This window comes from Folsomia candida, unplaced genomic scaffold (assembly GCF_002217175.1).
Source record: "Folsomia candida strain VU population unplaced genomic scaffold, ASM221717v1 Fcan01_Sc002, whole genome shotgun sequence".
In the NCBI taxonomy this organism is placed as follows: Eukaryota; Metazoa; Arthropoda; class Collembola; order Entomobryomorpha; family Isotomidae; genus Folsomia; species Folsomia candida.
The window spans coordinates 14,549,625-15,083,883 of record NW_019091194.1 but is presented as its reverse complement, the minus strand read 5'-3'; the positions used below and the strand labels follow the sequence as shown (position 1 = coordinate 15,083,883).

The 534,259-nt window shown below is 38.2% G+C and overlaps 22 protein-coding genes, 6 long non-coding RNA genes and 1 other non-coding gene across 45 annotated transcripts; 11 read left to right on the top strand and 18 right to left on the bottom strand.

Moving 5' to 3' along the window:
* Nucleotides 1–3,712: 3,712 nt before the first annotated feature.
* On the bottom strand, nucleotides 3,713–7,108 carry LOC118434400 (ataxin-3 homolog). Of its 2 annotated transcripts, XM_035847853.1 has the most exons (4): nucleotides 6,687–7,108; nucleotides 5,743–6,613; nucleotides 5,413–5,674; nucleotides 3,713–5,350 (listed from the first exon to the last, which is right to left on the bottom strand). In XM_035847853.1, the coding sequence occupies exons 2-4, from the start codon at nucleotides 5,854–5,856 to the stop codon at nucleotides 5,310–5,312; spliced, it is 417 nt and encodes a 138-aa protein (XP_035703746.1). In that variant the 5' UTR covers nucleotides 5,857–6,613; nucleotides 6,687–7,108; the 3' UTR covers nucleotides 3,713–5,309. The 2 variants fall into 2 exon arrangements, with proteins under 2 accessions (XP_035703746.1, XP_035703745.1); XM_035847852.1 differs by having other exon boundaries at nucleotides 3,713–5,674; nucleotides 5,743–7,108.
* A 46,614-nt stretch (nucleotides 7,109–53,722) lies between these two features.
* LOC110842896 lies at nucleotides 53,723–72,242 on the bottom strand. Its single transcript, XM_022088758.2, has 4 exons — nucleotides 71,714–72,242; nucleotides 68,383–69,176; nucleotides 59,768–60,075; nucleotides 53,723–59,475 (listed from the first exon to the last, which is right to left on the bottom strand). Exons 2-4 carry the CDS (start codon nucleotides 68,500–68,502, stop codon nucleotides 58,065–58,067), a joined length of 1,839 nt encoding a protein of 612 aa, XP_021944450.1. The 5' UTR covers nucleotides 68,503–69,176; nucleotides 71,714–72,242; the 3' UTR covers nucleotides 53,723–58,064.
* A 44,507-nt stretch (nucleotides 72,243–116,749) lies between these two features.
* On the top strand, nucleotides 116,750–120,756 carry LOC110842756 (ATP-binding cassette sub-family B member 10, mitochondrial). Its single transcript, XM_022088557.2, has 18 exons — nucleotides 116,750–116,908; nucleotides 117,008–117,084; nucleotides 117,198–117,641; nucleotides 117,715–117,918; nucleotides 118,000–118,202; nucleotides 118,291–118,425; nucleotides 118,504–118,537; nucleotides 118,634–118,746; nucleotides 118,850–118,982; nucleotides 119,067–119,165; nucleotides 119,236–119,356; nucleotides 119,465–119,492; nucleotides 119,574–119,592; nucleotides 119,666–120,006; nucleotides 120,092–120,126; nucleotides 120,200–120,266; nucleotides 120,350–120,392; nucleotides 120,479–120,756. The coding sequence occupies exons 3-18, from the start codon at nucleotides 117,230–117,232 to the stop codon at nucleotides 120,595–120,597; spliced, it is 2,106 nt and encodes a 701-aa protein (XP_021944249.1). The 5' UTR covers nucleotides 116,750–116,908; nucleotides 117,008–117,084; nucleotides 117,198–117,229; the 3' UTR covers nucleotides 120,598–120,756.
* An 11,135-nt stretch (nucleotides 120,757–131,891) lies between these two features.
* On the bottom strand, nucleotides 131,892–133,511 carry LOC118434403. Its single transcript, XR_004833983.1, has 3 exons — nucleotides 133,399–133,511; nucleotides 132,755–132,808; nucleotides 131,892–132,667 (listed from the first exon to the last, which is right to left on the bottom strand). It is a non-coding gene; the product is annotated as an uncharacterized LOC118434403 (long non-coding RNA).
* On the top strand, nucleotides 133,133–209,226 carry LOC110843487 (potassium voltage-gated channel protein eag). Its single transcript, XM_035847841.1, has 29 exons — nucleotides 133,133–135,443; nucleotides 155,791–155,900; nucleotides 156,062–156,108; nucleotides 156,566–156,651; nucleotides 174,067–174,213; nucleotides 175,415–175,500; nucleotides 175,594–175,629; nucleotides 176,442–176,460; nucleotides 176,523–176,585; nucleotides 177,157–177,182; nucleotides 178,515–178,550; nucleotides 179,148–179,201; nucleotides 179,273–179,348; nucleotides 179,449–179,523; nucleotides 179,642–179,688; nucleotides 184,916–184,967; nucleotides 185,062–185,161; nucleotides 185,927–186,001; nucleotides 186,079–186,224; nucleotides 186,397–186,447; nucleotides 187,538–187,737; nucleotides 191,659–191,852; nucleotides 192,036–192,057; nucleotides 192,131–192,167; nucleotides 200,266–200,372; nucleotides 203,180–203,213; nucleotides 203,301–203,356; nucleotides 204,948–205,769; nucleotides 205,908–209,226. Exons 1-29 carry the CDS (start codon nucleotides 135,365–135,367, stop codon nucleotides 206,493–206,495), a joined length of 3,471 nt encoding a protein of 1,156 aa, XP_035703734.1. The 5' UTR covers nucleotides 133,133–135,364; the 3' UTR covers nucleotides 206,496–209,226.
* LOC118434397 lies at nucleotides 182,703–184,388 on the bottom strand. Its single transcript, XM_035847848.1, has 4 exons — nucleotides 183,936–184,388; nucleotides 183,513–183,833; nucleotides 183,198–183,454; nucleotides 182,703–183,111 (listed from the first exon to the last, which is right to left on the bottom strand). The coding sequence occupies exons 1-4, from the start codon at nucleotides 184,099–184,101 to the stop codon at nucleotides 182,788–182,790; spliced, it is 1,068 nt and encodes a 355-aa protein (XP_035703741.1). The 5' UTR covers nucleotides 184,102–184,388; the 3' UTR covers nucleotides 182,703–182,787.
* LOC118434404 lies at nucleotides 185,895–187,143 on the bottom strand. The gene is made up of 3 exons (XR_004833984.1): nucleotides 186,995–187,143; nucleotides 186,095–186,230; nucleotides 185,895–186,028 (listed from the first exon to the last, which is right to left on the bottom strand). It is a non-coding gene; the product is annotated as an uncharacterized LOC118434404 (long non-coding RNA).
* On the bottom strand, nucleotides 193,003–194,006 carry LOC118434401. The gene is made up of 3 exons (XR_004833981.1): nucleotides 193,376–194,006; nucleotides 193,206–193,317; nucleotides 193,003–193,138 (listed from the first exon to the last, which is right to left on the bottom strand). It is a non-coding gene; the product is annotated as an uncharacterized LOC118434401 (long non-coding RNA).
* LOC118434399 lies at nucleotides 200,594–202,185 on the bottom strand. The gene is made up of 3 exons (XM_035847851.1): nucleotides 201,274–202,185; nucleotides 201,111–201,182; nucleotides 200,594–201,036 (listed from the first exon to the last, which is right to left on the bottom strand). The coding sequence occupies exons 1-3, from the start codon at nucleotides 201,673–201,675 to the stop codon at nucleotides 200,884–200,886; spliced, it is 627 nt and encodes a 208-aa protein (XP_035703744.1). The 5' UTR covers nucleotides 201,676–202,185; the 3' UTR covers nucleotides 200,594–200,883.
* Nucleotides 209,227–210,005: 779 nt separating the features above from the next.
* Nucleotides 210,006–308,492, bottom strand: LOC110843486 (uncharacterized protein CG43867). 4 transcript variants are annotated; one of them, XM_022089452.2, is made up of 38 exons: nucleotides 307,724–308,492; nucleotides 298,040–299,225; nucleotides 297,813–297,941; nucleotides 296,936–297,666; nucleotides 251,532–251,552; nucleotides 251,352–251,393; nucleotides 230,755–230,916; nucleotides 226,617–226,700; nucleotides 226,435–226,488; nucleotides 226,278–226,364; nucleotides 225,831–226,071; nucleotides 225,005–225,682; nucleotides 220,455–220,517; nucleotides 220,072–220,333; nucleotides 219,809–220,001; nucleotides 219,484–219,691; nucleotides 218,501–218,835; nucleotides 217,913–218,080; nucleotides 217,647–217,808; nucleotides 217,008–217,184; nucleotides 216,773–216,791; nucleotides 216,130–216,216; nucleotides 215,949–216,037; nucleotides 215,726–215,800; nucleotides 214,139–214,184; nucleotides 213,918–214,066; nucleotides 213,203–213,762; nucleotides 213,049–213,129; nucleotides 212,921–212,972; nucleotides 212,396–212,440; nucleotides 212,182–212,277; nucleotides 211,981–212,040; nucleotides 211,661–211,900; nucleotides 211,366–211,491; nucleotides 211,159–211,287; nucleotides 210,864–211,085; nucleotides 210,607–210,784; nucleotides 210,006–210,535 (listed from the first exon to the last, which is right to left on the bottom strand). In XM_022089452.2, exons 2-38 carry the CDS (start codon nucleotides 298,806–298,808, stop codon nucleotides 210,450–210,452), a joined length of 6,906 nt encoding a protein of 2,301 aa, XP_021945144.1. In that variant the 5' UTR covers nucleotides 298,809–299,225; nucleotides 307,724–308,492; the 3' UTR covers nucleotides 210,006–210,449. The 4 variants fall into 4 exon arrangements, with proteins under 4 accessions (XP_021945144.1, XP_035703732.1, XP_035703731.1 ...); XM_035847839.1 differs by lacking the exon at nucleotides 307,724–308,492 and adding an exon at nucleotides 304,073–304,273; XM_035847838.1 differs by lacking the exon at nucleotides 307,724–308,492 and adding an exon at nucleotides 300,836–301,130.
* LOC110842714 (trypsin-1) lies at nucleotides 251,660–253,021 on the bottom strand. The gene is made up of 5 exons (XM_022088503.2): nucleotides 252,814–253,021; nucleotides 252,588–252,746; nucleotides 252,047–252,487; nucleotides 251,916–251,969; nucleotides 251,660–251,835 (listed from the first exon to the last, which is right to left on the bottom strand). The coding sequence occupies exons 1-5, from the start codon at nucleotides 252,923–252,925 to the stop codon at nucleotides 251,750–251,752; spliced, it is 852 nt and encodes a 283-aa protein (XP_021944195.1). The 5' UTR covers nucleotides 252,926–253,021; the 3' UTR covers nucleotides 251,660–251,749.
* Nucleotides 308,493–311,079: 2,587 nt separating the features above from the next.
* LOC110844559 lies at nucleotides 311,080–312,900 on the top strand. Its single transcript, XM_022090787.2, has 6 exons — nucleotides 311,080–311,422; nucleotides 311,529–311,766; nucleotides 311,827–311,891; nucleotides 311,977–312,199; nucleotides 312,328–312,658; nucleotides 312,758–312,900. The coding sequence occupies exons 1-5, from the start codon at nucleotides 311,385–311,387 to the stop codon at nucleotides 312,649–312,651; spliced, it is 888 nt and encodes a 295-aa protein (XP_021946479.1). The 5' UTR covers nucleotides 311,080–311,384; the 3' UTR covers nucleotides 312,652–312,658; nucleotides 312,758–312,900.
* Nucleotides 312,901–314,612: 1,712 nt separating this feature from the next.
* LOC110843791 (vasodilator-stimulated phosphoprotein) lies at nucleotides 314,613–334,290 on the bottom strand. The gene is made up of 13 exons (XM_035847847.1): nucleotides 333,836–334,290; nucleotides 332,934–333,019; nucleotides 318,112–318,247; nucleotides 317,969–318,033; nucleotides 317,784–317,885; nucleotides 317,533–317,709; nucleotides 317,403–317,455; nucleotides 317,083–317,313; nucleotides 316,880–316,987; nucleotides 316,649–316,812; nucleotides 316,408–316,578; nucleotides 316,117–316,168; nucleotides 314,613–316,030 (listed from the first exon to the last, which is right to left on the bottom strand). Exons 2-13 carry the CDS (start codon nucleotides 332,936–332,938, stop codon nucleotides 316,002–316,004), a joined length of 1,293 nt encoding a protein of 430 aa, XP_035703740.1. The 5' UTR covers nucleotides 332,939–333,019; nucleotides 333,836–334,290; the 3' UTR covers nucleotides 314,613–316,001.
* A 486-nt stretch (nucleotides 334,291–334,776) lies between these two features.
* Nucleotides 334,777–335,533, top strand: LOC110844408 (signal recognition particle 9 kDa protein). Its single transcript, XM_022090599.2, has 3 exons — nucleotides 334,777–334,960; nucleotides 335,055–335,123; nucleotides 335,194–335,533. Exons 1-3 carry the CDS (start codon nucleotides 334,892–334,894, stop codon nucleotides 335,293–335,295), a joined length of 240 nt encoding a protein of 79 aa, XP_021946291.1. The 5' UTR covers nucleotides 334,777–334,891; the 3' UTR covers nucleotides 335,296–335,533.
* Nucleotides 335,534–337,525: 1,992 nt separating this feature from the next.
* Nucleotides 337,526–339,450, bottom strand: LOC118434398 (synaptosomal-associated protein 25-A-like). The gene is made up of 8 exons (XM_035847850.1): nucleotides 338,972–339,450; nucleotides 338,780–338,890; nucleotides 338,655–338,696; nucleotides 338,520–338,568; nucleotides 338,326–338,461; nucleotides 338,011–338,229; nucleotides 337,786–337,930; nucleotides 337,526–337,722 (listed from the first exon to the last, which is right to left on the bottom strand). The coding sequence occupies exons 2-8, from the start codon at nucleotides 338,876–338,878 to the stop codon at nucleotides 337,603–337,605; spliced, it is 810 nt and encodes a 269-aa protein (XP_035703743.1). The 5' UTR covers nucleotides 338,879–338,890; nucleotides 338,972–339,450; the 3' UTR covers nucleotides 337,526–337,602.
* A 174-nt stretch (nucleotides 339,451–339,624) lies between these two features.
* LOC110843644 (transmembrane protein 165) lies at nucleotides 339,625–341,347 on the top strand. Of its 3 annotated transcripts, none has more exons than XM_022089636.2 (6): nucleotides 339,625–340,192; nucleotides 340,275–340,450; nucleotides 340,515–340,706; nucleotides 340,775–340,880; nucleotides 340,962–341,060; nucleotides 341,237–341,347. In XM_022089636.2, the coding sequence occupies exons 1-5, from the start codon at nucleotides 339,853–339,855 to the stop codon at nucleotides 341,030–341,032; spliced, it is 885 nt and encodes a 294-aa protein (XP_021945328.1). In that variant the 5' UTR covers nucleotides 339,625–339,852; the 3' UTR covers nucleotides 341,033–341,060; nucleotides 341,237–341,347. The 3 variants fall into 3 exon arrangements, with proteins under 3 accessions (XP_021945328.1, XP_021945327.1, XP_035703742.1); XM_022089635.2 differs by having other exon boundaries at nucleotides 341,122–341,347; XM_035847849.1 differs by having other exon boundaries at nucleotides 340,962–341,347.
* Nucleotides 341,348–346,533: 5,186 nt separating this feature from the next.
* Nucleotides 346,534–348,063, bottom strand: LOC110843484 (trypsin-1). Its single transcript, XM_022089451.2, has 5 exons — nucleotides 348,012–348,063; nucleotides 347,768–347,943; nucleotides 347,577–347,701; nucleotides 347,180–347,499; nucleotides 346,534–347,069 (listed from the first exon to the last, which is right to left on the bottom strand). Exons 1-5 carry the CDS (start codon nucleotides 348,061–348,063, stop codon nucleotides 346,915–346,917), a joined length of 828 nt encoding a protein of 275 aa, XP_021945143.2. The 3' UTR covers nucleotides 346,534–346,914.
* Nucleotides 348,064–360,249: 12,186 nt separating this feature from the next.
* Nucleotides 360,250–361,331, top strand: LOC118434405. The gene is made up of 2 exons (XR_004833985.1): nucleotides 360,250–360,360; nucleotides 360,488–361,331. It is a non-coding gene; the product is annotated as an uncharacterized LOC118434405 (long non-coding RNA).
* A 2,345-nt stretch (nucleotides 361,332–363,676) lies between these two features.
* LOC118434402 lies at nucleotides 363,677–364,502 on the top strand. The gene is made up of 3 exons (XR_004833982.1): nucleotides 363,677–364,118; nucleotides 364,179–364,268; nucleotides 364,328–364,502. It is a non-coding gene; the product is annotated as an uncharacterized LOC118434402 (long non-coding RNA).
* Nucleotides 364,503–386,283: 21,781 nt separating this feature from the next.
* On the top strand, nucleotides 386,284–488,882 carry LOC110843483 (protein trachealess). Of its 6 annotated transcripts, none has more exons than XM_035847843.1 (23): nucleotides 386,284–388,317; nucleotides 405,392–405,424; nucleotides 421,945–421,992; nucleotides 444,896–444,946; nucleotides 471,491–471,542; nucleotides 471,620–471,682; nucleotides 471,778–471,880; nucleotides 477,226–477,302; nucleotides 478,661–478,750; nucleotides 479,179–479,244; nucleotides 479,321–479,420; nucleotides 481,596–481,714; nucleotides 483,037–483,184; nucleotides 483,287–483,338; nucleotides 484,902–485,008; nucleotides 485,103–485,176; nucleotides 485,338–485,411; nucleotides 485,500–485,627; nucleotides 485,736–485,932; nucleotides 486,413–486,718; nucleotides 486,803–487,027; nucleotides 487,120–487,380; nucleotides 487,451–488,882. In XM_035847843.1, the coding sequence occupies exons 1-23, from the start codon at nucleotides 388,214–388,216 to the stop codon at nucleotides 487,997–487,999; spliced, it is 3,027 nt and encodes a 1,008-aa protein (XP_035703736.1). In that variant the 5' UTR covers nucleotides 386,284–388,213; the 3' UTR covers nucleotides 488,000–488,882. The 6 variants fall into 6 exon arrangements, with proteins under 6 accessions (XP_035703736.1, XP_021945142.1, XP_035703735.1 ...); XM_022089450.2 differs by having other exon boundaries at nucleotides 471,476–471,542; nucleotides 483,043–483,184; XM_035847842.1 differs by having other exon boundaries at nucleotides 471,476–471,542.
* Nucleotides 488,883–491,270: 2,388 nt separating this feature from the next.
* LOC110843883 (solute carrier family 46 member 3) lies at nucleotides 491,271–495,664 on the bottom strand. Of its 2 annotated transcripts, XM_022089939.2 has the most exons (12): nucleotides 495,185–495,664; nucleotides 494,972–495,096; nucleotides 493,323–493,343; nucleotides 492,931–493,185; nucleotides 492,602–492,855; nucleotides 492,497–492,545; nucleotides 492,334–492,398; nucleotides 492,069–492,243; nucleotides 491,830–491,981; nucleotides 491,718–491,751; nucleotides 491,596–491,650; nucleotides 491,271–491,527 (listed from the first exon to the last, which is right to left on the bottom strand). In XM_022089939.2, exons 1-12 carry the CDS (start codon nucleotides 495,493–495,495, stop codon nucleotides 491,428–491,430), a joined length of 1,596 nt encoding a protein of 531 aa, XP_021945631.1. In that variant the 5' UTR covers nucleotides 495,496–495,664; the 3' UTR covers nucleotides 491,271–491,427. The 2 variants fall into 2 exon arrangements, with proteins under 2 accessions (XP_021945631.1, XP_021945632.1); XM_022089940.2 differs by lacking the exon at nucleotides 493,323–493,343.
* Nucleotides 495,665–496,341: 677 nt separating this feature from the next.
* Nucleotides 496,342–496,413, bottom strand: Trnaa-cgc. Its single transcript has one exon. It is a non-coding gene; the product is annotated as a tRNA-Ala (tRNA).
* Nucleotides 496,414–496,677: 264 nt separating this feature from the next.
* On the bottom strand, nucleotides 496,678–498,411 carry LOC110843775 (transmembrane protein 50A). 2 transcript variants are annotated; one of them, XM_022089810.2, is made up of 5 exons: nucleotides 498,029–498,411; nucleotides 497,747–497,925; nucleotides 497,534–497,646; nucleotides 497,317–497,462; nucleotides 496,678–497,248 (listed from the first exon to the last, which is right to left on the bottom strand). In XM_022089810.2, exons 2-5 carry the CDS (start codon nucleotides 497,834–497,836, stop codon nucleotides 497,142–497,144), a joined length of 456 nt encoding a protein of 151 aa, XP_021945502.1. In that variant the 5' UTR covers nucleotides 497,837–497,925; nucleotides 498,029–498,411; the 3' UTR covers nucleotides 496,678–497,141. The 2 variants fall into 2 exon arrangements, with proteins under 2 accessions (XP_021945502.1, XP_021945501.1); XM_022089809.2 differs by having other exon boundaries at nucleotides 497,747–497,902; nucleotides 498,029–498,408.
* A 317-nt stretch (nucleotides 498,412–498,728) lies between these two features.
* Nucleotides 498,729–509,337, top strand: LOC110844167 (dual specificity tyrosine-phosphorylation-regulated kinase 1A). 2 transcript variants are annotated; one of them, XM_035848101.1, is made up of 11 exons: nucleotides 498,729–499,622; nucleotides 502,072–502,365; nucleotides 502,870–503,281; nucleotides 503,933–504,388; nucleotides 504,506–504,761; nucleotides 504,852–504,954; nucleotides 505,195–505,238; nucleotides 505,907–505,944; nucleotides 506,015–506,188; nucleotides 506,276–506,562; nucleotides 506,652–509,337. In XM_035848101.1, the coding sequence occupies exons 3-11, from the start codon at nucleotides 502,938–502,940 to the stop codon at nucleotides 507,722–507,724; spliced, it is 2,775 nt and encodes a 924-aa protein (XP_035703994.1). In that variant the 5' UTR covers nucleotides 498,729–499,622; nucleotides 502,072–502,365; nucleotides 502,870–502,937; the 3' UTR covers nucleotides 507,725–509,337. The 2 variants fall into 2 exon arrangements, with proteins under 2 accessions (XP_035703994.1, XP_021945993.1); XM_022090301.2 differs by lacking the exon at nucleotides 502,072–502,365.
* On the bottom strand, nucleotides 503,513–504,047 carry LOC118434471. 2 transcript variants are annotated; one of them, XR_004834053.1, is made up of 2 exons: nucleotides 503,923–504,047; nucleotides 503,513–503,802 (listed from the first exon to the last, which is right to left on the bottom strand). It is a non-coding gene; the product is annotated as an uncharacterized LOC118434471 (long non-coding RNA). The 2 variants fall into 2 exon arrangements; XR_004834052.1 differs by having other exon boundaries at nucleotides 503,868–503,993.
* A 257-nt stretch (nucleotides 509,338–509,594) lies between the features above and the next one.
* LOC110844166 (hypoxia up-regulated protein 1) lies at nucleotides 509,595–514,989 on the top strand. The gene is made up of 17 exons (XM_022090300.2): nucleotides 509,595–509,871; nucleotides 510,006–510,129; nucleotides 510,211–510,476; nucleotides 510,570–510,697; nucleotides 510,795–510,872; nucleotides 510,963–511,140; nucleotides 511,229–511,415; nucleotides 511,495–511,618; nucleotides 511,773–511,798; nucleotides 511,874–511,976; nucleotides 512,052–512,331; nucleotides 512,455–512,693; nucleotides 512,801–513,122; nucleotides 513,204–513,250; nucleotides 513,381–513,499; nucleotides 513,627–513,998; nucleotides 514,109–514,989. Exons 2-17 carry the CDS (start codon nucleotides 510,007–510,009, stop codon nucleotides 514,397–514,399), a joined length of 2,883 nt encoding a protein of 960 aa, XP_021945992.1. The 5' UTR covers nucleotides 509,595–509,871; nucleotide 510,006; the 3' UTR covers nucleotides 514,400–514,989.
* LOC110844168 (ATP-dependent RNA helicase abstrakt) lies at nucleotides 514,906–518,298 on the bottom strand. The gene is made up of 14 exons (XM_022090303.2): nucleotides 518,139–518,298; nucleotides 517,708–517,984; nucleotides 517,486–517,621; nucleotides 517,201–517,410; nucleotides 517,098–517,135; nucleotides 516,930–517,025; nucleotides 516,756–516,851; nucleotides 516,574–516,650; nucleotides 516,303–516,449; nucleotides 516,061–516,192; nucleotides 515,813–515,981; nucleotides 515,541–515,690; nucleotides 515,270–515,452; nucleotides 514,906–515,186 (listed from the first exon to the last, which is right to left on the bottom strand). Exons 1-14 carry the CDS (start codon nucleotides 518,166–518,168, stop codon nucleotides 515,050–515,052), a joined length of 1,878 nt encoding a protein of 625 aa, XP_021945995.1. The 5' UTR covers nucleotides 518,169–518,298; the 3' UTR covers nucleotides 514,906–515,049.
* Nucleotides 518,299–518,391: 93 nt separating this feature from the next.
* LOC110842891 (methylglutaconyl-CoA hydratase, mitochondrial) lies at nucleotides 518,392–520,635 on the top strand. Of its 2 annotated transcripts, none has more exons than XM_022088753.2 (6): nucleotides 518,392–518,543; nucleotides 519,003–519,356; nucleotides 519,561–519,806; nucleotides 519,874–520,055; nucleotides 520,226–520,321; nucleotides 520,401–520,635. In XM_022088753.2, the coding sequence occupies exons 2-6, from the start codon at nucleotides 519,023–519,025 to the stop codon at nucleotides 520,491–520,493; spliced, it is 951 nt and encodes a 316-aa protein (XP_021944445.1). In that variant the 5' UTR covers nucleotides 518,392–518,543; nucleotides 519,003–519,022; the 3' UTR covers nucleotides 520,494–520,635. The 2 variants fall into 2 exon arrangements, with proteins under 2 accessions (XP_021944445.1, XP_021944443.1); XM_022088751.2 differs by having other exon boundaries at nucleotides 519,000–519,356.
* A 54-nt stretch (nucleotides 520,636–520,689) lies between these two features.
* Nucleotides 520,690–533,871, bottom strand: LOC110842890 (angiotensin-converting enzyme). The gene is made up of 15 exons (XM_022088750.2): nucleotides 533,545–533,871; nucleotides 532,942–533,041; nucleotides 532,082–532,223; nucleotides 531,559–531,747; nucleotides 529,788–529,952; nucleotides 527,811–528,015; nucleotides 527,646–527,681; nucleotides 527,357–527,565; nucleotides 527,179–527,225; nucleotides 526,688–526,746; nucleotides 526,579–526,627; nucleotides 526,384–526,499; nucleotides 523,410–523,782; nucleotides 521,091–521,137; nucleotides 520,690–521,005 (listed from the first exon to the last, which is right to left on the bottom strand). Exons 2-15 carry the CDS (start codon nucleotides 533,010–533,012, stop codon nucleotides 520,860–520,862), a joined length of 1,854 nt encoding a protein of 617 aa, XP_021944442.1. The 5' UTR covers nucleotides 533,013–533,041; nucleotides 533,545–533,871; the 3' UTR covers nucleotides 520,690–520,859.
* Nucleotides 533,872–534,259: the final 388 nt, after the last annotated feature.

The window sequence follows — 534,259 nt, the reverse complement described above, 5'->3', positions numbered from 1 at the left end:
CACTAAAAAACAATACAAATAAGACGGATTACATGGATTTCGCATATGAATAGTTCTTATTCCAATGCATATTTAAGAGGATAAAAAATAAGCTTGACTTTGACTCAATTACACGGAAGCGTCTGAATGCTTAAAGACTTGAGCAGATTCTCGCTCCTCTTGGGCTGAAATATTTACATGTTGAGATGAATGGTTGTTGGATCCGTTGGATTGCAATTGGATTTAAATCGACCAACTTTGCACGTCGTCGTTTGTATTTAATTTAAGTAGTCACGGTCGTAGTTGGCTGGAAGTTCGAAGGGGAAGAGGCACGATATCTTTTACTTCTTTTTATTTCAGAATGAGTTTGGCTTTAGACCTTCCACGTTTTCATCTCGTATTTAGTTTCATTTGTATTTCGTATTATAGACAAACACAGACAAAGTTGGACACAATAGCACAAAGAGACTCGGTCGGTCGGATTCGGTGGGATTGGGATGCGAAGGGAGAAGAAGGAGAAGGGTGCGATCATGTTGAATTTTTGAGCCATTTCTTTTTTACATATACAATCTCACGTAATGTAAGTTACGACTATAAGCGAGAGAGAGGAGTAGTAAATAGCATGAAGCAGCAGTCGATCTCTGATGATCAGCCTCCTTTCTTTCCTCCTTTCTTTCCCTACGTACTCCGTCCGAACAAAGTTCATCCTTCAGCATCATCCAGCTCCCTACAATCAACTTTTGATGGGGTAGGACCCTCCTGTCAAAACATATTTTTTATCTTAAATGCACTTTTGAAACCAAACCACATCAAACTCAACTCGGTGGAATCGTACATAATCATCAATTCCTTCCCACTTTTTGCCCAAACGTGGCACTTGTAAATAGATATGAGAAAGGATTACTTATACCCGTTTCACCAGGCTGATGATAACCATTATTATTATAATGCGTTGTAACTGTTGTAAGGGTTTCATAAGAGAATGCTGAACATATATTTCAAATAGGCAGCCTAGATCTTTATTAACATGAGCAGAGCATGTAAAATGTTCATCCATTTTTGACCGCAGTAAGTTTCAATTTATTTTGAACACATTTTCTCATCACATTTTATTATTTGGCAGTCAATCCCTTGGAACCACTTGCATATAGCTCACCTGACTGTGGTGCGGTTCTTGTCAAATAAGGCAATAGGCTGACAAATGCACATTACGACATAATAGTAATACGTGACAAATTCTTAACCTCTAAAACGCCATAAAATCCTGACCCCGAGTGACTGTGGGGGATTTGATGGAAGATGCCACCTTTCTTTAATGCTTTAGTACACTTCACTCACTCAAGTGATTCAAGCAGCCAAGCAAGCAAACCTTTCCTGCTTTTTTCCCTCCTCCTCTTCTCCACACTTTATTTTCCCTAATCGCATTCTTACGATATATATACAGTCCTCCCTCCTGCCTGGATATGCACTTACCTATTTCTTGGTGACGGTGATAGTGCGTGGAATCAACAGCAGCGCTACCAAGAAGCATTTTGTTGTAGCAGAAAACTGCGCTATGTGTGTGCGAAGGAGGAGGAGGAGGAGGAGGTGGTGGTGTTGGTGGGGTTCCTTTGTGGATGGAAAACAGGGCTGTGTGGCCCTGACTGGTTCACTTACTTAGAACCCAACTCACAACCAGTAAACCCTTTATACCAATAAGTAGTAAGTGCCTGCCTAACATTGCCTCGTTTCCTCTTTAACCTCGTCTCTCTCATAAAATATTCACAAAATCTACTAGATTCGCCCGGTTCGTGTGCTCTCTTAAAGTTTTTCCCACTTACCGAAAAACTTGAGCATGGCGAGAGAGAGAGAAAGTTGGAGACAAGCAGCATTGAGTAAAGCAAAGCAAACTATCTCGCTCTCTCTCTCAACCCGTCGTCGTCCTCCAACTTTCTCCCACTTCCTCCTCACTCAATCCTCTCCACCAACAACCAACAAGAATTTCTCTCTCTCTCCGTAACAAAAGTAACCGCTTGCATGGCTTTCTCAATTTGAACTTTTTGCCGGACTGCGGTCTTTGTAGGTTGAGACTTTCTTTCTTCCCTGCGTTCGTTTCGTGGTGGCGGTGCATGGTGGCAGACTGGTCTGCGAGACAGGAAGTGTCCACTATGTACTCGTGACATGACAAGGAAGCGCGATTGGTTTTCGCGTTCCTTCTCCCTTTGTCAATTTCGACTGCATTATAGATGAAAGTGTAAGTGAGGACGCGGCAATTGAGAATTTATCATATGCAGCAAATGTGCCCTTGTAAATAAGTGCTTATGCATTCCGTGCATGCACATAATGACATCAGTTCCATCATTCCGTGTAATATGTACCTGCCCGAGGCACGGAATTTGAGATGTGATGATGCGCACTCAACTTTGTGAGAGGTTTAATTTCACAGTGAAAGAAAAAGATGGGAAAACTTTATTTAAAGATTAACCAATTTAATTCTAGGTCGATCAGTCATTTATTTGCTCGCTAACTTCGTTGTGATAAGAACCCGCCATTGGTTGGACATTAAATGAGAAAAACCAAACTTTTCAACAAAATCAAATCTCATGCCACCCACTGACTTCTTGCACTATACGCAGAATTCTTGATACTTTTTCGGCCTTTCGTCCTTTCTTCGCACACACACATTGTCCATATGCGCATACATAGAGAGCCGACTCGATGAGGAGAGAGAACTTGAATGATCTCTCCCCATCCAACTGCTCTATAAGTACAAAGTTATTCCCAAACTTCGTAGTGTTTCAAGATCGACGCATGTGTTGGATGTGAGAAAAGTCGAGCTGCTGTCAGCGACTTTGGTTGGTGTTGATATTAACGTCTCTTCTCAGCAACAAAACGCTCAATTTTAGTCTAGAGACGAATTTAACTCTGTGGGAGCGCTACAAAAAAAATCTGGCTCACTTTATACTTTCCTGAATTTAACAGCGAAAACCAAAACCAAATGTCTTAAAAGTCAAATGCATATGTAGATATGTAGCAAAATGGAGTTAACGTCTTAATGAGCATGGTTTTTAAATCTGTTGCATCAAGAAGAGACTATTTGTGAAACTAGTGCCAGCTTAAAAAAACCATTGTCAAATATCTGTAAATAGTTTCACCCTTCTTGTTCTAATAGGTCTGGAAACATCCGCGTAAAATAATTTCGTGGATGATGCTACTTATATCCACACTTGCATTTAAAAAAATCTACAAAGTTTCGTAGCCGATGTGAGAAGGAATTTACCGAATCAGATTTACAGATCGAGTAAACCCTTGCACCATGAATGTATATATGCAACACCAACACGAGATGAGGATAAAGTGAAGGCATCGTTAGAGAAGAGTCAAATCCATCCACTTTTTATTACAATTTTTTGTCGGATGGGGTCTTCTTGTGCTCACACACACTCTCCTTTCACATTTCATTTGTTGAACATCGACTACTCATCACACATACCACCACCACAATCTCTCATCCTCCGCATCTCATCATCCCATAATTTTTCAACTTCTCTGGCTCAAACCTTAATCTAATACTTTAACTTAAACATGACCAAGAGAGAGCTACATACATGCACAAATGCATGACATGACCAATAGGTTTTTAATTTGGCTCCTTTATTTTCAGTCGTTGTATAAGTGCGATAATTAGTAACACGGTTTTGTGTAGTGGAGAGTTTAAAACGCGTTGTAGCTGCATTTTGGGATAGAATACATATCGATATTTATTGTTATTTATTCAAATTTTCAAATTGACAGAAGAAATAGCTTAAGCGTGCTTACATGCTTATTTAGATACAAATTTACATGTATATATACTAAATTATAATTATTTTGAGAAATATAAGATTTTGTTCTTTTGTTTATATTTACATAACATTCCTATATTGTCCCTTATTCTGAATCTTGCCACAAATTTCACATAATATATATGTACACTTATGTAGTTTACATATGTATGTATATGGCTACATGGTACGCAATAAATTTCAATTTAACCAGTGCGCACGTAGAGCCGCACATTCCAGCAACAACTACTGAAAATTTTTACCGAATGTAGAAAGTGATTATAGTTGAAAGTGTGGAGGACTGATTAAAGGAAGCATTAGTTACGTAATAGGACCAAAGTGTGTACATAAGTATGCAGCAGGTAGGCTGCACACTTGGATGAAGACCAGCATAAGAAGGGACCAATAACACCCGTTTGTTTGTGGGTAGGAAAAAATACATATAAAAAGTTAGTTGCGTTGCATCACTTCCTTGTCCTCGACTTATTGTAAAGTGTGTGTCTTTTTTATTGTCGTACAATAGTGCACTTGTACATCTTTAGGTTGTTTGGTTCGACTCGTATCTGTTTGTTCCTTGTTGGTTGATATCAGCAGAATTTGGCCTTTTTCCGTGTCTCTGGTTCCTCCGTCGTCCATTCTACTCCGTTTTTCCCTTTTGCCTGGCCGAGGCAGGCAGGGAGGAGGATGAGGAATCTAATATTTATCACAAAAGAAAAGAAAAATAATATGGGATGGGAATAAGCGGAATAAACTTTTGTGTCGGAAACGGAGTCTGCTTTTTCAAGGTGTAAGTAGCAACGTGAATTGAACAGTGAGCAGAAAGCAAAGTGGAAATGGAGATACATGAATTGAATGACATTCATGCATTCTTGCTGCTGCTGCTTCTGGAGAAATGTGGACGGACGATGTGTGGCGTGGGGCACAAAGCACTCGTGGTGTGATACCTTATGCTCCTGGTTGGTGAAATGGCATAGCAGAGACTTTGATACTACTTCACTCGGAGGAGGAAACCCGGAGCTGTTCTAATGTTCACAATTTACTTTTACTTGCACCGAAAGTAACAGACAGAGTGTGGAAACACGTCTCAAGTTGGGTGACACGAGGGGCCATTCACCGCATAATTTTAGCATTTTGTTTGTTTTGCTCCAACCTCGTGTACCTTTTAAGTGTAACATCAATTAGAAGCTTCTTAGGTTCCAGTGAGTTTTTATCAAGGGTTGGTGATTGTGGATGGTGTTTCCATTTAAACTGTGGAAATGATGGTTAGTTGGTAGATGGGCTTCGTGTTCGTGCCTTGTTCTCTCGAGTTTTGCTTGTGACTCCCAAAATGACGAAATCATGGAACGCATAACAGTTGCGAATTTCAATTTTATCAGATATTAAATTTGCGAAATTTGTTTATTTCAAACTAAAGACAATTTATCACATGAATATTTATCAGATATTAAATAAAATTCAAGTTGTAACAGGGAACAATATGACTACTGTTTACTGTAATTATTAAGAGTCATATCATATTGCTACTGATCAGGCTGTCGATTCTCCCGTAACAATTATCATGGAGTTTCCTATAATTAATCAGAAATTGATTTATTATTATTATACAAAAACCAATATCTTAAATGCATACCGTAGTCATTGAGCAGATCTATGACTTCCGACTGAGTGATTACGACCGGTCCCGTCGCCATGCTGTCAAATTCCACCCACTGGTTTTGAACTCGTCTCACAGCTATCCAATGATTTCCTGGATTGTAGATAAATCCGAAGGATGAATCGACGTTGAAGTCTAAAAATCTTCTTGACGTTTGATACTGGGCGAAAACTAGAGCCTGTTCCAGCACATCCACACTGTAGTCGCCTCTCTCGCTACCATATGCGCCCTCATCCAGCTAAAAATTAAAAATTAAATATTTAGTAGCTAAATCAAATTCTGATACAGCTTAAAATACTTTTCTACCTCTCCCGTGTCGATCACATTCCTTTCCTCCGCTTCCAAATTGGCCACAATGTCTTGGAAAAATTCCCTTGTGTATAGCGGCCCCTCTTGACGAAAGTTGTTAACGGCGTTCATGCCACAACTGTTATGTCCACGAGATTGCTGAAATTTTATAAATGCTATCAGTTACTGATGTCATTTAGTTAGATAATCTCACCTGTTGAAATCGAAGAGCAGCTGTGAAGGAGTTTAAGGTGGTTGGTTGTTGGGCAGATGAATCCGAAACGGATATATCTTCAAATACATCATCATCGTTATCAGAGAGACCATCCAAATCAAGGTCGGATTCTTCCTCATTCGCAGATTTTTCTTCTTCAATTTTGTCCAAGATCACCTCAGTGATCATATCCCTATCCGGATGAAGCATTGCCGAATAGGGCTGGCCAGGGTAAGAATGGTCGGTAAGGCATGGGACATATGGGTCGTCGAGGAAATGGAATGGACGACGAGACGTGGTGGAAGCCATGGCAGTGATGTGTGCCTGAATTCGTGGATGAGAATCCATAAACGCGTCCATTTCGCCATGGCGGTTAGCACGACAATATTTTAATTTCCCTACTTGTGAGTTGTTGGGAGTGTGGGGAGATATGAAGGATAGGTATGCCTGGTTAAATATATCAATTATTAAGGATACATCCTAATATGGATAATTCCGAATTGACTCACGATGGCAGCCGCCTCTAAAGTAATAATCCCTGCCCGTGCTGCTCGTCTCGTGGGGTAATTCACCTCCTCCACGTGGATGAGAAATGCTCGTCCACCTGCTTTGACCTCCCTACGAATCGACGACCTCATCTCCGTGTTAAATGTATAGGCTGATGGTTCGGGAGCCCTTTTGGGATTAGAAAGAGGATTAATTAATCTTTAATATAAATCATTACGATGATACATTATTTGTTACTTACCTAGAATTTCTTCCAACGTAGAGTGGAAGAGAGATGGATGCCGTATCTTCATGGTCACGCAACCACTCGTAAATCTCAGGACAATATCCATTCTCATCCGATTGGATATGAGTGACCAATTCGTCTGGGATGATGACCACAAAGTAGAGGTAACGTCGACGCGGGCCAGTTCGTCCATCCTTCGCCTTATCCAATATATTGAAATGCTCATTCCTTTCAGCAACGTTCTCGGTATCGGCAATTGCATCCGCGGAGTTGAGATAAATCCGCCTTGGATTTATCCGGAATGGAGTGACCCGTCTCATAACCTGTCTTGGTCTGAAATTTCAAATCCAAAATTAGATCTACGCTAATGCAAATAAATGCTAAATTTATTGATAGTTACATCGGTCGCTCCTGGTTTGTCATCCATTCTCGAACCATCGTCGTCCTTTCTGTACTCAAGCGTTGCCTGTAAGGTTAGATAAATTTAATGATACATCTCAATATCTCAATATACACATTAATAAGATATACCATTGGAGTAACTGTTTTCTCCAAGCTGGGATCGCTAGACATTTTCGACCATTCTTGTATCGATATAAGCCCATCCCAGATCTTTCACTTGCTTTCCTATCATATCGCAGCTCAAAACTCACACCGTTTACTGTGATGTTGATGATGTCATCTGGGTCTAGGTTGGTTATTCTTGGACGACTCCTGACCTCTTCATTGGATTTTAAGCTGCGTTAGAAAGTCAAGATTAACAATTGTGCCAGATGTATAAATCAATAATGGATCTTACTAGTTTTGTATATAATTGATAGCTGCATCTCTTGACCGAGGTTGCTGCTGAGGACAACTTTCAGTAACATACATCCTCCGGAATTTTCCACGCGTTCGTTGCTTAGACATCCCTACCTTCACCAACTTGAAACTCGTTCCGGCGACTTCAACATCTTCATCCGTTTCAGATTCAGGTGATAGTACAGGTGGGGTAGGTGATCGTGCAAATTGAGGAGGGGCGTGTCGATATCTGTTAAAAAACACAATTATATCCATTATCGGATTTAAGTATTGATCGTCTACACTTACCTCCGTTCCATTCCCCTAACTATTGCCTCCCCAGACCTTGGTTCCAAGTTCGGATGTCCTACAAATCTGTACATCACTTTTCCAGCTTTCGTCGTGTGCGAAAGCACAGCTTGCGTCGTATGGGGCTTGTATCTAAAGGTTACACTTCCAGCAGGTGGAGATTCATCCGTGATTGGATTTGTCTTACTCTTCTTTGCTGAAGACGTTGACCTGCATTTCATACATTATTTATTAGCACAATACATCCTAGCTGGGAAAATTGGTAAACTCAATGCTCACTTTCTGCTGGCAGAAGTCTTGAAGCCTAAGTCTGCACTCTCAGACACGTCATTCGTCGCCGCAACGGATCTCGTTATTCGACGGGGCGGTTGTTGTTGGTTGGACTCACTTCGACCAGAGTCAGAATCCGATTCTGATGTGAACAGCAAATTCTTCTTTTTCACGGTCTTCTTTGCCTTCCGCTTTCGAAACCTACAAATTTTTTAAACAAAACATTGCACATTTGTGTACATAGTAAATAAAACAGTTTACCTCTTTTTTGGAACTTTCTTAAAATCTGCTTCATCAGATGAATCCGAAAGGATAACTCTGCCTCTTCTATTCCTTCGTCCTGCTTTAGGCAGATCAGACGTGTTGTTCTCACCCGTTGCCACGATGTCGAAAACCTTCTTCAACTCCTCGTCCGATGAGGAGGGTGGAGGAGGTAGTAGTGACATGTCGAACAAAATATCGCTTGAAAGGTTTATTTTATTTTATTTTGTGTAATAATAGAGTGGACTGCTATCTTAAAACTCCGTGTTTTGATGCTGAGCACACGAAGAGATTTTACGAGCATCAAGTCCGGATTCACCAACTCGCGCGCATTCAATGGCTTCTCATGAAACCCCAATTCCAAAACGTGTGGCAAAACCTCTCTATTATCTTTTCCTCTCTCCTTCTTTTGTGTAATATCACATCCACACACATCACATCGCTCAGCATCCCACCAACCATTAGATTTTATACCAAGCCCTGCAAACCAACCAACCAACCAACACTCACTCTCTATAACACCACAACTAGTGAACTCGGTTTGACTGAAGCAAGCAAACCGTGGTTTATTTTATTTGGTACTATATTTCTTTATGCAATGCAACACCACCTCCTTCTCCAAGCGGAGTTTTATTATTTTCTCCTAAGGTTACTTCCCACCGACAGCACAGCAGCAGCAAAAGAATAGTAAACTCAACAGTCGTAATAGTCAATCGTAATAAGAATCTGTTTATAGAATGTGAAGAAAAATGAAGCAGCTAACGGCAAACCTTCCACAACACAGATCTCTATCTGCTCACTTTTATCTGTATTTGCCACATTAGCTCCGCATTTTCAGAAATTATTCTTGCTGGATTGAGTCCCTTTCCTTTTCTCACTCGATCTCGGTCTGTATTCTCCTGGCCTACATATTCGACATGATTATTATCAGGGATCGAGATCTGGTCCGCCTCATTTCACCCTCGGATTTATTAGTAGGGCAAAATAAGTAATTCACACTAAAACAATGGATAAACTATTATTTTTACACCATAGAATTGCATATAAATATATGGGTTAGATATGTATGGGTTTCTTGTGCATGACTTTTTAGGGTGAAACTGTTTGCAGCAGAATAACGTCATCTGCTTACCTTATAAAGCATAATTTGAATCTCAGCTTTAATGATGAACAATTTTAACTGGGAGCATTTGCGTTACTCGTTTTCAATTTATTTTCAAGTCAAGTCAGCATTGGCGAGTGTAGTTCGATCGAGGTATGTGGTATATATGCAATCGTGCGGGTTTGTTCCTTCCTCCTGCGGGCTATATGTTTCAAACAACGTGAGTGAGACTTTCCTTCGGAACTTTCCATCGGAATCCAACCAGCGTCAGCATTATTTTGTGTAATGGGACGGAATCCATCATCAACATTTTGATCCTTTTGTGCTCTTCGTTGTGTTTGTGATTTTGGATTGCATCGCATCGCAAACCAAAACGAACATTATTACAAGAGCGAGGAAAATGGTTTTGTTGTGAGTTGGAGCATTGAATTGACTGCACAAAGCAGTTTAAACAAGAGCAATGAGTGAGTAGATTAGAATGACATTTTAATTAGAGATTTATTCTCGGGGATGTTGTTCTTGTTGATTGATCTGATAATATTTCATTCCTTGACATGTTCACACTTCCAATCCAACTCCCTTTTAATTAATGCTCCACACATACTCTGCAATTAATATGAGAAAATAATGGTGATGCCTGTTGTATCCACATCATTAAAATTACTATTCCACGTCGGCACACCCCATCACGTTTCCGAAGCCATAACAAATATTTATGTACGCCATAGCATCCAGGCTTATGTGTCCCATGCTCAAATCAAAAATTGACTTACTTAAATATCCGTCTGCTAAATAAATTATCGGGAGTATTATTTTTAAATCATGTTAACTAAAATATGACAAAAGTGGCAAAGTTGAATAGCTATGTGTGTACTAAATAATAGAAAATACAGACAATTCAGTCACAATGTTTGGAAGAAGGTAACATAATATAGCGCTACATGGAAGAAAATCCGAGACAAGTTTTTTGCTTTGGTTCAACTTTTCTCTTCCATGCGTGGGTTGAAAGTTTATATCACAGACCAGAATCTGAATCTGAAGGGAATAACAGAACCACATTAAATCCCGCAAAGCAGATGACCTTATGTATGTATGTATGCACAAACAAATTAAATAATAAGTCAATTATGTAACCTTTAAATTTTTCAAATTAAATTATTAATAGGTTCATATTTTTAGCATTTTTTTGTATCATTTACCATTGTACATAGATAATTATAACATTGTTTGTATATATATTATGCAGGATTTAGCAGCATGCATGTAGCAGTTGTATGAATAAAATAAGTTTAACAAAATGTGCTAATGGCAATAATAATAAATTCACCACCTTTTACATAAATGATAAACTTGCACAAAGAAAAAAACAAGTTAAGCCAAATACGGAAAATAATCTGTCTGCTCTTTCTTTAGGAAATGTTATGACACATAACAGTCAACAACCGGGAGTTTTTGTTGTTATATTCCAGCACAAAATATCTCATGTCTTGTTCATCTATTAAAGGAGCGACAAGGGCACAGCCATTGATTATCTTAAACATTTCACTTTATCCACCAACGAGGAGGTGATATCCGTTATGCGAGCAGCAGAGTCAAGGCAGGAGTGAGAAGGAGGAAAGCGCTGAATCACTACACTAAGCTCTAAATCCTTTATAAACCCTAAATAAAATAAAATATAATACAAACACGAACAATGGAGATTCATCATCGATCGCTGAATCTGAATACGCTCATGCTGGACCGAGCCGGGGTTGGGAGGAGATGAAATCAGACAGGATGAAGAGGAATCACCGAAGATGAGATGTTTCCACCGCTAATCAGCACTTGGCTGAGAATTGAAGTCTCTTCAACTTCAATTCAACTCAACCACCGAGTCCACGGCGTCCACGCCACAGTATGTGCGGAGTGCATTTAAAATCATCATCATTAGCTTGGGCGAGTTTACGTGGACTTTTTATCCTCTTGTTTTACTGCACAGCCCCGGATTCTAATAATCATTTTGTGGTTCCGGTTTTTCGAGGGATTATGTTTACGAAGGACTTTAAACATGACTAGTTTCTTAGTATATGACAATCTGATGACATTAAACTTAAACACGAAGGAGGAAAGTTACATGCATCTAAACAAAAAGTTTTTGCATTTCGACAACAATAATTGATTAAATATCTTTGAATTATTTACATCTTGCATAAAAATTTAGATGAAATGCCCACAATTTCAGACTGAAGCTCTACTGGTGCATGAGTTATTTCAAGTGATGAGGATTAAAATGTTTTAGACCCAAAGGAAATTGTCCAAGAAAAAAGGATGCGTGTTTGAATCGTGTCTACATATTTATGGTATCTTAAACAATTTGAACAGTTGACTCTCTATATTCCACTGCTCATTGTGTTATCACAACATCGTTTTCAGCTTAGGAGGAAGACAGAAGATGAGATGATTTCTTCTCGAGATACCTTTAATGGCATACGAAACACTCGAGTCTTGTGCTTTTGGTTTACCTCCTCCAACTTGAACTGGGTTTGTGTGTGGTCCATTTTTCAACTGGGCAGGTGAATGGGTCCACAATGAAATGACGAGAGCATCAGTCGTCTTACTTAATCTGTGAAACATTGCACAAGATCTGGACTCCGGTGGCTCTTTTAGAATTCATAATACTTACTTGGAAGCAGGCGAGCTGCTCCTTGTTCATTTTCCTCGTCATCATCTGTGCTTCTACCGACAATTCGATCAGCCAGCCACAGATTTTCTGTGTGCACAATGTCTTCACATTTGGTATAATTACAGGTTTCTGTTTCCACAAATTATCCTGGATCCTAACAAAAACGCTGCGGCGAAAACTGAGCTGCTACACAATGTATTTATTTACTGCCTCATACTGAGAAGTACTGACGGAGGAGAGATGAAGATTGAGAGGATGCAAAAGAAAATGTTTATCTCTCTGCTAAGTCGGAGGACGAAGACAGAGTAGGTGAATCGAATTAGGGGGATGGATGGATGAGAACGAGGCAGGCGTCGAGTCACCCAAGTTCATGAGATACAAGATAGTAAAGAATTTTAAGATGGTGATAAAACTACGGTGAATCTGAATGGATGCATGGACAGTGAGGGTGACTAGCTACAATTGATGGCCCATTAAGTCTTAAATGGCAAATGGATCTAAAATGGAAAGCAATATTGGGGAGAGCGGTGGGGCAGGCGGCATTAAAAAACTCCCGACCGATCTGATCACTTGCTCGCAATCAGTTACGTATGTACGTATATGCGACTTACTTACATAGTTCTCGTCTCCTTGTGACTTTCACTCGTGGCTGTGCATGCCCATACGAGTTCGGAGGAGGAGAGGATAACCACCACGTCGTCCTCGTCGTCGTCTTTATTGATATTCACGTCTCATTGCATCACAAAGGTTTTAATCAATTCATTTTCAACGCCGTACAAACCAAATAACGTCATTATTAGGCGTTAAAAATATTCAAAGTAACCAGTGAAGAGGATTCCGTAAAGAGGAGAAAAATATGGCATACAACGTGTAAAATCATTTATAACGAACATGAATAATACTTTCGAGCTTTTATTACCGCAGTGAATCGGTCTTCTTGTGCAACAAAACCTCGGAAAAACGAAGCCGTCAATTCACACAAACAGGAAACGAGGGATATTAGAATGCAAATGTGAAACGCTGGATAAAAACCATCCCATTTTGTGTGGAGTATACAAGAACCATTACCATCTAATACTCTTCTCTAAATCATCTCCCCTTCCAACCCTCATGCCAGATAAATACTACCAAAAATGGACCTAAACTTGTTCACCGTTCTCCATTCCACTTACTTGCACATATAACTTGTATGATACAAGTACCTGGCATTTGCTTTGTTTTCATAGTTTTATTCTCATGGTGTAGTCAAGAAACTGCTAATCTGCTTTGAGCTAACAGATAACAACAATTAAGAGATCTTATGACCAATGATTGATAAAATAATCTTGGACAATCGATATCTTTCGATAGAATTGAGATCTAATTAATTTTGAATCCGAGCAAACTCAACAGTTACAGGCAATAAAAGGCAAAAGAAGGAATCAATAAAGATAAACACACGTGTGAAAAGTCAGACAAAAAGTGGCAACAGTTTGGTCTGCAGTGGTCGCCAGCAATTTTCTAAATTTCACCCACAACTCGGTCTACCCGTGCCAGTGCATTGGCTTCATTCAGAAAGTAATGATCCATCTGTCACAGTTTGTTTCATAAGTTTTGAAATTGTAGGGTACGTAACATGTCCAATAATGTACATATGTACGTACATATGCATGCATATTATTTATATGTACGAGGAAGCCTGGGCTATAGGGTCCCTGCTCACTCTCTCCATTTCATGCCTCACACCCGCAACATATCATACCGTCGTTTTTTTAGGACACGCTTGGTTAAATAAAAGTTCAAAGTTTTCTCACTAGCCTGCAAATGGGTCTGAGAGACTGCTGGCAAAATTCATGGCGAGAATTGACAACTTGCAGTGTTGTTGGAGCTTTTGATGATACTGATATTTAGGGTTTTACATTGTTAACTTGTCATGACATTTTGACATGTCATAAATGTCATAAATGTCATAAATGTCAGACATTTATTTTCATTGACAATTATGACATTTATGAAAATTTGTCAAATTCGAAATTGTCAAGTTTTCTGTCAACTTGTCATTGACAATTGTGACATTTTCATTGTTTATCGCATTTTCCCCAAACAAAAAATCATCATAGGCGGTATATTTTATTTCTCCGCTACACATCTTTCCTCTCATACTTTGTCAATACGAACGCCACTTAAAATAATATGTGTATTGACGACTTCCGTTCGTAAATTATAACTTATTCCGTTTGTCTCTGATCATCAGTTTTATTTGGAGCATTTATTTGGAAGAGTTGGCCGATTCCTTGCATGTTGCTTCCAATGATATTGACCTGAAGTCTGTCTTTTCTTATAACATACAATATATGTTTTTCGTTAAACATGAGAGCAATATGAAGCTTGGACCACTGGTTGTCTACAGAGTTTAGTAAGGTCATATATTAATTCACTCGATACATAATTCATCCAGCAGGATTTACAGGAAGTTGCACCCAGCTCGGTGAATATTTTCTAAAAGTTTCCACTTACGACCAACTACGTAGAGTTAACTGCAACTAATTGAGATGACTGCTTTAAAATGTTACAACGTTTAAATATTTACAATTGTAGACCGGGAGACTGATCTTCCTTGGCAATCAAACTAAGAGAACTATAAATAAAATTGAAGCAGGCGGAATAGAGGAAATTCCTAAATTTCGTCAATGAAATTGTGAACGGTCATATCGTAATTAAATTTGACGTTATACTGATCCTTAGATATATAGAAATACGAGTGGATGGCGATTTAACAAGAACATTTGTTGACTCGTTGAATTGCAATGAGGGAAAGAAGAGTTTTAATAGCTGCTACCAAGATTACCTGGTCACGGGGCATATTGAGATTGACAATTACGACAAATATCATAAATGTCCGTCATATTTGTCATAAATGTCATACATTTTGAAGCTGTGACATTTATGACAAAAAATTGACAAATTGACATGTCATGACATTTATGCCATGACATGACATTTATTCCGTTGACACTGACAATGTAAAACCCTACTGATATTAGGAACATGTTCATGGTATCACGGCGGAGGCAGAGTGCAACGTAATGGGATCAGTCCTGCACGCTGCTTCAGCCAGAATTGCATTGTATACAAATATTATACACAAGTTCCAGCCAGATTGGAAAGAGGAAGTTCCCCTCTTGAGCTGAAATTGTTACCGAGCTTCTTCCTTCCTTCCCAAGTGTTGGATATTATGCTGTCGTCCTTTCATCTAATGCACGTTTCGCATTCCCCTTCTCCCGTTTTAATGATCTCTCAAAATATCACACAATGCTGGAAGAATAGATTTATCGATTCTTGAAATGGTCTCGGGAGAATTTTTTCACTTTCGGCGACTAATTGTCCATTACAGTAAACAATTTTAGACAAACAATTGAACATTTACATGCAAATGCGCATTTATTTATTTAAACCAAGTATCTATATTGGTTAAAACCTACAGTGCATACTTCATTTAGCCCGAGTCAAGGACAGACGCCGCTCCTAAATTTTTGTCCGAATTGACTGTACTAGCCACCTGCTGTGGTGGGGACGGTCAAATGTTTGTTAAACAGTTTCCATTATTTTGCACCAAATTTCTGGAGCATTTATAAATCCTTAAAAGCAATTCTCCCAATTTCTCCAATTTAACCTCAGTAACTTTTGAAATTTTGGTGCATAATGATTGATTGATTGATTGATTGAAGCTTTATTCGAGTGTCTAACAAGTTCACCGTTACAAACAATCTTCCACAAGTGACACATACAATAAACAATTTATACTATTAACTAATACTAACATTACTAATTTCGTCATAAACAATTAAAAATAATATGTACCCCACCCACCTACATAAGCCCCACCGGTCAACCACTTGACTGATCTTCGAACCCATCCAAGCCCTTGTTGAGATAAACATTTTAACACCCAGTTAGTCAAAATCGGTTCAGAATTTCGTCCACTAGCGTGTCTAATCCTAAGACACATGCACAGACATATTGGTTCCATAAGCCTGTCTCGGGCTAAAAAAATGTCAACATGTTTAGTTTAATAATATCTACATCGTATGCATCGTGTAGCTGCAACACCTTCTGTTTATGCGTAAAAGAGAGACACGAGCAAACCCGGAGACTGCATTATTCAGGCTGAAATGAATGAACAAGTTTCGATTCGACAGTCGCAGCCAGCAGCTCTTACTTACTTAATAACTGGTGTGTTTCCCATGCACCAACTGTGTCATTAACCTTCCCTTTAGCCAAATGAGAATGAGTGAGAGTTGCATGGTTGGTGGAGCTTATTTGCGACTTGGTTATGTGTGTATGGGTTTGGCGTTGTGTTTGCCTTCTGGTCATCAGACATATTAGACGTCGACATCATTTCTCTCTCCTGTTCCAGGCCCGAGTCTGTGGCTGCAACGTATTTGGATTGCTCTAACCCTCGTTTGCTTTGCCCACCCTTCTCGCCTTTAGATTTGGGGAGATCTCGGTTACAATGAATGAGCAGTTGAAGTCTTGAACTGCTGGTCGTAAGTAGAATCAAGTTGAAGGAAATTCCATTATATCAGCAGGTTTGCCCACAGAACCATTATGCGTACCATTTGGTTTCATAGCTGATGGTTCAACTGATATTTGCGTACATGCAAACAAAGGTATTTCAGCCCATATAAATATTTTAACCGATATCGATATGCTTTATTTATTACAATGTGACCGATTTCCGCAGATGAACAATTACGAATATGTATCTTTGTCGTTTTGAGCAATATCTATAAGTAGCATTTTTCCAGTGTACTCCATACTTTGTTGTGGGAAAGTTTCTATATTACTGGGTTAAGGGCAAATTCTTGCAGTGGATTATGCCATTGTTTTTGCGCAGAAACTGCTTACACAGAGAGAAAGGTTGTACGTATGTAAAGCTCCAATGCAGAAGGACTTCCTAGTTTCACCACCGTCACTGCCACCGAGCGAATATGTATGTGAGTGGAATGCGAGCTCATAATAAATTAAGGATGACTAAGTAATATGGCGCATATGCATACCTTTTACGTACGTGTGTCTCAAAAGATGCCTACAAACCAACGAGTGGTACGTATGTATATTGTCCTAAATAATCGAAACCACTGTAGAACGATGCACGGTTATGTTATTTGTTTCCTTCTTAGCCTTTGCTTGCCTCCATGTTCTCAGACATGTTTATTCATTTCCCCAGAGAGTACTAAACTACCTTGTAACTCAATCGCAAATTCGCAAACAATCTCGATCCAGCAGCGTATAATAATGGCCAACAATGGTGGAAAACAACTTGGCTTGGTTTGGGTATATGTACATGCAAGCAGGGCTAAAAGAAGATATCCGCCATTAGCAACAAACCTAGCAAAAGGTTTCTGTTTCAGACATATTGACCCAATTTTTTCCCATCATCCTGGTGGTCCTGTGCAGTGGAAGGATTTACTTTCCATAAATCAGCATGCATGTTGAGCATACATGGAATCGCCATCCTTCACTCACGGAAAGTAGAACTTGTCTTTGCCAAAGAAAGAACAGTCCTTAGCAGAGCAGTTTTATCAGCATTTTTCCATCTCATGTCCAAATCCCAAACTGAATTACGGACTTTTTTTTAGTGTTGCATTATTGTTGAATGCAAGCCTTGTCAGTAATTTAATAAAATTGTACTACCGCAGCGAGAATCATGATTCCAACTTCATTGTGTTGGCACACATGGTTATTTCCAATTGGTTTATGATTTCCGTCCTCGAGTCTTATACTCTCTTCTCCAGTGGAGTAGTAGTAGAGGTTACATACACCAAGAGCATATTGAATAAACCGTCACAACGAATGTAACCAAGGGGTGAAAGAAGTGTGTTATCCGTATTTCAATTCAAATTGATGCATGTATGCAATTTGACCTTTAAATGACATTTCATGACCTTTTGACCTTGATGGGTGTGACCTACAGTGCCCATCTTCGAACTCGTCCTCTCTATTGACGTTAGGAGTTTACGTTCAAAATTTCAAGTGTCTATGTCTTTTCGTTCAAAAGTTATCGGAGCTACGGACAGACAGACGGACGGACGGACGGACGGACGGACGGACGGACGGACGGACGGACAGACAGACGGACATAACGATCTTATAAAGGGCTTTCACCCCTTAATAACAGAGATAACACTTGGCTTTGTCAACATGCTGTTACATGGTCACACCCAGGGAGAGGAAAGCATATAGGAACGTTCATCCATGGCACATCTGCATAAAAACACCCAAGTTCAGGACCAGAAGTATGTACAAGTTGGTAGAGTAGTAGGAAGGACGTAGAGCACAGCCAAAAAATAAACAAGTGGTGAAGAGAGAAGCATATTTTGCTCATTCGCATTCACTGGTTTTTATTAGTGGTTAATAAAATGGTGATTGTGAGGGAGAAAACGAAGCAGTGTTGTGTTCTGAAGCAGGCTGAATTCCTTTTCATTATTTCTGCTCTTTCTTCTTTTCTTCAATTCAATCTCAATCTCGCTCGACTTTGCTCAGAGTCCGGGAGTGAATGACGTCTCTGTTGAGCACAAAAAGGAAATGCCACGAATTTAAGGAAGGACCCGAGTCAGTTTAGCCGAACCGGAGCGTGGAGAGGACGAGGGGAGGCAAAGAAGACGAAGAGGATTTCTTGCAGAAAAAATGACAATAGACTACAATACCCGTGTGGGTCTTGCATAACACATTGTACAATGTGATATAATGCCCTTCTGAGCCCACTGCAACTAACTATATCGTTTCAACTTATTGTTTTACTCAACTTTTTATTGCCATCTTTTTATACTCTAAATTGCTGTTAGCATATGGGGCCACGCAAATCTTGGCTAATGTCAGATTTGTGCTACACTTTACACTCGCTAATTTGCCTCTCTTGGTCCACACGTTTTCCTCACAACTGAGGATAAGGGGTCGAATGCTAATGTCCTTAAAATTGTCGCAAGTATGTAGTAACTGGTTTAAAGTGAAAGAAATTGTCAAACACTATGTGCACAAATAAATAAAATTTGGAATAGCATTGCATAAATTAACAATATGCTAATGTAAAACTATATATACTTAATTTGCAAATATGTAGAGTTCTAATAGATGTATATCATTTTTTGAGGATTTATTCCATTCGCCACGACCACTACATACGACTCTGAATGTGAATAGTAGGTCATGTGTTGCTGTGTAATGATGGTGGCAAGTAAGTAACCCGACTTATGGTGTTTTAGCGTGCATCGGTCTCCTTTGGTGACAGATAACTCACGAACGGCTGAAAGAGAAGAAGAAATTGGTTGCTCGGATCTCCTCTTCTCCGGTCTATTGCATTGCTGCTGGTTTTCGACTACCGTTTGGCATGACATGGCACGCCATTGGCTCCGTTCTTCTCATGTTGTCCTCCTGCAAATGTAGTCAACTTGTGTGTTGGTTAGTTTGGTTGACTGTGTGTCAGTGAATTTTTTGTCTCGGCACCAATTCAGGCCTTCCGCAGAACCGACAGCTCCAATCTCTCGGTGTTGGTCGATGTCACTTTGTCAAGTTGTAGTAAAGGAGGCTATTTCCCAAATCCTGCCTCACCAGTGGCCACGACCAAGTCCGGAGGAACCAACTACAATGCAATAATGGAATGATCCACGTGTTAACGTTTATGTGTAATCTCGACGCAATGATTTATCTCCGCATTTGTCAACCAGATAAAAATCTTGAGCTTGCAGATACTTTTCGGTTCGAGATTCACAATGCATTCGTAATTCACCAGTATACATATGCGGATAATCTACGGATTATTGGCTATTTCTTGTCATTAGTAAATGAAACTAATAACTGTATAAGAAAATTACATTGAAATATTTTAATTTTAAAATTACTACGAGTCGCGAGGAATGTTTATTGTTCACACCTCTGTACATATCATCGTAGAATTTATATTTATTTAGAACCTCTGAATAAATAAGTGCATAAAATAAATAATACGAACTATGCAAACATTGTTTTAAAACAATCCTTTAATTGCGTGACTGCACTCAAAACATCCAAGTCGCGACCAGCTTTGACTGTTGATTTGAATGGGATTGTGTTTAATTGAGTTGGAGATGGATTTACGAACGGGAGAAGAGAGTTGAAAACCTCAAGTGCCAAGTTAACCTCGACCAACCCGTCATTTTTAGCAGCTCAACCAAACTTATTGCCGTGTTGCATGTCACGTTTCGTACACTTCAACTCTTGTACTTTAAACATCCGACGGCTGTGAATGACTACTGACTGACTGTTGGGTTTGTTGGAGGAGTGAGGTGACGAAGACTCAAATCTCCAGCTCTGTAAATTCAATTCAGCCTTTTTGTAGAAATTGCATAAATATAAAATGGATTGCGCATATAGAGCTCCGTTAGAAGCGAGAACGAAGAAATAGGATGAACACATATACATATGTACACACTTTTATCGATTAACTTAAAAATAGAACGAGTGCATGTATTTTTATATCATCTATATGACGCAGGGGCAACCGATTTAGAACTTTTTGCTAAAATTAGACTTACTCCAGAATGTTTATATGTCGGGCTCTTCTCTCCAATCTAAATGGAGACACATTCATTTGTCGAGTCGTTAATATTGCACAAAACATAGAGTTTGGTGGTGCTTGTGGTTTATTTGACTAATTAAATTAAAGCATTTGCTCAGTAAAGCGATGGCATTAGGAGATTGTTGCGTCTGGCTTAATAAGGAAGGCAATGATTACACGACTGCAGGAAAATGCAGTATCATTACATTTGTTCACCTTACTTAGAGGGCTGGCTATAAAGTGATTCTCAACAAAAAATGTACGTGTATACGTTGAAGATCCGACCGCAGGTGTGGCAGCACAACTCCGCATAAAAAACACACTTCCATCCAAGTTTCCAACTGCCGTGTTGCATTGTGTTGGATGATGTTGTTCTTGGCAGATTTATTTAGTTGGGCAGACGTATACATACGTACATATGTAGGCACTGTATACCACCCTTCTTGTCGTCCTTATGTTTTCTTCCTACAGGCTCAAGTAGTAGTCGAAAGCAATGTTTCATATCGCGTGACTTCCACAACACCGGCACTAAATTATTATTACCTGACTGATAACTACATAAAATTGCAAACTATGTTTAAATTGTCGACTCACTCATCTTGCAGAGTAACTTCATGCATGAGGCCAATATTAAATTAATCAATACTATAAAGCAATAAATGCCCCCAGTTTACCCTGAATAACAATGATAACATTTTTAACTAGTGTATATTACGTTTCGTTGTCACAAATATCAGGACGTTGGCAGGACTTTGCAACCTTCAACAGTCGTTCTGTTCTCAGATGTCGGAGGGGAAGAGCGGATGGGGGGGAGCGAAATCAATATATAGTTCAGTATGACAAATAAGTCATATAATAAGCTGCCTCCCTCATAAAACCCGTCAGTGCCCATTTCTGATGATGAAGCAGGACGCAACAAGCAGGGTCGTCTCCTGATCTTCTGACCACCGCTTCCAGTCATGCCCCCTCCCTGGGTTATATGCTGGTCTGTACACGGCAAGGTTTATGGGAACGATATAAAATTGATGTTGGTGATGATAATGGTATTGTGCATAGACCAGCAGCAGCAGCAGCAGCAGCAGGCCCAGCAAACCAACCACAGAACTTTACTCACGTTTACATTTTTAAAACCCAAACTAAATTTGGGATGTGGTACTATGCCGTGTCTAAACAGATCTAATTGCCCAAACAGTCTGAACAGTCTTAACACCAGCTCAACATCCTTAAACACTGATTGCATGTTACGCATCTTGTAAAGAACTTGAAACGATCTCTTAAATGATCATCTATTGGGTATGTACTTGTATATAACAAAAGACAAATACGTACGTACATAGTCACCATTGCTCTTATAATTATAGTGGAAAGGTTTTCAACTTGTTTCTGACCCGTTGTCCCCTCATCTTGGTTTGGATTTTTTTATTAAGCAAGTCATGAAACGGTTACATACATGAAGAGGAGAATAAACTATACAAACTAGCAAACTTTTACAATAAACTCTTTTTATGTCTCCAATCAAATTACATCAGAATCAACTGTGAGACTGGGTTATTGTATTATTTGCTCATTACTTCCACATATGAACGAGATGTCATAGATAATTGTACTTTGAAATGGAGAATGATGCTTTGGCCAATTAATCAAACAAGTGTAAGTTATTGTGTGATTACATGTTTTTGTCAATACAAATTTTCACACCTATTACATCCATTAATTTGCTCAATTGATTGGATAAATAATTTAATGAACTGACACACGAGATTTATTATGGTATGATTAAGTCTGATATGAAATATTAGGAGTTTATTTAACATGGCCAAACTGCATTTGTAAACACATTTTCCAACTGAGAACATGTTATCTCGCATTAGCAGAACATATTTGAGGAGGAGGAAGAGGAGGATGAATCGCCTTCTGCCCTAATGTTGTGTGTTGACGCTCCAAGTCTTCACGAGGAGCATATCGAGAGGAGGGAGCGTCAGTACTGTGCTAATGCACATTTATTATTCAGATGTGTCTCATTTGTTACGACAAAATGGAAGGGTTAACTCGGTCTTTATATCCAGGAAGATTGCTTACATTATTACACCACCACCACCACCAGGCCTATCGCATAACATTATGATGCGTATTACAAGACCATGCATCTCATTCAATGCATCTCACCTCACTCCGTCAACTAATGCATCCTATGATTGAGCCGAGCATTGCATAATAGCACATCACGAATAAATTCACTTCCTCCGTCTCTCCTTAACCCACTTGGGTTATCTCCGATCTCTGTCTTACACTCCTTTATTATACGCATTATAGTTGCTACAAGTTCAATTTATCAGCTTGTTCAATGCAGATCATGCATGGAGGGGGAAGACGAAGCATTCTTTAAAATTGTGTATTCAAGGATTCTTTAGGTCCAATGTGTATTTGCTACTTGAACCTGGTGAGCATAATAAAGAAGAATTTAATTGGATTTGAGATAGCATACGAAACTATTTACTTATTTACTTTGCTCTATTAGGTCAAAACTTCATGGTTAATTCAGGAAAATTAAATTAAAGGAAACACAATTAATTTTGATAACCTTTATCTACAATTTCATATTTACCGAAGTCGCCATGTAACTCATCGGAGGTAGCGTCTGGAATTGCAGGATATTGACAAATTCACAATCCAACCCACAATCGTTACGAAGTTGACAAATACGTTATGAAGAAATTGACAAACGCGAACGTCAATATTTTTTTCAGCTCTGACTAATTCCAGATACGTACATATATATTTTATATGTACGACCTTTCTCTCTGACCTTGAGTATTTCGGGATTCACAATTCCATTAAAACTCAAATCGATATTTTTTGTAAAAACAAAAAAAGTCAATTTTCTTGTCTTAATGGAATGATAACTCCATTTCTATATAAATATGTACGACATGTATGTATATAGGATTCTCTAGATTAGAACAATACGGGGGGTTGTGAGAAAATCAGAATCTTTGTTTTACAATAAAACAATGTTATCTATTCTCACAAAAGTTGAAAAATCATTGGATTTGTCAATGGTCCCCTAACAAAAGATGGAACGTTGTACTTCACATATGTATAGATTTTTCTCATACATGCACATATAGTCCAGAGGTTTATTGTGCTGCTAGAAAATGGTTTGCTGTATACGAATATCCTACTGGTTGGGTTGGGTCTGAGCTGGAGATCAGTGGATTCCAACCTGACGACTGAACTCTTAAATTTGTCTTGCTTGCCTTCCGCTGCTGCTACTAGAGGTGAGTCGGGCTTGGGCTTTAATCGGGCTAGCCCGAGCCCGCCCAGGCCCATCGGGCTTTGGGCGGGCCGGGCTTTTGAGTTTGGCCTTTGAGTCGGGCCGGGCCTGGGCGGGCTTTTCTTGAGTCGGGCTCGGGCTTTACTCAAAAGCCCGACTAATATTTTTCTTGGAGTTAGGAGTAATATGAGAGTCAAAAGTTTGGCCAAAAGCGCACCATTTGTATTTTATACTTGTAATTCACAATTCATTATTGTATTCTCATAGGATTTTCATTAAAAAGTAATTCCAATATCAAAAATTTTCAGAATGGAAATGATTGTTGATATTGGTGTGAAAAAATTACTAGCAGGGTTGCACATCTAAAGTGTTAAAGGACGGAGAATACAAAATAAGCTTACTGTGCAAGAGGATACATATTCAAAGAAGGTGAGGCTATTGGATCAAGCGAGGTCAGCATATCCTGAAATTTTGGTGTGGCGCCACACCTTCCATTGATGCAGAAAATTACTCCAAGGATATTATCAATCCCCGCATCACAAGCTAGTGATGAGAGAGTGTTTTAAAGCACCGGTTTAACGTTGACCGCCAGTCGCACTGAACTTAGGATTAGTGGCAGTAGTTTGTCCAACCTGACATTCGTTCATAAAAACTACGTTTTTTGTTTACTAAACCTCATTGACACCAACAGTTTTGGGTTTATTTATTTTTGTACCCTGTGAGAATAATTTATTGAATACTAAACCTTTAAAATGTGTTTGTTAAATAATTTGAACTTCTTCATTTATCAATTCGTGTTTCATCAATGCGTAATTTAGAACGCTCTACAAATTGTATTTTTAATTGTATAAATAATTTGTCACGCCATAACAAAAAAGCCCAATTAAGCCCTATGGGCCCGGGCTCAAAGCCCGATGGGCTCGGGCCTGGGCGGGCTTTCTCAACGCCAAGCCCTATAGGGCTTGGGCGGGCTCGGGCTTTTAGAAATCTGAACTTGGGCGGGCCCGGGCTTTTGAGTTGGGCTTTGAATAGGGCTTGGGCGGGTCGGGCTTTTGAATAGGGTTTTTGAGTCGGGCTTGGGCGGGCCGGGCTTTGAAAATCTTAGGCCCGACTCACCTCTAGCTGCTACTGCTATGCATCCAACATGCTCCGTTGTGCTTTAATATTTAAGAGCAATCTTCTTCCTTTTCTCTAGAATACAACACAATTCTAGCAACGTTTCCTCCTTGTGATAAATTACACGCATATTTGAAAAGAAATTGTATTCCTCTTCTGTCTCAAATGTAGAAAGAAAGATATGAATAACTGTCGGGCGAAATGCGTGCAAAAAAACAAAGGCACCGAGCTATTAGTCTATTAGTGAAGCAGAGGGTTTCGCAGCCTTGTACTTGTGCTAAATCATATCTCATTTATGAGGAATGTGCACATATAAATTAGAATGGCTCCCCATCTCCCATGATGCCCTGGTTGACACCATTAATTATAATAAAATACACGGGAACAAGGCACTATGTTGAGCTTATTCACCGTGCAGGGCTATGCAGGTAAGCAGGTAGGTGCGTGGGGAGGAAGGAAGGAGGTGGTCGAGTGGCTATCGTCGTTACAACAATTGAAGTGGTGGAACCAGGTGAAGAAACATAAAATTATCCAAGGCGTACTTTTCCATTTATTGACTCGCTGCTTTTCCTGCACCTCTTTTACCTTCGAACTGGTCGTAGCCTCTCATCCTCCTCAAGCTACTGGCAGGTTGGGAAGAGTATCAGATAGTTCACTACCCAAATGGTTCTGTTCTTTGATTAAATTTCCAGAGACAAAGAACAAGTATAATAAGGACGGATCCTCGAGAGTCGAAGTGAGTCGCAGCACCCACAAGAACTACTTGAGCTGTCTCCGCTCAAGTGTTATGTTATGAGCGGAATTAAGAGAAAGGAAATAAGGAGAGACTGGTTGGACACACAGTTTTACTTGTGTTATGTTTTTACTTCCACTTGGACTGAGATTCTGCTTCAATGACTGTAGCAGCAAGGCTGACTACACGGCAGTAAAGGTACACAGCACACCAGAGACCTTTTTAACAAGTTGGTCATGCAAATTAGTGGATTCATTATCGTGTCTCTTCAACAAAATTCGGAGAGGTGAACAAAGCAAGCGCGTCTTAAAAAAACTAGTCAGACTACAGCAGCGCCAGAACCAGCTGCCTTCTTCTTATATCATCATCATCATACCCAGAAGACCACTTGCACTTTTAACTCGGATAAGTTCAGAGCTTCAAACAGAGGTTATTATTCGCAGAAACAGAATGACTGATTCAGCCCAAATTCAGGAAGCCACCTTATTCTCATTTTCTCATTACAATGAATACGCCATTTGCTAAGTTTGTTTCATTTTATTGTTATTTCTAATCTCCTGCAAACATAATTTGTAATAAATACTTTGAGGAATTTATTCGTTTAATAGCGTAAACCGGAGATACATTGGATCGTATATGCATGCACATTACACATGCACATCCTATATACATATGTGCACATATGTACATTGTAGAACGAAAAGAGTGGCTTAATTGGTTCTCAAGACTGCATTGGAGCATAATCCTTAAATAAATAATGCTTTTGGACAATAATACGAAATACAATTTTCTTTCCAAAGCGAAAGCAAGAGAGTAGCAGCGTGGAAGCACGTTTGAAATGGAGATGAAATAAATTTTGATGTCAGTGTCAGATTAATACGAAGCTAAATCTGTGGCATGAAATAAATCCTTCACTACAACAGCGCAATCACTATTTGGCTGCGCAGGTTGGGTAGCTTTGGCACTTATTTGTGTGTCATGAACTAATGGAGTAAATGATTTGAATGTGGGTGCATACATATGACATACGCAATTTTCAATCCCCGTGTATGTACATACGTGTACACAGTGAAACAGAGAGGACGAAATACATGTATAAATGGTACATATTTTTACACTGCGTGCGTGCGAATTCGAATCCATGCATTTAATTTAAATGGGCAACAACTTAGCAAAACAGTTTAAAATTCACAAATAATATTTCATTTGGTTAGAGAATGATAAAGACGGATAAATTGTTGACTTTTGCTCTGAATATAAAATACTTGATGTTTACAAAGATCAGATGCAAGACAAATGACGACTCTTTTACGAATGTATGTGTGCGTCCTTTTACCAGCGGAACATTATTCGTTTTCCCATACGAGATTTATTTGGATGAAGGAGAGAAGAGAGGATTTAGGCTGATTTGTTCGTTCACTCGTTCATTCCCTGGAACAAGGATTGAATTGGGAGGCTGAGAGCCAAAAGCAAATCTATCTCGAGCCGAAATCTGTTGATGATAAACTCTGACATATCAGACAAATCCATCTCCGACGAGAATATTTGATGTATTTTGTTCACCGTCAACAGTGAGATCAAAGACAGCCCAATTCACTTTTCTTCCACCAAGTCTCTCTCTCTCGCAGTGATTGGAATGGTGGATGGATGGATGCAATAAGGAACAGTATCACGAATCATCATCTTCGTCACATCACAGCACAACCATCGTGAAGTGAAATCATGGTTCTTTCTCCGCCGCTCTTTAATGCAAACGCGAGTCAAGTTGTCGGTTCTTGGCTCTCTTTTTATATTCACAGGCTGCCTCGACTCACTTATCGTTTCACTTTGTTACACATTCATCATTACAGTCCAGCCCTGGCCCTGGTTGACCAGTCGACATTAATACATTTATCATACTTCATTTGACAGCGAGAGCATACATATTCCAAATCCTCTTATCAAAACACATACGTGCAAAGATGTCCGAGTGTGTATTTACATATTGCGATACTAATAAATCGAGTCCCGTTCAGGCTTGTTTCCCGAAATTACAAAATGATTTGATATCACATTTGGGATGAAATTGAGGCGAAATTGTTTTTGAGTTGATCATGCATTGTCCGTTCACAGTTGAGCAGAATAGTGTCAGAGAGTTGTAAGCTAGTTATGTATTTCGGAAATCATTTGAGATGGAGGAGGGTAGGCATTTGAAGCAGTGATGTGATTACAACAAAGATGAGCAGAGCAAGTCATGACACCCGAGAATTTCGGAAGTATTGATCTGGGCACAAAGAAGAGGGGAGGGAAATGCTTAACTTGCTTGCTTGGTCTTGGTGGAGTTGTTGGAAGGAAAATGGATGTGAAATGGGAATAAAAGGTGGGTTTAGTTTAGGTTGGTTTCCATCCGAGCCACGAACGGACGAACGGTCGACGGTCTGCCGTTCTACACATTATTCTGTCTGCTGCTGCTGCTTATACATGGATATTTCATACATATGCGTGCTATGGCGAAACATTCCAAAATCGTGATCCGGAATAAATTATTCACGCAATAACCGGCCAAACTAAGGATCCGTTCTTTAGTGATAGAGTAGCAGCTCGTACAATGTAATGCTCTTCTGTCGCGTTCCTTTGTATTTTCCTGCTGCTTCTATTCTTACTTTACATACCTGCTAATTTCTCTTCCATACTTTCAAACTAAGCAGCGCAAATAGAGACGCTGTCAACTAATTAATTTGCAAGGTGATCACGAATGAATCGTTCAGCTGTAACAACATGCAATGCCTTCCTATCAATTATACTTATTTAAGGATTAATCGCATCAAGATTTTTAATTCATTTGTCGAAAGTTCATTTATTTAATGCTAGATTATTTACATTCCTTGGTGAGTTGCAGACTAATCAAGTAGTTTCTAAGTGGAGTATACGAAGCAGAAATTCTAGGCAATACGTATGCACTTATATAAGGGATGTCCCATTAATAAAGTTAGTAAATTATAATTTAAATTGCGGCTTTCAGAATCAATAAAAAAACTACTTTAGAATATATTTATGTCACAATAAGCAAACAATTAGATTAAGAAATTTAGCAGCCTTGGGTAAAACTCTTATAAAATGAAGCGCATTAAAACTGAGAATTTTGCAAAAGGGTTACCAAATACCTCAAAAACGTTGTGTCTTTGAAAAACAGATTACCATTTTAAAACTTTCCTCCGAACCGTCGATTTGCTGAAAAACTTATCATGGTATGAATACAACGAATGGGCTCAACAAAAATCAAAATTTATTAAAAAATTCCTCGTATGGCAATGCACAGTTGAGAATAGTCATATCTCTGATGGCCTAATTTCCGAGTGGATTATGATGGCTGAGGTCTACATAAACCAGTGTCTCGTGAGGCGATTTTTCTCTTTATTCACAGTATCATAACTTTGAGGAATGAAATTTCTGGTTGGATCTTGATACCTTAGATCAATTAAAAATCAATCTAATTTTCTAAAGTCAGAACATTAATTATGTCAGTTAGAAAGACAACCTAGCAAAAGAATCACTAGGTCGTAGTATCTATCTGGGCGTTTGGAAAACAAAAATAGTTAAGGACAAACCAAAACTTTAAAGTGTTTAATTGAATTTAAGCCAGTATCACTAAAGAAGTATGTAACACCAAAGTCTGGCCAATCCGTAATCAGAGTGCTCGTGGACGCCTGCTTATCAGGGAATAGGGGCACCGAAGCCGAAAATTGAACTGTTAGTATTATTTATAATCGGTCTCGTTGTGTTTTTGGTAAATTTTATGCCATTTGTCTTTAAGATTCCGGACTAAATTAAATTTAGGTTTACGGACTAAACTAACGGGACGCCCCTTGTATGTACATATGGGGCTTCGTCTGCTATTATGAATGTTGTTACACAACATACAACACCCTCCTCCTGTCGAGCATTATAGACCCTGTGCCTTAGTTAACACAATCTCTGATTCACTCACTAATTCACTTAATCCCAAGCTTACCTACGAATCCTTGGTGAAGGGTGTATTTATAAGAGAAGGTCAGACTGCGAACAAGAATTCTTTCACAGTGTCGTGATTTCCTTTAAGCTTCAGATCTGAGATCACTACACTGCTCCTTTCAGTTTTCGCAAAACGTCATCAAATGCTCTTACTTGTAACGTGCAGAGTGGTTGTCGAAAAATAATAGCATCAACATTCGGACAATCTCTGGTCATCCGTTTTAATTCCATAAATAAATGCACACATCATTCCTTTCTTCAGTATGTACATACCTACATAGAATAGGCACGTATGCACATAATAGAAAGATTAATCCATGAAAACTCAAGTAAGCAATAATGCATAAAACATATTTAACCACTATTTATTCTTAATACTGTTAAGATACGTGTGCATATGTAGTCATTACAACGGCAAAGCCATGTCCATGCAGAATGGGGAGATCTGAGTACTTATTTATATTCAGATTTTCTAGTGTTAATAACGCAGTCTTGTACATGTTCTTGATAAAATGATTAAATGCAAGGTTTGGGAATGTGCTACCAAAGTTTAAATATTTTGGGATTTGATATTAAGCTTGTATAAATATAACTGCGTCTCTCTGCAGCTTTTATTTGTTTTGTGACTGCTTAAGTGTGTAAATAAACCGAGTGTGGGATGAGCAGAGTGCCGCAAGTCGGTATCGCGTAGTCGCTCTGGTGTGAAGAAACTTAATTGAGCATTCGATCCAAACATTTGATACGCATCCATCCACCGCTGTAGACTTGTCGAACAAGCCCAAATCCTCTCCCGTACATGCATTCTTTCTCTATGAGAAATTTCCTGGCATGGATGGCTACTTAAAGGTCAGACGACTGATTTACAAAGATACAGCTAATGCACCAGTAAGCTACCTACAAAAGAAATGAGTAATAAGTAAGTGGAAAAAATACACGACGCTCTGGAGGGACGGAAAATTTGAGTCGTTCATAAGGTTTAATTAACGATGGCTTTATTTAATTTGGGGAATACCATCGTTTTAATTAGAAAAGTTTGACAACCTTTCCGTATAGTTTCTAAAGTTTGTACAACATTATGTCAGGTCTGCAATTACACCCGAAAAATATTATGCTTGCTGCGTAAACTCTTGAAAGTTATTGGGCAAGACATTTTCGTGGCTTAAAATATTGGGATAGAAAGGCTGCTAAAATAATAAAAATGAAGTAAGAAACCTTGTCGTTTCAGAGTAATAAAATGTGTAGAAAAAACTGGAACTGCCCTCAATGGCTTCATGACATTGGCCGAACTTGAGTTTACTCTCGTCTTTAAGCAGCCAGCAGGACGATCAGCAGAGCCACGGCAGCATCAGAAGAAGGGAGAGAGAGATGCGCAGAGAGAAATGAGAAGGATTCAAGTTTTGGTGGTTTAGGGATGGAGAAAATAAGTGGAAGTGGTGCCATAAGCCCTAAACTTTAGTTTGAACTTGAGCTTTTTGCCGTCTCCGAGTTTGTCAAAGCGAGGTTTATAAATTCATTCTTTGCTTCGTATCCTCTTTATTTACTATTTCCATGCATGTCACGCGGCTCAAATTAAAATCCAATATTGTTTCCGGCAAAACGAGAAATTCTCCCACTTTTTAATTTTACTCGTTCTGCTTCCTTTTCGGAAGACATACACCTAACCAACCACAGATATATACGTACGTGTGGCCAGAGAAAATGTCTGCATGGCCCAAATTAAAGGAATGTGAACCTGTGAAGACTAATTGCCATTGAAAATTAAGTTCTATTAAAATGCATAACCCTCCAACTTTCACATGGTCCGTACAAGTGTGCGGACCTTGTGAGCTGATTTTATTACATGCAAAATACAAAGTCATTCATTTCAGGATGAATATATGTGTACGAAACTATGTTTTATGTGATTCTTGATATTGAATCTCCTATTAGATTAGATGGTAGAGCTCTACACTACATAGTCTCACATGTATTGAAATTGGTTGGAGTAAAAGCTCGCAGCACTTTGATTTTATGGATGCACACATTTTAGGAACTTATTCAACCAAATAATGCGGTCATTTCGCAATACATTCCACTTGCCATTAACTATGAACTCTTTGCAGCACCACTCGACTTGCCATAATATGAGAATGCCAATTGCCAAGAAGGACATTCTCTCGTCTCACCGGATGATAAATATATACGACTCGATCCGAGCTTGCCCTGTGTTGTGCTGAATTTCTGTGAGCAGAGAGAGAGAGCTTCTTCGACTTCCGGAACCCGTTCATGAAAATTAAGTCAAGCGTCGTTTCCTTCCAACTGAGGTCAACATTGTAGTTTATTTAGTGCAGAGAACAAGAGTGTTCGACATGTGATATCAATTTCTAAGTAAATTCTGCATCACATGGACAGGAGGAAGGAAAAGAGAACACTATCCGTGTTGAATTGAATCAGGATCTAGATTGAAATTCCCCTTCTTGGTGCCAAGAGATGCATATGTGTCCACGAAACATAAAGATGCACCATTACGTTTTCTGTAGTCGTTTTTAAATGTTTATTTACATATTTATTTGTACGTTTATTTTGTACATATGTCTTCAATTATTCAATAGCTGATTACATATTTGGCTTCCATAATGTCGGCATTAGCAATATTTCGTTACATTGCGTTGGTATTTATTGAGTTTATTGAAGTAAGTTTGTGTGGCTCATTGAAATCACAAAATAAATCCTTTGAACTTACTTTAACTTTATTAACTTTAGTCGGAGTTAATAGTCTAATACGTTTCCTACATCGTGACATGATCCAAGCAAACTGCTGATGATGGATTCGTGCAATAACTTCTTTCATCACCCATAATCCAGTCTGTAATCAAAGTGTTCCAATTTAACTTGATGCAATTTGCATGACAAGCTCATTCGTCAGCAAATATGCTGGTAGGATTTAAAGATTATCTTCTTTCTGATAAAACTGCGTGCATATAAATATTGTTTCAATGGTGATGAGTTGAACACCGCCGCAAGACGTTATGCATGCTATTTGCTTGTTGTTCCTTGTGTTTTCTAGCATTTTCTGTCGAATATGTATTTGCATACATGTAAGCACTCTTTGCTAGTGGGTACATAAAACATAACAAATGGACTTGAGTAATCGTGCCGAATTTATGATGATTATGTTGACTTAGCATAATTATTTAGGCATAATTAAACCATTGGAAACTAAACTTATCTAGTCATTAAATGCGGATGGTACAAAAAACTTGGTCAAAAATGAATAAATTGCGTAAAGCTGCGTGAGGAGCTAGGGAACAAACTATTCTTCATCTTCTCGTGTGCATTGCTGTCTGTCTGTCAGGGTTGTCAGTCAGTTAGGTTGGTTTATTACCTCAAAAATTGTCAGTCGTAACTCTCTCTTTTCAGTGTTTGGTCCATCATCTCTTTAATTTAGTAAATCATCCATTCCGTTCCTTCTCCCATCCATAATGCCTCCGTTCCTAACTTTGCATTGTAGTTAGACGCATGTATGTAGACACCAATTGAATCAGAGTCCTTTTAAATCACTTGTGTTAGTGAAGCAGTAAATAAAAACAATAAAATAAAGGTATAATCTGTTCCCTCGTTCCCTCCTGCTCATAACTTAATACCCTCACCATTTCCTAGGGCGACTTCCTAGGTTCAGAGTAAAGTTTACAAATCCATTGGTTGTGACAGAACTGCGGGGATGAGTACTTCACAAACGCATTGGACGCATTGTAAATCGAATATGTAGGAGCGAAGGGTATTAAGAAGGGAAAATTATTACGGCTGCATTCCGTCTTGAATTTGAATTCATTCCAGCCCTAAAAGGTTGAATTACCTGGGCTTTAATACTGAGGCACAAAAGACAAATTGTGGTGCCTTTGGGTTAAATCTGAGACGATATAGTAGCGGTTGTATGTGGTGATGGTGTGGTAACGTTGGTGGTGCTAATAGCAAAGCCCATTATAAAAAGTACGGACACAAACAGGCACAAGCACTTAAAGTAATTGACCACTTGGAGTCAACCAAAGTGAGTACGTGGCAGTATCTAACTCATGGATGTATCTGTATTCACTTGCAGTTTGCGATTGTCAAGTCCATATTTCCGGAAAAAACGTATGCCAAGTTAAACGGTCCTAAGCCTGAATACTCCCCTTAGATTTGTAAGTAGTATTTTCTAAATTTAAGAAATTATCTACGGGCTTAACAACCTATTTATGGGACTGCAACCTTGATATATATTCGTATTAAGCATACTTCTAATTGTAAAGAAAGACAAGCTTGTCATATGAAACGTTAGCATGTAAAGCGGCTATGTCTCTGATGTAACGCATCCAACTAATTTTTTGGTTGACAGAAAATTTAATATTTGGCACTTCCAAAATCAAAAAATTACTTAGCTGCACGTTGTATTACGTAAGAAGTTATTTATGTTATGACTTGGTTTCAATGATTATATATGTGTAGCATAAATAATAGCATTTTTATGAGTCTGTTCTCCAAGTGGTCACGGTTCCTTCCTAACTGCTGCTGCAGTAACTCATTTATTGTACGTTTTCATTGGTAGTGTCGTGTCGTGTGGAGAGAATTAGTTTATTGTTACTTATTCACTCAACAAAGTTGTTCATTGTCTTTGGCCACCACTGTTTTAGACTCGAAGTAGTGACTTCCTATTCTAATTTATATTTCTTTCTCTCCCGTTGAGAAACGATCACTCCTTTCGACTGCACCACCAAAGCGATGCGACGACGACCAAACTCTGTTGATTTTGTGGCCTTAATTTCCTTTTCCGCATTTTTAGATGGGTATACAGATGAAGATTAGATATTTTAGATTTTACGCCTGCATGTCCAAATTTTTTCAAAGCTAAAGCGATAAATTTTATAAGATCATTTAAGCTATGAGTAGCACAATATGCACGCTACACGCATATTTATAAATAAATTTACAACGAAATAATAAAAATCAACACAGAAAAATGAGAATATCATATCACAAATGCCAATTTTAGAATTATTAAAGAAAAAACAGGACACACTTTCTCGCTACTACTCTACAAATATTTTGCTTCCAGATCTACCTCAAAAATCCTTTAAAATTTAATTATAAGAGTGTGTAATTGAGTTTTTAAGTCTTTTTTCTATAAAATATGATTTACAATAATAGAGAAGAGTTTCATTTCATAGACTTTTGCATAATTCGGTCTAAATATTAGTTTTCCGTATTCACACCCAGCTCTAATTGTCCGCCACATTAGTTATATACCTAGCTTCGTCCGCATTTCTTTGTCTTGTTCATTCAAGGGTACATATTTACGATGCCATCAACACATATTACTTTATTTTGTCATAACGAGAAAGATTATGAGTGGATGCGGTGTTGCCTGCTGTGGTAAATAATCCAGCATTAAATTGTTACGTAATTCTGGAAAGTTCGTCACTAAACCACGCGAAAGCCAAATAAATATGCATATATCCGTAGCAATTGAAATGTTTTCATCTGGAGATGAGCTTGACTCTGACTGACTGAGGACGATTTAATGACTTTTAAACACTGAACTGAATTAATTAAACTACTTTATTATTTAACTCGAATCAAGAAAAACAACATTCTGCGAGTGGATGCGAAATTTCCAATTCAATGAGTTGATTCAGCCATCAGTATTTATTGACGCCGCAGTGTTGGGAGTAGTTTTTTGTAGTAATTAACCAGGTCAGCACTATTTGAGTGCATTTATGTATGTATATAAAACGGATTTCGCAGTTTGAGGTACATACCTATTCGTAAAGTTGTTGATCGTATTTAAATCACTGAAGTACCCTATTCCTAAATTAGATTAGTTTAAACTGTCGGTCAATTAAATTGAATTGCAATTGTTCTTGTCCATTTGAGAAAACTAAAATTGCACTCATCAACTTTAGTAATGATAGATTTAAAATTTCTGTAATCATGATCTCTAGGAAGGCAATCAAAGGAGAACTTTGCTCATTAATTCGTCGATTATTTGCTTTTCTACTATTATAATAACGAGTTCAATGGTATTCTTCCATATTGCACAATGTGATGTGCAAAAGAGTTTGGTGATTATGAGCTTGACAACTTTAAAAGAGGAAAGTGTCGTGTCATCGCTGTTGTACGTTGGGATCTCATAATTATTAATCGACTTTGTCATTATGTTGCATCACATGCACTCACGGAGTAAGAAAAGTGTCCATTTTGCTAAATATTCACATATATTTTAAATTACAAGAAAAACTAAACCATCCAATTCTGAAACTCTCGGTACAACAATAAGTATGCCTCTTAACTTTGAATATTAAATATTTTAATATTTAAAAAAAACTCAGTCTGAGATAAAAAATGCTTCCAATTAATTCTCCCTCATTATGCACTCACAATGGAAGGTCATAAATAAGCCGAGCAGCCAGAGTAAACCTACAAAAATTGGAATTTAAACATTATATGGAAAGTGTGTCATTGCCGTTTTGTATAGTTTAACATTTTCTGTGAGTTCATCTTGCATACAACAACTTGAGCTCGAGTTGATACGTACGCGCATGATGAAATCATTACGTTGGTTTTTGTCTTGCATTATTACCACGAACTGAATAGATGACAATGCAAATCGTCTGATAGTAGCGGCTAATAAGTGCTGTGCTAAAGTAAATTACCACCCCGAAGTGTTTGTACACGCCATTTCATCCAATCAAGTATTCAATTTGTAATTAAACATCATTTTCCACATGAGCAAACCAAACAATTCTAAATTAAGGATCGAAGTTTAAATATTTTCAAATTCCTTTATAAACGTTCATTTACTTGGCTACATATGTACATAAAAGAACTGCAGTAGATGTGCCGGAGATGAAATGTACATCTTGTTTTTTTACCTACAGCACAAGACACAATTAATGCACTGAACAATGGCAATTACGATCGATGATAGGGATAAATTTTATTTAGAAAATTCATGGTATGTAGGACAACGACGGTCATATTTAGTGCACAATGATGACGTTTCATTTGCAGTCTCTGCTTGTGATAATATTTCTATAATTACTTGTCTCCATTTAGAGAACAATCAGACTCAACAAACCATATTGAGTTGTCGTGCATTACATTATGTTTCGACGTGGAGAAAAATAAAATGAATTATTTATTTATATAGAGAGGAGATTGTGACGACGAGGGCAGCAGCAGCAGATACGACGAGCAGTCAGTCAGTCATGCCGTGCTGCGTGGTGTGACTATTTATTGAAATTTACGTTGATAACTGTAAATAAATAGTTACTTCACGGACCCCAACAACCACCATTCATTTTCATAAAATGAAGTGGTCTGGCTTGGTGTTGTCCAATCCAATGGCACAACAAAGGACGCCAGAGCAGTAAGTGACAACGATGTTGTATGGAATCACCATGATGGCACATCTTGTATCTATTCGCATGCAGCTATCTCTATCTCTGATGTATTTAGATATTGATGCATATGGGACGGTGCTGCTGCGAGGAAAGAGAATCCTTGATTTAGACATACATATCCTTACCAAATGAATGCATAAAGCTAATCAGTGGATGAAAAAGCACGATTGCTCAATTACGTATTCCAACATCCATCCACCACTTTTCTGTACAAGCATCTGAGGTTTTTGTTCAGAATTTCTTGTATGTATTGAATAAAAATGAAGAGATGCACCCATTTTATTGCTTGGATTTACCAAAACTTATTGATATCTGGAATGCCATTATCGATTGAAATGCACAAAACTGTTTAATTTTAATTGGAATCAGTAAATGGTTTTTCTATGTTTTTACCATGCACGAATCATTAATCAATATGCAATACCAAAGGGTGTGCCATTAAGTCAGTTTTGGGTTCACTGCAAACGCTGCAAACTTGTTATTGCCTGAGCGTACACATAGTATTAAATAACTTATGTATTGCATATGCATTCATTTACTATAGTAGCACACATGTGATATATATGTATGTAAATAGGTATAAGCACCCAACTTAAAATGAATACCTCCATCAAATCGTTGGTCTTTAACTTGGGTTGTTAACATGAGTAGTCTCACTTCAATACATAAATACCAAGACATTGTAACACATATGTACATGCAAATTAATCAAAATCAATTCATCAAACAGTTTATAATGTTAAATTATGTGTAGGTTTAACAATTTATGTGACCTTGATCGATCCATTTATTTAATTTTGCATAGTCTATTTAGCATTCAATATCGATTAATAACTTTAGATTGTTCAATATATACAAAACAAATTAGTACAATACATACACATTAACAGCGGCCGTTCGAAACATGCAAAAGGTTAATTAGTTAATTACTAGATTATGTTGTATTCTCTTTAAATTATGTGACAATAAATTGAGCACCTCCATTTAAACATTCACCTGACACAGAACTTTTGGATATCATGAGCATCTCGACCCTATTTACTCAACATGCGTAAACTACGTATATGCTTTACGTTTGAGCATTGTGTCGTCAACAAGAGCCAACAAATATTTGAACATTATATCGAAAATCATGACTAAAGTCCAAGAATGAGTTAAACAAACAAAGCCTCTAAATCTAAAAAAAAATGTAAAACATTCTCGCCTTTCGACACTTATGGTATGAATATTATCAACATTACAGAGCGATCTAGATCTGGAAAGGAGACTTTATTTAATTATTTATTCATATAACAAATAAAAGTGCGAACGTTTGTGATAATCTTTCAGATTTCAATCACACATCAATCACACGAGTTAAATATTATGATACATGTTCGAACTGTTGGATGCAACAAGAAGAACGACAACGAAAATTGAGAACGCTAACGAAGTGTGTAAAATGCAATAAGTTTTTTTATTACCTGCCAACCTGCTGACTAAACTCATGCGAGTCAACTGTATTCACCCACCAAACTCATTAAATGGCAATTCCATATATTGTAGGTGGTTCCGACACTCGAAGCAACTATAAATTGTCGAGTGTGATTTGTGGCAGTGTTGCAACACCCACAACATTCACACGACTCATTTGCACATGGTAAATGCTAGATTCGCGTTTTTTCAGAGTTCGGTTTGATATTTAGAAACGTCCTTCTGTACAAAAAATATGTATACTTCTGTGTGCACGTGAAAGTCGACGGTGACGGTGCTGAAATAATTAAAATGCGTATTTATTTATGAAGATAAATATATAGAAGAGATTTATGTAGATGTATATTTATTAGAAATCTGTTTTTGGACGACACTGTAATTTGCTCACAATGCACAATGCCAAGATTATTTTGCTATTCGCTATTCTTTCATTGATTGTGCAAAGATCATTAAAACCACTCAAAATAGATTAGTGCATCTCAATATGGCCTTATTATTCATTTTCTCCCAAATAAACATGCCCAACCTCTTGTAATTTTCAGAGATAGCAAAAAATGAGATTTTCTACTCAATTTGCGAGTAAACGGCACATTTAATTGACGAAGGAGATCTCATCATTATCAACAAGTTTGCAGTGCCATTTTACATTTCAGCAATTCCACGCACGATAAAAATCGTTTCTCTTAATTCCCAACTCCTTAACCTGTCCACATCATTTGCATGACTTTAGAATTCAAACTTTATCAATATATGTACTAGCCAACCAACGAAGCAACCAACGAAGCAAACCAACGAACCACCTACATCTCCACATACACAGCAAATCCACTTTCTCTTTCTTTTTTGTATTTATACATTTCGTAATTTGATGCTACTTTATTTATTATGTGCCAATTTCGAGTTGTAATCCTGTGTCGTACTGCAAATTAGGCTGTGTACGCTGGGGTATTGTAGGCAGATACACTTCTTCATTTGTGGCTACTGGTTGGCACAAAAGAAACATGACTGACTGCATGAAATAGAGAGGATTGACACGGCAGAAATTGCAAGTTGAGCATAAAATACGACTTGAATTAATAATCTAAACGGCGACGGGAGCTAAATAACTGGTTAGTTATTAGAATCTGGGCAAGTGGTGGTGTTTTTGTAGGCAAAGAATTGGAGATCGGAGATGAGATGAGATGAAAGGCTGATGGGGATGACGGCATCCATCCACAATCCGAATACTCAACAGCAACTCCCATTATCATATAATTCCATTGTGTACGATTTTACACGTAATTCGTTAGATGAGGAGAGATATCAAGAACTCAAAACTCTTCTTCACCAAGAGAGCAGGCTGCCCAAACTGAAACTTTTCGTGCATTCAATTCACAAACTCATCTCTCTCTCTCTCTCCCCTCACTCACTCTCCCATTGCACATACGAGGCCTAACCTACTTTGGCGTCGTCCGTCGTCCTCAGTTTCCTTCCTCTCTTCGCCATCACCTCCGAGTCGATTCCCAACTTAACTTTTCTTCGGCATTTATAAAACTACCCCCACCCAAATCCACCCCCACCCCCACCCCCATCAAATCCACCCCCACCCTCAACCACCCCCACCCCCACCCCCATCCACCCCCACAATTTTTTTGGGGCAACGTGAGATACCATGGGGCAAAGTGAGATTCTAATTCATATTGGGGTATCGTTCGTAATTAGCGAGCGAAGCGAGCAGGTTAGGTTAGATCAACTAGGTACGCGGAAAGCCTGGAAGGCTGAGCTAGCAAACCTAGCTAGCTAGGCTAGATAGAACCTAGGTAGCTAGGCTAGATAGAACCTAGGTAGCTAGGCTAGATAGAACCTAGGTAGCTAGGCTAGATAGAACCTAGGTAGCTAGGCTAGATAGAACCTAGGTAGCTAGGCTAGATAGAACCTAGGTAGCACTTCTAGCTAGCTAACCTGGTTGGGTTAGGTTAGGTGGATTTGATGGGGGTGGGGGTGGATTTGGGTGGGGGTGGGGGTGGATTTGGGTGGGGGTGGGGGTGGTTTTATAAATGCCGACTTTTCTTCTTATTACTTATTTGGTCCCCTTTTCCTCCCTTCTTCGCTCTAATCCAAACTCACTCGATATACTTATCACCAGACAAACTTTAATTTTACAAAGGAGTTCAAATCCCCATTTCGCACTCTGCTGAGATTCAACCTTTTCATCTTTCAGAGAGATACAATCGACCGAGTAATAGGAATGTGATGCACATTTTTGTTTGTTTCATAAATATGACACGGAACCCTCTTTCAGATCAATTACCACGTATTATTGGGCTGATTACAACTCCATCGACTAAAAAAATCTATCGATGTATGCATGAATTGATTCATTTTTAACGTGATGGTGTACGATGGCTGCTATGTACACGTTCTGGGCTGAAAACAAATAGGGTACATGGTCGTAGTATGTTTAGACATAAACAAACAAACAGTTCAAGTTTATAAATAGGTCGAAACTTGGGAAAATATTGGGACAAAGAGATAATTAGTGTGAGTCAACTATTTGCTTATCTGAAGGATGAAGCGTTTCAGCCCGTCGTGTCGAGACACTTTAGTCATGTCGAGTTTGTTGGTCGAGGAGGGAAAAGAGGGCTGCGTAAACGAGCGAGGCAGTCAGTCGACCAAACTTAACACTAATTAGTCTTGTTGGGAAGATGCTTAATCAGTGGTAACTTGTAGTTAACAACTCGTCAATTTTTTTCATTTTTTTGAAAACTTAAAATTTGACAAAATATACGTAATTATGTCGACCAACTTGGGTATTGTTTGATTTTACGTACATACATGCATAAGCAAAAATGAGTTCCGACGTCAGGAAGTTGAATAAGTAAAGTTTCAATTACTGTTGAGAACGTCATTGTGTTATTATTAGATGTCCAATGAAGTAGTTACATACATGTCCTCGCAAGATTTGTTAAAAACCATAAAAAAACTTGAGATTTGGGCTTTTCTTTGTACGCCATTTCACAAAGTAGAATATCATCCATTTGTATAGAGGTTAAAGTAGAACACATTACGAATTTATTACGGTTTTATGCTCATGTTATGGACTTGCTGTTTTCTATCTTTCCTCGCCCAGAAGAAAAAGAGTATACCGACGGACCGATCCTCCTATTTTAATTTGGATGTGATGGAAAACAAGCCATGCAGCATCCCAAAAGTGGTATACTCTCCCCTCCTACCTTTTTTTGGTACAGGCGATGCTACGTACATATTTAGGTAGGAAGTTGAATGCCGTTTTTACCCTTTGGAATATTGGCCACTTGAGCAGACGGTTATTATTCTAGCCGTGCAGTTACAACTTGATGTAAACTGCCTCAGACGCAAACTGCTAATATATAGTTTTGATATTTGTCCGCACTTGAAGTTGCTGTAATACCGCATTCATATTCTGCATTACACAAACTGCAGCATTATCTGATTCGATTAAAAATTTCAAAAAAACATTAAAGCCACGGTTTCGGGCGGAAATTGTGATTTGCGAAAATGAGAAAACTTGTTAAAATTTGAACGAAATGGGCAGAGAGGGGAATAAAAGTTGAAAGTAAGCGAAATGCGGAGGATATAGTTTCGGTCGGTAGTGGTGCCTGCCAGGTTGGTTGGATGGTATCAACTTTCAAGAGTTTCCCAGCAGCAGAGAGTTAGTTTGGTGAGTTGTGCTGGTAATAAAATAACAGAATGGTCTGAACTTGATAATCCATTAGGAACCTGCCTCCTTGGTAATAATGTAATAATGCCTTCTTCGCCCAAACCACCTTTTCTCTCCTCCTGCACCAGCTCCTTGATGATATGCAGCAATGTCTCAAAAGCCACACTCTCTTCGCATCTCTTCTCGTAAACGGTGCCATGAACCGTCACTCTCCCACGGACCACAAATATCTGCTCCTCCACAACGGCCCAGGGCCTAAGGCGATCAATAAAGCAGGAAAATACATGTGTTTTACAGAATTGTGAAGACTTTTTTTCTGTTAACGCCATCCAAGTTGGCGTTGGGGCAAATAAATATTGAAGAATTTGATGGATGACTTTACTATAAAGATAGATTTCATATGGTGTTGCGATGCATTACAGTCGTACACAAATTATTAACTGGTTGACATAAGCACGTATATCTTATTCAATACTCATCTCCGTTAAGGTTGCAAGCTATTTGAAAACAAAATCGCGAATGTTTGGTAACAACAACACAAAACAAGAGATTAGGAGTCAAGAAGCAGTAATGTAAACATACCCACTTGGCGAGGTTCACAACAAGCCACGACGACAGAGAGGGTATGTGTCTAGCATCATGTGAAGAAAAAAAAGTTGGGATATTTTATTCCAATATTTTCTTTGGCATGGAATGTGTGTGGGATGCATTGCATACAAATACATACTCACTACACACGTCAACATCAGTGCCGTAAATACATATGTAGAGATACACGTATTCTATGAAAGCTTATGTCTCTATCATTGTTAATTCCTCAACTACTTTACGTATCTCTAAACTTTGTACTGCGCTGTAGTATCACAATTGGGCGATAAATTGAGAATCCTTTGCAGCAATTTCCTTAAAACTCAAATAAGTCTGAAAAGGATCGCATCATTATCACAGTCGATCCACAAACATGCACATACAACAAAATAAATCCAGCCTTGACATGATTTCTTTTTGCAGTGCAATGGAATGCAATCTGGTGGGTTTGTCTGATTTTTGCACAACAAATGTGGGTTAAAACTTACAAATTAAAATTAGCCCCAAGCTATTGGACATATAGCTTGTGTTTGATTAGAGTTAAAATAATGATACGAGTGCACGAATATAACATCGTCCACACCACCACACTGCATGCATCAACATTGTTATCAACATATCAACCAACCACCTACCCGAATGTATATCGAGTGAAAAAAAACTATGGCCATCATCACATCACCATCAACACATATCATCAATCTAATAGCCTAGCGTATGTATGTAGTTACTTGGCTGCGAATTTGCCACTAACCACGCAAACCGAACTATTAAACCATTTAAGACTCGTAATGTCAGGCAACGACCATAATCAAACTGCGCACTATGTGTGCTCCACAAATTGATGAATTTATCATTTTTTCATGCTAAAAATTGACCACAATGATTGACCGCGTGACATATTGGTGTGCTTGCTTATACACAGTGTCAAGAACTGGTTAAAAAATAGTTCAGCTTTTAGAGAAGAAAAAATTGAATGTTCACGTAAAGTTTTCAAATTAAAGTGAAATGAGTGTGTTACGTATTGTACTGGCGCAATGAATAGTAAAGAATTGACTTTAGCTCAATCTTTACACGTACACACTCAAAAGTAAGTAAGCGACTGCAATATAAGTTTGAAGCCTTTCTATTGTCCCACAAACAAAGGCAAAGCATAAAAGCCTTCTCTCTCTGCTCGGCTTTGACAACCATAAAAAGGTATACACACAGGTTGTGCATGCTAGAAAATTATATTACAGTTGCAGTTCATTTGCTTGTGCTTAGTGCTACACATACTTGGCGAGAGACGGAGAGAGCATATGTACATGTGCATATTATGCTTCTGTGGTGATGGTTGATAGGACTGGCTGAGATTTCATTTGACATGAATACGAATTACGATACGGTACAAACACAATAATATATGACAGCTGGTTGTAGACTGACTGAGTGAGTGAGTGAGCAGCCAATGCCTGTAATTTTGAATGAGGAGAGCATAATGTAATGGAAAAGAAGTGATTGGACGGATGGAATGGCAATAAGTTGTATACATACTTTTCGCAACGAATGATGCATTAAGTTTCGCATAGTTTTATAACAACACGACGGCGACGTGATACTTTTGCACTTTGTTTCCTTCAACACCATCATAAATAGAAGGATCGCATTAATTCCTCTGCTAAATCCATGTCAGACGAAGGAAGAAGAGCACAGAAAAGGATAGCGACGAACCTATCTAACTCGAATTGATTTTAGGAGATTTGTGAAATCAAAGGAGAAGTTAACACTAGATTTTTTTGTAGTAGCCGATCCTCGCTCTTCGTACGTATTAGTGCATACGTGCTCATGCCTCGAGGTAGCCCTGCCAGACGACGTACTATTTAGGTGCATGATGATGTATCGTGTTCTAAAATAATGGTTACATTATATGCACCGAGGAAACTACTGGAAACGTATCAGGATGGCATAGCAAGTATGGCATTGGAATCAAAATGAGTTTTTTCCTCACTTCTTGTCCGCCAAGCAAGTCAGGCCAAAGGAAAGATTGTGCTTTTGCAACACAGTGACTACTTACTTTGCCTGTTTGACTTGGCCTACTTATCTATCGATCGATCCACATTTCGGATATTTATAACGCCTAACACACACATAACACAAGATAAATCCAGGTTTTCACTTTTACAGATTTTACTCGACTCAACACCCACATCAACTAATTTCCTCTCCTATTTACCAAACCCCTGCTCGCTTTTGATTATGCTTTATGAAAACATTTCCCAACTCTGCTGGCAGTTTGGCAGAGAAGAAGAAGAACAAAGGTTGCTCACACACATTGCGAGTTTACCCTTTATTTATTTATTCCCTTTGATGTCACAAACAAAAAGTAAGCTCAGGCTGAACCCTGAATTGAATCAGATTGCATTGCACAACAAAGTCCAAATAAATAAACATATTAATACGAATTAGCAAATTAAGTAATAATAAGTGGGGAGTAAAATGAGTCGACCTTCTGATTTGTAAATGTGAGTGTAACGTCAAGTCACAAATATTTTTAATGGGGAAGCAAACTTTGAGACTGTAGAATGGGAACTGAAAGCACGAGCCCCCTGCTGCGAGCATAGGGCAGGGCTAAGACTGAAATGAATTCTTAATGTGATTTAATTTCCATGAATTTATTACCCTCGTGGGATCCTCTCTGCACTTTGCGTTGGCCAATGATACGACGAGGAACAATGTACGAGCCAACCTTTCCTGTTTTATTGCCACGCTATCTATTACTCGGTCCACGCAAATTTACAAATAATTGGTAATATTGCCGATGGTGGGTTGGATGGAGGAGCAATTGCAGATGCTGGTGGAATCATCATCATTATCTCATTTGGTGCTAATAAAGATCAAACTTATCGTCTTGCACTGACTGAGTGCATTTATGAGGTTGATTTGGATCGGGAAGAGTATTGATGGCCTTTCCCAGTACGTGAGTCGTAGTTAACCCCAACGTCTCGGTAATATCGTTTGAATGAGCTTATAATAATGGTAAGCTCATTTGGCTGGGATATACGAGATGAGATCCGATTCCCATTGTCGGGACTGCTGAGAATCGCTCGCTCTGTAAATAATATCCTGACACAAGAAGAGATTGAGTGTGTATGTATGCAATGCAACTATGTGCTGCATGGAGGAATACGTTGTCTTTGTGTGTGTGCAAGTTGCTCGTCTCGTTCCCAACAACTATCTCTCCTTTCAGCCCTCCTCCTCCTCCGTCATGTTTCGTCCTACGTGTGAACTAATCCGTTTATTTAGGCATGACTCTACTTCCAGTCGAGTCACATCAATTTAAATCTAATCCAAGTCCTGGCGACTAAATGCAACGCAAGTTGGTTGGTTGGTTGGCTGGTTGATTACATACATGGATGGAATGGAACCCTCTTAAAACGGTAATTATGTGGTGTCTAACTGTTACATGCGTGTAATCAACTTTGGCTCAATCTTTGATTAATTGTCATTTCATGTGGCTGAAATTGGTGCTTAATAAGAGGACACCTGATGACTTTGGGATGGATAGCAACCCTTCAAAATCATACGAAAATCATGTCTGCGTTATTAAAATACTTTGTTTAGCATGTTTAACGAAACCGTGGATTATATTTGACATTTAACTCTTTTTTTCAAGGCTCAATCATTTTGGAGGAAACATCAAGTAAAGAAATTGAAGAGCAATGCGTAGGACTCCATATTATGCATTTTTATGTGGTAGTAAGCAGTGTAATATTTCGGTATGTAGTTTTTCATAACACATTCAAAGTGAATCGGAAGAAATGCTTCCTGGGGGTCCACAAAAAAACTAAAAAAGACCGTCGGCTGTCGGTGGTTAGAGTTCACTTGGTTAGCGGATTGTGGATTGTGTGCCTCAAGAGAGCTTTCCATTTTTCTTCAACTCTCAGCTTTCAGCTTCCTCACAGAGAGCAATCCAATTTCATATTTTCTACCAGATCAACTCCCCTCAATGTATGTGAACAGTCCTAATTCCTGAATGGATGTGAAACATGTAGTACATAATACTGCACATGAATGAGTCCTCTCGTCTCAAATGCTCAATATTTTTTCCTTCCCGGTGTCATATTGTTAACCACTTCACTTCATACATGTATAGTTAACATCATATTTGACAAGCACATAGTTTGACTATGTGCATATGGCTTATAATACACCGTCAGTATGGTTGCAGGATGGAGATGGGCAAAATATACGAACGACGGAACATCACACACACGGTCTAGTTGACAATTTAAGAAAATATTCAAAGGTACAAGTGGACTCAACAGAGCGGTCTGATGGGAACACTCTGAAAATCGTTGCTTATTATATATTTCATTTGGTTTTATTGATATTTGGTCCGTTGTGCTGGTGTACTTTTAGCAGTATTAATCAAACGTGAGCCCATTTCACTCATCGAATTAAAGAGCAAACGGCATTCCCATTATTATTTCTTTCTGCTCGTGTCTTACCACACAAACGTGAACAGTTTGTCAGGGCCACGCTACTATGCACACCATCATGCACCGTACATATTTACGTATGCATGTACGTACGCCTTGGCACTTTATTAGTAGTTCTTGCTCCCGTTTAACTGGCATGGCGTCCTTTCAGTCGGGCAGCATATTCCGTGACACTCAAATATTCATAAGATTTTGACCACATCAAATTGCTTTTATTCTCTTCTCCAATTATATTAGACTTTTAGTTTTTGTTTAAATCGCCCAATCCTTTCGACCGTCGCCGTATTACCACTAAAAGTTGGTTTAGTAAGGAAATGTATATGCACACATATTCGACAATCGATCTTTGGCTGAGGGTCGTCATCACATTTTCTCTACTGTTGAATGCACCCATTTACGAGGACTTATTTCTTGTGTGATATAGCACACAAGTGAGAATAGCATGTGTTTGGTGGAATTGATTTATTACTTATTATGTGTTGTACGTCGACTCACCACATGTTTTCACAAAGGTCTTCTACTACCACCACGTAGGGGATAAAGTGAACTCAAACCACCAAGGGTTACTTTACTGCCCTGTTACTCCTGCCTGATGGGCAAGCTCCGTATAACAAGCTTGATATATTTTTAAGACGGGTATAAGTATCTTTAAAGGTTCAAGTGTTTGTCGGACGCTCTTATTCGAATTTGGAAAGGGCAGTGTCAAAAAAAATATTTTCCGACCAAGGTCCTCGTTTGGTGGGCCAGCAGGAGGAAAATATGCATGAAAACTAGATTGAATCCAGCTTTTGTGCATTTTGACTGAGCAATTTGCGCAATGAACAGGAAACATATTTAATGAGCCCTTCCTCTCTGACTTGTGATACGATTACAATTCCTCAGCGCTCATTCATTCCACTCAAACAATATCACTCATTCATTTCATCACAATGATTTTGCCAACTCCGTGTTTCCACTTGGCACATTGCTCTATACAAACAAATAGGCGACACAACAAAGATGAGAATAAAATGATGTTTTAGCACAGCATACTCGTTCCCGTGCTAAATGCCTCTTTTGCTCCTATGCGTTGTTGTTATTATTATTAATTACGGCTTTCATCATTTATGACTGCAACGCTTATTCATTACATTCCACTTCACCATGGTTGGAGGATTCATTCGAGTGTCAAAATTATCATAGTCGTCAAATCATCATATCCTCACCACCACAATTATCAAATCAGAATCAACTTTCACTAAAATGCAGCCAGCAGTTTCCAGCAGCCCGTCATATTTACATATTTAGAAGTATGTATACAAAATGTGACTATAGAGTTGCAATGCAGTATTATAAAAGTATACATGTATAGATGGATAAATAGTGGCAGCAAAATTGCATTTGAAATGACTATGTATAAGAAGGGCACGATAAAATTTTGAAGTATTAAATGGGTGTACACTGTACATGCTTGATCAAAGTGTAGTTAAGCTGAAGTGAGGTTCATGTTATTAGATATGCCTATATGAAGCTGACTAGAAAATTGCAGGAAAACATGATATTATTGCATTTTGTCCTTGCTTTGATAGTAGGAGGACGACTATTCTTTCTGGTTTGATAATGGCATCATCAGGTAAAGTAATTCCAACGTAGTATTAAAAACTCGACCTCGATGCAGTGTTTATCTAAATGCTTGACGTTGCTAAACATATTTGTAAAACTGTCAACTCTAGTATTTTTTAAAACATATTTGATATTGACATATTATTAAATAATTTTCGGATCGTACATGCTACATTTTAGTTGAGATGCATGGGGTGCATGTAGAACGTACACAATTTTCCAGTTGATGCCGTCTTTAAATACGTGGCGTGGTGCTTGTGGGGTTTGGGCCAAGGAATCTGTCATTTCCAGTAGTCGTCGGTTTCATTTCAGAGGTTCTATGATGAGGACAGATTCGGATAAAGTTGGGCAAGTAGTGGGTCTTGTGGGACCCAGCAGCCAACTTTGTCAGCTGTCACTGAGTCACAAGACAGACCCACGACCACCGTCATTATCATAATGTAATTTGATTCAGTTCCTTCCTAGAGTGAGCAATGTCGCCCTTATACTTGCCTCCTCGCCTTTTAGTGGGGCCAAACCTTCCCCGGAATATTCACTCCATTTCTTAAAGGAATCATAGCAAGTGGAACTCCACTTCTGGCCTGACGAAATGTGTACGCAAAGGCTCGAGCCCTGCAGCATGGCGATGACAATCAAGTCTCAAAACTTATTTTAAGATTATTATGTTGCTCTGACACGTAATTGAAAAATGGTTTTACATTTATGCTCAACACTTAAACAATTTTGTATTAGATGTCAATGCGCACTTGGTTAGTTTGCCAAGAAATGCTCCTATCACTGCTAAACATTGATGCGTGCAACCGTCCTTGTAAAAGTCACGCAAATTACGATTGGATTAGAGAAATGGAATGTAATTTAAGTACATGAAAACATATTCCTCTTATTATTATCATGTGCTAATACGTCAAGTTGGCTGCTAGGAATAATGATTTTTAATATGAATATATTAAACTGTGACGCTTAAAATCTGGTTGTGTAATAAGGACAAGTTATTATTAATGGTGGACTATTAATAATAATAAAACTCCTTGCAACGTTTTCTGGTGATAAACTTTGTGAGTGTTGGGTAAGTAAAGAATCCATGCAATAATTCAGTAGCCGCAATAAAAATACTTCTAGTCTTGTCTGGGTTATGTATGTACAGTGTCGGACAGATGTCTACGTCCACATAGTCGCGTCAATTTCATTTTCAAATTGTCACTGAACTACTGAACCAATTTTCATCATTGATATATCAAATTCTCACAAATTTAACGTAATTTCATAGCACATTATTAGTTTTCCGCTAAAAAATTTATTTTAGGCCAGAGATGTATTTTAATTCAAAATGAAAACAATTGGATGGACAAAAATCAACGTCCAGTCATAGAAAACATACAAAAAAAACTGTAATTTATAAGGAATGTTATAACAATTAATTTTTAATATTTGGTTGGGCCTCCGTTCGCTTTAAGGACGGCTTCAAGGCGTCGAGTCATAGAGTTTACCAAATTCTTGGTCACATCTTCAGAAATGGTTTCCCAAACTTCACGAATTCTGGATTTTAGGCCCGGAATTCCTGAAAAAGATTTTTTTCTTATTTCTCTTTCAATGTGGTCCCACAGATGCTCAATGGGATTCAAGTCTGGAGATTGGGGAGGCCATTCTAGCTTCGGAATTTTTTTTTCTTGAAGTATTCCATGGTGGACGTGGCAGAGTGTTTCGGATCGTTGTCTTGTTGGAAGGCAAATCGTCGTCCAAGTCCAAGTTTTCGAACAGATTCCTGGATATTACGGTCAAGTATTCCCTGGTACTTGTATTGGTCCATAATTCCGTCAACAAATTCCATTTTTCCTGCCCCACTTGAAGCCATGCATCCCCACACCATTACCGACCCGCCGCCGTGCTTAACTGTGGGGTTGAGATTTTTTGGATTCAATGCTTCTTTTGGATATCTCCACACTCTACGACGCCCATCTGACCCAAAGACATTGAACTTTGACTCGTCAGTCCATAAAATCTGTCCCAGAATGTTTGTGGCTTGGAAATGTGGTCTCTGGCAAACTTCACTCGTTTGGTTGCATTCCTCGGTACAATAAGAGGCTTCCGGACTGCTCTGTGGGATTTCAAATTTCCCTTATTCAGTGTTCTTTGGATGGTCATAGGACTAACCTGTTTGCCGAACATCTCCTTGATCTCGGTAGATAGCTTTGGAGCACTAAGTGAGGGTGTAACGTTGACTTTGTTGAGCACGTGGCGTACTTCTCGGTGAGCCAAAATCGGTTTTCGACCACTTCTGACCTTGTTTTGGACTGAACCATTAGCTCTAAAGTTCTTAATGATTGTCTGGATGGTTGTCCTTGCTAATTTATACTTGGTCCCTATTTGTCTCTGCGACAGCCCCCCTTTTTGTCCACCCTTCCAGTCCTGAATGACAAGATCTCGAATAGCGATAGGAATTTCCTTGCGTGTCGACGCCATCATATTTTTCTGGAAGAAAATTATTTAAAAATTAATGCGGCATATGTTATTGATAGATTTATTAAGTTACCTGATTTTATAAATTGGAGAGATTTTTGTTGTTAACAATTAAAGTGAAGTGGACGTAGACTTTTGTCCGATCAAATTTCATCCTCTCTCGCTCTGCACTATGATTCTCAGTTTTCCCAGAATTTTCAGAAATAACTCATATGTTTTATGAAATTATGTTAAATTTGTGAGAATTTGATATATCAATGATGAAAATTGGTTCAGTAGTTCAGTGACAATTTGAAAATGAAATTGACGCGACTATGTGGACGTAGACATCTGTCCGACACTGTATGTTCTACACAATATTGTGAAATGGTCTAAACTGATATTCAAGAATGTATGTATTTACTTAGCTCAAAAGTTGAAGGTTAAACTGTTCATATGAATATCTAGCATAGCATTCAGGTTGTCAGATAATAAGTGACTATAAAATATGCATTAGCGGAACTGAGTTATTATTATTACAGGGCTCAGTTTCGTAAGTTTTAAGTTTAAACCTTGAACTGGGTTGAAATGTATATTTTTAATAATGCAGCATACTCAGGCTGAAAATTGCTATATTTTGTTGAATAATCACTGAAATATGAAATTAGCTTTGGCAATAAAGTTTATAAAAATCAGACTTTAGAAATTTTTGCAACATAGTGCCAAATACCACTTCTCAAAATATTCAAGTAGTACGCAAGTAATAATCCTTTTAAAAGTTGGCTGTCATTGAATACTTTGTGTATGCACACAACCACTTTACAATTTTGTGGTTTGTATGCATACACAAGTCTCATTATAAAATTATAAATGCAACCCATACTATTCTAGGTGCACATTTGATTCAAATGCGGAAACTGACATTTCATTCTTGCAAGTGGCACCAAAGACATGGAAATAACTGCTAATTAAATGCGGCAGCGCGTGTGACTAGTTGCTTTCTAATATTGGGTAACAACTCCTTGGTTGTCTCGCGTTTAATCGAGTCACCTAAATTGTAGTACGACACAGAAGAATAACATGAATACAGACGCAGAGAGACGGATACGACGTGCCAGCTAACTAGCTCCTGCATGCCGTGTTGGAGATGGTGGTGATGATCAGGAGGTGATAAAATCTCATTCTTTGTTCTTGCACCGTAATAATGTTATTCTAGCTTTGCTGCTCTACAACACGATATTCCACAGTCGGCAGTAAATGCTCTATGCAAATGTTACAGCTCTTCATTTTACCTGATCAATGTTCTAACCTAAACCCAAATGACGCCAAATCATACGACTATCTGCATACATTTGTGTACACATGTAGAGTACATTTGCAGAGTAGATTCGGTGCTACCCTTCATCTCTCAACTGTATAGTTATCGAGGTGGCAATGGCATTATATTTGAGTGAAGTAAACGCAGTTAAATTTCAATACAACTCAGGAGTGTAATTCAATATGTGGATGCAAGAGGAATTATTTGTTTAAAGAAGAAGACAGTGGAGGTATTGAATTGATTGTCTGCAATCCGTTGGCACAAAACAGAATCTAATCAAGGTACCATTTAAATTTCAAACACGATGAAAATGATAACACGACGATGAGATTCTGATCGGTATACACAAAGCGGGCAATAATTGCCCCGTTCGTTCCTATAAAGAGACGATGAAGCGAGTGGCATGGGCAGAGAGAGTGGAGTTTTATAATGGAGGATAATCTTATTTATTATAATCCAGTCCTGCTATGCTTAATCCTCATGCTTGCTGAATAATAAGATGATAATCTCTACCTAAAGTGCATTCTTTTATTTCACTGCTCCATCCTCAAACGTCTTTTCTTCTCCTTCTATGCAAATCACGTTAGCCAAGTGCAAGTGCAGGCGAGATGTACGTATCTACATAATATGTATGTATGCATGTGTAGGTTGACTGTGGTGATGCTTCATGAATTCAAGTTTCTCTCAAATTTCCGTCAGCAAAGAAAATCAGTTTTTTTCGCATGCTGATGTCGTTAATTGCGTAACCATTTTAAAAGTCTTCAGTTTTAATGCTGTCGTTATGTCGTGCGATTCTTATAGGTAAATGTAAGTACACGTAAATGTATATGAAAAAATTTCATTGGAAAATCTTTGACCAAACTTGTATTCGCTAAATCGTCGTTGTTTGTTTTATTCTCACTGCAAGGCTGGCTATTCTTTTATGAAGATGATTAAAATGCAAGTGATGATCCACCTTAAACGAGAGTAAAAATTGGACAAGACCGATTTTGATATTTTTCATTTTATTCGTATTTGTAACGTATCATATAATAACCATCATCGAGTTATGTATAACATTACATACTTCATATTGAACTAACAGTATATTGATTAATTTTCTGTTTGGTTTTGATGTTTTATCTCCTTTGATTAAATGTTAGTATCGTACAACTTTCCATGCGACCTGTATGTGTACATTCATCGTGCTACTCGGAGTGACATTTTTGTTCATGCTTCCACGAATGCCGTCATTTCATTTTACAAAGTTTTCTTAACTTAATTGCAGTTGTACAGCGTATAAGTAATCTCTAAAGTTCTAAGCAGTTTATTTGCTACAATAAATATAACATATGTATGTATGCACATAAAATATATCCGAACCAATATAGGCATCGTTTGCGACCACTGTGCCAATTAACTAACGACGTGCACAGGATTCTGAAAGAAATTCGGGGTTAAGTTATAATCAAGTTTCTACCGTAAAGTAGTACCAATCTAGATTACATAGATTTGAAAAATAAAACAAAAAGTACACAAATGCACATTTCCATTTGAGTTTGAAAACTTGATCACATATACAACAAATATTTATGTTGAAAGGACTTTATAGAAAACAAACAGACTTTTATGGTCACGATTAATATTTTTTTTGCAAAACAAAAGAGAATAATAATATTCATCTTCTTATTATAATTTTATATTATGTCTTAAATTATGATGATCCTTAAATATTATTAAGTGTGAAACTGTATGGATATGATGATAACAAAAAATTAAACTAATCGTAAGTCAAGTATTGATTCGATATCGGTATTTATATATTTAATTAATTAATTAATTAATTAATATAGTAGTTGGGTGACAGCATATATTTATTATTTAGTTGCGGCAAAGTTAGGTAACCGATGAGGAAGTTGGTAATTAGTGGCCAACAAAAACATGCACCCACCACGCGTTATATTCACTCGTTATATGTAGCTGAATGGTTATTATCAAGTCACTAGAATACATTATACGTTGAAATTAATGGATGACTGTAATGTTTTTTAGCTTTTCGGACTGTAAATCTCGTGTATATTATGAACTTTAAACTATTTGCATTTTCCATGTAGTACATATATTTCTAATAAGGTATGAATTGAGGAGTACGTAACATCATTCAAGCCAAGTACATACACAATCTGTTGGTCAATTTCAACTGTAAATTATCATGAATGGTCCTTTCTATGTAATAAATAAATGTACCCTTGTCCAGCATTGTAGTCTTGATGAGTCTGAAACTCATCTTGTGTATGTATGTACGCATGTATATGTTTGTGTCTACCGATATCCAATATGTATGTAAGTTGATGATGGCTGTCTTAAGAACGCTGCTCATTGGACAGTTACAGTGATAGCAATTAAAGGGAAACATAAACCGGAAAGCCTGTTAGCTATATATTTATATGACTCGTACATATGCATGCTTCCCATCACGAATAACAAATTTATCTCCTATACGACATTGACTTTTGAACTTGTTCCAAAAAAGTGAAGCTATTTCATCAGGAAAGGTAAGGTAAGGCATGGTTTATATCTGAGTGTGGCAACACTTGCGACTAATAACAAGCGTTTTCTAATAGGCAAGAGTGAATATATGAGTTCTACTTGTTCCTGTTTTTTCTTTCGCAGCAGCATTTGCTACATAGTCAGACAGTACTGCATACATACATGTATTTATTTAGTGGATAAGCAGGGGAAAGAAAATCTCGTACGCGTTAATATAAAATATTATTAATTAATGTTGTGGTGAGACAGAGAATGAATTCCAACACAGGAATAAATAGCTCGATTAATTTCAGTTCTGTTGGGATCAACAACTCAAAGCCCTATATCAATCATCACCAAATCAGTTCATATAACGAGGACAATAACATTATTATATGGTAACGGAAAGGAAAAGTCTATAGAAAATGAATGAATTAGTGTTTGCTGGGGATAGATAAAGGTTTGAAAGGACTTGTCTACTTGAATCGTATTTGTACCATGTTTAACACTGTCCTTTACACATTGTATGTGTGTGTATATATGTGTGTCATTTATTGAAGCATTTAAAGATAAACGTGGATAATCTAGTGTGCGTGATAATATTAATTACGGTGTGTACGTTTTGTTTAGTCCATAGTTTTATCCGACATTTTATATTCCCCAGTTCCGTCAAGTTTGAAAAAAAGTCTAGTCTCATTTCACACAAGAACCACCCGAGAGATGAAGTCTTTGAAATCAATCATCCATGTGCTGTGATGAATTATTAGTAAATTGTCTACAATAACGATGAACATATATCTGTCTGTAATAGCCGTACGTTAATGAGGAATCATCAGATATCTCTGATTCGACCTTTGGAACTATAAATAATAATTTAGGCATCGTTATCTCATTATCACTAAAGGTATCACCATAAAACTAACCTGCATATGTATGTACGTACCCACAGATTTATCCTTAACTTACTGCTTAGTATGGGTTAAGGTGGATAGAAGAGGCGACATCACTAGTGATCTGAGTCGTCGATAGTTGCATCTCATTTCCTGCAATGCATCTAACTCTTGATTCATTACCACCTACTAATTACATTGGCATCATTGGCGTTGCCTCTTGAGTTGTATATTTATACTTTGCTCGTATGTAGAACTATCATTATTACCACTGCCTAGACTCAGTTGGTGATACTTTTTATTATTAATTATGAGTACAGAACGATGGTTACAAGACTTATGCAAATTTCTACATTCTTATCGTAATAGCATCACTCTCAACTATATGTACTTATGTATGTAGAGGGTCACTTTATGTATGCGTCATTTTATCCGGCACTGCTATCCACATAGCATAATAATAATAATAATAATTTTATAATGTAGTGAGCTATCTTATGACCTTAGTAAATTATTTTAAGCAGTTTCCTCATGTGGTACAATTCTACACCTACCTATTTAGCCGTATGTATATGTATTTAGTACTTGTGATCCAAACTTACTTATGTTATTTGCAGGAGACAAAGCACACACTGCTACACAAGTAAGGTTTGCACAACAGTCTCACCTAATACATTCAATATATCAATACTATTAACAGTGGGAAATGCACATCTGGCGTTATTCGATCGGTCGCAATCAAGTCAAGAGCTACCTCTCACGCGAATTTATACATTATCCAAATATTCATAAAACTGTTCAAGGACTAACAGCTGCAGGTATGTAATAATATGTATATTACTCGTCTTTCACTAAAAATCTTGCTACCAAATTGGTTTCCTTTCGCGTTGTACTAAATAACATACACACTAATTTACAAGAGATGATGATGATAAGATGATGATAATGAGTGCGAACGGCTGATTGAATGACCACCGGCCAATTTGGTATGGTACTTTTGGCAGTTAAGAGTTTTATAGAGGTGAAAATTTAATGGGCCAAAAATTAACAAACTATTGTGGTCCATGAACTTTATGGTTTTGTTGAATAATGAGAAATCCTGGTATTATCAATTTGATGACGAATTCGATTCTTGTGGTTTTTTAAATATATGTATTAATAGTCTTATTATGAGAATAACTGAACTTGAGAGGAACGAAATAAGGATACGCATAAATCAAGATCTGTGTTGTGTGTGTATATGGGCATTTAAACTCTGAAAACCGATATCGACTTGACCTACGATTAAGTGTATACGATTAGCATAACTAACGACATATCTTTAAGGTTACTCTATTAAATTAAACTATCACAAACTTCGACAACCACAATATGAACAAGTAGATTACTAGTAATATGTATGACGACGACGATAACGAACGAGATATAAGTATGTATTTATAACGAGGAGCGAACAGACGAAGTTCGATAATTGAATAGCTAGCACACATATGTTACAAATACAATAACAGGTTGTTCTTACTTATTAAGTGGGACTTACTATTTCCCATTCTTTCCGGTTTTTTTTCAGACTATGGTCTAATAATAATTGTAGCAGGCAGGAAGGTGACAGACTTGTGGTAGCAAGAAAATGACCGCAAAAGTTTCAAATATCAACCATTTAATACACGGTAGACTTTCTACGCAACAATTTGTTGGTTAGTTGTGCTGATTCTAAGTCGGTCAAATCGTTACACCACTTGTCCAAGTTAAGTTAGACTGGAGTCTAGAGGAGTTGCGACCATACATATAGACATCATATTTACATATCTATATTGATAAATAGCAAAACCTATGATACTTGAATGCAACCTATTTTTTTCTTTCGTTACCGATCGACATTTTGTACAGTTTCAATGTTCAAAAAACGTGGTTTGCTCATAACCTACTTGCTACGTTTCCAGTGATGCAATAAGACTATGAAACACAACAGACTGTAATTCTCCAAATATTGAAGAGTGTCCACATGATGAGTACTGTTGGTTCTTTTCCATCTCGGAAGAAGAGTTGACGTTGCCCGTTGATGATGATGATGAGTTAATATTACTATTATTATTAATGACAGCGTTGTTACCATTGATGGATGACGCGTTTACGTTGATACCATTAACATAACCACCACCATTGCTGGCCGATATGTCACCACCACTGTTGGACGACCTGGAGTTGTGGTCAACGAGAGGAGAATGAAGTCCGGACAATGGGAGTGAGAGATGGAGCGAACAGTTCTCCTTGGTTTCCGATGATGAAAGTAGCATGTCTTCATCGTCCCCAGAGTTTGACTCTTCCGAGGAGCTGGAGCAGTGGTGTTGCGGTGGGCTGGTGATTGACATGGTGGTGGGTGAAAGCAGGGGCAATGAGAGTCCTGTGGGGGCGCAAGGAAGGACGAGTGGGCTCATTAGTCCATTGCACATGGCAGAGGGTGACATGATGGTGGGAGACAAGGAGGAGGAAGTTGACACGGTCAGCGATGGCGAGGGACAACTGTCGGAGGAGTCTCTTGTTGCTGGAGGAATGTCGACCATGAGAGGAAAGTCGGAGCAGGCATTATCACTCAGCAGGTGAGTTACACGACCCAAGCCTGTTGCATAAGGGGACGTGTTTAAAATACTGCTCCGATCACAGTTGAGGGATGAAATTGAGGAGGAACACAGTGAATCAGAGTGGAGTGAAGCCGTGGAGGAGAAAGAGAGGAGTGACGACATTGACAAGGGTGACGTCACGGATGGAGAAAGCATCATCATGCTGGAACTGGGAATTATGCCATCCGAGCAGGAGAGTAAAAGTGACGTAGGTGGTGGTATAATCGGGGCAGGAGGAGTGGGCCAGTCACTTAACTCGCTATCGCCCACAACGTCGACATCCACGTCAACGTCATCATCCAAGGAACAATCTTGACTCACGGCACCGAGAAAAGAAGTGGCATCCACCTCTTCATCCTCATCCTCGCCGTCTTCTTCGTCCTCATCATCTCCATCCAGCCTACACTTTTTCCGAGGAGGTTCACAGGAAGTGAGCCCTTCCAATGGGTCAACTACACCGATGCAATTGTTGATACTACTGCTGCTGCTACTGCTGCTGCTGCAAATACTTCGAGCTGCTTGTGCGGAGGTGGATGGGGTAGGATTATTTACTCCGGAAAGCATGGCTTCGTCCTCATCAATGCTAGAAATGATACAAGGCGTGGGGGGAACGTAGATCTGACTGAGCACATCTTGTACATCACAGTCTTCTTCAGAGTCATCTTGGTTCAAGGATCGTTTTCTGGAGTTCAGCAAGGAGGGGGTGTTGTGGTGGTCCTTACTGAAATTTACAAAAAGTATACTCTAAACGGTTGTTATACTTGGTACATATTTGAATATGCCAAGTTTAATGAAAATGTCGCGAAAAAAAAACCAGACTATCCTACATAATAATCTTAAGAAATAAGCTATGAACTTCATATTTAGTTGTATTGACTGTAATTGCTAAAACTTGTTAATCTAATGTCAATATGTTTGTATGCACATATAGCCTATTGATTTCTTATGCAATATCACAGGAATAAAAGCTCTCAGTAAAGGATGCTAATGAGATCTATGAAACAATGTGTTACCTGATGACAAGATTGTCCAGTGGGGATGAGCGGGAGGCGTCATCGTCAGTGTCCATAAGTAGACTTGAGTGCTCTTCCGTGTCTGGTTCATCCACGACGGAGAGATGCATTTCGTTGAGTCGGGAGCAAGCGAAACTTTTCCTGTACGAGGAGGACTTGGACGCGTAGCTGCCCCCATGACGCATCATCTTCTCATCACGAACTTCTTTCTGGAGAATCTTTATCGTGTTATTGATCAAGACCGATCTTCTCAGAAAACTTTCGGGGTCCTCGATCCGTTTCACTTTGCCCATCGACATCTTCAGCACCTGAAAAATAGACATTTAAGAATTAGCAATTTTATAAAATTTCTCCTTAAATTTGTCAATAATTAAATAAAGGTCAAAGCCTGAATAATTGAGAGGGCGAACAGTTCACTCAGAAAACCATCGTCCTCTCTCAGAATTTAAGGAAAATCCAAAGTGGATAGCTCTTGACAAATATATTTGTCCGCATTAATTGTGAGTGAGGGCGGTGAACCTCTCTTCCCAGATAATTTAGTTATTTTGTGAAGTTAATCAGATAAATACTATCGTTTATAATAAATAAGTATTCAACCTTAAGAAGTTTCTTTTCAAATTTACACATTTTTTATCTGCACCTTCTTTTAATACCGTTAATACGTATCCTAAACAAGTCACTTTTGAGCTGATTAAATAACCCACGAGTTTAGTCACATTTTCAAAGAAAGTGTCGCAGACTTTTCCACTTAACCATTTTTGCTTTTAGTCGTTGCAAAAAAGTTTGAAAGAACCCGAAGAACCGAGTTTTTCAACCATGTACTATATAGTTTCTTACCCCACACCGACCCGACTCTTTGCCACTTCTGCTCATTCTCAACTCTTTTTTATATGCTTTCTTATGAACTGTCTGCATCCATTTAGGAGCACACGATCCGAACAACCGGATGCCTTTTACAGCATTCTTTAATATATCCAATCAATGGTTCGCGCAGTTTAGTACTCCAAAAAAAGTCATGCTGGTGTGGAAATCAGGAGAATGAACATAAGGTCAAATAGTCCTCACTTGTGTTTGTTCGTACGTGTAATGCGGCAAAGAATAAGACAAAGTTCTCAATAGCCATCGGCCATGAAATGCACAATCCTCTCAAATTTTCACACTTGGATGTTACACAAAATTATATTTACTCGTTCTCCTCTTGTGTACAGATTGTATAACAACCAACTTTTTAACTTTTCCAATTTTCAGCTCATTTCCGCTTGTTCAGCAGATGTCGAAAATACGAATTACTAAAAATTGCGTCAATGTGGCTTTTAAATCCTAGTTTTATCTCGACACATAAGAAAACTTTGAGTACTTTGTCATTATTTTTTTTGTACTGGAGTGCAAAAATTGACCCTTGCACAATAAGGGAAGAGGATAGGAAGCATAATAATCTGAACCACGTCCCCCTTTGATTTCATCCTGATGATTTTGTGCCATGATGCCCAATTCGTTATTAATTTCACCTTGAGCTTATATTTTACTACGACGTGCATGTGATTAACGAAATATTATGGAATGGATGGGTGCTTGTGGTTGGTGGCGGTGTGCTTCACTGGACTCCAAACAACATCAAGTCTATAAAAAATCAGTTTTAGGAAATAGAATGATCTCTTCGTCATCTCGTAATCAGGCCACAAAATTCCTCCTAAATTCCCTCTTCAATCAGGAGGTGAACTGATAATGCAACTGATTTTGGCGAATGCTTATCTATTTGTCATAATAATACTACAGATAAGTAGGATGACTGTTGATGCAGTGCCAAAAGTGGTGTGTATGCACATCCATACATATGTAGTGGTGGTGAGATGCGTTGCGCCGAGGTGGGTAATTGCTGTGTGTGCGGTAAAGTTACCACCACTTGAACTGACAACTACTACCGGCATAATGCATAATGGGAGCTATCTACCATCACGACCGTAATAGTAGCCGTTGTCATAATAATAATAATAGTCATGTACCAATGGAGGAAGAAGCGGGGAGAGGAGAGATAGGTAAACCTGCACCACACACAAGGTTACTTCAAGATCATTCCGTATGACCTTCTTGTGATGCAAGAAAGCAGCGATACATTACTCGTCGCAGCACTAGACATCACCTCACGTATATTTTCCTACGTAGATATGTGAGGTAGTGGTGGTGTGGTGGTGGAATGTTTTGTAAATAATATCCTATTCCTGATGCTCCGTCTGAGCAGAAATAAATGATATTTGGTGATGGACGCCCATTAAGAAAAGGCCAATTTAATACGCAATGGATGCAATGCAATGTCAATCTCTACCTATGTAGCCAAGTACATAAGTAGGTGGTCAAAAGTGAATTCAGGCAGACACGAAGGTATTATATCATTACCGAAGAGCAAAGCTGCACGTATGTTCATACCAAGTCCAGTGAGTCGTCTAATAAAGTAAGAATTCTGGTTCAGTGAATTCACAAGACTGTGCATATTCACAATGCCATATGCTCTGCTCATGTTGTTTGGTGATTCTCATTGTTGATTGCATTGTTTAATTGTATTCCACTTTTTATAGCGCATACAAAGTCGGCCTTGTTGTCAGATTTTCATCGCGAGAGGAGCAAATCAGACAGAGCCTACTTATAACTCTCTCTCTCGTGATCTGTACATAACAGATATTGCCCAAATTATTCAATACGAGCTAAACTTCGCAGTTTATATACTCGAGTTGTACAGCCTACGCAACAAAAAAATGGGTTTTCTAACTTTTTAGCTGTATTCCATCCCACGGATTTCCATCCAACGCACGGATGCAGTATTTTATGAATCTGTAGAATTCCTTGCGTTGAGCAGAGTTTTTATCTCTCTCTAAACAAAAGCGTATGCAAGTGCTCTCGAGTGGATTTGAGTAGGGCACCACCATCACCATCACCACTTTTAACATTAATTTCGGCATTTTTATGAGTGAATTTTTATGATCAATTAAAGCGACATTTGGTCACAGTATTAATTAGAATAATATGCGAATCTATGCATGAACATTGCTGAAACAAGTTGAAGCATGTTTCAATAGGAAAAAGTGACAACGTTTGTTGCCAACTAAAACAACTCTGTGTGGATGAAATGTTTGACTTGATGGTGAGCTGCTAGTAAATGTTATATCGCATCGTGGTTGACGTCAGCCCCCCATTAAATCAGCTTTTATAGATTCCCATCAATTCCACTTTGATCTCTCAGCAAATAGACCAGACAGAACAACTCAACTGCTGTTATTTGCATTATTATATTTGACTACAAACACATATTATTATTATTATTATTATGGAGCAAGGAAACTGCAAGTTTTAAATGAAAATGGAAAATAGACTTTAACTGTCTTCCTAACTGCAGTTTCTAATAGTGTGTGTGGGTATTGAATTGCTACATAACTTTACTAGCATTGACTAGAATTAACATATTCATGTAATGTATGTACATAATATGTAAATATATCTCCCCATAAAAATTACTTTGTTAATAATGCTGATTAAGAATTTACAGTAGTACCAGTAACTGACGATGATAGTTTATTAACGAAGCAGCGAAGGTCATCTGCACACACATAAATACGTGCATGCATCACACCACACAGCCCACCAACCCTTCACCCTGCACAATCAGGAATACGACGCTACAAATAACTTGTTTGGATTATGAAAGACCAACACCAAAGAGCGCAGGGGAAAAAATCGCATCGAAATAAGCAAGTTGCTCCATTATCTTGAATTTATTGGACGATCACCGTTTCCCAATTCAATATCAAGAAGTGGACTGAAAAGAAAGTTGTAGAGCGGGCGGAATCGGTTAGGTTTTAGCTCAAAGGCAATGTAAAGTAATGGAAATGCAATGAATATTTCATGAAGGAGACTCTCGACTACTCTCGAGTCAGTCATGAAGCCAAAATCCAAATCCAGCAAAACCAATAACCAACAGTACATGCAGCTCTCCCAAGAAGATAAAAGTTAATTGTGCAATCGATTTGTGGTCATGAAACACTCTCTCCAGTTGACCAGCCACTGAGCCATGAATCCCATTTCGTTTACATGAACTCTTCTATGTATCCAGACCTTTTATATTTAATTTCCTATACAACAGACCTTTTACTCACCATCACCATCCGCCCTATAATAATACATAGTCTCACTTTAATGCGAGTGTAGGATTCATACATATTTACTCTCATGGAATCCACCTCGTCTTCTAATCTCATTATGCTCCTTCTTCTCAGTATTAGTTTTTAGTGTTAATTCGAATAACAATTCATCCACTAACTTGGGAGTTGCTGCATCGTGTACACCACTTTTGCCCGTCTCCACTCGACCAAATTCTTTTAAAAGGTTCTGCTGAGTACATAAATTAATTCCAACTCTTTTATTATGTGACTGGAAACAAGTTCGACGACGACGAAAGGACACAGGGAATACGAAATCAATAGCGAAATACACTCCGCGGTGCGCCGTGTACCAGCCAAGAACACCAGCCACGAACAAAGACTACCTGCTGAATCGAAAACTTGGGAGAGAGAGATAAAGCGATGATGTTAACCAAACCAAATCAGACAAAGTTGACTTTGGTTGACACCATTCCGCTTTGCTGACCATGGACAGACAGCAGCAGCAGCGTCACAGTCGACTGGTGGATGACACAATATAAAGACGCACAGACTACTTTATGTATAAGGAAAGGAAATTCAGAAAATTATTTTTTTTACTCGCTGGTCAGAGCAGCGTAAGCTTTGTCACTACTACAGCGTGAAAATCTAGATTAGTTTTCCACTGTGAAATTTATTCCCATAACACATACAGAAGTTGGAACTTCACATTTTATTACAGCGAGGACAACCCAGGGCGTCATTTGTTATAAAATACTCCTGTACATACACATGTCCTTAGAGCGAGAATACTAAATGTCTTTGCTGAAAACAAGCTACACCGCGTTTTGGCTTAATGAAATGAAAGTTAAAATAAAAATTTGACTACTGTAAATGCACTCTCCACTCCACAACAGCCATTGGGGATCTGCTCCATTTTGGTCAGGGGTTGGGATGAAGGTAAATAATTACTGTTGACCCGACCGGAGGGGAACTCTTAACTCGATGAAATTAATTACACACATTTGAGAGGACGAGAGCAATTCCAGCCACACTTTGTGTGCTCCTCTTTTGTGGTTAACATTGGTTATGTGCTTATACTCGCTTTCCTCTACCACCATCCTAACAAAGTATCCCTTAATTGTCTCTTATATGTCGGCTCAACCCCAAAATAATCCTAATCCAATCTGATGCTAACCCAACTTCAAAGGTAATAATGTGATGCATCAAAATAAATAAGTACGCACCGCACCTCTCCACATTTTATCTTAATAAAATCGTGTCTGTAACGTAAGCTGAGGAAATGGTAAGTGTAGTAATTTCACAATTGATAAAAAAAAGTGAATTCGTTTTTATAAAACTACAATTTCTGCCCTCAGGATGTGTGTAACACAATTTACAGAATAATAATCCGTAGCATGCATCAATAGTGGACATTTAGATGAATATTGCAGAACCGCGGTTATAACCGTGTGTAAAAAATGCATTTATTATTCTACTTGCACAATTCGGTCTCACAAGTGAAGTTACCTCAGTATTTGTGCTGCTTTTACTAGCCGAGAAAATAATGCAGGTCCACACTCGTTATGTAAATGTTTGCATGTTGGATGCTCTCTAATAATCAAGCCAGAGAGACGACGGAGACGACAACGACGACGAGAAGGTTAGCAGTGGCTGGCCTGGCACTCAAGTTAGAAGTAGCAAAACGCAAATATTTCAACAAAGTCGAGTCAAACCAGCCCAAACTTTAATTATCCGGTGAAGGTATATTATCGAACTACTTAGTTATAAGAACCATCAAGGCGACCAAAAGTACTCGGCTCGATTTCCAGACCTTCCTTTTTGTTCTTATCCACAGGTGTATGTGTCAGTTAGTTGCCTGAAAATCATATAATGCAGAATACTCAACCAGGTCCCTGTCTTAAGTTTGATGACTCGACCCAACTACTTAGGATTATGCCACATCTAGTGCTGAATACATAACAGTGGTTTGGCCTAAAATATAAAATTTGTAGTTTCATACTTGGAATCGATCGCTGCTTTTTACTCGCCACATATTTTTAGACATATCCGCTCATCCACGCACGAACGTGCTAAAGAAGCATGAAAATAATAATCAATGGTTTAAAACATCACACTTTTATGTCCTGTCGCACCAAACATACCGGCTCGGAGCTTATCTAATGAAGTTACTGGTGCAAATCGCCATATCTCAAGAGGGGAAATTAAGAAATGCAATCACCCGTGAATCCATGTGTAAATATGTGTGGAGACGCATTTCGTGAGCCTTTTGCTACACAGTGTACTCTATTCGGAAGGTATGAAATATGAAGAAGGCCTTGGCCGGATCTACAAGTAATATAAATGGACAAAAAACTTTTGCTTGAAGACGGCAATGACGTCAGCAAATTACGCGTCGTTTCTTATCTTGACTACAAAGACGGGTAATTTGTATCCTTCTGTGCCATTTATTTATTTACCAAGCACATTCTAATGCGCACAGCAAATGTCGTACAACTAATAGCAGTAATGACAAGAAAACTCTATAATCGATGGAATCCAGTAGATAAATTTAACTAAAATGTGTGAACAACTTGTTTACTGATAAACTGAATTTAATTTCAGTTGGCATACAAATCTGACCGTGTGTGTAGTGTCTGTAAATTGGGTATGCATTTGTTGGGTTGGGTTTGTTTCATTACTGCCGTGTATAAAGACGTCGTGAGCTAAAAGATAAAAATGTAACCAAGATTTTACGCGATGGTCGGTCGCAGTCTCAAGTAATTTGCACTCTGTCAATTCAAAGTGGATGGCTCGCTGCAGTTGCATTTACCGACGACTAATGTATTTACTGTTGTACAACATTTGAGTCAAACTACCCCAATCAACATGAATTCTTGCCTTTTGTCTAGTCGTAAATTGCATTAGGCTCGTAACATTGGCAAATGATGGAACAGTACAACAGTGGCCGAGGAGAACAATATGAAGCAACTTTTGAAGCCAAGACTCAAGACAAGTTGGAATAAAAAATGACTTCCTTGATTTATTGTTCATTCAGCTCTCTACACAAGTCTGTCTGCTTCTTTTTCCTCTTCTTTTCTGCGGCTAGCTCTTTTAGTATGATTTACTATTACAAAATCGCAATTTATATATTTAAGACAATTATCTCAATATTTGCTAAAACCTGAAACTCGTCACGAGTAAAATTCTAAACGATATTACCCTCAATCCCTAATTACAAATTATATCTCAAAAGTACAAGGTGTGATAAATTCGTAAATATATAACATTAATTGACCTTACACTGTTTCAAGATTTCCAATGTTAGACAATGTTGCAGGGCACGATGTTATTATTCAACACGTAACGAATTATATTCAATAGCACAGGCTACAAATATTCTACAGTTTGAGGCAGCAGGCGCTCAAACTTTTACATTCTAAATATGTATACCTCGCTACTTTGCATGCATTGTATTTATGTACATAGCTAAATAGTAGACTTGCTTCGTGTTGTGCAACTTCTCATCGCTTAACGAGATAACAATAGCCGCGTCAAGTTATTAGGGATACCATCAGACAAAGTCGCAACACAAATTAAACAACGCAAACGTAACGTTGCATGAACTCATTTTCAATGAACCTTGCTCGTAGATCAGGTACACATGCATGCACAAGTGTTTACTTGCATTTCAATTTGTATGCACATATGAAAACTATCGCTCGTTTATAAAAAAATACATGTGGTTTAAACTGAATTATGTAAACTTAAAAATTCTTCCAACACGTTTCAGTATAATCGATCAGATTAAATTAGTTTGCTTAATGATGAGAGAACAGTGTAGCATTATTGGTGTTATGTGGTACTTGAAATTGTGAAGATGCCAGGGTGGCAACAGTCTTTCTTATTCCGAGAGAAAAATGAACATGTGACCAAACACGTTGAACAACCTTGGACAACGGTAAACACGCTTTTTTGTGGTAAGTAAGTGGAAGGATTCATTATTTCATCGCTGAACCGAACTATCCATTCAGCGTCAACAGGCAGGAAGATATGTACGAGTACAGAAAACCAATGCTGGTAAAATTCACCACACAACTGAGTTGTTTTATGGAATGTCGTTAAGCCGTGTTGAACAATCTTGCCGTGGATTTTTACCCAATGCAGGACGACACTGCACCGACTGTAAAAATGGGTGACATCTTCTCAAAGGCGTCTCACTCAACAAAATCCATAATACACTTTTTTTAAGTTCAAGCCTAGCTGTATATGTAGCATAGCATGCCATTAATTTGCAACAACTAGTGCTTTCTCTGAACAATATGTGCATATATTATTTAAAGGCGTCGCTATCTCTTTATCTCGTCATAAAAATGTTTTTCGTCGTTAAAATAAAAGTTTGCGTTCAGAGTTAAAAAACAATGACCTTTTGGCTAGTTTAGGCTGAGAACAAATGGGCAAAATATATATGAAAGAGTTGGTTTGTACCTTTTTTCGTTCCTCCCTCATGCGATACTTGGCTGTGAACATTGAGGGTCTTCGACTATTGCCGGAACACAGTCCCCCGAAAATGGAGGAAGAGGACACTCCACTAGACACACTAGACATGTTGATCTGATTACAATTAGTGGCACTATTCCCAGAGTGCTGTTGATCCTGGTCCAATCCAACACCAGGAAAGCTCTGAGAGGAAAATCTCCGGGGAAAGTTTCCCAAACTGCCTCCGCTGCTGCTGGACTTATTAGTCGACGCGAGAAGAAGAAGCAATTGTGCCTACAGCAAGATGCTCCTGGTTGCGGTGGATGGTTGTTGATGTGGAATGGATACACACGGACCGACACTGCTCCTTCTGGCTGAGATACAGATGTAACACTCCAGTCTCCTCTCGCCCTTTGTCCAATAATAGTTGTATGCAGGCACTTGTATTATTATTGTTATTACTGTCGAGCTTCTGGTTCTGCTCGTGTGGTGTTGGCGGCGGCGGCGGTGGCGATTGAGATGGCGATTGAATTATTGGATGTCCTTTAGAAGAATGGCTAGATAGATACAGAGTAGATTTTTCCGTATGTTCATATAACCTACAACTTTTGTATGAAGAACACGACCACCAGATTTCACAATATGATGTGTTTTTCTCCTTCCACTGTTTATCCCAGCTTCAGGGACTTATGAGCTTATTATGGCTGAATAGCACTTCAACTCGGGGCAAAGTGGTGGTGAGTTTGTTTGTTCGTTTGTTGACTCTTTGATTAATTGATCTTGAGGCGAAGATGATGAAGGATCTGTAAGTGGTTAAAAATGAAAGTTCATCATCATTTATGAACAGCAAAAGATTAACGCCGTGTTTCAGAGTGCGCATTACGACGACGACACTCATAAACAATAAAATCTCATTTCGTGTCAAAGGCTGTGCTCATGAAACACCATAATTCTCCGAAGCCTTGGTTGACTCACTCACTCGTACCATGCAGCATGCTCAGAATAATGGTGGGCAGCAAGGCACAACTTTTCTGTGTATGAAACCCATTACCAAGTTAAATCAAGCTGAAATAATAGCTTACAATACGAGTTTTGTCGGGGGTGGTGGCAGGCAACTACCCTTTCCAGCAAAATAAATAATTTCCTGATCACTGATAAGACAACGATAATTCGAGAGTAGAACGGAATGTTCATTATTCAAATTTGCATGGTGGGGTTATGATCATTAATTTTTCAAGTGACAGTATTCCAGCAGTGTAGATTTTATTCAGGATATTGACTCACTAAGCAAATAGGTTCAGTCTTTTATACACATACAAAGTAGTCGTCGTAATAAATGCATGCAGTGCAGTAAAGTTTGAACAGGAATTAGGAAAAATACGAAATAAGGAGCACTTGTTCAACACCGTATGCACAATAATGCAACAAAGTATATACATTTATGTACTAGATGAATACATAGGATACAATTTTCGTGCAACACAACAAGTACTTACTTAAGCCCAACCTCACCACCACCACGACGTTTGCCTGTAAAGGGAAGGTTCCCATTTAACACTTGGTGGACTAATTACGTATTATCTCACATCAGATAACACCCAGCACCACCCTCTCCTTTATAACAACACGTTTCAACGTTGTACTTTGTCCTTCTGGTCCACCACTAAAATATTTTTGTGATTTTACATGACAGTATGCTAATTCTTACGAGTGCCTAAGCGTCCCTAAAAATATGGATAATACAGTATCGCCAACGGCAGTTTATACAACGTACGTCAACGGAATACAAAATGTTGATTATAATCAATCGCCCTCATCAACACGGTGGCAATTCATTGCATAAGTTTGCCACTGACTGAGAAAAGCACCAACTCGACTTATTATATAACACACCGCTGCTGAGCGACATGGTTCAGTGGTAGGAAATTATGTAAGGCTTTTTATCAAATCAAGAATTGGAAGAGTCTGCACTGAATGAAACAAAACCATGAATGACAAGCGTCAAGTCAACACTTAACAATATCACTTTTGACAAGTCGTCAGGTTTGGTTTTCAAACTTTGAAATTCTCATAGATTTAAAAGAAATGCTTTCTAGTGGTACGTGCATGCATAGTCTGAGCCGCAACAATTTCCATTTTCATTCCATCTCCACCGAGAGAGAAGAAGAAGCCGTTTGCACAAAAAGCACAGGAAGGAAGTGAAGACGAAGAAGAAGAAGACGGGAATCCGAGACAGACAAATGTCAAAACCAAGAGTCAAGTAGGCTGATGATGATTCTCTCCTCAACTCAACAACCCCGCATGCACTCTCTCTCCTCGCTCTACTCCCTCCTTCCCGTTATATCTATTTGTTTCAATTTAACTAAATTGAATTGAGTGCATAGCTCGAGACGAGAGAGAGACAGACAACAGGGTATGAATATCATCATCGCATCACAATAATCACATCACGACTCCTAATCTCATGTGATGGACATGAAAACAAAACAAAATGCATACCAAATTTACACAAAAAATTACAGTGTGTTGCACAACGAGGAGATTTCAAGGGAGGAGGAGGTGCTCAATCAACATGCATAATATGTACTACTTACGTATGTACTTATGTATGCTCAGTCAAATATGAAAGGAGAAGATGAAAAGGTGGCAATTAGGCGGAGAGAGGAGGATATAGCAGTAAATACAATTTCATGCCCACATCGCATCGCATCAATTGTGACTCAAACTGAGAAGTGCAGTTCAAACTGAAGGAAGTGATAAAATAAAATAAACAACAAAGAACAACAGTTGATCCACAGATCCAAAGATTTTTAGATCAAGTCAGTCAACACAACACAATTCTTTCAAACAATGGCAAAAATAATGGCCACAAAACTCTTCCGGAACAAAAGAACTATTTACTACGACGACGACGACGACAACGACACATACACAACGCACGCAGCTCCTACGAACGAAGGAAAATAATCCATTGTGTGACGAAGTATGTCTTCTGTACAACTGCGACGACGGCAAAGATATTTCACAAATAAAATATTATCCTCTGTGCATCACAAATTGATACCCCACGCGACGTGCGTAATAATCCAAGTTTATAAAGCTTTGAATAAATATGTATCAATTTAAAAGTATGCATACGTAAAATGTAAAATTTTCAAAGCTGAACAAGAAATGTGATGGTTGGTACTTGAGTATGTAAATATTTGCTTGTTGCATGAAATTAAAGTGAGCAAAAAATTTGGTACGTATGTGTTGACAATGGTGTGAAACCACATTAATTAGATTGTAACCTCAATACGAAACGCCTCAAATTAACAAATTGTCAAAATTCAGTACAAACCTTGTATATTAGATCCGATTAAGATGAGATCCTTGTCAAGTTTTTTTTTACTTTCACCACAACACCGATTAAATATTTAACGTCAACAAATTAATTTTTTTCAAATCAATTTCACTCCTTTTTGCAAGAACCGTTTTTCAAACGATATGTTCACGAAAAAACAAGTTGATAGATAAGTCAACTTTTTTTAAAATTTTCACCAAAATGTTGCACGCTTTAATAAATTGCTTACTGATATTATGTAACAATGTAAAGTAATAAAACCAAGGCGAGTCAGTGTCACAAAATAGTTTTGACCCTGCACTTATGAGCAGTTGTTGTGAAAATCAGTCAGCCCCAGAACTGCTCCACTGTGACATTGGTTGATGAGATTGGTGTTATGAAATGGGAGTCGTTGCGACAAAGTAGTGGTGGTTGATACAGAGTGCGTGCTCTTACCACCACCGCAACACGATATCTTCCTTCCAAAGTCTTTTTATGGCGACAACAGAAATGCGAGCGACACGACCTTCCCCTCCGAGACCTGTTTTTCGACTGAGGGTAAACTACTTTCTACTGCGAGGAAAACCCTGCTGCTGGTATACTCGCCACTTCTGTGGCCAACGGTATACCCTGCCCCATGCAATCCGTCATGCAATTCTTCACGCAACTTTGTTAAAGAACCAACAACACACCAACTCATGGTTAGTCCATATACCCATCCGACTTATGCAGCCACACATACGTACGTCCATCCAACAACACATTGAAATCTGTTAAGTGAGGAGTTTTGCTGCTGCTGCTGGTTGAATTAGTATTTAGTTTTGTGTGTGATGGTGAGAGCGACCGTTTCCATTCACCCTTTAAGTTTTTAGAGTTTTTAGAGATCTTTGCCTTACCAGTTACTCGACCAAAAAAGAAGCCCTACTACCATCACCTTCACTCTGCTTGGTGGTATAACATTGGTGTTGTTTTATGCTGTGTTTTAGTTAGTGTTCGTGAGTATCGAGATCTCTTGCTTTAGTTACTTGGACTTGTTTTTGTTTGTGGGATTTGCTTGGATTGGGCTTTAGCTTCTGTGTTACTTTTTACCCTTCTCTCTCTCTCTGTCGCTCTATGACTCTAATTTTTTAATGAGCTCTGTTGATGGCTATTCATTAGTTCATTTATTGTAGGCTTATTATAAGATCATAATTCCGCTGCACCACTCACAATGTACAGGATAAGGCGAGGAGGAGTGCGACATGTTTCAGTCTAAACTGGCAAGCTGCATGAATATTAATCAAATATTGGCATATGCCACACACAAAACGTTTGGATTATGTATGACGCTCATGTATATCGAATGTTGAAATCATAGAATAGGAATAACGTTGAAATGCACACTTGAAACTTTTTTGTTTTATGTACATATTCTCTTTTCAGAGAATTAAATACTGGATGGATAGCAAGGCCAGTGTCATTAAATAAATTTCCAATCATGTGTCTCTCCTGGAATCTGCTGTGTATAATTCAATGGATAGAATAGAATGTAGAAAAGAATTGCATATCTCAACTTTTACGCCGAGGTCGCAAATCTTGAACAATGCGTAGTAGTTTAGTGATGCTAATTTAATTCTGAAATGAATATTTATAAAGCATAAACAGACATTTCAGCAAATGTGGTTGGGTATAACCTCCCATAATTATTGGTGCAATTATTTGGTCATATTTTATATTATAATTTGGTACGTATACTTATTGTTATTAGTTAGTTCGTTAGTTAGTTAGTAGTTGTTAAAAAAGTGCCAAGCAAAAGTGATGAGAATTGGTCCGTCGGACAGATAAAGTAGTGAAAATGGAGGAGACTTTAATTGAAACGTGGAGGCATTGGGAGGAATATTTGCATGGCCCACATCCCATCATTCATGTGGAATATGGAAGATTGAAGAAAAGAGTTTAGAGAGGATATTCACTGAGCCGTGGAGACGGCGGAGAGAGAGCGAGCAGGTCCATGATGATAAAATGAATAAGAGCCCGAGACTCGGAATTCAGATTTAGGAGGAAAGAACACAAGAAGACACAGGAGGTGAACTTCGGCTTTGGATCCGTACAAGATGTTCAACTCTCATCTCTGAAAGCCTTCTTGCCAACCAGCCAGCAATATAATATCAGATCACACTCATCTCCTCCTCGCAGACTTCCCTGCCTGCTTCCTTAGTCTTTCGTACTGCATATTCTACATAAGACCAGAGAGAGAGAGACACCGAGCAACGAGTCTTTTATTGGTCTTATCCTCATCTCAATGCATTTGCTCCCTTTTCTTCCTAAAAACCGAGCTCACTTTACGTCCCTGCTACACATATTTCCTCCTCCGAGTTTCCCATTTCTCTCCCAGTCAGCTAACCTCGACTGCGGAAACTGAGCAAATATGTATAGGACGAGAGGACTTCTTACCACGTGAACCACCAGAATTTCCAAGTTGATACTTTTCTTTCCTCCTCAGTCTTAACTCTGTATTGCTAAGTTTTGGTATTCCAGGCGCATACTTCAATACTTTCCTAAGCAGTCACCCCAACCAACCCTCCAACAAAACCAACTGCCTAGGCTGCCTCCCACCACCAGCACCACCAGCTATAATAATAATGCTCTGTTTCCATTTTCCATCAGCAGGCAAAAGGGCAGGATCAAACATCATCAATCTGAGATGTTTGAGACAGTGGATGAGTGACAACATAAGACACGGCGAGGAAATCTCTACACCTATGTCAAGAGGTAGGAGCTAAATAAATTATTGCAGTGGTTTGTCATGAGATGAGAGAGACTCTCTTCAAGCAGAGACACGTAGGTAGACGGGGCTTTCATGAACAGTGATTGCGCAGTTTCATCAAAGGCCTTGTTTTTTATAGCTTTAAAGAAAGTTTTTACAGTTCGCTGCAATCTTGTCATATTTTGTTATCCAATTCACGTGCATATTTAAATTTTCAAATTGTACATGAAACTCTACATAAATCGCTCGAAATAAGTTTATGTAATGTGGTGCGCAATATTATTACCCTAAATTATGTCAAGTAGTTACTTGGCATGAGAAATACGGCTGTCAGTGGGCAATAAATATTTTGTTGGGTTGTATTGATTTTTTATTTTACTTATTAGACCATCTGAATTCCATTTTCATAGACCCACTTCTCATGGTTTCCTGTAAATGTCTCGTCTTTTATATTTTGTGGTATTAAAAAAAATACCAAATATTTAATACTGGATATGTGCGTACATATTATAAGCTATTTCAGTCGTATAAAATAAACATACGGCATAAAGTCACATGGTATCAAGACGACTGACAAAAAGGGCGAAATCAGCGAATTTCAAGAAAAATACAGCAGTCAGTTTAACAAGCACTACGCTCTCTCATTTCGATTTTTGCTTTGCATCCACAGAGTGTGAATTTTTTGGAGAGCGTGGTCACTTTTACGCTTTTTATTTGTCATTTCGTCTTTATGCGCTTTTGTAACCTAGCCATGATTTGTATGACGGGATAGCAGCAGAGAGTCCGCACCACAGTGCTGGCGATGCAGTATGTATGCACATAAAGTATTTAAGTAAAGGTAAAAATAAAAGGTAGGGACTACACATTTAGCTGTTGGCATTGTGCAGTCCCCGACGACGACGACGACGATTGTGGAATGAATTGACGTTCACAACCCCAACTTCAAACAATGCCTTAACGGGGAGCTTGCAAAGAAGAAAAATTGGCAATTGGAATTTATCATGTTTTGACATTAATCTTCAACTTAAGTCGCGAGTCCGTCCGTGTCAAAGTCGATGAGAACCTAATGTAATTCATTCCGGATGTGAGGCTATGTGTATTTACGTGTACACCAACCACCGTCAGTTTAGTATCTTCCTTTTATCCAAACGCCAAGCCAGCTTGTAAGTAATCAAGAAAATAAATAAGTTGTGTTGTAGTAAATTGTAAAACGAAACCACAAAAGGCCAACAAACTCGAATCTTGCAAACCAGACATTGAAATTTTATTCAGTCTTAAAAATTGAAAGCTGCTCTGACTCGCTTTAAACATCCACAAGAAAAAAATTTACACTGCACAATTCACTAAATTTTCGCTTGGCTTGCATTTCGTGAACATGAACACTCTCCGCACTGATACGACGTGATGTGCTGCTATTATTGTTTATTATGTGTATTGTGCTCTTCTTTTTTATTCATAATTCACAATATCTTTGGCCATATCTACTTTTTACATGTGCTGTATGTAGGTGAATATTTGTAGATTGCAGTATCACTAAAAATACAGTTTTTTTCAAAGATTTTCTCATTTTTCATATCTCTACATCAAATAAGTATATTTATTACATTGGTCAGTTTTTGTGATGTTAAGCACACTTGCGAGTACACACCAGCTCATATACATGTCTGTGTATAATTACCCATAATGTTGATGATTGGTCAAAGAGCACCAAGAAAAAAGTTTAATTGTCTAACCGTCGACTTAATTTTGACAGACAACTCAAATAAATAAAACTTTGATATAAAGAAAGGCCGCACATCAAAGTTCTGTAATGGCGAGCCAGGGAGATAAATGGTTAAATCTATTAAATCATACTCTCTGCATGTTTGGGGATCCACGTTTAATCAAACAAGTTCCCAAAGAACTTTTAAACTTTTTACGAGTCTTTACTCAGAAGAACGCATTACTGGCTCCTACAGAACTATAGGGGCAAGCTTACTTGCGTACATACCTATGTACACACAAATATACTCAACGATAAACCCTTATACACAAGTTTTTACAGGGTACAAGTTATCTTTGCTGCAACGCTTTTTAGTTTATGCATACATACATATTTGCATAGGTATAAATATGAAATATGCACATATATGTATGTATGTACATAACCATGCACTAACCGCTTAACTTTTTATGGAATTGTCTTCATAAGTAAGTTCGCATGTAATTGTGATGCTTGTTTCGTACCTGCGTGTGCAAAAATACAATTTTATCCTTATATATACACATTTTATCATTATATCCTTATTTACATCACTTAAAAATAAAGAATTTTTGATACTTTAAAGTATTTGTTAACTCTGATCTCAAAGTCATTCGAGGTCTGGTCTGCAATCTGGAATTCCAATTTTGCAGAAAAAGGATTCGGGAATAATGTTTCGGGCACAGGTACATATTTGTGATGGCAAATAGAATTTTATCAGAGACCGACTTGCCTCCTCTGTGAGGCGCATCGTACGTAATCTTGATAACATTTCCAACCAACAAACCCGAGCCATGGAGCATGATTGCATTCCGAGTTGAGTCGCTCATCCAATTTCGCCAACTGCCTCCACCTCTGTAAAAAAGTGATTTGCATGTATAACTCGGCTGCGTGCAAATCGACTACCTTTTTCGTTCCGTTTTCTTTATGTTGTCCTGTATACCTTCAACTCTTCGATATATGCCCCACTCAAATGCCATTCGGCACAGGATTTCTTTGTCCGTCCTCTGAAATTAAATGTACGGATTTGCTGAGCTGTGAAAGAGTCATAAAATTGAGCATCTTACAAATGGTTAGGTACCATTCACAGAGTGAGTAGACATGGTTTTACACCTTCCCTACGAATAACATGGCAATTGTGCTCTGATGAAAAATCCGTATGTACATATGTTCCTGCTACCCAAGGAGAAAGATTATCCACCAGCAGCCGCTCAATTGCACCAATTCTAAGAAGTGTAATAATAAAGCTATGACACGAAAAGGCTACGAAAATAAGGTGGAAAAATGTAAACCTAACTTTACATATCCAAAATAATCAAAGTCATCACACTATATATAGCCTCGGAAAAAAATATTAAGCAAAACAACATATTAATAATAAAATAGACACTTTTAGTCTTTTGTTTGGGTAGTAAAGCATCCAAAAATATTCAAGCATGTCAAATAATTTATGCAAAAGTAACTTTAATTTGAACTAGATCCAAAGTATTTTGCGATGGATGGCTGAATTTCGCGCAATGGTAAACTTCGCTACATACGAAACCACATTGTATTATGGAGGCATTCTTGTTGCTATTACGCTAAACGGTTTGCCTGTCAAGTAGGATTATCTGCGAGCAGGCAGAAAAGCAGAGTGACATTGGAGTACAAATTGGAGTGCAAATTAATATTATTTCAGAGCGCCGTGTTGGTTGGTGGTTTGCTCGCGTTGAAATCAAGTCCATCGAAAAAGGTTTACACAGCGAGCGGAATCCACACCGAGCGAGAGGGGCTCTTCTAAATACTAATAAGAATTGAGAGTACTGAGATAAAGGCCAACCTTGAACTTTCTATCACTCAACCCAATAATGACATTCGTTCCCATCATCACACACAGCATTTTGCTCTGTTGGGCTTGAAGTCAAATGAGTATCATCCATCCATCCATCCATCCCAGCAGAATAGCAGCAGCGGCAGCAGTGCGGTCGGTGCATGCAGATAATTTATTCCACTTCCAACCAGCAACTGCTTCTTCTTGCTATATTGTTGCTACAGGAGTGAAAAACGATAAAACTGCACATCATTCGTAGCTTCATAAGAGAATATGCCATGAGAGGATCGTGTGCAATATGACACTTTCCTCGCAGTACAAGATGAACCTGCTGAACAAATGTAATTTGTCTTTAACTATGTAAATGTTTGTGTAACTACAAAAGTTATTCATGCAAGGTTTCAGTTAATAAAGTATATCGCCATCCACTGTACCCACACACAGCAGTCGTTAATATATTCCGCACCACTCGTTTATATTTATCTCTCAAGTTATGCACATCGCACACAGCGCAAAATAATTACGTACGTACGGACCGACTTAGTAATGGCGTGATCGATTAGATTGTGCTCGTAAAAATCTAAACTGTTTCAAGCTAAACTGTCGAGAAAAGAAATCATGAATCTGAAATGCAATATTACGCGGAAAAATTACAATTCCACTTGAAGAATATTTTAAAAGTTGTGTTAATGTTGTTAATTTTGTTATATATGCAGTTTATGTTTAATATCCATCGTCAACCAAGCAAGTCGAGTCACATTTGAGTGGCATGCTACTTGGCTGTGGCGTTTTGCTTGTGGTACATAAAATGAATATTAGGTCAAGTCAACGAGCTAGCGTTGTTGCTGGTGGTGGCTGTCTTGGTTGGAAACTGGCATAATTCGCATAATAATTTTCAATTCATGCACGTTTAGTGGTTTGGTTTGCCTGTGCTACGAGCAGATGCAAGGAGGTTTTATTTGATGGTTTATGGTTGATATTTTTGAAGCAACTCGAAAGAAAAAATGTCAGAGACGCATAACATTTTGTAAATAGTTCAACACGTCCAATACTCGTGGTGCTTGAAATATTAAACATTTCATTTCCACTGGCAATTTGTAATATGTATTGGCATAAAAGTATTTGGAATTCTTTGTGCACCACTTTAAATAGGCAGAATGAGAGACGTAGAAGACATTTTCTAAAATGTGGCAACAAAGTATACGAATCCGTAACTCAACATTCAACACCTTATTCTCCAATCACTGCTATTTCTACACATTTTACAGAGCGACGTGTATATTACTCCCCATAAGCCTAGCGCACCTCCACCATATCCACCAGTGCACCACCACCAACTCGGCTCAATCAGTCTTCTGACCTCATTACATTCGCCATTTGCATTCATAATCTCACTAATAAAATTGCTAACTGCAGTAATCTTGCTCCTCTCTCTATCTCTCTCTCGCTCACTGTGTATACACAAGTATGTATCATTTACTTACTCACTCTTTGTATGTACATGCACTACCACAACTGTGTTTGTAGAGGCACCACATGGTCAACGATTCACACAATTATTTCATCTTGTACACAAACTCTTGACTCTGTAGAATGCCAGCCATTGCGTTATCTATTTTTGTAATGCATTTTTAATTGTAATCATCATTATCTCAGAGAGTCACTCCATTTTTCTCCCGACCCAGGATAAATGGATTTCAAGTGTCGAATGCCACAATTTTGCTTGATGATTGTATTGGTTATTTGCTTGCTTTTGTTGTACACGTAAATGTCACTCGAATTACAAAAGGTTGGTTCCACGTACACTTTTAAATGTACCCTTTTGTAAAACCATTTTGATCCAAAGTTGACAGTTTATACCAGTAGTTTACTTACATGCAAAAGTGGGAACATTACATTACCCAGGAGTACATAGAGTGCATGGTAAAATGGAGAGGAAGCGGATATTGTGGTAGCCTTCTTCTTGTGTCACCCACCACATGCATATTATCCAAACTCATACGACGACTCTGAATAAGAGTGGTCGGGAAAAGAAATCTATTCATGGCATGAAAATGTAGAACCGAAGTTTGGGAGTTGAAAAGCATCAAGTCATGACGTTTAGGTTGGAGTTTGAAAGTCAAAGGTGAATTGAAATAAACAGAGTTTCCCACAAAGGAAAACAAAAGAAAAGGCATGAGCCGAGTAGCGAGTAAGGTAAACTCAAGTGGGGAGAGCTAAAAGTTTCTCCAAGACTCACGACAATAATAATCCTTTTAGAATCAAAATACTGCACCAGTGACTACACGCTATTTTAGAAAAGCAATTCAATATTATTTGAGACGGGAATCATTGAATTTTTTATGACATCCATACCTGCTCCACGAATGGAAGCATACTTTTTTTAGACGGTGTATTTATAAAATGTTATATTATAGGACCTAATTTAATCATACATCAGTAAATATGTGTATCTCGGATCATTATTGTCTATTTCCCAAGTAATATCTATTACATGTCAATCAGATTTTGAACCTCCTTTAACTTTAACATGCTTCCTGGCATTGTGACACTTTAGACGACCGAATGCAGTCTAAAAGACTTCTCACTCTACTAAACCCACGTGATATACTTGGAATTGATTCCTTGAACTTTTTCGTTATTCATTACCATTAATTAAACCCTAATGGATAAGATAATTCAGTGCACAGCATGCATACCGGAGCAACCAGCACATTCCACGCACATAGCAGCCGACTACTACTCACTCTGCCAATTTGTTAGAAATTATCATCATCTGCTCTTTTCTTACGGGTATCCACCATCCAAGAAGTAAATTAGTCGATAAATTCTTAACGATCAGACCTTGAGTCGTGTTTGAAATGCTGGGTTGTGCTGAGAAGCAGAGTGAAGAATAAGAAGTATATAATGCAAGTAACGTAATTCTTCTGTAGCCGTACTTACATCCCAGATCCAAACGCTCGACGAGTGAGATACGCCCAATCGCCATCATCTTTCTCATCCTTTTACTTCTATACGTCCCCTGCTCTCTCGCCTCACTTGTGTAAATTGCGCTGTCAAAAAGAAGGACCTCTGTCTCCCTCATTTATGCTTACACTCCAAACTCTATGAGCAAACTCTGCAAGCACATTCAATCCTGAAAATTCACAGAGTTTTTATTCAATTTATTAACCTGAATTAACAATCTTGCGTATAACAATCAAGATACGTACATATTGCATACGGGGTAAACTATGTCATAATAATGCTCGTCAAATCATTCGTATTATGGAAAATTTATTTAGGAGGATGGGTTTAAGAAGTAAAGGTGCACGCACGGTGTCTGCGTTTGTTTGAACATTACACGGGCCATCTGCAGTCATCCATGTTTTAGTTTCATATTGGGAAAGGAACAAAAGAGGAGAAGAGTAAGTGCCGTCTTCTTGAGATCACCATTTAAATTTGTTGATGGTGTGTAGGGCGTAGAATCTATTATCCACGAATCTTGTGGGGGAATGTCAAGCTGTAGTTACTTTGTAGCTGCAGCAGCACACAATCCATTCCCGTCTACCGTATAATATATACGACGACGATAGCAGTGCTGGGGAGGAATGAAAGTAAACTGGTAGATGGATCATTATACCACAACCATTGCATTATTACAGCCAAAAGTATACCACTCGTGTACAGAAGAAGAGCGATAAGTTGGCTAAACAGAAAGTTTAGAATTCACGGCATATTAAGCCCAAGTATCACCTCGGCTCGTTCGCCTCTTGCTGTGGCATGAACGAAAATACCATATTATCCTTCAAACCAGTTTACAAATTTTAAAGAGCCACCAGCGGCTTCTTCATCTACCCAAAAAACATCACACAATGAATCCTTCAGTTCCTCCTGCAACAACTGCTCTGCACCAAAAACTCCTCCATAATGATATGCCACATACATACGCATCCATCCAACTATTTTGCATATCTCTCTCAGTAATGTCAGTCCGACATCATATCTCATTACATGTTCTTATTAGGCATGAACTCTGCCCTCCCTGCCAATTCAGAGACGTTCGCAGTTGCGTGATTACAGGAAGGATCTAAACATATTTGTAAGGACCTCTTCTCAACAGATGAACCGGAAATCAAAATGCTGCATATACAATTAATTAATTCTAAAGATGAGTTAAGTTCCTTAAATGTAAACACTAATTCATTTTGCAGGTTGTAAAGGTGTGATGGCAATGTGTTTGACTCTGATGGTATGAAATATTTCATGCGTGTCGTCATTAAATCTGCACACAAATAAGAGTCGCTCTTTCACCCACCCACCATCATCATCGTCACTTGGTTTTCAATCAAGCGAAGAAACAGCAGTCCAGATCAAACAGGCAGACACAATTCATCGATTTTGAGGAAAGACACGAAAAATAAGGAGATAAGCGAGGGGTACGCGGTATATGTATGTATTCGAGTATATATCGCGTATGTATATGGTTGTTGGGGAGAAAATGGAAATATAGTGTGTGTTTTGAAGTGAAGGAGCTTCTTCTTCTGGAGTCGTGCCAGTCGTATTAAGGAAAATGGAAAGCCGAAGAACGACATTATGATCTATTGGCTTTAACAACCAAATCCGAATCACACCACACTTGCCTCGCACTCACCGACCGACATCCAAAAACTGTTCGAGTTGAAAGCTAAGTAGTTCTGCAAGACCGAGGCAGCAGCAGAGACCAAAGTGTGCGTCTCAAGTAAAATAACCTCCACAGTTTCAGCTGATGTGATGTCTTCCCCTTTTTCTGCTTTTACTTTGTATCCCCCAAAATTTTTCAACCCAATCTATTTCCTCCTTATTGAATGAAGAAAACCAACTCTATTTCCTGTCTCTTCTCATGCACACGCCTCCTCCTTCTCCTTTGTGGACGGTCAAACATTTTTCATCCGTCAGCAATGCTCAGGGCGTCTCACACACATCATTAAATTGATCCCTAAACTGTAACAAATCTCGAATGAACACCAATTTGTGTGTAAAGTACTTATTAACTTGTACCCTTTTTATGCACGGTTTATGTTTCATGCGTTATTAGAAACCTTTCGGGAGCTGACAAAATTTGTGACCCATCTACGACATAAAACTTTAATCTTTACACACGTTTTTGGCTATCGAATTTTTCGTGAAATGCAATGATAATTGCATAAAGACTTTTGTCCCCCATTGCATACAAACGTATTTTTCGGGTGAAATATTTGCTGGAAAAGTTCCTAAATTCTCTCTGACTGGGTAAAAAAACGAGATGTGCAACAACACCTCGGCGGCGGAGACGAGCTGAAATGAGAATTGGTGGTGTACAAGCAAAGGCATGGGAGCCAAGAGTTAGGAAGGAAGGAAAGGGTCAGTGTTCTCACTCAACGACGACGCAACCTCAATCTGACTTGGTTCGGTTGGTCGGTAAAAAAGCAAGTGAGCCAAAGCTGGCTATTGGGTTGCTGAAGACGAAGAGTGAGTTTCTCTCCAGGTGATGTTCAACCAGGCAGTGAGGCAAGGCAACGGTACGTAATAAAATAAAACAGTACTTTTGTATACCCACGGAGGGATAAGAGGCAGGCGAGGACGACCACCACCGCAAAACTCACTCTCAATTCCTCTCATTCCAACAACATTTGCATTCTATGTACATCCTTCCTTCCACAAGCGTAATAATAACCCATTAAGTCGTTGCCTTCCTCCCTCCGTGGATTATTGGGAGCTGCATCGAGCACAATCAAATGAAGATGATCAGAGCGGATGAATGATGAATACAACGAGCACATCAAGTATCAGGTTACGCTAAATATGGTTCTAAATGTTTCTCTCTCCTCGAGGTCTGTGCATGCATAGCAGAAAACATTTGGTTGGTGGGGTTATTATTTTCTCAGAATAATGCTTGGACTGTTTTTACATAGATATCATACGTCTTGAAAAAAAAGATTCCCAAAAAATACAGAAAGAAAGAGCTGATGAAAAAAATAACTCAACGTCAAACACTTCTTTAGTGCAATAATCTACGCGGTTAGTGATGAAGTGGAATATGTTGCCTGGTGGGAAGGCATGTTTTATTATGGGTTTTATTAACATGGTACTATTTAATCAAATTATTCCTAATTCTCATATTTGGATTGAAATTTTTATAGTATAACACAAAACAGAAATGTATTTTATACTCGTAAAAAATCAATTTTCTTGTAAATAACTTTTCTTCAATAAGTGAGTAGACACGGTCCAATACTAATTGTAAATTAGAATCAAGAAGGATACAAAATGACGTTAAATTCATGTTATATTCCAACTGTAACTAGCTGCACTTTTGATTACTTCATTATTAAATTAAAAACTACTGGGTTACATACAATATGGGTTCGAACCATTAAACAGGCAATAACCTTAAAATTTGAGCTGCACATAGGCCATTATGCACATATAAGTTCGTACATACGTTGTAGCATGTGTAGAGCAGGTACATGTAAGATTCATTTTGTTGCGAGTAATTATTATGGTGCGTAGAAAGTGAACTCATGTTTCAAATTTCAAAGATGACTTGTTGGAAGACCTCATTGTTTCATATCCTGTTTGTCCCCCAACGTTATTCGCCACTCAATTACTATTTAGTCAACTAAACTTATGCGCTTGCCAAGCCAAGCAAATTATTTTACCTCGTGGTATGCGCCACTAGTAATAACATCATCAACGATTGAATTAAATGGACATTGTAATGGGATTTATTAACAGAATGGCTTGATGTATGAGCCGCATGCTAATTTATTTGGAAAATTGGTTTCCTTTCATTTAATAAATTTCCCATACAAACAAGCAGTGTTTAACCCGAGTGGCAAACTCAATTGTTCCTGCCTCATTAACAAGTGCCTTCGCCTCGCGTTTACTTGTCGCACGACATGCAGACATTTAAGCAGCCAAAATTACATCTGTCTCGGGTCTCTCTCAGGAGAGGGTTGTGTGGGTCGAGTCCTGGGAGCACTGAAGAATGAGTGCTTTATTTTAATACACACTGGTTTTTATTACTATACGTTCCATGCGCTGGCTAACAAGAAAACTGATCTTATGTAAATATGAGCAAAAGGAAATTCACTCGAGTTTTGGTGGTTCCTCTGGTGCAGGTTACAACAATCCTGCAGAAGAGTGTGTGGTGGAATCATATTAGCCCAAAATTTGAAGATCTTGTTAAGAATGCAGCAGCAGCAAAGCTGTGGCTCTCGTCCTTTGTGTGCGAGCGAGTATACCAGCCAAGTAACCAACTCACTCACTTTTCCCTAGGCGGACGGACAGGCGCAGGTCTGCCTACTTTCTCAGTCAGTCGTCGTCTTCTTCACGAGATGAACTTACATAACCATTTTTCAAATCGGCTTGACAGACATGCTTCACTTTTAGCTCACTGTTTCACTCATATAACAACATCACGCCCCACCTCCTCTCCTACACCAGAAGGCACATCTACTTCCATTCCCATTACAGATGCCCTTCATCTACTTGCTTATCAATTTCAGTGATTGGGTTTGGCAACAAAGCTCGGTTTTTAGTACATGCACATAAACAAAGTGTTACTTTTTTACTGTGACAGATTTTTTTCCTTGTGAGGCTTGTTAGGGTAATTTCCTAAGTATCCGAAAAAGTAGGGCCGACGCCACAGCCCGCCATTATATGATTATCTGTTGTCCTTAATAAAACGTACACTCAAACAAAGTGCATAAAGTATGGTAGGATGGAGAAGGAAGAAGCAGAGGAGAGGAGCAGAGAAGAACACACACAAATCAGTATTCAGCCTTCGACATCACTTTTTCACATTTCAAATTTCAGCCCTTCTTCACTTTTGACATTATATGGGGGCAAGGATGAAAGTTATGAAACAGTAAATCTCCTCAAGTCCCAGACCAATTCTCATCGCCATGCTCAAGTCAGTTTCTTTTCCCTTTAGTTCCTGACTGCCTCTTCGTGCTCGTGGTTTCGTTTGGTCACCAGTCACACGAGAAGAACCAATATGAATGTCGACTTCTATTTTCCTCTTTGTATAGATTACGGATAGAACAACTTATGATGACGTAACCCCGAAACTTTAGTGTTCAACTTCAACCCCGCTTTCCAATTCCTTTGCAAGCAAGAGAGCAAGACGTTGCGTCTCAAACTTTGTACGTGGCGGAATTGAATTGATATCTGAATTGATTTTAAAGGTTGGCCTCCTCTACAAATTCTCTAGTACGTCGTGTTGCAGCGTAGGCATGGATGGGTTGCCCAGTGTTGAGGCACAATGCTACGACAATGGAGTTTGCAATTCAGCAAGTGACCTTTTTTACTGGCAGAGAGGAGGCAGCGACGTAAGCAGGGAGGGAAGAATGCGAGATTGACAACCTGCTCAATTATGGTGTGACAACCAATGCCAATATGCTTAATATGTATGCATAGTTCCCTCCATTCACAAAATGGATAACGAGTGGAAATGTTATTATGCAAGTGAGACAGAGTTGACAGAAATTCAAGTAGAAGAGCGTTTGAAAAAGTATTATCTACCATTCGTTACTTTATTGTTATTTTGTTGCCACTACATTGTCAACTATTCTGCATGGTATTTATATATATATTCATTTATCGATTATTGCATTGATTTATACATGCAATTTTGCATTCTGCATAATTAGCAAAAAAAAAATTATTGTATAAGAAAATTAGAAACTTCAAACTTCAAAATTTCAGTACAGTGACAAACCTTTCACTTATTTTCTTAGTACATGTCTGAAACTGTCAACCATGTCCAATTAATGGCTCATACAGAAATTGACACTTGGTTAATTTGGTATCTGATCAGTCCAACTTCTTACTGCTGTAATTGGACTTACTTGCCTACTAATTGACTACGCCTCATTAACATCATACTAAATAGGTACTTAAACTGTGCAAAAAATAATGATCTGATACTGGTTCACATTGTCAATACGCTTGCAGCTCATTAGTCAATCAGAGTATTTAAGTCTCGGTCGAATCAAAATCAGCATGAAGGATGGCGAATGAATTTCCATATGGCTGATGGATGACCAGTACAATAGCACATGCTATACATAGTACATACGGTGTTATGTAGTAGTAAATGGCAATGGGATTAATGGAATTATCCTTGTGTAAATCTAAGCCAACCAATAAAATATGACACCAAGACCACCTTCACTTCCATTGTTACGGCTTATTTACTAGATTTTATCCCAATGTGCAAGTGATTAAAACTATTCGCTTCCTCTTTCAACACTCGATCTTTTGGATGATATCCCATTAGTACTTTAGTAGGTAATTAAATTATGCTTAAAAATTAAAATGCTGTCATTTAAATGCAAATATTTATATAGTTATGTACATACATTTTTTCAAAATAATTTGTTCGAATGTGATGAATTTTCTTGCTACGTTTTCACCCACAATTTCCGAAATTCCTCGGTGCATTGCAACTTATTTTTTCCTGTACAAAGTACCTCGTGTTGTGAGCTCAGAGATTTTATTGTGGTGAGAGAAAAAAAGCGGAGAAGACAGAAAATGCCGAATGCCACTTGTGCAGGATGGACGAGAATTAAGTGAGTGAGGAAGGATTTCCTTATACGGTCTGCCACGAGGGAGATGAGATTAAAGTCGAGTTGGAGTTCAGCCTCAAGTCAATTTGGGAAGAAAGAATGAAGAGTTTCAGCATCCCAGCATGCCATGCGATGCCAAACCATCCGACAATCATCTCATTTAATTTAATACCAAGATTTACCACAAAGGCATAGTTTTTCCGTTGTGCTGATCTCAAGTATTAACGCATTCTCCAATGAGTATCGATGCATTATAATTTTCCTCCTCTCTAAACATCTAGAAAAAGTAATTTGTATACGGAATCATTCGAAACTGAATAAATAATATAAGTTCTGGAAATAAATAAATATATTTTTAAAGTAGTTGTGAAAAACTTTAATTCTGCTCAAATTTATAATTTATTTGCTTCGATTTATTCGTATAACTATCAGAAAGAAAAGTTTAATGGAACCTAAATTCACTGAGACGACCTTAAATAAATCGTTCCTCTATTTAAGCTGAACACAGAAAGTACAGTGGTTCATTTTTTTGTTATCTGTCGCTATCTTCAACAACTGCATAGCTGTGCTACCCATCCAATGCATACACCAGAATGCATACATACAGCTCACATAGCACAATAATGTCAGTACACTGACTAGTTTTGACTGTACTCAGCCACTCACTCATCACCATCCTCGCCGTGTCTATAGTGCAACCATTACAATACAACAATGCATTTGGAGATTTGGAAGTGAAGATGAGAATGGAAGAGTTAAATGAAAGGAATGCGACGTACGACCTGCATTACTCTCCTCTGATATGAGAGGAAGTTGCTTCTAAATTTTTAAATTTCCACTGCAATGAAACCAACCACGGATTGTTTAATTGCATCGATCCTCGCAGTGTAGTCTTCACGCTAATAAATATTTTATTCGAATTGCGCTTTGTGAACGGGAGACCGTGGATGAACACGGGAAATACAATGCTTACGTAATTGGTGTCGTCATTAATTTGTAGAACGTAAGTTAGAAGGTATTTCTGGTGCAATTTTGTTCTCTGGAGAGCCACCGTCATCCTCGAATGTATGACGTCATGTGTATAAACCTAATTTTGTTTGTTATCAGGACACTCTACAAGAGCACTATTCCCACACCCACCATCACACACAGCTTGTACCAACGTACAGTAGACCGAAATCACTTTAAAAGGTTCAAAGGTTTGTAAAATCACGCAACAAGACCATGATTGCTGCGCTGGCTGTGATAAGAAAGAAATACTATCACCCAAAAGTACTCTACTTTTTCAATAAACCCAAGTCCATGGAAGATTGCGACATTATTTGCGAAAAAACCAGTCATGCTTTTTATTGAAAATTCTACATAAGCCTAAAGGGAAGATTTTTGATCTCTTCCTAGTACTTCCTACAGAGAGAGAGAAAGAATGCAGCGAGATTTTTCATTTTTAGATTTGTGCAGAAACATCCTTTTCTCATTTTCCTATTAAATCTTTATGAAGGTCGTAAAATCCTTGATATTGATATGTAGGCAGTGAGATGAGTCCAGCAGGCAAATGATCCAAACTTTAGAGGTTTTTGTTCACTGTCCAAAACTCGATATTATACTTCTCGTCAGATCCTATGCACTCTTTTACGCTGAATATAAAGAAGTTATCCAAAGTAGAATGATATATTATTTTGCAGCTAGGTATGTATATTAATATGACTGGCCATGCCACCACACACTGCAATATTTTGACTCTCAACCACCAGGCCAATCAATATTTGCATCGGATCACAAATATTCATAGGTAATGATAATCTATGTGATTTCCTGAAATAAGGAAATCAGGATTCCTTGTGTACACATTTAGTACAGAATCATCTTGTTAACGCTGCTGGTTGAAAGCGAGGAGATTATATTTGACCAGGACATTTATTGCTTTCATTATTGGTCTTTAGAGCCGTGCATTTTTTGTTCGTTTTGTTTAAGCGTAAGCAGCGTTTTATCGTCGCTTTTCTGTTTGTGTGTGTTTGTGCATGTGTCAACGGTAACATAAAAAGACGCCTTGTTGTTCAACACTGCTGCCTGCTCCTCTCTCCCCTTTATATTTGTCACACTTTATGTAGTCACATGAAACCCAAGTTTGCAAAATGGAAGAGTCGGGAGAGTAAAATAAAATGGAGTTAACAGCAGTCATCATGTTAGCTACTTAAATATTATTTCCTGGGTGGGCGTTATATTGAGACATTTAATGTTACTGTGATAATAACAATATTTAGTGGATGCACGAATGTGAAAACAATTTTACTGCCATGTTTATAAACTTGGTGGTTGGATGTATCTGTGAATTTTACAGGAAACGACGGCACGGGAGATAACTCGGTGCGGACGAGCTAGCAATTCGAAAAGGACAAAGAATAACAGCACAAGCACAAAGGCATTGACCCACCTCAGCCCGAGAGTTAGACGACAGAATGTGTAGCTAATTGAGCTAAATTGATCATAAAAATTCAACTTTCCTTGATTTTGACAAATATAAGAAGCAGAAAAGATTGAGTAACGGTACAGGCGTTTGCACTTTGACGATGTGCAACGCACAAAGGCAAGCAACGCAATTATTTTTGGTCTCGACGAAAATTTTACCACGGACATAAATTTCGTACCTTACGAAATATTTGTACTTTTTTATTGTTTGTATAAAAAGATGGTTACAGTAAACATTGGTATTTTAATCTTATCATTTTATTTTTATAGCGGAGTTATTAATAACTTGATCAACATATTTATTTATCTCCTGCTTACTTGCATTGAAGATATCCGCGCTCTTAATAATGTTGAACACGATTTGCTGTGACAAAACTGATTAAGCAAAATTACTCAAGTAGTAGTGTTATCTTAAATTTAACAAAAAATTATTTAAGTGTGTAAAGTACAAGATATTTTTAGGTTAGGTTAATTACATTATTTGAAAGGAATAACCACGTTATTAAGACTTTAATTTAAAACATGTCCATTTTGTATCATTGTGGGGATCGTAAATAATATAAAGTCTACTTAAACTGATTGAAATTGATATTTGAACATATTGCTGACTTTGCTCCATAAATTCGTGGTGACCTATTTTAATGATCGTTAAACGAAATGAAAATGACTGATGGAGATGTAGGTAGTACCACAATTATTATTTTTCGACAACTGACAGTTACACTGCAGCAGTGTATTTATGTAGCTTGTACATCGTATATAAGCACCGCACAAGAACGTAAAATACCATTACACGACGCTACGCAACAAAGTTTTTTGCTTTGCTTTGCAGAAGCTATTGTTGATTGCTGTGGTTGATAGTATTCAACTAAGGATAAGAAAAGTGCAGTGCATATCTGGCGTACACCATGATTAACGTGGTAATTACAAAGTAAACAATAACCTTGAGCAAGGAATGCAGTTTCCTTGCACAATATCAATCCTCAAAATGCACATGTTTCGATGATGCTGCATTTAGTCAGGAATATATTTATTTGTACGTTCGACGTGAATATGTTAAATATGGCAAGACTATTTTCTTTGGATGTATCTCACTATCTATGTTCATATTTATTTCCAACGTGGACAGGTGGATGAAGTCAAGAATTAACAGTTACATATTTGAAACAAAGGTCTTCACTGATTATCATGGAAGCATGTTTTTTTTCGTTGTTACCGCTGTTATCATAATTATAAGCTACACTTCACAATTCCACGCAACATTATATATATACAAGTTTCTGCGAGAAAAGATGATACATCAACCACTTTAAGAAAGAAACATATTTTATCCTTCGTTTGTGAAACCGTTGCCAAAAATTAATTTGATCTCTTACTTATTAGAGAAGACAGCAAGCATAAATGAGGAATGGGAAAAAACACACAGCATCCACACACAGTGCTCATTGTGGGGACGACGACGATGATAAAACAGAATATACACACTCCAAATCAAATGAAAAGAAGTCCTTCTTGTGTTTGTGCCTGCAGATTGGTCTCTCTCGCTACCTTTCCTTCTCTGACTTTGTGTTGCCTAAAGGCATGTAAATTCCTTTTTCTTGGTCACGCAAACTTATTTCAGTGCAGCAGAGTTGGAGGAAATATGTCTCTTTACGGGCGCTTTGTGAATGAGAATCTCGAGTTGTGAATCACTCAAAATCTGCAAACCATGTTCAAAGCCTTTTAGGAATTCTAAGCACTCAAGACTCGTCAACATCAAACCAAACTCTAAAAATCTCCAGATCATCACTGGAGAATTGCGAGTTAACAAGTAGAGAATAGAAAAAAGCGAATGCTTACTTATTTGACACAACCCTTCTTGCTGGCTGGTTGGCTACTGCGTCCCATCATCCCATGACTTTTGCTATATTCGCCATCATACATTTATACACATATGCACATACATATCTATATGCAGCATGGTTCGGAATGCACCGTCGAGGAAAGCCTTTGAAAAGCATCTACAGTGAAATCTCGTGATAAAACGCGATGAAAGGACAAAGACTCGGTCTAGAATATATATTCTTTTCAACCTTTTCATCATTGTGTTCCATATAATTGCACAATATTTAAATAAGATAAGAGTGCAATTTAACGTTATTATTACACGCGCCGTATAAACAAAAATATTGGTTAATACGCCAAAAACTTTTTATGCATCTGTTAAATTTATTATTTTTACACGTCCATGTACGTATCAGCAATATAGGCGTGTATTCTATTTAAAATGCTTCAAGCGTTAAACTATGTAGCGATCTGCCCATAAAAGTATTAATAATTTATTCAATGACGGGCAGAGTAGATACTTGGACCATCCGTTTGTGCAGTCAGTGAAGCATTAGCCGTGGTGGTGGTGAATATTGTGACGGCAGTGCGGTGGTGACCTAATAAGAACAAACAAGACTAGTCTGTTATTGTCACATCATTCATGCAGAAAGCTTACACGGAATGCTAAACAAGCTTTTTCAGGTGGTAATTAAAATGAAAGTAGCAACTCACTTGAATGAAGAGGGAATGAAAGGTGCAAATTAGCACGACAAACAAACAGATTGATTAATTGCGTTAACTCGTGTTTGCAAAAATGAGATTACTTACAGCATTAACAAATACACACAACAACTTCAAGTGTGGGAGATGGAGTATGTGCGACAGACTCTCTCACTTGCACACACACACACCGAGAGCTCTAAATAACACCACACGCTGTTGGCAAGAAGAACAAGTTGCTCAGGATATATGTATGTACATAGAAGTAGATAAATATGTAGCAGTAGTTGAGTCAGTAGTCGAGTCAATCGTACGGTATCTAAGTATATGGTGGCATTAATACGAGTAAAGTGTCGTATGTGGGAAATGCCGAGTTTTTAGTTGCTTACTCAAACTTTACTTATCTTTATGTCGTCATAAGTTTACAACAAACCACACTTGACTTAATGTTCACTCCACTTTAGAGGAACAGTGGGTGCACGATGCTGGGTTTATCTTGGCATATGACACGAGAGATAGATATGTGTTGACAATGATAACGACTTTTAAAGGAGCATTCATTAGAAGCATTTGATCAATTGCATTGTAGAATATTTTTTTAAATAAATCTCGACTCTGTGTAAACTCTGGTCAAATGAAGTGATGCCGATTTTTATGTGCACTTGATAAAGTTGGAATTAGTCGATTCGCTTTCCGTCGTACATCCTTTAATTTCTGTGCATTCATTAGACCTGAAAAGTTAAGTAGTCAGCTAGCTGGCTAACAAGGAGAGAAAAGCCATTTTCCACCAGTGCTTAAGATGTGATTGCTACTCTGATAAAGTGAAGGGTTGGATTTGAGATTCATTAAAAGCATGGCCGGCTAAAGAGAGAGGCAGGAGCGGAGAGGAGAAGAGGGATGCATGGGATCTGTAGGAATAAGCCAAGCATTGTGTTGCTTTGTATTGAAGGTAATTTGGGAAAGGACCCAGATGGAAATAAATGGAAGGGCTGACGACAGCTTCAACCACCAAGGGAACGGGCTTCCAGGTCTCCAACAGTATTTCACGGTTACGGGCATTTTGTATTTGTTCTCCACTTCACTCCACTTTATTCGGAAGGAAGGACATTTTATTTCCATACGGAGAGAGAGTTACTAGATGCAACATTAATTTGCCCAAAATCCAATCTCTTTCCGAGTCTTCCTTTGTTGATAGTAAAAATAATAATGCTCCTGTCATTCGCTCTGTTGGTTGACTTCCCTTGTCATCCCAGCAATGTTGGATAAACGGATAATAATATCATGATGATGATGAAGCGCTGACAGACGAATATTCTCAGAGTATTTGCCTTCTTGTTAGAATAAAAAACTGGCTGATTACTAAAATAACACAATATTTTGCATTGTTGCGTACAGCTAAACATTTGCAAATTATGGGAAAATACTCCTTCAATGTATGAATATGCAATAAACACTGCACTATTACTGAAATTTAATATGGAAAGGTTTCACACAGTATTAAGCATCCAAATGCAAAAGAGAATAGCATATAAACTACAGCGCCACCAACATACATAAATACATAGAAGCAACACATAAAAACACATATTTAGATGAATAATGGGACCAATTGATAATACTAATGATTTAGCTCTTTTTTTGGTTTGGAAGAGAGTAATTTTTGTGATGATATAGCTAAACGTTGAAAATGACACCATTAATAATGTCAGGAGTATTATTGCCCTAATAATGTTAAAGGAAGACATTATTACCTTCAGGGGAATCTGCAGTAAAATTATTTTCCATAAAAAAATCTCGAGACAATATAGTATCCCCTCGCCTTTTATTACACACATTTCTCAGTTGACTATATACTCATACCCTGCGCCATAATAATAATAAAACCCGACTCGCTACAAAATGTGTGTGCATTTCACTCCCATGGTTTCGCATCTCTTGTGTCTTACGTACATAGGAAAGGAAGGCAACTCTGTCTGCAAAGTCAGTCTGTGCACGAAGGGTTGTGCCATCGATTGCATGCCAATGCGAAAGTACTTTGTTGTTGGTAGTTGTGTAGCCAGTGCAGAAAGAAGGATTTGGATGGATGGGAAAACGCGATGATAAGATTCAGTTGAGGTCTCGTAGTTGTGAGACCTTCGTTTGATTTACAGCAAATCGGATAAAAATTGATCCGAGTTTATTGTTCAAAAATGACATGTCAAATCAGGGGATCAATCTGAAGTGAATCGTGACTATGTGAAAATTTCCAACCTTGTTTAACTTGGTGCAGAGGGAGACCAATATGCCACACGGAAACCGTTTCAGCCTTGTTACACAAGCAAATTGCTGAGCGCCATTAGCAGCCTCGCTCGCTCGTCCGTCCATCCAAATGTTACGAGGACCGACGACCTCGACTTTTCGGCGAACTCTTCTTGTTACACAACAGCCGTGTTTGAATTTGTTGCTCAAATCCCTTTAATACCTGCTCCCGAGAAAGTGGAAGATTTATAAAGATGAGGTTCTCGCATCTCCACAGGGACAGCATTGCTTGGCTTCATCGAAATATGATGGGAGCAATTTATCTATCGGCCCACATGCCCATGGACAATATGAGTGTGGGTGGGTGGAGGTGGGTGCTGGTGGGTCATGTTTGGTGGGAAAAAGAATAATAAATCCATCATTTCCAAATTATCACTAGTCATCACCTTCATTTTACACATGGGTTCAATACCTTGGGAAAGAAATCAAAGTTTCTCATTCTTTGCGCAAGTTTCCCAAATTCTTCGCCCAACTGTTCTATACCCGAAAAATATATTCCTGGAAAGTAGATTTGTGGAAATGTGTGTGCAACTCGGGGAAATGTCGGAGGGGAAACAACTGTTTCTTGGTATCTTCCCGCACCAATAGTGCCGATTAAGTTTCCCAGAAATTTATTTCATAGAAAGCAATGTCGCATTATTTCTAGAACCATCTTTGTATGCAAGAAGAGGTGTAGAAGTCAGGAGGTTGCTGAGAATCAGGGGAGCCTAGAATTTATTTATTGGATACACACAAATCTCAGACTAATCCTCATCAGCTCAAACTGCATGCCTTCTAATACTGCTTCTTCTTCTCCTCGGCTCGCCAACATCCGTCTGCATGTTATTACATATATTACTATCGAGGATTTCGTGCCTTTCAAAAGCGCTTGGCCTCCTCAGTCCGTGGTACTCTAAACTAGTCTAAACCCCTGCAACATGTATAAAACGTATAAATTCTACCATCCAAATAATGCAGCGGTTTCACACACCAATTTACAATACAAAATAATAGTGTTCCAGCCTTAAATATGGGTGGTGCACTCGACCAATCATGTAATGCGTGTACAATTACAACACCCAGACCCAACATTGGGGTAAAGAGACAGTGTTATTTTGTGCTTTCCTGGCAAATTTTTTGGAGCTTATATACGCGTTAAAAGCGCATATGTATTTGTATGGGAAAAGGTATACGAGTGTTATTGGATATAATAATATCATCTCTCTCGGGGTTTTTTGGCCAGTTCTACTCGGTCTCTCTCCCGTATACCGCAACTTTGAGCATAACTGCCTTCTCTGTGTCGGATGGATAGTCAGTCAAGCTCTTTACCCGGATAAAACCTTCCTACTTGCAAATCGATACAAGTTATTCGCATAACAACACCACACCAGCTTTCCCACACTCTTGAACAACGCCACGCTGGAAAATGTTTCTTTGTTATGCCAATGTCACTCCGCGTATGCCTGGCCCTCCGTTCGTTCCATTATTCTTCACTTGCTGCGTGCTCGCAGGAAATGCGGGCACACGGGCCAAAATAAACGATCTTGGCTGTAATTACGCATAATAATATGAACATCAACTACAGCACAGCAGATAAATGGGTATAATTCATGCGTGCATATTAGCAAATTGTAGCAGGAAGATTAAATTTAAATATCAGTTAATTTCATCCCAGAGTTTGCAGAATCAATGTGTATGTAAATGCACCGCTGACACTCATAATATCAATTCAGGGATATGAATCAAGTTAAACTGAGCGCATCATTCTTTGCAGTGTGAGATCTAGGACAATCTTTGCAATAGAAAAGTTATCAGTAGCGTCGTAGGCAGTCGGAACGAAAATAAGCAGTTGGTCGTCATCTAAACTATTGTGTGTTGGGAAAGTGTTCCGTTATGCAACTAATCACAATCAGATCACAAAACCTCAGAGACTCAAATTGTCGCAAGTTAACACGCATTTTTTGTGCGCTGAGATTTTGGTCGTTTGTTCGTGCCCAATTTGACGTGAATTTCGCCATTTACCGTCAGATTGTGAACAAAGTAAATCAGACTAGTTTGATTCTTACGAAGATCACGAAAAAAAAATCTTCTAGTTATTAACGAATATGGGATATAAAAACTTTTTATTACTTTTAGTACAATGTAAGAGACAAGAAAATAGCTATGTGTCCTTTTATGAAGCAAATATTAACTTCACAAGAAACCTTATAAATACTTTGATATTTTCCACTTGCTAATGCTCTATTGAAGGTTATCTCCACCAGGTACACACACAAGTAAATAATCATCTTGTGTGCATATCATCTTTTTGATCCGGAAGCACGTGCAGTGCAAAAAAACTCACAATCTGTTGCCAACTTTTTTTCTTCGTTCGGGTGTTGCTACAGTTGTTTAAAAATTACTTTATTTTTTACGTCAATTTGTTAACATACTCGAATTTTATTCCTCACCATTCGTAAAAAAACAGTAATGTCCCATGCATGCATTCAAGTGTGTTATTGAGTTATATTTTATAATCCGTTTGTTATAAAAAGTTATTAAAAAACTACAGAGTTAAAGGGGGTAGAATCACATCACAAATCCGTGCTGCTCATGGGGTCAAATTGTAGGCGTGCTAAATGCATTTCCATTAATTATAGCACTTGTGATAAGCGTAGCTAATTTAACAACAGAAAGGAAAGCGAATGCAGACATGAAAAGAACATTGGCCTGAATACTTATTTTGATTCTTTTATAAAATAGAGGATGTAAAAACTGCAACATTTTTGTGCATTTTTCTTGATACTGATACATACAACAGTCAGTATTGATTAATATATTGTTCAATGAACAGAGTTGAGCCGGTAGATCATCATGAGTGAGGTTCATTAACTTTGGGACTTATAGTGTACGTACCTTCATGCCGACAAAAGTTTCAATCCACTCGTTGATGACTCGTTACTTGCCGATCACACAGAATAATATTTCCTTTGTTACGTACCTATGGATGTATGTATGTAAGTAGCGAGTTGGATCCCTTACAATTTTTATCGATAATAGATAGCCGCCAGTGTTGAGGAGTTGCAATTAATTGAATTTGCAATATAATCAGCAATCATGCAAAAATACGAGTTGTGCGCCTATGACATTTTGTTAATCCCTGTAATCATTTTGAGCTTTAATGTTGCAGAGGCGGGGCAGGAGCAACCACTGCATAAACTTGCACTTGGTGGGGCAAGATGCAAATGGTAATTTACCTCAACCCCAATTAATATGGAATACCGCACTGGCTTGAGTCAAGCTGGGGAATGCACGAGGAGATTGGAGATTGGAAAAAATGCAGTGATTGAGAACAAAAGAATTAGTATTGAAACAACAAATGATTTGCGTCTTGCAGTGAGAATGTGCATAATCTGCTCATGCACTGTTCACGTCGAGGAAGAGATAAGATTGAAATCTGATTTCAATCCCTTCGCCGCAACCACTTTGCGGCTGACATGACAGTTGTATTATTATTATTTAGGACGAGTTGGATGCCACACAATCCTGAGATAACCACGAACCAACCAACCAAACTACGTACGAATGTACATACACCGATGCAATACTTTATTGCTTATGTTACATTACAAAGCCGCGTCTGCCAAAACCAGCTTTTCTCTCAGCTCCTCAGTCGTGGAATGAATTGGTTCACTGAGCAGAGTGAACAAGGACTCATCCCAAATCATTTTCTTTCTTGTTGTTGGTGATCTAGAATAATGGAAGCACTTGTCTCAGAATGAAGATGAATGCTACTTATTTACTTGCAAATAAGACATCAATTATTTTAATTTATTCTCACAGCCACGCACTACAGACAATTAATTTGCAGGAAATGTTGTTCAACAATCCATACCAAAATGTACAAAGATGTGGAAAAATGTTTGTAATTATTCGCAACGCAATATTAAGTTGGCAAGAGTGGTAGTAAAACACAATAAAGAATGAAATGAATCCCAGCATAAGTCATTAGAATGGTAACGTTTCCTGCTTGGCTGAATAAGTGACAAATTAAATTATTGTAAGTTTTATTTGATGAAGCTCCTCCACTCCTCCGTCGTCGTCCGTTCTACTCAAGTGCGAGAGGAAAAACTGCTTAATCTCGCCCTCCTCCTTAGAGAGAGAGCGACTCTGAGGACGACCGTATCAGGCTGGCTGGCTGCTGGGCGAAATGTTGGTCGAGACGAGTGAAACAAAATTCCAACTCCTTTCCACTTGCACTTTTACATGGGAAAGAAGAAAGGAGCGGACTCTGCACTTTCACATTCCGGGAAATGGTGCCTGTCGTCATGCAAAAGGATTCCCACAAACTTGAGCTCACTCGTTCTTCTCACAAACGAGACGTCAGTTGACTGCATTTATTTGCTTGCTTTTGTAACCTGGGTGGCGGGCGGCGGTGGTGGTTATCTGGTTTGGCATGGTGTGGGGGATTCGGCATAAGGGGAATTTTGCGTCCGTAATAAGTGTTGGTTCATTTCAAGTGAGTCGACGAGTTTGGCATTGTTGGTTATTTGTGGAGGAGAGTATCCGTCGAGGAGTTAGTTGGATGGCTCCTTGGCTGGCATGCCTGTGCATTCGTGGTGGGCGAAGAGTTGGGTTGGCGAGAAAGACAAGTTTTCATTTCTCTTGTTAATACTCTCTGAGGGTGCAGTTTGAGTTTGAAATAAAGTTTTAGAACTTGGCAATAGTTGAAATGGGGACTTCTTTCCTTTCTTAAAACTTGGTCCTAAGGGCCGTTTTACTCAGTTTGGGGAGGATCAAGGAGAATGAAATTTAAAATAGCAGACGACGAGCGGCCGCATTCTAGTGGAAATTCAATTGTTTGTTGGAAATTGGCCGAGTCCGGGTACGCCACTGGGGAAAGGAAAAGATGGTTTAGTTTGTCCGAGGGAAGTCGTAGTTGATATCTATATGCATAATGAGGTTGAGCAAACAAAGCTTGTTGGGGCTGAATGGGCCACTCTGGCGAATGGATGAATACTGAAATTGAAGTTGGAGGAGAGCAAGAAGCGCACAGATTTCCATTACAACTTGGTTCATCAAAATGGCTTATTTACAAGGTAGTTAAATGCACATTATAATGAATGCCAATGGGTGGTTCCGCCGTGGAAGAGCTGATCTTATGCTACTCTTTTCCTCGCTAATATACACTCACAATGCTCAATATCATCCCACTTGTGCTCACTTTCTTTATAATCCGCCTTCTTAGCTTCTTCTTCTCCTTCTTCTCCTATCTACACACGTCCACAGATGCGTATCTGATTTCCTTACTCGCCTTTATTTCCACTTGAACATCAACATCTTTACATTATTCAACTTCATTTCGTTATCATCATAATTGAATCGAAATCGAAAGGAAATCTTGCTGACCCAACAGCTTTACTATATTTCACCCATCCTGAGTATCTAGTTGGCAGTGCAAGTGTGCATGTATGCACATATTTAATAAAACTAATATGCAATTATCCAACTTGATTGGATCGATAATTGTTTGCAAATGCAAAAAGGAAGACAGTCTGTCTGAAATACTTATGTTTGGCAGTGATTAGAAATAAGAGGCTTTGTTTTATGAGATGTTTTCGGAATATCAATAACAGTAAAGCGGGCGGGAAGATTATTATTCCACCGCTGATTCATATAATATGTCCGGGAATCGCTTATTTCCTTTTTCGAGGAGCAACCCATCATCCGGAAACTTGTGCTTTCTCTGGGCTGCTGGGATGATGTTCAAGTGGAGGAGCCAAAGGAAAGTATTCCTCGCTCGTTCGTTCACTCGTCCTGCTTCTCTCTCGATGGGAGACTGCTCACCCGGCAGGAGCACGGAGAAAAGCAAAGCCAACTCCACTACTCAACTTTACTTACATCACAACGTGTTACACGGGTGGCTTAAATCGATTACCCTTCTTCAGACAGATTTGAGCAATGTAAGCAGCTTTCAACTATAAACAGTCAATTTCTGCGCCTGCATTTTACGCCCAACCACATCCTTATCAGTCCATGATAAACCACACGCATACATGAATAGTATTATTATTATTATTAGAGGCCATCACACCTGATTAAATGACGATCCTTTGCCGATTTTTGCGCATTCATACGCAAATTAGCAGTGGAAACAATTAACAAGAAAGTTCGAGTCATTTATTTAAATAGATATGTTGTTGCTACTATTTTATTTAGTGCAAGAAGTAAACCACTTTCTGTGCTTATTGGTTTCAGTGAGCACGGTATTTCCACTAAAGATGAGAGAGAGATAAAGTAGGTAGTTGGTGAGGATGGCTAAAAAGTGTGAGTTTATCAGTGTTACATGTGTGTAATGAACCCTGTCAAGTATTACAGATACAAATACTAACGTGAGTAACAGTAACAACCTCGTAGGAGGGTTACGTACATACGTATCTACATTATGCATGAAACGCGGACAACATGCATGCATGATGGTACAAGTGTGGCAGTCAGATTGGACAGATGCATGGATGGACAAAATCCCACCATTCCACAAACTTGCGTCAACAGATTAAAGCTTTCAAGGCCTGGATTCGGATTTTATTTCATGATGATGATGAACCTACATCTCTCTCTCCCTCCGTGCTTCTGGATTACTGAATTTGACAGATGCTTCATTGTAGTGATTAGGTCATAACTGTGATGATCACCCCGATAAAATCAGTAGGAGCAGTGGAGATCTCAGTTTCTCTCAATTTAAGCAATTTGAGCATAACAAACCGAACATTATCCCTTTTATGGGACAGAGAAGCTGGGAGTACTAATGGTGCTGAAGTCTCCCAGCCATTAATTCCCAATAATTATTACTTCTCCATTCAATTGTCTACTTCCTCTCACAGGAATTATGATAGGTCACCAGAATTCTCCAGGGAGGAAACTTAATTGTAAGAAATAAACCGAAAAATTAAAATTCTTTACCTATTCATATAGCGTGTATGTATACTCTGATATGGATTTATGTATTTTCGTATAGCAATTGAATAATGTATTGATATGCATTCCAGAAAATACATTTATATGAAGATACCGTACAATAGATAAGAAAGGGAATCTTCGTTACAAATAAAATCTCAGATATTGAATGCTAATCAGTGTTCATTGTAACGATAGAATAAAAATATATGTAGAAACTTTCTAACCTCACGACTCTGCTAAGACAATTGGCCAATAATAAGTAAATCACCTGACAAAGAAATAAGATCACAAAATCTATTTAAATGGGTTTAAGCCTTGCTAAATATTGCAGAAAATAATGTTAACTCGAAAAATACAATGGTTCAATTTTTGTAAATTTCTAACTTCATTATCATCATGGTTAGCCTAACAATCTCAACCCAAGCATTTCGGTTCGCTGATTGACCATCTTATAATTAAATGTTTCAATGTAAGTAGGTGCCGTCAATATTAATTTTTTGTAAATATTCAGTTTCAAAATCAAGCTACTATGTACATATTTGTAAATATATTTAATCCATATTCAGTATACCTCACTTGTTGTGTGACATGTTCATAATACTAATATATCGTAAACAGCGTAAATTTAGTGCAGTTTTGAAATGTGTCGTGTTCCAACCACCCAATTATTTGGCTGAATGTCCATTTTCCTATATCGCATTCCGAAATCTTTAATCTCGTTATTGGGCCCATAGCATTGAATCCAATTTATCGCAAAGATTCTCAAGTAAATACAATGCACAATCAGCACAAATCCAATTTGCTCCTTATGCTAAACCAAGTCAATCGTGACGAATGGTTGGTGGAGCTGCTCGTAGGTATGTCTCTCTAGTTACATCAATGCAGCACTGCATACATACGTACGTACATAGTTGGATTCTCAGCTTTCTACTTTGATTTTGGCAACGTGACAATCACTATATTTTATTATCTTCTTAATCTTTAACATCAGTGATGATTGAGAATCCCATTATTCTAACGTTGAGTTACCAGGAAAAAACTTACAGTAACCTTACATTTCCATTATTAGTTCCTAAATCTGTTTAATTATTTTGTTTACATGTTTATGGTTTAGAAGTAGTAAATCTTTAAGATAACCAATTAATGTAAGTTTTATCTGTTGCAACTTGCAGCACCAACTTTTATACTTTTTAGCCGAAGTAAGTTAGTATTAAAATTCGAACAAAAATGCTCCTGCAAAAATGTATTCGCATAGGTATCTTCTACCTAAATAATCAATACGTGTATCAAATTTCCACCGACGCCATTGTTGCTAATACATTCTCCCAGAAATGTCAGCCGCATGGAAATAGCTTATTTTATTCACATTTCACATATTGATACGAGTTCGTGTAGGCAAAATGGACTTACCATGTGCACGGTATGGAAACAGAGGAAAACGAAACCAAATTATTTTGCAACACGCAAATCTCGTAAATGAGAACAAATTGATTAGGTTGGTTTCGTCGTTGGTACGAACGTACATTTGCTGAGGAGCACCACAGCGCACCATTTCCTTACTTTGTTCATTATCGAAGCAACAATCACAATTTAAATCTATTTGCGCGGACCATCACAAAGCACTAATTTAAATCAAAGAATGATGTGTGCACAAAGTACAATCCTGCAAGTCCTCAATTAAGCTCAGGACAGATAGATTGAAAATAAAAGCATTCAATGTGTGTTATCGTTACTCATCAACGTGATGCCACTTACGAAAGTATCTTCCGGACACGACTGAAGCTAATTTCAATCAAATATCTAAAGTAATGAAAAGATTTATCACTAGACACATGATACATGCAAGCATACATACGTGCAAGCATACCTGTATACGTATATTGTACTACTGTATGTCCTGATTCTCAGCCTAACGTACAATATTTTGCAAAGCTGTTACAAATTTCGTAGAAATGATTGTAAATCATTCAACTCAATTTGCAGCCTTATTAAATGCATTTATGATATTAATCAATTCCTAATAATAATGTACTGATGCAGTAATGCTTTCAAATTATTGTGATTTATAATCAATCGAAATCAATATTGCGAGAAGTGGATCGAATCTCATTTGTAAGGAATGTTTTTAAGAATACATTTGTGTTTATGCACGTGCCCCTATATTTATATTCCTTTCATGCCATATATATATTTATGTATGTATATGCGTGCAAAGTTTTTGTAGCCAATATCAAAAAGTGTATCTTTCTCTCCCAAATCCATTTATGCTGGAGAATGGGAATGACGAGCGTTGGGTCGGAGGAGGTATATAAATTTGCTGTATAAGGGGTTCGTGTGTTGGTCGGTTGGTTGGGTAGATATTTTGAGAGCCAGAGCCATTCTTTGAATTCTTTCCCGTAGATTCTTCACGAGCAAAAACTTGCATCCCTTCTTCTTCCACTAGCTCCATTAAATGTGGATACCAACAAGATGTAGACATTTCATTCGTGCGTATTACTTTGTTATGTGCTCACGTTGAACATGAATAGCGGGACACAAAGGACTAGATTAGATTATTTTATGGAGAATAAATATTCTCAGCCAGTTTAAACAGATGGATGATGCCACTAAATGTGCAGGGAATTGTATGCTCAAGCAAGTTTTCAATACAGGTACAAATGCATTCAATTTTGGTAACATTTTTTTTACACAGAAAACAAGCTCTTGATCATAAATTAATTTTAAGATTTCTTGTTGAATTTTCTAGCAGATATTTATACAAATCTGTATATCTTAGAAATATTTATGTATTTAAAATACTAAACCACGCAGGTGATAATTCAGCCCATGTTAAAGAAACCCTTTGACATCACAAATCAATTCCCACAACAATAAAGCACAATCGGGAAAACTAATGTGGCATTGACATGTAATACGAGTGCAGCCCTCTTAATTTTTAGAGTAAATCGTCGGAAAAAGACCCCTTTCCTGTTCGTTTGAGCCAAAAATACACGTTTTCATTCATTTCAACAAGACTTCTGGTCGGTTTCGTTTCCTTCCGTTGTTAACAGTTTGACCATGACCATCGAAGGGATTTGTTGAGAAGGAGAGACCGCACTATGCGTTATACTCAATGATGGCCATACATGTCGTCATAGGTGATAGTGAACTCATGCCACGCCACGAACGAGCAGAAACCAATAAACCTTTACATGCTCCATGTTCGAAGGGCTAGAACAGGGGCAGATGATGCCTGAGCTCCAATTTTAAGGACTCATATTGTACTGAATGATTGGAAGGAACCTGCCAAACGAAAGAAAACTAGTTTCATGCGATGCAGTGCGACTGATACGATTCTATCACTACATACATTGCGTCGTCGTTTGCTGCTACCACACACTATTGACAGCAAGGAGGGTTCAAGTCATACTGCTGGACTGAAGAGGGACCAAGACTTGGTTGGTTACAAAAGTTTTTGTGGTTTGGATAATTGAGAAATTCAATTCCGAAAAAGAGCTGACTGAGTGAACTGAACACGAAAGCAAGGGTGCACTGACTCGCTCGCTAGATTCTTCAGGAAGTGGATGCGAGAGAGCACACGAAAAAAGGAAACATGTCAGAAATAGAAAATGTATGCGTCTGTCTCCTCCTCCAGCTCCACCAAAAATCAGCCAGACACATCAACCACCTTTTTCATTTGTACGCAAGATAATGGGAAGAAATTCTCCACGCATTGACGCAATTGCGACATGAACATAGTTTTATATTGACATGTTTAATTGACGTATATAAATAAATCACATATTATGCAATCCAATTATGTAACTTTGTACCACAATAAGTATTGAATTTTACTTCGACAGTAGGAGTTACATGGATCAGCCGGACAACAACCCAAAATGATAAGCTTTCCATCATAGCCAAAGATACCCAAGGATATTGACCATCCATCTTCTCCGAACTGTTTTTTTTAAGTTATTTGGAACTGTCTCTTGTCAGTTGTGCTGCGTTACATACTTCGTTCTGATCCTGAGACCTTGGCAAAACGTTGACCTATGAAACTGGCCTTGGTAGTGGATTTTTTATGTCTTATACAATAAGTTTAAGACTTGGTCTGCAAAATACTAATATTGCATCCAATTTTTTGATTACATGCACAACCGCAACAGTCGAGTACAAAAATAATAGGGCTGATTCGCATTAAAAGATTACAGCAACTGTTAAATCCGTTACTTTCGTGGGAAATTTTTGTCGAAAGTTTTCAATACACGCTGATGTCGAACCTTTAACTGCTGCGTGAGATAAGAAACGTAGATGGACAGAAGAAGTGCTGTGTCGAGATTCCATATTGTACATTACGGTAATTTGTCAGCGAGTGCGGTTTTGTTACAATATTTTTCAAATTATTATAAACTCCTACCCAACATAGCAGCCTGAAGTAATAGCGTGGATCATTATTGCGAGGCCAGAAATGGTTGTTGTGGCAAAGTGAAGATCATGCATTTGACTGATTAGGAGTGAGCTAGCAGCAATGGCGTGGCTGGTTTGTGAGGTTTGTGAGCAGTGTGTGAGTGATAAGATAAAAGTAATGTATTCCTTCGTTCAATCTTTGATTCCGAATCGTAAAAGTTCAACGCTTCCTCCTCTCGAAACCCTGTCTTCTTTGCTCATCTGCAGTTCCAGTCGATCTACTTCCAAACTCTTATCATCTGGTCAAAATGCCTCAATACGAATACACTACAGAGTAGCCCACCGATATACGTATGCAGATGCTCAAGTACAAGAAATGCGTATACTATTATGTTTCAGCTTGCTACGTACTCAACTAAATACAATAACTCCGTCTAGAGTTTTACTTGTGTCATCTCTGATAACGGATACCGATGTGAACTTATTGAGTTATTGCCTATATTCTTGCACAGTTATGCAGTGAGCTCTCCGAGTTGATATCAACTGACGAAAATGAAGATGAAATGGGCATGACGAGGAAAAAAAGGATGCACGAAGGAGTTGGATCGTCTGATGCATGAGACAACAGGAAATTATTATTCCGCTTTAATCTCCATTAGCTCAATCTTACTGCATGGTCGAATATTACGCTGCTTCGTACTTTCACTCCACACACTGCCATCGGTATAATAATAAAGTCACCATTAACGCACAATTTGACTACAGCTCAAAATAACTTCCACTTATATTACTCCTTGAAAGTGGAAATTATTTTGCATTGTGTTCAATTGTGCTGTTTAATAGTTTACATGTGGCATTAAGAAGCTAGATCAAAAAATTAATTGTCGACCTACACAAGTACGTGTTAACAGAGTTGCTTTATTATTATAACCTAAATTGCTGTCTTTCCTTGCAAGTATAAAATTGATTGGTTGGTATGCAATTAACCACTAAAAAATCATGACTAGTAAGTATGCGTCTCTTTGTTTGAACAGAGCAATGCAATTCTGCCGTAATGGAAAAGCAAATCTAAAATAATAAACTCCGCATAAAAAAGCTTATGTAACAGGAAAACCTTGGATAAATTTAGAGTTCCCTTTGTAAATGTTACTAATAATTTGACAGTGGAATATCTTAGCAATTTTACAGCAGCAGAGAGTGTCTGTGGCCTCAAGAAAAATGGGAGAAAGGAAGAATTGGGCAGATTAATTAAACATCAAAGAATGACATAGTTGGGTGATTTCATAAGCAAAAAAGGCAGCCGAGTATTTTATGCCGCGACCACACAATAGACTGTAATGTCAGTAGACTATGGATGTCATTAAATAAATTTGAGACCTCTCATAACACCAAACTTGTCAACCGAATGCAATATCAATATCACTTGGCATTACATTACATTACATCGCCATCGCCCTCTGCTTCTCCACGCCCACTTCGCGATGAACCTCGCTGCACGTACATGCATACATACGTTTACAGGCCTGTTACCCAAGCTCAGCGTCAGGCAGACAAAATCGCCAAGAGTTTCAACTCGGAGTCAAAAGTCAACCAAGCAGCTCCATAGTTGAGCCCAACTCCAATGTTGTTGGCAAATATGTAAATACGTTTTCTGGCGATATGGAGTGAAAGGAACAAAGCGACAACGGAAAATAAGAGGTTTCCACTGAAATGTGATTTCACCATTATAACAACGACCAGAAATTGTGTTGCACTTCGTGACACTAAACACTGTTCTCTTGCTTACTTGCCTCTCTCTCTCTCTCTCTTTCGCGTTCTTTGCTGCTGCTGCTGCTTTCTTTCTTGGTTTCTCCCACGATGTGGTGCATGTAGACGAGGGTGAGTGAAACGCCCCAGCATTGTCATGCCACGCTGTGCCAGGTTAGGTTATGTTATGTCGTGTTGTGCTTTGTATACTCGTCCATGGCTCAGGAGGAGAACGGGAGAAATAGCAGAGACATTATTGATTTTAGTGAGAATCCGTAAAGAAGGCTTTCTCTCCCTCCGCTCTCACTCTCTCACAGCGAAGGAGAGTCAACAGTAGTCAGTTCAGTTGCGAGTTTACTGCTTTCCATTCCATCCGATCCATCCGACCTTCCAATCCTAATGCACACAAGCCTTCACTGACTCCATATATACACATACAAAACACTGACTGCCTTGCTTGCTTGCTTGCCATTCCGTATCACTCCCTACCATTTGCTATTGCCCTGGTGGGGCTGGTTCGGTTTAGAGGATAAATAAGGATGGAAAGGTATTCCACTTATTCGGTGTACCAAGCAGGCAGGCAGAGGAGAAAGCATCATAGTCTTGAGAGTTTAAGTCTCCAACACTCCAATCCACCACCACCACCAATACCTTCCCACCCACCTACGGCCCATACCACGCTCTATCTCTCTCTTTGCTCCTTTACCTGATATCCTTCCTCGGAATTGTGTAAAATCAAGCAAGTAAAAGCATGAAACGAACCTTTCCCCACAAGTCTTGAGCTTTTCTTGCGGTCGGCTCAATTTCAGATCCATTTCGCCTTCGCGTTCCATTTATCCCGCATCGCTATTCCAGTCGGTGGGGGACTATTTGTACATAATAACGTGGAAAAGTATCCAGCAAATTTCAAATCTGAGTTTTATGATTTATGTATCACATAGATGAAGATGTAGTTAAAGGAAGGAAGGTGGTGTGCTGTGGTTCATGCTTTTATGCTTTCACATTAATTTCGTCTCCTCTTTAGCTGCATTCTCCACTTCATATTCTCCATTAACCATTTGCTCCCATTCTCTCCATCCGAGGTTGCTGGGCATGGATGTCTATCTGCATGGAGGAGATGAGTGACAGACCCACCGATCATTAGACTAACAATGTTATACATCCAGCAATTTATATTAGCTCCTCCACGATCCCTGCTCACTCACCCTCTTGTCATTATGGAACTCTGATGTGGATATTGTTACTATTTGTGGTAAATATGCGTTTCCTGTGCGAGAACAAATGAGTGCACCAAAACCAGAGAGACACAGAGTGCAATAAGAGCTCAAATAGCTGATGACTGGCAGAAAGGAGTGACATTGTTGTCCTTTCAACATATTAGCTTTCAATTGACAGTCACAAAATTGCGGTAAATATCATTAATCAAGAGTATCCCTATGCATTCTTTAGTACACGTGTACATATGTACATCTATAGGAAATGTTCCATTTTTTGGGGAGATAGTGCTCTGTGCTACTTACGGTAATACGTACACGCAGGAATGACAGAGTGTTTCACAGCAAAGCATTTCAGGTATTTAAATTATTTGTTAAGTTTAATAGGAAATTAACTCCTATTGTCACAACGTCTCTAGCCTACTTAAATGTGTCATTATTACTGTGTACATACACATACAAATTAAAATTATGTACTAGACTTTCAAATATTTATAAATCGTGCTAATATACATTATACGCCATTCCTGAACATAATTTCGATTCTTATAGGTGATTCCCACTTTTCGGAGCGGATGAATTTACTCCCAGTTAAACTTTCTTTCTTGGCAGATGGGGGTTGGAAACATGAGACGAGGCTTCTTCGTTCGTTGCGGGCTGTAGGTTGCCCAGGAAAGGGTTTCGTTAGAACAATCGATAGCTCCTCCCGATGCGATAATGCTGATATTGCCCAAAAGTTTTCCAATCATTATTGTGTCAAAGTACAATTACTTACACACTTTCTCATACTGTGGATGTGATGGGTGCTCGCCTTGGGCATTTTATTTCCTCACAGTAACGTGTTTCTTTGCATGTTGTACTTTCAGTAATGCCAAATAAAATACATAATGAAGCTCATTTTTGTACAAAAGTATGTACCCAAGTGACAATGTAAATTACAAATAAGTAACCAAAGTTCAAAAAAGTTATGTAATTACTAAAAAAAGAGTGACAAGCAATATACGCAAATATGTTGAATATTCCGGGGTATAAAACTGCATGCTTTCAATACTGTTCAAGATTTTGCGAGGAAGAGAAGACCTCCCGGGTCGTGTTAATAGAACTAAATGCAACGACTCATCATGGCTGGAGAGAAACTAATTTGACACAATTTAGATCTTTTCTGTACAGTACAGCATCTCATAAAACAATGTAATACTAAATTCGTGTCTGATTCTTATCGTAAGCTTATTATCATTGTTAGTTACGGGCGGACAGAGCGGAGGAGCGTTCGCTCACACTTGTGATCTTCAACCTGCTTAAACTAATTGAGTTAACCTCTCTTGTGTTGAAAAGCAAAGCAAAAAGTGAACTTGGTGCGATCACCATGTGCAAACCTTGCACATTAGAATTTTGTGTCCCCTATTCTAAGACATGTATAAAAATAAATCTAATAATATAACAATTTCGTCGGCCACCTCAATCGGTGGTCGACGAAACAGTTTCTCCAAGTCTCCGTTGTCGTTGAGGCTCATAATTTACTTTTCATAAGCCGACATTATTTGTAATGGAGTAGTGTTTGTTGAATGTGCATGATGAAGAGTAATAACTGTGGTGAATAAATTCAGAGGCATCTGAAACCCCTTCTTATCGAAATGACAACTGGAGGCAATTTACGTGGAATGCATACGCCGTGGTGGAAGGTAAAGAGTAGACAGCTCTGGTCTGAAAATATAAAATAGAGCATCGTAAACTATTCTGTCAAGAAATTCTAAACAAGGCAAAGTCTCGTGCCAGTCCGAGTTGTGAATTTTTCTTGCTCATATATGCTTTACATCCCCAGTTAAGAAGAGACGGGTGGAGTGAGCAGCTTGTACATACGTATGATCACCTACAACATGCGTACGGAGCGATGACTAATATGGAGAAAAGCAATACACTTTTCAGAGTGAGAGGAGAAGGAAAAGTCCCGAAATATCGTTATTACTTTGTGCAATGTGGCATTTATGTTTCTACAAAATACACATACTTTAATCGCCTGCTAACTAGCACTGTTGATTGTAATTTGCCAGTCCTGCTTAAAATAAACAACAAATATAATTCAGGAAAAGAGATGTATGAGGAAAGTCGTAACTCGTAATAATTGTATTGCTTTTCGTTTGCATGTGTTAATACACAAATGCATATGCATTTGACGATATTCAGTTACAAATCTGGGTGAATTAAATTGATACTAAGAATAAGGTTAGACAAACTTTGTGTCATTGTGTTTGATTTTTTTTACTTTGAATACTAAAGTTCTTTAGTGGTTTCCCTTAAATAAATTGAAGAGATGCATATTTTTCTCTGTTATTTTTTAAGTTTTATGCTAAACTTCATAAAAGTACATGTATATTTCTGGCTCTGAATTTGGATCACAAGTTTTCATGAAAGATAACGTCAATCAGTCAAACGATGAGGAGCAGGAATCAAAGGCGTATCACATCAAATGCAGCAGTTGAGCGTCATACTCACGGAGCGAGAGTGGGAGTCAGTCTGGTATACCGTGAATTACCGTGAAGGAGGCCAAAGGAGCTGGAATGTTAAATGTGGCAAAGTGAACAAACGACCATCATTTCCTCCCACTTCCACCAATCTTCCGGGCTTTCATGTCCCCAACCCGGGCGCCATCTAGGAACATGTGCTCCTATTTTGCTCTATTTTTCGCCTCACTTTCTCCGAACCTAGTCAAGTGTATCTGGGTTCTCGGAGAAATTAGCAAGAAATTTCTAATCTCATCTCAATGATTGCAAATTTGATTAAGATTCATAGAATCATTTCACTAAAACTTTGAGCTGAGCTGAGCAATATTTTTCAATGCTGAATTAACCCGTCATTCTTTATATATTTGTAACACTATGAGAATCTCAAAATTGCTCACTATGCAGGAAACGTTGGACACCGACACGCCATAAATAAGCTCATAGTGAAATCTATATATAGTTCTGCGTCTATGTATGCACACCTCGTGAGCTGTAGGAAAAAGTATTGGTTGTAATAAATGTTGCTCCATCGAGTATGTGTGGTGTACGTGGATATACGGATTGGTCGTACGTACGTACATACAACAGTGTCGGGTTAAACCGAAATCAATTATTCACCAGTATCGGTCGAATTTTCTCCTCTTGGAAAACACGGAAGAAAGTGTATCACTTTGATAGTGCAATAAAGGCCTTCATGTTCACTCACTCTTCATGGCATCTTGTCTACTTTCCCCTCTGTTTTATCACTCCCACACCCAAGCAAACACACGTAGCCATCACTCGACTCGCTTTCTCCGCCCACTCAGTCTCTCCATTCTTCCGTCCTTCTTTCTTTTTGAATATACAACCGCAGGTAAACCCCGAATAAAATGGATTAGTGTCGCTAATAATAATTCCCTCCGAGAGAGTGGCATAAACTGCAAGTGCTAAATTTATAAATTTTCGCCCGCCCTTGCTCCTTTGTTCGGGTTCTTCTAAATGACTACAGCATATCGTTATTAAATGTCCGTAAGAGGTGAATGCTGAAATATATTTATAGCACCGCAAATGGTCCAGTCAGAGGAGTGTCATAAGTATTTATAAACGTATTGGTTCTCGTTTCAATGTGCCGAACACGGCATGACGTTACAACTCACATGCCGTAACAAATTTCCGTAATAATTTGTTTTTCCTACTTGGTTATTACGACTCGGGATTCAAATGTATTCTACGCACAAAAACACATTTTCATTTCCATCCAACTCGATTCCATAATAATATATCACGAGTAATTCTCCATTCGGATGCCACGGATGATGTGGAAGAGAAATTTGGAAAGGTTGCCTGCAAAGTGCATGTGGAATCCGTTTCTCGTGTTTTCATTGCTGGCTTTGTTCGCCTTACGAGCCTGCCTTTTCATGCTTGCTTCACTTTCTTTTTATACACAGGGAACTTAATGTAATATCACTTTCACTTCCTGCTTTCTCCTCGCTCTCTCCCCAACACCCACAAAAATCTATGAAACTCTGTATCGTAAAATGAACCCGCTGCTTATTCTCTCACATGATTACTTTAGGAACAAAATGCAATCTTGTATACGAGTCAAGTTGTCAGAAGCTGTAAATTACAAAATGCTACTTGATTCCATCATCATGTATCCCAATTGAAACAACATGAGGATTGTGTGTTTGTAAATTATTCCTGTTCATGAGAGTAATTTATAGAGCAGAAACATGGGCCTGAGTGAGTGAGCAAATATATTGTGCACGAGACTAAATATGAGACAGTAAAATGGGAAGGCTGCATATGGATTCGAAACGTGAGATATAGTGCGAGTTGGACTTTCTCCTCGAGCCTTGGATGACACGAGGAGCAAAGAATATTTGTCTTCCAAGGCAGGAGCGACTTCTTTAGCACCAACTTTGCCGAGTGGTGGTGGATGTGGTGATGGTGGACGAGGAAAGCAGAGTCAGAGAGATGAAGTGAACTGCACTAAAGTGAAATATGTCTGTTTCTTGGTTCGTGCGGATCTGAATTTATTTTCTGACTGACTGGCACTCAAAGCAAAATTCTCCAGATTTGAAATTTCTTCCCCGACAACGTTATGCACAAGACGAGGGTGAGTCTCCAATCTTTCAAAGTTGTATAAAGGTGGCCACTTTGGCAAACTTTGGGAAAACTCATTTCGAGCTTAGTTCAAATTTTGTATAAAGCATTTTCTAGTAGAATATGAAAAGTTTTAGAACAAAGCAATAATTTGAATGTGAGGCTAAAGAAAAACATCATTGCCAAATAAATCAAACATGGCAATTTAGCTCCAGTAATAACAATAAGTAATTGAAAAAGGGATTTAAAATTCAGCAACCAGAATTTACTTAACGTTTTTATATTCGTTCATGAGGGAGTCATAAAACATTATCATGTCACGACGCCACTACGCCTTTCCGGTTTCATAGTACGGACTATACAGGAAATTGATATGTCCTGTTGTACCGTAGTTTATTCATTTACGATAGGTTTTCCTGCTATTATGTAAGGTCATTTTTTAAGCAGTACACAAAACTCATCTCACTGCACATATCTTTGCTAGCATTAAAAATTAATTCTCCGAGGGGTTATTATATTTATGATAACATGAATTTGCAGTACTCTTGTAATGGAAATTAAGAAAGTGGAAGTGCCATTTGTACATAGTTTGCCCACTTTTTAATTTCAAAATACATGGAATTTTATATGCCATTCAAATTCATAGTAAATTCTGTATTTCTAATTTGTCTGAATGTTTCCCAACAAGTAGGAAAGCAAGTTTTATCTTGCCTTTAATTTTGCGAGTACCAATTAATTTTTAATTTGGTTAAAAATTACATAACTTCAAAGATCCAGGAGGCATGCATAAGCTGCATACTGGGTTTCAAAGAGTGATAACCTGAGAATGATTTTGAGTCATCTCCTTATGTAATGAACAACATATCGACCCTTCCACTTACTAGCAATCTCCTCTCTGTCTGGCTGTTACATGGACTCGAGTAGCGGCCGTGGTGGGAGAACCAGTAGGGGAAAAGCATAACTGAGCTAGAACGCAGAATAAAATGCACAAGTTTCGACAGAGTTATATAACACCACCACCGCCGCCCAGACAGGCAACCAACAATAATAACCTCGGCTGCTTTCTACTGACTTTCTACTCTGTGAGTATAGCTGCGAGCACAGTCATCCAAAATGTAATCGCAGGACTTGAGCCGAGAATCTCAAATGTGTGCAGAAGAAGAAGAAGAAAGAACTTGCTTGGTCTAGCTGGCTCTTGATTCCCTTGAAACACGGCCTCCCATCGTCCAAAGTCTCATTGGCTTCAAAATGTCGACTTGTACAAGCATAACTCGAGACTTTCTGAACTTTAAGTCGTGAATCTCGTGGTTGTTTTTCAAGGGGAATGGACAAATTTTAACTTCCTCGGCCCTTCATGAACATTTCTTTATATGCAAACTTTCTCTTTATCGAGAAATCTTGTTTTCTCGAGTTGACATTTGCTCTAAACCAAAAAGATGGGTTGAGTGAGGTGGATAATTTTCTAGAGATGTGAGTAAATGATCACTACACTACAATACACAAGGAATCCGCCATGTCGTACATTTTTGAGACTTGTTCCTCCATTGCCTTTTAGAGGATATCCCCTAAACAACATTCTACCAGTTTCTCGATAGTACTTCTATCGAGAAACATTTTATGGCCAAGTATATTTTGCTTGCAAATGTGCATGATTATTTAGTGAGTACATATGTAGTTCATTTATATTATTTTTTACATTTTGACAATCGAAGTTTTATTTTTACGACAAGACAATATTTACTTTAACACAAACACATTAATAAAATATAAATTGCACTTATTGTTAGTTGGGTTGGGGAGTAGAGGAGTTGGTGGGCTGGGAGAACCTCTAATTAATTTGGGTAGGCGTCCCAGATCACCATTCGGCCCCTTACAAGGTTTTTGTAGGTAGATTGACCAATCATTTAAAATATAAAATTATTTATTTAGTAAATACATTGATTACAATCATGCATCCATAGCCTACATCTCACAATACAAAATATTGAATTTTATTTAAACTAGGCACAAAGTATTAATAAAACCATTATTATCTATTATACAATTTGTATACTTTATTATTCATAATATCAATAGTAATATTGATTATTGAAATCAAGTATAAAAGGTGGATATGTATGTACTTAAATTCCGCAAAATATGTATGTAATATGTGCCTAAAAAAACTGAAAATATGTACATAAAAAATGTTTTTCAATTTTCTTCTATATTCATGAAAATATAATTTTGGGGAAACCTTAATTTCTGAATGAAGAAAAATATTTCTATATAAAAAACCTACTCCAAGCAACTTTGCGGGGCCTTTTAAGATGGCATTAATATCATCTTGGTAGTTAACGGCAACACATTTGGGTGGAAAAGACCCCCACTGGCCAACTACTTGGCCGATCATGCCCATCTCCGAACTCATCCTTACTTTTGACCCGAAGATGAAGTGTGCAAAATTTCAAGTCGATAGCTTGTGTTTAAAGAGAGTTATCGTGCGCACAGACGGACGCACAGACGGACGGACAGACAGACATCGTGGTAAATCTATAAGGCCATCTTAAAAGGCCTAAAACTTCGAAATATACAGAAAAATATGTATATGTACGAAAACCCTAAAATATGTAAAATACGGAAAACTATGTTTGAATTTTTGCGATCGTACTTAGATGGGATATCAGTATACGAAGTTTTAATCTGATTAGGTATGAAAAATTTATAAAAACATACATATCCGCCGTCTGACTATAAAACCTTATATTACAGTATTCATTTTATAAATTTAGACAAAACTTTATAATAAAAGTTTTTTATGCATATTCAGTTGCGCATACATATGAATATTTATTTGGCCATTTCTCAATTGACCATACGGGTACATAGAATGATTACTGATATCTACGATGTTTCAAAAGCACGATCTTCAAGAGGAAATTAAAATCTGTCTCGTTTAGGGAAGTATTTCTCAAAGTTATCAAAGTGAAAGCAGCGTTCACATGTCAACCAAGGAGGAGAAATAGTCTCCATCTCTGCCCCACAATCTCAGCACTTTCACCCACAATCTGCCCGCGAATCGACTCTCCACTCGGCCTTCACTTTGCACTTTCTCTTCCTACCACATTCTACTCTTTCCATTATTTTGATTTTGTTATTAATGTCCTTCGCATAATTACTCGGTCTGCGGTTAGAGGCAAAGCTGTACAAATGTGAAATAGGGTAAATATTTAATATTGAGTAAAGGTTTAACTTGTTGTTTTTGAAGAGTTAATCAAAAAATTAAATCGAATGATGTAATTCTGTGCTGGTCTTTCACAGGAGGGTGAAAATCCTAGTACAATGGTCATCAAAATCTGATTTGATCTTGCTTATCGGCTTATCTCAACGAATGACTTGTAAGTTGGCACATATTTATCTTTTTAATGGTTTGGATTAAAATACGTGATAGAATCTTAGAAATTATTAGCGAACAGTTATAATGATGATTAATTATGTTGTGTTTATGTAGGGGACTTGTAGTGTCTTGGAGTATAAATAATCATGTGGATGTCCAATTTGAGTTGGACAAGATGGACCGGTTATCCTATTCGGATTGGACAACAATACCGAAGGTTAGCTTTAGTATTGACCAAGCCTTTAAGTGGAGGGCCGCCGGGGAGAGCAACATGGACTCTTAAAGCTTTTTTGAACGGCAAACACGGAGTTCCCGTACATCGCAGAAACGTCGCTGATGCAAAATTTCATGGCGGATTAAATAATACTGGAGGGGGTTACGTTTTAACGCAGTTTATAGTGGGAAAAAGAAAACTATTCACGTCAGCTTTAAAGCTGGTAGAATCTAACAATAATATTACAATTTCTGCTTCTAAAAATCTGGTGAAAAAGACCGTGCCCAAAAAAGAATTTGGACGACTGCTCTCTTTAGCAAAGAGTGAAAAATGGACGCTAACTGGTAATCTGCTATAATAGCCGTGCTAGAAAAAAACTAAGTCATTACAAGTAATTTTATAATTTCTGTTTATTAGGAGCCATTACACTGTTGCTGGTATCTAGTGTAGTCACAATGTCGATTCCCTTCTGCTTGGGAAAAGTTATAGACATAATTTATACTGGAGATAATCCTGAAACAACTAAAGATAACCTAAAAAAGGTTAGCCTGGCATTGCTGGGAGTTTTTTTGATTGGCGGGTTATGCAATTTTGGACGGACATACCTCATGCAATTGTCAGGTAATAATGTACTAATTGTGTATGACATTTACGGTCTGGTACGGTACGGTATGTAAAGTCTTTACATTTTAATTTTTCCAGGCCAAAGAATCACAAATAAAATGCGGACCAACGTGTTTTCCTCTATTCTAAAACAAGATATAGCATTTTTTGATAAAAACAAGACAGGAGAGCTCATCAATAGATTATCGGCAGACACATCCTTAGTTAGCCAATCTGTCACCATGAATATTTCGGACGGGCTACGTTCAACTTTTATGATAACGGCAGGTGTTGGAATGATGGTATGTAGAACATGTAATGTGTATGCCATACTGCTCTGCCCTTATGGTTCCTATTTAGTACGGACTCAATAGTTTTTTATGTGCATAGATCTACGTCTCCCCCAAATTGGCAATTGTGGGATTAAGTATTGTCCCACCAGTAGCAGGTATGGCGATTATGTACGGAAGATATGTCAGGAACATTACAAAAAAAGTGCAAGATAGTTTAGCAACCGCCACTCAGGTTAGTGAAGTTTAATTCTCCCCGAATTCAGAACAAATCGAGCGAGTTAGTGTAAATGTTGCTTTTAAATCCACATAGGTTGCTGAGGAGAGAATATCCAATATCCGAACAGGTATACATAATATTTTTTATCTATAGTTTATTCAGTGTGAATTATCTACTTCTATGTATGGTAGATGTCTTAAATAAGTATTTTTAAACTCAACAGTTCGAGCGTTTAGCCAAGAAGGGCTTGAAAACCGAATTTATGAAAATCGAATAACCGAATTAATGCAACTGGCATACAAAGAAGCGCTAGCGAAAGGAATTTTTTTCGGAATGGTAAGAAAAGATTATGTTGTATCATTGTATTATTTGTTATGTTAGATTAATTTAACAAGTGTCTCAATCATCTCTAATTTTTGAACGGTTTCCCATTTTCTAGACCGGACTGAGTGGAAATTTCATAATTTTATCAGTTCTCTACTACGGTGGAGCAATGGTCAGCGATCACACCATCACTGTTGGTGCCTTATCTGCGTTTCTGTTATATGCTGCCTACACTGGAGTTGCATTAGGTCTTTGATTTATTTATTACACCATTTAAATAGAAATAATTCTTAAATAAATATTATGTACAATAAATTAAATAATTCTTTTAGGGGGACTAAGCTCTTTCTATTCCGAAATGATGAAGGGTTTGGGTGCTTCAACTCGACTCTGGGAATTAATTGACCGACAGCCTTCCATTCCTTTATCAGGTAATTTTCAAATATTATAAAACATTAATACCACTTAAACTCAATAACATTTTCTTGTTTTGAATTTTAGGAGGAATAGTAATGAAGGAATTAGAAGGAAATATTAAATTTACGAACGTGTCGTTTGCATATCAAACCAGAGCTGACGCCCCGATATTCTCCAACGTGAATCTGAGCATTCCTGCAGGCTCGTAAGCTATTATTTTATTAATCTGCACATTATGCAACAAGAAATGACACGGACTTATAGCAGATTTTTATTTATGTAAGTTAATTCATAAACATACATATCATTGCAGTATACTAGCAATCGTGGGAGCTAGCGGTGTAAGCAAAACAATTACAGCTTAAAATGCATTCGTAGTAATGTTTTTAAATTATACTAATTGCAATGTTGTATGTTTACAGTCTGGGAAATCCACGTTAGGTTTGTAGAGATTTAACGTAATACTCCAGAGTTGTGAATTAGTTTGAATAATTGCAAAGCTTTTTATTATCAGGATCTCTACTTCTTCGGTATTATGATCCAACTTCAGGAGTTATAAGTATTGACGGGACAAATATTTCTGATCTGGATCCCCATTTTCTGAGGCAACAAATCGGAACTGTGTCGCAGGAGCCGATACTTTTTTCTTGCTCAATTAGAGATAATATTTTATATGGGGCTATGCATCCCGAAGAAGTGTCTGAAGAAAGGATTCATGAAGTTGCCCAAGAAGCAAACGCCCTGGATTTTATTTTGAAGTTTCCTCAAAAGTTTGATACAGTAGTCGGTGAGAGAGGCATTATGCTGAGCGGAGGACAGCGGCAAAGAATTGCTATTGCACGGGCGTTAATTAAGGTAATTTTTAGGAAAGCAGAAATCCGAGATCTGTGGTTCTTTCCAGTCACTGATTTATTGTCCCATATTTTGTTTTGAATTGCAGAACCCTCGAATTCTCCTCTTTGATGAAGCAACTAGGTGAGTAACACTAACAAATAACATATGTTGCCTATTCTAACAATATAATTTTTCTGCTTGTTGTTGCTTACAGTGCCTTGGACGCATCGAGTGAGCATTTAGTTCAGGAAGCGTTGGAACGTGTTGCCAAAAATCGGACTGTAAGTTATCGTATACTTAATATATGCACATAATTATTAAGCAATTGACGTAAAATAAATCTAAAAATATATTATGTACATAGGTCATTTCTATAGCACATAGGCTTTCAACGATCCGGAATGCAGGTATTTTCCATCTTGAGCTCAATCTCAAAACTATCACGTTCGGTACACAAGAAGATATTTGTACAAGTCTTTGTCTTTCTTCGTAGATAATATTGCCGTTCTGAGCGAGGGAAAATTTGTTGAAGTTGGTGCTTACGAGGATTTAATGACCATTGAAAATGGAATGTTTCGAAAACTAGTAGAAAGGCAAACAATCCAACAGTAGTAGCTCTCCGGTAATGTATGTAGCTTTATTCTCGTAGCAGTGCTCAGATATTTATTCCATTTTAAATACCAAAGAAAGATTTACAACCTATGCAGTTATGTATACATAAATTTTATTTTCAAGAGAGTCAATAAATGGTTCATAATTGTTTACAATTGACGACGTTATGGATTATTTTTTACATGAGCATTGCAGTAAGACCTTGACATAGTCATCAATGCAAACAAGTACGTTGGTTTTACCTTATTGACGAAGATATATCGTGTTTCGCACAGCCGAGGAGAGAAAAGATTGATTGATGCATCCCGTCATACACACTTCGCAGTCGGAGGCATTTCTCTAGTCTACATTTCTCCACTTGGTCACCATTAGTTTTGGCCTGGCACAAGCAAGTTTATGGCCCAAATTCTAAATGGCTGACGTATCAAACAGTCTCACTCGCAGGTCAGGTCATGCAAATCCAAACATGAAATATTACAAGTTTGGCCAATGGGCATATCTCCGACCCCATTTCTCACTTTTACATGATTTGCATTGCTGACTTTCCCTTATCAAGAGTTCCAAATCTCCGACTGGTTATTTCCGAAATGACTTGGTTTACTACACATATATTTCCGCATTGGTGTCGTATTATACACTTTATGCCGACATGCAACAGCTAAACACTCATTTATGTACGTACAAAAGGGCAAATTGAACTTTTGACATTCAAAACACTTAATGAATACAGCAAACTGGTTAACGACGACTGGAGGGAAGTGTGCCACGGAATAAAGTAGTTTTCTAACCTAACTAATTAACCGACTATCACTATAGTCATGCAAATGTGTGCATGCATCCAATTGTTTATAATAAACCGTACGACATCCATGTTATTTAATTTATAACGCTGATGAAAACCCTGTATAAACACTCTCTCAAGTCCTCGTGTATAGTAAGTACGCATGTACTTCCGATTTCTGCGGTTGAAACTTTGACATTTCATGCGACTTTCACTTTTATTTAATCCTTGTACGTGCATGTACATAGTTTCATCTTCATCTTGCCATAATTTCAAATATTTAAAGTAAACTTTCATATCATTGCAATCTCGCATTATTTCAAAATTTTGGAAAACGAGAATTCGCTTCATCTCTTAAAGTTATGTCTTGAAAAACTGTTGTTCCAAAGATAAGAAAAGTCTCACCGTCAAAAGTTTTATGTTTGGCTTCCAACAATCAGACAAAATAAACTTACCAATTCAAACGGTTGAGCACATCCCTTCAAAGAAGATTCTATTTTATGTATTTTAGTTTACCTAAAAACTTGTGGATGTGTTGAACAGACAAAGCGAAGAAACCACCTCAAACTCAAATACAACTGAACGCTTTCAGGGAAAAAAACTTTTTTTTTGTCATACTCGCAATCATATTGTCGTCTCGGTGGAGGTGATTTTTGTACTTTTTAACATTGCCTTTCAAAGTAAATTCAAAGGTCATTTTCGTCAGTGATTTCGTCCCGACTTTGAAATCTGATCATTATAAAATCTACTTTCGCAATTACTTACATTGCAAAAGAGGCCTTTGCAAGACCCTTTTTAAGCATTATGCTCAATATTATGCAAAGATTCTGTGATGTGGTGATACTATTGATAACATCATCGCTCACGGAGAAAGCAAATCAACAAGAGATCAGCAAGTGCCCAACTTTCTCGGAAACCAAACCCCTCTGGCCTATGTGGCTCCACGTTCTTCTCCTCACGCAGCCGGGGTATACGTATTACGTACGTGAATTGAGAGGCGAGTAACAAGCCATCCCGTCTCAGAGTCGAAGGGCTTCCTTCCGTTTTCTCCGTTTCTTGGTCGTTAATGTCGAGCCTATGCAGTCTTGCTGGAGGAGTTCTCATACAGTCATTCCACCTGAATGAATTCAATCGAGTCCCCAACTCTAGCGTAAATAAAGTGATCTTAAAACATTCTCAACTCGGTTCTCAACATCCTACACACTTGCCATTTCAACTTTACACCAGTGCGACTCACCCCAATCGATGGTGATTCCTCAAAGAATGATAAAATATATACATCTTTTTTCGCATGCATGACTGGCCACTGTTCCCAGATAGTTGTATGCCTGTGGATGGAACGGACTTGCCAAAAGAGGCTGCCTATACGATGTATGCATGCAACTTGGTTGTGATTTGGAACTGGAAAAACTGGCTGAATTTCAAAACTAAACAATGGAATTGAACTTGTCGATCATCTCGTTGCGAGCGAAGCTGGGATCTTGTTTAAACACGACGACGACGTGGGTTAAAGCCGCAAACTAACCAATCGCAAGAGGGATGGTTGGTTGGAGATAGATGTTTTTGAAACATGCCAATTAGTGACAGATCTGAGATCAAACCTTCACTCATGCCTCACCTGAGCTCGGTAATGCTTGTGGTTTTCTTTCACTCGAGGGAAGTATATGATTTTGATATCCTGATGTACGTATGATATATGAACATGTTTGACATGCAAGGCAAACAAACGATGCCGTTTAGATACCGTGTTTGAAATTCGCGACTAGGTTTCCGTCTCTAAGTGAAAGGACGGAAGGAGAAATGGTGTACAATAGTGCGCACATTTCCTATGTTATTACTTTAGGGTTAGTTGCCAATGCAAAATATTTACTCTGCTGGTATGATGATCCTATGAAACACAATCTTTACACGAACAGCTCGATGTAAGAGGGCTTTCACCGCTAATGTAAAGCCTACACCCTTGCTGCGGCTGCTGGGCTTGCGACATATACAGGTTTTTAGCGGTATGTATTAACTTTCCCCCTCACTTTCTCTCTACATTTGGCCACTCACAGGATTGCACAAGACTATTACCACCCCATATGCATATGTATCTATTTAGTATCTGGATCAAGGTGAAGTTTCACTCTTCATTAAGCTTTCCTCATGCTGATTGTCTGCTTATAATAATCAATCCACCTCGTGGCGTGATTCTCTTGATTAAATACGTGTACGCTTATTTGTGAATTTCATTCTACTGGAGAGGGAAAAGTGAGCGAGGGAGCGAGTGGTGCACAAAAGCCAGGGTGGAATTAGTGATGCGGTGAAAATACAGAGACAATCTGCATTAGTGGAGGAGAACCAGGCTGAAACTATTTTGGCCACATGAGAACAAACAACTGTGGCATCGAGTGAAAGTTTTTAGATGATGAGGAGGAGCAGAGATACCTGCGAGAAAGTGGGTTTGCCCCCATTCGTCAAACTGCGTCACGCATATGCACACACACAAAGGAGCGGACCTAGCATAAGCAGCACCAAGCGTACGTACGTACGTACCAAGTGGAGACTAGGCAGACGGAGGCAAGTGCGTAGGGAGGAGGATTGGGGGGAGAGGAGAAAGTTGGAACGAGGTCTATATATAGCCTCGAATTGAGTACACGAAGGGAATTATGAAGGTCCACAGCCTATTTTTAGCCACCAACAAAGTAGGTCGCACACATATAGAATAAATTCTTGATCCTGAACGAATGGATGGCATACACACTTGATCGACATTATTTTATTCACATTTTTATCATCCTGTATTCTCAAGATCAGGAAAATTGATTTACTCGCTCAGTGACGCAAATGATTGAGATTTTGGGAAAAGAAAATTGTATTTATTTGAATTTCACTCGAGTGGTGACGAGTGAAATTCGCAACTGGCGGAGTGGCTTCCTTAAAAGCGATGTGCTTCATGTATCTCGAGAGTATCCACATGCTTTTCATGTGGGAAAATAAAATAGGACAGGTGCATATGTAACTTAATGAGTTCAAAATTGCTTGTAGGGTGCTTTCCCTTCTTGTGACTTCAATTATTCTCTTCTATTTTTACTCGCTCATTTTGCTGCACTAGTGAGTATCCAATCAGAATCAATCATGTTCGTAATTACAATCTTTGTGCAAGTTGGAACAACTTTTCGCAATTATCTGCTCACTTTCTCCTCGTGAACGGGAGACATTATAATTTGCTGACGAATAAAGATCATCATAAGTATCTTAGGTGAACCAGTATTACGAAGAAAACAATGAATTACATAAACTAGATACAAGAACACATCTGTCCTTATGTAAATATGTATCCATTTTGGTTACGTATGCTCGTTCGGCATCTGTGCCACGAAGATCTACTAGATCGGTCGTTATACACCTGGAATTGGGTGCGAACTCTTGCAACCATAATCCGATTATGAATTTGATTATAATAAGTTTTTAACCCGAGCCAGGCCTTACGGAACCGTCATGTCTGTGAACAGAGTAGAGGCAAAACGGCTGAACCGATTGACTTGAAATTTTTACCTTATGGATATTAAGCAAAGTTAGGAAACTAGTTCGAACATGGGCGAAATTGGTCAAGTAATTGACCGGTGGGGGTTACCAAAGTGGATGCAGCATTATACACCAAAATTTTACAATTATCATAGAAAGGTTGCTAATAATGGCTCATAATGGATTAATATGAATTTAAATCGAGAACATTTTCGTCTGGGGGGCCCTATCTGGGTAGCCCATGCCGAGTTGTTGTCTTCAGCTGAAATTTGTATGGAGGCTAAAAATTACTTCTTCGTAGTAAATACAGCTTTAAAGTCCAAGATTTCCTAAAAAGAGCTAACCCCACTGGCCCTGGTGGTAATGGGGGATTTGGAAATACTTAAAAAACTTGGTGTCAAATAATACAAAATATGTAAGAAACATTTGGTCATTCTCATCACAGGGGTGGTAATTGTAGGAGCCTGGTCAATTCGGAAAAAATTAGAAATTGAGTGTGTCCTTGTCTCGGGCTGCGCACTGGAGGTTGCTTACAGACATTGGAAGAAAGACTTTAGTAATTGGTTTGTAGTTCATGTCATCATCATGCCATACTCCCAATCTGACTTTTGATTGGTTGAAATTTTTAATTGTTGCGGTAATATTTTTGATTGGCCTATCAAAAACTCGAATTAGCATGACATGACATGAACTATAAACCGAGCTTTAGTCTTAACTTTTGTTGTTTAAATGCTCTCTCAAAAAGTCGTTTCGGGTTTTGTTCTACCACATATCTAACTTTCGCCCCTCGTAAAGTTGGATAGCATATGTATTGGTACTTGGTAGTACACATACATGTACACATCTCAATCCCAACAATCAGTTCACAGCAAAGTATATACGCAATTATCAAAATCATTAAAATTCGTCAGGGTCGGAACGTGTTGTGTTACTGTCAGTTCGATACATAAAATCATTCATGTGAAGGATTGACAAGGGCTGCAGATGTAGTTGGACTGTACCAAAGAAACATACATGCACATAAGTACGTACATTGTACACGTGTGAACAATGTCAAGAGAAAGTTGCATAACTACTTACCAACGCTACCATAGATAGTAGATCTAAAATGTTCATCTGTAGACTAAAAAATAACAGGGATATTGTTACCAAAATTGCAAAAATAAACTGATACTTAATTCAAGATTAATTACCGTGAGGTATATGAAAGATTTGAGACGTTAGAACAAGAAAAACAATCCAAAGCTAATCGTTGACGAGATAAGCTTACCGCAGTAAAGACAGTGGAAAACTTTTACCCTAAAATAATTTAAAAAAACAAAATTACCTAATTATCATTAAATCACCTGAATATTTTTTTAATGCTTTCGGGTTCAAGGATACATTACAGGGATGCAACAACTTGAAAGAAACAACCAGTGGACGAAATATATATCCGAAACCAGGAAAACAGTGACCACGTAGGAAAAAACTACTGTTCGTATTGCAATTATAGATTTCAACCCGAACCAAATATCTAAAGTATCCAAAAGCGTCCTCATCTTCATGCAGGAATCTATAATGTATTTAGATATACATATTATGTATGTACGTGCATTCGTATGTGACTAGGTTCCGAGTGCCGCTCAGTCATGGAAGAAAGAATCGATCGTTTTTTTATATCCTGAATAATGTAAAAAATCCAAAAAGTAGGAAACAAGCCAATTTCACAAATGTATTGAAGTGGTTCTTCTTTTTCGAGAAATCTAAGCATCTTACATACATCTTATTTTTCCTTTTTGTAAACCCCATTCAATTTAAAGTGAAACAGAGCCTAGAGATTTGTAACAAGCAGCGGAATAATGTACACACATCTGCTTCTCTTATATAATCATACACCTACATATGTACATCCTTACATATAATAAGAGCCTAATACCCGTGTTGTACGTAAATGGGGAGTTGGAGTGGATTGATCTGAAAATATATATCGAGTTAGATATATGTAACTAGCAAACATTCATCCGAGGCCCGAAAATAAGTCCAAAGTTGATGGAATGTAACCCAAGCCATTAAACCAACATCAAGTTGCGAATCTACAAGTACTTGAAAACATATGAAATTCGTATTTCCCGATTCTGTGTTCGTGTTCTTATCTTATTTATCGACTACCTGTCCGCCTGCCTGCGGATTGCACAAAGTTTGTCGAGATGTACGCCATGCTACGATAAACTTCCCTCAGCTATAATCTCACGTACGATTGGATTGGATACTTTTGATGAGAGAAATCGCCCTGAGCCCAACGGCCACGTCGACCAACAACTAACCTGCTTGGGGGCTCTGGAAATATTAATTTCGTTGGATTGGAAAGGTGTGCTGGGAGCAGAGGGGAATCTTACTCCGAGCGGATCCAGCCTTCTTTAGATTTAATTGAACTTTCACTCGAATTGAGAATTTCTAACGTCTGAAGTTCAAGAAGCACGCGTACCAAAAATTGCTATTTGATTTACATTTGAGTGCTGACGATGAAAATGTCATTCATCCGCTACACAAATAAATGCTCATGAAAACATCCATACGAACCTAACACTTTGACAAATTACGTATGCCTCACTTGCTACACAAGCAGACTCAAGGGGTACAGGATGCAATTAGATGCGGCATTTGTTGTGAGGTTTGCTTTGATTCGACGACTTTGACTTTTCCTCCTTTCGCGAAAGCATCAACACATTGGTGACTGGCAGACAGGAGAATCTCTCAGATATTCCAACTCTTAAATGTTGAACCTTCGAGACTTTGTCGTAGAAATGCTTTGAATTATTCGAAACCTGAATCCAGTTCGGCTTTTGGACGTTTCCTTCTTCCACCAAATGTACATATACTCTAAAACTCGACTTGGAACTGTGTGCAGCCCACTTTCTCTCCCAAAAAGCAAGCTCTTCCAAGTGTTTGAAGTTCTCTCGTTTCACTTTTCTCAAAAGGCATTACACTGTTGCTCCTTTGCTCGCTCACTCACTAACTCACTCGCATCACATCTTTCCTCCCCAAATCGCCCTACATAGGCCGGAAGGAGGTGGGTTGGAATTTTAGATGGTGAGGAGGAGGAGGTGGGATTGGGGAGACGTAGTTGGCTTTCAATTCAAAAAGGAAGGATAATGGGAAATACAACGCCACTGCTGAGCATTCCTGGACCGGTTGAGCCTTCAGGTGAGGTTCCAAATTATCGAACGACTGTAGTCAAATGCATTAAGGATATTACTCCCATCAGCTACAAAAGAAATACGTGCAGGGAGCTTGATTCTGACTCTGAGAATCTATCTGCCAGTCAGAATATAAGGCACGGCTGCTGCTTTGTGGGATTGGATTAGATTTAAAGTTTTCACTCTAAAGCGGAAAGTGGGTGAGAGAAAGACAGCAGCAGTCAGACAAACGTCTAAATATTCAGGACCTGTTCATCTACATGTTCTTTAGGTCGGTCTCCTTGCCTCTAAATAAATTTCTGCACGGGCGAGAGTTAAGATCTCTCTCTCGCTGAATGCCTATTATGACGAGGCAGTTAGTTGGTCTTATAACTGCTGCAATATTATATACCACCAAGCATAACAACAATCACGGTAAATGCCTACTTTCACTTTCTTCTCTCTATGCACTATACATGTATTATCTACTCTGTTATACCTACGCAGCTAGCAAAAGTTTTGCCTGGATGGAGAACCTTTTGCATTTTTTACACGGTATCTAAAGTTAACAGAGCCTGTCTTTTCTGCGAACAGTTGTTGGGCGAAAAGTTCCAACTTCATCGTTGCCCCTGATGATGCGGAAGAGGAGATCGTAGAGTATATTCGGCCACGCATGAAGCTGTTGAGGTGACTTTTAGTTTTAAATTCACTTTGTTGTAAGTATTTTACATGGTCCATGTTTCCGTATTCTTTACTTGATGGACATACACGCAAGGGAATAAATTTCTCCTTCTTCTCTCCGAGGACCTACTTCACTTTCTCTTATTGAACAATGGAACGAAAATGGACAACCCCAAAATTCTTGTCTCATGTGACTCTGTGATTTCCACTTTCTTAATTCCACAATTATCTGTATCTGCAACATTCGGCAAAATAAATGACGAGAGTTCGCCAGGCAGGGAAAAAATGTCTTGTTCTGTGATGAGCAAGTTAAAATCTTCAGTAATCTTTTATAATTTTCGAAATCGCATGCGTAAAAATTAGCTACCTTTTTTTACTGCTTTATTACACTCAAAATTTTACACTTACAATGTCGACTACGTATTAGTACATGCTGTATTAAATAGTAAGTCATTGAGTAAAATATGCATGTGTCTCATTCGATAACCTCTCAAATAACAGGAACAAAATTTGCATCCAGTTCTATCTGGATTGTGTACTTGTATCAAATACTTAGACCCCATTAAGCCATTAAGAGTTCTGGTGAAAGAATATGCCTTGGAATTAATTTACCCGTGGCTCACATTTATTCCTCTGACTTCACACTTATATAAAGTAATGCTAAGGATTAGTAATGTAAAATATTTGTATTGGCCTTGAATTTAAAGTATTCCACGCTTTTAGTCCATAAGATGCGCACTGTGAATGAACCGCAAGAGCAAATGTGGCCATGCTAAATGATTGAATGATAACTATGCGAATTCAAACTGCCCTGAAATAAAATTCGCAACACAAGCGTGTTCCTGGATTGCATGTCCAAACCCATTTTCCCCTTATTATTTTAGGCTTCCCCCACACATATGCGTGGTAACTTTTGCAAAACAACCCTGGCCTGTTTTGTTCTCCTTTTCCATGTATGTTGTCCTTTTAAAATGCATGGTGTGTAGTTTTTTGCAGCCTCAAACAAAACAACGCCAACAACTTTCCCGTCTTTCGACTCGTAGTCGCTATGTTTGCCAACCCATTGACATTCGCTAGTGGTGAGTTGGAGTGGACTCTTATATTTTGCAAAGGTTGGCAAAGTGTTCATGCAAAAAAATCGATGGCATTGATTGATACTCAATAATCGTCTGCATTTTGGATAGACCAACACTCGTCTCATTCAAATGCTGCAACCCGTGCATGTACAACCCACTTAATGACACTGACAAAGGATCCCAACCCATATAACCTGGCGTCTTGGGTATGTCAACAACTTGGGTGTCCGTCTAGGCTGAATCTTCTTCTTTCTTTTTAATATAAATTCCAATGCTTTCATAAACATTGTCATCGTGAATTATGTCTCCAAGTTTTCAGCATAATTTTGCAAGCCATGGCCTAATTTTAGTATAATTTATGTGCAATGATTCTTCCATTTTTTTAAGTTTCGTTATGTTTGGAAATCTCATTGTATGATTTATTTTGAATGTAATAATAAAGGGTTGCAATTCCATGAAATTTATTTAAAAACAAAAAAAGTTTAATGACAATGCATGCTATTTATGCATATCAAGGTTATTAAATCAAGCCCCCTTTAATCTCCATCTTGCCTCCTCCCACAATGGAAACAATGCATATGAAATACACAACAGGAAGGGAGTCGTGGGTGTAAAGAGGGATCGTTGAAATGAAAAGGAAACAAAAAAGTGGTATTTTTTATTGCAGGAGTTGGAACGGAGAGGAAATTTCTGCAGAGAGATGTTGCTTTAGGCCGGAGACGAGAGACAATGGGCGAGGAGTCCAAGTCCGTCTATAACACAATACGACAGAAAGAATAAAACTGGGCGACTTTCGCAAATAAATGCAATGGAGAAAGCAATGAGACGACGACTGGAGAGAGTCCTGGGTAAGTAAGGGAAAAGAGCGCAGGTCAACCTTTTAAGGTCCTCCGACCAATACAACCAGCTGGGTTTGTAGTCAATTTCATATATATTTCGCACTGCAAAGATCCCTTCCTTCCTTCCTTGGTCGTCTTCCATAACACAACTTACTCGCAGACTTGTACAAGACTGGGACTGACTGAGGAGTAGGCACTCACAGTTTCAACCATTGAGCAGTACAAATGTGTGTGTGTGGTAGACATTGGCTGCTGAACTATGTACGTTACGTAGCCGTAGTGAAAGCAGGAGCTGGATGAGATCTTGAAACAGCAGAGGAAGCACGGTGCCGGGAAAGCATGGGCTCCAGAATGATGTTCCACGGCTACTGCAGAAGTCGTAGTAGTCGTCGTGGCAGAGGGAGGGATGGCTGGAGAAAGGTATTTCTATGTATACTACGTTGATACGTACTCTTCCGTGGTCTCCTCGGTGCACATTATGTATGATGGCGTGCAATGTGGAGCAGGGCAAAGAAGGGGAATTCGCTCTCAGCATTCTAAAGCGAGACCGGATAGGATCCGTCCAACTACTATTTCGCTTCTCATGTCATAACTGCTTTCCCTGGCTCTGGTGGTCGTGGTGGTGGTGGTGCTGCTAGTGGTGATGCACGGAAAAGGAAACTTTCCCAAGTTTCACAACCCTTTCTCAATCTCATCCTTGCTCACTCAGTCTCGTTCCAACCGTGGGACACTGGGGTTACCCAAATCGCCAAATTCTCACTCGATCGTGGAGAACAAACGCCGCCGTTTAAAAATACGTTACAGAGCTACATTCACATTAACAAACTCTACTCAGTCGCTCCACTTGAGCCGAAAGACAATCCTTGTGTACACCAATCTGTACCAAAGGACTGGTTAGGTTTGGAAAAAAAGGAGTGAAAGCTGTTGCCCCATTTTGTCACTCGTGTGACCAGTCTGCCGCACCAATCGTGTAGCCGACGCAATATCTCTATGTGCGGTGTTTGTCGTTTGTCAAATTAAAAGACGTGCTGATAATCAAAGCAATCCGTCTCCCTCTTTCAAAGCAAGTTTGTCTCGTTTTACACTTTTCTGCACAAAGCACAAAAAAGTTTACAGTAGAAACACACTAACGACGGCAACTAACTACTTACTCGTTCGAGGAGGGAAATTTTTCTACCAGTAATCAATTTAATACTAATATGCAAGTGATTTTCTCACATTATTGTTTCTGAAATATTTCGATTGGCTTTATTGTTAATATTCAAATTAAGGACAAATATCGGAAATTCACCAGAATATAGAAAATTTATATAAGCGACATGGCTAAGCTACACGACAAAGAAGCCACTGCACCAAAAATGTCCTTATCCTGGATCAATTAAAACACAGCCAAAACTTAAAACAATATTTGTTTTTGGCTTGGGCCAATTTGATTGAAACTCGAGAATCCGACCGAGGAGCAGAAATATTCTTTTTTCTCTCGAGCTCCTTCTTCTTCTTCTCATTTCACTGGCATATCAAATAAGTGTCGTAACGTTGAGTGTGCTGTCGTGCTGGCAATAGGAAAGCATCGAAGGCTTTTGTTAGAATTGATATATTATCTACTCGTTGTGATATATTTACGTCCTTGGCATTAGCCACCAGCATTTTCACAACCATGCAACGGGCTCCTCGATTTTTTGCAAGAAAAGTGTAGTAAGTAGTAGATTCGTTTTCCAATTGTCAAGAATGATGACGATCTCATGCGAATGACGTGGGAGTATGCAGCATATTCAGCACTGTGACAATGCTGTCTAGCCGAATACATAATCTTGCAGCATTCAATCGATAATACTTTGGTTTGGATATCATTCCTGATATTTTGCATCGATTCATTATTCCAGCCATCATTACAGCATAGGGTATTTGGCAGTATAGGTTATTTGGCAGTATAAATAATTGAAGACACCATTTTCCATAACACTTCCATTCTCCGGGATCTTGGTGTAAATGACTTGAACGTGGAAGCGTGGTTTACTTGATTTCCCCCTAAAAGTGAAACCAGTTGTTTTAATGTTTTAAATAAATTGCCAAAAATGTAATGTGATTTTAGCTAGAAAATGACCGTTCAAGTACTTTTTTGGTCCTATTTAGGCAGTGTCAAACGGAATAAACAGCATGTCAGCCAGCCTGAAATAAACATTCCAAACGGAATTTAGGATTTATGACAGAACTCAGTGAACACGACATTTCTTTGACTTTCAACTTTGCTGAATATTTGAATGGGAAAGTCAATCATTTATTATTGTCAAAATCAATTTCCATTCCCACCATGTCAATGTCACTCTTCTTATTTGCTGTGTGATAAAAGCAGAAGAAGGAAAAATAAACTGCGCAACCAGCAAACAATTCTACTTTGATCTAATTTTCAAGCATTTTTTTTTCGTTTTTTTTTTGGTTTCAACAAGATTTACAAATTCCATGAGAGAATATTTTTTTTTATTGCAGGAAACACATTTGTACTCGAGTGTCACACCAAGCTCTTAACCCACAACCGCTGTTGTGAGACAGAATTGTAGAGAAAGCTGGGAAATAAGTGTGTGCGTACACAAGTACATGTATATCTACATGCATAAGTGAGTGAAATTATATTCCGGGTTGATTTCCGTACACCACGAGAATTTTCCTTTCATCACAAAGCGTTCAAAGAAGTGAACTAAATTTCCGCTATTATTATGATCTTAAAGAAGAATACACATCATCATTATAATGACACTTACGGGCAAGACCACTCTAACTGCCAACAGCATCTACTTCAAAGTGGTGTCTCAAATGTTGGAAGAAATAATGCAAGCAACTCTTGTGACAAAGGAAAACATGAACCCAGCCAAATAAAATGGAATACCACGATCACGGATGACACAATTTATTCTCATGATGACCGACATCAAGAAGTCGTACCAAGAAGAAATTGAATCACTCTGCTGCTGCTGCTCTTTGTTTCTTGTCTCAATTTTCCTCCAATTTATTGCAACAAAGAAAACGCCACAGTCACAGTGTCACCACTCCACATACCACGACGACAACTACTTCTGCTCCTCCTCCTCGTTGGTTCATCAGCTTCCGTTCTTGGCAAGTGTGATGCCACAAGCGGGCCCACCAACTGTCACAACAACTAACACCTCACCTTCACTGAACCTCACTTGATATCATTGCAATCCTAATCTCCGCTGACAATCTTATCATGCACAAGTCCCCCTCTGAACAATTTTCTGGACAATGTATGTTTACTTGTAGGATTGTATTCTTTGGGATTTAATACAAATTGAGATTCAAAAAGTCTTCGCTCCATCCAGTTTGAGATAAGAATGTTTGTTCGAGGTGCTCGTCGTCCAGCAGAAAAATGCAACCATCTTGAGCTCATCAAGTTCCACTAATTAATTAGATTTCGCGAGAACCCACCACCAAAATTATTACGACATTCCAGTGTTGTGCTGAGATGAGAGGAGCGCAGGGGAGATCAATTTCTCTCAAACCATAATTAAGTGGTGCTCAGTAGAATATCAATCACATAGGCGAAGAAAGCTCGCCAGCGACAGCATCAACAAATTCATACACTTGAATGCTTGTTGTCGTCGTCTTACGGGCTAACCGATCAACAAACCTCGTCTTCTACTTGTTCCTCCAGACATTCCGTGTTTAAGCAGTTTGTCACTTTAGCAAATGACACCACGGCCACGTCTCAACAACAGCAGTGTGGCAGTGTGCTGTCCCAAATACGATTAATAATTCAACACCCTAATAATCTGCGTATTGATTTTCGCTTGTGGTTTACCAAAGAAAAGTGAGGAAATGCATGGATGGTTTGTGGTCGGGTTCTCTAAATAAGAAGTAAACTGTCAAATGTAAACCCCTGGAAACAGCAACCCACCGCACTCACCAGCAACCACAGTTTCTGAATGGCGTGACAACATAGAGTTGTATTACACACTTTCCTCTCTCATCCTCCTACTAGAGAGAAGCAGGCTCTTGATATTAATACAGCAGTAGTGGATGGATAACTTTGCCCATTTACCGAAATGATGAAAAAGTGTCTCGCCAGAATGGACAGTGGGGTATTTCATAAAAGACTTCGTGGCAGGACTCGAATGCTTTTTAGCGATTGTCATTTCCACTCATAATAATGATACCAATGCCAGCGCATCCAACTCTCAATCTCCTCCTTGATACTGCTCAGCAGTCCTCTCGCTTCTGCAAAATTATTGACAAACTTTCATCAAGACATTATGCAGCAGTGAAAATGTGCTAAGTAAAAATACGGACTTTGAACAAACTCAAAAACTTTGAATTTTGATTGTTGGATAAATTCTACCCCCTTCTCATACGTACTCAGATATCATAGTCGACATTTTGACAGTGCAGAATAATTATAGATCTGTAGATTAGTGCAGTTGTAGTTGTTTCTTGTACGGAGAAAGTGATTTCTGCTCTCTCATTACTGCAGGGTTTGTTTCAACTGCGTAAAATCCGTTGAAGGTGAATGATTAGCTATTTAACTGACAATGATGATAATGCAAATAATCACTGGGAGGATAAAGTGAGGGGGTTTTATTTTTATTAGCACAGTGTAATTTCTCCGATCCCTGCGCAACACATCAAAAAGGCAATCACAAGCCTTGCAACACAAGGTTGGAAGAAATTAGCAACTGCCTCTTTACTGTCAGCAAGTAATAAATTGCAGCAACCATGCCGGGTGGAAGACGGGGCTTAGTTGCTCCACAAAACACGTTTTTGGAAAACGTTATCCGGCGTTACAGTTCTCAACGTAAGTATTTTTTTTCTCATTTCATAGTCGGAAATTTTGAAGCCTGTCACCGACACATCATCCACCACGAAAGAAAAAAAACCCTGGGCAAGAGAATTTCTTTCCCAGATAACACCTTTGTTTATGTGGAATCCGCATCATACTTGGACCATTTGTTATTATTAATTCAGTCGACGGCGGTCACACCACAGACAGATAGTTGCTCGTTTGCATGTCAAGTGTCAAGATCGTGTCAAGCGTGAATGGGCGGAAATCTCAACAGAGTTTCCCCAAAAAGAAAGATTTATTTATTGATTTATGTTTTAAGAGACTTTGTGTACCCATCTTGGGTGTTATTTCTATGCTAAAAATGCAAACCATGTAATATATCACTCAACCACGAAAATAATTCAAACTAGAAACCCGGTCTTGTTGAAGTTCCTTTGGTCTTACAACCTACAAAATCTTAGGAGAAGCCACAAGAAAGAAAGTGCAAAGTAAGAAGAATATAAAATCCATCACTGCACAATATAATAAAATTCCTGGAACCTTTCTCTTCCCGTTGAAAGAACAAGCGTGTGGGTAATAGCGTATACACGGATATAGTCAGCTCCTCGTCGCGTCCGTGGGTGATTGTACCCGACTGCATTTATCGAGGAGAGATAGATATAGTATACGGCTGACTGGGGATACAAGGGAGGCCACGGTGTGTTGAGATAATATTAAAATTCTGGATGAGGCGAGTCGTTTTTACTTTTTCTTTGATACTTTCACTTCACAAAGACCTTTGGCTGACATGGCTGGCAGGCTGCATTTGCAGTCCCCAGAAAACTGGCTTCGCAGCATCAACAACATCTAAAGAAAGAAAGAATATGTTAAGTCTGATTTCGCCACCACCACGAGTTTTGCCCGAATTCTACTACGTGAGATACCGTAATATGTAATAATGCAGAAGGGAAACTGATGGGTGGGAGAGTTTGCCAGAGTGAGTGCATGCATTATGTATATTAATATTATCGTACTTAACCACGAAGACCACCTCAGTCACATAAGAAAACAAAAACAAAAGCAACACATGCAGACGGCTGTGTTCCAGCCAATTTCACCACCACACTAGCCTCGGATTTTGCAATACCTGTGAACCCTTGTTTTTGCCCGAAGGGAGGACGAGAGGAGAAAATGATGCGGTCTCCTCTCTTAAATAACAATCCCTCGCCATGCATCCGCGAGAGAGAGAGAGGGAGAAGATAAGTACTAATCCATATTCAGCGTCAGATCTGGGATAAAATTCTAGCCAAAGCCAACGTAGAATTCTCCGGAAGAATTTAAGCATTTCCAAGTTCCTTCCTCCTGTTTATAAATAGTTGATCATTCCGCTGCTTGTTGTTGGCTTTTAGCTTCGGAGACTTGGTTGTGAAAGGAATAATCTGAGGAACAAAACAGATTCCTCCTCCTCCTCCTCCTGAGGTAAAAGGAGCGCGTTTAATCAAAATAGAGAAGAGAAAGTTCCGAGTGGGAGCGAGCAGCATGGTCCCATTGAGATTATCGGAAAGTAATTTTACTTCTTGGTTTCCTGCTACATGCCAACAAAATTACATTTCCAAGGTGGTTACACATACCTACGGAAAATTTGGGTGGGACGAGGTTCTTTTTGGAAAAGATCCGAGTCTGGCCGACCCCACTCACTTTCTCATCTTGGCGTTTGACTCAGTACAGCATTTATTATGTATGAGTGCATGAGATTGTACTTTCAGCTCACTCAGCCGTGTTTTCAACCTAGTCGATCCTCCTCTGTTGGCTCACCCGCGTAATTTTGTATTGGAATTCAGATATGATGATAAATTGGCATTGTCAGCAGACCTGGTGGACTTACACCAGCAGAGTTCGCTGTGTGAGAAGTAGAAATGGATTACTCGGCTACTTGTTGACGCATCCATCCTGTTTTCTTACTCAAAATTCAATATTGAATCTACTTGTCTGTCCATGAGATAGACGTGGACGTATTGTTCGACGAACAATACAATAGCACAACTTATTGCATTCCTTTGCATTTTTATCAGAGCAGTTGTACACCCCAGGATCAATGTCTAACTAAGATCTATGAGAACAGGCAGACATTGATCAAATTGAATGAACAAGTACCAACAAATCCAATGCGCGACAGATCTTATTTTGGGAAACGCAGTCAACAAGAGAAGGTATGCTATTGTCACTCCCAACTATTTTGGCCCTTGTGGATCTTATATATTTACTGATCGCAACAGCCAAGTAAAATGTGCAGCTAAACTTGCTAAAGTATGATCTTCGTGTCATTAGTATGACAATTAACGCTGTACATACTTGTGCTTCTCATGAACTTGGATTATCATATTAAATTTTACTGCTCTGCGATAACAGTTATTGATTGGTCAATCTGTTGATCTTGTGTATCTCGAGTGAGATCTAAATGACGAGAATTCATTCGGATGATGAGGAGGAGGTAGACTAGATACATAACTTCAGAAACGGGCACAATGCGCACAAGTTAACATACGAAAATTAAATTATATTGCACGTAATTTAATTTAGTGAGTGGAATAATGAGCCATGGCTCATGAGGAGAATCCCGATTTCATAGGAAGTAGGTAATTACGAGAAAGCACACGACAATGAGGAGAATGAGTGAATTAGGGGAGCACAAACATGTCGAGAAAGTCAACTTTGCGGGGAAAGTCGGGAGAGGAAGGCTCAAGTGGTAATGCTCCGAGCTTATCAAAAGTATAAAGGATGAATGGTCGAGTTCTTGTTGCCGTTGCTGCTGTTGTTGTTCTCATGACCTGAAACGTCTCCAAAATTTGAGAAAAAAGCAAAAATGGGACGTCACATTCAAAGAGAAGAGTGGCGTGTCCATTTAATTTTATGTTGTGCAATTTCTTTTGTTGATATGCTGCAGAGGAGAAAGCGAAGGAACAGACTAGAGCCATGCATACGCTCACTTCGCAACATTCACTACGTAATCTTAAGCATAGTCCCGTGGAAAATTATGGGATGGCTTTTACGTAAAGTATACATTTCTACCTTCTCGTCTCCGTATTACCACCATGTTGTTGCACAATGGAGGCAATAATAATCCCGTATTTGATCTTGCTTTTTATGCATGCCCTGTGCTGCACAAATATTTGGTTCCTGCAAGCAAAGTGCCTCGCATGAAAAATAGCACGCTGTTAAATGGGGTGAGCCGAGTTGTCAGCTTATTTTTATTAGGCGGATTAATTTTTTAATAATCCAGGATTTTATAATAATAAGCTTTTCTTATTTTATACATATGGTTGATTATTAGTGCAGAGTTTGCCTGGTTCCATACATGCTCCGTGATTTCACGGTGCTTATCCTGTTTCGTAACGTTAATAATACACAAGTGTGTGCACATTATGCATATGGATGAAGCTTTTCTCTAAAAAAATACGAAGGCTGCTGTCACTTTGAAATATTGCAATTACGTGAATGATTCTTGTTAAATTTTCTCGTTCCATTTCTCAGCAAAGACTGGAACTTAACCGATCGAAATGGAGAGCAATTCATTGAGCAGCCCGGTTGGAGGGAACAACTTTCATTGCGGATAGTTTCGCTAAACCTCGTATGCAGGCATGTGGTGTATTACATTTATTTAGATATTTATGAAGAGAATCAAGATGAGCAAGATTTGGTCTGCTTTGCTCAGTTAGCGTCGCCCTTCCTCGTTCCATCCCATCCTTGGCTTAGCTTTCTCCATTTATTTTTTATCTGTTGGCAAGACGCCGCGTCTGCAGCCAGTTGTGCTTTCCTGCTACCAAGATAAACACCGCTGCTGGGTTCTGATTGAACCTTAAAATTTCTGGCAAATAACTCTGCCCTATTTATCATTCCGTATACACTGTGACATTACAAATATTCGCTCTGATATGATTTCCACGCTCCTCACCCCAACCAAAAATGCCGACTGAAAGAAGAAAATTAAGTTTGCTGCTGAGCAAGGAAATGACAATTACAATTTCCTGACGGATATATATCTAAAATACGTATGAGGATTACGATCTTTACTAATTTAACTTATTAGAAAACGCTGATTGGCGGAAAATAAAAAGTTGCAATTGATAACGGGCTCCTTCCTAAAAGCCCCAAATTTATGCATTTGTCTCCACTTTGGCGTGAGAGGGATAGGGAAAGCAGTTGTCGTATAAGATATGAGTGTCGAGAGTAAGTTTTTAACTAAGGGATTCTGACCATCATGGTGCCAAATTCACCACTCGACTCATTCAATTCAATTGGGTAACTAACTAGTGGAGCAGAGGAGGAAGTCGTGGAATAAGAAGTGCCTCTGGAGAATGCAAAATGTGAAAGGTATCAAAAGAAGTTTTCAACTTCTTTTATCCTGGATTCTTCCCTGGCTGCATTTACTCACCGAGTTCACAGCCAGCCAAGAATCCCTTCCTTTTACAACTAACACTCCAATCCACCAACAACATTACTCTCTCGTCGTCGTCCTCCCAGTTTGTTTCCGGTGTTCTCTCTCTCTTCTGTTGCGGCGGTGGTGGTGTTCGCCGCTCCTTTGAAAGCGAAAGAGTCCATCCTCGGAATGACAAACAAAATTGTAACAGAAGCACTCAGCTTCATAGATATCTCGCTCACTTTTCCTTCTTGCCTTATCATATGTCCGCGTGTACATACGTACACACAGCCTCGTGTGGTAGGATACAATACCGATCTCTTTTCCTGAATAACTGTGAACGACATGAAGCAGTGAAAATTTAGGTAATATACTCCTTCGTTTGACTTTGCACAAAGAAAGAGCTCTTTATGTTGAAAGAAAGAGGCTATTCAATTTACCAACTCATTTCTTCACAGACTTCTTTCACAGTCTTGTTAGTAACTGGCAAATTCCTTCCACTATGAAATGCATCTCTGTGTGTGTGTGGGTGACAAATATGGTCTCCAACCTTTCTTTAGACTTGCCCGATCGTGGCTTATGACGATGGTGGTGAGGAAAAGGGGAGGCGATGAAATTATCGTTGGCGATCATCACTCTCCAGAAGAAAAGTGGAGTATAAATACGTATTTTCAAGATATCTCACACACTTTTTTGACCAATTAGTTGTGCATACTTTTAATAAATGATTAAAGGTTACCAGGGAATGGATTACTATTTAAATTAGTTATTGGCAGCGCGAACAAGTAATTACCAAATAAATATAATTAAATTTTAATCCATCCGCACAAAGCCGAGATCAAATTCCTCGTAATCTCTGGCAAAAATTCCGGGGACTGGAATTGCGTTGTCATGCCTGGTCGGTTTGGTTTGGCAGGAGGGTGGTACGTTCGCCACCTCGTCTCAAAACGACATTCCACAGAATTTAAATTAGATTCGGATGATAAACGCGGAGAGTTTGGTGAGAGTTGAGAAAGCCAAATGACCTCTTGACTCAAGCCTCCTGTCGGCAACTCAATTGTTTGTAGCAAGAAGAAAGAAAGATCATCATTGTTAGGAGGTGGGCGCATGCTATGCTTTTGAGCGTGTGCCCCTAGTTGTGCGGAATAGTTCGAGTAATTCGCAGTCCAACCTCAAACTCCTTTCTTGTTAGGCAGATTAAAATCCATCCAGGCCTCGTCTCAACTTCCTTCAGAGGAAATGAGCGGTTGCGGTGGTGCTATTCTCCAGACTTCGACCTTCACGTGCTTGCTTTCCTTGTTCTACTCTCTGGTGCTGCGTGTATTCCGTGAAGCATGAAAATGGCTAGAACAGAGAGATGCTAAATTTGGTGGCAAATTGCTACTTGCAAAATGTTGGATTGGAGACTTTCTGAAACGCAAAGAGATTTGAAGTTAACGAACAAAACTACCTCACTTGGTTATGAATGGATAGATAACAAGCAAAATGTTCAAGAACTTTTTATTGACTTTTGGGTGTATTTTTAGTAGCCGTTCTTTCACTAGACACGTAGGTCGCCTTTAACATTTCTGAATACGTAATACTGGGTTGGCTATGAGCTATTAAGAAGGATGAGAACCATGAAACGGTCAAAATTTGAAAACCAATAACTGGTCGAGAGAGAAAGAGGATCTAAAATAATAGACGTAAAATAATAGTTATATCCTTCGTCTATGCAAGAACTTTGCAAATTTTTGGGAAGCAAGAAGAGAATTTAAAGAATCGTAAAACCCGTTAAGTCCTTTTAATAAATGTCCCATATTTCTGGAGAATGGGACTTTCCTGAAATAATCATTTTCCGATTCTGGAGAGATAGAAAGCCGCTCACATTTGCCCAGAAGCTTGTTTTATTTGTCGACAAGACTTTAGTATTTTTAACTTCACCGTGATAAAATCCGAGTTCAGCATTTAAATTTAAACCTCAAATATGCAATGTGCATATGATAGAGGAAACAAAAACATTGAATTGGTAGCTTTAGAGCACACATATATTGCATATTTTTACACAGGTGATGTGTGTATTCGAGTCTAAAATTACACTCAATGAAAATTTTAATTATCTCACAATTAATTAAGCAAGACATTGACGCAATTGATATACACGTGCCTCAGTTGATGAAAATTCTCTTCAGCACAGAGGGCAAGCGGTAATATGGCACGATTGCGCTGAGAAACGATTATTGTCCGCTTTGCCGACACTACAGGCGTCCGTCCGTCCGTCTTACTTGCAGCGTTCGTTATTAAACCAAATGGTTGCCGGGTGAAGAATAGGCCTCGCAGTCGCAGATGAACAGGGATGAAGAAAGTTTTCAGCCAGTTAGTGTGTGCTATTATGCAGCAGTATTCTCAAGCTCTTGTAATTTTTGAAGAATCATAAAGAGCAGCTACGGTATTGTGGGGCTGGGTTCCACGTCCACCAAGTTTTAAGTAGACAAGCGTAATCGGGAGAAAGTTGGACGTTTGAGTGACATTTGACAAAACTTTGAGCTGAAGTGCAAGTCTCTCAAAGAAAGTCGAGATGATTATTTTGGCTGCCTTAATAATGACCAAAAGCCAACTATGTATGACTTATCCTTAGTCGCTTGGTTGGTGAGATGATCCAAATATTTTTCCATCCTACGTAAGAGATGATGTCATTAGGACAACAACGCGGGATTTTTCCAGTGTCGGTGTAATTTTAAGCTATATAGAATGGTTATTAGGCTGGACTGAGGAGGAGGCACAGTCGGTTCTGTAGTTTTACTAATGCAACGTACCGACGAAGGAGATGGATATTTCGAGAATGTCAATTTTCTCTGGAGACGTGGATATCTCTTTTGGCTGTTGAGCTAGCACCATCACCACCACTGCTCAGGACTTGACGGGATGTGTTACAACGATGGGAAGGGAAATGAATTATGGATGGTAAAACTTGGTTGCTTTTTTCCCATCCGCTCTTTCTGCCTTCAAAATCAGGATGTGAGTCAAACTCTTCGAACTTTGAGACCCAGAACAACTCGCGCTCACTTTGCAGAATTTTTGCGTTGATTTTTAGCCTTCAGAGTTTGACATCAAGAGTGTATGACTTCATGCATGCGATAGTTGTGCAGAGATTTTAAAAGTAATGTTGGTCCATCGTGGCTGGTGACTGAGACTGTCATTGTAACGTTCATTATTAAATAGCTTCTTCAATAACTTTAGAACGTTGCTTATTCTATGTATGCGTACGATGCATATTATGTGTTTGTACACACCTACACATAGCTATACACACGAAAATGTGGAAGTTTTCATATTTTGTTATGACTCGGCAGATATTTATAACGCGAGCATTCGTTGTAAATTGAAATTGAACTGAGGTGGACACGAGAAATAATATGAGAAACAAAACTCCAAATCAATGGATGGAACGAACTGGGAATAAACCTAAAGCCAATCAACTTTGGTCACCCAAGACGAGAGGAATGAGGAATAGACTTGTCCTATTTCCCTTATATCCACGCCTCATCGATGGGGTGACAAATGTGCAAACGACTAATGTGCAAACGACTAATGTGCAAAGACATTTGTGCAAACGGTAAATGTGCAACCTGACAAATGTGCAGCCCGATAAATGTGCAACCGATAGATGTGCAGGAATTTTTCCAACAAATAGTGCAATATATCTTGATATAATTTACACTTCAAATCAAATTACATCTTATCAAAAAACTAAGAATTCTGAAACATTAATTTTGTGGTGAAGCTTATGAAGCTGGAGATCTTATAATGCAGATTTTATACTTATTAAATATTACTAATCATCATTATAACGGGGTTGACCCCTGTCAATTTTATAATAAAATTCCCGTGCCGAATCACTGTAATGCTAAATTTAGCTAGTGACAATTAAACTTTAGTTAGGGACACCCCGCGGGGACAGAATTTAAAATAACAGCAAATAAGTAAATCCCGAATTATTTCATTGAAATTTAGAATTTTTATATGTACATAATTCCAGCCTATACGATAGGCTAAAATTCACGAATTCACGAAGATGTATGTACCAGGAAATTTATGCACCATAAAAATATAATTTAGTAAAATATTAAGTTAACAATAAATTAATACTGCTCAATATAAGATCTACAGCTTCAACAGACATCATACGGGATGCCACCACAAAATTAATGTTTCAAATTTTAGTTTTTGAGGAGATGTAATTTGATTTTATGTTTAAATTATATCAAGATATATTGCACCATTTGTTGGAAAAATTCCTGCATATTTATCGGTTGCACATTTATCGTTTGCACATTTATCGGGCTGCACATTTGTCAGGTTGCACATTTATCGTTTGCACAAATGTCTTTGCACATTTGTCGTTTGCACATTTGTCTTTGCACATTGGTCGGGCCACCGCCTCATCAAGCGACTTGGGCTGATAGATGCCACCTTCGTGTTGTCACATTTATTTTGCTAGACTTTTCTACAACCAATCGCTTCCACCATCACGTTGGTCGAATGCTTTCTAGCCACTCCAAATTAATCATATCATATGACAGTAACCTGTGAATGTGGCTACATGCGAGCAGAGTTACGAAATTTCCTCTCAAAGAAAAACCAAAACCTGGGCAGGAAAATGTGGTGAAAGTGAAGTAAGTACATCTGGAGCATGGATTTCTAAATTACTAGCTGCTTCATACAGCCCGAACCCTCTTATTTTCTTTATTATTTTTAAAAACAAGTGAGGCTGACCCCAATTTGGTCCCTCAAAGTAATAATTTTGTCATTTATTATTATTCTTACAATTAGTTAAGTAATTAAACATGGGTGTTACGATTACAGTAAATATCAGCTTTCTACGAGCACTTTGGAGAGAGACCGCGTACTATAAATTCACAGATCTCGATGCCATTTGGATATGTTATGAATCAATAACAACCCCCACAGTGGTTTGATGCCATGGCCACATTTGCGCCCGCTACACCCACCAAAAGTTGCCCCAAGAACACAGAAAGTAGTACTTTCACTCATTCAAATCCACGCCAAAAATCCAATTTTACCGGATTTTGAAATTCCGTGTACCATTACCATTATACTCCCAGATAGTTGTCTTCGTATATCCAACATCAAAATAAACTTTTTTTTTATAACTTTTTAGTATTTTAAAAATTTAAAATTCTATTGTGCATTGCCGTAGTAATAAACAACGCAAATTATGCCTGTGAAATAGTCATCACAAAAGTTGAGTTTGATGTTGGATATAAGAAAACAACTATCTGGGAGTATAATGGTGTACGGAATTTCAAAATCCGAGTGAAATTGGATTTTTGGCGTGGATTTGAATGAGTGAAAGCACCACTTTCTCCCTTTGAGTGGATGTGGCGGGCGCAAATGTGGCCCTGCCATCAAACCAATTCAGAGTTCTTGTTCATTAATGGGACACTATAACATATCCAAAGGGCATCGAGATCCGTGAGTTGATAGTACACGGCCTCTCCTCCTTAGTTTCGCTTAAACAATTGACAAATGCTTGCCCATTTTCCACCTTGATTATTCATTTTTCCCTAATTACATATATAAATGCATGTGTATTTTGTGTCGTGTTTAACTCGATCGGGTAAATTTCACACGAGTTATCGCAAAACGGACAGACGGATATGGCGATTCTACAAGCCCTAGTTTGGGCTAAAAATCAAATAACCTTATGCATAACAAGCATCTCCATCTTCTTAATAAAAAGTCGTAAAATTTGATTTTAAATTGATTTTCATATATGATTGACGATTGTAAAGGCTGTGGCCACATCAATCGAGCTTTGATCAACGTACCTGCCTACTCAATAAAAAGCCCTAGTTAGATTAACTTTGTTTTCAACGTATACCACTAGAAGCGAGATTTTGCCTACACAATTAGAATCCCCATTAAAAATAAATAGAATTGAACGAGAAGACAGATTGTCATATTTTTGCTAAAGATTCACATTGTCAAATGTTCAAGTTGAGCAATCGTAAACAAAAAATTTGAGTACCTGTAGTAAAGACAATCAACTTTTAAATATGTTATTGCCAAAGTATCGATTCCTCATTATCAAAATATTGTTGTCGGGCAAGTTTGCTTTCTGTTCAGAATAATTCCAAACATACAACCACCCGCATCAGAAGCTATAATAGTTCATAAAAAATTTGACATTTCTGAGCTACGTATATAGAACACGCAGTGAATATTTAATGAGACAATTAAGTTTGTCATGCGTATCTGCTATAAATTATTATCCCGTATTTACACATGTACAAGTTTGGGAGTACAATGCCCGTAATTTGTTTACTAAACTAAACAAAGCAGCTAAGAAAGTCCAACCTCAGTGGCCAAAGCCGTATGCAATATTGACATAGTTGTCTGCATTGTGTCGTACAAATTTAGCGAGATTTGGGGGCGGAAGATCAAACGAATTGCTGTAATGTGATGTGTTTGAATTGAATGTGGGTAATGTGGAGACGCTGTTGAACTCACAATCAGCATCCAACTATAGGGACGATGAGGACTGAGGAGTTGGTGCAGAGGAAGAGAGAGAAAGATAGCCCAGCCAGCCAGGATCACACAATGGAGTTCTCTTTTCTCTGCACGAGAGGAAAAATTTAATTTTCTTGAGACACCAGATCGATACACTTAGAACTTTGATGCCAACCGGGATGGGACGTTGTGCTGTATTCCGTGCTCCGTACATGCATACGCCATTCTCCTCTGTGCCGGAGAAAGCTGCTCTCACTTTCTCCAGACAACACACATCTCTCACACAGTCGACCGGCTCCCTGAGGCTGTTGCTCAGACTTTGCTGCTCAGCTCAAGACGACTTGCACACCACCACCAACGTCGCCAGTACCATGCAGCCCAGAAAAACAGGCCATTTTGTCCACCAGTCGAATGAAACTGTCCCGTCGTCACAACTTCAAATGGACCACTTCACCTTTTGCTCACTCAATTTATTTCGTTTTTTTCTTAATTTTACTCGAGCTTTGAAACAAAAGTGTATTTGCCGTGTGTTCTACTCATGACATGAAATTGATTAAGGGAGACTGCGAGAGCAGGCACTTTTCCCTGCTTTTGAACTGTGTGTAACGGCCTGTGGATCGGTTTACTTTGTCAGTCTGCCTGATCACCTCGGGCGAGTGGAGTGGGCTGGAAATGAAGGAGAAAGTTTTCCACAGGAAGGGTTTCATCCCTCTATTTGGCTAGTCTGGTTTAGAAATTATTATAGAGATTGAAAAATATTTAATTAATGCAACTAGGCCTCTCCAAAATTCACTTGACTCCAAACATGTACGAATACCTACATACACATTATAAATACTCCAAGATACTCCAAGATGGGTCTCGTTAAATGGAAATACATCCTTTAAACAGGGTTTACGTAATCGACTTTATGAACCATGAAAAGCCAAGCTAATTCATAGAGAAATGTCTGTTTAAATTAAATCGGTGGTTTGTATCACACTTTCTCCCACACATACTTAGGATTAGATATATTTAGACTAAATCATTTTATTTTTTAGCACTTTGAATTTAATTAATTGCTCAGGTCAAGTAAATGTAAATACACAAGTGCACATACATTGGAGTGGTATATTTATGCACATCAGCAGGATGTCGAGCCCTCGTCCATTTATCCCCTCCGTGAGTGGCAACGTTCCCATAATTGGTATTAGGAAGCTCAATGTCTATTTTCCATATTGTAAATGTCGAGGCCCACGTCTGGAACTCCAGCGCAACACAATACCATCACAAATGACAAACAAAGACGTCAAGTAATATGATAGTATTCATCTGTCTGAGAAAAATTGTGGCAGGAGGTTTTCCGGTCGAGTTATCAAACCGAAAGAGAAACTATCCATCACTCTTTCAAGAAAGAACGTGCAGTTGGTTGACGGAACAAATGGACAAGAAACGCTTGAAATTTTTTCTGGTTTTCAAAACCATCCATTTACAACTTTGTAGCATGCAATAAGCTGCTGAATCATGTGTTCTTTTGCACAATTGCAATACGTGCTGCGTGGCATAATTTCTTATACATAAGTGCATGCAAGGGCTCCTGGCTGTTTGCACCTCGTCGAAATATGTGTGAGCTACTTGGTAAATAAAACGAATGATGACATGTGGTGGGAATAATCAGCATCTGTTTATATAAGGATAAGTAGAGGAATGATGAGGCAAGTCTATGAAAGATACAGTTGATTGTAATGATGAGTAGGGCCGCACATGTGATGAGGCCGACGGCAAAACTAACACATGTCAAAAAATATTTACTCAATTTGTCCGATAAAAGTCTGTAGCTACGATTGCCTTTTTATCGGTTGCTTATTCCATTTCCACCACGACAACTGCTGCTGGTCGCCTCCAGCTCCATTGGGCAAGGCAAGCAGAGAGGAATATGTGGGGTGAAGGAGTCAGCGGACGGAGAAAGCAGCTGCTGACCCAGCACTAAGTCAACTGTGCGTTGGTCAAGTATATCAGGGAAAAAGTTACAGGAAAAGTAAAGAAGAAACAGTCCACCACTGTCAACACTGACTGAACGCCACCATCACCACGGACCATCTCTTGGGCAATAGTATCACTTTCTAAAGAAAGCACACCCATTTTTTCCTCTCCTGATGTGTACACTTGAGATCACATCTCTTGCCTTTCGTCGTCCAGCCGTTACCCCACCCACCCACTTCCCCATCCTTCGATCCCGAGAATAAATTTCAACCATCTTGTTCTAAACTTTCCCCTTCAAAAACATTGTCCACGAACTTTCACTAAAAACATGCGTCAAAAAATGCTCTTGACAAAATGATCAGCTTAAACAACCTTTGAAAATAATTAACAGTGTAAATAACTAACTGAAATGTATATTTTACTGGAATGCTATTATTTTATTCGAGGGACACGTCATTCTTACCTCGTGACTTATCATTGCAATATAAAAAATACAATTTTGTCCCATTTTTTTTGTGGGGAAGGATGCTTTGATGCGTGCTCAACTTTTGAGGTTAAGCAGCAGAAAATTTGTGCACACTCAAAAGTATTCATGTCACTCCTTCCTGCAGGACAATGTTATTCAATGCGATGGTAATTTTTGTTCGATCGAGAAGCACTTTTCAATTTAGTTTCATGCGTAGGACAACATTTACAAAAGCCGCATCGTTTATGTATAGCGTATCTATTCGTCCGTCGGTGGGTCGGTGGGTCGGTACGTAGGCATCCAGAGGCCCCTCAGGTTTGGAATTTATCGTCCATTCGCTATTTGACTAGAGTGATATATCGCTACGGAGTGGATGCCTCTTGTGGTGGAGTGTTTTGATAAAACAGACTCGTAGCCGTGGTGGTATCGGTGTGGGAGCTGTAAATGGTTAATAGATGAGTTAATAGATGAGAGTGTGTGTGTGTATCGACATGAGACGAGCTATCGAACTACTTATACGACCAGCAAACACGCTCTCGCTCTCAGATCGGTCAAGATTGAAAGAAGTGGTATATCAAATTGAAAAATGTCGCTGTCTCCTTTTCACTTCAATTTCACTCGTCTCAAAGTACTTTATTGAAAGAAGAAGCCCTTTTACGCCTGCTACTTTTGTCCCGGACAAGTCCTTGTCTTCGGCAGGAGCAGTTGGGCTGGCCATACGGTTAGAGTACGTGGAGAGAAAAATGGGTTCTCTTTTAAGTTTGGACTGGACAGTGTGCACTCCACAATTGTCACCCACATTATTCTTGTGCCCCAAATGTTGATTCTTAGGTGAGTTTATGTAACCGACCGCTTCAGAAGTGGGATGCACCATGCTGAATTCAACTGCATAACATTAAACTTAAACTACAAAGTGGCATAAATTATTTTAACCAAACTCGATTTGAGTTGGAAATACCAAAACTTTTGCATGTGGGCTGCAATGATGCAACTTGTCTTCATTTGTCAGAAAGCGTGATGTCCTTCACCTTAAGTCGTACTTTGCACTCTGCTCTCACGTCCTAGTGAATGGCTGTATAGCTATTAAAGAGTTGCACATGCATACATTAGCTCAATGAGTAATCGATAATTCCCCACAATTCTCTTCTTTCTTAGCTTATGCATGTATCTGCTGCATGCACATTAAGCCGCACGACGTACACCGTAAATGGCGTAGGATATGGGCTCTAATCGAAAAGGTGATCATATTAACGTCCATACGACACAATTTATGGAATACACACAGAAGCTGAACAAGGTATTCCAATAGTCTGCTCACTCATATTGATTGATGGGAAGTGATATTGATACTGATTTATGAGTGGAACAAAGCCATTGGGTGGAGAAAGTGCAGGAAGTCGCCTTCTCAGAAACACTTTCCGTTCTCATCACCTGGATTCTCCTGTTTACCCACCAGCACCACCAGCACCACAACCAACCTGCGATGCATAAAAAATTGACGACAGCAATGTTGCATGATGGGCAGTGCGGTGGGAGCGGATAGTGAATTGGAGTATGAATCGATTTTTTATTGTTGTACCCACGCATCCATCTATGACGTATGGAGTGTGGCCTCAACTGACGAGGAGGGAAAGGAGGGCGGCATGGGGAAAGCAACCATCAAGTGGAACCATCTAATCTCATGAGCTCCCACCTTCCATCACGTACAGCCGGCTGGATGGCGAATCGACTGTGAATGTGGTGAGGCTCCAATTGCCAACTCCCTCCTCTGATCATACGAAAGGAGAAAGTTACGTCAAGTTACGCTCTGTTTTTGGTGGGCCGGTGCTGATCTGTGTGTACGTTGTTGTGCATTGTGGTGTGGCATGCTCCCTATTGACAGCAACCAAAAGATAGACTGCTCTCTCGCTGATCTGATCTGTCAGTTCATTGAACCTCCTCAGCAATGTGGGAAGGAAAATCTAACAGGCTGCTCTTCAGGTTTGCTCTCTCTCTGCCTCGCTGGGAAAAAAACGATGCTTACAAGAGATGTATAACATCCGGCTGATGATTTTTCCAATTTCGGTCCTCATTCCTTGATCAACAATTAAACACACATTATTCTTCTTTCTCCCTCTCTTCAGTTGTCGTCGAGTTCGCAAAGTTTACGTTTCATGTGAAGGAAGATTGACATTATTTAAGATAAAAATCGAGCTGTATCTACGATCGAGTTTGGGCAGAAAAACTTTGAAAGGATGAAATACGTTTCTTCCTTCCAGCACACACAGCGTTCTCAGAAGTTGTTGTGTTGTAGTTTGTGATTGCTGGTGGCATTGGTTTTTCTAATATCCTGCATGTTCAAGACGAGAGATAAGGAGCCACAAGTTTTGGACATATCGTTTGCTCAAACTTCATCGCTGCTGGCAACGGCTGATAACGGCTGGCTCTGTGTTCCGGAAATGAGAACATAAAATTCGCGTTTCCCTGTCGATGAACGATTCCTTACCCGTGACCTAGTTTTCAATTTGTTCCCTGTCTTTAAAGATTTCACTGATTGGGTGAACCATCTCTTTCTGGGGCATTATAGAGGTCTGATGATTAGGCAATGGCAGATGTACTTAGTTAATGGGACGAGTTTCCCCTGTCATGCACAAAAATGACTGAAAATAATGCAAATGGTGTGTCTAAACTTTAACTGAAAATTAAACTGATTTGACTGTGTGTTTTTGAATTTTCGGTAGAATGCCTCGTACAGCTTTCTTTTAAAGCAGGATGCTTATTGATTTGTTAAGTATAATACCCGTGAGACTTTAGGACTTGGAATGTGGTTTCTGCAAGATAGACGAGATGAATCTCAGGTTGCAAATAACCACAAGATCTTGTAATATAAAAAGCTGCCTACGTACTCATCAGCCTCTTGGCGAAAGTCTTCGTGTTAAAGGGTGGCATCAACGGCACCACTTGTTTCCAGGTAGACTTAATCCGAGACTGCCGTTTAATGCACATGAACCAACCGGACATGGTTCCGTTTTCACACACCCTCGCGATAAAACGCAGCAGCGTCCCTGAGAAGGGATTATTTGATTTCCAGAGATTTACTGTTGATGACTGGCTTGTCTCTCTTCGAAGAGGACTTATTGGCTGCAAAGCTATGCGGGTTCTCCTTCTCATTACCAACTTTTATTGTTATCAAATATCCAGAGTTTATACTCATCTCAGTCATAATCATAATAAGTACGCATACAATTAAAACTTGATAACTGAGATGAGCAAATGCGAATATGCATGCATGAACCGAGTAAATCTGGGACTTTTGTTTTTTACCTCGTTGTGTGTGTGTGCACGTATGAGAGCACACACAGATATCTACATACGCTGAAATAATTTTTCAGACAATGTTGCTTTTCGACGTTATTTTAAATCCCACGAGAGATTCTGCTGGATCACCCGCAGCTTTCTCAAATTGAAATACACCGGAATAGAGCTCATTAGGATGCCGTCAGTTACATGAACAACTCATCCCAGATTTCTGAATTATTTCAAAGTTCATCTGGAAACAGAGGGCATATTACTAGAAAGAAAATGAGTTCTGACTTGCGTTTTGTGTTTGGAGAATCTTCTGGAAAGATGTGCTTCTGCTTTTGGAATTTTAAAGTAGAAAAGTGTTTTATATGAAAGTATCGCTGAATTTTTTCTACCCTGGGCTCATTCAAGTTCAACTTTTAATGAACTTTATTCCTGCTAGTTGTTCGAAAATGTGGATTTCGTGAATATTTTTTCACGAATGCTGATGTGGCTGCGTATCTGACGTAATTGAAAGTTTACTACTTACATACATTTGCGACTATCCACACTGTAAGCCTCATACAAATTAGAGAGGATTCGCCATCAACTATGGAGCAACAGATTTATTGCTTACGCACAATGAGGGAAATCATTGTTTGAAAATTACATGCCATTTCTAATCCATGATAGATTTCAGTATTGCTCACTTATACCGTTCGTTATGAAACAATGTCGACCAGTGAATGTGTTCACGGATCTGTACATGCAGAAGTCAGAGGTAGACCGGAGTGAAAGCCAATAAAATGTTTCTTGTGGTTCTAATGGGATTATCATGTCGCTCGTTAGACATTGGGAGCTTAATTTGTGCATTGCTTGACTTTCCCTCCAAGCATCCGTTTAAAAGACGTTTACTCTCAATCACTCAAGCTCATAAGGTAAGGTTAGTCATGGTTATAAGCTGACCTGACTCTGGGATTCTTGTTTATTATTTGTAAAACCTGACACAAAATGCGACCAGGGCTTTTGGCCAGCATTATCATAGTCATTGTCAATCAAACCATGAAAATCGACTGCCTGGATTAGATTAAATAATTACATATACGCAATGCCAAGTTAGTTTTTGAACCAATAAGTCTATAAAGTCCATAATTGTGCATACATCAATGTCGTGAACGATATACATACAAACACATATTTATGTAGAAAAAATAATCAAAATGTAGCCACCGCAAGGGAAATAATTTATTGACAAGGAACCATAAATTACTCTTCATGCCTAAATCCAGCTTGAAAGCATTTAAATTCTACATTAAAATGTTAACAAAATTCAAGCTAAATATGGAATATTTATAATTTTCCGAGGTTAAAACATAAATTGAAGCAATGAATCGATACTCGAATCGATAAGACTTATTACTCTTTATTAAGGTATTTTGAGCACTAAATACTTTTATTCGTAAAAGTCCTAATGCTTCCTTTTCTACAAGCAAATGACTTTGTTTGTTGATTTCAAACATATTCGTAAACAATTTGTGCAATCGATTACTTCCAGTGAGTTGTATTTTGAAATACAAGTATTCTTGACTATGTATTAAGTTGCAGTGAGAATCAAACATCTGTTTTTTAATTTAGGTATTTCTTAGCTTTCATCTTTAGAATTGTAAAGGAGTGGGAGTGGAGAGACTCTAAAGTGAAAGTCTAGAAAAAGTGAAAGCAGAAGTGTTAAGTCCATGCAGTACCCGAGTTCTGCCTGGCTTTCTATCATTGCCCACGAACAAGATACATTTCCACTTTCACTGATTCATGTGAAAAACAACCTACACATCATCTGAAAAAGTATTGCGTGCAGTCGGGATGTTGGGGGACCACACACACTCCAGCCATTTGTTTCGCAGTGAGAACATCCTGTCCGTCTGCAACGCCTCAACTTCTTATCTTTTCCAGCAGTAGAGGAAAATAAATTGACACTTGACAGTGTGTCATCGAAAACTTTCTTTCTTAGCTGATTTCCTATCCTATTTTTGGACCCAATCCATCCATCATCCTAACATGTTACGTCATATTCATAGTGTGGCTACATGTATAATCAGCATGATTGCAATGCTGACACGTTAAATGACACATATGTAATTTACGAACTTTCCTTCAACAACACGACAAAACATCAACTCGCCTACATTTTCTTGATATTCGGAAACTGGGTTAAACTAGTAATTTTATATTCTTTCCATCGGAATACGAAATTAGAACGAGTTCTAAAGGAACTCAATAATCAATAAATATCTTGAGTACATATCTACAATTTGTGTCCTCAATATAACGGCGTAATCACCAGAAGGGAAATCCAAACGTCCAGCTTGAGGTCAACATCATGCGCCGAGTAGATGATGCTTCTTGATGATGTCACGCAACTGTGAGAAAATTTCCCTCGTGGGCTGCATGTGACCCAACTTTGTTAGCGGAAAGTCGACAGGAGAAGGAGAGCTTAAGTCATCTCAAGCCTGAAGGGTAATTTGTTGGTCGTCTGCAACCCTAGAGATCGAATTCGGGAGGCGTTTTTGTCCAATTTTATTGACGTTAGAAATCCGTATGGTCTGCGGTAGTCACGGTTCGTATAATAACAACGTCTTCTTCAAAAAGTATCTCGCCGTCTTTCTCTCAGCCAAAGAGCTATGCAGTGCTCGTCCATTTACTTTTTTGGAGACGGGAAAATGCGGACCACAGTCACTCTCTAATAGATCAAGATGAGTCTCGGGCCTAGGATGACTTTCACTCTGTCCACTCTTTTTCTTTCCCCATTCCACGTTCGCAGCCAGAAGAGCTATTACAGGAGTGGCAGTAAATGTCCGAGTCAACAGTCATCTTCATGTCCTATAAGTTGGCGGTAGAGATCAATTGTAAAAGAATTCGAAATTCGGATATGTCCTTCACCCAACAGCCGACCATTTCAAGGAGCAGGGGAAAAAGAGAGAGAGGAAAGCGAACGCCGATGATGATAGGACGTGGCCAAAAAAGCTGATGTCGTCTTCCTCGTCGTAATAGTTTCGTCTCCTGCAGCCTCGTCAAAGTCCTCTGAAAGGTTTCATCCGAATGGAAGGACGACGAAGGTGCAGCAGGAATGAATTGCTCTCCTCGTCGTTTTTCTTCCTTTCTTCCCTCCAGCGCCTCGCTTCCGTAATCGTAGTGGACGTAGGCGGACCTGGAAATGTTAGACATGAACTTTACGCACGTCTTTAAAAACCTCTGGGTCTCTTTTTTCTTCCGAATCTCGCACATTCTTGACTTCGTCTCGAGTATAAAGTGCTATGAAGCCCTCAACGCAATGGTTCACCCGCAAGTCGGAGTATCATTTAAACAATTTTATGGGGGAAAGAGCGGAAATTTTTTACGACACTGTTTCCTTTGTATACACATCTTCTGTACGTGTATTTAGCATAATGTGGGTGCATGATTTGGCTACTTGATTGATTGATTGATTGAACTACAGTAAATGGTAGTATAAATAATTTGTTTGTATTTACAACGCTAACAGTTTATGCAGTTAGTTAGTACCAATGCATAATAAATGTCAAGTTTTTTCTTAGATATTGAGATCATTGTCAAGATAATTAGTGAAAAAAATTATCATACTTATACATATTATGTAAATATGCATACAAGACTCACAATAAAATTTGTCAGTTTATTTGATTTATAAATAAAAACACTAAAATATCTGTACTCATAAATACTAAAAACAATTATTTTACTATTTACAGATCCGGATAGCAGATCCGGCTTTCTACTCGCCAATGCTCAAATAGTGGATTATCCAATAGTTTACTGTAACGAATCGTTTTGCAAAATATCCGGATTCACAAGGGCTGAGGTATGTTCACATTTTTAATTTGTCATTGATAAAATTAAATAATTATTAATCTCACCGGTTGTTCATACTACGTATTGTCAGATACGTAAATAAGTACTTCATGTACATATGAAAATAATCATTACAAAACTTATGTATTTTTTTACGTGTACGAATTTCAGGTAATGCAAAAATCATGCCGATGTGCCTTCATGATGGGAGAGCTGAGGTAAGAATTCGATTTATTCTCTTGTGTGAATACCGGGATTAAAGTAGAATGAAATCAAGGAAATGAAATTCTTGATTCCGAGAATTGCCATGCAGCACAAGCCATATGCTACCAGCTAATTATCGGAAATATTCCGTTGCGTACCAAATTACACACATTTGACCTCAAATATTTCAAATAGCACAGATTCCAACCATCGCACAAACTGCCTTAAGAAGCGTTTATTGTACTTGCTTGGACTATACAATTCCATAATTTCAACAAAATTGGAATGTTGCATTTAACACCATCGCATTAGGCGATTTTTTTAACGCGTCACTGCTGACGTTACATCGCCTAAGAAAAAATAACGAAGATGGTTGATTAGACTTTGATCGCGGACATGAAGCTCACAAAAAAATGTGCTGATTTAGCAATGAAGTTTGCCCATATTTACATATTTTCACTTTATTTCCAGTGACGAGGCGTCAAGAGCAAGAATTGACGAAATTCTTGAGAACCATTATCAGGATCAGTTCGAGATACTTCTATACAAAAAGAACAGTAAGTTTCTACTCTGAGTTGTTTCTCCCCTCCCCCCAAAAACATTGATTAAGTTGGTCAGTCGGTGGTAGATCAACGAAGAACAAGCAGGAAAGCGGTGGATATTAGCCAAGTTATTTTCGAGATCTTACATAAGTGCATATAGAATGCAAGCCCATAACGAACACAACGCTTATTTATTACTCATTCGCGATTGTGCTCATCGTCATCATCATAATTGTCCATTTTGTGGAAAGAATATCACAATTGGGACACGAAGAAGGTAGAAAGCTCATGTTTCATGGCCAAATAATACGTTGCTCAATTTTGCCCGTGTGCGTGCATGAGCTCCAAGAACGACGAGCTTATTAATTCTTGAAGCAGTAATTATAAGTTTTGGTAGTTTGTAGCCTGTAGTTTCTGACGTGTAACGAATCACAAAGTTGGAGTTACTCAGTATTACGTTTCAAAGAATTTGGTTTCAACTTTCTACAATGTCACTCACAAAAGCTCTTGTGAAATCCTTTTATACCTGAACTGGTCCTTAAAGCATCATTCCAAGCATGACTAACTTTCTCTCCTGCTAACTTTCAGTCTCTGATTTCCCAACGAATTATACTTTTTAAACATGGCCGTCAGGTGGGTTACTTGCAAAATCTAACTGAAAAAGTGTTTAAATTTGACATTTATGTAACCCATTTGTATACGTAATAAGGAACCCAGCCGCCTCGTGTTGAGGAGAAAGAGGTTTTTAGCAATATTTGTCTCATGGTTCACTTGCCGCTCCTCAAAGATCAATATTGTTAGCTAAAAATTTAACAAGATATTACGACGGTGAGACTGAATTGTATATTGCTGAGGAGACGAGGAAGCTTTGGGAAAAATGGGAAATACCTGTGAGCCAGTCTGGTGAGCAATCTGTCTTGGTTGTCCCAGATTCCTTTCAAGTATTTCGTCATCTATGTACCAAACTTATTTCACACACAACCAGAATTATACGACTGGATCATCATAATCCACTTCTACTACTGTTTGTATTAGACAATTTTCAAAAATTCATGCGGTTAATTTGTTGTTCATTCATATTACTTAGAAACTATATAGGATTTTAACCCCAATTTTGTATTCTGTTAGCCATATAATATATGATTCAAACATGTATTCTGAGTATGAATACCTGTGTGTCTGCGTGTATTCATCCGTACATACTTTGCATTGCAATATTGCCAAAAATACGGTACACCTGGCATTCATCCATCCAGTCATAGGCAACATTAACAGAGTGAAAGTGATGGAGCTGAGCCTGGAGCATGATGGATGACTCGTGAGATTGGTAATAATGTATTTAAAATCTCTTTAGTCAGGCGAGTTTCGTGTGCTCTTTCCTCCGTCGTCGTCTCGTTCCCCTTGCACGAAGCAGATAGTTTGTATTGGAGAAAAAAGAAGCTGAGCCGAGAGAACAAACAGTAACGCAAGAAGTTCATGTATAATTCACGGCATTACATAAATCCATCCGAAATAAACTGCAGATGGGCACTGCTCTACTCGATCCAAGCACATGAAATAAGGGCCGATTGGCAATTTCACTTTCACTTTGCACTCTGTTTGTGTATGTATCTTAAAGATATAAACATGAGGGTCGATAATACTACTGGCAAACATGTTTCATCTCTTCTCATGGAGCATTATTGCCATATGCATAACTTGTGCTTGGTTGGCTGCGATAGTAGACTTTGCTAATTTTGATACAGACGGGCCGACATGTGTGTATGTAAATATGTGGAACAAATGATGCTGAATATTCTCGATAAAATATTACATGTACATACACGAGGATGAATTGACTTATGGAAATCCGTCCACCAGCGTCGAAGGTACATTTCCGCATGCCGTTCATGATGGTTTCCTGTTCTAATGCAATATTTGTGTCTGCTTTAATACATACGTGTTTTGAAATAATTTTGAGTGAAAGCCCAGCATGCATATGTATGCATACATCCTCCTCGCGCGTGTGTACGTGCTACTACTCATCACCGGGTGGAGATAAATCTCTGATTTCACAATGTGGATTAAACTATATAGTCATGTCCAAAGCCGCTCCCACTCTGACATGCTTGATAAGGATTCATTGTTCTGTTCATCATAATCACGAACTGACGTCGCAACCTTGCCCAGGTCTGAAGAAGAATATAAAAGGAAATGCGCCTGTATGAATGCTACTACAGAAGAAACGCATTCACTCTGCCAGTCAGTGGCGTAAACTGGTTTGGTTGTCTGGTAGTCGAGGAGGGGACATTGTCCTAAACATCATCTGATTATTTAACATTCCACAAGTCTATTTTCATTTCACCACTGGCATGGAATTTATTTCATTCTATTTATGTGCCTCCCATGAAAAGAGTCTTTGAGGAAATCAAATTGGGTTGGTTTTGTTCCGTCCAATATTGAATTGTGATCGAATTGTTGAACGGGAACGTGCTATTGCAATGTGGATGTGGGTTCTCCCTCGTAACAGTTCCACCCATAAGCAAATTTACCAGCAAAGCAAAACCCCTGTTCAATTTAGAGCTGTCTCGAGTATTGTGCTTGTGGGTATAATAATGCAGGTCTGCATCAAATTCAGCAGAATTCAGCTGGCTGGTTGGCTTTTGTCTCTTGTTTTTGTTTGCGGGTTCCTTGCATGGTTAAATCTGACTTTTCGTTATAACTGTAAAATAGTGAAATATGTTCCAACTTTCTCTTTCTGCACAGTTCCACCACGACGAGAGGAAAAGTGCTATATGCATAAATATTGTTGTATTCCATTGGAGCGGAGAGGATTAGCATGGTCTCTCCCGAGCCGTGATAAGATACAACATTGCCTGGGAGTCATCATGCGATGATGCTATTATGTGCTGTATCTGTAAATAATAATACTCTGCCATTTGCAGAACCTCATTTCTTTCTCATTCGCCCCAAAAAGTAGCCATCCTGATTTATTTTTGGTCTAAATTTGTCTGATAGGAGGGCGATATGGTGAAAATTAAATTGGAGCATAGTCATGAAGATAGATAGATTAATTTGGCAATGATATGATACGATGCACTCTATCAAATTATACTAGGCGGCTGCTTGCTCACTCTGCCGCGTTTGATCTATTCATACGTGTTCTCGTGCCAATTGGGTTATGGCTTAAATGAGTGAAACAAAAGCTTCATTTGTTCCTTTTGCTGTGGTTAGTGGGCTAATAATAAGAGTCTTCATAAAACACCACACAACCATTTCACCAAGACTCGTCCTGGTTCGCTTGAGTGGAGCAAGCTGTGCAGTATCAAACAGCCAGCCAGCTACATAGCTAGCCAGCCAAACCAACAATGCTTTTGTACTTCCGAGCGCTCAGATGAGGAAATATCGCCTTACGGCGGATATACACGTGCATACGGACGGACGGACGTAGGACTGCACGAGGAGCGTGTATGTATGGAGGCTACGATCGGGAGAAAGAACTCACACGGCTTCATTACTGCTAACAACCCTTTGGTGTTAGATTATGCCTTTGTCGTCCATTAACCAAATCCAACCTATCGTGGAGGGACACGCTAATGGCTAGCAATTTGCTCCACGCTCCGATTTTGCATTGTGCGGAGTGGATGGATCTGTCTGCGAAGTGAGGTAAAAGTAAAAGATTTGCGATTTCAGTTTGCTACGTTATAGACTCTTTGGAGGAGATGAGGCAGATGTAGTTTCTCCACTGTGCGGTATGGACGGATAGTGCTCGCATTTTATTGCGCTAAAATTTAGACCGTGTGTGGATGGAATTCGGCTCGGAATACATATGCACCATTGCTGCGGTCGAATTCATTGAACCAGTCTCCACCTTTTCTCTTACGCGTCTAATGAGTTTCACCACCGGATAGATTGATGTGATGCGTCAATGTAATGAAAGTAATACACATTACGGTGCATGTGATGTATAAATCGTTTCTATTGAATGACATGGAGCGCTGCGACACAGTCGTTTGTGGCGTTAGCGGCTGCTTCTTCGCATCTCTCACCATTTCCAACTGCTCGCCGTGTTTCATTTCGTGGGATCGAAATGTCCCTAATGAAGGGCATGGCGAGAAGGAGAGTGAGAATTAAATTAGGGTTGGTTCCAGAAAGGCCAGGAAAGGTGGGCTATAGAACTGTTGTAAATTGTGTAATACGCCCAACTTTTGCGTCCTATGAGAAAGACACAATTTGCTCGGCACAGTTTTGACGTTGTTGTGTATGCAGAGGTATCTGCGCCATTCTTATCTTTTGGAGAGAAATAATTTGTTAATGTGTTCAACGGGCAGGAACAGGACATGCACACAGACGGTAGAGGAACATGCCCTGCTCGAGTTGGTTGTCTAAAATAAAATGTATTTAGTGGTGGTGAAAGCTCATTAAATTGTCTCTCTCTCTCTCCTCGCCGTGTTTGCACTTTGTTTTTAATTCCTTCATACCCACCCTCATCCATCTCAGTCAGAAAAGATTCACTTCTGTATTCAAATTTTAGGCTACGCTGAATCTTAACAAATACCAATTTCTCAGGACTCCGACTATCTATGCAGCTACCTATTTATCTCACTGCTTTGTTAAAAAAATACATATTGGTTGCAAAGCAAGGAAAATAATCCAACTACATAACATCATTGTGTGGAATGGTTATGCAATGCTTTGTTATTTGCTACTCGTCTACAAAAACTTTATTTCAATAATTATCCATTTTGACTAAATTTTTTGCAAATACTTTAATCTTTAAATGAAGGTCTAATCGTTTCTATAATTGAAGTAACGTCCATCCTCAAAATTATAATATTTCCTACAAGTCTTGGGAAGAAGGAATAATTTTTTAATAAAAATGGCCTTCTCATTTTCTTGAAAAACGAATCCAACTACGCACAACAAATCTCCCAAATTACGTTTTATTATTTCAGCTTGCTCGCCTTCGGATTGTTTCATTAGAGCAAATGTTTCAATTTAGGACATCCGTTTCAACATTACCAAAACCCGTGGGGATTAATGCGAGTTATTACGGAGAAGGTTGCTTATTTGGATTAAAATACACCTCTGATGAAGCATGGGAAGCCAATCAGCAGGCGCAGTTTGTGCGAGCTGGGAAGAAATTATGTACCGTCAAAAGTATGTAATAAATTAGAAATGGGAGTAGGGGAGTAGGTCAATCATTCCGAAGGAGGGAGGGAGGGCTGTGTGCACATGTGTATGCATACACAGTCCATTAGCACACCTTTGCATGGGGATTTGGAACGGTCTGCTGGCTGATGTGCATGCATTTATTTGGCAAAGAAGTGAGTGGAATGTGGGGTAAAAGGAATCAATAAGCTAATGCCAAAAGGTTACTGGGACCAGTTCCGGCTTCCCTGATGGGATTGGATGGAAGGTGGAAATTTGGAAAGTAGAAATCAATGCGTGGATTGAAAAATTGCGTGTCACTGATACAAACGAGATAATATATTCGTGGTAGAGTTCCCCTCGCCACATCTGTCGGAAAAATTTCCCAGGGAACCATTAGTTACCTTTATAAGCATAACTTTCACCACTTAAACCTCCACTTCATCACCAACGGTTGGCTTTTCTCCATTATAATTTAGTCATTTTCTTCACATCTCGAGCCAAAAACCTTTCAAAATTCGTACATACCTTGCACAACTTTTTCACTTGTATTCACATTCCCCTTTGATTAACGACGCGTTTTTGATGCCCTGCCCTTTGGGTTGTGATGTGATGAAAGGTGAAGCAGGGATATGCTACGGTTTACCGTTCTTTTAATTGCTGTCATTAATTGTCGCTTGAAACGAGGTAGCTCGGCCAGCATTCACTAATTAAAGAAAAATGGTAAATGCGGCTTGATTTTCATGGAAATAGAATAGATGTCAATTTGAAAAGTCTTAAGTATTTCCAATTGAATATCCATTGTAATAATCAAGAAGCGGGTCCTGGAGCTAGGCCATTGTTTTTATTGAATGCATTTCTCAAGTGCACTATTCGCACCCTTAATAAAACTTGGCTTATACGAATTTAGCATCCATACTAAATCAGAGCAAGTGATTTATGGCAAAATGATCTTATCAGGGATTCGAACGGCTTTTTAAATATCAATCCCAATGAAGAATGCGAAACTTATTATACTCTGAAAAATATAGTTAGGATTCACAAGTCAATGAGCGGGACAAGCCACTTTGTAAATCATGAAACGCATAAAAAAACCTTCAGTAAACATACTCCTGAGAAGTTGGAGGCACTTTTAGCCACAGTGTCGCAATCCCAAGCAGAATCGTTTGAAAAGCAGTAAGTATTCGAATGTATATGCGACTACGAGTTCGTTAGGCTACTGAACAGGGAAAGTGAGGTAGAAAAGTGAGGCAGGAGACTTTATGAGCTCTAATTGTATTTGCATTTTCATTGAGCGGCTGGGGTCTTAAAATTTATTTGAACATTTCAGTTTCCCTGAAGTAATTTACATATAGCGCACGTGTCTCTTTACGCCCTCCGACTAGCCGATAGATGAAAAATTACAAAAACTATGCCATTGTGTGATGTGAACCGGAGAGTAAGTAGCAGTTACTTAGATTGAGAAGTCTTCCACATCACATCCCGCTCTAATGGAACAAGGTCAAATTTGCTCTGTAACGACGCTAGCAAAGTTAAACCTCTCGATGTAGCTTGTTTTTGTATTTCAGTTGGCGTAAATTCTGAAATTGTGGTCTTACATTTTATCGATTCGTAAAAGTGTGCATTAACTCCTGCACTTCTTGCCTGTTTTAACGACGCATCAAACTCATAGAACCCCTTTTCTCGAATGTGCAAAATCAATTACAATTATCAGAATGACTTTTTAAGTTTCCTATTTACTGTGACCAAATTTATACACAAAATTCATCGCGGTGGAAGAGACATTCTTTTCATGCTTGGTGCTTTTGCTTATTTACTTTCCCTTTGATCCATCCAAGTTCCGGATTCCTATTCTCTACCAAAATTATTATTTTTGACTAGCGTGAACCTATTCTTTATGCACTTCCTGTAAATGACACAGGTGAGTTAAACCGAGGGACTTGTATACTATTTTGTTTGTTGCATTGTCTGGCATGGCAGGTTAAAATCCAAATAAATTCAATTCCTGTTTTTGTTACGAGAGAGAAAGCCATATATTCAGTGCCCATATCTGCACCATTGTTTCATCAATGATAGTTAAATATATTCTACACATAAACTGAAATTTTTTGGTGATTTTATTTACTTGCATTTTTTAGCGTAGGCTATTTTTTCAGACTGCCACTCAAGTACAGTATATTAGCAAAGTGTTATAATGTATTTGAAAATTGCACTACAGGATTACGAGTCAGGAACCTTAGGTGAAAGCCCTGCAAAATTATAAGATACACAATGCAGGCACAATCACCACTGTCGTGTTGTTGGTTTACTCCATTTAATAATAACTGTCCCATATTAACTCTGCTTTGTCATGGCTAAATTGAGTGTATCAAACAAAGTAGAAATGAGCGATGCTAAGCTTCCTCGGATTTCACTTCATTATTATCCGCCAGCCTTCGCAGTAGGAGATCGATGGTTTCAGTGCTTACAAATTGTGCTACTCCCATCACCTCGTGCCTGTGTTGGCAGCCATTCAACCAGAATCGAGATTATTCTTCCCTCTCCAAAACGTATTTTGCAGTATCAACAAGCAAGTCTAATAATATTCCACGAGCCACGTGTCAATCCCAGTAAATAGTAAAAATTGGTATAATTGCATTTCGTTTTACGATTGTTACATCTCCACAACTTTTTCAATTTTACACCAATGGATGGAAAAGGGGGAAAACGGGGTTGAAATCTGAAAGTGGGATGAGCATAAAAAATCCAATACCTACTGAGGATCAAACTAAGTAATAAGATAGCGAGAAGTTTAAATTCTGGGAGATGGGAGATTTCCACATTTGGATTTTGTTGGGCAGGGATATCTTGCAGTGTGAAGGAGGAGGATGCATGCGAAGGAAAGAGCGCGGATCGGGTGCTGCATCGGAGAGGAGCCCAAATTCAACAGGAATAACTCACTCACTTTCACCCAACTTTCTCTTTTGCCTCGCTCGCTCTGCCTCCTCCGCAATGCACATAATCCTTCGTAGAGCAAAGTAGTGTTTCAAAATCCAATCCTATCTGCACATACGAACGTACATGCACATGGCTGCCTGGCTGTGGACTAAATCTCAATGCTCGTCCTGCCTGCTCAATTCGAGTGGGACTCGTGGTGATGGTGGGGTGGGTAAAGAGTTTTGCCAGTAAAAAGTGAGGATGCTGGATGAGAAATTATATCCTCTCCCCAATGGTGAACAACAGGGCTGGGAAGAAAGTTAATGGATACTGACCGGAATTCGGAATCTGAAATCGGGATAGTACTACTGTCTCTCATTCAGGGTATACCGCCTGCTAAATAAAAGCATGGACTAAATTGGTCTAAAAATAGATTGGTCTCAATTCCCGTCCAGCTCTTTCTTTTTATTCCCCGTTTTCCTCTTTTTTTGTCGTGTCGCTTGCTCATTCTCTCCTTTCTCTTGGCTACTTTTGTTCTTGCCTCTAAGTAATGATATCATGGTTGGTGTGCTGCAGACTGCTTTTTTTTTGTTTCGAGACTGTATGCAGGTAATTAGAAGTGTCATGAAAATTTATATGTTCAAACCGTTGATTCGGAGAAAAAAAAATTTCTGCACAACTACTTAATCAACAAGATATGAATATATTTGTGAAAAGAAACATTTTCTACTTTTGCCTACTGTGACTTGCTGGCATGCAATATTATGTCAATTTATGTAGGTAGAGAGAGAATGTCCTCGTTTGTATTGATCCCTCAATAAATGGTAGCATAATGCCGTATGTCGTAACAGCTTAATTTTTTACAAACCTCTACAACACGTAAAAATAAGGTTCATAATATCAAAATGTGTACATACACATTGTGGATATATTTGGCAGCAAATTTTTATTATTTTACGAGTGACTAGCTTAAAAATTATTGTAGCATCGTATATATGAATACCGACAGTATGATTTAATTTACAAAGTTATATTTATTTATTTATTTACTAATACAATGAGATACCCTACCCAGTAGGCTATTACATCTCAAGGTTAAGTACACTTCAATTTATACATTCTTCAAATTCAAAATCATCGATCATTTCAAAAATTTCACACATTCTTTCAGTCCTTTGTTTGTCTATTAGGAAAGTTTTTACAGAATTTTTAAAAACATTAAAATTAACCTTTATAATGTCATTAGCATAGGAATCAGGCAAGTTAAATAAAGCTTTATGTGCTCTGTACCGAAATGACTTTTTTGCGACATTGCGTATTGGTTCCGAGTAAGTCTTATTTCTAGTACACTTCCTCTCAGTTCCCAAAGTTAAGTAATTTCTAAAATACACAGGCCCAACTTCATTCAACATTTTGTAAGCCATTTTTACCAGCTCTAGGTTTACAACATTTCGAGATAATAGCCAGGGATAATCATTTATATCATCAATTATCGACTCATATTTAGATTTATCCGATATAAATCGAGCACAAGCTCTAATTATTTTATCAATACAGAGTATATTTTTCTTACCAATTAACCAAATAGGACATGCATATGTATAAATCGAATTTACAAGCGCTTGTATCACTATTAATTTCTGTTGCTGATTTAATACATATTTTACAGGACGGAGAGACCATAAAGCTGCATAACATTTTTTAGCAACATTTCTACCGTGATTAATAAAATTAAGATCTTCGTCAATAGTTACACCTAATATTTTCATAGAATTTACTTTACACAGCGGAGCATTATTCAATGAGATACTTATATCGGCTAATCTTGATTTGTCCCTTTTATTACAAATAAACATTACAGCGCATTTATTAACGTTTAGTTCCTGCCTATTGTGTTTCATCCATACGCTAATTATATTTAGGTCATGTTCTAATTTTTGTTTAATAATTTCTATATCCTCAATTTTTCCTGCAATGGTAACCCCAGTATCATCTGCAAACATGATGGACAGACTATGCTTTAAATGATACGGAAGATCATTCATAATGATGAGGAATAATAAACAACTAATGCATAAACCTTGTGGAAAACCTAAATTAGTTGGCAAAGTCTTGGAATTTTTGACAGTTTCCTTACAAGAAATACATACATATTGCGTTCTTTCACTTAACAAGGAGTAAATGATATCAGATTCGACTCCATACCATCGCAATTTATGAGAAAGCACCTCTTTTGAGGCCATATCGTATGCCTTTCTAATGTCTAACGATATCAATATACATACAAAATTGTTATTTAGGGCCTCATAAGTCCGTTATTGCAATAAGTGCATGAGTTGTAGAATGTAGTTTTCTAAAACCAAACTGATATTGAGATAGCATACTATTAGATTCGAGGTATACATATAACTGGTTAAATAAACACTTTGCAAAAAATTTAGATAAAATAGGTTGAATTGATATCGGGCGCAAATCATTTGGTGAGTTGACAACCTTAGTTTTTGGAATGGGGACTACTTTTGAACTCTTCAGTTCTTCAGGCAGTTGATTTGAGGAGATATATAGATTAAATAAATTTCTAAGCTGAACCTTAAAATTATATGATTCCATACAAATATTAATCATATTGTTACAAATACCCAGTGTATCATAAGCAATGGATGATCGGTTCTTCATTTGTTTCCACGTCTTGTTCATGTCATCAATAGTCAATTCAACAAATTTGAAGGTTTTCTCAGAATTATCCCAAGGTAGTGTAGGCTTTACAGGTAGTGTTGGTACCGGGGTCGACGGGCTTGTTGTGGAAATAGCAGCAAAGAAGGCATTTATCTCGTCAGGGCAAATATTTATTAAAGGTGGAGGGTTCAGCAGTGGGTATAGTTTGTTGAGAGCTCCCCATAAATGCAAAGACTGTACTTTGTTAGAGAATTCCAATTTAGTGTCACGATATATTGCTGCACTGACCCTCTTTTTTAATTGTAAAAATTGAGTTCTATTCACTTGATCCCTACTACCCCTATACTTATTGTAAGCAATATCTCTAATCTTTATTAAGTCTTTAGTTTGTTGTGAGATAAATTTCTTGGAAGGGTATTGGTATATGGTTTTATTTTTAAATGGGGCGTATTTATTGAATACTGTGAGAATTGTAGACAGAGTAGTATTGGTGGCGTTGTACGTAGAAACTATATTATCGAGTTGAAGAGAGTCCATTGACTTTAATACATTTTCTTTATTAAGTGAATTAAACTTACGATAACTAATGGTTATTTTAGGTACTTTTGGCCTAATGAGATTTAGATTACATTCAGTGTAAGAATGGTCAGATAATTGTGGATTATAAATATATTTACTTATCACTGTGTTAATATTGTTTGTCACGATTAAGTCTAAAATATTATCTCCACGGGTGGGCGTATCAATAATTTGATACAATGAATGGCGAGACAAAATTTCATTAAATGTGGTAAATGTCCTTTCATCACGTAGATTAAAATCGCCTAATATGTACATATTTTTGCTTAACATACATATATTCGTAAAAAATTCATTAAAATAATCATAATCACTTGTCAGAGTTTCACCAGAGTAGTCAGGGTGTCTGTATAAACATCCCACAATGAAGGACTTATTAAAACCGTCCTGAACCACTATGCATAACTGTTCAATATTTTTCGTTTCGTCAATATAATTACATATATTAAGAATTTTTATTTTTAGCTGAGATTTAGTAAAAATTGCTACACCTCTGTCCCCTGACTTAACGGCGTCTTTTCTATGTACATGGTATCCAGGAAAGCAACGTAATTGAGTATTTGGTCTGAGTCTGGATTCACTTATGCATAAAATGTCAATATTTTGCAGAGATAAAAATGCGGCTAGCTCATGGAACTTTTTTTGAATCGAGTTAATGTTTATATGAGCCAATTTTAGATTCCGTTCTTTGTCGTTTTTCACATGGTTGGGTCTAAAAAATGTCTCGAATTGTTTGTTGGGGTTTGGAAATTTTGTGAGTCGTCCAACGGAGATTCATTGATGGGGGAGAAATTATTCGTATTCATAGTTGATAATGTCTTTGAAGAACCAGTCTCAGGTCGTAAATTTTGAAGGTATCCACCAGGATGAGATTGAGACCTTAGGGAATCGAGACTTGAGTCGTAGATCATTATAGTGGGATCTTGTGCTCCAACTCCAGGGGCTTGCGACCCCCTCGGCTGGGTACTTGATCTTGTATTACCGAATGATAAGTTACTTGTTCTTTGCTTCTCACGATGTAATGTCGGCGTAGTAGATGTTTTATAATGCTTCTCAATAAGATTTCCATTTAATAGATAAAAAGACGACTCACCACTGTTTATCGTTCTCGTTGACCAATCAACGTGAATTTGTTTCGCATCATATCCCAGATTGCGTAATTGAGAACGTTTCTGTCGTAGAATCCTATGATCGTTTCTTAGCGATGCGGGTAAATCTTCGTTTATAAATGTCGGCTTATTCACTTTGAATCTATTTCCATAAACTTCATTTCTTTCAAACAGTGATAAGAACCTTATTTTATTGGTCTAGTCGAGTTTTTTGATGGTTTCCCAATTCTATATGCGGTGTCAAAGTTGTACGTGTGTCCTGTTGCTTTAATAACATTTGCCACTTGATCAAATAAGTCTTTTTGGGATTCATTGATTCTTTCAGGGATTCCTGAGAATATTAGATTAATTTTCGATAACTCGCACCAAAGTCGCTCATTTTCACCTGTAATTTCGGATACTTTAATCTTTAGACTTTTTACTTCACTTTCAAGCTCATCAAGCTTCTCTTTGCGGAGGGCGACTGAGGTATCAAGATTATCAAATCTGCTGGTGAGAATTTTCGTGTTATCATTAAGTAGTTGGGTTAGTATACCAATTGTAATCGGAGAGTTATCACTATTTTCACTACTATTAGGATCAATATTCAGACCCATGTCGAAAGCCTGGTCAGGAATGGTACAAAGCTTTAACTTTTTGGGCGCAGAGACTTTACGGGGTTTAGTAATTCTCTTATTAATTGGCGTTTTTACTAGCACAACAGCCTTCCGTTTTCCAGCCATTAATTAATTAATCAATCCGATCCAACCCACACCTGGAGAATCACAGGCTGATTCAGGATCTCCGATTGAGTGGGCGAGACCAATACACTTTACTTATGTTTTATTTTATGGACAACTAAAAAGTTGATGCTGTTGCTCTGACTTACTGGACTGGACTGGACTATACATATCATAACGTTTACCTTTACCTTCAGTCTAAAATCAGAGGAGAATTCACGGCTCTGAAAAACTGAAATTGTATGATTTTAGAGCTGGACAAAACTTAATTAAACAATTGGCTAATTTTTTCCGAACTGTGAAATCACACTTTTTCCTATCCCCCAGCCGAAAACCGTGGATTCACCACTGATTCCTATACTGACCATGATGCCAAATGGATTCCTTGTTCGAATTATGCTAATATTTCGTAACGTTTTTCTCCATTTCTGTCCTTACTTATAACTTGGTAGCTCTAAAAGTAGGCTAAGGACGGGCCTTATTTGGTAGGATTGATGTGATGGACTCACAATGACAAGCTGCTGAATTCTGGTCAACTCGTTTGCTGTAATTGACAAAGCCTTCATGTTGCAATTCAGGAGTGAAAGGCAGAATGCACGAGTTTATTTTATTCATACTTATAATTTGCAAGACGTCATGTCAAACAAAGTTTGTTAACTACGTCGAGTTGTCCGCCTGCCTATCAAGTAGGAAACCAGACAATAAAATGCATGAAGAAATAGCCTTGTGTTGCATATACAAAAGTCGTGCTGTGGGTCAAAGGAGCATGGAACCGGAGCACCCATGTTGCAAAGAAAAGCACATAATGCACTTGGTTGGCAGTGGGTTAAGGTGAAAGCGGTTTTTTCACTTCGTGCCAAGTATGTCTCCCCTGTAATTTATAGGTCAGGTTATACTCCAGGATTGTAGCAGGTTCTTTATATTATTATGGAGAAAATAAAATTATATCAGGCTCATTTATTTTTATTTTCTCTATAAGATTGGCCTGCTGTAACTAATTATTAGTACTCCTTTCCTAGATTTCCTTTTGGTGAGCTCACGTTTGGGGAATAAATATTGTTCTGCAGGATATTTCTATAGGTAGTTATGAACTAAAGTATTTATACGTTTGTGTATTTTGAATGCATGTAGGAATCATGCGCACTGAATAACTAGATATATGTGCATAGGTATATGTATGTACATATATACCTACATATATGTACTAACTACTTAATATCACCACAATGAATTTTTTGAGGATTAATGGTTCTCAAGAATTTGAATAAAGAGTTTTATTCAAGTTTTATGAAAGTTTGAGTCTGAACTGGAGTTTGATTTATGTAATAATATTTTATGGATACTCGACTAAAAGTGATCGTTCAGAACTTGTGAAAAGGTAGAATTGTAGAATGTTCGTCGTTGGAACGGGTGAAATAAGCAAGCGTCTTATTTCTTGAATGTCCATTTTTACGCTAATCCTGGGAAGGAAACGCGGAATTGGAAACTACATCATCGTATCAGAAGACACCCACTTTAGAAAGGAATAAGTGTACAACTGCTCTTTCAGAGTTACGATTGGTCGAAAAAGCGATCCTTTTGGAGTCAATTATGCATGTTGTATTTGTATCGCTCAAAGTAGCTCGTATTTATATTCACGAATGCAGCAACATGGCTCGCATGCAAATGGATGTGAAAAATGAAGCTGCCTGTGAAAGAGCTCCTCTGCTGACTTTCTCCATGCACTTCTGACTCTCTCGCATTTCGTGATCTACTTTCTCTTTATGGGGCAGATATACAGAATCAAATGTTACGTAGGGCGTAAAATAAATGATCAATGCGAGCTTCTCCTATTGTCTCTGGGGATAACATATTCAGACTTTTTCTGATTTAATGGCATTTCTTTATTCACTTGGGCTTTCTCTTCCGGCCTCCAGACATGGCGCGGTTAAACCCATGAAATGAATGAATTTGATTCAGTAGCAGATTATTCAGTGCGTTTTCTCCCAACATAAAAACCTTTCCCATATCTGATCTAAACAGCAAATTGCACCAAAGTCGTTTCTTTCCATCTTTTCCCTTTCTTCTTTGGCTATTCGTGGGATTAGACATTATTTGAAATTACGTTGCGATTTTCGAAATACATGGATTACTAACTTCAATTTAATGGGGAAGCTGACAGGCAAGTGACAGTCGTCGGAGTTCATTCAACATCAAATTACCAAGCCCAATATTCTGTGTGCATGTGCTTATCCGAACATCGCGCATGGTAATAAACGTTTCCGTGAACATGTGAATAAGTCAGCAACACAGATCTAAAATCTGTTTTCCATTGCCGTTGCGGTATGTAAGAGCTCTTGATAGATTGCCAAAATTGATTCTCTAAAATCAAACCGTACCATATGCTTTGTCGTCAGCATTATATGTAAATACTCCATGCGATACAATACAACAAATAGATTTTGAGTTTGTAAACTTAAGCTCTTCTGCTGCAGAAGAAGAGCAGAGTTTGTCGTGATGTATTCCGATTGAGAAGTAATTTATGCGTGTAATAGTTCTATTCTGGCAAATACTCTGGACAATAAACAATCTGCGGATTCAGCATGTGTATGTATGCATGCATGCATGTAATATAAGGCCCAGACCGAAATGTGTACAGTCCTCGGACAAGAATACAAGAGCAAAAAAATCCCAGGACCCACCCAACGCCCGACCGACCGACCAAAGGACAGTGAATAAGTAGGCAGCCGCACGGACACAAATCCAATTCAATCCGAGATAATAATAATAATGGGAGACAGCGTTGTTGTTTTCACAGAAGCTTTGTTTGCAATTTTGTGATTTTAAATTCCAGCAGTTTATAAGTGGGAGGAGGATATAGGGGTTGGTTGAGTAAGGCTGCATTGTTCTTTGTCAATTCAATATTCATATCAACATGGATGGTTAAAGTACCCAATGTATTGAAAGAGATAGCTTCAACATGAGCCACTCTCTCCCACTCGACTCCAATCTGTTTTCATGTCGAGAAGCTCTTTGTCTGATGGTCTCTTTTGTGAAGGTGTCATCCTTTTTCAAACCCAATTTTCCATCTCTGCATTTGAGTGAGTGAGTGAGAGGTGCTTGTGTAATAATGCCCAAGCTCTCACAGTATGGCGTGTGGATGAGCACGGATGAATTGCTCCTCTTGGCTTTGTAAACTCGCATTGTTTTCAACCAATTGTCCCACAGCATTGTAGAAACTTTTAATTAGTTTCCCTGTGAGATTGGGAGAAATTGTAAAACTGAAACCACTTTATCGCATAATGCGAATTTTTATTATTTCTTAGCACATTGGAAACACGCATATGCATTTAAATGAAATGTAATGATTTATCGATTTTCATGTAAATACATGGTCTTTAATTCATACTGATTGACTTTTAATGGGCCCAATAGTCGATGGACGAAGGAAAGTGGAGTAAATGAATGATTTAGTGGATATTTAGAGGAGTATAGCAGGAGAGGAGGGCATACATATGTGACAAATGCTCCATATGCATACATGGATATTTATATGTTGCGCAATGTGTCAATCACTGATGTGAATAGTAATTGAACTATTAAGCTGTTTGGGTCGAACACTTTCTACTACTTGTTTCCGCGCCAGGACATAAGTTTGTCCATGTAAATTTTAGCAGAACAGTTTCTTACGTAACTCTAAATACATATGCATATGTGAATTTTACAGTATTTACATGGAATTTATGCTCATCTGATGATCACTGACTGACACGACCAATCAATGTTTTTTATTTATTGTTGGAAAGGATACATATGTACATTTAGGACATAATTCATAAAATTCTATATGCAACATAAAAAATATACCTCAAAAAGTACGCATACGGTAAGTATTAGATTATTTAAATTTTTATATAAATTTTTCAAGGTATTACCAACACAGACAGGAATCGTACAAATTGACGTAGTTACTTGAACAAACTGGCTGAAAAGTACTTATGTAGGAGTCCCAATGGGGAAAAATTCTGTTTCGTAAAGCATTCGGTTGATTTTCATTTACTTTCAGCCAGTTTCGAGCTAGTTTCATACTATTTGCTCGAGAAGGGTGCTCTCCTTCCGAGTCTGCCTATCTCCACAGCTAGGCTGCACCAATTCTCGCCAATGTAATACTGATAAACATTATACGACGCATTACTGTTACTTTTCATTATCCTTCCAATCTACCTCATCTTTCGGTCCTTTTATTATGGGTGCTTTCCCTCGCTCGCCGTTTTATCTATCAAATTTTTATGATCTCATCTCATTTCTTGGCCCCACTACAGAGACTCCGCTATGGCTGCTGCTGCACATTGCGCCCATCAAGAACGAGCGAGATGTGGTGGTGCTCTTCCTTCTCACATTTCGAGATATCACAGCGTTGAAACAACCGATCGAGGCAGAGGACTCGAAGGGAACGAGTACTCTTTACAGTAAGTTACCCTTACCCTCAAAGCTCCATTTCCTCATTCGCAGGGTCTTTATTTTATGCTTCTACTGTAGAATTGGATTTTGGTAACTCGTTCTAATTACTCAGTGAACCCAAAGTTCAAAAAATTATGTGAAAGCAATTTTCGAATTTTTGAGTAATGATACGCTATCAAAATAGGAGATCTAGGAAAAAGAAAAAAGACGGGCGGTGCTAACTTATTTATTGTCAACTTGGCACACACGTCCATTTACTTAAGCAATTTTAATGACTCAGCGCCCCACTTGATGTATGTAGTAGTACACACTCGTAGACTCTTTTTTGGATTATTTATACATGAGCAGGGGCAATTTTCTTTGAAATGTGCGAAAATGAATAGAATTGCTTACACATACGTACTCCGTTTCCTTTCCTTTCCTCCACTTCTCCCAGTAAAGCGAGAAACTCGGTATTGAAATTGTAGCATCGAATTGATGCTAGTTTTTTTATTGATGCAATCATATCATATCATATTGATGCAATTTGAAATATTTCAGAAAGAATGATATGTACATTCAATCCAAAAAGCTGTCCTATGTAGCAAACGCGGATGTATATGAAATGCGTGTCATGTTTATGTTGAACATTGTGTGGAACAGCGTTTTATTACATATTTCTTCTCAGGCATCCCATCCACCTTGCCATGTACTTTCTCTTCACAATACTTTTTATTTCCCAGTAGTCACAATGTCCAACTTTTTACTTGAATGTTACGGCGTAATGTGATGTAATATGTACTTTAGGAGGAGTAAACTGTAAACCGAGCGCATGTAATGTTCTTGTACATATCAGGACGACAGGGACTATACAATTTTATTTTTATGTATAGTTTCTTCCTGCATACATGTCCTGATTTACGATGCCTTTCTTGAGAGAAAGTTCCGCCGTTCTATTTTTGGCGACATGGTGCAAGTCTGCGTACAAAATCCTTTTTAGTTTCAAGGACCATGCATATATCCGCGATGCACTACTATATTTTTGTAACGGATCGGGGTTGCTTCATTTTGCGGGAGTATGATTCACCCACTATACGCGATGTCAAATGTCATAAAGTCAATAGGAAATTTTTATCTCGTGGTTTTGCCAATAATATCTTTATGCTTTTTTCCACGTTGGGTTTTGAACCTGTTATTGGCGTTGATTTTTATTTTTTCATTCATTTCCAGGTCTCAGCAAATTCGCCAAATTGGCTCGTTCTGTGACCCGCTCTCGGTCAGTTCTTGCCTCTCAATTCTCATCGCATATTCCAGCCGTAAGTTTCATATTGTTATTGTTTCAGTTGGTTCTTGATTTCTTCATGCTATTTAAAAAAAATATATTATAATCATATTTCTTGGACTTTCAGGTCAGGGAACCGTCGAAGCAATCAAACCTGGCTCATGTGAGTATAATTTAACAGTTACATGTTTCTTGTTGAAGGCTATTTTAAGCATTAAAAAAACTGAGGGAAAAAAAGTCAAAATAAATTCACTGCCAAACTAGTTTTTTTCTGTAATCGGAGGGATACTAATTCCAGAGAGCAGCCTAATATGTTTTTGTTGAACTGCAACCTTCTTTAATACATTTCTTAAAAATCAGATTTCCATGAAAAATGTATAGTATTATTTTCCACTTGTCAGGCAGTTGATTTAGTGCCCGTTAGAACAATTGTTATGTTAAGAAATACCCCAATCGTTGAGCTTAATGGTCTGTTTACTCCATATTCTATAGAACAACAGTCAGTAGTGACGTCACAAAGAATGATGATCCTTTGTCTGCCAAATCCTGAGAATTGTCCTTTTCTTTCCTTGTCTAAAATCAAACTTTCTCCAGATTTGTTACGAGTCTCAAGATGAGACATGTGTATTATTTTATACGCTTTTATTTAAGGCCTGGTACACAGGGCAGCAGTGGTTGTGAGGCCGGAAGGGAAGTAGGCCAAGTGTGTATGTGTGCAGTGGCTGGTTTGTGCTCCAGTCTAAAAACTGCTCATCGTCTCCCCCTCTTTTGCTTTCTCTTAATTTTTGGTCGCCTTCCAAATCATATTCTGTTTATGGCCAGTGAGCAAAAACTATCGTTTGCATGCACTCTAAAGTGAGGTATGCCAGAGTCACTCTCTGTGCAACTAATGAATAATATTAAAAAGGGATCAGATAGTGTTATAGATTTTCACTAAAGAATGACTATTTATGTGACTGGGTTGATTTTTTGCAGATGATGAGCCTGAACGCCGGTAAGCCTATCTGAATTAGTTTTTAGACCTTGAGACAGTTAAAAAATAATTATAATTTATAGATTTATTACCGAGCTATCGTCAAGAAGCACCAAAGACGCCACCGCACATCCTTCTTCACTATTGTAAGTCCCTCCACTTATTCGACCTATGGGACATTGACAAAACTGACTGAGGACTCCAAGAATGCGAGTGTTATCGAGGGGAAGGGCTCATCGACTCTTGCTACTGTATGACTATATTTTGATTAGATGGTCATATCTAATCATCGGACATATCTATAAATAGTGAAATGAAAGTTGGACGAATTTTTTGCGACCAAACCCAGCCGGACGGCTGGGAGATGAGACCCTTTAAGAATGTGGGTAGTAACCTACCCTTCCACTCAATATGATGAAAGTGATCACCATTAACTAACCTCCGAACTGCTACCCTCAAATGACCAGAAATTCTGGGGTCGCTTGGACTAATTATGACAAGAATGAATTAAAATGACTACAACGGAATTCAATGACCACTGACTAGAATAGGATTAAATAACAACAGAACGGACTACAATGACTGACTAGAATAGGTTGCAATGGCTAAACCAGATTGTGATGACTAATTATTTTAGTCATTTCAACCCATTCCTAGATGACGGATGAATTATATGTTAATGGTATTCTAAAATGGTTTTTGCAAACTTAAATGCAGGCTTTTTCAAAGCTGTGTGGGACTGGGTAAGCATCTAAATTAATAATAAATACTTCTTGGGGTTGTTTCCGAGCCTTTCCCAGAAATTTGGGGGCACAATGTTTTATTTTCGCTTTGGAGCATCATGAATGATCATATCATATTGTATGGCAGGGATATGATAATCTGTTTCCGATGTCGATACTGTGGAAAACTAAACCATCAGACAACCACCCGTTCCTTACGTGGAGAAAAACCTTACTTTTTCCTTTATGGAAATATTTAGAGTTTTGTTAACCAAATCGATAACAAAATTAACTAATCTCTTGTTTAATAACAAAGTCTCAAACCCATAGATCACACCATCGCGTGAAAAAATGCCCACGACGCCGATTTTTTAGGCGTAATTTTCATCAGTTACTTTTATCGTCTTATTCTTATCTATATTATAAGCTGGAAATGTTTGTTGGCAACGGAAGTGAAAGTAAATGTTTTGTAACGGAAGTGAAAGTGAAGAAAGTCAAGTTTCAAATGGCGCGAAAATTCAAAAATCTTAATTTAAAAAAATATATTTGCGAAGGTGTGGTTATCGGGTCGTTGATGAATTATGGTGGTTATACATGGTGTGGCGGCCTGATGGTGGTTATAGTGTTGTGGGGGCCTGGTGGTGGTTATCGGGGCGTGGCTGCTGCGTGGTGGTTATCGGGGTGTGGCTGCTGCATGGTGGTTATCGGGGTGTGGCTGCTGCATGGTGGTTATCGGGGTGTGGTTATTTGATGGATTGTCGTTTGGGTGTCGTTGCCAATGCAGATCATTGCCAACGGCGGACTAGGCTGGTAAAGATGGCAGAGCCAAATGGGTGCCAGACAAACTGCCAGTGGCAATGGCAGTGCCACTGGCAGACTAGGCTGGCAATGATAACTGAGCCAAATGGGTGCCAGACAAACTGCCAGTGGCAATGGCAGTGCCACTGGCAGACTAGGCTGGCAATGATAACTGAGCCAAATGGGGTGCCAGACAAAGTGCCAGTGCCACTGCCATTGCCACTGGGAGACTGGGCTGGTATATAGCCAAGTGGTGGGTGACATATAATTTTCTACTTTAACTTTCGCTGCAAATTGCTTTCACTTCCGTTGGCGTCAAATTGTTTTATTAAATAAATATCTACAAAATATTTAACTGGTGAAATTTTGATAATCTAATCATCTCTCGCCCGGCGGGAGACGGGCTTATTCGCTAGTAATACATAATGTTAAAACTTCAAAAAATATTCGGTATATTATATATTATATAGTTCCAAAGCGAAATTAAAACTCTGGGGAGGCGCGGAAAATTTGGAAATATGTCCAATTTAACTAGCGTTTATTCGATTGTTGTAGGTAATTCTCTGCCTGACGTTCTACACGGCTATAATGGTAAAAATAGAAGGAAAACTTCCGCTATAGTGGGAAAACTCTGACCTGGGTAAATTTATTGCTATAAACACCTCGACCAGTCAGTCGAAGAAACAAATTTGAAAAATTTAAACTCTAACTTTCTAATTTTTTGCGACTCGCTATCTAAAGGTATTAGCTGTGCTCATGCTAGCTAGCTATCCAACTCGTACACATGTTCTAGCTAGAACTATGCTGATTAGCTCAAACTAATATCTTGAGCGAAATGTCATCGAATTTTCGCCCAAACGGAATAACAAACGTTTATAAAAATCATATTTTAAGTTCAATTATTTTTTCATAAATTTATAGCACTTTTATCTTTGAATTTAAAAAGATTCATTCAGATTATTGCTTAACATGCTATCAGTGTTGACAAAATATTTTTTAAGAAAACGCAAGCCAAAAGAATTAAAGTTAAGAACTTAAAAAATGTCAAAATTTAGTTTCTCTCAAGGTGTTTATGAAGAAATTGACTTTGTATTTAGACCCAAGTTTGCCCACTGTAGTGCAATTTCCTTACACATGAAATACATAAACTGTATGAGATATATTCGGTAACTAATTGATTATGAATAGGTACCTTATAACGTTGCGTATAAAAACAAGACATCCGAAGATGTCAGCCTCCTTGTGAGTTAAACATTCAATGGTTCTCGCACGAGGTAATATTCGCCGCTTAACCCTACCTTTCCATGTAACAGGTCGTCGACTCGATCGTGGACGTCATTTTCTTCATCGACATTGTTCTCAACTTCCATACTACGTTTGTTGGACCTGGTAACAAGTCCCTGCGATTTTTACATTATAATAATATTTATAAATAGGTATACCGTGTAGTGGACATCAATTTTGTATTTAAAAACAATTTTTATTTCAGGTGGTGAGGTCGTATCCGAACCGAAAGTTATTCGTATGAACTATTTAAAGTCTTGGTTTCTCATTGATCTACTCAGTAAGTGAAACATTGCAGCTTTTGATAGTATTTAGTTGCTGTGAGCATCAAATAAGTCATTGGCGTTGTAAAAAGTGCTTTCACTTCTTCAAAAATGCTAAATATATAATCTGTATAGGTTGCCTTCCTTACGACGTGTTCAATGCATTCGACCATGATGAAGATGTATGTCAATTTTTGATTTATAATAATACTTGTACACATACAGATAGAAATATATTCAGACACATATCAATAACTGCATCAACAATGCACTATTTTCAAACCATCTAAATCTAAAGGTTATATAAGAAAATATTTGTGTAATCCAGTGCCAGTAAAGTAATCGAGCAAATTATACTTCCTGATCCCATTAGAAAAGAATGAAAAGGAGGGCAGAATAGCCTAAAATCTCAATCCTTCGAAAGAACGGAAGCCCAATCGGCCAAGTTTACTTTGAGTCAATGAACCAGTTGCAAGTTTGCAAACCCAACTTTTTGCTCGGCTTACACTCATTGCAAGGTTCCGTTCAATTCCCACCTTTCTCTTTACTCGAGAAACACAGATATCCGTCTGCACAACGGTGCTTGTGCTTATATCGTCCGTCCTAAATATGTTTATATGTGCATATACCGTTCCCTTCATCCTTTGTGTACTTTCCAACTTTACGGCCTAGACGGCATGGAGTAAAAGAGAGAGAAAGGAATGAGAGAGAGTTGGTCGAATGCAAGGAAAGGGAGAAAAGGTGTAAGCAAAGGAAACTACTCCAATCGGTTCTCATTTATACTTTTCCAATTTAATCGCATCTTTTCCCTTTGCTAATTTATCCAGGAGAAAAAGTACTTACTTGTTAGTGTACCCGTGGTGGCATACTTTCACTTTCACACTGTGAAACTTACATATTGGCATATCTATGAAGACACGTTAGTCAACTTTCACCCTCTCAGTGAGTCAATTTGAGAATTATTTTGAATTTCAGTTGATTCGGAGAATTTCTTCATGTTTATATGGCTTTCCTAATTTTAAAGAATGGTTTCATCTAATATAAATGGTTTAGCTCGGCCAAATGATTCAAGGATTAACAGACACAAGTCGTCCTTAGGCGGAGCGAATTATTTTATTCGTTTCCATAAGTTTTTGGGCTGAAGTTAATCCGTGGTAGGTAATGAAGAGTGCCGCGCATCCATATGTATGCACCCCTGGACCGGAAAAGACGATGCCCGTCTGTGAGCAGCAGATGTGGAGGGCCAAGTAAATGAGAAATCTCCAAAGGCTAATCTTCATCAGGATAGCATATTGGCTGCTCGTACTTCCTAAAAGTGCCTGGGGAACTGGAACGACTTGGCTGGTTTGATGAAAGTTGGATAAAGTGAGAAGGACTGCTGATGAACAAATACTTCTTGGGTGCAGGAGCGTGGTGGTTGTGAGACGATCAAGTTGAGTCAACTCCTCAGACCCAGTCAGTCAGTCGCTTTCTTCTTCCTCGTCTCAGGTTGGAGCTTAACACAGCAGAACCTATTATGTAAAACTGCCTCTGCTGAATTTAAGAACATTGGCCAAGGAGATTCAGAAGGCAATAATAATTATTTTAACGGGAAGTGAACCCCGTCGTCGTCATCATCTCTCTCTCTCTCACTCACTTTCCCTCTCTCTCTCTCCTTCCTACACATAATCATGACAAGGCTTGGAGAATAAATAACTCCGACTCCAACTGTCCAATAAGACGAATAAATATCTAAAGAGAACATAGTAGCGCAAGTTAATAAACTGTGGATAAGTAATTTTCTCACAATATCCATATAATTTATACCCGTGCCAGATCCATAGTACAACTGCTTATGGGTTATGCAAGATTGGAGAATACGAGAAGTAGCTGATATTTTTATTACTCTGCCAAGCAATTCCACTAGATTGTAGGAAATTGAAATCTTGAAACAACACTGTACAATTCTTGCCCATTTTTGCACTCACTCACTGCCATTAGTACCATTCGTTCACATTCTTATTTTCTTGATTACTGTAGTATGCAAGACAAATTGTAATGACTTTTTTAAACTTGCCGTGATGGGAATCATCATCAGAATTAAAATTACTTTTCAAAAATCTTTCTAAACAGGGTTTGTGCAAGTTCAAAATTTCAAAAGAATGAAAAATTAAATTTTTAAATACGGGAGTTACATGATTCTACAAGAAATTGCAAAGCAGAGCGGAGGGTGGCGTCATTATTAATTAGGGAAATAATTACTTAAAAAATAGTGAGATTAGATTTGAAATGCCACGTTCATAGTGGGACGGATGAGCCCAATTAATTAGCAGCAGCAACGTTGTACTTATTTTCAACTGATGCATAATTCTGAATTACTAATTTTAGAAAGTTAATCCGTAGTAATGAAGTATCAACGTTAAATTAAACAAAATGCGTGGAAAAATTGATATGCAAAGTTGAGTAATTTTGCATACGTATGCACATAAAAGTACATATATATCCGCATATGACGTGGATTCGTTTTTCGAGAGATTACATTCAATCTTGTTACATAAGTGTGTAAATATTTTCTTAAATGGCGACCATCAAACTTGCTTGCATTGTAGATATTTTTAATGTACAGTCGATTATATAAACTTATAATTTATAAAACTTCTCCGGATAAAGTTCTAAGAAAGATCTTTACTTTAGGAGATGTTGGAAGAAACAAGTTTGGAACTTATTACTACGTATAACGTATCAATTTGCTTTGTACAAAGTTTAGGTAATTATCTTTATGGAAGGAATTTCAAGTATCAACACAATTTCCAGTACGCCAAAAGCTCGATTGTGTTTTTCCTCAGAAGATTGATTGATGTGGAATGTGCTATAAGAAGTGGTAGAGAAAAAGGGTGCTGGGTATACGTTTCTTGCCGACTCACTGACTTTCTCCAGAGCAACAACATAAAGGAACGCGTTGACTGTGATATTTGAGGTCTAAGTGTTCATGTCAATAGAAAGTTCATAAAGTCTATAAAGTATAACTGAGTATGACTGAGTATGCTAATACAATGCAATTTTTGAAAGAATATTCTTAAATGAAACATGTTAGGGATCAGAAATAAACGTCGATATGGCAAATAATGAAACAAGTAGACAATCAAATCAAAGGTTGTAAATATTTCATTTATGCAATCCACGAAATAGTAACAAATAGGACAAATATTGCATAGATAAGATAAATCTCAATTAATACTAAGTAATATACATAACGTAATTCATATTAATATATGTATAAAAAATAGAACAGTACAAATATTCTAATTAAATTTGTTGAGGCTTCCTGAGTTAGTGGCAGCAGTGTAGACGAAATTGCCACAGACTTGTTTGTAGAGAAATTCACAATTTCTCCTTTGTTGGTCTGAAGAGAACCCTCCATCCAAAAAAGTATACCGGCGATCTGATTTGCTATGTATAAAGTTGAAATGAACGTATGGGTCACGCAGTAAGGAATGAGGGTCATGAGCACCATTGAGGATAGCAGTTATTTCCTGATACAGATCTCCGGTCGGGTAAAGGTCACGATTTTCTTGATCACCGAGATTGCTGACATGATTACTTATTCGAGAATGGAGATTCCTTGTCTAAAAAAATGTATGATAACAAATTATATTTAATACTTTACTTAGGATAATGAACTTTTATTAGAACTCTTTTATTACTATCTCACCGCATTACTCTCCTCTACATATGTAGTCCACAAACCTAGTTGTACACAGGCATGGCAATGAATAAGGTAGACAACATTGTTGCTGGAACAGGTAAATCTCTTCCTGACATGAACCACTTGATGTTCACCCGGGCCCCACTTGACAGTTGACGATTGCGTCATCAGATCTCCAATTCGACAGCGAGCATGGCGACAAGGAAACGATCCTGGATCAAGTTTCATTCGGGCTCCGTTTCGATTAATATCTATTATAATATCTATACAAATATTTTAGATGATAATTCCATACTTAATGTACATTTTATTCAACTATACCTTCAACTGTCCGACTAATTCGACCATTCTTGGTGCGGATTGGTATCTGGTGATAAATGGCGTCAAAATCTTTCAGGTCCCCCCTCATTTTCTGCACAATAATGGAATTTCCATCTGCTGATCTTCGTACCCTTAATTTCTTTAGGTCGGACTTATAAATTAGAGCAAGAAGGGATCTTAAATTGTTGTGGAGTGTTCCTGGTACACTTGAACAATTCACTTTGAATGTTTGAACGGGTTTTCTCCATCCACTGGCAAAAACTCTTCCTAGTCGAGACTCAGCAAACTTATAAGTGGGGGATGGAAGGTATCTTGTCCATTCTGGAAAGAGAATGGAAAAATTTTCATTCTACATTTATTTTGTCTCACGTAAAATAACACTACTTTAATTATTACTTTATTTACTACTACTTTAATTATTACCTGATTGAGGATCTTGAAACACAGGCATTCCGTTATGACGTTTCCATTCCCAAATATTCTCAAGTTCAGGAAATGGTAACGGGGGTACAGGTACAAAGATTCCGAACCCAAAATGATGATTGTTTTCATTTTGTAGTTGGTTCACGATCCCTTGAAATTGAGCCATTGTTTCACAATTGAGCAGACAAACTGTAGTATTAGTTCTAAGAGACTTATTTTGCACTCAGTTGAAAAAATAATGACGAAGATTAGTAAACACACACTCAGTTTTATACATGTGTGTAAGGTAGGGACGCCACGCCAGAAAAATGAGAGACGCTCTACATTTTACTCATATCGAGTGAGCAGCGTCCTATCATCATGAAAACCCTGATAATTTAGTGATAAAATAATCCAGGTCAAACCTCCGTCTTCTAAGTAACCTTCTGAGATATGACATTTGGTAAAGTGACAGATCCAACAGCATTGTGTGACAAATTGAACTATTACACTAACCCCAAAGTCCATTTGCAATAAGTGAAAGCAACTTATTGAAACTAAGAGGAGAGAGTGGAGCAATTGAACAAATGGGAAACCAATTTGTCGTTTGTGTTTTTGTGTACAACGTGCGTGGTTGGCAGGACTGCTAGTTGACCCGAACAAATAGCATTACTTCGTGTTGAGGATTTGTCACTCCGATAGCTTCTTCTTCTTCCTCCTCCTCCTCCTCCTTCGGTCGGATCGAGGGAATCATACGCGTTGCACTTCAGCCTAGACGATTTGAGTTGGCAACCGTTATTTTATCGTGTTTAGGACAATCTTATGTAATGCGGTGGAATTGATTCCTTAAACTTCTTTACGATAAGGAGTAATATACACACAAACAGAAATGTGCTCTTAGTCCATTCTAAGGACTGGGAAAAAATCCCACACTGAGAAAGTTGAAGATGCTGCCCATAACAATAATGCTGATGGAGATAACACTTATTGTCTCGTTGCAGGGGATCGGAAGCCTTTTCAGCGCACTGAAAGTGGTGCGATTACTTCGTCTAGGTAAAGAATATGACATGACCTATTCCGTATTTACATATTGCGATTTCCCGTTAATAACGTTACGTATGATTGACGCGGCATTTTATATTTCCAGGAAGAGTTGTTCGTAAATTGGACAGATATTTGGAGTACGGCGCCGCAATGCTGATACTGCTATTATGTTTTTATATGTTAGTAGCTCATTGGCTAGCCTGGTAAGTTCTTGAGGTACACAAATTGTAAGGGATGCATTTAGGACCTATTTTTTATTTGTTAAGGAGTATGCAATGGCACTCTGATCAGGAATTATTAATCAGAAATTTGCTAGAAATGCAAATTATAAGTAATTTCCCAATCCTTATTAGCATGAGAGCAATTTATGATAAGTGTATGCATAATACATTGATCTCAACACCAAGTTAGAAAACGAGTTACAGTTGATTCATAGTTCCGGCAATTTGTGCTTTTTATTATCTATTTGAGAGAAAGCATGGTGGAATTTCGCTGGATGACACGAGTGCATAAAATATCACACGTTTAACCATAAAGGATATGTTCTGCACGTATTTATTATCCAAGTGTGTGGTTCCTTATGTACTAAAAATGGAATCCTTGAAAAAAACACCGTGTTTTTTGGGATATTTAAAAAATGGTATGTGAATATCACGTCATTGCAAAGTTAGATAAAGTAATAAATACATAACAGGTAGCAACAAATACGACTAGTATTGCTTTAATATTCTAAGTAGTCTGAAGGCTAATGGAGAGGGTTACCAAAAGTTTGAGTTACCTTAACATCACAATTATGCTTGTACATGCATATTTGCAGAGAACTTTCTCCATCATAAAGTCAGAGCAAGTAAGGTGATCGAGTTATAAGTTTTAATGCATCCCTTACATATATTGTGTTTCTATTTGAATACAAATGCATATTCTTCCCTTGATACACTAAACTATTTCTTTATTGTCTATGCTTACAGTATTTGGTATTCCATCGGTCGTTCCGACACAGACAATGGGATGCAATACAGCTGGCTCTGGAAGCTTGCAAATGTGTAAGAAAGACACTTTCTCTTCATAACCTGCATCAAATAATTTCATTCGTGTTAACACAATTGTGATAATCTTACAGGACTCAAAGCCCTTACATTGTGTTAAACTCTCCGGAAGGCGGTCCTTCAGAGTTGACCTCTGGCCCTTCTAGAAAAACTATGTATGTGACTGCGCTTTACTTTACCATGACTTGTATGACCAGTGTTGGTTTCGGCAACGTCGCAGGTAAAACTATGCATAGTTAAAAAAAAGTCATTTTAAGACCCTTACTTTTTCATACGCAACAAATTTCATTAAATTCCATCAAACGAGTGTTAAAATATGCTCAATTATATAAGAAGGGAGTAATAATCACTGATGAAATGTTACAAATTTTTGAAATAATTTATGATTGCAGCGGAGACTGACAATGAAAAGATCTTCACAATCTGCATGATGATTATAGCCGGTAAGCAACTAATTTGCAATAATTTCATTGACTAGTTGGAAAGGGGACCAAAAACCATTTTACTTGGCCAAAAGTTGATACGCAGCCTATGTATCTACAAAGAGTCAATACTTATAGACTGTTACACTGTCCATAAGAAATATAATGAAATTTGTACTTAATATGCATATATTAGTAATCTAATGTAGTTTTCTGTAATGGATATTGAAACATCTGATTTGAACCAATCGACCATAAAAAACATTGTCGTGTAGTGATGTGATTAGAACTACAAGTTTTCACCCACTTCATATCTTTCTGAATTAATTATTCTTGACATTTAAAGGAATATGGTAAATTTTGCAATGGAGCTTCTTAAATACCCATCTTAAATTAGCTTAGTAAATAGGAAAACTTTTGTTACATGAAGTTTATTTTATCAAGTCTCTTGAACAGAAGAGTAGAAAATGCAACTTGGCACGAGCTGTTTATCGTTTCCCTACACTTTGTAAATGATGGGGTTGTAGTGTTAGAAATTCGGAATTGAAGTGAGGAGAAAGTGACTTACAACCCAAAAAGTACCATTTCGGTAGGACCGAAATGGTGGATGGTTTACTGAAACAGTTAGCGGAATGAGATATTTCCCGAATTAATTGCACGCCTCACTTTCTCGGCTGCTCTCTCCGTCTTTGATATATCTTCCCATAGCGTTCTCATTTCCTAGTAAATACGTAGGAATAGGGCGAGATCACCAATTCTGACCGTCTTATGTATGAATGTATATACCTCTAGCTAACTTATTACACCAGCAGTTGAACCACATCCTTCTCTTGGAGAAACACATGTTTCTTCTTGATTAACCGTCTTCTGGCTCTCAAGGAGTCCAAACAAATAGTAACAAGAGAGGTGTAAAGTAGTCTTGTTCCTTTCTGCTTCCCACAATGAATTAAATCGGACAGAATGAAATGAGGGTGCAGTTCTTGCTGCTAAAAAAACTCATCAGAATTTATCTGCCATTAATAAATTTATCACAATTTTGTACAGATTGTATTACATCAAGCCATTTTTATTACTAAAAAATGACTTAACAATTTCTAATGTTGATTGACAGCTCTACTTTACGCCACCATTTTTGGACATGTCACAACAATCATACAGCAGATGACATCCGCAACGGCGAAATATCACGACATGCTGAACAGTGTTCGAGAGTTTATGAAATTGCATGAAGTACCTAAAGCATTATCAGAACGGGTGATGGACTACGTCGTTTCAACCTGGGCGATGACTCGGGGCATAGATTCCTTCAAGGTACTTTCTTCCATTACAATACTGTCAACCTGCTTTAGCTTTCTTGCGGTTTCGTTTTGGCTTGCCCGAGATTCAGAAAGGGTTGCAATTTCTTCATTCGAGTAGATGCGAAAGGGTAAAATATGCATTTATGTAAGACTATTAGCTTTGTTTTGTTTTTAAATTTTGTTTGAGCAAAAAGCGTAAAAGAATAAAACAACAAGAAATCATTTTTAATTCCAAGATCCAAGATGGGGGTTTGCTATTTGTAGATTTCAAATTACATTCTTCTAGAAATCCTGCAAAAACCTTCTCCGAATATAATTAAAATGTTTCTACTGAAAATATCAGAATTTCTAATGAAGGTGAACTTGGATTAAAAGTTCCAAGAAGTGAAATATTTTGAAGTCTATGTAAATCCTGAACCCTAATTTTGTGCTTTATCAACTTCTTATGGACATCCAAAATTTTGTGGACAGTGGGGCAAACAAATCCTTCTTTCCTTAGAGTATCTAATAATAATATCTAATAATAATAAGTTATTATTATTAGATACTCTAAGCTTCTTTCAAAGCTAGAAACACTCCAAATAAAAATTATCCAAGAATAGATTTTTAGTGATCGTTTTTAGTAATATCTATATAAATGTAAGTATAAGTGTAAATTTTAAATAGCATCAACTACAAAAAAATTACCCAAAATAACTTGTGCTTATGGTTGATGAAATGAAAACATTTTCGTAGATTTGTGCTAGTACAAAGACATTTTTCCTCATTCTTGTCCGGAACAAGTTTGCTTGTTTTGGAAAGTTTTCACCATTTTGTCCTCGTGCAGAGCTTGTGTAAAAGCACACACGTGAGCTACACATGAGCAGTATGTGAGAAAAAAGGGGGATTGTAGCACTTTTTCCACTTCTTTTTCTTCTCTTCTCCGCTCCGCTCTCTTCATTGTCACAATTTAACTCGGGGCGAAATAACAATTCAAATCTGGGACTGAATGCATCACCCTCTTCCTTCTCGCCATTTTCATATGTGTGCCCGTTATAGCATAGCACTCGTACTTTCTCCCAGCTCTTTCTTCTTCCCCGCCTTGTAATGTTGTTGGTGTCTGTTTCGCATGTTTTTGTTCTCCATGTTTACCCAATTTTTCCATCTCATCTTTCTTCTCTTATTAGATATCTATCATCTTAAGTGTGCTCCTTGTATGTGCGACATTAGCGCTGCTCTTTCTTCTCGCCTAGAGCAGGATTTATTTTATTTCTCTCATCCAACAACACGACAAGCTTGTATCAACATGGTTGTATTTATTTATTTACTATCCAACTCTGCATTAGTTTTTATAGTTTTCACTACTTTCCGAGATTATTTCCAGTAATAGAGCATATGTGTGTGTGCTGATTCTGAGTATGACAAAAGTAGGACACAACTTTCTCCTCCAATTCTCCGCTTATTTTGCATTGTCGTTAAATATCGTTATCAGTAACGACTACTCAGGTCTTAGATTTTCTCACCAAGAAGATGCTATGAGAAGGATTTTCCATTCTTCAATAAGTAGAAAGTTTTGGCAATTTATACGAAAGGAATTGATAATTTGGTCATTATAAGTACTATCGAGAAATACAAAACTCGACCTTTTGATGCTGTCAAATGTTGTTGTGAAGGTCCAATTTGTGAAAACCTTTTTTTAAAAAAAATACAGGCTGTACTATAAATTTGGTTCTGGCTGGAATTTTATCGCTATAAAAATAATAATAATGATTATCAAGTTAGACTTCTTAAAGTACGAATGCATTAAAATACGTCCATATATTATGATATTAACGATACGGAAAATAAGTCAGATTTTTGTTCGTTCATCGCTAACCTTATATGTTGAAGTTAGTATGTAGTAATTTTTTAGTACAATAGAGCAGAGTTCGGAAGTAACTGCTCAACTCTCTTTTAAATGGGAGCACATAACGTATAAGATGCCAATCCCTTCAAGAAATATATTTTTTTAAGTTTACAGCATCATTTAGTCGTGTTTTATTTGTCGGTGTTAAAATGTAACAGTCAAAGTTGATAGAGTTGGTTCTATTTCACCACACTCACGCCCTTCCGATCTGGGCCTCAAAAAATTTTATGTTGGGTATAAAACTGAATTGGAATGAATTATTAACGAACCTGGGCAACTCTAAGATTCAAAATGTCAAGGTATTCATAAATATCGAAAGGTCATATTGTACGAATGAAAGTTCGGAATCATGCTCAATATTTTCTTGGTTGAGTTGCTCTGTGTGGGAAATCGTAAACCTTTACCGCGTCGCTTCCTTGTACATGTTTTTATCCGTGTCAAACTCCCGTCATCAGTGTAGTTGCAGGTTGTCGTAAAGTTTAGTGTCAAGTTGGTACGAGTAAGTCTGTATCACATATTGATGGAAAATTGACGTGCTAGGAAGGAAATCCGCTAAAAAATGATGAAACCACTCAAATTTCACATCGCGCAAGGAGGGTGTCACTATTCACATATACTTATTCGACAGTTTAATGCATGTTATTTGCAAATGTCCGTCAATATTGTAAAATAGCAACTCAAAGCCTCGATACTTATCCATTTGTCGTACATACAGAATGTAATAAATCTTGATTTCGTCAAATGTGGTTTGTTTTGCTAGAAACCATGAAGAAAATCATGGCATTGTTGGGCATTTGGCCTGAACATGTTACACATTAAATCGAAGGCACATACTTGCATACATACATATTTAGCGCGCAGAAATATACTATTAAATTTTACCTAGATTTTCACAAAAAGTGAAATACGGCAAAAGAGCGTTTAAATTTCGCTTAATTTATTTGCATGAAAATGTTCTATAATTTATATTCGTTCGAGTACTATGTTTTTAATTGCACGTTCGAAAGTATGCAAAAATGGACTCTGTCCAGGAGTGAATGAAATGTCCCTCAGGGTAATCATGACACCATAAGTAATAAAATAATGGAACTGATGTAGTGTCTGGAACGACCAAATTATTCCTGATGTAATGACTATGCAGGATTTCGCATCTGGGGCCTGCTCCACCGAAAGCTTAGGAGAACCTCTGCATAATACATCCGGGCGGAGGGTTCAGTTGGACTGGGATTGAAGGAATATAAGGCAGATCCAGTTCAAGTGTCCTCTCTTCTCTCACTTATCTTGTTCAAAATATGCCATCATTCCGCCCATTCCCATCTCTACGTACTAATAAAATACGCAGCTATTTTATGCATAAGGACGCATTGTCTCCATGTGTCTCATGAAATAGCAATAACTACGTGGTTGAAGTTCCAGTCAAAAGCTTTGGCTTTGGGAGTACCTGACCTAAAAGAATAAGAGTTCCAGGATGTCTAACCCAACTCCGGTGGTCCAACTAGGTTTCGTGTGTAGAAAGCGAGGAAAGTCTCGAGAGACGAATTTGTCATATTTAATAAGCCTGCGATTGACCTTTATTTCTCCAGCTGGGAATTCATAACGTACATTTTTCTCTTAACGTTGGGTTGTATTTAAGAAAGCTGTACGACAAGACAACGCAGCTGCTGGCATAAGTCTCCGTGCATATAGTTCCTCTACTTTTGTGCTTGCTTGATAAATAATATTTCTGCATTCTACTTATTTAGTTAGAAGTATTAAGATGCAAAACCCAATGCTATACACATTTTATTTACGAGCGTATTGCGAAAACATGCACAAGTGCGCTATATACCTGGTTTCGCAACAGGATTGAATTAAGAATGTATGCTTTTAGATTTGAAATTGGTAACGCGTGTTGTTAACGCTCCTTATTGACATAGTACATATTTAATATGTGTCATTACCGCTTTTGCCTTATTTCTATTATTGCAATGCAATGATTGTCATGATTATTTGCTCCTGATGTCGTGCGTGATAACTCTAGATTAATTACTTGTTACTTGTCACACTCAGGTCCTAAACTACTGTCCGAAGGATATGAAGGCCGATATATGCGTCCATTTGAATCGAAAGGTCTTTAATGAACATCCGGCTTTCCGTTTAGCCAGTGATGGATGTTTACGAGCGCTGGCCATGCATTTCCTGATGAGCCATTCCGCTCCTGGGGATTTGCTCTATCACACAGGGGAAAGCATTGACAATCTGTGGTAAGGCTGCTAAAAGATTAACTAATATTGCATTAATGAGGAACACATGCATATGTACATCAGCTGTAATATTAGTAAGATGAGGTTGGATATGCATGAACTATTTATTATAATATTCAATACAAAGAAACTTTTATACTTATCTACGATTACTTAAAAGTTTAACTTTATTTTCATTACTAGCTTCATCGTCACTGGGTCACTTGTAAGTACATTCAGAAATCAGAAGTTTGTAGAGTATGGAAATGTCAGTTACATACACACGTTGGTATTTGCAGGAAGTTATCCAAGATGACGAAGTTGTCGCAATACTCGGTAAGTCAAACTATTTACCTTGTGCCGCTTTCTATCTATTTGGACTAGGCCCGACTACAATTACTGCGAAAAACTGTATTTTTATATGTTGCTGAGGAGCGTTTGATGATATCGGCTAATTTGGGAATCAGCACTTTATCCGATTAGTAACTCAATGAAGGAAATTAGCAGGTGGCAGGGGGAACAACCTACAGAAACCACGAGAAACTGGGCTGTGCGAGAGTGCGACTCAATCAGTTGTGCAGTTGTTCCACCCCCTCAGCACTAACTCAAAATGCAATTAACTAAAACATTTCTCCACTCATTTGCATTACACGGCTGCTCCAGCAAATAAGTAACTAATGATAAAACAAATTCTCACTTCTTCCTTGGCACAAGGATTATTTCTATGTGTGCATATCTGCATTGGCTATTTATAAACTTTATATCCATCCATCTGCTTTCCCCAAAGCACTCTTTCACAACATTGACTACTTTCGTTGGATTGTGCAGTAAATACCCAGATAACAATTCGCTCTGAATTCTCTTATGTTTCGATATTATATTCGCTTTCATATCGATATCGAATTCGCCTCGAATTTCCAACTTTCGAGATAAATTCGAGGAGATATCGAAGGGAAATGTCCGCCGATTCGACAGCGAATCGATAGAGAATCGTAAATCGATTTCGCCGGTAAGTCTCCACGATTTCGTCTTGAATTCGATGAGCATGTAGGAGTTCATAACGATTTCTAAACGAATTCGACGCGACTGCTCCACGAATTTTATGCGACTTCTATGCGAATTCACTGCGAATTAAGTAATAAATCGATACGATTTCTCGTTTATTTCGAAGTTACATAATTCCGTTTATAGTTTATTTTACTTCTTCTAAATATTATGCAATATAAATAACTTTTTATTAAAATAAATATAAGTTGAATAATCAGATGAACCGGGTAGTGAAATTGGCCGCGAAGTCAAGTCACTTCCTATTGAAAATATACTAATGTTATTTTTAAAATCTTTTGCAACAGTTATTAGCGATAGTATAAGTACCTCATACGCTTCCCAACTCTATCTGCGACTTTCTTAAGGGATTTTTGAATTTCCTCGTCAACTGTGCCCTCGTCTGGATAATTTGGAGTCCTAGGGTGAGCTGCTACCGCATCTGAGATTAACATATTTTTTAATGTTTTAGATTGTTGTTTAATTAGATGCTAAAATACCTTTAATGAGTTGTCTTAACCCCTTAACTTTCACTAAAGAGTTCTTTCCCTTTTCTCCGTAAAGACTATACTTAGCTTGCAAATCATCGGTCATCAGCTTCTTGAGAATGCTCTCGACCACGGTAGCCACCTCAGATCCACCAGCAGATTTCAATTTTTCAATCTTGGACTAATTTTGGATACTATGTCTTATATCAAAAGTATCAATTTCACCTTCACTCTCTGAGCTAATTGTTTCAGCTGAACTTACTTCACTCGTGTTACTTCCGACTTCAATTTCTTCCAGATCTTCCTCGAACACTTGTTCTGAATAAATGTTTTCCCCTTCGGCCTGGACTAGGTCACTATTTAAATTTTCCTCGAAAATTTCATTTGGTTTTTTTACAAGTCTTCTTTTGTGGCGAGCACTCAACTGAAAAAGTCGTCTCCTTCCCATGAGGAAAGATTTGAATGTGGCAGCTAAAATTACTTTAAAATACAATACCAGCGTGAAAGAGAGAAATCACAGTGAATTCTCTAAGAATTATTTACGAATTCGAGATTCAAGGCGAACAGTTTATAGTCTCCTATTCCTGTAAGAAGAATTCCTATCGAAATCGGGGAGAATTCCTCACTACAATAACAGCGAATTCGTTTAGGAATGCATAGTGAAGTCGTTTCGAATTCGATAGAAGAATTCTCTGAGAATTCGAGTCTAATTCATTACGAATTCTGAAATGAGCGTAATATCGAATTTAAATACGAATAATTACCGAATTCGATGCGAATTCGATACGAGAATAATAACGAAATCTGAGGGAATTCGAGTTCTCTGTTTTTACGCGATATTCTCTGCGAATTCTCTAAGCGAATTCATAGCGACCTGTTATCTGGGTAGTTCGTTAGTGTCGGCAATGAACACTAACAACCAAGGCTGAATATTGCACAACGTTGACTTTAATATTCTCCTCCTAGTCTTCAAATTATTGAGTGAATGTGTCAACAATGCAGCAACGAAGCCACTTTCAGATAGATATATGCATACGACGGAGACATTCATTTCCGAATTTCATACCCTTGTGTATGGAAAAGAAAATTAAATTTTCGATTTAAACCTTGCATCTCAACTGATAAGTATCATATGCTTTTGTATGATTACTGTTTGACAGTGTTTCATTTTGTGCAATAATCTTCCTTGTTAAAAGTATACTTTCTATTTACAAAAGTGTAATTAAATATATAAACTTCTTAGATTAACTTCATGAATGATGTCACCAAATTTTTGCATTGACATGTGCAATCCAACTTTTATGGATGTATTTGAGGCAAGTGTTTTCGATAATGGATTTGACCAAAGTACTGAAACAAGGTCGGTCGATGGTCAGAGGCCATGAGGTTGGTCGGTCGGTGGTAGTTGAATAGGTCATCATGTGGGTGGTCCATTTGGTGGTGTACGGGCTTCTATGTAGGTAAATGGGTATGTGTGTATGTATGTGTAGGTGTGTGGGAGAACTGAAATTGCAATGCACGACTGCTCATCGGTACAACTTCGTAAGGGACGTTGTGCAAATTGGAAGCAATAAGTACCACTACGCGATATATCCCAACATAGGGCGACTCGTTACTTACACAGATGGGAAAGCAGAGTACGGTGGTAACTTGACCTGAGAATTAGTTTCGATTTGAAGCGAGTGCGTTGGTTGTTGGAAATTGGTCTTGTCGGATTAACATGGAGAAATCCCAAAAGATGCATCCACTACTGGATTGGATTCATTTTGCCAGACTTGTTCTGGTTGTCGCTGTTTTAGTGGGAAAACCTATCCCTTCGGGCTTCTACTACAACTGCTCTGTAGTAGCACTCAACCACCACTTGTACATACACAAGTACATATTCGCTCTATCTCCCAGCAAAGTATTATTTAGTTGCACAAGCTGGTTGCTCATGCACTCGTTGGTGTTGTGTGCAGTCGTACTATAGGTTTTGAGCCTACATTGCATAATCAAACCAAATTCTAAAGTTGTAGAGGATTTAGCGATAAGAGTTTTCTAGTTCTAGCTCGTAAAGTGCATGCAGAACTTTCTCATTTCCAGTTCAAAATCCTTATTTCTTTCGAGGCATGTCTGACCTCTTTTCAAAATTGGCCGATTGTCAAAATTATCTCCGGCTCGGTCTATGCATACTAACGATGTTAATAAACACCATACGTGCATTTGGTTTAATGTCCTTCCCCTGTGCCTCCCTGGTGTTTGTACATGTTTGTGTAGGCTGACTTTTAGCATTTGTATGTATGAAGACCATAATTTACGTGTACTTAATTCCGATTTCTATCACTAATTCCTGGTGTATTAATAAACATACTTTCATTGCCATTGCCGCATAAGTAGTATCGATCAAGGACTCCTATTTTCAGGGGGTATCGTTCATGCTTTCTCCATTTAGCCCATGGAAATCGTCTTATAATCATAAATTTATTGAAATTTTCATATTCCAATTTGTACAATAGTTATCGTTTTACCTTATGCTTTACTTGTCTCCGTACCTTTAAAAAGATACTTTGCACCATGTACGTAACGCCTACATGCACAGCGTTAAACTCTGCGTTCCAACATTGGCATTGGATTAAAAAGCGCTTCTGCACTAATGACAGAGCTGCTGGAGGCACAGGATGCCGTCTTTCTCTTCAAGCTCGATCTACTAACTTGTAATTTCGACTGTTCAAAAAGCATAGCAAAATTGATGCAACAAAGAGAAAATTGTACTTGCTAAGCACTAATTGCACGAATGGAGCATCAATATGGTGGTAAACACCGCAATGAAATGAATCATTCATCCCATCGACCTCACAATAGTAAATATGCATGTACGATGGAGGGAATCCGTATTGTCTGCTCAGCAATAGGAATAATCTGAGCATTGTTCTCGTGTGCAATGGATGCGCTCGCAGAATACAATTCTCCTAAACCAAGCATAATTCAAAGCGTTGTATTAGTTGTGCTACTAGAATTTCTCCATCGTTTGGTTTGACGATGTGTGCAGTGTATCATTAGTGTTGTGGTCCTTATCCTCCTCAATTGGAGCTTATACAAGGCCATTTATACCCATCGTGTGCTTGGCATTTATGTATGAAGACTTGGCTTCTTATACATATGTACGTGAGTCATGTCATGCTATTGGATGTTCAGTTGGTATTCTGTATGTGATACTTTGAAGATTTGGACTCTTTTCCTGGTGACGAGAGGTTTTAACCGCGTGGCTATTTCCTTGGGTCAACACGACTCATTTGTATTCAGTAATGGTACCTTGGAGGAGAAAACAAGCTCGGGAAGAGTTGAAGACCGTGCTCAACCAACTCCATCCACGAGCACACGCGTATATTTATCTCCGGCTTGTTCGATACTGTACATACTGTAGTACGTATTTAGGATCTCGACTTTCTGCCACAATGTACATTGGTCCAAGTGCACAACTGTCGAGACGGAAGAGAAACATGGAATCCAGAGTAAAATGGAGAGAACGAGGCATCATGGGCTTTGTAACAGGAAGGAAGACGAGAGGGTCGAGAGGGAGACGGGGAAAGTGGAGTGGCGACTCAACCCATTCCACGGCATCTCGAGTGCAGAGAGACGAGGGTCGCCGCATCATCGCATTGTTGTCTGTTGTGCGGAATGGAGATTGAAGTTGCTGACATTTCTCCGCTGTCCAAATTCTCCTGTTGTTGTCCGTACAAGAGAATGGGAATCATTGAATCAATTCGAGTATCCTATGATATGTAGGTAGCGGATAACAATTTCCGGCCTTCCCAGCCTCGTTTGGACAGTGATAAAAATCCTTGGTACATAGGAAACTTTCTACGATTAAACGTACATGCGGATGATTCAGACGGAGAGGAAAATGCTCTCAAAATCGGATTAAAATGAAAAATTTCTAAATACTTCGCAATTCTAGAAGAACGATGATCCATCAATTTTTGCGTCATCAAAATATTTACATCTTTTGATGGATGTGGAGGATGGCGAGTATTTATAGCAAAATGCACAAGAGTGATGATCTGACATGCAGTTTCGTTCAATTGTCCCTGAAGAGACGGGGACAAATAAATTTCAATAAGGTTATTATGCAGCTAGCCAGTCTCATTTTATTCCATCCGTTGTGTAGTCGTCCGACAAAGCCTAACCACCCCCTGTAGCCAATGTTTTCAGTCTGACACTAAACTACTGGCCTGAAGCCCACACTATACATCACCACCACGGCGGATAAGGTCAGACAAATCTTGCCCCTCCTCAGCACTATGTGGAGTAAGAGAGAGACTTGGGGAGAATTGCACCACGACAAAAAATCTTTGGCACTCCCAGCGAATTTATTTGTAGGCGAAAATGTCCCCAAAAGTCGGATTTGTGTTTGGTATACGATACGAGGTTCATGTCATGTGGGGTATTATTATGACTTGGCTGCTAAAAGCTCACTCTCCATTTCCCATTTCATTTTCTTTTCATTGCATTTGTTATTTCCTTCTTGAGTTTTATCGATCAGGCGAAATGTTTGGCACGCCTTGGTTGTCGTTACTATGACATTTTTCTCATCCACTATGAGCCCAAATGTGCCCAGTATGTGCACAAGCATTCATATGTGTGTCATTGTGTGTATGTATTTTTGTGCAAGCATCCCTACTCATTTACGGACGAGCCACGAACCAATAGTCCCACGTTGTGGGTGGAGTGCATGGGAAAACACGGCTGAGAAATGTGCTGCACGGGAGAGAAAGTACATGGTCGGAGTCGCTGCAATTTTTGATGAGGACGAGATGTTGAAGGGAGTTGCTGGGATGGCAGGAAGCCTAATCTTCCTCATGTCACTTGACAAAGAGGAACCTCATGAAATAATCATAAAATCCCAGCCCTTGCCATTTTTATTATCTGTCAACAATTTTATTGCACTCTTGACCTTTGACTTTGTATGAAGGTGTGCAAGTACACACGCAGTCGTCCAGTTCAGCTTTTACCCTCACAAAGCTTAACAAATCAACAGAAACATTAAGTATATGCATGCACGTGAAGTATGCACAGATAAATATGGAGTCCTTTGTAGTAGGTCGAATATGGGCAGTTGGAAGAATTAATTAGCTGCTAAATTGTGCACTAAATATTTGTCAATACTACAATCAAGAAACACACGTTTCTTCAAATGTATACCTCCACTTAGAGCATAAACTAATATTAAATATTAACTTGACAATCAGAAATTTACCAAAACAAACACTTTGTGTTGTCAGCGACTGCATATTCACACAAAGAAGTATTGATCGCAAATCGTCGCCTCCCATCCATACATAAATATACCTGCTTTAATAAGAAGGTCAAGGTGAGGGAAAGTAGGTGCTTGGTATTTTGTGCAAATTGAGCTTCGTTCGTAGCTCACAATGCATACAAGAACTCTAAAAGTTATATAAAATAGTCGATTGGCTACTTTTCACCTTCTCAGCTATGCTGCAAAGTGGCTACATGCATACCTTTGCTAAACAGTCACGCAAACAGGCTAACAACATAAAACGGTATGTACACACACGTATTCCAGGAGTTCCCACTTTCTTTTTGGCTGCACATGTAAATATGACCAACTTTCCCATGAGCCACTCAGCGACAAATATGCAATCGTCTGACTCGTACGTGTATCAGTAACAGCATAAATGGGGTAAAAATTTCCGTTCTCATTTACTTGAAATAATGGACAATTCATTTCACTTGCTGCAATAATCGGAACTCGGGCCATATAATTTCATCGTGTTTGATAAATTCGTTTTTCCACCACGGGTCGTAAATAAGTCGCACAGAGGAATGTGTATGTTTCGGTCAATTGCTACCCAATTCCGAGTATGCAACCGTAGTTCCCTGCCAACCTACATACAAAACCTTGAGAAAATATACTAAATCATTAAAAATGGCCGCCTGTCATACTGCTGTCAGTCAGTCATAAGAAAGCACAAAGGCAAAGTCTCGTACGCATTTGTGGGTGGGGAGATCGATAAACAAAAGTCTGAAAGCGACACGCATATTATTATTCTTAGGTGATGCTTGACGTTCGCAAGTTTCCCAACACGGGGCCGATACTCACTGGTCTACTTTATTCAAAAGTATTCATAAAAAATGGGTTCAGTCCTAGGTACACATTGGATGGAAGGAAGTTTATGTAGACTACTTACTACTTGCGTCACAATATTATGATTCAAGTTTCAAGGTACAAACTACCTTCGGGAAAAAATTTGCATATTGAAATACTAATAAATGCGTACCAAAATCGTCGTAGCGCATTAATTTTGACAGCTTTGGTGCTAATAAAGGAGCCGTGCCGATGTGAAGTAATGTCTCTTTCTTTCATCTCGTATTTTCGGCTAGGAGCCATCCTGTTGTAATAATACACGAGATTCGGGTTGTCATCCTTTGTAATCTGCACTAGAAAAATTTAATAACCTAATCCAAGAGAAGAGTTGAAATGGGGGCGTGACATTTAGTAAAAGTTACGAAGAAAAACTTTCTCCAGCAGATGGGCTTCTTTACTTAAATGATTAACGACCATTCTCAACATGCTTTGGTTCACGCGTTTGTAAACTTTCTTCTTCTTTCATCTTAATTTTAGTGTATTGTGCATCTTCTTCTTCCCCGCGTCCGCAGGTTTTTTGGACGGGCTGTGTTTTGTCTAAGAAACTTTTTATGATTTTTGGCCCTCACTCCAGTTTTACACTCACTTGATGCAAAAAGGAACGTCATACATACACTCAATCATTTTGTCACTCTGGAATAAAATTAAATTTTTACCACACGCTCATTTTCTTACTCTTTGTAAAGTTGGATATGAAAAACTAGACATATTGTTTGTTCAGCCATGAATCTCACTTTTCTCATTTTCTGACTTGCAGGGAAAGGTGATGTTTTTGGAGATTGCTTCTGGAAGGAGACGACAATTGGACAGTCGGCCGCAAATGTTCGAGCCCTTACGTACTGTGATCTACACACAATTAAGCGGGTAATTGTTTCTACCGACTTTTATATTCATTATGGTTGGTTGGTGGTCGATCTCAATCAGTTATTTCATGAATAAATATTTCCGCCGCTTTCTCATGCACAAACCCAGATAAACAAACAAATCCATCACACTCTTTTTCTTATCGGAAGTAGTTGCGTCGAAATTGTATATGGTCGGATCACCTTCAGTTAACAGTTATATGTATGTGATACAACGGAAAGACGAATATTTAATTGAACCTTTTTTAAAAATATAAATTCATCGATAAAGCAAAAACAATTATAAAAACTCCAGTACATTTTAGTCGAAAATAGGACAATTTACATTGTAACCCACACTCCATCCACCTGACTGATTTCAATACTAACTTTCTTCTGCAAATTCTTTGCTGGCAAAGTGGGGGTGAAGTGGACAAAATTGGAGGCCTGATAATGAGCAAGGGGGAAGTAGGGAAAGTTGTTTGGGTTGTGATTTTCATGGCAGCTTTTGGGCTCCAAACAAATTGATGGTACTAGAGCTCTGCCATAGTCCAGAGCGAGCGTGCTGCATCTGCTAGCGTCATCCCACCGTCAATCCCTTGTTGTATTTCGCCCTTCTTATTCAGTGAAATCCACTGCACCCTGTCTTGGTTTAAACCGGTCATTCGACGACCATCCATCTCAATCTGTAATAAGTAGTCATTGATCCGTTATGAATAATCCAGGATGGGTTAACTACAAAGAAGTATTATAATCTTACCAATTTCCAGGCTTCCTTCAAAAGTGCCGCGTTCTTGTTTTCCACGGAAGTTTGATTAGTAAATTCAAAATCCTGAAAACCACAGACAGCGTAGGTATAACAGAATAAAGTAAACGAATTGGAACATTGCATGATATGTTGGTGCATGAATAGTTCTTTTTACCGGGTGCTGGATTGAGTAGCAGACATACTTTGAGGTACCATCTTCTGTTTCTTCAGCCATTAAATGGGCTACGGATGACTTGTAGCACTCTCGAGCGTCTGTATGCATCCGGCACGGTCGGTTTTGATAATGAGTTCCAAAGTATTCGTATACTATTTTCGAAGGGTCATCCTTGATTGACGACAGGTAGGCGAGAGGGCAGCCGATTGCTTCAACCGCAAGTTGGGGCAGGATGATGAGGTGGTAGAAGTAATACGGCTTCCGAGTCTGCCTGTCAATGACACTTGCAGTTGTGTTTAAATACTCCTTCTCTGCGTCAGATCTGTTTCGAGTTGTGTCCCCAATCAAATTGATCTCCAATCGGGGGAGTGTGCCAATATGACAAGAGACGACTGTACCCATTTGTTTCGGTCGATTGTTTTTGATGGCGTACTCCTTCTGTCTTGCTGTTAATAGTGCTTGTCTGCAAAAAGAATACACAAGTCTTGCAGATTAAATATGAGTACACGGGGGAGGAATATGAATTTAAATGCGACTTATGTGTATGTGTATATTGACTTGTGTATAACTCTAAAGACTCACTCTGCCGGTGTTCCCAAGTGATCCTTTTTCTGATGTCGGGTTAGCGACGTTTCGTAACAGTAGGATCTGCCACACAATTCCCTGTTGTCACCTTCGACGACCTCAAAATCGCACACGAACGATTTCTGGTGCTGGTCAAACCCTTTCGCCTTCTTTTTTCCGCGATAGGCTTTTGCCGATCCGTCGCTTCGAACGCCATATAGACTCTTCTTCCGGTACTCCCTGTATCGTTCTTTCTCTGCTTCTTTACTGCAACATCATCCACAACTTACATTTTGAGAAAGAAATGAGAGCATACTAAAATGCGACTTACTCTTCATCAGTTGCTAAATGATCCATCCTTTGATGTTTGTTTACGGCATTCCGTCGTTTATACCTCCTACCGCATTTCTCTTCTTGGTCAGTCCGACGAACCGCACAGATGAAAGGTTTGTCCGTCCCTTCTTCCACTTCCACACAATATTGGTAGGATGGCGGAGAGTTGTAATCATCTTCTACTTGACCCACAGAGTAGTGGTTGGGGTCAGAGGTGGAAGAGTCATCATCCTCCTCCGAGTGGTGGGTGGAGTCGTCGTCATCCTTCTCCTCTCCAGAATGGTGGGTGGGAAGAGGGGAGAACTGAAAATGCATGCATAAAACCATCATTAAAATCGGGGGGTATGGTCATTTTGGGGTTCGGGGTTTTTACATTATTTGGGGAAATCTCATCTACTTGACCCTCAGAATGGTGGTTGGGGTCAGAGGTGGAATCATCGGAGTCTTCAGTGTAGGTCACTTTTCTACACTTCCGTCGATTCATCTTTGCAGTTTTTAAAAAGACTCCAACAAAGATCGCAACTGGGATGGTAAAGTTGTAGGAGTTGGTGATGGCAGTTAGGGAACTTTAATAATCCTAATAACAACAAATAATCCTCGTAACCCTTCCTAAAAATTCTGTCCCAAAAATCAGCCTATAAAATCCACACAATAAATACATAAACATCCGCACCCTGCTCCTCTCTCTCTCCTCACTCACTCGTACTACTCACTAATAACTCAACTCACTTGACTACAAAAAATTTTTCCTCTCATCACACTCACTCACACAGAGACAGAAAACAGCAGATCCGGGATCTGCGACATCATTTCCCTCACCACACACTCCACTTTTATCTCTCCTAAAAATGTGAACCCTGAAAATGTCTGTAAATAGCGACTCTGCGATCGACCTTAGCTCCACCCCCCACACCTTTAATAACGTTGGTGCTGTCTTTTGGGATGCTGGTTAGAATAAGAAATATTCCTATATAGAATAATGTTTAATGTGTTGTTCTTTTGTTTCTAGGACAAATTGCTGGAAGTCCTCGATTTTTATCAAGGTGAGGTTTTCCTATATACGTAGACAATCGCGTTAGATAATGATTCATTTGTTCCATTAATCATGTTTGCCATGTTTTTCAATGCAGCTTTTGCCAACTCATTCGCCCGTAACCTCGTTCTAACCTACGCCCTCCGTCATCGCGTAAGAAATAATTTCACTTTTGGTCCACTTTAATTTAAGTAGTTGTATACACGTGGTCTAGGTTTAGGTGGTGAGAGTTACTGGATAAAAGAACTTAGGATTAGCCTTATGTGCTCGTAGCTTATGTTGTAAACATGCATGTGCATATACCACATATTCGCAAGATATGCATGTACGTATGCTACTGTGGGAATGAGAAGACAGAGGTAGACAATTTATTAGCGTGACACGTGCGGACAGGCGACTGGATGGGGGTTTGTGGTTCACAAATCATGATCCGGATTCCACCCGTTTGTTACCGTCGAAAAGTAGAAAAAAACAGATTAATTTCTTGGCTTGATTTTTGCTGCATCCAAGTAGAATTTTTGGAAGGGATGGAGGAAACAACTAAAAAATCAAATCCAAGGGAAAAAAACAAGTTGAGAAGAACCAGGTTTTGCAACCTTGCTAAATCTGTAATAAAGGATTAAAGGGTTTGGTCAGATCTCGTCTGAGGTTGGATAGATAACTGGGGGTAAAAATAGACGGGGATTATTGAGCATGTGTTAGGAATTAAGGTGGGGAGCAGTTGTCTATCCGTGTACATATACCTATAGTAGTGGCAGCAGCAGTATTAATACTATCAGCCCATATTATTTAAGTAAATGACTGCCAAGTGCCAACTGCTGAGCCTTGACCTTTTCCGAAAATAATGTTTTCCAGACCACACCTTTCTCCTCCTTTCATGAGATTTGCTCTTACGAGTTTGACCCTATCGGCAATATGTGTAATGGGCTTGTTTCAAGTGCGATTTCCAGAGTTAGTTGAGTGAGTTTAGACACCCAGATCCAGACTTGGAACATAAAATTTTTACGATTCTCTTCTACATTAGTAAAACAGCAAAGGTGGAGGAAGGCCCATAAAATGCCGAATTAAAATAGAAAACACCGTGTTCTCTTGTTCATCTTGCTCATGTCACGGAATAATGATAATGGAAAAGGGAACCAACTTTCCTTACAATGACGACGACGACGGAGGCTGAGAGGGATTCTAAACTTCCATAAAATCTAAAACGACAACAATTCTTGTCTCTATACCACAAAAGCAAGCAACCAACTTTCTCTCATTTCTCATCTCCAGTAATTACACGACCAAGGCTTATTTGTATGGAGGGGATGCCCAAGTATGTTTGTACTGCAGACATATATTTGCGTATACGGCGTGTGGTGTGACAGCATTGTCATTCATTACAACTTTAAGATCCGGTTAATATGATTCCAGAAAACTTCTAAACAAAGAACGCCATGTATACGCATACAGCTTGAGTGCACACCTTTCATTCATCAGCCTCGTAATTAACGGTTTGCTTTTATCCTGCGGGGAAATTAACGACAGAGAAAGCAACTGACTTTCTTTGTGGATGGAAATATTCTCACTTCATGGAAATAAGTAGATACGTATGTAGGCGCAGGGGAGAGAAATAGGACGTGGTCACGGTGAAAGTGCAAATGTATAGCTTCACCACCGAGATAAATTAAAAATAAGATTACGGTGTGTAGGCGAAAGTAGTTGAATGACTTGTAACGGTTTTTTTCTTGTGTGGGGTTTTTAGTTAATCTTCCGAAAAGTGGCGGACGTGAAGAGAGAGAAGGAGTTGGCAGAGCGGAGAAAAAATGAGCCACAACTAGAAGTTACGCAAGATCATTTAGTTCGAAAATTATTTTCACGGTTTCGCAAAGGGGGTGATCGAGTCTCAACAGGGTCAAGTCTTCAAACAGATACTTCCAGTGTTAAAGACATTGAGAAAGGTGACAGTGCTCGTGCGAGTGATAGTGAAAATGATGCCTCTCTGTCACAAGACTTGGGCAAAGTCGTCAAAGTTGCCCCTTCCACCACGAAACTCTCCACGGAGAAGGATGAAGCCGGTCCACCTCCGAAAGCTGCACCTGTTGTCAAACCGAAAGGGAAATGGGGAGCTTTAATGGGGTCCGGCGGGGGTGGTGGCAGTTCATCCACACCTCCGCAGCCTTCTCCTGCCGTCAAACCTTCCACAAGTTCCTTTGATTCAGGTGAAGAAACCCGAGTTCAAGCAATTGTTGAGCCACCCCCGCCCTCCGAACCCACCTCCAAGTTGGGAAAGATAAAGCAAGCAACTTCAGGCAACAAAGTTTTCCCGAAACAGACGAAGCCTGGAATTGTCACTTCTGGAAGACAGGAGACTATTGATGAGCTAACTGAAACGGCTTCGGTAGGAAGCCCTGCTAAAGACATGATTACTGGAGCTTCTATTCTAGCACAACCAGCCACTTCTGCTGCAGCAGCCTTAATGTCCTCGACCACTTCCGCAGAGTATCAACAAATTATATCAAACATGATGGATTTTAAGGTGGACGTAAAACTGGAAATCCAACGGCTAAACCAAAAGATGAACAAGGTGGGTTTGTTTCAATGATCTGGCATTTATATAAATAATAGAAATATGTAGTGTTAAATTTGGTCTTTTTTAACGCAATTATTCCACTGTTGCTGATTTCATGGATCGTTTTGACTGATCGTGTTACATTTGTTGCAGCTCGAAGATCTTTTGGGTGACATTGCCAACAAACTCAACCAACAATTGAATGGTCCCGGAATGGGAGTGGCAGTTTCATCGTCAAGTACACCTCATTATTCTCATCGATTGCTCAGCCCGACGTCTCCTATGCACTCAGATACTGGGGGTACAGGCCGTGAGGAAAGGGATACAAGTCCTGCAAGCGGAGGGGAGGACCACGACGGGAAAAGATCTGGTCGTCACAAGTCCAGTGGAGGTCATCATCATCACAAGCATAGAGACCGAGATAAGAAACACCACCGTGATCGGGATAAGACTCCCGACCACGACACGCTTTCCCCCGAATCCCGTGTGACTAGTTCGGATGTGGGTGGTAGGTCCAAAGATAAGCGAGGCGGGAGGAGTAAGGAGCGACCAAGAACTTCCAGTTCAAGCGGACCTGTCAGGGCGTCCACTTCCGATTCCACAGTACAACAAATGCTTGAAGATGAGATAGAGGAACAGGGTTCCAGCAGTAAAACGTCCTCGGCAGGGTCAAAAGAACCATTATTGCCTCCCAAGGCGGTAATCATACCCACTGGCAAAGGATGTCGCGAGTTTCTGTGATATTCATTTTCAAATTTTTGTTTCATATTTGATGATTGCAACCACGGCGTTTTTGAATCTATACATACGCACGTCTTTGCCTCACTTCATAATCGATTCTTGTGTTCGGTAATGTTTTAACACTTAAAATTTAATGAATATTTATGTGCAGAATAATTGCACAGTTAAATACTTAAAAAGCTATGTAACTCAGTTCAACGCTGTTTATCTAGCTTTTGAACAACACAATAGTTAAATATTATTAATGTTTTTTAAGCAGCCACAATTTTGTCTCGTATCTCAGGTTCATGGGTTTTTATTAAAGCCTTTACTAGCCTAACATAAAGTACAGATATGTACGTGGACCCCACGCTTAAATTCATAGAGTTTTTATCCTCCAAAATAATTTGTCTTTGTTTCGCCTAATCTCCAATTTATTTACTTAATATCAATTTCTTAAGTTCTCGTCGCCGAGTACCTGTTGATTGAATTCAGCATTGCTCAACCCTTTGTTCGCATGGTCACCTGTGCGGACAGACAGTCAAGAAACATGAGCTAGAAAGATCGATCTGTGGTTTCAGATATAAGTTTGAATTTATATTCTGTCTTATTTAGCAAGTATTCATAGCCAAATTTGAACCCGTGACCTGTTTCTCCTTTGCACCGATCCCCATTAAATTGTATCATCTTTCACTAATTTTGGCTTCCTTTGGTAGTTACTTTTTTTATTTCGAAGCGCTCAATAGTGGTGCGCACTTATTTTCTGCATAACTTAATCAGTAAAAAATTAATCACTCACGCGTCGTCACTCCTTTCAAAAAATTCGTCCAGATTTAGTGCGCATCGATTGATAAAAATAAACCAGCCAATACAACCCTTCCGATTGCCTCTCCATGAGTTACTTTAAAACTTTTTGTACCAAATATCTACGTTCTAATGCGTATGCAAAACTTCCGTTTTAACCGCAATTAATTCGTCAGAATATCAATCAACCTCCTACACTTCAACTTTTCACAAGCACTGCGTTCTAAGAAATTGTACATTCCGTGTGTTGCATGAACCGTTGTAGAAGCCACATATAATAATCAGCACTGACAATTTTCGTGTATAATAAATACGATACTTATTGTAATACTAATACATGTTTAAGGTAATTCATCAAAGACATTTTTAAAATTTTGTAACTCATGAGTGCAAATTGCCTATTTTAAAAGTTAATGACAGAAGAAATTTTCAACCCGAACTTAACTAGAAATGCTATCTTTATGACAAGAGCAATATAAGTGAAAATATCATGAATTTTTTAATAGACAAATAGTGAGACAAACTTTTCCAATTTTCGGTCAATATAAATATATATTGTATCCACATAAATATTATATTCATAACTGTCTCGTCTATGAATAAGCCTGAAACAATAAGTTTTAAGTGTGTGGCAACTCTGTGCGGCACAAATATAATTATAAATACATGGAGAATGGGTAATTTCTCCACCAAATTCGCAGAAATGGGTACGTGGATACATTAATACAGCCGCTTGAGGTTGTGTTATTTCAAAATCTACATACAGCTCCATCCGTTTTTTTTAATTGTCGATTTTAGTCAAGGCTCAATCTCACGCGGCTGTAAAATGTGTACTTACTTTGTACTTATGTATAATGGGGCTTGGGATCAGGGGTTTCTCTAATTGTCTAATTTATACATGTTTTAATTAGCTCTACATAGTCGTTAGTCTTGTACATGGATACTCGACAAAATGACATTGGGGAATAATTTATCACTGCAAGTAAATTACTTGAAATTTCGCAAAGTACCTTCTTCACCTCTGACCTTAAACAATCTTCTCGTTATGATTCTCTTTATTGTTATTATTGGTTGAGCAACTCAGAACACATTCTGATTGCCATCCATTCAAAGTTTTATTTATTCCTTCATCTTTGCATGACGAAATTGACTGTGTGCAATGCAAAATAAAGTGTAGGCTATATGAAAACCATACATACACAGAATCCGGTAGCAAACGTAGAATATTGGCAGATATGAATTTAAATCTATCCAGAAATCTTGATTACCTTACAACAACCTACAATCCAAATCTATTTTCATGGCAAACTATATTTTGATGGACATTATGAGATATTAGGAAAAACATTCCACAAATTAGGGGTAGATAAGACGTGTATAGGAATAATAATAATATGTAATACGATAAGTAATACGATTTGCAGTGTAATAATAGTAATAATGATGTAAACTTGATATGCGTGTAATCTGTTTTGTTAAGTTTCGAATATGACAAACTCTCAATGGTGTGAATTGGAAGCATTTTGCCACACGTAACACACACACATATAACTTTTATAAAGATGACGAATCACTTACCGGTTGGTTCGCTTCAAGTTTTCATTCCGAAAATGATAACCCCTGCTTAAATATTAAAATTAAGCTTACGAACAACCAACTAACTAACCACACTATTGTAAGTGAATGTACCAATTAAATTAATTATCATCTTTGTCTATGATGATAGGTTAATTTATTTAGCACTGCACTTTAGGTTAAGCTACATTATCTTGAAACTCACTCGTCAACCGCAATTATTACTTCTTACAACTCTTACAATGTTTTAATTATTAATGTTTTGTCCAAGTAATGACATTGTGTACATGTCATGCATTTTGAACAAATTATTTAGGTTTTGCCTGTGATATAAACGAAATAAACGTAACATTTACTGCTACCTATTCAATTCAAATCTGTTCAAATCTTTGCCATAATTTCTTCACTCGACGGACGGTGAAAGCGGTGAAAACAAACAAAAAGTAACCAAACTTTATCACTCTTGAACTTTGGCCTTCAAATGCGATCTGAGTCTTTTTAGGTACCTTTTTATCTGGTGCATGATATGTTATCATTATAGCTTATTTGATATGATTTTTATGTGATCATGTCTCAAGCATACTTTAAAACCATCGCCGATTTTCGAAAGTTCGACGCATCTCGTACCCGAATAAGTGAATGCAATTGTGGGCCTTTTCTCATATCTGCGCGCTGTTTCTCAAGACACATATGTATGTGCATATGTATGTCTACAGGTATGTGTGGAGGAGGAGGAGGAAGCTAGAATGGACGTTATTATTCTCCCCTGCGGTCACAACTCATCGATGTATGCCGGAGGGAAAGTACACAGATAAAATGTCCTCAATTCCAGCGAATGACCAACTAGGTTATAGAAGTCTGGAAAACTTTATTTCATCGAATGGCTTGTTTCCCTCACCTGTATCAGTATTTATTGGACAAGGAAGACCTCCAAAGTTTCAGATTTATGCTTCCCATGGGGCTAAAGATCACGACTGTTGAAGTTCGGTTGGCGTGCTGAAATTGCTGTCTTCGCCCAAATTTTCCAATAGTTGGTTTGGGATCCAATTCCTCGTCCTGTTTTAGAAACCCTTTAAACCTGGTTCAACGTCATATGATGGGCCGAGCTTATAAATATTTTACCAACGCGGAAGAAAAACTGCTACGGTCGTGTACGTTTTATAATTTAAGTAGTTCGATTTATTATGAAAAAGTAAAAACAACATGGTACGAGTATTACTAAATCTACGTATGTATAACAATTAGAGATCATAATAATAACAGTAATAATCATAAAGTAAAAAATGTCAGAGTAATAATTTTGTCTCGGAAAATATCAGCCTTTGTCGAATAGATTATATAATCTCTAATATTTTCATCTGTCATTTAAGTTTGCATACAGCGAGACACACGTAATAAGTACTCGTACGTAATACTAGATGAACGTGGTTTTAAATATTCGATTCGATGAAGAGGGAAGGAGACGGCATGGATTTGTAGGAAACTTGGTAGCTTGTAATAATAAATATCATCTTTTTTCTTATAGCGACGAATAAGACTGTTTGTCTGCAAAATTTTCTAACTGAATTAATTTCAGAGGCGTGTTTGTGAACGCCTCTACGTGTGTGGTTGTTGGTTCCTATGAAATGTATTGGAAGAATCACAGCGTTGGACTGGAATTGGTGACGGATTTGGTGTAGCCCCTGAATTAAAAAAATATTGATTTGTTTACTCTGTTCATTTAATACTTGGCTTCATAAAAACAATGACAAACCTAAATGTCTTCTTTCCATTCTTGGGGTCGGTGGAGGTAATGTTGTGCTCCCTTGGAATCTGCTAGACTTTAGAGAATTGTGACGAGTCAATCCACCCAAAGTATTAGCTGATGACCCCCCATAAAACGTACAACACGCGTTTATGTAATCGGCAACCAGTCTTGTCATCTCCAAAACCTAAGCAGAACATAATTTAGAATTCATAGACAAATGTAGCTCAATAATTGTCATTGATGTCTATAAAAATTATAAATACCTTAAATTTTGACATTCCTCCCAGCAACAGGCGACGCTTTTTCCCACAATCATCAACGACAATCATAAAATGGTCATCCACTGCGCCCCCAAATGTGATAACGGACGCGTAACTGTACTTTGCAATCTGCTGCAGCGTAATACTATCCAAAATTGCAATTCCATCTTCACAAATTCCAGCCCAAGCCGAACTTCCGTCTTCGATAACATGTGTTCCACGAACCTAGCAAAGAAGAAAGGTCAATACAACGTGTTATTTACATTTATCAACACAACAGGACACAAGAAGCACTTACGTTGACACTGAAAAGCGTAGCTCCGAAAAAGCTCCATTTTCGAGTGCAAGTGAGATAAATGCGAACGCAGTCCAAGGAACTCTTGCACTTTAGAAAAGACCACTTTTCAACCAAGTTATCACAAAGAGTCTGTGGAACAAGAAAGAAAGTTCAATTATTAAACAGCGTAAAATACAATTTAAATTATTCGAGTTGATATTCCCGTACCTTATACTCCTCCTGAGACAAGTTGTCTCGATACCGTATTGGATAATATTTTTCTAGAATTTGAACAATCAGTTGAGATCCACCACTTCCTCGACCTCTGTCAGGCTTATAATCGCCCCCATCAATCTGGAAATAAAACCACCAAACCACACAATGAGAATAAAGGACTTGAGACTCTCAGCAGAACGTAGTCGTAAGTGCGACACTGTCAGATTCAATTTGTTACGATACCGACAACCAAGTCCGAGCTAGTTTCTTTTTATCACAAATTCAATGAAACCTCAACTACACTTACTTGTGCCATTAATGCACACAGCTCGAGTGACAACTCGCGCGTGAGCGGAAATTTTCCTGATACCACATGTCGATTCGTTTGGTAGCACAGGAGTAATCTCTCTCTGTCGGATTCTTGTAGGACGCCTGCCCGTCGGTAAATTCTTGACTTGAAAGTAAGCGTGACTGCTCTCCGCGTCTCGAATTTTCCTGACCCCCGTTCTCGCAATGCTGTTTCCCATTGTGATATCACATCACAAACCTGCAATGAAAATGATATGATTATGAAATGACAAGTATTATCTCATAGCATGAACTTTTACTGAATCGAGTCCAGCTTACCTTTTCATCTGACTTCAAAAAGTGCTCCAAGTCTTTTTCAAATGGATCATCCTCAAACAACTAGTAAATGAAAAAAAAACATAAACATTATTATTAATCAAGATATTCATTCACTATTTTTTCTTGGTTTGCTTGGGCATATTTAATGTTTATTTCAAATGGTCCTAACACCAAATCGAATATGATAATAAAAAGACATACCGCAAAACCGGACAGTGGGGGTTCCCGACATCCAATTTCATGACACAAAGAATGCAAAAACTCTTCGACCGTGGTTGACCCATCAAATCCTACGACCTACACACACAAAAATCATACAAAAACATTAGATCGTATGGTCTCTAGATTGACTGAGAAAATCGCGAGAAACATGGTTATTACATCGAATACTTGAAATACATTGTTCAAAACTTACCGTGTAAGAACCATTAAGGAAATGGACGGGAACGGAATGAGGTAGCTGAAAAAGTGGACACAATCAAATTTTCGGTACGTATAGTCGGAACAATTCCATGCCCTGACTGATGAACAGCCCCAACAAACATTTAAATTGCTTATAAAATTGAGCCTGCAGAAAAATGAGCAGCTCGCTGGATTCAATTCAAATATGATTCAAGTACAATCTCGAATAAAATTCCAGACACCTCAAGTCTCACTTCATAAAATTCTTTTCGGGAAAAAAAAAATTTTGCAGAACAAATACTTGGCAATGAAATTTAAAATTTTCAGTATGGGCAAAGTACCTACAAGTCAGAATCTGATCTGACAGAATTGTAAAATCTTGCTCTGTATGTCCAAACTATTTCAGATAAAATTAGTTTAAACCAGTTAATAAATAATAGCAGATGTCTTCATACTAGGGAATTCGTTGTTAAAGTCAAGCAACATTGCGTTCAACTGCGGTAATAAAATCTATTAAATTAGTTATTTGCCAACTTACAGAATGGTGAAATGGATTCTTCAAGAAAATTGACAAAACTTCCATCCGTGACCTGTGCGTGTGCATAGTAATTGATGTCATTAGTTCGACCGACAAATATTTTAGTACCGTATTGGATATTTTCTTACGGTTTAAAGAGTCGTGGACCATTGCACAGTGTTCTCTCGATTGATCTCTGGCAATAAGCTGCATACTTTCCGCACTCACTTCTGCGTGACAGATGACAGGAAACATTAGAACAAACATTGGAAAGAATCGGCATTTTATTGAGTCCACCCATACCTTGTGTCAATGTTTCGAGTGAGATGTTGTTTTAAGTACCACAGCAATTTATTATTCTTGGGGAGGAAGAGGGAAACAGAGAGGGCGAGTAATTGCCACCCTTGTATGAATACGAAACTTCTGACGCTGGATTTCCCCTCGGACGACAAAGCTCGATGATGCATGCTGTGGTTATGCGAGGACAAGAGAGGAGAAGATGGAACCGAAGATGAGGATCCCTTGCTACTTGAAGCCTTGACTTTACTCGATTTTGATGGGGAAGATCGACTGGAAGAGCTTGTACCAAGTGAACCGCTGCGACCATTGGAGCCCAGGCTAGAGTTGAATGCTTTCGAGACGTTGTTGCCCACGGCAGTGTTGGGAATCGTTCCATGATGATTGTTTGCTCGGTGGGATGATGTCGTAAGAAGGGAATTGGTTGGGTTTGATGGAGGTGATGATGACGACGATGGGGCAGAAGACTGATGGTTACTTTGATTTTGTTGGGCATGAAGTTTCCCGTGATGATTGCTTGACGAGTCGCAGAGAAATAAGGACTGGGTCGCGTTGAGGAGAAAGTGCTGTATGAGATCAAACCCCAATAGGGCAACAAAATAATTACATTATGTATGTTGTGGTTGCATATGATGTGTAATATCATATTACATGCAATATTGATTTATAAATATATTATATTACTGCACATTCGTCAGTGGCATATTGAAGTTCAAATTACCCGAGAATGTTTGATTTTGTGCAATGTCACATTCTTGTAGCTCATTTGTTTCGATGTCTGTTTAACAAGGGCACAAATCAATTCTGCTTGAAGTTCATTATAGTCCAAACACAATTGTAGAGCATTTTGGGCCAGTGCAACGTGGTAGTCTGAAATTGGAGATCAAAAAATTACAACGTATTTCATTTATTTTTCATGTGTTTTATTAATTTAAACCTTACCGATTCCCGAAGTGTCTAATGGCACGGACATGAAGAGTTGCACCGACTGACAAGAATTAAAAAATATTATTTGTTAAAACTTCTGGAATCATACAGACTTCCACCAATCAAGTTGATGGTGATAGAGAAGGCAGAAGAACGGGCAATTTATCAACTTTCCAAACCAACCCAGCCATGTCATTAAGGTGAAAGTGATGTCATTACTCATATTTTCTCATCATCGTTAGACGCAGTAATCTGTTAATTCTGTCCTCAAAACATGTCCCCTTCTACATGAATACTTACAAGGGAACCACAACTACTGTCCCATCTCGATTTCCTTCGGAATAGCCTTAATCGGCAGATAATTTAGTGAAACTAAAACTTTGTCACAGAACATGCGGTGCAAAATCGCGTTTTCGCGAAATATTTAGCAAGGGCACCAAAACTTGCCATTTTCCCAATGCTTTTAACATAGCCACGAGCCTTTCGAATGATGAAATGAACTTTGTCGAATATTGAAAAATTATATATGTACATACCCGTGTAATTTCAGCCCGATCACGAATATGCAAAACGCGATGCAAGCATTGGTCAATTTTTAGCAAATTGCGAAAATCGGAAAAATTTCGCAAATTTGAATTTTTCGTTCCTTTAAATTCAACATAATTTGCAAAGTTTAACTAATGTAAAATACCTTTTCTTATTGGAAAAAATTTGCAAAAATTTGCAAAAATTGAAATTCGCAATTTTTCGTGAAAATTAGTTAAAATAAGCAATTCTAGTCTATTTTTACGCATTTTTCGAAATCATTTGCGATATTTATTTTTGCAAGTTGCAAAAAATGCAATTTCTGTCGTGATTTTTTAGTTCTACAAATTAGGTTTTGCTTGATTCGTACATATGTAAATGATACTATTTTAGTCTCTATAAAAATATTAAAAAAATTGAAAAATTGCGAACTTCAATTTTTGCAAATTTTTTGCAATAAAAAAATTATATTTTACATTAATTAAACTTTGCAAATTATGTTGAATTTAAAAGAATTAAAAATTCAAATTTGCGAAATTTTCATCTCATTTCATCAGTCGAAAGGCTCTTGGCTATGTTAAAAGCATTGGGAAAATGGCAGGTTTTGGTGCCCTTGCTAAATATTTCGCGAAAACGCGATTTTGCACCGCATGTTCTGTGACAAAGTTTTAGTTTCACTAAATTATCTGTCGATTAAGGCTATTCCGAAGGAAATCGAGATGGGACAGTAGTTCTGGTTCCCTTGTTAGTTCAAAGCTAGACAATGACCCTTGAGCTCCATCGATCGTAAGGTAATTTTTTTTGATTATATCTATAAATGAGATTATTCCGGACGTAATAAAATTCTCGATTTCCAAAATTCTACATTATACACTGTATTTTGTTATATATATGATAGCAATCGTTCGGTTAGCTGGAATTTATTATGGATTTTTTGTTACATCTTTACTAATACACCCTCACACGGAGGTGACCTTGTACAAAAATAATACGCTTCACCGGGATTAAGGTTGCGAGCAGTGCTCGAGTACCACATTGATAATGAGAGTGTCAAATATCTAAGAGCGACCTTCATACCTTGAACAGCTTAATCGCCTCGTTCTGAAGTGCCGAATGGGGCGTCCTTTCTTTCCTCTGGTGTCGCTCTCCCTCCTGTGAAATCCAACACGTAATTATTTTATTATGCTCATAATTCAGAACGAATTTTTAGATCATAATTTATAAATCGCATTATTTGCAATGCATACGTTGTATTTTAAGGAGTGTTCATACTTTAGAGTTGCAAGAAAATGAGGCTTACCGAACGCTCAAGTGAAGACAGTGAAGTCAGCGGGGTGGAGATGCTCTCCTTGCTGTGGAGTAATAGTGGATTTTTCCATAACGTAGAATCTGAATCCAATCAAGAGTTACAAATCAGCCTCTCTTCCCCATTAGTTTATAAGTGCACGTAAGTTAATTTAGTGGAGGTAACATTTTCATACTTGGATCTCCGTCGACCTCCATGAGTTTGTGGACCAACTGCTCAAATTGTGTTCCAACACTTGGTCCTTTCCCAGAGACTATCGTCACTTTTGTTGGGATAAATATACAACATATTACTTATTAAATATTTACTAACGACTAAACATTATGTTGTAATGTATATATAATAAGAGATGAATGGGCATGAACGACCGAGGAGATAAACCCTAAAATGATTCGGGAGGACAAGAAGGCTAGGCGAGACGCACACCTAATACATAACGATGCACACGATAATACAATTTGCACCCCAAGGGCTTTACAAATTTAATCCTTTGCCTAAAAATAAGCACGGTCATGGGTGCCTCTGAAATGAAACCATGTATTCAAGTCATGGTCTAATTTTGGACCGTAGATTAGGCGGTAAAAAATCAAAACGTGAAAGGATGGAGAAAAGGCAACGATGAAAGGTGTGAAAATATTATGGTTACAGAAATTCTCATTTCCACATCTTTACATTTCGACCCATCATTAACTCATTCCAGTCACCGTACACTACGTCCTCCCAATCAATTTACAATAATCTGTATCGTTATCACCATCTCATGAAATCACTAAAGAAAGGTCATTAGATCACAGATAAGCACAGAAAAGGTCACTTACAGTGATACAGCCACGAGTCCTGGAATGGATAATACACAAATCGTTTAGAACATTATGGAGCATTCACTCTTTTCGCCAATTCAATCTTCCTGTTACACCAGGAGTGTTGAAGGCAAGAGAATGAGGACGCCATTTAGTGCACAAATGGTAACACCAAGGTCACCACCGATATGAACTAAGAGTCGCCCCAACTGTGGGCAGTATGCTATGTAACACGACCTATGTATGTACATACCTTCTCTTGTTTAGTAGCAAAATGAAGATAGATAGGACTCTGGTGACTAGGAAAAATTCCCACAGTGAAAACATCCGACGTTGCGTTGGTTGGGGACTCTTCTTTGTCCGAGTCATCGGACACATGATCCACATCCTCCACTCGCGCATCGCGCATATTAACTTGTCCCGTGCCCATCTGCAAAGGGAACGAGGACGCGATCAGAAGAAATTAACAAAGCCATTAATTACTAGTGATGAAACACACGTGTCAATCCAAATTAAATGGAACATTCTTCTCCAATTAACTGGAATACATTAATTCCACACTAAGCCATTTGGGATGGAGAGCGAGCCGCATCAAGGAGTCAACTTTTACAGACGATAAATTAACGGAAACCAACCAAACTTCTATCACACACAGCATCATAATATAATATCCTCCAACTCACTCCACAAACTCATTTCATCCCGTGCACACGAGTTTAATTAAGTGAACACAGATACCGTCAGCCAAAGTACTCTTCATGCTCATCAATCAGTACGTAGGTAGATGAACGGCGGATGCATTAACAGATGAAATTGTGAGATGCATCTCTCCGCTCATGCAGAAAGAGAGAGAGACACTGTGCGCATAAAAGCATTGTGAATTTATTATTACCGTATCTGAAGGTGACTTAAAAGTCAGGAACATCTTTCCAGTAAGGACACACCAACACCGCTTTGCATGACCGTTTTTCACTTTCGTTAGCCACCCTTGAACCGTGGGTTTGCTGTCTTCCATGCTCAACACCAACTTTGTGGCGTTACGTCGAACAACATTCTATAAATTAAGGCTCCCAGTTAAAAATCAAAGTCCCGAATACGTGTATAACTTCGTGGAATAATGTAATTTCACCAAATATTCGTATGTATAAGTTTGGTTACCTGTAAAACTTTAACCCATTCATCGACCCCAGCCGTAGAATCAGCCGTCAAGTAATACGTCTTCTTCACCGTAACAATTTCAAACGTTGCAGCTCCATCACCTCGATTTATACGACAATTATCATCCAACAGGATGTCTCTCCCCGTTGGTCGTCGAGAAGCCTCTTGCTGTAACATTCATAAAATACGAATTTGTAGAGTACATGATTTGTTGAATTATTCGTAAAACAGTTTAGAATATTTATAGAATAATTGTAGCTAAAAATTGAACCATGAAATACGATTACTCATTGCACTTGACTAGAGAAAGTTTCCAATGGGAAAGGAGCTCAAAGGAGCCTGTTGTTTAAAAATACGAGGGAGGAGAAAGTTGGGATTGTCCCCCCACACACACAGCTCAGTCGAGTTGAATGTCAAGTCTGATAATTAAGTATAATTAAATAGCACTCCAAGGCGCATTGTTGGGAATATAGTTCTCTAAACTTCTTTTTTGCTTTAAAACTTTCGCAAACAAGGATTTCTGTCATGGTGTACAAACAACACGGCGGAAACAAACAAACAAATTTTCCTATCGTTAATCAGCCAAACCTGTGTTTTCCAGTAGGTGAGGGTCCCGTTCTTAAGTATAAAATAACGTTTCCTCCAAGTTTTTAGCGTTCCTCCAAGTTTAGTCAAATAGCCTGCTTTCTCCAGCGACTCTTTTCGAGGGGAGCTTTCCACCGAGTTAACGATGCCGCCGGATGGATTGCTGGAACCGGAGGAAGGGCCGAGGGACACGGTACCGGGTGCAATGGATGCGACACCCGTCGCCGTCAAATTACAACCCGATGAAAGCGCGAGGTCTAGGCTACTGGTCTCACTGGCGAAAGCATCGGGTGGGATCGCGTAGTCGTCCGAAATCTCTGATTCGCCGAAGGAAGGTTCTGCAATACATAATTTCCTGCCTGAAAACTCTTTTTATCACTTTGTTCCTGAGAGGAAAGTCATGAGCGTGAGAAAATGAGTGGAATTTTGTCAGTGCTAAATTAATACATAGGTTGCTTTTCTTAATTTGCTAAAAAAATTGTTCAAAACCTTTCAATGAATTCTAATTAAATTGAAGTTGGTTGGGTGGGGCAACAAACTATGTTTACTTTTTGCCATGCTATCCCACACTAACACGACGACGAGAGAAATAGTTGGGCACTTGACGAACAAAGTTCATTGGGACATTAAGGTCTCCTCAAATTATTTTCTCGTAGCACAACCGAGATAAAAAAAAGAAGAAAAGTGCTAAAGGCTTTGGACAAAAGTAATAAAAGAAGTGGTGAAAGTGCCGTAAATTCGTTGCACACCACCAACGTAAAACTTTTCCTAAACTGATATTAAGAACTGGAGCAGCAGGAGTGAGTAGGAGAGAGTTTGAGGGAAATTCCAGCCAAGCTTGTCCCGACGTCGTACATATATTGTACGTATGTATGTGAACCACCACCACCACCAAGCAGCACACCCACCCAGCCTCCCACTCACGGAAATTCTTGCTCTGACAAACTTTGGGAACGAATCTGTAGAAAATTGCAAAACAGACTCACCACGACGGACACTTTTGGATGAAGACGAAGATCGATGCAAGGGTGAAAGACTATTGGCAATTGAGATTTTCCCAGGACTTGAGATATCAGTTTCGCCAGAGCTCATTGGATGGGAAGGTCCTGAGCCAGATCCTGAGCCTAATTCCTCTCCATCTGAAGAATCCGAAGAGTCACCACTGAAGGGCGCGTCTCGAATCCTGCTGGCTCGCTGTTGCACATGAAAAAGAAAGCAAGTTTTGAATTTAGACAAACTTTCGAGTACTGCGTAAAGGCACAATATTTAATTTACAAGGAGCAATAACTTTACGAGGTGAGATTTACTTACGCCTTTCACGGTGGTGTATACGGGAACGGAAAAATTTATGCCAAGGGAGTGGTAAGACAATATGCGACCATTTCCGCAGGATATTTCTCCAGCACCACCACCGCTGACGCCACCGGTATCTCCTTTTCCATTTGATGGCACCTTTAAGCCTCCTGCAGCAACTTGGTAAATTCTCGACTCCCATTCTGGAAATCTTTATTGGGAAGGAAAGAAAAGGTGCTTGTATGTACTCTTATGTACTTGAATGTACTGGGAGAAAGTACCTGTGGATTGGAGGCGGTGGGGGTTGTCCTAGTGGAAGACAATTTTCTGGAGTTTCTGCACTTGGCGTGTAAATCTCAGAGTAGTCGTGCACCTCATCCATGGCTTTCCCTCTCGTGGAAGATGAACCACCATTGACTTTGCTGCTACTTCCACCTAAATTGGAAGCCCTTGCACCGCCAAGTGACAGCTCTGGTCGAACTAGTTCTCGCACTGCCGCTTGCAAATCTCTCGCAAGTTGCTGACACTCTGCATCGAGACGAGCTGGAAAACATACATTGGTCAATTCAATGTATTCATTCGAATTCATTCGAAGTTGGCTCGGATTTGTGATTTTTCACGTGGTCTTCCAAGTGATTAAATAAAGTATACACAAGTTGCTTACCCCTCAGGACGGTTGCATCTTCCTCCTCGGTTGTTGGGGGGCTACAAGTTCCAGGAGTGGTTCCTACACAAATAATACAACAAGTTGAATCGACTTTCACCACACAAACTTTCACCGTCGCGACGTATAAAGCAGCCAAAAATCTATTTCACAAGATTCATGAGATGTGGGCTTAGAAAGTGAGGACATATTTTTCCACTTTTATTCGAAACAATCAGATTTACGTGGTACGATTTAAGTGCTATACACATGGTCTGAAATTTTGCTTATGGTTATGGCTTGTGGATACAGGAGCCATGCTGTGAGTGACTTTTTACTCCTTTCTGGGACAGCTCGGAGAGCCTGTGTTGCTCGTGTCAATTGCGTCTTGGTTTATATTCTGGCGAATATGCCAGCTTCCGATAATGTTACAAATCTTATCTTCAAGAAAGAGATCATATGAACTATATTTATGAACGTACACAGTTCGAAATTCGCACTAAATGCTAGTTATATATTTATTTTTTTTAAGTAACTACAAGGTCACAAAGACTTAAAATAATGTTCTAAAACTCACAGCAATAAGTTTTGTAAATTGTCAGTACGAAAGGTCAGATTGGAAAGATTATTTGGCGCAGGCCAAGAAGTGGAGAAAGTGAGACGGAGAGAGGAGACCTTTCAGCCTCGTATTTGCAGAGTCACTGATGCCTTATGAAAGTCTAACCGTGCTTTGCAACCTTTTTTTGCAAAATATGGTTGTCTCTTCTAATCGTAGCTGACGATGAGTGAATCAGCCAGCAAGTTACGCTGCTGCCTGTACGTATTGTGGGCATCCTCTAGATAAACTTTAACATTTAAAGGTGTGGACAAAGTTGAGTAGGTGTAAGTGAAAGCGCAGGGATTCTTCTCCTTTCCACTTCTAAACTTTAGTCTCAAATTGAAAAGATGAGAATCAACGCTGCCAGAAGCCATACGACTTCCACTAAATACATCTGCCAACCTAGCAACCAGCAACGTTCCTTTTAGCCAAACTCAATCAAATATCAACTGCTGTGCTAGGAAAAAGCGTTCAAATTTGACATATTATTATGAGTCCTAGGGATCTACTTACATATATTACATGTCACTCACAGTCAAGCAGACTAGGGGTTAAATGCAAATTACAGGATGACTCATTATAACAAAGTCAAATATTTTGTAATGTGGCTTCAAAGTAAATCTCTGAAAGTTGCAGATATAAGATAAACACACGAATATTATGCAGATTCGCATCTTTCTCAAATTATCCTGCCCTGCGTTTTGACGTTTTTTTATCTGTACATATGGAGGCAAGCCATTGGAGTGCTGACATAATTCAAATCTGCAATAAAACCAGGATTTTGCTACAGAAAAGGAACATGCCAGACGTAGAAGATACACAAATTAGATTATCTAATCGATTAGATCTCTTCTTCCGATTTCGCTTGCTCAGATTAAATTCTAGCTGATTCGACAATCAACTCAATTCTGATTTTCCATTAAAAACAGCGTTAATAATGATTACATTGCTTGAATGGTAATTTACTTCAAAATACTAATAAGCAGAATTTTTCCATCTGTACTTCGTACAAATATTACCAAGGCCTTCAAGGAAAACGGATAAATCTGCAGCTTTTTCCTGATTTTGTTCATTGATGGGCTGTATATAAACAATTTGTCAGCAATAAACGTCAACAGATATCAAGTATTATAGGGCCCACATAAAGCGAACGTGACTGAAAAGAAGCACGACCACTTGCTCCAAAGCTGCGTTTATTTATCCCACTCACTGAATAATGGGAACAAATATGTCACCCACTAACGAACTGAAATGTGCTGGGGAGGGCAATAACTTGTATAATGTTGTCAGCAAATTGGACGTTAAAGCCAAGTGGCCCATTACAACCTCATTTAAAAGTTGGTTGACAGTGAGCTATCAACATTTGAGACCTCATTTTCGCTCGAGTTACTCGTCTTAAAAACTTCAACAAAAGATAGGTGAGTGAGGAACGCCTATAGCGAGGACACATTGCTGACGGGAAATTGTCAAATAAAAAGATGAGACGCACAGCCGAAGTAGGCGGAGGAGCAGCTGAGGAGGTGACAACATTTCGTGTGATATGAGAGAAATATCCTATACGCAAATTATTCTCTTTTATTATGTCCCATTGCATTAAATTGGTCCTGTTACCCAACACCCAACCATATTCCTGTGCGGACAAGTTTTTGTAAAGCGACGGCTTATGAATTATAAATTTTTCGGACAGCTAGCATCACTTCACTCGGGAATGTCTTCAAACTAAAACAAAAGTCTCAAAAGTAATAAAATTTCCCGGAATGAGCTCGCTGAAGTGAAAATGGATTATAAAACTTGGAACTTTTTCCATCGCATTTTCACTTTTGAGTAATATTATGTGGGTACTTTGACTCCCCATTGGTGAAAAGTATTACAGCATGAAGAGAAAATTTGCTCACATTTCTCAATATATTTCAGAATGGCGCAGGGAATACTCGTACGTACATTTTACATATACATGTGTATACACACCCATTTATGCAATTCTTACGGAGAAACTGACAAAACAAGAGTTTAAATCGGGATCTGGTCAACTATCTAATTAACAGATTGATACAGATTATGCAACTTGATGTATCGACGAGAAACCAACATAATTAAAATAGAGGCAGAAAAACGCAGGACGATATACCCGTTGAAATGGAGAAGAAGCTGGCCGAAGACGACGATTCCGAGCTTCCTCTCTCGTAAGACATTATTATTGTAAAGCAGGGAATTATAAGTATAGTAAACCGTGTGGATGTGCAGCATGGGCTGGTAATGATGTAGCTATATGTTGAAGTCCGCGGAAAGAGCAATAAAGATGGAATCCTCTTTCACCATCAGCTATAACACTAAAGAAGACAGAGCACTTTTCTCTCTTGAATCTGAGCCGAGAGTTTGTATGCCCTGGTGAGTTTATCGATCTCCACGACTGCTGGAGGTAACTGTAATTAAATTTCACAACAGAAACTAAAAACCCATCTTGCGGCGGTGAACACGGGAAAAATAACGTAATTGCCCTGATTCCTTAGATCTTGTTGCAATCAGGAATCTTATTTGATGCAGCACAACAGTAAATATACATACACACCACAAATTTTCGTTGAATGCACGATTAAAGAGTGTATTGTAAAGTATGGCTGGACTCCAAATTCACAGTCAAATGGGAAGATTAACATTCTTTGTAAGAACGAGATAAAATTTGATTCAGCTCCAGGCGGCACAGTCGGCAATTGCAACTTGAGGATAATACTTGTATTATACGCTGACGATGATAAGAAGCTATCAGGATTTTGATTGAATAAAAATGTCTAAACTGTGAATAGGACTGTCAGTGTCTGTGACCGAGGTATGTGTGTGAGGTAGGTAGCAAGTATGTATGAGGGAGAAATGGAGAAAGCGGTCTGAGTGGTTTCAGAGTGTAGTGGTCACTGGAATTCCCATTTCGTCATTCATTCGCCCTTTCAAAAGCCGTCGAGCAAAGACCAGACCACTCGCAGGCCTCTGGATCACATGAAGAGAAGTGTCCTCAGGAAATACAAGTTTCATCTCGCTCGAGCTTATAAGTATTTCATATTTCCTTATTACAACCAGCCGTATATGCGCCGTTGAATGGAGCAAAGCAGCCGAGACGGCAGCAGCGTCCTTATTCTTATGATGCCAATGTCATGGTTCAGCTCAGGATACGAACCCAAGGACAATCCAATCGAATCACCTCGTCTCTTTGTACAACGAGCAGCCCAAGTCAAGTGGAACTAACATCCGAAACCGATCAAAGTTATAACATTATGATATCATTCTCATATCGTGTGCTCCTCGATGTGACAGATGAGCATATCCTGTTGCATATCAAAGGTGGAGGGAATACGATACATCGTAATGATAGCGACGGTCAGAACGAAAGTGATGCGTTTTAGGTACAAGCATGATTGCCAGAATTGCGATTCTCTAATAAGTGAAGTATAGTTATAAGCAAGTACCCAAGTATCTAACCACTGTACGTGGGTTGACGTTGACTTAAAACGGCGCTGACGTTATCTATGTGTCTAGTTCCACTGTGTATGCATAAAAGAAAGTCTTGGATTTTATGAGCTACAAGAATGTGTTCCCCTTGAGATTTTGGCATTGAAACAGAAGAGATGTCAAAAAGAAAGTTTCTCAATCTATGCAGAATTGCCAAGATGTCACATGTTCAGATTCTAGGAAACTTTTGGTTGTAGCAAGTTCACAAATTAAGCTTTTAGAATATTCTGATTTTCAACTCATGATGACCACAGTGCTTACATTGCATACATGCTACGACGACCATGTAACTGTTGGCTCTTGTGATGGCCTACAAGATTACGAGGCCTGGCTTTGCATAGAAAATTTAACAATTTGTAGAGTTTCATTATGCATTCTAATTTTGTGACCCACACCACCGCAGAGTCTGCTTTATAGTCCTCACGGCTTTCGGGAGAGTGATCATTTACAAAGTTGGGTGTCTTCTTCTTACCATGGCTTGTGTTGGGCGTTGGAGACCGGGTCCTGCAACGTCGTGGGGGGACGATAGGTGCACGTCTATCACTTATTAATGAGCCGGTAGACTCGGATCCTCCAATCATTACATCGTTTGGAGTGGCTGGCAAAGGTGAATGACTGATAGTAATTGGTTGGGGGTGTAGAACGGGGATGGGCGGAGGGACTGGATATGCAGAAGGACTGCTTATAATCACATGATTGTTATTATTATTATTATTATTATTGTGACTAGAATGACTAGGGAGGCAAGGATGAGGAAGGCCACTTGGAACCCCGTGACCATTAACTAGGGGGTGACTAGGGTGTGATGATAAACTGCTGCTACTCGTCGGGTGACGGAGGTTATGAGGATGGTGGTGGAGGGACTGAGCACTGGCCGGTTGCGAAGATCCTCCTCCTCCGGACCCCGTGTACGCCTGCACCTCTGAAAGCGCCGAGGAAGATGACGAAGGTCCGATAACCACCCCACCACCGTTCGACATTGAGGGCAAGGATCCATCCAGAGGCTCCAAGCTGTCCAGAGGACTTCGTGGACTCAAACTTTGAGGTGTCTCCATATCCACGGAACCAGAATCTACTCTGGAACCTCTGGAACCTCGCGAATCACGTCGGTCTGGGTCACGAAGGGAGCCGTTGTGTACACCTCCTCCACCTGGTTATTGAAGAGGGAGAGCACACAAACAAACGGCGCAAGTGAGTAAGCAAGTACATAAGTAAGGACGTAAGACGCGTTGATGAGAAACGCCAATTGCACTCTGGGGACGGGTTGAACTTAATCAAATTCACGAGAGTTGTTATACCTGAAGTTGAGCCGCTGTTGGAGAGATTACTTTTCCTCCGTCTTTCCCTTTCCTCCGGACTGTCGAATGCTGCAGAACGCCGTTTTATCGCTGCTATGCATGCTGCAGTGGCTGATATGGCTGATCGACTTATCGCTGTTTGAGAAGAAGAAACGTGATGACCATTATGTTCGGAAGTGTCGTGTGGTGGACTCTCATCGCTTCCTGGTCGGTCCCCCTCATAGCTTCCGCGTGAAGAGTCCTATATGCAAAACAAGAGCCTTATACATAATGTTCCATACACATTGATGAATCCGAACAAACAAGAGATATACCAGCTATAAACGCATTACGCTAAACGTTTTTACACTATTTTACGCTTCTTTTTTCTCCTTCCATGTTCAGCAGGTTAGCCATTTTAGACAGAAATTGTGTAGGTTGAGAGAGGAAGGAAAGTAAGGAACATACCTCGGTCGAGTGGCGATCCTTGGACTTGGATAGACTTTTAAGCTCAAGTGTTGACAATTGTGTGAGGCGAGACTTTAACAGCTCCAACTGCAAGGAAAATAAGGTGCGAGATTTAATAATAAGTAGTTTAGTTTAAGAATGGCAGAATGTAACGTACCTGGTTTTCGCACTTTTGATTCTGTTCACGAAGACACTCATTTTGCTCCTCCAGCTAAAGTGTGATATACAACAATGTGTTATTTGCAGCCTCCACCACATAAAATACTATTTTACACCGGGGTCGCTTTCTCCCCCTCCATTTATTTTATATGAAAGCATAAAACAAACATTGTCACTCACATCACGCAGCTTGTTAGAAACCCACTCCTTAATTTTAGCTGCTTTCTCTTCTACTTGTCTGGACTCCTGAAGCCGCAGTAGCCTCTGTTACAAACAAAATTAAAATATAAATTAGTTTTGGCACGCAATTCCATCACTTCTTTTCCATTTAATAATTCACGCCGCTCTTTCAAATATTATTACTCGGTAAAAATAAAGGTAAAAAATTCGAGAAATAACAAATTATTTTATTGTGGCTGCGCGGATCTGTGTGAAGATTTCTTCTATATTTGCCAAGACCATGATATTTACTTGGGCTTATTGTGAGTTATATCGTTTGTCGTTTGCGATAGGAATGACCGATTGATGCGAAAAGTTTTTGTGGGGATATGGCAAACTGGGGCTTGTTCAGAAAATTATTGGTGCACTTGCCAAACTTGGGCAATAATTACGGTTAACGAACCGTGGAAGGGAATGCGACACAGAAATCTTGCCATCGTGTTTAATGTCAAACAAAGTTACTGGCCTCCAAATATTTGCAAAAAATCCAAAAATTACTTCATCAGCCAAAGGAAAGCTTTATTTGCTGTACTCCAATTACGTAACTTGGATCATAGCAAACGTCTGCAGCGAAACTCTAACTTGTTACTCTGAAAGTTTCTTAAATAAATAAATAATAGTTGCTGAAGTTAAATGTTTGCGAAGTTTGCTTTCACTCTGGAAAGGTGTGTATACATTGCTGTGAACAAGGTCAAAGTCTTTGTCCTTACAAAAATGAAGTGAAAATTTTCATATTTTCATGACTCCTCATGCTTACAAAGTGAAATGCGGATGGAGAAAATAATAAAATGCTAACATTTTAACGTGTGCATATTATACAGTTATGCAAAAGAATTATAAAATTCTTTGTAGCAAAATGTCGAAAGCGAAACATTTGGTGTTAGGACGGAATTTCAATTTGCAGGCTTTATTAGGATAATAGAAGATTTTCCACGACACTTCCTCCGTGCATTGTAAGCAGGGAAAGTTCACCGTTCCTGATAGATACGAACATGACCAAGAAGGGGTTCAAGTCGGGCTGGCAGGCTGATCAACCAAACCCTCGGAGAAATAATGCCATCGACATAAAGAAGATTAGGCAGGAAGGCAGGTTGAATGGTTTTGAAAAGAGGATGAGCGGGATCGATAGTGGCCCGGCGAAGAATGCGAGCGCGAGAGGTGAAGAAAGTCATGAGAGACGATGAGAGTGGCGGTGGTGGTGTCATCCGCGATCCCATCTTTTCCCTTCTCATCGGTCTCTGGGGATTGCAATATACGAGTTGGAGTGTCCGACGAAACTCATCTCGTGCGGACAGCCAGTCAGTCAGGCCGTGTGTGTTCGGATGACCAGGGGAACACTGTGTACCTTCTTGATGTCCTTAAATTACTCTGTGGGTACTTCACCAATCCTGAATAAAAAATGCCTCCTGCAGTGACACTGCAGTTGACAATGTTTCTTTGAGCGTCATCGCTTTGCCCAGTTGTACACACAGCACGACTAAGCTAAGCGAAAAAGAAAGCTTCGGCTGTGAATGTGTAAAGTATGCAAACCTTGTGATTCCTTAATTGAAAAGCTACATACCTAATTCGCTTTTGTGTTCACTTATATAACGGGAGCAGCAAATCCCCTGGCCTGGCTCAGGTATATAGTTTCCATCGCCTTCGACTACCATGTGCGACTTAATGACAATAAGAGAACAAAGTAACGCAAGAAAAAACTGTGTCGAGCCAAAGAAAGCATTTTTTCGACTTCTTGTAGTGTTGATACTCACGCAGGTAAATAAAAGGAATGCAGTGGATGAAAAGTATCCCTAGGAAATGGAAAAAAAGAAACCTTTCTCCACGCTCAATTTTTACTACCGCTGACACGTTACAAAAGCCATGGTCTCGAAAAATCTAATAACATGGAGGTTTACAAGCTTTGTGAGCACACAATTAGTAGCTCTCTGAAACACTACAAAATGGTTCTTCATTCTTCGTACTCCCATGTGTTTCCTAATCTTGTTGCTCAGCAGGATGGAAGCGATGTGATGAACCTGGAGGAAAACGTAGTGTTTCAACCTTGGCGAAGAATTTCGTCCGACAAAGTAGATAACCTATTAATGTTGTGATACGCTTTCTGATTGTTTTATACAAAGGTCACTTTGCTCCCTGACTCAATCCGGATTCCATCCCTGCCATCTGATATGTGATATAAATTAATGGTCACCAACTCTTCTCCGTCAGAGTTTCCCAAGCCGTTCAGCGGGGAAACTTTGTGTCAATTTTTGACAATTACACTTCATGTAGGCAAAAAATTGGAGCAGGTGTATTGCCTTTTTTATACTTTTCATTTCTTAGATTAAGGTTCCGAGCTTTTTAATGCTCAACTCCATTGTGGTCAGCTTTCCCGACATGTTTCGTGTAATTAATAAGCATGCAAACCGTGAGGTACATACATACCCATAACTCCTTGATAAGGTACATATAAGTGAATGAATACATTTGATTAATGATTTTCAGTTTTGTGAACAATGCTCAAGAAATGTGAGCGATAAAAGGATATGTAAGATCGGAAGCAAATTGATGATTCTTTATTGGCTGAAGGTACATAACGGACATTATTCTCAGCAAAATTAGTGGATGAATTGATGGGAAATTGCACAGGGACGATTTCTCTTCTGCTCATAACATGCACCTATCGAGACCATACTCCAGTTTTGCTCAGGAGTAATAAGTAGCCCTTGAATGATATAGCTGGTAAATCGGATGGGAATGAATTCTTTGGTTGATTTATTTCCTCCATGCCTCATCCTACGGATTCCATTAGCTTATTAGATCTCCACCTGACCACGGTGTAGTCAAGTCATTTTCCCGGATTCCACCTTTATTGACCAAGTGGAAACGAACTCGGATGATGATGACGCTTTCAGGATTCAGCTCAAGTCTCGTCTCGTGAAACTACTGCACGCAAGCTTATCTTATCGCAATAATTGAAAACGTGACATATTCCAAAAAGCTCTAATTCCGTGATGATTTATCTCACAAAAAACCTAAAAAGCAAGCCATCCAGCCAGCCAATATTACGGCAGAGACTTGAAACGGAAATTGCGAAATTATTTTATTTCACTATACGCACATACATTATTCGTAAGCCTGCAGCCGTAGAGATATGTACATCGCAGGAGCGTATTTTAGGAATGTGAGCTGCACTAAAGAACGAGAACGGACTAAATATGTATAGTCAAAACGTAGAGCATGGCAGGAAATTAGAGTTTCGAGCAAAAATATAGTATGGAGCTAAACACGTTCGCCAGGAAGAAGACCTGGCAGGTGAACAAAGTTTGTGATAAAAGTGGATGGACAGACAGGAGAGGAAGATTAGCAGCGTTTCATCCCAGGCACGATTCACAGAAAAATGTTGTGCAAAGGAAATAATTTGAAACCGTATTTGTGCCATTGCTGGGAGGGCGCTTATGCTTATATAGCACTTATATAACAGCTATGCAGATAGGCTCCTGCCACTGCGTTTTAATTTGGCCTGCTAAATATTAAGGCAGCACAATTTTCCTCGCGAAATGTTTATTGTGCATAATAATTCGAGTATTACAAATATACTTCATCAAGTATTAATTAATAAACTAATAAACCCACAAGATTTATTATTTCAATTGATCGAATTATCATTTTCTGTACAACTTTATAAGCACATATTTGAATACCCCAAAATTATATGATGTGCCCTCAGAATGTACCCAATTTTGATGCCCTTGTTGTAATAACCAAAGTTTTATGCAATTCCCTACTTAGCAGTACAGTTCCAAGCTATTGGTGCAGACTTTCTGTATTTATTTATGCATACCTACGACAAATTTTGTGCATAGTTGGGCAAGGGCAAAGGTCATTCCTTTGCCGCAACAGCCTATTTACTCAATACTCAGAATATATAAATTAAGCATCTTGGTGTTTACAGAAGGAGACACATGAAAGCAGAAAAATTTGTCTTTCATTTCCATGTTGACTTTCTTTATAAAAAGTCATGCATCCACTCGGCAAAAGAAAGAGAGAAAGTAAGTAATGAGCTGACTTTGTGTCTGCTCTTTAGAAAGTCAGATTTACAAATCAAACGAAACGAACTTACAATTTCTTCCACTTGACATTCAAGCCTCGAAATCACACGATCTTTTTCTCGAACAGTTAAAGCTAATTGAAGGTTGCACAGTTTGTCAGGTTGCTCTTCTCCCATTGCCCATGCTGCTGCTGCGTTGGAAGAGTCTGAAAGCTGCTGCTCCATCACACGGACCTGCAGAATCAAAGAGGACTTTTGTTATTGAATTTGTTGAGAAATTGAGAGACAAATATATTGAATTCACTTCAAAATGCAGGGTCACGCTTTAGCACTAAACCCAAGTAGTGGGGAAAGTTTGTTTCAAGTAGGAAGTTTGTACCTCCAAGCCTTAACAAGTTTTTTACTTAATTTTCACTCTAACTTTTTTAAAGCTCAAAATCCCATGCGTCCTCAGAGGTGAAGGACATTCATTTGAGAGAAATCATTTTTCTTTGATTCGTTATTTTAGTCATTAGTGAGAAAAGTGTAGAGCGGAGAAAGTCCGAACTACAGATATGAGATCTACAAAAGTATCAGAAACCTCAACTTAATGAAAATTAAACTAAAGTGATTGAAACTAAAATAAATCTGTATGTTATATTCATTGATTCAGTAATTTTGACAATTTTTTGTGGCAATACACGACTTTATCCTATCCAGCTCTTTCCTATTAGAGAGCAGATAGCCGACATAATCCACTAAAGTTGTTACAGCCATGTTTGCTTTTACGGCCCTATTACCAATTACATTCTGGGCTCGAACGGTTTGGAATTAAAAAAGGACGCACTTTCTCTGTCGCTTCAGAACAGAGTCACTTTCCTTGCAAACGACGATTACCAAAGTATCGCTGCTGGGGTGGGTTGGTAAATGCATAGACGCCCCGTATGTACAGGTGGGTTCCTTGGTGGGGATATTAGGAGGTCTTTGGCGAAGGTAAAAGTAGGAGGAAATTACACTTCATAAAATCTTTCTTCTTGTGAAAACCCGATTTACAAGCATTTCACCGCCTCACTGACTTTGAAAATCCTCCAGGGAAATTCGGAATGCAAGTCGCAGAAACCTCTCGTCTTGATTACAGCTCAATTAGAAGTCCATTATTTGAAAGAGTTCCAACTCCTGACTTCCCCACCTTCTTCTCTTCCCCAGGCAGACTTTCTCGCCAACGAAGACTGCTTCTCAGCCGTTCCTGCCTATAAACCAAACTGTGTGGGTGACAGCTTTCCCTTAACCAGCCAAAACGACTCGACTTCTCATTTCCCTAAAACTATCCCCAATTACAATGCTACACCCGCACTCTGACTTTGCTCAGCAATTTGTCTAAAAGCTTACATAAACATCCAATTTTTCACCTCTTCCTGACCACCGAGTGCACACACAAACGGGCCAAATTATCATCTCAAAGAAAGAGAGCCAATGACATCCAGTTTATACCAAACACGTCCAGTATTACAATTGTTGTAGACAGTCTGCAATAAACCATACGTAGCAATGTTGTACGAAAAACATTAGAAAAAAGTGAAAGTGGGTCTTCATTCAGTTGTGCAAGTGTCGATAAGAAAAGTCTTTAGTTTGTTCATCCAGCTTGATGCAGTTCAGAGAAATTGAGACACATATCGTCACTGTAGATCCAGAAAGTACCAGGTTTAAAACCAGTTGGAAGCATTGTATATCGTTTTTTGTGACTTTACAGGAGAGCGTAAAACCCCAAACCACACTATTATGTACATATGCAGGTTGAAAGAATGGACATCCACCTATTTTGTAAGAGGTCAAATGTCAAATTGGCATTAACTCAAGTCGCAATACACCCCAAAATAGTCTTGGTATGTAACTGTTCTATTTCTGTTTTCACTGGTTTCCAGCCTGGCACTTTATGGATCTACATCGACGGTATCTAGATTCAGCGAGACGATGAAGCTGGAAGTTCAACAAAGTTTGTTGTTTTGAAAGAAGGCCACTATTATTACAGTGCCAGCTTTACGGAGTCAGTTATAGTAGACAACCAACCAACCACCCTCCACCCACATATACAAATACTACATATGTACATACATATGTAGCTACTAGAATGCAGATATATGCATATCCAGCCGGGTTCCGGACTGAGGATTTATTTGCATTATAGGCAACTTTCTCCAAGGATCAGTCTTGACTTGCCTTAACCTTGGAAAGGTGAAAAGGTCGACACTTTTATTCCATCCTCCGTTCGTGCGAAGAACCTATCGGATATGTTGACTTTTGAGGGCTTTCCTCCGCATCAGTCTCGTGAAGGCTTGAGCCAAGAAAAGCAGGAATGTGTTATCCGCCTCCTTCCTCCGAAATTCAAGAAGTAGAAGCGACAAGGAAAGACAAAAGGAGAGAGAGCGGAGGTTTAGTTTTGATGCAAAAGACACGCGGCAGTGGCGGCGGGTTTAAGAAGATATGATCCTGCAGGTGAAATTGAATGAATCTAATTGGATTAGACAATAGACTGTTAGCCAGTCACAAGACAATCCCATTCCATTCTCCACCTTTTCCCGTCGTTCCTTCCAGGGATGTGCTTTCCTCCTCGTGCTCTCTCTCACCTCACTCGAGCGCATCTTGCTCCTTTAAGGAGGCTTGATGGAAAGTATTAGGCAATCATTAGATTATTGGTCCTGTACGCTTACCTTGTGCATAATACATAAACTTGTGCGGCATGGTCTATTTCTTTCTTTGATCCTTCCTTATCCGTGGCATGACTGGGGATCGTAATGAAGCCGAAAGAAAGGAGCAACAAATTGAGTTTAGTGTCCTATTTGCTTAAAATTACTTCCACGATTCGTGTTCAAATTCAAATGAGTACAATTCTCGAGGTTACTATAAATCCATCTCTCAGGCTTTAATTGGACCCTAGACTTCCGCTTCTTGAGCCTATTCTCCTCAAACTGCACTCCCTTCGCCTTCTCCAATTCGTGCAATCTGCTCGCTAAGTCAATCAACTGAATTTGGAGCCTACAACGATGTCATGGTCGATGCAGATGCACATGCGAAAATGTTGCTCGCAGTCCATGTATATCCTCCGCCTACTCGGAAACAGAGTCCTTGGGGATGTGATCACATAAGAGTAAGGTGACCCAACAAAAGTAGGACAACTGATCCCAACTGATTTCTAAGCTCGCTGTCTTCAAATTATCACATACAAAATTCAGTGGGTCGTCAATGTAACTCTGAAAGAGGATAATGCGTGTGCAGCTCTAAATTCATGACGTGCAGAACATAAATGAACAAGTTCACATTTCGTACATATGTAGTTCACTTTCACGTAGGGATTTTAGATCGAGCTAGAATCCGCTCATGTGTCTCGTATTTTCTCAACCATAAAACTATGATAACAAATTATGCATCGATCATAAAAAATCATAAAAAGAAAGGTGAGTAGGTGCCAGAAGACATGCTTCGGCTACCACAAAAATTATAGAAAATAGAAAATATACTTGTACAAGTTTCGATTACGTATGATCGTTAACGTCCTGAGTAACGTTTCCCCTGGATGAACCCTTTGATAAAAAAAGGTTTCTAATCCAGGTTCTCTAGTCGTCTCATTGTTGTTCTACAACGGTTTCTATCATATTGATCATTATAGAACGTTATATGTTCCATAAGTTAATTATTATTCGCCATTACCGTTATCTAGTTAAAAAATCAAGAAGTTTTCACATGCATACGTTCATCCCTAGTAGAAAATACGCATGTGCAGAGTAGTTGAGTTACAAAAGTCAGGACAATGCAGCCATTATACTTCTCAGCCCAACCTTGACAAATTGATAATATTTTTTGTAGCGCATGCATGGAGATTGTGCTCAAGCGTTGCAGCTGCATTGGTCGGTCAAATTCCCTTGAATGGCAACCTAACCATGTGGAAAGTTGGGAGTTACGGTGAACAAAGTGACACTGGAAATAATCCAGAAGAAAAGGGATGACATTGGGAAATACAAAAGTCAACTTTCATCCAATTTTATGACAACATGGTGGAGACTAAGCCACTCCGACGTCCCAAGAAATACGAGCTGGCCGAGACACTCGAGAAGTCAATGCAATTGCAATCCCCTAGTCAAACTAGTGGTTAGTTTAGCCATTCTTGATTCTTGATACTCTTTTCTCCCGATTCCTTGTCATCCTATTGAATCTTTTGATTACATCCGAGTTTTTTTACTGTTGAATATAACTACTGCACGGCTACTACTAACATTTCCTTTATGCGCACCAAATAAATTTACGATATAATCAACGACAAACGGCTAAAAAGAAAATAACCAAACACAACAAACCAATATTGCCTTTTTTGTTTCGAACTTTTCCTCCCAGCAGCATTGTGTAGTACAACGGATACGGACGTACGTACATTCTGATTCTGACTCCAAAATGAATTCCAGAGTTTGTTTGAAGATCAAAGAACAAAAAAGTACAAACTCAAACTGTGGTCGGGTGGGTTTCCTCGAACAACGGGAGTAGGAAGACGTATAAAAAAAGAGAGAGAACTGCAGTCACGGAAAAAAGAAAGGAAAAATATTGACTTTATTCAATGTTTTGTTTTCTCATCGTGGGGGAGTTCAAAATTCACGTCACGCGCTTGCAACCCTACCAACCAACCTTCGCCAAGCGGTCTAGACTGACCCTGGAAGTACACGAGTGAAGAACCCTGGCACGAGGACTTTTGCGCCCATTGTGCATGCAGCAGTGTATATTCTCTCCTTCTCACCATGTATTTGTGTTTGCAATGTCTTAACCCCTCCAAGTTGAGCTAAACATCAGTTTACGTTTAGATTTGAAGATTGATTGATTTTGTTTCTTCCTTAAACTTGTGTTTCACGTTTGCTTAGTAGAGTTTTCTATATGCGTTTCGTGTGGCTGCCATTTACAAATGTGGGAGATAAAAAAAAGAATGAACCAACCGCATTCACCCTTTTAGCAATCAATCACGATTTGAGGGAATTTGATCATATCTCATACGCCCAATCCTCTCATGCTATTTTAGACGGGCTAAGTTTTCCTTCTGGAATTATTATAAATGAATTTCAAATTGCGACATTGAAAATGCTGATGCTTTATATGGAAATACATATGCATGCATGCATACTCAGGGGCTTGATGAAACTTCCAGAATATAATCTCCACAAGTTAGAGTGGAGATACTACACAGTTGGGTGTAGGAACTCGTGGGAAATGGAAATGCTATGTATACGACTCAATGAGCAAGAGAGAGGAGGCGGACTTTCACAAAATACTTTCTTTGATTACTTTTAGTCTCTGGTGGACCTCCGACTACCTTCTTTGATACAATGTCCACCGGGAACAAACTTTTGCATACGTTGAGCTACATCAATAATGAAACGGCTGCACAACCCTCGTCCAACAGCGCTTTAATCGCTGTGTCCTCCCAGAGTTTCACTTTGCCCGTGAAAACTAGATGTGCACATGTGAGTAAAATGTACATGCATAATAAATGTATGCTTAAAGCGTATTTGGAATCAGTGGCAGGAATGGGACGGGTTTTCCATTGTAAATTTATTAGCTTTCACATTTAAACAAAATGTGAAAATCTAAAGCATGCATAATGACCAAAAATCCGGAAGAGGAAACGTGACTCGAGCTCGGCTTGTTTGTTCAAAATGTGTTCCCATCAGATTTCATGGTCGCAGAGTTTATTTCTTGACATTTTGACATATCTCAAAAGCATCTTTACGCTCTTTTGACTTTCGGAAGGCGTTACGAATGTGATTACCCTAAATTGAGGCGACGTCTCATTTTGAAAGTTTGGATAAACAGACACGAAGCCATGAAGCTTTCTCTTCAATTATGCATATAAACTGCGAGTTCCTGCCTTTTGGTTACATTTCGTTGGTTTCTCCAGACCAATTATGAGGCCAAGGTCATATTTTCTTTGAACAAAAGTCTATGTTTGTGATCGTTAAGAGATTGTTGTTAGCATAATAAGCTCAGTCGTCGTGTAATTTCATATATTACGCTTTTATCTTCCTTATTAGGAAACAGTGGTTAACAGTGGTTCCCCTAATGTCAAATGCATAAACAGCTTAGCAATTCATAAACCAAACAGGATGCTCTTGATCATTAGGGTAATAGGAGGGTATTTTTAAAGTTTAAAAATAGATTCTGAATGATATTTTTGATGCGTATGTACACTTTGTATTTATGGAAAATCAATCATATGGAAGCTTTCACGTGGAATTTCCAAATGAATGAGATCCGGAATATTAAATTACTTCTACACCATCTAATTTTGTACTTCCTGAAACTCAATGCCAAGTTGCTGGAAGTCTGTCTGTATCTACACGTGTGCGAGAATATATATATGGGCAAAGTTACACTATATGAAGCCAATTCCATTTAGCTCGCATGATCCACTATAAAAAAGCAACTAAAGGACGTAATGAAATGTAGTGAAAATAAAAGAGTTTGCAGCCACACACGCCAGGCAATCAACGCACCACAACTTTTACAATTTTGCCAATTCCATTAAGTGTTTAGCAAATTGTGCGAGAGCAAAAGCAGAATCTCAGAGTGGAATTCCAAACTTGCGAGTAAATGGTGAGCAAAAATTGCTTTACAGAATTCCAAGCTGTTTATAAAGTCCATTAGTGGAAAATAATGTTATGGTCAAATATCGTCTGGCACGTTTGACTCTTTTTAATACTAATGCAATTACACTTTGGTCTTTTAAGTGCACCGTAGTGCGCAAGAGTTACAATTCTTTTAGCTGTATGCTTAAAGCTGGTAATTTTTAATATTATTATACACGAGGTTTGAATTTGCTGTGTAAGGAACAATCCATAATTGCAAATATTATTATGCCCATTAAATTACGGCCATATCACATTTCATTCTCCAAACTCATTTGTAAGAAGGCATACTGAAAATTCCAACGCACTATTTGAAACAACAATTGGCTTCAATGGATTAACTTTTTATCAAAAGGCACGAGTTTGGTTATACATTCTTTGCATGCATTTCCCATCAGGGATATAATGCGGCGTAAATATCCGCCCTATAAACACATTGGAATATGCATGCACAGAGTTAAAATCTGCATGGAAAGGTGACTTTTATAAATTCTGGTCGGGTTGAGCGATTCGAGTGACATTCAGTGTAGGCACGATTTATTCACATGGATTACTTCGCACGCCAAATTCCTGCCACTTTTAAGTTGCCTTCCTACTAACATCCCCACTGCCTTTCAAGTCGACCAACCTTTCCCTCCGATAAATCTACTCCTGAAGAATTGCTCTGCCCTCTTCGCCTGAATATGCATGGCGAAGGAACGAGGACCATTAGGAGCAATGAAAACATGTTAGCAAAAGAGTAGTTTGGACGTTATGTTAAAATTATTCCTTGAGCGATGTCCATTATCTGGAATTCCGGTCGTGGAATTTCATCATCATCTCTACAGGATCACACACAGGGAATAAAGAACAAAAATTCATTCACGCGTAGTTTCGACTTTCAGCCACAGAACGTAATAACGGCGGAGAATGCCAGCAGGTTCCATTTACTTGGCCGGTTTCTGAGTTTCTCGTCACAAAGCGAGCATAAATGCAGAGTTACTGTCAAAGGAATGAAAACAATGGGTCCTGTAGTGCCCTTTACTAAACATAACGCTTTGTTTGGAGGACATTACGAGCTATAATCATGCCTAATGTGCAACCACAGCAGCAGAAGACAGAGAATGGAATGAGAAGAATACTGCATAATTTGCATAATCTGGGGTGAAAGTTTTGGTTTCGTTTTGTTTGCATTCCATCTCAGATTGCTGTAATAATGTCAACGGGAGGAAAACACAGAAATTAGTACAAAAGAACTCTTTTTTTGTGTTCTTTTTGTGTGTTTTGGCGGACAGACAAATGGTGTGTTTTATTTAATGCTTGGCAAAAAAATCTACCTCTTGATTAAATGCGAGAGAGGAGCGAATTAAGAGCGAGGTACAATTTTCGTTACCTATTTTATTGTAGGAACATGTCCCCAGAAACCCATTAATCACTACTGGATCGGTTGACGAATTCCTTGGGACGAACAAACTCCATGAATCATTGTAAATAAATATCTGACAAAGGGAATCCAAGCATGCCCCTTTATCTTTTTATCTACTTTCTCCTCCACTATCTCCCCATCTCAAACTTTGCTACCAGGCGAGTGCGCACTGCTTTGGAATTGGAAATAAATCGTAACGCGTCAGCATAATCTTCATGGCACTTTCACACAATACAAGAATTGGACACGTTGTAGAAAATAGTTTAATTTAAAAGTTTCTTCCCAGAGTGAAAGTACATTTTCTTCGCTCTCCATCCTGCGCATTTGAATCATATTCACTGGAAAATGTTGCAAGAACAGTATTACAACAATGAAGTCGCTCTTCAGAGTAGCTCATGCTTTGCCTTGTTCAAGTTTGGACATGTTGCTAAATTCCGTACAGGCTAGAAAGCAATTTCGCAGCTCACTTTAAAGAAAAATGCTTCATGGAATCTCATTTTCTGAAATATGGTTCCAGCAAGGAGAGCTTTTGTATGAAAAATGTGTGTAAAAAAAGTAAATTGATTTTAGAACAGTACGGAAGTCATAAATATTCTGTGATGAGATGCAAAGACCAGATCAGTACATATATCCATCCACCTACAAAACGGAAATCCCAGTGGACGTGAAATGAAGTAGTACAAAAGCGTATTCATTTGTAACAAACTCGGCCGAGGAGAAGGGGTTTCCTTCTGCTTGGAAATTCACAAATCTCCTTCTCATCTTTCATCGCTTTAAATATTTGACATCCTCTCAGAAAAATGTGACCGTCAATCCTCCGAGACTTGTTTTATAACACAGTTGCGAATAAACTGATTTATTTTTCATGTATTTTCAAAAAATTCCATGTTCGACGATATTATTCTGTGATTCTGAGCCGAAAGTTACAAGACTGTCCCACGACCAAGCTAAGTTGACAAGGAACATTTTTATAAATGTGCGAAGAGAGGCTGGCAATTTATGGGTTGAACGACAACGATGACGATGACGACGGTGTTACATAAGGTCTACTGCAGGCAGTGCTATTCGTACATAAATACTGCTGTCTCCTTGCAGTAAGTTATAGGTTGACATGCATATGCAAATAAGCAAAGTCTTTTAATAATTTTTTATGCAGTAGCTCACAACATTCAAATAGGTGCAAAAATATATTGATCAAATAAGTATGATTTGCTACGAAGTCGTGTTAGTTTATATCACGAAATGTGTCGAGTGCACGGCTCCAGCCCTTAAAATTTCTATGAAGCACACAAAAAATCAAATTCAGGAGAGGAAATAGTATCGAAATCATCAGAAAATGCAGATTTACAACCCATAAAAATGTAAAACGTGAGGTGTGCTACCTAAGTATATCCATGATTCGACGACTCCAGTACATAAATATGTATATACATAGACACCTGAAGAAATCATTGCTTTCATTTCAAAAATACTTTCTCAATCCCACCAGAGACGAAGAAGGAGGGCGAACAAGAGGCGGAGGTATTGGGATCGTGTAGTACCGATCGCAGTAGAGAAAACTCATCCTCAGCAGCATCAGAGCCTCTCAAGAAGGAGGCATTATTCATGAGGTGAGTTGAGAGAGTGAGATCAGAGAAACAAAGTCATCAGAAGTGGAGGACAGAGGAAAAATACACTGACGGCACGACGTAGGCAGCACTGCTATGGGCGCTTATTTTAATAAACTGAGTCCAGGAACGAGCGAATACCGATCCGAACTAAAGCCCAGATTGAGAGTGTGGGACCTCAGAAGAGGAAAAGATAAATAAAAGAGCTTTCTCCCAACATTATCCTCCGTATATTTCACACAACAAGGAAGGATGCATATTCCTCCCGACATATCGTCGTATGCGTACGGCGAAAGGAAAGGTGCAGGGTAGAGAAATCTATATCAGAGAAGCAGCTACCGTTGCTGATGGTGGTGGAAATTGTAATAGATGCAACCAACACGAAATACATTACTCTCCCAGTACTCTGAAATTTACATATTCCCACGAGTTGAAATTTGAAATGGCAAAAGGACGGAATTCTTAATAAAGTAAAGTTGATGACGGGCAACACAAACTTTCCAGACTGGTACAACTTTTAGTGTGAAACAGTTTTCGGCATTGCTAAAGTTTCCGCAATAAATTTCGCGATCCTACTTTTGATAGTCTTTGACCTTATCAGCCAATTCTAAGCTAGACACATTTTAATAAAGATTTTATACGACGTTAATGACGTCAGAATTTAAATTCATCTAGTTAAATTTGGACAAATAAAAAATTCTATCTCAAGTTCAAGAAAAGTGTTGACTGCTCAAGTAATTGTTTAAATTGTTATAAAGTCATGCACACAAGGAGCAACGTGCATCATACACGCCGCACCAGTAAGAATGATCATGAATACATAACTTCAAACGTAAGACTTTTCCTTCTTCCATTCACGTAACAGAGCACAAACTTTCGATCTAGAGTCTAGTCAGACCTTATCCGAGTGACCTTATCCGAGAATTACGATTACACTTTCTCCATGTGGTGCGACTATACGGAGCACAATCTACCTCGTTCTGCCTCAAGTCTCAACGAATTTCGGCTCGAAACGGAGAGAAAGTCAAAGAAAGAGAGGGGGAGAACGAGAGGCAAAGTCTTAAGGGACTTCTGACACCTACAAGATTAAAAGCGAATGGATTAGAATTAAATAAATAGAAGGAAGATGCCGAGGTAGGAGAATTGGATGGGGAGCAGGCACGAATGTCAGGTTAGGTTGGGGATTACAAAAGCCAAATATGGCAGTCTTACAAGGGCCTTTAATATATTGGATTTCTGATGAAATTCAAAGATAATAACGAGGTGCATTTCGGGGGTAAGATTATTAACCATGCTTTTGACCAGAATGGAACCGAAAGGGAATACTCGTAAATGTTGCTCCCCACTTAATAAATCAAATCATAATTAATATCCTGATTAGTGAGCAGCGCTGAGTAATTTGGGATAATCAATAGTGCTGATGGCTCGCAAAATTCATGCCTCCATTACCATTTGGTATACAATAGTTACATCAGTATTACTAGCCATTTACATATGCATCAGTGTCAACAACCCCTCTAGCAGACCAAAAATACTGTAGCACGGTACAATTATTATTTAAGTAGCAAATGTATGTGTAGGACGTCATGCCTGAGCTCATAAATGTTATGATTGGTGGTATTTATGACCGTTACTTCCAGTATTTACAACTATTGGAGATATTCGTGAACTTTGTCTCACGTTGACTCTATCGTTGAGTCACTTATTCCTTAAAAGCTCAACATCCAGGGCCGTAAATCTTAGAAAAAAGCAGGCGTTGTCTCAAGATTTCACAAGGACAACCATTATCCTTTCTCCAGAAGGAATGTGACACCTTTAATTTGTAGCTGTGAATGTCTGAGAGCTCCCCCATAATTTATCTTCAATTCTGTTCGATGGAATTACTTAACACATTTGGCACCAGCAAACGCCTCACCGCACAACCATCGAGTTACGTAGTTTCAGACCGTATCACATTGTTGCTGCCATCTTATCCTTGCTCCGGTCCGGTACTAGCATGGAGGAAAGTGCGACGCAGGTCGGTCGGTCGGTTGAGACAGGACACCGTGGAACAACTATTCGCCGTCATCCATAATACAAATTCCGATTTCCTGCCAGCAGACCAAACTATCGCCAACACACTCACTTGCTCATTTTTAATCTGGTCACGTTTAAGTTTTATCAATGGGTACTTTATGACCATCCAGTACATCACAGTTATAAACTTGAAGTGCACGTATGCGACCTTGCTTCATTCGAATTTTGGGACATCACGGGACTGAATAAAAGGATATCATGTCGACAGATTTCCATCTGCTGACATCATATCCTTTCAAACGAATCCATTGTCCACCATTCGTTGTGCAAAAAACTGGAGCAGAATTGATATTGGAGTAGTAAAAATGGGATTCGCTTGTCTTGTCCAAACCATAACACTCAAATTCTCGCAAAATCCAGACCTCTTACTCAATACAAGTTGTATTTCGGGGAGTGGGTATTATATCCGAGGATGGAAACGAATCAAAAATTTTGTCGGGGAAATGGACCATCATCAACTCCCCCTTTGTATATTGCTTCTTCTTCCCCTCCCGCTCTCCCTACCACTTGCACGACCCACCACATCCACTCCATGCACATCGTCGTGTGCACGAGGGGTGGAACACCTCCATTAGAATTCTGCAAGTGGCTTCAAACCGGGATGTAATGACAGTCTGCAAATCTGAAATCCTCCAAACATAATAAAGTGAAGTGGGGTAGAATAAGGGGAAGAGGAGCATGTTCTCAATCCGGTCGAGAAAAAAAACTCAAGCTGAATGTGTGTGCGTGTAGATGGGAAGCGAGGAGCAGCAGCAGCCTCGTGTGCAAGTGAAAGTGAGTTTGCAGTGCTATATATGTAACAAACATGTAATGCAAAATTAGGTATCCAACTTTTTTCTCTCTCTACCGAACAAATGACCTTAATTTAGCCTATACAGCTTGAATTGAAGTAACTATTAAATTTAAATTCAAAGAGAAACGTGCAATCCGTAATTTAATGCGGATTTCCGTCCGAAAGGAAAACAGTTTGGTTGGGATGGATCAAGGCTGCAGCAGGCCAGATCCATACATAGTTTCATTATAGAAGCCACAGTTATGTTCGGGAAAGCAGACCTCATTTGTATTCCGGTTGCCTATCAATATGCCACAAGTAACTTGAAGACTTCATTTCTTAAGCTTAAGGCCGTGGAAAATCTCTCAAACCGCACACAAAACTTTTCTCCCCACAACGACTACAAGTGGGAGCCCACGAAAGCCTCTTTTCCTACGGACACATACATAATAATAATATTTCAAGCAGTAGACGCAGAATTCCTGACCTGGAGCAAGCAGAAGAAGTGGATATCCTGTTGGCAAAGAGAGGCTTTGCTCCCCAACAATGGACTTCCCCACAAAGGTTCTCAATATTATATTCATTGAACACCATCACTGAATAACACTGATAATATTTTATAAAACCCGACCAAACACTTTTCGCTATTAATTATGCACAGTCGTCCCTCTGCATCTTTCCCTCACTCGTCCTTTCTCTCGCTCTCCCTGCCTTTCCGATCTTCTTCCATCCAGTATGCGACAAAGTGGTGGGAAAACTTACGCAGGGCCTTTATACGTACCGTCAGAGAGTAATGAGACAATCTGGAGCTTTTTAAATGTCACAAGACATAATTTTGGTAATGACGGCCCATCCTTTGTAAAGCCAGTCACTGAGTAGCTCATTCACGTCATTTTAATAATTTGGCTTCAGGTTGGCTCTCTCGTAAAGATAAAACCTCACATGATGATTTAGCAAATGGTTGATCCAGCTCTAATAAATATCTTGCTTTCCTTCGCTCCTCCTTGTGACACTGCTCCTATTTTCTGAGCTACAGTGCTTGCAAGTTGCGCCGTAATGCCCACAATAAACGTAATGATAACAATTTTGGTATCACTTTGGTACTACCAGGAGAGAAAATTGATGTGTGGTTTTTCGTGGCCGGTAGCAGTTCTCAAATCCTTCCCTTATCGTCGCAGTTATGTTGTGGGGTTGGCTCTGGGAACACAAAGACGTATTCCGCACAGCTGCAGGGCACAGAAACAGACAGAACAAAGGTAATGAGAATTTACATTTGAGACAATTTCGTTTTAACAACAGTGGCTCGATTTGGGTCTCGTCGTCGTCGTTTGCATGGCCGTCGTGGTTGTGGCGGAGAAAGGGAGACGAAACTAGGAGCAAAAACTGAGGCAGGTCGTTGAGTCGTGTCGGCTGGGCTGGTGTAGTCAATTTAATATGCAATACAGGAATAACGAGTGTATTTGAGCGGTTGCCGTTTGTCGTGGCAGAATTGGAAATTGTATCGGGCAGGAACGTGGAGAAAGTATCTGCTGGCTTCCTTATACTCTCTTCATTCGCTTAGTGCAAAAACCAAAATAGAGATTGCAAGAGGCCACACACACAATTTGCAATATTCCGAAAAATGCATATGTATGTATGGATATAGCGTGTAATAGGCCTCTCAACTTTGTCGTGTTGGCGAAAAGTCCAATGTGTTGTTGTCGAGTTGTTGTGTTACTTTTTCTTTGCATAGAATTTTCATCACTTTCACCGAGCTGCTGGGTGTAGTCAATACGAGACACTAAACTGACAACGTTAAATCGAATTGACAAAGACACAGCTCGTGCTTGCTTCCTTGCGTGACAAGCAAGAAATGTTTTCCCGAGAGGAGAAAGGGATCAAATTAAGAAAATTTTGCAGCAGGCGGAGGAAAATGGGTTATTACACAAGATTATTATTTTGATGGGCAGTTGTGGAACACTTCTTCCACCTCAAACAACGGTTTTATGACGACCACCACTAATTCTACTACTTTTGCAACCGTCGGGCGAATGTGTTGTAAGAATCGTATTTTCTCATGTACTCGTTTCGTTCCTTGTTTCCTTGCGAGAATTCATCAAGGGGAAAAGTATAAAGGCATCGCGAGAATAAATAATTATATAGCTTTCCCTTCCAATTGTGAAATTGGGCATCCGAGTTTTTCACCACTTTTCACTTCCATTCAAACATGACGTTGAGAAACCACCCTTGTTTTGCAGGAAATCATGTTGTGGTTAAAATAGCGCTTATATTTAGTTCAACCTTTTCTCTCTCTCTCTCCAAAGGTCCAAAAACCAACAGTTGTTCACCAGAGCAGCATGTATATCGTTTTCCTGTCGTAGTTGCGGTAAAGTTTCGAAACGAACTTGACTTTTATGAACGAATTTTAGATGGAACTTGGACCAACCGTAAGCTTCCACAAACAACTGCGTGTACGTAGCCTTAAGATTTGTTCTTCTGTATATATTAAATGCGTCGAGTATGAAAATCAAATCGATGACGATGGCAATCTCTTCAATAGTACCAATTTGAATTCTGATGCTGAAACGCCAGAGCAAATTATGTACGAGCACAATATTTTAGTCGAGTTCTCAAGCGTGAGGTCAAAACGTGTGAGCTGAGATGAGGAAACCTCGTAAATGTACATACATACACAGGTGTATGTAGTAGGAGGGTGGTGAAGATTAGAGTATTATTTATTTACACGGTGCCCAAACTTTCCTATTGCCCTTCACTCCCATCAATATTTGGGTTCACCTCAAATAACTTTCAATTTCCAGTCTTACGAAATAGGTTCCTACGCCGATAGAGACACAAATTCAAACTCCTCGCTTGCTCGCTCTTTGGTCATCTTTCTTTTAAAACAGGAGAGGGCAGAAAAGGTCGACCACTCGCTTATGTTCGTACTCGTATTAATGTTTGTTCACAATTACCACGTTGCTTGGGTGAGTATGATGCAAGGGGAACGTCACAAATGTGGAGTTACTTATTCGAAATAAATTTTCTAGTCAAAGCCAGAAGGAATTTAATTTCTGCTAACACAAAGTAATTGCACGCGAGTCGGAGGAGGAACAATATGTTGAAGTGGAAATCCCAATATACATATTTCAGACGTAGCAGTTTTGGTCTAGAGTTCAAATCCTCCACTTTGTCACGGGTTCAAGTTTTGTTTTGAAAGTCCGCACGACGACGAGGACGACGAAGGAAGCAACCAAGGAGAGAAAGACACCGCACTGTAATATGAATGAATGAAATGCTAAAAAACGAGGAACCTGGTGGAGCTTCCGTTCCCAGGCGGCAGTTACACTAGACTGACTGACTGGGGAAGAAAGGGGAGAAAGCACCAGCAGCCGAGCGAGCAGTGTGGTCGCACAATTCGGTCTTTTCCCATCGTCGTCAGCCAGCCAACGCAACTATCCATCCATGCATTCCACTGCTTCCCCCGCCTGCCTGCTTCCTCAGTATTCTACCCGCTACACAACAGACCGAATGTAGTAGCAGCAGCAGCAGAGGAAAGCCAAACCAACCAACCAACCTGGGAGACGAAGAGGAGTTTCACGAGGAGTTTCATGTAATTCCTACCCGAAAATCCGAAACCATGAAAAACCGAGTCGGGCATCCAGTTTCACATTGAAGTAAAACTACGACCATTTTAGTGCACAGTAACCAACTAATGAGTCCCCTTATCTGTTAGATTTCGGACTGATAGATTAACCATTTGAGAGATAGGAGAGAAATGTACACAATCCGACGCATATTTACATTCGGTTTGGTGAAATGAAATGGAATCACAGTGCGATGAGTACGGTTTCCCCTTGTTCGGACGGATGTAAGCTGTGGTGGAGTCGTTTCAGATCTAATGTCCAATCAAACTCAGCTTCAATGTGCAGAAATGAAGCGAGCATGGAGAGGTTTGTCAACTCTGCGGTGTGCAGAAAATTAGGCCGAATGAGCGACTGAATGGTGTGCGAGTCACCTATTTGTTTCTGCGGAGCAAATCGAATAAGCATTATGTAGATGTTTCCATTATTCCTTCAATTTTAATCGGGGCACCGGACAACGCAAACTTTTGGACCAACTGGATGCATGTACATCCATTTGTATGTATACAGGAAGCACCAAACCCACAAATGAAATATAAATTTATCTCGGGCAGCATATTACTTCAAAGTCTACGCGTTCCCAAGTAAAACGAGTTTCAGTAAAATTCGGTTGGTTGGTGCGTTGCATAATCTTCTCGTATCTCCCTATTCTGCATGCTTGCTCTGTGAAAGAAACGGAGGGGACACGGATTTAAGTCTGCCCTCGGACTCTCCTTCTGCTGCTTTTCATACTTTTCAAACTGGGGAATAATTTCTGAATAGAAAACCAGGCATGCATACATGCACATGTGTATGGCTTATATACGGAGGAAGGGTGCAAAACGTGTAGTTGCACGAGCTGAATCAGTTTTCACTTTTATTTGACTCTTCTACCACGATGTGTACAATGCATATTCTGATATATAAATATGAATTAAGTAGTATTGCCTAACCCCTTTGAACGATGGAAAGTTTATGCCCGTTTTAAGCATCCACTATTTCTGTTACGATGAAGAAAAAGTATTTATATTGCTATGAAAGCACTGCCCTTCATCTGTACATCTGCGTTGGGGTTGGTGTTATGTACATGATTTTCGTACCCCAGCCTCACCATTTACATTGAACCCCTCTCACAATTCATTAAACGGCAAAGTGTACCCAGTTAACAGAGCCGAAGACAAGTTTAAATCTGAAACATGGCATGTGCATGAACTCCCAACAAACAACTGAGGGTTGGGCTCATTTACTTTATAGGATTTGCTGCGGCTCAGATTCACTGTTTTGTTGCTGGGTGCTGGCAAATGGTCATGAAAGCACATTTATTAAGTAGCGTCAGCTACTTATTGTGATCGTTTTGTCCGTCCGTCCGTCTGTCCGTCCGTCCGTAAGCAGGATATCTCCAGAACGAGTCAACATAATCAAACTCCGTTTTCGCCATTATGTTTCTAATTTTTAGTTCTCGGCCGAGTTCGAAAATGGGGTCAATCGGACCACACCCCACTGCGACAGGGGGTGTGGTCGAAATTAAATTGGACGTTAATTTTCATGTGGGGTGTCATTTTAAAGGAAATTTGACGGAGATTTCAAATATGTTAATAGTTTTGACCTCATGACCTTGACGACGAGGTCAAAGGTCAAAAAATGCATAATTGTCATATGGGGTGTCATTTTAAAGGAAATTTGACGGCGATTTCAAGGACGTTAATATTTTTGACCTCATGACCTTGAGATCAAGGTCAAGGGTCAAGGGTCAAGGGTCAATACATAATTGTCATGGGATATGGGATAATTTTAAAGGAAACTTGGATCACCCTGACGCTACTTTTTTATATTCGTTTGGAGGGTTTATTTCGGTTGATTCCCACTTTTTAAGGCCAAGAGGAGCCTTAATACATTACCGGCCCTGCTGTTTGCTCTGAGCTAAACAAGGGTTTAAAAGGATCAGCTTTTTAGGAGCTACTGCTTGCATCTACCAATTGTAACTGTATATGTCTGTTGTGTGTGTCTGTTGTGTGTGCTCATTTTCCACACAATAATGGAAGCACCAAAGATATTATCGTGGTACTAAATCGGATATAATGTGCAAATCTGCACTTCAAAATCAGGCACTTTGTTTGGCAAATTCGGGGATTTTCTCTGGATTCAATTATTTTATCCATTTTATTTGCAAAAACATTGCAATTGTTTGCATACTGGTGTGGTTTTCATTTTGTAAATAAACGAGAGTTCTGTATCAACGATTTAGCAACCAGAGACTACTTTTGGTTTTAAAGACATTGGGTTCTTAAGAAATTTTGTAAGACAGAAAATTCTTTCAACAGCCAACCGCTAAAGGAAAACAGCCTCCTCACGAGGGCATAAAATGGATGGCAGAATAATGTAAAAACAAATGATGCTCTATTTATTTATTTATCGATCATTGTGCTTTTATTCATTCAATTTAAGGCAAAGCTGTTTGAAAGGTTTTGACTCAGCATTGTGCAACAAATTAACAATTTCTCCAAGCTTCTCACGGAACTACGATTTTATTCATCAGAACATACATATTTATGTGTAGGAAGGAAACTACACCATTTCCTGTTGTTTTATATTTTGTCAGCCAAAATAATTTCACTTTGTTTCGCCTAAATTCAATCCACTAAATTCAAGACTGGGAAGTACCAAAGTTTCTTAAAATAGTTCCAAACAGTGGAACATATGGTGACAATCATTCCGAGCTTACTTAATTAGAAAGCATTGCCATCGAGAATACAAGCTTAATGTGTTCCTATTCTTGCAGTATTTTGTGACTCCTGTTCCTATTTCCTGGCTGGGATAAGCACGCTACTAAAATTCATTTTCAATCCTACAACCTGCCTTAACTCCGCCTAATAGGTTATTCATGATCAAGAACTCGGCTTGAAATTGAGAGTTTGTGTTCAACTTTTGATTAATTAATAACGAGGAGAAAGACATGTCTGTTGTACTTAACTGTGTTGCTCGCAATAAAAATTTTACAACTTAAAACGGGCAAACCTCTCAAACAAGGAAAATGAAAGCGAATGGGAACTTATATAAGCTACGTTTCAGAAATACGCAGTAAATTGTTTTAGTTGAGTGAAAAAACTAGATTTATGTCACACAAGTACACATATATCACAGAAGAAACGACGAAGTATTGCCTTATAGGCTCTGACTTATAGTTATATAAACTGTCAACCTTGATCTTGTCTATGCATATTTAAAATGTGATATTTTTAGACATTTCTACTCATGGCTGCTGACTGTTTGCATTTCCTTGGATGATATGAAGTAGCTCGAGCACCCTTCTGCTCACAATCAGTCGGAGACCCTTTGGGTATATGTGAAAGGTTTCATGATAAACTCCACATGGTGGGCATAAAACTTTCAGTTTCAAAAATCAAATAAGCTCAGGAAAATGGAAATGCAAACAAGACGGGGAAACGCAATGTGAGTCGTGTGGCAAGTCTGCTAATAAAAAACTTGGTGAGTCAAATCAGTTGAGCTCCACGTTTTCATTTTCTTTTTATGCGCTTTAAACTCCAACTTTTGTAACATAGTCGTATCCTATGAAATGCATTCTTCCAAAAAATGTCACTGTCGTTGGCAGACAAATATTTCAAAACGTAGTAACTAAATATATGAGGTAATACATAAATTGGTGGTGAAATAATTGTCACTGAATTATCATTGTCCGCGCTGAAATATTAGCTTCCAAAATTTCCATCAACTCTGGGATAACAAAGATAAATATATAAATATTGGTTGGATAAATGACTGTCGCTGTTATATATTTATTTGTAGAGCTGGCAGCAAATTGGAAATGGAATGGGGAGGCTTTTTTGCTTTAATGAAGGGAAGGGAGTGACCAAAACCCATTAATCAAGAAAAACAAAGGTAGACAAAAGGAGGAGAAAGAAAGTTATCTACTGGCGTTCTCTCTTTCTAATTTGGTTCGTTCGAAGTTGGATGGTTGATGGGAATGAGGAAAGGCTCCAGAATTCTGCCAGCGAGGAAGAGGAAGGCACGAGAAAGTTAATCTGCGGAAAATAAATGTCAGGACAGGAGGTAAGAAAATGCAAGGCCAGACTAACAAAGCCAACTAAAACTAATCCAAAATTTTAGGAAACCTTCCTCGTTTATATCAACAAATATTCAAGATGCAGAAGAACTAACGAAGGTGCTACGAACTCAGCGTGTAACGGGCTTGGTGAATGATATGTCAATGTCGAGCTACAAAATGTCTCTGGCCACCTCACCGGATGGATACCAATTAACTGGGAAGTACAGGATGTTGTTGTTTGACTTGTGCTTGGTTAAGAGAAAGTTATAATGAAGTCGACTTTTTACCCAACCAAGACGAGTTTCATTTCTGCCCATACTCACAGTTTCTGGATTGCAGGCGACGGTTTTGGTCAGGTTTAACTTTGCTAATTAAGCTCTGATAACCAAGTAGATAAGTATGGCATCAATAAGCATAGAAAAGTATTCGTCAAAATTGAATATCCGATAAATGAGTATTGCATCTAAAAAACGATATTTTTCCGGTGAGTTCGATGCGAACGTGCTTACCTTGTCCTCCGCTTCATTTGCCCTGCTCTCCGCCTCCACTACCTGTTTAAATAATGGAACAACAAATTGACAGATTAATCATTGTCCAGGAACTTTAATTTTGTCCTTGGTTGAGAGTTTTCTCGCTCCAAACGAATAGGCTCCTCAGGAATTTGAATAATGATAAATGGTAAATCTTACCCGTCGCTCCAGCTCAGCCAACTGAAAGTTAAATAAAATCATTAGTTAACAGAATAATATATTTGATATTTTTAATTTCAGTTTATTATACCAAACGACGCGAATAATATGGGTGACTTAAACTAGAGTTTGAGTTTGCATATTTTTCAAGAGAAAAATCCTTAATTTATTTATTCAGTGTCGAGATTTACATTGCAATAAAAAATAGCACAAATTTTTTAAGATGTCATCTGATCATTTATCCAGTTGACAAAATACGAAACTTCTGTGCTGACACCAGGTCTTCCAGGAAGGGCGCAACCATCTTGCAAAAATATGAACCGTTAATAATTTAATCTTTCTTATCCATAAATTGCCACGTGGAAATTAATTGGAATGACTCACATCCCCAGCTAATCAAACCAGCCAAATACCCAGTGTTGACGGAAACCAATGGTCCTAATACGATTTATTTTTCATTAGTTAGATTTAGTTAGATAATTGGCTGACTGGATAGAAGCTATTTCTCAGCTAACCACCATCGTCTCCTTGACACGAATCTCGTCCTCCTTGAGGAAATCCTGCACACAACATGCTTGGCAAGATGACCTCTTCGGGATAATTCCCCTGACAGGTGGCATCATCCACAACGGGGAGTTCGACCCACTGCAAGATATTTGAGAGACTTCCACTCGGAGTGGTGATGCCCCAGCCTGAGATAATTATTTCGCCAGACGTCTGTTGCTCTTGAATTGGGAGAGCAATTGGTTGTACAAATTCGTTCAAAACTAAGGGAACTGTGTCGCTCAAGAAGAGGAGGGCAATATCGTTTGCTAAATCGGAAGGGACGCCATAGGATTCATGGACAACAATTCGGACGACTTGAACCGTTTGTTCGTGACCTGAGACTGAAGCACGGTCAAGCTCGCCAGCAATGATTTGAAGATTTCTCGGAGGAACTCCAACGACGCAGTGAGCTAAGGATTTTACATGCCATCATTTTTTACTTGTATGCATATGTGTATTTAAAAATACGCGTATTTCTAAATTGGATCTTTCAAAGTCACGGTATTTTACCAGCAGTAATTACAACATTTGATGCAAGAATAGAACCACTGCAAATGTAGCTTCCCGCATGAAGCAAGACAATCTGGTAAGGAAATTGACCTTCCGCAGCATCTTGTCCCCCAATGATGCGTCCACCCCCTGGAATCTTGCGTGAAGATCGAGAGAAAGCTGCATAGTATTGAAACTATTATTCACTTCTTTGTATTTCCCTAAATTAATTGCACTGTCGACGTACCGAAGGAAGAGGCTGCAAGGCCGAGAAATAATACTGCCAGGACTTTCATGACGATGGAATAATATTGATGGTAGAGTTTATGAGCGAAAGAATCACGTCCGACACAAACCATGGAATTCGACTTGTGAAACCATGAAGTGCTGGCGATTATCACTGACCATTCGTCGTATTTATGTACATGTATTATGTAACCTTTTTAGCTGCTGGAGGTGATTGATATTTTACTGATTTATATACTGATATTTTGCTGTATTTGTATCGAGCTCGAGTTGATAACTACTTATGTGTGTGATAGACATTATTTAAATAAGGTTACTAAACTGTGGCATGAAGATAAGATTATACGGATTGGGTTGTGATGCAGTTCGTGACATATGCACATATATGAAGGTGACCCACACCACCATACCTAGAAAATTAGATTAATTTTTCATAACATCGGATAGTAAATGTCGCATAAGTGGACATAAACACGTTGGTTTTATTACACGCACATTTTATTTTATTTCGTTTTATCTCTTGGCATACTTTATTCTAGCCACGGTGTCGTTATTATAATTAACCCAAAAATGTCGCATACGTATTGACACAATGTTTCATGCATTCATGTTTGAACTTCAATCTTCATCAATACTAATTCCCTCTCGTGACTGTGAGTCTTGATCCCTCGTTTATCAATTGAAGTAACTGATGAAAGGAAGAGAAATCGTGGTGTAAGGCCACGGGGACCATGATAACTTGCGATATTTCCCTACTTGGTGTAGGAGGCGGAGTATGTAAGTCATGTCAATATTGAACTATTCAACACTATGCTGCTTTCAACTCCACTTTGCTTTCTTTTGAGCACTTCTGTGCATCTCTTACACTACGTCGTCGTACATACATGATGCGAGAGAGTCTGCTTTCCCAGCAGTCATTCAACCTCGCTGGGTAATATACCATAAATCGAAGTAAGTAGCCCGGTATGGTAGATTGGGAAGCACATTTCTGCACATTATGGCTTGTCCCAAGCACCACGTAAAACGATGACTCATACATCGGGACAAGTCCATCACATGAAAACCCGGGAGTGCGAAGGGGGGTTTGGGTAAGGCCTTCCCCTTCTAGACTAATAGCGAATGATGACGATGATATGTACCACTGCTGAGCGCTGACTGAGAGTAATTGCAAGACACCCTACAACATCATCCCCTTTAGACAGACAGTCACCAAAAGATATGCTCCGTCCTCAGACCCCGATCATGTGTAAAACAGGAGGAACGCCAAGTTAACACCAATAGTGAAAATGCTCCCAGTTTTATGTCAATCGCTCCAGGGAAGGGTGGAACTGGACTTGCTTGGAAGAAGTAAATGACAGGCACAAGTATACATACACAGACCAAATATATGTATTGCAGGAGGGAGAGATTTGTTGGTAATCAATACTTCATAGCCTGGTGACGGACGTCGACGGATTTCTACTTTCCCATTTCGATACAGCAGCGTGATAACAAATTGAAATAAACCTTCTTATCTCGTACATTTGCCAAGCTGGCTTAGATATTTTATCAACAAATATACAGCGCCACTTTTTACAAATTAGGCAAGCGCAAAACCAATAAATTATAAGACATTTCCTGTCACAAAAGCAAGGAATGCCTGGGCACACATGTAAAACCAGAAAAATGTTGTTTCTCATTAATGAAACATATTAAATACGAATGAATAATACATTACTCCAGCAACCCGCAGAGCAGAGAATAATAAGTATGTACACACGAGTACATCTAATCTGATGGTATTTTCATAATATGGATCGCGTGGTGTTTCTTATTTTGCGTACAAAGTATTCAACACATCATTTATTTTAATTTTGCAAAAAAATGTTGCACCATTTTATTAAATACGAACATACAAACACACTCCTACGCTGAAATTGGAACACCAAGCGGGGTTCCATACAGTTGTGTTTTTGTGCAGAAACCAACAGCAATTTTTGGAGGATTTGTTCTTATCTGCATTATTATCTACCTATACATGCTTTTTTGTTCTGCTGCTGCTTTGGAGGTGGCAACGAACGGGAGGACCTAGAGAGTCCGAGACAGCCAAGGTTTTGAGCATGATGCACGACGGAAATATATCACGAGATGGATTACTATGCTTTTTGCCTGTTTTCCAAAATGTATTACACACAGCACACACACTCCTTCTTCACCTCGAAATATTAAATCTCACAACATATTGCTTTCGTGGAAGAATGCGAGTGGAAAGAAAGTTATGGCTAAGTTATAACCGACACTTTGTATTAATGACTTCTCCGGCAGCGGTTTCCTCCTTTCTCTCCTCGTCCAGGCCTCCAGCAGAAACTAGCAATTGTTCTATTATATTTTATGGGATAGCTCTAATTTCGAGGTTTCTTGTGCATGTTCGTTAATCAGGAAATTAAACTCCACCAATAACACCAAGTTATGCTGCACTGGTCAAATATAACATTCGCAATTACCACTGCCGTCTGACTTGTCAAACGGCAGTGGCAATTAGTGAGAAACCAGTTCCAGAGGAAAAGTGTAACGCCTTTTTTAAACTGAAGTAGCAGAAGTCTAGGCAAAAACGGAGTAGGCACTTACTTATAAAAAAAACTTTTAGGCTTATGTACATTTGTTTGCCAGGGTTCAACTTCGTCTCAAGTTGACTTTCTCCAGTGGAGCAAAAAGAGTACAAAAAATGGTGCGGTGGTGCAGTTGATGTGAGCAAGCAAGCATTGCACAAGGAATTATGTATGAATGAACATGTGTGCGAGTTGAGGATCCAATCTCGCTGTATGCTGCCTTTGGAAAAGCTTAATGGAAATAAAGACGAAAAATTGTCGATCCTCAAAATAAATAGAGACGAAACCTTTTTACTTTTTTTTGTGAAAATATCACACAAAGTTGATTCTTATCCCCCTCACAATTCTTCAATGAAGATAAAGTCACGCGAGGCAGGAGTAGGCCAGCGAGATGACTTATATGGTGCAATATAAACATCAAACATCAATAACATTTTCTCATAAAGGAAGCAAAGCAATTTTACGGCAGAAGAAGGGAATACTTTCCGCACACTGCAAGTTTATTCCCATACAACTACTCATCAAAGTAAAGGATAATCAAGCGGGTAATAGTGTAGCAAAAATTATATACATAATATGTGTGTTACAGCAGCAATACAATGTTTTGCAGCAACCATGAACATAAAAAACCAACTTGCATAAGCCATCAAAGTTCATTTGTTATACTGTTTTATAGCGAACAAGTAGTGGATTGCAGAGTGTACAATCAAAGTTTATGTGTATACAGCAATTGCAATCGGCCATGAATTTGCCACTGCACAGATAGCTGCTGCTGGGACATTTCAGATGCTATCATTTCTTGGGGCGAGTAGATGACGCGGTGCAAATTCCAGCCGACAAATCCCTTCTCCTCTAATCTTTACCTCTCGTTTGCAAATGCGTGCAAAAATGAATTTGCTATGGCACTGTGCAGAACCAAAGTCCAAGGGTTACTAGGTTTGAGCATAAAACATTTTGCACTCCTCAAGTCGGAAGTAAGTTGATTAAGAAAAGTTTATGTTCCCAGAGGAAAATTGCTCAGAGTCCTGACTAAAGAAAAAGGCAAGTGAATTTCTCCACAACGAGTAGTAAGTTGGTCAAAAAAGTAGCACAACGTGTAAACTTTGACCTTGCAAGTATCACTGGTCGAGCGAAAATAGCTTCCGTTGGTTCTAAAACTTTCAAAATGAATGTCGTGCTTCAAAATTTAATGCAATTTTATTTAAAGCACACGGGAATTTATTGCAACTATGTGATTTGATGGTTGAGTAAGTAATTAGTTGTTACTTTGATTGGTGGTAACCACAACCAATTAGCGGAAAAGTGATTGTTTTGGGAGGTTCTTTCATTTTCGCGTGCACTTTGACAGGAGTCAAAGTGCAAAATTGTGCAGTGTGATACGCCATGTGCAGTCATGCTTAATCTGGAACTTGGGAGGAATACCTATCGTACATAGATTGCATTCAAATGCACAAAGTAGCAAAAGTTTTTCACGTCATGCTATCTAAATCATCACTATAGAACCACACACAAGCAATCCAAGTCATTCAAGGCTTGAGTGGGTATTCACTCAGAGGAATAAAGCAAAAGTTGGATGAAGGGAGGTCGGAATGAATTTATGAGTTTGAGTTCTATTACTTTACTTGGTCAGAACTATTCTTAATGTGAGTCAGCACGAGTATCACAACCTCGGCAAACTCGTTCAGTGTTGAGAATGATACGTCTGGATAGGTGGTCGTAATGGAGACCCAGAAGTAGAAACATCGGGCAGAGCGAACAGAGTAATAAAATGCAGTGGGTGTTGGATACTCAATCTTAAAAGCTGTTACCGTGTACCATCAGAACTAAGCGTGCTTTAAATCTCACTTATAATTTATACAGTATTCGCAAAAGCAATATATATACCCTTCGGTAGAGAAAGTAATACAAGGATAGAATTGCAACCCAAAAGTAAAAACTTATTTAAACAAATGCATTGGCCAATTCATGTTTAGTGTGAGAACTAACTCCAAAATAGGAAAAAACCTGGCTGGCTCTCTATCTCTCCACCGTCTCTCTTTGAGAAGCAGAACAGAAAAAAGTTTTTAGTTCAATGGAACATAGTTGAAAGTATTTCTTTAAACCAAGTTGGTGGTCACCCGTTGTGATTTCTTTGCGGGCGGACGAATATCGTTCTTTCGACCTGGAAATGGTGATATGAAAAGCGAAGGAATGCTGTAGTGAGCAGAAGAAAATGTTGCAAAATATTCATTTCATTACAGTGTGGGCTGAGATTTTTGTGTCCCACGAAAAAAAAACATAGTTTAGCTCACACCAGCATAATTCCGTCCTAGCGTAGATGAGGAGGGACAGCATGACTTTATCGAATCTGTGTAGGCAGAGAGGGAAAGGTAATAGTGGTGGCAGTGGCAGTGGTGTCAGTTGGGCAGGAAGCCACACTTTCACATTGGGCGATATTATTATTATGCATACATGTGTAGTAAGAGTCGAGCATCAAGCGAGTGTGAGTGGATGAGATAAAGGATGAGAGGAGAAAGAAAGAACTGGTGGAGAATTGGACTGGAGAAGGAAGAACTGCTGTCGCAATATCTACACATTTCCGTATCGATCTCACCAACTCTGGTTTCTTGGGTTTGAATATCTCACAACTAACCGAATTTTGGGGTTACTGCCACTGCCACGACTATGTCCCAAAATGTTCTTCCTCGTACGTATGAGTGGGACACGGAGGATTTTCCCTTCTTCAGGCGAGGTTAGGAAGAAGAACAGAGAACAGGGAGAGCCACCACGCGGAGCTTTCTTTGACTAACATTGAGAGCTTTCCAGAAAGAAATGTGTGGGGGCCTCGTTGAGCTGGAGAACCGAATCGGGGAAAACTGTTTTACTTTTTGTAGTGAAAGTTGCAGTGAAATTCTTGTGGAAGAGGGCGGTGAGGGCTTAATTCTGAATACTGGAGCATTCACTGGAATCATTTCAATAAGACCTTATGCGTTCTTAAACAAAATTATGGAAACCTCTCCAAACCTTAAATATGGAAACCTGAACACTGTAAATAATCTGACTATAAATATTGTGATTGAATTCACCTAAACTACGAATAATTCTGCACCGTTTACTTAGCTCAGCTTTCCAATTGTTTTTATCTTAAGCTTACGTATTATCACCATGATAAATACATCTGTCCATATGTTTCGAGATAGGAAGACACGAAAACTAGGCACAATCAAATCAGAGTAAGCCAAAAAATGTGCAATGCTCTGTGAGGGTGGAATCTCGAAATGCTATATTATTGCTTTCCCCGGTCGGCAGTTGACACCAGCTGCCGAGATAATTCGGAAGATTTTTCTGTTGAGCATTGGACTAGGACGCGTCTCAATTTCATGTGGTCAGCCGAAGGATGATGTGATAAGAGGCCAACGCTCTTTCGTAATAAAGTAAAGTTGGGAAACATATTTTTCATCCATTTGCTTCGAAATTGGCCATAAAGCCATGCCCATAAACTAATCTATATTATCATCGTCCCAGTCGTCGTACTTCCATGCCGTGCCATGCCGACCTGGATCGTAATAAGTGTGCTCTGCGATGGTGCAGCACCACGCTTTCGTCCACACTTTCCACTGATGAAATAACGAATCAAGAAGGCCCGCATCGTGTCAAAAAAGGTTGTTGCCAGGCTAATTATGCCTTCTTATTATGGAATGCAAGTATGTACAGTCTTTGTATAATCACGTTATGAAAATAATTCTGGTATTGACAAATAGGTACAACTTTCTAGTACGCAAACGTAAAATTTCTGCCCATGATTTGAAAGCTGAAAACGTTGTCCGCAATCATGCGGCATACCCGAACCAACGTGTCATTGGTGTTTCGTATTGGTTGACAGCACTGGCCAAGGGTCATTAGTAGGTCACCCATAATTTCGGCTTAACGGTTGTATTCGTACTAAATTTGGCAGTAACTCATGGATCTTACCTGCAACACACAAATAAAAAAGAGATTATTAGCTTTTCATTACTTGTACATACACTCACAGAAAAGTAGTTCATTTAGACGAGCCAAGGTAATGGCTCCAATAATCTATTTGCTTTTAAGCAACCATTCTATTGTTCCAAGAGGAGAACTACTGCCCCTGCTTTAATAATTCCTTATACCCCAAATCTCCCTGAAAGTCTATTAATTTTTACTGTCACATTGAATTGTTTTCAGTAACGCGAGCAAGTTGGAAATTACCTGCCAGACCCAACACCGTATGCCCCCAACAGCGCCGTATAAAATCACGTAATGAAGAGAGTTCAGCGCCAAGTTACTTGTTCCGGAAGGAAGTGCACACACAAATCATGTTTGCGGTTGGAATAACAATAAATTACACGCGCCCCTTCATATGCTTTTTAAGAGACTTTAAATGTTATACCGAGTTGGCTGCAGCGTTTAGTTTTCTTCGCTAAAACCAACATTTCCACCTTTTAGACCAGGAGGAGTAGGAAAAGAATCGGCTGCTGCCCTTCCCCCTGAGTCAGCTAAACCATGTCCAACGAAGATTCCATATATCCACGTGCAAAGGCAAAAGCCAGTCGTGATCAAGCACTGACATGGCATAATCCACATCGTATTAGCTGTAAAATGGCTCAAGTCATATCCATTTCAAACCCGGTTGGCTGCTTTCTCTATCTGTTTGAAATTGAATGGAGAAATCTCGTAAAGAATCTTTGAAATCCAGAGTAGCGAATGAATCCCATTAGCAAAGTGGCTAAGGAGGAGTCATGGAGAAAGCGAATATTACGTTATTAGGCATCCCCAACGTACGACGACGCCCCCACCCCTCTCAATAACGACTCTTCTCATTTTCAGGATTTGTGAAGGAAACATAAAATTTGATTTGATCGTTTATTGAACTTTCTTCTTTCCTACGTAATTTAATGTCTTAATTCATTGATATCAGGAAAATTGCTCTGCTTTCACTTCTGTCAGGACGTAAATTCATCTCTAATTCTCCTGTAGAAAATCTGGATGAGACAGAAGTATTGTATGACAGATGATTTGTATACTCATGTTGGACATGTAAATAGGTGCATACGCACATATCAATCTTGCATATTCCACTAATGCATAATATTTTGTCCTAACAGATTCTACTAACAATATTTGAGGTGCAATTACTGAAATCAATATATTAATGATCTTGCACATAACTCGTCCAATTTTGTGCTCTATCCCTTCGAATAACGGAAACATTGTAGAACAAAAATATCCCGCAAAAATATTCTAAAACCTAAAAATATTGAGCGGGGTCTGATAGAAATCTGGATAAGAAGTGGAAAGTGCTGAAGCCGGATAATCATAATATATAGGAAGCTTGCTCCATTGCCAAAATAATCTGACCACGCATAATGCACCATCATCCGCAAGTGGTGTCTCTAACGGCAATCTCGCGTGGTTTTGCCCAAAGTTACGAGCCATTAGATCATAATGACCCGATTGGGAAAAGTTTTATGCTGAGCCACGACATAGCCACACACGGATTGCACACCTTGTCAGTGTTGTGGTTAGATATGCATGCAAGCCGAAGGAGTTGGACAGCAGCATTGGCATCAAAGTGAAAGTGCTCATTTGGGGGAAAACAGCTAACTTTTAAAAATTACTATGAAATTTATCCATCTGGCAAATTTATGTGCTACACACACACCAGTGCGGCAAAGTGCTTTTGCTAAAGTAACTCAATTTCCGCTCTTCTGGTCGTTGATGTCGGAAGATGCGTAAATTGTATTGAACATGAAACATTACGCCAACAGCCGCGTATTTCCAAACAATCGAATCAAGTTTACCACTACATACACTCGCGCTACCGCAATCTTGCCTTCAATTCTGGGATTAAGTGCCCATGTTCATTTCAAACCAGGAAACGGTGCATGAAGCAATACTGCCCAGACGAAAAAACAACAGGCTTTAGGGCACCAAACTGACTGAGCAGTGAAGATGCTCCAAGAAACCCAACGAGAATTTTATGCAGGAGAGGGAAGTTGGCCAAAGAGAGATTTATGAAAAACATCCTTAACGATCTCTCGACTCTTCCCAAATCCTTCTCTCCAAAGTGATCACCTTTTCACTTCAATCTATCTGATCAACATTTTCGATACTGCAAGTCCCCTCCCGGTGGCGATACGTACTACACATGTGCATGTTGCCTGAAGAGGCTATTCAAATACATCATTTTATTTAATAACTGCATTTCACTCATATTGATTACAGAACAACACAAATGTGATTAAGAATTTTGGGAAATCGAGAACCACCCACCAAAACCGTGGTTAATGAGGTGATGAGGAAATCTCGACATCTCAGAATCCTCATTATGAACGGAATATCTTTTTCCTTTCACCCTCAAAGGTAATTAGATGAGGAGAAGGCGAGGAGAATTGTCGTCAGCTGAGCCTTTCAGAGCTGATCCTTCCTGTTGTGCAGACACACCAGCATCACGAATATCACGATAGACCAGGATAGACAACCAAGGTTATTTTCACTGTCATTAAAATGTGCTCAGGAGGAGGAGAAGGAGTGAGAGGCGACATTGATCGTCTCGTGCTTCTATTATTATACAAAACCATAAATCTCCCCAACTTTCATCATCTCACAAAAGCTGAGCACCACTGAAATCTTGATCATACATCACACGGTATAATCATAAGCTATTCTTAGTCTTCTCCCCTTTCCTTCTCACACTCACTCACATAATAATGATACACCACATGGAGTTCCTCGACGAGGAAAAAAACGATTGAGCACATCATAAATTGTCGCACTCTTATTGCAGGTGAAGCATAATGCATCATGGGAATCGATACTGAATACAACAAGAAGGTTAGAAAGCTATTCCACTCAATAGGAATGAATAGGAAACGCATTTTCAGTGGTGGTTCGGCAGCCGTGCCGACTTAAATTTCAAATATGTTTGGTTATCAACAAGATAGAGATGCATTCTAGAGTAAATCTTTTTTATGGCTATTCACATTTAACGGTGATAACAAAGTTCATTCGGGACGCATTCTCACTTCTTCGCATGCACAATTTACTGAGGAGGAAAACTCGGGGCTGAAAGAATCGCAGATTTTGATGTTGTTTATATATGCTGTAGTATTAAATAGGTAAGTGTAAGATAAGTGAAGCAGGATTTTATTACATGTGTTCGCCACACCCATTCAAAGAGGAAGAAAAACGAAAATAACGTTTTTACCCATTAAAACTTTAACCAAAATTCTAATTTCGATCGGATTCTCATAAGTTTTTAGCAAAGTTTCAAAAGTGCAGAAAAAATTTAAAAATTAAGTATCATGAGGGATACGATAAAACAACTATGTAGGATCAGGAGAATTTTAAAATCATTTAATGCAAAGATCTAAGCACGGGGTTCCTCTTTGGGGGGGGGGACGAAAGCAAATGGCGCTTGAAATAAACCTCGTGATTCTGTCGGTCACGGGTTGTCCTCCTGAGCTAAATTGATCGCATGCTATGCATTAAGTCGATGCAACTCGTTTCAGATTCAGCTCGATTACACAATGCAGATTTGTTGTATCAGAAACTAGAATTTTAAAAATACGAATACATACATTGACAAAATACATGCAGTGACATTTCATAACGAGTCCCCCGTGCTCATAATCTGCAATAGTAGAAAGTGGTTTCATCGTAGCACTTTTCTTACCCAGACACTCTACATATTTCTACCCATGTTGAACTCAAAACTCGAAATCACTTCACTCTCTTATGCAACCGATGAAAAAATTTCTTCCTGCATGTAAACTGCACGCAGCACTTTATGAGCGTAATTGCCTAAACGTCTAATGCATCCTCAGCTCAACTTTTCCTCGCGGCAAGTTCCACCATTTCAAATGAATAAATTAAGTCTACAAAGGAAATTAATTCGTTTTTTCCTTGAAAGTAACTAAAAAAGTGAAAGTTTGGTCATTATCCGCTGCAGTGAACTTGTAGTAAAAATCTCAAAAATGGGATGAAATGCAAATAGTTTTGGGGGACGGGTTTGCAAATATATATTTAATGGGATCAGATGCGCTGTCTTCTCCCACGTCGAGGAAAAGGTGCCTGTTTCCGACAACTATCACTTTCACTTCCTGCATTACTCCATTCGCTGGCACTAATGGCCCATCCAGTTCAATACTTTAGGCTATGCGGGGAAATGAATCTTTTAAAATTCTGAAACTCCACGTCTCGGTTAATATTACGCTGATTACAGAATTAAGAGTGCATGTGTGTATTGCATAATGGTACGCATCGTGTAAAAAGAGTGCTCAAGGTGGTGAAAAGGATCCATCCTTCCTTCTCCATAGTAAATGGATTCTCACATAATGACATCTTTACTAAATTTGTATGGCTCCTTTCCATGCAACCTCAGAAGAATGATAAAAGTAATTGGCACTTCCTTTCCGTAGTTCATCCCACAACCCACCCACATTATTCTATCCGTCATGCACATGTTTAATCCAGAAGGGCAGCAACAATGTTGAGTGGGCAGGAGGAGGGTGGCTGGTACATGGCAGGGCTGTGGGTGGAGGTGGATTAAATATGATTGTAAGATTTGGTTGCCGATTGAACAAGATATTTCTTTTGTAATTTCCTCAACAAAGCAGGAGAAAGCTTTCTTCTCTTTCTCATTAATCCAACTCCCATAATCCACGCACTCTCTTCTAGTCCACGCTTCTCACGCAACGAAACCTTTATTTCATTCACGTAATTCATTTCAGTTTTCTGCAGAACGAACCAGCTGGTGACTGCTGCACCAGGACAACCGACCGTCAAGGCATTATGGTAAGATTGAAGAAATGAAATAAAAGTGGGGACACAAAGTTGAGGTGAACATGCCACAAATGGTGCGGTGTGTACGCAATCTTACTTGCACTAACTTAAATGCTGCCTTGCGAGGGGAGAGTTAGTAAGTTTGGTCAGAGAAGGAAACGATTGAATGCATGAGGGCAGCAAATGCTCGTCCTACTACTTTTCCACATTTTAGATTCCGACTCTGCCTCAAAGAAATGTAAGGAGAGGGAGGAGATAAAAATAAAGTAAGAAACTTTATGAGGCAGGATTGGATTTCGGTTTGATACTTACGACCAAAGATAAAGGGAGTCGTGGGAGGATTGATGTTTCAGGGGACCCAACTTATGCAGCTTTTTCCCACTATTGGGCACATTTAAGCACACCATGCATCCAACTCTGCACAACGAAAGGCCTGTGAAAGCAGACACGGTCGAAAAAGTGCAGAGACCGCACTTACTGTTTTACTGCAAATACACTCGATTCTTAAATAAACATTGAATAATGTTTGCTTCCACTTTGTTCTGCCTCGTCTGACAAATGCATTCAACACCGTTTGCATATTTGTACTAATGATTGCAATATTAATTATGACAAACTTCCGACTTGAACAAACAGAACGCGTAGGTCGTAATTAAAACAAGGAAGATGAACAAAAGAAGAACATACAATAAGTCTTTGTCAGTAAATCGAATAACACAATATGGTTTTGTCTCTACAATGACCACATCATCATAAAACTCGACACACAAAAGATACATTGTACACATCTATTCTGCCTAAAAGCTTATGCATTGTTGTCGAAACGCGTCCATGTGGGATGGCGCTGCCATTTACTAATTGATTTTGGCTGGCTTCACAAGCTGTGCAGTTAAAATTAATACAGATTGTTTCCCATTTTTCATTTCGAGCAGTGAGTGTGTTCCTACCACAATGGTGCCATTCGAAGTTAACCACGAAGAACAAAGCGGGATTAACATGATGAACTTTGTGGGTTTGTGTGTGTTGGTCGATCGGTATGTGTACTCAAGAACTGATTTACTTTCACCTCTGGTGAAACCGGGGAGGAAGCCGGCCAGCGCCTTGTCTAGAGAAATGAAACGTATGAATTTATTGCATGTGCACCGTCAGGCAGTGCTTTTCCACCAATAAATATGCCATGGTTTACTAAGGAGTGCATTTTACTACCAAAATCTTTGACTAATGTATGTATTGTGCTGCCGACTTCTCCCTGCAGACCAAATTCTCTCTCTTTCTCTCTCCTTCACTCAATGGAAATTGTCTCAGTGTTTCCAAAATTTATTCTTAACAAGTTTAATTTCGTGCTTCTGAAAGCTGGACCAGGAATAATTCTGAATCTTGAACCTTGATGAAAATTCAGGAACACGACGACAATAATATTAGTTTGCAAAATACGTAATATGTGTATAAGTTGGCTACATAAATATTTAGGTATTTATATGTAGCTAATGCATATACGGAAATTATACGCTGCGTTGTTTTCCTACTTGACGGGGTACAAAGATACATCACATCGGCATGCAAATGAATCTGCGCTACTCGAGGCGATAGATTCACTGAGAGCGATATGGAAAAGCCATTTCACAATTTTAGATAACAGCAGGAACGGAATAATGTGTTCCCTGTTTTTCCTTGAGTTTAAATTCCATTTCAAATTCGAATGACTTTGAGAAGCACAAGTTTAAATGGAACTGTTCAACTGAGAGTCTCTTGTCTGTGTGCGAGTATTAGAATGTCTAGTTGACCATAGCGGAATATTCATAATTTTGCAAGAGTCAGAGAACATGATAATATCCTCAGAACGGACATGCAGCACATGATAGGATATTGTGAACACAAATTCACCAAATATGTACATAATGCGTCATTACCTGGAAGTATCGATTCGTTCACAGTACTTTCACTACTTTTTGGCACATGTATTTATTAAATACGAACTAATTGTGACCTATTTGTTCATTGTTTGTATGTAACTAGTGAAAGCAATGTAAACTTCGAGACTATCGAGCCTTCCAGATCAATGACTCATGATTTGGTGCATTTGTGTCCCTATGTCTGCCTGTCAGACTATGCAATTAGAAATAGTAATCGATCTCGGCAGAGCGGAAATTTAAGAGGGAAAGCATCGAGTCCGGCCTTTTCTCACCCGAACCAACACGGTTAAGCTTTTATTATCCTCTTTGTCTTAGCGATAGTGATCCGTCACGTAAAGCTGTCAAAAATATCTCCCCAGATGAGAAAAACAACTCATATGTCTGTAAGTCGCTCGGAATCACGAAATTTTCCCCATATAGCAAATCCAAGTATTATGCAACGTCTGCTACTCGATCGTTGGAGATGAGAACATGGTTCATATTAGACATTTACAAAGAAAAGTACTTTTCATATAAAGAAACTACGACGAAAACAACGGTAAAGTTTCCAGTCGTGGTGTTTGCGATTTTTGTAGGCAAAATGCAGCAAGAATTGATGACTAATCCCCGCCCCTTCTCCAAGAAACGAAAATTACCTGTCATTTGTTTCATTTTTCTGTGAAATTACCTGCTTTCCCGGTGTAACTTTATCATTTACAAATCCGTCAAATTTATCGTGAAAAGACTGAGAGCCTAGTGCATCGCAAGTGGGAAAGTATTACTCGGCAAATTCGTCTATGTCAAAATTTTATGGTGGCAGTCATAAGTTGTAACAAAGTTTAAGAATGATATGCAAGAATTTCTTTCGCTCCACATTCCACGTGAAGGCGCTTGTGGTGACGGACCACTTATTTAGTTGGAGTGGTGTAAAAATTCTGAACTTTGGCAATATATTTGCGGAATTGCACACGCCAAACTATTTCTCACACATTCCCAGCACTTTTTCTGTATGTATACCATTACATACTCTGCATATGCATATGTACGAATACACATGCATATGTTATAGATATGTGGGAAGGAATAAGAGGATTGGATTTATTTTAAGAATTTGGAGGATGTGGGCATTCTCGACATGTCACTCCCTGCAACAATCTACGACTGAGAGTGGCGTTGACTGCCAGAGATACAAATATTCGTTCACGCGAAACTTCAAAGTCTACTTTTATACTTTATCAACTCTTCTCCGCGACGCTTGACAGCATAATCGAGATTTCACTTTTTTGCAGATTGGACTCACAATTGCCGCAGGAATTAGGCAAACACAAATCTTGAAGACGTGCCCGAAGAAAGCTGACATTTAATTCCTTGCATAAACAAACAATTAATGCAAACTAAAGCGAAATGGCTTTGAAGTTGATTTCTGACGGTGAACGGTACCGGATGTGGGTAAAGTTGTTTGGGGTGCTTGATGCATAAAATGCCTTTAATCACGACTTTATTTATACCACACCTTCCAAGCTTTTCAGAAATGGTTAGTATGAAGTAAGTTTCTAAGAAAGGCTGTTCCATCAAAATGCAATCTTTCTATTTATTCGAGCCGTTATTTAGTAAACATCACTGACCATAAATACTGCATTATTCACGCAACCCGTCATCCACGAAACGCTGTTGTATAATTGCTTTAAATCAAGATTATGTTTTTGGCACGACGAGTGTTACATTGCACGACTCACGGTGTTACGTGGCTCAAAGGGAATACAACTGACATAATATGTTGTCCTTCTAAATCATCGTATAATTTAAGAGACTTTGATGGCAAAATAAAGTGAATCATGTCCAGTTGACATGAACCGTGCTCACAACCCTTCCCCATCAACAACAAAGACCAAGAAACGCTCTTTCTCTTTGTATAAACAAACTCTGTATACAAATCGCCGTAATAACGAGTGAATGTTCCACGCACAAAATTGCATCTCAAAGTGTTTACGTAAAATTTATGCGCCTTTTTTGCTATGCTGTATTCACACAACATAAAACGAGTTGAAACATGGTAGCAGACAAGACGCGATGATAACATTTATTTACAGTGCACTTGTCTAGCTCAAAAAAACGGTCTGGTGCTTTGCAGCATTATTTGATCGTATACTTTCTTCAAAGTTATGAGCCAACATTTTATTGATGTCCTAGCTCTGAGTGAGAATTTTGTCCAATTGTCAGCGGTTTTAATTAATTTTATTATTATTTCGGTCATCTACTTTTCATTCAGCCTCCGCTGCATTAAGTTTAAGTTTGGTGTTTAATGGAAGCACGATGCCGAGTGCTAATTATACAAGACCAATAAAAATACTTTGCTGTTGTACGTTGCTCTTTTTTTAGTCTCCTGTTGTTTCATGTTCCTGAGGAGAAAGTACAGATGCTGTTTCGCATAATCCCCATTCTTTGAAATATACGGCGACAATGACATAAAGTATACACGTCCGAAATCTCTACTGCATTCCTCTTTACGCAATAAGAAGGGAAACTGCACTTTCACTTTTCATCATCAGTCTTAAAAAAGTTTATGATCATCTGCTCGAGGCCATTGAGACAGACAAGCTATGTAAAAAAACTAATGATGCTGCCAGCCTTCATAAAACTGCAGTGGTCTCTGTATGCGCAATATTTTAGAAGGACCGGATGCATTTGTGAAACTACAGTGCCTACTTTATGTCTCAAAAGAGGTGGTGTGGCTGAGGCGTGGAGTCGAGTCATTTGATATCTTAAATGTCAGTCTACCGCGATAAATGTGATTTGTAAGCATTACAATACAGGCAGCACTAATGCTTCTCTCTGAGAAATGAGAGGAAGCAAGTGGAAGTTGAGAAAGCTATCCGCCCAAACATAAACCATGCCGTAATGTTAATGGTAACCCATGCAGCTCTCATTAAAATACCTTTTTTCCTTGAAGCTAAAATGGCCCTGGGTATTTATTAACAACTGGAGAATAATGCAAACAATTTTTAAACAGAAACAAGGGTCAGGAGAGCAGGGATTTTTATTATTTCACCCCAACCATTTTGTGATACAATACAATGTGAATGTATGCATGTTGTTCTTATCTATACACACACAAATATACTCATGTGTTTAAAAAGCAGCTCGAATTTTGCATGTTGGAATGCGCTGCCCACGCGGTCTCCCTGTAAATTTATAACGAAGCTAGCCTTGAACCGAAATTATGCATTTGAGAAAAGTCATAAAACATTTTTTTTTACGACGGTAAATAAGCGCAATGATGGATATTAAATGGTGCAACGCAAGCTAGAAAAATAATTGCCGCATTAGCATAAGATAACAAGTGCATAGGTAATCCTGGACTGATGAAAGTGGAAATAGCTTGGCTGCTTGGATGAATTGCTACAAGTGCTTAGCCATCAATGTTTATTGAAACGACGATGTGCTAAATAAACCATTCATATCTGTAGCGCCAGTCAATAATCGCCACTCGAATGAATATTACCATTAGCTGAACCAAGTCTGCTCAAGTTATGCGTAGTTCTATTCATGATGGATGTGTGGCACGAAGTAGACAATAATTTGAAAACTAGCTGAAAACTCCATTTCATTTATGTATGTATGTGCTATAGGCTGGTTATTAAGTAGTTGTTGTACATATTCTAATGGAAGTACACGCGAAGCAATGGAAAAGAAGTTGTTATTGTTGAGAACTTTAATGTGAGGAAACTCCAAAAGTTTCATATTTACAGGTGAACACATAGTTGATGGAAACGCGGCACACAAAATTTTTAATATCGATTCTAACAAAATGTCTTAATCGTGTTCTAGTGCTGATGTTTATACGCAGTGAATTTGGTCATTTAAGGTTCCCTGCGAAGAAACCATAAGAGTGAAAGTTGGTCATCTGGAGCTGTGGTTGGTTGGTGGAGAAGGCTTTGATAAAAAGATAGAGCAGCAGAACAGGACAACTGTGGAAATTGGTTTAATGGACTTCACCTGGTTTTTTATTATTTCTCTATATCTCCATTCCACGATGAGGTCACAAGGCCACACATGGACATGCACACCGGCTGGTGTTCAATTTGGTGGAGAAAGTACGGACGTGAAATAATAAAATCGGATATGTTCAAACTAATGGCATGCAAGGAGAGTAACCTGTGTCCTGAGACACAAACTTGTTCATCCGACCTTTGTTTTCTCTGGTTTGCAATGGTATTGGGATTTGGGAGGCATTCATTGGCGGTGATGCCTGCTGCTGCGAACGTGCACGAAGCTATTTGTTCTCCGCCACGGCACTCCAAAAATGTGAGCTTTTACCTACATTGAGCACAACAACATCTAATAAGAGAGAAAACTCCAAGGACTAGGCAACACATTCATCAACAACAAAAGTTGAGCAGGCTTTCTCCCAATTATTAATAATGCTGATGCTGAATACATATTGTGCTCCGCTGCTCCCGATACAACAACAACACCAAAAAATGCGAAATACCAGCCCAACGACAAAGAATGATTTCTCTGTATGAACATGGTAAAATTGTCCTCAGAAGCGATGCCGTGTCCTGTTCGCATTACATGTAGAACGAGCATCCCTTCAAACTTTGTCCTGTTTCCTGGTGAGTCCTCACTCGCACAATATTTTTGGCTTGCTGCATTATTAATAGTTGTTGTGTGCGAGATATTTTACGTGGCTTATTACTTTAGCAATATGGTTGCAGTGTTGGAATATCCACACGGGGAGCAAAAGAATGGTCGCTCCTAAGCTGCTTAACTTTTTTGCCATTCGGAAACCCGGTGTGTAGTCCAGTGTGTTTGCTTCCTGACTGAATTACTAAATAGGTTTTTGCGCTGCAAATTTTCCTCTTCTGTGCCGCACCAGGAAGAAAAACTAATGTGCTCGCTTTTACTTTTATTTAAAAAGAGATTCATTCTTGTCATACCTTTCTACCTAATTTCACTTCCACTCTGCTGAGTTCTGCTTGTTCAGATATATGAGTTCCTAGAGGAGTTTTGCAGGGAACAATCTTGGTCCTTATCATATCAAATACTTACATGCCTACACTTTTATTATTAGAACATGGGTTAACAATCCGGCATTATTTTTAGAGGAAGAAATTGCATATTCAATTCGTATCCAGCGTTGTGTATATATTTTTCAAATTTAAAAATAAAGGAAATTCGATTAAATCTCGTTATAAAACTATCGATTTTACAGCTCCCTCAGGATATGTTGTATCTCTTACAAATGCACTGTTCTCAAAATTGCAAAATCCGCCGGGATAGCGAAACTGCAGAAAATCACGATTCCACACGTTTATATAACTCTGACATATACGAGCATAGTGCAATCGCACTGGAAGAATCTCAAGGCTGTAAGTTTTACGACTTTTTGACCCGAGTTGCTAAAGTTCACCCTGTAGTTTAATTCCATTGTTGGTAATTCCATTACTTTCGAGCTCTCCACATGGACCCTTCTCATGTTTCCTCCTGTGACCAAATTATGCACAACGATTATAAATATTCAAAACCCTGACGCAAATAACGAATCTCAAGTATAATCCTAATTCCAACAGTGAGCAAACGGGGAAAGAAGGGGCGAATCTGTTCAAAACAAATCAGGGAGCTGAATGTTTACGGTTACTTTCAAAATCGCTGACAACAACGGCCCAAAGAAGAGGACGAGGTTTTCTCGTCATTCACTCCGCTACTCGTCTCCCATTAGGAAGCAAGCAGCCAGCTCGGCCACTTCATCACGTCACCGTTGCTCCTTAAATGCGAAGACCAAGTTCGGATATAAACTTTGCTTTCACTCGAAACTTAAACTTTCAGAAACCCACTTTCCACAAATTTAACCGAAGCAGGAGTCAACAAAAGCATCGTCATCATAAACATTGCAGTTGCTCTGCCATCCATTGCAACTCCGGCCCACCCATTTGGCTCAGAGTTGTTTCCATTACAGAAATAGGGAAAACAATTCCAGATAAGTGTTTGTCCGGATTTTGTTAGATTTCTATTTCCTTTTTGAGAGACTTCACCACTACGAACACATTCACAGGAGAGCGGCAACAGTCGGTGCCGTGTATTGACGTTAAATTGTGAAAACAAAGTCATTGCAATAATAACGAAGAAGATCCACCACCGACAAGCTCATTTATTCCTATTTTCATTTCCTGACATAATTAACACCAAACCACAAAGCCTGGCAGAGTGAACATAGCAAGTCTTTGGTAACAGGGTTTGGATGGAAATTTTACTGTTGCTTGCTCCACTCAAAGGGTCAAAGTCAATGTCTTCAAAGCATAAGATCTTAGGTATCACCCTGTACTTATCTGCGCGGCGTGGGTGGTTCGGTTCGTTCTTCCAGCTCTCATTCAAAATTCAATCTACAGGATATAGAGAAAGATACGTAGCAAGTTGTGTTTCTACAACGGGAGGGAGGAAAGAAGGGAGGGAGGGAAAGAGAGAAAGCTAAACAAACCTAATTTGTGGGAGTAAATAAAGGGTTATTTTAACATTGGAGATGAGATGAGAGAGAAGGATAGGAAACAAAACAAAATAGTTCCATCATCTCGTCTGCTGCGTCTTGCAAGTCCTTTGTGGAAGGTCGTTGTTCGGAAATCGGATTCCTTTTCTACACCCCGTTTGTTGTGGTGTGTACGTACATGCTCAACCGTACCGAGTAAAATAGCGCACGTAGATGTGGACCTACGTTGGTTCGTTGGTTGTGCTAGACGTTTCCGTCTTTGATACTTTCATTATGCTTGGTGCATGCCAATTGGATGACGAGATGTGATGTGCTCTCAATTTAATTAACATCTCTCTATCTGTCACTGAATGAAATGACTCTGCTCCTCGCTCACTGCAGGCTTCATTCACGCCATGTCCAAGGTTGAATCATCCCAGTCCAACATTTATAGCTCTGGGCTCGTAACAGAGTGGATAACTCTCTGTGTGTACGTACGTAGAGGACGGAAACTGCGAATGACTGACTGCATACATATACGACGAGGGCGGGGGGCAAGATGGGATGAGGAGATGAGAGAAATGATACAGATGAGCCTCGACGTTATGTTGCTAATTAACTTTGGCACTCCTTGGGGTTCCTTCATGTCAGACCATGATGCACTTCAAACTTTTGATAAGTTTCAGATGGGAAGCTAGCCTCACACCACAAGTAAAGTTCCGTGGTAATGACAAACGACCAAGGACTGAGATGAAAATTCTTCCAGTGGTTCGAGTGGTTTCAAGTTATACGTCTAATCATACTTTTCCCAAATTAAATTGGATTCCGATGCAATAGTCGAACCACAAAGCTGTAAAGAGTTCGAGTGGAGAAAGTTAATTTAACGCTCAAATAGAGAATTAAATGCAGTTAATTAATAATTAACTCGAAAAAGTTTTACGTCAGCAGCTGAAATGTTGAGTCGAGGAGACCGATATTAAAATAGCGTACATGTGGATTACTACTTTCTTGCGGTAATTGGATTTTTAAAGCCAAAATTGTTATTGCGGTACTAGAAAACAATACTGTGGGCCATGTTTCAGCAAAGAGAACGTGCGTTACAACGTGTACAGAATTTTATATCCCACCTATCGATCAAACGAGCTAGGTTAGATTTATTCAAAATACGACATATAAACTTGATGTTGTATTTACTCTGAATTCCGTCGCACACACGCTGTCATTTTGGTTAAAATCTGCCTCCTAAAGGGTTAGGAAGACTATTAAATCATTGCATAAGTTTTATGAAGGCAGTAAAACTCTCACAAGGTGGCTTGAAAACGTGCTCATTTCATTCGACACTATGCATAGGCACATATTTAGTGACTTTCGTCTGCCAGTGATGGCCTGTTTTGCAGGTAAATCTAACATCATGAAAATAACTTTATATTTTACTACTGCCATTCCACCAGGGGCACTTAGGCCGATGCTCACAGCAGAGGCATTGTTTCAAATGTTTCCAGGCTTCCCCACGGTTTGGCATATTGAAAAGATTCGCCAAGCCGAGGGTTAGGTGAGAGTGGGGAAAGCTTTATTTTATTTTCATGCTCCGTGATTATTTGCATTTATAATTTTCATTTCAAAACTCAAACTTTCCACGACATTAACAAACTAACCAACTCTTTGCTCATCTAGGAACCAGCAGCCTTAAAACAAAGTAGAGCGTGGAGTAGCAAGCAGCATAAGGGCAGCTCCTTTTGGCCTTAAAATGCCACACTTTCACCACAAAATTCACGCAAACAGGAACAAGATGCCTTGTTTGGATTCCCAGGAGGAAAAAGTTTTGTGGTTCAAACTGAAACAAACTGAGCTCAGTCAAAGTTTTCTATTCCAGTCTCAGAATCCTAAAAGGTTAATTTCACTAATTTTCAAACCCGTAGTAGAACTGAAAATGGTCGTTCCTAGGTAAATATACATCTGCCTACGTATGTATGTACATAGGTAGCTAGGTAATTACGCATATCCCGCTTTATTAATGGGCCAGATTGTCTTAACAAATATCACTGTCTTTCAATTGCTTATTGAATGAATGACCAATGCAGAGTTATGTGCTTTCTTTATGTATATAATTTTCTACATATGTAAATTGTTGAACTGCTCTGTGACAATGGATGCAAGAGGCTTTTGGACCAAAGAAAAGTCAGATGAAAATCAATATCTCGAGCGAACAATGGCAAGGTTATTGCATCAATTCAATTGTCAAAGTGCCGAGCAAATACAAATGATGTTATTTGGCAGTGGGGCAAATAAAATGTAGTCATAAAATAAAAGTATACGGTAAAATTGAGTCGGAGAGGAAGTCTAGTTTCACCTCATTTCCCTTTGATAGGAAAATAAAATAAACGGGTCTGAATATTATTGGCTCGTCCATTTTTCGTCAACCAAGTGACGTTTTATGCAGTGTCACAAATTGCACCAACCCGACGCTATGTGTTTCCGGCACTTTTATAAGGTTAGCCAACATTCCATTTCGATATTGAGTAGATGATGCATCCGCCCGAGTCAATTTCCAAAATTGAAAAAGATGAACTGTTGAAATTCTGAGACAGAAGTGTCCGCAAATAAATAACCTAAACGGTTGACAATGAAAGCGTCACATAAAGTGCATCCAAACCATCGCATTGTCGAAAAAGACAACCACGTGTGCTGTAATATAGCTGTTTTAGCATTTGGGTGCAGGGCAACTAAATAAATAGTTGGGAATGGAGCAAAGGGTAGCAGTGTGTGTACAGAGCGATATTGCCACAAAGACTGAGAGTGGCTATGATGGATTGGATATGGTGTTCGGTTAGCCAGGCACCACTGAATCCTTCACTTATACAATTTTCTTCCCATTCCACCAAGTTACAATGTCACTCTATCAGATGAAGGGAGCGTCCGCATACAAGAGACTTGGTCTTGCCAATAAATGTGATGGCAATCGGGGCAGTTTATCACCTTAATGCAGTTCTCCATCCCTCTTATTGCGAGACAAAGTGCATTCGTAATAAAAATCCTGAAATGAAGTGACAAGGGTGGCTGTTATCAATAAAAAATGACACTCTCATTCTGATTCGATTACTCCTACAGTTACTCCTGGATGCCTTGGGGGCTCGTGGTTTATTCATTTTTACCGCGAGTAAGAACTTATGGAATTATGATGTCACTCCGTCTGTCCGTCCGTATTCGTTTTTAAAATATGTTGAACGAATCTGAACTTGCTGCGAAAATCTGAAATTGATGCAAAATAGCGATGGCACAAAATATTGGCTAAATATTGGCCTGTCTGGAAGAAAACGATCTCTGAAAGAAATTATGTAACTGGCTCGGTTTACAACAAGTCTGCACTTTCACTTACCATGTTAAAAATCTTTTGTAAATATATATATAACGCACTGCAATATTGGGTGGGAATGGCAGTTAAGTCTACATATTGTGTAACCGCGACTCTCCAATAAAAGGTTAAGGATCGTATTGTGTGCAGTTACATTTCAGATGCAGAGGTATACGAGAAGTAAGTGCAACCTGTGCAACTGCACGTGAAGTCGGATAGAAGGACGAGTGGAAAGCTTAAATTTATTTTCCATTCCCACACCAACCTCAAGAAGGGAAAGAGGATGATGATGATCATCATTTATTGATGGGCTTGGTAGTCGGGAGCCATTAGTAGCACCCCATTCTTGTCAATCTCAATCCCACAATAATGTGTAGTGATATGATGGGTTCTCGCACGATTGGGAGGGCCAACGAATTGAAACGAATTTGGGGAAATAATCCCGAAAACACATTTCTGAATTGCTTTCTCCTTCTTAAACAAGTCCGTGAGAAGGAGAAGGCTAATTACTTTAATGACACTGACCAACAAGCTGATTATGTTCATTAGTCTTATTTAACAGAGTTATACAATTAAGCCCACTTGCAGTAAGTGTCGGTTACACTTGCAAAGCTACTTACATAAATAAATATGTACGTGTAACAGAGTTGGGGAAAGTGGCATATGTATGAACATGGGACTCGTCTAAATGGAACGGGAGGATGCACAGAGACAAAATAAATATTTTTTAAAGAGATGTGTTCTTACCCGCTGGAGCAGTTCGGTGATGGTAAAGGGGGTAGTCTCCACATTGGCCATAACTGTTGGTCTGGGTTGCACCATTTATGTAGAAAACTTTGAACTTAGCAAAAGTACAGCAAGTGTAGACGACGTGCGATGGAATAAGAATTGAATGTGTAAAGCCCGACGAAACTTTATTTCAAGAAACTCTGAAGATTTTATTTTTCCGGATGACTAACTGTCTTAAAAAACTTGAGCTGCCTCCTGCCGCAGATTTTCACTGGTCCAAGTCTGGTTAGCTCAAAGCCAAGATAAGCTCCGAAACCAAACAAGAGGAAACTTATCTACGGATGACGACGACTAGGATGGTGGTTTGGTGGGCGAAACTTGTAGCCAGCAACCGGTCAAGTCACGAACGGCCACCATAAACACGACGACGCTTCCCACCAAACGAAACTCAGGCAGGGTAAAAGTATGTACAATTCGCCTTAAGATATTCCATCTGTGATAAAATCCAATCCGCTAACATTAACCCACAGGGTAGCAAATTCTTTGGGAGTCTCTCTCCAACTTGTTCTCTGGTTGTAGTTGTAAAAGAAGATGAGGCGACTCTTCTCCAGATCGAGAATCATAGCACACTCAACCAACCAACTTAGTAAATCACTTAACGTACTTGTATCAGAGTTGGGAACGAAGCACAAATTTGCCACCCACGAAACCAGCAGCCCTTGTTCCTGCTCTCCTGGCCTCCTTTCTCCCTACACGATTGTAAAAATCAGTTTCTTCGCAACTAGGACACCATTACGTGGAACGAACAGCGTAACGAGTAAACAGTACGACTTTGCCCGTAGAAAATCACGTTCGTGCTTTCTGCGTGAATGGGCCAAGATAAGGTAAATGTGTGGTGGATTAAGGATATCTTATTCCTCGTGCTTTGAGAAAGTCAAATCAATACTTTTATGCTCTACGTCCAATGAGAGCAAGATTGTCTGTTAACAACTGAGGCAAGTATAGCTGCGCAGTTTCCCTGTCGGGACAAATGTGTTGGTAAAGGATCTCATCCAACACGACATGACACGACAACTGTGGAAACACCAGTCAATGCACACATGAGGTTTTTACCAGATTTCGTCCTTCATTTCATTTGGCCCTACGTATTCCTTCACTATCTCTCCTCAGTTGTCCTTATCAACAGGAAAGGAAACCTGAGATGCCTTCATTGAATTCCTAGACTTTCTCCGCGAGACGTCCCACCGTCTGTGAGATATGTATGAATAGAGTGGTGCTGATGCTGGAGGTGGTGCATGGTGGCAGTAGTGACGGTGGTGGTGGTGGTGGAAGATCTAAAAATGTTCACCATTACAGTTAATGTGTTCTATTGATGATTCGCAAAAGATCTTTTCAAATAAACTTCTTATGTCCCACCTTCGTACGAGTATTTCAGAGTCTTTTGAATCTTTGGTGGGTGTGTAGTCTAGCGTGAGCGAGAGATACACAAACTCTCTTTTTTGTGCAGATAAACTACGGAGGATGGGAGAGAGTGGGGCGAGAAGAGTGTGGGAATTCCTATTTTTTTTAAGGAGATGGCCTTCTTGGAGCAAATAGCATTTGGATTAAGTTTTCTTTGGGTCACCGTCTTTTCTCTTTCTCTCGTAATTTAGGGGCCAGTGAAATTGTAAAGATTTCAAATTAGATTGGATGAAAGTATCCGAGGAAAGTAGTTGCTTTCTTCGTTTTCGTATTATATTTACGTCTCGAAGCTCATTCACGCTCATCATGAAATCTACAGCAATATTATTGTAAGTCTTCAACTTTAATGTCGACGCAAAAAGTGTCGTTCAGTTCAAGCCTCGCTATTGCTCTACTCTTTTTGTAAATAAGCTGCAAATTACGATGTGTCAAAAATTCTACTCGGTAAAAAATATGGTTCCACTCTTTGACGTTACACATAATGTCTAGACTGTCGACTGCCATTTTCAATATTCAGATTTTTCAAGTTATTTTGTACAAAACTGTCAAGTTTTGAGTCACTTCAATTTAAGTTGAGTTGGATTGAGTACCCTCCAACAGTTATTTACTTGAGAGAGAACTTTCTCGCTCCACTACAGATATATACTTTCACGGACTACTAAAGAATTGTCAAAGTGATTCCACGTTCTGTTTTTACCACCGCGTTCAACATTCAACTCAGTCACTTTGCAAAACTAACCTCATTTTTTATACAAACATCGTTTCATTTCAAAAGCCAGCTCTCAAAACACTGTTAGCAGCAGTGTAGGCGGAGGAGAACAGTGGTAACGGGAATATTTCGTATTCCCTTTAAAACTCTTAAGTCAACTTTGGTGGGTCTCAGGAGGGGAGCTTCACCACCTGCCCTTCACAGATCTCGATGCCCTTTGGATATGTGGTAGTGCCCTATGAGTGTACTAAAACCCTGAAGTGGTTTGACTCCATGGCCACATTTGCGTCCGCCACACCCACTCAAAGGCGCCAAAAACAGGAAAAAAGCCCTGTTTTCATGTACTTTAAATGTCACCAAAAATCCAATATTGCACGGATTTTGATAAAATTTACATTTTTGTGATCCCAGATATTTGTGTGATCATATCCAGTAGATATCCCAACTTTTTTGAAATTTTGAATTTTTTCGAATAGTTCATCAGCTCGAAAATTTCGAAAATTTCAAAAAACTTGAGATTGCTATCGAATATTATCAGGCAAGTATCTGGGATCACAAAAATGCAAATTTTATCAAAATCCGCGCAAAATTGGATTTTTGGTGGATTTTTGAAGTTGGTAACTTTTGTGGTTTTCATCCCTTTGAGTGGGTGTGGCGGACGCAAATGTGGCCATGGAGTCAAACCACTTCAGGGTTTTAGTACACTCATGGGACTCTACCACATATGCAAAGGGCATCGAGATCTGTGAAGGGCAGGTGGTGACGCTCTCCTCCTCAGTCCCCGTGCCGCGAGGTACTTTCTCTAGCTCCTATTGATGGCTGGGTTTCTGCACACATGGCAGGTTCAAAATTCGGTGGTTTTTACTGTGGCAGAAGAGCAGGCAGGTAGATGGGTGGGTGGTGGCGGGGACCTATATATTTTCATTGAGTGAGGGTCAAAGCCATTAGTGACCTTTTAAAAGAACATCCTTGTAGCCACTCAACTCGACCGGACCCGCAGTACCAAACCTGACCACATTCCTCTTCCTCCCCATCCAATTTCACTTACATCCTCCCCCACTCTCCCACTTTCTCTCTCTCTTGTCGGCTCTAAGTACATAGTCGACGAGGTCCAAGGAAAATTTTTGATATTAAAGAAATAAAGCTAATAGAATTGTGGGTACACGTGGCTCTTCTGAGCCGTCTTTTATTCTATACTTTTAGGCCCACTAGCCTGGAGTGCGTATACGTAGATGTACGAACTATGGGGCCGCCCAAAGTTGCGTCTTCCTTCTCGTTGGAAACTTTAGAGACTCAAGTAGCCCAGAAAGATTGGTAGTTGTGCGGGGAAAGCCTCCTGGGATCAAATTAGCAGGTAATGCTTTTAACGCAAGACGGCATCCACTCACCAATGAAAGCAAATTACTCACTCTGTTCTCCTTTCCCTATGTGAACTACGTATAGCTTCGGCTCTAACACGTTCACATTTTTCGCCATCAGTGGATTTGATAGTCATCGTTTCTATCTTATATTCGACATAAAAAGATTTTTGGTATGAGCAAATGAGATTATCCATGATTGACAGTAGCTGGCGATGAGTAAATTGCACACCTATTTACGTCCTTACATACAGGTTGAGTGTAAGTCCTATAAAGAGGTTAGTGGTGAACTCGTATGAATTTGGTTGCAAATTCTGCAAATTATTTTGCATGTGATAAAGAGATATTTGCATGTATGCAGACGCGAGCGGAGTAGGTACTGTATTCTCGTCAGAGTAATAAAATGTACCTAGTTGACCGAGATAATATCGGAAAAGAATAAGTAGGTTGCGCTGGTCTGGTATAAATCTTGTACGATGGTCAAAAGTTATAAAAAAAGAGAATTGACAGGATAGGAAAGTTCTGTAGGGAGGAAAAATTCAGGTCGACATGAATCCTGTGAGTGCGATGTAATGGGCTTCTCAATATCTCCTTCGTCTCAATATAAAACCCATGTTGTTTTTCCTTCCAATTGCGCACTCGCTTACTGCATGACATGACAGCGGCTGTTCACACATTCACTTTTAGTATCTCGACTTTTTTATACCTTGAGCTCAACTAACCTTTGTTCCTTCTCTAGAAGATGACGACCAGTGCCAATCTATTGGTTCCGGATGTAAACAAAAATATGGAAGGGACCGATTGCTTTAGGATATGTTTAATGGTAGGAGGCACTTGGATATTTAATAAAAGCTTGGCTGAGAATCTTTTTCTTACGGTAGAATAGGTTTAATTCAATAATGCTGTTTTTCACCGCGAGTATGTCATGTCATGTCCAGCTGAGCTGGGGAAATTCAATATTGCGAAATGACGAACAAGTAAGAATAGATTGTAGATTTAGCCATGACATTCTCACTTCCATGACCTCACGCCATATTTGATCCTACATACATATTCTTTCGCCCCAGAATATTCGTGCAACATGTAAAATTTTTCACTTTCACCTACATACATTTTCACCAATGGTTGGTGACGGTGTCGCGTGTAATGAAAAGCTGACGGCTGATGGAAGGTGATTGCCAAACTCTATTTCTCAAAAATGCCAGTTTTGATGTAAAGGAGATGTTTGACACTTGACATTATGTACATATGCATGTAAAACTTTAGAGTTTGGTTGAAAAAAGATGAAAGGAAGGAGGGTATGCTTTGCACCTTGGAATTAATGCAAGTTGGTCTGCATGCTTCGGGGTGCAATTCATACAAAGTTTTTCTTCAAATTTGAAATGAAAAAGCACGGATGGCCAGCGACAAGAGAGAGAAAGTCGAGGGGATACAATAAGTTGAAACAAGGTAGTAATAGGGCAAAGAGTTTGATAAGAGAGAAAGTCTTTGTTCTAAAGGATATGTGAATCCCAGTGTGTGGTTGGGCTAGGAAATTCAAAAAAAGTTGTCAACTTGCTGGCTTTTTATACGCCAATTTTTTCGCACATGGCGCAGGGTGGATTGGATAGTCCTTCTTTCCAACTTTCTCCTTGGTCTACTTGCTTATTCAGAACACAAGAAGGTCGGGTTTAAACTGCTCGCCTGCTGGTGTCTACTTTTGTTCTCGTGAGCCAGTGTATGTACAGGGTGAGGTCCGTCTAATCCAATTGTTGATAGTGGAGCAAACTGGTATGAAATATGTACAGAGAAAGAGAAAGCAGGCAGCTGAGGAAAGGCCAGCTCCAACTGTGATCAGTCAAAGACGTATTTCTCCTCCTCCACTTTTTACCCTGTCCTACTTGCTTAGTGTGCAGACTAACTTGGTTGTTGAAATGCCAAATATTTCTTTAAATCGTGTTCTGAAAAGCTCGACACTTGTACAACGAATGTATGAACGAGAGTGGATGAAGTCAGACTCTAATGGAAATTAATGGCGAAAAAAGAAAGAATGGTGCGTATTTAGGGCACTCTTATGGAGGCCAAGATAACTGTTAAAGAGGCAGAATGAGTCGAGTTCCTTCAATTATTCGTTTAGATTCCACTCATTACACAAAACTGTCTTCCACTTTAGCTCATCGTTCTCCGCACACTTTCCCCTCGTAATAGAGGAGGAGAGCAGGCAGTAGTGGAACAGACAAGGCCAAGTGAAAGCTCGCAGTTGGCAGAATGGGACTGTGTGTATGCAAATGTGAACTATTGGCCGTTGGAATTGAACTGTTGAACTGCCCTTATTTCACGTTTTTTCCCTTGAATTCCATAAACCCACCAGTTAATGGAAATGATGTGTATGAAAATGAGCAGGGGGAATTGGTTTAAAATGAAAATGGGCACCATTTTCGTCATAATAGTAATGCACTCCCTGCTCTGATATGTATACCACCAGCAGCACCACGGGTCCAGCACCAGCACCACGCTTGTTGTCGGAGTAGTGGGCGGCGGATATATAGACACTGAGTTTTATTACTTATTATTATTGTCACTGCTAGCGCCTCCTCAGATCTCGTCCAATATTTGAATTTGACTCGCTTTATGAATGTCAATTTGCATATACGTGACAGTGAGATTCGCCAGACCAACAATATCCCGTCAGAAAATGAATCTGCAGCGGATATTCTCTTCTTTGCAAATTACACAGATAATAATAATAAGTGGAGTTTGCGATTGCATGTTCCTGTCTGGAGAGAGTTGGAATTAGAGTCGTGCTCACTCAGGCTGATTCCCTTCCGCAGAGATATCCGTATATACACAAGGCGTCTTCATCAACCAGCCAACCCCACAACGTACAGTTAACAATTTCTGGTGAAAGTCGATTTTCAGTCACTAGTCCAACAAGACTGACATCGATTTGCGTTGACTTCCTGTGGATTCTGACACATGGCGGTCCGAATTTTGCATGGAATAATGGTTAACTTGTATAATTTCTTGCATATATACAACGATACTTATGTAGATACTAGTCCTAGTAGGAGCAACTCCTATGCATATTATCCGTTCATGTACACATATCCTTTTCACTCTTGACAGGCTAATGACAGAGGATGATATGAATATGACGAAAAATTGCCAAAATAATCTCCTGTTTTCACTTTGATCTCAATCACGTTGATATCAATATATTATTGTTGACCAAATGTGATATCTCACTCCAGATTTGAGTAGACAAGTGGAGAAAGCACGACTGAGTTCAATTAGTCTGGCGATGATGATGATGATGATATAGATCGTGTGGCTTTGGAATTGAGGTCTAGTCACTTCCTCCTATCGCGTCCTTCTCTCGTCGGATTGCATTGCTTTCCAGTCGGCCTTGTTGGCAGAGAACATTTCATTCAGTGCTCACAAACTCTTTTCCTCGGCTGTCAGTCGTGATGTGATAGTGGAAGTAATGAAGAAAGTGTGTAGCCATGGGCCAAACTGTCCAGGAAAATGGCGATATTGTGCTGAGGGTGATGGAACGTATGTATGTGTGTGTAGGAAGCTGAGCTGCTTTCCTCTGGTAGATTTATTACAAAAACTTTCTCATTCACCGCTGTTCCTTCTTAATGTTAAAGTAGTGTGCAATGCACAGAATTGATTACAACACAATGCCCTCGAGCCACACTAGAAGAACCACTTCTAATTTCCTTTGAACGCTGTCCACCCACTCGCACAAGGGATTTGCAGTTCCAACCAGCTCTCTCAAACTCCTCTCCACATTGCCATCAATATGTAATGATTGCATGTAGCAGCTCCTACAAAAGTCTCCTTGAATTGAGAATGAGAGCGACGACGGAAATTTGCTTGTCGCTCACAAAGTCTGCTCTAAGTTATTAATTTTGTGTGAATAAATATTGTGCTTACGGTAGATTGATTTACAAGTTATTATTATGGAGGGACACGAAGAGGGAAAACGCATGCTTTACACTTTCGTATATATACTTCGTGCTCGTCTTGTTGGTTGTTTAGCTCGAGTAGTTTTGGACAAGGAGTTGAGATTCAAATTTGCAGGAGAAGATTGGATGGTGGTAATAATAATCACGTGAGTTTACATCAAATGTCCCGTAGAGATTTGAGGAGATGCACTTTCACCCTTGGACACAATAGCGTGGCTTGTTTGTGCGCCTCGACTTGGTTGAATGGTCGTGCGGGTAATGTAAGTGTGGGTGAAATTGTAATTGTATTACCGTCCAAGTAAAAGGAGAATCTTGGAGAGCAGAAAGGGCCGACACGAAATAAATAGGATATCATCCAACTCTTTTTTCTCTCTCACTCTTGTAAAGCAGACGGAGGAGCAGCAACACCGTCTCTCAACTTTAATCTAACGTAATGCACAGGCTCTCGTATGTATGAGCCAAGACAGACTAGCAGCCGGAGCAGGATAGTGGCCTGTTATGTACGTCCTGTGTTTGGTGGCCTACCTTGAAGAAGAAGTTAAGATGCGAGTAACGCTAATGGGAAATGTCCGATCCGGGAAAACTCTCGCATTGCACTAAAGAATTGAGAGAAAGGCTCATGAGAGAGGTTCGAGTTATAAGCAAGGCAGCCGGAATAGGCCCATGCGCTTTGTAAATCTCTGAATAGGATTCACACAATTCTCTCTTCTCTCCGGTATGAAATACGAACGGGCAGAAAGAAGGAATACCCAATCGGGCTCCCTTCTTTCTCTTTCTCGCATAACAAGAGAACCAGGTTTGCATGCAACCCTACCATTGATATTGCTGCGGGAGGATGGTAGCAGCAGCAGCAGCGATACAGACACACACGATCCACTCTCATAGACCAGCCAAGGGGAAAAGTGTGGAGGAGGAAGACAGGTATGAAATCATATTTCATCCTTCCAGGCAAAGATTGACTTCTTGGGATTTCCTGTAATTGATTTGGAGTGAAAGCAAAAGTGGGGAAACGCGGTGGGCTGTAGAGTACACACGGTACACGCGTAGGCTGCATTATTTTTATTTTGAAGGGTATAAACAAGCTGTCAAATTCGTGAGAGGAAGAATTTAATTTTCCTCCATCTATGCAACCATGAAGCGCTTAGTGGGAATGTAATACACAGTTTTAACGTCAGCTCTCACCAGATTTACTTTTAATATGCATATTTACAAGAGCGATTCAGGTAGAAATCAGACAAACCAACAAACCGTGTTTTGTCAGCTCAAACGTTCAAACTGACAGACTTTTGGTTTGAACATGTTGAGATGAGATGAGAGCAAAAACTGCGTTATCATCTCTCTCTCTTTCATTTTCCTGGTGGTGCGTTTCTGGATCGGAGAATGACCAAAGTGATTGATAATAAATGGTCTCAATTCACAGGGATAGACATCAAATGCATAGGTGTTTGTATAGCCTAAGAGATTCTGGGTTTTGTGCTAAAACGGTTGTCAGGATATTGAATAGCAATCAATATAATAATATCGTGTTTCCTCATCACTATTTACCATCATTCACGCTTCCACCATGTTTGACAATCCCAGACTTGCAGCCATTGTCCAAAAGTGAGTGACTGACTGACTGACTGAGTAAGAGGATTGGTTTTGAAATGATGTGGCGTTGCTTTTCATCCATCAATCTTTCAAAGTTAATGCTTTCAAATCCAATGAATTTGAGATGGGCGGAGTAGTCGGATGTCGGTCTTGGCTCCATGAAATAGAGAGCATTATGGGAGATAAGCTCTCTTATAGACTTTAGTTAAAAATTCGGCAGTGCGACTTCTAAAGGAAGAGGAATGATTTCTTGGAGAAATTCGAGCTGCATGGACCAAAATCGGGCAGTTAGTAAGGTTGGAAAACGTACGTATGCAAAACTATGTGGTGAAAATCCTCTTGTCAAAATATTCGATCAATCAAAGTCCATCTTTAATCTGTTTTCACAGTAGCTTTAAGTAATGAACGGTTTCACTTGTCATTCCAACCAAGCAACCAACCGTGCTTACATGTTTTGTCGAGTTTAACATGCTAAGTTTAAGACATTAAGTACTTTGACTTCAAACTTTGACCATGCAACGACTTGTTGTCTTCATGCTGTAAATTAAATTTTACCAAATTAAATTTCTAGTTTAATTTAATCTCATTTTAGCTGAGATTGCACAACTTTATGGTGCCACATAGTTAATGTATGAGATATACACAGATTTGAGTTACGTATGAACCTGTGAACAACGTAAAACACTTCTGGCGTTATTAATTCAGAAAAGTTCTTATTTGCACAAATCTCGACAACGAAATCCGTTTTTTTACTCTGATGGTTAATTCATGGTACAATTGTTTGCTTTCACCTTTTGTCTCCAGGCTCGAGACATATGCATAAGTTATCACTTGAGCGCTTGACTTGCTGCCTATGCTGACTGATAGTGAGTGAACGTGATTATTATTAAAGATTGAAGGGAGTGAGGCGTAGCGTGAATAATGTCTCAAATTTGGAATGTCTCTGCTCTCTTGTCAATTTACTCTCCTTCTCGTTAAATACCTCGTTGAAGTCTGCTTTCAATGAACGTCGTTTACAGGATAAGCCTATCAACCTGCTTCTAAATACTACTAACTCCCTCACACATATTTATCTATGAACATAAGCCTAGCGAACGCATTAAAATAACAAGATGCCTTTTTTTGAAATTTTTTAGTTTTGCAAAGCATTACTGTACAAGGTTATTTCAATTTCAATTTCAAAAGTTATGTGGAAAATTATGTTACTCAAAATTCAACGTAACTTAACCCAGAACTAATCAAATGTTTATTTCCATCGTTGCGTCGTAAATACGTTCCCTCCAATCCAAAAGTTTCTCAAACTAATTTTAATTTCCACTCGATCTCAGCCAAATTTTCTGTTTGATTAGATTGATTGGAAGACTTGAACAGAATTTATTTGAGACTTCCTTTCCCCTGAACGACGCAAATTTTGTCAGAAGCTCTCATAATGAGATTGTGAGAATTGTGACGAAGGAAATTTGTGCTAATGTATTCACTCGATGTGCCACATTTCCAACTCCAGAATGAAATAATCTAAGAATGGAACAGTGAAATACATCGGCAAATCAAGAAACTCGTCTTCGACTAGACTTTACCAAAAAATTGCGTTAGGTGTCCTATAATCTTAGAAAACGCATATGCTATAGTAGTAAAAATAAATTATACGTATTCGAAATCTCATCTTGGCAGATCACTGGCTAATATGTCCTGACTGCATTGACGTTAAATTGAGCAGTGTGACGACTTTTGGTGCCAACTATTTTTATGAATGAGAATTTTATTTATCCACGTTAGCTTTCAATCATGACACTCGTGATACTTTCCAGTTCGAACGAGAGCTTGTGGAACCGTCATGTCCGTCTGACTGTCTGTCTGTCTGTTTGTCTGTCTATTTGAACAGGTCGTGGCTTAAACCTTAACTAGTTGACTCGAAATTTGGAACGTAGTACACTACATACAAATTACATATATGGGGAAATTGGTGCACAATAAAGAAATGAGCTTTAGTGGTCATGGGATCCCGATAGGATGAGAAGTTGAGAGATGAAACGACTGGCTCGGGCATATGAAGGTTACCCCGCAGGTTTTTTATTTGAAATCAGAAAATCGGACCTCAAAATAGAAGCAGGGGCAAAGAAACAGAGTGTGTCGGTAACATACATTAGCACAAGACTTGACGTGTGCTAGATATCCGACTATATGCAAAATGGATTAAACTCGAACAGAGTTGTTACTCCCAACTTTGATCAGGTTGTATTTAGCCTTTTGCAGGAATAAAATAAGCAGACTCCCCTCTACATGTGTCCGGAGATGTACATATGTATGTAATATGTAGGGAAATCGCCCACGTGGAATGTAATAACATTACATTGGAACACGCAGTTTGAGTCAAAATTTGAATGAAACGATAATTTCATTCAAATTTTGACTCAAAGCGCTAGGATGATATCTTGCTTCCCGACTTCATGAAAAATGGAACTGCGGTATTTTTAGTCTATTTTAATATCGTCCGAGGTAAAGGCTACAATTTCGTCTCAACATTTGCAAATGATGCAGCTTGGATCTAGACCAGCTCAAGATTTATAAGTGATAAGTGTACTGAAATGTACTTTAATGATTTGGAAACGGTTTTGGTTTTACTGGCATTTTTAGGTTGCACTACATACTTAACCTGAAAGAACATTTGTCTCGAGCGGCGTGAAAAATTGTGCCAATTATTTACAAACGCTTTTTCTATTCACTATTCATCAACAACTAGAACTTAATGAATCCTGCGTCACATTCCTTGGTAAAATCCATCCACTCAACTTTTGTACCACGACATTTTAGCGTTAACGTTTTAACCAGCCAGAATTGTGTAAAGGAAATGGAATCACATAAGCACAGAAGAGTTGAGTAAAACACAAGTAGCACTTGACATGGTTGGTTGAGTGTATCAAATAGCATGTTATTTTTGATGGGATCAGATGTAATTCGGATTTCGACTTCCTATTGTTCTTGTTTCATGCAATAAAATTTCCTCGCACAGAGGAAACAGGGAAAAACTAAATCAGAGCTAACTAAAACACAACAAATGCAATTTGATTTCGCTGACTTGAAACATTTCACAAAGCGAAATCGAAATATTGGGTCGGTAGAATGTGTAGATTCGTATCAAAGAATTTGAGATCGATGAAGGCAACTCATAATAAAGGTAATAAAAGCTGCAATCTGCGTCTTCCAATCAGCAATTCAATTCTGTATTCAACAACTCTGGAATAATCTTGTACACACAAACGGAGATTTCACAGTCAACACTTCTCAGCCTTTCTGTGTGAAGTAACTTGGCATATAATGGCAAATTATCAAGAGCTTGCGACAGTGCATGAAGCAAATGCTTGCATGTAAATACATGAAATATCTTTTGTGTGTAATTATGAAAACACCAATTGCTCGTATTTCTTGAAACTCTGGTCACAAAAGTCACAATCAAGATGCGGCTCGAATTCAAATTGCGTCAACAGAAATACGTAGAATAATATTTATACAACGTGCTTGAAGGTAATTGAACGACCAGAAATAAAATGGGAGCATGCATACTGACTGAATTTGTAATGGAAATATGTGTATGTTCAAGCAGTGTTGTGTAAAAGTTGAGTAATGCAATGAGTCTCCAGCCAAGATTTTGAGAAAGTTCAAAGGAAAAGTACATACACTAAATGGAAATCATGTATGTAACATTATGCAGCTCCTCTGAATATCAGAGTAAATGTTTGTCTATCACTTGAGAATATTAAACCAGTCGAAAAAAATGTTTATCAGAAAGCCTCTGCCAACCAGGCTATGATTGCACAGCAAACTCCCAACACCTCCAGAGTGACAGTGGCATGAACGACAATCAATAAAATGCAGAAGACGAGAAGAAGCACTGGAGACAAGAGTGAGCTAAACTGGAGGAAAGTGCAATCCTATTACTCAAGGTGCGGTGGAGAGGACGTGGAGAAAGTAAATACATTCCACACACTTCAGCTCAAACACGCTCATCCGCTTGTCTCCTTTTCACTCAACCGTCCAATATTTGATGGGGATGAGGAAATATCGAGTGTCGATGTCAAATGCCGAGGGTACACTCTCAGTCTCCCAATTCGAAGTAGCTACACAACACGTGCGAGTACAAAGTAATGTCCGCAGCAAAGTTAAAGTATACATGTCTGCCATACGCAGACAACTCGTGGTCTTTCCCTTATTGATCTACTTGATGTTATACAACTTTAAAATGAGGTGATAATCGAATGTCTCGAACTCACTCTTGTGAAGATTTTAAAGTCAGTCTATTTCAAAACGAATTAAAAATAGTGAATACAAACTACGATGGTTTCTAGCCTCACGCCAGATAAGAGTATGAACTAACAGACCGGAATAGTAATTAAAATGGGAAGAAATGAAGGCGAGTCTTCCAACTCCATCCGTCTTAAATATTTTCTCGACGGTCAAAACAAAGAGATGATGACAGCGTATATCTCACGCAGTCTGCAAAACTGAACCTCTCAGTGAACCTTTATCTTCAAGGACCAAGTTCATCGTTGCATTAAATTTCTCTCAATATACAATCACCATCGCACAATAAGCAGCCAGTGAAGAAGAAATTTGAGTTTACAGAGAAGCTTAACTTCAAGATTGAATAGTTGAATAAACTCAACAAAAAGAGGGCTTAGCATCTTCTCGGCTTGGAGTGGATGGAACTTTCGGAGGACGATTCTTTTGTTGTACTTTTCCAGTTGAATACTTCCTCCCCTTCCAGGTCCATCCAAGCCTCGTGTGTATTTCCAGCCCAGTCAACCAGCAGTTCATTTTAAACAGGAAAATCAAAGTGCTTGCTTTTACCTTCAATTCAAACACTACATAAATATATAGCAATAATTCAAAATTCTGCGAATTTGTATGATAAAATCATTTGATTTTCAAAATAATGTCAACTTATATTTCAAGTTGAGGGTCTATAAAATATTAAATTTAGTTGAACGAACTCGGGAATGTTGCTTGTTTAATTTCAGGCTGATAAGTTAAGCTACTGCTACGAATCAGGGGAAGTTTATGCAGATAAACCGCACAGTTGTCAAGAATAGCTTTAAAGTAATTAAGAAAGGTCACTAATCAGTTGAGTGTATACCCCTTCTCGCATTCCCTGGTTGCCACTTAGACGAATAATCTACCACAACAACCCCTCCTCCACTCCACGCAAGGAATATTCAAGATTTGAGACTTCCTCGTGGCCACTAAATAGTAAAAGTATCTCGAAAGTGAAAACTTTGCTGGCTGTCATGATTAACTATAAAAGCCATTTGCGTAAATAATCATAACTCATCTCATCCTCTTCCCCTCCGCCAATTCACAACCGCTACCTCCCGTAGTGGGAGGTAGCGGTTGCATCTGGCCAACAACGTTACAAATGGCGAAAGATGGGTTTCGCCGTCCAAGGAAAGTTCCACTATTTTGCGATGGAAGTCTTTGTTGTCACAAAGTGAAGCACAAATGGATTCATAATTTAAATGTGGGAAGCAGTTGAATATTGTTGGCTGAACTATATATGCATTTTAGCGAATGCACATACCAAGCTGTCAAGAAAACAGATTCACGTAAATATTATAAATAATACATACTTTGTGCATGATTGGCCACAAATTCTATAAAGTCAGACATTTTTGAAAGTGCACGCAGCAAATAAATTTTAATTTTGTCAGTGTATGTTCAGTGCCTGTATAATTGTTAATTTGCAGTGGAATCATTATTCATTTCCACTTTTTTTTACCCCGAGACAGGTTTTCATGGTGTCCCGTTCCAAATCTGAGAAGGGGAAGAGAAACAGCATGCGGGGGGAAAAGCTGGAATCAAACCGAATTAACCTGGCCAATCCAGGGAAAATGGATGAGACGGGGATATGCTATAAAAATGCGGAAGCTCGTAAATAAAAGGCCGAGACATGTATCAACGACAACGAAGGGGAGGACGACTCGGTGGGTAAAGTTAAGAAGAAGGAAGTTTTGGTTGCTTTATTCTATTGTATCAGCCATTATTCACGCCATTAGGAAGCTAGTTGAACTCCAGGAATCGGTCCCATGATATCTGAAGACATTTGAGTTACATTCACCCAACATCACTCTCTTGGTACCTTCTTAATCCCTCAACTACTAGAAGACAATGATAAACTACCAATCCGAAAAAACTTTATCTTCCGCCACGCACCAGGGTAAGGCTCCAGTGAAGGCTGAAATATTGCCCCTGTTCGAGTGACAATTTCCACTTCTGACATATTGTTGTGCATCATCTACTTCCCGATGCATTTAATAGACGTAAGTGCACGGTGAGATGCATCGAGCCCAAATTCCATACAAACGTGTATGTCATACGTAGTGGTTTCGGAAGGTATGCATAAGTGAAAGTGGGGACAAAAATTATGGAGCTATGCTTGTCTGTAAATATACAACCAGACGAGAAAGTGTAAATGACAGGGGCAAAATTACATCATTTGGTTTGATATTCCTCTGAAAAAACAACGAAGAATTAAGTAATGAAAATTTTCAATTTCGTTCAAGTATTTAGATACGGCTGTTGTGTTATTTGGTTGAGTGCAGGAAGACAAGTGGGAACAATCACGGAAAGAGATGAACAAATATGAGAGAGTTGACATGAAGGAGCGAAGGTTTTTTTTCTCTCTGAGAGTGATATGAATTCAGGATGCAGCATTTTAGAAAAACATGTTCTCATTCAATGATAATCTGACGTTGACTGAACTCTTATGTATTCTTTACGCAAATATGTATGCACTCCTGAGCACTATATGTGGCGAACGTATATCGCTTAAAAATAGACAGTGGTGAGCGCCCACTCTTTGTAAAGTTGAACCTTCTTATTATGAAACTTTACAATCACTAACAAACCGGGAGCAAAGTATATTTTGAATGGTGAAAAGAAAGTTTCAGAAAAATCATGCTGGTTAGTCGTTAGGGGAGAACTCTGCTCTATATTTACTCAGCTACCCACCGCTGTGGAATAGAATTAACAATGATGGTAATGGATTTGTAACAAGGGTCGTGAGGTGAATCGACTCAACTATTATTGTTCTCTCGTTGGATAAGAAAAACCGTGGTGGTTAAATCATCGTCATTTGTTCGATAAAAAAACGGTTTAAATTTTATCAAATTCTAAGCACATTTTGAAAAGACGTGCGTCATAAATGAGCAGCAAGTTCTATAGGATATTTTTATATGTAACGTACGTACATATGCGGTCATGCTTAGGAATCAGTGGTTATGAGACATTTATGTGTCACTGTTCTTTTTTAAAGTTTTGCAAAGTATGGCGGAGCTCAAATCAATCCTTCCGTCCGGGAGGAGAGGAAATGCAAACATTGGGAAAAGGTCATTCTCTTCATCGATGAATAATTTAAAGAGTGAGACGTAAAAGGAATAAAACATGGACTTGATTGATGTTGGACAGTAACAGCACACTTATCATGCAGAATTCTGGATAGAAACACCACGCAGTCCTCCAGCAGCAGAGTGAAAGTGAATTGCAGATCCAACTCAAAACTCATGCTCATTAGAACCAGGTACTTTTCATATTCTTTCTCTATCCCACTTTCTCTCGCTTTGCGTAATTGGGTGCTTGTGCAGCCATTTTTACATGAAGGCAGTGTGTCCTTAATGGAGCCAATTTATGAAACCAGACATATGCATTCATGGCATTTCCATGCATATTTACGTAGCAGTGAATATTTAGAATCATAATTTTCAATTTACTTTGATCACCAAATTAAAGTAGACGAAAAATTCGTTTATCACATAACTACAACATAAACTAAAAACAGCTACGATAATCTGATAATTCAATCATATCTAAATTTGGATGGTTTGAGTGGAGTAGTCGAGTGGTGAAAGTTGGTAGTCGAATTTAACTTCTAGTTAATTGAGCGGAAATTACAAGATGACTAAAAATAGTCGACCCCATGGTTTTCCTTTCATCTAGATTATACATAGACTTCTTGTAGAGTTATATAACAAACTTATCTACCTCTGGTCTGTCCTTTCACCTGTATTTCATAACAATTCTCAGGTTATGTAACTCCACTTGATCGTAACGTGCTGATAAATTTGTTACTTAACAGACCATAGGCACCTGATTTTATACCTTTCTTTGAATTGGAAAATCACGATTCCTTTGAGGCTTGTGTTGTTCCAGTTATAAACACTAAGGAGTTCCAACTTTGTAAAAAAATCGCTTTTTTGGCTCTTTCACAAAACGCTTTTTTCTCAATTCCGCATGTGATTTCGAAATTTTTTCCAATATTTTTGCTTAAAAATAAAATCAAGGTTAAGATAATTTTATTTTTGGACCAAAAGAGTGAAAAAAGAACGAAATTGCATCGCAATTGACAAAAAAGCGTTTTGAGAAAAGAGCGAAAAAAGCGATTTTTTTACAAAGTTGGGAGTCCCTACTATACACAGAAACACTTGGCTTGTTTTGTCTGATTACAAATTTACAAATAAAATGTAATATTTTTGATTCTAATTCTTAACGTTTTTGACTAGATTTAGACCTCATAGTGCCATTTTACTTCACACCAGTTGGAAGATATTTTTTATGTGCTTACTGCACTAACAGAGTATTCCAACATCCGCATTAATAAATTTTCATCCTAAATTACGATCCTGTTGAGTGAGAGATAGCAAATGTACCTGCTCAGATATGCGTTTTGTTTTTCACAACGGCTGGTATGCACAAATAAGCTTCAAATCTGCATAATAAATATTACTGTGCAAACATTTTCGGTGACATTAATGACATTAAAAGGGATATATTTTACCATGTATATATATGTGCATAGTGAGATACACAACATTTCCACCCACACAGAATTATGGTATTTTTGTATTTTACTGCACTTAATCATATTCAACTGTTAACAATCTCCCGGTTTCATAAAGTATAAAAGTCAACATCTAAATTATAGCAAGCATGCAAAGTGAAAGTCATATCGCACATTCAAATGTGATATTCTTCCCCATTATACACTAGAAACCAATATAAAACTTCATTAGACTGCACTAATAAATCTTGCCTTAATGTGTGGCTGCTGCTATAAAGATATATTTCGAAAACTCCTATCTAAAGGATATATCATCATACTTTCAATAAGAAATAAAAATACACAATGGTAGAAAATCTCTATTAATGCGCTCGGCAAAAGCTGAATTGTCACGAATTTTTGTTCTCAGAATAGTCGCAACCCTTAAATGATAAGCATTTTAAGACAAGATCACGCATTAAAGAGGAAAAAAGTTGACGGATGATGAAGAGAAAGTTCCAGATACTTCAACTTTGGTACAAAATTGTTCCGGGTCATTATTTTCCAAAGGCACAAAAAGTCTGTAGGATAAGTGCAATCATATAGAACCTTGTTGTCTAATAAGAACGCTTGTACAGAGACAAAAAGGTTTTTTAAAGTTGAGACAAGAAAAGTCATTCTGGATCACTACACGATAAAATAGAACTAACTTTCTTAAATGAAACTACAAAAAATGAAACCGATAGAACGGCGAGGTAAAAAAAACAATTCCATGCCATGAACTTTGTTACCGAAAGCGTAACAAGCATTGGAGAAGCTCTATAGTCCGCAACGACTTGGTTTTTTAACGGATCATTAGACAAATGATAGTTTGAAGATCCAGTGGTGGAATTGGAGATGAGATCAATGTGATCTATTTCGTGTAATTTAGAAACCCTTTTGTGTAAGCTAACATTTTGAAAGAAAAGTTGCGTACGAGTGCGAAATTGGGAGGTGGACAGAACGCAGATACAATACGCACAGGTTATTCCTATATCTACAAACTGTTCCAAATTCGACTGGGCGAAGCAATCATAAATTTGAATAAAATTCATACGGTGGAAAAACTTTTAAAATTAATGCCCAGAGATTACCTGCAACATATCGAATCGACAGAAAGCGATCAGAGGCACTCTTTTTTGTCGAGTGAATTGAACTTTGCGATTTGCGTTCGCTGTTTTTCACTTCATCTGTACATGCGTTATTGAGAAATACGAATACATCCTAATGCAAAAAATAAGTAAAAGTGAGGATTGCCTGAAATGGAGAAAGTGTGGAATTGCGTAGAAACGTGTATATAAATGAGTATAGCTGTGTGGGTGTTTTTTGGTGGTGGTTTCGTATGGATAGATGAATTGGAGAATATTCTCCATCATGGGATGAAAAGTCTCTCTTGTGACCTCTTGCACAAAAGTGTCTCCAAATCTGAACACGACATCCCAAATGCCTCCTCTTCTCCTTGTCGACTGTCTTCAGCAGACACGTTGGTTGACGCTTGTATACTGCAACACAACTTTTGTTCGGTTTCTCAACTTTTTTATTTTAAGCACACTCATCCCCGTTACATTTCATACCATTCCTCGGAATCATTCCCTCTTTGACTCAACCACTAGTGACTTCTTCTCGCCACTCGGCTCTTTTTTGTATGAAACCTATATTGATTTTCCCTTTTCTGTCATTTTCACTGTTCTCGAAATGATTCATTATTTCCTCACACGTTCCACATTTCCCATTTGTATCTGTAGAAGCGCAGTCTATACTTCAGACAGCCATGGAAAGTAATCTCCGGAACAGTTTAGTTGAAAACGTCTTGTAAAAAGTTATTTTTTGTGAATTTAAATAAAATGCATATTGTGTTTAGTGTAAAATTAGTATTTACATAATGCTAACGGTTTTCTCCGATTTTATTATTTAGTACTTTATGATTTTAGCTCTAAAATGATGAAAATAAATCCTCATGAAAAATATCACAGGGAAGAAAAATAAACTATTACTGAATGAGATTCTATTTGAATCTCGATTTGGCAAATTTGATGCTATGCTATGAAAGAATAACTTGTACTCACAAATTTGGTATTTTTCCACTGCTTCTCTCGAAAAGCTTCATCAGTTGTATTTAACAAAAGCTCGATTTTGAAAACATTTAGTGAGTTAAGAATGAACCTACAGTCGCACAAACTTGGACTTTTAGAATAACTTATGCTTAGGATTAGATGCCGAGGCGATATGATATGGCAATGAGTAGATTGATGTATACCAATGTCTGCATATATATATGAATTTATCTTTTTCCATTCCGTAAACATAATAATTGTTTTTCAGATGGAATCAACGAGATACAAAGTAGCAAGTTTCAAAGCAGAGCAATAAAAACATTTAATGAAATTTAAGAAATTACTGACCTTGTCACGCAGCATTATTCTGGCACGTGTCGCTTGTTGCCCAAATCTTTTTAAAGCCAATTCTAACTCCAGGATCCTTGAAGATGGTGACATTTCTTGCCAATCCCGACTGCTGACAAGGGGTCCAGATTCCCGGAAGACATTGAGAGCTGCCACAATTGAATCCCCAGATGCTTCCCCCGCACTACCAATACTTTCTTTGGACGTTGATGGAACAGCAGGCAGGTCAATAATATTTCCAAATTCAAGTCCAGCAGTGAAAATTTCCAGTTCCAAACCAATATCCAGCAGAATATTCCCAGTTCTGCGATCACTACTACCACCACAAGCAGCAGCTACACTCGAGGTTTGAGTCGTTTCATTTTGAATCTGATTTTCTGAAAAATTCAAGTCTCTCATATTTGTGGCGAGAGGACCACTCTGACCACCTGCGATACTAGTCGATGGGTTATCATAAATGTCCTGTCTGTTTGGAGTGGTCTCTCTTTCCAGCATTCCCCGGAAGAATTCTGCCCTCCGATGGTGGTGAGCTTCATTAATTCCGAAAAGTCCACTCCTTTTAACCGGACATCTTTCTCTGTCACGGTGATCATCAATATTGAACACTTTTGCACTGCTTTCTCCACCACAACTTTCCCCTCCCCTGCTCAAACCGTGCGTGGTTGAAGAACATTTAGCATCATAGTCAAATTGAAACTCAAAATTATCTCCGGGACCAGTTGGCGTTGTTTCTGAAATTGGTACAAATTGAAATTTTGACTTATCGCATGAACATGTGCATGCAAACTACATATATTTCGTGTATTGAATTACTCCGAAATAAGAGATTTTATAACAAATTTTAGCTAGTATTTCTCATTAATAAATAAGATTTTACCATCGTGACTTCCCATCGTTCCCGCAAAGGACCCCGTGTTGAGATAAATTGGAGAGTTGAGTGCTTCCGCAGAAGCCAAACAGTGCTCTGAGAATCTTGACAGCGATTCGAAAACCTCTGAAAGCGTACCTAAATTATAATGACAAAAAATTGTCAGTAAAACCTTTGGTGAGCGGACTTTTACTTTTTCTATCCGGTGCTATTTTTTGTGTGTGAAAGACACTTACCAGCACAGGAGGATTCACTCGTGTCTTCATTACTCACTACGCTACTAAGGCTGAGACTAGTTTGACTATGACTTGTGCGTGGCATTCGTTGCTCTAGTTCATGCTGCTGATCTGCAAAGTCTGCAAGAATATCTTGAAACTCGGCGTCTTGTTGACGATGTAAATCCTCCAACGAATCGTGTTCCATCATCCCACTCATTCCACTTGCACTCGAACTGGCACTATGACTTTGACTGACGCTGTTCTCATCGTCCACAAAGTCCTCGTCCACAACTCCGAAATGCATGTGATTTAGGCCAATTAAGTGATTCATATCGAGAAAGGTGGGGTTTGTCATTGAGTTTCGACTGCTGCTGTTAAGATGTGATAGCGACGTCCTTCGCGATGATCCTGCAACGCAACCTGCTCCTCCTGAAGATAAACTGTAGGCCGCAGAAATTTCATGAATGCTTGATGAGCGACTCGCTCTGTCCGTATTTTGCTCTTCTTCTTTTATTGTAAGATCAGGACATAGGTTTATTGCTTTAATTGGGCTAGAACCGTGTGGAGGGGTTCTGGAAGTCGATGCAAGCAGAGCAGATGATGGACCACCACTCGTCATTGTTCCTGGCGAAAATTCAATGCAGGAACGAATCTGTCCCCGTGAAGGATGAACCCTGGGCCAGGTGCGAATTGGTTCTTGAATCTGAGAATTTGACAACTTGGAAGCATCTTCCGAGACCGTGGTCTCTTTTATTGCGTTTGGATTTAATTTTTTAGAGGTTGACATAATGTCAGGAGAAACTTGAGCTTATTCGATTTCTAAAAAGGTAAATTGCAATCAGGCAGCAGATAAAGTAGTAAATTGCATATTCTTGGTTTCGGCCGATGTGGATATGCTGATGTAATTTGATATATACAAATGTTCATACGTTGGTTTGTGATGGGTTGAGATTTCATTAACTTGCATCCATTTTTTGGCACAGTTCAGCTTACTTGCACGGTAGCGAATTTGCTCACTTTGTAACTAATGTTGTTCGAAATGATTTGCGAGTGAATATGTAAACGAAGAGTCATTTGATGATTGAGCGAAGAATGTATGTTCATGTTTTGTACTCAAATTATACAGGCGTATAAATAAGCTGAAGAAGTGAGAACGACATTTTTTCGTTACGAGACCCGTCGTAAATCCTGATCTTCACCGAACCTGGAAATATTAACAAAAAATCGTCATCTGCAAATTCACTAAATTCTGGAAAACATGACATAAATATCCCAATTTATCAATGTGGTAAATTTCTGCCTCACTGACTCACAATTTGTGAACACATGAAAGCATTCTGCGGATAGTGATATACACAATTATCGTGAATTACAGAGTACGCACATTCGCAGGTGCTTTTTAACTTCATCTCCTCTTCAAAAATCGGATGTGAGGGATCAATTGCGGAACAAAAATAAACCCGGACAACATATATCCTTCAAGAAGGGGAGCTAGTTAATAAATAGGTTTATCGCCACAAAAAATCTGACTAAATTCAGTTTGACTCGAAGAAATGTACCTCGTCACTCGTAGGAGAGGAAACGCAACACACTTCAACTTATTTAGAAGTATAAAGCAATCAAAGTAAAACGTATAAGAAATGTCATGCTTTTCTTGGGAAATTTTGAGAACGAGTGAGAACCTAACCTCCCAGTAACGAATATAGTGAAGCCAATGTCACTACAGGATCCAAGGAAAGTGTCGACATTCGTTTTATTTTGGCTCGGATTCAACACAAACAAGAGACATTGGAAAAGTAAACTTTCAACTCTTCGAAAACCTCATTTGCTTCCATTCAGACCTCACATTGTGTAGTGACTAGCGACGGACGGTTAATGAAGAGGATTTAATTTTATCAGAAAGAGCAATCCTTTGACAAATATTTCTTTAATTAAAAATATACGCAGACATTGATCATGTCTCTGAATCAAGTGTGAATATAGAACGAGTTGTTCTCTTAGTATTCGACTATATTCAGATTTGCATTTTATTTACATGTAATGACTATTCTTTAAAATTTCAAGTTCTTTCAATTATCTATGCTTTGAAAACCATTGTTGGCAACAACTAGCAAAAAGTACTATCGCAAAGTGTACGAAACCAAGTAATTTACACATAAATCTCTGAACGTAAGGTGTAAGCCTTGAGTAAGTATTTAAAGAGTGGGTAAAAGGAATTGGAGATTTGCAGTAAATCCCACTGCTCCATTAGTGTCCGTCCACAATGCCAACATAAAACACGCTTAAGATTTAAGTACGCTTACAGCTTACAAACCACAAAAACTGTTCCATGAGGTTTACCTAACATTTAAATTCGCTAAATGCTTAGTTATTAGTTTAATTCTTGCTTACATCACCGCGAAAAATGCATAACTGTTTTGTAATTAGGATCCTGAAGTAGAAATTTGTAATTAATAAATTGACAGAGATCAGAGAAAATGCAAAAGGTTTACGCCTCTTTAGCTCAAATTTCTGTATCGGATCATAAAAATGCATTGTTCTATAGATCATATTTCCGACAAAATATGACAAATCTTCACTGCAATTAAATGGGCAATGAAAAATAACTCTACTTTTGTAAATTTTGATATACCACCAATTTGCCAACTAAATCAAATAAAAATGTTGACTATACTCGAGAAAATCTTAAATACATATTTTGCATATTAATTATTTTATGTATGAGTAACAGATTACGTCTAACGCGTCAACTTTTGTATTGCATTTGTTACATACAGTAAACACTTCTCCGAAGCGTATAGAATTGACACTTACATGTTTGTCCTCCAATGAAACTATAAACGTCTCAGAATGCCCAGTACTTTCCGTTTCGAAAGTTATGTTTGACTTATTCCCATTCTTCCTCTAATTCAATCTACATACATCATTACACGAAATACACCTTCACTAAACATGCCGACAATTTCGTAGGATGGCACTAATAATGTACAACCAACTATGCAAGATTTGACAGAAACTGGCACTGTCCGATTTGATAATAGGAAAAAATAACAAAGACAATAACAAATAACAGTATATACAAACCACTAAATAAGTCCACTTGATATTATGTGCACTAATTGTTGGTTATAACTCCGGAATAAAGTGTAGTTCCTCATTAAGTTCAAAGCCGAGGGAGATGTTACCCGTTTGACTTTTAACTGTCATTTAATCTACATTTTGCCGAATGTGCATCCTTGCAACAACCATGAGTCGAACAACGTTGGCACCTCTTGCCTCCTCCTTTAGGAAAAAAATGCGAGTGAGAGTAAATAATGTTTGCTTACTGAATATGCATGTTAAAAAGACGGGAGAGAAAAATAGAGGTATTTATGTGTCTCCGTATGGCATAGCTGTTGTAGTTTAGCTAATGCATAATACATATCAAAGTTGAAAGTTGGTAAATAGTGTGAGGAGATGGTTTTACTTTGCGAGGTTAAAAAAACCTTGTTTTCATTGCACCAGCTTAGCGAGCTATTTCTGCTTTATTTTTGTAATGATATACCTCGGGGGAGATGATCACCACCAAACAACTTGAGCATGCAAACACGCATATTCATTCATTCATATCCCGCTCTTAAAAATATCTCCCACTTACTTTTTAACTTGCACTAAACTCAAGCCACGTAAAGCTGAAGAAGGCACGAGGAGGCTTCCACTTCTTTGTGCAGCTCAATGATAATAATGATATGCGTCCTCAAGAGAGATCAGTCATTTGCTCGAAGTAGTTGTGAAAAGCAGTTGGTGGAAACGAAATCCAAGAAGGGTGGTGGTGCTGGTGCTGGTGGTGGGAAGTTGCTGTCTGGGGATTAAACCAAGAAGCACACTCTCCGAGAAAGCAGAGGAAGTAAAAACTCACGAGCGTGTGTGAAGAAGAATACCGATTGAGATTCCGAGATGTGCTTTGTTTTCGGTAGGGCCGGTTTTTTGGAATTCTAAGCATTGTTTATTTTTTAGGGATCAGTACAATACTTGTCACAGAAGATGAGGGGGACTTTATTGTAAATTTTGATCAACATTCTCTTGATTATGACTTCTTATGCATGAATAAAACTTGTCCCTTAATCTTCTGCTATGAAATGTAACTCGTGAATAAAGAAGACATTCATAATTCAGGAATTGATTACAAGATGTTTTTCTCGCGTCGTGCTTGTCAGACGACGCACTATTCATTTCTCCAACAGTTTCACTTCATTTCTCGTTTCCACAAGTTTGCTCCTGTCTTCACCCCACAAACGAGCTGTCAAGTATACTGAGGGCTGCAAAAGTTGTTCATAATTAATGAAACAGTGACAAAAAGGGATGGAAAACACCATCTGATACCAGTATAATCCCACCCCTTGTTACTAATCAATCAACATCATAATTAGTAACCAACCTCGGTCGACATGCTCGAATGATGGAATGAACCCAGTCAACTCTCCTCACGTCGAAAGATTCAGCTCGAGTTTGTCGAATAGCCAATCTATGCCAGGATTCATCTTTCCCGAAAACTGGATATTTGTGGAACGGGTGAATTTTGTCATGGGTTTCACACTCAAGGCAAAACAAGCACATTCTAAATAATAATGCTGTGTGCGAGTCTCTCTCAACTGTAATCTTGAAGAATATTTCATCCTTTTTTCAATCAGAAACGTCTCACCCACCACGCACTGATCTCTTATCTCTCAGAACTTGTGTCATGAATCATTGATTACCAAGCTCTAAAACCAAGTGATACCAAGTGATGCAAAATTTCGTAATTCGTAAAATTCCGTTCACATGTATTTAGGTAAATGTACATACGATTCAAATGCATTAACTTACTATTGGATTAGTTTTGGGAGCCTGGAGCATTGATAATTACAGCAGTTGAGGTTGAGGAAAACGGTTTTAAAATTTTTGACAAAGTAGTGAAATATAAACTCGGGAAAATGTTGTACATATATCGTATATCTGGTACCACGTCCACAATCCGCATTACTTTGAAACCCGATAGTACGACCACGGGAATGCTGGTTGTCTAGAAATCCCTGATAACCATTCCCATGCACGAACGACGATACTCTGCACCGGGTGAGTCGGACCAGGGGAAAGTAAAACAAATTTATTGCTAGTCACAAGTGCATGTGTTGCTGAACCGACCACAACCGCACCGAAATTTTGGAAATGAATTTAACTAAACCTTTAGCTCTGAGCTACATAACTACTTATCCACATATTAAAGTTGGAACTGCTATCCCCCACAGAATGAACATTTAATTTGAGGTAGGGAAGACTCCAGAGGATCAGGCAGAAGGGTGGCTATACTCATAGGACACACACATATATGTACATAAAAGGGCGATCTACTAAATATATGCGTTATCCTCTCCTCAGTCTATCCACAGAGATCTGTAAACTAGTGCACACTCCAAATTTCTATGCACTTGACTCTTAAACCGAGCATCGATACCCGACAGGAATTTAAATGTTCTCATTGTAGGGGATTTTTGGTGCATGGGAATAAAAGGTTTAATTTTAACTTGTCTCCTTTCACGTATCCAGTGTAATTTGCATTTGAATTAAATTCTTCAATTGAATCATAAAATTGTTTCCCCATTCATCCTTGAATGCATGCAGATAGTTGACATGCATTCTTTTCAATTTCATCAGTGTAGCTTCATGCCCCTTCATGTAATTCCAGATTTATCGACTGGCTTCAAATTAAATCGTATGAAAAAAGTAAAATGAGACTTTGCAGATGGTATTTAATTGATTTTAAATTTGATCCCCCAAACTTTCCAACTACCAAACTTTACCACGACCGACCGAGACAAACGATCCACTAAATCATTAAAACCTTGGATTTTGGTTACTTCTCTTTTTGGCACTTTGCAATGTCATTGGCAATGGCACCACGAAAGAATTGCCTTCTGTATCAGCATCGAATAAGATAAATTGGCACATTCGATTCACTCACCAAAGTGCTGCTGGAGATATTCATCCCACACAACGCAACAATCAATGCCGTCCAACATAGTCTTTTATTACCTTCTCCTCGTCCAATCTACAAAGTAGCCCTGGACACATAGCTGGAGGTGCAAAGTAGCAGGACTGATTGAACGCTCTGTCGAACGGCCAATTCGTGTTGTATTTTCCACTCTGGATTAGCTTTCCCTCTCCTGAAAGTAATTGTCGCTTTGCTGAATCCCACAGAGCAGCCAAATAGTTGAATCCCACAAGGAAATATAAAACTTTGCGGAACACAGATCACCAATCCTAAGTATTTAGTGAATTGAAATTACCAAGTAGTTGCACAGGAGATTCTCACAACTTTCTAATACTAAATAGGACGCACTGTGCATTAGCACTCACTCAGTATTAACTCCGCAATATTAGCATCCGCAACTTGAACTTATTCACATTAAAATGAATACTTGTCGGTGTAAAAACTTAACAAAATGTGTTGCATCCATGGCACAGAACTAGTTAGCAGAATCGTTGGCAGACAAATTGAGTGAATGTTGTTCTCACTTTGGGGATGAAGTGTTTACTGTTGAGACTGACTCGACACCACCACAAACGTAGGTACATGGAGAAATCAGATAAGAAACCCGCAGGAAACGCAAAGGCACAGAAAGTGATGATCCAAAAGTGTGCAATCATGCTGCATACAGTTATCAGACTCAGGTCGTGGCATCGTTGTGTAACATTGGTGCGAGGTTCCATGGAAGACGAAAATTTGTAAAAGGAAATGAGATTCAGAACTGTATACATTTGTAGCAGGGACAGAATGGAAACAGTAGCAGTGGCTCAAGTGAGATGAGTTTGAGATGCTCACACTTTGTTGGTGTTATGATGTTGGACGTGAAGTATGGTAAAAATAAATACATATACGGAGTAGGAGGAAAATACGTGAAAATAAGTGTGTAGGAAGAACAGTATCATCATTTCACCCTGCTGGAATTTACTGGTTGTGGTTGGCAACACAGTGTTAACCTCCAAAAGTTACGACTATCTATATCCAGAAGGTTCATACGTACGTAACCGTATATGCGTTAGGTACAGGCTGCATATCTAAATACGAAATTAATCTGGTTGAGACGAGGGTACATACATACCTACAAACCAAGAGTACCACCCAATGTACGTACCATCACTACTTGTACAAGTCTAAAGAGAATTGTTTAGCTCATAAAGAAGCTTTTGAGTTTCAAAATGTTGGATGCGACAGTTGTTGTGCTAAATTGACCGAGAAAGAGATAGATATGCCAAAAGTGGAAATGGGATTTGGGATCAATGGGGATTGGAAACTGTACGCTGGAGCTGCTCCTCGTCGTCCCTGGGTGGGTGACACGTTCATCCCACTTCCTTTGGATATGGAACATTTCGTGTCACTCCGTTAACAACGACGAGTTTGACTAGTTTGAAAGAAGTGCTCAGCATTTCTTCATCTTCTCGATGTAAACATTTTTGAGGGTTTCATACACATTTCATGTACTGAACATTTATATCTATGCCGAGATAATAAAATAAGCGGCTCAAAGTTTCCCTAATAGCATTACTTAGTTCACAAATACCCTCTTCAAGCGGATTGGGAATTAGGTATTTGGTAAACATGGCATTGAGATGAGGACTCAAAAGTGCACCTCCGAATATCGAATTGAAAAGATCTATAAATAATGTTTTACTTTTGGTTAACACAAATTGAAAACTATGTTATGCACGTCTCTTTCGTCTTCTCGTGCTGATTACAATTTAATAACTTTTTGCTTTAATAACTCAGAAAAATAAATCTCAAGAGTGAAAGTTAGTCGACAATACGTGGCATTGTTCATGTAAAAAAGAAAAGGGAACAATGGCACTTTCTGCCATCTGAATTTGGGATTGGTTACTGTTTGAAAGAAGTCGGTCTTGTTTTATACCCGGGTATTTTGCCACTAAGCTGCTCGGCTCCTTACTTGCTTTCAGCATTCGGTTCGGTTTCTCGCTCCAACAACGTGACATTGTGTTACACAAACATGCTCATGCCAAACAGCTCCAGCAGAATGAGATCTTTCCATGAACTTTCTATTCAAAGAAGCATGTTATGATTTCGGTTAGGCCAGTTAAAGAAATGTGAGTAGTTTGGAGTCTGGATGTGGGGCCGACCATATCTCCCACCACACCGTATGGATGGATGGGTATATTGTCACCATAAAGTAATACGTGACACAAATGCCAAGCACTTTCTTCCGCTACTTTTACATGCTTTCCCATAGCCTACATAATACATAAGTTGCAAACCACAGTGATTGCGAAGGAAATCCTGTCAACTTTGCAGATACGCACGCATACATGAACAACGTGCTTTGTTCATTCTCACTTTCCATCCAATATTACAGGAAATGTGGTGTGCGTTGTGTTCCTAGTTTCTGGCCTATTTAAATTTCTCCATGAAATGTTTACTTAATGAGTTAGCTCACAATAAGCAGTATGGCATGGCCACATGGCATAGCTTCATTGAGCAGTATACATAGATGGAGAAATTTGCGTCATTTTATGGCACTGTAAACTTTGTGGGAACTGAAACTATCAAATTTTATTGCTAAACTTATTTCAGAATTATTGAGCCTATTTAAACACTATCAACTTTGCTATGTACATAGTATCTACTTGATTGAAGTAGTATTATATGTAATTCAATCCATGGAGAAAAATTATATCTTCATGTTATGATAATCAACTTTACGCCAACCTGAGTTTTTGTGCTCTCTTGCACAACTTTCACTGGGAAAAGATAGGAAGGATGTACTTTGAGAAGAACCAAATCCATGCAGCAAAATTGCCGATAACAAGGAAAATGGAGAAATACTCATTAGAATTCCTATCCTAGTCCAATCACACGGAAAGGAATGCGATACATATAGACGTCCATACACACCGATACACAGATGTACTGCTGGTTAAATCGGGGAAAGAACACACGTAGTGGTTACGCTGTTTGTGTTAAAAACGAGGCTGTGCTTTCTGCAGGAGAGCGAACGCAAGCTTCACGGTAAGTCCACGAATTCATATTACTTATGTTGACTTGACATTACTCTTTGCACACGGCCGGAAGAACTTTTCCCATTACAGAGCGTGGCCAACGAGGAGGACATAAAATAATCCTGGGAGAAAGTGTCATCTTGTATTATTATAGGAATTTCGACTATTCCCCATTACTTTTGATAGCTATTGCTTTTATCAGACATTTATTGTCCGTGAGTACAGATGTTGCTCTGCAGAATGCTGTGGGCCGCTTGACGAAATATCAGTTTGAAAGCAAATTGGTATTGCTTCTCGAGACACCAATAAGTACCGACGTGTATGTACGAGTGAATCAATGTCATGGTGGTGGGGTTGACGGGTATATTATCATTTACTCTTCCTTACGACATGTCACCCCACCCACACGGTCTAAATCGGAGCATGAAAATGTGCATGCATTTCAGTGACAGTTTCATATAGATATTTACTATATATGTAGGTTCGACAATCACAACTTTGTGGGCAGCCACAATTTTTTTTAATTGTTTGGAATATTTGAACGATAGTAAAGCTGCATAAATTGTCCATAATTTTGCGGTCATATCTCGTAATGTTAAAATAAATTCATAGTATAATGAAATCACAGACTATGGATGCCGCTTATTACATATCTTAAAAATATTAAGTACTTACCTCTATTTCTTCTGCATTTGGAGCGTAATAATCAAAAGTATGTTTACCGACTGAGCAAACAAATTTATTGAACTTTGAAAGATGAATGTAAAAATTATCACAGATAACAAATCTCGAATATTTGTAGCACGTTAATATTAATAAAGCACCAAAGGAATATATTGCAGCGACATTTTATTAGATTTCCATATTTCCGTATTTTCTATTATGGGTTGGTTGAAGTGTCCAAATTGTTTGCACAGACACGTCGTGAAGATGGGAATCCTCATTAAAAATTAAAAGTAAACAGGTAATCCGTACTTGGAATTGATTATTTATACGCTAACTCCTGGCGATTGTTCTTATATGACATGTACAGGCGTACATGGTGCCCGGACAGAGTTGACAACGTGCACCAGAACTATTAAATATTTAACAAGGGAATAGAGTTGCCTCGATTTGCTATTACCAGGGGATAAACTTTTCCACAGGGAACTTTCCCCACAGATTTGAGCCGAGATGTCGTCCTCAATGTCCACCTCTACGACGGACGTGGTACGTAAGCACAAGTCGAGACACTTATGCAAGTCAGTGTCCACTACTCGAGGAGTCAATGTGGGATCAATGTGAATGGAAAGAAATCACTTGGTGAAAGAAGGGAAGGTGGTGATGGGACTGGGAAGCTATAAGGGAAAAGGTACAGGCCAGATGAGATGGGATCGGAGATTGTTCAGCAGATCAAGTGAGTCTGCTGATGCTGGTTTGTCTATACTTCACACTTTCACTCTCGCTTTCTCTCTCGTTCGGTATTTTAGGAGAGAAAGAGGAGTTTCACTGAAAGCCGCGAAATCTTCAGAATCGGGACCAACCGCAGCCAGAAGATCCACACCAGGCAGGCAGGCAGGCAAGCAGCTGCGCTTTCTCTTGCGCAATTTCCTCCTTTCTCTTTTCAGCCAACAGCTCTACTACTCCACTCTCACACAGGTTCACTTGGTACGACAAATACCAGAGACCTCGGCTCCCTTATAAGTATGTTTATTTTGTTGGTCCTGTGGGCTCAGTTGCATGTATTTCTGCACCCCTCCGAGTGTGTACTACGTCCGAAGGAAGAATGGCAATAGACGACTGGGTGCGAGGTAAGCTCAATACTGGCGAACAAGATAAGTTGGTTGTACACACACGTCAATGAATGGCATGTGCAAGGCAACGCTGGTGGAAGTCCAGTAAGAAGCTTTTCAGTTCTTGCTTACACTATTCATACATAAATGTAGCATGTCGTGAATGTAGTTTACTCCCTTTGTGTAGCAGCACGACTTTTCCTGTCGTGATGTACACATTTAGCTCTAAACCGGGCTTATGTATTTAAAATAGCATGACTTTCGTACAATGTTTGCATATTTTAAGCGTATTATAGCGACGTATAATTACTATGTGTATGTACGCGTCTGTTTGTAACATTTTAAAGATTACCAAACCAATTTAAATGCATTAATTCACTGCCGGTTTTCACTTTCCCCAGAGGCGTAATATAATATAACTGTGGAGCAAGGATGTTGCTTTCTCTTCCTTCATTTATTTTCTTGCGTTCCGTTTCGTGGACAGAATGAATCCCCGCACAGCCCTAAACAAAGGCGAGGGCGTCAGGAATTTGGTGATGTATAGTCGAGTCAGTGAAAATCCACATGGTCTCCTCATTTCCTTGAATTTCAAACACCAGTTTTCTTTGTGCCCCGACAAAAGTCATTTCTCCTCCTCGACTCTTTTGTAGCAGGCAGGATTTTCTACACTGTCTGCAACTCATGCTACTACTGCCACTATTATGCATTATATTCCCTCTGCTGCTGCTGCTTTTTTTACGCAACTGTACATCCTCATCCTTGCTCAATAGCTGGTATAATGGTGAATGTGTACATCGTGGTTTGTATCAGCCAGCATCTTGCAGTTGCACGTGTAACACTACGTAAAATTCAGCAGGAGATTTTAGATCTATTAAGAAGAATTTTCAGTGAAACTTTATGCTGTTAGTTAAAGTCGTAGCCATTCATTTGAAACTTGTGTAAAAACCACCAAAAAGCCAAACCCTTATCATGTGAAGGTAAATAACTCTTAGTAAATGGGCTTCAGTTGGGAAGAAAGACGGAGAAAGTAAGCAGATGACAAACTTTTAACTTTGTTCCAAGGGAAAGTCTCGTTGCTTTCTACCAAAAAACTGCAAGTTTAAGGTAGTTTTGTTCTAAGAGATGATTGATAACATCCACCTGCGCTCACTAAAGTTCCGACAGGGCCAAAGACCAGCAGATGTAAATATATGCTGAGTTTCTGTTTACATTACAACAGTGAAAGCAAATAAGACTCGGCTTCTTTCTCCGTTTTTTCTGGGTGATGTATGTAACACACTTTAGCAAAAATAGGCATTAACAAGATAGAATTAAGGTTAGATGAGGAGAATGCGCGAATGTCTGGTGGCCCATAAAATGCAAATGTTTAAACCTCAAAGAAGAAGATGGGGCAGCTACGTATAGCAGGTTGGGAGAAAGCAGCATGATCTCTTTGTTCCCTGAGAGAAAGTAATGCCAAAGGGTAATAAACTCGTTTATGTTTTGGTATTCAACTCCTCAGTCGGTAGGTTTTTCAGTTCAGTCTGTATTCATTCTGCTTTCACGAGGTTGCATGGTTTCTAGGAAAAAAAGGGTTGTATATCCAATTGAAATAGATTCATTAATTTTCGTCTCGGGATTCAAGCCTAGATAGTTTGCATGGAATGTAGTAAAAAGTAGGAATGATAAGCTCCACATCTGCTTCCTGTTCCTTCAACCATAACCGTAGAACGGACAAAAACACTAATAATCTTAGGGTTGGCCTTTACTAATATGCGATAAGTAGGACACAACGCAGTATGCATACCCAAATTAATTATGCAGGGATATGCTATCTAATAACGTATATTTAGCAGAGGGGTAAAATTGATGAAAATTTTGTGATACGTTATTTGTGTTAGAGTTCTAGCCCAAGTAGAGCGTATGTAACCGTTGGGCTGTTTGAGATAACCTTTGTATATTTTATTTGAATTCTATTGTCTTAAGCTTAGTAAAGTAGCATGAATGCATAATTTTTCTAGTCCAAACACAAAATGATAAGCGAAGTAGATTGGGGAAAAGCTGCAATGGAACCTGATTCGGGCTTGTCTATTGACACTCTATGACGATTTTTTAGAGAGTAATTTATTTGACTAAATAAATTATCCATATTTGTATTATTTCTATTGCTAAAGTGTGTTTGATTTTTAAGTGAAGTACTATATTTAGACATTAACTAATTCCAGAGAAGAAAGTGAAATTTTTTTACAGATACTCGATCATGTTCATGCATGAATGTGTATTAGACATGCATGAATATGTTTTAAATTCATGTGTTCATGACAAAATGATCGAGTACATCCATGAGTGAGACTGCATCGGCGGGCTAAAACTTTGTTCCAGCAGCTGAGTCACTGTAAACACCGTACAGACCGAAATCAATTTATTGTCACAAACATTTGGTGCAAAAGTATTAATTGTGTTAAATGCGTGACTAGTTAATATTATTTCCCTACTTACGTGCTATTCAGACGGTAGAAGTATTTAGGAAATAGGGTATTTATAGTACATGCATCATAATTGGGTCTCTACAAATTCCCGATAGAATGGCAGGGGCGGAAGCTTCCGACGCTGTGATGATGAGGTTTGAAATAATTAAACACATTTTTACTACGTTTATTTAGTAAATTATGGCTGGTGTTAATTATCATCATATAAAGTTATCTGTGTTTATCTTTATTATGCTTCAGCTGCGAACTCAAGGAGTTGGGCCCAGTATCTGAAATAATGAAGCTGTTGGAATGCCCTATTTGCAAGGGGTTGCCCATTCCGCCCATTTGGAATTGCGACAACGGTCACATAAGCTGCGACCAGTGTAAGTCGCAACTGGACGAGTGTGGATTGTGTAGAGCCCCTTTCGCAGGGGGGAGGAATTTCTTCATGGAAGGCGTCGTCAACGATTGTCTCGTTACTTGCCCATACGCGGAGGTTTGAAGAACCATTGTATTTTAAGAAACTTATCTTAATAATTTATATCGTAATAAATAGGTCGGCTGTGGGGCGGTGTTCAGGACACATTTCATGAAAAACCATGCTGCAGAGTGCAAGTTTGGGTAAAATAAATTCTTATTTTCAATGTGTAAACATAAAGAGGATAATTCATTTCATTCCCATTGTTTATGTTTACAATATGCATAGGCCTAAAATAAAATGGATTTCTTGCCAAAACGGAAATTTTCCTCCCAACGCGATTAAAGGTGGACGGCAGCATGGAGTTGACTTGTTTATTATTCGTGCACCTCACATGGGTTCGACTACTCCAGGAAAACTATATGAATTTGCACCACCGGGGGTACATCCAGGAGGGTCAAAGGCAACTTTAGCATGGGGTGGTGGCGAACGTCACAAGTTCTCGTATGAGGTAGGTCAATGTGTCTTATTTATTGTCTTCTACATAGTTATGATTTTAGGGTTGTAGGCTATCTGGCTACGAAAGCAAAAGGATTTTTTGTTATTAAGCTTGACTAATTAGTGATTACCACATTGCAGGTGTTGGTTGCCCCATTGGGTCATGTCTCTTGGGTTACTTCACAGAACGGTGACACAACGCACAATGCAGTGATTGGCGGAGTATCTGAAACGGGTGAAACGTTGTACATTGGTCGATTTTTACATGAAGATAATCTCATCAATGGAAAAATACATCCCAGCCATCGTTGTTGTTATATTGGCGTAAATGGGCGTGAGATTGCATCCTCCACGTATGAAATTTTGGTTAAAGTCGATCTTCCTCCTCCCACTGAATCTAACGATGATTCCACGATGAATCGTAATATTTCGGATAATGATGATATGCCAGCGTACTATTCTTAAATTGCGTGTAAAGTAAACTAAGTATTTGTATTGTCAAATTGCCTTGTTATCGACCTGTGTGCTACTATACGTGTTTAGCTAATTTTATCAATTATTGCTCCCTTAGGATTACCCCATGCGCATTTCAGAATGAGCTCTTAATGGATCGATGAGTAATATTATTATTGTAATATTTACAGTATTTTTTGTGTTAACGATAGAACGCATTTTACGAATAAATGGGGAACATACGTTGACTTTTAAAAACGATTTATTAATCTTTAATACGTACACTAAATTTTATTAGCATTTTCATTTGTATCAAGCCCGTAATTAATTCGGATGCTAACTAAATTAAACAAATGACATACAGTATATTTTTATGTAGATACGCTCAAGAAAGAAAGTATGAAAAGTGTATGGTATGACAATGGTGAAAAGTATTTTGAAAGACAAATAAAGTACAAAGTAGAAATATAAAAAGACATTACATATTATCAGTCTGAAAAGAGATCAAGGTTTTTAGCGTGGAATGAAATACGTGTTAGCAATTTTTCGGGAACAATATGGCCAAAGAACATGGCCGTGAAGCACCTTGAACTACAATATTAATTCCAAAATGAGTTCAAACTATACATCATATAATGACCGCAGACACGCAAAGATGACACAATTTGTTTTATTAATGGGTTGACAGGGTAAAAATTGGTTACGGTTTTGTGCTAAAGAGAAAGTGGAACACAGCATGCCACAAAAGAATATTAGATTAATTAGGCGGAAAAATGCGTACACACAGGAGACCGACCAGACACACCCAATCCCGTTCCCAGCACTAATTATTAGAGTTAGGAATTTCATTACGAGTATTATGTTCCAGCAAGTTATCCTATTTAAGTAATTGTAATAATGACTTTCTACACGCTTCAATTTTTCAACCAAATGAAATTGTTAACAAGTTAAATATTTTCTCGCAATTACTTTTTGGGTTGACTAGGAAAGGGGTGGCTAAATTTCTCTCGGTTTTATCTTTGTCCTCCTCCTAAACTATATAGTATGTACGTAGAAGTATGCATTTAGGTCGGTCCGGTCGAGTTAACTACGGTATTCGTGAAGTTAATCGTGGAAATAATGGTCTAAGGATAACATATTTATGAATTCTATTTCTAGACGATTTGCGCATTTTACCCGATATTTTTTTCCAATGCGCAATAATTATTTATCATCATGTGTATGATAAATACAACTCGAAACTTGCATATTCTTTTTCGTAATATAAATTTTTGAACGCCAAACTACCGTTCATATAAATTCTTATGTGAAACAGTGTAAATACCGGAATTGCGATTTACAAAAGTAAAAAATGTCCGTTCGTTTGTTTGGGGAGGCTAATTCAGTTAGTTTTATCTTTTCCCCTCGACCATTTGTCGCATTTAGTAACAACGAACAACTGAGGAAGTCAAGTACATGTCATGCAGATTTTTAAATTTCGTTGTATTAACCAAACTTATTTGTTGAGTAATAAGCAACTCAAAACTGGTCAAAATGTTTTCAGAATGCTACTACAAAGTACTTATTCAATAATCTGCGCTTTCACCAGCATGAAACCTCTCCATTTCAGCTTGTAGGTACTCGTCCTCAATTAGTTTACCAGTCCAACAACTCCAGTCCAATCCAAACCTACTACTCTTGTGCATTCTGTATTTGAGCAAGAAAGTAATAAGTTGTTCCAATCGACAAGTATATACTTTAGATAAATACCACAGAATTCTTACATTATTCTTACGCTACATAATATTTGTAAATGCCATGAGGCACGCATACCACTCAAGCTTTGCAGACGACTAAATTGTAAGTGATAATTTTATTTACTTTAGCGATATAGACGTTCGAATTTAGTAGATATACTTTCAAAGAACTGTTAATCAGAAAATCTTAAACCTGAAGATTATTATTAAATGGCAAAATAAAAACACAAATGATACTCTTTAACTTTAAAGTCATTAGTAATTTAATATTGCAACCGCTTGATTGAAAACAGTAAACGAAATTATACAATAATTAAATAAGTAAGCAATTACATACATAACAAAATACAAACTTTTGAAAATAAAAGTGCCAAATAAACAACAGTAACGACAGGGTAAATGCATCTCAATAAGTCAAACAATGTAATGTTTTTTTTCTAATAAGGTCTACTATAAAAGTTCATAAATAAGAAACACCCATCATATCACTCACTCAAACCCCACGGTATATAAACAATCATGAAGATGTGCACATGTATGTATGTAATATACATACATATAACACCGCATAGAAAAAATACCCTAGAAATGGCTAAACATAATCTACTGGATGAATTATGTATTACTTGGTTGACAGTAATTCTGACTCGAGTTAAAAGGATTATCAACTATTCGTTAGGTTAAATCGAAATTTACTTATTTATAGGTTGCTTTGCACATTTTACGAGATAATCAGTGTCAAGTGTGTCACAACAAACAACTATATACATATTTGTCTAAATGATAATGCTAACTAATTTTTTGGCATTGTGTCTTTAATATTTTAAGCATAGAAAAATTACTACATATGTATCGATATAATGGAAATCATAATAATGTGTCACGTGTAAACATAATACCTATAGGTGTCAAGCGTTATGTACAAAGGTTTACATGTATGTATGTATGTACGTGTGTATACATATATGTACATATGTAGGTATATCGTTTACGTTTATCTAGATAACTGCATTGCAACTGTACTTTTGTATATGCAGTTGTAGGATATCGACTTAGTAAAGGTTATACAAGATTATATAATAATGACATTAGAGTATCGCACAAAAGAAGAATACTAACGGCATGAATAAGTTAAAAACGATAAATAAAAGGTTCACCGAGTTGTGATTTTATCTGCAGCATATGAAAAACAGCACAAGTTTTACGAGTATACCATATATTATCGCCAGAAAGAACTTTTGTGCCTTACGTCGGCTGATGATTATGATTCTGGAAGAATTGTTAGCATTTCTACTGGCGTAGGAACACAAACCGCCGCCCGTTTACAGAATTATCTTGAACAACTTATAGTTAGTTAGTATTAAATTTATGTAAAATTTATGCTAGTGAATAATGAGCCTTCATGTACAAACTTAAATATACAGACACCATCACCACAGCACATAAATTAGGAATACTGGCTTTGTAATAAGGTTTAGGATCTTCTTTTTTAAAGTCTCAGAGGGTCAGGGTTATCAGCATTTGCGTTTTCGTGTGTCTGCTCTGACGAAAATGATGATTTTATTTTATGACGAATTCGTTGAATTTATGATGTTTGCGATCAATGGATATTAAATTGAAAAACGCTTATCTCCTATTCAGCTCAAGTTTTATGGCTGAAAAAAAAATCACATCATTAGAAATCTGGTTTTATGTAGCCACATATACAATGAACGTAAAAAGAAATATGCTTATGACTTACCATCAATAATTTCAGCTTTGACTTTGCATAGCTCTTTTCTAATTTCTTTTAACTGCGAAAAATACAAATAAAAATGTACACTGTAACGACTTACACAACACTTTCTTTAAAATATGTAGAAACCCAGAACACAACACCCACGCATGTATATCAAGGTGAAGTAGGACCAGTGTGGTTAAAAAATATATTAATTCATATTAAGCGTCACAAGGATTGCAGTATCAACTTGGTAATGTTGCATTTGTTGTTCTATTAAAGTCTCCTTCGTTATAAGAACAAATTATTGCTTACCATGTCTTGTTTTAATGACTCTAATTCGCTATCGTAACCATTGGAAGAACTTCCATTCATGACTATTCCTGAACATGTGTCGGATCCCGTTCTTTTTCTTTGATTCGTTTTAGGAGACGGTGGAGATTCCTTCATTTTTCCAACGCCACCTGGCCTTGAATCTTCTTCATCCTGTAATAAATGCAATGATTAATTTTATAATTCAAATAATCTATAATCGCATTGTTTCAGAGTGACTTACTTGACCGTTCTGTAGTGGAAGATTTGGAGCAGAGTTTTCTTTGCACATTGCCCGTCTTCGGGCCAAAGTTTTTGCCATCTCGTCCATCAGTGACGTTCCCCCTGCCGGAGTTGCAGGAGCATCACTTCCGCCTATTCCATTGCGAACCCCTCCTCTCAAAGTACCTATTATAATCAAAGTTATACAGTCAGTAAATAACATTTGGTAATAAGTCCTTGGTCAACAACGTACCATAAAGACTTGCACTCGATGCACTCCCACTGCTACTACTACTTGACGTACTTGTCGTGCTTATTGCATCTGGTTGTGGGCGATTTGCTTTCTTCAGTTGTGCTTGAGCTACATATACACATATTTTGTTGGTCAGAAAATTACACCAAAGAAGCAGTTTACATCAATTATAGTAATAAATTATAGGCATATCTTCTACTGACCTAATGCGGCAGCTAATGAGCCGACTTCTTGATCTCCGCCTTTGGACAACGGTCCATTTGGCATTGGAGGAGGCGGCGGTGGAGGTCCACCGCCACCAGTTTGTAATGGCATTGCAGGTGGGGGTGGTGGAGGTTGTGGAGCGGAATTTGTCCGATGATGACCTGGAGGTCCTCCTTGATTTTGAACTAAAACGGGTGGCGTATTTGGGCTTAGGGATGGTATCGCTCCAACTATTGTTTAAAAATACAATTAATTAGTCCATTGTTCATGAATAAAGCACGGAGCTGATTGGTTTAAAATAGCAACAAATGTTCATTACCTTGTTGTTGAGGTTGTGACATTCTTCTTTCAGTGATTACGGCAATGTCTTCCCTGTAACATAAAAAAATGATTTAAAACTTGTCCTAGTACTGATATATATTTATTGTATGGTTTAAAAATTTATTTACCTGGTCATTGTTCGGTATCCCATGTCTTCCTCACTCGGATGATGATTATTATTATTATGTGCTGGTGGGGGATGAGGATGGTGGTTATTCATGGGCGGGGGACCCGTGTGATTCGAATTCATTAATCTCGGTGGCCCAGGAGTTGCATTGTTGAGCGCATCGACAGCAAGCATCATACTACAATGGTATTATTTTCAATCAATTTTAGTGATTAAAATCATTCGTTCTACATCATAGTCTTAGTTCCTTACCTGTATGCAAATGCTTCAGCGTCATCCTTACTGCTGAAGTTAAGACCATAAACCTGTCGATTATCTCTCCATTGGTGAAACGTTGGTGTCGCTTGGTTGTACCTACGCGTACGGATCGGTTAGGAAATTTAGTATATTATTACTTTTCAATGCCACTAATTAATTGATAAATACGAAATCCTTACTTGAGACCCTTCAAAATTGAACAATTTATGACCACCTCCTGATCGTTTAATTTCCTTCCCACCGTCTTCAAAAACAAAACAAAAACGATTATTTAAATTGTGCTAAATATTAATCTTCATGCAATATTAAAGTAATATCTCACTCTGTATGTGTTGTTGACCACGTGGTGATATATATGAACTTTTGATAGACCAGATGAACTCCCACTTGGCACCCACTTTTTGTTGGTTTCATCGTAAATCATTACCGACGCTCGGGCCGACGCGATGCTTTGCTCACTAAAATTATAAATAATTCATAATATATCATACACTGTTATAAAACCATTATCATTTATCCCAAATATTTGTAATATTCAAATATTAGTTTATAGGTTTGTGGAAATGTATTATTTTCGATTCCTTTCGTATGAAAGCAATTCAGTCGATCGGTTTAATGACATGGAATCTTGCTATTCTCTTGGCGTGGATTGATTGAGTGAACTAAAACCGTCCCGATAAAACAATGGCGCCTGCTCGTGACCTGAATCGCAAGGCAAGGGCGATGTATCTAAACTCAATTTCAACATCTCGATGAAGTTCCACCAGGAGATTATCAACCTATGAGCTCCAGGGTTTCATGTCTTCAGACGAAGAGTGAAAGTTTGGAAAACTTTGGTGAATACGTGCCTTCTCTTCTCGCACCTTATATAACCTACAACGTCATGCATGTATAACGTAATTCAATCTCTGTACACTACATATAGTCAACGAAAAGGTTATATTAAAGTTGTCATTCCTAGACAGTAAAACATGATACATTTTAAATAACTGCGACATATACCTCGTTCGATAAGATTGGCGTTGGGTTGAATGATCGAGTATCGAGGAATTTAACCTTGGAATCGGAAAGACATTTGAGACGAAATATCATGTTCGTGTGAAATTCGAGCTAATTCAATATTGCCCCAAATGGCTACGAGATGAAGTCATGAAATACTTGCATGCGCTTCTAGAAAACACATTCCGCAACCATGTGCCATTTTTCATACCACACGTTACTAGGACTTATCGACACGTTGTAAGCATCTTGAGAGTGATTTTTATTTTTACAAACTTCCTCCAGAACTGCCATCGTCATATGGAATTATTTAGTGTCATACTGGACGTTTTATACATGTACATATTTACATATTTAGCTGCAAGTTTGATTTCACGTCGACTCGATGACTCATTGCAAAAATCAGCACATTTTCCATCATTTCTCAACTCTGGGAATTTATTCTTGGGCGAAAAATTTGTAGCGTGTTGCAAATTTAAAAAATATACACTCCAGATTTTGACAGTTTTAGAAGGAGGAAATCTCAAGTTCAAGAAGTCTTCAAAAGATCGGAACTGGGTTATCTTAATTTGAAAAACTCATCCGCATTTTAATAAACATTGTTCAATTTTTACATTGAAGTAATAGAAATTTTTTTTTACCAAAAATCAATACAACCTGGCAAAGGCTAATCGTTATTGGGCATCTAGTGTACTTCACATTTAAACCGTGTATCACATTCATAAATCTGAATCCGATAACAATTATTTACAACTCATGTATAATTCCACGTTGTAAATGTACAACCCCTGCCCCTCGCTCAATTGTGCCATCTGTATGAAAAAGGTTTTGTGAAAATATAAATGGGGCAGATGCACATCAGTTCATCAGTGCCAGGTGTAAGCAGAACGTATGTATGTACCACTCCAGTGTTATAAGGGTCTCACTGACGCCTGAAATATGGGAAGTAGCAGTGTACTAATAAGAACAAGAACGGAGTAGTAAGTGAGATAAATACGAATACTCCAGCTCTTCTATTATCTAGAGTCTTTTTAGTTTTCAATATATTACACAATTAGGTGTTCTCTAGCTCACACTTCATTGCATGCACAACCTCTGAAATGAGCCAAATTGGTGAAGCATATTGACTATGTTATTCTTATAGATTTAAAGAAATTATCTGGAACTGCTGTTGCCTTCTTTTCTCAAACAACTGGCACAACCATAAAGTTTTCAAGTCGTTGGAGGAAGAACACTCCAAGACGTATGTATGTATATAATCACAATCAGTATCATTCTCCAGTACAGAACGGAAGACAGCCCATGTATTACATTTGTGAGTCATGCAGTTGTGAACTGGTGGTGGCAAAGAATTCCAGTATTTCCAGCATTAGTATTTCCCGATGGCAAGGAGAAACACATCTTCCATGCTGTAAAAGGCGAAATATGAGTGTTTTTCGTAAAGACAGCTCAAGCTTATAGTGAAGAGAGAATTCCTATCTGTTGTAACAGTATCAGTCATCTATATATATGCGTTACTAGAGAAGCGTGCTCTTCGATGTTTGAGAACAAGATGCTTGAAAGCTTTACAGGAGAAAGATAAAATGCCTGTCATTGCATATCGTCGTGGTAGGGTTAATGCCGATGCAATGTTATCTTCATATGTGAAGTAGAGCTGCTTGCTGTCCTAGTCACCGTCGTCGTTGTCATCTTACCATGTGTGAATAACCATCCATAACAAACATGAGAGATTCGCTTTCACAGAACATTTCTCACAAAAGCTACAATGTCACAAACCCAGAATAAGCAGGAATACAGAGACAGAAACCACACAAATGAATAAAATAACAAACACAACTGCCGCTTTCTCAACAAATGTTTGGATGGATTTGAAATGTAAATCATGCATGCGAATGAATAATTAATACGCACCATTGAACATTTCTGGATTTTACTTTGGAGGACAAAATTTTGTCATTTTGAACTTTAGAAAGTATGGAACTGGAAGATTGAATAGTGATTATGCAACGCATAGTGCAAAGGGGTGAGATCTCAATAGACTAGAGAAAGTTTTTGATAAGTTTGAACATTGGAAAATTTCTAGAACGAGTGTCAACTTGACTATGCTGACATATACTACTTGCTCAGTTGCTCCTTTGCATTTGTGCCGTCGTACATCATCGTGAATGAAAAGTTAATAAAGCCAAGTGAGCAAAAATAGTTTGATAGGTTGAAAATCACCATAGCCCATCCTGTTCCTAGACATTTTCATATTCCGATATTTTCCCTTTGGGGAGACAACGACGGCTCCCGTCTTTTCTCCATTCTAGACACATTCTTTCGCAATAAGTAAAACGACTACAAGTTCTAGAACTGATAGGAGAGAACTTTGTAACTTCACAAAAGTTTGTATCTTACCCTACAGCGAAAAGTATTTTCTATCGTTAAAAACAAAATGTTAACAACTAAATTATTGAATAAATTGTTAAAGCTTTCGCTTGTGTGGACAGGGCCCAAATTAACCTCTACTCAGTAATTTAAATCTAGTACATTGGAAATGCAATTTCGGAAGACTGACAATGAGTGCCATAGTAGATCCGACCTGCGAACGTATGTACGTGTGTATTGAGGGTATTCATTAGGACTTCGCATGTTCGCATCGCAACATAACTTTTTCGAAATTGCGAATTTTGCGAAGCAACAAAGTGAACACACTTCGCAAATGAAAAATTTGCGAAAATTTGGTATACAAATGTCTCGAATTTTGCAATGGGAAAAATGTTAATTTCCATTAGTTACCGAAATGCGTCTCAAATTTACCAAATAAGAAATTTCAAAAATTCCAAACCCCAAACTTCCGTAACCAATAGAGATTTATGGAGTTTTCCTATTGCAAAATTTGTGAAAAATATTTTGCGAACTAAATACTAGCCTTGGAGATGCGCAAGTTCGCAAGTCAATTTTCAAGCCAATAATTTTTGCGAACTTGCGAACTTTATTGTTTTGCGAACGTTGCTAACGATGCGAACTCGAAATGAATACCCTCATTGTAATGTACCTATGGACATCTAAACGATCTATATAAAATATGTAGGTTTACCATGCACACATGTGTTGCAACATGCAGTAACTACTATATTGGATGAATGTCACTAAAATTTCATCCAAACCCAACGACGCCCTTTCGCTCTAATGAGAATCAACTACTGATGACCGTGATATGGCTCACAAAAGTTTAGTAGGTCACCGATAAAGGGCGAAGAGCCCAATCCTGCGATGATTCCTTGCGGGAGGACCGGGAAGAGCCCCAGACCTGTCAGCTAAACCCCGGTACCGTTCGCACCCCAAGGAGGAGCAGGCAGGTCTGAGGTGTGGTGAGCCGGAAATTCACTGGGGATTTATGGCTGATAATAGTCGAGGTCCTCTTGGGTCACAGAGCCTGCCCAGCTCTGTCGATCGATGCCTCGTAGTGTCCCGAACTGCAGGCTTAGCCAAGGGAGGGTTGCCTGCTCAGCAACTTGGCACATGTGATCTTGTGGAGAGCGCCACAAGCAGCCTTTCTTTGACCCAGGAAAGTGCTGACTCTGTTTCAATGGGTTTGAGGAGGTCAACACGAGTGACAAAAAGACCCGTTTCACACGATGAACGAATCCAGGCTGGGTGGGATCAATTGGCAGAGCAGTCATCACCAATTATACCCACGCCCTTACTACAATATGAAAGTGATGATGATGACGAACCTCTTGCTAAAAGGTCCAAAACGAGTGGAAGTTCGCAGCCACTACAAAATTTCCAATTAGATGAAAATGACGATGTAAAATTTATATGTTTTAATGCAGATGGCCTTAATGACACAAAAATTTCCAATCTCATGACTCATTGGGAAGGATGTGATATGCTTTTTTTTCAAGAGACTAACCTCGGTCAAACTGATGAAATAGCAGTGTCACAAATTATGAGAAGTTTCGAGTATGAGACTCATTATAATCCTGCTTTACGTTGTACATATAGTAAAGATATAGGTACGGGATACAAGTACGGGGTAGCCCTTTCTCAACGACCACATATTTCCGTGGAGAAAGTGGATTTGGCTAAGATCTATGCAAATAAATTAGTCCCTTTGAACCCAGAACGTATCATGATGACCAAAGTTCAGACAAATTTAACAACAGACCCAATCACATTCATCAATTTGTACTTTCCTTCACAGAACAAAAAGAGTCCCGAACGGATAAAAGAGAGAACAGATTGGCTCACAACGATTGACTTTCTCTGCAAAGAATTGAAAGATGATTATGTGGTGTGGGTGGGAGATTTCAATTCTCAACGACCCGACCTTTGTCCAACAGGAGATAAAGACGAACGGGCTAAAACTTTCACCCCAATGTATGAAACCTTTGCCAAGTATGGATACACAAATGTGAGTGAAAGTCTGTGGGAGGACGATGTGTGGACATTGTGGGGTAAGAATAAGGGAAGAGCCTATACATCAAGATTGGATTATGTAGTCGTGTCAAAAAAAATGTCGCCTTTTAATTATGACATTCGACCGTTATATGAGACAATTGACTTAAACACAAGTGATCATGTATCAATTAAGTGTTCCATTTCTCAACTTTCACCAACAAAGCCATCACTTCTAAATCAAATAAAATTACATATCCCAATACCACAAGGCTTAGATGGTGCAACGAAGGTGCATAAATGTATGTGGCTCGTCCCAAATGACCAAGGAGAGAAAGTTGTATGTGGAAAAGTATTTGCAAGTCCTTCAAAACTATTAGTCCACATTCGTACACATACAAATGAGAAACCATTCGCTTGTTCTAAATGTGGTCGACAGTTTACCACCAAATACAGACTCCAATCGCACGAGGGAATATGTCAAATGCAAGACAAAATTATCCACAAATGTCCAAATGTCGGATGTAATTATGAAGCTCCTACATCCAGCATTTTGCAAATACATATGGCAAGTTGTGACCCTTCCAACAAAATTGCTTGTCCGAAATGTCAGATGATGATTCATCCATTAGGTCTTGCTCATCATGTCAGCAGCTGTGGACAAGACAAAAACAAACGGTGTGGTCCATGCGGCTATTCCACAACATCAAATAGAGATTTTCAGAAGCATTTAAATACACCCAAACATAAAAAGAACACGAAGGAACAAACGGGCAACAACTAATTTCGATCCATTCGGAGAAAGTCCCCCAGAGTGAGAACTGGGTTATCAAATCGTGCATTTTGACAATGGTGGGTGGATGGAGAGGATGAGAGTGGAGAAAGTGGAGGAGAAAGTAGCTTTGCCAAAACAGGCTGACCATACTACCCAGGTATGGTTTAAAGGACAATGGGTTGGATTGGAACATGGATGCCACCCACAGTAAAGAGTGCAGTCCCAAAGTGACCCGATCCCTCCCCGCTTAATCACAGGAGGTAGGTGACACCCCAAGTAGGTCTGTGACCTACCCGTTGAGGAAGGGGACCTCCCCCCCTGTGGGTATCACTGGCGTCAGTGACCCACATTGCACAGGGGTGTGGTTATCCCGGTCAGCTCGGCGGCTGAGGGGTGGCGGGGCCTGGCCTTACCTCTGACCTAGGCTGGGGGATAGGGGGCTCCGATGTAGGCCGGAGCTAGGGTCACTTTGGAAGAGTGGACGCGACCCACTATAAAAAGCGTGCATGGGGCAGCATGAGGAGAGGGGTCCACGTTCCCCTGCCCTGGGCAACACTCCCATGGGAATGTTGGCTGACGTCTCCTCACATAAACTTGCACATATGCACACTAAACAAAACGAGAGCACAAAATCCATTAATCGATTCGGTCCTTGCCCAGCCCAGCCCTAACCACTAGCTCCCCACGCACCAAATTTTACAACACGACACGAGTACAACATTCAGATGAAAATTTACAAAGTTCCTTTGTCCAGTGCTACCTTCCAACCAAGGGAGCTTTGACTCTTATTGCTACCAAATAAAATAAATAGTGTCCTAGAGTTAAGCAAACCCAGAGCGCAAGTTCATCATATTTGTTGTCTGTCACCCATTCTGGATATATGAATGTTGTAGGAAGACCGCTCATATAATGGGAGCCGTTTTAAATTGGATGTGCTGTAATTGATATTGGTATCATCTCATTTCATATGTGGACATTTCGGACTGTTATCATCATGTCTATGTCATATGTGGCGTAGTGTCAGTCGGAAAACAAAATATTTTAGTGCCTCTGACTCTATATTCAATGAAAGCCTGCCACATGCGTAGCTTGTTGTTATCCTTTATTTAAGACCCACTTACACTTTCGTTTTGATGGTGGGGCGTGTAAACTGTAAACCGGATAGTTACTTATGCAGCAACTATCACACAGTTAGGCACGATAAAACATTGTCTTCAAGTCCAATAAGCCAGTACCCGTAGCACCAAAGCTGATTTGTACGTATGCGCACATATACGCACACATGTACAAAAATAACCAACCCCTTTGCAGTATTTCAAGTTTGATAGATATTGTTAACCTCTAGCACATACGACATCCGAGCAGCAGTGGAGAAATTTAATGAATTGCTATACATGTTCCTCTGCTGCCAAGTCGTCATTTCGTCTAATTTTATTCTGGTCGACATTTCCTACACGCACTCAAATGGCGAAGCGTTTACATCAAATCCTGGGGATAATTCAACTCAACCCTTCAGATTTTCATGTTTAATTAGTTGGAGACATTTACAATAGGCGCTACTTAGGTCACACGAAAGCTCTTGTAAGCAGAATAAAGAACATAAACAGTTCAGTTGTAAACACAATAATGAAAAAAATCATCGGGAATAGCGCTTATAATGGCATAATGACGGCAAGATTTCCGACCAAGAAATAAAATATGATAGTATGAGGTCAAGATGAATTTAATGCAAATGATGATCCATATTCATCAAATTTTAATACACATATTCGGCTTCCCTGTCACGTCGTCAGAACGGAAAGGTATGCATTTTACTTTCTGACTCGTAGTAGGCAATTTCTCAGAGTATAAGGCATTTTTATGCTAATGCTGAAACTCGACGAAAATCGACTCGCTAAATGTATAATCACATAGACGAGACAGTTTCTTTGCAATTTTTCGTTTCCACTTTGCTGAACAAACATGACATCAATATCTGATACAAGTGATGCATCATCAAAGCGGTTGACGTTAGGATGTATAAATTAGCCTATGAGCAAAACCGAACAGTTGTGCCCAGCTTTACATCAAAAGTCAAATGAGCTGTAGTGAGATCAATTTAATCTGCTCAAATTTATGTAGTAAAATGCCCATCCATTGAGATAAGAAGGAGTGCTCTAGCTTATGTACATATTTTTCTTCGTGAATAAAAAGTTAATAGGCCATGCTGAACCAGAGTAGTTTGATATGTTAAAATCATTAGACAGTTTGCATCATTCCTATTATGACGACGACGGAGAATATCAGGGAAAAATACATATTGCGCTAATGAAATGAGATACATTATTCTAAATAAGAGTTGATCCGTCGTGCACAACTTTAATTTTAATGCATGCGATTTATATAGAAACAGACATTGTTAACACAACATGATTATGACGCAATTATGCGATGAATATTATCTGCAACATGCTTCGCATTAATTAAATCATCGTGTCGAGCACATACATAGGTTAGTACTGCATTTGTAACTTACTATAGAACAATATTATGTGTACACGGACGGTAATTTAGTTTAGGGGCTAACGATCGATAAGGAATGAAAGTAATACGTACATTCAGCTCGCCGAGAGAATCTCCCTCCTTTCTGACTTTCCCTTCACCTATGTAAAAGTTTGAGCTGAACTCAATCTCACCAGCAAACTGTATACGATCGTTGGTTGTAGTTTATTTCCTCCACTCCGATCCAAATACGCTTCAGCTAAACCTACCTTCTTCTCCCAGCGGAGGAAACATTTACGGTTCCGAGAGACAACGCAGAGAACCCAAAACATGTGTGTTTTTCATCACTAGCAAGCTTTCAGAATTGATGAAATAATACGAAAAACAGAATGCATCCAAAATAGATATTTCCAACAAACAATACTTCTAATGTTACAAGTTATACCAACCAATTAATGAATACTATAATCAAAAATGGATAAAGAAGTTGAATTGCTTTCACCAGCCAAAAAATAAAACAATGCTCATGAAACGGTAAGAACTGTAGCCTGAGTCATACAATTGATGCTGGATCGAAGTTGCGAATCCGCCTTTTTTGCAATCCACAAAAATAAAGAAAGTGTTGGGTAGAGGATGGACGGCCGCGTTGGATGACTCACATTCCTACTTTCACTGCACAGTTACTACAGATAATATCATATCCCTTGTGAGGTTGTCAAATGAAATATGCACTTCAATAAGTTCAAAGCCAATGCAATCTTCATTCATAACCGTAACCAAGTATTGTCTACTATAAATAAACATCATCAGCGTCAATTATAAAAATCTGCTATTGGACTTCATGTCGAGAGCATAAACCATGCAAAAGTATATTATCTATTATCAAATTGGTAGACGAATAAATATCAGCCCTACGAGAAATACTAAACTGTGCGCTCCAAGTACTCAAGGGGGTCCAAAATATCGAAGAGAACTTGTGATTCTATATATGTATGCACAGTGCATTGAACTGGAGAATGGGAAGTCTCCCCAAATATCAAACTATTCCACAACCTATGAGATCTTCCAAACCTCGGATTAAGTCTGGCTGGCCCACATCCACGAAAAGCTAAAGTTCAGAGTTCTCTACACCCTGGTCTATTTGTTGTATAACAGATAATGCGGGGAAGAAGTGAAAGCGGATTTTCCCTTCTTATTTTGTATTACAAGTTTTTATTATATATTTATCCGACAAGAGATTGAGATTGCGCTTGTCATTGAGACGTGGAAAATCCGTTAAGTCAGTAATAGTTAAGTCAGACAGTTATAAAAATCCGAAAATTTTCATCCAGTTTAATGCATGAGCACAAGACATGCGTCACTATTATGTTACGTATTATGCCTTGCCTAGTTATGTAGGTATTATCGATCCATTAATTTCTTCATCCATATTGCAGTGCCTTCATAACTCTTACAACCTACATATCCCAATGCCAATTGTACTACACTTATCAATGGTAATGTAATGGTATTCAACTATTTATAAATAGTTGTATTCTTACATTTTCGGTTAATGCATGAAACGAAAATGGTTACCTCCTTTACTCAGCATGCACTTACAACAAATTGCGTTGCAGCATAAGAGAGCAACTTGTGACTTGAGGCTTGGATGAATAATACTAAAATTCCTAACCCAACCTGAGAATGTTGGTAGTACTGACTGATTAAATCCTACATATTTCAACTTTACCCTCAAAGTCTGAAATTAGTTACCAAAATAATTGTTCCATGGGTCAAACACAGTCACATGGTGTCAAGCACCTGAACCTAAGTATGACTTTTATTGACCAACTGCTTCGGTTATACATACCCCTTGAATGTGATGTTGTATGACATGCATTATGTATGTCATAGCGTAAGTAGAACATAATTAAACATTTGAACAGATATGCCACAGTTTTCGGAATGCCAAACTTGTAAATAAGTAACTGGCGTTGTGGGTCGTAAAATATCTAATAATCCATGTCTGCAGTAATAATTTGATGACAGGTTTAAGTTATTTGAACATTGATTTGTTGATCCATTTTCATTTCGAACTTCGTTCTCACCAGCTTTGTTTTATCTATTACGTATTACCTAATGCCCATAAATAGTTAATGATTCTACTCTTTCACAACAACTGTACGACATATTGTGCACGACTGGAACGACAGAATGAACGCAGAAAAATAATTGCGAACTTTTCTGGTGCCTGTTTTTGTCACGAAATACGAGACAGCTGATTGCAAGTTAAAACTATTTGAGATTAACAATGAGTCTCGCTCGGGCATCACCTTGAGTTTACTGTAAGGCTTCCCTCAAACCGTACTGAATTTCAAACTTGCATAATTTGGATTTTTCCTCTCCGAGTAACTTAAATTAAGTGGGTCGAGTTTTATTCGATCCACTAGAGTTATTTTTTCATGTAGCAACGATAATGCATAATACTATTATTATTCACTGCAAACTTCTTTTACGAAATGTTCTATACATTAGATGCTATGCAATTATTCTTAGCAAGTCTTTTGAATGCCAAGGAAAAATGGAAATCGAATTGCAGCGAACCAAACTACCAATTGCAGTTTTAGATTCCGATTTTTAGTGCAATTTAATATAAAAAATGCATATGAAAATATGACACGCATGTGTGCTTATATCCATGATTCCCTGTATTAGTGCACATGCAATAAGCTGACTCATCTCGCCACTACTCATCTGAAGCATAATGTCCTGTCGTGAGTAATATTTCGCTCGGGTAACTGGCTAAATACTCTGAATATAATTTTTTTTAATAAGCAGAGGACAGTGATGGAGTGAAACATTTGGCAAAGGTTTGGTTGGGTTGTCGCAAAGAATCCCCTCTCTTATTTGTTGTTGTTCACCTAGCCCTGACGACAAGGGCTCTTATTGTTCCCATGCTCTGCTCTAGTGGGCTGTGCAAATTAAGTTTTCGTGACTCTCTAACCTGACTGACTGTGGGGTTGAGGCTGAGACTCTTTTTGAAATCAATCACGTTTCCTACAAAGTCGAGTGCTGAAAAAACTGAGCGATATAGTTTTTAATAGTTGAAGTGGAAAACAGCAAATGGTCAATTGGTCATTTTATGCATGAATAACTGCACGGCTACACGACTTGAGACTTGAGAAGCAACAACAAATAGATAACTATGCACTATTTTGCAATGAAATACGCAAAGAAGTATTTTATACCACTAAAACGAAGCTATTGAGCTTATTACTACAACCACACCATGTAATTTCAAACATTTTGCTAGTTGTTATACAGTGCAAATAACGATGCTGAGTTAGTAAGGTTGACCACGAAACAGGCCAATTTCCTGTGTGATGTATGAGTACGAACCACAATGAAAATAGGCATGTTCCGGGTACCGGGTAACTACCCGGTACCCGGCTTACCCGGTACTTTTTTGACTACCTGGTGAGTACCGGGTAATTTTCAGTACCCGGTTTACCCGGTCGGGTACATATTAAATTTATTACGCTAAATAAAGTTTAAGTTACTTTTAATTTGTATAGTTAATCTTCCACCACATACGTAATTCATTTGGAATTAATGAATAACGTAATTTATGAACATTTGATGTGGTCATAAGAATTGGGGATTGATTTTGAGTTACCAATCTTTATGATTTTAATTTTAAGCCCAGTAACAAAAAGTTATGAGAAGTTGAAAAAATTATTCCTGACCACTTTAAGTGGCCGAGATCGGCTTAGAACAGAACTTGACTACGTACTTATTTGCTTGTCGTTCGGTTTGTAACTTTGTAAGGGCAACAATAAACAAAACCAGAATTTGAACAGACAAATTTGATTTTGTACGATTTGCAGTACAGTTTGAACAGTTGATTTTTGCGAGTTTAGATTATTTTTCAAAAAAAATAAAAATTATCATTTCCCAAGTAATTTTGTAATCTTTAATTTGGAATTTTGGTAGGCGCTAGATTAGGGGCTGTAGAGAAAATTACGAATCTTTTAGTGATAATAGGATTTCGATAGCATTTTCTACCACCGCGAAATCCGTTGTCCCCTTTTCGGTTTTAGCGACTTTCGCCCCCTCGCCCTCGGGTAACCGGAGAACTGGAACCAAATTACTTTCACAAACATTTGCTCCAAATCTGCAAATATAGATCTAAACTACAAAATCTAATTTTTATGTGTATCTCGAAATGTATGTAGGTTGTGATTATTATACTTCTCAAAAGCTATCCAGGTTTTTTATTTATCGCGATTCCTTTCACCTTTGTTATAGATATTTATGTCACTTTACACTATAAAGTTTGTGTAAAAGGTGCATCTTCTATAGCTTATTACGTATCAATAATATCAACTAGTTGGTGAAACTCAGTATTACGGTTCTAATTCATACGTTTGTACATCATTCCGGAATTTATTTAAATTATGGATTACCGGGCCGGGTACCCGGTACCCGGTAGGAATTTGATACCGGGTCCGGGTAACCGGGTACCGGGTAACGCTGCTACCCGGAACATGCCTAAATGAAAACAAAACCATCAATGTCAGGAAAGGCGAAATTTACAATAACTGGAAAGCACAAGATTGAAAGGTGGGAAAGCTATTTAGCTATTATTAAAAGGAAGACTCTGAAGAATATCATGAACAACAAGGGGCAATATTTGTGGTTTTATGTAGTACTGAAATCGAAATCTCTTCCATTTCCGGAAGCCGAAAAGTTAAGTACAACAGTCAGAAGCTAGAACTTCTAGCCACTGAATATACAAGTAGAACCTGTCAGCCAACACGTGGATTTACATTTGTTTATTTACATAAAATCTTGACTGAAGGAGTTTGAACAACTTAAGGACCGACCGGCATGGGATAGCATAGAGTTGGAGAAAACAAACTTTGTTGGCAAATAATAATGCCTTGTGAAGATACAAACCAGAGACCACATAATATAGTTTCTCAAATTCATCTAAGCACGCTAAAAACATCCATGAATAAATAAATGTAAAAATCAGCGGAAGTTGAAAAACTTGGCACGGAATTTGGAGTTGGTAGTTGGTTGGTGGAAAATCTAAAGCATGGAGACGCACAAGTTTAAACTTCAAATTGCTTGATTTTTCTCGAGTTTGCATTGATGTATTTATTTTTAGTAGAAAACTTCGAGGAGGAATAATTACAGGAATACCAGGTACAACAGGAAGTTATAAAGCAATTGGAAAATGTCTGGATTATTAACTTTATCAGATATTTCAAGTATACTAAAATAAGTGAAAATGCCAAATTCTAGCATTGAATGGATAAACAAATTAATATACCACTTGGCTTGAGAAAAAGCCTTTACCCCTATTTTTAAGATATGTATTTTCTCATCCAACATATGTCGCATCATAAGACTGCTGTTGACCACAGGGATTTAATTAGACCATAGAATTTCATCTAACACCACGATGTTGCAGCTCTTAACTTGGGAGAGTTTTAGTCGGTTAGAAATGTGGTTCTCGTGTCATCGGTTTCTCTTCTTGAACATTAACATTCCTAACACTTCTCGTTATAAAAGAATCTCGCACTTTCTTCGCTGTAAGGATGAATTCATAGATCTCGTTTCAGGTCGATATCACTTTATCACTCAAATCAATACATTCTCTCATTCATACCTACTGCCACCCCGAACCAATGCTGGAGCATGATAGCTAGTAAATATAGAGTAAATATTTATGCTTCTTTTTCTTTCTCTTTGATATCATTGGATTGGTACTTGTGAAAGTTAATACATTCATTGGTCTCGATTCATTAGTTGATAGTGTGTCAGGAAAGTGTTCCTTGTTAGTAATGTCGTGATTTATGAAGTATCTTTGGATCTGAAAGTGATAAGCTACTCCTGATACTATAATGGGGAATTACACATATATGGCAGCCAGCCGTGTGCGTGGAGAGGAAACTTTCTCTCAGCAGAAGACGTTCATGATTTCTCCACTCGCTCTCTCCACCACTTTCCAAGTGAACCAAAGTAACTCCGGTGCCCCATTTCATCTCTTTCTTGCTCCCGAAAAGATTCCGAATCCCGACCAGCGGCAGCAAGTACGGGCAGCAGCAGAGGAGTGGGTGGGACATTGACCGACCCACGGATCAATGCCATAGCTCGCAAGGGCTGCGATCATCGTGCCAATGTCCTGTTACTCAAAACATGGCCCACCACCACCAACCACCACAGTGATACTACGACTTGTTCGCAATTATTGTCCCGAGCCGCACCACCATGCACCATTATTGCTTTCACTTCATTAGAGTTATGTGCCCATTGTCACCCGGGCATGCTTTTAAGCGGATGAACAAAATAAACTATAAGGCTAGCAATAACACTCTTTTCATTGTCTGAAAAAGTGAAAGCCATTGGGAATAAATAATACGGATTCTTCCATATTATGTATTATCTACTAATGTACTTGGATCATAGTTATTATCGCTAATAATTGATTAGATATAATGATTAGTATAATTACTCACCTCATCTTGCAAGTATTTTCAGGCTCAGTCCGTCCAATATTTAAGTCAGAATCCTTTGTTTTGTATAAAATCCTGCCGATCCACCACTGCACAAACAAAATGTCACACCTTTTAACACTTGTCAACAAATCGCATACGACTTTGGAGCATGCAATTAAGCCAAATTCTCAAACTGGAAATGCGCCAGCTGTTGACATTCAGTATTTAACAGTTTTCCTGTTATCACTTATCGTTATTGTGTATTTGTGTTATTGCACGGCGGAAGAGATAATAACGAACGATGCTGATAACCATTACTTTCATTAAATGTGTATGATTAAACTTGAGAAGGTTAGAAATCTGTCAGCAGGCACATATAATATGCACTCACTACTATAGCGAGAAAAATGGAAAAACCTTCAAATTGTGAAGGACATGTATAGAAACTTAAATTAATGGAAAACTGGAATGAGTTTCAGTCGTTAATTGGTTTTGTTAAATGCAGTTTGTCTTGTGTATATTTTCTTCGTTCTGGATTTCGATATCCTTGCACACATAATCATTTATTTGCCAGCCACAGGAATAATCAAAACGATATTTGGCTTATGCAACGTCTGGCCACTTCCTGTATCCTGTTTAGTTCGAATGACAATTGGCATAACATAAACTATTGTAAACCGTATCGTAATTAAGAAGTTGGCTTATTCGTCATTATTATAATATATCCCTTTAAATTTACATGTGGAAAACTGGACCCACTGTCTATTTGTAATTTTATATTTTCCTGATATTTGAGCAACAACACGTCTTGTAGAATTAAACGCACTTTGGGCACTATCGTCTATTCAACTTAACGCCGACAACAATAATGTTTTGTATTATCTAATAATATAGTTATGTAAGAAGAAGTTTGACCAACTCACTTTTTCGTATTTGCCAATAATTACAATTGAATTTTATTAACACCACCAGCAGATCCACACAATAATCGACCAACCAGTAGTATCCAGGAACTTGTTTCTTTTCCTGCAGTGATGGATGTTCTTATGCCCACCACGATGGTGGAGCAGAAAAGCTTATAATTTTATAGTTGTTGCGAGAAAGAGGTTGTATTGTTGTTATGTATTTTAATGTGTGAGTCTGGTGTGTATGCAAGGAAAGGGTTGTTGTGGGTCTTGTAAAAAAAGAGTGCAGTCAGTGCCCCAGCAATGTTCAACTTGACATCGTATATCGTATCTTTCCTCGTATTCCACACCACCAGAAGAGCTTTGTTTTTTATAATAAAGTTTCGTATAATCGTATCGCAAACGGAGAAGAGTAGAAATGATGGGATTGAGACGAGGAGCTGTGACTGACTGGGCTTTTTACGGACAACAACTCCCAAAAGTTATAGAAAGACTTGCCTCACAAACTCTTTCCACTCCTATCAGCAGAGAGCAGCAGATCTCACTCTCGCTCTCCTTCCTCTCCGTCATTCATATCCTATGCATTTCAAATGGATTTGCACTTTTCAAGAGGTTTGCTGTAAAAAAGAATGTTTGTTTTAGCCAGTCTCGAATAAAAAGGGTGGTGTGAACACATCCGTAAATTTCCGGTGCGGATTTGCAGAAGTGCTAAAATGGACAAGAAACGAGTAAACTCAATTTATGGAAATATGCATATGCCGATTAGGTGGATGCAAAATGGCGCTGGAAGAGAACTGTAGCTAGTACAAACATAATATCAGAAGTAGATGTTGTAATTAATTAAGTTACCATTGATAAGTGAGATGAGTTGATAAGCAGGCAAAATCAGCGAGAGCCAGAGGCATCAAGAACGGTTGTGGAAGCAGTGGTCCATCTATCGCGACGAGTTATAAATGAGAAGAAAACTCCGCGCAAGTTGAAATGCCAGCAACTCGGTGGACTTTTGAGAAATCACGAAAAAGTGAAAGAACATCTGCTAAAAAATAACTTTCTTTAGAAGTCTGGAGACGAAAAATGTATCTCAAGTCTTGGGATGATTTCGAAAAGGGTGCTGAACGACTGTATTTACAGGATCCTCTAAAAGTGAGTATATAATGCGATAAAATGTGACAATACACAAATTAATTGTTGTTTTATTATTCCTTTAATAATGTTATGATTATTTATTTACTTTCAGTGCAGATATAATATACTCTATATTCATAAGAAGGGTATTTTCAAAGTAAAAATGACAAATGATGTTGTGGTAAGCCCAATCAAACTTATTTGTAATAAATTGAAATATTAAAATTAACAAACTGTTAAATATTTTGCAGTGCTTACAATATAAGTCTGAAAGTATTCAAGAGTGTAAACGGATGGAAAAATTTATCAGTAACCTACTTAGACACATGGCTTCAAATAAGCCGCAAGCTTGATTGTGCTTGTTCTGTTATGTTATCAGAATTATAGAATCGGAACTGTTAATCTAACTATATTTTTATAAACAGCCTGTGCTGTGTAAGTACGTATTCTTGTTATTATAAGGTTTTTTTGTAATTAAACGGGTACAAATGCTAAACGTAGTTCAAGTTGCGTAATTTCAATGCCATAATACTCATTCAAAGTATTATGCAAATCAAATGGATAATATAAGCAGAAAGCAAAGGAATCTAATATACACTTTGTTTTTGTTAAATAATTATTATAACATAGAATTGAATTTTCATCCTTGCATTGCATACAAAGCAACAAACACCACCAAAATAAATACACTCATGAAAATTCGTTCAATGTTTATCAAAGAGAAAGCAATGTAGCAATGAGCAGTAGTGCATCATAGGTCTGAGTAGATGGCTCACACATGCTGGGTTTAGTTTTCCGGCTCAACATAACTTTCCCTATGTACAACTTACTTTTATGGAAAAGAGAATTTCATGAATTTTGAGGATTGTCATATATGTGATGTACGTACGAGATGATAATCATCATCGTTCTTTATTGACCAAAGACATGTATGTACAACAACTTTCCTTTTGTAGAGACAAAATGTTTACGAGTATTTTATTAAAAGATTGTTAAGGGACAAAGGTATTTCTTTGGCCTGAATTTTGACCATGTTGCCAGCATGGAGGATTTGTGAAATTTCTTTTAAAAAATCGTACAAGTCTTCTTCTTCATTTTGATGTATGTCTCAGAAATCCTCCATGTTGGCATCGATGTGAAAATCACATCCGAAGTGGGTAGGTTTTAACAAAATCTGCAGTACTCAAGCCCAAAAATACCAATTTATGGTAACTATATTAACATATTTGAATTTTATTTTATTATCGTGACGATAAAATTAGCCCGAGCCAGGACTTTTGGAACCGTCGTGTCCGTCCTTCTGTCTGTATATCAGGATTATGATAACTCCCGTTAACCTTATCCTATCGACTTGAAATTTCGTACACATGTAGTATGGGGCAAATGGTGAGTTAAGTACGAAGATGAGCAAATCAGTTAACTGGTTGACCGGTGTGGGTCGTCTGGATGGGTCGGGTATTATCACCAAAAGTTCAAAATTGTCACAGAAAGCTGAAATTTGGTACAGAGATTACTAATGGCTTCTAAAAAAAGAATATTGATTGAGATGGGAGAACTTTTTGTCTGCAGAGACCCGAGGGAGTGACCCATACCGATTTTTAAAAATCGTCATATCGAGTTGAAATTTGGTAAAGAGGTTGCTTCTCATGAAAGAGTATGCAATTAAAAGTGAGCAAGGTGTAACCAGAGTGGCCCATAGGGTGACCCCTTTCTAAAAGTTGGTATTCTAAAAGTTGGTAGACCGATATTCGAGACATTGGTCATATGCACTATTGATTGGGAAATGGTTAAGCGTTATGGAATTTCTCAGAAAACACGTGCGGGCTGAAATTCAAATCAAATCCATCATCCATTTCCCAATCAATATGCACAAATGTGTACAAAAGTGTACAATAGCTGCATCCATAGTCCATGATTTGTTAGTGATTTGGTGATGCTTTCACAGGTTCATGATTTCAGCATATTAATCACCATAAGAGTTATAAAATCGACCAATCAGAAAATCGGAATAAAAATATTTTTTGAAAATTATGACGAAATCATGAACAAATCACGGACTATGGATACAGCTAATGTAATGACCGAATCTATTTGAATCACCCAGTAGGGTCACCCCCACTGGTTTTCTAAAACGGTCGTAGAAGACTGAAATTTGGTATGATCCGTAGGGGTTTCAGCCGAGAAATTTTTAGCCTCCATACCATAGCAATTTTTAAAACTACGTCTGCGTACGAAATACAACTTTGGATGTTCAAGATTTTAACGAAGCGAGCCCCACGGGTGTTGGTGGTGAAGGGGGCAGATTTGTAATTACTTCAAAAATTTAGAAGCGGATTCTGTTCCCGACTAGGACTAAGGAAAAATGAGATCTGTACTGTAGTTTTTTTAAATAATTAATATTACTGGTAAATACCATACGAAAAGACATGAGATTTTGAAATTAACAGAAATATGAATAGCTCGGCTCGGGCTATATCAAGTTCACCGTTGTTGAGTTAAAATTAAAATTAAATGGTTATAAATCGGCTCGTGGCAACAAAAAAATGGGTGCTGCAGGGCCCAGGAAAATTGCTTATCCCTTAATAATCTTTATTTTACTTACTCTTAAGATTGCATAATAGTTTTACTTGAAATGATATTTTTTTCAGACTAGTTATCTCTCAGCTAATTACACATCTCAAACAATTTGGCGAAGAGGAAATTGAGGAATCTGAAGAATCACCCAAAAGTTTCCTAGTTTTCTGACTCACTCCAATCATTTTGCTCTCATTGTTTTCAGCCTGAAATGGCTTAAATTATTACAAGTCATCGTAGATCGTTAAACTCATGAAATATGATTATACTTTTGTATGAATGACATCTAATTGATAGTTTTGGGTGCTGACAGTTGAGCCCATTAACTTTGCGTGTTCTTTTAACTCTGTCAAATGTTTCGACACAACGTTCAAGTTACTCTCTATTTCGTCCTCTTCTTCGTCTCCTGTAATTCTGGAAAACAGAGAGCAGATATGATTTAACTCGTAAACTAACAATAAGTAAATATAAGTTCCAATTTATCGTATTTTCACCTCATAAAAAATCTGTCGGTGTTGTCATTTTTCTTGTCTAATAACCCCCCATGTTTGGAAGGTAAATCCTCCAGGGGCAAAGAAATATTTCCTTTACTGCTTCTCCACATTGACTTTGATGAGCCTTGTTTTGCTGGCTTTCTTTGATTCTGATTCTTAGGTTGCACGTCGCGTTGAGACTGATCTTCCATTCGAGGAAGAGGTGACGGGGGAGGCTCTCTGAACTCAGAATTTTAAAATTTGCTACATTACATATGTATTTCATCTCTAAACGTTCTAAAGTATAAGACAGAAATGTAGAATTGTTTATTTAACCCTTTGAGCATCAAATATAATGGCAGGAAAATTAAGGGAACTTTGTTCATGAAACTGATTCGTTTCAAAGTCTTTTCTCCATCCCGAAGATCGGCATCAATGTCCTCGAGAGCACCTTCCGTTCGCTTCAGTGCCTCTAAAATCATCCGTTTTTTGTGGATATGTACACTTTGTGTTTAGAACGATTATTTTACCTCCTTGGGTGTGAAGCATACGCAAAGTATTTACCCCAGCATCCTCGCACTATTGAATTTGTATAATTCATATCTGGAGTCCAGATTCTGGACACACTTGAGCAATATGTAATGTAGTAAGTAAGCAACTCATACCTCGTTAACTAATTGAAGCATGCGACGTGTACTTTCTACGGACTGAGCATAATAAGGTCGAATTAATGTGTATTCAGCATATAAATGTGTATGCATTTTCAACTTTGGAGAAAATTTAGTTTCACCTCTTTCGTCACTTTCGATGTCTGCAGCTTATTTTTCTCCATGTCCGAAACTTCTTTTTCATAAACAACCAATGACCAACGAGTTCTGGGGTACGTCATTCTCTTCTATATCTGTTTCGGAAACTTTCTAAATTACAAAATTCAGGAATTCTATGATACTTCAGACTTATTTAACACGCCTTGCTAGCTTACCACGAAAGTCATTCTGTTTTTGCAAGTCAGCATTTTCATGCTTTTCTGAGCTTTTGTGATTTTTCTGAAATATTATGGGTAACATGTAGCTAAATAAATATGTTCAATCATTTGTAGAATCTTGTTATTGTGAAAAATGCATTACAGTAGAAATTTTGGTGATAATTTTATATGAATTATGTACGTCTATGGTTGACTTTGGGAGCATGTGGAAATAAAATCTCTTCTTTATCCGGATGGAGTTCCAATTTGGTTATCTCCTAATTTAATTGTTAAAGTTTCCATAAGGACATTTTATGTATTCATTTTAACAATCATCTAATTTCGAACTAACACATTCTTGAATGGGAAAAATTGGAGATAGATTGTGAGGAGTCTATGATTAAAATTTACTTGTGTCTGTGGACCAGCTAAGGAATTGACTTTTTTGGAATGTAATACGCAGTTGAGTTCATTGCATAGGCTATTGCTGTTGACATAGATATTGAAAATGAATTGAATGATGACATAAAAGTCAGACAAATATTATTCTCTATCTTATCATAATAATAAGCATATGCATGATAACTCAGGAAGGACAAATCAGAAAGTTGATGGTTTTGTTCTTGTACAAAGTTAAATACGACATTATTTTGTCTGCCTGCCATGTAAACCGTCAGTCCTGGACGTGAGAGTATGAATGAGCATGCAATGTTCCCTAACACGTCAAGCTTCATTTCAGTATCATAATTCAATAGCTTGTAATTACTTCACATCATACAACCCAGAGTCGTCTACACGCATTTGAATTGGTGTTAGTAGAGTCAATTGATGCCCAATTGCTGCAATTTTACAAATCGTGATCAACAAGGTTTAAAATCTCTGACCAAACAGAATCAGCAATGGGGCAATTTTTAAGGACTTTAGTGAAAGAAGCGAGGACTATTGCTATCTTGTGGATCGTTGTAAGTTGCCTAGTTCAACTTGCAAAATGTGCCCCGTTTCTTAAAGAATCTCGAGGAGGCCTTTTTGCTCAACCTTTAAACGATGACATCAATGTGGGTTCTATTACCTCTGCAAAAGGATTTGCAAGTGGCTTCGTCTCCTCGATATCCATGATCATCGTCTCCGAGCTAGGAGACAAGACTTTCTTCATAGCTGCGGTAATGGCGATGAAACATCCAAGACTGGTCGTATTTAGTGGAGCCATATCAGCACTGGCATTGATGACGATTTTCTCGGGTATTTAAATAACATTGTTGTTTATTATTAGGTTTTTCATGAGAAAGGAGTATTTTTTGAGTAAATCTTAATTTCTCTGCAGCTTTGTTTGGTTATGTTACGACTTTTATACCCAGAGTTTACACCTACTACATTTCGACAGCATTATTTGCCATATTTGGGTTAAAGATGCTTTACGACGGAGCCTTAATGTCAAATGACGAAGGTGCTGAAGAACTTGAAGAGGTTCATTTGACTCTACGCCAAAAGGAGGAAGATGTGAGCACATTCCTATTTATTCCTGAGTAGAATCCTGTCCTAAATGTTTAACGTTTTTAATTAGGAAAATACTCCGTTGACGTCATCGTCTGAAGACACCTTGTCATTGATGAGCAGAACTAAAATACGTTTGACTATAAGGAGAATTTTGTCCTCCTGCTTTTCTAAAGTATACATTCAAGCTCTGACAATGACATTTCTGGCCGAATGGGGAGACAGGTCGCAGTTGGCGACTGTCGTGTTGGCTGCTCGTGAAGTGAGTATAGTGTCATAATTTTGATGAATGCAAATGTTGGACGGATAATATTTCAATTATGCAATTAGAACATATTTGGAATCTGTTTGGGTGGAATATTGGGTCACGCGTTTTGTACCGGACTTGCTGTAGTGGGAGGAAGGATGATAGCCCAAAGAATCTCTGTAAAAACGGGTGAGTGTGTATTACGAAGTATGTACATATCAAAATGCTAATATGCGCAAGGGTGAAAATCTCATTATTCTTGTCATTTAGTTACAATTATTGGTGGATTCGTTTTCCTGGGATTTGCTGTCATTTCATTGTTTCTTGATCCGAACAATTGATTTATCAAGATTTTGGAATCGTTTTTTGGTAAGCAATGCGTGGAGGCAATGTTTTAGCAATAAACAATCTACAAATATGTAATCTACAGAGTTAATCACAATAAGTACACATCTCTCGGCTCTCCTGTGGATGCAAGACCGAGTTTTCCTCTGTTTGACAATGATAAATAAGTGACGTGTAATCAAATCGACTTGATTTTACAGAAGCTGATTGATTATACAACCTGATGTCAAATAGTGAGTAGAGTATAACTAATTTCAAATTGTGTTTTACAATGTCAGAGGTCAGAAATAAAACGCATTTAATATTTCCAATTTGACTTGTCAAAACGTCAGGTTATTCTGTCACAAATCTTGCATATAATCACTTCCGTCTATAACACACTCACTTATCCTTCGAATGGCAGGTTGATAAGAAATACATACAGTGAAAATTATACAATTATCAAAAATTACATTATATAACATTTAAAATAATATCTGCAGACCTCCCACGCTTCGCAAGACGCAACTTTGAACTTAAATCGTTTATATGATTTTTCTAAACCGATGTAAGGTTGATGATGTAAATCAATCTTAAATCACACGTGGGAATAAAAATTTCTCCAAAATATACAAACAGTCGCCTGGAATACAGAGGGTTAGGCGAGATTACAGAACGTGTAGCAATTTGTCCATATAAATTAAACAATTGTGCTAATTCCAAATATTCGAAACTTTTCTCGAAGCTTGGTTCAAGCTGCGCCGTGACCCAAAAGCTCAATTTCGAAAGTTTGAAAACGGGTGCAGAAATTGACCCCACAGAGCTCCATGCTGATAAAACAGTTTGCCAAGCAATAATGACGTACAAAAAAAATACTAAACAAACTCCATGATGAAAAAACTGTCATTTCTAATGGCCCAATGCCTAATATAAAGGATTCAGTTGAAAAAAGGAACCAGGCAAGAAATTTGATTGTGCCACATCCGTCGAACGCATGCTCCCCGGACTGTAAGAAACCCGACGCACGTGAGAAAAATTGATGTGGACAAGACAAGAATTTTTTTATCAATCCAAAATCAACTGGCCACGAAGTGTCAGGTCCCTGGGCGTACACTGAACTGAATTATTCACCAAGATATGCAAACTTCAGCGAGGATCAGAAGATATGAGGTCGACGCGAAACTTTTTCTCTGATAACGCTCGGATTACCACCCAGTTCGCAGCCATTCTTTTTTTAACATTCGGAATTTAAATTATTTTGCATAAAGATAAACTAGTTACGTCCGGTTATGCGCCTCCAGTGCTTTAATTTTGATTTGAAACTTCAGATCGACACTTTTTTCAAATGGACATACAAATTTTTTATGTATTTTGCAAACTTTTAGATGAACAGTGGTTCAAAGAAAATCTGCTGCCGGCTTTAAAAGCCCGGCTTTTTGGAATGGATAACTTTATTCCTCATGAGAAAAGGATGAGGAATACGATGAGATCATTTAAAATATCCAGAGATGGATATTTCGGCCAAAAATTAATAATTTTCGACACGTTCTGTAATCTCGCCTAACCCTCAGTAGTAACTAGAAGAAAGTCATTTTCGACATAGTCAGACTGTGTCAATATTGATGTCTTCTTATTTCTGAGACATTCGAGATAAGAATGAATTTGAATTCCAGTGAAACAATGTGAGTCAATACTTAGCTTGCCACCTACGAATACAAGAAGCAATAAGTGACCAGATCGAATAATCAATGCTCTATGAAAATTGCCCGTCAATCGATCAAATCGGAAGTAAAATTCTTTGCTGAAAGCAAGGCAATCAAATCAAACATTTAATAATTTGAATCCAGCTCATGATTGGCATTTTATGTTAATAGTCGTGTATCATGCAACGACAATTCATGTATGCACTGTTGTAAAATTATTTGCTTCCTTGCCTAAATTGACTTTTTGCTCCTTCTCTCCAAGTACTAATTGAAATATCGTTCTCAGAACGTGGACTCATCAGCATACCCACCTTTATTGCATCGTGAAGCAGAGAAGGTTACCCATGATCTGTAATGAAGGGATCTCCCGAGTTTAAATGTAAGAATCCCATCTATAATTTTGAATTCACCATAAAAAATTCATCTACTTCTTTTGGGTTTCATCAAAACACGCTGCAAGAGCGATTGCACATTGCAATTTCCCTATTGCTTCTGGTACTCTCAAATCTAGTAATTTCTAATAATTTCAAAAGCGTTTGGATCCGGAGATGTTGACTGAACAAACACAATCAGGGTTTCGCATGTCAATTGATTAGATGATTGCACACAAGTTGTACACATGCGGAGAAAATTAGCTTTCCAAGAATGCCAGATCAATAAGAGTGGAAGGAATTGCTTCCTAGAATTCCACATACATACTCATATATATATGTACCTATGTATATGGCATAATATTAGTAATATTTACACAGATTTTTACAGTATTCAAATTTCAAATCGTGCGCAATTGAGCGAATTTTAAATAATAATAATAAAGCTAAAACCATTGTAGACTCTTAAGAAGCCAAAAAAGCCCAAATCGGTTGAAATTGCTCGGTGATTGACGACAGGACGCTTTTTAACCTCCAGACGCAGTATGAGTTAAACGCTAGCAGTAAAATTAGATTACCCGTCGAACCGCTGCTAAGGTTTGCAAATCGTAGTCCTTCATCAAATCGCTTGCGAGTTTGGGTCATGTCCATTCTGAAATATACTGCCCCCAGCCTCCAGCATTTAAGCTTGAAGTTGAAGAACTGACAGATTCCAGACTAATTTACAACCGTGGAGGACCTACTCGTAAGTGAAGTCCATGTCAGCGGCTTTAATTGGATTTATGGCTTAAACATTTTGACAATCACGTTTTTACGTGGTATGGATTCTTTCTTGAGCGATGACTATGTGTAGTTTTAGATTAGTGATGCACAATACACGAATTTGCTTGTAACTTGAGTCTATACGTTTTTATTTATTTATGAGAACTTCTTTGCAGATGTCCGAGTTAGATCAATCAGAATTATGCGGTGGTTTGGTGTGATTTATGCAAATCTTAACTTATATTTATGATAAATATTTTAATTAGATACGTATGAGTATTGAGTATGTCGGTGGTGCAATGGGATATTAGCACTGAAAAATGTCGCGTTGGAGTTTGCATGCATAGGAAATAGTAAAATATGTATAATTGTGTAATCTATGTACGGGAACCAGTCCAAGCATTTGCAATATTATTAATAAATTGATCGACATATATTTATATTTTGTCAGACTCACTCATTGTCAGAAACTATGATAGCTTTCTAACTTGGACAGAGTTACGTACAGCACTGATCGTTAGCATTATATAATAATATTATTTCGCTAGCTGAAAAATCCCGCTTTGAAATTGAAAATAGTTCCGCGATTCCCAATAACGGAAAATCTGGTGTTATAAAGCAGCCTTTCCTTCCTTGTGGGCTTGGTTTCATTGTGCGTTTAATTATTTCGTGCTGGCGTGGATAAACTTGGATAAAAAGAAATATAAACATTGAATTATCCTCAAATATGACAGGAAGCGAACAGGAGAAATACATATTCTTCATAACCTACAGTTTACACATGAGAAAACAATTGTTAATGAAGAATTGAGTCTTGGCAGGCTCATGAGGAGCAAATGAATTTATCATCGAAGTCACGACTTTGCATGATTAAATGCAATTAAAGTGAGACAGGGCTAACTCCACTGTTTAACATGGGAAATACATAATGAAAAACGTTTCATAAGCCACCAACAACCAAACAGTATGATTCCGGATCGGATCCTGATTTTTGAATCTTTTCTCGTGAAACGTGAACCAGGTTTGGCGTACATACACATGTTACATACACGATTCAGCTTCACATGCAGCATTTGAAACATCGTGGAGGTTGTGGAAGCCTTATTATTTTAAATGCTTGGTTGACCAGTTGCTCTTCCGTTTTCCAAATTCCCTGCACATTTTATTTTTACCTGGGATGAGTTTGTAACTACGTGGATATACATTTACTAATCACAAGTGTCATAGCCGAATAATTAGCTCTGCCTCTTCACAGACACACACCTACATTCTCGTTAGTGGTCATCATCCCTCGGGCTTTTGTTTGGCAAGGAAAGCTCTATATAATCTCCAGCCATATAATTTAATTACCATGCATTAAGCATGAATTTGAGTTTTATCCAAGCCGCTGCTCATTTTCAATTCGCCATTTGTCTTGATTTATATTGATACTCACCGTTGTAATTTTACGAGCACATCGCTTCCAGTCACCCGTTCCGCCGCCGTGGCGTTGTGATAATTTCTGCTACTTATTTCTGCGGAATCGACCAAACCGAACCGGATCTATAAAATATTACGATTATTGCTAAAATGAAACTACTTGTTGTCCTTAACTTTTCTTATCGCAGTTTTAAACTTGGGAAAAGAGGTTTAGTCGACGGACAATAAAAGTGCTCAGTAAATATTACGTTAAGTTACCTGCCCGAAACGAGATTAGATTAGATTGAAATGTGTATAAGGTACCCACCGCACAACTACACGTTGCCGCAAACACAATCAAAGATAGCTGCCCAACTTGTGTGTGGGATGCAATGGATGATATGTACAAGTAGTAATCAATTAGCATCCATTACTCCTTCGCCAGATTGAAGGGCGTGATAAGACATTTTTGTTGAAAATGGTTCTGCTCTCCAGTTTGTTTGATTATTGCACTATTACATAAATACAAGTAGTAGGAGCAACAATTTAATTCCTACACATAGTGCAGGCTGCCCTGCGTATCAGTTTACCCATCTCGGTAAATTTATCCTCAATTCCACCATCATAAAAAATTAATGTACTAAATATGTTTAATTCAATATTTGCTTCACTAATAAATGCTCACTAATATCGTTATGCTTCGAAGGGAGAAATACAATACGCCTGATTAATTGGCCATCCCGTCCAATTTGACCAAAGTTATTTTACCAGACTTGTTGCCCAATCCAACCAGCGCGTTAATATGATACAATGCTACTTCAATATGCTTAAACCTATTAAACAATTGAGAATGCAATTTACAATTTAAGAAAGCAATTACCAGTCTCACCTTTGGTGGTCTTTTTAATTTTAATTCATTTTCTCATTCCAACACCAATGTTGTAGCACTATCTTGTCCAAGATCGGATAAAAAACTAAAGTGCATCATTCCGGTATGAATGAATGGCTTCTAAACATGAATGTGTGTACATAGACGTGGCGACTTCTTGTGCACTTGTTGCGGTGCAGACATTACCTACTCGGGGGTACTCATAATATGGACATACATGGTTCACCGCAAGTCCAAGTGAATCGATTATCGCATTAATATTTGCAAATACAAAACTCAGCATGATGAAGCTAGAGCTCATGAAGTAAAAACTTTAAATGAGTGCTATAAATATTCCATTTACTTCACAGTCAACATTGTATCTGATTTTTTTATTTCTATAACTTGTAGCTGTTCCCTGTGTATTCACGTGTCATATAAATAACAAAAACCAGCAAATAGATAATCACACTTACTTATTGTCTTTGATAATTGAATGTGTATAAATGGTGAGTGCAACTGTGCTTGATCATACATAAGTATCATCGTGGTTAACAGTTAAATTGAATTATTATATTTATGAATTTCATTCGCGTTTTTAAAGTCTTATGCTGGACGATATGAAATGCCTTTTAACGTTGGGGTTCTCGTCCGCTTACTTTTACGCTTCTTGTTCTGTACCGATTTTCTTCGCAAAATATAGAACAATTTAAGATTACTTATTGTAAAAATAATGCACCACTTTATAAGTACTACGCGGATACATGTACCACTATTTTTATAACGAGGTTTCATATTTAATCGTTCATATATTTTTTTATGAAATCACTAAAAATTGCGACATCCGTTGCAACGTCTGGATGAAAGCCGTCTCCACAAATAAAGTAACCCCAGCTTACTACTCCAGCAAGATATGGGGTATTGTCAGAGTTGTAACAGGTAACGGGACCACCTTTAGGACAGCATAATATTTTATGTAAAACGCTTCATCTTCTCACTATTTAGCACAGTCCAGCTGGTTAGTTTAGAAATGTATTTACTATATTTTTTAAAGAAACATACCACTGTCGCCCTGACAGGACCCACGCAGAGGTCCGGCTGATGTGCAAAGTGCTGTGTCTAGCTGTCTCCGAAAGACGAACAGATAGCGCATGGTGCATGAGAACCTGGAAATTACGGTCGAACTCACTGTGCCGAGAATTGGAGAAGGATTGTAGTAAATTCCGGAAATAAGAAAACGATTTCCCCAGCCGGCATATTTGCATTCGCCTGATGCAGGTTTGACCGGGTCAGGGAGGGCAATTGATGCCACCCGCTCGTTAAATTTTAGCGGCGTGGCCAGTGTCAAAATTGCAATGTCATTCGGACCTGCCGTGTTCCGGCTGAGAAAACGTTATAAACAATAATTTCATGAAAAACCAGGTACGGTTTTTGGACAACGTATGAAAGCAGTACGTACCTTTTATATTTTGGGTGCACATGAATTGTTCTGACATAAACCCTTTGTTGCTTGTCCTCATTGGCAGAAATATTCAAGGCCCCGGCAATAACAGTGATGACCACATTGGTATTGTTCCATACACACTGTGAACAGCATTTATTTTCACAAATAACTTGGCAAATTTAGAAATAGTCTAAAAATTAACTTACGTGACCTGCTGTGACCACGTGAGAAGAATCAACGATGGAGCCTGCACAGAAGTGCATAAGGGTTTCATTTCCTCTTACCGTTCTTGTTCGCTGTAGAGATACGATCCAAGGAAATTGACCGGGCTGTGCAGGCTGGGCACCAATTAATCGTAGTTTCTTTTCAGCACAGATTTCCACTACTTTTTGAAATATTTATATAATATTATGCAAAACTTGATAAAACTCAGGACCAGAATAATCTTACCGTAAAACGTAATACTTATAAAAAATATTGAGGCAATATGTACAGGTCTCATTTTGGTAGGTAAAATTTAATTAGAATATCGATTGTCAAGCAGATAAAGCTAATTTGGACTGCCAACAATGGTAAGAGGAGAGCCAAAAATGTGAATTTGTCGCTACTTGAAGTCCTTTACTTCTTCTGGAGGAAGAGTTGTTAGTGGTCAAGTCTCAATATTTGTGTCAAAGTAATAAATAACGGAGAACGGACATTAATAGAGAGGGTTGCAGTTTACATGCATACGTATTTCAACATATTGTCCATGAACTGGGTCAAATGTACAATCTTATTCTTGTCAATAAATATGTAGTGCTGCATTTTAGGGAATACATTAATTTATAGATTTTCCATGAGTATTTTTTTTGCTTCCGTGAAATTTATTGTAATGAATGTTAGAATTTTCGTAGCATGGAGCTAATGAGGTTCATATTGCACTTTTACACCCTGATTGTGTTTACTTTGCACCCATGCAAGTGGAAAAGGGAACCACGAAAAATCGACCAATCACTTGATTAATAGGTTTTGTAAGGTCGGAAGGATCTCAAAAAATTCTTAACGTGGCAAGGGTAGATCTGCTGCTCTAGATTTACAAAAAAGAGTTTTGGCATTGTCACATCGTTTTTGTTAATATCCATGATTGATCGTAAAATCCTTAACTTGTCCAATTTGAGGTGATTAATTGTAAGTGTAATCATCTGTAAAGCATGTAGGATCAACCTCACAATGTATGTAACATGAACATTCCTAGTTTTCGTTTTTCATACCCTGTCGCTTTCTTCTGGGCCATATTACTAACACAAGTGACACGTTATGCAGTAAATATTTAACCCATAATGCGAAAGTTTGCTTGCAAATTGTAGATTTGAGTGCAATAATAATTTCAAGCCTTGCAAAGATGCATATTGTGTGAGTAAACCAAAGGAGTACGGGAGGAAATCTGGATTATGCTAATACAAAAATCTCATTGTTGTACGATGAGGGTGATAAATGTATCAAATTAGACACGGTATTATCCGAGATGCCGCTGCTACTGTTCGAATTCATCTGTGCCGAAGATGGATACCTATGTGCCATCCCATCCCATCCTCGGAGAAGCAACCGGAGAAGAATGAGTAAAAAGACAGGCATTTTTATTTAGATTGGAACGATTTGTTATCCACCAAGACCTCGACCCCCAGATTCTGTTTGTGTTCCGCTTTCCACCAACTGCTACTGTCTTTCCACATACGTGTGAGATGAGATGAATACTTGATTATGGAAATAGAGAAGCAGACACCTTGCACCGACAGGATGGAAAAATGTTCCCATGAAAAAATCCAAAGAATTTCCCCCTCCCAGATAAACTTTGAACTTGAGCCACTATGCATATACATATGCTGCTACATATCTATGACATATATTTATGTGTGCATAGCACTGACTCTTCTTCAATTCAACCCAATTTGAAAAGCACGATTGTGGAATAAAAATTTACAAAATCAAAAAGAGTTCCGTGCATATTAAATAGATTCCGGTGCATTAATCGTGTCACTTAATTAATTCTTTTAATTCCGGCTGCAGAGACTCCCGAGCTGGAATCCTCTCGTCCCGTTTTATCTCAAGCTTGTTGGATGCTAAATGAAAACATGGCAATAATGGGATATGAGGCTTGAAATGAAGAGGGCTCATCATCATGAGATAAAAGTGAACACAAAGATAAACTTTATTAAAGAAGAACTGAAGGGTTGATGTACATTGTAGCATTTTTAAACCAATTTCACTCCACTTTCAGCAGATATTCCACTCTTTCTCTCTCGCTATGAATGTGTAGCTCTAGGTTATAAATAGTGTTGAGAGATTGAGTCAGTGGAAAATTTGTATATATGTTCTTCAACTTCATTCTATGGTTGAATGTGTCTCCACAATTTTTGTGTCACATAATTCACCAAACCCGGACTTCTTTCTAACACATATTACAATTTGAATACATTTATTTCCATCTATGCAAATTGCTTTTTTCACACAAAAGCAAGTGGAAAAATTGGATCGGTTTATTGCTTTTCTACGAAATTGGACTCATTTTTCACTTGTTACATACTGCTTCCAGCCACCGTATCTAGATATATGCTCAACTGGTTCTACTCAAACCATTTATATAAAAATGCAGACACTTATAGACAGTCACAATATTGAGATGAATATGTTTAAAATTTAACCTTACACAAAGTTTAATACCAGCTAATCTTGGTTCAAAAATAAATTGTGACCTTTAGATTTGATATTAATCTTAAAATCTTGATTGCTTTCACTTTAATTCGTGTTACTTATTCACTTTCCTTGGATTGGTAATAGAGACCGTTGAAAGCCTTTCATTCAACACGCAAATGGGGCGACAACAGAGTCTTGTTTATCCGATAAAAAAGGGTTCCATTAGTTCTAAAAATCTTGAACCTTTTCATTATTCCTAGCAAAGTTTTTGCTCATTATCCTCAATTGTGCTGACACATCCCTTTGCTGATGAGCAAGTTGGAGATTTCGAGAAGAGTTTTGGGTTAAGAGTTTCTATCACTTAATCTTAAGCCAACACCGACCAAGAAAGTGATTTCGAAGAAACCTTACGCTTATCGAATGAGCTATCGTCAAGTCCATGGTCCAGCGATTCGTTTCGTCGATTTATATATTTGATATTGTTATAAATGCATGACTATTTTTTTCATCCAAATTAATTGTAGTCCCACTCTGCCAGTTGCTGTAATAATGACAACTAGCTTGGGTATGTATGTGTGAATTTACACTTTTTTCGCCTATTGCGGTTTTATGTATAAATAGTATTTATGGTTATAAATATCTATATGCAACTATTTAGCTATGCATGCATAGTGCGTCATTTTGGACCAATTACTTAATTCGTCGTTTGTCTGCCGTTAAATATGTGACATAAACCTAAAAATAAATGAGTGAAAAGTTGTGTAATAGAAAAGTTGAAAATATTCAATATTTTCATCTAGCAATATGACAGCACTTTAGGATCATAAAAGGGTGTTGAAAAAATCGGAAAGTTCAGACCGTGAAATTTACTCCGTAAAAGATCTGTCAACTCTTGCAAGTGAAAAATGCGCTTTCTTTTTCAACTTCAGTAGCACCCTTTGGCTTGGTTAGGTGCACACGGGTTACATATACTTACAAAAATACGTCAAGCACATATATGGACATAACAAAGTCGAGGTGTCATAAAATGGGGTTGGATTGACCTTTCTCCTTCTGACGGGCGTGAGACTGAGACAGTTTCGCAGCATATTTAGCTGCAGAGTATTAATGTATTGCATATTGTTTTTCAAAGTACGGCATCCATTCGTATGGCTGGTTAAAAAATGCGATTATGTAAAATTGAATGCTTTAAGGCGACGGCGAAATAATGTGATAAAAATCTGAATTGCTTGAAATAGTGCTTAACAAAATTACACTATAAAGAAAATGTAGTCTGGTAATTGGTGCAAAAACAAATCTTGAATGGATCATTAAGAATCATTGATTCGTCTACAATTAACTTTCACATAGAGTAAACTTTTCCAGACAGAAATTCCCCAAATTAAGTGTACTCGATGTGCATATTACTAATTAAAACACGTCCCAATTCCAATTATAAGATTGTAATTAAGCAGAATTACTTCAAACCAAGTTTGCTACAGACGATCTCCGTCAGTCATACGGTTCCTGGTCGTTGATTTTTATTGAGATTTTTCGTATCATTGTCCCCTCAAGTAAGTGTTTTAACAAGAATGAGGGGCATACTGAATGAACATCATTTGAACAAGGGGAAAGTCTCATTTAGAACTGAGGATGAGATGCACATACGAATTTTAAGGTCGTCTCATACCAATAATCATGTATTTCCGTATGTATGTACATAAGTTTACCTTTTATATTGGCCTTATTTTTATTTGGAATATAGTAGCAATGGTAGTAAACACGTTGATTTAAGATGCCATATTGTAGTCTTGCAATAAATAATATGTTGATAAACTTTAGTGACACAGACTGAAACACTAAATACTTGTTAGTGCCTTAGGAAAATGATAAAATAGTCACAACAGTAAATTTCGGATGCTAGCCAGGTCATGACACTCTCGAATATTCATTCATTTGACATTTTAATAAAGAAATGGGCGCACGTCTTCTCAATGTCAACCGTGAACGTGCCTCTGGCATCCGACCGCGTTTTTCCGTCGTCTACGTAGTTTGCCGCACGCTTTGGGATGGTGCCCCCACGGGTTTTAGATAAGCAGATATCACCGTCGGAAAAATGAGTATAAATCAAAATGACAATAAATTTGCAAATCAGGTGCAAACAGTTAAATCTGTTGACACTCTGCTTGACACCACCATTTAAATTTTGAAATTTGTAATCTTCCCAGGTTCGAGGTTCTAATGGTAATTTCCTCATTTAGATTCTGGAAGCAGATTTCTTTCCTAAATTTTCTTTATTTTTCATCAACCGAAATAAATTTAGTGTGAAATTGTATAAAAGTTCACCATGGAAGGTAGTGAATGGAATTTCAAATGACTGCAGCAGTTGCGTTGCATATTCATGTGTACCCTTTCTCTGCGTACGTACCTACACATTTGTACGTACTTATGAATGTGCATACACCACCGTCCACGCTGGCTGGATGATGATGACACAAGTCAAACGGCCGAATTGTTTCCTTGCTTGCTTATTAAACGGCGAATTCTTTATTTTATGTGAGACTTTTGCCCCGTTCTCTGTTTGAGTAAATATTTTAATATTTTCTGTCTCCTGCTACTTCCCCAACTACTTGTTCGCCTTTCTCAAGATGCGGCTAATAACAGGCAAACGGTTATTCACTCCTGCAGCAGAATAATCTCGCGAGGCATGCATTATTCTACGAGTTAGGAGACTGGTCGCACGTTGAAAGTTCAAGCTGCGTCAAAAGTTATTTATCAAACGAGCAACAGGATGAAGTTTCTTAAATTAATCGAGTGAGCGAAAGCAAGCGAATGGGCAGCAACAGACAGACGCGCATTCCTCGAGAAAGAATTACTACTATTAGTACAAAGACTAAAAGAATTTGCATATTGGTTAATTACAAAAGCAATCTCATGAATTATATGTGAAGTACATATGTGTTAGATTGTCCAACTGGGTAAATACATATGTACATATGCAAACTTTGCAACATTCGAATATTATGTTGTCGCAAACTATTAAATGTAAGTGTGCTTAGATAAATCGGGGCATTGACAATGCATAGTGTACGAATGGACAAATTCAATAGTAGAAGTTTCATATCAAGAGTAGTGCGAAATGTCTTGACTTAAAACCTTATGGTCATATTTTGGAAGCGAAAGACATAATTGCTTAAAAGTATTTACGTCGAATTTAGTCGAGAAAGAGGAAATATGCAAATGTGCCATGTATACATACGCACCTCGATGGTGTGGCGAATATTTCGTAAGCGGTTGGGGAGCGATGATAAAAGAAGGACTTTCCAGTAGCGTCATTGAGAAACAAAAGAATTCTTCTCCGTATTGGACTTTTGTGAGGAAGATGGATGAGTGAGATACAAATGAGAATTAGTTTACAAAGAAATTAGATTTGGATTTAGATGTGGATTGAATTAATTTATTCATTCATCGCTGCTCCCGTTCAGCCTTTCGTTCGTTGGTTGGTGAGAAATTTGGTGATCCAGATCTGCATATATGCACACTAATTTAAGTTCCTTAATGAAAACTTGGATGCACTTTGTAGTTTTTTAATTATCTTTGCACTCTGTATCATAAAAATGCATAGGCACCACGTATATGAAAATAGAGGTGGTACAATCATCCCCAGTAAGTTAAAGTATTTTACTATTACTATTTTACAAAAGAAGTCTATTTTACAAAAATATATCTCATGGTTGGAGAAATAATTCATAGTCCTAAACCAATTTGGACTTGATGATTATTATTATTGGCTATTTTATCACAATTGTTTCGTAATAAATATATTCTGGACATTCTTAAGCTTCTTTTACGTCTTTAGTTCTCCTGAGTTAAGACGAATGTCTCTTTTAGCCCCAAAATATTTCGAATGGTGTGAGTATGCACAAACATAAGATGAACAGATACGTATGGAGTGATGCTATGTACAAAATTCACATACAAGATTTTTAGTGTCATTGTTAGCCGTGCAGACTGATGGTTTGCTGTCACCCCAAGACCTCGCTGGATTAAGATTAATATGAGAACATATTCACACCTCAAAACCTTTTTTTAGAGACACGAAGCATCCAATAACTGTAACAGAGCCACAAACAATTCCATCCATTCTCGTAGAATTTAGCTAACGGAAGATGACTAGGAAGAAAATGAATGAGTCGTAATATGCAAATTTCTCCTGGGGTGAAACAAAACAGCATGTGAATGATCAGAATGATTCTGTCATCCCATCCAGGAGGAACGAAGCAGGAACTGTATTCCAGATTCCAGACACTGATTCATTTTTCTTGCAAATCACCACCTCAACAAAAGGACTCATGCTCGACATCCACATCGGAGCATAAGAAACTGCGAATGAAACACATCACGCTTCACACATTTGGGCACAATGAGTAATGTAACGGGCACATTTCTCCCTCTTCCTCAATTTGCATAACTATACTGGTGTCATCTCATCTCTCAGAAGCTCTCATTTAGCAGGTGATCTAATAATGCAACATACCACGACGGCGACATTTCAGTAACAAATGCCACTACTGCCCCTCATCTCCAGCCACATTTGATCCACTTTCAGTCACAGAGTTCCAGCAGATTCTCACCTTCAGTTCTCAGTCCGCAAATAGGCTTAACCAATCTGGACGTGACAGTGACAAATAATTTCTTCACTCGTCTTCCTCGAGTTCCACCTCGTGTGGACTCAAATTCTCATTTAAATCTTTGATGGGGATTATGTGTGACGCAATGTGATGTTGAAAGTTGAAACGACCTCACGGTCCGACCCAAATATGTACCTTCCATTTGGTTGCATTTGTTTATATATATGGATGGATGTACCCCAACTTTCTATCTTTAACTGTACACATTTTTGGTTATTTTTCCATCTGGAAATCCATTTATTATTAAATTAGGTTATGTCCAATAAGAATATTTGCCACTGCCACCTACATATTGCCATAAAATTAGTAAAATTTGATTGGAAATGATATGATAAAACGAGGATGATCGCATATTGTTAAAAATGCATGGAAAATAATTTGAAGGAGGCTGAAACTATAATCCGTACGATTGACTGCTGATACGAAACGAGATACTGTATCCTTCCATTAGCCAAATTATAAGGTGAGGCTGAGGCGTGCTGAAGGAAATTTTAAATTTTTATTGCATGAATGGAAAACTGGCCGGTAAATATCTCGATCATGATGACTTCAAATGCAGTGGTAGCCTGGCCAAGGAATAATACGAGTGGGGTCAAAATGTGATTATTGTGTTGGTACTTTTGACTCGCATTAAGAAGTGGTTCAACTTCCCATTGTCCATTTTCACTCTCATTATTATTTCTAATATCACAGGTGGCAACCCAACAAATCTTGCGTTCGTCCGTCCGTCCGTTCCCTGCTTGACGGATATTTATTATTTTTTAACAAAGTCTCCACTTTATTAAAACCTATATCTGCATCATCATCATCATCCTTGTCCATTCACTTTCGAGTTGTGTTTCTACTCAGGACGATCAAATGAAGTGTACCACCGGGACCTAACCACTTTGTTGGCCGGACTTCAATAAAATTCTTATCTTTTGGAAACTCGACCACTGGAATAGGTACATACATACGTATTATGCGTAAGTTATTACAGATATTGTGGGCACAGCGAGTGGACTTTCCTTGACTCGGCTGGTCATTTGGTCAACTTGGTTATACGATTGTACGATAAACGTCCTCCTGAAAACTGCCTCTTTAATTAGCTCTTCCGGTTCAGGTTTGATGGAGAGATTTAGACCAAGTTTTGACAAGCCGTGTATTCACCAATGTACGATTGTTACCCAACACCCAAGTTGTCGGCATCAATTTACCAGGTTTATATCGTGCATCGAACAATTTAAAATTCGACACGTTTTATCATTCTGAGAGACAAACTAAGTCAACTTTTAGTTTGTTACTTTCATTTATGTAAAATTGTGAAGGGTCCAATGCGAACGTGTAATAATGATTTTTTGTGGAGTCTTAAGTAACAACAACAAGTAAATAAATACGTATATACTTGTAAACAACAAATACGTTCTACTCCTAATTGTTCATATTTTATGCATTTATATGCTCGAAAAAATTCATATGTATCTACATATAAATTCATATAAACTTTACTTTCCAATTTTGTTCACACTCTTTCCTCCCTTACAACAACCCCCCAGTAGATGTGGACAAATGAATAATATTTATGCAGAATAAGCACAAGTATTTTTTCGAATTGGCCGTACGCCGTTGTGCACACACACAGCTTTTAAGCGTGTAGAAGAGGATTTTGTTTCCCAGGAAAGATTTGTCTTCTGTCCGACACCCAACCGGTGCTGGTGGGTTTCCGAATATTTTAACGCTGTGCATGTCAAATTGGAGTGGAGGAAAGAAGTTGGCTTGTCCAACTGGCAAGAGCAGGCAGATGATGGACATAAGGGACCTGTCCACATTATGCATACTGTTCAAAAGTTGTTAAAAAAGTTGGTGGTTTTGTTGTAACGGATGTGATATACAATTAGGCAGCTTGGCGACTTTTCATCTGACGTTAATGGTTGATTCTCACTTCATCAGTTCAGGAAATAAACCATGTATGTCAGGACCTTCCGCTGAGTTCTTCATCCGAGCCAAGTATTTTATCAGTTGATGTATCGAATTATTTTCTCATTTTTGCGTACATATTCATGTAGAAAAGTTGGTTTTTAGAATGTTCTTTAAAAATTGGGACGAAACTGCTTTATATTTTAGACATTCTTTAAAAATTATACATGCGTACATATGAAATTATACGTGCGAACACTACAACTTGAAAAGTCACGTACATAAATATAAACAAATGTTACCGTTGGCAGTAAATCCCATAATTGCATGATCTGCTTATGCATCTGCAGACCATGATGATGAGGAAAACAACTGACTAATCTCAAATCTAGGAATTTTACATGGTGAGCAAAATGTCCATTGGCACTTTATTGCTTTCGAATCGGTTCAAAAAAGGTGTTATTAAACACGATCAGTTTGGTAATTATGGTTTAGTCCGATGAGATTAAATGCTTAGTTCACATGGTCATCTCCTCTCGCGCACAGTTACTGTATGTAAATTTAACCCTCTGGACAGGTCAGAAAGTTTGTGTAATGATGGATCTCCAGGCAAGAATAAAAAGCTATAATTGACTGAAAACTCTCGCTTTTGTCCATCTAATTGTATTGCACTTTCATCTCACAATCGTCCCATCAGTCGTATTATACATATACGCATGTACTGTTTTAATGGTAATATAGAACATTAAATACTTGGAGGATTACTAGTTGTGCTGTGCATAAGCCAAAATGTGGATCAACGTCACTCACTAAATTGCCTTCCTCCAAATCACTTCAACCTGGCTGGTTTATTTTTACGTTTATTATTATCGGCTACAAACCTATCAATAAATACGTTTTGTGCCTGTTTCAAGAAAAATTTAAATCCAGAGAATACAGCCAAACTAGCAACAACACGACTGTATCAATATACAGGTTTTGAATGAAATCTAAATTGCTCACTGCCACCAACCAGCAGATATGCATGTAAAAGATGCTGATGGGCGAAACCTCACCGAATTCACCCTTCAACCAAAGGATACTTATTATCTCCACCAAAAGGAAACTTTGATTGCACCTCTGTCATCAGAACATAGCAATTTATAGAAGGAATTGGCGTTGATGAAATCATCTGCGATCATACAATTATTTTTGTACATACGATCGACTGTTTCATTCTTGGGAAATGCTTCTATAATATTCACGCATCATATTTTTGACGCTTAAAGAGCATCCACTAAGGTTTTTGACTGCCCCGTCATAGGCGCGCAAGGCGGGAACACAGCGAAATTAAATTTCGAAAAAATTATTTTTGAATAGACCAAGTTATAAGGTTTCCATTGATATATGTCACCAATTATTGAGTCATGGCTAAGACTAGAAAAACTTGGGTTGAAAGGCAAGAGTTGAAAAAAGAGTGATTGAGTTTCACAAAAATCGTACAAACTATGATTCTAAAATCACTTGACACTTTTTCAAGCAAGACGGTATTCCTCATTCAAATGTCAACTCTTACATAAAAAAGTACGAGGAATCCAATGAACTCAAATTCAAAGTCCCCACTGGTCGACCTGCAAAGCTAGCGACGACAAAAGTCAAGAATCACATAAAAAAATCTTCAAAAATTATCCATCAACGACAATGGCTACAGCGGAAAGGAAGGTTTCATTCATGAACATTTCAAAAAGCTATCTAAGCAAAATCAAAGTCCATAAACTAGGGATTGTAGCCAGGGGAAAAAAACCAGCACCAAATTACAAACCAACACAAAATGAAATGATTCACATGTGATGCAAGAAATAGTTGAAGAAAATTCGGGGAAACGTAGTCATCATGGACGATGAGCCCTACGTCACAGCTGACCCTTCAAATCTTCCAGGAAGGCATTTTTTCCATAGTTCCAACCCCTGTGAAGTAAATTATGAAGACAAAGTCCAAAAGAAAGACCAATTCACAAAACAATGAAGAATTTGGCAACGCATGTCTTGCATTGGTCATGTTTCCGATCCCGTCATTTTGGAGGGTACTATAAACCAGGGGGTTTATCTTTAATCATGTATTAAAGGGGGATCGGAATCGTTTATTACCAAAGATCATAAAAAAATAATGGTTTGCTTTGGCCTGACCTCGCAAGGTCCCATGACGCCAAAAAGGTCACTCAGTACCGACATCTGAAAAAAATTGAATTTGTGCCAAAAAATGGAAACCCACCAAATTTTCCTCAACTGCGACCAATTGAGAAATTCTGCGCGCTGACTAAGTCCAAATATTCTAAGCTTTCAGAAACGCCAGACACCTTACGAAAATTTAAGAACAGATGGAAGAAAATCAGCTTGAAAGAAGGTGCAGTCTATGGGAGGAATTTGACGCGAAATCGGAAGAAGAAAATGCAATCTGTAACAGACAGCGGAATTGAATCATTAAAATTTGAACTGTATGGCAATCCAAACCCTTTGGTAGTAAACATATGCAATTTTTTTGAAATTACAGTAACTGTGTAAAAAGTTCTGAGCATTTTATTGCGTCAGTCAAAAACCTTAGTGGATGCTCTTTATTTTGTTCGGATATTTTATTTGTACATTTTTTACTCCATATAATGCAATGTATTTTTAGTTTGTGAGCTGTTTGATATCTGCACATAAGCTGTTATCAGTGGGGATTTCTGTTGTGCATAAAAAATTGTCATCAAGCTGTACAAAAACCGTCGAGACAATAATGATGTCGTTATACATATTTCAGGCAACATAAACCTTGTATTTTCTACAATTTACTAAATATCTGACGGCTGTGTCTGTTTGCCTTTGGGTGGTTTATCTCAAATTTTTAATTTACAGCAATTAGCAGTCGAAAAGCGTTGTGGTTGCTGGATATGAATTTTGATGGTTCTTATTATTTGCTTTCCATTTGTTGTGGTTCCTCTTGTCAAAAATGTTCCAATGGTTGTGGATGTTTGAAAATAGGCATAACAAACAATGACATACTCCTGGTTTTCCGCATATCTGGCCAAATACAATAAAGACTCAAGAATAGACACCTGCTATGAAAATTATAAGAATGCAGGAAGGACTATTAAATTACTTTAGCTTTACTGAGCAATAAGAGACCACTTTATGTTCTAGTCAAGTCATTACTTTTACATGGCCATGGACATTACGCATTTCAAAATTATGGACACAACCACCTTCCTAGCCGTGTAAATCAGGGGAGAATAAACTCAGCAGCTGAATGAGGAAAAGTAATAACATTTCACATTCAAAATTTCATCACACATCTTTTCGCCGTTTTAAGTTGCTGCTGCAGCTACTTATAAGGGAATCAGGTACAATTTACATTATGATTTAGTTCGTCTGGTGACGCAGATGAGAAATCGTGAAATGAATTTCTACCAACTTTCAACCAATTCATAAACTCTGGCAAACAAGGCTTATTTTTTTAAGTAATAGAGCTATAAGACAGCAACAACAACAATTATTTTGTAAAAAAACATCCACAAGTCACTGGTTCATCTGAATGTGCAAATTGTAAGTCATAACTTTTACGTATTATTAATGTCATTATGCCGAATGACAAGTACATATTTTTTCAACTTTGTGCATTTTGTGGTAACTACTTAGCAAAGGAATTTCTTTTAAGAATGAGTCTTTCCAGGAGAAAACAAGGAGTAAATGAATGACTGGCTGGCTGGCATTCAGTCATGATAACATGTCTGCAGCTCAAGTTATGTGCACATTTGTGTCAAGAAAGCATATAAACTTTGAGAGTTGGTTTATTTTGCTGCAAGCATGTGCATAATCGATACCTCCCTCGTTGGATCATACGAGTGCGTATGTGTAGGTAGACCAGTTATTAAGGCTGGTTTGACTGTCACAATCAACTATGTACAAAGTATGTAAGCGTCAAGACTGAAAGCTTTTCAAATCCTGGACCATGAATAAGGAAAGCAGTACGTGAGAGAAATTCAATTATAAAAATGAATTGAGGATCGACTGTCAATGTCTCAACATCAGTTTCTCAAGATCTTGCGTCTGAACGGTACAAAACCATTGTGACAGCGGAATCAATAATGCATCAAGAAAGACCTTTGACTCTAAAAACATGCCAGAAATGATGTTGAGCTGATTGGATACGTAGATTTCGAAGACCGAGGTGACTTATGCCTTGAAGTTTGTTTTCTGTGTCAGATAAACCGACACAACAAACAACAGACACTCTTTTTGTGCACATACGGGTTCCCCTCGCATCGTCATAAAAATCTTGTTTGTTAAGCACCTAGGAAGATAGCGTTCTTGAAACAAGAAGAAAATAGAATACTAAACAAAATATCCTTAAATATTTGTTTAATTTGAGATTTACAATTTTTCGTGGTCAAGTTAGTTGTAGTTTGTATCATTTTACATGCAATTCCTTTACAGTGATAATTATATGCTTGAAAAGAATTACATTTTTATCTAAAGTTAAATAAAACAATTAAATATTCATATTTACAGATATACATATGTAGATAGGTCATGATATTGATCCTTCATGTGTATGTAAATATATTCAAAACTGGTGGGGATGTCCAGAAATGGCTGTCTGCCTGCCTAGCTGACTCTAAATAATATTTAGTAACGTTGGAAAATATTAACAACTCGATAGTCTCAAGTCTCAAGTTCCCGGTCGTTTATCATGCTCTTCATATCGGAGGTTGGATCTACCAGACTTTGCGGTGTGCCGGAACCTCATCTTTCAATTCGAATCGGGAACCCACCCTTCCTTGATATCAGATTATCCTCGCAGCCAGTGAGATAAGGAGAAACATTCATTACGTTTATTTATTTGGCTTCTGAACCTCCTCCCTGCAGCAAAGGTGGGAACTCATTGGGTGATTTGCAAAAATTAAGCGGCTTGTTATTATGTTGTTCCATGTCGGGAATTGTCTAGGCTCCTCCACTTCGAATGACATAATAATCAGATAAGAAATGAGTAATCTTTGTTCAAATTAAGTTTTGCAAATGTTTGGCACATTGCAAAATTGAATGCAACTGTTGAGTTATTACATTCGTCGTAAGTTATAGTAATGCTCCTCCTGTTGAAATGTGAAGTAGTAGATTCACCTGGCTGGGAACGAGTTTGACGTTATTTATCTCTTTGTTATTTAGCATTATCAGGCTTGGGATTATTGCAAAAGGGTAAATTAGTTTTTATATAAACCATTTCAACTTGTACTGGTCAGAACAAATTGCATTTCTTAATTTAGTAGTGAGTAAATGTCAGAAAGTAGCGGAGAAGAAAAGAGAAAAACGGAGAACAAATGGGCTGACTACGACTTGTTTATTATTTGCCTTATTCTTTTATGCACACTTTATACAATCCTAAATGGTTTGCACGTCCTCAATTATTACATCCTTACATTAGTTCTTATGGGTGATTTCATTTCATCCTTTACATACTCGGTTTATTTATTCAGATCGCGGTCGGTTTTCCCATCGCAATAATCAACAGCTTCTAGATTTAATTATACCTTTGGTAAAGTAAACATGGTTTTATGATCCAAGCAGCAATTTTTATGACAATTAATTATGCACCATTAATTGAAATATGTAATAAAGTGGGTAGTCGTTCTACAGGTTGTACTACATACATGGTGAATCCGTTTTTGAAATTGAATTTTTTCAGCTCAGCAAAGTCTTATCTTTGGTGGTGCTCAGAAAATCTGTGACAATCAGTCATCCTTGTTCAACACGAGCAGGGATAAGTGAGACCATGCATATGTACTTCGAGTCCACAAATGCCTGGCAGGGTTCGGAAAAACCCAGGGTTTTAATCAAAAAGTAACGACCCAGGGGTTTTAATGGGTTTTTTGGGTTTTAATGGGTTTTATGGGTTTTATTGGGTTTTATTAGGTTTTACATAAGTAATACATTGAACAACAATTTTCACTACTATTGCAATCCAATTTCAATTAATATGCAAATCCTACTTGTCCATGTTAGAATTTGTATCCGTTTCGAAATAGTCCTGTTTAACTGATCATAGTTTAATACTTTATGAGAATATATATTACCTCTTTCTCGAATACTTCCTCTCATCATAATGAAATCCAAGTTGTTTAAAAGTTTTTAAAATTTAATATTTCAATGCGATCTTAACGTGTATTATCAATTCTGGAAAAAATCGAGTACTTAACAACAATGAAAGTACGTATGTATTATGATCGAGAATATAATAAGTGCTTTTTACAGACACACTTCTTTTGCTCATAATAAAGTACTTCGCTGTCCATAAGTACTCGAATTTTCCAGAGGTGATAATTAAGATCACCTTGAAACATTTTAAAAAACTTTATAAATTAAAAAAATACTACAGTATTTTGTTTAATTTATTCGCTGAGATGAGAGGAAGTATTCGGGAAAAAAGTATTAATTATGACAGCAAAATGTAAATTAAATGTAATTAAATTATGTATGCTGAGCATACTATGCTCAGTTAAACATACCTCGTTCCAAAATTATTATTTTTAAATATTTTTGTCACTTGAAACTTGTAATGGCACTCGCTGATTTATTCCTGGTTTTTAAAACTTACAATATTAATCGAATAAACTGCTTAGCATGAAACAACTTCGTCTAATGTACGACAGCTGTTTTCAGATTTTAGAATATAGTTTTAAGCTGAAACACAGTTAAAACCCATTAAAACCCGAATAAAACCCATTAAAACCCAAATAAAACCCATTTAACATGGTAAAACCCAATGGGTTTTATTCGTTAACAACCCATTAAAACCCATTAAAACCCAAAAAACCCAACCCAATAAAACCCTGGGTCGGAATACCCTGATGCCTGGTTTGCAGAATCGAATCTGAGATGCAGAGAAAAGCGAGACGAAGAGGAGAAGGAGGCTGTTTTACAATGTACATTATACGACGGAATTCTGTTGGCAGATTGGAAATAAAAGTAGCAACCCATTGAGCGTTGTACATTGCTCAAGCCCGTCCCACCTGTCAAACAAATATTCGCATCCTTTTGTTTCGAGATTCTGTGTAGTAAGTCAGATTTTGGCACATGGTGCTCGCACACAGCCAACCAGCATAAACACGATGAAAAAGTCTATTGTCCTTTGCACACTACCAACCACACCAGGACACCAACCACACACAACCAGATAGCACTGCTGGATTATATGGTTTGGACCTAACGTGTGGCTTAATAAGCAACTTAGACCATCATGCAAGCCACGCCAGGACCATTAAATAACAAAAAGCAAATTGCTCGCTCCGACAGGCCACTGGCAACAAGTAATCACATATCTTAATGTGTATCCTTCATTGTTTTATGTATTGTTTTATGACTGACAGTGTATTAGCGGTGGACAAAAAATGCGAAATTCTTCAAGAATTCTGATATATTGTGCAATGCTCCTTCCACTCCACACCCAGATTACGATGGTAAATCACGAGTAAACTACGAGTTATGAGATGAGAATGGAGCATTATTTGACTTTCAGATTACGGATTTCAAAGGTGGACCATATTGCCTACATGTGCACATATATATTCTATCTCTTAGGAGTTTCGTAAGGCTTTAATTTCAAATTGCTATTACATCTGCAAGTTGCCCTGTAATCGGATAGTAACTTTTCCGTAATTAATTTAAGTATTCAAGAATAAATTTTTAGAATTTGACATTTCTGTAAAATCTACGGTCCAAATTCCTCCATACAACGAAGAGAGAGCAGATTCAGCAGATATATATATATGTACATCACCTATTTTGCGATTAATTAATTGTGCCTTCGTGAATACAGCCAACCACATTTATGGCACCATTGACATCTTCTCTCACCTCACAACAACCATATAGCATTAGAATGCAAACAGTTACCCGAACCTTATTATCACCATAATTTGCAAACCATTCAGAGAAAGAATTGTATGGCAGACAGATGTCCAACATAGTTCACTCGCCACCCTAAAACAAGCTAAACTGAATCTGGCAAGCAAATAAAGTGAGTTTAGCATTTGAGTGCAACTCTGTTTAATTTGGTATTCACGACATATTCGATTGGTGGAAGGCATGAGTAATAAAAAGCTACGGTTCCCCATGCATCCATCCAACGAGGAGTAAACAGTAGCACATCATAGCTCTTCTTACCTGCTTTAAATTAAATGATGAAATGTGGATTGCATCCTGAATGTGGTGATGCTGTGGCAGAGCCAAGGATTGCATATGTATTGTAGTTCGAGTCGTTTGATGAGATTATTGATGCTGCTTTTGCATGGTGCGGAATGTGCGTCCATCCAGTTCACTTTTCACGCTGCTTGCCCCATGTCCGAAGCTCATGTTTAGCAATAATAAAACAAAACATCATGTTCATAGAAAGTAAATGACAATCGACCATAAAAACTCATGGCATGAATGCAAATAGATCCCTTCGACTAGTTTTCTCCTTTCTACCCGATGTGCGGTTATGCACAAAGGCCACCTTCCACAAAGGGCTTGCAGTCTCAGGTTCAAAAATAATAAGCAAGTGCGAGCTTTTTATGGCATTTTTAGTCAGGGTTGAATTTATGTTAATTGTTTTATGGTACCCGTTTAATTGGGCAATTATTAGAATAAGCATTATATTCATACATCAGCATTTAATTCGCACAGAGTTATGAGAATTTCGGTTAAAAATATATTTCCGACAATAACTAAATATATTCGTCTATGAGTAATCATCTTCGCTATGTATGCGCTTAAATGCTTACCCTTTTGACTAACAATTTGATGCTTGAATTGTGTATAAATACTACATTGCAAATCATGAATGCTCAATTTCTCGCATCATACTTCTGTATTTTAAGTTGATCGTTACGCTATCCGAGTTTTCGCATAGGGTTCGAAATTAATCCATGCATTTTTAATGCTTAAGGCATATTTATTTGCCTTCGTTATGAATCAGTTGTTTCAGATGTTTGAAAGGTAAAATTGATGGTTAATATTCCATTTCTTGGCACAACGCATCTCAGTCCGGTCCACATCCGGAATTGTTTGCAAAAATTGAATGCAGTTCAGTAATTGTTGAAATTGCGAGTGGGAGCTAATCACTTCAGCCAAGTGCACAAACCATTTCAACTGCCTCAACGGGAACACATTAGCAAGTTATTCCCAGCACTTAATCCCACATATGTACAAGTAATTAGTTAGATGTACTGTCGTAGCTCGTTAAATTCTGGTATTGCAAAATCGGGTCTCGCCTCTTATAGTACACGATAATTTTTCACAAGTCTTCATAGGCATACTTGTAATCAGATAGGATTGCTTTCCACCAAACTAAATGTGGTTGACGGTACCGAAAGTAATAAATAAAATGGAGAGGCCAATTAGTTCAGTGCGATGTTATCTTTGAGAATAAAAATTACGTTGTCTTGCCCGTTATTTACTCAACATCTTTGAAAAGTTGCCGAATACGTTCCAACTTTATACTCACTCGGACTTGAGGCAATAATTGACCCTGCGAGATAACAGCAATCAAATCAATTCACATGATTTTGTAGATCATCTTGATCTCACTCGACAAAAATTATATGTACCAATGCCATCACAAAGTAACAACCGCATTATTTCCTAAATGTAGAGCGCAAGACGAGATTTCCTTCCTATCAAATCTTTTCAAAGTCTGTCTCATCATCAGAACGTATAGTTTTGCTCAATTTATATAATTCTTGCAGGGATGATGCAGGACGGTTGCAGTTGTTGCTTTTACATGTAAAAAAGACTGGATGCGCTAAATTATCGGCATCCACACACCACTCACCTTTTCAGTTCTTCTACTCATAATTTTGTAAATTACTTGCCTTCAGCTCTGTTTTGATTTAAACGAGACATGAAAGCTTTTCCAAGTAATAAACTTTTTATAAGCTTGATATCCTGTTCCGAATTAAGCAAATCATGTTGCCACTGTTCAACTTTGTAGCTGTTGGTTTTATGCATATTCCGTAAATCTGCATTTCTCCTTAAAATTTCTAAACATCGTCATTTCAATAAAAATAGAGGGGACGTGATTTCTCTCTTTTACATCGCATGCCCAGCAGTTGTAGTACATTTTGCTAATATGCATGTAGGTAAATAAATATACATGAACGTACAAAAAGGTTTGTTATTGATGTGCATATCAGCCTTGTGGTTGTCGCATATTACATGTAATTTCCACCAAATTGTTATAATTTACTCGGTCATTAAAGTAGCTAACGACTTACAAGAGCAAAAATGACACTGGGAATTTTAATTACATTCTTTATAGTTGCATGGATAGAAAACTCTGACACATGATAACACCGAGTCAATTTGGTTAGTAGTGGTCCTATGACATCAACTCGTGATGATGCCCAACGTCGCGGCAGAAAAGACAAGATGGTTAATTGAGCTTATAAACCAGGACGATCTGGTTGAGTGGACCTGACGTTGATACAGATTATCTGCCATCACGGAGAGGAGACTTGGGGAAGAAAACAACAACATGAATTAGTAACCATTATTAGTGTGTTGAATCTCAAGTTCAAAGTTGCATCTCTCGTAGAAATGGATACGCTGCATGGTAATATCATGAGTGAAGTTTCGGTATATATAATTGTTCTAGAAAATGTGCAGTTGTGAATGAGCTTCCTAAATCACCGACCTGGCGGAAATTGAGGTGAAATTACAAAGAAGAGGAGGACTCTGGTTGGGGTGTTCACATCTTGGGTGACTGGGTACTTCTTCCTGTCACTCGTTTGATCTTCTCCTCTCCAGAAAATGAGACAAGCTTTTCAAATCTGTATTCATCTCGACTCTGTTGTCGGACGATGGTTCAAGTCAACTTGAACCACGTGGACGGAATACAACCAAATTATACAAAACCAAATCACTTCAAATTAAAACAAATTACATCTTTTTACTTGAAAATGATACATGCATAGTAAGTGCGTACAGCGACTAGCGAGTTGTTAGCGAGAGTTTATTGAGGACAAAAAACTAAAATGGCGAGCGAAATTCTAGACGTAATCTAAATGTTAAAGAGATCCGGTGGTGACTTGACGAACTTTGGGTGCACCATGGTGCTTTTAATTTAAAGATATTAAACGATGTTGATCAGCGTGGATGGGTTGATGAATGATGAATGATGGGATGGTCACCAGTCAAATGGCTCGTCCAATTGCACACACGTACGTAAATGGCCTGGTTGATAGTTGGAAGTGGACGTGGTTAAGTTGATCTGCTTGAACTCGTTATTTTGTGTGTGATGACTCCTTCTTGTAATTTGTTTCATTATCACATTTGCATTTTTACAACTTAAAACACCAACTAACCTAACCAATTAGCAGCCGAGTTTTCCACTGAGAAAATTAGCTGTATAATTTTTGCTCTTTATAACCTGCCGTCCAATTTAATCCAATTTCGTTTCATGTTTTAATGGTTATCTTGACTCAAGTGGTGACTTGGTTTAAAGTGCTAAAGGGCATGGCAGGTTGGCAGGGTTTTCGGGTTTCTGAGAAATTGAAACAGTATCATGCTGCTAATCTTCAACAGAGGTCTTGACGTGCAATTTACGAGGAAATGCCGCAGCCGAGATTAATTGCAGCTATACAGTGTCTGAAATCAAGAAACCCGACAAATCCATCTTATATAACCCATCAATGAATAGATGCGTATATGTAATTCCATCGTCAGCACTGGCATTAGTGAGAGACATCTCTAGTAAGTTGAAGGGATCCAATCAAAAAAACCAAGGCTCTGAAAAGTAGAATCTGTCCGGATAAATTCATTTAAAAAAGTTTTCATTTTAAAGCTAAAATTGCTGTTGGAAATAGAAATCTTTTCTGTAACCAGTTGACATGCGATAGTGTAAGGAATATAAAAATAACGACCCTACATAATCCCTCTGCCTCATTAAATCAATGAGTGAGGAAATCACATCATCAGACGGCTCCTTTCGTACCTTACCATCTTAACAAATCTTACAGCCTATTGTTCCTAACGAAATGCCGATACAAGCCTTTTGTATTTACCACGAAACTCTGTTTTCCTCAGAGTGGGACTTATCTTGAGTTCTAATGAATAACCTTCTTGAACAATCCACTGACTGAATGTAGAAAGGGTTGATTGTCGCATAATATGCCAGATAAGCTGTCACATTACACAAAGTCGAGCAATAAAGTTTATTAGTGAGAAGGCAATAATATAAATAAGGAAACAAACAAGTCCCCAAAAAACTGCTGGCAAAACAAAGGCCCAAAATAGTTGGTTGGCATACTGGACATAATCATGCAACCGAAATTATCATGGATATCCTCGATCAAGCCTCAGCTCCAAGGACTCCTTGTCGGTTTGTTACCTGACCAAAATCATTTTAGTGAAAAAATAAACCAAGTTTTAGATAATGATGCTGTTGATCAGCTTATTCCGACCCAATTCGACTGCATATGTATGGCACCACATCCTCTCTCGCTCTCTCCTCTCCATCTCTGATTTTCCCAAGATTGCTTAACGTAGACCGAGTATTATTATCTCAACTTGGTCAACAGAATCAGCACAAAACACAGAAACCGATGATGAGAGAATATGCATCTCAGATGTTCGTCTAAATGCGTCCTTGATTATAGCCGACCGACAGTGCGTCTGCAGTCACTGTCGATTTATTTAGAATCAAAATACTTGGATAATCCTTGTCCTGCAGCACATGTACAAGATAGACAGCGCTATCTTTATGTGGTGCGTATCTTCATGTCGGATTTCGTAGTGGATCATGCTTTTCCATTTTCTTTATTACTTTTCCATATCTAAATGGGATTTTCTATCCGCATCGAGATTAAAAAGTTGAGAGTTTACCTAGAAAAACTTGGACAATGGAGAAGAGCAGTGTCTGGCCTATATTTACTCTGCAATGGTAATTAGGAGACAATCAGCCGGAAAATTATCCGGCTTCTGTAATGACCCTCCTACCCATTTTGTTCTTGCGTAATGAACCTTCATTTCATTCAAATTGGGATTTTTTTACCCTCAACACACAGAACAGCAAGTCATACTCATATGCACCAACCAACCAACAGCCATTACGGATTGATAGATTATACAAGATGCAAATCATCCTCAATTTATCTTTCTGGCTGCTGGAGAGATCGAAATGCATGGTAAATGAAGAATTTGAGAAAATGTGCTGGCTCCAAATTCCGCTTCCTACCTGCTTGCACTTGCTCTGCTTATCTGTGTCAGTCAGTCTACTTACTTATTCTCCTCTCCTGATAATGTAATTGCAGTGTTCAGAAAGTAATTGAGATAAGGATAAAATGCATCTGGATTTTGAATTTCAGTAGATAAATAGATACACATGTACATGTACGTCATATGTACATACGTAGATATGCGCACAATACGTTGCCACCACTCACAGTGCCCACTTTTGAAATGAAGTCTGTTCATGTAAATTGGAATGACGATCAGACACTCGGTGGAACCTTTCGATCTTCGTCTTTAGTCAATGTTTATCCTTCCTTTGTATTTCGGAACGTCAATGAGACACACATAGTGCTGGTTGAGTACTAAATACAGCTACTTGATCCGTGGCAGTGTTATAGGGATTCTTCGAATATCACACCGCGAGTTATATGCTTACATATTCATCCGTAATCTCTTATTGGTTTTTTGAACAAGAAATTTTGTGTGCTGTTGGCTATCATCAATAATGACAAGTCGAGTGGCATGAAAAGATGGATGGAGGTTACGATAAGTTGGACTTTTGCTTTTGAATCCTCCTAATCGGTACTGATTGTCCGTCAAGTAAGTAGGTAGCAAAAAGCCCAACCTCCCAAAGTGACCACCAAGGAAGGTAATAAGTGAGGAATATAGGCAAATTTCTTCAATTTCTTGTGTCTTCCTGAAGTCTCTCTAATTCCATAAAAGTTTTATCCGGAAGCTCAATGTCAGATTGATTTATGTAAATTCTGGAAAGCCATCGATTAATAAAAATATTCTCAGGTAGCCATTAAATCCTCTTCGTCAATTTGGTGTTCAGAAGTAACTGCAACATATTTCAGTATTATTACAACCACAACTCTCAACATTGTATCGTATGTACATATAGTCTTATTGCGTACCTCCATGAAATTAAAGATTAACATTATGTACATTGCACCGTCGTTATAAGCGAGAATGCCTAAATAAGTAGATTCAGTTCTTTCTACAAAATTCTACAGAAGATGTTTTCTATTTCCGACGGTGCCTATTGAAGTGGCCTGATTTTGGTTTAATAAACAAGCGAGGTCCTTATAAATAACGACTAGCAAATTAATCAGCCTTTCAAATTTGCATGATTTTTGGATAGTCAACAGGTTTTTTTATTTGTAAAATGTAGCACAAAATCCGGATTTTTTATTATTATTAAAAGATGGAAAATATAGATAAGTCCAATTTTTAACGGCTTGGCGTCACCTTTACACTTAACAAGAACAAGTGTTGATAAATACACTTACAGTGCGTACTTATGACGAGGTTGTTGTGTGCTTGATCAGATTTAAATGAATGAGTTATAGAAAAACTTCAATTTATTGATCATTTATGTGCAAATCTGTGCACAAGGGTGTGGAGAAAGGTTGAACTCGGCTTGGTTTCATGGGAGGTCGAATACTTTTCGTCTCACTAATCACGCTCTCAAAATTCTTATTACATACAGACCGTAAACTATCTCGGAAGAAATCGTCTTCACGTTGCATCGTACTTATGCCTACACACATACAGGTCTACAAAGTGCACAGGGCTTCATCCTCACCGACCGGCCTGTTACCTAATATTTTCAGCCCTTTAAACCACTTTCCAACTACAAATAACATAACAATTCCAATTGACCCATACCATACCAATAATCCTTCCCAAGTAGCAATTTGTGTATGCATGTGCAGCCAGGATGCATAATCTGTAATGTGTCATAGATTAGGTTAGTTTGGATATAAAAACCTCATTCTTTTTAATTCATGTGTCGTGAAGTTTTTCTTCTCTGCGTGCAAGAAGACGGTGTGTAGTCACCATAAAAAATAATTCATTATACGAAAGATTCGCCAACACCAACAACCAATTTATTATTGATAATAAAGTTGAGTTACGAGGTATGAGAATATCGAGAATTACCACCTCGGACAAGAATCTTTTACACTGAATAACAAAGTGGACACTAAAGTGGTAGAAGGTAAGTAGCTGGTTGCTGCTATGCTGTGGTTAGATTAATGGGTGACCGGTGACCTCATAAATTTTTATGTTGAAAATTTTAACTAGAAGTTTGAATAATGAGAAGAGCCATCTAAAACAAATTGAAGCAGAAAATAATACAATTGAATCTTTTTCGTATTAAATATTTATTTATTTGAGGAATTCTGTGAAAATTTTCTACGTATATATCTTTTACAGAGAATTCGATTTGGTAGTTGCTGTACGTCGTCAAAGTGTGTGTTCGTTTTTGTTTGTGGAGAAAGGACAAACTTCTAGGTTTACCAACTTCTTTGTTTATTTTGAGCACCACTCTGTCAACGTTCCACACGAGGGAACAACTTTCATTTGACAAAGCGATATGGTGCCCAGACTGACGAAGAAATATATCGCCCGCATACCTTTCCGAGGTTGCAGAGCCATGCAACACTTGAAACCGAAAACATTGCTGCATTCTGATAAATTGTAATAAATGTAGTAAATAAATATATACTTTTTACATTCGAAACCTCATCAAAATTCTGCTCTTGGAATTGTCGCTCTTATATTTTCTCTCCTTTAATTTTGGGTTAGAATAAATTTCCACATAGTTTTCTGCCAGACTTCCCAGGAAAATGTAAATATGTGTAAAATATATAAAATGATACATGTATTCCCATTATTGGTGCATTGTAGATTTAATCTCACTTTCATTATATGTGAGCTCACTCTCAATCCTGCAAGTCTTCGGCTTTAATCATCAAATCAACTCGAATTACTATATTCCAGTTCAGTTCGTGATCAGGGGTAGGTTTTCGAGTAAGATTTTTTTAATATTGGAAAGAATGAGGATAAAAACGTGAAATGAGGAACTGATTCGAGGACTCAACCTTCAGCTACTGTATTTCGTCTCGTGGATGCTCTACGATAACGTAATATGTAGATCTGGATTGATATGATGATATGATACCAAGAGGGAAATGATAAGTTTGGACAGGGAAGCAGGCAGGTTATTTGTTCGGGAGCAGTTCAGCGTGTACAAATAATCACCTCGGAAAGATCAAGCGAGACGAATTCGTGAAGTAACTGACAACGATCCACGGACATTTTATACCAACTTTTATTCAAATCGGATAGGTAAATACCGTGTGGCTACCTTCGTTACGTATGTATGTAGTTGGACAGAATGAGATAGTGTGTAGAAGGATAGCCTATTTATCAGGCAGATATACGGAGCGATTAATTCTGCTCCTTCGCTCCGGTTTCTTGTGATTTTGGGTAATTATCTGCTCCAATGAAGTAAAAAGCTATTCCAACCACGACCATCGCATCACAAATGTATCACACTGCATCATCTATCAAACTTGAACGATATAATAATTTCTTAAACTCAACCTTTTGAAAATTCAAACACCGGCTCATTTCTCATGCTCAGGTTGGCTCTGGACATGGCTTGATGGAGTCACTTAACAAGCAGAAACAAGTTGGTTGTCACTTCACTCAAGTGCCTTCAATACTAATAAAAAGATGAAAAACGAACAAATATATGATCGATGGGATCATGATCTTCAAAATGTTTTGGCGTTCCAAAATTATGACATTTATGTGCATGCTTACATATGTGGGCCAGTCAATCTCGCTGGGGCAGAATAAAGCAACCAATGAATATGCATCCATTGTTTTATCAAACCTTGTACTTCACTGGTGTGGTGCAAGAGTAACGTTAATCATTTACTTAATGCCGGGTGGGATTTGTGTATTGTCAAGTTTTCAATGTCCTTTACCACTTATTTTGGATTTCTATACATAACTGCTATACATTACTTTATCTTTTTGCTGAGACTTTACAAGAAAGTCATAAAAGAAACAACAAATAAACAGCGGTTACAAATGTCAACCATAAGTAACTTATTGTGTATGCAAATGAGTTAGGTGAATGCCTATAAACTGTTACAAACTCTCCACAAGGCACACAACACCTGAGTGAGAGCAAGAAAACTATAACATTTTATTTTTAAAATCTTGCATCCTGCTGATTACGTACATAATATGTTTTCATTTTCTCTATCCTTTCGGACTCTTGTCTTTTCTCATGGCATGAATTTCTTGTTGTCTTCCTTTGCTGTTTGCTCTTTCTGTTTTATTGCATCAAGTGGAGCAAGGTTTGTCAACCAGCGTCGTCATTTGAGATATCACTGCAAGCTGCACAACAACTTTTGTCAATCGAGTCTGGTAACTTTATGTACTTGGTTGCCAACTGGAATTATAATACGAACGTGAATCTGCTCCACAGTCGTCTGTGGACACTTGTCTCATTTTCAGTTTTTAATGCAGTATGTCAAACTGGACAAGTCTGTTCTATTGTCCATTACACAACGGGAGAATACGTCTTAATCGCAAATTGTTACTTTTTATTGCCACCCTTCTGGAAGAGAAAACTGAGAATGTAGGTTCCCTTTAAACCATTATCTGTCTCCTGCTTGACAGCTGCCTGATATCTGCACGTATTCTGAGATGAGTAATTCATGCTCGTAAATGTTTTGAATCACAAAATTTACATTTCTTGCCAGCATAAGCTTACCAGTAATTCAATTAAAACAGTAGTCGTCAATTATTGCTACCATCGGAGGGCAATTATCACGCACCTGAATTTTCGTCTTGTCAATTAATTACTAAACTAATTTCTTCTTTGGAATGGAATTCTTTGCGGCAGGAAAATTAAGGTGGACTCACAACCTCGGGTGGAGATAGAAGAGCAGGCTGTCACGCCACGCAATTCTTTTATTTTGATGTGATACAAGTATTCTACAAGCAATCAAATCACCTGTATTTATTTAACAGTCTGCATGTCAGAATCTTTGAAAAATCGTTGTGCGTGTGTGTGTGTGTGTATGTGTGTACCTCGTGTTTTTATTGCTGTACATTCGTTGATACCCTTTTGTACGTAGCGAAGAATAAATTCTGGAGGTCATTAAATCCCTTGTAAAAAAGATGGACAGATTTGGCATAGCTTTCAATTTCATCATGAAACACAACTTTTTGTTCTGATTCCTTTCCTGCCACCAAAGGTGATGAGTGAACGTTCGATTTTCTCACTTCTCCATCTCCGCAATATAAATGTAGTAGCAGCACCCACCTGAATTCATATATCTGCAGCACTTGTATAGACTTATCATTTCAGGAAGCATGGGAGGTCCTCTCACTTGTCTAATTTATATGATAATTTGCCATAATTATTTTATTCTGAGGAAAATCGAATCAAGGTTTCCTTCTTGTGTGAATTTTTCCAAGAAAAAACTTTTATAAACGACCAACTAAATGGAACAAAATATTTGGAAATTAACAAGAATCGTCTTAGAATTAAGGAAGTTTTCGACTTTGTAAAAACACTGCATTGCAAGGGTGAGAATTAGAATCAATGTCCGTGTAAAAGTACGGTTGAAAGTTGAGGATACTTTTCGAGGAGGATCGCTTTGACATCTAAAAATGACGTGCTTTGTTTCAAGGGTTCTGAAATACCTCTGTTGTGGTTTGTCCACATAACGCTTATCATGGTTGTAATCTGACTAAATGGAGGAGATGATGCTTCAGATAGAAAGTCGTTGTTGGGGTATGAATCATTTTCGTCGTTAATAAATGTTCCAAGTACTTTCTGATCTTTTCTGAGCATTATCAGATTGCTCTCTGTTGCCTTATCTCTTTGCTGCCGTAAAAATAAACACGATTCAAGCTGATTCAGAGATTCAAAGAACAAGAAAAGTAAAGTAGTACAAAGGCAAATGTCCTAGAAAATGGAGAAACAAATCTTTAAGGTTTAGTAGCAATGATACATAATAATAATCGTAGTATTAAAATGTACCAACTTTTGAAGTATTTTTTTTTGGGGAATTTAGGATAATGTTTTCAGTCGAATATGTGAAATTCACATAGTGAATTTGCTTGTTTCCATAAAAAATCGCGAGTAGTTGCTTTCTCCGATTGCTTTTGTAAATCGACATGAGGCCTGACTTAAAAATAAATGCCCCTGTTTGAGTATGCAAAGAATCACAATGCAAAGAATCCTCAATAAATTCTCAATTTGTCCCCACAAAATAGCCCCATTCCACTGAACGATTCATTTTGTTTCTCTAATGTACCATATCAAATAAATCCCGTCCCGTGGTTCGAGCCATCCCGCAGCACTGCATACATACACACAGAGCAGAGTTCAAAGTTGGTCTGCTCCAAAATAAAAAGATGTAGTTTTTTGGCAGTTAAACGTTTAAAATTTAAACCGAACTGGGAATAAGATGCAAATAGATGGGAGAGTAGATTGTGGAGCAGCAGTAAAAGGGGTAATAATACAAAAATAAGCATTGTGAGGTGCTTAAAAAGCAGCCTGACTGTATTTTAAAGGTGTCCCTTGAGGCGAACCAATGATATACACACATTGTCTCCCTACCAAGTTTATTATATGCTTGTGTGGGATTTTTGTGAGAAGAGACGTGGTCCATTGCAAAAAAAATCGTTATCTCTCGGTGTCTGAGCTCATTTGAATATTGGGATGCTCACTCGGCTGAGCCCAATATTATTATCTGTATCTGTATGTATACATATATATGGTGTACATATGTACTTGGAATGAACACTTCCCTCACCATCGCTTCAAGGATGAATGAGTTGGTCATGTCGTATAAGCTCCCTTCCTCGAAATAGCGAATTGCATTTTCTTTGAGGGACTTGTGCTTCTGGCATCGCTTTCCATCCAACGAAAAGAAAGTGCTTAACAATATTGATGATGTTCAACGCTTGGTTCATTTTCTTTGCCCAATTACTATTGATTTTCAGCACACAAATCCAATTACGTCCATCAAGAGTCAACCGTCAAACTGGTATTATTGTTATTGGCGAATAAATTCAAATCTTGGCTACCTTTGTTAAATAAAAGTTTGGAGCGTTTAGGATTTTCATTCATTATTATATGCATATTTGCAATGGGGAAATTCATTGAAGGTTTGCGCAGTTTATCAACACGGCTGAATGCGATTGCATTGCATTGCACACATTTTAACGTCACTCCTCCCATCATCAACCAAGCAAGATTGGGAAGACTCTAGCTCACAATATGTCTAATTAAGCATTTTCCTTTGAAAAAGTTGGATTTGCATCCAGAGCAGTTGATCGTTAATCTTCGTAAATGAACAGACGGTAGCACAAAACCTGCCTATCAAAGAAGTTTTATACGCCAGATATTTCATTCCCTAAAAGTGCTTCTTGAATTTTTTATTATCCAATTTTTACATTTTTTTCTCAAACGTATCAAATGGGAGTAGATATGTACGTACGTATGTGTAGTATGTACATATGTATCCATGTACAAGAAATGGAACAAAAGGAAGCAACAAGTTGTTTCGCATCGTATTTAGTTATGGATTTGCCTCCGGTCTCAATTTAATTGTGGTTGAACAAAGTATTTTCCAGTTTGGTCCACCACACTCCTGAGCCTGAAATATACATGTGCATATAGCCTGAGCCTCAGTCTGACCAAGCTTCTCTGGACGGGGGCAGTTTCCTGTGCCATTTTTCTTCGTTTCTTTGAGACTTCATTTTGATGCCCGTCATTCAAAAATAAAAGCATCACACACCGAGGCAAACCACTCTCGCTCATAAAAGATTCAAGGAAAAGTGAGTAGAGAATAGTGGCCGGTGTATATAAGTGGTCATTTCATTCTCCAGTTAAGAATTAGAAATTATGGTCCAGTTTTTGTGGATTATGCATGTAGGTGGATAATAAATAAGTGAGCTAATTTAGTGCATTTTTTAACTTTTTTCCTTTTATTTCCTGTTTTATCGATAATGAACATGGTCAGTCGGAAATGAATTGCTATCCGTTTTCATTTTCAGGCTATACATAAATTCGTAGTTGTTGATGTTATAAGTCATTTTAGCTGAACTTCTTGCTGCTACAAATATTTGTGTATGTACGTGCATTGGCTTATGTTGGTGATCATCCAAAAATGCTAACTCTTGAAATTTTGAATGCGCAGTTTAAAAAATTTATGCAACTGTCCATTGTTGTTAAATATATATGTAATGAGTCACTGCGTACTCCAGTAGTCAGTTCCAGTCGAGGCAGGACATTTGATTGTTTTTTTTCTACAGGTTATACATAAGTTATGTTTTATTGATGCGTTGTAATTTATTATCTTAATTCCATTGCTGATCTTGTATCATATCAAGCAACTCGTATAAATCAGCATATTAATAAATTCGACAACTCTTAGATAAATTAGGCTCATAAAAAATACAATTTATAATAAAATCTAAATCTTTAGTGATACAACGCCAGATTGATCTTTGTCATTCTCAGAGTTTCAACCACCTCCATCAAAATTTGTTGCACCAAACAAGAGTCAACCAAGATGATCAATAATGACGATAAATAAATTCAGATGAGAAGATGAGATTGATCGAAAGATGATTTAAGATGTCAATCAGCTGCAGCATATTTGTTCTCAAGTTTAAGTTCCTACCAACGAAGGGACGGACGGAGCGACCAATAATGTGGTGAAGCACCCGTTATCGACAAATCAATATTTCTTGTATAGTAACAAAACATTACAGTATTTGACATTTAATTTTAGAAATTATTCGTACCCTGACTGATGTGTTGTCGGATTCATTCCACCTGTCAGCCATATTTTCTTTCCTTCACATATTTATTATATTGATGCTGTGGGATGGAAATCAAAACGGCCAGAGGATGAGATGCGATGTGATATAAAACTTGGGAGCAGTAATCTGCATATGCAGCGGAGAAACAATCTCATCTCCTGCCTGAATCTCAACAATAAATAAAAAATGAAAGCTCCTGTAGTTCCCGTGTGGATCTTGTCTTAAGTTACTACCGTAATGTCACAGATCTTTGATATTTTATCAACCTGAAGGTCAAAATTTGTCCGATGATCTGCCTTTGTACATATACCAACCACACCACGTTGCATTGCATCCCGGCCTCCGTTTGTATCTCGGAGAAGAAATTAGATAGGAAAAGATGAGAGACAATGACAGTGACACACAATACATTGATATCAAATTGGATAAAAACAAAGTGGACATGTCTCATCAAATTTCAAAAGAGATATTAACTAAGTAGCCTTCCATTCCTGCAGGTTCTTATATTTTCCTACATTTACCAGCTCCCTGGCTTGATTAAATAAGTGTTGGCTTCCATATAACAATTTGTTTTCGTTGAGTAGTAAGCAGATAAAAAATGACTTTTGATGACGAACTTACAAAAGTTGCTTCTGCATATTTTTAAATACATTACATGTTACTAGTCACTCAAGCAGCATCTTTTTGTTATTTCACATTGACAAATCTCAAAACGGTGGAGAACAATCATTCACAATCTGAGTTTAGTGACAATGCTAATAATAATCATCAGGGTATGCAGGAGGAAAACCTGTCGCTCTTTCGTGATGGTCACGAGAAGTATTTACTTATGACTTACAAGTTATAAGATTGCGGACCATATGAATAATCTCAATTCAAATTTAAGGTATATTCCGTAAAGTGACGGAGAAAACACATTTTAAGAATGCTTTACAAATATGTTAGTTGAAACAATACTGGAAATTGAGATAACGTGAAGAGTTTAGCAGATTAGAGAGGAAACTGCAGGGAATGTGTATGCACATTTGGTTGAGTAAGCCATAACTAATCCACATAAGGAATTATTTGGGTGAGTGGATACGCAATTTTGAGCCGTTGTTGATAATGGTTGTTTTAAATGGCAACGTAAATCTTTTAAGTCCGCTTAACACTGAAACTCATTTATGGACAGATTAGGAGAACCACGCCGAGATTACTTCTCCAACTTCTTCCCAATCCCGTGTTCATGTTTGTTTAAAGAAGAAGGCAATATACGCCATGTATTTATCTGTAGTAATAATAATGGAAATATGAAGAACGGCATGTGCCCATTAAGAAATTGTGAATGCGATTAATATTTCATTCATTGATATTCTTGCTGCGTTTTCTCGAGTCTTTTATTCTGAATGAAAAAATACATCCATCTCTCGGCCAAGAAATTCTTTCCAATGTCCTGCAAGCAAGCAGACTCAACGTCACTCACTCGATCACAGGTATAAATAAACGATTTAGAATTTTCTACATTTAAATTATTCAGTGTCCTGTTGTGTGGAGTATGTGTGTGTTTTATGCCTCAGTAATTGAATTGAGCGATGTTTTCTTTGTCAAATTAAAATTTTCTGGGGGCCTGGGACGCAAGTGCAACTTTAGTTTCTTGTCAGTTATTAATAAGATACACCGTTCTTGTGCGATTTGCCATCAATCAATGCAGTTATCAATGAGCAGGATTTCATCAACTTGACGATTAGCTCGTGTGGTATATGTAAATATGCAGGGAATTAAAAAACTACTTTAAGCACGTTGAGCGACTTAGCTACGGATTCAAATATGAATTTTAATGTGATTGAGGAAGAAAATAAATAAATACATAACTAAATAATCATCATAATTAAGAGGAAAGCGGAAAACATATCTTTGTCAACTAATCTTGAGCACAGACACCGCGAAAGAAACTTGGAAGAAGCAATAAAAGTCGCCAATTATTTGTTAGTACTTATTAGAAAGTGCGCAGTCTTTTGTTCAACAATAAACCATATCAAACAAGCACAAGTAAGGGCCGAAACCATTGTTAATTAGCGAAATGTGTATTAAGATTCGAAAATTAGAGAATTTTTAATAGGTTACCTCTGAGTCATTAAGCGACCAATCGATTCTCGAAAACACAATTTCATGAAACATTAACAAGAACGTACGTTCGGACATTCGGACAAAGCGTTTCTATAAAACAAGCCATTTTAGCCTTGAGTAGTTAAGGCGGATACAATATCCTAGTACCCCTGCATTAATTGAATCTGATCAGAGCCAGCACACACACACACCGTCCAGTTTTCCGTTCAGTTAGACAATTATACAGGATCATATAACAATAAATCTTCAAGCCACAGCACAATTACGGGTAATTAATCCTTTTTATTCCAACAGTAATTGACTTTTATGACTCGATTCCAGATTAGCAAAGTATTCTGACCTGACAGCAAGTGAAGCAAAAATCCTAGAAAAACTGCTTAAACGCGTTTCTGCATGTACTAATTGTCTGTGGTTTCTTTAATGGGTGAAACAATGCCGGTCTTTCTGCATTGTGTACATCCACCCATAACTGCAGACCCTACTTAGTTATTTATATTGAGTGATGCGTCATTTTACAACGACTCACTGAAACAATTATGTATTCCCACTACCAACTGCTCCCTAAGCGTCAAAAAATGCAACACAGGCATAAATGGTTTTCGGAGTTGAACTTGTTTTCTCACTAGTGAACAAGCTATGGCATTCCCTCACTACTTGCGTCTACTTTATACATCCATAAACAATACATGCAGACAATTCGATGTGCATACATATGTATTTACGAAAAGCCTGTCGTTGTAGAGAAACATCATCAGTTTTCTTATGTGAATTGTTGTTTAGCGCAGACTCATCCGTTCGCAAATTCTTTGAAACCCATCCATAAAATTGATTACTCTGTCGAAATAGTCTGTAAAAGTTGAACGACCACTTTTTCATAAAAACTGGAAATAAATATAAAATAAATACAACTTTAATAAAATAAATGACATTTCACTACAAATGAAGTTTGTAAAAAATTATGTACACCATCACATATCTCAACCAAAGATTACATCATAACTCGTAAGAAGAATTAAGAATTGGCTTTGAAGGTACACATGTTTTTGTATCGTGTAGTATGAAATATGTAACTAACCTATGCCATTTAGTCCGACAAGTGCAACTTTATTATGCATTATTGCTGAACTTCGTATATTTTTCTATTCTGCCCACCGTGTTGTGCACGGATAACTACGTACTTCTTCCAAATAGGCTCGAGTTAAGTCTACTACTAAATAAGCACGTAAGGATTATGAATTTGAGGTAGATTTTAATTTCGAAGGGAATCCCAAGCAAACAGACAACGCCAATCAGAATATTTTGACGGGGCAGTTGCATTCCATCAAACTACCAAGTGAACAAGGTTTCAATTCAACTTTTAAAAATGCAAAACTTGTTGCATTTTTATGATATGAAGGCAACTCTACGCTTTGAAATATGAGAGGTTTCGATGCCACAAGTGTAGCAGAGAGCAGCCAACAAGTCTCGCAACCCGACTCCTCCGAAACAAATTAATGTTGATAAATATTTACTTTTCTAACTTTAATAGACAGACGGACAAACTTTACTAATCCTTAAAGCTCTACTCTCCGAGTGAGTATCACTGACTTTGATCGATGATTGACAGCTGCTGTTTCCTTCACAAATAATTTTAAGCACCAAGAAATTGCAGTAGCCAAAGTCGGTAGCATTTATGTTGTGCATAAATATCTGTGCAACATGCAAATAATCTGTCTCACAACGTTTAAAGAGTATGCACTTACTTAATTTTACATACGCAGTAATAAGTAAGTACTCAAATTTAGACATGCACACAATGGCAATTTTATTATTTATACAAAAAGTGCAATAAATTTTAATATGTGCCGACTTTCAGTAATATCTACTGAAATTGATTTATTTACCGTGTGTGGGGTGGTTCCAAGTCAGGAGAAAAAGTCGACGGAAATTTTATTATTTATGCCGCAACGCAGGAAAGTGGTCAGCAAAGTATTTTATAGAGTCGAAATATAAATGGTCGTGGTTATGAAGTGGGCAAGTGACAGGAGGCTTGTAACTCAGTGTGACAAATTAGTCGTTGTCGTGTCAAATTTATTTCTTGTGTACTTATTTCTTGTGCTCGGTGGGAGGCCGTCTTCTGATCTGGAGCGAGCCCATCTATTACACTGATTATTTTATTGCAATCTGTCACACACATTTGAATATGACTCCTTTCTCCTTCATAAATCTCACTTTCTTTTCAAACCAATCTCGCCCCCCAAATATATTACGCAAGCAGCAGAGCGGTATCGAATTACTCGACCACTATCAGCAAAAATGCTCCTAACCTTTACCATGAGTTCAGATGCACATCTCATTTTTTATGTAATATTTAATTTTTCTGGAAATGAAATTTATTTGTTTTATTAAAAATAGCGAAATTTTGTAAATTGTGTAACTTAACTTTATATTGTATGAGAGTGTTGTGTATCCTGACTTGATTGATTAAATAAAGATATTGAAACTACCATTTAATTTTTAATTTGTACCCATATCAAATTTAATGATTGCGTCAACTTTTATACTGCAACTTTTATAGCTGCAGTGACATTATTGTGGTTTAGATTTATTAAACTGATGACGAAAATTTGCATTTTACAAGGTTGCCGAGGTAGGTTTGTATATTTTTTAAACTTGGACATTGATGAGTCACTTTTGCTTTCAAACCAGCAAAAGTCGTACCATTTTTATGAGAATCGGCAATGTAACTTGAAATCGCAATTTAAATAAAAATCACGAATTGACAAGTTGTAAATTAAAAGTGAATTGCCCTCTTATTCTGTTTATGTGAGTGACATAACTCAGCGCTTTTGAGTCATGTTGGAAAAGATTTACGCTTTTTTTAGTCATAACACTTTTGATGTTTCTTCGAAACCCCTGGTGCTATTAAATTCCTTAATTTTAGGTCAAGTTTTGCGAAATAAAAGTGTGTAAAGTGTTATGCCTCTGTTAATACATTTGTAATTATCAGTTTTCATTAGAATACGAAATATGCCTTTGTCTAGGAGAAACTTTAAATATGTGCAACATAGTAAAGACCTTAAGTAATACAGAGATAAATAGGGTATTTATTATTTATTTATATAAATTCAGTACAAAGTACTATATATTTTATAAAATCTTTTTCAGAGTTTTGCTTAGCTTATTCATTTTCAAACGTCCAAATGTGCAATTAGTTTTAACAAACAATACGTGGAAAAAGTCTCGCTTGAGCAGAAATCCTTACACTCAACTGCGTGGGGGCTGCAGGGATCGTGACGGAAACATGTCATGCCTCCGAGAAACTTTTTCACCTCCAGCTCACGTTGTTGTTGTTGGAGGTGGGAAAGACTTGTTGTGCAGGGCACCAGATACGGAGAGTGGCACAAGCATCAATATCTCACAGAGGACTTATTCGAAAGTTTAAATTTATTAATGATGATTGTCATAAGAAGAATTTGAAGGCATGCAGCGTATCACATTAGCGAGCGTATCCTCATGGGCAGGGCATGTAAATTGATGCGAGTGTTCGATGATGAACAAATAATGCAAATAAATAATAATAATGAACAAACCAAGAAACGCTTGTGCTGAAGGCAACAAACAACATTAATAACATACCAACAAGCAATGCCCCCGAAAGGCCCTGTCCCATGCTTTTTTTTACTCTGGGTGTTTGAACACGTCTCACAGCTTGGTTCACACAACAAATGACCTGAAGACGGTGGAAATTAAAATAGAAAATGGTAATTGAGTATGGCATGAAATTGATGTGGTTCTGATTTTTAGGTTGAGATTAAAATATTCGAAGGAAAAAATCCATATTGGCACGCGACTTCCCGCAGTGGTCACAATCCATTCTCCCATTAGTCATCTATCTCAGCACGACTTAATACTGGCCACGCACCAGCCAAGCAACCATACATTCATAGCAGTAATATTTGCCCTGGCCTCAAGTCTACCACCCAATGGGGACTCCACTCCCTTCGATATTCAATTTTTCATCCACGCGTTTCCCCAAATTCAGTCTCTCTTCTCTGTATGTACATATGTCCTTCTATAAGAAAACCCTCAGGAGAATCAAGCAGGCACAAGGTAATTGTCCCTTCTGGTTTAAGGCGAACTGATTGATAAAGTGTAAATGATAGGATAGACTATCTACCTATGAGATTTCATCACAGATAATAAAAAAAGTGAGCATTTGTGCGATCCTAAATAATTATTTTAGCACTTTGTGAAAAAGTTCAACTAATTTTTTTGTGTAAGGACAGGCAAATTCATTGCAAAACTGTTTTGGCTCCATACATGTGCAGTGTGTAGTAGTTTGTACGTAGGTATATCATGGATATGTGTATGGTATTACTCACAAGATATTTTGACTACAGCTTGGTTAATTACAATAATTCTGGGCATAATTGCTATTCCGGTGTTAATTGTTCTCACGTTCGTTTTCTCAGCAACTATCTTTACATGTTGATTTAGAAACACGACAAACAAATTCAGAGAGGCAGATGGGGGAGGGATAACTTTATTAAAACATATGTGTTATCCGACATTACCCCGTGAATGACTAGATCATGAATGAAAAATTGAGTGAGGAAACCAACAAAAGGTTTACGACCAAATATAACAAGCATGTCCGGTCAGTTTTTGCTCGTCTAAGACAAAGTGATGTAACAACAGACAGACAGTGGCGACTGGTCAAGCATGGTCCTCATCTAGCTGATCTTATTGTAGGAACTCTAAAAGTAAAACCTTGAAGCAAGAAACAAACATGGGCTTCATTAGAGAAGAATGAGACAGTTGGACAGTAGCAGCACTGGCAGCTTGAAACTATACTCGTATTACTCGAGGAGACTGCTCGTATTATTAGTTTTCTTTATTTTGGAATAAATTATAGGTTAATACTGCTCGCATTGTCTTAATTTGTTGGGTGACCGACACATTTACTTGGGTCTGCTGGAAGTTTGCATTTTATCGAAGCCATAAGCGTAGCATGGTTATTATGTATTTTTATTATTTTAGAGAGAGCTGCACCGCATGCACCCACCTTCAGCCAAACATTAAAACGAACTGACATCCAACTCATCTCATCTCTTTCTCAACTTCTGTATGGAAGGATTGTTGGATCTCAAATGGTACGCTGGCTAAAAGGAAGGAGCAATTTGTGATGATGTAGTTCTGGACCCCCGTTTTATTACATGATTCATCCTCGCATCATCGTAGAGACGGACGAAGTGGTAAGAAGAAGTGGCCTTTGCAAACAGATCCAGTTGTACGCTGGCTGCTGTTTGATATGAAAATGATATCGAAAGTCGGGTAAAAGCTGGAGGAGAGACAAATGCACGGTAAAAAAAGTAGGCAGGACGTCTTGCGCGTGAAAAGGCCAACCCCTCGGCGGGAATTGGTAGATCCACCTCCATAGCTCTTTGGCGAAGGAAAGGGGAATGCAATGCAATTACTTTACAGCACACACACAACCAACTTACTTCATATCACAGAAAGTTGTGAGTGAGGAAAGGAACACGAAACGCATGTGTTTTGAGTGAGACTGTAAACGGATCCTGATATATTTGGGAATGAGTCTGTTGTACGAACGTACTGGTTTTCTTAAAAGTCTCAAGCAAAAGTGTAACAATCATTCATTTGACACTTTATTATTAAACTAGTGGATCGACAAGTTTGGACAAAATCGTGGATTTATAATTCGGTGTCTCAACTAACGTACATACATATTGCTAAATATGATATTTTATCTGTGAAATATTAAACTGTCAATAAACTGACGATAAAAAGTATAGCCATCCAAAAGTTCTGATATACGAATACATGAAGCAGTGATTCCGCGTTAAACTTGAGACTTGAACAAGAAACTCAAAAGCTTAGTCTCAACTTCAGTCCGTGACAAGAAAAAAGTTTCAAGTCAAGTCTTAACTTCCCCACTACAAAATCCATCCATGACTTCCCAAAAAGAAAGCTAGTTTAACTCGGTGTTTTAATTGCCTATTTGAATTGATCGGACTATTAACAAATTCTGCAAAACCTGTAGCACAACCTAAATTCCAGTGTCGCTCAGAGTGTCAACGTTGCATTCCAATCATCGATGATACGTACACATACATACATTTGTGCAATTTAATGATTTATTCTCTAAACAAGAACCCCTGCTGAAGTCTAAAGCTCTTACATAAAAACAGCAAGCTAAGCCAACTAACACGGACGAAAAAATAATTCATCTCATCAGATACTGGATCTGATTTTATTGTTAATCGGATTGTGTGAGTTGAGCTGCATTTCGTTGTCGTCAAAGCCCAGAGACAAGAACAAGGTGTGCAAAGACAAACAAAGCAAAGAAGCCAGAGTCAACCTGTCGTCTGTGAACATTCTTCTCAGTGATCGTGAACATAATTTAATTGACAGTAACGTGACAAGGGTTCGGATCACGGACAACGGCTTTGCTCTGCTCCAGAAAGAATTATCTGAATGCCCCATTTTGTCACGTCCTTCACACACACGTTCGGATGGTTACTTGATATTCCGTGAAGGCATCCTCTCTCTCTCCCTCCTGCAGTAGCACGAACTGCAGTTTTATCTCAATAATAAATATTATTATGTATGTATAAAGTGTGGATGGAACAATGCGTGTATGTGAGCTTGTGATTTCTCCATTTTCACTATCACGTCATTATTGACAGGAGCAAAATTCACTCGTAGCTGGTAGAAGAACTCCCATAATTGACCTGTGCCAAAGCAAAACCAAACCAATTCAACTTGTGTATTGAAACGGCTACATTTGAATTATCTCTCAGCATTTTTTATTTATCGCCAGGAAAATAAATGAAAGATCTGCAAATTGGATAAAACCTGAAAGCAAACATTATTAAATAGCTCATTCGAATTGAGGGAACAGGATTCACGAACAACCTGCAAACTTCAAGCAACTATTCAACAAGTTCTCAACCGTCGCAAGTTCGTCCGTTCGTCAGCTCAAGCGAGCGAGTGTGAACAGCAAATTTGAGATTGGCAAGCGGGTGGCGATAATGAGTGGGCTGATAAAACAATGGCGAAACGGGATGCTGATCTATTAAGAAGGGGGAATCAAGATCAACCTGCATGTCATCAACACACACGATAAGCAGATGAACAAGAGAGATTTTCCTAAACTTTGAACTCGTCCGTATGCACTGCCAATTGTCCACACCTTAGGCCGACGTGTTCAAAGCTAAACTTGACAGTTGGAGTAGCGTAGAATAATTAAGAAGCTGCAAACTTCCGAAAAAGTATAATCATCTGCCGTAATCTTGAACATAATATAACCGCTACTGTTCGGGTCTGGTGACGAATAAATATCTGTGCGTTTTACTAAAGTGCTAAAATATTCGGCCCGTGACAATATTCGCACTTTTGCAAAGAAAGAGAGCAGAAAGATAGAATTAAAATGATGGGGCCTGGAGACGGATACTCTGGACACCATTCACACCACCCATCGCACCCCATGCCCATGGATCTGCATGTTCCGCAAGCAGCGTTCCCATACTACAGGTGAGCACGCACATACATCTACGAATGCATCCACGCCTAATAATTAAGCTGCGGTGAGGAGATTACAATAGCCAAACGACGACATGACATGATTCAATTCTTCCCAATGTGATTGAAGTAAGCTTAATCTCATTAAATTAAAATCTTCTCCTTGGGTTTCTCGTCATTACTTCTTTTGTTAATCAACGAGAGATTAGACTGCGTATCAACACTGCGTGATTAAATAAAGAAGAGCCACGGATAAAAATTTAAAAAACTTGTTTAATGAAGTTGAACGAAATAAAATTGATGCACAAGAAAAAGGCTTATTTACAATAACAGCAGCAGCATTAGGAAAAAAAGAATGGCACTTACCCATCCTGCACATACTTATCTGCACTGTGCTCAGGAGTTGGAGGAGACTTCCTTGATGCCGGAGATGGACTTAATCGGATTTGAATAATTTATCCAGACAGAGAATCCTTCGCTGTGTATTTGTTTTGAGTCTCTTGGATTGGATTAGGTTCACATTTTATTTCGTTAGCTTTGATGAAACCTCGCGATTTGCATTTCAATCCCTCAATCCACTCAATTCAAGCTGGGATCCGAAGACATGAAATGGAATGCAAGGGACTGACTACTGTGTGAAAGCTAAGCCGAATTGCTGGCAGAGTTGAGCTTTGCATTTCTTTTGTTTATTAGTCCCGTGTTATGAAAAAAGTTGCGAGGATTAATTAATTGGCTTTGTCATTGGAATTTCACACCAGTATTTACATACGTATGTATGTACTGGTAGTGATGTGTAGCAGATTGTGGAAATTTTGGCTGAGGTCTTTAGTGTACATTTTTTCGGTTTTTATAAATCTGTACATATACATACAGTTCATTAAGTACAAACAATAAATAAAATAAATACGTATATATTTGCCTAGCAAATGTATAATTTACTTTCTGGAAGAAGGAAAGGACTACCAATGTTGAATTGTTGAGTACACTCGGCAACGACTGTGAGAACATAAATGTCGACAACTCTTTGTGATGTTTACAGTCTATATCTTGACATATCGGAAAGATTAAATAAAAAAAAGTGGATCAATTTATGCGAGCCTGTCGACTGTCTTTGGGAGAATCCACCAGATAACAATAGTTGAGTTATTTAGTGCATTGTCCGCATTATGAAATGAGCAGTGTTCTGATGGACCTCTTAGGATCAGGCTTAATTGGATATATTCACACCAAACTGCACAATGACCACTTGTACGCCAAGTCTTTGCCGATATCTTTGCGGACGGTGTTATCGGTTAATGGCGTTAATTAAAAGCTTTGTTTAGTTTATCGTTTTATGTTGTTTTTCGAACAACCACGGTGGCAAACTTCATGACAGCTTAAACTCAATAAATTGCATAGATAATAGTAGAAACTTAACTTGAAATTTTTACAAATAAGCATAAAGGACCATAAACTTTGTTTCAAAATTAGTTATTTATTTGAGTTTATATGAAACACAAAAAATAATACTTGTTAATACTTTTAATTTGCAGTAATTTTTGTCTGTGATTATGCAGTTTACTGTCCACATCTGTAAACGGGTTTCGTTACCCATGAAGAATAAAAACCCATTAATGCTCATGTTTTTTGCTGCACAATCGATAACGAACGAATGAGTTTTTTATGTTGAATTGAAGAAAAGCTGAAATTAAGAGGGTGACAACTTTTTCCTGAGATATCGCAACTTTATGTGAACTATTGGTTTCAGTGTTCTTGGGAGGTCATTGATGATTATGTGACAACTTTTCTTCCTTTGTTGAAGGGTAATGGACAACAGCACTTGGCCATTACTGCAAACATAATCAGATTCGGCTGGTTGGTCAGATCTCATTTTCTTCAATTGTTTATCATTACGACCCTTGATGGCACATTAGTTAAATAACTACAACTAATATCAATTACCGATTAATCGTGCAAAGTTTATCAAAAGTGTGCAGTTTGCTTTGATTAATGGTGTAATTGTTTGTGATGACTTTGGTTGCTGACGACGTCAACGGATGCTATTTAATTGAAATTATTGACAAACAAATAAAATATTTTCGATGTATCCAAATTTCCGGGTTGACGATGAGATACTTTTCCTTTGCCATTAATGTCTAAAATTCCCATAAAGATGAAATGGCTACCGGTTTTTAATAATTTATTTAACTGCAAGTTATAAACCAAATAATTTGTAAAGTTGGTACGCCCACAGTCACCAGTGTGCGTGGTGGTAAGGATTCTATGGTCTTATTATACGGACAGTCTCGTTCACCTATTAGACACCGACTTAATGCACCAGTTGTCAAAATCGAGATCAAAATTAATTGATGGCATCTTAAAAGCGAGTTGGAAAGCGTTTTTAGAGTGTGGACGTGCTTGTAATTGCAATGTGTAATTTGTAATTATAAATTATTGAATAAAATTTGGACAAAGCCCATCCCAAAAATGTACACAAGTACGTACGAGTATGTATGTGTGATATATATGTGTATATGTACGTATGTGTTCATTTATATATTTGGGGCTCGGATAGATGAGATAATGCAGTTTTGCCTACACACTGCACAAAACTATTGATCAAGACAAGTCTCGACTTTACATGGGATAATAGTGACATTAACGTCGTGGTTCCATAAATGTCAATTGTATCACCTCATTTATTCTGTTTTTGAAATAAGCAGAACATCATCCACTTCTATCAGCAACAATTGGTTTGAAAAAGTGTAATGGCAATCAGCAGTTGTAATAAAGTTACGTTAATGTGCTAAGTTACAGATTGATGGCGCATTAAAATCCTCATTAGATTAGATTAGTTTCTGTTAATCTTGGTTTTAGGTGTGCAATTCAATTTAATCCATTGATGAATCCATTCTTGTGCAACAATTTTGTTTCAAATTACTCTGATGGATTGGGCGTATTCAATTTCCACATCATGGCCCTCGTCCGTGGGTAGTATGAAGACAGGCGAAAATAATCAGAGAAGGAATTGATACACTAAAGTCGACTCAAGTATACAGTTCAGCATACAAGGAGACATTAGTAATTAAGATATTGTAAAGTGATTAGAATTTAAGACATTAATTTTGCATTTAAAACGTAAATTTGAGGACAGATTAGTTGTAGGAAAATGAGACGATTTTTGTCATATTATTACCATTTGGACGAGATGTACATACATACGCAGCTATGCATATACGACGCATACGGAGTACACGTGAATATCTCATCATCAGACAATTCAAAATCTGTACCTATCAAGTCCTGCTCTTTTCAGATGCAAGCTTGCACTTATACTTGTGCATTTACTACCTGGAAAGCAACTCTGTAAATAACATGAGGCATAAAGCAATTGAGTACAAAAGTGGCCAAGTTGAGTTTAAACTCACAATAAAATAAACATTCCAGTCCTTAATGCATTTCTTTAACTAGCCAGACGTCCATTTTTGACTCGGTAATTAATGAGAGGTCTCAAAACGGTGCAGTCAAATGTCGATATCACCGACGAAGGGCAATAAAATCAACCCTGCTCTCATCTTCCTCAACAACTCTGACCATTCAAAACCTACATAAAATAAATGTACCCTCACCTCCTCCTCAACGACGGGCTGTCTTCTTGACTACTTCTCGAGCTATCTTTACTGCACTAAATGCCCATCTTGCTCTTTTGTAAATATATTAACAAAAATAACACTAGGAAGAAAACAAAGCTTCAATATCTTATCGCCGACACTAACCTCAAAGTCTCGATTACTGCAAGGACAATGAGTACTTTTTAATGAATTAGTACGTATATATTTACCACATTAGAGGACTTACAACAACCCTTTTTACGATAAGTAAAACTCCAGTGAAATGAACGGGGTTGGTTGAATGACATTGACTGACAACTCGAATGCGAATTAAGTATTTACATATGACATATATTTATTACTTGTAACAAACCACAAGTCTTGACACAAAACAGTTGTTGTAGTCGTCAACAAACGAGTGATAAATGGGTTGTTTCAATTAAATAATCAAAATTGGGATGCACTATGGATTTAACCATTACCACCGCAAGAGATGACCTTCATGGGTGGCATCACATCACTTGGAACTTTGTCTGGCAACCTAAACCTTCATCTTTTCCATAAAGTTTTTATTGAGTGTGTAAGATGCTCAAGAAAACGCTCGAGTAAATACTAGTTGTACCTCTAACATAATTTAACAAAGGCAGAGGAAGAAGCACGCGTACCTTATACATCAACGTATCGCTGGACACAGATGTGATCTCACAACAAAGATAATGATTTTATCTCTTCTGCACTTGACTCTCCAAAAAGTTAAATTAAACTCCTTCAATTAGATTTCTACGATGTAGATGAAATCAAGAAGCTCTTGAGAAGAAGAGTACAACAGCCAAAATGGGAAGCAAATAAAATACATAACGCAACAATATAGAAAGCACAATATATAGGATACAGCTGAAAAAATTATATGCTCAAAATCCCCAACCAAACTGGAAGCTATAACCCAAATCTTATACAATCATCAAAAATTAAGTAGTTTGTACTCGTATAAATGCTCCAGGAGAGAGCTCCAGGCTGTCAAGTCTGCAAAATTATGACTGACTTTGATCATTAACTCTGTTGGTAAGCTAATAAATATGATAACAGGGGTTTTCCTCAAACTCTTCTAGCGATAATAAAGCCCAAAATAGTCGGGCTGTTTCCACAGCACGGTTACTGTTTCCTCTTTTTGTTTGTCTTTTTGAGGGCTGAACTGTAAAGTACAAATATCAACTTGGTTGGTCCAGATCCATCAAAGCACCGATAATGATTATGTTCATTTACCGTTAATATTTTTTATTAACAAAGTAAAAAAATAACAGTGTGTTAAAATTAGGAGTGCTTCAATATGGTCAGTGTACAAGTTAATTAAACAAAGGAAAGTCTTGGAGTAATCATAATGCTTTTTTTGTACCCAGTTGAATATATCAAATCTGTTGCTTAAACAGTTCAACCATGATAGATTTATATTATATTTTAAATAATGTATTTATGTACATGGATGGATACACTTGCGATAACTGTATGTGCGGTACAGTTTTTAATGTCTTTACACATGTCACCAACACGTATGAAACGGAATAATGACGACAATACGATAGCTTACGTGCGCAATTAAAGACTCATTAGTGGATTCGTATGCTTAGCTCTAATCCAATTCCACCGTAAGTACATAAACTCGCGCAATCATCCCAATGCATCGCGTAAACTACTACTTCCAACAGGCCTTTAAATTTCTAAAACGTACCAACTTCAGTATTTCACATCGTATCGATATTACATTTCATTTCAAGCAATTAGATCATATTTTATTGTTTGCATCCGTCGCACTTCTCTGCCATTAAATTTAGCTAAAACACAACATGCTCCATGCAGTGGAAATCTGAGGACAAAGTTACAGTCTGATACTCGCAAAAGTTGTGTACAAATTTTTGTACCAAGCGAAAAATGAAGGACATTATATTGGTACATTTATGAGTATGTACCTGTGTACATCTGTACGTATGAACATGTACTTGCATCGAATCAGCCAAGTGCAAAATGTGGTTTTAAAATGCGTCAAGACAATATTTATGACTCCTACTGATGTCTCGCATTCTCATCATCACAATGAGATATGATCCGATTTCCCCAGATTATGTCTTGTCCTCCTCGCCAATGGTGTCAACTGAACCGGAAAAAATCAAGTGTACGTACACATACAATATTTGCTGCAATGGTGAAGATGAAGGTACTGAACTAGATTCAATTGTTTACGCGACAGCAGTCATCATCACCAGTTTGAAAAGCCAAAATATTATTGGCACCTGCTAATTTTGTTATTTGGAATTTTGAATGTGGTAATTTTTACCTCCTTTTTGTCACTTGTGGTAATGAGTGGCGCCGAGCAGTAGTCGCAGTGGTGTGGTTGGTGATAGTGGTAATGACGGCGATGGATTTGCGGTTGAATTTGGTTTCGATTTGAGGTTGCATTCCTTGTGTTTTACATGTTTTGCCAGCATCTGGGAGTTATTGGTGGTATCGGTGTGTGACAAGGGGTGAAATTTCATTTCTGGGCTCGAATTCAACAACCACTTCTTGTTCAGAAACGAAAGGGTTTAATACCGCTGCTCACTTGCTAAGTAATAATATTCCACGTTTGGCATATCCAGACTTGCGAGCATGATATTCAGGGGAGAAATCGGCAGACTGTGAAATAATATGTTGCACGGCTTCCAAAGGAGAAAGAGAGAGTCGAAATATCAAGTTCGGGATTTCGGGTTTTGGACATATTATTCTGGAAACCCATTCACAGGTGGTTACAACGACCTCATAATATAATTTTCTACTACTCCCCCCTTTCTTCACGCGTGTGTTTAATAGCCACGTCGCTAATAGTATGGAAGTATCAGGGCATTAAAGTGCTCAAGTTGAGGTACAAATATACATACACGTACTTACTGTCAACTGCGGGACCAAATCAGGCCCCCATTTCCTAAACTCCATAAATGCACCGATAACCAACCCTTCATTCCCCAACATCAGTCAACGCCAACCCAAGTATGTAGCTTATACATATGTACATATGTATAACTAAGTAAAATGGAAAGTTTTCTGGAGGAGGAAAATGTATGGAAAATAGTGTGACAACAGTTTCCACTTATTTTCGGCTGCATAAATATTGAATGGAATCAAAAATCGAAGCGAGGAGAGCGGAACTGATCAAAAAATGGGTGGCTGAAGTTTTGCCTGTTTTTATGTAAGTAATCCACACTTTTTTATGTGTGATTTTTCCCATTCGTTGACTGAACGGAAGTTACTTTGTCAAAGATGAGTGAGCAGGCTGGCAGCTAGTGGATCGATCCAATTGTTACACACAAATACATATACATAGAATCCCAAAGAGTGAAGAGAACTGAAACTGTTTTCCATGTTGCACAAAAGTTTTTTTGTGTTATTGTTGAAACCTTTGAATCGTGGAAGGTGAATTTATGAAAAATGGACCAAAAATTCAAGTGAAATTCTCCAAATCTCGCGCAAGATCCAATTACAATTTTTCTCCAGCAATTAACAGCGTTCGTGCAATGGCCATTAAAAGTAGGTGTAGCTCTGCATTTTCCATCCCATCAAAAATTTCTTCATTAGGTACGTAATATAGTTTAGAGGAATGAAAAATTGGTCTCCGCTCCACCACCCTGTGAGGGATTGCATCAAGTGAAGAGCTTTACATTGGCTGAGGATTTATGAGGCACGATAAAGGATTGCTTGCAAACTCGATCTTTCTTGGTGGCACTTTCAATCCAACGCCACATAGCACCACCAATTTCCTTTCAAATCAGCGAAATATCAAAAGCTGTATTCGTAAATATTCATTAAATTCATACTCCAGCACAAACAAGTGTCTTCCGTATCATGCGAAGATAGCAGTGGCAGCAGGCACTGGCTCCTCGTGAATGGTGCTTGTTGTCGGATTTCTTGTTCTCGTGGTAAAATAAATGAAAAAGTCAACTTGGTTGGAAGGGAGTGAAATATTGGACGGAGCGTGGGAAAAGGAATCTCACGCATTTTTGCTTTTACGTTTACGCTACTTTGTTGCACCTACTTTTACTATTTAACCACTCACAAACTATTAAAAGTGACCCACAGGTTGCTATAAACTCACTGAATGCTTAAGAAGAAGACCGACGGCGAACGAACTCCTTGGCGTATAGTTTACTAGTTTAAAACCTAAGTACATATATGTACATATGCGGTAATAATGTTTGCATGCACATTAAAAATAAAATGCACCATCTACAATACACACAATTAATCGTGCTTCATATCGAATGCTTGTAGACCTCGGGTCACTACTTTAGCTGTTGATTTAGCAGTTTTGTTGCCAATACATTTCAGAAGCAATTAAAAAATAAAAACACATCTTAACAAGTGCAGATCCTTAACATCTCGAATTCTAAAGACCACTGGACATTGTTGAATCAAATGTTTTGCGCCCGTGATGAACCAACGGATTTATTATCTGGTACTGCTACTAGAACTATCAAACGGCGACGCAACAAGGTAAATGTAATCGAGTGCTGTTTTGCAATTACTTTAAAATCCACGGTACACATGCATGGCTAGTAAAACAGTCGTAAAAGGATTTTATTAATCTGTTAATTTTTAACCTGCTGCGTTTATGTTGTAATCAAATTTCTTATTCAATTAATATGTCTACGAATGACTGCTTTATTGCGCTTAATTTATTATGTAGTCGCTTGTCAAGATATTTTCCAAAGAATGCAATTGTTATATTAGACGCATATGAATATATGGTTTAGAGTATGTACATACATCGTGGACGAATGTGAATAAAATTCACTGCTCACACATCGTAATAATCCTACGATTTATAAAATAAGTGCACGAATTGCAAGAAAATTTTTGAGTGAGATGTTTATTTCATTATCTTAATTAAAATTGAAGTCGGCGTTGTTGTTTCTTGCATGATTCACACCACGTATCAATTCTGCATTCTCACTAGAGTGTAAAAATCCGAGACGTTGTGCAAAAATAGTTTTGTGATTGTAATCATAGTCGGGTGAGAACTTTAACACTTTTGAAGTGAAGGTCGCTCTGGAAAAGAGTGAGGGATGCCGAGGAGGGAAACTAGCAGCTTACTTTCGTACCTATTTATGTAGATATGCGTAGGATTAGACAGCAATAATGGGAAAAATAAATAAACTGGTGTGTCACACAGCAGCTATTTGCATAAATGTGATTAGTTGGCTGCAGATGTATGTAATCATGCTACATCAAATGTAGATTGATCTGTGCACTTGCATATGTTGGTTGTCAGCAGCAGATTTGATGATCGTTTACCTGCTATATTATTATTGGCTGGAGTTGAAAAGTGCATTAAAATTTTGTATTGACTTTGATCAGGTTTGATTTTGAGCCTATCTCATTACAGACTTATCTCAATGAGTATCATGGACCGCTTTATGTGCTCCCCATCCTGATTTAACTGACATTTAGCTCCCAAGTACTTGGTACTCTTTGCTGATGCGATTTAGATTAGACGAGTGGTGGTGTTTCGGAAAAAAAGTGTTTTTAATTGGCAGTTCGTTCACCAAAGTGCTGTTGAACTACTTGACTCTGTACATGTGTATGTACAGATATTGTATGTACGTATAGTGGCCTCAGTAAGTCTGTAAACTAGACGCAGCAGGATTTTCTTCTAATGATGTCAGCATTCTTCCACAATGGAGAGAAGAGTATATGTAAAAATTACTATTTCAAACCTTCGAAATATATGTACGGTTGCTGCGGTGGAAATATATTTGCATTTAAATGTGGATTATAAACTATTGTGTGAAATTACTTTGCAGTTGCTTGCAAATAAGTATGATGTAATTTGCATGTGAAGGGAAAAGTTGTGAATCAGGGGAGAAGCAGAAGAAGTTGGAGTTGTTGTTGTTGTGTGGTGGCAAAAGCTAATAGGAAAACAGCCACAGTGACCACATCGGGTAATTAGAATAAGCCTCTGAAGTGGGAACATCTATCAACTTTTTTCGTTTTCTCCATCTTCAAATAAAAGGCGTGTAATTGGTTAATTAACTTCATGGCAGATTTATGAGTTGTGCAAGCCCACCAATCCACTAATATGTATGCATTAAAGGGCAAGATGACCAAAAAGGCATCAACATCACACTGTAGGAAGGAAGGAAGACGGATATTTATTTGTGACTTCCTTTACTGCTCCTGCCACCCCTCGCATTAATGAAGCCGTTAAACATTTCCAAATTAAAATCCCCCGTAAACAGTAAACAGTGAGGAAGATGGTATTAGTGCCAGCAGTATTTAGTCCTAGTTGGTCGTTACACATATGGATATAAATACAGAGTGGTTTCATGGGCTGACCAAGAGGAGGATTTACTTTTATGAGGCTCGTGGTGGTCTCCCGAAGGTGTATAAATGAGCAATAAGTTCATTACGTGGAATTAATGATTGGATTAGGAATCGGGCCTAATCGTGTGGAACCGAAAATTCTTCATCTCTTCAGCCTTTGGTTGGATACACAAAATTATGCATTTAAATGTTAATCGCTAATTACTAGGTCCCGTTTACTCACTTCGTGGGCTGTTGGCTGTAGTAATTCACTCTTTACGTGAAGTTTTATTGGGCGACTGGTCACACCCACCCATGTGTTTTAATGTGAGCTACGCAGCTATTAACATTTTTCAGTTTTTGAATAGTACTTATGTAGTTTCAGCTCTTTGAGAGATTTACATTTTAAATATTTGGCTGCCTATATAAAAGTTTTGTCACGTCTTTGATTGTATTCTTTGCTATTAATAAAGCGAAAATTTACAAAAGAACCAAGTTAAACACATAGATCATAGATGGATATGTACTCTCATTGGTTGAGACGAAATGACTTCTGCTTGTCTGACTTGTCATCGTTTTTTAAACAATTCCACACATAATTGCTCCTAATCACCAACTTTCTGTGACCTCCCTCGTGAAATTGTGGAGGAAATGATTATACATAAATGACTTTTAACTTTCCAAATACTGCGCGCTTGTATAAATTTACAGTAGAAGCACAATTAAAGCATTTACTTAAAAAACAAAGTACAATTTGCTTCCAGGTTTGAAAATATTTATAATCAGGGCATGTCAGAGGCAAAGGTTGTTGTTGGTGTGTGAGGTAAAAGATAATGAGTGGGTTCGTACAACTCCGGCGATGATTTGATTTAATTTTTCTTGAAATGGTGTGGTTTCTATCCATTCATACTTTTGGAGATGCGAAGGAACTTTTGAAGATTTGGTCTAATTTGATGGTTTTCAGGCTAAAGACCTCATTAATTTACATATGCATAGCTTGCCAAGTACCCTTTCCTGTTCAAGTAATGTAGAGCTAATTTGATGTAAAGTGCGTCGGTATCATACATACGTACATAGTTTCGTTGGTGGTTTCTGGTACGGCTGCACTACGACCACGCTTATGCCCTCTTTTTGGAAATTCATTCTTAATGATCGTGTTTATAATAATAACAATTTATATTTTAGTCAAGACTTTTACCGAAAATTAACTCAAAGAGAACAAGTCACACGATTGCATATTCATGAAAAATTATGCCCTTTCTGTAATACATATCTGTTAATGAAATTATAAAGTGTTTGAGGGGGTGAGACGACCGAGGGGACGAAACTGAATGAAATTCTTGGAATTTTGAAGATTCAGAAGCTGTAGAATTTTGTTGAGTGGAATTCATGGGATCCAGATCAATACTAGAGAAAGAAAATGAGAAGGAAACGAAATGAGGGGATGAGGCGAATCTTTGTGAGCGTCGTAAAAGCAGTGCCCAAGTAAAATAAAGTGTGATGATCTTCAAAAAGACCATCGATGCATCAGTTGTCTGTTCAACACTGATCCACATGGGAGCGTCCATAAATCACGTGATCGACTCAAGGGGGGGGAGGGGTCTGAAATTTGTCACCAATTATCACCATAGGGGGGGGGTAATGGCAGAAGGCACGTGACACGCGTGACATAATAAGCAAAGATTTTTTACTTTTGGTACTAAAACGTGCCAAGATATTTATATTTTGAATATAACGCAAATTAAATAAGTTTGATAAGATTTGCTTAGCCCAATATCTTTCACCTAAAATTCGTTGTGTGACGTATTTTTAAATTTTTGAAGTACAGTAAGCTGGCCTGTGTTTTACTTCATATTCTAGGTCGGATTTGCCAAATAAAATTTTACCTCTATAATTCCGTAATAATATCTTTACTGTGATGTCGGACATTGAATAACGATTTCTATTAAAAACACTTATCTGCATATTTAAATATCTGACATATTTGGTGTACAAACTGATCAGTATATCATTATGTTTGACAATAAGTACGGTAATACATACGCTTGTTCTCCAGACGCTAAGCATGCCAAATTACAGTTTTTACTATACATATATTAGTAAGTAATTTTTTTACATATCTTGAAATTTAATTTAATTGCAGATTTAGAAAGACCCCGGAATAATATTATTAATCTACCCAAGAACATAGTTTGTAGGGAACATAGTATGTTCAACACACATAGTTTGCTTTGTGCAATTTGTCTGACTGTCACGTGACCGCAGGGGGGGGGGTACTTAATTTATCATCATTGGTCACCAAGGGGGGGAGGGGGTCAAAATTGCCTCAAAATCGATCACGTGATTTATGGACGCTCCCCATGTACGTAATACGTATGTACACATGTACATATTACTCGTCGGGGCAAACTGAAAATCTATACATTTCAGCCTGCACCTTCAATCATACAAACACATAACAACAAGGCTTCATTAAGCACATACATATGTACATATCTCACATATATAAATGGGTGAAAGCCCTTGTGGAAACGAAGAAAGTTTATGTTTGGTATATTTTTTGTTGAGTTAACTATTGCAGCTGCAGACCCAGAGAAATATAATACCCGGAATTCTTTGAGCAGGGCCAAGTAGAAAGTGGGCATGGGAGAGAAATGCGGGTGGAGAAAGTGCAAGTCCATCGTGGTTGGAGAGATGTTTGGGAAGAAAGAAAGAAAGAAATTGTGCTCAGCGAGAGAGAAAGAGAGAGCGATATCGATGTTGGAAAAGGAAAGAAATAACGCCGCATTTCGGAGCAAACCAAGGCAATCGAGCTCTCTCGTCACGTCCAACAGAATCCATGGCCCAAACTCCATTCTGCTAATTTATTCATTATTCGCATCAAAATGTGTAATAATGATAGTGACATTAAGTTTGCCAGTTCTAGCCAGTTCTCCCGAAGGAGCTTTAAAAAACATCTTGCATTACCAAACCGATTCACTCTTTTTCCTTCTCTCGTCTAGTAACCCAACCCCAACAACCTCATCTCATCCACATCCACCCAGTAAGTATATCGCCAAGAGAAAGATCGACCTTTGTATCTCGTCATCTGAACGTCTGCTCCTCCGTTGGATTCACACTCACATTTACACCCTCATTGACTCTAGGTTTGGTTGAGTTTTGAGTGTTTTCCTCCTTTCCAGCTTTCCTATTATGACATACATGACTGACTAGACTGACTGAACAAGGGAATCCTGGGGACATGTAAAGCCGAGCTCCCTTTTTGTACAGGATTAAGTACAAGAGCGGAGGCAAGAAAAAGTATTTAGGCTGCTACGACGTAATCAGAAAGGAGAAAAGGGAGACAAAGGGATGGATGTCAGTTATTTATCTAAATAAACTCCCATAACTTGATGTGCTAGCTTATTGCCTCGTGCGGTAATGGAAAATTTATGTTTGGTACAATTGTAAATAAAGTAATTGGGCACGGCTCTTAGATCTCGAGGGTGATACTCACATCTTAATATGTGCTTGTAATATGTACCCAATACATCCTTGAATAAATATATCCCTCGCTCTTTTACAGAAAACTCGGCTTTTAATTACAAAATTTTCCTGATTCCTGTGGTGACGATCCTGACGATTAAGTTCTTTGAAAAGCAGTAGGAAACTTCAAAGTGAGAGTTGCGGCAATAATAATAACAATCTGGTTCGGTATTACGATTTCAGAAGGTGGTTGCATCAACAAAAAAATGCATCGCTTGAATTTGACCCTTGCTGCTTAATTTCCTGTGGGTCTGTTGGTTCGTAGGTGCACCAGATAAAATAATGTTGATGATCTTCAGCCACGATATGGTATCAACAAAGATTTAATTTATGACTTACCATCCCTAAATTACAGTGAACTTTTTTGCATGTCCGTTTGCAAATCGCAGCCGTTTAATAACAAGCTTGCTTCATATGTACAGACACATGTATGTAGTAATGTATGTAGTGTGGTAGGAGGTAGTTAAGGACATAAGTAATTGCTGTGCACCGTTTGGGAATCGCTCTTTTAAGTTGTCCTGTCCGTTCGTAGGATGGGTTGCTCCAAATGTTTTACTGAAATTAAATCGGGATTGAAGATGTAAAACGAAATTCAATACTCAGGCTTTAAAATGCTTATATGTAGATTTTCATGGTTGTGGCGTGTTTTGCAGTCAAATCAAATTAGCCCATAATTCTTTCTTGGTTAATTTTTTCTATCAACTGTCATAGGTAACATGATTCCATGTACGTACGGTGTATTTGTGCAGGGTTTTTGTACAAAAAATATATAAATTTGGGCTTGTTAAATTATGTGCTAAATTACTTTGCCAAAATATATTGATTCTCGACACTGGTGATTTTGATTGCACAATAAAAAAGGCCCCATACGATGACGATGCGGTTATATGCCCGGATCACTTCTAATTTTGCCCATGGCTGGGTCAGGTCTCCCTCCTCTCGCTTCTTACCCAACCAAATGCGAAAATTAATTTCGAAATAGGTGTGCCATTGTTTATTAATTATTGCACTTGGTGGGAGCATCAACTAATCTTCAGCGAAACAGCACAATATTTTCTGTGATTTCATTTGGTCATTCATCATCTTGTGTTACGTACGAATATCCAAAGAGATATTTAGACGATGAACATGAACCCTACCCAAAACATTAATGTTTTCGTGGTAAGGAATCATATATCTGGCTTGAGAATCATACTTCTGAATTCTTTGGCGGCTCCATCCATAACATAATCCATTTTGTTTATTTGGTGGACAGAAACGAACATTGTTATTCGAAACATTGTTATTTAGTGGTTTGTTCTACAGTTTCATTCAGGTGTAAGAATAATGAATGAGAAATGTATAATTGTTGAAACGAATTTGTAAATAAATAGTTTCTCCGGCAATTCGCTTCAGTATTTGCGTTACCAGACTTTATGTATGTAAATACGTCACAGTTCTGAAGGACAGCTAGAAAAGCCAAAGCTATCTTCAAACTTTTAAAACTGTTTGCTTTAAAGGAGCCTGTCACTCATGCCCACTTTTGTTGCTTTGTTTTAAACTAGCATGGCTACTTTGGATTAAAATACAATTTTAAACCTTGTGTATTACGATTCAAGGTTTTCGTTGCAGACATGAAAGTAAGGCAGCCTTTGAGTTGTTGCGGTTGACGCGATGCAGTAATAAACATGGAAACGGGTGCATTGGAGAAGGCTCTATTATAGTAATTATGGATGTAGTTTGGTTGTAATTTTACGTGGAGAGAGATGAATAAAAATAGAGGTAAACCTGATACAGAAAGAACCATCGTCATGTTTTAAATGCTGTGATGATGATGGTACTACTATTTACTGCGTGGATATGTTCATATCATAAACAAGTAGCCACAACAGTCACCGCCGTGGGCAACGTGGAAGATCGTGGTGGCTGAAAAATTAATGGGAAAGAGCAAGGAAGCCCATTTTTTGAGAAATTAAAAAAGAGTATTCCAGCATCGCAACCTTAAATTAACTCGACTTTCAAGGTATCAGAAACTGAAAGCAATACCAAACAAAGCTACTCGACTTTGATTATTGCTTGCATTTCAACAAGCAGTTTTTCTGAAATAAAAACAAGTTGGCATCAGCTCTTAAGCTAAAAGCATTTTTATTGTTTAAAAAAATAGTTCATTCACATTGTTAGGGACTTTATCGAGTAGAAGATCCAAGAGAAGATTTCAGTCATATTGGTAAAGCCTTGTTGATTAGCGGATGGTAAATCCTGGAGAGCAATAAATTCCGGTGAAATGGGTGGACGAGAATGGTGGGCAGAGCACATTATGGACAATTTGATAATGATCTATCCAAAGAGCAAACACTTAACACACTCGCCACCATCCAAGACGAATCTTCTTCATCATCGTCCTCTTTTTCCCCATCGTCATTGATTTCTTTGGCTTTCCTTCCACAGTACGATAGAAAATTGTGTTTTTTGCTTTGCAGTTGAAGAAACATTTTCTCTACGAAAGTGCAACAAGCAGTTACAAAAATTCTCCCTCCTGTGCAAGCTGTCTTGTTGGGGATTTGTGTGGTTTTTATTCGGTCAGTGTTAGAGGAACCCCTTTATGTACAACCCGTTCTCGTGGATATAAAAATATTTAAGGATTTCCTTGAATGATTCGACAAAGTGTGCGGTTAGTCTTAATCCCAGTCCAAGCGTTCTCCTGGAGTGGATTACAGGTTTAAGGCCAATAATTTTCAGTCTATCACAGCTACCCATGTATGAGTTATGGCTTCCTCTATCGTCACATCCTTTCACTCTCAAAACTCATCCACAAATTATCTGGCTATTACCAGTATTACCATTTTTGGAAGTAAATTGCATTTGTATCCACCAGCAGTTCAATGCTTCCTATTCAGGCGGCGATAAGTGCTTATTTCAATTCAACAGCTCCATTAAATACATTTTCCTGTACTTTCTACTATGCCCACTAAAACCTCTTTGTGTGGTTGAGAATAAGTTGTACCCTAAGATTGAGATGAGGATTCCATGAGAAACGAGTCTACTTGAGATTGCCACCAACCACAATGCATCAAATGTATCGACACAAACAGTTTAGGCACAAACACATCAATGGCCAGACCAATTTAAAGTGATCCAGATATTTATGAAAATTCAAGTTCTTGAAACTGTGCTTGAATTTGTTTATTGGTGAATATCACAGTCGTAGAAAGTACAATTTCTGTAAGGGTACAAGAAGAATGTCAAAATAAAACAGATTTCTCATAGAGCACTCATAGTTTTACGGTATTGGGTTCAAGTGTCATCGAATGTATTGACACAAATAAAAGGAAAAGTTGATCCCACTCCATCACTCTTGACAAATGTGATGCATTTGATGGAATGACAAATAGCATAATTTCATTCAAGTTGGACCTGCTTGTATATATCACTGCTAAAAATGTGCCATAGGTATGCAGGCATGTAAGTATGTATGATGTATAAGTGAGTATCTACATACCAGCCGACTCAATATTTCACAAACTTCACCCATCGTCGTTCATCTTTGGATTGAATTAAAATACTTCTGCTGATGGCCCACCCTTCAAAATATGAATATGAATTGTGAAAACAGCACCACATGATCCGAACGGAGTAACAAAGTATTTTTTGTTTGTATATTTCAGGTACCGGAATGAGGCGTTTTGCTGGCCTGAGAGGTAATAAAATACCAATAAACCCTTTCTTCCCTTTGTCTCTCCTCAGCTTTTTTGCATAACTGATACCGATATGATCCTCTGGATGCATGGTAAACTTGGCTGCAGTAATGAATGCATAACAAGTCAATACTCCTTCAGAGAGAATGGGATAAAGTGGATAATAATAAGGACGAGTTGTATGAACTGCCGGTGAGTGAGTAAGTGCCACCGACTGATGGAGAACACCGATACCTTTTGTTGGGCTGAATTGAATAATGACACTGCTGGCCTGATTCTTATTCTCTCTCACAAAACTACCACCCATTGAACCAGTGAATAGACTTGCTGGCCCTTGTAATGGTGAGTTATGGACGACTGGATGACTTTCATATTCATAAACAAACCGTAAATAAAAAACGGCTTTTTATTCATCATTTCCTTCCTTCCTTCCGATGTGGGATGGGATATGGGATCAAGGTGATGTGTGTGATGGGATGTTGAATTATTGCAGGTCTCCAGTCTCGGATCACTTACTTCTTTATCATTTTAATTTTATCGCCCTTCGATCCATTTTATCATCTGTTGCACATTTTCCTTCTCATGCATTTAGCGTTGTGTAAAAAAAGATCGCATGCAAGAAGTTAACGGAACAGAGACAAATTTGCAATTTCAATCCAACGTGGTTGTTTAAATGATGTATAGAAATTGAGATCCATTTAATAAAATGTTGCAAATAGTTGAACGAAATGTTTGATTCACAAACAATATTTGCGGCTCCGTTTTCTCACACTATCGACTTTGGCTTTAAAAAAGGTCGTAGTTTTCTGCATAAATTAAATCTTGTACTTTTTTGCAACCCACCTGAATTGGCAAATATCTGAGATGAATGGAAGAGTAGAAAGGTTTTAAAACGTTGTCGTTTGCAATACATATTTGCAAAACCAAAACTTGCCGGTTATTCAATTACGAAGATTGTGTGTGTGTGTGTGAACTTTTAAATTTGTTAGCGCTGTCTTTTCATGGCCCATGTCGTGGACAGATCATGATTTATTTATTGCACACTAAAATGATTAAAAATGTATCTCATGTGCAAGGTTCACAAGAAACGGGAGCTTTCACTTTCATCATCTTTTGATGTTTTTTTTATTCTTATGCAAATGCATGGAGAATTACATATACAACCAGAACTAGTGGAATTACGTTCAGTAGACTGGAGATGAGCAGACTCTTCTTTTTTATGTATGTGCAGTTACATTCACAAACATTGTAAATAGGTATTCTACTGCTGCTGCTGAAGAACGGGAGCTTTTTCATTCACCGTAAACTCCTCAGTTTTTATGCATCTCATTATTACGAAGCAATGTGAGAGAGTGAAGGGGTGCTTATCCTTCCCATTTGCATATTCCACGCTCTTTCTATTCTTTGTCAAGGAGGATCCCAGTGTTGGCGGCAGATCTTTATTTTTATTTACACTTTCGATCAAAGCTGCAAAAGTGCTTTTACTTCTTGGTGGCGGTGATGTGAAATCTTTGTTCGCCTCATTGTTGTAAATGCATACAGACAGATAGTGTATATTAAAATAAGATAATGAACAGATTTCAAACACACATGTACATACACACAAGCAAGCATTTGTATAGCGAATTTCAGATTTTACGTGTAAAATATGTTACAGGAAAATTTTTCCTCTGTTATTATTTGTAGATGATAATGCCAATCTGCTCACAAACACTACGTTTGTAGCTTAGGATTAGAGTAGTAGTAGATTAGGGTTCAGAGGTGAGGGTATAAATTACTCTTGTGAAATTATATTATATTTTTTTACGTACACGAATTTCTGGGAATCAAAATGAGCTGCGAAATTAAAACAAGTTGGAGAACACAAGATGAAAAGACGGCTGGAGAATAATTATGGGAGAGGGATTTGTGGTTCCCTTTGATTCATTACAGGATGCAGTCTTGAGTGAAAGGAGTTTGTAAATTAGACACATCTTAAAATCTTGTTAAATCCAGGTGTTACTACCACTTGATTATACTCCTCGGCGTGCAATACTCGGCGAGGGTGAGGTTTTGAGGCAATAGTTGTTTGCTTGCAAGTAGATGAGGATCTATGGATCACAGCGTTCTTTTCTTTGAAGCACTGCCACCACCTCATTATTTATTTACAACTGATGCCACTTTTTCTTACTCCGCTCTGTCATTAGCTGACTGCAGCACAAACACGGTGATATTTTGTAGACATACGTGAGTAGTCGATTGTGGAAATTACAGGAGATTTTGCTCAACGTTTATTAGCTACTTTGGGTGTCGGCAGTGCATATGCATGCATATTTATGTATGTGGGCAACGCATTCCTGGGATTCGCCATCAGACTTTGCGGAGGATATGGCGCACACATCCCACAACATGCAATTAAAAATTATTGTTTGTATGTCGAAACAGTACTAATTCAATCAAGTTCGCTCGAAGCCCATCTGAAACTGGTCACCAAGGAAGGAGAGAGAGAGAGAGAGAGATGCGTTGATGGATGTGAATTTCAAACATGTTTTATGGTCAGAGCGAAACGTCTTCACCATTTACTTGCCCAGCACTCGCTATGCAGGAATGTTGGAAAACTGATTGGGAGGATTAAAAATTGGCAACGCGAAGGATTATTGACTTTTGACTTTGAATCTGATACGAAACCTAAGTAACTTCATGTCCCATGTTTTATGAGCCAAAGTTGAACGGTGGGTTTATTTATGTTGAATGTTTGATCATTGATCTGGTTTGTTGAATCCTCCATTTCTAATGGGTGACAAGTCGAATATGTAAGCGTGATCGTGGATCGTGATAAGTCGGTGAGTATCATAGCGGATTCTTTGTTTTGCAAAACAAAACCATTAGACGGCAAAATCCTACTTAACACCCTCCCGCACATCCTCTTGTACATAAATTCCACTTTGGAGTGCATTTTCGTAAAATGGATCCAATCTTAATCCAACTATATTATTATTAGGCGAGCTTGTAAGCTTTAAAAAACTTGAATTCTTGACTTTCAAAAGTTGTTAAATGTTGCATTGATCAGCGTATAAATTTATTCATGTGATTTGTACGTTATAAATCATTTTACACAAGCAATGTCACATATATCTCTCATTTATTTCATGAGATTTGAAGCAATTGATACTTGAATCTTGATCTTATCAAGTTGATCATTTTTCTTATATTCAACCATTAATTCAAGTATTGAGAAGAATATAATAGTTTTGTGTACTCCACACTATTGCAAAAATTGACAAGAATTCAGGGTTCTTAGAAGCTTTAACTCATCCAACTTTTATCAGTGCGGGCAATCTAGACATATTCAGTCGCTGTGCTTTGCCACATCCTATTAAATTTTATTAAAACAATACATTTTCTTAATTCATTTGTACGCTTAGTTAGATTACCCGGTTTATTATTTCATTTATTTTAATCGTGCATACAATTTCTTGGTGCCCTGATGTATATAAGGAAATGTGTAGGTAGATACAATTCGTTGGCCGTTTATTCAATTTTCTATACTTATAACCATTCAATGGAAATGTGGTTACATTAACTCAAAACTGTATAAAATGTAGAACTTGATGTTAAAAAGTTCATTGTTAACATTCCTTTTTGATCAAACCCGTATGAATTAAGATCAAGCATTATACGCAGGACAAGTTTATTTATCATCAGTCTATTGTAGTCTTGTATTGCAATTGTGCTTAAATTTACAAACAGTTGATATCAAATGGATTGACTTGCAGGAAAGCAGCTTAATCGGCACTTAGGTCTGGTTTCTTAAAAGGAAATTGAGCTACACGTTGGCCATATAACTTGATAACTTTATTGCCCCAAGAAATCTGCGAATATGTAAATATATAGCTAGCAAACGACCCTAACCTACCTCTCAGGTTGCTGGACGCCAATGCAAATAAAATCCTTCTCATTATTACACAATTAACGTAATGGAATTCCCAGGTTTGTTTGTACAGCATTCCTGCTGTTATACGGTAGGAAGGTGATAAAATCTTGCTTTTATGACGAGCAAATACTTTGCAATCTTGGGAAATGATTTCATACTTATTCTCAACTTTAACCGGATTAATTTGCACGACTTGTAGATTTTCACTGACAAAATACCTTTGATTGACGGGTCATCAGATAATCAGCAAAAAATTAGCTAGTGTCAACATTCTAGAGTCACAAATCATTAAGGCAACCATGAAGTAGAGTCTGAGCAGTCTGGATATTTTTTTCACTTCCCTGTCCACGATTCTTTGACAGCCTTGTTTCCTATAACGAGAATATGGTTAAGAAACATCGTTCCTGTCAGTCTGCCTGTATGAACCGGCTCGTATGAGCACATAGATAAATTCATTCGATGCAGTGATATCACACTAACATCACTTTTGATGTACCCGAGAACTTGCAATAGGTATGTTTGCTAATTCCAATAAGTTGTCTCAAAATTTCGCATTGCATAATATATAACTAGAAATCTGTACCTTTGTCCTCGGTGAGAAATTGACACTTATTATCTAGATTTATCAATTTATTCATCTTTACAGGACGGCCTGACCATAAATGGAGTGCACATTTTTTAATTGACCAAAAGAAAAGTCTACATAAAGTTGTAATCAAACAAACATCGAAGCGTCAAAATGCAATGAGACCGAATTCCAATTACTCATCTATTAAAATAATATTTTCCCCATATATAAATATGCACTTTATGTTATTGCATGTTTAGTGAATTTTTACCCAAGTCGCTGGATTAAATAAATAAAAAGTCCCTCTCACTTTCATGCTGGAGGTCATCTGGACCAAAGAACCACCTTCGTGTCCACTCCTCTGTGAGATAAAGCAAGGTCTTTTATTTTATTTTTATAGATATTAACAAATGAAGAATGAGAACTGGAGGCAATCTGTGCTACTCTGAAGAGAAAAGAGAGACTGTTGGCATTTTAATTTAAGAAAAACTTTGTGGTAGCTCTTTTTTCTCATGATAGGCATCGGTGTCAGAAATTGTACGAGTTCACGAAGAGGCCGTTAAAACTGGGAAGTCGAAGAAGAAGTGATCTCCAAGAGAGATTTCATTTCTATGAAAAGCAGAGGAGGTGAAAAAACATTTAAAGGGTTTCATCTCACTGTCCATCCACATTTGCCTCTTTTTAAACATATCCCTGCCTGTCACTACCTCCGCCACCATGTTCACTGGTCAGCTCAGTCAGATTTTGTGCATCAACTTAAAATTTCAAATTTTAACACTGATTTTGATGGCTGTGAAACTGGATGGAGAAGAAGCAGATGTTCACTTATTGTTCCAGGAGGAAAGTGTAAGCATGGAGTTAGTTGGTTACGTATATTTGTATAATGGTCAAAGTTTCATGTATGTACATAGTTGTTGCCCATGTACATAATCTTCAAAACTCATCTTTTTGATTTCTAATCCCCATGTTCAAATTGCCAATTTGGTTGACAACTTACATAAGTTGAACTTGTTATCATCAATTCCTTTCCTCTGAGTTCACAATAATACTGTAAATGCAATGCTAATGTTATTACACTGTTTCTAGTTGATTTTAAAATTTGTTTCTGCTACAGATTGGCCTCCTGTATGTACATACATACGAACATCTGCATGTACTTATAAAGTTTGCATGGTCAGGATATTGCTGTATTTCTGTCAGTTATCTGCATTTTAATTATACCATAATTATACTATTGCAGTACAGTACGCCTGAATCAATTTCTGATGCTTATGTTGTGCACAGGTTGATATAAAATAAAAATCCGGTAATTTAACACCAACACATTTTCTCTAAGGTGTATAAAAAAACTAGTCGCAGAATTTATAAAAACTATAAATCGTGCAAACGAACGAGTTTAGTCAACAATCAACTACTTACTTATGAATGTATTTACTTATTATGAGTGCAATACCAGATAATTACTCTGTCACATTTAAATTGGCACCGCACTTGAGTGAGATTCTTATTGGGTTGCACGATTTCATCTTTTGTGACCTGTAAATACAGCGATTTCGATCCTACAGAATCAATGCACGTTTATATTTTGCACGCCAATAAAAGTTCGTGGTTGAAACTGCGTATGTATGTATGCTTTAAACTGAATAAAATCCATCAGTAAGATATCAGAAATAAATAATTAATCTGGATTTGAGTCAATGAAATGAGCAATCCATTTAATTATGTATGTAGCTCTAAACTTTGTCAAATTAATGGGCTCATTAGCACAACTAGAACCACGGCTTTGGCTAAGTAACTATCTCCAAATTGTCGTCAGTAGAAATGGTTTTCCTACGATATTTGCCTAACGACCTGACAAATTGTGGCATCATCACTGTCATTTCAGACAGGAAGATAACACTTTTCATCGTCCCACTGCACTACCATCTGCTTAAAAAATAATTATCGCTTTAGAAATTAGCAAGTTTGTCTCAAATTTATTAGTTTCACATTGGATAATAATTACCCAAATAAATTATTTAGTGAAAATAATCGTATCTGATTGGTTGCGTCTATTCATCATCCGCTACGTATAATTCACTACTTTCTTAATGCACAATGTTGCCTTCTGTATTATTTATTGCTGTATCCCGAAATGCAGCGCATGTTTATCCCGAGAGGTAACATCCTCTTACACGACCATTTGTTTTAATGTTGAAAGTAAGCTTCTGATTCTGCAAAGGAGCTGCAACTTTAATAAATTGTACGCAATTTTCAGTGTCAACTAGAGTCGACTTCCCGTAGCGGCGAATCTCAAAGAGAAACATTTAACTAACTTTTAGTGGCTTCGTGATCAACATTTTTTTCCATTTTTCATAGAATTTGTGAGATCTGTCATTCATAGCTGGTCTCATGTTTTGGTAACCCAAATGTTGAGAACTTGATTGATTTGGGCTTCGTACATAAGTGGTCAGTGACTGCATTCGTAAAAAAAGTTCCAATAATGCTTGTTTCGATTCGATTACCGCTTCTGTATTTTTTTAAATTTATTAATGCTACGATAACGGCTTAGTAATTTCTCAATTGGATAAAAACTTAACCTTTTACTTGCGGCTTGAGTTTTTCACTTTATCAATTTCACATTGTAGAGATGCACAAATATCGTTAGCTTATGAAAAAATCCCTACCTCCGTTGATATTCAAGTATTTACATATTTAACAGGTATTGGTTTAGTTCAGCTTAATATTTGGGATATCATGCAAAATAAGTAAATATGTATTTAACAAAATAAATGCATCTTAACAATTTCGGAATTAATGTTGACGCATATTATTCAGGGCTTCTGATAGAAGTTTTTATTGTCCGAAATTGGTACGAAATATTTTATTAAGATGTACATATTTACAAAAATGTGTTGCATAAAACAGCAGCAGATGAAAATACCTACTCGTTACTTTCCAGAAAAATATATAGAATGTGAAGATACATGCAATGCCACCCTCGAAGTCCTCCGTGTCTATTCATGCTTGGTAGCGTGCCAATGTGTATGAATATGCATGTGCTTCTTACGAATATTTTTAATTCAGTGCAGATATTTACCCGTTCAAAATACAGTATCTTTAACCAGCATAAAACTACAAAATCGGGCAAGTGCACCTGACCACAAATGCATTCCCAAGCAATGTTGAAAATATTCAACATATTAAGCATCAATAAAAGTCTGCAATGTTATATATGCAATTGCTATCAGGAAAGAAGTAATGGAGACTAATAATCGTTATTAATCATTCCTAAAGTTTGTATAATGATGTGTGCAACAATCAGGCTAAATCCAGCACAAATAAAATCACGATCTGGTACCAAACACAACACATATCTGGAAATTCTTTGGAAATTTCTATTATGGAATATTCCTCAGAAATCTGGAAAGTACTGCTTATCAGAGGAATAAATTTATACTTGACTTATGAATGGAAAAAGTCATTTATGATTTTCTCTACAAAAATCTCATCCATTAATCAAGGCCTGAACTATAAAGAAGTCAGTGGATCCTATTGTGCATAAATTAATATAATAAAATGCATTTTCCGAAGGTTTACAAGCCCACAACAAGTTAAAGTTTGAGTTCGGGTACAGTCTGTGCATCCTAGTGAGCGAGTTGACTTTTCCTGCTCGCCACTTACCAGTAATGTAAATGATTTTTGTCACCAAAACTTCTAATTTGCAGCTAATACAAAATGGATTGATTTCGTTTTGGTGGCAATAAATTCCTGAGTTTGTGCTTTACAATTTCCATTGGGCAAAAATTCCATAATAAATCTCAAAGAAAAGTATTGGACTGAAACATGTAAGTTATCATGTTTTCAGTCCAATACTTTTCGTTGAGATTTATTATGGAATTTTTGCCCAATGGAAATTGTAAAGCACAAACTCAGGAATTTATTGCCACCAAAACGAAATCAATCCATTTTGTATTAGCTGCAAATTAGAAGTTTTAGTCGGGATTGTTCTCCCTTTCTGGTTCGCGATGCCCCGTTTGGAGTTTGGGAACGGTCACTCTCAAAATCCAAAGCAACTTTTTACATGCAACTGCCTGCCTTGTTTACATGAAAATCAGCTGCTCTCTTCGCCCCGCCCCCCTCCATAGAAAAAAATCTCTCGGTACACAAGGAGACGCAACCGTCGTCTCTGTCTTTTAGTTATGAGATTTTTTAAACGTATATGCATTCTTAACAAGTGATCGTAAGTCTTCGCCTGGTGGCAACAAAGATCTGACTGAATGAGTGTTGGCGTACATCAGTCAGTCAGATGCGTTGTAAAGTCGTACTCATCTTCGTGAGAATGCAAGTATGCAAGCAGTATCAAGAAGTTAGTTGGATTAACGGTTGGATTAAGAATTGGATTTTTGGATTGGAGCTAATGCTTTTCTGTACATTTGAAGAAGCTGCTTCATCAATGCAGCACCAAACCACGTAACTTTGTTAACTTGAACCATTATACACTGCAGACCTTTCTTTGTGTACGTATGTAGTTGTGTGGTTGCTGCTTTGGTGTCGATGGTGAACCTGGTCTGAACCAGCTAGCAGTACACTTTCCTACCTTCTTGAGTGATCATCATAATCATCATCACCCAACTTACCACATTATTCGGTTGCCTGGCTTATGCAACAAGAATTAAGCTGAAGGTAGCGCTGAGAGGACTGCTGGTTGAAGGTACCTGAAGGATTGTAGAAGGGATTCTGATTTTGAAACATTCAATCCTAACCTCAGTTCATTTAATCCTTTGGAGCTGAACGCATCATCTCCGGCAGATTCACATTGTTGCTCGGTTCGGTACACATGTTGGTGATTGTTATGCCGGTCTACCCATGGCACGACATTCTTCCAGACGCCACAATGGATTTTTAGTGGTTACTGTGCTGTTGAAAGTTTGCTGCAGTTCTCAAGGATCACAGCATTTTAAAAATAATTAAACTTTTTAATTTTACCAACAAACAACGCTTTTTTAAAAAAAATTGAAGTGTGAAATGGAGATTGTTTCGTAAACTGATAATTACCCGTAACAGAATTAAGCCTTTTGGCCGTTGTTGTCACTTGCTGGAAAAAAGAAGAGGGCCGAACTGTATCAAATTGCACAATTGGTGTGTCTTTTACACACACAACTGCATGAATTGAAGATGGAAAGCAACAACTGATTTCTACTTGTTATTGATTTGTAAAGCTATCCATCATACAAACAAAGAACTGACAATAGTTGATTTTTTTCTAATTCACAATAGTGATGCTTACCGGATAATACGGGGAGTGAACCGTATTATAAAAATTGACACTCCGTAATTCCGCTAATTAAGTGTGTATGGTAATCCATGGTGTATGCAATAAGTGGGAAATATTTTTGGATTAACTCTTTGTACTCCCTTATCAATTGTGGTCATCGAATGCACTAAAAACTTCAAAGAAAGGACCTCGTACTGGACAATGCACATTATGCTGTAAGTTTTTTTTACAATTTTGATTAGGAGTTTTAGTTTAGATTGAATCTATGGATTGCAAATTTTATGCTAATTTACTACGAACTCGGATTATTCTGATTATCTAAATTTTCTAAAGCTAGTTCAGTGTGTATGCAATATAGTCTTTGGGTCTTATAGAATAATGGAAACGATTTACTGTCTTGACCAGTCGAGGACATGTGTACATATAACCAACCGCTTTTCAGTGTAAGCACGCATTAAAGCCAGTCACCCGCAACCAATATAGAGCCGCAACCAAGCACTGCTCGCACTAAAGCACTTTCTGGGCAGTGAGAAAATGACAATTTGATAAATGGAAATTTTTAATGTGGTCGTGTGTTTACCAGGCGAACGAAGCGACGACTGTTATCACACCCACCCCAAAGTTTTGGACAATTGCCATAAAATCGAAACTGTCCATAAATAAGGGTGAGGAGATTGAAATCCCTGGAGAAAGATATTTTTAACAACCAAACTTTAAAATAGGTGAGAATTGTGGGGTTTTGAGAGCAAACAATAAAAATTGGGTGGATCGGATCTGTGACATTAAATAGTTTGGGTATGGTGCAAGAAGGGAGGGTTTATGGTTTACCACCAGAAAAACATTGGGCATGGGTTGGCTCTCAATCGCTTAATTTACTTCATTGACTTTTTCACTAGTTCTCATAAACTTCTTTGCTTTGTGCCCCGCAATATCATCATCATCCCCCCGTCACTTTCTCAGATTACGTCTCTCTTAATGGGCAGACTGAGGTGTGTTCAGCCGCTCTCTTTATCGCCAAGCTAATGCACGGTAGAAAGTTTCATCTCCTCCTAAACCATGGCTTTGTACCAAATGAGACAGCTCTAAATATGATAATAATTACTTGTTAAAATTGTTGTCGCATTTTTTTATATACGATTGAAATTAGAATTATCCAACCCATACATATTTACATACATTTTGGTTCATTTAATCATACCCAACGCCAAGAAATTGTGTTACAAATACAGATATGTATGTTAACGGCTAATAGTGTAAAAAGGTGCTGTTGGCTATTACGAGAAGATGTCTCTTAATCGTCACCTGCACTGCCTGCTTGTTGGTTGGGCTTGGTTTCGGAGGAGTTGTTGAAATGATGGAGGCTGCTCTGTGCATGGTTACTGAAGCTCCAAAGCCATAATCATAACAATAAACGGGATCATGCAAGCAGAAGGAGAGCCAGTGGTCATCAAGAATCAAAACTTTTTACAGCTCTTAGATTATCTCAGTGATGACCACTTTGTCAAGATTTATTGATATTTATGTCCATCATTTTCTCTCAAACTTATACCACAACCCCGCATTATGCAGCCCGGTCGAGTCGGGTGTACATTATTATATCGTTTTTATTGTTGCCAATAATGCCAGGTTTAAGTATCACCTGCACAACCACTCCTTCTCATTCGCCCCATCTTATGGGCTGCCTATGTTGATCAGATGCACTGCTGGCCAGAACTATGGGCTACTTACATACTCCATTTGCAATTATTTCAGTAAGCAGAGTTTGTTATTTATTTCTTTGTTTGAAGTGCGACGAAGCTCTACAATTTGTGAAACATGGTAATTTATTTTAAAAGTCTATTGGAATGTATAGCAAATCGAATCGAGATGAGTAGCGAAGGATTACGAACCAGCATTATTTGGCATATACGTAAATAATTGCATAAGTACTTGAGGTTCGCAGTAATTGCTTACATGGCACTGTGATTTTTCGGATTGAGTCGCCCCACGATGATGAGATTGCCGTGAAGTGAGTGATCATTAAATTCGTATTGCGTTGCATCACGTTCAACTTTTACTGAGCCGGACAGATTATTTGGTTGGTCCTGCTGCCTCTTATAAAATGAAATTTCAAGGGACGCCAGGGTGCGTGAGTCTGATTTTATTCTACTCCAGTTATGCCCTGGCTCCGTGCGCACTGCAGTCATTACATTTTTTAGAGACACTACCTCACAATTCCAATTACACTTTTGATTCCTTTGAATTTGACATTCTTGGAGATGAAGGTGCTTGATCTGGCTGATGGTGACCGTAGCAGAGAGCCAACTACCAGTTATTTATTCTATTTAATGACAACTTTTTCTCCCTGCAGTCACAAATACGGTTCGGTTCGATTAATGATATATTCGCTCTGGAATAGGGAAAACTTAATGGGCGTGAAATGTAATTGTAAATTTCGCTGATAAGATTACGTTAAGTCAAGTGAAGCAAAGATGTGGACAAAGAGTGGATGCGGCGATACACTATAAACTACATATGTACACACATACATACGTGTCACTGGCCATGATAGAATTTCTGCTCGTTTCCTGTTTTTTATTGCACTTTGGCCATTAATGATCAGATTTCTTCAGGAAAGATTGGTTTGGAGGAGAGTGTCCGAGATAGTTGGTCATTAAATGGAATTAAATTGCTTTCTTTTATCGGAAAGGAATGACACTTTTGTTGAGAATCTTTTAACAACTAGAGAGTGCGGTCAATTTTGCATCTATAATAATTAATTATGCATTTTTATGCATGTGTGGTTGTCGTGAAATTTTGAGGTGTATCTTTACCATTTAAATATATCCATCGTCTTTTGGGCAGCATCCGTTTATATGAAGTACAAGTTTATAGGAGCAGTTTATGTAGTACTGTTCATATCCTGCACTCTCTACGTTCATAAATCACTTAAAATCCCCATAATTTGAGGCATGAAATTGAGTGTTGACAGAAGTCAGTTTTGTCTAGTTTATAAAGTTGGTAAATGAAAGTAAATATCACTTTCAGCTACCGCAGACTCCTGGCGCAGACCATGTGCAATCCAAACTTCCAATTAAATTTAAACAAACATTTCCGTTCCCCATAAAATCCACATTATTGCTGGTTAAAGACACCTTTTCTACACTCATCAACTCCCTCCCACTCCGAACACAATATCAAAAATGCTCCTATTGTGACTCAAGAGGCAGACACACATCTTGCTGGAAACACACATCCGTCGGAATGAGATTATGAGATCAGACTACAGAGAGCCAGCCCCTTGATTGATTTTGATATGCATTTACCTCGTTGGCAGATTGGGATCGACCAACGTAGATTCCAGGCCCGATAGAAACACTTCACCCTTCCATTGTAATTCCCATTGTAATCTCTGGAACGAATAAGTCAAGTTTCTGTTTTGATGTGGTGCTTCCTCAAATAATGAATGCTCAAAATCAATTTCAGCTTTTTTCTTGGCCGTAATTTCTTGTTTCCTAAACTGATGGCAATGCTTGATTCTGTCGGCTGTTACCGCTGAAGATAAATAAGTTTAAACATGCGGAGCACATGTGGGGGTTCTCTGGAAATAAATGAGTATACTTGGTTGCTCACAAAGTTGCCCAAATTACCACCATTCTTCACATTTTATCATTATTATTATTTATGAAATTAAATGAATGTGTGCACCTACGCAAGACTTCCAGCTCGTTCGGTTTAGTATACGTATGTGCATGCATACGTATTACTGACGGTGTTTACTTTTTTAAAGTCTTGCGAGATAAATGGGGACTCCAGGGTTCGTTCAAATTTCATTTGTACGGTCATTTATTTTATTTCAGAACTTAATGCGTTCTTTCTTTACACGCATTTTTCTTCTAATCACAATCACAAAGGGAGATTGAGCTCCTACCTTTCCCAACTTGACTAGCTATTCAATGCGCACAGGCACAACAGCCCAGAAAGTAGGCAAATGAGAAAAGTGAGAATTCTTAAAATCAACCGACTGAGGATGAGAGGAAGAAGTAACCTAAACTGCTTTGCTTGATCTTCCTTGAATACCGCTATATGAAAGAATACTTATTCTTCTACGCTACCACTTTTCTCACGGTGACAAAGAAAAAAGTTGAAAAAAAACATTTGATAAGCGCTTCAAACACCAATTCCTCCAGAAGTCAGAAAGCTCGAAACTTTGTTTTGTCAAAGTCAACCAAATAAAATAATGAGGAGTTGTAGTGCTACATTCGAATTCCTGCCTCGGGAGTCTCGTCGGGTAAAAAATGAGTATCCTTTTTCTGAACAAGAGACAAAATCAACAGATTTAACCCACTAATGTCGAGTGGAGTTGATGTTAAATGGGGAAAAGTAACGAGAGCGCAGGGTAGATCAAGAATAAGTTGGCAGATATTTCGTCTGAATGGTTCGTTGGCATTTGATGGGCATGTAATGAAACTTTCTGCTGCTCGTTATGGGCCAAGAAGTTGATGTAATGGTGAATGTGATGGATTACTCGAGGCTCCTTTATTATGGTTTTATCTATCGATAACTTGTCTTTTCTGTGGACCAGAAGGATGACATATTGCCTTCAAACATCCCTTTCCTTCGTTATTATTTCCTCTCCCACTCCTTTGTTGCGCATAGTAGAGCACCAGACCAAAGTGGTCCCACATTTGTATATGTACTCCTTCCCATCAGGACTGACAACTAATGGCTTTGCGAGTAAATTGTGATATTATCTGGGTTAGCACTCCTGATTACGGGCTCAACATGGGTTTTATGCTGCACTTAATGAATAAATTGCTCCGTGCTGGATGATAGCAAGCAATTCGACAAATCGGATTTGTGAGGTCTTTCTGTCCCCATTGTGTTGAGAGCGGGTGAGTTTTCTCACATTAACAATTACAACAACGTCATAAATTTATTTTTACAGCGTTATAATTTTATCAGTGGTCATTATTGATAGCTCTGATGAGTCGGTGTCGTGAGTTGTGGAGCTCTACATAATAATAATATTTTACTTGTAATACATAGTTCTATTCTAAATACTGCGCATATCTGTAATTGCCAAGTTTCTCGTGCAAGCTGGAAAGCGGACATAACGAGATGGTTGTTTTTAATCAAGAAATTCCAACTTGTTGGTTAATGCAATTTTTATGTAGTTTGAAACACAGCGCAAATCGTAATGAAGGGTTCTAGCATTATCAAAAGTTGCAACTGATTAAAAACATATGTACGCACACAACTCTCGCAGTTGTTTCTATGCTTTTGAGTGCAAAAGACACCGCACAATAAAATATGAAATTGGTAAACATAGTGCACATTATTAATGCATTGTTGACTTGAGTGAGTTGCGACTTCTGGTTTTTGGGCAAGGGACGGATAATTAGACATTCGAGATTGTTTATGGTTCAGGGAATAAAGCCAAGTTTTACTGCTTTTTAGTGTCCTTTTTCTTCTCTCATCTCTCAGCTTATCCTCGGCAATGGACAGGTTCATCACTTATTGAGTAGCTTACCATCGTTTTGCTCATTAAAAGTTGCGGTTTTTCTACTACCCTCCACTCGATCTATCCACTTATTACTCACGCGGATGGAGAAGCGTATAGTGAGTGAGCAAAAGAAGTTATTGCTATGTGCATATACACCACTATAAGACGAGGATAAGGATGAGCTCTTTAGACCACTCAAAGAGTCAAGGTTTAACAAAGCGTCATTTTTTCTTCGTCATTAAGACAAACTTATAAGATTCGTCAAATTGATTGTAGTGAGCGATAAAGAAAAATGATATGTGGCATCGGCAAACAAAGAAAGACAAGAAAACCGGAGAGAAAAATCTCCCATCACATCTGAAATCTTTTCAAGTAAAAGCAACCTTGAGTAATTTTATACTTTTCAAAGAAATCTCTGACTACCCCAATAACTTACGTGAGGCGTATTATGCATGACGTGAAGTTTCTTCATTACCAAAGGATTAGCATCATCATCATAACATGTTCATAATAATCCACCACTTTATGGTGTCAGCTAAAAATGTTCAAGAAATAAATACACATGTTCCTGCAGCGTCTCATGCATTACCGCTCATGAATTTCGGCCAATGTTTCGCTTAGCAAGAAAAATTAGAGGAAGTGACCAGTCACTTTTAATGAGTGAAAACATTTGGAATTAAACATATCACTGAATGTTCGCTCGGACAAGTGAGTGGAGATTGGACTCGGCTTGGCATGCACACAAATTCTACATTGTTGTAGGTGAATATTTTTTAAATTGCATGGAAAATTCTTTATGTTGCTGTAATAATGTGGCACTTGTGCTTCTTTCATAACGTTAAATCCTCCTGTGAGAATTTTAGTTCACTTACTTACACATTTGCTGGACTATGGCAGTAGTGAATAAGTAGTGTTACGGGCTGCATTCAGTTTTGATTTCAGTAAACGACATGTTCGCCCAACCTGCTGCAGCGCCACAACAGAGCGGTTAGATATTGTTCACTAATGGTTTCGGATTCTTCACATTGCAGCCACTCAGAGTTCATTTATTTCCACTTTTGATATTAAATGACCTGTCGCGGTCAGACTTTCTGGTTACAAGTCAGACAGACAATAAGGTTAAGTTTACTACACAACAACTTACCGGTGCTTACCACTTTGTCATTTCTTTCAAATGCAAAGTAGACAGGGAGGATTTAATGTTTCTAACCGAACCGATTGGCTGAGTGCTTTGCATCACATTTATTTGAACACATATAATTTGCAAAAAATAATGTATCTATATTTTGCATAATTGCAGGAAACCTGGCGTAGACGATATGGCCAGTCAAGGCATGCTGAATCAAAGGTAAGATATACTGTCTCAAATTCACCAAGACATTAAATGCTATTAACTCCAAGATAGTTACACTGGCATCGTCGCAAGTAATCATTCGTTCGAATTTCTCATCCATTCGAATTATTTAAAATCTAAACAATAATATTCAATTTAATGCTAGTTTTGCAGTAGGTATCAGTCTCACACGTGTATTAACAATTAGTTTTCCAAGAATTATGCGGATAGAACTTAATACAATTTAATAACTGCTCAGATCAGTCAGATACAATCAGTGTAATGACCAAGTGTGATTCGGTACGAAATACCACCTTACTAGTTAATATTTTAGCAAACTACCTTTCATCATGCAACCTCAAAGGAAGCCACGATGTTCTCTGTTCACAGGTCAAAACCTGTTCCAATAAAAACAATTATAACCAAGCATTATGTTACAAATCAAAAGTGTTTGGATGATTAAAGTTTCCCTCCTCGTCGTAGTCTTGAAAGTTGTAGCAACGCTGCTGTAACGCCGGATAAGATGTACATTGATGTTTGTAATGGAGCACAGACATTCGGTTTCTGCACGAAAACAAGACACATCCCACGACGCAGGCAGCAAGCTATTATTAACTCTGGGTGTTAAAAATCGATGGCAAGGCGCCGCCCATTTATTTATACCTGCAACATGGGACGTGGGTGCAATTTGAGTGAGCACTGTGAGAACAGCCAGCCAACAAACCTTACCAACTACCGATGACTAAAGATAATATTTCACGTTCACTGTTTTTTTGGGTGGTTTGCGTGCCACCCGAAATCATAAGGCTTCTACATACCAGTTTTGGGAGGATACCTCCGCTTTTTCTCGCGTCAAATGAAATGATGAAAATCTAAATGGCGTTTTCACAACTTCTCAGTCAGCCCACCGGTATTCAACATTGGGCAATATTCGAATGTACTAGAAAGGTTTTTGATGGTTTTCACCATAGTTTTAGGCTGCACCAACAATCTGCAAACTGCACACACGACGACGACGACGACGGGAAACAGGTAGGAAGGAGTAATAAGTAAATATGTGTTCACACGAGAGAAGATGACTCCTCCGTGTGAACGTGCATTCGTGAAGAGGATCTTTAGAGGAGGTAATTTAGGGAAGGAAGGAGATGAAGAAAATGGGGCGAAAGCAAACATGGAGCTTTTCTCCTCTTCTATACCAACAAATGAGGTATATATGTGATGTGTACAAGCAGCCAACAAATGAAGTTGGGAGACACGACTCGTGGCAATGTCAATTTAAATTCAAGTCCCGTGCAAGCTTTCAAATGAAAGTACGTTCTGACGCTGACCTGCCACTTGGCTCAGGGAGGATTCCTGAACAAATCGAAAATCGAAGTTTCGAGAGAGATTCTCCGACTTTCTGATGAGACAAGCCAAAGCAATTTATTACTCTCAGCTCAGCTCGCTCTTTTCTGGGGCAAAGTGAGCATTGGTAAAATAAATGCTGAAAAAATTAGTAAAAAAAACAATAAAAAGTAGTTCTTACAACTATTGCAAATATTTTGAGGTTGCAATTTTTGTGTGATATGCAAAAACACCAAGAACTGCACCTATGCAGGAGGGAACTCATCTTGAATATTAAGTTTGATTGGGCTCATGTTGCAAGGGAAGAACGAGTTGAGAAGGAGCCAGGAGAAATTCATTGCACTTGATTGTGTGTAGCAGATAGGAGATTTGTGTGAGTGTGTGTGTGTTGTGGTGTAGCAGAACCTTACAAGGACGCTGGTGGACTAGAATTTTAACAAAGTTTTTCTTTCTGATTTGATCAATCTGCATTCACGTCTCATCCCCCGGCCACCGTCCAGACCAGACCAACCAGGCCACTGACTTCTTTTTGAACCAGTCACCACGGCGAATGATTCCACCAACCAAGTAAATAATCCATTCTGGATTCGGGCGGCGTGACCTTAGCAAGGAGCACGTACGACGACAGATATGTTTCCGTACACGCGGGGAGCTGCGTGGTTTCATGCAATAAAATGAGAAAGCATTTCTTCACGTTCATTGTTGTGCTTTGTTTGTCTTTGCTCCGAGCACACGCTTCTCACAACGTACGGCAAGTCCCAACCTCGTGGTGGGATCAAAAAAAGAAAATGAGAAACCCGTTTTCGGAACTAATACGACGAGTATAATTCTGTGCACTACTACGAGGAAACCCCTTTTACTGAATTGTGGTGAGTCGCTCACGGCTGGAAAATCAGTATGCCAATCACATTATTATTAGATCAGATTCTCCAGAGAGAGAGAGAGAAAGAAAAAGAAAGAGGAAGGTGCAACAACAACTCGACGTGTAGTTTACTTTTTTCTGTAATGTTAGTTTATGTCACCACAAATGGTTCATGTTTTTTTAACTTTGCACTTTTCATAATTTTTGAGTTTTGTTCAGTTGAATTTTGTTGTCAAGAATCTGCTCATTTGATGATGTTAGAAGAAAAGAAATCCATCATCTTCAACTCAACGCACAAAACTGCCTGCTCAGGGCTTTTGACTGTTTTGTGATATCTTAATAATCTCTCACTAATCGTGGGATTGGCTACGAAACTTGAAAGTCGCTCATCCACCTACATGCATCCAATATTATTTAATTCCGTTACCTTAAAATGTCATCTCAATTCATATTCATTCTTTTAAATCTGTCGTGTTTTTATGCCACAAATCTGTCATTGTTTTTCTCCTTCAAAGCTCATAAGTAAAAAAAACTTGATTCTGGTTGTTCGTTTATATGACTGGTTGACTTGTGAGTATATCCATCCACCTGTATATTATAGCTCTTATGCATAGAGACAAGTCTGTGGAAATGAGATTGATTTTGTAAATCCTCCTATCGGAAATCGCATCAAATTTCATTTTAAAACAATAGGAAATTATAGTGAGCATCTTGCCTGTTTGATATCGCAAAGCTTATTTTATGCTGTATTGTACCAGTCTGTGCCCAATGAAGGCAAACAAAGATAGATAACCAGATAGATGCAGCTAAATATGCGTGTATGTACATATGCATGATGCTGGCGTGTATGGTTATGGTTGGATGGCAATAAGTTAAGTGAGGATTAATTTACAATTTAATATTGGCTTATAAACGAGAGATATGATCACTCGCCGTCGCCAAACCCTTACAAAAATCTTTACTCTGAGACCTTCTCATTCTCGTGTAAGTATAAATATGTACATAGGACACGGAATAAGGATTTTATAATCCAAGAAAATTCAAGCATGTACACCCGATGGTAAATTGTATGGTAAAATATTCCTCCATCTGCCAAGTATATCATTTTTGGGATAACATTCCCTTAGACAGAAGCAATTACGACTGGCCAATTTATTAAAATAAAAAAAGTTATTGCCCTTTGTTTTTCAATGCTACACGTTCTTATGATGCACCCCCCACAAACCAATGTTGAATAAGTCTATCAAAATTACAGGTTTATAATTAAAATGAAATTAGCAGTAATAATACTCATTACACGGATAGCAAGGAATCTGCCAAAGGGATATGTATTTATATAAGCTCGTCCTTTTCGCAAGATCTATCGACCATCTGGGCTGGCTGGGATTTTGCAAAAAGACACAGGAATGGATGGGTGCACACAAACTGTACAAGTGAAAAAAAAAATACCAGCGAAATAAATTTCTTGATTTCTGCTCCTTTTTCATGTCGACCAGTATTCGACACAAGGAGATGAGGAGGCTACAGGGAGGAGGATAAAGTGTGGATCCTCCGAGTCAGTGAGTTATTAGGTTGTTACAACTTTGCTAATGACAATTCCATGATGAAAAACTAGCTTCTTGTCAATTTCACAAAAACTTGTAATTCATTCAGTTCAACTTGAAACATTCAAGTGTTCATATCAAAACCCAACCCATTTTCTTGTGTGCAGGAGCCAAAGGTGCAACAAACAGCTTAACAAGTAAATAGTAGTGAGCAAGACACAGTAATCCATGCAACCAGCCAACCAACCCCATTATCTTTAAGTGATTCGGTTATCTTTTACCAACCAAGGAAGGGAATGGCAATTCATGTTGGTGCTTAGTACGCAATTTGAGTTATGAATTGAAGGTCTTGTGTTCACTTAACCTGGAATTATAAATTACATTCACCACTCTTCCCCTAACAGTTATTGCTTCTCTAAATTTCGTGTTAAAATTTAAATTGGATGATGGTTGTTAACTCGAAGGAACCAACTTAATTTTGCCAACTCATAACTTTGTTGCTCCTTCTTTCACTTGTTGATTTGACTCCGCACTGCCTCTGAACCCTGTTTGACTTCATTTGCAAAACTCTGTGTCAATGACATAAACCACACCACACTGCTCTCAGGATTAGCTAGTGGCATATGTACAATATGAACACAGTAATTAATTTGGCACCTCGGGTGCAATCAGTTTTTCTCATTTCTCATCTCACCAATCACACAAATCTGAACTAACCTTCTGTAATAAATAAATGAGTCTTTCATTACGAACATTTAAAGTTGTGACACTTAATGAAGTTCATTCTTGTTATAGCGAGATTAAATGAAGTGAAGATGAAACGGTTCTTCAAACATGGTGAATAATCCCGTAATCGTGTAAGCAAATGACTTTCATCAGAAGCTTACACACTAATCAGGCATAAAGAAAGTTCAAATGACATGATGAAATTTTATGTCGTAATTGAAAGTCAGTAGAGATTTGGTTAACAGGGGAGCAGGGGAACACCAATGTAATGGCAAGCACGCAATCACGATTTAAGAAAGCTTAATTTTTACGCAAAACCTGGCAAAATACTCCTCGATCATGTCAAAACGACTTGTGCAATATCACGCGCCTCCACTCACGGGGTGAATTATTGTCCATGATTTTCCCCAAGTGAGTAAAATATGAGGGATGCGTGCGAAAGCTTAATATGTTTTATGCCTCGCTTATATAAAACATATTTTTGGCAAATATGTTTTTCTTCATTTCTTCGTGCCGCTTCCAACATGAGAGATTCCCCATTAATAAAAAGTTGTCAACTGTACATAATCCTTTATTACAAGGAAATTGTACAATTTACGAGTCGGTATAACACAAAATATTAAATAATTTGCATCCTTGTACGGTTGTAAGTTTCTCATAAAACATTGACAATCGTTCGTAACAGTTTTCTTTGTTGTGTAAATAGTTCAGTTGGCGGACAGAGGCAATTTGTACTTTAGCCTCCATAAGAGCGCCCTGGGTTGTCCCAAGAAAAAACTGGCAAATGAGTTTTAATTTTTGAACGAAGAGGACACGAAGGGCTGAGACGTTGAAAGTACGGAACCCACTCCTCGTTGTTTCTTCAATTGGTGGTAGACAGCAAGGGTTCTTTGTATGCATGAGGCTGGGAGCAGCGGGTTGGGAATATTGGCCGTGATTATCATTTTAATTTGATGACCAACTAATAATTCTCTATCATTGTTGGGCTGAAGTAAATTCATTAGCGTTGCAGAGAGTATATGTTTTGCCCTCGCAGACATTAAAAAATTCAGTTGACATCTGAAATGAGCTCTGGAAATGTTTATGAGACAAATCCCATGCGGAGATGGGAAAAGAGAGACGGCATCAGGCCCATGCTTTTCTCTCAGAGCTGCGAGAATGTTTATGATATTGGGAGTCTGACATTATACCTACATAATAAAATTACGGCATGAATGAGAATAACCAACAGTTCAGCCAGGAGGTAATTTTAGGCTCGACTTTAATATTCTTTCTTTTTGAGCAATGATCATTTCTATTTCTGTTGAGTGTTGTGTCAGACTATTTGGAGTCTTATTTATATCGCTGTGAGCGCTGAGGAGAGGTCTCGTAATTTGTTTTCTCATATTTATAACCAGCTTTTTAAAGTTTGTCGTCATTCTTTACCGTATCGATGACGAGCACTCATCGAGAATTTCCATCTCCAATGTCATGTCCGTATAATTATCCGGTCTTGAAATTTAGAAATAAGGAATTATTATTGAAATATTGAAGCCATTGCAATTATACATGCCGGTAATATCAATCATTTTTAATGGGCTAATTGAGTATGACCGCACTAACAATAAGTTAAAATTTGACTCTTGTCCAAAATATTTATCATCTCACCTGCTGCAATTGAAAAGGGCATTTAATTTTCACAGCAGCTCTGTGCCGTACATTGTCGAGCTACGTAATAATAAATACTATAGTCAGGTATGTATTTAGATGTTTATAGCTCGACTCTCTGGAATAAAAGCAATAATGTTTGCTCTCAGCAGGTGCTCAATCGCAGGTCAAGTGTTTCCAATTCACGATTTTTCTCAGGTCATTCATTTTACAAGATAGTGTTTCATTTCATATTTTTTTTAAAGCTTTTGATGTGGTTTAAGAAATGAGGGACAAAATTGTCAATTTCTTTTTTTCACTGTATGCAGCATTGCTCACAACCAGCCAGCAAAAGTACATGTCCTACCTTTCTCAAAGACAATGCAATGTAGTGACAAAATAAAATGAATTTGTAGTACATTGTCTTTGTCGTATCTGATGGATCCATGCATACATATTTCGCTACCGAATGGTTTTCTCGTCAGTAGTGGTAGCTGTTTTATTTCGACTGCAGTAGCACCACCAGCACAAATGTACGAGGGTTAAACAATGAGACGTAAATAAATAAACAAACACACAACTGCATGGTTCGACCCGTAATTCATTGGTTTTTATTACAAACGGATACTCGGATGTCACTTGAAATTGCCTTTGGAAGACAATTGACTTGTGATTGGAAGCTGACGTTTTGACATCCATCCAGGATCTGGTTGCAAGTAATTTGATTCCACCTCGCTCATTTTAAACAACTTTGGTTAAAATTCTACGTGTGTTGGATTTTATGAGTCTCTCATTGGTTTGTTACTACTGTGTCTACACTGCCTCGTCAACAACAGTAAAAAATTTACAGACAAAGTTGATTTGATGACATTGACCAACTGCAATTAACAATTGACACTTAGGCATCGACTTTGAAAAATCTTATGAATTTGTTTGTGTGTGGAGATGGAAATTTGAGTCGCATTGTATGCACAGATATAACAACAGGGCAGGATTTGATCAAAGTTAAAGTGCAATTTGATACCGTCATTTTATTAAAGTTTTATTGCTGCTGCATACATACAACTTATCAGGTCTTGATTGAGAGTTCGTTACTTTCTGGTATAAAATCTTTTATATTCTGGATCGTCGTCGCACTAAAACTATGTATTTAATCGTGCAAGTACCTTAACGCTATTTGGTTAATTATCGCATCACTAAAATCCTATACTGTTTGGTTAAAATGCCCGTAATAACGTGGTTGGTGACTGCATGAAGATTCAGTTTAACTGATTTTAGCCTTATCTTTTCGGGATTTTGATTATACAATGATGACAAGACAAAAGTGGAGCCGTTCCCGATCACTACAACTCTGGCTTCACTATTACCTACGGATCTTGGTAGTCACCGCAATGGGTCCGCACAAAGCAAATTGTCAGAGTTCGGAAGAGTGGAATAGAAATAAAGTGAAGAAGCAATGAGGCAAAAACTTGCGACGGCCCATTCACTTTTTATCATCAGTTCATTAAAAATTTCGACGCATTTTAATTTTCCAGAAAATAAAAGCTAGGATGTTGAGGTTATTAGTGCGAGATGAGGAGAAAGAGCTATGCAATATAGCGATTGGTTATATGGCGCACAGTGTCGTGACGAGTGAGCTTATAAAATTTTCATTTCAAAGGATTAACATTATCGCCCCATGTGGAATTTATGCGTTCGTCACTTGGACGCTCCTCCATTAAGCCAAGCAATCCAAGAAGAATTAAAGAGACCGGCTTATTATTAAAATTTAATACGGCATCAATCCCAGCTCGCTCTCTTATATTGTCCAAACTAAATATTTCTCCAACGATCAAGTGCTATTTAATCCGTGATATAAAAACAAAAAATCCAGAATTGGAAAAAACGAGAAGCTTCCCTGTTTCCCATTGTTTGCTCCAACAAACCTTCTGCTCTTGTGTCCAATTGTGATGTGGGGTATCGTCGTACCACCATCAGCTTACTCTTGGAGGTATTAGGGACGGGAACACAAAAACTGTTCTTATGTATTCGTATATGCAAGCAAACCCATCTACCAAGCCAATTACCCAAAGTATAGTTAAGGCTTATACACTATTTAGTTTAGTTTACATTTACCTATCTGCCAGATTTTTATTTTGTTGAGGATGAGAAGGCGTTTGAAGGTGAGAGAGTATGTACATACGTAAGAGATGCATTGGCTTCATGTTCTCTCTCTCTTCACTCCCACAAAAAAAGAGAAGAGTACTTTTATCAAGTTTTGACTTCTTTTTCCTTCTTGTACAAGTGAGCATATATGCATTATAAAAGTAGTAGTGAATCGTGAATGAAAATCCGTTGAGTAAGTGGAGTAGAGTCCAGAGGTGAATTACATGGCGTGTAGTTGATGTTGGTGGTGTTTTTTGGAGATGTTAGCGTGGTTGTGTTTCGAATTCGAAGACTAAGAAATCCATCTCATTAGCAGGCATGCATCCAGCAGCAGAAGCTGGTGGAGTGAAAAATATTGGAACATAAACAATATCACACTCGCCTGGTGAAAGAAAGTTCGTGTAAGACGTCTTTAACCAGGTCGATAAATTACTGAAACAAAAAAGCAGGTCCCATATAAGGTGACTGCAGGTTGGCTGCTCCACTCCACTCGTATTCTCACTCAATAAAGAACTTTCAATTATTGTAATAATTTTCCTTCCCGTACATTATTCACCACCACAACGTCTCCGTATCGTGCGAGGAGCAAATCCTTGACGCAGTTCAACATTGCATGTACACAGTTATCTCTCTCGTCTCGACAGAATTGGTAGAACCAATTAACTTTAGCTGTCCAAATATTACGACCGCGTCATGTAGAAATATGGATCAGAATGTTCTTAAAACCTGAGTAAATGTCTGATCAAAGTGATACTGGGTAAACTATTGCTACCAAAACCTAACCAAAGACAGAGACGCTTGAAAACCCATGCAACCCAACAGCAACAAGTTTCAAACAATAACAACATCACAAGAAAATTGCTTCACTTCTGGCACAGGTTGACGTTGAAATGTTTTGCTAAATGAAACTTCACATATTTATGTTGGTGGTAGACTTTTGGTTAAAAAACTCTAGCAAATCATCATCCTGCGATATATGCAGTAATAAACAGGGAGGATTTAATATTTAGAGATGCTTACTCATTCTTTATTACGAGTGCACATTCTCAGGAAGGCGATTTTGATTTGAGATTCCAATCTACGAAATGAAACTACAAAGCCAGAAGCAACAAATTATTATTGGGAGGAAAAGCATTGAAAACTTAACTCGGCTGAATCACCATTATATTAAATTGGAGGAGGTAGGTTTCTCTCCTAGTAAATCGCGACGATCTCGGATTATTGGTGGCTGGGTGTGTTACATTGATTCTACAGATTTCTTGAATGAGTTTCTTCATACTTGCGTACATAGTTCCGATACTCGCACTTGTCACCGCCGCGTCGAATGATGATGTCCATTGGGAGGCTAGGCTACTACTACATACACATTTTGCGCATAAATCTTTACGCTCATGACCTGCTGATTAAATTGTTTATTCTTTTCAAAGGAATCGTGAACTGGTAGAAATAGCTTGTACGTTTTGTCCCCATTATTAATGGGTTGGGGAGAGTCGATAGTGACAAAAAAATAAATAAAGGTGCATTTTTTAATGGGGTAGGCTCGTTCCTGATCGATTGCGGTGACAAATGGAACAGTGGTTATTGACAAGGGAAAGGTTTAATCGGCTGCTTGGTAATTGGCAATGCGTTATCCGTTTGAAAGGAGTTGAAGAAAAATTGATTCAAGGTTCAAGATTATCAGAGATTACGGAGAAGATTATCATCATTTTTAGTACCCAAAGAATGACCAGAGGGTTCAAGACAATTTCATCCGTATTAGAGCACAATAGACCGATTTCCCACCGGAGTAACATAAAGTAACTGTGAATAACTGAGGTGATCTAATCCGATTCGATCACTTTGAGAACTTTGGCAATTCAAATCCCAAAAAAACTTCAATGCTCATCGCCAATACTTTCAGGTTGCTCAGTCACTTACTCAATCGTTCTTTGGCTGGCTCACTCTCCAGACAAAAATGAAACCAAACCTCATTCAACAGAGGAATTTTTTGCCACGGATTATTATTACTATTGCGATCGCCCTTGGTGGAGATAAAGCCAGAGCTTTATTCTGATTCAATGGATCTCGTCTCTTTTTGGTACCAGCTTCGGTTTCAATCTGATCTGATAGGATGGAGAATATTACATTTATTTCATTGCTGCAAATGCCTCGGAGTTAGAATTTAGAAATGAGGTCCAATTTATCATAATAAGAAAAGATCCGATCCACCGGGGTCTCGCCGTTTTATTGGAGAGGGAGAGATCTCATCAATATCAGTGTAATCTCTTCATTGTTCTGTCCTTCATTTCCTTCATCTCGTGTGAATATCATGCGGATGGCGGCGGTGGGCGCACTACAACAACCATCACCACTTTTATGACGAAGAGGGACAAAACTCCATCCACATACTTGTCTAATAACTTTCAGACACTTGCGAGCAACGTTGGCATTGTTCTTTCTTCGACCAAGGGATATTTTGACGAACACATAAGAAGTGCATGTGTATGTACCAGAGGAACCCGGTTAACCCTGGATCATATGTATACATACGTATGAAATATGCAATTGTGTCTCATTTTGTACATATTGCAGTAACATTTATTTTTAGATCCTTAAATTGTAACACGTATAATTATTTGAGGATGTTGTGTCCATATGACACTATTCTAAAAATAGGCGTAATCTGGCATCTCGTGTGAAATCCAACCGGAAATCTTACTCGTCCATTCATACCGTAATTTACTTGGACCCCACATCAACATTTTTTGATCTAAACGTCCTGAAAAGCCTTGTAAATGACGTCTTCTTGTCTTCCTTGTCAAGATCCATTCAATCGTTCTGTTATCTGTAACAAATAAAGCAACAGATGACTCAATTGTCAGTTTTGCTGCATCCGATTTTGGGCAATACAAAATTCATAATCTTGCTATCTATATTGAATCCTCTTAAATTCCCTGACAGGTCACAACCTGAAAACTTGTTTGTTTTAAGCATAAGTAATTGTCGTAAGATAAAGAGGCTAGTTAAGTAAAATAGTAAAAAAAAATGGAGTTTGCTTCTCGGAAAGCAATCTATCCACCCAGCCCAAAACCAGCAGTGAGAAAAGAAAAGTCAGTGGTTTGGACTGGAGGGGTTGTTGTATGTACATATGAACAAGCCCGATTACACATAATCATATAATGGCTTTTCAGTTTATCTGCTCTTTCTTGTTCCCTTTTGCAACTTGGGAATCCTTAATATTATAGTAATTTACTCAACTCTGTTGTCAAAAGTGACAGGAAAGAAGGGTAATAAATCAGCTGTTGAAACGTTTAAACAAGAGGTCATACCTTTTTTGCATATTTTTAAAACTCTTTCAAACTTGCCGTTGTTTTTGTACATGTCGCGTCAGCCCCACAATAAATGCTCGTAGCAAATTTTCTCAAAATTTTTACTAAAATGCCCCTTTATTTTTGTCAACGTTAATTTCTCTCTCTCTCTTTTCCATTGTTGTAATACATCCAATTGCCAGTGTGAATGGGGTGGAAAATTCTGAATTTTGACAACATGACATATGACAAGCTTTGTGGTGTTCGCCATATTTTATAAATAATTTCACAGTTGTCAAATTATCTGATTTTGGTTGACGACAATAATTTGTATAATGCCTAGTTATCATATGGTCGTAAACTTAAGAGATTGTGAGATAGTATACTTACATTCTTTCTTTAATTCAAATTGCAAGCTTTTAGACCATTGTCATGTCATGATTTATCTTTTCATATTCGCAAATCTTGCATTTATATTATTTATATTCTTGTTTGTATGGTTTGCAAATTGTTTCCTACCTCTTGTCGCTTTGTAATTTGCACATGTACATTTTCAGCTATAATCGATGAACAAGAAACTCCATTTAATTGAGCTCATTATCATATTCTTACAAAAGTTGTGAGTATTTAGAAGATGGCAAACAGAGCTTTCGTCCCTAGTCGGCATGTACATATTATGTACATGCATACATACATATGGACATACATGGATATGCAAGTATTATACCCTCTGGAGCGGATGACCCTCGGATAAAATTCTTTTGTCTGGTTGCCATCAATTAATTCTGAAGGATTCTCATAACTCATCTTCTTAAACGAGCAAAAAGAGCGAGTGATTGGATGGAAATAGATGTGAATCTGCCCGACCATAAGTTGTCCATCTTCGTTTTATTTTATTCTCGGCAGAGCAAAAGATTCATTCTCATTCAGAAATTTGATTCCTCATCACTTGATGAAGCCCTCGTCGTAATCAGCTCTGACAAATTATCACTCGTGGAATCTCAATGAACTTTATTTTCCATTCGACTTTGCTTGAGCTGGAAGAACAATACACAGATTGTCTCTACGCTGATGGACATATTGTAAGAATTGAGAAAAATATATCAGACCAGCTACCATCGGTTTTTAAAATAGATAATCGAATCTATCACACTACGATTTGCTGAACTATCAGCTTCGAAATTACAAATTTTATAAAAATTGCTTTATTAATGTGTATAAAATAATGGTCTGAAACTGCAAAATATTAATCAGTTAGTTATAAAATTTATACAAATATCACGTGCGTATGTAGAAAGAAAGATTTGCAAGCGTAAATTACGATTCCTAAGAAGTAACTGAAAAAGTAAAGTGTGCATTCCTTCTGCTATCGAAACCTGTATTTATTCTCGAGCTCCATCGGCATGTTTACCTCTGATTTTGTTCTGATTAGTTAATTGAGATGCATGATTATTTGAGTACCGTAATTCGGCGTATTTGATAAAAATGATTCTGGTGATGATGAATTTGAGATTCATTATTTATTTGGCACTGCCGGCTCATATCGTTGATTTTGGTGTTCGCCAAAAACGATTCGCAAGCTGGGCTCAATGAGCCATGCATACGTAGTTTCGGAAATGTGTATGTTCACCATGATTTATAATGTACAAGCACGAAAGTAGTTTAAAAGTCGAAATTTGACGGGGCGGCAGATACGTGTAATTTATTTGTTATGAGTACTCATTTGCAGCTAGGAAATTCAACTTGTTAATAATGCCTTGCTTTTGTTTTCCGACTATGATTGCGTATAAATGATAATCCATCGTTGCGCTACAACTTATCAGGTTGATCAGCGATGATTAGCAGAATTACGAGAGATTACTGTGATGAGTTTGTAGCAAAGACCGTAAGATTGCTGAATTTGGGCTGATCTCCAGTAGGACATGGCAGATGAAACCTTCCTTCGCTCGATAATTCAGCCCAACATGAAAGGCAACTTTGGAAATTAAATTTACTTTGATTCAAGCTCTAAACCAGTCGAAAATAAAATCTAAAATGGTACGTGCCGTGCACACATCGTTGAATTCACTGCAATAAGCAGTTTTGAAAAATAAGTAATGCATAACTCACATCAGTGATGATGCATAGTGGGCTGTGCTATAAAATACTTGGTATCTACTTATATGTATCAATCAGTTCATATCAAATTTCTTCAGGGTAGTACATCCCATAATTTGAATTGGGCGATTCGGTTTCTGTCGGTCAAATTTCTGATTTGTAAATTTGCAATTGAAGTAAAACGAGTTCAGTTTGATTGACACTTTGTAAGAAAATTGCAAATTTTATAAATCTGCGGTATGTTAAAGTTTATTGATCATTGTATCAATAATGCATATTCAAAGCTGTTGAGCAACATTTGAAGTAACTTAATTATTTAAGTTAAAAGTGCCAGTGAATAGTTCAAAATAGTTTAAAATCAGGCCCAACCATTAGATCATGGTGACCAAAGAATTTTGTTAGTTATGCAGATACATATTTGCATACGTGCATATACAAATATGTACTAGGATTGTTGCGACAGGGTTTAATTTACAAGGTACTTTTACAGTACAATTGTTAACTGCCTGATATAAAAATTAAGTGAAAAACATAAAACGGTCATCTTGACCTTCCTTAGTGTCCAAGACCAAGTTTAATCAAAACCACAATTACATTTTGGTTGATACCATAACTTTGGGCGCATAGTTTGCTAAAAGGTTTGAATAAATTAAACCACTTGCAGATAAGAGATTTTCCAGTTGAGTTTTATCACCTTTTGAACATAACTGGTCAATAAGTTTTGTCTTAATTGAAATTTATCTCTGCATGTACCAACTTTGTGGCAGCAATACATTGAAATTGAGCCACAATAAAGCGATGATGACTGAACAACGTGCAAAGCCTGGTTTTTAATAAGTGAAGCGATACGATTCAAAGTTTGCCGTCGGTATTTCTTCTCATGCACTCAATTCCATATTACTTTCAACACTTTATTGTTCGACATAAAATATTTTCTGGTCCTGACCATTCTGCATCTCGTTGTCCGTACTCTCAAATGATGCTCATCTGTAACAATCTATCAATTCTACACGACGAGCACAACGATGATCGGACTGCAATCCTCAGAGTTATTTATTTACTGCAAGCAGGAGCAGTCCACACTTGCACATTCTTTCAGATGGATAGAGAAGGTGTCGTTGGAATTAAAAGTCAATGAAATCCAGTTTTCTGGTAGGCTTGGCTTGGCAACAAAGACCAGCGGGGATGTGTTTGAGCAACTATTTCTTTATCGCGTTAGTTAATAATCAAGTCTCATCTCATCCTTAGTTGCACTTCAAGCAGCTCCGTATGATGCGACCAACACGTAAATTATGTGCATGACTGCAATAAACATTCGTTTGCACCGAAATGTGCATTCAGGTTTGTTTACCACGACTACTTAGGGTGAAAGCATATGATTTTCCATGCCTTTGCTGCCGTTGCACTGCTGTTGCCAAAGTCTCCAAGGAGTAACAAAAGTCACTTTGGCCCGTAATTCAAACCATGCATCGGATCAGTTTTTTGGGCATTGGTCACTCACCAATTTTATTGCTCGTATTGCAATTGCATCGCATGAGTTGGATTACACGAGGACGTAATATGGGAGGATAAAAATTTACGAGAAAAGTGGGGGTTCTACAGCGAACAAAGTTCACAACTGTCCAGAACTTGGTGTAATTTAATATGCCCCATTTTATTGCGAGACAAGTTCACTCTCTCATCCTCTAAATTTGGTACGGGGCCACACGTGACAGTAAAAATTCCTGCTCTCTCTGCTCGGCTACTTATATCCGAGAAAAGTTTTGAAAAGCCCCGTGTGCTTCCTGCCCAAGATGAGAGACCAGTGGATGGAACAATCTCATTTTTCACGCACAAACAGAGGAAAGAATTCGTCAAAACTTGAGTACAGTCAATCACTTTGTGGGGACATTGAAATGTCATAAATTCTCACGTTGTATACCGTTCATCCTATTCCATCTCCGCCCTGTTTTATTTACAAGTTAGTTGACATTGACCATACGAGAGTGGTGTCCAGTTCGGCGTGAATGTAAAGAGTTCAAGGAGTTTCATGCATGCTCAATGCATACGAAATAAGCATCGAATGGAGAAACGTGACGAGGTGCAGACAGACTTTTTTATTGACACTTTTGTGTATCAGAAATTCTTCTGGCTGCCGGGTTAAGCTACACTTGGTTAAGTAAAGCTTTTATGCTGCTGACTCAATAATGTGTATTTTTAGTCGACTATTGGAATAACAAGTAAATAACTCGCCCCTTGTTAAATATTTGAAGTATTAAAGGGACTGAACTTTGCGGAGCATGGTTCTTCTTGTTTTAACTTATTGCACACATTTATACATGAATTGCGAGGGCATAATTGTCAAAGAAAGAGTAAAATAAACTACTGTTTTGCTGTTTTTGAGAAAAATTGTATTTTAATCTGGCTGAAGCATCTTGTTCTTCTCCACCGTGGTTGGTCATCCCATTTCTGTTTGATAAGATTTTTCATTATTTATTGCTCCAGACGGATCGAGCGAATGAAATGAGCAGTAAAAAGAAACTGCTTGAGTGACCACCAAGACCAACTCAACTTGAGAAGCGAGAGTTGGATGGCAAGGTCAAAAGAACAATTTACATAAATGTAATGTCTTAGTTTACGTTCTGACCGGACTTTTACGTCGTTTCGCCGCAGCTTTAATAAAATTCGTAGGAGATGAAATAAAATAAAGAATGACTGCTAAGAAACAAATAGGATTTTCTGAATGGTCTCGGTAATATCTGTACTTGCATCAATAACAAAGTGGAAGGGTTGTTGGAGTCAGAAATGAGTACGCCACACAGTCCGAAAAGACATGTCAGTCGGAACTTTCGCTTAGTTTCAGCTTAAAGCCTTCCATAAAGTAGGAGTGGAAATACTCGGTAAAACGGAATGATTGAGTCACCCACACGGACGGACTGGCTGGCTACCAATTGCATTCTCCCCTATTCCGTATTCCTCCCCATCAATTTATGAAACATTTTTCAACATCCATATGCAGTGACCAAGTGTGACTCTTGTGGTAGCAGCCTCTCTGGTCAGTATTTTTCAGATTTGGTCAGGCACAATTTTAATTTAATATCATAATCGATTATAGATTATGCTAATTTCAGAGATGGTCATCACGAGTAAAATAATGAAAAAAAATCTTGAACCACAAGCTGAGTTTGGTGTGGACTGGACTAGCTGGCAAATAATGTATGATTTATGCTCAGATTTGGCTGACTTCCCATTCATCCGATCGGTCGTATGAAGATGCATTTTAAATTGCGATTCAATGTCGATTTAATATTCCATGTTTCAATCATGGGTGAGCAAGACGGCATTTTGGTTTGATGCATTTCTCTCTCCTAATGGACAGCCTGTCTGCTGCTGCTCAATGAATCGAAGTCTGCCTGCAGAACAGTATGGTCAAATCATCTCAAATGGTCTTTGTTGGACACAGTTTTGTTCAATTGTGGTTTACCCTTCGGAGTAATAATGGCGCTGTTATGACTTCAGAGACCCAAACCTATTGTGAAAGCAATGTCGTATATCTGAGGAGACTGTGGTGGTGGTGTCCCCTGGCTTGATGTCATCGTATGTCGGGCCATGTAAAAAGATTAAGGACTTTAGTAGGGATGTGAAACTAAATGCGTGATCTATGCTGCAGCATCATACGTACATATACACGCTTTCATATATGTTCCCATCCATTCTACGACCAAATTAATGTTTCCGAGGTGGATGGATCGATGATCATAATGGATTTTCAATGCATAGCATATTATTTTATAGTCGTCGAGCGTACGTCAGTGTTATAGAGGATCACACCAAATGTGTAGTTGAGTGCAGGTCTCATCAATTAGTCAGGGATCAGGGACATACGGTTGATTTATCCAACGACCGACCCCACACGAAGATTTATGATTGATCCAGCAAACAGATTGAGATATTAAACAAGGCAAGGTTTCAATTTCTGCAGGCAGACAGAAAAGAAAAGAAGGTGGAAGTCAAACCCTGCACTCACTGCTCATCCCTCTTTCTTTGTATGCGGGCATTATCCAAAAAAGATCAAGACAGGCAAGAAAGCGAATGAATGAATAATGAATATTCGATTAGCTAAAAATTATCATACATCCCTAATTTACTTTCAATCTCCATGCCCCGACAACCGCAATTTACTTTGCGTCTAACGTGGTTGTAATTAAACTGATTTTGTAAATTAAGATCTCCTCAAAGATACCAGCAAATCAGGGTCAAAGGTCAATCCAAGGAAAAGTAGATGTGTGTACGTATGGCTTTTGTGTCCCCTCCATTAGAATTATGGAACGGAGAAACCAATTACCGCCACTTTAGTTTTCCATCCACTGAAATCCTTAGGAGTTTCTTTTTAGTGTTCTTCATTGATAAGAATGCATGAAGTGCGTATTATCATTAAGAGGCAGTGATCCGCAACAAACTTGGCCGATTGTCGTCTCCATATTTGGAAACTGTTTTACCACTTCGAATTGCACGAAGCACATACTACACAAACTACGCTGATTGATAAAGCAGGACAGAAAGTTAAGCCTGACACTTTAAATGGAAAATGCTTCTCCGTAAAATTACAGGTGTCGTAATCCAATTAGATGAATGTATGACGATATGACTTATGTACATTTTAACCCACCAATAAATGTATGAATGCGTATTTCATAAACATTATTTGTCACCAAGTATAAAAATGTGCATTTGGACGACGGGGGGATTAAGATACATGCGTTGAACCTAAATTTGGAGAATGGGGAGTGTGAGTAACATGGGGAGAACCTCATCATATCTGCTGCCTGATCGGATAGAAGGGTCGTCATTCGATATTCTATTTCGTTTCTTTTATTCGCCTGTTTCAACTCCTCAATCACATAAAGTGATCCATTTCCTGGATCCAATCTCGGAGTGCCAATGTTCCCATCGCGTCCTCCCCCACATGACGAGTTGCCAAGATCAAAGGGTTTTCTAAAAGGAGAGACAGAGAGAGGTGTGAATTTTTAATAGATCGGCATGTTTCAGAGTGAGAAAGTCATTCCGCAAGGGAGCGTCCATAAATCACATGATCGATCAGAGGGGGGGGGGAGGGGTCTGAAATTTGTCACCTATTATCACCAAGGGGGGGAGGTAATGGCCGGCCGTCACGTGACATGCCACGAAAAAATTTTCTTTTAACTTCGGACGTAAATAGTAAATTTGATAATATGTATTTACTTAATCGTTAACCTCTTTTATCTTAAATTCGAATACGGCGTATTTTTAAATTTTTAATTTCAGTGCACATTCATAGAACTCTCATTATTCTTTCAGATAATAAGTTTACGCAGTTGTCCTTAAGATGTCATGAATGTTAAATTACTCAGTAATATTAAAATTTAATTTAACTGCGGATTTGAAATGGCCCAGGGATATTATTTTTGGGTTAATTTGTGTCATGTGTTTTCCTGTCGGAAATAGGTAAGTTTGGCGAAAAAACTTTTTGCGAAAAGAAATCCGCCACAAAAAATCACATTTGGCGAAAAATAGGTTTAATGTGTATCCTGTCACGTGACCGCGGGGGGGGGGGTAATGAATTTATCACCATTGGTCACCTCGGGGGGGAGGGGGTCAAAATTGTCCAAAAATCGATCACGTGATTTATGGACGCTCCCCAACAACAGCTTTGAATTACAACTAGATTAAAGCACAAGTTATTGTGTTTGCCGTAGAAATAGATTATAAAACCTCAAGTTTGGTCTCACAATTTTGCTCAACTTTTGAAGTGTAAATTTCCCTTTGCTCAATATGAAAGGATAAGCTAATGTAAAAATGATAAGGAAATTACAAAGATTGAATATGACAGCTTCAATAAATAATACGTACAATTTTTTGTTTTAAAATGACATGATTTTAAACAAAACCTTATGTCGTCTCTGCATAAAATATTAAACTGAAATTGCAAAGATTGTTTTCCCTTTTTCTTACATTTCATTAATTAAGGATACTCATAAATAACGCAAAGTCAAGTTTTTACTGTAGATTCTTAATGAAGTGACTAATTATTCAACATGAATTGAATGAGAAGTAAAGTTTAGTACTCAAACAACTTGCAAAGAAATGATTGAATGGGACTAAATTACTAAAAATTAAGTTTTGAGTTCATGCATGTTCGTTCAGTCCAAAACGAAATGTTGCTGTTTTAAGGCAAGAAGTTGTACAAGTTGTATGAGTTTTCTACAATTTGAGAGAAACAGTTTAGTTTTTCGCTTTAATTACTGCAGAATAAAAAGGCACATAATTCAAGCCTTAATCAAATTAAGAATGTGCATGACCCTCTTAATTAAACTTTCAAGTTCCTATTAACTTGCGCCCTCCTCCTCCTCGTTGTTCTCCCAAGGAAAAAATCATGAAGTGGCAAAAGCTCATTTATACAAAACTGCTTCGTTGTTATCACCCAGTTCTAAATCGTCGCTCCTCAACATTTTTATTCCTCGCCGCTCCCGATGTTGCTTGCTCCATATTGTTTTAATTTGATGGGATATAATTCAAGCTCCCTTATTTTTCCGTCAACTGTGGACCAAAAAAGAAAGAAAGCCCTGAACAAAGTAAGTGCAGGAATATTTAATTTTTACTCCAATGACGGAGAAAGGGTGGAAAATAAAGCGTTATTTTCACGTGCCGCTTCCCTTTCGTGGCAGCTCGTGCATCACAATGCCTTGGCTGAACTCGACACATTTAAATATTGGAGAGTTAGGTCAAGTCAAGAATACAAAATTAGATCAGGTTCTCGGCTTTTGATTGCTATTCAAGTGCTCAATTACTTATACTCTCAATACTCGGGGTGGAGGTGAGAAGTATTATTTCCTCTCCCGTCGTAATTCTTTAATGCACCATTCTCCTTCTTTTTTATGAGCCTGGCAAACGCTGTTGTTTCGCTTTCAACGCGACACTTTAAGCACGAAATATACGTATATATCACACGGATTATAAGACCAAAGATTACAGCTTTTACATAATGGATATATGGTATTTGAGCATGTAGGAAAAGGTGTGGGCCCACTGGGCTCATAATCGTTCAGGATTTTTGTTATTTGAATGTATTTCGTATTTAAATTTGGATTTAATGGTTTTAATAGCTCTTTGTCAAAATAGGATGAGACTTGACCAGTTGAGCAACACCCAAGCATTGTACGAGATGTAATGGGACATCTAATTTTTTGATGATCTTAATCCAACACTTAAAAAACCTGAGATTGTTTCACCCATGCAAAGCACAAAGTATTTCAAGTTAACGATATTTGTGTGAACCATTTGATAGGGAAAATAATAAGCGGTGCATTTAATGAGAGAGCTGGTTGCGGGATGGTTCCGTCTAAAAGTGGGAGCAGGGGAACTGAACGAAATTGAACAAGATCATTTACATGCAGTCAATGGTTTTTAATTAGAGTTCCAACTTTTTTTCGGGTTCGATTATTTCATGACTTGACTGCAACAGTGAACGAGTGAAGCTTGATATTGCTACTCACTGAGCAAGCCTTTAATTAAAAACATATCGCATTTTTTTACATGTTATTTCACGGTACTTCAATGTGTACGCAATAAGAATAAAATAGTTCGACAAGTTTTTCTACTCCTGTGGAAAACACACTAGAAAAAAATTTAGTGTTATTGCATAAAGAAATTAAATAGATTATACTCTTGTCATTAATTTGTAATTGGTCGACATTCTTCTTCCCTCGCGGAGAATCAGCCAAGTGGAACGAATAAGGAGGGTTTATTTAAAATAAATAAAAAATTGGCTGCCAGGCATAAATTTGCAAACAAACCAAAAAATATGCAACTTCAAACGGGAATTAATTGGAAGATCTCAAAATTCAAAGGAAAGCAGTGATTAACTATTCAAATCAGAGCAGTGAGTGGTGAGCAAGGAATATTTGCTCCTTCCAAACTGGTTCTTATCCCAATCTGTAGTCTGAGAAAACTGAATATGTGATCAACTCGCTCATGCAAAATCTCATGTTTTTTAGTTGCATCTTTTTAGTGCTTGTCCATTAAAGTCCTTTTATAATTTTCAAACCCAAGATTGCGCAAAAATAAAGTGGAATCCAATTTTACATGGAATTTAAGGTTTTCAAGCAGTAAAATAAAACAAGTATATGTTTTAACCATGAATTATTATTTGCTGAATTATATAACACATTTTTCCGACAGAAAGATCTGTTGTTTTTCCTCTTGAGAGTCTTCTTGCTATCTCAAGCAGTTTAGATTTTGCGTCTCAATCAATTATTGTCAACAAAAATTGACTTGACATTGACAAGAAATTTTGAACCGATGCTTAATGTTTTGATGTCTTGCTGCGCTGGTTTTTTCTTATTTTAAAGTCTAGTTTGTTTTGACGGGACAGATAGAATGCAATGTCTGCTGGGCTAATGCACTATTTTATATGCTTGTCTTGGGTGAAGGCAAGCCTCGGTGTAGTCGACATACATATTGTACATAAATATGTACATATATATTTAAGTAGCTGACGGGACTTTGAACGAGGTATTGCACATCAGCGTTCGGTATCTAACTAGAAATTAATACCAGGCTAGCCGAAAGAATAGTTAATCACATGTGGAAGGTCAAGACTCTCGTGATTCAACGAATACTGTAAGCCAAAAGGTTTCCAGTAAAGGAGCAGATGTGAATAAAAGGTTGTAATGTTGCATTCTGTCTTTTGACGGAGAGACAGAGAGAGAGGAGGTGGAAAGTTAAGGTAGAAATGTACACAGGGTATAATTACCAAGAGCTGTTGCACTATAATAAATAAATTAGGATGTATGCCAAACCATAAATTAGCAGGAATTTATTGTAAATTAATATCATAAATCAATAATCAAATCGTACAGATCATTTCATGAGAAAGTGGTAATTGATTCGCGACAAAAACTGGTAGAAATGTTGGAATACTGTAAATTTTTGCGGGCAATTATTGTAATAGGTGAAGATGTGCAGATCAGCGATTTAAAGGAGTAAACTGTTCCACTGTAGCATTCCACACGTCAAAATAATTGCTACGGGGCATTTTATAATGATTTATTTCACTACCTCAATCAAAACTAGAACCAGACCAGGCTGTACCTACGTTCAGATGCATACCTACTTATTAAACCGTGCTGTTTGTGTTCCAACGGAAAGGTCAATACGACATGTCTTGTCTGCATTTGCACTTTGTTGTAAGGAGTAAAGTCAAAACAAAATCAAAACCAAACCTTTATTTGTGAACGTGTAAGTTAATTCGTGTGTTTATGTTCTTACAGAATCCAGAATAACTACGACCAAAGGTTTCAACCCACATCCATTGCCATGCCGTAAGTGTACATTTCTCTTTTTATGGCCAAAGTGACATCCATCAAAGAATCTTAACAAATCAACTGCATTTGGAGAGGCCTCCAACGCATTTGTGGTTTATCTGAAAGAACTGTAAACTACATGTTTTAAATCTCAAATATTTAAAAAGAGATAGTGCTGCTGCTTATTACTTTGTTGGTTTGGTGAATAATTCAGCAGCCGCCTGGTCTCATTCAGTCTGACTTGTTTCAGTTTCAGCCCAATTTGCATAGTAATAACGAGGTGCTGATGAGGAACAAGTAAATCCCTAAAGCATTTGCATGGAAAAATCTGAAAAGTTGTACGAGTCCTTTCATCGTCATCATCATCTCTGTAATAAGAAATGTGCTCGTGCTTGTCCGTGAGTGACGAGATGTGAATCATGCCAAAACAAAATGAAGATACCAACTAATTCAACTAATATCCAGTCTTTCTTCTACATGTTTGCAAGCCAAGAGTAGTTCAGGCAGTAGCGGAGAATAGATGTACCAAACTACATACAAAGTACGTATGGTTAGTGACAGTGTGGTAACAAGAGGCTGGTCATGAATACGTTGATATGGGTTTCAAAGAAATCAAAATTCCATCCCATCAGACAAAGTGTAAATGCGGAGGAAATATTTTGTGTGAAGGGTGAGATTTTGATTTTAATTTGATTCCGAACGGAATGAACGAAGGAACTGTCGGCTTTTTACCAATCTGAGAGAAAGGAGTGAATATATCCCTGTTTGGTGGGAGCAAAGGATTCCGTCAACATCGGATGTCTTGTCTCATTCTCAACGATGAACTCACTTCACGCCTCTTTTATGTTCTTGCCTCTCTCTCTTTGATGCTGCTGAGGTTTCAGAATAAATAAATTTGTGGGGATGCTGAGTGTTCGTGTTGCGTGAATGTGTGGTGCCTTATGTCATGGTGTTATTATTTATTATGAATGACATCATATAAATATGTACATACTTACATATGTATGCCCCTCGTCAAACCATCTCTCTGCCAGTCAGCTCAACAAGGCATCGTCGCTGCGATCGTCATTTGCCTTCTTCATTAATCTGTCTCTGGTCGGTCCACGTCTTATTATAATGAAAAAGTGTCGGAGAAAAATAAGCGAGATTGAATGACGAGGCCAGGAGGTAAATAGTAGGAACGAAGAGTGAAGTGACTTTAAAAAGCAAGTGGCGTATGACTATTATTAGCCAAAAGGGTAATATACAATTAATTATATATGTACGTACTTACTACCTATGCATATTTTACTTTAGTACAAAATCGCAGTATATTCCGCGTTGGCATTATTTTTATGCAGTCGATCTCTCAGGGTGTTGCTCTCTTGTAGGTAAAAGCGTATCCCGAGCTGAAAATATACTGGAGGACGATTTGTCCGGCAAGGGTGGAGTGGAGGGGAATATCTATCTCGGCTTATAAATCATGCCGACTTTTAAATATACTGGGATGGATATATGCATGCACCCACTTCAGGAGTGGTAGTAGTAAGTCACACAAATCCTGGTTGAATTATGAGCCACGAGACATTGTGATCCGAAATCTTGTGAGCACTTTAGTTTTTCTGCTGCTCTGGAGAAGAGCAGCCGTACGAGATTATGATGAGGTTGTATTATGAATGCATTAGAAAAATCCACTTATTCATCTCATTTCTCCCAAAGGCTGAAGGGCATCTCTCTTCTTCCTCTTACTACACTACGACTCAAAGATTAATGAGCACAAGCCCACCCCTTCGTTTACTTTTTTATTACGGTGCTGCTACATTTCTGCTCGCTGATCGTTGCATCAGACTCATTTCGTTTGTTGGTGGTTTATTGATCTTTTTGAAGTGAAGCGATTAATGGCTTTGGTTTTTGTTCCAATTTAATTTAATTTCGAGTTTGGATGACTCCCACAACAAAAAAAATTCGAAACTGCTCACTCACAGAGATTTAAAGACTTTGAAACCATTCATTCATTTCGTACGTACACAATTGTGTTCCTTCTTATGGCTTTGGAAGTGCGACCACTTTCCTGGAATCCTGACTTGGAATACCTCACAGTTGCTGAGGTATAAACACAACCGCGTCTTGAACAATGCTCACACTGTTTGAGTTCTGAGTGGTGCATTGTTTGCTAATCAATTTCACTTGCAAAGCCGTGCCTACTTGCGTACATACCATTGACCATTTTGCTGTTAGGTGGTCGCATTAAATTACACTGTCCGTTGGTACAAAGACGTATCATTGTTCCATCTCTCACAACAACCTCGGCCGGCTACCACATTTGATTTGCTACTCACTCGCTAAAATTTGATAACATCTTGATTTTGGAAGACAAATCAAATGCAGTTGCAGAAGCTTGATTGATGTCCCGATACCATCTGCTTTTATGCGGAAGGATGTTGAACATGGAACTTTTAGCGGATGATGTACGATGCACGATGATAGCTTTCTTGGGCAATGCCAAAACGGTGTCACTTGTTTCGTATTTTCTTCATGCCACTCCACCACGGCGACGCTACTTCATACGAACTATTACGAACCAACTACCCGCTGCTACCTGCACATCAGCCGAGTCGGAAACATGTCCTGTTAAACTTTGTATATAAAATGCCCATTATATTATTGTAATGGGCGATTGCCTTTGCATCATGACATGCTAAGTGGGCGCGGGGCAGCGTTTTAATTTTGTTTACCATGCGTGGAATGCAATCTAAACCATTTTGCAAGTCATCAATTCGATTGAACATTCTCGAATTCAACGATGATCTCTGAGTACATGTGATCCGAGAAGGGTGGTTGCGTGGTGGGAGCTGTTGGTCATCAGGTTGTCCTGAAGTTGACCACGCTGGTGGCAAAACTTCAAAAGATGCTATCAACCCATGATTGAATATTCCAAAAAACAGTTGCGTTTCAAAATGCCCCATCTCCAAAAGACATGGTGTATCATTATTACTTGAAATATGCAGCTATACATTTTATATAGCTGAGAGAATTTTTTTTGTCGAAATGTTGGCGTAAATAGACTACGATGCGCTTTGACTCTTGGAATCTGAAAGTAATTTTGGCCATGTGTTAGTTGATGCAGGATATCACTCATTCAAATACCGTCTGAAAGTGATATGGGTGAAAATTCGGGAGGAGGGTGAAAGGCCATTCAAGATTCCATCCAAATAATAAACTCTACTTTCTCCGGATATCACTTCGTACGCTATGTTGAGCGAAGGAGGGGAGGAGTGAGGACCCCTACCGGAAATCTGACTACACTTGATTTCTCTCCTTTTTCGGAAAGACTCCAGGGCAGAGCTGATTCCCGAGTTTATTTCAGCCGGGACGATATTCCCTCCGTCAGCCAGGCAAGATCGTCACTTAGAGAGAGGAGTACAAATTCCGTTGGAAATATTCATCGACTGGTATTGTTAACTCTGTTTGACAAGCGTGTCAAAAGTGACCCGATAATTTGCAGTGTAATTAGTATGACTTGTTTGAGTACCATAATGGTAGGTAAGTAGTTATGGACCAAGATGACGCTTATGTACAATTGTCAACATATAAGTGTGACGCCAGATAAGTGAATTATGCTCGTGTACATGCACATGCATATGTACATGCCATGCATGTCTACATACAAAGAACGCTCGTTAAACAACCAGAGCCAATCCTTTCACACATTTGCATTAAAAGTTAGATCCTCTTTACAAGCAAGGACAATAAAGTGAGTGTATTAACAACTTCTTACTACAGGCTGGCAAACAAATATTGTAATTATCATCAACACACCTTCCTGCAACAAAATTGTCAACACTTGAGACCAATTGTCCTCCAAGTAACACAGGAGTACGCCAAGTGTCAAAAATCTTGTTCATCCTCTCAGCTTAAGATATGTTCAAAACGAACAATCTTTCTTAGTGTTCAGATCAAACTTAGAGCTTATGTACATTGTTGTGGACAGTGCTGATGGTAATAAAACACAGTTTGTCGTACGCCTAATAATAAGTAAATCTCATCCCATTGTTGCCTCATTTGTCAGCCTGAGAAATGTTGCGTTGGTTCTTTAGCTCCGATATATGTATTGAATGGTGACAAGACAAGATGAGGGTGCGATTTAATACACACACAAACAAAAATCTTTTCGAAGCCTGTTTGTAGCTAAGGAGGTGTAAATGTCAACTGAAGAACTTGGGAAAACAAAGGTCGTGTGTGCTTCCTGAAACAATCCAATGCAAATGAACGCCACTACTCACTCACTTCCTCGCTTTATTGGTTGGCTGTTTATTACAGGTTCTGAGAATCGGGCCTGAATTGTTCTCCTCATTTTCATCCATCCATCCTGTCAGTGAGTATTGCACAACAATGAGGAAAGTCACATCATTGTCACTGGGTCATTAATTTTCCTTTATTTGACTGGAAGTGTCAATGGGTGATGTGATGAGATGTGTAATCTTCCTCCACGGCGCCCTTCTTATTTAAGACTTTGTTCATTTCAGTTGAAATGGGGGCTTGACAATCCACTTGACACTTCTTGCTGCTAGTAATCAACAATACATACGGTGCGATGCGATGAGTGTGACAGGTTTGATGGGTCAGGGTTGCTGTTGCGATACATATCGTATAAATTCTAAATATCGTCGGGTACATGAAAATAATTTATACTTTTTTTCTAGTCGTTTTATTTAGTAAACCCCACCAAAATAAATCACCTTTAATTTATTAGATGTGCGAACCACAAATTCCAATTAGACAAATACAAATGTAATAAAAATTGTGATATAATATTGCTATTTGTGTCATATATGTATAAATATATCATTCCTCTCGACTTTATTGTCAACACTTTTCCAACTGTGAGATTCATTTCATTGACGTAAATCTCGAAAACAATCAACAATGGGGATGTGCTGTCAAGTCACCCAAAAAGCAATGCTAAATCGTGAGTCAAGGAAATAACAGAAATCGTAGGGCGACGGAGATGGTGATTCTCATAATCCTGGACACACGCACTGGGATAAAAGCAAATGATTGTTCGACGTCGAATAAAGTGGTTGGATGCGGGTGTGATGTGTTGATATTGGGTTTGACTCATCTATTTTAACATACTCCTTTGTGTTGGGCTAAAAAAACTAACCACAGTTCAATTTTTTCAGAAACGCATCTAAAAAATATAATTAAAATTAAGTTACGATTAATTTTCAGCATTAATATTATTCTTTCCTGGTTGCATAAGATTTTGAAATGCATAAATTCTGAAAGAACAAATTATATAATAAAAATAACGTCGATTCATGACTAATTTCATTTAAAGTGATGAATCGTCGTTAACCAGCGGGATAATGGGCCCGTCTTAATTTTTTGCAGTCCGTCCATTCACAAAGAGTGAGTAGGACGACGACGTAATGCTGATTTGGTATTCAGAGGAGTTGGCTGTCATTCTCACCCTCCTCATTCGACCCCAAGCAGCAGACACCATGTTTTAAATGCTTCTTTCTTTCTCTCTCTCCCATTGTTCCGGCCGAAGAGCGACATTCTGCATAAAAAATACGACGAGATTATGTTACAGATAGACCACGGTCTTCAGAGTGGAGAGAAATGAATGAATGATTAAATTGTTGTCTTGAGGTATTGGTGGAAGGATGAGAGTGCACACACCAATAAACCGCAGCTAAGCCGGCCAATGCTTAAGCTCGTGGATGAATTGCCATTGTGTTCCGCAGAGTTATACCAACAACAACATCTTGTCATCCTTCAAAAGCAATTGTTCCCTCATTTGTTAATATTAGTCGTTAAATAAAGACATGCAAAACAAATCCGTTAATTTTTATTTTGCCAAATAAGCCATAATAATTGCATAGTGCGGATAAATGTTATGACTTGCTCACTACTCCCTGATGGCGGTGGTGAAAATGAAGGGAGTGCAGTGTGAGCATACATAGAAAGCAGTTTTGTGTTGTGCGTCTAATGCCTCAACTAATCTGTAATATGTCTAAAGTAATCCTTAACTATCATGGATTCTCATTATTCCCAGATTTCAAGACTGAATGAGATTATGTGCTTTGGAAAGATTCTCCGAGGATTAACTCTGCGGTGGTTCCATTCATAGACTCCTTATTCACATTATTTACTTTGCTACAGGGTGGGGAAAAATAGACCGCCATTTTTACTTTGGAAATTAACACATTTTCCTCCTCACCCTTGACTCATTGGGAAACTGGAGAATATGTAAATATCGGCAGTTATGCAAACTGTGCAAAATTTACGCTTTCAACCAATGTATGCACATACATAAGTATGTATGAAAATGACGTATGTACATATCATCGATTTAAAGGATGTGAGTTGACCTCGTACAGATTTTCATTGGCACATTAACCTATCTCTGACAAATACAATGTTGTTGCACTTAGGATTAGTAAAAAAAAATCTCCGAAAAGCTCATGAACTTTATACATCAAGCTTTCAATTTATAGTCTATGCATCATTCAAAAAAACATTTACAAAATCATTTCAACATTCCACCTTGTTCAATGAGATCGGTGCATGTTGGATAGAAACAACGTGCTTCAGCGCAATGAAAGCTACGAACATACACGAACGAAGCATGTAAAAAATGGTGAAGTGAGGCAATAAATTTGCCACTTTGAGAGATAAAGCGTTACATAAATTCTGCTGCCTATTCTAAAATGAACTGAATTCATTTCCCCAACAGGTAGCAACCACGGCGTTCATATGGTACGGACGGGTACAACAGGAGTGTACAGTAACCTATGCATTTTGCACGACTAGAGCAACTTCGGACTAATAACTCATTGAATTGTTGCATTGAAGCACATTATTAAAAGCACAAAATATATTCTCTAATTGCTGCATGATAACTTCATTTATTTCATTGTATTGTTGTGCACTTCATTTGTCAAGGTAGGTTTTATTGTAACTTTTACTGAGCAAAAAACAAGATTAAGACAAATGAAAGAAAATTATGCCGCTATCTTATTTTTGTGCGGTTATTTCCCATTGTAAGCATTATACTCAGTTGTGTGTTGAATGATAAATTTGTTTTACTAATTGCAATAAATTTATGTCCAATTCCTTTGAAGAAGGATCAATGGGGGACGTGATCCTTGCAAGATAACGAAGCAAAAATGAGAAAATCCGACGAAAATAGGAGTATAAATGAAAAGCTTTGTATTTCATAGATGATGACTTTATGGTGACCTTTTGTGTTACATTGGTTTAAAATAATTAATCAAATTGCCAGATTTGCCATTTGTTTTTATTTTCTTGTACATAATGCGAGCCACACCGCACACATTTACATATGCGCTACTTATTTCTGTCAGTACTCCTCATCCTTGAATATCTCGTTGAATCAGATTGTTGCTGCTTCATTTTTCTTTAAAACAAAACAAGCAGTTGCCCTACCCTCCCTTTGGCCTGCTGTGTCTTGTTATGACCTGTTGAAGTAATAAATCTAGGAAAAGTCGCAGCAGTGGTGTAGGTGTGACTCCCATCGCTGTACAAGTGCAAATTAATTGCCTCTTCTTCAGTCATTGGTAACTCGATACCCGGTTGGCATAATTGCAATTGCAAATTTTATTGTGAATGACCTGAGAAGTGAGTTGATTACTGAGATCGGATTCTGATAAATGAGTTGATTCATATCTCCGTATCTCGTAGGGGGACGAATAAATCAGCTCGCAATGTCAAAAGGAATCGCTTTTCCTTGCCGAGGACTGACTACAAGCAACCGGCCGCTGCGCTTCTTGTACGATTTTGTTGTTGGCATTTTTTCTGCACTGAACTCTGTTCTTTGAGATTTCAAAGATAAGGGACGGCTTGACCTTATAAAATGAAAGCTTGATTCATGGTGTACACCTAATGGAAAATGAACCCTGAAATTTAAAGAATTTCTCAACAGTAAATAAAATTTGACCATAATTCTAGTTGACTTTTACACAGAAAACGCATTGTGAGGATTAAGTTATGCAGTTTTTAACACATTCAAAAATTCCTCTAGACCACATTGATCACTTTCCCGTCCACCGTGCGTAATTCCATTTTTCCTCAAATATTGAGAGCTTAAGGTATAATTGCGAGACGAAGGGTTGCTTCGTATGAATTTATACATGGAAAGGTGCAATTCATGGCAAGATGAAATTGAGTGGATTCCTTTAGAACGACTCACATTGCACACCCCAAGTTGATTTTTCGGGTACTTTGTTGTGTTTTATGAGCACTGGAAGCATTTAAAAATGTTTTGTAACTACTTAACGATCGCTTTGTAGCTGGTGGTTGGCTTGAGTGAAGTGAACGTGTTTGGGATTCCCGTGGAGAGGTTTTTTGCTGTAAATGCAAATGTATTTTTTGAAACAAAGCCACAGATGAGCGTACATATATGCTTGTGAAGAAAGCGATATATTACGCTGTGCCTTACTCTTTTTCTCAGGTGCATATACACACGGAGGATTTTGAATAATAAAAAACTGTAAACGAGTCACGCGATGATTATTGAAAACTACCTGAGCATTAAAACCAATTATATGCCCGTATTTCCATTATCCAAATGCGTATAGCAATAAAAACGTACTTGAAAGCGTTTTAAACAGATCAAATCAAAATACAAAAATCATCAAAAATTGTGGAGGATAAATATTATGTAAAATTTTAATTTATGTGCAGATCTAAGCTCTTGGGAAAAGTGTGCAGCACTCTTGTTCATCATTTTGAGTAAAATCTCGAAAGGAAATTTTGTTTAATGTCCCTCTGGGGCTGTGTTGTAGGTAATCCAGATAAAGCGTGAGCAGTATTTCTGTGGATGTATCTCCACCAGATATGCATTTCCCATTTAATTCTGAGGATTGGTATAGTTAAGTGAGAGCTTTTGAAGTCAAAGTGAAGTCGTCCAATAAACTGTGAACTGTCGGCAGGAGATTTAGTTAAGAAGATTAGATAGGCAAGGAGTAAGTGTTGGTGGTTGTTGGTGGATCTAATCTGAACCTCCAACAAGCATGGGAGGACTCTGGCTAAAAGAAGTCTCAAATCTCGATAAAATACGAACAGTGTGCGAGTCTCTCTCTCTCTGAGATTATTATCTTTTGAAACAACTCTGCTTTTTGGTCTGCTCATCGCAGATCAAGATTTGGTAGCGGGCCCCCAACATTCTTTGACTGCAATTTTACACTTGAAAACAATTTCTATTTGCATATTGTTTGACAAAGAGATATTGCTTTCTTTATGACACCGAAAACCACCAAAATGTTGTAAAAGAAGTGGAGCCATTTATTTCATTTTTTCCTTCTGTCTCATCCTCTCTCGCAACACGATTTACTGTAGAAAAATATGTTTGCTGTCGTGCTTCGTTTGATCCAGTTTGTTTTAATTGGTTTTGTTGTGCGAGTATTAGTTGTACATGTGCAAAGGCAAGCAGCCAATTGTTAACGATTGATTATAAATGTTCCTACAAGTTCCTACAAGTATCAGTCAAAATCAAATGTTTTGAGCTTTTTTTTCAATCCTCCGTTCCGCCGCCATGTTTAACCAAGAAAGTTGAATAGTTTCACTATTGCCTAATTTATGATCTACACAAGCCAATAAATATCTTGCCGTGAACATTACCATTATGAATGACCATCGAATCTTTAACTCATTGTGTGTACCTTATTCTTGGTGCGTTTAAACGCTTTCTTTCCACTTGAAGATGATGTTTAGCTGCTAAACGCTTCATCACGATTTCCGATAGGGTCGTGGGCTAAAAATTGCTTCAACTGTCTGCAAAAGAGAGAAAATTAAATGAATTTTCACGATCTGTTTAATTTTTCCTCTCAACATCCCACTAAAACACAGCATTATGTTGAACCTAATGCTGCAACTTGCATGTGCTCGGCCTATTTGGAATTATTGGAATTTAAACATGCCCACATCGCATGGCGTGGCAAAGCAGATCTAACCATTCGGAAAGGCACGTTCTTTCAACCCCGTTCAACTCATTTATTGACCGTTAACATTCACGTAGTGGAAATTCATCTATTCGTTTATTCGTTTCCCTCTGGTTGAGGGCAGAAACATGGGTCTTATTAAATAATTTGCAGATTCCTCTCTTTGAATTTCTTGAAATTCCTCGAAATCTTGGAAATCACGTAGCACAATTTAATTCCAATGGCAAACACTTTGGCATACGAATATAACACCTATAACACATATGCCCTCATGTATAAGGAATCCATCAAATCGTGAGCTAAAACCACCACACAATCCACGACATGCTCCTTACGACGCGAGCGAGTGAGCGAGGAAAACGTGTGACTGTGGGTTTTTGGCTTGGTTTATTGGTACACGCTGATTGTCTTCTAGTCGGTGGTAATGAAATGTAAATGCGCGATGGATGTGGGCATAGATTCGTTGTGTCAGTTCGTGGTTTCCGTAATAGATTTGGCATGATTGGTGAAGACGTGATTGTGTGGAGGAGGAACGTTGTGATTGTGATTCGATTTGTCCTCAAATCTTTGAGAAGAGGAAATTTGAATTCAAAATTTCACATAATAAATTGTAAATCCAATTTATTTTCATGAAAACCAAAAACATTGGTAAAAGAGTCGACTCCTAATGATGACAGCCATACAGGATTCGGAATATGTGATTGGGAAGACGACATTGACGTAATTCCCTGCTTATTATCTTATGCCACAGAAAAATACGTATACCGTAAGTAAAGTGTACTTATTCGGGCTCCCAATTTTACACATTTTCTAAATTCATCTTAATTTGACTTGACAAACTCATTATTATGTTATTGGCTTCCATGAATAAATTAGCTCAGGTCTCAAAGTCTTGTGATCAGAGAGGAATATTCCAAGGATTTTGAGCTTATGCACTTTCACCCTGTCGCTCCATTAATGATTTGATGGATAGAGCTTATGCCTGTCTGTACATGGGGACACAACATTGCTCTGGCGGTGGTGGTGGTTTAATTCCTTGAAAATGTCATGTTCCGTCGTCACCCAGCTTACGATAACTTTCTCTACGGAAGAATGGGTGATGGGTTGGTAGAGTTGACATTAAGTTAAGTGAAATGGGAGAGGCGGCTAATAACTTGATGAATATGTATGTCCACATGCAATTTCCTCTCGTTCTGGTCCTGGTGCTGATGGTGGGAGAGGAGCCGGAGAGAGAACAAGCGATGATGAGAAATGAAAGGGATGTGTTCAGTGGGATGGAATCAAATAATAGGTATTAATGTTTCAAATGGGAATGAGATTACAACTTAGAACAAGCATCATTATTACCCACTGCTCAGAAATTGGTGTTAGCTAAACTAATCGCAGTAATCAACACCCAGGGAATTCAGAGTCTTGAATAAAATTGTGCTCACATGCCCCATCCTTGTTTCCTCTCTTACGTATATGCATCCTGCTTGTGGGTCGACTTTCTTTTCTGTTTCCTCCGACATTCAAAGGAAAATTATCATAAAATGCCGTCTGGTTTTGATTTTCCCGTCCCACCACCATCAGCGTCATCCTTTTATTCATACGGGCGACTGAAAACAAAATGCAACTCTGAAGGCAAAACTCACCGAAGGGTAAAGTTAAAATGGTTACCCAAATTGGACAATTCATGTAACAAACCGGATTTAAAATTTACACATGTATTCTTAAGTAATCAGCCGTACAGACGAGGAGGCTAAGTGTATGTACCCCGCCTTACTTTCCACTTGAAGGGTTGACATTACAGGAGTTTGGTCTCCAAAATCAATTCCCTTTTGACAGTGCGGAGAGAGTGACATCATTCACCACGACTCGTTCTCCAGCAGAGTTTGAAGAAATGAGGGAGTGGAAATAATGTGTAAAAAGAATGTAGTCTGCATGGCGAGGAGACTGGCTGCTGAATTCGACTGGTGTGAATGGGGATGACGCGTGGCAGAAGGAAAGTGCGACAACTGACACTGGCTAATCAGTGAAAATAATGGGGTTACGTTTCCGGTTTCCCTTGCTCCAAAATTGTTCCGGGTTCACTATGTAATTACCACCACTGAAAAATCCATTCATTCGAATTTACGATATGATTGTTAAATGATGAACGTGTCAATGACATTTCCATTGTCTCGTAATTCCAGCTCAATTGCACTCTCCCATAACCATACTTTTTTTTACTTACTTTTGTATAATAGCCATACAATTACAATTTTTACATTTTTAGGTACTGTACATTGAGACGAGATGATTATGAATCGACGATGGTCCAAAAATTGGATTTAAAATTTTTGTTACTACTGCGGTTTGACTTGACGTTGGTTGTGTCAGGAAAATATATTTTAAAGGTTGGTTAGACAAGACAGCTTAACTTAAACTGCTGATACTTTTGAAAATGAAATGTCAGCTGACGAAAACAGACAGAAACGATTACCGTTTACGTGAATAACTCCAGCAACAAAGATTATTGTATATACGTATTTGCAACTTGACTTGAAAGACTGGTTGGGTGAGTTGGAATACATCCGAAGCATAATAGAAAACAAGGAGATGGATAAATGGACAAAATGAAATCCCAGTTGATTCTATCACATAATAATAAATGAAAAAGGGAGGACAACCGGGTAGTGAAACAACAGAGAAGGAAATGACAAAAACTTTGTCATTTCCCTGTCTCATCTCGGGATATAATATTCCATTTCCATAAAGTATTTTGGTCAAGGCAAACAAAATGGAAACTCAACTCAACCACAAATGATTTGGAAATAGAACAGAATTGCATAAAGCCCACAATCTGGTTTGCTCAATCTCTAGAAATATTCATATTTCCAGTTGTTTCATGCATACATATTTGTGTTGTTATTTAGCAGATTTGGTACGTATTTTACTTAACTCTGTGCAGATTAGTGTAAAAATTACAAGTCTTTAGCATATGCATTATACCAAAGATATTTTAGGTTCCCCTGCACCAACAGAGAGTTGTTCGCACTGACATAATTATTATTCAAAGCAAGCAGTTTTACATATTGTTGATTAAAAGTAATGACGTAAACTGACAACTTGTGCGTGAAGTAAGCGAATGCAATGCTAAAAAAGAAAATGAATTGTTAGATATCATTCAATTTTATGATTGGCCTTGATTCGGAGCAACTTTCTGGAAGTCGTGAGTGGGGTGAGTGAGTGAGTGAGGTTAGGGTTAAAGAACATGAGAAATTGAGACGGCGAGGGTTGGAAAAGCCGTGTGTGCAAGGGTAAGGAGAGAAAGAAAGGACTGCACCATGGTCAGTGGTCAAGGAGAATTCCTGGCGATATTTCATACGCTACACTGGCTTATATTTGATTCGGTGTGGTGATTCTGCTTCCGAATTTTCCTCCAAGGCTCTGCATGGTCATTTATAATAATACAACATGTATCCTGCCAGATTTAGATGGGATGAATTGTGATGGTCATCCAGCAGAATCCGACCCATCATCCAAGCGCATCATTCACTTCACCGTTCACACCATTCTTTTACTTTCAGTTTATACAAAAACAGATATACGAAAAATCCAGCAGTCGCTATACACATGTGTTGCATGCCTACATGTACGTACCATTGCTGTTGCATTCCACCAATTTTTGCTCAATTCAGTGAACCAGTAAATCGACTCAAGTTATTTTATCGCATTGCATGTATTCTACTCAATCATTCAAGTATTTCTATTTTTTCAGTTGATTTCATTCTGATTTTTTTACTGGAATTACAGTCCCTAAAGCGACACGTACATATCACAAACCTCTCTGTTGTATCCCTTATTTCCGGGATATTGTTTTGATGAATGAATTTTGTGACTTCCAAATTGCATTGCATTGAATCCCCCCACATCTGAATTCCTTCTTTGCAATTGGATTATGTGACTTTATTTATGGTTAAAGAGGGGAGTGATATCTGTCTTAGATATCAAATCTTAATAAGTAGAAGGGTTATATTACCTCTGGTTATGAGGGCTGATTTATGGTTTTCAATGAATTAGAAATGTGCAATTCAGGAAATTTAGAAATGCATCCGTAACACAATTATTTATTATTGGGTCCACGTTAAATTGTCTTTCATAGAATATGACTCTGTACAATTAGAGACAACACGTAGCTACGAAATACATATACCATGAACTTACATCTAACTTGTCCAGTCAGGTTTTGTTTGTGATACGAAATGCCACAGGCACTCTGAACGAGTTGCCTGACCATGTTCAAGTCTAACAGAAGAGAAACAAAGGACGACATGATAATCTCGTTAATGAATTACACGAACTGACCCCATCGTTGCAAAAACAAGAATCGGTAACGGGAATAACTCCTCCGGAAATATTGAGACGCAGTTTCGTTGATTAGATCAAGGTCTGCAATCATCATTCGCTCCATACACACTTGACAAAATTAAAACACATATAATCTGGAGCAGGTTATGTGTTTCTTATATAACTACATTTAAACTTTAGGTGCGATATGTTGGAGCAAGCAAGTGATTACTTTATGACGTGTCATTAATGATACTTTTGCTGCAGTTGGCACGCTCACTGCATATATTATGACTCATTACAATTACAAGTCATGTAATGCAATTTCCTTTATTATTTTCAAAAACCAAGGTTTTGTTATTTATGGCACCAGATTAGGCCACTCCAGGTTTCAGTCACCTCTGTAATAATTCTTAATTTGGATTAAATGACAGCAAGTTCCGGTGCTTGACGACTGAAAGATAAAGCTGATAAAGTCTTCTTTCAACCAACAACACCAACCAACGAACCATGTCAGTATTGTCTGAAGATTGTTAAAAGAGTGAAATACTGCTCCAGTGATTATCTACAGATAATGACAATAATGAGGGTAAATTGCTACAAAAAGTGCTGGAGATGCAATAAAAATTGAGATAATTGTCTAAAAAAAAGACATTATTTTAGCAGAAAAAGGTTTACAACTATCTAAAAATGTTGTGGATGGTATCGTCAGCTTATAAAAAAACATTCTCACACATTCATCAGACTTTGTGTAACAACGATTAGTTTATAAAACTTGGAATTGATACATTTGTAGCTTAACTACAGTACCTCGAAATTTCGAGCCTCCAATGGAACCTCGATTGTATTGTAATAATCTAAAATAATGGTTACATGGTCCTTGTCGTTGTCTGGCACAATATAAAACTGTATAAAACCTTTTGGACCAGTAATTTCTGAGTCGTCTCGAATGAATTGTACGTATTTGGGGCTACAGACTTGAGAACTTGGGGAGTTACAAGCCCCGTTGCGTTGTGTCAACACTGGACAAATTAGTAAATAGCCTTCAAGGAAGAAACAACGAGGTTAATTACCAGCACAACATCGTCTCTTTTGTTCATTCGTGCCCTTTTTCTCCCATTTGCGCACCGCCTCGAGTCAACGCTGTCTTCTTGTTGCTCAGAATTATTATATATGGTGGACATGTATTTATTTCCTCAACATTTTGTGACCACTGCTACTCGTCGGCTGCGTCCAGAAAAGAATGAGATTAAGTTCTCCTGGCTTGGTTGTAAATCTTTCTCCCAAAAACAAAAGATGAGGAGGGGACGTGTGTGGTCACTCTCCCTCGTCGTAATCAAATAATTTCTTATATTGGTTAAACTAACAGACCAACTGAAATTTATTTGTACAACCTCGAGCAAAATAAAACATTGCAAAATGCTAAGGTTGCTGTTTGTGCCGCAATATTCTTAACCTCAGCACTCGCTGGGAGTCAGTCTATTTAAAACACACGCATGTACGGTCGTCGTAGTACATAACATGGAATAATAATAATGCCCACTCAGATCTATACAATGTTAACTTTTGTTTTATGACCAAGTGTTGATAGATATTGATCACTACATAGATTTACTCCCAGTTTTACGACCGGGTCAACTTTGATTTGTCCAATCTGGACCAAGTCATTCTGTGAGATTTATGCCACTTCTGGCTTTAACATTTTATTTCTCGCGTTTACTTGCACAACTTGATTCAGTTGCTTCAAATAGCAGCAACAACTTTTGGACGTAATAATAAACTTGAAAGGAGACATTGTTGAATTGAATGCACACCGTTAATTTCTTTCTTTCCCTCTCTCTCACACACACACTCGTTCTCTCTTCGCCAAGACCCCAGCAACGGCAGCCAGAGTTCGACGAGTTAACTAGAAATTCGAGACCAATAAGAGATTCGGATAGTTTATGTTTTCTGCACATTTTTTCTTAATAAAAGAAAAGAACTCGGCACCTGGAATTTCGTTGCTTGCTTTTATCCCGTTTGTTGGTGGTGATGGTGTCTCGATCACTCGATCTCGATACCAATTTACGATCCTCTCATTCCAATGAACTATTTTCTTCACTGACTCAGGAATTTATTTTTTTTGTCCTTTCACTATCAACCCAATTTATTTGGAGTCCAAAACAGTCACCATTATTCGTCCTGTTCTCACACCTTGTTCCAGCCGAGAAGAAGCATTATTATTATTGCGGACTTCTGCCGATCCTGAGTAAGAGAGAACAGAGGAGCTAGTTAAGTAATATAGTAGAAAGAACGCTGGGAATCAATGTGGAATCCAGCTTTAGGTTGAAAAAGTCTGTGTGTGTGTATTCAATTTGAGTTCACCGTACGTAATATTTTCACGTAAAGCGTTTCCTTCGTCCAACACACAATTCACCAAATGAATTCCTTTCGCCAAAAAATTCTCTAAATTAAATTACATGCAAAAAGACTGGGTTGTTGGGTTCGTCTTGGATGGGCTGCAGGGTGAGCATGGAAGAATTTCGAGAGTTCGATCAGTCGTACATATTCGTACGGAATCTCTCTTTTTCCGTTTTCCCTTGCTGGGTTTCATTATTGGAGTTTTTCTCTGTCGTGCATTAGATGTGCACGTATGTGGTATATGTACGTACATACGTAGATAGTAGCATGTGTATACAGTAGTGTTTGATGCATATGTACGTACGTGTTACTGCGGAACCATATTACGCAACATTATTATGCAGTCAATTCACTGGATGACACATTTTCCCCCTTTTTTAAAATGCTCGTGCTTTTATTCAGCGGTATGTACATAGGTGGGTGCATATGCTCTTGACTTATAAAAGAGAATGGATTTAGTTGGTGGTGTGGCACTAAGATTTGGTATTCATTTCAAATAATATTCAAATAGTAAATATGACCAGCCAGCGAGCCATCTGCATCATCTTGATATCATAAAAAAGGTCATAAAACCATCAAATGAGTTTTTAGGAATGTCATAAAAATTTAAAGCTATTACTTTCGTGGTGTAATGAATTTGCCATTGGTTGTTGTCTCGTCATATGCAGCGAAATATTTCCAGCAGGTACGTATTTATTATAACATCACCAGCGCGTAGGAACATGCATGTCTTAGCAATTTGACTTTCACCCCCGACATGACGACTCGAGGGCAGATCGGCGAGATAAAGATTGTGCGAGTTGTGGAGTGTTTCATCCCTAATTTATACGAGGACAGCCGTACATATATCGTTATCACGCGGGATGATGGAAACAACACCATCATCAAACGAACCCCTTTCTCCTCAGCAAACCCAACGTCTCAAGCATGTCCCACGACCACCACGACCAAGGAAGCGAGGAGGATGAGTAGTAGTGAGTATTCCACTACTCAATGTTCAAAGCTAGACCGGAAGATCAGAGGGAATTCAGAAAGTCATCTCACGTTCTCACGTTTCCTGTAGATCGTCGGAATTTCATTGATATGCCAGCTTGTAATAAGGGAACGTAAATCCCGTGATTCCAGTGTAATTTTGACCAAGAAGTTGGCACTTTCTTGTCACCACGAGCTTTCTCTGGGCAGATCAAGTATGTAGGTAATGGAAACCAAGAAGAGTCGTCTATTCTCTCCTCAGCCTTTCGACTTCAAGCCCACTCGGCTTCTCAGAGATTCTCCAAAGGTTAACTCAAAGACTGAGAAATTCTTGAATTCTAATGTGACGAAAAACCTATACGGTCGCTCGTGAAAACAGATACATCATAAGGTGTAAACTGATAATAAAAAGTCTAAAAATATTTTTAGGTTTTGATCTTTTTCCCCATGCAATGTTTATTCATGAAAGAAAACTTGAAAATTTCTTACCAAATGGTACTTTCCACTAAGATTCGTCCATAAACCGCAAGTGTGCATCCATGTAAAGAGGCTGGTTTGAGAGGGGGCTTGCGTTTCATGTTATTTAGACAGTTGAAACTGATGGGAAATATTGGATGCTCCGTGAGCAAGAGACTTGGTCGGTGCTGCATGGTTGGCTGAGGGTTTCTCACATTTTAGTATTCCAATCAGCAACTTGGGATTCTTGCGGATCTTTCTCTTTTCCTATATATTTTCCCTGTCCGACGTTAGATGAAAGTCTGTCTGCTTGCTGAACTCAAAGTATTTTCAAGACTTTCTCCTCTTCATGTTTTTACCCAGGACACCGTTTCTTCTTCTGATTGTATAAGATACCAGCGTCACGGGAGCTGTTTGAGCCTGGACTTGAACAAACACTACACACTACAAGCATGAATGAGTAGGAGGACGCGGAGGGTGAGAACAGCAGTCGCATCCATTCTGTATGAAATGTTTTATTAATCATTCTCAAAAATTGAAATTTTCCCGTGGTGAAAGAGTTTTTAAGGTTTTCAAGAAAATCTGTTGAAAAATTGAACTATTTACGGCGAAACATAACTCTATTACCCAACGTGGTGCAACGATTGTAAAACTATTTTTATTGCATCATAAAATAGGTCGATCAGGTGAGTTTATATGTGATTTGAACTGGGTGATGGACCGGACGTGAGTTGGATGGTCACATCGTGGTAGTTTTGCTGGCTGAAGGGCTTAAGGTCTTTGGAGAATTGAGAAGGAGTGTGTATCAAGCCGCCAGAGAAGTGATTTTTGTTTAGGTCACAAAGTTTCTTCTTAATACATTGGTATTCCTGTGCGGAGAAAGCAATGTGAAATCCATGAACCACGCAGTCAACAGCACTGCATTCGTGAATCATCGCAGCCCCCACACGTTCCGTTGGGGTTTCTTTACGAGCTGCCGAAAGTGTGACTTTGCTATCACGTTCAGCCCTTCCGCCGAATACAGAGTAGCAGCGAGGACCACAATGGTCCTCCTCCTGCTGCTTCTGAATCCAACAATCCAACCAAGGCTGTCTAGCGATGGCCGGCCAGAAAGAAAGTAGTGCAATGTCAACAGGCCCCTTATTTCTGCCAGCATTGCTTTAGTCAGTCGAGTACTGCTGCAGTGTTCATTCGTGTCAAACACAATATCAACCAGTCACCGATATGCTTGCATACAGAGCAGCTCCTCCACCGCTCAGAACTCGAGAGAGAAAAGAAACCCTTTGAATGACAATTTAGTAAAAAAGAAAAAAAGAAGTACGGGACTACGTGCTACGTGGTTTGGTTTGGATCTCAGCTCATGTCCGTCATCATTCTCATCATCAGCTTTTAACTTTTTTTGTTGCGAGACGCATCCTCAACTCCACTTGCACGTTCCACAAAAAACGCTATGAAACCAAAACAAAAACTACTCGGCATGCTATGATCATGATGTTGATGATGCTTTCCTACCTGACTGGGGGAAGTCACGTTGATCTAGTTAAATACCTGTGGCTCAGTCAGACGGCCAAGTGTTTTCGCAAAAAAATTGTCACCATCCATCCATCCAACCGACCCAACTTTCCACTACCTCATCTAATCAGACACACTTGGCTCATCTGATTTCAATATTTAGCTACATTTTGTGGTAAGCTTGGTTGTGATTTTGACGTAGATTTTCCGTCTCCTCTCTCAAATAATCCTTTTCGCAGTCCATTTGCAGGAAATGACTGATTGCAAGGATTCTCATTTTTAGTTTTTTTATTTGTTTCTTAAATAATTTCATCCGCTGGTACTGTAGACCTTGACAATTTGGAATAGATTTTTGTGAACGCCAACCTTTGCAATGGATGAAATGCAGAGTTATGCCTCCGGAAGTTTGAGAGTGTGCGAGTGTGGATTTGAAAGAGGAGGAGGATCAGGCAGGTGGGAAGAGAGAGATTTTTAAGCAGTTTGCAGTTAGGCCGACCTGGGTTGAGCTGCGTGCGAAAGGATTGAGCAGCAACGTGGTATGTGATCTGGTTGAGATGAGAGCCTTCCCCCCGCAGCTCCATGCGCCAAAGAGATTTTTGCCAGCCGTGACGGCCGTACTTCCGGTGTCCCGTGGACCAATCCGGGGCTGCAGTAAGCGGGTTCTTCCTTGCCCTTTACCACTACTACTACTCCTCCGGACCGGGTTGGCATGTAGCACGACGCTCTCTCTCTCTCTCTCATCGGATGAGATGAGGAGAGCAGGAAGAAGAGATGATGATGATGAGGATGATGATGATAGAATTTGTATTGGTAGTCCAACCAACCCGTACCGCACTCTTGCACCCACAACCACTTGGTTGATACATTCGCATCTATGATTCCGCAGCCGCCACATTCACCAATTTTACTCCACGCTTCGCAAAGTTGTGACTTGCCTGAAAAGCAGTTGAGGCAGATATACACACACACATACACATTCACACAAATAACATAACACTTGCCGTAACAGTAACACTAACACTAACGAGTCATCTTAGAGCCATAGACACCACTTGAAAACGGCTACTTCCAAAACTCATCCCAATCACAACTCATTTGTTTATTGGGTGCATCTCCAATCATTCCTTACCTCGCACACACATCTTTGCCCACCCCTTCCCACGGCACACACTTACTTTCTACACACACATACTTTACTTTTACTCCACATATCAGCAACTACACAGCACAAAGTAAACAAGTGATTAGTCATTCAGATCAGATTTGTTTTCTCTGCATAATTATCTCAAATTCCTCACTTAACAATATTGTGGAGTTGGGTGATACACGGGACAAGTTGCTGAAAACAAGGGTAATTTGGTTCATCAACCAAACTTCCTCTTGCCCAGTAATATAAAGCCAAGTTTGTGGAGTCTCAAATTGAACACGAACCAAGAGAACTGACGGTTCCTTGAATGTCAAAATGTCCAAAAGAACAAATAAAGCCTAATTTATAGTCTGGACTGGAGAGAAGCTCTTAAAATTCTGCAGACTCGGTGAGGTGTCTGTGGTGAGGAGATGCTGTTGTTGTGAATTCAAAAGTGACTCTTTGTGCAACCTATTTAAGAAATCACATACTTGCTAAGAAAATTTGAGGAGTTGGTTTCCGAGATTTGTAATTGCTCTAAATCTGGTGGTTTATATACGGCTTTATTACGGAGTTCTCATCAGGTATTGTAAATCGAAACACTTTGGAACATTTTTGAAGGCGGAAAAACCACGGAATGAGGGAAATCCGAGGTTTATTAGCCACGTAAGAGTCAGTAAAGAAGGGTGCGAGTGCAGGAGAAAGTCGTTACACGTTAAGCAGAGTCGTAAAAATTCACCCGGAATATCCGTTAATTGTTTTAAATTCACATTCCCCGTCATTAGTGTGCCCATGGCTCGACATTAAACGCTCCTCCTCTCATGCACAATTTACTTTTCGGGGCTTTCACTGTCAATAAAATAAAATTAATTGGGCTTCCAGTCCTGCAACGCAAACCTGTTGTTACATTAGCCACCCCCTAATTTAACTTTGACCACTGTCGAGCAACTCTGTACTTACTGCCAATTGAAGAGGAAATGGGTAATTTAGTATTCTTGGTGGTTCCTGTCAATTTTTGGGGAATTTGATGAGAACATATTGGTGACTGCGAATGATTAACCTGGTTAATAAAGCGGAGATTCGTTTGATGTTCTCAATTTAGCTTCTCGTTTAAAATGTCCAGACTCAAGTCAAACCCAACCAATCAAAAAATAATCACTTTGTATGTCTATATATCTAGTAAAGTTTAGGCAATATTCTGCGTCTGACGAGTTTCACACCCGTCTCGGATTTCCCAAAGTTCCAAACGTGCAAATGATTTACGAATGCCGTTGTCGTAATTAAACAACTTTGTTGGGGTTTCTTGGAAATTGTGATAGCAAACCTGGCGGGGTGTGGCTGGGGGGGTGTGCCCGGTCTGGGCGCCATGCTTCCCTTCCATGGAGCCGTGATGGACTATGCTGCCGTTGCAGCGGGCTCCTTTCACCCGAGGCAGTCTCCTGTCAACCAGCCATATGTCAACCATCATTCCTGGTATGAGAGCTCCATATGCATGGAGAACCTATTACTTTGTAATTGATAACTTGATTTCATAAAATATAAGAAAAGTAGTAATGCTGTAATGTGCAAAAGAACTAGGGTAATCTAAATAATGGGTTAAATGAAAATATGCTAAATTAGCCTTCCAAGTCGATCACAATACCACTCTTACAACATCTACGGCCAAGATCATGGTGACGCTAGTTTCAGAGTGCATGCGGTTATACAGTGTTGCTTGTGTTGTTATCATTATTATTGTCAAGATTGCCAACTAAAATTAAAACTGGTAATTAAAAACAGAGGGAAGCTTACAGTAATCATACAATTTATCTCCACACAAACTCTCTCAGGATTTGCTGAGTAATACTCAATTTTGTTGGAACAATTCTGTCAGAAAGAAACACGTGCCCTTTGTCTCAAGCTCTTCTCTTTGACGCACTGTGTATTTGTTTGTGTTCTGGTTTCATCTTTTGTATTTTAATAATAAGTGGAAGCTCTCCGTGATACCTTTTCTAATTAGAACGCCATTATTATCATTACTAAATATTTATTATAATGTTGGAATGGAATGATTCATACAGCTAATCACATTCTGTATTGATAATGTAGTCATACGCATAAGCAGATATATGCACCTACGCTGCTACCAATGTATAAGAATTGCATTATCGACCACCTCCAGTTATCAATTTGTTTGGATGATAAGTTACGAGAAGACGGAGGCAATTCAGCGTTGGTCGGTCGGGGCAACTGGCAACTTTAATTTACAGTTTGAATTAATAACTTTGAGTAACTACATTGTCAAATCTAATCGAGCTGGTCGTTCCACCCTCAGAGATGAAATCTTGAATGAGCCATGGGAGCCATAAATTAATATGTTGTGTGCTCCCCATCCAACCCTCGACAGAAGTACGAATCCGATATTCTTGATCACTCTTGGCCCTCTTCTTCACAAACAATCGTGTGCATTTTTTGAAGAATATTTATCCACTGAAATTATTAATGTTTTTCCGTACAGACATACGTATGCATGTACTTATGTGACAATTGAAACACATAATTTACTGATGCATAAAATTTGCATAATTCGATACCATACAGAAAGTTGATACATCATCACTACATTTTTGTATAACCCTCCCACACAAAACTTTCTGAGCCGATATATGTAAGAAATCAGCAGTAATAGGGTACCTTTTTCTGTGAAATGCAATAAATCAAAATTGAGGCTCTGCTCATTATGAACAGCCTTCTTTTTTGCTAATCTAATCACGTAATCTAAAGTAACCACCCAGGTCCAACCCTTTTGCGTTATTCGTGCAATACGCATTCAAGCTACAATTAAAATCGAGAGTGGTTTGTGGCTGGTTATTAATTGTGATAATTTTCTTGTGTTGACAAACAAACAAAAAACGAGGTCCCTTCACTTTCTGAGACACGTGGTAGATCGATACTACATCGAAAATTGAGGCCAAATGAGATTTGAACGGCGAGAGTGCATATTATTACGATGATTTGCTTTTATTACATTTATTTATTTTTACATTTCTCGAGATGTATTCAAAATCATTTGTATACGTGAAGTGAAAGAAGAGTTCATTTTTCTGCTAAATTCTGCGAATGACACCTTTCTCTTCTTCTTACGTACTTTCTCGTCACATTCGATTTTTGGTTGGAGTCTGCTGGTGGATAGCCGAGCCCCCTGACTTCTGTTCTGTTCAAATTGATTTAGGCCAAAGTTAGAATGTGTTACGATCGTTGATGAAGCCTGATCAGATAGATCCGTGGTGAGATCCTTCTGCTCCTGGTCTGGTCTGCCAAAGCTCCAGAGACGTTTCTCTCAGGAAAGAAAGGAGGCTGGGAGAATAGCGGGGGATAATTTTGTTTAGAAATAAGGCAACTCGTATTACCCAAGAGATTCGGATATTATCCGGCCATCCAATTTCAGCAATCGAACACTTACTTAAACTTTCTCCTTCTGTTGTATGCATCGGCCTCCATGTTAAAGTATCACTCGTCTACGTATTACTCTCAGGAATTTCTCCTCAGTTGCGTGTGGTCTACCGACGTAGTGCATTTTAAAGCTCTGTGTACATATGTATATTATGTGCCTTGCTTATTTTCCTATAATATGTACTATGGCGTCTGCTTTCAATTCTGAAAGGTTGGTTAAACCGAGGAAGAGTGAACAGTTAATGAATAGCAAATCAGGAAATGAATTCATCTTTGCATTTAAATTGGAACCAATAAATGACCAACCGGGTTATCGGAGCTGAATTGTACATTTGCGAACGTAATGTTGAAAGTAAACGAACATAATCAAGTGCCCCAGAGACTGACTGCCTGCCACCCGGGTCATCATCGTATCATTTCCAATCATGTCATAATCAAAACGATGACTCGACACCTTGTTCTCAACTATTAAATAAGTCAATGCCCCCCATCCGCATCGTCACTCTCTCTCGTTCTGGCTGACTTTTTATGTATGAAACCAATCCAAAAGATGATTAGGCATCCATTCCACACGCCCCGAAAGTCCAAACAGCACCACTGCCATCCAACCACCCTTGGCTCATTGCTAAACACACGCCGACCGACCCCAAGGTTGCTTGGGTAATAAGGGTGTTAAATTTAAGTCCAATATTGAATGCATTTTTTTTTGAACCGCAGATCAGGCTATCTACTTAAATATTTCCTGTAGCGAAATAGTGTGTGATACTCGCATTATTATCACAAACTATATACAACAGGTCCTTGATGCTTGGACATTATTAATGTGGATATTATGTAAATCAGGGTGGGCCTTTGCCTCTGCTCAAGAATCCTATTATGGGGTTCGCACCCACATTTGAGGGTATGCGATGTAAAAAAATGAATTTCACTCCGACAGACACCAAAGTGAGGAGGAGGTCAGTATACATATTTGTTATTAGTGTTGCTGGGTGTGTGTGTCTCCAGCGTTAGTGAGGAGAATTGTATAATAAGTTGGAATCCGACACCGATGGAGGCACGGACATATAATATATTATGTATCCGACAGAGGCTAAAGCTTTTTAAAATTGATGATCACGCCTCGGTCTCCTTCTTTCACTCACTCAACCGTTCACCCGAAACTTTGTGAAACCCAAGTAAAGTGGACCAGACCATATCGTCGGCAGCATACACGTAAATACGAACGTATAGCTGCGACACAAGTACGCGAGGGATGATGGGGTCCAGTTCTCGGGAGAATTACTTTTCAAGTGATGATGCGATGAGATGCAACTTTCCTCTGCTCCTCAACTTGTGTGTGCCGTGGTGGTAATGGCAAAGTGTGAATTGAAAATAGGATTCCCTTTACATTATTGTTTTACATGTCCAAGCTTTATTGGTGGCGACACACACGGGCGCATTTGTGTGTGCAGGCTTTAAATATTGGTCACTCACTCCTTACTCTCTCGGGGTGTGTAGTATCGTCGTCGTATCATCATGGATGTACATATGTGCTTTGTACGATAATCAATTATTTATAATTCTACAAAGTTGGATTATTCTAGGAGGCGCATATTCCTTTAGCTATGTTCAATACTGTTTAGGTATACGTGCATGTTAGTTCTAGGGTTGTGATGTTGTGGACAACGCTATTTTTTGGTGTCCATTTTTGCTACGTTGCGTTGCGTTCGATAATTTCAAAATATCGCATCTACCACAAAAGTTCTCAGTTTCTCAGTGAGTGGGCATTTCATTTTCCTTTCTCCGCTCTTTTCCCTGACCATGTTTAATCATGGACTTATCCACGAAATACTTTTCACTTGTACGGTTCACTTTTATGGTTCTCCAGAGGAAAGTTGCATTGTTTTGTAGCGTCCTCTCGAGAGACTTGTTGCCTTTCACTTAACAGTTACCGTTAACACCCTTGTGCACTTTGGTCCGGAACAAAGTGAGAAAAGGCGAGTTGGAAGTAAAAGATTCAGCAGCCAATCGCCCACCCGTCTGATTTACGGGACACTAATAACTATGGGCACGTCTATTCTAATGGTCACTCGGACCATCGGGTGAAATTTCTTTCGCCGCCTCCTTTGTCCACTTCACATCTGATCCAATTCAATGGATGGGAGCTATTTCTATTATTTTCCAGCCAGGACCTTTGCCATTTTCTTTAATGTCCCGTTATTTTTGGGCTAACTGATTCTATCTTTTTATTGAATCTGGTGCCTACATTGCCAATTCATTCGTCCAACTAAACCATGCGAAGCGTTTTTTACAAGTGTATATCTCCACCAGCGATGCAGTTGATTTGTTGTGTCTACGAGTTTTGTCACTCATGCATACACATCTCATTTCGGTTGTTTGTTTTAATTGCAGTATTTTGGAATTAAGGAAGGAGAAGAGCCGAGACGCTGCCCGTAGCCGTCGGGGGAAGGAGAATTATGTAAGATACATAAACCGTATAAGATGCGAAGATGTTGAGGAATCCAAATAAAGATTTACTCATTTTTGGATAAATAGGAATTTTACGAACTTGCAAAGTTACTACCCCTTCCTGCTGCCATCACATCTCAACTTGACAAAGTAAGTCGGAATTTGATATAATTACACATTTGAGGAACATACATATCACCATCATCTTATGCAAGTAAAATAATAATTTCATTCTTCATTTCCAGGCATCAATCATCCGACTGACAATCTCCTTCTTGCGATTAAAGGATTTCTCCGCCCAAGGCGAACCTCCATGGCAGAAAGACAATCCTAACCTAGCCAAGAAAGGTAAGTGTCGTAATAATATTTCACTATACCAAGTCTTACATCTTTTGACGAGAAATGTCATCTCTTGACTTATTGTCCACTCACCCAATCCATCATTATTGTGAGATGCGTCCTGATAACTCCTGACAAAATTGCCAAAAACATTAACTGCAATCACCAAATAGGATTTTATTGGAGGGAGTTTGAGTCATCCCAGTCAGTTATTTTTCAGTAAATCAAGTACGGATTTCAGTATCAACATGATTTCATCTTGAGCAGATTTGAGCTAACGAACCAATCTACTTTCTCCTCCTCAATCGCAATCCTGATATAATGTGATCATCTTATTCTTTATTTATGGAAAGGATTGAGTGGATTAGTTCTGGTCTGCACACACAGTAGTCTCCTCCGGCTTATGCTTTCTCCCACATGTGAGATCAACAACAGACTGGCGGTGTAATATGCTGGATATTACACCAGCAGCCTGATGAAGGATGACAATAGATTGTCAGTGAAGATCAATTTTGAGGAAAATTGTCCAGATATTCGTTCAGTGTGCATCAAATGGTGACGGGGGAGTGAGTGGAGGAGAGAGCAGCGGGTTAGCTCTGGGAGGAAGGAGAGAAAGGGTGAAAATTTATTTAGAGCTGGGAAATATTGGCTGGATGATGAATGGGACGATTGGGTTAGTGTCTGCTGGTCCGTTTGCTTTTGATTTCGTAAATCAAAACCTTATTCCTGCCTAAACCAAATAGGACAGGAGAAGAGACAAACTGGTTCCAAGTCCAATTTTGAGAGCAATAAAAATAAAGTGCAGTTGTTAGACGCATTTGTGGTAAACTTTTATTTATTTTCCTGAATTTCGGTAATATTTTACCGCAATTGGAATTCATATTGTCACTTCTTCTTCCTTCCTTTCTTCCTCTGCTGATGGTATTACATGGTTGTGATGACAAATCCACACACACACCGACCGACAAAAACACCCCTACAAGCCTGATAAATAAAATATTTCAACATGATCAAAGAGTGCATGTTAGCTCTCCTCAGCTTCAGCAGGTTGTAACTCAATTACAATGTCGAATGAAAACATGAAATGAAATTATGAAAAGCACATGGCTGAGAATACTCGACTAATTTTGATCAATTGGCTCCTTTTCATCCAGCCGACATACGCATTTTTTTACGTACGTATCAACAGTATCGACTCCTCAGCTGAATGCGTTCGTATCTCTGGTTCTGACCAAAACGGAGAAAGGACTTGATGACTAATGATGCACAATAAAAATCCAAATCACACAAAATAGGGATTTATTCCGGTCTCTAGAGTCTGACTATATTTATTCGAGATTCCTCAACAATTTTGTCAACCCTCGCCCTGGATTATGGCGTATACACACATAGTACGAGTTGCATGATGAGTAAAAAAAACTTATACTAAATCCGCAATCAGGCTGGCTACGCATCCCATTTCTGGTAACATTTCGAGGATCGAACAAGAGAAAATTTGTCTGTAGAATTGGGAATGAGCTTGATGAATGAGCGCACACATGTGTATTTTCAAGTGTTGATTAAGGAGGATAACTATTGGGAATCAACTTCACTTTCTAGCGTTTGCTTTGATGGTTTCAAAGTGAGTGAGTGAACTCAAGGCCTGACCGACGGTAATGAAATCATTTGAACCCGCACTTTCTCGCCTCTAACGAGACCTTTGTAGGTAGCTCAGGAGAAACATCCCCAACTTTTTCATCGGCAATATTAAATTACCAAACTGACCAACAGACTTGCTTTTTCGGCACTTTTTCCTCACAAGTTAGCTTTTGTTGTTGGGTTGCGTAATTTTGGGTTGGATGCCCAGCTCTGCAATTTTGTAGAATTTTCAAAATAAAACTTTTACCAGAGAACTACGTACGTACATAGAAAATTTCTGAACATAATGTTTTTTTCTCTCTCTCTCCCTCTCACATTTTATCATAGGAAACCATGAGTGGCGTGGTTTTTTAACTCCGTTTTATTGAAACAGAGAAGAAGGAAAAAGATTTTCAGCTCAACCCAAAAAAAAGTAGCAAACGATTGATGTCCATCGGGACTCGTGCTTCATTTTTTGTGCCCATATTACTGCCCAATGGTCTGGTCTCTAGAGCTTTAGTATTGGGAGAAAGAGAAAGGGTTGCGGTTTTGTAAGACGGTAACGAGCTTATAAAAGTGTGACCAGCATTAAATGTACCATGCATTTTTAAAATGCAATTTTCGCTTCCCTAATTGCATGAGTAGAGGAGTCCAACTAAAGTAAAGTTGACTTAGTCCTACAATAAAAAAATTGGTGAAAATCAGTATAAAAAGAGAGTTCATCTCACTCCAAATTTACTTTGCTCGCCTCCTTGCTTTTGGGGAGTAAATGTTGTTACTCTTGCCCATATTTACTGAAGAACTGAGGAAAGTGCACTCTCTCTGTCTCTCTCTGCAATATTAACTTTTTCCAATAGTATTGGCTGGTGAAATGACAAAATGCGTTGAGCTCCCAGCACCACAACACTATGAAAATGGAGGGGAAGAAACGTCAGAAAGTTAATCGGTATTCAGTCGAAATTCAGTTCCCGTTGTTAGCAGTCCAACGGAGAAACGGGCGCAGTTCGTGCAGCGAATTTGTGAAAAGTCCAGAGCTTTGAGACTTTCCCTTTGTTGTCTCTTCACGAAAAGAAAGTGCTGCAATGCACTGCAGAATAATATCAGTAGCACGATCGCACAGTGGGATTCTCACTATACGTCTAGGAGACCAACATATTTGGTTGGGCAAAGTGAGACGGGCTCCTCGTGCAGAGGGTTGTTGGTAGTATTATTAGTATGCCTCTACCTTGTTTGAGGATGCAATAGCTCATTTATTTCACTTTTTCGTAGCAGAGAGAGAATTAGCTGATCACACAGATTCTTTCTTCAAGTTTGAGATTTCTTCTTCTTTGTGCTAAGACCCATAATACCAACTTACATTCCTCCGCGCACCATCAGCATTGTTTGTTCATGGCCTTGTGGCGTCTTTAATTCTATTTGCCCACAATTTGAAAATATGAATGTACATACGTAGGAGCGATAAAAGAAATATGGCAGACGGCGAATATGGTGCAAGATTTATTCCCAACTTATTATTTCAATATTTGTCAAACCATGGAGTTTTTAGGGTTGACAATTCTGGAACAATTTTGAGGACCAGTTGTACCCACAGAGAAGAAAAGAAAGGACGAAACCAAACATGTTGCAGTGACAGTGTCACAACAAGAAATAATCAATGGGAAGAATGTGATCTGCCTCTTAATCGAGCGAGCGATGGTAAAAATTCGAAAGACATGATACCGATGATGACAACCATCGTTTTGTTCTCACTCGTCGTCGTCGTCGTCCGTCGTGTTTGTCTCAATTTTCCCTTCTTGCGGCCGTGAGAGCTGGATGTGGTTGAGGAGAAGTGGTGTTGGTTAGTTGGTGGTTGCCTTTCTTCTGGCTTTTTCGCCGTTGGTGCCAAATATGTTTCCTCCATTCATTTTTTATTTCATGAATATGCTCCCCATCGGATTTAAAGCTTCAAATAAATCTCCTCCTCAATCTCCTTGTAAAATGTTATTGGCCTGGATCAAAGTTTCTGACACGGGAATCTTGTGTGTGATGTTATAAAATTTGATCTTTAATGTTTATGAAGAGAGTCTATATTGCCAACCACAAAAGATGGATGAATCTGAATTTCCACAATTTGTCCACAATCCACACACATTTTCCATAATAATCCCATCAATAACATTGTTCGGCTACAAAATTGAGCCCCGTTCCCTTCTTTTTGATTTTCATTTTATTCATCATTCAGGGTTGTTTCCACCAGATAATGGTGCGAAGCTAAAGTTGGAAATAATAGGACAATTATGCGAGTAACTGTATTTTGCTGTTGTTTTCACATCCAAATAACTCTCAACACCCGTAATGATAAGCTATACAAATGGGGTTTTCAACTAAAAAGTAAATAATCGCGTAATTGCTACCTTCTGCTTTTTATCTGTGAAGAAAAGTTCAACCCGTCCTCCCCTACCAACCCTTCCACTCTTTTATTGCCTAGAATCTTCATTACCCAACCATAAAATCCATCTTGGGCATAATTGATAAAATAAAAGTGCTACTTATCACATCACAATTTCTTTCTGAATCGCATCCATTTTCCAGAATCAAAATTTCATTTTGAGGAAGGCAAAGAACACGTTTGAATTTGTTGGTGGTTGTTTGACGTTTCTTAATTTAAACATGAAATCAAAAATACTATATATATTTTGCAATTTATGTTATGCAATATAAGTATGCACAGTGTGCATACTTAAGTATGTGTGTGTCTGGTTTGCTATACACGTACATAAATACCCGAGTGCTGTGGTATAATATGCTGTGACAATTGACAAAGTAGTTTTTGTGGCTGTCACCTCAATAATGAAATGAAAGTAACTAAAACTAAGGACAATAAATTGTTCCCATTATTACAAGCTACGACCCCAAGGCAAGTAGGACAAAGTCAAGTCAACACGAGTCTCGTCGGGTGTGAAGCAGACGGGGGTCAGATCAAAAAATTAGCCGTGAGTTTTGTCGCCACTTTTTTCAGAGTCCAAGTTGACAACTTAATAGTCTCATTTCCTTTAGGAATCCGGGCTGGTAAAATAATGGCCCGCCGAGCTTTCCTTTGATATATATTCCCGACACCAACACATTTATAAAACACTGATCAACTTGATTACTTTTTACGTACAAACAACGGCATGGGGGTTACACCCTCATCGTCCTTGTCTCATTCAACAATATCTCCCGAATGTGCATGTACCAGACCCTACAAATTTATTGTCGCACCACTCTTTTCCTCCTCGCCGTCCGTGTTTTCATTAAAATATGGAACTAAATTTCCTGTTGCATTTCTTGTCTCATAATATACACGTCCAGTTACTATATGTTCAAGTACATAAACAGTATCAACTTTTGACGCATATATTTCTTTCGACTATGCACAGTTTCTAATTTGATTTACCTTAGATGCAAAGTAGGTTTTGCTGGCACTCTTGTGGACATGCATATTTTGTTGGAGAAGAAATCGGGGCGATTGAAATTGTCGCAAAGACAGAAATGAAAATCCTTCCAGTCGTCTAAAAAAGAGAGCTGGAACATGATTTAGTGAATTCTCATCTCCTCCTTAATAATCTCGCTGATGATAAATTGCCCCAAAATTAAATAAATTATTCCCACGACACTTCTGTGCTCTACGGCACAATCTGATGAGAATTTCAGTGTACGTACTGGGGACGACTCAAAGAATAAAGTCAACTAAATTAATAATTTCTTTGATATTTCAGCAAATGGAAGACCTCGCTCGTCTGGCAATATAACACTTGACCTATTCGAGCAACACCAGGGAACTCACATTCTCCAGGTACGGAAATACCCCAGCCGACCCAACCAACTCGATCCATTTTTTATTACAATTTCCACACTACGAGTATCTCAAAAAGTGTTAATTTAATTTAAAATTGTATGGTAGATCATGCTCATGATAAGTACGTACAACAAGCCGATTACATTTTGTTAACTTGTTCTAATGGTGTTATTATATCCAACTCAATTAACTTTTCGTATCGCTAACGAGAATTTCATCATTTGCCTTCGTGCAACTTATTATGATTGTAGGTTTCCGATTAATGTGCGTGTACTACATAGTAGAAATCGCAATTTTACAACCACACTACACCATCCGCTTGCAAACTTGAACCCATGATGGATAATCAAATCATGCCATAATTAAATGCGTGCATATATAAATGCATATTTATAGAAGAGGAAAAGCATGAAATTACGTACGTAAAGGCAATGCAATATGTATTAATGAAAAGTTGTATAATACATAAGTAAGAGGAGTTGAGAGCAAGTAGGGAATAATCTGAACTGAAACTATGAGCACATACGTAGGAAAGAAAAGAAATAATCCCGGCCGGACTGCAATAAATCATTTATTATCTCTTTTAAAGTAGTGGTAACCTCTGAATTTCTTTGCAATTATCTTCATCCATGTGGTTTGGTTTAATGAAAGTAATAATTATGAAGCGGATAAGTGCATTTAAGTGAGAGGAGTTGTAATGGTGGTGTAGTGGTTAAAATTGGTGGAAGTGTAACCGCTGCTGGCTATAATTCCAGTGTTATTACAACAAAACAGAGAGAATAAAAGGGTTTGGTTGTTAGCGCAGCCGAGTTTGACCATCGCATATGTATGTAACTGCTAATCACAATTCGTCAAAATCATAACACCCTGCAATTTCAAGCATTTTATTTTGGGCAATTAAAATCATTTACATTTCAAATTTATACGTTCGAGTTATGTCTCGTTGTTGCAAATTCAGAGGCATTATGATTTTCCTGGGGGTGGGCAATTGTGCAACTCTCAATTCAATAATAATACTTGCGCGACGTTATGTGACAGCGTAACAACATTTCAAAAATAATAAAGGCGTATTATGTTCATCATTCAAGTTACTATTTTACGGTAAAAAAAGTAAAAGTAAAAGATATCGGTAGTAGAACCGTCACCGTCGCACCACACACGTACACACATAATGCGCCCAATTATAATTTGACGTCTTTGTCTACTTTGTCTTGTCAAAATTGGCTCGAGGTCATGATGAACCTCTTTATTATGCTGCCTTTCGAATGTGAATGATGAACAACTTCCCCCGGATTACGCAATAAAACATGACCAAGATGATGACTTATTTCAAACTTTTTTTTCATATTTTTCAGTCCTTGGACGGCTTTGCATTTGGCCTGGCTGCAGATGGTCGCTTCCTCTACATTAGCGAGACGGTTTCGATCTATCTTGGACTTTCACAGGTAAATAATTTACAACAATGAATGTATTGTACACTTGGAAATATGTATGCGTATGCTTTCCTGTTTCATAATGACAAGTTAATTAGCTGGTGATCATGTTTATTTGACCACCAATCAGACATTCGTTCTAATTAATTCCTACATTATATAAGCAGCACATAGTATACATGTAGCTACATAATATTACCTTATACAGGGCTTATCTGATTGTTTAATCACTGTGCAAGTTAAAATTACACGCCCACCAGGACAGAATAACTTGCTTTGCAAGCACTATTAGAATTTTTCTTACTAGATAATGAGAACTTGCAGGCAATTAAAATATATAAATGTTGTGTACAAGAACGAAAATTTATATGACTTGATTTAGAACTCTGTCCATTTTAATTATGATGTTGAGTGTGACACCGGATCTGTTGCTTGTTTAGGTTGAGATGACTGGAAGTAGCATATTCGACTACATTCATCAACAAGACCATGCCGAGTTGGCTGAGGTAACATTCAAGGATCGAATCATCATTGTAATCCCCGTTGTTGGTCAATGTAACAATGTTTACTACGTGTTTACAGCAACTGAACCTCGGACTTTCCACCGGTCCTGGTGCTAATATTCCTTCACCTTCAGAATCTGAAGATGGTTCTTCCCACTCAACCACAAATAATCCTGACGGTGAGTAACTTATACGTATTTAGATATGTGCAGATGAAGAACCTCCTCGAAAGGATCCCCTCTTAAAAGAAAGCTAGTTAGATTTGGTTTCAATTTCCATTAACTCATGGCTACCATATAAAGCTGTCCAACAAATTAGATTGGATTTTAAAGCTCACATTTTAATGGTCATTTCAGGTATTATTTTCATTCCATGAAGGTATGATGGCTGCATATTTGCATCAGATATCCATGTATACATGAACAAGTGATATATTTGTTACTTGAATTGGGTTTGGCCATATACACACAGAATCAAGAACCATCACTCCTACAGTTTGAGTAAGAAAATTGCATTCAAACAAAGTTTTCCAACAATGTTACGGATCGCTGAGCAGTTTTAGTCAGTTTTAGTCTTTGCCTATAACAATTTAAATTAACTTTGGTATGAGACACGCATTGCTAATTAAGGAGAAGAGGATGGAAAGTTGGGGAAAGTTGGTGCAAAAGAAAATTTACAAGGGCTTTGTGGGGAATACATTTTCGAGTAAAGCAGCAGCCTTTTGATCCAGAATGGGGTTAAAATGTAACAAGATAAACTCTAAACTCTGCAGTTTTATCTCACAAACTTGTATGCCAGGTTCTCTCAAAATATACATTCGTCGTACCATTATTGTTTAGATTTTGCTGTCTGCGTACATATTTAGTTTACTTGTAACTTATCACGACACACATAATGCGCATTACATAAGTATTAAGGATATGAAGAATTAAATGCATGGCGATGTTGTCTCCTTATGCACGGCGCGGGGGTGGTGGAGTTGTGGGAGGAGAAGAGAAAGTAGGAGAAGGAGAGCGAGGTGTCATTTTTCCTTTCATTTTTCGTGATTCGAATTATTTTTGAGACGGCTCATATCTCATGTTTTACTACGTGTGAACAATGCCAAGTGGCTCGCGTTCGGAGGAAGTGGTAAGACCGGGTACGGACAGAGGGAAATTGGTGATCCGTGTCTGAGGGGTAGCAGAAATTGATGGCGAATCTCTTAGAGCAGCGGCAAAGACGTGACTCTTACACGCAAAGTAAAAAGTCTCGCAGGAAATCTTCCTCCCTGCCATAACCAAACTCCATGTTACGCGTTATCATCGTTATCCTGGAACCAACTACTCACTTTCCCGCAGGGAAAAGATGCAATGGTCTTCGGGTTGGACTTGATCTTGCACTTTCTCATTAATCGCGGACAAGAATTTAATATCATTTGTCCTTCTACATATCGGCCTTGGGTTGGAAGTTTAGCCACTTAGCAATGTGATAATGCTACTATTCTTCTATACATACTTGGAGATATTTAGTTTCTCTAATGCAGACTTGGCTTTAACAAAACGACAAGGTTTTTGGAGGGAATATTATTTCCAAGAAATTTTCAAGATGCGGAATACACGAAGGAAAAGAAGTTCAAGTTAATGTAAGGAAAACACCTTGAAGGTAGGAAGTCTGGGAGATAAATTGGAATAAAAAATCGTGTTTTGCTATACACTGCAATGATCTCATTTGCATCAGTTGAGAAAAATGGAATGTAAATTCAAGGAGTCCAAATCCTTCAAGATTCGACCTAAAGCTGAAATGATGGCTCATGGCTTTTTGATTCGAGTACAAACGAGAAAGTCATGCATTGACTGGATAAGAATGCAGTATTAGTTGGTTGGTTGGCTGGTTGGTTGTACAAGTGGCACTGGCTGCTTAGCTGGAGAAGCAAATTTGAAATTTATGAAAAGATGGAGAGCAGGAGGTTTAGCCTGATTGATTGATGGCACATAACCTACCAACCTTCGATAACTTCTTATTATGCAATGCTCTAGATCTCACATCCAGTTTACACGTTGCCTTTCCTTTCGCCCTCCGGATCATCATCGTCATCGCAGGAGCAGTAGCAGATTAAGCATCAGCACTGCTTGCTCCTGATCGCCAATTTATTTCCATCTACCTACTCTCGTCGAAATTAAATTAGCATTTTTGGCCCAGCATTTTTCCTTCGTGCCAAGCTCAAGTGATGTTGATGTATTTTCTGACAGAAATGAAGCATCTCTTTTCTCAAAACTACTTTGTTTGATAAATTTGATTGCTCCTTCAATTTATTCATTTAGCGTAGTGCCCTTAAGATATCATCACGTTAAAACGTTAATTTTTTTTTATTTCAGTCAACTCCGTGATGACCCTCAGCAGTGCAAACTACAAAGGTTTGGATCGAGCATTTTGCATTCGGATGAAGTCCACCCTAACCAAACGAGGATGTCATTTCAAATCTTCTGGCTATAGGGTAAGTTGTATACTGTTTGCAGTTTGTATAATGCATACGTTTGGGTCAATTCCCTGTTTCGCAAGTAGGTGAAAGTTGAAGTAAAAAACTTGCATATATCTTAAATTTATGTATATACCTCATGTAATATTAACTAGTGAAGGATGAAATGCATGTAAATTTTGTAGTTATCTTTATCAAGAAATTAATGTACAAAAGCTCCCAAGAGGACATTTAGACGAAATTAAACAAAAGCTTAAGCAAGTACACAAGTTGTAAATCTGACAGTGGTGTAGGTGCATATTACAAATAAAGTGAATAAGAGAGAGACCAACTAAAATAGAGATTGGTGATCTCCTCTCCCACAGAGCACACCATAGAATCAAGCAAACCAACGCGAGGATCGCGTTACTACCGGTTAGTCGTTGTGGACGAAACACTCAATAAAACTTATTCCCTTTCAGATAAGACAAAATGCTTGAAATTTGGTTATTCATTTGACTTGCTGGTTCATAAAGTGCTGCTGGAAAACAAGCAACACTGTTGTACTTTGGTAATATAATACCACAGTTGGACCTTGTACACAAATTGCATAATTGGTGTCTGTGACAAAGTAGGAGGAAAGCGTTCACTGGTGTGCATACTCCACGATGATACACGGCTTCAGTCATGGCTAAATACATTGGATTTAAATTATTGTTTGTTCAACCCTTCCACCAAGCAGACAAATGTGTTGCTGCGAAACCCAGCTCAAAGGGAGAGAGGTTGAGATTTGGTTAGATAATGGGCAACGCAATTTAATGCAACATTTTAATGGGAGAGGAGACGAGATTGAAACAATCTGAAATCGTTGAATTGAATTTATTTGCACAGTTTGGTTTACCAGAAGTTGAGAAGCGTGTACATTGGCCCCTCTAATTTAACTAATTCTTGTGACGTATCCCAATTGTACATCATTTCGTATCAGTATCATAGCGTCCCAAAACCAAAACCACCCCACCCAACAAGGAAATAAATAAAATGATGTATCTATGTATTTACTTATGCTGTGAACCCACTCAGTCTGAGCAATTATAGTTGTAAATGCAAATCCTACTAAAATGTCGCCAGATTGTGTTTGGAGAGGTGTAATCAGTTGAGACTACAGCAGAATTATCCTTACCTTACCCACCAGCAGCTAATCATCCTGGTTGTTGATTCTGCTTAGAGTTCAACCATACATGTGCAACAATGAAAACTTGCATGTTTTTAGAATTGAATAATTTTACCAACGCAATATTTAGTACATAAATGGAGTTTACCCATCACATTATTGTCTAATTGGGATGCTTCTTTCAATTGAGTTTCAGGTTGTCCTAGTTTTAAGCAGATTGCGGCCACAGTATTCCTTCTCGCACTCGAGAAAGTCGCCCCCTCCATTGTTGGGGATGGTCGCCCTGGCCATCGCTCTACCACCGCCATCCGTGCACGAAATCCGACTCGAATGCGACAGTAAGTTTTGTTGAATAAAATTTTCACATTTCGATGCAATAAGTCAAAGAAACCATTCGAAAAGGTATCACCAATCCAACTAATTGTTTCCATTAATTACAGTGTTTGTGACCAGAGTTACATTCGACTTTAGAATTGTCCATTGCGAGCCAAGGTGAGACCCGAAATTTTGCACATTCTTTCTACTCATAGTTCCATAATGCGTACTTAAGGCTTATGCTGAAAATGCTAAGAAATGTGGGGGTCAGATGCGATGTAGTGTATACTTTTGTGCTTGCAAACTCGTTTTATCAATAGTGTGTCCCTTGAAATTAGTCGGAAGGGGAAGCTTAATTGGCTTTTCATGGCTTTTCAGCCAGCATAATCATTAAAATCAACTGAACTAACTCGTCTCAAATTGTACAAAATAATGAAATTGTAATGAATCTTGTCCGAAATAGTATATTTTCTAACAAACGTTCCAGAAACATGCCTGAAATTTTGAAATTGCTTTCTTACACTTTCTAATAAGTAGGTTGGTGTTTTATAAATGAGGAATATCATTTTAAAAATCAATTGCTACAAATATATTTTCACTGCTTTAAAAAAATAATTTTGACTAAATTCTTACCCTATTTTTTAAGGGCTTATCAATGTATTTGATTTGCATGATTGGCGAATGAAGTTCTGTTGCTGCTTTTAGTAATATTGGTAATTATGTATCTATGAGCCTCGTGACTACTCTTCGTGATAAAACTTGTTCGTGCTCTGGGCATATCTGGTAGGCCATAACTATTTTCGCCTTTCCCCTGAAATTAGCATTTTACAAAATTTCTGTTGGTTAACGAATTTTTCCACACTCCCAGCCACTAATCTCACGCTGTTAGCAATATTTACAACTACTTTATCCCATTGAGAGATGAGCAAAGAAATGTAAAGTGCCAAATAGATAAAATTATTACTCATTACAAATACACCTTTTAGTATATACAGCTTGGTGAACACTTTGTGGGATGAATAAAGGAGAATTTGTCAGGGTTATTACAGCAATTGCATAAAAATGCATTAGTTATATATTTCGTGAAGTTCATAGCACACAATTTTACACCTGCATCATTTAATGGTAAATGGGCTTTAATCGTTGTAAATAATAAACACCCGGTGGGAAATAATGCGATAAAGGATTTCATTCAAGAGATGAAAAGGGAGGAGAAGCCAAGCCTTCTTGCTTGCTTTTCCATATTCAAAGTCAAATATTATCTTTTCGAAATAGTTTTGCAATGAGCCTTACGTACATACATAAGTTGTCCATTCATACATTTGTAAAATTCTTCTTGAGTTGGCCACTCAACCCAAACGTTAATTTGCCGCTTATAATTTGTCACTTAACATGCCTTATCTTTTAAATGCTTGTGCCAACTTGCCAACTGTTTCTTGTAAGTAATGACACTCTCTTTTTATGGTTATGATTACCAGCTAACCTCCCCCTGTTCATCTCTTTATAATATAAAACATGTGCTTTTCATTCTCATCAGCCACTTCACGTATTTCTACCTGAAAAGTCCAATCTAATTGCTTCGAGATCTGACAATTTCTCGTAATTGCGTATATTTTCTAATTAATTTATATATATATGTGTATATATGTATTGTCATCCTTTAGATTTTGCGGTGTAGTAGTAGGTACGGGTATTAACGTGGAGAGAATGCGTATGAACTGGATCATTGTTTGCTTTCAGGGTATCAGAGCTCTTGGATTATTCTAGCGAAGAGTTGACGGGCAGGAATTTGTACGCAATCTGCCACGCAGAGGATGTTTCGAAGCTTCGAAAATGTCACGTTGATTGTAAGTTTCTTGATGATTTGTATTCTTGGACTACTGTAAAATAAATACAAATGCTACTTAATAAATACTTAATGCGAACTGTTGTTAATTGCAGTGTTGGGCAAGGGCCAGGTTATGAGTCAGTATTTTCGCGTAATGAACAAGAATGGGGGCTACACTTGGATGCAGGTAAGAATAAAGTTAAAAATTAGTGGTGCTTCAGTTAGTTTACCGTTTTAGGAAAAATTATTTTTAACTTATTCTGCAATTCTTTGATGAGACAAACTTAAGAAGCTAAGAATTATCTTTATAATTTATTTAAGCTAATTCCTATTCTGTATTCTTAACAGACTTGTGCAACGGTGGTTGTCAACTCCAAGAATGCTGATGAGCAAAGTATTATTTGCGTGAACTATGTCATCAGGTTAGTACTCTCGCCATCCTGGTACTACGGAGGATTTATACTGATTTACTCATACATAATCCCTGTGCATTGTTGTTGTTTTTTGCAGTGGAAAGGAAAATACCAACGTGATTATGGATTGCTGTCAATTGGAGCAAGATTGCCCACCACCTGCGGTAAAGAAGGAAGTCTTGGTGGACGAAACTGACCGGAAATCTCCCGATCAAGACCCTGCAGGTACGATAATCTCATTTGCCCCCGACATTATGTATACATTCACATGTAAATATGTAAGATATGGTAAGATGAATGACATCTAAACGTACCGCAATTCTCGAAATGCAGATGGGAGCGGTCATGGTAGAGACGGGTGTGGCCCTCACAATCTGGACACCACAACTCCTCCCGCTGCCAGAGCAGGACCTGCATCCGAACGATCACCGGAAATTCGAGATTCTTGTACAGGTCGAGAGAGGAGAACACCCCACTCGGCCGTTCACCCAAGAACAAATGCTAGTCGACTATCAGATGAAACATCTTCGGTAAGTCGCATCATTTTTATTGTGCGTGTGTACTTGATCCCCCCCGTACACCCTGCTTATACGTAGGTGCATGACTTGTGTAGACTGAGACTATTTGATAAAGTGTGTGATGATGACGATGATGAAGTGCGTTAAAAATCAATTTCACTCTTCATCTGACTGGTGTATGTACCTGAGGCTGGCTGCCAATAATAGCAGTTGCAGAGTTGCGTGCCTCCAAGTTCTTATAGGTAAATCGTGACCCGAAAATTCAACGAAAATTAAGTACATGACACGGACCCACAATAAAATACGTGAACATCATACTTATGCCTTTATCTAATCGAAAGTGCATTGCACATTTACTTTCCGTTCGTCATATATTGTATAGCGCACTTATATGTGAAAGCCTTCCAGAGGAAATGGACACATTTAAGCAGGTCATGCACTGTGCCGTACGTGGAATCTGTTTTGATTGCACTGTTGCTTTTTCTCTTGCAGGTGCTCCCAGATTCGCAGCCAATCTCCACACCGGATCATCTCGAACGAACGCAGTCGGTCAGATCTCTTGACTCTGAACCTATGGTACCACCGTCAGTCGTCCCAACCCCGGTTCAAGGTCCTCAAAAATCAGGACGGAAAAGGAAAGGAATTGATCGAAATTCAGTACGGCAATCCAACTCTTCAGCGAGCAGTGCCACTGACAATATGACACCGTCAGGGTCAAGCAGTGCTGGAATGCTTAGCAGCGGTCATGCTCACTCACTTTCGTCTCCTTGTGCCAAACGACAAATTATTGTACAACAGGTTCGTCATTTTACATATTTATTTTTTGTCTAGTCAGTAAGATACTTGGAGGGCAAAATATATTATAAATTATTTACGGCATAGCAATTAACACAACCACAAAATGAAGTAATGGATGGCACGCCTGGGGGAAACTCGAGCAATTCTTCGCATGGGCATAACGGCAGCTTGACGGCACCAGTTACTCCAGGGTCAGTGGGTCATGACAGTGGATCCATCAGCCCTCATCACAGCGAACCTGACAATTCTTCTGGAGATTCTGCAAGATGGAGGAAAATTAACCATCAGCCGCATGCATGGGAAAGCACTGTAAGAGAGTGACTTTACTGCGTATTGACTATTTCGTGATTAAAATCAATCAACATATAATTATGCATAACTAAATATTTGGGATTTTGCAGGGATCCACTTCTTCAGTTAAAGATTTGGAGCAAGTGATGTCGAAACACCTTCCGGGACGAGAGTCTGACCACGTTTCATCCCTGGGTTCCTCTGGTATTGATTTTAGCACAGATTCACTGCTCCGGCAGCAAGCAGGTCCAAGAACCGGGTCAGCTATTCAATGGGTGGGTCCGGGACAATCTGGACCAGGTTTACCAGTCTCGGCATTGTTGCGTCAATTATGTGCTTCAAGAGAAAGTGTTATTCGTGCCAACGTGCAGGTACTAATAAATCGTTAGTATGTATTCTTACATGTCTTATGTTATTACAATAATTACTAAATTATTTTAGGCTGCTGCGGCTGCGGCCGTCGCTGCTGCCCGAGGAAGTTCCTACTATCCCGACATGGTTCAAAACGCGCTTCCAACCCCACCAGGATCAGATAATTACAACGAATCGCAGTTTATGTTGGGCTCGCACCAGAAATCCGGTTCATCTGACTTTCCATCCCTTGTCCCCTATGCTTCAGTTCCCTCGTATGATTACCAACCAGCAATGACTCCTCCATCCTCGGTTTCCCCCCGGGACAAGCCACCCTATGGGGACCCTTCCTCCAACGGGTACGGGGACCCTTCTTCCCTGTCCAATACCTCTTTCAGGCCACCTCAATCTTACCTCGACGGTGGTCCTGCACAACCTTTACCATTGAAACCTCAAGTTTACGGATATCATCCCCATTCAGCACTAGAATCTCATCAATCCTATGGCAATCCTCTGACTGATCATACTCAATCTCAGTTTTACCCCCCAACTCACACCGGATTCCATCTATACCACCCTGGGAAATCCACTCCTTATGGAGATCTAAAAAATACAAATTGGTATTCCACAGCTTCATAATTCTAATAATTGTCTAAAGTTTTTTAGCAGTATGATTTTGCAATTATTGCATTTTGCAATTATATTTTCTGTGATTTTTATCCCTTTAATGTTTGTTTTTACAATTTACTCATTTACCAGTGTATTCTACACTCGCATTTCAGCATTTCGTCAGCTCGCCTTTGTTACCAAACCAAAACTTTTATTTGTTCAACATCCATTTGAATTTTTTAAATTTCTCTAATAATGAATTTACCTCATGAGCTGCTGGAGTATGTGTCATGTACTAAATATTTCTGCAGATTCAGGGAAAATAATTACTCGATTGCCATATCATGATCACGATCAATGGCAATCGGGTCAGATGCCCATGGACGGACATCATTAATAAATAAATAAGTTTAACCTATTGCATTTCATCACGTACTCATATCTTCAATTACGTCTGTCAGGGTCTGTGTCGATAATGTAGTGTTCTCGTTTTCAAATTTAACCAAATAAATTCATCAAGTGTTGTCAATTCTTATAAACTTTGCAACCGCTGCTAATAATTAACAGCCTGAAATAGTATACGAATATTCCTTACCATTGCTAAATACATTACCACAACCAACTACAAAATAATTGTCTCCCACAACCATGAGTATTATTAATGTGCTGAATATATTTTACGTGACTTTAATCACGTACATACATACTTTGATCGAATATGGGCAAAATGCAAAAGTATTGCAAAGCATGTGACGCTAATAATGAATTATAATCATATTCATATGTTATCATTATTAGGCTGGCAGGCATTATTGTCAGTGAACGAGGCTTTTAGGAATATGTACGTAGGTTTAACTATATTATTACATATGTATACCTCATAAGTAAAATAAAATAAGTATTATAAACCCGACATGCTCGTATTATATGCAAACTATACCCCATAATATATATGTATATGTAACATATCATTTGCCAAATATATCGTCATTGTTGCATTGTTGCAATGTGCGACAAACTGTGTCAAAAAAGTGTGCAGTATAAAATAGGTGCTTCAGTAATAATCTCTGGATGTAATCTTCTTGAACAATGAAATTCTCATATGATCGAATGAATGGATGTACAACTTGTAAAAAAATATTATTACTCAACTTGCTTATTTATTTTCAAAATATAGTGTACAGATAAATTATTATTGTTAAACATAATACAAGTTTTACTGTTTCAATGCATTCCATACGTATGTAATTAGTGTCGCAACATTCCTAATACATATTGTGAATTGTGATGTTGTTTTTATCATCATACGAGTTTACCAAAGTTTCATTTTTTTGTTAACCATTATTATCACTATAATTTTTAGCATGTTTGTCGATAATTTATTTATTGGTTTGATTGAAACGTGTCAAATAAACTTTGCAAAAGGAATAATAATTATGAGATTCGTCTTTTAATTGCGCTACTTTAGTAATTTAGAAGGTCTTTCAGACATTTTATTGACTTTCTCCACTTTCACCCAAAATTTCAGCCGCCCCGCCGTCGAGCTGGCCCTCGTCACCCAAATCTCCCTCCTCCTCCTCCTCACCCCCACTTTCTTCCTCCAACTCGTCCCCTGCGGAAGACACGATGGACGTCTCCCCGTCCCACTCACTCAGAAAACTGGTCGCCCAGTAGAGGCTATTCGACATAGACGGCGGGTTCTGCTTGGTTCGCACAGGATTTCCACATCGTACGTCAAATGCATTCATTTCCTCGAAGACTTGAGCAAAGCTCGTTGCAGCAGCAGAATCGTCGGATAGTTTGTCGATACTTGTAGTCTTGCCAAGCTTTTCTTGTTGTTGGGTAAACACGGCTTGTCCACTCTTTTTCTGGAGCTGATATGCATATAATTTTGCAAAAATGCGTGATAAATAGTATACACTTGGGCCAACCCACACTTTAACAATGTAATCAGTGATTAATAATCACCTCGTACATCAGTTGCTTGCGTTTATTCACTCTGTCTCGTTCTTCATCATGCAACGCCTTGTTCTTAGCTCGAAGTACATCTGAATTTTGACATCGAATGGAGACATCTTTGGGTTTTTTGGTCGCTTATTCAAGAAAATTTTACACGTCAGATATATATTTGCGAAATATACACATTTTAAAATTTGAGCATGTGTATGCTTATTTACCGACAATCTGTGGAATGCTAATGTGCTCAAATTCTCCACTCTGCATTAGAGATTGAAGTTCTGCTCGTTGGTCAACGAGCTTCCAAAATGCCTGGCATCTAGATCTTTCCATTTCCAAGCATTGGTTTGATACATTTGAAGTCAATGATGTAAAATTGCAAATAAACTTTCTTTTGGTCTTGTGCTCACGATGATGACAACATTCAGTGGGTAGAACGGGGTCACCACGAGACTTATCAGGGATTTGAGACAGCTTCTCAAGTTTTGCTGCAAATTATGACGAACAAAAAAAAAGCAATCCAAGGTCAGGAAATTGTTGGTAAATTATTTATGTAACATACGCGAGGATCCTTTATCTTTTTGTTGGAAATGCATGTTAATTCCAGCCTCAGACTGATCCATAGTGTTAGGTTTTCGTGGTTGGCATTTATTAGCGGTGCAGACTATTTGCAATATTACACGATTGGATATATGTAACAATTTTTACGCATGATTCATATTAAAATATATACCTTCTTGTCTCTCCCTTTGAAAATATTTATCATCGTCATCATCAAAATTGTGGAAGCTGGTCACATTAATTGTAAACGCGTTATCTTCTATCCGAGAGCAAGACATGATAACTATGATTTGCAGTTGTGAAGTACCTTTTCTTGTTGACAAAATATGATATTCAATACGGACTTTTTTAAAAGCCAACTAGACTAATCCAAAAGCACAATGATCGTACTTTGGTTACGAAGTCATGACGAATTATACTTCTAAAGAATAATTTATCTGAATCTGACGCTATCCGAATCAAAGTAGAGGTTTTCCCAACCCATGTTTGAGACTCTTCCAGCCGAGCGTGAACTGACGAAACCTATTTTTAAGTCTCAAATGATTTTGACTTTTCTGCAACTTTGTTAATTTGGTTTGCGAACATACATATATATACATACGTATCTTAAAATATGTTAAATATGTATCCAATGAAGTTAAGAGACATTTTTGGAACTCATGGATGTAAATTTGTTTGATGTTTATTGGTAAAAAATTTTCGGAAAATACTTTTTCCTTCATATCAGATGAATTTGAAATTTTGAGAAAAAGTTGTTAATTATGCAAATGAGGTTTTCTAAATATTTAATTGTTAGTAATTATTTTCATGCATATATTTATTTATAATGCATAATTATGTTTATAAATAGTTTCACATAATAATACAAAGGTATACTGACAATAATGAGTCTGATCTTGAGAATATCGTGGAATTGATTTAAAACAATAAAAATAACCTTTCTAAATCGGTTTCATATCGGTGATTTCTGTAGTTGATTTATTATTTCTTCTTGCAGCCTGCTCATGAACTGGAATGCCTTTCTTTGTCCATCCAAAGTATCTATATGCCAAGAGAGTAATTGTAAATATTAAGTCGAAAACGCCTTTCTCAAAGTTGTGAAAACTTACGAAAATAAAAATAATGGTGGAATCGTAAGCGCAGCGGATAGTATAAAGAAAGCTCCTGGAATTTATATTTACATATTTTAATAATTCACTAATCTGAGATTTGCATTACTTGTTGTAAGTACCTGGAAAGTCATCCAGCGTTCCTCTGTAAACTGCCTAATAAAAATAATACTTATTATTGCATAATCATGTAATATCAGAAGAATGGAACATAACATTGCGATTTTTATTTACCTGATAAAGTGGGTTGCCCCACAGCGGGGTCGTGGAGTCAATGACTGCAATGAACGAGTTGATCTTTCCCATTTCCGCGATGGGAGATATTTTTGAAATCATTGCTCTTGATGCTATAATCATGGTTCCATTCAAAATGTCCACCACAGGAGCTTGATGTCGGAAAGATTTAATAAATTATTAAATTATACATACACGTATATATACTAATTATTAGTCTCACAGGACTATGAACTTACCAATATACATCATGAGAGTATTATTAGCAAATGCATACACCAAACTTCCAGCAACTTGACTAACACATGATATACAACCGAGTTTCCAATCTGCAACCTCAAGCCAAGTAACTAAAACGCCTACGGACATTAATCCTCCCCCAAAGGCAATCAACATTCGGAATGTTCCATATTCCTGAAATAAATAGGGATTTTTGGATTTTTGGATTTTTATGAAGAACATTTCAGACTGCTGGAGATTTAATTAAACACACAAATAACATACCGAATAGTCTGCAGTGCTCCAATTTAATTTGTTTCTCACAAACAGAAGCAAAGTTGAATCTTCACCTTAATATATATTCATACATAAAACATTGATTATTTAAACCAAGTGGTATATTCGATAGTTAAGAAATATTTGTAGAAGTTAGTTTCGAATTCCATACCTTGCATAGGTGCCATTGTAAAAATTAAAATGGCCACAAGCAAAAATAGCTAAACAAATTAAGGCATAAATAATTATTACTAAAAATGGCTAAAAAAATGCATACCTGTTCTCGAACTCCATATTCACGCTTCTTGAAAAATGCTTTAGCTGACTCTATAACATTTTTCCAGTTGAAAATATTTTTAGTTGCTTCGAGTTTGCTATCTTGCTTAAATCCGCAAGGATTATTGCCCTTCTTGGGGTTTGGCATGATGAGAAGAATATACAAAAATGAGAGCAAGGATAATCCACCCCCCAAACTGAAGATGAAGTAATAATTTTTACCACTCCTCTTTAAATAACCCCCCAAAGCCGATCCTGCAAATACAGACGCATTACCTTGTTTTAATCCTCCTGTTCGCACAGTTAGAATTTGTATATATTTATTATTACCTGATGATCGACCAAAAGTTCTTACCGCTGTCAAAATCCCCATTCGCACCGTTCTCTCTTTTAGCGTTGAGGTAACGGCGACAAAACTGTAGACAACCATGCTAATTGCTATTCTTCCTCCAGTTAGCGAACCCGGAAGGACAGAAAACAGAGCCACAATTTCGGCGTTCCATGTATTAAAGTACGTGCAGAGAATCAGACCGGCATAACGGATCGTTACGCCTGAAATTGCCAGGAGAAAGGGCAGCTTATAACCTGAAAGGGCAAACTGACCGTTAAAATATTGAATTCATTAATTTAGTTGATTAATTACTGTAATTATTAATAAGTGACTATAGTTGAAAAGTTATATGAATAATTGTAAACAAATAATTGTAAACAAAGTTACAAACCATACACGTCTGACCACGTTCCTGAAACATGGGGTAAAAGAAATACATATTAGATTTTGAATGAATAAAAGCTTCATTCTCTCCTAACCACAAACTTTTACTTTAGGTCTTTGTTGTTTTCCTTTAAATAATAATTTTTGATCAAAATGATTAGTGACAGTGAATTACTACGTCAGGAGCCCAAAGTAGGAAAGGATCTTTTCGCCTGGAGAGACACCAATGATGACATCCAAATGCATGTCATGACAGAGGAGGATGTTAAAAGTAATTTTAATTGTTTACAATTCACTCTCTTTTATTGTGAACCAAATGCTAATAAATTGTATTATTTAGAGAATCTAACCCAGATTTACTACTCCCTTCTGACTGACAAACAAGGAGACATGAGGGACATGACTGTGAATAAAGGACATGCGAATACGTGTCTTGTGGCCAAAACGGAGTCGGTCATCAGTCATTTCAATAGCGACGCCTTTGACCTTGACGGTTGTAAAGTGAAGTAAGTGATAAATGGTTCATATTACAAACATTCATCAAAATGCATGTACAAAAATGAACAATTTACAGGGAACTAGAAGAACAATGGGGATGGAAGGTGGATCCAATGTTGACCTACTCCTTCCACATTTACAGTGATGATTCATGGGTCGCTGACCAACTGAAATATTTCATCCGGAGGAAGTTTGGAGTGTGCCAAAGCGCCCTACAATGCTGAAGTAATGTTGGCCAAACATGCTGAGACCATTGATGAACATTTACGACAGTTCATCCACCGTCTTCCTCAAATTAGGGAGGACTATTTCAACAACCCACCTCCTCCTCCTCCAGAAAAACTTGAAACCCCACGGCCACTCCCACCGTCACAAACTAGAAACCATTGTGAGCTGTGTGGTGTAGTTTTACGTGGACAAAATCTTATGTCACATGTGCAAGTATGTATTTTTTGTTTTTCTCATTTTACTAAATAATTTAACTAATATTGTATATAATATTAATGTGTCTAGACAAGCCACTACTCTGGACCCAATGCACTACCCTGTGATCTGTGCCCCTGTACTTTTGAAACACCAGCAAGCCGACTAGGTCATCGACGCAATTATCACCAAGGAGTAGAACCACAAAAAAGGAACACGTTCGATATTCCCGATATCAATGATGAAGACGCCGCTAAATGTGATGTCCAAATGGAGCTTCTCCCATTGGAAGAAGGGTCGAATACACCCAAGTATATGTGCATTTGGGAACGAGAGAGTGGACGACCATGTGGGAAGATAAGTAAAGGGTTGATAAATTCTCGGTAATTCGGTTTGTATTCCTGGTGGATTATTTATATGCTAATATTTCTTTTTGCTGTTACAGCGCCCACGCCTGTGTCCATTTAGGCCTAAAGCCTGACACCTGCCCTGCATCTAGATGCAGCTATTCCTCTTCCTTTTACGGCGACACTGTCAAACATTACAAAGTATATGCTCCACTTTAGTTATTTAATGATGTTATTTAAATCATGTATTCTTTCCTAGAATCAACATGAAGGAGAAGAAGAAGAAGCAGAAGACAAAGGCTCTGAGAAACAAGATGATGAACCCCCAGAGAAAAAGACAAGATCTTCAGTTCAAAATAAATACAAAAATAACAAGAAATAGACATACCAAGAAACAGGGAAAACACGATGGGAAACAGATTTTCAACAACTTCGCTCCAGATCCCAATTTCGGAGATTACCTTTTGGACATCTTCCTCCTCACTTTTGTATCTTCGTTTGATGGTCTGGTTACTGCGTTACATTCCATAAATATTTATATATTTAACATGTGCACTATTATGTATATAATATATACATACACAATATTCTGTCTGCATACCTTGACATGACTCCATTGCAAACGGTATCATTGTAACCGATATTAATTCTGCATGCTCTATCAATCTGTAAATCCGACGCTATGATGTTTCCCATGACCGAGGCCGTCATATAGATGAGGAAACCAGGCTCCATACGAATTGATTTCAAGTAATGCCATACTTTCCCCACAAATGTTTTTTGTGAAATGTCACTGTAAGAATCAGAGTCTTCAAAGATACCTCGACCATCTTCTGAAGACGCTGTGGAGCTAGTAGCTGGGGTAGTGGGGGCAGTAGTAGAGTCTTCTTTCGAGTCATTGTCTTTCTCCATTTTTTTAGAATGTCACACAAAGTCACAAGAAAACTAGAAACTTGTCAGACACCAGGAAGGAACAACATGCCAATTAGCCAAATATAGTACATCAATTACAGAGAGAGAAAGTAGAAGGGTGTGAATAGTTCAGGAGGTGAGGCAAGACTAAATTTTAAAAGTTCAAACTGATCAAAACTCATATTACTCGTAAACACGTTTTATAATGTACGGGAACCAAAGCTGCGTGCAGATAAGATATCTTGGATGAAACCATGTAAGAACAATTGATTTAAGCTGAAGTGGTGATCATCGGAGCTGTATCATGCATACATACCTAGCTCTCGTGCCTGAGTAATTGTACAAGTCGAAAATTATTTTAAAAGCGCTGCATAAGGTGATATTAGATTGATTAGACATGGTCTTATCTGTCATGAAGGTGTCATCAGATGTTATCAGAAAATAAATGTGTACGTGATGTAAATCAGGTAAGCAGTCGCTACATGAATTATGCTTATGTTTCATGAATGGGAATTAAGCTGTATGAAGGAACAAGAATTTTATTATATTAAATTTGGACCCAATTCTATATTATGTATTATTAATTTCAATAATTTAAATATTCAATGGAATGGTCGATTGCAATATTTTGACATATCTACTTAAATTTAAATTCGTTAGGGAAAGCAGAGAAAAATGAACACAGCACAAATGATTTATCATGAAAAATGCATATTGTGCATTGTCATAGGTCGACAACTAAAAACATTTTAGACTTTACTAAAAACATTAAACGAAAGCATGAAAAACGGGAGGCCTAAAATGAAAATTTCTAATAAGTATTTGACCACCTGCAAAAAATGTGAATGGATCTGACGAGGATCGAACTCGTGGCCTCTCACATGCGAAGCGAGCGCTCTACCACTGAGCTACAAACCCGTTATCTTGCTGATGAAAGTTACTCGTCAATATTACGTTCTCAAGGCAGTAAGTTCCGTTCTTGAAAATGTGTAGCCCTTTGTTCTCGGATTGCATTGTTTATTATTTCTCGCAATGCTGACGAGTTTTTCATCTTTCAGGTTGTGCATGTTTGTATTTTATTTTATTTTAGAACAACTGAACTAGAAGGCCAATGAGAAGATTCCAATCCAAAATGGAGAAGTGTTTAGTGTTCGCCAACAAGATTATCAATTGTGTTCATTATTTAGCATGGGTTTTACTTCATAAACAATGGTATACTTTATTAGATGATATATATAATGTATTGAATATAAATTAGAAACCTACATACACAAGTTCATGCCATGTACAATTATCTGCGAAGGAGCATAATTAAAAACCAGCAGTAACTATCATATTAAAACTATTATATTAAGTATATACTTCAAAAGAAAAAAAAACGAATCGTCTGTTTCTACAAATTATTCGTCAAAGTCCTTGTGCATTATTTTATGCGCATGTAAATTAAATTAGCCTTAATAAGTATTTATAATATAAGTTTTCCAAACCGCTCGCTCGATGTGATACGTAAAAGATCAAAACATATTCAAGTAACAGTATATGTATACATGATGCTAAAGTAAAAGTAGGTCTACTGGAAAGTTAGTCTCAAAAACTAGATTTGCCGAGGTCTTCCTAATGAAAATAGTCGGTAGCGGATGAGTCACTCATCCCCACAGATCTTCAGATCGACCAAACTTGTATACTAGCCCGCTGGCAAAGATGAACAAGTTTTGTACAAAGACAGCAATTTGGTACCCATTATTTCCGTGGCCTAGTTCAGAAAAAAAACATTGTTTTATTCAAATTGTTGTTGATTGCTAATAATAGGTATTATAATACCTCCAAGAACGATCCATCCTGAAGCAATCAGAGAAGCGAATCCAACGACAAATCCAACAAATAACCACAATCTAGCCCCGCGTGGACCCATACAACCCTCAGTGAAAGCATCTCCTCTGAGTTGTCCATTAGACACTGAATTGATCCTGAAAAATAAAGTTGATGTAATTATGTAATACTCGTCACATTCTGATTACAAAGAATATGTTAGCTTTACATGAACAGTCCTAACGACCCCATTACACCACACACGTAGTATGACACTGGAAATTCAGCGGAACTAGGGCCTTGTGCAGCAACATCAATAATCAGCCACCATCCAGTGAAAAACTATAAAAAAAAGCATGACTGATTAATGAAAATTTCTCAAGTTTTCATCACAGACATAGTATTACAAACTATGTATATGATATATGTGTGGGTCAGCTACCAGAAAGCCAGCTATTACGGATGAAATCATGTTCCGTCTTTCTCCTTCTAAACATTCGCCACATCGTAGGTTTTCCATAATTGTCGACATTTTGAATGAACAGAAATGTCACAAGGTGCTGCTCGATACTCAGTGAGTATTACTCACGTATTGTTTCTGCAAGCAATAAAAAATAACCACTGTTCAAATTAATAACTTGAAATAAGTTTGATTATATTCTAGATATATTTGGGCTATTAATTGGGCTGATCTTTCAGCATATCAAATATTACTCAAGTATACCTGCTCACTATGTCGATCGCTTAACACTTAATATTATAAAATAGCGCACAATTGGTTAGTTTTGTATCCAATATTATTTTTTGTAAAATTATGAGGTGCGGTGACTCACTATTTCCACAAAACAAAATGCAATGACAGACAATCAGCAGTTAGGCAGAAGCAATAACAAACCAAGGAGAGGAGTCGACATCAAACTTGCCGCCAGCCTCAAACTCATCTCTTTCTTCCAATAAAAACCGCCTTGAAATTCCAGTCACAATAGTTAAATGAACAATTTATTTGGAACTACAAAATTCGAAAAAATAAACTGACCGAGCAAGTTTTTTTCTACCTGCTCGGAAATACCGATATGAAAATAATGCCATTCATTCATTCTAGTAAAAATTTTGCACGGTGATACTTAAAATGTCTAATTTTGCACTAAGCATGAACATCCGACGACCAAAAAGAACAGCTGCATTCGGCCTTCTTCATGTTGTGTCTGACTATGGCGTCGTCCACACATGTGGGTAAACTTTATTGTAGAAAATAATTTCCATATCAACATTACAAGTTGGCAAAACTGCAGTTTTGCAACCAGTTAACTGGTTGCAGAAATAAGAAGCTAGTGAAATCTGACGACTGCAATGGATGCACCCAGAGCCCGAGTTCATCAACACCTTGCTTGCTTGCATCCATCTCCGCAATGCTCCATCCTATGGGCTATTGTGCCAGCCAGTGGATTTTCGTGAGGAGAGGAATCAGTCCTCTCGATAATTTTTTTGGCAAAAGGCCGTGTCGTCGTGTCTCCCAGACCATTATTGTTGTGGAGGAAGACATTTTACTCAATTTTTCGTCTGGCTGCAAGTACGTTCAGTGCCAATTTGGCCCATTCAGGTCGAAAAATTCGTACTTCTCATCATGCTCAGGGTTCGTCAGTTGTTGTTGGTGGCGAAGGAGTGAGGAAATCTGGAGGTTGGCTGGTCTGGAGTTGGTGCAGTGAGAGTTGCAAAAAGCAACGTGGTGCAACTCTCCACCTGTCCATGATTGTTATTGCGATTTATTCCTTTCACAAAAATTTATAATTCCCAGCTGCAAACTAAAGAAATAGTTTATTCGGTTGAAATTAGTGGTTGGTGTGATTCGACATTGAAGCAAGCCGACGCAGGTTGATTCAATTATTTACTGGGCACTTTTGTTGTTTTATGTGGAGATACATGTACGTATCACGTATTACTTGTGACTGTCACGTGGTAATGAGAGTAGATTGATACTAGTGGAAGATAATTATCATTTTCATTCACTTCTTTTTACCATGATCATCGTCAGCCACAGTTTGCGATCAGCTGTGGCTGTGATAGTGTCAACTTCTTGTGTGATTAAATATTAATACAAATATAATTCTGTGCAACGAATTGGAAACAATAGACTTTGGAATTTGGACTAAAGCAATATTTGTAAAGACTTTATAGTAGTAGTGCATAGAATCGTACAACGTTTGAACTGACAAATTGTCAGTGATAATAGTTTTTAGTGAATAGAAGGAATACATTTTTAGTGTTTGTATTTAATTCTTCCAAGTTGTGGTATCGCAATCGTGTATCTATTACTGACGGTAAGAATTTTTTTTAAATTCATTACATTGATTTAAAAAGAGCAAACTAAATTCTGAAAAGAGAGGCCATCACATAGTGTGATTCACATGATTCAGGAGAAATTGGAGTATGAGAAACTCATAAAATTACTGAGGATGTAAAAAAAATGTGTTATCTGATATGCTGCTCAATGCCAGCTTCATTCATTCATTGCATTGGTATTTGTATTCCAATTTCAATGGAAGCACCTTGTCCATACATAATTCGTCCTTATTTAAATATGAAGAATAACGATGATACAAGCCGGATGGATGATGGTGTTGGTACTGATAAAATTATATGAATGAAACTCAGGGACAGACGACTGGATGAAATTCCTAAAATTAGCATGCATAATTAATTTACATGAGGTAGGTCAGGTGACTGACTGACGGAAATTGACGAGCCAGTCCAGTTAATACGACGATATGGATTGGTGTACATACACACACAACCGTTCAAGAATTCAAGAATGCGATGTCACCCATTAGACATAATCGTGACACGCAACACTATCTGATGCAACATCAAATTGACTAGCAGTGCTCATCTTCTCCTTAGTTATTCGGAAGGAGGCGCACAAAGTGCACCTATGACCTTTATCTATCGCCCACTTATTCTTCTGACTCATTTCGTCGTCATCACTCGTACATTCTACGTAAGTGATGGATGAGCGTTGTTGGGTAATATGTATACTGCGTCGTTCGTTGTAATTTGTTCGTGTAAACCTCGGTGTTGCATATATAATATATACATATGTACGTACATATGCAATGCAGTATGTTTCGGAGAGGTATGATATGATGATAACATCGTTCCTTTATGTTCTGCTTGTTGTGCTGTTCGATTTTGTACTTTATTATGACTGCGGGAACAGAACTGGAAAGATGGACGACGACGACGACACAAGTACATGTATTTACAATGTATGAAAAAATGCCATCCGCTTTCCATTGCCACATATAAACTGCAGTCACACGCTGCCGCGACATATACAGACAGACAGCGAAAAGATGACATTGGTGAAAATTTTGCGAGACATATGGGCAATATATATTTGTATATGTAGACCACAAGAACATCAAAGTGATGTGACGTAAGAGGGGGACCGATGGCGGCGGACGGACGTAGAGTTGGATGAAGAAAAATACATATATTGTATATATGTGTGGTAATATCTTTATTTGTACAATATTATTAGTGGTCGTATTATGGTGGATAAGCAAGGATGCCAGTCACCAGAACTCGGAAAACTTTTTTTTCTTCTCCTGTGCATCGAATAGAAAGGCTAAAGGGAGAAGGAGAAAATAGGTCCTTGCACAACACACGAGAGAAAGTCATCAATTCACCCATTTCTCTAATAAATGACAATGCATTTTGGTTATTTTATTTATTACATTGCTCTCCATTGCTTCCGTGGTTGATGGTTTCTAAATGCAAATATGAAAGTGACTACAGTAAGATCGTCATAATAATAGCTTTTGTTATATTATACTAATTCGGTTTGTCCTTTTGGCTGGTTTGGCTCTGGTTAGTTCTTGTCTTTCGATACCTGGAATATATAGGCATGTCATTCACGATCAGTGCATTGCATTGTGTGACGGTGGTTGCCAGACATGGAGATTTAGAGGTTTTTTAGACAGAGATTTTGAACGACGAGGAATGCACCAACTACGTGACTTTCTCTTTCATCTAATCTCTTTCTCTGGTGTATTTTAAAAATAACTGATCCCGGTGTATCTGAAAATAATTCATCCGACTGGATATTTTTTGGTGAGGTTCGTCAATTGTAAACTAATTTTGAAGTAGTCATCCTCACGTCGCCGGCAGAATAACAATAATACTACGATATTCCGACAAAGTCGATGTGGGATAGTTGCGGTCGTCTAGCTGATTGGAGGGTTGCTCCGGCTGTGAAGTGAAGGCGAATGCGATAGTTGGTGTGCGAGCGGCTGGGAGTTGTAAAGCGACGCGGCATTGGATGGTGCTTGGTCTGGGCGTTGCATTTGAGCCATCGGAGCGATTCGTCACATAAGATTGAGGTCGTAGGAAATTGTTTAATATCTTGAGCTAGCTATATAGTTCTGCTGCTGCTGTCGGGGGTTGTTGGTCTGCCGACGACTGTTGTGGGGCTGCTGCTGGTGTTGGGTGGGTGGCAGTTGCCAGGCCATTTATCCTTCTACGCACATCAAAACAGTGGCTTGATTGAACCATCGTTCGGGCGAACGAACGCTAGCAACAGTATCAGATATAGCCAGTAACATAGTCTGAATTCTGCATATGCCCCAACCTTAAGGTTATAGATAGAGTAGTAGACACAGTGCTGAGGCAAACATTATTATTATTGTTAATATTATATATACACTTCTTGACCATCGTTGTTAATAAACTTAATTCATATCAACATTAATATATTTACCTCAATTCCAGTAAATAAATCTACACACAAGATCTGGGCCGTGATGACGCCTGCATTTCAGATGCAAATCACTATTTCAACAAACTACAACAACACTCGAAAGAGTTTCAAGATTACAAAAATCAAAATATCAAGTTTGGTTTTTGATCAAACGCAAATTAAGATCAAGAGTTGAGGTTAACGAACAACTAGTGAGGTTAATTGGTGTTTATTAATACGTGCTACAGTGCACACCTAGTGGTTTTCACCAAAAGTGGAAGATTTAGGATTTATCAATGTATCCTCCTCCTCTTTCACTTAAGTGGGTGCGTACCATGTGATCTATTCTTTGTTCTCTAATATCATTTGTTATTAAGTGTAATATTACTGATATTACTTTTAAAATGCTTGTGATTTGTTGAAAATTAAAGTTCATGAATTGATATGGATTATGATGACATACTGCCAGTCACCTACTCCTACTTTAATAATGGCTCTTGGGTTGGGTGACTCATCGTGGTCTTTCACATTAGTTGATAGATTCAGTTTGTGGATGTTATGGCCAATCGGAACGATTATGTCAAATAGATTTTATCGATTTTAATATTCAAGCTTAAAGAAACCATAACATGCTACAATGTCATCTATTTGTCATTTTCATATCCCATCTTTTACTCATCTTGTATTATTATTTAAGATAATCTTTGCTTGGGTGTTAGGTTAGTTTGACAGATCATGAAATATCAGTTCATATAATGAAAACTTGTACTAATTAATTGTTATTTAGTGGTCATTTACTAATAAATAATGCGTATTGTTTTTTTCCACAGTGATCAATTTTACGTACTCGAGTTGGTGCGAAGATTAGGAATACGAGAGAGACAAGAACAAGACGGATATGGGAAGTAAAGTCCGAGGACCCAGCGGTGCTTCGTTATATGGCCGACTCGCACCAGAGGAACAATTGATGTCTTCTTTGGCTGGTAGTTGTGGCGTGCAGCTGGGGACAACCAATGTTCTCGGAATTATGGGAATGGCAGTACCCGTGCACACTAACCCTAATAGTTCTTCAGGACTTGTCATGAACATGAACGCCGTGGCTGCTGCTAGTGGTGGTAGTGTTTTTCCTCATACACCAGCTGGAGTAAATTTAAACACAAATGTTGTTGTGAGTGGTGCTGTTGCTCCTAATGTGGGTGTAGGATCAAATACGGTTGCAGACATGCAAGCAATGCAAGCCAGGTAAGCACACACGATCATTAATGCATTTAATTTATTAGTTATCATCATACTGAATTATCTACCGTAAACTGATAAGCAAGTGTTCGCTAAGCACACCTCTGAATCGTATCTAAAAAAAGATTTTGCAAACTGGAGCAATAGGTCAAATAATCAAATTTCAAATAGATAACATTGGTTTCGGCTGTAATTTTCTCCTTTATTTGTCAAGGTGCCTGCTAGGATCAGTTCAAGTTTAACACATCTCTTAATTCTTTTTTTTTTTTCAAATGGTTCAGCAACATAATGTTGCTTTATTCCATTAATGGTTACATTTATCAAGACATGCAAATTTGTTAACAATGTCATAATTCTTAACTTCTTCGATTAAAAAACAATACGATCCACGAATGATAATAATGGTTGGGGAATTTTCTGGACAAGAAACAAAGTCTGTCAAATGGAGAAAGTTTTCCCTTCGTCGTTCCGATTATCGAATTTCAATTTTTCCATTTCTTGTCCAACTTGTTTCCTGAATTGGTTTCCTGTTGGAAAATTAATATTAGTATTTGCATTAAAGATGTCCAATCAATCAATTTATTTTACAAACTGGAGGATTTGGGTTTTAGGTCGAGACTGTTTAAGAAATTGAGTTTGTTGTGTACATTTTAACAGAATCCCAAAGACGTTCCGGGACCCATCGGCTGCACCACTGCGAAAACTAAGTGTTGATCTTATCAAAACCTACAAGCACATCAATCAGGTTTACTTTGCCAAAAAGAAGCGACGAGCCCAACAGCAGGGAGACGATGCCGGAAACAAGAAGGAGAGAAAGGTTTTCAGCAATGACGGATACGACGATGATAATCACGACTATATTATTCGAAACGGAGAAAAATTCTTGGACAGATATGAAATAGACTCATTGATCGGCAAGGGTTCATTTGGACAAGTCGTCAAAGCTTATGATCATGAAGATCAATGTTTGGTTGCTATCAAAATTATCAAAAACAAGAAACCATTCCTTAATCAGGCACAAATCGAAGTAAAGTTGCTGGAAATAATGAACAAAGCTGATGCGGATAACAAATATTATATAGTGAAATTGAAACGACACTTTATGTGGAGAAGGTAACGTTATTAATATTTCAGTTTCCTATTGTATTGCATTTAAATGTACATAAATAATACAATATATTCAACCTATAAATAATATGTATTAATATTAAACTATCCGTTTTATTTCAGTCATCTTTGTCTGGTCTTTGAACTATTGTCGTACAATCTGTATGACCTACTCCGAAATACAAACTTTAGAGGAGTGTCCTTAAACCTGACGAGAAAATTCGCCCAGCAATTATGTACAGCTCTTTTGTTTCTTGCAACCCCAGAGTTGAATATCATTCACTGTGATCTTAAGCCAGAAAATATCCTATTGTGTAATCCCAAGCGTTCTGCTATCAAAATTGTGGATTTTGGAAGCTCGTGTCAACTTGGACAACGGGTAAATAACATCATCATACACAAGATTTTACGTCGGAATTTTAATGACATCATCCGACTATAATTAACTTTTTTTTAAAATTTATTTCAGATATACCAGTATATCCAGTCAAGGTTCTACCGTTCACCTGAAGTTTTGTTGGGCATTCCATATGACCTAGCAATAGATATGTGGAGTTTGGGATGCATACTTGGTAAACTATTCTGTTATTATTATTTTTTTTAATTTGCACACTGAAACAAATTAAAAACTAAATACTCTTGACCCACATGAATGAAAGTCACTTGACTAAATCTGGCTTCATAATTAATGAGTTATTTTAACATACGGAATCAATTCGTTATTTTTACCAACAAGTTCAGTGTGAAAATTTCCTTTATAACCTAAATATGACTGGAAGTTAAAATTGATCCTTCTCTTTTTTGTACAATAGTCGAAATGCATACAGGAGAACCCTTATTTTCTGGTGCTGATGAGGTATGTACCCACGTGAATCGTATTTCTAACATTGTATTTCGCTTACTTTAATTTCTTTCACCGCTACTACGAGTATTATGAAATGAAATCCTTGTTCATATAATATTATTACCTAAGCTTAACCACAAAAGCTATTAGTACGTCTGGTGGATTCTCTGAGAAGACAATGTTTTCTCTTGGTTTTGAGACTGAGGCTAGACTGAAACTTGCACTGCTTACTCGGGTCTATTTATATGCATGAATCAGTTGCATTTGTAGAGATTTTATCACTTGTTATCCTCACAAAAAAGAAATTGCACATAGCTTGTTGCTATATTACGGATTATAGAAGAGTTTTCTCGACTGATTCTACGGTTATATGTCAATGTTGTCGAACTCTAGAGTTTCAGTAGTTTTTTTTAAGTTTGAGTATGTGTGGATATTTAGTAGGCAATGCACTTATTGTCTCGTCTGACTGTGTATCAGTTTTGACGAAAAATAGGATCCATCTACATACATACACTACGCTACCAAACTTAACTGTCATTAATGACAGCTAAACGGTAGCGGTAACAATATTTATTGTAATAGTTTTAGCATATGCACAGATAGTAGTACTAAATATAAATCAATATGTACTAATTAAGGGATGTAGATATATGGCTAATTGTGCTTAATGTTTACTACAGGTTGACCAAATGAACAAAATTATCGAAGTGTTGGGACAGTAAGTACAAACAATTATCGTGTTCTTTGAATTTTTATAAACAAAATTTAATTGTTAATTATTTCGACAGCCCGCCCAAACATCTATTGGACATTGGACAGAAGGGTCGAAAATTTTTTGATAAGATGCCTGACGGAAGTCACTCATTAAAAAAGACTAAAAATAACCGGAAATATAAGGCGGCCAGCAGTCGACGTTTACACGATATCCTTGGGGTCGAAACTGGGGGTCCAGGAGGTCGTCGGTTAGTACATTAGTTCATTTATTATGCACCAAATAAAATTCGTAATCTTATATTTTAATTTTTTAAATATTTTAACTTAAATTTCAGGACAAACGAACCTGGACACTCTGTTCAAGACTACTTACGATTTAAAGATCTTATTCTGAGAATGCTGGACTTTGATCCCAAGACACGAATTACACCTTATTACGCCTTGCAGCATAATTTCTTTAAGCGAACAAATGACGAAGGGACTGCAACAAATATGGGAAACCCTTCTCAGGGATCTAGTTCCAGCCCATCCAATATGGATCGATTACAGCAGTTATCGGCATCTGGAGGTCACCACGGGTCGATTGGCGGGGGAAATAATGTGATTGGCTCTTCTGGGACTGGTGAGCTTGATCTTATTATATTTTTACTGGCAACTTTGTATTTATAACTTTACTGGTGACTGACGTTTTTGATTTGTCTGGTTTTGCAGGGTCAAGATCGCACCATGGAGGGTTAAATCAACATAATCACCACATCCCCCAAGCCATTGGGTCATTCAATCATGCAAATAATTCTTCAATCAGTCAGTTTCTTTCGTCAGCAAATTCGTCATCTGCTGGTGGTAACCATCAAAGTAATAGCTTGCTACTACAATCACATGGTGCAACCTCAATCGACATGGAATGCGAGTCCCCTCGACTGAATACAGGAGGAGGAGGTGGCGGTGGATTGTCATATCATACAAGAAGTATGGGCCCTGTTGCAATGTCTTTAGCAAATCACTCTTCTTCTCACCTTCTCAATATCTCGTCAGGATTGTCGTCAGGATCTTCCGGTCGAAATCCACCTCCTCATATTATTCCATCATCTTTGCTAGATAGTGGAGCCTCCAGTTCCTTAACTGGGAGATACGGTGGTGGGGGTTCCAGTAGTAGCGGCGGCCCTTCTTCACTTCCTGTCAATATAGACTTTTCAAACTCATCTGTAACCAACTTTCCTGGTTATTTGAACATGAATCTCAACAATGGTCCTCCTCCACCAACTTCAAGTTTGGAGTGTACACAAACTGGAAGTCTAAACATGCCATTAATGGGCGGTATTATCACAAGTGGAGGATCATCCGCTTTCAACATGAACCTCAACCTTACGGGACTTCCTCCTCATCATCTTGGCTCCAGTCTGAACTCTACTACTGGACTTGTCTCTTCAATAAGTAGTCAAAATATGCAACAATCATCATCTTCTGGTGGTTATCCACCTCCTCCAAGTCAGTTTTTGGGAAATATATTACCATCGTTTAGTTCTGTGTCGAATACAAGTACTGTTGGTTATACGGGAAGTAGTAGCAATAGTGTTCCAAGGGGTGGTTCAGAATCTGGAAGTAGTGCAAGCAGTGCTGACCTAGGTATTAGTAACTCGGGGAGTGGAGGAAAGTCGAATAATTTACTCTTGTCCTTGTCATCACGTGGTGGGAGGCAAGGCACGGTGAACAGTTCTGAAGAGGATAGAGATAGAGATGACTCTCCAATGGTCTGTCAACAAAGCCCAGTTGCAAGTCATTAACAAGACTTGATAATAGATGCTCAATCAGTAATTTTAAGATTGTCTAATAATAATTAATAATAATAATCATAAATTTCATAAAATAATATTTAATGTAACTGTAGGACTCACTACATATAGGACGACGCTATGACCTATAATATACAACCAACTTGCGGTTAAAAACAAAATTGAACAATCGTAACTTTTGTAGCTTCATTAAGGTTTTGTAGATACGCTTTCTGTATCAATTTCAAACTAAATTGTTACTCGGTGTATTTAAATACGAATATTATGAATTTGGTTGACTACACTTCAAGCCATTCAAGCTCCTATTTACATGTACTACTACATATATACCAGCTCACTGACGAATACAAAAAAAGAAATGACAAAAGTTATCCGTCGTAGACTCGTTTATTTGTTACTCATTACGTTGTTGCGTTTTTTTTGACACGGGAAATCTTTTTGATGTATTTTTGTTGGTGTTATTTCCTAAATAACTTTTGTTCTCTAATAATACCAGACTGGTATGTTATATACTATGTGCATCATCAGCAGTTGGTAAAAGAAATAAGTAATTAAGAATACGCAAAAATACGTAAAACAGAAAAGAAGACATTAAATAACTCTCGGCTCTCGCACCTACATTACATAGTTAATACCAATCGTGAACGTATCGCAGTCTAGAAATGCAAAATTAAAGAGAAATGAAAATGCTCGATGTCGATATAAAATAGACCTACTACTACTTTGTACATTTGTTCTGTTATGCAAAGTTGTGAATCAGTATCAATTTAATATTGTAATCTGAGTATCAAGTATCGCAGCTAATAATGAAAGAAAAATAACATTTTTATATTTACACCTCCAAACGAACCAAAAAGTTGTTTCTCTTTCCTGTTTTTTGTCGAATTATATCAGTGAATGATGAATTAAATTTAGAAACCATAAACGCTTAAGTGAGAAGAACAAGACACTATAAACACACCTGCTCTCCTCCTCTTCTTTTCTATTTCAGTTGTAATATTGTTGTTCATTTAAACTTTATTATTTTGTTAAACAGTCTTTATTGAATGTTTGTATCTAAACAAAGCCTAGTTTAACTTTTCCGTAAAAAAAGACAAGCATTGAGGAAAAGAAGAAGAAGCAAAGTAAGTTTTTGAGAAAGGTGTTTTGTTTGAACTGAAACTGTCCCTGGTCATTATTTGTAGTCGTTAAAACACTAGAAATCGAAAGAGAAAGAGTGAAATCCAAAGAAAAAGAAGTTTGATATTTGGAACGATAAGTACGATCTACATATATCAATGTGACTATGTTAAATGTGTTTTATTAGTCAGTGTCATTTGTGTTTGTTTGTTGTAGCAATGTTTTATTACTGAGTTAATTGTGTTTGCATGCATGATTATTACTTCATCTATATTATACATATATCATGATCATTAAACCTTGCTAAATATGTTTGGTTTCAATGTCAAACAAATTTGATAGACTGTGTTGTTGTTGCTGTCGTTCGGTATGTTATTATGCATGTAGCATCTCAATTTTCTACTGTAGTACTGTTTTTACATACTTTAAAATAACGCAAAAATTGTTTTTTTTCTGATATAAATGACAACCATTTTTGTTTTGTACACTTTTTTTTTACTTTATTTGAGCATGAACCAAGGTGTGTCGTCTATTTCATATTTCATACTACCAAAGATGCACATGAATGCATTTTCATTTCACAAAATTCATGCAGCATTTGGAGAAAGCATACTCATGCTCATCGTATGACAAATCTACGTGTCAGATTGCCCCACAATAGGTTATTGCAAAAACCGCACCGTTCGGTATGCAGCTCTTAGGCCAAGTGTGATGATGTGGGCCAATAAGGAGTTTACAAGTTTAGTCGACCCTTTTACGCGTGTGATTTCGAGTCTAACTTCTGCACTGCTGTCAAACCGTAATTCAAGGTGGACAATCAACTGCTCGCCAATTTCAGTATTCTACCTCGACTTCACCTGTGATCTGTGTGTACGTACATGCGGCAATCCGCCACAACTGCTAGTCTACATATTTGTAGGATATTGCCATTCTCTCTGATCGTATCGTGGTGCAGGTGTGAGAAGGAAGCACTTTTTTAGAACAAAAATTAGTAGCGGTAGCTACACCGTTTTTTACAGGTACATTTTGCACTTATCCATAAGTTAGACTCTCCTAATTTTACAAGAAGACCGTTGGTGATTTTGATCTAAAATATATATTATTGGAAACGGCATTTCTAACGAGTGTGTTTTTGTATTACTGCTGGTTGCAGGATGAGGTGGCCAGGTCTAGTCCTGACATGCTTAGGACTTTTATACTTATCGGAAAATGTTCACGGATTGGCTGTGATGAGCATTGATCTCGGCTCAGAATGGATGAAAATTGGAATTGTTTCTGTAAGAATGACACAGTCAGACATACATTTATTGATGATTGATAAAGCAAGTTATTGTTACCATTCCGTATAATTGTTATAGCCTGGAGTACCAATGGAAATTGTGCTTAATAAGGAATCGAAAAGAAAAACGCCAATTGCAATCTCGTTTCGAGATGGGGAACGACTAATTGGAGAAGACGCTTTGAATGTCGGGGTCAGGTTTCCAGCTGCTTGTTACAGCTACTTTTTGGACCTGTTGGGAAAAAAGTTGGACAATCCTATGGTTAAACTGTTCCAGCAAAGGTTTCCCTATTATAATCTTGTTGAAGATGATGCTCGGGGAACTGTGCTATTCAAACATGATAGGTAAACACATCCAAATTAATGACGAGAAGATAGCAAAAGAGAGAGAGAAAGAGAAAAAATAATAATTCTTTATCGATCCTCTATTTTATCTAGCGAGACGTATTATTCTCCTGAAGAACTATTGGGAATGATCCTGAGCAAAGCAAGAGATTTTGCACAAGATTCTTCACGACAACCAGTAAAGGAAGCAGTGATTACGATTCCGCCTTTCTTTAATCAAGGTATATGATTTGACCGGGATGTAAATAAATCGTCAGCATTCACCAACTTTCAAACCAATAATTAATTGCTATAATCGGAAATTTTAATTATTTCAAGCTGAACGAAGAGCGGTTATTAATGCTGCTGAACTGGCTGGGATCAAAGTTTTGCAACTAATTAACACCAATACTGCAGGTTAGTATGCATTTTGAAAACTATTGAAACAAGCGAGTAATAATTATATGATGCATATTAAATGATGTCAAACAATTCTATGTGATTTAGCTGCTCTTAATTACGGAATATTCCGAAGAAAAGATTTTAATGAAAGCGCTCAGTACATGCTACTGTACGATATGGGAGCATCCAGCACTGTGGCCACAGTTGTCAGCTACCAAATTGCCAAAATGAAAGAAAAGGGAATTGTTGAAACTAATCCACAACTCACGATTCATGGAGTTGGGTATGTAGTGTTTAAATTTATGCACATAATGCATAAAGTTTTTCTAGAATATATTAATTTTATGATGTTCATAATTGGTTGTCTGTAGATATGACAGAACTTTGGGAGGATTAGAAATGCAGATTCGCTTAAGGCAGTTTCTGGCCAAGTCATTCAACGACATGAAGAAAACCCAGACTGATATATTTTCAAATTCGAGATCTATGGCAAAGTTGTTTAAAGAAGCTGGACGAGTAAAAAATGTGCTTAGTGCCAACGCAGACCACTATGCTCAGGTTTGTAAGCAACGTGATACTACTACTTATAATGATTAATAGCACCCGGCTATTCATTACTTTTTTTTTGATAATTCAGGTTGAAGGACTTTTGGACGAAAAAGATTTCAGAGTACAAATTACACGAGAGCAATTTGAAAAGCTTAATGAAGATTTATTTAATCGTGTGAAAGGACCAATTCAACAGGCTCTGGATGCTGCAGGTACGTGTTTTTCAATCACCAGAACACGAATGTGACATTTGGCTGGGGTAAACGCGTTCTCGTTCTGAAAAGCGAAGCCAAGCTTAATGTTTTACCATTTTTGAATTAGAAACTTGTTATAGAACTGCTTATCAATTTTGTCTTTACTTTGCAGGAATGACCATGGACGTAATTGATCAAGTAAGGAAAAAAATATACATATATCTCCATAATATACTACTTGAGTCTGAATTTTTACGCCAACTAATTTTACAGGTATTACTGGTGGGAGCTGGCACAAGGGTTCCAAAAGTGCAGGAAAAACTACAAGAATTTTTAAATAGAGAGCTTGGAAAGAGCTTGAACACTGATGAGGCCGGTAAAGTTGTCATTGTAAAATAAACCTGTAATTGTAACATTGGCATTCACAAATTATTTTGTTATTTGTTTGAAGCTGCTATGGGGGCTGTTTACAAAGCTGCAGACCTGAGTACCGGCTTCAAAGTTAAAAAGTTTGTTACCAAAGACGCTGTAATTTTTCCCGTTCTTGTGGACTTTGAACGCGAAGCCGATAATGAAGATGGGACGAAAACTCTGAAAATAATTCGCAGAACTCTCTTTTCCCACATGAATAATTATCCTCAAAAGAAGATTCTCACATTTAACAAGCATGTAGACGATTTTACATTCTATGTTAGTTACGGCGAATTGCCGGTCTCGAAAGAAGAAGCAATGTAAGAGATACATATAATTTGATGTTTTTATGCGTACTTTTAGCTTCCTTCTGTGAATTGCAAATAACTTTTTATTTTACTATTAGTATTACTACATTAACTATTTTTTATATGTATTGTCAGTGCGGTGGGGTCTCCGAATATTACCAAAGTTGAACTGAGTGGAGTAGCGAGCGCCTTACAGAAACATTCGAATGAAGGGGAATCTAAAGGTGTTAAAGCCCATTTCACTATGGACGACAGTGGCATTTTGAGCCTATCATTAGTCGAAGCCGTGTTTGAAAAAAACACAACTGAAGATTCCGAAACTGTTAGAGATACATTGTCAAAGCTCGGAACTGCGTTCAGTAACCTCTTCACGGGTATGCACATAATATTGATGTTGAGTAAAACTAATAATAGCTCGTAGCGTTTTGTATGTTTTTGTTTATGAAATCATTCTAAATTATTTATTACTCAATTCATTCAGGAACCCCAGACGAAATTCCAAAGCCAGAGCCGGAGAGTGCAGATAATTCTCAAGAAGCAACTGAACCTGACGCTTCTGGAAAAGGGGAAGAGGGAGAAAAATCAAAAGATCAAAAGGATGACATTCCTACCAATGACACAGAAAATAAATCTGAAGGCAGTAAGACGCCAGATAATCAGAATACTACTACCCCAACGACAAATACAACAACGCCCGAAAAGAAGCCAAAAGTTCTTCTTGTAAAAGAGGTTTTAGGATCAGAAATACAGGTACTCGACGTCAGCCCTTTGGATGGAGAGAAATTCCAGAAATCGGCTGAGAAGTAAGTTTCATATGAGAATATATATAAAGAATATGTAATTAATAGAATTGCTTTGTTAATTCCCAAATATTTGGTTATTAGGCTAAAGATATTGAATGAACATGACCGAGTGCGAGCATTGCGAGAGAGTGAGTTTACTGTTTAATTGTTATGATCTCTCACAGTTCGAAATTGTAGTAAATATGTATCTATGAAATTTGCCACACAAAAGTAATGAATTATTAATCTTATTTTGAAGTTTTCTATTTGTATTTAAAGGAGCTCGAAATGCGTTGGAGACTTTTGTGATTGACATGCAAACCAATATTTACACTGAACAATATGAAAAGGCTGTAACCGAAGAAGAAAAAGAAAATATCTTAAAAACTTGCTCAGAGGTTTGTTATATTAGTTAGTTATATTTCAACTAAAAAATTTGAGTAAAACGGATAGAGCTGACAAGATATTTGATGTAATCACTCGCTCTTATTTGCAAACTCACACTAACTAGTTTTTGTGATTTAGATCTCGGATTGGTTGTACGAAGAAGGGTCAGATGCAGTTAAAACTGTTTATGAAGACAAGTTGAAGTCCCTCAAGCTACTTACAAAAGATCTATTGGACCGAGTTCGTGAGCATAAGGATAGACCCGATGCACTTGAAGCTCTTGATAATATGCTCAATATCAGCATGGGTTTTTTGGACACCTCGAAATCTCTATCTCCTGAGGAGCAATTATTTACAGAAGTGGAGTTGACAACACTAGAAAAACTTGTTACCGAAACGTTTACCTGGCGTGAAACGAAATTAAAAGAGCAAGAAAATATCCCATTGAGCACTATGCCTACATTAACAGTCAGATCCATTGCTGAAAAAATTGATGCACTCGACAGAGAAGTAAGTTGAAGATAAATAAATAAAACTCTCACTCGTTATAGCTGCTGCTGCTGCTTATTTCCAAGATGGCAATCAATATTTTATTGGTTTATTTTTTTTCCTTTCACTAGGTCAAATACATGGTTAATAAGGCGAGAGTGAATAAGTTGAATAAGGCTAAGGACGAAGCCAAGAAAAAAGAGTCAGAGAACAAGACGGACGAAGCTAAAGAGAAGGAGGAAAAAGTGACAAAAAATAAAACAGAACCAGAAGAAGAATCAATAAATTCTCCTGAAGCAGATATTTTCGAAGAGTCTCCTGGAGCTTCTGAAACTGTGAAGGATTCCCCGGATAACGAAACTGATAAAGTAAACCCATCAAAAAGTAAAACAGATTCAGATGATTCGCACACGGAATTATAACACTAATTAGATTTAAATTCAATTGTATTCCACTATTATTTTGTATTTATGCATTTTTTGATTCCGAAATTATGTTTTACATCAAACAATCTCATAAAATAATATCGTACCACAAACATTAGGGTCGAATATTATTGGTACTAATTATCCTTCGTGGTTATAATTAATTTCTTCATATACAATTGGTCCGGCCATTTGCAGTAGTATTTAGATAAATAGACGAGGTGCGACCGACCAAAAATGGCTGGTAATTTGTGTGATACCTATGTTAATTTGTTTTCAACGAACTTTGTTCGTCAACTACTGTTAGTTCATTAGATTAGGTTCATGTGATGTGAGGTTTCATATAATAATGTGACAATTCAGTGTCGTTCACATTAGCAATTGAAGTTTGCGTGGGGAATTATTCTATCCTATACATACATATACTACTATACATGCATTGGATGTCCACAATTGAATTATGTCCCCAGTGAAGTGAATTATAAAGTAAACTATGCACAGAGTTTTAAAAATACTGATTATATTCAATTTTTTAATCAAATTTCAACAAGATCCAGAAATAATAAAAATATGAGTCGAAATATTAAGTGTAACATTTTATGTGTGATTACTTAATAATAAAAATATAAAATTTCATAAAATGCATCTTAGTAATCAGCTGTATTATTTGCAAGGTAATCCCGTCTTCCAATGCTAGACGCCTCTTTGGATCGTATGGCTTCCAGTTTTGGACAATCTGTAATCCTGTGACCCAATCCTCCACAATAACTGCAACCCTTGTCATCTTTATAGATTATTTGAAAGAAAAAAGATATTTTTGCAATATTTCGAAAATAATCATGATAAATAAATGCCATAATATGTTACCTCCAAGATCCAGATACTTTTCGTTTTCAGATTGCAGTGTAGCCAGAAAATATGGAACTTGTTGCTTGGCCTCAATAAGAAGATGCTTCAAATCAAGCAACACTGACTCCTCATTCCCCTTGTTAATAAATGTCGTGGCCAACCCCGTTTTTCCCGAACGTCCAGTACGCCCAATCCGATGAACTGCGTATAGTAGACATACAAATTTAACCGTGCTATAAACAACATGAACAACATTCATTATATATAACACCAAATCAAATAAACTCACCATAATTTTCAATGTCATCAGGCATGTCATAATTGATTACATGTTGAATATTGGGAAAGTCCAATCCCTTGGATGCCACGTCCGTTGCAACAAGTACATCTTTCTTGGCACTTCGGAATGCTTCAACTCCCTTTGATCGTTCCTCTTGATCTACATAGAATTGGTTGGTAGTTTTAAGAGTGAGTAAGCGTCGTCCGAATCTCTTCGCATGATAAGTACTGAGAGTGTCAATTTGACACTGCATAGAAATGTGTGGCCATGTAAAATATTACCTTTGCCTCCGTGAATTGCAACTGCTTCAACACCTTTGAGTAACAAATACTCATGAATGTTATCAACATCTTGTTTTTTCTCTGCAAAAATTAAAACAGGAGGTGGTGTTTTTTGGAGACATTCAAGGAGATAAACAATTTTTGCTTCCGATTTGACATATTCCACTTCCTGCAAGCCAACAAATTCGAGGTATTCTTTATAAATGTATACAATCGTTCGTTATTAGCCTTATTTGTATGAACCTAACCTGGATAACATTCATGGAAGCCGCTCCAGCACGGCCAACATTGATCGTAATTGGCTTGACGAGAGCTGATTTTGCAAAGTTTTGAATTTTCTTGGGCATTGTGGCAGAAAATAATAGAGTTTGACGTTGTGCCTGCAATATCAGATAAATTATAGTGATACCGATTGCGACAAACTCAGAATGACTCAGATACATACATACATAGATTTAAAAAGTGACAGCGCTCTGAACCGCAATTATACCTTAAAGTAGGAAAAGACTGTTCGAATATCTTCCTCAAATCCCAAGTCGATTAAACGATCAGCTTCGTCCATCACCAAATACCGACAAACATCCAATCGAATCATCTTCTTGTCCAGCATATCCATCAGTCGACCAGGTGTTGCAACCTGGATTGAAGAACACAATATGAACACATTAATACTTTGTTTAGTGAAACTGTCGGTCCCCTAATGATTGCTGATCATAAAGTATTTCACAGCCTAACACTATTAAAATATTATTTATACTAACCATAATATGGACACCTTTCTTGATGGTATCCAACGCTTCTGTTACTGCAACCCCACCCATCGCAAGGCATGGTCGCACTACGTAAAAATGCTTTTATAAATATTTTAATACTTCACTTAATTAATTATATGCATTCCTATAGTCAAGACATTAATGCAAAGTAAGCAACATTAGAAACATACGTTCGGGGAAACCTTCATCTTTCAGGGTCTGACAGAGTAAAACAAGAATTTCGTATGTCTGCTTTGCCAACTCTCTTGATGGACAAATTATTAAACCTGTGTGTAAATAAGATATCAAACAAATGCTGAACAAATGAATACCATAATTATGCATTATTATTTATGATGAGTTACCATAAGGGCCCTCTTCCCGGGTAAACGGAAGCTTATATTCTTGCTCCAAGGAAAACATTAAAATCGGTAGAACAAATACTAATGTTTTTCCGCTTCCTATCAATTCAAAATAAACATGGCTTATTTCTTAAACCTTAAGGTCCATTTTCATGTATTTCTATTCCTCACCTGTGAATGCAATTCCGATGAGATCTCTTCCAGATAAACTGCAAATTCAAATATTTGCATAATGTGTGATCAAATTTTTACATTTATATTTTAAAAATCTTACACTACTGGGAGTCCTTGTATCTGAATCGGGGATGGTTTAACAATCCCTTTTTTGTTGAGGCTTTTGATTAAAACCTTTGGGAACTTCATTTCGTCGAAATGCTTAATCGGCGGTGGAATCCCTTCTCCTTCGACCAATATGCAGTACTTTTTGCGTACCCTCTCGTGTCGTTCTTGATCTTTATCCATAATATGCTTAGGTGGTGTCCAACTACGTGAAAAATAGTGGTTAAAATTAATTGAGAAGAAAGAATCATACTTTATCATATACAAACTATTACTTTACCTTGTTCTTATTGGCTCTTCATATTGAATTCCTTTAGCTAATTCAGCAACCCCCATAAGCGCTGTTTTCTCTGCAACACTTTCTAAAATCTTTTCTTCTTCCTTTAATTGTTTTTCCATCGCGCTTTCTTTTCTCGCTAAAAATTAGCAAATAAACGTTCATAGGTAATAATAATAAGATTAATCAAGCCATCTTTATTAATTATTAACACCATTTACATACCTTCTGCCAACTTCTTAAGTTCTGTATGTTGATCCAATAAGGAGATATTCTCTCTTCTCGCCATGGCTTGAGCATCTTCCTCGTCTGTAAGTTCCTCTTTTTCAGATTCTGAAGATTCTACATTTTTGGCAGCCCTGTCTTTATACAGCTTATTTCCCAATTTCGTCAATTTGTCACGTTTCCGTTCTCGAACAGGAACGTACGGAACATAGTTCCGATCTTCTAGGTCACTAAGTGCAGACTCGTCCTTTTCGGCATGCTCTGCGCGACGATATCTCTACAATATACGGCCATTGATTTAAGTCATTTATAGTAGTCCATATTTTATAGACTATACATTATTTTGTTTATGAATGCAGTAGTTTTTAAACTTTGTGCAATTATTTTAACAATTTAACATTCGCATGTGATGAGGTAAATAGTTCGCTTACCTTGACGGGAGGAGACTTTCTATGGTCCATGGTCCACTATTTTCCAGTAAAACTAATTAGTTTTGTTGGTAAATTTTCGCCGGAAAAAATCTCTGATTGCCGACGTTCGGCGTAGTAAATAAATAAAGCAACACCCGCTCAGCTGCTCAAACAGATGAATCGATGGTTGAAAAGCAGAGAAGCTCCGGCAGACACATGATAGATAACGTTGAATGTATGTACTTTCTTCCCGTACACGGACTTCAGACTTCAGCTGTATAATAATACAGCCTGCTGCATTGATTGATACATTTCATAGAATTAATTGTTGAGTAGAAGTGAGTCGTATGATATTATTAACACATCTTCTGATCTGATTGTCGCCACATTTTTTGCCCCATTGGAATCGGAATCTCGAGATCAGTGGTAAGATTGTAACTGTGCATTAGTTAAACTAATTTAGTTTTACAGTATTTTTAAACAATGTAATGTGTTGTGAACAGACGATGAAGTATTTTAAAACGTTATTAAATTGTATTGGATTTCAAATTAAATCCTATTAAAATTGAGTGCCTGTGTCATGTTGTAAATGTCGTGTCATAAGATTGTTATGATTTTTCTCTTCGATTTCTATCAGAATAGCACTTTAATTCACTGTCAATTTTGGAGACTATATATAAATTATATATTTAGTTAGATTATAGAAAGGAACGTCTGTAAAGTTGTGAATTGCATCGACTAACCAATCCCTTTCTGCTTATGATTTTGAGATGAAGCATAGATATTTAAGTACAATTTCCAGTACACATTTTCCGAATTGTTACACGTTATCATTATTAGCTGCATTTTGCATATGTCCTACATATTCCTTGATTCTTACAGCAGCAAGTACATTTCGAACGAAGATGGTCGTGTTTATCGTTTCTCGTCTGCAACATGGATGTAAGAGATTGATTGGTCTCAACCTGCCTCCTCTGACCCCACAACGAGTCACTTTCCCAGCTCGACAACGAAACTATGCATCTGTGGCGTTTACCTCGACTTCGAATGACCAAGATGAGCTGCTGCTTACTTTCATTGAGAAAGAGAAGCAGGGAAAAATTGCCATAATGGCCTTCAACCGACCTCAGGCAAAAAACTCTTTTGGGAGAAACGTTGTCGGAAAGTTTATGGAGTATGTAGACGTACTTCGATTCGAAAAGGACGTACGAGCCCTGATTATTCGATCCGTTGTTCCTGGTATGAATGAAGAACTTTTTTTTCTTAAATAAATAATAACTATTTATATCCGACTGAGAATGTAAACTGAATGAAGAAATATTCATCCCTACAAATTTATGGGGTCTAAAAAACGTCATAATAGTTTTTCATGAAAGTTTGTAATATGTTTGCGGGGATTACATTGCTGACAAAGTAAAGAGATACCCGGTGTTTTTTATTTAGGAATATTTTGTGCTGGTGCGGATTTGAAGGAGAGGCTGAAAATGAAACCGGAAGAGGTTGGACCACTTGTGGCCAAAATGCGACGAGTTCTTTCAGACATTGAGATGTTGCCAATGCCCGTGATTGCTGCACTTGATGGGGCTGCTCTTGGGGGTGGGCTCGAACTCGCTCTAGCATGTGACTTAAGGGTGGCATCGACCACAGCAAAAATGGGTTTAGTGGAAACAAGACTTGCCATAATTCCTGGTAAATAAATATTCATTTTAGAGAATTTGAACGAGATCATTGGAGTATTATTATTGAAATCATTTAGGTGCTGGGGGAACTCAAAGATTATCTCGCATCATCGGTGTGGCCAAGGCGAAAGAATTGATATTCACTGGCAGGATTGTGGATGGGTCCGAAGCTAAAGAAATTGGTTTGGTAAATCAAGTGGCGGAACAGAATAAGAATGGAGATGGAGCGTATCTGCGTGCTGTTGAGCTGGCTGAGGAGGTGAGTTGTATTATATAAAATCAATTTATAATTTTCAGAGCAATTTATTCCGGGTTTCCTGTCCTGCTGGCTTATTTTTCTTTATGGAAAGAGACTGATATGTAGTACTTCAAAATAGGACAAAATAGAAACGTAATATTATACGATTATTTTGTCCTGGTCTATTTCAGATCATCCCAAATGGTCCCATTGGAGTGAGAATGGCAAAGATTTCAATAAGTCGAGGTAAAGAGGTCGACATTTCTACAGGATTGGCAATAGAAGAGGTATAAACTATTTTACGGCAAATGCTAGATCTGCATAGTTCATGGTCATCCCTAACGTCTATGTCCTTTGAATTTTCAGGCCTGTTATGCTCAAGTAATTCCAACTAAGGATCGTATCGAAGGGTTAGTAGCATTCAAGGAGAAACGACCTCCACATTATAAGGGCGAATAAAAAACAGACCAAATAAAATTAATCTACGTAAATTCATCAGTCTATTCCATAATAGTACTAACTACTCTACTCCATATGAGGAATAGAAAATGAGACTACTGCAAAATAATTAAAAAATGAGATATTTTTCTTAAAAACCCAGTCCTTCCTTAATGTGTACATGTATCTCCCTTAATAGCGCATACCACAGTATTCATTTTTGCTGATTAATGCTGCCAATTCAAAAATTTTATTTCATTCAATTAATCACACAGGTTCATACTCTCAATTTGATTATATGTATTAACTTATCAAGAATGACATCTTCTCTTCTAAGTAATACTTAACAAAATAAATGACACATGTGCTCGAGCAAAGTACCCCCACCTACAGAGTTATTGCAGTTCCACTAGACGTGGTCCATCCCGGTACATCTCCATTTGCAAGATTGGTCTCCTGTAGCCATCTTTCCAGTGGTGCAAAATAGGATCGAATTGCTGTTGCGTTCATTTTTCTTACTCCTGTCAACGCCTCTAAAGCATACAAAAAAATATTAAATTAAATGAAACTGGAAGGAAATATTTTCAAGCTAGATATATTAATTTATCATGACGGAACCTAGGGCATCGGGCCAAGGCTTAGAACGTCCCAGTTGTAGCATGTCTCTGAAAAAATAAGGACATGTAATGAATTCGTCGCCCCCATTTATCTCTGTATTACTAGACCAATCGGTGTAGTTTTATAGCTCAGCTATGGCTCAAATTATTATACTCCAGATCCAATCCATCATTATTTTGAGCAATGTGGTGCTCCATTCAACGTAAAAAGCACACAGATGACCACCAACCAACCTAAAACCATTTCCAATTCGTTCGAGTCCAATAATGAAGGAATGATAGCAATAAAGGTGTGGTTTCCGTGTCGGGAATGCTTGTGGTCGTTGTTATTGTACATATAGATGTTCGCCTCCTATATTACAGACGCCAATGCAGACTACAGGTTCAATAACTGTAATAAATATTGATGAAAATACTCGACCATGCAGAACATGGCGAAATTATTGCGAGTTATTATTCAATCATTTTGTGCTTTGAAGTTTCTCATCATCCGCTACCATCTTTTTCAATTCAACGTTTTGCATGCATTTCCTGAGGGAATCTACACTATAGATAAATCCAGTCCGTATTGGCAGATAGTTTGCATGCTTATGGATGTGACCAATATTCCATATTATGTGCATACTAGAAATTTAACATGATCCACTTTAGCTAAACAGATCAAAAGGACTTTCTCTCCTAAAACAACGCGTGTTAATAGAATTTCAACATTACAAAACCAATACCCATACTGGGAAGTAATCCATAATGGTGACACTCACTCAGTCATGAAATGAATTGGACGAAATCAAATTTTCCAGCATCGGAAAACTATATACACAGACATACACATGAGCTGAGGTCATATCGTACGACACGAAATGTGGAAGAAAGGTCCCGAAGAAAGATCCTTTCTATTGAATTTGAGTCAAGAGAAAGCATATGTCAATCCAAACTCAAACTAATAATCCAGTAGTAAAGTCTTCTAAACCCTACTGACTCGACTTGCTGAATTTATAGGCACACATATCCATCCAGTATCCACTGCACATATCCACCTCACGTTTTACACACACTGGTGAATGTAACACTCTGCAGAATTCCCCTGCACTCAAACATTTTATTTTATACATCTCAGAAGAATATACGAGATGTGCATGAAATGGAACGTGGACAGTCCATAAGACAAATTGGAGGAGAGAGAATAAAGGACCATACGACGACTGAGGACTTTGGCCGCTTTGGGAGTGAGAGTAGAAGGAAAAGGTATCTCAATTTTTCCATTTGATCGCACCTCTAGAAATAATAAATTTTTGATTCCTGACATCCTTGTCACATGAAATCAATTCTGGAAGTCGGCGAGGGGTCCGTCCGTTTGCTTCATACATGTAGCTTTCTCCTTCCTCGGAAACAAGATGGATCACTCGTGATTTGATGATAGCTTTCTGCATCTGACAACCTCCGTTGTTGTCCTCAGTCCCCCCTCCGCTCTCTGATTTCAATTCCATTTCATATTTCTGAAGCCACTGTCTCTATTCTCGGGATATTTTCCACCATCCTTCACTTTCTCCCGTCTTGTATGCTTATATCTCGGTGTGCGACTACGAGACAATGCACCATTCGAATTACTATGATGGCTGCTGGCGTTATTATACGTACTTTATTTTATAGTCTTGCATTTCGTCACTAGTCACCATTGTCCAACTCCTCCGTCTCAAGTGAATATGCATTGTCCCCCTTTGCATACCTCCATGAGACGTTGTTTATTGTGTGGCAGAAAGATAATATTCTCCCATTGTTTCCCCTCTCAATCATGCTTCCCACCCAAGAAAGAAGGAATTATGAGCCAAGATTTTATAAATATGCAACATTGCGACTTTGGAGTACTTTCGAGATGGTTTTTGGAAAGAATGGCAGGGAGAGGAAATCGACCACGCAGCAGGAGACCGTACCTGCTGGTTCGCGACAGGTTGATTTTATAATAAATATTTCCAACAAATTTCGTAATACCCCAACCCGTCGCTCGGTAAGGCCGTGTTACTAAATATTACTACAAAAAATACGAGCGAGAAATACGACAGAAATATCCCAACTTTCTCTTACTTTCTCCAATCCATAACCTTACGTGATGGGGCAAGTTGAGGACGACCAAGTTCATAGTAGTAGACGCAATACATTATAAACTTCATTCATATCCACACGTTCCATTGCAATTTGTTCAACTTTCACTACTGTTGCAATATTTGAAAATGTTGTATGCCTTATGAAAAGGTACATCTATATGTGCACATCTCTTCTGGTATATGGTATGTACTATGTATCACTACAATAATAGACTTACGATAGTATGGCACCAGCCTCCTGCGATCCGTAAAAGTCACAGTCAGTCAATGGACCTTCGTGTCCGGCAGCTTCGCACAAGGATTCTGCAAATTGAAACTGAAGGATCGTTCTGGTAAAGTATCGAATCATGTCGTAGTCTTGGGCCACGTGAAATATGCTCGGACAATCAAGATCCTCTTCAGTCCTTTCCACCGGGGCATGAACTCCAACAATTGCTTCGGAGAGTGCCCAAAATTCACCATTCCATTGTGATGACATGTTTCCGTAATATCCTCGGAAAGCATTCCATCTCCACTGGTCTTGCAAAAGGTGAAATGGAAGAGTGGAGATGGTAGACAACGCTTGTTGGAACAAGTAGTTGATTTCAGTTTCTAAAATTATTGATCAAAGGAATCCTCCGTTACTATTTATCTTGAAAGTTGAAGTGCTATTAATACTTAAACAATTTGTATAAAATCTACACTTTGAGTGTAAATTATTGTTCGTAAATACAACAGGCTTGCATGTATAAATACTTAGGAGGAGAGCTTCACCACATGCCCTTCTGAGATTTCGATGCCCTTTGGACATGTGGTAGGGTCCCATGAGTGAACAACAACCCTGAAGTAGTTTGACACCATGGCCACATTTGCGCCCGCCACACCCACTCAAAGGCGCCAAAAACCGGAGAAAGTAGTGCTTTCACTTATTCAAATCCACACCAAAAATCCAATTATACTCGGATTTTGAAATTCCGTTCCCAGATAGTTGTTTTCTTATACCCAACATCAAACTCAACTTTTTTGGTGATTATTTCGAAGGCATAGTTTATTACTACAACAATCCTCTTTGGGAATTTTAAATTTTAAAAATATTATAAATTTCAAAAACGTAAGTTTGATGTTGGATATAAGAAAACAACTACCTGAGAGTATAATGAAATGCGAAATTTCTATTTAAATCCGAGTAAAATTGGATTTTTGGCGTGGATTTAAATAAGTGAAAGCGCTACTTTCTCCGTTTTTTGGGCGCCTTGGAGTGGGTGTGGCGGGCAAATGTGGCCATGGAATCAAACCACTTCAGGGTTATTGTTCACTCATGGGACCCTACCACATATCCAAAGGGCACCGAGATCTCATGGTCAGAAGGGTAGGTGGTGAAGCTCTCCACCCTAGAAAGCATAAATATGTAGGACTACGCTGGGGATAAATTTATTCACGGACGAAAATCTTTGTACATGCAATGTAAATACTTTGCATTAAGACTTTCTTTAATGCGACAAATAAAGAAAACTAATTGAACGCAACAGCCATGATGCTTGCTTTCACTCTAGATATTAACTGTCCCCTTATTGAAAGTGTCAGTCTATTTTGACCTGCAGAAAATTAATGCATGAATCAAATCAAATGAAACTTTTGTGGAATACTAACGATGAGCATACCGAAGTTTTTTAATCCTTCAGTTGTGCAAATACCCCTTCCGTACCACTGGAGAGACGATTTTGTCGCACACCTCTCATGAGCGCTTCGCCACTCGTTTCATCAACTTCTATGATGGTTTTCTCCATAACCCGATGAAATTCTTACAAATTTAGTGATATCGTTTTTTTATGACAGTATTATTTCTTAAGTAATGCCCAAATTCTTTTAATGGGTCGACACTGAGGTACTTTTTGAGCCTTGTCTATTTTATCGACAAAATCAACCTTTTTCCCTTCGAGGTACCTGGTCACTATTTTGGCATTCTGGTACGTACCCATGCCAGGGAAAAATAAAACGTGTTTGTTTTTGATAGAGGGGGTCAATCTCCTGATGATACACTCTTTGAAATAAATCCAAAAGTTCAAATTCTTGGTGGAGGCGAATCGATTTGAGACGCTCCCATTTTTGTCGATCCGCAGCCATTTTATATATTTCATCCGAAATTTTGCTTGGTTTTGAATTGAAATTTCGAACGAACGTCATTTTTACTTCCACATGAGCAGAACTTTACACGATTGATGCTTCGAGGTCAACGGGGTCGTAGTTTTAACAATTCATGACATCAAACTTCGGGGTGTCAGTTTTAACATTTTCTCAACAAGTTTTTCACAAATAGCTTTGGCTCCTCCTTTTTTATCTTGATTGTACTTTGGCGCGGTTTTAGTGTTGTACGTTTTGAAGCCCATCTTATTGGCATTGATCCTGTGAAGATAGGTTTTTGAAATTTTTAGTTGTCTGGGTGCGAGCCTCATGGATATGTTGGTGTTGCATCAGAAAGATTTTTTCACGTTTCGCGTGAGTATATTAGTGTCCTGGCGGACAGGTTGAGAAGGCCAAATTTTATAATTTGCATTTTCACGATCCTTAGATATGTCTAATGTATGACTGATTTTGTCCGGCCCATCCCTTGAACAATGAAGTGGTGATATGCTCTTTTCTGATCCGAGAAATACACTTTTTTGATGAAGTGGCAAACTAATTTTTCCACTTCCTCTAAATTTTGTGCTGTCATTTTTGAACGAAAAGAGATAATCAAATTCTGTTTTCGGTTTTAGAAAGCTTATCAAATTTGCCAATTTTTAATGATTTTTACATGTGCGAAATTCATTTTTAACTGGGTGAACCAATAGAGGGAATCTTGACACTTTCAATATGGGGACAACTCATAAGCCTTTTCCTAAGTAAGCAGTATTTGCTTTTGCAAATATTCGTAACACCGTTATTTTCAATTTAAAATCAAACTGGGAGGAGGTAGTTGGCTTTGCTTTTATCTTGGCACACATGTCGCAAGTGGTTGTAATTACTGAAATCCTGTGCGAGTTCGTTGTGATTGTAAATTCCGAGCACACCCTTCACCCTCAAAGTGGTTAAGGTACTTGACAGATTGACGCAAGCGACTCAATTAAAAATTAAAAGGTTTTACATTAACCACTGTTGACTTGGCTTCTTTGAAGTTTAACATTTAACAGTGTACATATAACCCCAAATTTAGGAATAGTAAAGTTGACTTACTGTTGTCTGTTGGTAGTTCGTCAAGCAATCCGATTGCGTACAAATGTTTTGGCGTGGATACAATCATAGACATTAACTCGCCAATAGCTTCGTGAAAACCATCATTTGCTCCTTCCCTTCGCAAATTTATATTTTCATGTGAATTCTAATTAATTCTCAAGTTTTGATGTATTTGGAAAAGGGTAAATGTTTTACAAGTAAACTGTTGGCTGTTGGCTGTACTGTTGGAAATACTGGATGTGGCCTAGTTCGGTTCACATATTACTCATTATTAATTACTCTTTATCATTATTATGTTCTTTACCTAGTTCATGGTGAATTGTCAAAAAATCATCCATATTTATCCTGGTGCACATCTTAATGCTGTAATTTATCACAATTTTACAACCTAAATGACAGTTCAGTCCCATCAAAATTATTTATTGATGAAACGACTCCAATCTCAAGGCTTGGGTTACTTAAACGGCTAACGTGCACATGCTTGAAGGCCAAAAGGGAAAGTCGTTAGAAAAATTCATGGAATTTGCTTCGTAACCCGTGGAAAACGAAAGGTCAGGTTATGAAGAAAATCCAAAGGGATAATAAATGGGAAAATCGTGAGATGAGAAAATTTATACTTCATCTCTCATCCTAACCAGCAGGCCATTTCTGTCTTGAAATTTAATATGTCGCATCGCTGCAACTTCGGAATAGGATTGGAGACATGTGACGTGGATAGCTACACACTAATTTCTTGCTGTTTACATACCAGCAGCTTTTCAAATGCTTTAATAACGAACATACTTATTGACTTACCGGTAGTCCACAGAATCATAAAAATCCCATGCTGTAGCGTGGCATACCTGTGTCACAGGTAAATTATCAGTACCAATTAGCTGCCTTAGGTGTCATAATCTTATGTGGCAGCTTCATCACGAGTAATATTAAACCATAATAAGTATTTAGGATATATTCAGTTCGAACTAGTACGTACAACTTCCCGGTCTGAAGGTTTTTCAAGCATGGATAGGTTGTAGAAGGTTGGTGGAAGAGGAATGAGTCCCATCGACGTATAAAAGTCATCACTAGTCTCGAACATTCTTGTGATGGTGTAATTTTGATCGATCAGAGCTTGGGTAATGTCCAAGCTGGGCTGATCCGGAAACGGCACTCCGATTGAATATAAATTGGCCCAAAACCTACCTAAGAAATTGGGAAACTTATTTTGAAAATCCAATAATCTTCCTCAATTTTGCTGGGGAGAAAACGTTCACTAAACCCACCCCACATATCGCCTAGCACGCTTTGAGGCAGGGTCCCTGAAAAATTAAATTTTTAGAGACCTATAGTCAACACAATTTGGTTCTCCTCAAATTACTTTGCATTCAATAATAGCAACATATCCATAAGTCGAAGATCATAAATAATAAATATTATCAAAATCATACCGTTTAAATTAATAACATCCGGTCCGTATGTTTCATACAACTTCCTTCTAACATAGGCGTGGAGTTGCAAGTACAATGGATTCATTTCTTCATATAAACTGTGAATATCACTCTCAAACTCTGGGTCTTCATATTTCTGTCGCAGTTGATCTCCATAGTCGTTAAATCCGTTGACTACGGCGAGTTTGTTCTTCAGTTCCACATACTGTGTAAAGAAAAAACACGTGCGGAAATCAAATATCATTAACGTATATATTTATGTATGTGGTAACAATCAAATGACATGACTAACAACTTCCGTCAGAAATTGTCACATAGCCAGCGGCATGGTTTATACCTTTATATCCGGTATTTCTTCATGTTCAGCAACGCATTTAGATAAATAGACAGATAAATTGTACAATCAGGTTTTTGGACAATGTCCACGAAACCAGCGGCAAGCAAACAATGGAGATCACATTAATTTTTTTCTTTCGCAAGATGCGAATTGTGTAACCAAAAATGTTGAATGGTCATGTCATTCATCTGAAACATTCGTCGTTAGTGAGCCGTGATGTTCACAAAAGAGCTCGCCGACTACAATAGAAAAATACCGTTCGCAGCTCGGGGCAAAGTTGATGCTGCGGTGGACGTTGTTTGAAAGCCGTGTTTACGTCGTGGCAGAATTATAAGAAGAAATAATAAGATATCAGTTTTTGCAGGCGAAGAAGAAATGTCTTATTTTGCATGTAGAAAGTAGAGCAGTTCTCGCATTGGCATTTTCATATAGCTCTTCTTGTCAGCAGACTTTTGGGTGCAAGCGAGCATCCCTCATCGTTTTGTACAGTTGGCATACGAAACCTATTTGCCAACTATTTTTTTAAAGATTATACAAAATCATAAAATCCTCTCCTCGCCCTTTGTCTCCCTTTTTATGCATATAGATAAATCTGCATGTGTGCATGTATGTGGTAAGTAGCTGGTTAGATCGGTCAATAATTTTTGAAGCAGCAGGAGCTATATTCTGTCGTTTGGTCAAAGAAACGACCTGATGCAAGCAATGCAAAGGTCGTTTTTGCATAGAATTGAAAATTCAAAGGCTGCTCCGGCAATCAAAATAACGATCTATTTTATGATGGCTCATCATTTCCAAATTTAAGTTTCTCCTTTCTCCAGACGACGGATATAAGCATATATTTTTGTAATACCTACGAGTTGAAGACAATGGAGGAGCAGATTCGCCACGAGCTACGTAAGTAAGTAGCTAGTCAACCAAATCACCAGCCCAGTCATCTGAACCAAATACATTTTTCAAATGAACTGAGCACAGCACAATGTGACCACAGAAGCAGTCTCGCAGTTATAATGACGAAATTCGATCATCATCAAATTGGGGAACAGCAATAAAATGGAAGAACCTCAAACTATCCATATCCATCCACCGACCAATTCACCATGTCAAAGGAAAGATGATGACTTGACGACATTTAGAACTGACATGACATGAACCTGAGAAGATTATGAAAGTTGGCAGTTTTGGCACTCGTGTTCCCTGCGTTCGGCCTGGTCTGTTCTGTGCACGTTCTCTCAACCCCAGTTGTCTTGCCACCATTCTTCCTGTCATTAAAATCTTGACAGAGCTGCTAATCCGATCCGTCTATTCATCAATGTCCTTTCAAGGACTCATCAGCTCCCTCACTAACTTTCACCCGATTTCATACAAAACCTGGGCGTGCCATTTTCACCCACGAGTTCACAATTTCAAGAGTAACTTCAGGAGCATGATGGAATATCATTCATTGCAAAATACTGGATATCGAACAGTCTTTAGTTATAAATATATAATTGCATGGATAACAATGCATAATTATTAATTATGCACGTACATATGACAAAATCAAACATTTATGAATCTGCTTAGGCACAAACGTACATACACGCTTACACGTTTTCATGTTATGAGAGATATGTATTTTTCGAGTAATTGTAGAGACTCACTTGGAAATAGAGGGGTTTTATTTTACGGCTGACTTCCCGTCGCCAACCGTCCCATGCCCACAGTCGTTCAGACGCATTTCTTGAGTCGGCCATCAACAGCGTCAACTCCGGCTCCAAGGAAAGGCATTCTTCTTCTCCGGATGGATTCAGACGACAAACTTTTCCCTGTTAACATAAAGCACAAAAAACGACTTTATTTTATTAGCCTAGTATTTATAGTCATAAACAACTTTCTGCCATTTCGCCCTTTTCACTCATTTAACAATGTGTGATAACTTTATCATATTATTATCAAGGACATTTGTCAAAATATTACAAGAGCAACTTTTTGCATGAAAAGCAGAAGATCCTCACAATCCAAACCCAAAAAGTTTTTCCGAGCTTCTTATTTCCTCCGCGCAAAACTTGCTTAACAAACACAATTTCACTTTTTGTAAATGACTGGGGTCATCTATGCATATATCTGAATGCTTACATATGTATATATATCACCAGCCATTGTTGACAGTCTTTAATGTGCATCGTGTGAGTGAAACTCGTGTATATTGTATCATTATTGCTAAAATTAATTGCATTACTACTTTACAAGGTCGGTTTACCAGGTTGTTAATTTAGGTGAACGAGCTTATTTATTTCCGGAGGTTAACATTTTATTCAACATTTAAATATGCATTCGTTGAATAATTTTAGAGTTTACCTTTTCAATGGCCGTCACAATACTTTCCGGAACACTGATGAATATTTTACAATTTGCAAGCATTGCGCTTCACTCAGCAAGTAAATATTGGGTCCATGTACGTATGTAGATGTTAGTTACATTATGCAACAAACATTAAGGATGCTAAGTTCTTCTGTACATACATGGTTAGGCAGAGTAAATATAGTTACAAGGCAGTAAAATATTGCAGATACGACAATTTTATTCGAGATCTAAAATGTAATAGGGCTGGGACCAACCACAAGGATAATCCTTCTGCCCCTGGAGTCAATTAAGGCAATAAAATTTCATCCCACTTTTCATAAATCTTTTAAAAAAGTAGTTTCTTTTTCCACTTAACCTGTTTCAATTTACGGAACTCATTTCATGCTGCCGTCGGGAATGAAAAACTAATAAGAATAATTCCCAAGTGATATTGCTCTATACTAACAAGTAATGTGGCGACTTTCTCTCAGCTTGCCCTGCCCCTCGTTCGCCTTTATTCGCAAGTAAGCAAGTAACAATCTCCCCTTGTTTCAACTTTGGCATTTCATACAACAGATAAGCTTAAGACCTTAAGACCATCAATAGACCTTTTATGAGAAAGTGAGACATACATGAACATCGTACTGATCGTAGATATGTATTTCGAGATTTCGAGTGAGGAGCATTCGAATGGATGAAATGTATACGTAATTCTGGGGATGTGAAAGTTACACTAAATCCGCTTATGGCTGGGCATATATTTCCTTCCACGCTACCAAAAAGAACGCATGCACACCATAGCACATGTACAACAAAACGTGAAAATATATAAAAGGTTTCAACTTTCGGCAAATGAAGTTTTTGGTAAGAACATTTGCAGATATCGAAAGCGTGGGTTGGCTTAGATGGACCAAATCTACACAGGCGTCTGCAGCAGGCAAGAGATAATACACGCCTTCATAATGCACTTGTAAATATATATTTACCTATAGGCATCTACAGTAGTGTATTATTTAGTTAATAGAGATCTATTCAACTCTCATCAACTAAAGTAAAAAATATTTTTAAGAAAGTGGCTTTTTTGCATACCTGACCGTATATGGAGCCCATTTCGGCAATGATAGAAGACAAATTTTTCATTTCGTCATCAGATAAAGACTTGCTTCCGACATAGGAAAGTTGTCTTTTCGTATCCTCCGTGAAGTTTGTCGGGTCGAACTGATTCGCTTCCTCGTTTGCCACGGCCTGATACTCGCTAAGTCGGAGCCCAGCTTCAATCTGTAATTATTTGCGAGAATATCGATATGAGAATATCGAATAGCTAAATCCGGTTTCCATCAAATCGTGAAGTAAATATCAGAATTTTAATGGATTTCATTATTCCAATAATTCGAACAATTATCTGCAAAAATACTTATTCGAATTATTTTGCTGTAATGGCAGGCAGATAAATTAAACCCGGCAGTACAAAATTTCATTCAGTCTTTGTCTAGTATGCAAAATTTGAACTCAATAATCTCACAATCAGTTTTGGCTCTATCGTGTCTTGGTCATAGCCGTTCCATAAGTCTTGACTCGGACTAAAAAACTAACTAGGAATTATGTGTTATACCGCAGCATCTGCATTCTCGTCCGTAAGGTTTGTGTTGTACGTCCAGTCGGCAAGCACATATTTATTAGCAAGGTCAGCATAAAGTGCGTTATACTGTTCCAGGAAAGCTTGGGCCGCCTCTTCATCTGTATTATTCCCTTGTCTGAAACACATCAATTCCATTAACTTAATAACAGTGTCACTAACTAAGCACTTGTACTCTCGCAACGGTTTCAACAACCGCTATAAAACTACAACAAAGACGAAACAGAAAAATATCATATTGATTCCATTTCCTTTCATTTACTCTTCCGCCTCCCATGACAAGTGAAATTAACCACCACCACCACCACCACTGCTGCTCCAGAGTAAATTAATTGGAGTCACTTCATAATGGGAAAGACGAGCTGATCAGCTCAACTCAACTTTCACCCAACCAACGGGTCCTTTGTTGTCCAGAGATGTGGTCCGTTCGTCCGTCGGTCTGGTCTTTCTCCCTCGTTTGGCGGATTATTAGAGGGACAGAGAACAATGATGGCTTCGAGACTGAGTCAACCAAATAAAGTAATCGAAGCTAGTTCTAGCTGCTGCTGGGTTGTTGATTTTACTCCCAAGGAAATAGGTTTCGTTGTAGTGGGGATATCGCTTTCAAAGGGTGTAGATTGCAGATATGGAAAGTGAAACACCACAATATGGCGATCTACAGTCGTCCATGGTCAGACTTTGCAAAATGTACTACGTACGTACGTGCCTGATATCGAGAAATAGCGGACTTGTTAGATCCAGACCATAATTAATGTAATTAAAGGATACATAATCAGAAAAGCTATAAGTTGTTCTGGCGTGGCAAGTAAGTACATTTACTCCGTGACATGTATTACCTTGTTGATGCAGACGCTCCACACCAAATACAGACCAGCAAACCCGCAAACACTAGAATTTTCGGCATCATGGCTTTTCTAATTTTCTCAGTTTACACGTCTGCAAATAGAATTGCGAGCAAATTATTGGTTTCACTGATACATCAATAAATATTTGGATTAACTTCAAACGGTAACATTCTGGCATAGATTTATTAAATTGCGCTTTTGCCGAAGCAGTGTTACAAAGTAGGCAGTGACCAAAACAACACGTATAAATTGAGGAGTTGGCAGGCGCATTTAGGATTTAGGATGGAAATTTTAGCAAGTTTTTTCTTCTTCTTATTATGATTACGATTCAAATGTTGCCATTATCAATGATGAATAGCCTCTTGTGGGTGATACTCGTCAGTCATAAAACTAATGTCATTAACCAGGTCAGCCTTCTTGTTGCATTACTTTGCTACATATGCAAAAATTATCCTCTACAGTGTATTTGGGGTTCACATTACCATAGGGTAGTAAGTATGTAGGTATATGCTACTTCTTGCAATCATACGACTATGCCAAGCTTTAGCATTTCCGATATCGTATAACAGTGAATTATTTAGAATTATTGCTCACCATGTACAGAGAAAAATAACTTTTACTCCAAGTCCTCTTGGCCCCAGAGCAGATTCTTAAAACGCGTAGTTGGTGTGCATACAAGGTTTTGCTGCGGAGTGTTCTTCTTTAGGTCCGTCCTCAACCGCAGAACAACCAAAGAGTAACATTTATGTAAGGTCCTGTTGTGTAAGTATTTAGTGGTTGGTTCGCAGTTCGTACTGGTGGTGGTGCAAAAGTGATGTTGTGTTATTCATGCGCCCATCATCTTGTTCAGTATGCCGTCCAATAAATTACAGGATCACTTCTACCCCAATTTAGTGTGAAGCCAACAAATACCCTACTTTCGGGTCTCATACATTCCGTCCACAAATTTTTTATTGGGGTTTACTTTGACATATCAGCAATGTAACCAAATTGTTGGTTTGAGAAGCAGAAAGTCTGTGATAGATGCAGCAGAGAAATGCATTGTCCAATAATAAGTCACATACATGGGAGAAGAATGTAGCCTGGGCTTTACAAACAAGTCATTGTTTGAGATAAGAGTGAGTCTCATCTATCACTGCCAAACAGTTCGTTCGAGAACGACAACGTTCGTTGAAGCCAATGTTGACATTCACAAATTAAGCGAAAAGGGTTTAGCACTCTTATCTCCATCTCCCAAGCAATCAAATTCTGCTGGTAAATCAAATCTGTCTCTCATGCAACGGAAATTAAGCCCTGTTCCATTCCACCA

Coding starts and splice junctions, on each gene's coding strand:
- LOC118434400 (XM_035847852.1), bottom strand. CDS start 5,856: ATGAACGCCGTTAACAACTTTCGTCAAGAGGGGCCGCTATACACAAGG. Junction 5,675..5,742: donor ATGTGATCGACACGGGAGAG/GTAGAAAAGTAT, acceptor TTTAATTTTTAG/CTGGATGAGGGCGCATATGG.
- LOC110844167 (XM_022090301.2), top strand. CDS start 502,938: ATGGGAAGTAAAGTCCGAGGACCCAGCGGTGCTTCGTTATATGGCCGA. Junction 504,955..505,194: donor GAGTTTGGGATGCATACTTG/GTAAACTATTCT, acceptor TTTGTACAATAG/TCGAAATGCATACAGGAGAA. Junction 506,189..506,275: donor GGGGGTCCAGGAGGTCGTCG/GTTAGTACATTA, acceptor CTTAAATTTCAG/GACAAACGAACCTGGACACT.
- LOC110843487 (XM_035847841.1), top strand. CDS start 135,365: ATGCCGGGTGGAAGACGGGGCTTAGTTGCTCCACAAAACACGTTTTTG. Junction 185,162..185,926: donor GTAGCTCATTGGCTAGCCTG/GTAAGTTCTTGA, acceptor CTATGCTTACAG/TATTTGGTATTCCATCGGTC. Junction 191,853..192,035: donor GAAAGCATTGACAATCTGTG/GTAAGGCTGCTA, acceptor TTTCATTACTAG/CTTCATCGTCACTGGGTCAC.
- LOC110842891 (XM_022088753.2), top strand. CDS start 519,023: ATGGTCGTGTTTATCGTTTCTCGTCTGCAACATGGATGTAAGAGATTG. Junction 519,357..519,560: donor TATTCGATCCGTTGTTCCTG/GTATGAATGAAG, acceptor TTTTTTATTTAG/GAATATTTTGTGCTGGTGCG. Junction 520,322..520,400: donor CAGGATTGGCAATAGAAGAG/GTATAAACTATT, acceptor TTGAATTTTCAG/GCCTGTTATGCTCAAGTAAT.
- LOC110843484 (XM_022089451.2), bottom strand. CDS start 348,063: ATGAGACCTGTACATATTGCCTCAATATTTTTTATAAGTATTACGTTT. Junction 347,944..348,011: donor TATAAGTATTACGTTTTACG/GTAAGATTATTC, acceptor TTCAAAAAGTAG/TGGAAATCTGTGCTGAAAAG. Junction 347,070..347,179: donor GTCCTGTCAGGGCGACAGTG/GTATGTTTCTTT, acceptor GCTGTCCTAAAG/GTGGTCCCGTTACCTGTTAC.
- LOC110843644 (XM_022089636.2), top strand. CDS start 339,853: ATGGGGCAATTTTTAAGGACTTTAGTGAAAGAAGCGAGGACTATTGCT. Junction 340,451..340,514: donor TACGCCAAAAGGAGGAAGAT/GTGAGCACATTC, acceptor GTTTTTAATTAG/GAAAATACTCCGTTGACGTC. Junction 340,881..340,961: donor AAGAATCTCTGTAAAAACGG/GTGAGTGTGTAT, acceptor CTTGTCATTTAG/TTACAATTATTGGTGGATTC.
- LOC110842890 (XM_022088750.2), bottom strand. CDS start 533,012: ATGATGCCGAAAATTCTAGTGTTTGCGGGTTTGCTGGTCTGTATTTGG. Junction 527,566..527,645: donor CGTGCTAGGCGATATGTGGG/GTGGGTTTAGTG, acceptor CCAATTTCTTAG/GTAGGTTTTGGGCCAATTTA. Junction 527,226..527,356: donor AACCTTCAGACCGGGAAGTT/GTACGTACTAGT, acceptor CCTGTGACACAG/GTATGCCACGCTACAGCATG.
- LOC110843883 (XM_022089939.2), bottom strand. CDS start 495,495: ATGGAGAAAGACAATGACTCGAAAGAAGACTCTACTACTGCCCCCACT. Junction 493,344..494,971: donor CGTGTTTTCCCTGTTTCTTG/GTATGTCTATTT, acceptor CCCATGTTTCAG/GAACGTGGTCAGACGTGTAT. Junction 493,186..493,322: donor AACGTGGTCAGACGTGTATG/GTTTGTAACTTT, acceptor TTGCCCTTTCAG/GTTATAAGCTGCCCTTTCTC.
- LOC110843775 (XM_022089810.2), bottom strand. CDS start 497,836: ATGTCGACAATTATGGAAAACCTACGATGTGGCGAATGTTTAGAAGGA. Junction 497,647..497,746: donor CCGTAATAGCTGGCTTTCTG/GTAGCTGACCCA, acceptor TTTTTTTTATAG/TTTTTCACTGGATGGTGGCT. Junction 497,463..497,533: donor GGGTCGTTAGGACTGTTCAT/GTAAAGCTAACA, acceptor TTTATTTTTCAG/GATCAATTCAGTGTCTAATG.
- LOC110843483 (XM_035847842.1), top strand. CDS start 388,214: ATGATGGGGCCTGGAGACGGATACTCTGGACACCATTCACACCACCCA. Junction 421,993..444,895: donor CAAGGCATGCTGAATCAAAG/GTAAGATATACT, acceptor ATGTTCTTACAG/AATCCAGAATAACTACGACC. Junction 471,881..477,225: donor TCCTAACCTAGCCAAGAAAG/GTAAGTGTCGTA, acceptor TTGATATTTCAG/CAAATGGAAGACCTCGCTCG.
- LOC118434397 (XM_035847848.1), bottom strand. CDS start 184,101: ATGGCTCAATTTCAAGGGATCGTGAACCAACTACAAAATGAAAACAAT. Junction 183,834..183,935: donor GTTTCAAGATCCTCAATCAG/GTAATAATTAAA, acceptor TTCTCTTTCCAG/AATGGACAAGATACCTTCCA. Junction 183,112..183,197: donor ATGTAGAGGAGAGTAATGCG/GTGAGATAGTAA, acceptor ACATTTTTTTAG/ACAAGGAATCTCCATTCTCG.
- LOC110843791 (XM_035847847.1), bottom strand. Junction 317,456..317,532: donor GGATACCGAACAATGACCAG/GTAAATAAATTT, acceptor TTTATGTTACAG/GGAAGACATTGCCGTAATCA. Junction 316,988..317,082: donor CTCATTAGCTGCCGCATTAG/GTCAGTAGAAGA, acceptor GTGTATATGTAG/CTCAAGCACAACTGAAGAAA.
- LOC110844166 (XM_022090300.2), top strand. CDS start 510,007: ATGAGGTGGCCAGGTCTAGTCCTGACATGCTTAGGACTTTTATACTTA. Junction 510,130..510,210: donor TGAAAATTGGAATTGTTTCT/GTAAGAATGACA, acceptor TAATTGTTATAG/CCTGGAGTACCAATGGAAAT. Junction 512,332..512,454: donor GTCTCGAAAGAAGAAGCAAT/GTAAGAGATACA, acceptor ATGTATTGTCAG/TGCGGTGGGGTCTCCGAATA.
- LOC110842714 (XM_022088503.2), bottom strand. CDS start 252,925: ATGGTTTGTGTCGGACGTGATTCTTTCGCTCATAAACTCTACCATCAA. Junction 252,488..252,587: donor AAATGTTGTAATTACTGCTG/GTAAAATACCGT, acceptor TAAAATCCTTAG/CTCACTGCGTCGTTGGAGTT. Junction 251,836..251,915: donor TGGTTTGATTAGCTGGGGAT/GTGAGTCATTCC, acceptor TATTTTTGCAAG/ATGGTTGCGCCCTTCCTGGA.
- LOC110844559 (XM_022090787.2), top strand. CDS start 311,385: ATGGCAGGGGCGGAAGCTTCCGACGCTGTGATGATGAG. Junction 311,892..311,976: donor GCTGCAGAGTGCAAGTTTGG/GTAAAATAAATT, acceptor CAATATGCATAG/GCCTAAAATAAAATGGATTT. Junction 312,200..312,327: donor GTCACAAGTTCTCGTATGAG/GTAGGTCAATGT, acceptor ACCACATTGCAG/GTGTTGGTTGCCCCATTGGG.
- LOC110842896 (XM_022088758.2), bottom strand. CDS start 68,502: ATGTCTAGTGTGTCTAGTGGAGTGTCCTCTTCCTCCATTTTCGGGGGA. Junction 60,076..68,382: donor TGAGGGAGGAACGAAAAAAG/GTACAAACCAAC, acceptor TCTATTTTTCAG/GTGCTGAAGATGTCGATGGG. Junction 59,476..59,767: donor CTGGACAATCTTGTCATCAG/GTAACACATTGT, acceptor TGTAAATTTCAG/TAAGGACCACCACAACACCC.
- LOC118434398 (XM_035847850.1), bottom strand. CDS start 338,878: ATGACGTACCCCAGAACTCGTTGGTCATTGGTTGTTTATGAAAAAGAA. Junction 337,931..338,010: donor ACCGACAGATTTTTTATGAG/GTGAAAATACGA, acceptor TCTGTTTTCCAG/AATTACAGGAGACGAAGAAG. Junction 337,723..337,785: donor TAGATGTCATTCATACAAAA/GTATAATCATAT, acceptor AAGCCATTTCAG/GCTGAAAACAATGAGAGCAA.
- LOC110844408 (XM_022090599.2), top strand. CDS start 334,892: ATGTATCTCAAGTCTTGGGATGATTTCGAAAAGGGTGCTGAACGACTG. Junction 334,961..335,054: donor ATTTACAGGATCCTCTAAAA/GTGAGTATATAA, acceptor ATTTACTTTCAG/TGCAGATATAATATACTCTA. Junction 335,124..335,193: donor AAATGACAAATGATGTTGTG/GTAAGCCCAATC, acceptor AATATTTTGCAG/TGCTTACAATATAAGTCTGA.
- LOC110843486 (XM_022089452.2), bottom strand. CDS start 298,808: ATGTCAACCTCTAAAAAATTAAATCCAAACGCAATAAAAGAGACCACG. Junction 297,942..298,039: donor GAGTGAATCCTCCTGTGCTG/GTAAGTGTCTTT, acceptor ATTATAATTTAG/GTACGCTTTCAGAGGTTTTC. Junction 212,973..213,048: donor GGTCCACGACTCTTTAAACC/GTAAGAAAATAT, acceptor GCACACGCACAG/GTCACGGATGGAAGTTTTGT.
- LOC118434399 (XM_035847851.1), bottom strand. CDS start 201,675: ATGGGTACAGTCGTCTCTTGTCATATTGGCACACTCCCCCGATTGGAG. Junction 201,183..201,273: donor GCTACTCAATCCAGCACCCG/GTAAAAAGAACT, acceptor TGTGGTTTTCAG/GATTTTGAATTTACTAATCA. Junction 201,037..201,110: donor TGAAGGAAGCCTGGAAATTG/GTAAGATTATAA, acceptor TACTTATTACAG/ATTGAGATGGATGGTCGTCG.
- LOC110842756 (XM_022088557.2), top strand. CDS start 117,230: ATGTGGATGTCCAATTTGAGTTGGACAAGATGGACCGGTTATCCTATT. Junction 117,919..117,999: donor ATACCTCATGCAATTGTCAG/GTAATAATGTAC, acceptor TAATTTTTCCAG/GCCAAAGAATCACAAATAAA. Junction 120,127..120,199: donor CTCTTTGATGAAGCAACTAG/GTGAGTAACACT, acceptor TGTTGCTTACAG/TGCCTTGGACGCATCGAGTG.
- LOC110844168 (XM_022090303.2), bottom strand. CDS start 518,168: ATGGACCATAGAAAGTCTCCTCCCGTCAAG. Junction 517,622..517,707: donor ACTTAAGAAGTTGGCAGAAG/GTATGTAAATGG, acceptor GCTAATTTTTAG/CGAGAAAAGAAAGCGCGATG. Junction 516,651..516,755: donor AGATGAAGGTTTCCCCGAAC/GTATGTTTCTAA, acceptor ATTTTTACGTAG/TGCGACCATGCCTTGCGATG.